Consider the following 576716-nt stretch of genomic DNA (forward strand, 5'->3'; position numbering starts at 1 on the left):
GTGTTCCTGTAGCTCAAGTGGGTTCTTGTAGCTCAGCTGTGTTCCTGTAGCTCAAGTGGGTTCTTGTAGCTCAGCTGTGTTCCTGTAGCTCAAGTGGGTTCTTGTAGCTCAGCTGTGTTCCTGTAGTTCAGCTGTGTTCCTGTAGCTCAAGTGAGTTCTTGTAGCTCAGCTATATTCCTGTAGCTCATGTGGGTTCTTGTAGTTCAGCTGTGTTCCTGTAGCTCAAGTGGGTTCTTGTAGCTCAGCTGTGTTCCTGTAGCTCAAGTTGGTTTTTGTTGCTCAGCTGTGTTCCTGTAGCTCAAATTGGTTTTTTTTGCTCAGCTGTGTTCCTGTAGCTCAGCTGTGTTTCTGTAGGTCAAGTGGGTTCTTGTAGATCAGCTGTGTTCCTGTAGCTCAAGTGGGTTCTTGTAGCTCAGCTGTATTTCTATAGCTCAGCTGTGTTTTTGTAGCTGAACTGTGTTCCTGTAGCTCAACTTTGTTTCTGTATCTCACCTGTGTTTCTGTAGTGCAACTTTGTTTCTGTTTATCATCACCTGTGTTTCTGTAGTGCAACTGTATTTCTGTATCTCATCTGTATTTATGTAGTGCAACTGTGTTTCTGTGGCTCAGCTGTGTTCCTGTAACTGAATTGTGTTCATGTAATTGGCTCAGCTGTGTTCCTGTTGCTTAGCTGTGTATCTCACCTGTGTTTCGAGTGCAACTGTGTTTCTGTATCTCATGTTTCTGTAGTGCGACTGTGTTTATGTAGCTCAGCTGTGTTTCTGTAGCTCAACTTTGTTTTTTAATAACATTTTCTTCACTAAATAAAAGGGTAATTCATCCATGCATAGTGGCTTTCTGTGGCTCAGCTGTGTTCCCAGTACTCAGTTGCTCCCACTACGAAGTTGCTTTGGATAAAAGCATCTGATGTACCTCACAGCAAAAAGGTCTCTGGTTGGAGGTCAGAAAGGCCTTTCTATGTGGAGTTTGCATGTTTTCCCTGTGTCAGCGTGGGTTTAATTCTACAGTCCAAAAACATGCAGATTAGGTTAATTGATGATGTCAAAGTGTTTATTTCAATTTGTGTGGATGAACTTGTGTATGGATTAACCGGTTCTTGTAATGAATATAGCTATAGATGCTGGAATGGATGCTAATATAAGCCCTAAATCTTTAGAGGTCAGCTTATCAAAACTTGACTCTCTCTCTCTCTCTCTCTCTCTCTCTCTCTCTCTCTCTCTCTCTCTCTCTCTCTCTCTCTCTCTCTCTCTCTCTCTCTCTCTCTCTCTCTCTCTCTCTCTCTCTCTCTCTCTCTCTCTCTCTCTTTTGAAGAGGTCTTGAAGTATAGTGACATTTAAAGTAAATGAACACCATGAATACATAAATAATAAATGCACAGAAAACAAACAACCTTATGGATAAATAATCTCAGCCTGCTGTGTTTGCCACCTGAGGGTAACAGGCACAATTAATATTTATTAATTAAAAAAAACCAAGTGATTGCAGTTACGTGCCTGCTGCAGGCAATGCAGATCTATCACGCTATCGCTTTTGTGTGGGAATATGTGTAGTGTGTTGTGTGCGTGTGACCAAACAAGCCATCAATACAGCCTTAAACGCTCAAAACAGAAAATAAGCATTAAAAAGTGCACCGGCTGTATAATTAATCATGATGAATTCCCTCAGGGACATATAATACAGAGAACAGCATGTGTTAGCGTGCAGTCTGACCGGCTGTATTTCTTATGGATGGCGTTGCTGAACTTTCACTATTTTCCATTAGTTTGGCTCGCATTCACTAGACGTAGAGATTTGCACACCGCTTACAGTCTGTCTAAATGCAAGCCATGGTCATTTTTCAAAACGCCGGTCGTACATTTTTCATTATGATATGCCTGCCTTTATTTTCCCTTTTCAAAGCTTCTCCGGAAGAGCTAAAAGAGTTGTTCGAGAACAAGTTTGAACAAAATTAGGACACAACCATACAGCCCTTAACGCCCACTTCCAACATCTTCCCGCTCCTCTCAGTCCACCCTCGACCGTCCCTCATTGATCTGCATTGTGCTCCGTCCGGCGACGGACATTTATTCCTGCCTCTCTCTGGGGACCGGCAAGGGTTTCCATGGCGACCCAGCGGGTGTCTGTGCGTGAGGGTGGTCTGACGGATGGTGACTTCCTCTTTCAGCTACATGACACGAGCACAAAAAGAGCAGTTTTGAAAGAGAGGGCCGCGAGTGTAGGGGAGAAAGGAGGTGAGGAGGGGAGGACCATCGGGGGTCAGGAAAAGAGGTCAGGGTAATTTGCACAGCGCTGCCTGTCTTTGATAAAGGGCGTCGAAAGGGAGCGTGGTGGATCAGTAGGGTTCCCGACTGCCTGTATGTGGGGAATATCCATCTCTCATTCAGGGCTTGTTGAAATACAAAGGAGCAGCAGGGGTGTACAACAAGGAGCTACTCCTGGATACACACACTCATCTCTTCTCGCCCCTTCCTTTTCCGTCTCGTGTCTTCATTTCCATTTTGGTTTTCTATTTTTATCCCTGTCATCTCTTTCTGTTTTTCTTCTCTTGTCTTTCTCTTCTCCTTCTCCACTATTTTTTTTTAGTTTGGCCTGAGCTATTGCAAGCAGTGCATTGTGGGAACTCACCCACAACAGATCAAGCTATCAGCTCTAGGGCATGAATCTGGAACATCGGACCCTCAGAGACATCGTACCACATTGTGACGGCAAAATATTCACTTGTCTTCACATGAATGCTCATCGGAGCCACGCAGGGACAGAAGGCTATGACAGAATTACAAATGGACTTCATTATTCTTAGTCTGACTTTAAGTAAGATTACACGACAAGGCGGGTAATGAGTTGACCAGCGTCCAATAAAAATCTGATAAAATTGTGATCCTCTGCGACTTTTCCTAAGTGCTTCATAATGGATTCGAGTGCATTTACATTTATGAATAATTGATGGCGTGAGTAGTTCAGGAAAAGTGTGTTGGTTTACATAGCTGCACATGTCCAGGAGGGAGGTTGTGTATAATGTAACAGGGAAATGTAAGTCAAGGTTACTGCATTACAGTAGTCCTGATTACCTCTGTGTTCATGCGACACTGATCCTGCATGGGTTTCCTCGATTTCTCATCCGTGAGCTGAACCTAACCCTTTTTAGACTTCAGCCAGACATTTTCACATAGACTTTCCTGACTAGTAGGAGGGCATCATCTTATCTGAAGGTCTCTAAGTTGACATCAGTGCTTTATAACCAGGGTCCGAAATAAACACCCGCCGAGCACCAAATGCGGGTAGATTTTCCATTTGGCGACTAAATTCAAAAGGCTATCCGCCACACTGGCGGGTGATTTTCATACCAATATAGTAATGCAGTATAATGTGTTTGCCAGTAACTAATCCGGGGACGAGGTGAGCTAGCCACAGAACGTCTCAATGCTCCAAGTCTCGCGAAACTGTCTCAGGGGCCGGAAGGTAAACAGTGCTGGGAGACTTGAAGCACTAGAGACGGTCTGTTGCTAGCTAGTAATGCAGCTAACTTGCGGTCTGCAGCCAGGGCCGCCTTAACCTAATGTGAGGCCCTGGGGCTGAGAGGTTTTGGAGGCCCCCCATCCCCTCAATTTATAATCTCATTTAAAAAAAAAAAAGTGTAATATCTAGGTAATCTTCATCACAAAATGCATTAGTTTCTTTCAATACATACAACAGTGAGTTTTCCCTCTTTGACCCAGAAAACACCATAATATCATTATTAACATATCACTGAGCCCACTTGAGCATAAACACAAAACACTTTATTTAACAACCACACACAGCAACTTGTGGTGAAAATAAAACCAAAATGTATGAGAGTATATATGTTTATATATCTTTATGTTTATTATAGTTTTTGGAATATACAAATTTGCAGAAAATTGCACACTAACTAAATGCTCACAACAGTTTTAAAAATATAAGAAGTTAAAGTTAGTTTTAAAGTGAAAATGCATTAATGTTAACAAAAGATAAGTCTTTGTTAGACAGAATCTTGTTTTTTAATCAGTTATTTATTTTGTAGGCCATTGAAGATATAGTATGCATTGTATTTAGTATTTATGCATACTATGTAAAACGAACACGTATAAATATGCACAAAACAGACAGGGAACATACCTGTATATAAGATCTTTAGATACGGAGATTATAAATATGAATGGTGCGTTCAGGGGATGATCATTTGAGATGGTCTTGTCGCGCTCTGACTTGCACATTTACCGTTGCGTCGTCTTTCTAAACCAACAGATGTGTGTACTGTGAGCTTACATCGCATCAAACTACATTGCTCCAGCTGCGCACGCGTCACTGATATAAACGCGAGTAAACTTAAACTTTATTACAACGAACAGCATTAATATGTTTGGGAACTCCTTTCTTTATTTGGTGGCACAGTATCTTGCGCAGAGTTGGAGAGGCTTCTGCATGCCAGAGACTCAGACAGCTGCACGAGCACAGAGAGAGCGAGCGGACGCGCAAAAGAGAGAGAGACCTGCACCTCACTAGTGCTTATTATGAAATTTTAGAAATTACTCTTTCATTTGATGGTGGATTATTTCCTGTTTCTCTGTCACACTCAGTCTAACATACAGGAATGCCAAGTTGACAACGCGCACTTAATTACATTACGTGGAATAGAAAAATCTGTTACGTCTGATATTTTATTTCACGGTAAGTACCACAGACCAATCAGCAGCCATGTAACGTGCAGTTAGAGTGATTGACAGATAACCTGACAAGTTACAAAACAATATGAACGTGAACTTGGGAGGCCCCTGAACTTGGGAGGCCCCTGGGCTTCAGCCCAGGTAAGCCCGTGCATTAAGGCGGCCTTGTCTGCAGCTATCTGCTGCATATTAGCTAATATGTGGCGACATTTACCGGGAGTGAGCCAACCTTTGAAATGGAAACTCACAGACGAAAAGGGGGATGAGTTAAATAAAAAAAGAAAGTTTTGTGAGAAATGGAGGTATGGAGATAATGAAGTTTCAAGAGGCTGGCTACAATATGATTCTGACGCTGTCGTGATGAGTTTTTCGGTGTGTCACCAGTATGCTAAAGATAAAAACATAAACAACTCATTTGTCATCCGAAATAAAACGATGAAACTTGAGAACATTCGTGACTATGAATACAGCAAATGAAATTAATGTATATGTGGCAAAAAAGGCTGTTTATTATTCTGGCTGGTAAAAAATAGGCTTGGTGGCTGGTGGATTTTTTTCTTCTACCAGTCCTCGTGGCAGGTGAGCCAAAAAGTTAACTTCGGACCCTGTTTATAACTAAACGAGAATGTGTGCACTTGAGACGCAAGTGTGGGAATTGCGTGTGGGGGCGATGTCTGGGGGCTGAACTTATTAGAGTGTCGAGTGTATAGAGTGTCAAAACAGGTGTTTTTGTATTTTTGTACCTTGTATTTGTTATTTATTTAAATGTCTTTTTCTTATCTTTTAATCTTTAATGTATAGTCTGTTTTTATGTGTAAGCGAATGTACGTGCACTGCCAATTGCACAGCCTGGCTTTATTTGACACGTACCTGTACGTGTACACAGACGTTCGACGCATGCGTATTGTTAATGCAATGCATATCCTGGACTTTATACTACATTCTCCTGTAGGCGCATGTACGACCTACACATAAATTGTATGTGGGGTTTAAAGGGACATTCCACTTTTTTTGAAAATATGCTCATTTTCCAGCTCCACTGGAGTTAAATATTTGATTACGGTTCTGGAATCCATTCAGCTGATCTAGGGGTCTGGCGCTAGCACTTTTAGCATAGCTTAGCATAATCCATTGAATCTGATTAGACCATTAGCATCGCGCTAAAAATAACCAAAGAGTTTCGATATTTTTCCTATTTAAAACTTGACTCTTCTGTAGTTACATAGTGTACTTAGACAGACAGAAAATTTAAAGTTGTGATTTTCTAGGAAGATATGGCTAGGTACTATATTCTCATTCAAATGGCGTAATAATCAAGGACTTTGCTTATGTAGCATGGCTGCAGCAGGCGTAGTGATATTACGCACTGGCCGAAAATAGTCCTCTGCGATTGAAAGTAACCAAGGGGACTATTTTCGGGCAGTGCGTAATATCACTACGCCTGCCATGTTACAGCCATGTTACATCTTTGCACCCGAACGCATTTGACGTCCCAAAGCTTTGTTCTTTTGACAAGTGTAATCGCTCAGATCAACGACAGATCAACTAAGCAATGTAAAGTGAGGCATGTAAGAGGGCAGTGTGTCAATGCGCACCAAACGACTCAGAATAAATGAACACAGAATTAATATTATGATGGGTTCCAGAGAGCGCTTTACTTAATTTTTTCTTCAAAGCAATTGTATCCTAATGACGAAAGCAAGTGTGTGCCTCTGGGGCAATAGGGAGGAGGGACAATCGCGCTTGGGCATTGTTCAGTTGTGTTAAGTATAATATGAGCGCGCCTTAAGTCAAAGGTTCTAAAAGGATTATTTTTCTTACACTGTAAAATTTTTTTATCAAATCAACAAATATTTTTGTTTTACTTACACTTATCTAATTAAGTTAAACAATTTCAACAAGTCAACTTATCGCAAGTCAAAACTATAAAGTAGATTAGTAAGTTGTTTATACTTCATGCTGCATTTATTGGCGAATTTTGAAGACTTTGGTAATGTATGTAAGTAAATCCAAGCACAGTTCAAAACATTATTACTTTTCCTGCAACTAAAAAAATAACACACAAAACTCCAAACAAGGGTGTTGCAGTTTGTTCGGATACCAAACAAATTATGCACATATACTGTAGTTGGCAGCGACTTCCTTGTCTCCGATTTCATCCTTGCTTTACTCTGTCAGCCTTCCATCATTCCACATCATCCATGTGTCTGTTTTATATCTCTCCATCTATTATTTGCTCTTCTCTCCCTTCTTTATCCCTGACGTGGTCACGGTAACCTTCTCAGTGTCAGTTATACAATATCGGAAAACAGAAGGAAAAACTAGTTTAATGACAGCTCCACCCCATTAACCTTCTCAAGTCTGAGCAGGGTGTGTGTCATTCAGACAAACTCCACTTCTTTTTCGTTGACAGTTGGCCTGGGTTAACTGTTGTTTTCCAACAACAGGTACAGACACATCGCTGGGAGATGCTTGTCACTGCTGACTGCTGTCCTTGCGTTTTACAGTAAGCAGAGTTTATCTCTGCCCATGATATTTTCAGAAACTCACCACAGGCAAAAAGTTCCCAATCGATCACTGATGCAGGTTCCTACCCGAGCAAGAATTTATGTTCTGTTTGTCATATTTGAACAATATTTCGCTTTTTGTTTTCCTTTTTGTGACCCTGTCTGTGATGCAGATTAAAGTTTCAAAATCTATTTATGATTTGGAGCATCAAAGTTTGATTTCACTCATTGATTTTGACACGACCTTACTCATAGTGAAGATATAAAGGTTAAATTTTCACTAAATGTTTTTTTTTACATTATGCAGGATGATTTTATGTAGGAAACAGTAAATCACTCACACACACATACAAATGATTTAAGTTGGTATTTTCACAGACAGGGTTCACATCTTAAAAATGTTTAGCTGATTTTATCTCTGGAATGTAAGGGTATGCCAAAAACTGCACCCATGTGGATCTGTGTGATTGACAGAAGGCGTCAGAAGCCAATTTAAGGGTGTGTCCAAGATTTTATGGGTTAATCCTGGCTGCGGTTTATATTAGGTTTCTGTTTCTGTTGGGTTTCTTGGCCTTGGCATGTTTACGGTCAGAATTGAGCAAATAATTCATGCTTTGTGCCAATGATGATATGGGATACGTGTAACATTGTTTCACACACAAATGGATACAAAACAAAATTTGTACTTAATGACTGTATTTTAAATTCTCCCATACATACCCCTTAATGATCAAAGGTTGTTTGACTTGGATTTAAAAGTTTGATTTCAATTGACAATTAAGTTTGATCCAAATAATTTGCTTGCCAAATACTCCCTGAATCAATGTTTAACATCAAAGCAGTTTTTTAAAGGAAACATATGCATTGTAAAAATAATATCATATCAACATATATTTTATGTTACTTTAACTTAACAAATTAAGTTAATCCATTTCAACTTGTTTTTATCCGTTATGTCAATTTATCACAAGACAAAACTTTAAAAAGTAGATTGAAATGACTTGCATACACACACACACACACACACACACACACACACACACACACACACACACACACACACACACACACACACACACACACACACACACACACACACTACTTTCAGCTGTAATCCTCTGGCAGCTTTTGAAGTCTCTTAAGTTGAGGTTTGACCTGAGGGTTCAGCATTATACCTGGTAATAATTTGTAAGTATAATTGTAAATTTTCATCTCAAATGCCGTTGACTGGAGTGAGCGACGCCCAGCCGGAAGCTACTGGGGGCTTGGTGATACTGAAAGTGAATTAGTATGGTTCACCTGACACTAGTCTAGTCTAGTAGAATGGGCAAGAAGTAGTATAAAAAATAACTATATGTCATATTACAGTTTTTCTGAATGGCTAAAACACGTTTTTTGAAATCATAACTAATTTTCTCAAAACCTTAAGCACGGAATACACGATTTTTGCCCTCCCATAAGATCATTACCTTATCACACTGTGCGACATCTATCGTTTAAACTCGGGTACGAGAGGCATGTAGACTGTACGATGATGAAACGGAAGCTTCGGCGGCAGTGTCACACGTTAGCGCAACGTCACCAGCATACGCTTGTGGTAAACAAATACCGGCACGCAGGTCGTAGCAGCAAACACACTGTGCGGTGATCATGCTGAATTTCTGACACTGTCAGAAAACTATCGTAGGCTATCTTTGGATGCAAGACCGGAAAACTGCCTTCTTTGAACCTCTCTCATTGTCAACATAGGACCACCGATGAAGAGCCACGATCACAGAAATCGCGACGATTGTTTCACGATGGCAATCTTTCGTCTGGGACAGCCAATAATCGTGCAGTGTATTCCGGGCTTTAAACACAAATCCAAATTGTTAGAACCCCAATTCTTCTAGCAAAATCAAACAATTTCTTCAAAACTATTTCAGCTGTACTCAAAATCAAACTAAGCTTTCAAATCATACACACATAAGTCTATAATACACTACACTACTGAGCATCCATTAGACCAGGAGTAGGCATTCCTGTCCTGCAAAGTTTAACTCCAACCCTGATCAAACCCACCTGAAGGTGTGTCTAATTAGGGTTGGAGCTAAACTTCGCAGGACAGTGGCCCTCCATGCCCACCCCTGCATTAGACACTACCTTAAAAAATTAAAAACACAACTCCCAGGGCTGCGTTCTCCGATAACGTTGTCTCTTAGCGTGCTACGAAGACTCTTAAAGGAACAGTATTTAAGAAATTTATATCAATTCATCATAAAATGGCCCTGATGTCACTAGACATTAAGAAATAATTTTCATTTCAAATCCTTTTATCACTGACAACAGTGGTCTGGCCAGGATATTGTCATTTAAAAAGTGGAGTTGCAGCCCTCAACTGATGTTTATGTTGTCATCTTGTGTATTGGCCACCAGTTCTGTGATTGACCAGTTTTAGCCACCATCCTACATACTGTTCCTTTTTAGTTAAACCATAACTACAGGTATATTTTTCCTATGTGTGTTCTCCGAACTATACCTTAGGAAGTTGCTTAAGGTAAAGCTTCTTAAGTTCGACCTTAGCGGGTGCTGTCCATGGTGGAGGTGCTGAATAGGTTGATATCGATTGCTCGACAATCAATTATTCACTTCATGTAATAGGTTTCGCTGCGTTATGAGATAGCGGTGTTCTTTATTACAGAAACATTTTAGAAATAGTTCAAGTTACATTTATTAGGAATATTTGGTAAAAATATTTCAAATTGCAAACAACTGAATTCAACCTTCTATATTTTATATCAAACCCGTGCAAAACTTTATTTCCAAACGTATCATGTATAAACTGCTCCAATTCATCCGCTATGCCTTGAAAGGATCATTTATATTAAGGGTTCCCAATAAGTGCGTCGCACAGTGGAATAAGGTGGGTCGTGCAAGTGCTTGGCTGTGCATTACACTTAAAATATATAAAAACAAACTGCTGTTGTACATTAGTTCACGCGTTTATTGTGCTTGGACACTGGATGCGCAAGCAGTGTGGTTACAATGCGGATAAAGCTTAATGGACGCATTTCTGGAGCCTGTCTGTCTAAATATAACATATAAAATATTATATAATAGCCTATATAAATATATAGTATGATTGCTCTAGATTTTAGCTTTGATTACTTTTAATGTGGAAATTTTGTTGACCTTAGTAGACTATAAAAGCAGTAATCAAGTGCGCAGTTTATTTTGAATGTTTATAAAGAATATGGCATGCAGTTGCCTCAAAGTTATAAAACATTAAAAAACTTCGATGCAAAGTCGAATTAACATTAATAATCATAAATCGTTTTTTTTGTAATTTTTCCCTATTTATTTATGCAACTAAAATACTTGCCTGTAGACTAAGATTTAACGGATATGAAATGCACAAATGAAATAGTAGGATTCACCGTGTAGCTGCCATAGTTTCCAACTCCATCACCCAAAATATATTTTTTAAATAGTTTCTTAATCCTGTAGAATTTAATAGTTCGCAGCTGATGTCCCTTTGGAAAACATAATTAAAAATCTAACACATTGACCCCAGGGGATCTTATGAAAAACTTACCATTATTTTACTCGAAGCCATAGAAACTCGAGCAGGACCAAAACATTTTACAGCTAATCGCTGTCAAAATAGTTCAGTGACATCGTCCCAAGGATGAAAGTAGCTATGACAGTGTTTTGATTAATACCATTAATGTTTATTTTTTAATCAGTGTATACCACTAGTCAACTAAATGAATATAACATGGCAAAGATGAATGCACATTTATATATTGATTCAATAGATTTATAGTATTTTATAAAAAATCTTTGAAAATCTAATTATGGATTTGAATTTTTAATGTTATTATAACCTAAAGATGTTATGTGAAAGTTTGTAACAGAAAATAGTGGTTTTCATCTTGTCACTTTCTTGGTATAGAAAACACATTTTTACTAAAAAAAAGTAAAAATGGATTTATTGCGTTTTGGAACCAAACTCTTCAGTTTTATGCTTAAACACAGTGTAAGCATAGCTTAAACACATTATCAACTTTGCACTTTGTTTGTAATTTTGTTACACACTTACAGGTTTTCTTACATTAGACACTTTGTTATTATTGTGAAAACACTGAGTTCAAAATACTAAACTCATCTGGCAGTTGTAGGCACTTACATAAACACATAAACAAAACACCAGTTGGTCTGAGCCTTAGCACTACAAATAGGCCTTATGTAAGCCATTTTGAGAACTTCACAAGCATGGGGGTAATGCGAGTCAGAGTAAGAGGAGGACAAAGAAAAAAAAAGCAGCAGGACATGGACAAAGACGAGGACCAGTGCAGAGACGTGTATCAGATGACATCAGGGCTACTCTGGTGGACCATAGAATAAATCATGGCCTGTCCCTGAAGGAGGCTGGGCAAAGAGTCCACCCTAACATTCTGAATGGAGAACAGGTATATCTTTAAGTTTCTGCTCCAGACTATACCTACTGTACTGTATGTGTCACATTACTGTACTAACTGTACTATACAAAAATGGGTAGTGCTGTGAAGTATACAGTATGTAAATGAATACCATTGTGATGTTAAAGTACTGTGCACAGTTTGAAAGTACAGTAGGTGAAAAATAACCGAACCTAATGATATCTTGTGGTCTCATTTTCTACAGAATGGTTGGACGAACTCCTCAGGATGGATGGGAACGGCTCTTCACTCAACAACAAGAGCTTGCCATCATTATAATAATGCAATCTGACTTCATGAATTACAATAACACATAATTGCAAAATTGGCACATGAGTTTATCTACATGGATGAGGCAGGCTTTAATCTGGCCAAAACCAGGCATGCGGAGACATTGCGGCGGGATCAACCCAAGGGTGGAATTGGCACACAAGGCGATATTTTTCCGATGCCCAGCCCGCAAGGACATCGAGGTGATGTAGGGGAGGTCTTGTGGCCAGATCCAATGCATTTGTTTGGTTGCTAAATTGAATGATTTGTTATTCTATTTTTCTTTATTTTGTAAGAATGTTTGTTTTTGGTAAAAACTCTTGTTTGATTACTGCAGAAGAAGTTTTACAGAAGACAATAAATGACAATAAAATAGAAACACAAAGACTGCAGTGTTTTATATAAAGTGTTTTATAATCTGCCTGATGCGTTCAGGGCGGCAGTATAGGAGTTCCCCCAGTAAGAACTACAAGCAACGCAGAACGCCACCCCTGACTTTAAAACATATAATCATCAATGTACAGTATAGATGCGTGCTTTTACTGGTAACTTGACTGACCTGTTCCCTTCTTGGTGAAATTTCTGTGATTTGCAGCTTGCTGTGTCTGTGGCCAGGGCTTTTCTTTTTATTCGCTCACTTTTTCTCTCTGCTTCTTCTTTGCATTTGCGCTGCATATTTGTCAGTGTGCTGCCGGCATAAGGTGGCATTTTCGCTCCGCAATTGCCTGATTCGTAGATTTTTAGATGTCCATCATTTATTCATTTCATGGCCGTTTCTCAATCCAAAGGGAGGTCGCATTTGTAGGTGGCATACGTCATCAAGTTTACTATTATTCTTAATTAATCGTGGCCAGAATGACTGTCAGGCCACCGGGAAATGTCCCGGTGCTCCAGATGGAGAGTCCGCCCCTGGTTTAACTACACACAAAAGAAATGTTTTCTTTCATCCAAATAAGAATTTTTAGGGTAATGATTCACATCTATATTTTATAACTTGAGCCAATGAATAATCTTTCCATGAACAATATTTTTACATCTATGAAAACCTGGCAAAAGGTGTTTTTTTTTTAAGAAACTCCATAGAAAACACTATTCATTTATTAGGTTTAGATGTTGCTGTTTTTTTTTCATTTAAAGTCACCATTATAGTGATCTGTTTTAGTTAGATTCTTGACTCTGAGGTTGCTAGCTTTTCCTCTGGCTGCTACAACTTTGTGTTTAAAACATATTTCTTGTGGTAAAAAGCAGCCAATAATTTAACAATCACAGTGGTTGTGATGCTTAAAGGGAAATTCGATAATATTACACACTGCCAGAAAATAGTCCCCCTGGTTACTTTCAATAGCAGGGGACTATTTTTGGGTGCTGCGTAATATCACTTTGCCTGCTGCGGCCATATTACAGCAACTTTTAATTTACGATCGGTCTTAGTACACGATGGAACTACAGAAGAGTCAAGTTTAAAATAGGAAAATATTGAAACTCTTTGGTTCATTTTGATAAACATAATCAGATTTAATGGATTGTGCTAAGCTATGTGCTAGCGCAAGACCCGAAGATCAGCTGAATGGATTCCAAAACGGTAAAGATCAAATGTTTAACTCTAAGGGGCGCTGGAAAATGAGCATATTTTCAAAAAAAGTGGAGTGTCGCTTTAAGATCATCATCTAGTGAGTTGATTTATTCATTCACTCTTTGATCAACTAAAAGTATCATTTTCTGTTAATGATGTGATACTACAGGAGATCCAGCACACATAGCAGTTTACAATTCTGACAGATTTTAAGACAATTTCCACATAAAAAGAAATTGTTGTGCCATTTAGAAAACAAACATCGAGAGTATGAATCTCAACAATGGTGACAAAGAAAATAGTAAACAAGTTAATTTACTCACACCGCAGTGCATGCTGGGAGTCCTGAATGTGATTTAGATGTGTAATTTGTTGATACAGAGGTCCAATAAACGTCATACTGGACATTCAGTAGACATTGGAAAAAAGACGTGGCGTCACAGTCTGCACCTTCAGGGGAACAAAATTGGACATGCAAAAAGATGTTATTTGGACATCAGTTTGCACAGTGGGTAATATTGACTTTTGCCTGAAAAACTCATTTTGTTAAGAAAATTTTTACTTTTTTCAGTATTACTGAACTTTTGCACAGTACACGTCAGAAAAAAAAGTACAAAAGCTATCCCTGGGACGGTACCTTTTAACAAGGTCCTATGGACCATTTAATTACAGATACTTTAAGGTACCAACACGTTACGTACACGTAGGCATAAAGGTGTGCTTTTTGAAAGAGTACTGCCACAGTAAAAGCTTTTATACCTCTATTTCTAAGAGTGAACTGTATTTAACAACTTTAAGATTTTAGGCGCGTCTCAGATTGATGTGTCTTTATTCGTAGATTTATTATAGTCCCAGATTAAAATGCATGTTTGATCTGCCTTAATCTGAAAAAACTTGCACTGACATATCTTAAAGGAATAGTCCATTTTCTTAAAAGAAAATCCAGATAATTTACTCACCACCATGTCATCCAAAATGTTGATGTCTTTCTTTGTTCAGTCGAGAAGAAATTATGTTTTTTGAGGAAAACATTGCAGGATTTTTCTCATTTTAATGGACTTTAATAGAGCCCAACATTTAATACTTAACACTTAACAGTTTTTTCAACGGAGTTTCAAAGGACTCTAAACGATCCCAAACGACGCATAAGGGTCTTATCTAGCAAAACTATTGTCATTTTTGACAAGAAAAAAACCATAACTTTTCGTCTAGGTCGGTCCAGCGCAACCTAACGTAAATGCGTAGTGATGTAGGGAGGTCACGTGTTACATATACGAAACGCACATTTGCGGACCATTGTAAACAATAAACTGACACAAAGACATTAATTAGTATCATTCGACATACAACAACGTCAGAACGGTCCTCTTTCTCAACACTTGTAAACACTGGGGCGGAGTTTCCCGTTCGTTCTCTGTGACCTCTTGACGTCATGACGTATTGCTACCCAGTCTCACAAAGTTTCGTGATATAGTCACGTATTTTTTTGATTCTTTTTTCATGTTATTATCACGAAATTTCGTGTTTTTTCGTGATCGTATAACGAATTCCTGTTTTCGTGTGATTATCACGTATTGGTTACTCAACTGCTTTTTCCTATTTTTAAACCATTGTCGCTTCGGTTTAGGGTTAGATTTGGTGCTTGCATTAGAATGTCACTTTATATATTGGTTTATACTATTTTTTCTGATTTATTTTTTTATATGTCGCCTGGCGTTAGGGTTAGAGTTGGGTTTGGTTAGGGATGTCATTTTATGTAAATCTAACCCTAAACCGAAGCGACAATGGTAAGAAAATAGGACAAAACAGTTGAGTAACCAATACGTGATAATAACACGAAAACAGGAATTCATTATACGATCACGAAAAAACACGAAATTTCGTGATAATAGCACGAAAAAAGAATCAAAAATATATGTGACTATATAACGAAATTTCGTGAGACTGGGCTGCGTATTGCGTGGGGTCACGCTGGCGCATCACGACTGGAGTGTATATTTGTTATTTTTATTGTCAAAAATAACAATAGTTTTGCTAGATAAGACCCTTATGCGTCGTTTGGGATCGTTTAGAGTCCTTTGAAACTCTGTTGAAAAAACTGTTAAGTGTTGAGTATTAATTGTTGGTGTCTATTAAAGTCCATTAAAATGAGAAAAATCTTGCAATGTTTTCCTCAAAAAACATAATTTCTTCTCGACTGAACAAAGACAGACATCAACATTTTGGATGACATGGTGGTGAGTAAATTATCTGGATTTTTCTTTGAAGAAAATGGACTATTCCTTTAACATACATCAGTTCCATTGTTTTGTCTCAAAATGCACATCAGTAAAGTTTTTTCTAAGGTATGTTTTTAAAAACTACTTAAATGTCCTTATATAACTAAGTAAAAAATGAAAAACCACACTCCCAAGATATAATTTCTTGTATTTATTTATACCCTGGTATACACTGATATTGGCTTAGGCCGAAACGCACCTGTGTGGACATGGTATAAATAAATCCAAGAAATTATATCTTGAGAGTGCGGTTTTTCATTTTTTACTTTGATAACAGTTTTATTACTCGCACCCATAAACAATCTGGGAGTTGAGTGCGCCTGTTCTCATGAATATAACTAAGGCATAGTCCTGGATAAATCTAAACCCTGTCCGAGAAACCGCCACTTTATGTTTAAATTTCTAGTACAAGACAAGTGCAGAATACCAAATACTGCAATCCAGATTATTTTTCTTTGCTTAATGTAAATGAATTTGATCCGCATTAGAGTTCCGAAAGAGCAAGGAAAGTTCAATCCATGATCCACTACATCAGTTCCCCTGACATGGCACTATGCTCCCATGAATGGCTTTCACACAACATCCCTGAAAAAAACCAACATTAAATCTAATCCATCCTGCCCATTAAAGTGAGATTAGGATTAGTTATAGAGCAAATTCTAAGCGTGTAATCTCTTTTTACTTGTGCTTTTTACTAAATCTCACAGTGTGGGCAAGCATTGGTGCTGTCTGTTTCAAATGAATGACTCTTGAAAGCAAGCGGCAGGAAATTCGTCAGCTACGTGACACTCAGACAGTGATAGATATATGCAACCTTTAGCTTCTGATGCCTCAGCAAGAAGAAGAGGTAGGCACTTTTCTCTATTACCAAGAAAGAATGGGAGGAAATTGGATTGGAAAAGAGAGAGAGAGAGGTGGAAAGAGCTGGAAACCATTTCTGTATACTCTCCCTCCCTCTCTTTGTTTCATTCTTCCTTCATCATCCTCTTTATTTACTTTTCTTTCTATGTATATACATCTATTACAAGCCTTTGAAATAGCAACTCATAAAGGAGAGAAAAGTTTTGCAACACTCGCTCTCTATCACCTACCCAATGGCTCACAGCCAGCAAGCCACTGAAATGCAGCAACACTTAAGCTATACAATAAATAAGCAAAAATCAATGTCTGACTCTAGCATTGAGAGAACAGGGTCTGTTGCATTTTATTTTGTGATTTCATTCACCTAAGCTAACCCCGGTTATGATACCATTAACTTTAACGTTCACCCCTTCTTTACCTCCTAGCATGTACAGAGACGTTTCACAGAAAGTAGCAGAATTAAGAAGTGATGGCAGGGATGCAACATTGCACCGGAAGCTGCTATGAAACGTTAACCGTGACACAGTTCATTATTAACTGCTGCAAACTGCTTTCAGCAATACTTTTATAACAGGCTTCTGTAACAACACTGAGCAGATGCAATTTTAAAGACGCTAAACATGTTTACATACTTGTATTCACAAAAGTCTTGCTGACTACTTAAAACAAGTGGGTTTTGTTAATTTCTTTCCAAATTACATAAACATATTGAGGTGGTTTCCTGCCTAAAATGCATGCCTAAAAATACATGTTTGAGATGCCTTAAATTAAAAAATTGGTTTTATCAGGTTTGTTTATAAAAACTACTTAAATGTCCTAATATAACTAAGGCCAAGTCCTGGCTTAACCCAAACCCTGTCCAGGAAACCAGCCCTTAGTTTATTTTATTTTTTGTATAGGGGTCCCGTATGCACTCTAAAATGGTCTTCATATTCACTTATTGCTTCACAATGCCACAGAAGAATAATTTTGTTCAAACCCCCATAAACCACCCATAAGTAACTTGTCCCATGTTTGTGCTGCTGATACTGTACCTCTGTAAGTTCAGTTAAAAAGATGTGTGTCTATACTTTGGGAAACAACAGGCAAATTATAGACTACAATAGACATTACATTATACACTAACAATTATGCATTTGGCAGATGCCTTCATCTAAAATGACTTACAAGCTACAGTGCATCCAAACAAATCCAAAACATTTTTATAAGTGTGTTCCCTGGATCAAACCCATAACCTTTTTCGCTGTTAAAGGGATAGTTCGGCCAAAAATGATATTAAACCCATGATTTACTCACCCCCAAGCTGTCCGAGTAGCATATGTCCATCGTTTTTTTCAGACAAACACATTTTCGGATATTTTAGAAAATGTTTTAGATCTTTCAGTTGATTAAATGCAATGTTACGGGGTCCACGACCTTCAAGTCCAAAAAAAGTGCGTCAATCCTTCACAAATTAAATCCAAACGGCTCCAGGATGATAAACAAAGGTCTTCTAAGGGTAATCCGTGCGGTGTTGTTGTAGAAATATCCATATTTAAAACTTTATTAACGTAAATAAATACCTTCCGCCATCTTAGTTGCGTCAGCATTCAGGATGAGAGCTTAGGCAGCCTACGGAGGCTACTCTGCTGCTGCTCTGTGCCCCCGCCCTCCGAATTTGTCATACATCACTAAGAAAAGTGCGTACACTACGCTAATACTCTCTCCTGAATACAGAGGAGTCTAAGATAGCGGCGCTACCGGAAGGTATTTATTTACGTTAATAAAGTTTTAAATATGGATATTTCTACAACAACACCGCACGGATTACCCTCAGAATACCTTTGTTTATCATCCTGGAGCCGTTTGGATTTAATTTGTGAAGGATGGACCCACTTTTTTTGGACTTGAAGGTCGTGGACTATGGGTGGACCCCGTAACATTACATTTAATCAACTGAAAGATCTAAAACATTTTCTAAAATATTTGAAAATGTGTTTGTCTGAAAAACAATGGACATATGCTACTCGGACAGCTTGGGGGTGAGTAAATCATGGGTTTAATATCATTTTTTGCCGAACTATCCCTTTAATGCAATGCTCAAGCAACTGAACTACAGGAAGACTTACGCTGTATACTGTACACACCACACGCGAAGCATCACATTTTAGATTACTGGCGATATTTAACTTTGTGTCATGCTAATTTTTCAAAAGCCATTTTATTGGCCAACCTGTTAATTTTCTTATTTTTTAACATTTTCACTTTGGTTGAATTGTGCACTTTTAGACTGTTACATGACATTTTCTGCTATGTACTGTAGGCAGTGGGCAGTAAGGTTGCTCTGTTTTGAAACAGAGCTCTTGTCAGGCAACTGAAATGACCCCAAGCATTGTGGTGAGTTTTGCAGAAGTGAGCACAGACCCACATTTTTCCTTCAGATAATATACTGTAAAAATCTAGTTTTTCCTCTCGTCTCCCTTGATAACTGAAATCCTTGAGTTCTATTCCGGTCTTAGTTAAATCTGTAACATGAAGCCTTGGAGGCGGCAGATAACCTTACAGGTTCAGCATGTACCATTTATATCATTCTCTCATAGCACATTGTCGTTCCAGCATCCCCAGGAGTAGAACGAGAAATGTAAAAAAATTATCGCAGAAATAAAAAATGAAACATTATTGACTTATGGCACAAGCTCAGAGCTATTTCTCTACTGATAGGAGTTGGTGGACTTATATGAAAGAACAACTGAAATGCCTTGAAATGCTTAGTTTTGTTAGATGTGTTTATATTATTTCTATTGAAAAAGATCTTTGGGGCGGGATATAATAAGTGTAACTATATATATAATAACTATATTATTAGTGGTGTTTAAAGACCTTACATAATGAACTGTATTGTTTTTATTACCTTAGAATAAGACGTTTTTATCGACATACACCGCGGGTCACCTTACATGGAAGTCGTCGTCATGTTTCTACAGTAGCCCTAAACAGACAAACTGCTCTACACAGGGCATCCCTACGTTGTCTCAGACGATGACATGTTTGTCATGTGGCAGCTACCATATGCGTTTTGAAATTGAGGGGTGATCTGTTGCAATTCGCAATCTCACCAATAGATGCCGCTAACATTGACCCCACTGGTAATTTATTAAAGCTACCGTTCTTTCTCTGATTTTGATCTTTCTGAGCTTTGATTGTGTTTATAGTTTGCAATATAACATGTATTCATGATTCACGTGTAAAAAAACGCGGTATTTTTCACACAATTTACTTAACTGTATAGCGCTGTTTTCACTGTCCTCAAAACAGGCTGATGTCTTCCTTGTTCTTTGAAGTCCCTCCTTCAGAAATTCCCAGTTGGGGGTATTCGTCTGCCTCGGTTCTCATGAGGGTCGCTCCGGTTCGGCCGGCGCACCGCTTTGTGGTTTCATCCCGGCAGCCGCCGGTATCGTCAGGGTCTCCAAGCCCTCCATCCCTCCCCTGGATCCACCCTACCAGACTTTGTTTGTTTTTTGTTCTTGTAGTGAGTGTCTGGTAGCCACTCTTAGAGGGAGGGGTTATGTCACGGCTAGTCCGTGTCATGTTTTGTGTATGTCTCCGCTTACGTCATCTGGACTATTCACAGACTGATTGCTCATCTCACCTGTTCCTTGTTTAGTCTTTGTGTATTTATACTGTTGTCTGTTTCACACTTGTCGCCGGTAGATTGTCATTGCAACCATGTCTGTTCCCTGTTTTGGATGTTCCTGTGTTTTGTTACCCGTTACTCCTCGTGTTATTATTTCCAGTTTTATCATTAAATGTTATTTATTTTCCGAACTCAGCATTTGTGTCCTCACTTCACCTCCGTGTCGTGACACTGATATCATTAAAGCAGGAATGGGATCAGGAAGAACGTGACCTTTAAAGCATGTTAAAATTGCTACTTTGTAGGTGTGAGCAAAAATGTCCCTTTTGGGGTGTGTCCTTTAAAAATGCAAATAAGTTGATCTCTGTACTAAATGACGGTGCTGTGGTTGGATAGTGCAGATTAAGATTTATTATCCCCTTCTGACATCACAAGGGGAGTCAAATTTCAAAGACCTATTTATGCACATGCTTTCAGAGAATGGTTTACTAAATTCTTAAAAAAAATCACATTTTCTAGGTTGATAGAAGCATTGGGGACCCAATAATATAATTTAAACATGGTAAAAATTAAGATGAAAAAATTTAAAACTACTTCAATTTGTAACAACTAAAAAGTGTAAGCTCTTTCAACTTGAGAAAAGTGAGAAAATTTAGTTTGAAAAAATATATATCTGTTTTTATTTTTTGGTAAAGGTGTTACCAATTTAAGGAATTTTTAAGTTAATCCAACGTTCAGTTTTTACAGTGTTATTTATTTTAGAACATTCGTATTTTTGTCCACCACTGATGATCGTAGCTGAACTGAAGTACATGATGACATCATAAAATAATTGAAAGACTGTAAGTTTAAATGCTCTTCTACAGTAAATGTGAAAGTTTTGAAGCACACTCATATCTTAAGCTGACAAAATTTTGATAAATCCTTAAGTTTTGATTTTTATGTGTGCTTTAAGTGCATGCGGTTTCTGAAACTTCTGGCTAACGCACACTATCAAAGCAACGGCCAAAAGATTAACCATGAATACAGCAAACTGAAGCCAAGCTTTCTCCTTTCACGCTTTCAGTCAGCAAGCTCCGCCTGTGTCTCTGTGTTCAACTTCAGATTGGGTACCAGCGGTCAGTACAGCCTCTCTTTTCTTAGCACCCCCCCCCCAACCCAACCGTTGCTCAGCGATTGACTGAGAATGGGAGTAAAGTAAAAGAGGCAGGCGTGTTTAAACAGATGGCTCATGCAGTCTCGAGCCAGTTTACTGCAACTGGCACAGAAAGAGAGAGAGAGAGGTAGACATACACACCGAGAGAGAGAGAGAGAGAGAGAGAGAGAGAGAGAGAGAGAGAGAGAGAGAGAGAGAGAGAGAGAGAGAGAGAAATTGAAACCGCTTTAATTCAAACTTGCCCCTTTTCTCACTCGCCTCTGTTTAAAACTTTCCGTCCAGCCTCTCTCGCCCTCACTTGTGCGTGGACGGTCACTCAAAAGTTTGACAAACTTCACAGGCACAGCATGCGGTGACCCGCGCGCAACTGTTCAGACAGAAAGATCAGTGAAGAAGAGAAAGTGCGCGTGACACTTGACCCCCTCCACGTCTTAGTGGCTCCCGGTTTGGGGTCTCCTGCGCGGGACAGAGGGGCACAAACTGCCACCTGCTTACCCTGCAGCTGTGTTTGAGGTAGGCTTTTCTCTCACACATGCCCTATTTTCTATCTCAGCTGCTGTAACTTTATACTCGACGCTATAAAGTAGCGTAATATGACGTTCAGCAGTTTCAACTTTTTTATAGGGCAGTTTGCGTGTGCTATATTTTAATGTATTTTTGTATTAATTGTGCTTTCCTTTATTGTTTATTTATTTGTTTGCGTGCTTTGATTCAGTTTGTGTGTTTTGTTTTATGAGTGTTAACGCTGTCTTCTTTGTCATTATTTGCGTGCTGTGCTTTGCTTTAGTGTGCGTGCCTTGCTTCGGATCGCGTGAGCGTAAAGCGCAACTGTCACTTTTTTACACGCACGTGGGTGTTGTTATTATTAGTTCACTGTCATAGACTGATTGACTGACTCCGGTGTTTTTGAGAGAAAGGAGGGTCGGGGTTACACCCTGTTACCTCGTCAGACACTCTCGTGTGTCAAAACAGAGGAAACCTAGTGATGATAGCTGTGTGAGGTCGTGACGTCACCTAAACACAGGTCAAAATCACAATCTAAACATCACGCTTGTATGATTCTCACTTGTTACATACAACAAATATTGTTTGTCCTGCAGTTTATTTATTAAAATAACAGGCTCATGTCAGCAATAATACAGACATGAGGTGCAGACAAAACAAAGCTATTTTGCAACAGTTCCCAATTTAGTTAGAATAGTTGCAACACGCACATTTATTCTGCATTATTACTTTTTTCCGAACCTAAATAGATTTTTTATAATTATATAGTGACCAAAATGGTATACAAATTAGAACATATTTTTGCTTCTTCAAAAAAGGCACCTGTTGCTGCATGATGCTTTTATGAATCTTTTTTGACTGATTCTTTGAAAAGAATTGATTCAAGAGTCATTTGCTTATGAACCAGACTACACTCTTCTGCTACACCCAAATGTGTGCTGTCATTGCTATTTATTATCTTTGTATTAGTCTTTCTCATCAATCCAAACTGTATGAAGAGCTACAGTATTTTTTTCCTTATGCGCATTAAGTAGCAACATAAAAGCATAGCTTCAAAAGTGCTGCATGTCGTATTGCATCTTGTGATAAAGACTGCTTCAGACCCAGCTACTGTAACACGTCTTGCAGAGTTAACAAAACTTCTTAATCACTTTGTTTCTGCTAAAAGAGGAAGCAAGTAGTAATACATTGCCACCACTAAACTACACCATCATCTAAATTAGCTGTCGACTGAAGATTTCAGTTTCTAATGAATGCACAAGTGTGCTCGCTGAAGATTAGGGTTAGCTAACAAACCTTCTTTGATAAGTGTGTGTTGAGTTGTGGCCGTAACAGCGGCAGTTTGACAGCTGGTGGTCTTTACCTTGGCATGGTGTTCTGGAGGGCCGTGTTGGTTTTGGGGCTCTGACAGTGGTTAGCCAGCAATGGCCTGGTTGATGTTTACACTGATTGGTTACATTTGGTCAGTAAATTCCCACGGTTTTGACAGGTGGCGAGGGGAATTTGTTAGGGATGGATAGGTTAGCTCTTGCTTAAAATTCTTCCTCTATTTCATTGGTATTTCATCCTCATCTTTCCTTTTGTGCCCTATTTCTTCTCTTTTCCTGCTGTGCCTCTCTCAGCACTCTTGAGAGAGGAAGATTTGGGACAGAGGGGAAGTAACCATTGCACCCAGGGCTAAAGTTCCAGCCAGTGCCAGTGAAATGGAACAATCTCACATGTTATTGTCTGTGATGGCCAACGATTTTACAATGATTATACAAAAAGATGGCAGGCGCTTTTTAAACAAGCAGATGTTTGAGATCAGTTGAGTGGTGTGTTTGGGCCAAGAGCGGTAAACTTAGTTTCATGAAACTCACTTTTTTTCTTTATTGTAATTACTCAGACTGATAACACTAGGGATGCACCGAAAGGAAAATTCTTGGCCAAAGCTGAATAAAATGAAAAACTCAGCCGAAGGCAGAATGCAGAACAACAAACAATTTTTTTAATTTCCCCAATTATTTTGCCAATTTTCTCACCAGTTAAATTTTCAGAATGTCCTTTTTACTATATTTGTTTAACATTATTTAACAATGACTTTTTTTGAACATTCATTATAGCGCCTGTTTACACCTGGTCATTTCTCTGATCAGATAGATATAGATAGACTTGCTAAAACTGTTCCATTTACATTCGAGATAAATGAATCTAACAAAAAGCTTATTGTTAATAAAAGTTTTATTTCTGGTTTAATACAAGCGTGTTTGTTATTGTAGGACTTTACTGGTTTTATGAAGTTTTTATTACATACTGCTGATGCTCTTCGTCATTCTATGACATGAGGTGAAGACTGAAGAGTTAAAGTCTCTCATTCTCTGTGCTTGTGCATTCAGCAGACAAATATCCATCACCGCCATGTCTTTCTCATACGCTGCATGGTGTTCAGATTGTCTTGATTTTTTATTAAAAATGAAACTTGTAGTGCTGTATGTTTCGCGTCTTTCTTGGCCCTCTTAAAAATGCTTTTACCAACATGTTTGCTGCATTTGCGCATCTCTCACTCTACGCTGGATAATTTGATCAGATCATCAAAGACCTCATTGTTCGGTACAATTTATTCAACCTAATCACTTGTTTGACCGAACACCGAAAATTTGTTTTTTGCTATTTTTGGCTGAATAATGTTTGTTGCTGAACATTCGGTGTGATTGTGAGTTAATTCTTATTCCGTTCTTCAAATAAAGAATAAAAATGGATGGACCAAAGTGGATAAAGCAGGTTCATATAAAGAGCTCTGATGCAAAAGCCGCTAAACGCTACCTCCTTCAAAAATGAGAAAATAACACTGAACATATTATATGCTTATAATGCTTTCGCTTCAAATTCGCTTAATCACAGCCTTCGATCATTCAGCAAAAAAAAACAAAAAAAAACGTTTGTACAGTACGTTTAAACGCCAAAACGATTTTCCAGCAAAGTCCTCAAAGTGCACAGAGACGAATGTGAAACAAGCGTGGATCGCGTTTAAACTTGGGTCCCTCGTTGACCTGAATACAACACAAATGTGGCAGCCACATGCATCACAGCGCCCCCTTATGTGTGGTTCGGTTTCTTCATTTTCACTTTTATCATTTGAAATGTTTCTAGTTGCATCTTTAGTGATTTTGTAACTGGATCCAACTGGATTTTTTACAATCCAAGTGGATTTTCTTCAGAAGTGGAGCTTTTTGCGAAACATGTTGCATGCACTTGATTTTGGTTTTACAGCAACATTTTTTAAATCCTAATGAAATGACTAAAGTGACTTTTGTGAAAATAAATCATTTCAATTACTGACTAATAACTTTTCATTGCCATTAAAGTGAAATTACTGAACCTAAACAAAAGAACCTGAATAAAAAATGGTTATTTACAAGAAAACATGTCGGAGGGTTTTACATATGAACTCTTCATGTAATCTTGTAGTAAAGTGCTCCTGTATAGCCCTGTGGTAGAGCAGTGCATTAGCAGCGAAAGGGGTCATGGGTTCGAACCCAGGGAACACAAAATGTATACCTTGTAAAACACTGTAAGCTGTTTTGGGTAAAAGTGTTTGCCAAATGCCTAAGCATAAATCTAAATGTAGGTAATGGAAAACACCTGGACTTGTTTGGCTTGCTGTCCACAGCATAAAACCGTGCACTCCAAGTCCCCTCCAAGACACTTGATATGTTAATAGATTATTGGTTAAATGAATGAATAAGTTAATGTATACCCCCAAAAATGTGAGATTGCACAGTATAATAAACCTTAGATTAGTTCATTCAGAACTTTTATTTATCAATATAGAGTTGTAATGTAGACTTTGTGGAAGCAAAACAGTTAGATAAGTCAGGCTTTGTTCAGACAAGGAGCTAAAGTTATTGTATTGTATTAATCCATCCTGAAATCTGTATGTGTGTGTCACCAGTATATCAGTTGTGTCAGTCACAAAGTTGGATTAAAAAACAAAGCGTATTTAAGCCTGTGTAAACAAAGTCAAAGAGAGAGGAATGTTATATCAGAGATTCTCTTTAGCTTGTGTCTTTATTTCACATAACAGTTTGTTTTGCTAACCTTTCCTGAGGCTATGGGCTGTGGTTATATCAAAGTCATGCACAAATCTTACGTGTGACCTTTGACCCACTCACTGTTGCAAAACGTCATGTGGCATATTGACAGCCTAAAAGAGGATTTGTATAATCTTTAAACTTTTGAGGGCTGTTAATTGAGCATTTTTCTCCTGATTTGGTGTAGTTTTTTTTCACTGGTACTTTTCATATGGTTTTTAAAATTCTGTCTCTGTGTCCTACATTTGTATTTTGGTTTTGACAGCACACTTTCTATTCATGTCAGTAAGCGCTTGCTCTGAATTCTTCTGCGGTTGTAAATGGGGCACTGTGTCTAATTACTCACACAAACACATTTACTGGTAAAAGACCTTTGACACCAACACACAACACACACATTTTTAAGAAACCGTGCCCCCTCATAAACACTCTACAGATGCTAGATGCACACGGACACATCTTAGTTTCAATAATAATAGTAAAATGTATGCTATGTAAGTCTTTTTTTTTCATTATACTGTTAATGTAAATTGTTAATGTAATATCGATAAAATTATAATTAAAAAAAAAACTGGTGGCATTAGATATGTTCTACATTACATGCACATCACTGTGTATTATATATAAACTAAAGGTTGAGAGGCTTCACATTTAACAAAAAGATTTGTTGGTTCATCTTAAAACGGATGACGCCTCTGATTCAGGTACGACATGCCCCTCTTAAATACAACTTCCTTCCCTCGTTAATTGACACACTCCACCCAGAAACAGGGTAAAAATTAAAGTGAAAATAACCAATGCTGTGGGACAGATTCTCTTGTTTGCCACAAAGGAAGTTACCTGGTTGCCTTAAAATTTTGAGTTAATTTAACTTAAAAAATATAAGTTAACAGTTGACAGTTCATTGTGTACAAATATTTGTCAACTAATACTAGTTGAATTACCTTAAAACTTTAAGGCAACTACAGTAGGGCCCTATAAAATCAGTTTTATTTTTTCCCAAATTCCGTTTTATTTTTTCCCAAATTCCGTTTTGTCCGTTTTAATGTTTGCAAATTCCGTTTTAATATATGGCAATTATTTTTTTTTCCCTTTCCTGTTATTTTAGTCATAAAAAGAGTGGAGAGTTGAGAGATGTGCAGCGAGAGAGACGTGGATGAGAGAGTGCATGTATCTTCGCGCTCCCAGTCAATGGAATGTTGACAAAACTTACAAAAAACTGTTCTCCGGTCACATAAAAGTCACGTGAGAACTGCTCGCAACTGAGGGCTTAGCGTAGAGTCGTGGAGAGCCGCTTCGCCATTGTTTCAGTGTTTTGGAGGGGGTCTGAAATGACGGGAGGGGATGTGTCGCCCAGATTTGCTTCCCCCGTTCTGCATTTCCCACAGACATACATTGTTCTTCCACACAAAGACAGAATTTTATTCAAAATATGCAAAATTCCGCAAAATTCCGCGTTAACGCTAGATTCCGTGTTAATTAGCCAATTCCGCGATTCCGTCCGCGATTCCGTGATCGCGGAAATTATAGGGCCCTACTACAGTATAAAAAAGCATTTTTGTCAAATCAACATTTATTTATATGTTTCTTTAACTTTAAAAATTCAACTTGTGTTTATTTGTATTTAAAGTGCACCTATTTCATTGCTAAAAACAATGTTATTTTGCGTATTTGGTATAATACAATGTGTTCGCGTGGTTTATGATGAAAAAACATTATTTTCCACATACCGTACATTTTTGTAGCTCCAGATATCCATGTATTCCTGAAATGTACTGATTTTGTACAAAGCACATTGGTTTGAAAAGTGTCTGATTGGTCAGCTAATCTGTAAATTGTGATTAGGGATGTCCCGATCTGATACGCTGGATCGGTATAGGGGCCGATCCGGGCTTTTATTCTGGATCGGACATCGGATCGAAGACCGACAACATGACCGATCCAATTCCGATAATGTGTGTTAGCCGTGGTTGTTACTGACAAGCTAATAAAAGGAAAATGTATTATAAAAGCACCATAAACGTTTTATGCACTATATTCAAAGTCTTTTAATACACTCAATAGCTTCATGTGAAGGAACAAACGCACATTTAAAGATATTTTAGTTCACACTAACTTACTCGCAAACTGGGTTAATCCACTGGTGAAGCAGACGGATGAAACGCGTCATTCACACATGCACACACAAGATAACTGTAGGCTTTATTAAAGATCTGATTTTATAAAGTCTTAGTAAGCCGTTGGATGGATGCAATTCACTTTGTGCTGAGCACATCATGCATCTATTCTCTTTCTATCTATTCAGTTTTACGCAATTAAGAAAAAATATTTAGCATACTTAATCGATCAAACATACCTATTATATGTTCTCCTAAACACTGTCATGATTAATATTTACTAAAGTTTCTTGTAACTTGTAAATCATTTAAAATGATTGATTTCAACATTTAAAATAATACTAGATGTAGAAAAAAGCACTATACATATTTAATTACAGTAGTATCGGACAGATATCGGTATCGGCTGATATACGGAATTCTGGTATCGGATCGGAAATGAAAAAGTGGAATCGCTAATTACATCCCTAATTGTGATTGGCCTGAATACCGCTGACGTCAGCTGGAAATGTGACGCTCCGTACCATGTTTGAAAGATTAGCAGCTTACAATGCAATGCTAACAGGAGTTAACTTGCAGGCTGAGTCCAAAACGGGAGGAATTATGATAATGTCGGTCTTGTCCACGTCAACAGGCCCAGGAAGTAAACTGTTTCCTACAATCTGTGTGTTTGTTGTAGTACAAGAAAAGAGATTTACAGAGTTTTCAACTCATCTGGTGATGTCATCCAATATTTCTCACATTGCCGAAAACAAAATATCGCATATAATTGAGCGAGTTTATTCTAAAAGTTGAAATCAGATATTTGTGCAACATCACTGTGTTTGCATGGATGTTAGAAACATTGAATGAACTGTTGCAATAGAAAGTGATTACCGACTTGTTTATACAGTGTAGATTTAAAAAAGTACACGAGCAAAAATGCATATGTGTAAGATTTCAGTAGAGAAGAGTCATGCATAATTCAACCGCAAAGCCATCATCTCCAGCTGAGTGTTTCATAGCTGCAAGTGAGCAAAGTATAGTTGTGTACCATAACACACAAAGAGAAACAGCAAAAACATGGTGAATATTTTAAGAGGGAAGGCTCGATTACGCTGATGCATCTGGACCTTGAAGGTCATCTGAGGAGAAGATTGAAAAGTGTACGGGACTGACACAGAGAAGAAGCAAAGAGCAAGATCACAGACGCTACAGATCTAAAGATGAAGAGATAAAGTTAACATTTTGGATGTTTTACAAAAGGTTTACTTTTCCATCCAGCCACACCAACGTATTCCTCTTTTCAATCCGGAAGTCTATTAAGCCCTTGCTTTTGGATTCATACGATCTCATCCAAGACACAATTCTGTCTGAGTAGATCTTAACTTGCCACACACAACCCAAAACACACAAAAACCTAATTGAAGTTTATTCCCCCAGTGACGTGTACTTACTGTAACACTCTGCCTGAGATTGTGTTAAAAAACGTTACCCAAGGGTACTGAAACATAAACTTGTTTCTTTATTTAAAACACAACGCTCTCATTGTTATTCTGGTATGGAAACAGGCCTTTAAAATGTGAACCTTTTAAATATTCACGCAATTTATATATTATGTCTCCTTGTTGTGTGCTAATTTTGCCCCATTTTGTGTGAATCACTCCAACCGGCTGTCATAGCTGCTGTTCTGTGATGTAGTTATGTTGTTCAACGCTGCTGCAAAGGTCAACTGTGCGCTAGTTAATGCAGAGAAAATAGCTGTAAGGAAGAATTATTATGCAGCAGTTCATGAAATAATATGGCAGCAGTTGGAAAGACAGATTCATTATTTCTGGCTTTATAAAATAAAAAAACTATGAAAGTCTCAGACTCATTGAAACGAAAGGAAGTGTTGACAATGCTTGTAATGCAACTTTGCAAGCGGATCTAGGGCAGCTTAATGTTCCAGGACAACTTGACATATCTTTATTATATAACATGCTATAAAACGTGGATCCACGAAGATCTAATCATCTATGCGAATAATACCAAGTAAGCTACAAAGTCCTCGATTACCTCATTTTACGAACAGGGCAGCAATGCTTGCTGCCAAATCTTGGAGTCGCCCAGGCAGAACAGATCGGGCTTGATCCAGGATTTTAGCTTCTGAAGTGGAACACAGTGTTTTGGGTTTTTAGGAAATTGGACTGTTATTGTGCTTTGTTGTGTACACAAAGTGTGTAGAGGGAAAAGATCTCGTCTTTTCTTGTTCCTGCTCTATAGGCTTGTTTTGGGATTGAAGGGCACAGCAGGTAGCTGGAGCTCTGTATTCAAGAGCTCTTCACCCCTGTAATACTGTTTGCTCAACCGCAGAGGCTATGTGTGAGTGTGAAAGCCGTGCTTTCGGAAAGCGTCTGTCTGCCTCTTTTTTAATTTATTTATTGCGCTTTTTAGTCATATTTTGATCTCATATCATTCTGTGCCATCCCCAGATTATTACGTCGAAATGAATGAATTCAACAAGAGCTGACGTTTGGATTTTTTTTTTCAACTTAACAGTAGGATTTATATCTTACAGATAATACATTTTCACTTAATTTCTGTAAAAAATAAATAAAAATCAGTTGTGCAATTTTTCAATACAATGACATCGGATTGGGTATGTCTCTATACAGGAAACACCGAATTACCCCAGCAATATTTTCAATCCGAACATCTATATTTATACCAACTATATCTCATGGCAATTTGTACGTATTTCACAAGTTGGCTAATTTGTATTGTCACAATCACATTCATACATTTTTATACATTTTGCTTTTGCATCTGTGACGTTGGGGTTAGGGGTGGGATTTCGTTATTGGTTTTTTATTATTATCATAAATTTGTGTGTTTTTGTATGATTCACTTCGTACTAATTCATACGAATTAGCCAACATAAAAAACATACAAATTCTTTAACCGGAGGTCCGCAACGGATCTTCAGGGGATCCACCAAATGATGTTTAATCACAAGCAATTTTTGCTAAAAACGTAAAACATATGTACAAAACGTTACATGCTCCCTTTAAGTTGTGCACGTGCGCGGCCGCTTAGGCTTGTAGGCACGTGTTCAGTTAAGCCAGCGGACCAAAATAAAATATCTGAAGATTATAAATGTCCATTCAGGAAGCAGCAGTAGCGACAGAAAATGAATCATAAAACAGGTAAATCTTATAGGCTTGTGTGTCTTTCTTTCAGAATGTTTTTTTAGAATCAGATACAGAAACTGTATTTCGCTACACAACTTGTTTTTAATCATCAACGAAAACACCACAAACCCCTCGTGAGTAGTACAGTTTTGAAAATGAACGTTAAGTGTTGTTTGTGCATGGTCATTGACTTCCATTCTGAAGCAGTCAAGAGACGCTTCTAAACGAGTCAAAAACTCAGGACACGACCCATTGTCAAAATTTCAGTGTCCATCACTGTAGTTCATCCAAAACAAACCGGAAATTAGACTCAGAGTGTTGAATACCGGAATTATCATTTAACCCATTTGCGCCTGATGCTGCGCCGAAACATCTACCACCGGTGCGCGCAGCATCAGGCGCAAATGGGTTAAAGCATATTATAAACACTCCAATTATAGGCTGTCTGTTGCACCAAATAGACAGTCAATATAAACCTTGTTCTTATTTTTATCATACTGCACAGCTATTTCAGCAACTGCACTTTTCCAGTCTGCCCGAAATAAAATGATGTCATCGGGTGTCATCTAAGCCTTAAATACTGACTGTAGTTCAACAGTGTTTGTTTTAAAGCAAGTCATAGTGGAAAATGGGTGTTTGTGCTTTTTTTGGATATTTTGCTTGCTCAAACTTCTAGGTGTAACTTTATAAGCTCTTTACAACTGTCTGTTGGTTAAAGGTTTTTTGAAGTGCATATTAAAAAGATTTTCTAAAATAATAACATTCTTAAAAATACATTTGCTTAAAAGGTTCTTTACAGTCATGCCATAAACTAATCATCTTTCGTTCCTCAAAGAACCTTTCAGTCACAAGTTCTTTAAAAAAATATTTTATTATAATCTTAAAATTTTTTTTTACCACAAAGTACCTTTCATGAAACAGAAAGGTTTTTTGGATTATAAAGGTTGGGGCTTACACACCAAACGCCAAGCATTCGCACGGCGTTCCTTGTATTACTCGCTGGATTTACTGTAGGGTCAGGCGAATCTAAATTCAAACGCAAATTGTTGAATTCATGTTTGATGTTTATGCCCCATAAAGCATTGTAAAGCACCTTTATTTTTTAAGAGTGAAATAGGGGTGTACACACCAAATGCGTATTCAACGTATTGCACCCGTAGATTACATACACAGACAATGCAAAGACGCGAATAGACGCAAACGTTTTTGCGCAAATTGAATATATTTAACTCAACAAGGAACAGGTTTGGTGTGTACTAGGAATGTTCATTTCAGTTAGTTTTTTTCCGACCGACAACCGCAGCTTGTTAACCGAACATTAATCGTTAACTGTTAAGATTTTAATATTAAATTGTCATTGAGTAACAATACAGTTGACGGTTGTCTGTGACCCGGTAAAAACAATACAAACATTTGATTTAATTTGAACATGCAAACAGCAGCAACAGATCACAACAGAAGCAGGATTCATACATTATCAAATTTTCACACAACTTTACATTATCAAAGAGCATTTGATCAGTCCAGATCCGGATTAATATCCAAAGAGGGCAGATTGTCTCTTTTTCATCTACCACAATGGCCATTTCTAAACAGGACACATTTCATTCGCATCTTCTTTCTCTGTTTGTGCAAAAAGAGAGATGTTTATGGTCAGGGTCTAGGATAGAGGCGATCAGCGAAGATGAACCACCTCATATTGTACACACACGCGTCTCTCTACAGCTTCCAAAGCTACTCAAACACGGACACATATGTAGTACAATGATTTCTTATACAAATTATTACTTTACCAGACTGCCAGAGCAGCAATAATTCATGTTATTTACAGGCCATTCACAAATCAAGGATAGAAAGTGCCGAAATGTCTGTTGGCATGTGTCGACACGCACTGTGTGTGTATATAATATAGTAATCGGTCATAAATTCTTACCTTCGTTTAACCGGTCAATATGAACATCCCTGGTGTGTGCGTAGCATAAGAGAACCAAACTTTTAAAGCAACACCAAAGAGTTTTTTTTTACCTTAAAATAAGGTTTCCAAAAAAGTTTCAGTGGTTCATCCACTCAAAACAGGGTGAATGGCACTTTCACATTCACTTTGCAGCCCTCTATCGGCCAAAACCGCACTGAAGAAGTTTCCAACCGTCGGGTAGTGGTCCTGTAGTTCGAGTGAAAACTACAAAAACTTGCTTTACGGCAGACCTACAATCCAATCAGAGCCAGCTATGCTGCAGTATTTACGACAGTTCTAATGAACAATTACGCGTCTAACCTGTAGGGGGAGCAAAGAGCAATAACTCTTTAGTGTTGCTTTAAGACTGATTTGATGAATTAAAGATCTTTTGTGACTTTAATAAGTTTATCTTTAAATCTAACCGGAGTCATTTCTTTTCCAGAGAGAATATGAATTCAATACTGTCTCTCTGCAGGTTGCTCTGGCACTCAGTCTGTAGGACAGTGTGGTTGCCATTAGCAGATCGGCTTAAGAAGTGAACATCAGACAGGACTTGGCGTTATGCCACCCCCCCTACACGCACACTTACATAAGTTCACACAGCTGGTCTGTTCAATGTTTGTTAAAATATTTCATGCTTACCACAGGTCTGCAGGCCTACAAAGTTCTCCAGTGATTCTCTTATTGCCTCCTTCAGTCTCAGTTCCTTATGAACACACACACACATGCGCGCGACACACACACATGCGCGCGACACACACACACACACACACACACACACACACACACACACACACACACACACGCGTGCACAAACACACACACACGTCTGGCTCAGGGTTACTGAGTGCTTCCTATCCATTTTCTCCTCACATGTTCCACTGGATCGTCATCTGCTGAGTCGGTCGCTATATAATGTACATGCATACCTGCATATATTATGAGCCTGTCTTTGCACGTGTATATTTCAGTACACAGCCACTTGTCTGGCAGACAGAGAGAAAGCTTGCTACAAGTTACGCAATGTCTTAAGAGCAAAGAGTGGGTCACCTAACACCTTCATTTGTCTGTTTATTCTCAGATTCTTTGAAAGTTTTGGTACGTAGGGGATAATAAGCAGACAGACGGTCATTATTGCTAAATAAACCCAGACACAGCAATCAAATGGGAGGTTGTTTAAGTGCAAGAGCGGTATGTTGCGCCCTAACAGCACCCCTTTTAAATATAGTGATTGACGTAGCGTTCTGTAAAAAAAAAAAACAGTAAAAAATAATTCAGAAACTCTTTTAAATATTTACAGTTTTTTTCGATTGCTAAACGACAGTGGGCACAACTGGAGTCACATGTGCAAAACTCTAACTACAGTCTGCACAGCAGCAGTTCATGTGGACCAAACTCTAGTTCGTTTTTCATTGCTTGAACACAGTTTTCAAAACTTTACACACTTATCCCATGACTTTAACCACAACCTGCACAACACTGTGGATTTACAGCACTTTGTTCAAATGCTAACACACTGCTGTCAAAACTGTGAACCACACATTCAAAACACAATTGATTTCAGTCTTGTGCCTTTCAAACACTGCTGATTGCAATTTCATATAAATATAAATTCCAATTTCATATATATATATATATATATATATATATATATATATATATATATATATATATATATATATATAAATTATGATAGGTATAGCTCAGAAAGACAAATTTAGGAAATGACGGGTTTGTGGAAGCAGAAGGGCTCTCCTGATTTTGCTAAGTGGTTGATGTCCTCAGGGCAACATACCCCAACCTACCCCAAACCCCAACCCTAACCATAACCAAACCCTAAAATCAGAGGGACATGATAAGTAAAAAACAATGGTCCAGAAACAGCTAATCTTGGTTGTAAGCTTAAATTTACGTAAAACAAACTATAATCTTATTTCTGAAATCTGATTGGTTGATTGAAATGTTGTTCCAGGGTTAACATAATGTTGCCCTGAGGACATCAACCACTTGGCAAAATCAGTTCGAGTGAGGGGGCAGGGTGGCAGGTAGTGGCCTGATGCTAGAGAAAGGCAGGATTAGCCCCTCATTTATTTGTTTGAATTACAGTATGTACTTTTAATTTCTACCTTTTTTTCTCATTACTGTAATTCCATAAATTACTACAAACTATTGAAGCAAACTGCTAATTTTCATTTACCTTAAAGAATTGTTCTGTTCTAAAAATTTCAATAAATCATGTGATAAATCAATCAATAAATAAATAATTATTTGAAGAAAACATTACTTTGTATGACGTCACTGAAATTGTTGAAACTGTAAAGATAAAAAGTTAGTATTTTGTGTATTGGTGTTTGATGTTAGTGTTTTTCCTCTCAGTGTGTTGTGAGTGACAGTGTGTGTTATCTCAGTGAGGGTTGTGTTTAGTGTTTGGCTGCACTAAGCTGTTTTGAGTCATGTGTTTAGAGTTGTGTTGGTTGGAGTGAGTTTTGCAGGTGATATGTACAGTTTAGCTCAGGTGACTTCTGGTATTGCAGACTGTAGTTAGAGTTTTGCACATGTAGCTCCAGTTGTGCTCACTGTTGTTTAGCAATCGAAAAAAAACTGTAACATAACTGAACACTAACAGGTCTTTGCCTTTACTCGAAAATTCATTATAATAAGCGTAACGTATAGAGAGTCATATCTAAAAATAAATAATACTGTGAAAAAACTTCACAAATACATATTGTGTGTGACATATGCTAATGCTTCGACCACAAGTCTTCTTTATCATGCCAAGAAGCACCATTGAATATTTAATCTTGAGAGATTCAAGCTCTCGCTCTTCTTTCTTCATCCTGTCGTGGCTTTAAGCCACCTTGTCAAGTCTGTCTACTCTCTCTCATTTCACACTTCATTGCGCTCACTCTTTCCTCTCTTCCCTTATCTCTCTTCCTCTTTATTGGCCCTCTATCCTGCCATTTTTCTCTCAACAGGCTGACAATTTAGCTTTACTGATGAAACTGTATCACAAGACTGGGGAAGATAAGCCCGGACTAATACAGATTAATTTAAACCATTCTAGTTAATCAGTTAGGTCGATTAGGGTTGCACTTCATTTCGGCTGACGAAAATTTTGTGAAATCTGTGTGAAAGGGTAATTGTGTCGGTCATGAGGTTTCCATGTGAGTGACAGAAAGAGACATAGAAAAATTATTGTGCAAGAAATCAAGCTTTTGAGCCAAAATATGAGAGTATCCTCAGAAATATAGTAAAACATATCACAAAGCAATTTGTGAGGAGGTTTTAGGCAGTCTAAACCTTTATAAAAACTCAGATGTCAACAGGTTTTTGTTTCTATAGGGATAAAAAAATATCAGTAACACTTTACAATCAGTAAATGCCTTAGCTAACATGAACTCACAATGAACAATACTTCTACAGCATTTATTGTTTGGTTTCATGCTTTTCTAATATATTATTAAAATGAAAAGTTGTAATACACACATACACACGCACACACGCTTTTGGTTGTTACTACAGTAAACATGTTACTGTTGTCCCTGAACTGTGATACACAATTTGATTAATATGATTTAATTAGGGCAGCATTGATTGGTTGTTGTGAACCAATATGTCATTGTAATGAAATATCGAAAGTTCAATGAAGACCTTGAGACACTGGATCCGTCGTAATGTTGTCTAACTGCGAGGGCATGAATAATAAGTTGAACATGAAGTTTTCCAAGAATAGGAACATTGGATTCTGCATAATAAAAGCGAGTTCATAAGAAAATGGAAGTGAGAGAAAGGAAGTCAAATCTACAACTGTGAATGTAAACCTCAAACTTTTAATCCTTTGGGATACAAAATGAACTGAAAATGAGTTGATAGAAAATGAATAAAAAATGAGTTAATGTTAATGATAGCAAGAAGTTATATCCTACACATACAGATACAGTATTTGTGCCTCATTTTTCTCTGTTTCAACTTCTAAGATCACTTTTCTTGCTTTTTCAGAGCTCAGGAGACTTAATTTATTGTGTTTCTTTTGGTGTTTTGTAACCTGTCATGTCAATCACTTAAACTGTTGATGTTTTTTAGATCCATTTAATCTTATTGCTATCTGGAGAGATATTTAAAGTGCACCTATTTCATTGCTAAAAATAACGTTTTTTATGCATATAATACAATGTGTTTGCAAGGTTTATGGTTAATAAAACACATTAATTTCCACATATCGTACATTTTTGTAGCTCCAAATATCCTGTCTTCCTGAACTGCATGGATTTTGTACAAACTCATCGATTTGAAAAGCTCTGTGTCCCTGATTGGCCAGCTAATCTGTACTTTGTGATTGGCCTGAATACCTCTGGCGTCAGTCTGAAATGTGACGCTCCTTACCATGTTTGAAAGATTTGGTTGCTAATAGGAGTTAACTTTCAGGCTGTGAGTCCTAAGTGGGAGGAATCACTAATACCAGGAAGTAAACTGTTGCCTACAATCCATGTGTTTGTTGTAGTCCAATAGACTGTTGTAGACTAAAACTCGCTTTTTCGTTTACTTTAGGGTATTTTTTTGCATATCGTTAACATGTACTAATACACACTTACACACCAAAGGAAATGTAAAATCGTTAATCAGACATAGGTGCTCTTTAAGATATTTATCTACACGGTCAACAAATGGTACCAAGCTGTCACAGGGGCAGTACCCTTTAAGAAGATCCTAATATGTACCATGTACAAATATTTATTCCTTTGAGGTACCAATATGATCACTTTGGTATAAAAATGTACCTCTGATGTACTAATAAGAATTTTATAACTGCAAATGTGTACTTTTGAAAAGGGGCTGCCCCAGTGACAGTACATTCAAACGGGGCATTAACGCTTGACGGAAGGCTTGTCCGAAGCGTGGCCAACAGCTAATCACAGTGGCCCAAATACATGCTCCGGTCTTCCATAAATGTAATTGGCTGTCTCTGTCTAGGTTATTTGCATAAGGCGATCTGATTGGCTGACGCACGCATTGCCACTTGAAAAGTTGAAAAAAGTTCAACTTCTGTCGCGTACAATGGCAGTGACGCGGTGCTGACGGATCCACAATTCATTTCAGCAACGCATGACGTCACCCATTGAAAGTGAATGGGAAGCGTTAACGCTTACACCCCATGTGAATGTACCGTGACAGCTAGGGACCACTTTATGACCACTTTTTCTGACGGTGTAGATGCGTAGCACATACCAAGGACCTTTTAAAAATGTAAAAAGGGACTATCATTTTACGATTACGTTATATAACTGGACTTTTTTTTTTAATGAGATCCAGCAAAAGCTTGCATAGAACATCACTTAATATTTAACAGAAGTGAACAGTTGACTCATACACAGAAGAATTAAATCTGGAAGTTGTTGTGTAATTCACAGTGAAGGCCATATGCCTGTGAAACTTCAGTCTTGTTAACTTATGAACTGAATGATAGACATGCTCCATGTTTATAAAGTGTTTAAAAAGTGTTGATGTATCTAAGATTTAAGCTCTACACAAACAGCAGATGATTCTAGGCCGCATATGCAGTGGATCAGCAGCTCCGGTGCAGATCTGGACCGGATTCGTCTGCTGTCTGGGAAGGCCATAGGTTTAATTCCCAGTGAACACACATTTTGATAAAATGTGTAATGCACAACAAGGTTTCTTTGGATTAAATGCATAAAAAGTCTACATAATGCATAAAAGTAAACTTAAATCATCATGGGATTTGAATGCTCTGATGCAAAAAATTTGGACTTAAAATGAATGCTGGAGTAATATCACCTGACACAACAAAACAGCTTTAAAACCACAGTGTAAAGTAATAGTGACATTTTTATTATTATACATCATTACAGTAGCATGGGAAACAATCAACAGTTTTGTCGTTGCCCTCGAGCAAGATTTTATTTCATCTGCGGGGACCTGTAAATATAAACTGAGGCAGTTGTCAGATGATATCTGTGATATTAGTGATATCTGATATGTCTGAGCTGTAAATGACTTGTTTAAAGAACGCCTAAAACTGAAACTCGTGTGTACATGAAATTTCTGATGTGTGATTGTCTATGTGTGAAAGCAAAAGGAAAAAGCAGAGCCTGGGGACAAATCTAAATCTAGTGATGGTGTATCTGTCAAGCTGCTGTCTACTTGTAAATGATTGCTATCAGGATGTGAATTTGCCTTGTAAGAGCTCATAGCGCCCCCCAAGAGAAACTATCGCAGGCGTGTGTGCTACGAACCATTTTTTTTACATCCAGTTCTGTGTAGTCAAATCAATTTCAAGCTATTGGACAACCTCTACTAACATTTGGATTTATTGTTGTTCTCGTTAAATTTATCACTGGGAGTACAAAGAATTGCAGCTGAAACCAGCTAAAAGAAACCAGTGAACATGCTGGTTTTAGAGGGTTTTGACCACTTTTTAGCAAGATGGCAAGACTAGAAGACTAGCTGAGCACCAGCTTTGTACTTTTTGAGAGGATACCCCACAGTGACAGCTAGGGACCTTTTTTTCTTACAGTGTTGGATGAATTTAGCTGTTTTTCCGCAGAGTACTGTTAAAAACAGAAAAAAACATTTTAAAAAAAGGTAATTAAAGTGTAAGTGGTTAATAAAAGACAGATAAATGAAATGCAAAGCGTAAAAGGCCAGGCTTAATGAATATTTGACAGACAGGGATTAGCATTAGGATTCTGGTAATTACAGTAACACTTTCCTATTAAGTCTAACTGTTAGCTTGACGCCATGTGTGTGCTGTGAAAAAGTCTTTAAGGAGTTACACAGGTGACTTTAAACTCAAATGAAAGGCCTTGAAGGAAAACCATCAACCATCATATTGTTAACAACATCAAAAAGGACTTCAGAAAATCTACAAATAACACTTACTATTCTAGTGCAAACCTTCACTTAAAACTCCCGCTGTGTCCGTGAACAAGGACGTCTGAATTCCTGAATGAAAATTGTGACATATGCAACTTAAGCGTTATATTTGCTTTGTGTCTTTTTGTACACAGTAAAAATTTTGCTATGTAAGGGCCTGTTTACACCTGGTATTAAGACTGTAATAAGATGTTCGATCACATCACATGTGGAAAAGAGAGAGGCTGTTTACACTTGGCATTAACATGCGTTTTCGTCGATCGGATCACAAGTGGACGATGTTAATGCCAGGTGTAAACGGTGTTCAAAACGTTTTGAGCTCGTCCACTTTCGACCACTTTCAACCACATCCAGAGGTAGTCAAAACCACTTTCGATCGGATCGCTTTGGAGTTGCGGAACGCATATGTGGTTGAATGTGTTCGAACAGCCACACGCGACCGCCTTCTCTCCGGCCCCATTTATCTAATCTGAGGTATTAAACACAAGTTTTACGTCTTTTTTCGGCTTCTGGCGTGAACATACAGTGAACAGCGATATTTTTAGCCTTTCACTGATAAAACTAAAGCGGCTGATCTCCGTAGTTTCGTTTTGAAACCGTGTGAAAGTTGCGCAATCCTATTTCATCAATTGCGCTGAAAATTCAGAGAAAGCTCTTACATACACATGTACAAAACACTGTGCAGCATGTATACTTGCTAAAAAAGCAGTGGACTCCGACATAATATTAGTTTGCGTCCATATAAACTTAAAATTACTCGTGCTCGCGTTTGAATGACAGCAGAGGGACTCGCCCACCGTCTCACGGACCGTCCCCTCACAGTATTCAGGACAGAAGTGATCGAAAGTGGATAAAAGAGACGGATTTAAATACCAGGTGTAAACGTAATGTGTCTCTCTCGTCCACTTGTGATCCGATCAATGAAAACACATGTTAATACCAAGTGTAAACAGCCCCAGAGACACATTTAGATTTACTCCTGGTATTTTAATGTCCCTCTTTTGTCAATGAAAGAGGCAGAGAGCAGCCGTTTTAGTTTTATCAATGAAAGCCTAAAGATTGAATTTAACACGTGTTGGGTTTGCGCTAGAAGTAATGTCAGATGTAAAAACATTGTGCATGATACATTACACAGAAGATGCTCAAGCATACTATTGGAAGATCATTCCACCAGCAGGAACGTGATTTAGTGCCCTTTGTGAATGTAAGGTTCTGGATGGGGTGTAGGAATGTATGAAGGTTTAAAAGTATGCCGGTGCAGTGCAGTGTTTCCGCTATATACATTCAACCGTGGCGGCCCGCCACTCCTAAAACATCCCCGCCACGCCTGCGGTTGTGGATAGAAGGGATACAGCAAACGAAATCTCGTTGGGTGAGCACTGTTTCCTAATCCTTTAACCAAACCCAACTCTAAACACAAAATTTCACACGATTGTAGGATGTATTTGTATCTAATTTAGCCAGAACCGCTGTTTTCATCCTAATAATCCTACCTCCAAATCTAATCCTTAACTTTTCGGCATTTGCTGTATCCCTTCTAGACAAAACCCACAGCGGCAGCTCGCAAAAAAGCTACCGAAATGTCCGCTCTGCGAGACTGGGTGTCTAGAAATAAATTCCTTTCTGGATTCGCGTTATTCACTCATTTATAAATAAATCTCCTAAAATAACATAATTTCCTCCATGGGTTTAGTTTCATGCACAAATAGATTTAAATCAACAGAGGATTATTAAGCTACGTTTCTGTTTTGAGAAATAATAATAAAAAAATAAGCCTATACGAAATATGTTGCACTTAAATAATTATTAAATTGACAAAATGAATAAAAAAGTATTTGAGTTTCTGTTCTTTTTTTGTGACGCGCTCTAAAACCAAACCAGCAGAAAGCACGTCATGTTTTTAATGATTATAAATAAGCACAAGGTTTTCTCCTTATTGTGAGTTTACACAAATAAAAATACATCATTTGAAGTTTCGAATGTTGTTTTACTTTTATCTTTATGACTATAAATTTAGGGTAATTTAAGCTGCAATGTCATCACGCATATGATGTTCACCGGCATCTACACCAACACAGCGCAGGGCTGCGAGAAAAGACATTATTAAACCTGATTTAACATATTACGAGTTTTTTGGACATTCATTTGGAATCACTGTAGGCCTACTCATATTATCAACTTATCTGGCCATTAGTAATTCAGTATAGGCTTTAAGCGCAGCGCACTGCTGAGCGCTCAGCTGTCAGTCAATCGTCTGTGCTTTAGATCGACACTCACAAAGTTTCACATTAAATGATAAGATGTTTGTCCAAAAACAAAAGGCTAAATACTGAATACTACTTATATGCAAGACATTAATAGTCGAATCTGTTTGTAAGGAAACTTACATTATTCCCGTGGAAGAGAAGTACGTTGGTAATAGAAACTTGAGGCAGACGGTGAGACTGTTTTATCTGTTTTCAGACGAAACAGCAGGGTCGGGGTACCCGCGGGTGAACTGCATAATATTTGATCTAACGGGTGTAATAGGCTATTCGCGTGTCATTTGTGTTGTAGATGCAGGTCGGGACTCAATAGACAAGAGTAAAATGCGGGTCTAACATCCAAGACCAAAATTCGACTCGTTTTTAAATTTCCCGTGCTTATTTGTGTTTAAGATCTGTCTGAAGACAGTATGAAATATTTCATACATTTGACAGTTTGCTATTAGGGTATTTCTTTTAAAATAAAGCCTGTCTTTTTCTTTTTTTCCCTTTACTGGTTGTTTTAAAAATGTAATGTTTGCATACATAATAAATATATATTATACATATAATATAATTCATACTGTAAAAATAATTGACTTACCATTAAGAACAATACAGATAAGCCATTAAAACTTTAAATATATAAATAATAAAACTTATAACGTGATAAAAACGCTATAAAAACACTACACTGAAGGGAAAAATAGGGGGAACATAGGGGGAACAGACTTCGACACAACACCGGTAAAGGTTTATATTTAACTGCGCGATTTGCGGTGTGACCGGCTCGGGGTCACAGTCTTTATGTCAAATGGTACGGGTGTGAAATAAAATTACAGCTGATGTCGGATAACTGGTCGGTTGTTCTGTCAATCACAGCGGTGCGGATTATCAAACAGGACTGCATGACTTTGTAACAGCTCTGTACGCTAAACACGAGGACGAACTTGCACACTACATTAAAACTACAATGAAATATCCGAACTACGTACGTAGCTGTGTAACGTTTTTTTTTTTTAAGAAAATACAGTTTAGATCAAACATAGAAAAGCAATATGCTATAAATATAAGGAAAAGTAAATGACAGCGTGAAAATTATAAAAAAAATACATGTTAGTTTACTGTAGCCTATATTCTACATTAATTTTTTTTTACATTTATAATCATCATGGGCGCCCCCTGCCGCCACAGCTGAAAAAAATCCTAGAGGAAACACTGCAGTGCCAGTGAAAATTCTGTAGGTGAGCAGTAGTGACTTATACCTGACACACGCTTTAATCGGTAGCCAGTGGAGAGAGATGAAGAATGGCGTTACATGACCCCTTTTGGGCTCTTGAAAGATGAGTCGGGCTGCTGCGTTCTAAACCAGTTGGAGTGGTTTGATGCTTTGTGATTAGATAGATTGTAAAAAAATATGGACTTAGTGTCTGTGACGTCATCCATTGGTTTGTGAAGAGCATTTTTGAAGCTTAAAGTAGGCGGTGCCTGCCGTCGCCATCTTGTCCGCGCATCAATGTGCATCACTCGCAGATAAAAGAGGCGGGACATGGGTGAAGCTGAGGTTGCTGGTTTGCTGAAACCATGCCCACCTAGCTCGATTCTAGTGACAACAGCGGCTGTTTAACAGTAACTCAAGTGGCCACGCCCTTAATTATGCAGAACGTTAAGGCTTGATATATTTTAAATGGATGAGTTAAAAAAAAAAAACCCCCTCACAGTTGTCATCAAGGGCAAAATTAGCTATATAGACCAAAACATTTTTTACCAGGCTGTAAACATAATTTTCTACTGTAAAGTTGGCCATTTTAACATTGGAGGTCTATGGGAATTGACTCGCTTTTGGAGCCAGACTCTAGTTGCCAGTCGATGAATTGCAGTTTAAATCACTTCCATATTGGCTTCATCAGAAAGACTGGAAGGTTGCCCCTCAAGTTCAACCTAGAGATTACCAGGGCCTAGATCAAGAGGTGTGCAGCATGCTCTGTAAGGAATGGGTGTATCTTTCTGATATTGTATAATGCAAATAAACATTTATCTTTTTAGCTTTATCTTTGATTGAGCGGGAAATACAAGCAGCCCTGTCTTCGCTAGGTTCAGCTGTAGGTGGTGTTTCTATATCCAAGCCGAGATGTTTGCTAAGCAGGCTGTGATGCATGCTGCTATTGTGGGTGAAATAAAAAAAGAAGATCTGGGTGTCATCAGCATAGCAGTGGTAAAAGGATGTTTTGAAGATGGAGAAAAGGAGTGGACCAAGCACTGATCCCTGAGGGACCCCAGCGACCATGGTGGGCTGTGGACAATGTGCCCCTTCCACAAAACCCTGAAGGATCTATCGGAGAGTTAAGATTTAAACCATTGGGTACCTGTGATCCCTAGTGACGATAGGGTGGCTAGCAGGATCTGACGGTTGACTGTGTCAAAAGCTGCCGACAGGCATAGCAAAATCAGAACCGACGATTTGGAATCCACCTTTGCTAGCAGTAATGCTTAAAAGCCTGACTGCTTGTCTTCAAGTAGGTTATTTAATAATAGAAAGGAAGATACATGACTGCCAACAATCCACCACAATCCAGCCGAATGCGTTTTCGACTACCTCTGAATTTGGTTGAAAGTGGAAACTTTTAACACCCCGTTTACACCTGTATTTAGCGTCATCCATTTGTGATCTGATCGACCAAAACGTATCTTAATATCAGGTGAAAACAGGCTATATAGGACCCACAAGGTCAAACAGGACTTGTATTGCCACATTGGTGGTTTTGCTTGTTTGTAGAGAGTCTTGTAGATAAGGAGAAAATTGCACAAACCTTTACATTGTGTTGGTATTGAGTTACATTCTCTCTCTCTCTCTTTCGCTGTCCTCTCTCTCTGTGGCTGATCTATGTGAAACATCTCTATGTTTTTATATAGCTTTATGGTAATCAGTAATAGTAATAGTTTTCTACCCATACATGTGACAGATTGCCTAGATTGTGTGAGCGCACGTGTGTGTGCTTGTGTGTGTGTGGTCGGGCACTTGAAGGTCATTGAAGCCGATTGCTCTCATAGGATTTCTCCAGCACGGCCTGTGCTGTTGATCCTCATCTGTTTTCCCCCTCTTCTCATCTGTTCCCAGTGTTAGTGTTGATAGGACCGTGGGTGCTTTTTAAATAAGACTTGGCAGTCGTGTTACATGTCCCTGAGATTGGATTTTGCCAGACTAATTTCCAATCTCTCCTTCTTTCTCTCTCTCTTACGTTTTCTATCTTTCACTCACCCGATCCGTCTTTCTCTCCCCTCATTTTATGTTGGTTTACAGCTACGGTGCATTGATCAATGAATTTCAATTTAAGATAAAGGAGGATTTGTTAAAGTTACACAGGATGGAATGGGGAAGCAGGGAAAGGGGAGATAATCGTGGTGCAGCCTGTACTGGCTTTCATTACAGCGGCTCTACTGGACTGGTCTAGCAGGGTTTAATTGGGTGCTTCAAAGGGCCCTGTAATCAATCAGAGAAAAGGGATGAAGAGAGAATGGGATTTAGAAACAGTGAAGGAATAGCAGATGGAATTATAAGTGGGCCGCCTTAGGGTTGCGACTTACATTGAATTGATTCCTGGACTTACGGGGGAACAGGCAGGCATTTGGCAAAACCAAAAGTCTGTGTAAAGCCCTTTCAAGCTTCTATTCTTACATGGGACACTTCCTGAAGGACAGTAGTCCCAAAAGTATTTTGATACTTGAGCTGCATTAAAAAATGTATGAATGTTAAAATAGCATACCAATGGGAATTTATTTTAATGTGAGCATACTTTTGGAGCAAATCTTTGTTCGTTTATTATTAAGAAATTACATTAAACATGCTGTAAAAATAGAATTAGAGTTTATCCAAAAATGATTTGATAATGTACTCACAAAATACTGGGTTATTTTAAACCCAACATTGGGTCAAAAAGGGATTAAACCAGCAGTTGGGTAAATTAACCCAGAATATTTTTATATTTGACCCAACAATAAGTCAAAACAACCTGCTTATATGTTAAACTACAACCCAGTTAGTTGGGTTTGTCCCTTTCTGACCCAACGCTGACTCTGAGTTGAAAATAACCCAGCATTTTTTAGAGTGATGCCATTTCGGTTGTATAAGGGGCGGTTCACACTGAACAAATTATTCATTCAATTTACTCATTTTTTTTTTAAGGTAAGTGGTAGGGATGCTAAACAATTAATCGTGATTAATCGTTAGCAGAATAAAAGTTTTTGTTTACATCATATATGTGTGTGAACTGTGTATAATAACTTTGTATAAATAAGTGTACACACATGCATGTATATGTTTTAGAAATGTTTACATGTGTATATACATTTGTATATTTATGTATCATTTATATTTATGTATAATTTATATTATATATAAATATAAATACTTAATATATACATTTTTTTCTTAAAATTATACATGAATGTGTTCATATTTATATATATATACATATTTATTATACACAGTTTACACACACGTGATGTAAACAAAAACTTTTATTCTGCTAACGATTAATCGCGATTAATTGCTTAGCATCCCTAGTAAGTGGTCACAATCAATTTATTTAAACTACATTAAAAAAAAATTAGAATAACAAAACAAAAAAACTTTTGTTTAAATGTAGCTTAAATAAATTGATTGCAACCATTTAAAAAAATAGCGTGTTGCACTGCACTGCACCGTTTGCCGCGCGTCTACATTCAAAACAGCATATTTGCGCTCTCAAAAAATGCAAACTGTGAACCGCCACTAAGACTTAATTTTTTTCAGTTAAAAACAAACAATTTATATGAACTCTTTCCCCTCCATTGACAGAGAAAACATTTGCATAAAAAACATGTTCCTGAATTTTTATGTTAATCTGCAATACCGCGATTATCCACTAGATAGCACATACCCAATTTATGAAAAAACTGAAGCAAAACGTTATTTACCAATTTTAAACTCTGTGTATGTTTTGGTAATCGTTCTGAATCTGATCTCTAACAAAATTCCCTCACAAAAATGCAATTATTTTAGCATTTTGCAAAAAAATATATATTTTAAAAGAAAAAAACTCATATTTAAGAGTTTATAAGTAGAGAAAAAAATATAGATAGGATGAAACGTTTCTTCCCATTTTGTTGGTTTGTTTATTGTTTGTTTGAAAGCAAAGGGTCTGTTCTTTCATTTGATATATTTGTATGTTAATATATTTTTATAAGAAAATTTTCCTGGAAGGCTTCTCTAAAACTTGTGTTAAAAATCACAAAAAAATGCTGGTGGGCAACTTTTCGAAAAATGTCTGGCGGGGAATGAGTTAAAATGCTGTCATGTTTCTTCTTCTAAGGTGGTTAAGTCATGAGACATATGAGAACCAATGAGATTTGATGTTATCGATGTGCCGCCATATTTAAATGCTGCATGCAACCATGGATGCGCTACTTCTTTATATATCCATAGATAGGTATCATATTGTTTGCTGACAAACCCCAAAATAATAATTGTTTTATTTTACCAATTGTTTTACCACAGAAAAAAATATATTAATTTGGATTACTTTAATGATGAATGTATGTGCTATTAGAACCTTCACAATGTTTATGTCCAAAAAAGATGAACGTGTCGCCATTTTAATAGAAAAAGTCGTGTTCAACTGAAAAAGGAATACATACAATTGGCAGGGTGTGGCCAATTGTATATGTGGCAGGGGTGTGAGTTAAATGATGAGAATTTACATATTTGGGTGAACTATAACTTTAAATTCTTAAAGGAATAAAATAATTAAATAACTGTTAAATAGTGTGACATACCTGTCTCACTGACAGGTGATATGTATTACTACAGCTGGACCTGTCTGGCTTACTTTTTAAACCTTATGTTTTACTGTACCACCACACACACATAAACGCACACACAATTACAGCAGTGTGCATTACGATTACCGGCAGGGGCTCCGGTGTGGTTCACTATTTCTTTTTTAAACTACCCCACGGCTCAGCGGTCATCAGCTTGTCTTACCGGCCTCAGTAAGTGTCTAAATTATTAATCTTGGTCTGGGCACACTATGGCAAACCCCGGGGCCAGATACAGTATGTCTGCCATACAGACAAATACTGTAAACAATATCAGAAATTGTTACCTATTGTGCGTTATAAAAAATCCACGAAACAGGTTACTATCAATAATTGAGTCGATATTGTGTATTGAGCAAATGGAGGCGCAAACATTTTCCTCTAAGAACCAGAATGGTGCCACATATATCTTCCATCTCCTCTGAATGCTGGGATCAGGACGCTTAGAAACCAGACTTTTACAAGATGTTACCTTGTTAACATTAACCGTCACATTTAAAATAAATAATAAACATGTTAGGCTGCATGTAATCTACCTGACCTTCACTAATTATTCATTTTTACAAATTAACCTTAACCTTGACTACAACAGGCTCATTTAAAATACTCCAGCAGCTCAGTTTGGTCCCACGCGGCTCTTGTGATTTTAATAGCTCGCGAGCGCTTTCCACCCCTTCTCTCCGAACAAGCGAGTCAGTATTTTTTAAGTGTTGTATTAATTCCGGGCTTGTTGGGGAAGCCGGGCGGCAGCAGGAATTAATTGCGTCTGTAGTGGTGGTACTGTGAAGCTGAAGCATGCTGCGTGGTGATTAAAAGCGCTTCACATGGAATATGAATAAGAGCATAAATCACACCGGGCGCGTAATGAGAGAAACCACTCGCTCGGTACGAATAGCGGTGAGGGCGTGTAGCATCTTGGCCAATCCGCAGTCTCAGCGATTACTGAAGGTCATTGGATGGGAGAAGAGTTTTGTTGGCGTTATGATATAGTATAGTAACATTTTAAACAAACTGTTTGTCTATCCCTCACAACCTCATTTTTGTCAAATGACACTAAATATGGCATCTACCCTACTAATGTCCCAAAAAAGCACAAAGTAAAGTATGACAGTAGCAGTATTTCACCACCGCGATTGTAATGCACCAATTCAACGCAGTGGGCAGTAGTAATAGAATGTGTGTGTTTGTTGGGCGGCTTATATTTAAAGCATACATATATTTAGAAATATAAAATGTAAACGAGAATAGGATATACATTTTTTAACAAGTGTGCGTGTTCATAGGCACTGATTTATTTTTCTGCCGGTGGGTGCTCAACGTCAAGCAATGCGTTACTTAGCAACAGCAGATGGTCTGGAGCACCAAAGCACTTTGACAAGAAGGACAAAAGCGGCGCGGTGGTCACGTTTTTTGCGTGCTTTTTTTCAGACACGAAATGTGAAGCAAATGTGAAGCAAGTGAGCATATGTCCTTGGCCATTTCGGTGGGTGCTCAAACCGAAAGCCGGAGCACCTACGGGATCGGCACCTATGTGCGTGTTTATTGTAGCACTTCCATCCATAAAACAACACAGGGTTCAAGTAAGGAACCATAGTGAGGTTATGTTTCTAGCCATGCTGAAAACGCGTTGTGATGGTGTACTGGTTGCGCAGATTGCTACTTTTTCGCGACCTATACCAAGGGAGAATATCTTGGCTCATTGTTCTGCCCCCAAGCCAATGGGTCATCTGTTGCCTCACTTTGCGAATAGCGCATTAAGGGGCCGTTCACATGTCGTGCCTAAAAGCGGGTTTTTGTCACATGACCTGTGGAGCGCTTGCTGCATTCTGAAAAGTTTAAATGTTTTTAGCTAGATGCGTTGCGGACACGCCTGGAAAAAAATAAGTGTGTTGCGACCGCGCCGTTTCCATTTGAAATAACGAACTTGAGCACGCAACAGACCCGATGTGAATCACCTCTTACTCTGAGTCTGCTGGCCTTTGCGTTCACACGAACTGGATGAGATTGTACTTTATATTTGTCAGAGTTTGTGACGTGCACTTTACCATCGTGATTATAACAATCGTCACAGCCCTAACCGGGGTCTAACTTCTGTAATTACAGAATAGATTTTCTGCAGGAAATCATATCGCATTTCCATTAAATGTGATTTTCCTCAGACACTCCACTACAAAAAAAAAATAGGGTAGAAAGATCATGAAATGGACGAAAGCAATCATGACACATTGAAAATGGTGACAGACGTTCAGAAGGGGTGAAATGAAAGGCAGCTCTGCATCAGTTTTCTCTCATCAGTCCATCACCTTAGCGACAGCAGGTCTGTGGTTCGGCCTGTTTGCTGTCACTGAAGCTGTTGCAAGGAGAGCAGCAGCCATTTTATTTATCATTGATTTACACTAGTCAGGGAAGAAAGCTAAAGAGTGACTGAAAGCTGAAAGAAGTGACTCAGTCACACACACACACTCACACTCCCTTGTGTGCTAGGCTTTTAATATTGCATTGGTTGTTTGGTGTCTGCTTTCTACTTGATGTGGTTTAATTTGATCTATGGTGGCTAACTTTCTCCCAGCATGGGGGTCTTTTCAGCACTCTGACAATTAGAGAGAGAGAGAGAGGAGGGGGGCAGAAGAAGAGCCAAAGTAACATGACTCAGGAGGAGGAAGAATACGATTATGAAGGGAGGAAAACACAAGTGAAGTGTGAAGTGTTAAAGAGAGGGTGATGAGGTTGCAAGAGAAAGAGAGAGAGATAGCTGGAGGCTGAAAGTTGAATGACTGAAAGTGCTCTTCTTGTCAATGTCACCTTAATGTGTTTCACTGCTGCAGAGAAAGTACCTTACAAAGACTCTCTCATTTCCAATCAAACCCGATAGGAAGTAAATTTTTGGACCATTAGGAATTGTATGTTTGTCCAGTAGTGTTGTATTGTTTGGCAATTTCATTTTGGGGCTATATGTTTAGCTTTATTTGGATCTTAAAGCAGTTATGTAGTACATTAAAAATCACAATGGTAAGCTTCTAATAATGATTTATAATTATAGCTGGGGCCAATTTTGCAAGAAATGTCAGTTTGACGTCATTTGACTTCAACCCATGTAAGTTCATGAAGTAACCGGCAATTACATGCTTCAAACACAGTTGGAGATAAGAGGCTAAACTTACAGGCTGCAGATTAAATTCAGATTTAGATATGTCTTCCAAACCTTTTCATTAACTTAAAAAAATTGTCATGGTAAAGCTAGTCAAACTTTTCAAAGCATTTGAAAGTAAACTATAGATAAAGTAAATCACTAGTAAGAAAGGAATAATTGACGACCGGCCATTGAATTATAAGAAAATAATGCACACCCAAGCGTACAATGCGTACACCGCGGGTGTGCTATTATTTTTAAATAATTCAAAGGAGTCAATTATTCCTCTTATACCACGGTTACCTCAAACATTGTTTTGGTGCCTATTTTTAAGACATTTGACAAGTTAAGAAATTAATGCATACCCATGGAACATTTCTCAGCCAATCAGAATACAGCATTCAACACAGACCCGTGGTATAATAGCTATTATTACACAGCTCTCTAAAATGCTAGATTCTGATTGGCTAGTTGCAAATTCTAAGGTTCAGAGAACTTCGCTCAAAACATATCTGGTATAAACTATTAAATTAAATGGTGTGTTTGTGACATTTGAATGTCTTGTCTTAAAACTGAAATTAAATGGGTTTTCCTGATGAAAGGAATTTTTATTCGTTAAAAATGAGCAAATGAAATATTTCAAATCAATATTTAATGCTTCTTCTTACCTTACTTATGACCTTACCTTACCTTACTTACTCAGTGTTTGTGAGGTAATGTGTATAATATTTTATTTTATTGTTGTCCATTTCTGCAAATAAGAATATTTATAATGAAAAAGAACTACTTGAAATCTACTTGCGCCATTTTCCGAAAGGTATATTCTTCACTCATGGTGTCCGCTAGATGCTATAAGCGGATCATCCGTTAACCCCACCCCCCTACAACTGTCTGCTGCCCGTTCCATTTCTATAAAACGCCTGCTTTTCTATGGCCTCGTACACACTGCAAACTTTTGGGAGTAACAACGACATTTAAATGCGGGAGTGAATCCCCTAAATGCTTGTTTCATGTCTGTCGGAACAAGACCCACTCCAGAAAATTTGATGATTGACACAGAGATAACCATAGCAACGTTCTGCCGTCTCGCGTGCTTATCACTCACAGCTTTGACCAAAATTTTTTTTACAGCGTTTTGTTTTGGAGTTAACCTTCGTCTTGGTGTTGTGTATTGTACGCACTTGTGAGGCTGCTCCACAGCGCGCTGTCTTGCAGTGTTGCCAGGTCCTCGTCTTTTTCTACTTACATATCGTTTTGGCACTTAACCGTTTATGGCTTTTGTCTCATGAAGCGATCAAGATTTTGGTGTTATTAAAGTGTGAAGGTGCCTGTCCCAATATTTTGATCTTTGAGGTAAAGTATTTGGATTACTTTCGGTTTATTTTTGGATTTTTCTTTTGGCAACACTAGTCAGCAAATGCACGTTAGGGTTGCCGCGGTGACAGAATTTTCCCACCGGTTAATCAGCACGTCACAAACCCGGTGATCCCGGTTTCACCGGGTGGGAGGGGCTTATAAATGCGCATGCAGACGTGCACATTTTAATTTCACTTTTGAATTACGCAACTGTTTAAATGCAGTACTTGCGTACGCTGCTTTAAATCAAGTATGAATTTGCATGCAATGCGAGTGCAACAGCTGGTTTAATTAAGTGCTTGAGTCAATGAGCGCAGGTAATTCTCACAGAACCCGCCAGTCCCAAGCAGAGCAACCGGCTACGTCTCGATAAAGCGCTGCTTGAATGATGGGTTTACTATTTTTCTTGATGAAAAACACAACAACAAAACGATCTCGCTTATATTAAACATCATATATTTATATTATAACAAAAACGAGTAAGCACTCGTTATCATCTTTCAGAGACATTTTGGGTTGTTTGGGTAATTCTGCCATCGTCTGGTCGGTCAGCTCATCTCGCACACTGACAGAAATAAATGAAACCTGACACCGGCTGCTCTGTGACTTGAAGCACGTTCAGCTCCGCTGAATTCAGGCAGCAGACACATTCAGTTGTTAGTGTGTATGCTGTCTAACGAAACTAAATGATTTAATTACACGAAAATATCAAAACGACGGTGAAGACGGTGTCGCGGTGGGCAAGTGATCTAACCGGTGAGAGGCTGAGGCACCGGTAATCACCGTTTCACCGACTATCGCGGCAAGCCTAATGCACGTGCCTCTGTCATTTTCTGCACCGCACATACAGAAGACTTTTTCCCCTTCTAGGCATTTATTTTTTCAGAAGAGAGACCTGTCATGTCCATGATACAGGTTTAAACACTTTATTTAACTACTAGTTGTTCAGTTCACACTATGCAGAGTTTCTGTAAATGCGGTTGTCACTATCTGCATTTTGTGGGAGTTGTAGAATGCGGTTGTCAGTCCCGTAATTTACTGAACTGTGTGTGTACAGAACAGGATTAAGCATTAAAAGGTGAAGTGATAAACAAATAAATACACATTGTGTACGGGACATCCATTCAATTCACAGTAGAAAAGGCAAGCCATGTCTACTATTTTTCTTAAAGTACATCACAATACAGACGTAAAGTTGATTGCGACTTCATGTTTTTAGGGACTTTACCAGAGCCATATAGGGACCAGCATATCATTGGAGCTGGACTCTTTGACCTGGTTTGTACTGTTATTTTCACCCCATTGCATTTCAGCTTCAATGGTAGCTTTTAAGATCAATTTAAAGCTTAAGAACAGAAGATAAATTAATTTGTGTAACTTCGTGATTCTAGCACCTTACTGCTGGAAAACACCATTTCAACCCCACTATTGTCTTGGGTGAATGGTGTCCTACTAATTACTTCTCCTCCTCCTTACCTCTTTTCCGTAATACAGCTTAACATACCTCCCACCCGAAATGCACTCATGAATATGCATGAGCCCCCTCAGATTAATCCTCAGGATTGACAGCTTGACATCTTAATCGGGGTGATTGATGGAGCGCCGATCCCTTTCGATCAGAAATCACTTCTCCTCCTCATCCCGCCCTCCCTTTTCTCCTGGTACATTCCTATGGCTGTTCCCACACTGTCATTAGCCATCAAGCTAAATAACTAAACCTTCCTCACTAAGGTCCCTGTAAGCTCAAGTTTTCTGAATAAACCCAACATGCTCTGCGCTTTTGCGCGAGCGTGTGCGTTTTCGCGGCACAGCCCTCGATAAGCCCCTGTTCTGGTAATTGGGACCTGCTTTCTCTCAGCACTCCCGAACGCAGTTGGATATGGCAGTGTGGTGGGAAAATAAGGCCAGAAAGTCATTCTGCGTATCCGAATGCACCGTACAAATCCATGACATCAGTATTCCGGTCAGACCGCTGTTCAGAGACAGAGAATGGGAGAGGAAGGCAAAAGAGACACAGAAAAAGCGAAAAAGGCAGCTTGTTTTTGTTAACATGTCTTCGGGGACGAATGAATTTCAGGCTCTCAGAATAGAGTAATCATTTGTTGCCATTTAAAGCAACAACACAACAACAAAAAACTTGGAAAATGATAAAGAAATTTTGTGACACAAGACAAATAAAATGCACATTTGAATACTTGTTAAATGGTTTTGGATGAAAGATGTGATGTTTGTCCCCGTTTGATTGTTTTGCAGAACAAGACAGGACATTAAACCCTAAACAACTAGACTGGCTAAGCCGGCGACTGGGAGACAGAGGGGACTGGGAGGTAAGTGACAGGATGTTGGACCACTGACAAGTGGGCATTTATGTGAAATCGTCTTATTGCAAAATCCTGTTCCACTGTAATGGACACATACCTTTATGCATATTTTAAAAATGCATTTTGTTAAAGGTAATGCGGTGCATTGCATGAAGGAACTACAGTACCATGGTATGGTGATAAATACCGTACAAATGGGTCCAAAGGTATAAGACTACATTAAACCCCGGGGTTTTTTATTTTTTGTTTCCATTTGCATTAAAAAAAGCCCAGTAAAACCAACAAAAGTTTACACACTTACACACCAAAGGAAATGTAAAATCGTGAATCGGACAATAGGTGCTCTTCAACATAATTTTGCAATTTCATTATTGTATTTCTACAGTGTATACGCAGAGTCTTCTTAAAGTTAAACTGGCTGTGTAAATACAAAGACTAGTCAGTGCATTCTCATGAAATGAATATAAAAAGCATGCAGTGTGAAATGTGTAAAATACATATGCCAAATTCCAATTTTGCGTGCATATGATATGCCAGTCCTTCCCATTCACTAAATATGGCACATCTTTTATGCATTGATTTCTCTTTTATTTCTGTTTATACCATTGTCGCTTGGGTTTGGGGTTAGAACAACTTTTTGTTACATAAAATTACATCCTAACCCACAACCCAATTCTAACCCCCACTCCAAGCGACCATGGTTTAAAAATAGACAAAAACATGTAGAAACCATATTAAATGACATCCTATAGCAAATCCCAAATCTAATCCCAAACCCAAGTGCTACTGGTTTAAAAACAGAAGAAAAAAAATAGAGAAACCAATACTTAAAGTGACTCAAAAAGATGCACCGTATTAATTGAACGGAAAGGACTGGCGTATTTTATGCTTGCAAAATTGGAATTTGGCATATGTATTGCACAACTTTTCACACTGCTTGCTATTTATATGCAATTCATGAGAATGTGTTGGACTACTATAATGGAAATACATATTTTCAAATAACAAGTAGACAACCATGTTTTGGTAACTGCAATACATTTGAACTACAAAATATTTTTATATCAAAATTAAGTCTGAAATACTATTTCTCTGAACTGAACAGGTACACCCCTGTTGTGCGTTTCCTCTGTGGCATACTAAAAACACAGAATGGGTAAAGACTAAAGAGAAAAATAAGCCATGTATGTGTATTTGCCCTGGGAATTAAACCCATGACATTTGCACTCCCAATCTAAAGCTATAACAATTGTGATACATTACAAGCTCAAGCATGACAAACAAATAATAATCATGGTATTGATGTGAAACCATGTCCAAGAACATGTCAATATCAGGATTTGTTGTAAATGTTGTAGGCGCTTTTTTGTGTAAGGAGTGCAAAGCAGGGATTGAGGGACAAAAATGAATGAATAAATACATGAGGAAATGAAAGGGGTGAAAATAGGACAGAGGGTCGAGGCTCTGCGGGACGCTCGGACAAACACACAAATACATGAGGGGGAACTGGTAGTTTAAATCTGGCTGAAACACACAAATGTTTCATTATTTCAGCCTTGTAGACACAAACAATAACTTGACATAGGATGACCTCACACACACACACACACACACACACACACACACACACACACACACACACACACACACAGACACACACACACACACAGACACACACACACACACACACACACACACACACACACACACACACACACACACATGTACCATACTCACATACTCACACATCTACTACCAGTTGACTTGCATACTACAAATGTGATCCAGTCTGTGAAAACCCAGCCAAAGTCAATTTTTATGATTTACTGTTTTTTTTTTACATAAAATCATATTATATAATATAAAGAACATTCTGTGAAAATATAATATTGATATCTTTAATATTGGCTAAGTATGGTCACGTCAAAGATTGAAATCATAGGGTGTTAATTCATTAGATCATTAGATTATGAGACTTTAGCCTGGATTTCACAGACAGGGTAAAAATGTAGATTTTTCTAAAATACTTTTTAAACAAAATACTCAAGTTTTTTAGTGGTGTGTTTGTGACATGCAAATCTACAATACAGTGAATAATAATGGAAATAAAATACAATACTTATATAAAAAGAAAGAACACAAGCAATGTACTGTTGCTATGGTTACCACCTGAGGCAAATGTGACTTTTGTTTGCTGTTCTCTTTTTGGCAACAGGTGAAAATATTTTATATATATTGTAATTTAACTTACTGCGTATGTAAGGAAAAATTGACGACGGGCCATTGAATTATAAGAAAATAATGCACACCCAAGGTGCTTCGCGTCGTGCCGTTACACCGCGGGTGTGCATTATTTTCAAATATTCAGTCAATTATTCCTCTTATACCACGGTTACCACACACATTGCTCTGGTGCCTATTTTTAAGACATTTGACAAGTTAGGTGTGCTGTTATCAAAAATGAATGCATACCCACGGAACATTTCTCAGCCAATCAGAATACAGCATTCAAAAGACCCGTGGTATAACTTTATTAAATAAATACACACTACCTTTCAAAAATAAATGGTTATGCTCCAATCGAGATGCCTTTTAAACAGTATTGATAAAGTTCCCATGAATTCTGGCCTTTTGGCAGCTTTTTCTTCATTATTTGGTCATCTATCATCTATGAAAATAATATATGGTCGGAGCAGTTATTTTTCATCTGTGAAAATAATTTGAAATATTCAAGCAAACACATTCAGACCTTGTGAAAACACCAGTAGTCTCCCAGCCTGGTTTAAGCTGGTGCAGCAGGCTTTTTATTTGGTCTTAGCTAGTCATGCTGGCAGACCAGCTGACGCACCAGCTTGAGGCTTGATTATGCTGGTCTTAGCTAGTTTAAGGTGGGTGTAGCTGGTTTAAACTAGGCCTCCCAGCCGGGCAAAGCTGGTGTTCCAGTCTGGTTTCAGCTGGTGGGTCAGCTGGTCTCCCAGCCTAACCAGCTAAAAAGAGTCCAAAACCTTCTAAAACCAACCAACCAGCTTTTGTTGGGTTTACCTGGTCTTTTTAGTACTGTAGGAAGGATTATAATAAAGCAATAAGCCACAAGAAGCAGTGGGTTACCAGTGCATTTTTAGCTAAGGGGCGTTGTTAGGCACGACGCAAAGCCTCTTAGCTGTTATAAAATGCACTGTAACCCCACTGCTTCGCGGGGATTATTGCTTTTATAAAGCGCTTACTTCATATGCATAACGTTAGTGGGATTTTATAAAATAAAATACAAATAAGCTGTAGTACAAATATTACTCTTCCGCCAAACAAAGTAGTTCCTCAGAATCAAGTGTGACTGAAACAGAGCGTAGTTCCCAACCAACACAGACGCAGCAAAGACACAATGAAAATATGATTTAAGACTGTGGTGTTTATTTTATAAACCAACATTCATCTAATTTATACATTTACATTTATATTGTGCAACTGTTGAAGTGATGATCAAATATGCTTGGAAGCATGCTGAACTCTTTCTCCTTCAGCTTTTTTTTTTAAATTATCTTCTTTAAATAGACATAACACATCAAATGAACATAACATTTCAAACAACAACAACAAAAAACCCCGTTTCATCCTACCTTCATTGTTCTCTTATCACCTCTCAGATTTTTTAGCTAAAAGCGAGATAATTCCTTTTACAGTATGTGAATAACTTAAGATTCAGAGCCTGATCAAAACACAGTGTTTTTAGTGTTGAGTGAATGCGTCAGTGTTTAAGTTGGGTAAGATCGCCACCCAGAGGATAGCGGAAATATGAATTTGAGGTAGAAACTCCTCATGGAGCGTTTTCTCTTTATTGATTAGATGACTCAACAGTGTTTATTGACATGTATCTGGATATCGCCATAATTGTGCAATTGTATACAAATTAAAAATATGATTAAAGACTGTTGTGTTTATTTTTATAAATCAGTACGCAGCAACAGTGGCGCAGTGATACTTATGTAATGCGGTCTGAACCGTGGGTTTACCGGGGTATTTTATCACGGCTTAGAACGCGTTTCAACCAATCAGAATGAAGAACCAGAACTGCCCGTTTTATACAAAACATTTTTAGAACGAATGTTAGTTTAAATTATATTTAAATTATATACTTTCAGAATAAATGGTCTGAAGCTTTCACTGTTGCAGTATCCTTTAAAAAGGTCAAATATGTTTGATTTAGGTACATATGTGTACCAATATGCATTATTTGGTACTAATATAGACTCTTTAGATACAAAAGTGTATTTTTAGACAGGAATGTTCTTCAATGGAATCACACCTTTATGTAGTGTAGGGACAATTTTTTGAAATTTTTTGTATATATAAAATGCATGTATTGTAAACCCTTAATTCAGTTAGGTGCTATGAAACTTTTGACTGTATTGTTATCGACTGTCTTTGTCTGTTGCATGCAGAATGCTCTCACACCATTTCAAATGTCTTTCTGCTTGACCTGAAGGTTGTTGAACTTTAACCCCGAAACCCATGCTTTCTGTGCTCATGTGGATCAATTCTGCTTATTCGACCCACACACAGACCACGCATTGCCTCCCACATCCACTCAGAAAAAAAGATGAGAAGGTATCTTCTGATAAAGATCTCCCTCGCTCTTTCTGTCTCATACACACCCACGAACATGCATATGGTTTCTATCTCTCCGGCTGTCCCAGGGTTGCAGTCAGGGGAAGCCAACCCTGAACAGTACTGTGTGTTTCCCAGTATGAAGAGGGATAAAAAAGACATCAGAGGTTAGATGAGTGTAGAATGGGTGAGAAAAAGACATGGTCTGTTTTGTCTCTCAAGGTTTCTCCTTAGCACACACACATTCACCCGCTCTCTCGGGATAAGATATGCTCCAGAAAGCAAGCATACTGATTTCCCAACAGGCTTTACTAATGGAACATCAGGTTCAATCTGCCCGTCATTCTGTTTTGTTTCATTTTGTTTTCCACCGTCTCTGTGAGGTAACCTTTCGTAGACCCAGTTATGTGCTGCCTTGTTTGGTTACATTACATAACTTTATAACAAGTTTATAAGCACTACCATTCTATTTCCAGACACACACAGCAGTTTGGGTCAATATACATTGTAAATAGAAATGATAGCTCACTTTTACAATTTGTGTCTGTAAAAGTCTTTTTCAGAACTCAAAAGGGTAGTATATGTAGCAACAAACACTAAAAATATATATTTATTTTAGGTCTATACAGTTGCTTTGGAACAAAACAAAATGCGGGTCAAATTGACCCACAAACTTCAAAACCGTTACAAAATTATTTTGGTACACTTCAAAACATATCACCATGTCCAAACTTTGCATGCATATTCATGGCCATAAATGAGAAAAAGTCACAAAATTTCAAGAATAAAATCACAGGTTTACTGGTTTATCCAACAGCTTAAGACTCAATGAAACATTGTGCAATACTGCTGCTTCATTTTTATTGAAATGTTTCAAACAGACTTGTAGCAACATTTAGTTAGTTATCACGCGAAATCATAATGAAACTTAACCTGCAACGTTGGACAGTTTAAAGTTCAACTTTGTGCAAATTCATGTTGCTCAGAAAGTGGCGCTTTACGGCAAGTTGCCATGACAAGGTCCGTATTGGAATCGGATCGGATTGTACTCACCCACTTCTACAATATTCTATTTGACCAATTTTGCCAATACCGAAATAAAATCGATACCGAATATCGGATTGGCCCACCCCTACTTTGACCATGCGCGTATGTTCATGTACACATAAAAACAGACTATACTCCAGGCTTAACAGTCAGCTTACAGTATGCAATTGTTGTCATCAGAATAGTATGCGCCTGTATGTGCACCACCGGTTGTACATGGCTTTCATTTTCTTGCAGTATTTAGTTGATCCACAAGGTGGCAACCATGCCCTGGGGGTGTCGGTTCACAAGGTAGACGACGAAAAACTGAATAAACTAAATGGACCGAAACGCATGTAAGCTATATCGACATAGGGGCTGTTTACACTTGGTATTAAGATGTGTTTTCATCGATCGGATCACAAGTGGACGAGAGAAACACATTACGTTTACACCTGGTATTTAAATCTGTCTCTTTTGTCCACTTTCGACCGCTTCTGTCTGGAATACTGTGAGGGGATGGTCCGTGAGACGGTGGGCTAGTCTCTCTGCTGTCATTCAAACGCGAGCGGGAGTAATTGAGTTTATATGGACGCAAACTAATATTATGTCAGAGTCTGCTGCTTGTTTAGCAAGTATACATGCTGCACAGAGTTTTGTACGTTTATATGTTGGAGCTTTCTCTGAATTTTCAGCGCAGTTGATGAAATAGGATTGCGCAACTTTCACGCTTTCAAAACGAAACTACGGAGAACACCCGCAGTAGTTTTATCAATGAAACGCTTAAAATAGCGCTGTTCACTGTATGTTCACGCCAGAAGTCAAAAAAGATGTAAAACTTGTGTTTAATACCTCAGATTAGATAAATGGGCGGAGAGAAGGCGGTCGCGTGTGGCTGTTCGAACACATTCAACCACATTTGCGTTCCGCAACTCCAAAGTGATCCGATCGAAAGTGGTTTCGACTACCTCTGAATGTGGTTGAAAGTGGTCGAAAGTGGACACATTCAAAACGTTTTGAACACCGTTTACACCTGGCATTAACGTCGTCCACTTGTGATCCGATTGACGAAAACGCATGTTAATGCCAAGTGTAAACAGCCTCATAGAGGCCATATATACGAGAGATGAGGTCAGGAAGTATCCTGGTTTGTACAACTATACCATAAAGACTACAATGATGTTTACTGGAGTTTTAACTCATGGTGTCACCCGTTAGACCTACTTTACTGCTCCTTACAGACCCCTGTAGGCCAGGACAGGTATTGCATGTGTACAACTCCTATGTACATGTTTGAGTCAAATAAGGTATTATTTGCAAGCATGTGCACGTATGCATAAAAAAAAGTAAAAAATGAAGTCAAAACTAGTTTCAGATTTATTGTAATTCCAAATTTTAATACCTCTGATGAGCTTATTTGTATGAATTTGTACAATCCCATTTGTATGTTTTTGTGTGATCTGCTTTCGCCACAGTGAAATTGGGATTAGGGATGTTGTTGGGTGGGAAGTAATCATACGTGTTTGTACAATTCACATTGTAAAATACACACTATAAATGTTGGGTTGTTTTAACCCATGGTTTATTCCTAACCCAGCAGTTGGTTCTGTCCAATATTTACCCAATGATGTGTTAAAACAAACAACCCTACTGTAGAATTAAACTTCTGTGAGATCAGGAGTCATTTCTCCCTCAAATCGCAAATGCATGAACTCAAAAATATATGGTAAATTCCTTCACTAACATAAAATGTAGTTACGAGGACAATATTTTGCTTTATCTGTAGATCCACCCCCACAGCAGATATACTGATGCTCTTGTTTGTAAAGTCTCTGTAGGTGTAGAGCTGTCAATCAAGCTCCACAGGGATGTGATTGGCAGGTGGACTCGTGTTGACTAATAAGGTCATTTGTACGTAATTAGGCACATTCTCGGTGGGCAGAGCTACCCAATCTAACACTCGTGTGTGTAATCTGTTTAATACCAACAGAGGGCCGTATCTAATCCATCATTCTATTTCTAAAGGTTATTTTTGGAGGAAACTTTATTAGAAATAGGACTGCTTTGAGTTTGTGCTCCCGTGTGTCAGCAGAAGTGTCGGGCGAGGCGAGATGTGAGATGAATGTGTGTGCATGTTCGGGAAAACTTTACACTTTTTTGTGTTTTAATAGAGACGTTTTGGTTTGTGGTTGATTTCTGTACCATTGTTTGTGTGCTCGAGTGGTCCTACGTTATGGGATTCAAATTTCCCCGAAAGAATAATAAAATCTGAAATTACCTACGATGCGAAGGAAAATGGCGTAATAAACAATAAATATCATCTTAATGAAAATCTAACAGTGCAAGGAAGGTTTCTCTGAGGGTTACAGGAATAAAAATACAAAGTCAAGATATTACCTATTCCAATACAAAAGCAAATGACCCTCTGTGAGGATACTTGCGAGGATCGTGTTTTTAAAAAATGCTCTCACAAATTTAGTAAAAATTTGACCTACATTTGGAGTGTGCGTCACTATTTAAAAGGTTCATAAATCACCCTTATTTTTCCTTAAATCTAAAATAGTCAACAGGTCTCTGTAAGGGTTAGGTTTAGCACTAATATATTCCTCACAAATATAGCTAAGGTCTGTGTGTGTGTGTGTGTGCAAAGCGGTTGTTTATTTAGTTTGAGTTCAGCCACTGTCTTATGCTGCAGGTATGTGTGTGATTTCCTTATATATGAGTATGCAAGATGAGAAGAGGGGCCATGACCCATCCCGTGGTGCTGTTTGTATATTTCTGTGGTCCGCCGCCGCGCAGACGAGTAGAGATTTGTTACCTAGGGTACCATTTATCATAGTAACAGCATCGTGCACAGGCAACATGGGAGGAAACCAGCCATCCATCATACACGTGACCTGTCTCCACAGCAACACCACGGCCCATGACTAGGGATGGGGGGATTGGGTGGATCATTTGGGGTTCAAAGCTGGACAGCTCATTGCATCTCGCACACACATACTGTATGCACACCTTTACCTTACGAAAGAATGAGGACATACTACAGACTTCAATACTTTTGCTGTATATACATTTAAAATATAATCATACTGCTTGATTTGACCAAAAACAAGACCATAACAGAAAGTGTTTGCCTTATTAAAATAAAAACAATGTTTTTTATTTTCTTTATGAATCATTTTAACCCTTACGGAGATATCCAAAGAGTTTGGTCAGATTTAGGTCACCTCTTGGGAAAGTTTTGTCCCTGAGTACACACAAGCACACATGTACATTCATTTTTGCTATTTTAAAGGGGTCATGAACTGGTTTATTTTATTATTTTGTACTATTTATACAATTTGTACTATTTATAAAATTACTATAAATAGTTTTTATTATTTTGTACTATTTATTATTTTGTTTATTTATAATTTTGATTTCTGTGGTTCACTTTTACCTAACATCATAATTAGTAATCAAAAAGCTTTTTTCGGTTTTTGTGCTTCTTTTTTTAAACTAACAGAAATTTTTTATAGTATAATGTCCTCTTAACTGTCTAATGCTGCGTTCAGACCAGCCGCGGTAGAGGCATCAAGCGCGAGCGATTTCAGTGTTAAGTCAATGTTAAGACGCGTTGACGCAAGTCTGGAGGTCTAGCGGCACAAATGAGGCATTTAGTGCGGTAGACGCGATTCCGCCTCATTCTTGCAGGAAACGCGCGAGTTGAAAAATTTGAACTTTGGTGGAAAACGCACCGCGGTAACAAATCAGGAGCTTGTTCTAGTAGTGATGTGATTACAGGAAGCGAGCAGAGTCGCAGAAGCCCCTCCCATGACGCGGATTTCTGCGTGAATGTCTTGATGATGAGAATTTCACCTGCAAATGAAGCGAGTGAACTCAAAATGTATAAGCGGCAAACTAGATGCTGTAGACGCGAATTTGACACCTCAAACACGGCTGGTGTAAACCCATGGTAAAGATCAAAAAGAAGTTAAATTATTTTGCCTCTCTATCGCCATCTCTGTTTGAAACTTAAAATTACAGCTTACTTTACATGCTTCTATTTACATCTCACGTGTCCTTTGAAACCCGACCCAATGGGTCAACTTAATGATTGTTATTGTTCACTTACCATTGTGACTCATGTTAAGGTTTCAACACCGATTGTTTATGTACTTGCTTAATAACTGTTTTTTGTTCATTTTTAATTAAAAAAGTTACAGATTGTGGATTTAAATACTTCTACCCTTTCTTGCGGTTTTTAGTAACACAATTGTTTGGGTGACGTGACCTGTTGTAATCTTAATTCACTAACATTATATTTAGGTTAGTTTTAGTATTATACACAAATTTTAGCAACTACCATGAAGTGTCTGTATCTCATGCCATCTCTCTTTTTTCTTACTGTCTGGCTGATTTTTTAAAGTAGGAAGACTTTTCAGAACCCTGCAGTGAACAAGTCTTTGTAAACAGTCCACTTGAGTCCTTTCAGCCACAACTGCAGGTGTGTATTTGTCTGTGTGTTTGTGTGTGTGTGTGTGTGAGAGAGAGAGAGAGAGAGAGAGAGAGAGAGAGCCTCCCTCAGGCTGTGTTAGTGGGAATAGTATTTTTGGCAGTAGTTAAAGCCATTATATCAGCAAGAGTGTGGTGGAGAGAGAAATATGGAGCTCTTTTTCACTGTGTCCACTAGGAATTTCAGCCCCCACTGGGATGTCGGCGAGAAAGTTGCTTAGATCTCTCCATCAGTAACGTCCGCTCTAAAGATCCAAAGATATGTGGCAGTGAGGTAGATCTCATGAAAAGAAGTGTAGGTCAATTCTTTTGACAAAAATGTATTTAAATAAAATTAATTTGGATTAGATTTAAAACGAAATATAAAATCAAATTTCTTTTTTTGGATTAAATACATTTATAATCTCATTACTACATTAAGTAATGCAAAAAGTCTTCTAAATATCATTATTATTACGAAGTGGATGTTGAAACTGTTAAAACTTTTGAGAGATCGATCAAGAGATTTTGTTTGCGCATAGTTTCCAAATAGGTAGTCGGCAGTGCATTATAACAAATTCAAGATGAAGCAATAATAGATTTTTAAGGCTTGGTTTAAATAACCCACTGATTATTTAAAACCAAGCACAAATAAAATTTAATACAAATACTATTATAATGTTGAACAGGTGTGGTTTAAATAGTAAGATTATACTATGTGCATGGGATATCTTTGCATTTTGCAAGTATTGTGGTTTAAATTGTTATCAAAATAATGTTGTAACTGGAAAAAATGTAATTCCCAGCATTTTTTTTTAGTTGCCAACCAGCACCAACATTGTTAATGATTTTTACAAAAGTTTAATGCCTTCCAGAAAATGTAAAATATATAAAAATACAATAAATCAAATAAAAGAACAGACCTTCTGCTTTCAAAGAAAAAAAACGCCTCTTTATTATTCTTTAAAAATACCAAATTTTGAACAAAAAGCTTTTTGTGTTTTTGTGAAGGACTTTGGAAGAGATCAGATTCAGAGCGACCCTCAAAACATACACTGAGTTTGAACTGTTTGCGCTAAGGGAATACTTCCGGGTTTTATAAGTTTGGAAATAAAGGAAATTAGTATTGCCGGATAACCTCGTCTTTGGCAGGGAAGCCTTTTTTTAAAGACGCCATGAAAATAAAATGAAAAACTATCATTTGTTTTGGAATATTGTGGTATTTTTTACAAATTACAAAAACGCAAATTTCCTCCCATCCTCAAAACAATCTGTGATGGTATGGTATGGCAGGTGGGCGGGGTCCGGGAGAAGACTGTGATTAGCGATTAGCAATTAGCAACACAACCCAACTTTAAACGATCCTATCAGATCTTGATGGACAAATTCAACCCTACCTTATTTCATTTCAGAAGCTGGGGCATGTTCAATCTCACACCGGTGCGCAACGTTTTGCTACGGTTTCCGGGTTGAACGACATGTTTCCTGGAAACGGTGTGCAACGGAATGCAACAGGTTTTAGAAGCGTTTTCTCTTGTTTGGTGGGTGTGTCAGAAATGTCAGCCCAATCAGCGGCAAGATGTATAAAACCACGCGATAGTAAAGAGACAGCTCTCTCAATGGGTTCAAGTTGGAATGTTGTCTTTCATTTTGGACAGCAAGGTCAGTGACTGTAACATCGAGGGCATTTTACAGTATTAAACACACATTTATAACGATTTCATCAGGCTTTAGAAACATTTAAAAAAGAACACAAAGAATGGCCTCTCAGCTACCGTAGTTGCAACTCTTGCGTCATCACAACAGGGTGTTCAATGCATCACCGTTTCTGTTTAATAAACGTTGTGCAACGTTTTGTCGGGGCTGAACGCAGCCCTGGTTTCACTCAGATATACGTCACCAGGGGGACAATAAGGCAGTTGCTACTTCCGGCGACTTTAATTGACGAGTTGACTCCTCAATGGTTAAAACAGCTTAATTTGTTTACATGCAACCAAATCATTCGTTTGATGGACTGTAAACATCTTCATCAATCTGATTCAGATCGATGTAAATGAAATTTCGATCAGATTGAACAGGGTGGTGTACACCGAATCAACAAAGAAAAAATTAAGCATGTAAACGCGTATCTTGTATTATTTTCTCAGTTGAATGTAAATATGCCTTGTGTGGAGTGAAATTGTGCTTTCATGTCTTAAATTTAAATCTTATTTCACACAATAGAAAGGCAATAGCAACACATTAATATTAGAATGAGGGCAAGCAGTGTACATTCTGCACGTTCATGTTCTTCATAACATCACATTAAGCAATAAAAAATTGTCATGCCATTTGAAAATTGTGCTTCCGTTGCACTTCTGAAAACTCCTTAAGGAACAACTTTTTCCAACCCAACTTTGACTTTGTGCTAGGGATGGGCATAATTAATCTACGATCGATAATTGATTGTTAAGAATTTCATCGATCACGTTAATTTGTTATCAATTAATTGAATGCATTTTTTTATCTAACTCCTGTTTCACAAATACTCCGTATGCAGTGCGTTTGCGTATGTGTGCGGCGAATCCGTCAAGCACCCGTTGCAGTGCGCTGCTGACTGCTTATTCTGCATATAAAACGTTCATGTGATTGACACTTTCTGTGAACACTTTTCCGCATAAACAATAGAACAAAGCATCATTTTTTTTCACAAAACAATATATTTTAGATATTATTTGACAGACTAGTAAATGTGGATTAAGGATGTTTAAAAGCCTGGTGGTCAGGATCTGAATGGATCAAATCAGCAGTTTTGCAATGCTTTATTTATCTCCACATATATCATAAATAAAAATAAGCAGAGTAACTTTGCAAGTCTACCCTTCCACATTATATATTTCCTACTATGTATGTATATGATTTCCAAATAATAAACGAGAGTATTCAACGACAAAAAGCGTCTCATATGGAAATAAATCCTCACAATATTATTATTTCTCAAAACTTTATGACAAAAATAAGCAACTGTATTCCTACAGTTATTCAAAGATGCACACATTATTCCGCATATATTTGAATATTATACAAATGTATTCATATAACGGCACGTTTCATATGGCAAATAAATATCCTCACATTAACATAACAGCATAATGAAATGAATAAACAGACAATGAAACAGGATTGAAATATAAATTGTATTATTATAACCGGAAAAAAAGCAATATTGCTAAAATAATCTCTGAGGAAATGCGTCAAAAACGCTGTTACACGCACAATAAGTCTAAATGAGCAATTAAAGTGAAAAAAGCATTATTAGGCCATGTCTCAAAACTTTATATGACAAAATATCTTTAAAAGAAATGTATACTTACAGTTATTCAAAGATGCACACATTATTCCATATTACTCCCGTTTATGAGCACGTTTGTCTCTGGCCTCGCTCTGTTATGTAATAGATGCAGGTGCGCATCTCCGTCTTTCAAACATATATAATTTTGTAATTACTACCTTAGGAAAATTAGCCATGATTTTATCATTGTGAAAATGTTTTTTTTTTTTTTGCAGATTAAAACGATTTGTATTTCCGCAATTTTACTACAAATACCATGGTTATGGTATATTGTGGAGTTGGAGACCATAGTAAATTTGTGTCTACTGTTGTTTTACAACAAATAAAAACTAAAAGACTATGTTAGTATAATTAAACAATGGTGAATGGGGCTCACAAAACGCACGCTGTTTCACACATACTCTGTATGCGGAATAAGCCAAGTTACCGCTGAGGTACCTGTGCATCCCGGTCAGTCTCCTCGGAGTGGCTGTTATTGGCGGCGGCTGGACTGACGGTCACCATGGGTTGCGGTCGCGTCTGACCCCAAAAAATGCTTTTATTTCTCAAAAAAAAATCAGTAGACTGGTGCAGAAGTTTTATGCGAGTTACTTAAGTTAGTTATTTTTCACGAGGCTTTAAGTAGCCTAATTTGTTATAGCCTAATGTTAGGAAGGCTAATATCTTACACTTTCTTCTGGCTTGAATAATTTTGAGTTACATTTTGACAAAACCTTTCAGATCTAAGTATTATGTTTTTTGTTTAATTTAATGTTAAACATGAATCTGTTTTTTTTTTATTTTGGAAATAATGAGGTCTCTGTTTAAGAACGCTGGCTCGCAGCTGCAGGTTCCGCTGCTTTACAGCACCGCACATATATGTTTGAAACATAGTTTAACTGTCTGCCACAAGTTGATCTTGTAATAAAGGTCTCATCGAGGAAAAACACGCTGTATATTTGTATTCATTGCATTTTTTAAGTATAAAAGTTAAATAACAAATTTTATTATAAAAATATTAATGATTAATCGATAGTCGATCGTTACTTCTCCCGACGATCGACAAAGAAAACTTAATCGAATGCCCATCCCTACTTTGTGCATTCATCCAGGGATTAAGCTGGAGCACGTCGATCAACCCTGTGTGCAGCGTTGCCAAGTCTGTGGCTTTTCAACGGAGTTCAGAATTTGGCTACTATAAAACTGTTTTCTTAAAGATTGAAGGGTTTTGTTCATTAGTTGTTGGTGTTTGTGTGGCTGTGCATGGTCATTGAGTTTGTCTTGAATGGCCATTAGACAGATTTTTGCCCATGCAGATTACATAGAAGACCATATAACATGTTAAATTAAAGGAATATTCCATTTTCTTAAAAGAAAAATCCAGATAATTTACTCACCACCATGTCATCTAAAATGTTGATGTCTTTCTTTGATCAGTCGAGAAGAAATTATGTTTTTTGAGGAAAACATTGCAGGATTTTTCTTATTTTAATGGACTTTAATGGACACCACCACTTAACACTTAACTCAACACTTAACAGTTTTTTCAACGGAGTTTTAAAGGACTCTAAACGATCCCAAACGAGGCATAAGGGTCTTATCTAGCAAAACGATTGTCATTTTTGACAATAAAAATAACAAATATCCACTTCAAAAACACAACTTCTCGTTTAGATCTGGTCGTCATGCGCTAGCGTGACCCGACGCAATACGTCATCACGTCAAGAGGTCACAGAGGACGAACGCGAAACTCCGCCCCAGTGTTTACAAATGTGGTGAAAGAGGACCGTTCCTACGTTGTTGTATGTCAACTGATACTAATTAATGTCTTTGTGTCAGTTTATTGTTTAAAATGGTCCGCAAATGTGCGTTTTATATATGTAACACGTGACCTCCCTACGTCACTACGCATTTACGTTAGGTCGCGCTGGACCGGACCTAAACGAAAAGTTGTGCTTAAAAGTGTATATATATTTTTTTCTTGTCAAAAATGACAATCGTTTCACTAGATAAGACCCTTATGCCTCGTTTGGGATCGTTTAGAGTCCTTTGAAACTCCGTTGAAAAAAACTGTTAAGTGTTGAATTAAGTGTTAATTGTTGGTGTCTATTAAAGTCCATTAAAATGAGAAAAATCCTGCAATGTTTTCCTCAAAAAACATAATTTCTTCTCGACTGAACAAAGAAAGACATCAACATTTTGGATGACATTGTGGTGAGTAAATTATCTGGATTTTTCTTTTAAGAAAATGGAATATTCCTTTAAGTCAACGCAATTGATGAAATGACATCCTATATTTTTCCTTTTGATTTTAAAGTGATCTTTGACCAAAACATTCTTTGGTTTGCATGAGATCCACACAGCTGTACGGTTAGAGAGATGGTGGGGAAAAGGAGTGTCATGCTGCTCTCTGACTTTAATAAATAAACAATAAAGAAGCCAGAGCTTCTGAATTCCCTTTATATCTCCTGTGACATTCTGATGGATCGCACAGCCATCACAGCACACGGCCGATGTATGTGCATGTGTGGGTGTTTGTGAGCTGGGGGTTGAGCTGTATTTTACACACATAAATCCAGACAAGCAGCGCTTTGCTATGCCACTTTGACAGCAGGCCATTTGGGTTAAAAGGAAAATCTGTATGTGACAGACAGGTGAACAGGAGAGATGACTGATGGGACAGGGAGAGGTTCTTTTGAGAATAAATGAGTGTGTGAACTCGCTTAATTAATCCCATCCTCTTAATGAAGATCAAAGTTTCATGTGTAATTATAAAAGCTGTGCAGTAAAGCACTTGATTCAGCAGAAATTACTAAGTGTGTGCATGAGCAGAGAAAATAAAAGAAGCAAGAAACAGAGAAAATAAAATGGGTGGAATCATACACAATCTTGAAACAATTTGTCACTATTGTGATATGGATAATTTGTATGAATTCATATAATCTCATATGTGCATTACAGTGATTCTAGGTTTAGCTTCATTGCAGCTTTTTCCTAATAATCATTCACATTATGCACATTATAAGAATAAGCTACTTAAAATAGGAATTCCTGTGAGAATCGCGTGGATTGTAAGTTTGAATAGAAAGCATGAATTAGGAGACATTCAGCCTTTTTATTTTTTATATTTAACATTTATGTGCAACTGAATAGCTTAAGCATTTATTAGTGTTGTAGTTCTCGAGACCGGTATCGGTCTCAAGCCCACTTAATTAGACAAGGTCTTGGTCTCGTCTTGGAATCGACCGCATTTTTACTCTGTCTCATCTCGGTCTGAGACAAAGAGGACTTAGAATTTTATTTCAAGACCGGTCAAGACCACAACTGATGGCACACTGCAAAAAATGATTTTCAAAAAAAAAAAAATCTTAAATTTTTCAGTAAAAATATCTATAAATTCTTAAAATAAGTTTCTTTTTCTTGATGAACAAAATGACCCAAGAAAATAAGTCTAGTTTTTAGAGCAAAAATATCAAATTGTGCATAAAACAAGCAGAAAAATCTGCCAATGGGGTGAGCAAATTATTCTTGAATTTTTCTTGAATTTAGTGTTTAAGAAAAAGGTTCAAGATTTTTTTTCTTACCACATTGGCAGATTTTTTTTTTTTTGCTTGTTTTATTCACAAAATCACTTAAATTTGATATTTTTGGTCTAAAAACTAGACTTATTTTCTTGGGTCATTTTGTTCATCAAGAAAAAGCATCTTCATTTAAGAATTTTTAGATATTTTTACTGAAAACAAGACAAAAATACTAAGATTTTTTTTTCTTGAAAATCATTTTTTGCAGTGCACATCACAACTTTATTTTTTATCATTAATTGTATGCAGTTTATTCAGGTTTGGCATATGATGTTGGCATTGTTTAAGTTTCTCCCAATGACAGTTTTTCTAATTTTATTACTAAAAACACCTGCATTGTGTTAAGTGGATGGCAAGCCATAGAAATACAGTCAAGATTAAATGGTTAAGTCGATTTCAGCTCTTTAGTGTTTGTTCACTTTTATTTGCTTATAGACAAAAATAAATTCCCATATATCTGCAATAACTTTGATTATTTTATCAACTTCTCTTATGGCACACACACACACATACAGTACACACGCACACACAGACACACAGTGCCTAATCATATGCATATTCCACATTTTAGCATAAGTGTTTTAATGCAGATATTTGCAATGGTCTTGGTCTTGACTTGGTCTCGGCCTGTCTTGGTCTTGGTCTTGACTCGGTCTCGACCCTTTAAAGTCTTGGTCTTGTCTCAGTCTCGGCCTGTCTTGGTCTTGGTCATGACTTGGTCTCGGTATAGGTGGTCTTGACTACAACACTAGCATTTATGATACAAAGATAAATTACATTAACCCATTTGGCGGATTATTTAATCCAAAATGATTTACAGTACATCAAGGGTATACATTTTTATCAGTTTGTCTGTTTTCTGTGAATCAAATAACACGTTCCAGATACAATAACCTTATACTGTAAATAAATAAAAATGGCTGGTTTTATTGGTTAATTGATAAATGTTATTAAAATTTAATCATAACCCTTTTGGTCCAAATCCTTGGTCCAACCTTGTGGTCTTTATGCACAATATAATTTACATTTATCCAGTAAAATATATGTTTTCATCATATTCAACTACCTCTAAATCAACTAGCAAACCCTCACTGTCATATTTAGGCTTCAAGGGTTGCTTAAGGGCACGACCTTTTGGAGTTCTCAGCCTGACCTTTAACTCCCAACGCTTGACCCTGACCATGACCCACCAACAACAATCTGTCATGCGTTCTCGGTAGACAACCTTGGTCTTACCCTCATGTTGTGATTAGTAGCCTTTTAATATGGCATCATTGTTCAGTAATTGGTTCCTGGCAGAAGTGGACGACAGAAATCATTAGTAATTAGGTTAATGTATCTACAACACTGTTCAAAATTTGCTGTAGTTATGCAGCTGTTTGCCAGTAACTTACTGTAGATTTTTTTATTTATTATTCACTGACAACAGTTTGTTCAAAGTTAAATGAATATGAAACATTAATAAGTCTTTGTCTTTACAGATTAAAACTATAAAATAACAGCCTCATGCAAAGCATTCTGGGAACATTCTCATCAACCTTTTTCAGTTTTTTTTTTCAGTCTCTTAAAAATAGACTACACACTGAATGTTTCTGCTGTAAGAGCAGTAATAAGGTACCAGTCTTTTGCCCTAAGATAAGGAAGTGTGCACAACTCTTCTTTTGTGTCAACTCAGACTAATTAAAAACTTTGATTGTATCTCAGTATTAAAGATAAAGAGGTGAACGCACACTATCTTATTCATTTTCTATTGCTATTTCGCTTTCATTTTCTTGGGTCATCAATTTAGGAAAGGCTTGGTGGCATGAAAACTGTACACTTTTTTAAAGCATTAGAGGCACATCTTGTGTTTTTTTTTTTTGTATAAAGATCTTTTTAATATTGGATTATTAATTGATAAGATTATTAATAACTGCGCAAACTAACATTTGGGGGCATATTTATTTACAGCTTGCACCAGAGCAAACGCCTCTTTTGCAGTTTAAAAACTACTTTCAGGATTTACCAAAGACACGCATTGAAAAATTTGCCGTGGACCTTATGCTTATGCATTTGTAGGAGTTTCCCCTTTTAGACACAAAATTTATGAGAGGACAATATTTAAATGAATCACGCAAAGCAATTTGTTAATGTTTGTGTCAGCTTACTGGTGTTTGCGCTATTATTTAACGCCTAGCATTTCTTAAACCCTATGCTAAATTTGCCCTGCTTTTGGTAGATTGCATTGTTCATTATGAAAATGAGATTTCTGCGCATTGTCAGTAAATCACCCACAGAAATTTCCACTCCCATCGGCGCTTTTTTAAAATTCCTGTTACACGCTTATTTGTCCTTTTTAGCAATTCTGACCCATAGTGCCAAATTTACAAAATCTAAATTAGCAACCCTGTCACCTATTCTAGTATTTTTTAACTTTGTGTTTATTCTGGGTTTACTGCTAGCAAAATGCGTCACCAATTTTGCTAACAGAGGTCGCAAAGACCTGCAATCAGTAGCTGGGTTTCCTTTGAAACGTGAAGCGAATCTTTTCAAAATTCACCAAAAAAGAAAAACAAACAAATGTGCATTAGCTGCATTTCCATCAAGTTGTTTGAACGAATGTTAACCTATAGTAACAGTAAATAAAACTAGCACACTTGGAAAATGGAGACATCACTGTATTTAGTTACGATTGAACAAGTTATACATTTACTAGCAGTGCAGCTTGTACTTGCCAAATTGAATGTTGTGCACAGAAATAGAAATGCAGAATTTTTGATGCAGGCACTATTGCAGCAAGGGCATTGCAACGACGTCGAGTCCCATATACGGGAAAGAGAACGTCAGCTGATACTGCTTGACAATCAGTCATGTGAGTTTAAAGGTGCTCTAAGCGAATTGAAGCGTTTTAGACCATAAAACATTTTTTGTTACATACCGGAAACATCTCCTCACTATCTGCTTGCTGCCTGTCCGCTGATCAAACTGTAAAAAAACGCGATCTCTGTAGACAGCCCAGGCTTCACAAACGGCAATATCAACAAATGGCCAAACCTAGCCAGCACAAAACAAAACAAAGTATTCCAGCCAATAAACGACAAGAAGGATTTGGGGGTGGGGGTTTGGCGCGTTCATGAAAGCACGGAAGGGAGGGGGAGGGGGAGGAGTTAGCTACGCTCTGTCTGTTTGAAAACAGTTCAAACATCAACAGGAAGTGACGTCGCACATTATTCGCTTAGAGCGCCTTTAATGAATTTTTTTAGCATCTCCCATTATTCTCCATTATTATTTTTTGCCATCTTAGTGAAAAACCAGCTCAATGAACGTAAAAACTAAGGTATTTTTATTTGGCATTTCCATCACTCTTTTTTATTTAATACTTCAAAATGCACATAAAATCAGTGTGATGGAAACCCAGCTAGTGATACTGAGATAAGCTCAAGCCCAAGCAAGTTTGGAGAATGTGTGGAGGTTGCAAAACTTGCAAATATCATATAAAATGAATACCCCCCCCCATTTAGTTTGAAATGACTTTGAGGACCCACATTTATAAAAAGTTAGGCTTCGCCTTTTACTGATCATTTGTTGAAAAGAAAATAAGTCTGTTCTAGAGCATACTTGTTAAATTAGACCCAGCTAAATAATTTTCAAGTTTCAAGAAGGGTTGTCGGAGATGACAAAGCACAAGCAGTGAATGATCAATGATGAATTCAGCTTGATGCATGGTATTGATCAGACTCAAAGTGAGTGTTGCTGTGATGTATTCTCAGGTGTGGTTGATCCAATGTGGCCTTAGAGCCAGTATTGATCTCTGAGATACCTGAAGGCTCCTGCCTGCCTGACTGTGAAGCTCTGTGGCTCCAGAATGGAAGGCCCTTCGATCAAAGTCACTGATGGTTTCTTGGAACGCAGTACTGAGAGAAATGAAACATTATTCTTTTTCAGAAGTACCCATAAGAAACCAAATGTTCCTTGTCGAGGAAACTTCAACGGGGCATCACAGAGCTGATGCTATGGGGAACGCCTACAGCGTGATGGCGTCTGAGTATGTATATCAAATTTGACCAATGGTTGGGCATGACTCATAGGCTGAAGCGATGAGAGCATAAATATGACGGAAAGGTACGCCCACTTTATCTGACATTTGCCGAAGCGGGTGTACAGGTATGCTGAAAGTATGGCAAGGGAGACGCAGCGTCTCGTTCCCTTCTCGGAACCAGGTTACATACGTAACCGAGATGTTTTGTGGAAAGGTTTCTCTAGATCTCTAGAACAAGAGATCTTACGACACTTTCTGGAGAGTCTCTACTGTATGTCTAGTTCCTCTTGATTTTACATTCACGTTCTTCACTTTTATCCAAAGCAAATTACATTGCATTACAAGCAAGTTATACATTTTATTATTATGCGTCATCTGCCATGACCTTTTAGCTCTATATGGCAATGAGCTAAAGAAATACTGCAAGTGTGTTTTGTTGGTTTTAACTATTCTTACCATTAACTACTTAAGCACTACCGCTAACGCTTAATTCTGATTGGTTGTTATGAATCATGTCACAGGACCAAGTTGTTGTCACATGACCTCAATTCTATTTGTAGCAAAAGCCAAAAATACATTGTATGGGTCAAAATTATAAATACATTTTTTATGCCAAAACCATTAGGATATTATGTAAATATCATTTTCCGTGAATATATTTTAAAATACTTTGTAAACTTATATAAAAAATCAAAACTTTAATTTTGTGAGTGGATGCAGTTGCTAAGGACTTCATTTGGGCAATTTTGAAGGAAATGCACTCTCCGATTCCAGATTTACAAATAGTTGTATATCGGCCAAATATTGTCCTATCCTAACAAACCATTTATCAATGGAAAGCTTATTTATTAAGCTATTAAATTATGCACTGTATAAATAAAAAAATCCTTATCACTGGTTTTGTGGTCCGGGATCACATTTAGAAAACTCTTTTAGTTAGAAGCTGATAAATAAAGTGGTCATTCAAACAGAACAAATCTGTCGGGTGAGACTTATTGTTTTGATTTAATAAGGACTAGTGTTGTTTATGACGCCCACCATCTCTTACCATGAGAACAGACAGTGACTGATCTTTGCAATTTTGGCAGAGGTGCTGATGCTATAAAACATGAAAACTGCTTTGAGATATAAACATAATTAATGTGTGTTTCAATGACATATGTGGCTGTATTTATTTCTAAAGGAGCTGCTCCCGCAAAACATTTGATCACATTTCAGTTTATGCCCCAATTTAATTACGCTTTATACATTTTTCTCAGTACTCTAGTACTGTATTTGAGCAATTTCATGCAAATGACAACCTTATCATAAAAACTTTACCAAAACTTTGCCAACCAAACTAATATCTAATTTTTCAAATATTTAATGGCTAAAAAAAAATGCAAGGTCTCTGTTTAAGTTTTTTAACATGTTATGTGTCGTTGTAACACATTGGGCCCTATCTTGCACACAGCACAATTGACTTTGTCAGTGACGCATGTATCATTCATATTTTACACCGGCGCCCAGCGGGTTTTTCCCTCCACAGACGCACGTCTGCAAACTAGGGAATGAACTTGCACTCCCTGGGCGGTTCAGCGCAAAAAAGGAGGCGTGTTGCGGCGCAAACCATCCCTGATGATATTTTGCGGTTTCAAAAAACAATTGCGCCACTGACCAAAAAAAAAAAAATAGTCTAAAGTCAGTGGCGCGTTGCGCGTTGTTCATTATGCTATTTTAAGGGCGCATGCTTGACCATAATGTATAGCGTGCACAACGCGCACACACTTTGCTTATCTAATCTACACAGATGCAACAGTTATTTTTGCAAATCATAAATTGTTACAATAAAAAATATTAACACATGAGATAAGGGAAATCATAGTGGTGAGCATTGTGGTGATAGTTTTTATTTATTTTGTGTGGCTGCGTTTAAAAAATTATTATGCAAATAACGATTAAAATATTTTCATAAGTTTGTTGTGTGGCTGTATTACGTTTATTTTATGTAAATAATAATTAAAATGTTTTCATAAGAAACCTTAATGTATGTGAACTTGATTTATAAGTGTACTTTGGGGCTGGACTGCTTGCATTTCTTGGCTTTCAGCGGTGAGGGTGGATGCAGCGATGTCCTCTGCTGGCGTCAGGTCCTGTGTAGAGGCAGATCCACCTCCCGCTACACGGCGTGCCCGATTTATGCTGGCAAGCTTGGGATTCCCCCGTCTCCTGACATCATTGTAGCGCTTGCGGTGCAACGTCCTGGGGATATCAGCTGATGAGACAATTGTGGCTATTTCCTCTCACGCCTGTTTAACCTACGCTGATTTGGGCGGGTTTCTCCTATCCCTATACAAAACAACATCTCTGTCTTTGACTGCTCTTACAAGAACGTCGGTCTCCATGGCTGTGAACCGCTCCTGGCGTGCGCCTGGTAAATCCGTCATAATAATAGCAACCCGCCATGGAACTTGCGCCCTTGCGTTTAAAGGGAATGTTGGATAGCGTTCTGATTGGTTTATTTGACGTTACGCCCAAACCACACCTATGAATAATGAACCTACTTCAGACCAACCTCTTATTGATTTGCGCCTGGCGCAAGAGTTATTTCTCCCGCCGGGAAAATAGCAACAGCGCCCAAGATCCGCCCACAAACTCACTTGCGCATTGCGCTTTGCACTTGCGTTTCAGATCGTTAAAATAGGGCCCAGTGTTGATTTTGTGTTAAAATAAAACACAGATTGTGTTGAAAATAACATAAAACGTGTTGTTCCAATAAAAACACAGAGATGTGTGGATTCGGGGACAATGCGTTAGGGGGGCCCTATCATACACCCGGCACAATGCAACACAAAGCACAACGCAAGTGTTTATTGCAAGTTTCAGCATGGAGCAGTTATCATTTTCATGCCCAGTGTCAGGTTGTTTAAATAGCAAATGCATTTGCGCCCATTTGTGCGCCCATCGCTGTTCTGGTATGAAAATGAGGTGTGTTCAGGTGCATTTTTGGTGCATTGCTATTCTGACGCAACTAAAATAGACTACACCATTGGCCAAGTAAAACCTGGTCTAAAGTCAATGGCGCAATATTGTTTTTGTTATTTAATGAGCGCGTTAGTAATATGCGTCTATAAATGGGACGAAAAATGTTTTTAAAAAACGACTTTTAAAGGTTTTAATACAAAAATGAAAATTTCAACACAAATAAAAACAACGCAATTTTTTTAACATCAATCTTAAACTGGTGTTTTTTCCTCCGCTTAGTTTTTCAGATTACAAATTGCACCATCTAAATAAGAAATCGTCATGGCACCAGCGCAACTGGCTTTTAAAGGGGATGGTAGATGAGACTCTTTTGGTTTATTGCACGTTACGCCTAAAACACACCCATTACTCATTACGAGAATAGGAACAACCCTTTTAGACTGTGAGCTAGGCGCACAAACCATTTTTCTTGTTGTTAAATTAGCAAAAGTGGATTCGGACACGCCCTTCTAGACTATGCGCTGTGCGCTTTAGACAATGCGCTTAGATAATTAAAATAGGGCCCCTGGTGTATTGTCCCTAATCTAATACTGATGTGTTTTTTTTAACATATCTGTTCTAAGAGTGTATTCCCATATTTGTCTCCCAAAAACTTTCATAACAAATGTATATTCTTTATTGTAAAATACAAAACATGAGTATAGACTGATTTTTTTCTGATGTCTGGACTTCATCAGGGGTTTAGAAAAATATAAACATATAAACAGATGTTTCAATATATTGGTAATAAATACATTCTCTGAGAAATTTTATGTTAATGTTTGACTAAAAATATAAGATCCATAATGCTAAATTTGCTTTTTTTAGTATGCAGCTTTAATGGGATTTTTTGTCAATATACAAAGTAAAAATACAAATGTGAATTTGTATATCGGCCAAATTTGTGTTAAAAGAAATGTTCCAAATTATTTAAGTTCAATACAATCAAACCAAATATCAAAAATTATAAGTTACATAAAGGTTACAGACTTCAGTCAGAAAACATTAAAGATTTTCACCGTGAATCTATGTCCTCTCCCCCCTGTGGTGTCCATGCGTCACGGTACATCGCTGTCATTTCCTCTTCCCAAATTTCCTGTACCTTGTGCCCTCTCTCACCTATAAAGATGACAGCAGTCCCTCAACTCTGTAAGCCTCATCTCTTCAGGCTATGAGCAAATTGAAGAGCCTGTTGATTTTTTTTCTAGTCACTTTGTCTTTGAGCTGTCCTCTGTGTGCCTGTGTGTCGGGGGTATTTATTGGGGGAATGAATGTGGCCTTTTTGGAGAGGAGAGCGGGGATGGCCATGGAGCTCATTAGGGTTGTAGCAGGTGTGAATCCACAAAATCATTTATTCTCCTTTATCCTTACAAGTCTGCAAACACACCTCCTGTCATTTAGTAATATATCATCATTCACTTCATTACTGATTCATGAACTGTTGGCCAAGTCAGCAAAGTGCACTGAATGCATTTGCATTACTGCGATGATACTGTATGATGACAAATCACATTTTCTTTGATCCTTTGTGGTAAAAAAATAAAAATAAAGTGGGGGTCTAAAGCTAATAGATGCATTACAGGGACACTCCACTTTTATTTGAAAATATGCTTATTTTCCAGCTCCCCTAGAGTGAAACATTTGATTTTTACAGTTTTGGAATCCATTCAGCTGATCTCCGGGTCTGGCGGTACCACTTTTAGCATAGCTTAGCATAATCCATTGAATCTGATTAGACCATTAGCATCGCGCTCAAAAATAACCAAAGCGTTTCAATATTTTTCCTATTTAAAACTTATCTTTTCTGTAGTTACTGTACATCGTATACTAAGGCCGAAGGAAAAATTAAGGAAAATGCAGGAGGCGCAATGATACTACGCAGCAGCCCGAAAATAGTCCCCTTAGTAACTTTCAATGGCAGGGGATTATTTTCAGGCAGTGCTTAATATGATTGCGCCTCCAAGGCGGTAAGTAAAACTGCATCAAATGCAATGTTTTGTTGGCAATCGTTACGTAAGTGCATATAATGTAAACGACACAACGTAATCCAGAGATAGTGGGTAATGTTTTGTGTGTGTTGCTTGCTCGTGCATCGCTCCGCACCTCGGTACGCCTCCAGGGGCGTGGGTTATTTCAGAAAGTAGTAGTAAGGCTCATCTGTCTTTTATAAATCTGATTAAACTAAAGACTTTTCGGAGATATGAAGGATGCATCCTTAGAAGGACAAGTAAGGAGAGGACAGGGTGAAGAGGGTTACGATGTCAACAAAGGAAATCAAACTCGGGTCGCCGAAATGCACATCTGCTGCACATGTCAGAGCACTGCCCACTACACCATTGTCAAAAAAAGTTTATTTTTGTTCTCCAAACTTTATTAGCTATGAAAAATCAATTTTTTAAACCCAGGCCAGGCATGCCCTATAAGACAAGAGGTTGTTGCTACTCATTAAATTTTGTCTTGTGCACACTTGAGGCAATATCTTGCTGACGTTTTTCAAGATCGCTCTCAGGCTTGACTGTAGTTACAATCATGAAATTCTTTTCGAGAGTTCTTCAATGTCAACAAGCAACATGGAGGGAGACTTTTAGAGAGTAAAAACTTATGGATGAGACGGTGCTTGGGGAAACGTGGGCAGCAGTTTGATGTTTTTTTGTGTGACTTCTGCTTCCCACTGCCTTGCTCTCCTCTTGCTCTCTCTCGCTTTTGTGAACGCCCACATTTACACATCAGCAGTGTATTTTCAGTATTCAGAAATGTGAACGCCGACTAATGATAAACGCCACTCAGCATATCTTTCTAAAAGATCCCTGCCCTTTTTACACGTTTTATAAGGAGACGACGGTAGATTTGCACACAGAGAAAACCTAAGTCTTTAGTAGTCTCTCTCTCTCTCTCTCTCTTTCTCTCTCTTTGATATCAGTTACATTAGGAATCTTATATGCTCTGGATTAAAGCTTTTTATTACACACCACCCCATATTCCCGTTTTCTATTCCTGATAATAAAGCAGCCCGGTCTCTTTCTCTCTCTCTCCTCAACATTTCCGTTTGATTCGACTCTGTCGTTGTCTTATAAAGCTGGTGTCTCAAGGGAACGGGAGGTAATGAATACAGCTCTGCTACAGTGGCCTGCAGGGCACCAGCTCTGACTCAGCACAAAGACCTGATCCTTTTTGCCTTGGAAGGCGCGCTTGTATTTAAAAGCGATGACAGACTCTCACCTCAACATAAAAGGTGCGTGATAAATTAGAAATGTGTTAGTCCTCGCATTTCGCAGACAAATGTAATTGCTGATTCGGTGGAAGTTGTTTTATTTTATTCATTTCCCCCTAACTTCAGTCCTGTTCTGCTTTCTCTGAATGGCTGTGACACAGTGGTTATTATTTATAGTAATCGCATGCAGTGGCATTATGGAAAGGCTTTTGCCCATCTGGGAGGTTTGTGGATTTGTTGGTGGAGAGATAAGCAGAAAAGCTTCGGATATTACATCAGCTCACCTCTGCTATGTTCTTGTACATCGTTCACATTTTTCTACTCAAATCACGACCACCTGTAGGTTGCTTGGGCCTATTTAAATGCAAATAATGCTACTTTAATGCAACTTAATTCATAAAAACTCAAGTATGGGTATTCCGGTTTTCACTGTATTCCAGGGATTTGAAAAAGGTTGGGTTTAGCTCTAACCCTATTCAAAATAAGCTGAACCTGCAGATCAAGGTTTTCAGGATTATAGACATATATTGATGTCACATTGACCTCTTTGGCGAGCTGCTGTGATTTGCCAAGGAGCACAATGTATTGGAGGGCAGAGTTTATAAACACATACAAGTGAATGGGGAAGCTGTCATTTTTCTGGATAATATATTTTATTGATTTATAATCTACGTAGAATACAAAAGCATTATGTCTCATGTTACTTTTTTTTCAGAAATGTAACACTTTAGTTTGGGGAACAATTCTCACTTTTAACTATTTGCCTATATTATTAGCATACTGTATTAAATGTTTATTAGTACTTATAAAGCACAAATTGATACATTACCATACAACTACTCTCTAAAAAAATGCTGGATTATTTTTAACCCAGCGTTGGATCAAAAAGGGAGAAACCCAGCCCATTAGGTTTTAATCCAACTTATGCTGGGCTGTTTTAACCCATCATTTGGTTAAATATAACAATTTTCTGGGTTAAAGGCGGGGTGCATGATTTTTGAAAAAAAATTGAGAGTTGGGCAGAGTACCAAAGCACACTTGTAGCCAATCAGCAGTAAGGGGCGTGTCTACCACCCGACATTGTTGCCTGGCTTGCGTATGTGTGTACGTGTTTGTTTAGGTGATTTCAAATATCAACATTGTTTTACAGAGCTCATGCGCCCCGTCTTTAATTTATCCGAAAGGCTGGGCTCGCCTTTTCTTGCACAGTGCTGGGTTGAAACTAACCCAGGTTTTTTAAAGTGTACCTTGCTTTATATTAATAATATATTATATAAATAAATTAAATTAATATACCTATAAAATAATAAATATTAAAATAATAAAAAATACATTTAATATTAAGTACAAAATTGTAATATATGTAGGGGCTGTCAAAAGATTAATCGAGATTAATCACATACAAAATAAAAGTTTGTTTACATAATATATTTGTGTGTGTATTGTGTGTAATTATTATCCATGTATAAATACACACAAACAATTTAGGAAAAATTAAATTTATGTTTATTTCTTTAAAAGTTATATATAATATAAAATATATCAAAATCTAAATAAATATACTTGTAAATGTTTCTTAAATACATGCATGCGTGTGTATTTATATATACAAAATAATTACACACACTCATATATTATGCAAAAACTAACTTTTATTTTTTATGCGATTAATCATAATTAAGGACGGTTTCACATTTGGTGCGATTGCCTGGTCCGAACCCGAGTTCGATTGCTCCCCCCTCCCCATGGACTGTGTTCACATATTATTTTTGCATCCGAACCGCGGTACGCTTGCATCATCAAGCTGCAGCCGGTGCGTTCTCATGTTGCTTGGTAACCGCTGCAAACGAGAAGACGACAAGCGTGATTGACGAACTCCAAGCAGAGAGATGGGCTGCGTCCCAAACCGCATTCTTCCATACTATATAGTAGGCGAAAAGCACTACTTCTCGTACTCTTTGCCTACTATACAGTATGGAAGTAGGCGATTTGGGACACAGCGATGATTTCTGAATGCCTCCGCAAAAATTGACGTCGGCGGACAGCCCGTTGTCATCGAAACGACTTTAGTATGTTTGGGGCAGACAGACGCAAGAAATCTGTATTATTTCTTTGAAAACAAAACCAAAGGTTTAAAAAAATAAGAACAAAAGTCAAGCAAGCATTCTATGCATTTTGTTGTCAAGGTAAGTGCACGCACACAAACACACACGTCTGTTTTGGTGGGACATTCCATATAATACGTAATTAACAGTGGTTCACTTCCGCGATTTGGTACGATTGCGCTCACATTAGCAGCGAACCGATCTGGAGTTCACATGAACCGGACCCCAGACCACCCTTTTTAAGCGGACTCGAGTACGTTTCGCGGGTGCGCACCCGAGTTCGGAAGACAGCGTTCACATCATCCAAATGTACTGAACTCTGATGTCAATCGAACCCGGGTGCGCACCAAAAGTGCTAATGTGAAAACGCCCTAATTTTTTGACAGCCCTAAATATATGTGTTACTCATGCTATGGGTTGTTTCAACCCATTGTTGTGTCAAATATAAACATTTTCATGGTTAATTTAACTCGATACTTGGGTTTGTCCCTTTTTAACCACTGGGTTGAAAATAACCCAGCATTTTATAGTGCATATGTTTAAGAGAATGCAAAACTGAATTTTCTTTGGGCAGGTCTAACACATTTTCAGATGACCTATGCTTCATATGTTTTTTGGTTATTTGGCATTATATCATTTTGATCTTGTCTTCTTCATCCACACCTCCGCCAGGCCACTTTATTTTTTATGCTTTGGTGCTTAGCCGGCCGGTGGTGACCTTGGCATTTCAATTGAATTTATGGATCAGTCATAGCCCTTGACCAGTAATATTTCACCCAGCCTGATCTCATGAGTTGACTAAATCGTAAGAATTCATATGATGTTAAAGCAAAAGCGTACGATTATCATGTAAATAATAACAAAACCCTAACCCTGCCCCTAACCCCAACGTCACTAGACCAAAGACAAATCGTACAAAATGTACAAATGTTGTCGTACAAATTAATACGAATAAGCCACCTCGTAAAATACGTATGAATTGCCATGAGATAACATTGATTTCACCTCCATCTGTTAACACATCAGAAAAGCACCAGCAGCAGTGTCTCTTCATTTTTCCCCTATTCAAAGGCTGGTAAAAGCAATATAAGATACCCATGCATTGAAACTGTTATGAATTAGATCCTCTCAGGTGTTAGACAAGGTCTAATGGAGTGAAGTGTTTTATCGTTACTGTACTGTATGAGCTCATAGACATGAGAAAAGATAATAGTAGGACAAACAGATGAATCAAGTGATGGTCTAAGGTGTACAGCTGTTCTAGGAGTGTAATGGAGCGTGTCGTATCTCAGCCCTGCGCTGAAGCCAATTTTCCTCTGAAAACGAATGAGATTGCAGACCTTCTGTCAGGAAACGGACTCAGAGTCAAGTGCAAGTTAAATAGTTTATTTAGAAAAATGTAGAAATCAGGAGAGCAAGTCACTGGTAGATCCACACACGGCGTACACCCGTTGACTCACTCCGATGGAATCACTACTGTGGGAATGAATCACTCCCACAGTAGGGGAGAGTGAGTCGGCGCTACACAATAATTCAGTACAGATCCAAAGGAAGAGAGAGCCACCCACGCGCTCCGTCGAGAACGCCAGCACTGCCACCACACGCAACAGAGGGATGAAACACGCCGCCCTGAAGGTGGATGACAGGCGGAGATGGAAGTCCAAGTTCTCAGACGGATAATCCACTGTGTAATCCAGATGATGAAGGACCACCCGGAAACCACTGGTCACCGCCTAAAAACGAAGCGAACCAGTGGTTCCGAGAAACAACAGTAATTAGAGTCAATATAATCCACAAGGTAAAATGGGTGAACTCCACTCACGGGTGATGATGCAAACCGGAGAGAGGGAGACAGCTGGTATACCGCCTAGAAACGAAGCGAACCAGCTGTGTCGAGAGACAAACAAAGTCAGTATAATCCAATGCTCCAACAAGCGAGCGGTCCGGGTGAAGACGTGTCCCCGAATGCCGAAACCAAACCTGGGGTAACAAAGGGAAAGACAGAGAGCGTCTGACAAGACAAGGCAGGGCAACAGGACTGTGATAAAACAATGAGCGCGCAACAAAGGACAGGACTACGTGCAATATAAAGGGAAAGGTAAACGAGACACCACCGGTGAACAATCAACTGAAACAAGGGGGCGGAGTTAGTGAACACACGAGGAACCGGCACCACAGGTAAACAACACACACACACAGATCACACAGCCATCGATCACCCAGCAGTCATGACAGTAGCCCCCCCTCCACGACCGGCACCAGACGGACCGGGGAACTCACCCTGTCGCCGACGGAGGTCCTCGATCAGCCCAGGATCCAGCAAATCCCGACCCGGAACCCAGCTCCTCTCATCAGGACCGTATCCTTCCCAATCCACTAAATACTGAAATCCTCTGCCCCTGCGGCGGGAGTCTAGTAACCTCTTAACAGTGTAGACAGGGGCACCATCCACTAGACGAGGGGCGGGGGGATTAGGGGCAGAGACAGGGGGGTTATAGCGAGCAAACATCACAGGTTTAACCTTGGATACATGAAAAACAGGGTGAACCCGACCAAGAGAAAGGGGTAACTTAAGCTTAATCGTCACCGGATTAATGACCTTAGAAATACTGTATGGCCCAATGAATCTCGGAGCCAGCTTACGAGAAGGCTCACGGAGAGACAGATCCTTGGTAGAAAGCCATACCTTTTGACCACAAACGTAACGGGGTGGAGGTCGCCGATGACGATCAGCTGCAGCTTTGGTTCGTCTGGAATTAGATAATAACAGTGTCTTAGCTCTCCTCCAGGTGCGTCTGCACCTGCGTACGAAAGCTAACGCAGACGGAACCGCTGCCTCGGGCTCCTGTGATGGAAACAGGGGAGGTTGATAACCGATGGAAAGTTCAAACGGGGACAAATTGGTAGACGTAACGGGAAGAGAATTATGAGAATATTCAACCCACGGGAGCTGATCGCACCAGGAATTCGGATATTGTGACGACAGACAGCGGAGCGTTCTACCGAGATCCTGATTAGCCCGTTCGCATTGCCCATTGGTCTGCGGGTGATAACCAGACGACAAGCTGGCCGTGGCGCCAATTTGTCTACAAAACTCCTGCCAAAAACGAGAGATGAACTGAGGACCCCTATCTGACACTACGTCAGTCGGAATACCATGTAACCGAAAAACGTGATTAATCAAAACCTGAGCCATCTCTTTTGCAGAAGGTAGCTTGGGCAGGGGAATGAAATGAACCGCCTTCGAAAAACGATCCACCACAGTTAGAACAACAGTGTTACCATTAGATGCCGGTAAGCCGGTGACAAAATCAAGAGCTATATGAGACCAGGGGCGGGAGGGCACGGGCAAAGATTTAAGCAGACCAGCGGGTGGTAAATTAGATACTTTATTACGAGCACAAACCGAACAGGCTAATACAAACTGTCTGACGTCAGTGGACATAGAAGGCCACCAAAAACGCTGACGGACGGCAGCCAGCGTTCTCCGAATACCTGGATGGCCGACAAATTTGGACTCGTGACCCCACCGGATGACATCGGAACGTAACCGCTCAGGAACCCATAGGCGACCCGCTGGACACCCCTCCGGAACTTCCCCCTCCCGGCCGGCCTCTCTCACCCGCTGTTCGACTCCCCATACGAGGGCGCCGACCACCCTCCCCTCCGGGAGAATGGTCTCCGTCCTCTCCGAATCGGACTTTTCGAACAGACGGGAGAGAGCATCAGGCTTGGTATTTTTCGAGCCAGGCCGGTACGAGAGGGTGAAGTTGAAACGATCAAAGAAGAGTGCCCAACGAGCCTGCCTAGATGTTAGTCTTCTGGCCGAACGGATATATTCAAGATTCTTATGATCCGTCCAGACCAGAAAGGGCTCCGAGGTTCCCTCCAACCAGTGACGCCACTCACCCAAAGCGAGTCTAACCGCCAACAGCTCCCGATTCCCTATGTCGTAATTACGTTCTGCTGGGTTTAACCGGTGAGAGAAAAAAGCACACGGATGTACTTTCCCATCAATAGACGATCGCTGTGATAAGACGGCGCCTACCCCGACATCAGATGCATCCACTTCCACTATAAATTGTTTAGCCGGATCGGGAATAGAGAGGACAGGTGCAGAGATGAACCGGGATTTTAACACATCAAAGGCCTCCTGAGCCTCTCTACTCCAACGGAAACATACATTAGGTGAAGTGAGAGCGGTGAGAGGCTTAGCGATCTGACCAAAATTTCTGATGAAACGCCGATAAAAATTGGCGAACCCCAGAAATCGCTGAAGCTCCTTCCGAGTGTCGGGTACTGGCCAATCGGCAACCGTCTTAACCTTAGCGGGATCGGGACGAATTTCTCCCTCGGCAATGACAAAACCCAGAAACGAAACCGACTTCTTGTGGAACTCGCACTTCTCCGCCTTAACAAATAGCTGATTCTCTAATAGCCGTTGTAAAACCATGCGAACGTGCTGAGTGTGTATCTGCATGGAGGGAGAAAAGATGAGAATGTCATCGAGATACACAAAGACAAATCTGTTAATCATGTCACCCAGCACTTCATTGACCATGGTCTGGAAGACAGCTGGAGCGTTACAAAGACCGAACGGCAGAACGGAATATTCCCAGTGTCCAGAAGGTGTATTAAAGGCTGTCTTCCACTCATCGCCCTCTCTAATACGTACCAAATGATAAGCGTTGCGCAGATCCAATTTGGTAAATACGCGCGCTCCCTGTAATAACTCGAATGCTGATGACATTAAAGGCAAGGGGTACTTATTCTTAACAGTAATGTCATTCAGCCCTCGATAATCAATGCACGGACGAAGAGACCCGTCTTTCTTTTTTACAAAGAAAAATCCAGCACCGGCTGGAGACGAGGAGCGGCGAATGAGACCGGCTTTAAGAGCGTCATTAATGTACTTATCCATAGCCTCTCTTTCTGGTTTAGCTAGGGAAAATATGCGACCCTTAGGCGGAGAAGTGTTGGGAAGTAGTTTAATCTCGCAATCATACGACCGATGAGGAGGCAGAGAAGTGGCCCGGGACTTACTGAAAACCTGATACAGATCCGAGTACTCCGCCGGGACCCCTGAGAGATCGATAGCCGGGACCTGCGAGACAGAACAAGAGACAAGAGAGGGAGCAGGACCAAGACAAGAAACATAACACGAAGACTTCCATGATAACACAACATTGTTCTGCCAATCAACGTGAGGATTATGTTTGGATAGCCAGTCATGACCTAAAATGACTGGCGATTGTGAATCCTCTAAGATGTAGAATTCAATCTCCTCACGATGATTGCCAGAAACAAACAAACTCACAGGGGGTGTGCGGTGCGTGATCACAGCCATATGCTGGCCCTTCAATGTCCAGGCAGACAAAGGGGAGGAGAGAGGGATGAATGGAATACCCCAGGACTTGGCCAACCCAGCATCCAAAAGACACGCCTCCGCACCGGAATCCAGCAACGCCTGTGACGAAAAAGAGTTAATCATGACAGGTAGTGTGGTGCTGCTTACGGGAGATTTAAATGACGATGCGCCCACCGAGACTCCCAGGTTCATCGGCGGGCGTGAGCTTTTACCGGACAGGTGGCCGCCAGATGCCCCGGCTTGCCACAATACAAACAGAGGCCATTAGACAGCCGACGACTTCTCTCTCCAGCAGAAATTCGGAACTTGCCCAGCTGCATAGGCTCCTCGGAGGGCGTCTCTGAAGCGATCTCCCCTGGTTCTGACATCAGGTGGCGAAATGAGCGACGCAGATCTCTCTGCCGATGGCGAGACTCGACCCTCAGAGCCAGATCGATGACAGCTTCCAGGGACGTGGGTGGCTCCCTCAGTGCAATCTCGTCTTGAATACCTGGCGTGAGACCCTCGAGGAACTGTGCTCTTAATGCCGCGTCATTCCAGTTGCAGCAAATAGCGAGCGTTTTGAATCGTATGGCGAAATCAGTAACAGAGTCATTACGTTGCCGTAATCTCACCAACTCAGCCGCTGCCATGTCTCCCTTGAGTGAGCGGTCAAATAGTTTTAACATCTCCTCCTCGAGAGCCTCAAATGAAAAAGTAAAAGGAGCTTTAGCCCCCCAGGCGGCCATACCCCAGTCTCTCGCCCTTCCAGTGAGTAATGTCAGGACATAGGCCACCTTGGAAGTGGATGAAGAAAATCGACGGGGCTGGAGTGCGAAGACGAGAGAGCACTGCTGTAAAAAGGATCTGCAGGTGTTGGGATCGCCATTGTAGGTGGGGGGTGTAGCCGTGTGTGGCTCCCGTTCAAATGAAGCGGCTCCTCCGGATGAGGTTGGGGCTTCATGGTGAGGAGTCACTTGGTCCAAGCGATTGCTGAGCTCTTTCAGTTGCTCAGACAGGATGCTGAAATCTCTGGCAGCAGCAGACAATAACGACGAATGTTGGTCGATGGCCGCCCCCTGCTGGTGAAGGGCGGTCTGTACCTCCCGACTCTCTAAACTTGCTGACTCCATATGTGGCGCGCTCATCTGTCAGGAAACGGACTCAGAGTCAAGTGCAAGTTAAATAGTTTATTTAGAAAAATGTAGAAATCAGGAGAGCAAGTCACTGGTAGATCCACACACGGCGTACACCCGTTGACTCACTCCGATGGAATCACTACTGTGGGAATGAATCACTCCCACAGTAGGGGAGAGTGAGTCGGCGCTACACAATAATTCAGTACAGATCCAAAGGAAGAGAGAGCCACCCACGCGCTCCGTCGAGAACGCCAGCACTGCCACCACACGCAACAGAGGGATGAAACACGCCGCCCTGAAGGTGGATGACAGGCGGAGATGGAAGTCCAAGTTCTCAGACGGATAATCCACTGTGTAATCCAGATGATGAAGGACCACCCGGAAACCACTGGTCACCGCCTAAAAACGAAGCGAACCAGTGGTTCCGAGAAACAACAGTAATTAGAGTCAATATAATCCACAAGGTAAAATGGGTGAACTCCACTCACGGGTGATGATGCAAACCGGAGAGAGGGAGACAGCTGGTATACCGCCTAGAAACGAAGCGAACCAGCTGTGTCGAGAGACAAACAAAGTCAGTATAATCCAATGCTCCAACAAGCGAGCGGTCCGGGTGAAGACGTGTCCCCGAATGCCGAAACCAAACCTGGGGTAACAAAGGGAAAGACAGAGAGCGTCTGACAAGACAAGGCAGGGCAACAGGACTGTGATAAAACAATGAGCGCGCAACAAAGGACAGGACTACGTGCAATATAAAGGGAAAGGTAAACGAGACACCACCGGTGAACAATCAACTGAAACAAGGGGGCGGAGTTAGTGAACACACGAGGAACCGGCACCACAGGTAAACAACACACACACACAGATCACACAGCCATCGATCACCCAGCAGTCATGACACCTTCAGTCTGAGGGCCATTGAGAAACTGAAACAAATTTAGTAGTCACAGACAATACACACCGGGCACAGGCAATAGATGAAATCAAACGTTCCCTCAACACATCACAGTGAGGTTAAAATGGCATCAATTATTCATCCCAAATATTTCAGATGTGTGTCATGTTTTCTTGTAAATGAGCATCAGGGTATTATGTTTAGGTTCAGTAATTTTACTTTAATGCAAGGTTGTTAGTCAGTAATTGAAATGAATTATTTTCACAAATGTCAACTAAACAAATTTGACTTTCACTGCAAAACCCTCTATGTGCATGCAGTCTTTTTTGGCAAAAACATTCAATTTAAAAAAAAAAAAAACACTTCTTTGGACAAGACATGGTAACTAGAAACATTGTTACAAAAATTATGACAGCCAGAATGTAAAATTGAAGAAACTGAACCACACATTAGGGGGCGCTGTGATCACTGCCACATATAGATTTTATTCAGACCCAAGTACTCACAAAGTTGAATTGATTTTGCCAACAAAGCAATATTTCTGAATATTCTGGCCTGATTCCAGGATTAAAAGGATTTTATTTTGACTCCTCACCTACAGAGAAGCTCCAAAGGGTACCGCATATTCACATAGGAGATCAATGTATTGGAACATTACGTAGAGTAAAATGATAGTGAATTTATTTGAAAACAGATAGCCTTAGCTACATAAATAAATGTCATGAATAATTTCTTGTCATGTTCTATCGATTTCCCATAGCAGATGTTTCATGTAGACATATCCAATTTTTAGAGCTTGTACCTTAGCAAGACTTGCTTGTGTCTCGCATAAGGATCAATCTTATTTAACATGTTTGGTTACAGACGAATTAAAATGCTGTCCTCTTCGTCTCAGTGTAAGAGTTAATAGTCTGTTCAGATCTTCTTAATATACTACATCTCCCCTTTGTAGTCTCATTCTCTGCTTTGTTTAGACAAGCTGTTAATTATCCCTGTAATTGTGATGTAGGTAATCAAGTGGAGTAATTACATGTCTTCAAGAGCTTGTGAGAAGGGTATTAAGCGCTCCTCAGGTTTTGTTCTTGTGAATCTCAAGGTGGCGTCTTAACAAGACAAACACAGCGAAAGTCAATCTTTCTACTTTATAGTGTCGCTTTATAAAGACAATCTCTGCATCCATCTGTCAGATATCATTTATACTCCAATGACGTCTGAAGACAGAGAGAAGAAATTGGGCAGGAGAGGAGAGCGGGAAATATCATTCATTTTCTTGTCAGCGTGCTTTTATTTATATATTTGTTTAGCTCATTTAATGTTGAATGTAACTCAGCATTGCAGTATCCTGAGGGTTTGCAAACTGCTAATAGAAGGAGGGAAAAAAGATGGGGAAAATTGAGACGGATGAGAAGGGCATGAAGCAAGATTGTTTTTATGTTATGAGAGGGAAAATGTTGCTTAAATGTTCTGCAGTTGGCCTTTGGTTCATCCTGCACACAATTGCGTGTAAACAAACTCATTAAACCTACAGAACAAACACTTTAATTGGTTCTCTCAGAAACACACACACACACGCTTACTGTAGTTAAATCTAAATGAGGACAAAACATTAACTTTTATTGTTTTTATATAAGTCATTAAACTAGTTCTGTATACTGTAGCTTTGCCATTTTTACATAAGAATATGATTTGTTCAATATTAATTGTTTATATTCACCTTGAAATTCATCTTTATTTCGTGTGCCATAGACAAACCTTCCTAAGTTAAGGGCATCAGCTTATTATATTTCAAAATAATACAGATAATAAATATCATGTTTGCAATACAATAGGAATTGCACCAAAATTATATTTTTCCACCAATACAGATACCGACAGGGCTGGAGTGGGACTCATTTTCAGCCCTGGAGTTTCATGCCTTAGACCGGCCCACTTTAGTTAATGACTAACTGTATTAAAATAATATCATTAAATCCTCAGTATAAGTCTATATAGTGCACTGTTCTCTGCAGCCTTGCAATTCATTGTATTTTTCAAATATATCATTTCCAATTGATTTGAGTATTTTAATATTTTTTAATTAAATGTATTTAAAAACTACTAAAAGGGAACAAATGTGTTTGTGTTTTACCTTATATTTCTATAATAAAAAAGGGGGGGTCTTGAGATTAACAGTTGGGTTGAAAAAGTTTGTAAACCACTGATATACAATACACAAGCAAGATTTATCAAATTGAAAAATAAAAATGCTTATCTTTTTTTTTACTTAGATCATATATATTTCTGAATAACGTAAGTTGGGCCTACATTGTGTCAAAAAGAACAAATACTTTCAAAAAAAGGTTTTCAAAATGTTGTTTAACTTTTTCTGATAAATGGATTAGTTTTGCATCAAATAGATTTTTGTTACCCTTGCAATAGACGATAATGACGATTCATTGTTAAATCTATGACTTAGATAAAAAATTTTTTTTAAATATATATATTTTAGAGGCCATTCGTATCAAGTCGTGCTCAAGTTTATTTTAAATCTAGACGCGCCACAAGCGCACTCAAATATAGGCGCGTCGGAAACAAAACGTCTCGGTTACGTATGTAACCCTCGTTCCCTGAAGGAAGGGAACGGAGACGTCACGTCGTGACCGACGAATTGGGAACCGCTCCGCGGGTGACCTATCTACTTCGAGAACTATAAGAAACGCCAATGAACTTGGCATGCAGGTATTTGCATAATGCCGGCGCCGCCCCGCCAGGTGCGTATATAAGCCGCAGGTGCACAATACCAAATTAGCTATATTATTGCTGAGAAGCCGAGCAGCAGTGCCCGGCCTGAAAACAGCAATGGAACAGCAAACTGTGGCGACGGGACGTGACGTCTCCGTTCCCTTCCTTCAGGGAACGAGGGTTACATACGTAACCGAGACGTTCCCTTTCAGTCGGTCACTACGACGTCACGTCGTGACCGACGAATTGGGAATCCCTACCAAAACGCCACTGCAGCTGAACCCTTCCAGTGTCTGTAAAAGCCCTCCGCCCTCCACGTAAGGGGCGGAACCTAAGGCGAAATGCAGAAGGCCGGTCACTACCTGTTCCTCAACCCACGATAGTGAAGCAGCGAACTGGGGAAGCGTCTAAACTGAGCGGAGCTAGAACACTGCGGAAGCCATCCCCTAAGAAGGTTGAATGGATGACCTAAAATATGAACAACCGATAGGTTGCTGATAAAAAGTCTCTGAACAAAACATAGTATGCAGAGAGATGCAGAGCAGGCTCTGCTAAGGAAAACGTGGAGGATTAGTACCCCACGGAGTATACACACAAATGAACCCCACGTAGGGGACAAATGTGGACGCCTAGCCTACACAGGTTTACAGAGAATACATCAGTGATAGGTTGACAGCGGATGCTCCGCAACACCAGCTATCAGGGCGGTGGAGGAGAGGCAAAAACAGTTTTTGAGACGTTTTTTCCCCGATGGCCTTCCATATTGGTGCAGATGTGCAGCACCAAAATAGAGGCTCCAAGCCGACACACGAGCCGACCCTCGGCATTCTTAACTAGTTAGTAGAAAGAACCCGAGTGGAAACCGGTTCGACACGAACACTATAGAATCTTGTGAACGTATTAGGTGTCGCCCAGCCTGCAGCTCTACAAATATCTGTTAGCGAGGAACCGCGAGCCAGTGCCCAAGATGATGCCACACTGCGTGTAGAGTGGGCACGTAAATTAAACGGACAAGGCACATTCTGCTTTTGATATGCAAGGGCTATAGTATCCACAATCCAATGGGACATCCTCTGCTTGGTGACAGCTTTTCCTTTCTGCTGACCACCGTAACAAACAAAGAGCTGAACTGAGGTCCTAAAGCTTTGCGTCCTGTCTATATACACACGTAGTGCACGAACAGGGCATAACAAAGCCGTGGCTGGGTCTGCCTCCTCCAAAGGCAGCGCTTGGAGGTTCACCACTTGATCTCTGAAAGGAGTGGTGGGAACTTTGGGCACAAAGCCGGGCCGGGGTCTCAGTGTTACGCTGGATGCAGCCGGCCCGAACTGAAGGCACGATTCGTCGACCGAAAATGCATGAATATCCCCTATCCTCTTAACAGAAGCCAAAGCAAGGAGAGTTAATGTTTTCATAGTAAGAAATTTAACACTCACACTATGCAGAGGCTCAAATGGGGCTTCCTGGAGTGATTTCAGCACCAAGGACAGGTCCCAAGGAGGAATAGAGGGAGGACGCGAAGGATTCAGTCTTCGAGCGCCTCTGAGAAATCTAATGACCAGGTCGTGCTGACCCACTGTTCTACCGTTTACGGGTGAATGGTGAGCTGATATCGCAGCGATATCGACTTTAATAGTGGATGGTGACAGCCTATTCTCCAAACGACGCTGGAGATATAAAAGCACAACACTAATCGGGCATTCTCGGGGGTTTTCACTTTGGGAAGAACACCAGTCGACAAACAGGTTCCATTTAAGCGCGTAAGCCTGTCTCGTAGACGGCGCTCGCGCTGCAGCAATAGTGTTAGATACCTCTTGCGGTAAATCACTCAAATCTTCCGTGCCCCGTCCAGAGACCACACATGGAGGTTCCACAGGTCGGGGCGCGGGTGCCATAATGTGCCCTCTTGTTGAGAAAGAAGGTCCTTCCTCAGGGGAATCTTCCACGGAGGGGCTGTCGCGAGGAGAGAGAGTTCTGGAAACCAACTCCTGGTTGTCCAATACGGTGCCACCAACAGCACGCTCTCCTCGTCCTCCCGGATTTTGCATAGGGTTTGCGCAATGAGGCTCACCGGAGGGAACGCGTATTTGCGCATGTTTCGCGGCCAGCTGTGTGCCAATGCATCCACGCTGAGCGAGTCGTCGGCTAGTGAATAGAACAGGCGACAATGGGTCGTCTCTGGGGAAGCAAACAGATCTATCTGCGCTTTGCCGAAACGTCTCCAAATCTGCTGAACCGCAATGGGGTGGAGTCGCCATTCGCCGGGACGCGCAGCCCGAGAGAGCGCATCCGCCTCTACATTGAGCGTGCCCGGGATGTAAATGGCACGAAGAGACCTCAAATTCTTCTGACTCCAAGTGAGGAGATGACGGGCGAGATGCGACAGGTGACGCGAGCGTAAACCGCCTTGACGATTGATGTACGCCACGGTCGCAGTGTTGTCTGTGCGAACTAATACATCTTTGCCCTGTAACTCGTTGCTGAAACGGACGAGCGCAAGATATACAGCCCACATTTCTCGGCAATTTATGTGCCAATGCAGCTGGGGTGCCGTCCAGACCCCCGAAGCCGCAAGCCCATCGTACGTGGCCCCCCACCCCGTGTCCGAAGCATCTGTGCATACTATTGCATGCCTGGAGACCTGTCTCAGAGGCACACCGGCTCGGAGAAACGCACGGTCTGACCACGGAGTGAAAGTGCGACGACACGCAGGTGTAATGATAACACGGTGAATGCCGCGCAGCCACGCTCTCCTCGGGACTCGATCGTGAAGCCAATGCTGAAGCGGTCGCATATGGAGCAGTCCGAGCGGAGTTACAGCTGCGGCTGCTGCCATATGCCCCAAAAGCTTCTGAAATTGTTTCAGCGGGACCGCGCTCTTGCTCTTGAATGTATTCAGGCAAGTCAGAATCGACTGTACACGCGCTTCTGTTAGACGAGCTGTCAAATCGATCGAGTCCAGTTCCATACCGAGAAAAGAGATTCTCTGCACGGGGCAAAGCTTGCTCTTTTCCCAGTTGACCCGAAGACCCAAACGAGCGAGGTGTTTTAAAGTTAAATCTCTGTGATCGCACAGCGTCTGACGTGTTTGAGCTATTATTAGCCAATCGTCCAGATACGCGAGAATGCGCACACCTCTCTCTCTCAGGGGTTTTAAAGCCCCCTCCACTACTTTGGTGAATACACGGGGCGACAGAGAGAGCCCGAATGGGAGGACTTTGTACTGGTATGCTCGCCCCTCGAACGCAAAGCGGAGAAACGGCCTGTGCCGGGGGAGAATCGATACATGAAAGTACGCGTCCTTCAGGTCGATAGATCCGAACCAATCGTTTGGACGAATGCATGGAAATATGCGTTTGGGCGTCAGCATTTTGAACGGCATTCTGTGAAGTGCACGGTTCAGCGAACGCAGGTCCAGGATCGGTCGCAAGCCGCCGCTTTTCTTGGGTACAATAAAGTAAGGGCTGTAAAACCCCGACCTCATCTCGGCTGGAGGGACCGGCTGGATCGCGTCTTTCGCCAATAAGACAGCGATCTCCGCACGGAGGACGTGCGCATCGGCAGCTCTTACCGTAGTGAAACGAACGCCGGAGAATTTGGGGGGACGCCGGGCAAATTGGATCGCGTAGCCGAGACGAATCGTGCGTAAAAGCCAACGCGACGGGCTGGGAAGCTGTTCCCACGCCCCCAGACACCGTGCGAGAGGAACTAAAGGCACGATCGGTGTACCCGCAGTGGGCGCAACGGAGGTGATCGCCGGTGTGTGCGTATTGGCCGCCCCGACAGCAGTGTTGTGCATGATAACACTCACCTGAGTCCGCTGCTGGGTGGGTGAGTAAGGGAGGCTCTGCTGAAGACACCTCACGCCACTCGATGCACCCTCTGGCGAAGGGGGAGGAAGACGATGGGTTATGAGCCCGTGATGGTCTTCTCTCCCCTGAGAAGTCAGAGAGCGCGATGGGGTTATGAGCCCGTGCGTTGCTCACGAACTCCTCTGATGAGTCGGAGAACGAGGGGGGGTTATGAGCCAGCTCGTGTCTCCGGCGCTCATCTGAAGACCTAGAGATGGAAGTGGAATTCGCTCTTTTTGTGGAATTGTGGGTGCCGACTGAAAAGTCGGCGGAACAGAAAAATGAAACAAAAGATTCCCCAACCGGCCCTCCTCCGGTGGGGGGAGTGGTGCCTTCACCATCTCCCGAAGAGCGATCCCCTCCATCTCTAGGTCGCCCGTCTCAGGGCCGCTTCGATCTCCTCTTTCCACCCTTCGGAGCGGGCTGAGCGGGCGGGGCGGGCTGCTGGCGACCGGTTCCTCGCTTCTTAGAAGAGCCCCGGGGAGGAACGGAGGCGGCCGCCGCAGGACGCCCTCAGCGAGGAGCAGGCTGAGGCGCCGACGTGGACGGGGCAGGCGCAGGACGCTTCCGACGCGGCATGATTTGAGCTATGGCCTCAGTCTGCTTCTTGGCCGCGGAGAATTGCTGGGCAAACTCCTCGACCGTCACGCCGAACAGGCCGGTCTGGGAAACCGGAGCATTCAGGAGCCGGGTTTTATCAGCATCCTTCATGTCCGCCAGACACAGCCAGAGATGGCGTTCCTGGACTACCAGGGTAGACATCGCACGCCCGACGGTTCAGAGAACTCCGCCGAGTCGTGACTTCCCGCGTGCAGGTCCCTCAGAGCCTTAGCCTGATGAACCTGCAGCAATGCCATGGCATGCAGGGCTGAAGCTGCCTCCCCACAAGCTTTGTAAGCAGCACCGGTCAGCGCCGAAGACTGCTTACAAGCCCGTGAGGGGAGAGTAGGCTGGTCCCGCCAGGAGGAAGCGACACCGGCCGGACACAACTGCATCGCGACCGGCCGCTCCACTGACGGGATACCAGTATACCCCCTGGCATCTCCACCCTCGAGAGAGGTGAGGGGTGAAGGCTGAAACGGCCGGTTCCGGGCGGAAAACGGGGTTTTCCACGACCGCGTCAGCTCTTCATGCACCTCGGGGAAGAAGGGCACCGGGGGCGAGGACTGAGAAGCCCTGGCACCCCCGAAGTACCAATCATCGAGGCGGGACGGTTCAGGTGGGGGAGGTTCAGTCCACTCCAAGCCGACCGCCGCCGCCGCCCGAGCGAGCATGGCTGCCATCTCGGGGTCGAACGCAGGACCCGCAACCCGACCCGAAGGCGGGAGCGGATCTGGATCGACGTCCGAGGCTGACAACCCCCCTTCCGATGTTACGGTGGACATCGCGTCGGGTGGAGGCTCGACAGAGCGCGGGGACACCGTAGAACACGGGCCGCTCGTCTCCATCGGGACCTCCGCTGGCAACGGATCAGGGCGCTGGGAGCTGCTGGACGAACCAGCAGACCGACCCAGCACCGTTATACGGAGGTCATCCTTCGCAAGTTTGGTAGCTGCGCCCTTAGCAGCACCAGACTTGGAAGGCGGGTGCCGTTCCCGGAGAAACGACACCCGTCTCCGCAAATCCGCCATAGTCATGCCCTCACAAGTGGAGCATGAACTATCACGCAACGCTGCCTCTGCGTGCTGGAGCCCCAGACACGAAACACAGCGCTCGTGGCCATCCCGGGGAGCGATGAACACACCGCATCCAGAAACGGAACACGGGCGGAATGCCATCTTTAAAAAGACGCACCCGACCGTGACACGAATGAGTGACTGTCTTTAAAAAGACACAAAGCTCAAACGTGCTGCTCTTTTAGGGAAATCACTCTTTTTGTGCGAGCTGGTGAAACACACAGGGAGAGGCAAACGCACTCACTCAACTCAAGTCCTAAAAAAAGAGACAGAGAGAGAGAGAGAGAGAGAAAGGGTGGAGAAAACACTGCGAGCCTCCGCTGAGGTGTCTTTGCCCAACCAACTTCAGCAAGCTGAGATCTTTTTCCTCCAAGAACAGGGATCTACGAAGATCAGTATACGCTTCTCGAGAGCAGATGTCTGCCGGCTTCGAAGCAAAAAGCTAATTTGGTATTGTGCACCTGCGGCTTATATACGCACCTGGCGGGGCGGCGCCGGCATTATGCAAATACCTGCATGCCAAGTTCATTGGCGTTTCTTATAGTTCTCGAAGTAGATAGGTCACCCGCGGAGCGGTTCCCAATTCGTCGGTCACGACGTGACGTCGTAGTGACCGACTGAAAGGGAACTCGTATTCACAGGCCATCGCTTTGAAAAGCAGAAGAAAACTGTCCTGCGTTTTCCATGGAGACTGTCCTCCAAAATATAACGACCTCATAGGTCATTCGTGCAAGCACCTTATTACGACGTAAAGTGACGTATTAAGGGATTAGTGTCCTCTAGCGGCAGTAGCTTTTACAACCTGTTGTTACGCTTTAAGGTTTTTGCATTATACATCAGATTAGACACATTTCATTTTATACATTTGTAAAGTAGAAACGGTTTCATAAACATTTATGGTTTTAAAGATATTTTGGAGCATCTAACCCCACCCTCACCCTTATCCTAAACCCAACCACTTCTCAACCATATAAAACACAAAATGCAAGTAAAAGTATAGTCAGGTATTTATAGCAGAAAACAGTATAAAATTATTACAAACCATTTGCGTTGCAAACCTTGCAAACTGAAGCCAAACGATTACTTTATATGAAGAACGCACAGTCAGATCTCATTCAAACATAAACCAGCATGACGGATCTGATATTTACAGCAGATTGTCATCACTTTTGCATCTTTTCTTCAAATAAATCGATCGTTTGACCTCGGTACACTCATTAAATATTTTAAGTATATTTTTTGAAAGTTGTGACTGTTTTGTATGCTGTGTTTATATCATATAATAAATAAATGGGTACATTATTTGCCCTAAATGCCTGAATAGTGTAATGTGTAATAAAATACAATTAATCCTGGCCGTTTAAATTGAAAATCTTATCCCAGTACATGTCATCATGGCAAAATTAAACCCCAAAATATCATTTTATACCCTTATATATTAAGTTTTACCTGCTGCTGATAGAGGCAAATGCATCAATTGGTCGTATTTGGTGATATGGACAAACGACCAAAGCAATCGTATGAGTTGGAGGATATGTTGTTTCCATGCATTTTAGATGTTAATGGACCCTAATGCAAACATTTTTGCAATAAGTGGTTGGGACACAGTCAACTTGGTCCTAAAGCAGTGGCGACATCTCCCACCCACAAATTACGTGAGGGCTGGCAGCATAGTGACAGCAACCTTCAACCTGGTGGCATGACAACACCGGCCCTCGTGGCAAAAAAAAACAGACCGGCCCACCAGGAATTCTCGCAGTCCTCCTGATGGCCAATACGATTATTCAGACTGATATCCGTCGATGCCGATTCTGATAGTTTGGTGGTTATATTAACTTGCATTCTGCTGCTAAATTCTAAAGATTAAGTTATTTATTTATATAATGACCATTAATATTGAACATTAAGTTTTTACATTTTCTATACACAGAGCACAGATTCATTGCATTTTCCTGTAGGCCATAGTGACTTGATATTTACTCGCGGAGAGGTACGTGGATTTGCAGACACTTGAGCAGATGTGCATGGAATAATAAAGTGGACGGATTTGGATGCATAAAAAACGGCAAATCATATACGTGTATTGGACTGTGCAGTTTGTACCGAATGGTTCAATATTATATTGAGAATTGTGTCATCCCTAGTACACTATTAAACAAAACATTTAACACTGCTATTAGTTTTTGGATATTTTGATGCACAAATCTTACGTATTGTGCCGTTAAAACATCATCAAATGCTGAGCATGACAATATTATATTTTTAAACACTATATAATAAAAATTTTAACCAAATGATGATCACATGCTGACTTGTGTTCTTACATTTAATAAAGAAGGATGAACTAAAATGAAAATTGACATGCACACTATTATGTACTAAAAGTCATGTTATTTAAAATCGGTGGGTGGGTGGGCGTGAGTTCTGAAAATTTATAAAATGTTTCTGCATACTGCACTTGCGTTTAAAACGTATCTAGAAAGGTCGAGCCTTGATCGTATATTCGTGTTTAAGTCACCATGGGGACGGCAGAGAAATTTATTTTTGTCTTACACAATCTTTTATATAACAGGTTTGACTAAGTGCGCCGTAGTACCATATCAAAACAGTAATTGTTATCTGAAAAATCTCAGACACAGAGAGGTGTTGTGAGATCTTTCCCAGGAGTGCCATCGTCCAGAGGTTAGGAGGTTTGTTATTGTAAGCAGGTGAGACAAACACATGAAGAAAAATACCAAGAATAGTAGATGATCACCAGGCGTCTGTATCCATGAGGGAGGGCCAGGAGGTGAGATGTTGGAAATGTTAATAGTAAAACATCCAGTTGAGCTTCTGCGGATGGACATAAGACCATAAGGCCTTTGGACGAGTGTAATAATCTATAGCAATGGTGTGGGACAACATCTAATCCACAGAAATGCATTCCCTAAACTCTGAAAGTCCTGCTAAAGCCTTTTTTGTCTTTGTCAGTCATGGTGTAGTTTTGTAGGTTAAAACTCTAGCTGCATGCACCCCGTCAGCGACTAGCAACGGTGGAGCAACACAATCTTATTCATTTCAATGGAAGCTTGGTGATTTCCGACAGCAACTATTGGCGACATTTTGTTTAGACATCAAGTATAATAAACTCAAACACAGTCCTGTAAATAAATTGATGACCTTGACTGATTTTTAAAAGCCTTTGTTTTGTATTTTAGGCAGTTTACCTCATTGGGGACAAGCTTGTTCTCACAATGGTTGCATTCACCAGCAGGACCCACTGTGCTTTTCCACTTTAACTTTTCTAAATGGATCCACTTGCTTCAGGCATGTGGAAGGTGTATTACAGCAAGCACACATCCAGAATATATAATAAGTCCTTCATCCGAGCATTGCCCCTTACTGAGGCATTGTTGCTGCGTTTGGCAATTTGAAACCCAGTTTTCTATTCAGTGGGTTTAAAGAGTACGAGGGAGGTGGGCTCGGATTTTCTGGGTCTTTGCTTGGGTAAAGAATACTTGTGTTTTTGTTCTGAATTGAAATCCATTTTGTCTTGGCACTAGAAGAAAAACAAAAGAAAATTAAGCACATGGTCTAAGTGCCAAAGGGGAGTCCAACTGAATTAGCAGGACCCTAAACTGTGATGAATTCAGGCACAAGGTGATTCAACAAAGCTTTCAGAGATCTACTAGTGCTTCTAATATTCTACAATGTAAACAATCTATGTTACCTGCGACAGCTATTATTCTCCATTAAGCAAACTCATTCTAATATTCCTCTCTGAGAAAAAATTGCAGCTGTTGTTGTGTAGTTTATAACAGCCTGCGTCTTTGTTAAGCACCCAATTCATTAAGGGAATTATGCCATTACACAAATCAGCTACCGTATAAACACAGCTACAAATTAGTGCTAGATGCAGCACATGTAGCACAACTTGAGCACTAGGTTGCGGATAATGCAGGAGACCGGGATCTGACATTTTCTGAAACTACGCACAGTGCTGTAAAGCAGAGACCTGATCTGGGCTTTGAAATACCAAAAGTGCATCTACAAAGTCTTCATATGTGCTATTTTCCAAATTATTTCATACTTTATTAATTACTGCGCCACAGAAATAAACAGAGATTCTGAACAAGTATTTCACCTAAAAAAAAATTCCCGAGCATTTCACCCAAAGTTGATTTTTTTTTAACTCTCGACGCTGTCTTGAGTGTCTGCATGGACGAAACGCCAGCTGCTGGCGTTTTCGAAAAGCACTGTGCTTCAATTGGAAACACCTTGGTGTGCACGCCTCCATACTGTAAAAAGAACCAAACTTAATTTTTATGGGGACGGGCTCTGTAAAGAGTCTCTTGAGGCACTTGCTAACATGTGCACAGTAGCTAAAACGTTTTTGTTGGACAATTTGAGCTTAAATACAGTTGATGCTAGGGTAAATTGTCGGTCTGAAATATGTTGTTTAATTGTGATTTCAGCATAAAATTTTAAAAGATATTTTTCTTTCCCTATTTATGTAAATAGGACTTTAGTCTACATAATTCAAATAACTACCCAGAGGCATTGCAAACATGGCCGCCGAGTGGCACGACTTTCCTAAAAGGACGTTGATGATGATCAGAATGCTACTATACTGTACTGTTTGCTCATGGAATAAATGAATCAGGGCCAAGGGAGAATAATAATATTCTCAAAAGTCTAGAAAGTCATAGAAAACAAATTTTTGCAAGTTCACCTTGTATTTTGAAACACACATCAAATGCATTGGTATCTCAGCCACTTTTGATAAAAAAAATTCCTGTGATACAATGAATATTTTGTTTCTAGCCAATGTTCCTCATTTTGTGATTTGAAAAGTGGTTGAGCAAAAACAAAAGGCTGGTTCTTTCCTTTTTTTAATACAAGCTATATTTGATTTGGACATCAACCTGCATATTTCCCACACCTGTCCATTTATTGAAATGGTTTAAATTTGACGTAGTTGTCATTATTACAGGTTTTTTGAACCTGGTTTAAATCGATGAAGTCATCAATTCAGTCATCTTTCTATTTAGAAACAGATTACAATCGTACAATTATCTTTTAAGGTTATTATCGCTACTATACATCTTTTGAATCTGATATATAGATACGCTATAATTGCTTAGCATTATAAATTAACTCATTCCCCGCCATTGACGAGTTAACTCGTCAATTAAGAAAAAACATTTGCGTGAAAAAAACATGTTCCTGATGAGTTTTTATGGTTATCTGTAATACTGCGATTATTCACTAGATTCTCTTAACCAATTTATAAAAAACTGAAGCAAAAAATTATTTATTAATTTTACACTCTGTGTATGTTTTGATTATCATTCTGAATCTGATCTTTAACAAAATCCCTTCACAAAAATGCAATTATTTCAGCTTTTTGCTCAAAATTTTTTATTTTTGAAGAAAAATACCCATATTTAAGAGATTATAAACCAAGAAAAAATAAAGGTTTTTTTTTCCCATTTTGTTTGTTTGTTTGAAAGCAGAGGGTCTGTTCTTTCATGTGATATATTTGTATGTTTATTTTTAGAATAAAATTTCCCTGAAAGGCATTTTGTGTCAGGAAACATTTGTAAAAATCACAAAAAAAGTTAAAAGTCCAGTGACAATCCAACAGACAATCATTTGTACATGCTTAGTTCACACTGCAGGTCTTTATGCTCAGTTTGGATTTTTTGCAGAAATTATATTCTTTGCTTTATTGTTCACATTATCTTTTAATTCGATTGCCATCAGTGTGTGAACTGTATATGGCCCTGAAGTGACCCGCATGTGCAGAAGAAGATGTGATGTCAGGCGCACTGTGTTTATGCAAATAAACATGGATGCTGCTCGTAAAAGTCAAATGAAATGCGACATGGCCATTCACACCATAAAGTCGCATTGCAATGCATCAGATAATGTATCCGATTTAGGACCACATATAAAAGTGTCCAGGGTCTGATTTGAAAAAATCGGATTTGTGTCATAAGAAAATCAAATTGGGCAACAAAGTCGGATTTATGCAGTGTGAACATGGCTTATCTCATATTATGAAACATTTGAATATAACTATGAATATAACAGTCTGATTAAAAACCTACAGATTATTATTTTCACAATTAATATTTCTAATGCTAATACATTTGCAATTATACCATGCATTATATATATATTTTAATCTTTTTATTTTATTCTGTTTATTTTTTCTTATGTCTCTACTAATATTTTACACTAAGGCTGCTTTACAACAATGCAAAATTGTTAAAAGCGCTATAGAAATAAACTCGAATGTGAGGGTGTGTTAACATCCTTTTTTAGGAAGTTGCTGAAAGCCAGAAAAATTGAGACAAATTTTGCACGTTGTCGTCGGCTGAATTGAGGGTGTTGTGATGGAGTCTGTTTCACACGCTGTATTTTTTCTGTCTTTCTGGGCCAAGATGCTGTCAGTTTGTGCATTATGCATGCGGATGGACCTTGTTAGACACAGAACGTGGCGGTAAATGATTCAGTGAGTTCATAGATCAGCGAGCGGATAGTCACCGCAAACGCATTTCTATACAGTAGAGCTTTCTCACGGGTGCTGCTTTCTACTGCTGTAAACATTTCCGTTGACGTTGATACCAATCCATTCGTCGCCGGTAATGGACAGGAAAGTGGACGCTGACCTAAGATCAGCATTTCGGAGTAGTGTATAAGGCTCTTATATGCCACATAAATGGATGAAAAGTGATTTTAGAGCTTTAGGGATGATTTGCCCTCTATGTATCAGATAACTTTGTATGGCTGGATGATCACATAAAGATGTTTGAATGGCTGTCTGGGGACTGTTGTATAAAATATAGTTTTAATACACCCAACAACAGGATAGCATTGTGTGTGTGTTTTAGTCTCAATAGTGTGTTGGGCAGCAGATGGCTTGACACGTGCCTGTTATGTGCAAATCAGCACAGATGTTCAACACACAATTAGCTCCAACAATAAACCTCAAAATACATCGACTACAATGCAATTACAGGAAGTCAGACGAGGCAGCGCTATAATGTGTGTCATAATCAAACATTCAAATCTGTCTGATTGGACCGTTTGTGCTTTTGGGGATGTGAGGGTTATTCATGTTTCATAGTTTAATTAGCTTTTGTTGCTGAGGCAAGCATCACTAGTTGTATAGCTCAGACTTATTGGTTAGGGAGCCGAGCAAACCCCTGAACCTTTGTATTAAACTTTGGCAAGTAACACGCCCTGGTGTTTTCATGCTCCAGATGTCAATGAAACATCAGATTGCATAGCTTGTTGAGCAGAGGTGTGCTAGTTTATATTTAAAACAGACTTGGGGTGTACATCCAAACAAAGCACCTGTCCACCCAGAACACCTTAGCAACCACCATAAAAAGCGGTAATATACCCAAAAATAACCAATTTTTTTTGGTGAAACATTTACTTTATTTGTCCCAAATCGTTAAAGGAATAGTCTACTCATTTTCAATATTAAAATATGTTATTACCTTAACTAAGAACTGTTGATACATCCCTCTATCATCTGTGTGCGTGCACGTAAGCGCTGGAGCACGCTGCGACGCTACGATAGCATTTAGCTTAGCCCCATTCATTCAATTGTACCATTTAGATATAAAGTTAGAAGTGACCAAACACAACAACGTTTTTCCTATTTAAGACGAGTAGTTATACGAGCAAGTTTGGTGGTACAAAATAAAACGTAGCGCTTTTCTAAGCGGATTTAATAGAGGAACTATATTGTATGGCGGAACAGCACTTTTGGGAGTACTTCGACTCGCCTGAAAAGTCCGCTCCCCTTCTCACTCTCATAATGGGAGAGGGAGGGTGTTACTGCGCCGAGTCGAAGTACTCCCAAAAGTGCTATTACGCCATAAAATATAGTTCCTCTTTTAAATCCGCTTAAAAAAGTGCTACGTTTTATTTTGTACCACCAAACTTGCTCGTATAACTACTCGTCTTGAATAGGAAAAACGTTGATGTGTTTGGTCACTTCTAACTTTATCTCTAAATGGTACCATTGAATGAATGGGGCTAAGCTAAATGCTATCGAAGCGTCGCAGCGCGCCCCAGCGCTTGCGTGCACGCACACAGATGATAGAGGGATGTATCAACTCTTCTTAGTTAAGGTAATAACATATTTTAATATTGAAAATGAGTAGACTATTCCTTTAACGATAACGTCTCGGTTACGGATGTAACCCTCGTTCCCTGAAGGAGGGAACGGAGACGTCACGTCGTGACCGACGAATTGGGAACTCGCTTAGAGAGACCAATCTGCTTCGTATACTACTAAAACGCCAATGAACTTGGCATTGAGATATTTGCATAATGCTGGCGCCGCCCCGCCAGGTGCCTTTATAAGCAGCAGGTGCAAATAGGGAAATTAGCTTCTTTTCGCTGAGAAAGCCGGGAAAAAGTGACCGGTCGATAAACAGCAGGGAGCAGCCCTGTGGCGACGGGACGTGACGTCTCCGTTCCCTCCTTCAGGGAACGAGGGTTACATCCGTAACCGAGACGTTCCCTTTCAGTCGGTCACTACGACGTCACGTCGTGACCGACGAATTGGGAATCCCTACCAAAACGCCACTAGGGGCTGACCTCTTCTAGTGTCTGCGTAAAGCCCTCCGGTTCCACTTAAGGAGGAGGAGATAGGTTTTAGGGCAGAAGGCCGGGCACTAGATGTTCCTTTAACCCCACAGAAGTGCCAGCGACTGGGAAGCGCCCTACCTGAGCGGGATAGGAACGCTGCGGAAGCCACCACCCGTCTTAAGGGCTAATGGTGGGCGAAAGTCAACCGTAGTTGAGGAATAAAGACAGCCGTGGCTGTGTAAGCAAAGCAGTGCTCTGCTAAGGGAAACGTGGGCTGGTAGGATTAACCCCACGGAAAAATACTCACAAAGGAACCCGGTGGGACACAATGTGGAGCCCGAGCCAGACACGTAGGTTCGCGAGGATACAACTAGTGAAAGGCTGACAGCCAATGCTCCGCAACAAAGGCTGCCAAGGCAGCGGAGGAAGAACAATTCAAACCATTACGCATTTTTGTTCTGAAGGCCTTCCATACTGACACAGTTATGAAGCATCAGTTGGAGGCTGCAAGCCGACCTGCGAGACTGTTCTCCGTGCTCCACGTAGAGTCGCAGTGCGCGTACGGGGCACAACAAAGCCATGGTTGGGTCTGCGTCCTCCGGGGGCAGCGCTTGCAAGCTCACCACCTTATCTCTGAAGGGAGTGGTGGGAGCTTTGGGCACGTAGCCTGGTCTGGGTCTCAGTGAGACAGCAGGACCAAACTAAAAGCACGAATCGTCAACAGAGAATGCATGTAAATCCCCTACTCTCTTCATGGAGGCCAATGCTATCAGGGTCAGAGTTTTCATTGATAAAAACATCAGACTCGTAGACTGCAAAGGCTCAAAAGGGAGACCTGAAGGCTTCAGCACCATGGACAGGTCTCAGGAGGAAAGAGGGAGGGCGCGAGGGGTTTAGCCTGCGAGCGCCTCTTAAAATGTAATAAATAAATCATGCTGGCCAACTGATCTGCCGTAAATAAGAGAGTGATGAGCAGAAATAGCGGCGATATCAACTTTAATGGCGGAGGGACAGCCTACCATCTAACCTATGTTAAAGATATAAAAGCACAATGTTAATGGGCATTCTCTGGGGTCCTCGCGTTGCGAAGAGCACCGGGTGACGAAAAAGGTTTCTTTAAGCGCGTAAGCCCGTCTTGTGGACGGTGCTCGAACCGCGTCGATGGTGTTAGATACCGCTTGCGATAAATCACCTAAACCTTGCGCGCGCTCAACGACCATACATGGAAATCCCACAGGTCGGGGCGCGGGTGCCATAATGTGCCCCTTCCTTGAGAAAGAAAGTCTTTCCTCAGGGGAAATCGTCAGGGAGGGGCTGTCGCAAGGAGCATTAACTCTGAAAACCAATCCAGTACGGGGCGACTAATAAAAGGCTCTCCTCGTCCTGCCTGACTTTGCACAGTGTCTGCGCAATAAAGCTCACTGGAAGGAATGCGTATTTACGCACCCCCCGCGGCCAGCTGTGTGCCAACGCATCCACGCCGAGGCTGCCCTCGGTTAGTGAATAAAATAGGCGACAGTGGGTATCGTCCGGCGACGCAAACAGATCTATCTACGCACAACCGAACTTCTTCCAAATTAGCTGGACCGTCTGGAGGTGGAGTCGCCATTCGCCGGGGGCGCAGCTCGGGAAGCGCGTCTGCCGCTGTATTGAGCGAACCCGGGATGTAAATGGCATGAAGGGACCTCAGATGCTTCTGACTCCAAAGGAGGAGATGACGAGCGAGATGCGACAGGTGACGAGAGCGCAAAACCGCCTTAACGGTAAATAACGCAACAGTCGCAACGTTATTGGTGTCGGCTAATACATCCTTCCCTCGCATCTCCATAGCGGAGCGTACAAGTCCCAGATATACAGCGCACCGCTCGCGGCAGTTGGGGTGCTATGCACACCCCTGAGACTGCAAGCCCGTCATACGTGGCTGATCATCCCGTGCTGAGGGCATTGCAATATACAGAATGCCAGGAGACCCCTCAGGGGCACATCTTCTATCGGAAATGCCGGGTCTACCACGGGGAAAAATTGAGATGACACGCAGGTGTAATGTTTACACGGTGTATGTCGGTGTGCCACGCTCTCCTCGAGACTCGATCGTAAGCCAACGCTGAAGCGGTCTCATATGAAGCAGCTCGGGCGGATGTCACAGCCGCAGCATGCTGTCATATGTCCAGGAGCTTCTGAAATTGTTTCAGAGGGACCGCGTACTTCCCTCGAATTAAACCGAGGCAAGTCAGAACTGACTAGGTTGCGCGCTCTTATAAAACACGCCAATTAGTCGATCGAGTCTTATTTCCATACTGAGAAAAAGGATCCTCTGCACAGGGCAAAGTTGCTCTTTCCCAGTCGACCTGAAGACTTAAACGAGGGTGATGCCAAAGCATTAACTCTCTGTGTTCGCGCACGTCTGCTAAGAACGGGCTATTATAAGTCGACGTACATAAAAGCAGAATGCGAACAACGCTCTCTCTCTGATATTTTAATGCCGTGACTAGCACACGGAGACACGGAGAGAGAGAGAGACAGCTCGAATGGTGTACTCAGTATTAATATGCCCACCCCACGACGCAGAGCGAAAAAACGGTCTAAAGCGAGGGGAGATGGACACATAAAGTACACGTCTTACAGGTCTAAGGCTGCAAACCGATCTGAATATTGAAATACGAGCCTCGGCGTTATCATCCAAAAAGAACACCTTCGTAGAGCCGGTGCGTAAATCAAATCGATCGTAACCCGCCGCGTATTTTGGGTACTATGAGATAAAGGCTGGAAAAACCCTATCATCATCATCTCGGTAAGAGGGACCGGCTCGAACATCCTTCGCCAACAGGATATCGACTTTTGCACGCAGTACATGTGCATCGGACGCTTTCACCACAGTGAAACGAAAGCCCGAATTTGGGGAGTGCCGGATTCGTAACCGAGGCGGATCGTGCGTAAAACCCAACGAAACGGGCTGGGAACTGAAGCCAAGCACCCAGGCACCGTACGAGGAGAAATAACGACACTACCGAAGTACCCGCGGTGGGGCAGCGAAGCGAGACAGGTGGGACTGCCGGTGCGTCTGCTGTGACAGCATAAACATCTACAGTATGTGTGTGTGACACTGACCTGAGCCCGCTGAGGGTAACGGTCGTCTGGTCTCCTCTACGGAGAGCGCAGACTCCGATGAGGGTGCTGGTGGTCCGGTCTCCTCAGCGGAGAGCTCGGACTCCTCAGGTCACCCGCTGGCGATAGAGGAGAGGTAAAGGAGCTGGTGTGGACCCGCTCACGGCTCTCTCGATCCTCCGGAGACCCAGAGAGGGAAGAGGAATGCACTCTTATGTGTGGTTAAGTGGGTACCGGCCGAACAGCCGGTGGAACATATGCAAACCAAGGATTTTCCACCCGACCCTCTATCGGGGGAAGGAGCTCCATCTCCTGAAGAGTGATCCTCTGCCAATCCGGGTCGCCCTTCACTGGCCACTTAAACTCCCGAATTTCACGGGAAGCGGCTAAGCGGGCGGGGCGAGCTGCTGCCGACCGGTTCCCCTGCGCTGCCGAGATGGGGTCCGAGGAGGGGAACGGAGGTGGTCGCCGCAGGACGCCGACGGCGAGAGGCAGACTGAGGAGCCGGCGTGGTGGACCAAGGGCAGCTCTCTTCCGCCGGGGCATGACCTAGGAGATCGCCTCAGTCTGCGCAGCGGAGCTGTACGACTCCACGGCCTCGCCGAAGAGGCCGGTCTGTGAGACAGGAGCATTCAAGTTGTTCTCGCCTGCGTCCGTCATGTCAGCCAGACACAGCCAAAGGTGGCGATCTTGAACCACTGTGGTGGACATCGCACGACTGAAGGTCGCGGGCTCCCTCGTAAATCCTTGTGAGCCTGCAGCAACGTTATTGCGTGCAGGGCCGAAGCCGCCTCTCCGGCATGCCTGATGGGCAGCGTCCGTAACCGGACGACTGTCTACAAACACGGGAGGGAAGGGTTGGGTGGTCCCTCCAGGAACGCATCCCGCTCCACTGAAGGGGCCCCGCCCTTAGCGGCTCCGTTGGTGAGGGAGGTGAGGGGTGAAGCTGAACGGCCGGACGGCCGCAAATCACGTCAGCTCTTCGTGCCGTCGGGAAAGAAAGGCACAGGAGGAGAGGACCGAGAGGCCCGAGCAGCTCCGAAGTACCAATCATGTGGGCGGGACGGTTCGGGCGGAGAGGGGTTAACCTTTCCAACTCTACCGTCTCCGCCGCTCGCGGGCACGGCCGCCATCTCCGGAACGACTCTGCTTCGGAGGAAAAATGGACACCCCTCTGATGCTGCAGAAGTGACGGGACCAGAAGGAGGTCCAATGGATTCGGCAGACATCGTAGAACACGACTCTGCAGTCTCCACCGGAGCCTCAACCGGCTGAGGATGAGAAGGCCGGTAGGTGGAGGACGCATCCTCCGTCCTACTCAGCGTAGTGACGCGATGGGCGCCCTGCGAGCGCTTGACAGCCGCACCATGGCGGCGTCAGCACTGCAAAGGCGCGGACAGCGTTCCCGTAGAAACGACAGTCGTCTCCGCAATCCAAGAGGGTTATGCTCTCACAGAGAGAACAGAAACTCTCCACGAACGCAGCCCCGGAGTGCTCGATGCCTGAGCACGAAGACAGCGCTCGTGACCGTCACTGGAACCCTTATACTTCTCGCATCCAAGATCGCACGGGCGAAAAGCTATCCTGAAAAGGACGCTGATCTCCGCATATACGAGAGAGTGGCTGCCTTTAACAAGGCACAAAGCTCTCTCGTATCACTCTTTTAGGGAAATTCACTCAGATGCTTAGTTGATGAGCGCACAGGAAGGCAACGCACACACTAAACTCAAAACAATAAACAGATGTAGAGCCGTGGAATAAGCGAAGCGTCCGCTGTGATACTGCTAGTTCAACCAACTTCAGCAATCAAATCCCAACAGAGTAAAGTAGCTTCTCAGTAGCAGATAAAGCCGGCTTTCGAAGCGAAAAAGCACGATGCAGATTGGTCTCTCTAAGCGAGTTCCCAATTCGTCGGTCACGACGTGACGTCGTAGTGACCGACTGAAAGGGAACATATTTTAATATTGAAAATGAGTAGACTATTCCTTTAAGGAATAATATAGGCTGCTAACGCATATTTTGCATCTGGAAGTAAACTCATCTGGAAGTAGTCTGACTAAACTTGTGCTATTGCGAACGTTCGATGTGAGATACCTGCGAGTTGTTCTACACGCGACGCAGCGTGTTGGCCTACCCATAGTTATAAAATGATCAGAAATTGATTATTTTATACACATTTTAAGTAGCACAGCTGTATTAACACTTTGGTGACCTGAATAAATACGTAAAATAAAAAAGTCACGATTATTCTAGCAGTATGTGCACAGAACCCTGTTACAGTTAAAATGACGCTCCGAAAGCATTCAGATAACACACTTTAAGTTGTTTAAACAAGGACACAGCCAATATTTAATTAACAAAGTACATATTGTAAGTGTAAATATTCATAAACTTAACACATAACAGAATTTTTTAGGAGTTTCTAAGGTGTTTGCAATTTTCGTAATTTTCACAAAAGTTTCAAAAAAATGTCTTCCAGGAAAATGTTCTTATAAAAATATATAAACATACAAAAATATCAAATGAAAGAACAGACCCTCTGCTTTCAAACAAACAATAAACAAACAAACAAAATGGGGGAAAAAATATCATACTATCTTTATTTTTTCTCTTTTTATAACCTCTTAAATATGGGTATTTTACTTAAAAAAAAAACTTTTTTTTGCAGAAAGCCGAAATAATTGTATTTTTGTGAAGGAATTTTGTTAGAGATGTGATTCAGAACGGTTATCAACACACGATGGGTGTGTAAAATTAATAAATAATTACAGATTACCATAAAAACTCACCAGCAACACGTTTTTTTCATGCAAATGTTTTCTCTTAATTTCCGAGATAACTTGTCAATGGTGGGAAATTAGTAAATTTTTTGCCTACATTTACTAAAATAATACAATGTAAATTTTTTTTACCAAAAATATTAAATAAATCATAGTTTAAGTTAGGCGTGAAACATACTCAATTTTTAAGTTGATGTTAAATATGAAAAATATTTATTTAAAATAAGTAAGAATTATGGTTTTTAATCTTATATATTTGTGCAGCTCTTAATAATCTTTTAATCTTACTTAATTTTTTAAGCTGATGTTAAATACATAAAATATTAGTTTGAAATGAGCAGTTATTACAGTTTTAAAAACTTAAATATATAAGTGTGACATTTTTAAATATATTGAGTAAAAGAAATATTAAGGATATCTATTACACTCTTAGAATAGATACACTAAATGCTTTGTCCCAGAATCCACCCATCTCTGTATTGTTATTGAAACAACACATTTTGTGTTACTTTTAACACAACTTGTGTTTTATTTTAACACAAAATCAACACAAAATGACACATAGGGCCCTATTTTAACGATCTGAAACGCATGTGCGAAGCGCAATGCGCAAGTGACTTTGTGGGCGGATCTTGGGCGCTGTTGCTTTTTTCCCGGTGGGAGAAATAACTCTTGCACCAGGCGCAAATCAATAAGAGGTTGGTCTGAAGTAAGTTCATTATTCATAGGTGTGGTTTGGGCGTAACGTCAAATAAACCAATCAGAACGCTATCCAACATTCCCTTTAAACGCAAGGGCGCAAGTTCCATGGCGGGTTGCTATTATTATGACGGATTTACCAGGCGCACGCCAGGAGCGGTTCACAGCCGAGGAGACCGACGTTCTTGTAAGAGCAGTCAAAGACAGAGAAGTTGTTTTGTATGGGGATAGGAGAAACCCGCCCAAATCAGCGTAGGATAAACAGGCGTGAGAGGAAATAGCCACAGTCTCATCAGCTGGCACCCCCATCGTTGCGCCAAGCGCTACAATGATGTCAGGAGACGGGGGAATCCCAAGCTTGCCAGCATAAATCGGGCACGCCGTGTAACGGGAGGTGGATCTGCCTCAGGACCTGACGCCAGCAGAGGACATCGATGCGTCCACCCTCACCGCTGAAAGGGTTTGGGGGCTTTGAAATCGGACCCAAGAAACGCAAGCAAGGTCCAACCCCAAAGTACACTTACAAATCAAGTTCATATACATTAAGGTTTCTTATGAAAATACTTTAATCGTTATTTGCATGATAATTTTTTAACGCAGCCACACAATAAATAAAAACTATCACCACAATGCTTACCACTATGATTCCCCTTATCTCATGTGTTAATATTTTTTATTGTAACAATTTATGATTTGCAAAAATAACTGTTTAGATTAGATAAGCAAAGTGTGTGCGCGTTGTGCACGCTATACATTATGGTCAAGCATGCGCCCTTAAAATAGCATAATGAACAACGCGCCACTGACTTTAGACTATTTTTTTTTTTGGTCAGTGGCGCAATTGTTTTTTGAAACTGCAAAATAGCATCAGGGATGGTTTGCGCCGCAACACGCCTCCTTTTTTGCGCTGAACCGCCCAGGGAGCGCAAGTTCATTCCCTAGTTTGCCGACGTGCGTCTGTGAAGGGAAAAACCCGCTGTGCGCCGGTGCAAAATATGAATGATACATGCGTCACTGACAAAGTCAATTGCGCTGGGTGCAAGATAGGGCCCATAATGTGTTAAAAGCTTAACACAAAAAGATAAAAAATGAATACATGTGTAAAAAATTAACACATCCTTTCTAAGAGTGTAGAAGTAATCTGTTAGTTAAAAACTTATTTTATTTGATGTATACACCTTAATAATAAATGTACATTTTACAAAAAAATATCTGTTCAATATTTTGTCTTTTATTTAGGTTTTCAAAAAAAATCACATTAAGGGAATTTATTAAGTTAATTTAATCTTTAATGTTTGTGATATTTACAAAGCCACTAAATCATATTTACAGTGCACTACTACATTGTAAAATATGTAATTTGAGAGTATGCATTGAGGTCCATCTATTTCACCAAGGTCCACTCAGTTTAACAGTTTTTGCCTCGCCACTGCTTCAAAGGTGTGCGTTTTTAAACACAATAATGCACACGTTTGTTAACTGATCAGAATGAAGCACTCAACAAATATATAAAGTATGTGGCCCACACTGGCCACTCCTTGATGAGAAAGCTGAATGCCGCGGTATGGATGTATTTTTGAAATAATCAGGTGGATGTGAAAGACAGAAGAAATTTAAAGAGAACTTTTTTTTCTGTAAAACAGTGAAGGCTTGGGGAGAGAGAGGCAGAGAAAGAGTGAGAGAGAGTCAGCCAGCCAATTAAACATAAAGTTCAAGACCTACTTCTAAAACATAAAGATGTTATGTCTCTCCATATTCTGTCACCATGAAAACTGCATCCAACAGATGAACTGGAGGTGTGTGTGCATGCGTGTGTATTAACTAGCCACTGTGACAGCAGCTTGTGTATGCATGCATGTCTTTGCGTGACTTTGCGTACCAGCACTGTATGTGCGTGCATGTGTCCTTGTCTTTCCTCTGTGTGTCCTGTTTGATTTATTCTCATTGGAGCAGCTTTGATGGCTCCCTTCTGATCTATTTTGTTGAAAAGTAAGAGAAATTGCACCATTGCTCTATATTTGAGTTAAAAAGAGGAAAAATGAGACACAAGGGAAACTCTATATACTGTATGAGCATTCACATATTTCAGGGGTGGCTTTTACGCTATTGTTCAAACTCATTTACCAATATATCATCTTTTATGCATTAGTTTTTGGGTGCAGATCTTTCTCTTAATTGACGAGATAACTTATACGTGAAATAACATATGAATTCATACAAAATCATCACTCTGTAAAATAGTTGTGTTTTTCTGTGAGACCAGGTTGTAAATTCATGTTTTTTAGGGGCTCGGTCAATTTCATAAGGGTGTGGCTTTTCCTAGTAATGAGAGTTTTAAATGCAAATACATATCTGACACATCTAGAAATTTAATTTTTTGTATTTCTATTTCTTCCCAGTGTGTGCGGTTTGTACATCTCCAACGATTGTCTGGAGAAGAAATCATCTCATCTCTATCAGGTACTGAAACACTCTCCTACACCGACTTCTGCTCTTCCCATCTCTGTGCAGTTGAGTGCAACTCTTTCATCTTCACTTCTAAACACTGTCAGTCAAAACCAAGTTTTCACCGTCAAACAGACACTCACACATGTATATTTCTAACCACACACGCTCTGCTGTCTAGCACAAGGTCTCTAATGACTAATAAGTCAGTTGCGGGCGCCTGTGGGCTTCTTCTCTTGCTTGCCCATGACCCTTGTTGTTTCTTCAGACTGTTGCCTGGATACTCAGGCTGTAGAGGTGGCCCTGACCGACAGGGTAATGAAATGGCCAGTGCTAATGGCTATCAGGAGAATAGATTTAAAGCCTCTGGAGCTCGATCTAATGATTGTAAACAACTTTCTCACAAACAGGAAAACGCTTTCAAAACCTTTTGAAACCAGCAGAAATAAGGTCACGCGGTGAGTCTGTCTCTGCAATTGGATTTTGTTCGTCTTGGCAGTGAGCAGAATTACAGTAGGTCAGAAGGAGCTGTGTGTATTTAGTATTTGCTGGTTTTAAGAGTGAAATTAAATAATGCAATGGATGGTTGGAAAAAACGGGTACGTTCTTAATTTAAAGGGTACAAATTTACACTTTTTGCATACATTTTATTTTATTTTATTTGACATGACCATTTTTCCCCTCTGACCAAGCTAAACTAAAGATCTTTTGGGATTTGGAGAAGGATAGTTAAGTTCTGAAAGTAACACTAGCTGCGTTTACATTACCCTTCAAATTGCGCAAATTGTAATAGAGAATTTAAAATGCAGCCAGTGGAAACACAGCAATTTCACACTCCCTTATACCGCAGCAAAAATTTGCAGGCAATTTGAAAAAAGGAATATATCGCATATAAGTTGTGTTTTAAGGTGTGTTCGACTTAATGTGGTGTCACAAGAACCGACAAGCGCATGATAACAAAATAGAGCGAGAGCGATTCAGCTCTGTATGCTTTTGAGACATTCTTGCTGTATTTTAATGTTATCCATATGTCTGCACGATGCTGTATGACAGGGCTACTGTATTCAATTAGTTTGTCGTGGGGGCCCGTTCATGAAAAGCATCTCAAATGAGGGGCCGGAGATATATCAGTGATGATGACTACATTTTCCTACATTTAAACATACTAATGTTATATTTTGAAACTGCATAAAAACAAAATCAGTGCATTGAACAAGAGGCTTTTTCTACAAACATGTATTTTGAAACTGCATTCTACAACATTTGTGCAGTGAACAAATATGTGTAAAAATATGTGTAAATTGCCCGAAGTGCACGGAAACAAAACACATGTCAAATAGTTAAATCAGATAACCCCGAGTGATTTAAAAATAACATTTAAATAATGTTAAAATAATGTTAAAATAATGAAAGTATAGCCAGAATTGCCAGCTTTGTCTTTTTAACTGCAGAAACAAAGAGGCGACTGCTTTGCAATGCATGGAAACCTCTTTGTTTTGGATTTATTAACGTTTTAAAAAAATGTAAATAAAGCTACTTCTTCACATATTATTTGCAGCATTATCATAATATGCTGTATGTATATTAATATATTGGGAGAAAGCTGTTATATGTGAAATCAGATAATGTGCACCCATATATGGCCAACATTTAATGATCCTCATTTCATAACACATCTGCGACGATTGACTATGAGATTGGTAGTCGAACTCGAACTTCGACTATTCGGGGTCACCCCTAGTGTTCATACTGTTGAAAAAATTCTACATTTTATTCTCAACAATTCAAGTTTGTACTGTCAGGTTGCTTTTGAAACATTTTATGAAACCGAAATTGAAAATGAAAATGTAATTTCATTATTTTTCGCAAAGATAATGCCAAAATATGTTTGCAGTCACATATTAACAAGGTCATAGTCAAGTATATACTACAGACAGGTGTAACCCAAACATCTATCTTTTTTTATTGTGTTACTTTCATCCCAGCTGACAGGGTCAAAAGTAACAATGTGCTCCCTATGTTCAAAGTGAAATTATACTAAAGTCATTTTACATTTGTTTTACTGCTATTGATAGACTTGTGGGATATTGACCACAGCAAAATTATATCTCTTTTTCGCCCCTGCTCTCCCCTACATCCAACTATATCTGGAAAACAGTTATAAAAGTTATAAATACTATGTAAACCATTATAAATACTATAACCTAATCCTATCACACAATCTAAGACAAACCTTATGCCTTTTACCATTTTTAAAATGATATTTTTTATAATATTTATAATAAAATAATAATAATTGCTGTATTTTTATAGTGTTGTTACAAATAAGGACATCCCCAAAGCGGGGTCTGCACTTTTAAACACTTGTTCTTGTTTTTAAATTCACGTCACATAGTTCATTAAACACTTTCAAAAGCTGGAGATTTTGTTGCTGCAGCACAGTGAATGAAATGATGGAACGTGAAAAGTGATTAAGACTGATTTTTCTCACTTTCTCTCTCTCTGTCTTTCACACATACACTTACACATCTGAGCTAAATGACTGTGACAAATTTAAACGCTTTCGCCTTACCAAAGTTTATCTGTGAATCACTGTAATTGGAAAAGTGAGAAGGACAGAAAATACAATCTTCCTTTTAATCCTTATGTGTAAACATTATGTAGGTTGGTTTATCTGGTATGTATCAGGGCTGGGCCATATTGACCAACATTCATATCTCAGTAGTTTGTGGATGAATTACGGTATGCAAATATCTCCAAATATTTTCCAGTAAGTAAAATACCTGTTAAGTCAAAGCCTTACAGTATGAAATATCACAATAACCTTTCTTAAAACAGTGTATGAGATATATACACTGTAAAAATACTTTGCTGCCTTAAAATTTTTTGTTAGGTCAACTTAGATTTACAAGTCATGTCAACAGAGATGAGTTGTCACAACTTATAAAATATAGTTGAGAAAAGTCAACTTAATTTTATTAGTTATAACAACTCACCCATAGTTAAACAACTCATATAGTCAAAATAAATAATGGTAAGTTGAAATGACTTGTAAATCCGAGTTGATTCAACAAAAAATTTTAAGGCAGCAAAGTATTTTTTACAGTGTAAAAATATACTGTTTGAAAATATACATCTGCACAACATTATGCATTATGTTGGAAAGCTTATGCATGACCTCTATGCCTGTACATTTATGGCAGAGCTTCGGTTGCAAATAAGGGGCATATCAGACCATTTGTCATCCCGTAAGATACCTATATATTACCCAAAACTTGTTGATTTTGTCACGTGACCTTCTATATTTTAAACTTCATGGCAGCCCAATGTGTAATTCAGGCACAGTTACTCTATGCTAGAGAAGATCAACACAGATGTTGGCTTGTGTATATAGCTGTCTGAACCCTAACTACCATAATTACATGTATGTGGTACAGTTGTGGTTCAATTATGAAGCAACCATTGTAAATGGATGGGAAAATGTACAGGCTATTTGTTATAATTTCAGCTTTTAAGATAACCTTCGTATAAATGGCCAGACAAATCTGCACCTGTGTTTTGAAACCATTATTTAGTAATTATACTAAATTGAGATAACCTCTGCCCTTCATTTTTTCCTTAGATGCAGATCCTTAAAATCTGTTTTTTTTAAAGATTTGTAAAAATATCGTCAACATCATATCCTTGCATTTTTAGGTCAATCTATAAGATATTTTAATACACTGTAAAAAGTGAAAGTTGGATTAAATTAAATCAATTGGTAACTCTTAAAAAATTTCACTTAAGTCAAAAATGTAAGTGGAAAAAGCTAAATCACTTTTACTGTGTAGTCAAAATATAAAAGTTTTTCACCTCAAAATGTTTTTATTAAATATCTTTAATAAAATATTTTTGAAGTAATTTGTCTAAGTAGATCCAACATTCACCTTTTACAGTGTATATTTTTGATTAATAAAAATTCATTTTTATTGATTAATTTAATGTAAATGTAGGCTATATAAATAAAAATGTACTCGATTTGCTTCCTTATTATAAACTTTCAAGATTCATTCATATTCTTTGAAAAAATATTTTATATTTAATTTGGATCTGAAGCAAATTAATATTGTTTTTCTTATTTAATTTTTAGGCCAATAATACTAAAATGTTCATTATAAAAAATAAGACAGTAAGAAATGTCTATGTTAGTTATTTCTACAGTTTGTGTTGAGAACCTTGTCAGATTGTTTCTTTAGAAGACAAACCATCTGTTCATTCATATCCTAACTCAGTTGCCCCCACTTTTCTTGTTCATCTGTGGGGACTGAAGCCTAAAGCATATATAGAGATAAAGAGAGAGGAGGTTTAACTAAAAAAGGAAGCAATCACTTCATCCATTTGCTCCTAATCAACCTCCCCTTCTGTCTTATTAAACATCAGACCATCTGTTAATATTGAATCTCTATTAAAACCACACAGCCCCGAACGTTAATTCACTGTAAATAATCTAAATAATCCAACATGTCCCTTTTTTGTAATACATAAAATTGCACACCACGCTGTACTCTGTGTTCTCGGATGCGATAATCGGATCTCTGCGGGGTTATATAAATTTCATAATCTCTTTCATAGTTTATGAACGCTGGTAGGAGGTCTGCCGGATGCCCCATGGGCTCTTTTCAAACAGGTTATGAAAATCCAAAATCAACTGGAGGTTTTACAAAGAATAAAGAGAAAACATACATTTGTAAATTAAATCAGTCTGGATAGTACTTGGGCTTTGTGTAGAGAGCTGCGTTGGTCTTGTTTTTAGTGGAAAATAGCTAAACTAAAGCAACTTTTAATCTGCAACCTATTACCTCAGAGGCGCCAGATCCTTTCCAAAATTTAAAGCAAACTTCGCTGGACCTGTGCTTTTAAATGTGTTTATGTCCCAATCTGACACAGTCTTAAGCAAACAGTAATTTGTATATTTAAAATGTACACTCAGCAAAAAAGGTACAAAAGATGATGCCCTTTAAAAAAGTTCTAAAAGGTACCATTTGGGTACTGTGAGATAACAATATGTACCTGTACAAATATGCACTTTTTAGGTACTTTTTGAAAGGGTACCACCCCAGTGACAGCTCTTCTGCAACAGAATAACAGCCATCAGAACATATTCGATATTTGAAGCTAAATGTAAAGCAAAATGTTGTACCAAGTAAATTTAATTTTGGACTAAACTTCTCAATGTCAGGTAAATAGAAACCAAGAAACTGACAAAATATTTGTTGCATTTTTGAGGTTGTCGCAGAAAGAAAAAAATACAAATTGAAGAGTTGTTTTATTACTTTTTATATGTTTCTTTATCATTTTCTTTGTTGTGCCTGGTTAGGACAAACAGTATAAATGTCTGTTTTATATAGTACAGACGGGACAGGCAGAAAATCTAAAAAAAAAGGAGAGCAAGTGTAAGTCAACAATATGACAGGAAGTAGACTCGAACCGAGCGGCACACCCTAAGGAGTTAAGATTGTCCTGTAGTTATTCCTGTCTTTGTTTCTTTAAAAAGTGTATTTGCTGGATTATTAAAAAGTGACCTTTCTTCGAAACCGCAGGGAGATGGAAACAATAGGCTGACTTTTTTAAATTGTCTAGTGAGAATAAAACAGATTTTTTCTTCAGAAGTCATTTGCTTTCTGACCTTGTTCTTGAATATAAGTGCCAAAAAGTCTTTATTGAAGTCAGATTACAAAAAGGTTTAAACTTTTTAAAACATTGTTAGGGTTGGCTGATTGTGAAGGTTAAATTATTCTTTTGTTCGAAATATGTTTTAATAGAGAGATGTAAATCTTCACTTGGTAATTGGTTCACTTGGCTTTAAACTTAACCTGACTTTAATTAGCTGAGCTTTGTTTGAACAGAGATTTACAGAAGAGCCACATAAGTCCTTTAATGAAATAAGTTTTTTTGTCTTTTCATTATCGGATCTGTCTTTTTTCTAATCTTTTGATCTTTCTTCGTCTGTTCTTCTGATACCTGCTAAAATGTACTTATATTATTAAAAGACAAAACCTGTTGATCTTTACCATTACTGCTGATAAAAGACGAAAGATTGCTAAAATGATTCTTAGAAAATGAGTTAAAAAAATGAAGAAAGCAAACTTTTATATTATTATTTAAGTTTTGATGATAAGTATATGGTATCAGTTGACTTGGATTTATATACCCACATTGAAAAGGTAAATTGGTGCTTCAGACTCATTCTCCATTTTCCCAGCATGCCCTGGGGCATAAATTAAAAAGTTCTAAAAGCCTAGTTAAGTCTTGAAACTGGATGCTTTGGCTGATGAAAATGTTGGCATGTTTCCAGCTGGTTATGTCATATATGGACAAATGTAACTGTTTGTATAAAATTAACCTAAACTCTCAATAAAAAGGTACATGATGGTACAAAAGTTGTCACTAGGGCAATACCTTTTCAAAATGTACACTTTTATACAAGGTGCATATTGGTACCTCTAAGTCAGTTCTCAAACTTTTTCGCCATGTGGCCCCCCTGCATACCTTCGCGGCACCATGAAAGAAAATGTATGACATAAAATTTAAAAAAAAATCTTTATATTATACAATGTAGTGCTGTTGGTTAGTAGCCTTATTTTTCTGTTGTTTAATTACTCAGAATTTATGATAAATTAATGTATTTTATAAAATGCCATAAAACTGGGGCTCCCCGGTACCATCTTGCGGCCCCCAGTTTGAGAACCACTGCTCTAAGTTACACATTGGTACCTTACTGGTACCTCAAAGGGACATATCTGTACCTAAATGGTACATAAAAGAACCTTTTTAAAAGGTGGGCGATTCCACAGTTTCGGTCCTCAAGGCTATAATGAGCAATATAGATCGTAGATTGTCATTTTTTTATTTTTAGTACACTGTCTTGTTTAAGATAGATGTACATACTAAAGTTAATTTTATCCCACTTAGCCTTGGCATTATTGTGTAATGAGACTTAATTTTTTTCCATCTCCAGAAATTGGGGATGTCAGGGTGAGACATTCAATGCATCTGTTTTCCTGGGTCATTTCTTTCATTTCCTTTAAAAAAATCCTGAAATTTGGTGCATAAGATTTATTTTGATGTGTCTTCTACAAAATACTACTACTAACACTGAAAGTATAATTTCCTTAATCCACCACAATGCAATGGAAATGTTCACTAACGTTCGTAACTCCTTCTGTTCAAACAGTTACGGACGTTAAACTGTGAATCTAAATGTAACAGAGATATAAGTAGCAAAACAATAAAAACATCTTGTGTGGGTTCAATTCTGATATGCGTTGCTAAATGATAAATTGTTAATAAATTGGGATAAAACAGGGGCAGAGAGTTTCTGCCAAAAAATCATAACGTTCGAACCATAGACTGTAAAAAAAGATGGACGACGCGACGTCGCCTCCCACCAATGTCCGACCACGGTCGCGGCAATGTTACGTAAAAACGCCAGTTTGGAGCCAAGGCATGCGCAGAAGGAATCGTTCGTGGAGCCAGAGGCGGAGCCGCGGTATCAAACTTCCGCCTAAACGCCCGCGCGACCAATTCAACCACGCCAATCATAACGTCACGCCCCGGTTCTATTGCATCAAATTACATGCTAAAATGAAACCTACCACAATAATGAAGACTTGAACATATACCAGCGTGATAAAAACTACTTGAAAGGACCAAAACCATCTTTCGGAAACTTTTATTGGAAGTGTAAATATTTTTTTTATTTAGAGCAGAGTCCCATTCGTTTGAATGGAGAGGACGGGGTTTATGACTTGTACTGCAGCCAGCCACCAGGGGGCGATCAAAGAGCCAGAGGCTTCACTTTTCAAGGCTTATGAGGCACACCCGGTTCAAACATTTTATTCTGACACTAAATTTTCATCTCATAATGTCTCAACGGTTCTCAAGTCAGATATAAGATTGGGAGGAAGAGTTGACATGATTTCACGGAATTCGACAAATGTGGGTAAGTTTGTGGTTTCTGTCCAAACGTTTACGAATGTTAAAATGTTACAAACGTGATTGGTTAAGTAAACATTAAATAGGATCATTGTGGTGAGAAAGTATATAAGACTGTGCTAGTCAGATCATTGCTAGTGGTTTCGGACTGAAAGCGGCGTCGTGTTCATCTTGAAAGAGCATTCATGGTGGTTGTATACATTTTGACAGATTCTGCACATCAAAGCTCTGTTTGATGACACCTAGAGCAGAGGTCCTTAACCTCCGGGTCGCGACCCAGTACCGGGTCAAGGACAAGTTGCCACCGGGTTGCAAGAACGTCCTGAAAATGTGTATAATAGCCACATAATAGCTTACTCAGGTGTTTTTCCTTTAAGAGCCGACTTCAAATAACATCGATCATTTCTACAGAGCCGAGGTCTCTTTTCTCGGCCTCTCTCTCTCTACCAGCGCATCAGCGATCACATTGCTGTCATATAAACTCTTTTACTGCTGTAATAATATTTAACGGGTACACTTTTAATGTGGGTTTAAAAGGAATCTAAATATTATCCATGTGTCAATCATCATTAAAATCATATCGTAAACGGGAGTCTCCATGCCAAGTGTTACATACATACATCAACTCAACTTTGATCAAAGTTTACTTGTTTACAATTACCAGATTTATTTCTTACGAGGTTAACCTGAGAACTATGGCTTTCTCCGTGAAGATTGATTTTTGCAGGGTAATGTCTCTGTAGTGAGCCCTAAACTGTGGAATCGCCCTAGTACTGTCCCAGGGACAACTTATGTACTTTTTTTCAGAGTGTAGAAATAAAGGTTACAACTGTTGGGTTAAAATGAATCTAGGTTCAAAATAACCCAAAGTCTCCGGAGTGTAACAATCACTCAACTCCATTCACTTATAAACTGTTGCCTTCATTTTGACAAACATCTCACTTTTACAGTAAAGAGAGATGCAGAGAGCGAGAGAGTCAATGAGAGTGCTATTGATTTTGTCACCTAGTTCATTCTGAATGATTTGTCAATGTGAGACAGTAAGCTTTGTCAATAAAAGGCCACACACTGTTTCAGAAATGCCACCATGGTGATATTTTAGATAAATGCCATGAATCTGTCCCTTTACAAATGATTCTGAATCTAAGTAATATTTCTTCACTTTTGTGTTCAGTGTTGGGCTGTACTTACACAGATATAAAGCTGTTCATTTTGCATTTCTTTTTTTCTCTTTTTTTAGTAATTAAGCTATTTTGTTTGATAAGCAGAAGGACAGTGTTATCAAACAATAAAGTGTTTAGTAAGAAAATTTGATTTCTGTTATACACTGTCAGAAATTAAGGTACAAAACTGTACCTTTTCTGTCACTGGGGCTGTACCCTAAGTTTCCGTTTGGTACCTTTACAGGAATACAAAACGGAATACAATTTTGGCTAGATAACCGTACCTTAAGGACCTACATTGTTAGAAAAAAGTCAAAATATGTACCTAGCTGTCAGGGGGGCAGCACCCTTTAAAAAGGTAATTGTATGGACCATTAGGTACAGATATGTATACCTTTGAGTTACTAATATGTATTTTTGAGGTACTAAAAAGCTCTCTTTGGTCCCAGTATGTACCTATGAGGTACTAAAATGAAATCCTTGGTGCAAAGCTGTACTTTTTGAAAGGGTACAGCCCCAGTGACAGAAAAGGTACAGTTTTGTACTTTTATTTCTGAGAGTGTATGTATGATTTCGAACATATACAGTATATGGATCATGAAAAATTATCCCTAGCTGTTTCTGGGGTGGTAACCTTTCAAAAACACATTTGCATCTAAAAAGGTCATACTGCATGTAACCATAAGGTCATAAGGATCAGTTTATTAAAATTATTTATTTTTACACAAATAATCTAAATAAATGGGCTTTCCACCTTATTAGGATAGGGATCGGATAGGATAGAATATTTGTCCCAGATACAGTGATTTAAAAATCTGGAGGGTGCAAAAAAATATTGAGGAAATCGCCTTTAAAGTTGTCCAAATTAAGTCCTTAACAACACATATTACTAATGATAAATACATTTTTATATATTTTTTTTAGAAAATGTACTAAATATATTCATGGAACATGATCTTAACTTAATATCCTAATGTTTCTTTTTTGCATAAAAATTAGGGATGCACCGAATCCAGATTTTTTGGGTTCGGCCGAATACCAAATCCACTGTTTAAGATTCGGCCGAATCTGAAACCGAATACCGAATCCTACTCGCATCCTTATTCAATTACAGGGCTCGCAAAATTTCAAAATCCCTGGTAGCCCTTTGGGCAGGAACTCTTCAGTTTTTGGTAGCCCGAAATTTTGCCAATACAAAGCCAATAGGGCCTCTAACCACAATGTTTAATCTGCTATTCTTGTTGTTTTTTGATGCTGTTGTTTTTTTAACAAACAAAAAAACTGGATTTCCATGTAAACCAACTGTTCCTGCTCATCCCCACACCAGATATACCCACTATTTAAAAGTGGTTCAGTGGTTCACAAAACTCACAGTTTGGATCATCCAGTTAGAGATTGGATCATTTCTGCAGCCTCCCCATATAGGAAAAACAGGGGCTACTGTCGCTTTAAGAGCGATTCTGCACAGAGTCACTCTCTTCTCTGCCCGTACAATCTATATCACTTTATAGCTTGCTGCGAGAGATTAAATATTCTTACGTGAGGATAGTAATGACTGACAAGACGAAGTTGGAGGATTTGCACAAAAATCCATGACAAATCAGTACGGATTGCTTCCTGTACTGCGGCTTCGCCCGATCGCGAAAGTGAAAGTAAAACTCGAGCGCGCGCTCAAACGCAATTTAAATACTCAATGCCTGAATTTCATGCACCACAATTACCCATCCAAATCTGTGAGAGGATACATAAGCATTTAAATATATTTTTTCCTCCCTATAGGTCAAGATAGCCCGACGGGCAGGGCGGGGATGCATTTTGATAGCCCGACTGCAAAGCACAATGAAAGCGATGCGGTGCGATGCGTTAGTTTTTCCAGGTGCATCCACGAAATGTGAAACGCCCCTAAGGCTCACCGGAAAAAAACACACTTATCTCCATGTCAGCACCTGATGTGTGTAATCAACGGCCCGTGACGTCGACCAGCGTAGCGAAAGCTTAGGGTTCGGTTCGGTTCGGTGGAATAAAAAAACTAAGATTCGGCCGAACCTCGAACCCCGTCAAAAAGCCCAGTATTTGGCCAAATCCGAATCCTGGATTCGGTGCATCCCTAATAAAAATATACAAATATACCAATGTGACTTATGACTGGTTTTGTGGTCCAGGGTGGCATACCGCTCGAACTGATTTTGCCAAGTGGTTGATGTCCTCAGGGCATCATATTGTGTTCACCAAAGGACAGCATTTTTCTTAATAAAACCTAACCATAACCAAACCCTAAAATTAGAGGGACATGATAAGTGAAAAACAATGGTCTAGAAACAGCTAATCCTGGTCTTAAGCTTAAACTTAAAACAAACTGTAAACATATTTCTGAAATCTGATTGGTTGATTGAAATGTTGTCCCAGGGTCAACATAAGGTTGCGCTGAGGACATCAACCACTTGGCAAAATCAGGAGAGCCGTGGCATACCAATACAGAAGTACATATTAGTAATAGTATTAGTATTACCTCAGAGATAAATATTTGACCAAATGTATACGGGAAAATGGCTTTCTGATACATTTATACAAATAAATGACCCAGGTTAAAGGAAAACACCACCGTTTTTCTATATTTTACCATGTTCTTAACTTAGACAAATTAATATATATCTATCTATTATCAATGCATGCACTTAATCTTTGTACAGCACTTCATGAATGTGTTAGCATTTAGCCTAGCCCCATTCATTCTATAGGATCCAAACAGGGATGAATTTAGAAGCCACCAAACACTTCCATGTTTTCCCGGTTTAAAGACTCTTACATGAGTAGTTACACGAGTAAGTATGGTGGCACAAAATAAAACGTGGCTTTTTTAAGCGGATTAAAAATGAGAACTATATTGTTGATTGATCCTAAGGAATGAATGGGGCTAGGCTAAATGCTAACACATTCACAATGCCCTGTCGATTAAGTGCACACATTGAAAAAAGATAGGTATGTATTAATTCGAGGTTGATGTTGTAAAATATTGAAAATGGCGGTGATTTCCTTTAAAGTCTCGTAATCTAATGATTAGATTATAAGCATCAAAGTTTGATTTCAGTCCTTGATTTCAATCTTTGACACGACCTTACTCAGTCAATATTAAAGACATCAAGGTTATATTTTCTATACGTTATGTAGGATAAATTTACGTGGAAAACAGTACTTCAGCTGGGTTGTCACAGACTTGGTTACAAATGTTTACTAATACCGAAATGTCTAATAAATTCTGTAATAGCATTTCAAAGTAGATGGTAGTTAGCTGCAATTTTTAAGTAGGTTGCCCAAAACACTTTACGGTCTGTGAGTTGTTAAAACGAAACATTGCTTTTGTTCTTAGTTAATGTAATCAAGTTTAGACCAGAACATCATGTTAACAAACTCATATTTAAATTACACCCAGGGTGACAAGGAGAAAAAAGTAAGATTATAAAGATGCAGCGAAAGATACTGTAGAGATTGTTACATGAGCACAATATGCACAGAGTGGTGGAACTAAATATAAGACTTTCAAATATCTGTAATTGTGTGGGTATGTATGAGTATATTTTGCTTGCAGGCAAATCACCCACAAACCCTCTCTCTCTCCTGCTGATAACATAATTGTTTTAATAGATTTAAGTAGTGATAAAGGGTCTCAACTCAGGCCTAATGAAGTAGCGAGGAACTCCACTTAAGTGCCTGTAATTTGTTGTAGGAAGTGCTAACCTCTTCAGAAGAGAGCTTCAATGTGTGTATGCGCTACTGTACCAGGTCGTTGATGGTCTGTATTTCTTCATTATGCGCATGTGGAGGAGTTTGAAAGCTACTTAGCAGGAAAGGTTGGCGGCGTCTACATAAAACAATTAATGTGTGTTGGTAAGTGTTCCTTTAAACTTGGGTGCTTTGTATTTTGAGATACCTGGGCTGAGGATGACTGCTTGATAAATAACTTGAGATTAGCCCAGTAATGTCCATTTTACATTTACATTTTTGCATTATCCAAATATGTTACTTGTACATTTTTATTAACATGCATGTGCCCTGGGATCGAACCCATGACCTTTGTTTTGCTAAATTGAGCCACAGGAACAACAAGAGTTGATTATTGACATATTTGCAGAATTATAATTAGTTTAATGGTAGCACTAAGGTTGTATTTGTTAATGCATTAGTTAACATGAACTAACAATGTTGTCACAGTTGTGTCTTAAAGTGACTACCACAGCTATTGACCAGCATCAATTTCTGTTTTATAAGAAGATATTAATATTTCATCTTGCTGTTGTTCTCACAGAGCGGAGACGTCTTTAATGTGTTGTGCTAAAAATATACTGTAGCTTTAATAACAAACACTCGCACACTTCCCATTAGTGAACTGAGTAATTGGTGGACTCTGCTTGGTGTACTGCTTTGACATCAGTTAACATTTTATCTCTTTGTGTTGTTTTCGTCAGTTGGTTTGCTTTCATTTTCTCTTATCTCACCATGTATTTTTTATCGCATCTTAAATGTGATCGTCGACAGATGGATGGATGAAGTGCTGGAAGTATTTAAAGGCAAGCAAATAGATACGGCATGAGACGCTACTCGTGCGCATGTGCAGCCTGTAATGACTTTCACTTTCTTGACTTTGAGTGTAATTGCACAGAATGAGAGCGAGAGAGATTTTGAGTTTTGAGGGAAACATTTAGGAAGATAAAGAGAGAGAGAGAGAGAGAGAGAGAGAGAGAGAGAGAGAGAGATGTTTGAAATGTTCACTTGATCATATGTTAGAGAAAGAGTTTACGTTAAAAGAAAGTCAAACAGGTTTGAAACGACATGGAGGGATGGATGAAGGGGCAGGTAAAATGATAGACTAATGGATGGATGTATAGATAGGGGGATGGATAAATGGATGGGCAGACTGAATGATGGAAAGATGGATGGAGGAAAGATGAACATACGGATGGACAGACTGATGGATGGGATGGATGAACAGACTAGGATTGATGATGGATGAACAGACGGATGGTGAACGAATGAAGAGATGGATGCACAAACTGATAGATGAACTGATTGAGGGACGATGGACAGCCTAAGGATAGATTAATAAATAATAGATAGACAGACTGATAGAGGGATGAATGACAGACTGAAGAATGGATGGATGATTGATAAATGGGTGGATAGACAGATTTGTGAAGTGATGGACGGACCAACTGATGGATAGATTGATGATGTATGAATAGACGTATAGGCAGACTGATGAAGGGACAGATTGACAGACTGAATGGATGGATTACTGATAAACAGATGGATAGACAGATTGGGATGGATGGATGGACAGACTAATGGAGGGATGAATGGACAGACCAAAGAATGGATGGATGATTGATAAACAGATGGATAGTCAAAATGATGAAGGGATGGATGAACAAACTGAAGATGTATAGACAGACTGATGGAGGGATGAATGGATGGACAGACTGAAGGATGGATGGATGGATGATTGATATGTTGATGATGGATAAACATATGGATTGGCAGACTGATGAAGGGATGGATGAACAGACTGATAGATTGAAGGATGGATAGACTGATGAATGGATTGATAATGGATAACCAGATGGAAAGACAAAATGATGAAGGGATGGATGAATGGTTGAGGAACAGATTGATAGACCGACTGATGTATAGATTGATGATGGATGAACAGATGAATAGCCAGAATGATAAAGGGATGCCTGGACAGACTGATGATGGATGGATGGATAGATCAATGAATGGATGAAAAGATGGATGGATTGATTATGGAAAAACAGATGAAGAGACAGACTCATTAAGGGGTGGATGGACAGACTGAAAGATTACACTTTTTCTCAGTCGCTTTGGTACATTTCTCGAATCATACTCACAATTTGCAAAACAGTAAGTGCATTTCTCACAACAATTTGTACAAATAGCAAAACATCATGGATAACCTGCAAAAGCTACTCTTTTACTCAAAATACTTAGTTCATCTCTCAAAATTAAAAATCTGTGTCAATGAACATGTCAGTGCCATCAGAATAACAAGTCATTGTGTCATTGTGTACGGATAAGACAGTCAAATTGTTTAGTCATGTTGTCAATATAACAGTTTACTCTGAAGTGATGTTCTGATGTAAACTATGGCTAAAGTTTAGACGACAAGTATTGTAAATTGTAAGTTACACTTACTATAAGTTATGTGTGAGTTTGATTGCAAGAGACTGGACAAAATTTACATTTACGCTTTTACTGTTTGTACTGTAATTCGTTGAAAGACCATGTCATTCCCATAAAGAAAGATAAAGACAGCACTGCAAGCACTGCATAGCATAAAGAGAAAAAAAAAACAAAAGTAGAAATGTGAACATGACGGATGTCTAAAAGATGTCTAACCATAGCCCAAGAATAGATGATGCATATAACGTTACTTTTAGAACAATAAGAACATGTAAAAGAAATGAAAGCAAACACATTGAACACACTTTGCTTACATGTTGGAATATCATATCTTCAAGTTATTTTGGCAAAAATTGCATGTAACCAAATTCAAGGTTATTTAGGGTAGAAGTGGGTTACTCATAGCCGGACTATATTGGGTCAATAGTTAGCAGTCATTTCAACGTCTTGGTTTTTGCTTGCTGGGGACGTTTCTGTCTGTTAGAGAAAGTCAAGATTCACCTGGGAGCAATTTACCAATTCAAGACAGATTTAGAAAAAATGTCTAATGGAAATGTATAGAAATATGTTTGATGATACCCTGTATTTTGACAACATGTTCAACCATTTTGCATGTAAAGACTTATACTATGAACTAATGCCTACATGTTGTGGGGGGTGAGACTATTCAACAGAGAATCATTATAATACATTTTGATCTACATGATATAAGCAACTGATAATGTAGGAAAAAGCAGAGAATTGTACATAATCATTTGCATGGATGTACCAAAGCATTTGCAACTTGTTCAAAGAAATGAGAAACTGCTTTTTTGATGTGCACAAGTGACACAATGATGTGAGAATTGAACAAGCAGTTTTGAGAATTTCAATTCTGATCTGAGAAATGTACCAAAGCGACTGAGAAAAACTGTAAAGTAATGACTCAAAAACAGATGGATAGACAGACTGATAGAGGGATGATGAACAGACTGAGGAATGGATAGATGGATGATTGATGAACAGATGGATAGACACACTGATGAATAAATTGATCATGGATTAACAGATGAATGATGAAGGGATGGGTGGACAAACTAAAGATTAAAGAAATGACTCATAAACAGACAGACTTATGGAGGAATAGATGACAGACTGATGGACTAATGGATGGATAGACTGATGAGTGGATTGATGATGGATGAACAGCCGGATACACAGACTGATGAAGGGATGGGTGAACAGACTGAAGGATGGATGGATGAATGATTGATGAACAGATGGATAGGCAGAATGATAAAGGGACGGATGAACAGACTGATGATGGATGGATGGATGGATTGATGTCAGAATAACGCATGACGAGACAAACTGATGAAGTGATGGATGGACAGACTGAAAGATTAAAGAAATGACTCATAAACAGATGAATAGACAGATTGATGGAGGAATGATGGACAGACTGATGGATAGATCGATGATGGATGGACAGATGGATAGACAACCTGATGTAGGGATGATGGACAGACTGAGGATGGATTGATGAACAGATAGATAGATAGATAGATAGATAGATAGATAGATAGATAGATAGATAGATAGATAGATAGATAGATAGATAGATAGATAGATAGATAGATAGATAAATAGACAGGCTGATGGAGGGATGAATGGATGGACAGACTGAAGGATGGATGGATGGATGAATGATTGATGAACAGATGGATGGACAAACTTATGGATATATTGATGATGGATAAACAGATGGATGAACAGACTGATAGACTAATGAATGGATTGACGATGGATAGACAAAATGATGAAGGGATGGATGGACAGACTGAGGGATGGATGAATGATTGATGAACAGATGGATAGACTGATTAATGATGGATGAACAGATGGATAGGCAGAATGATAAAGGGACGGATGGACAGACTGAGGATGGATGGATGGATTGATGTTGGATAAATGGATGACAAAACAGACTGATGAAGGGATGGGTGGACAGACTGAAATATTAAAGAAATTACTCATAAACAGATGAATAGACAGATTGATGGAAGGATAATGGACAGACTGATGGATAGATCGATGATGGATGGACAGATGGATAGTCAACCTGATGGAGAGGTGGATGGACAAACTGAGGATGAATTGATGAATAGATAGATAGATAGATAGATAGATAGATAGATAGATAGATAGATAGATAGATAGATAGATAGATAGATAGATAGATAGATAGACAACCTGATGTAGGGATGATGGACAGACTGAGGATAGATAGATAGATAGATAGATAGATAGATAGATAGATAGATAGATAGATAGATAGATAGATAGATAGATAGATAGATAGATAGATAGATAGATAGATAGGCAGATAGGCAGATAGATAGATAGATAGATAGATAGATAGATAGATAGATAGATAGATAGATAGATAGATAGATAGATAGATAGGCAGATAGGCAGATAGATAGATAGATAGATAGATAGATAGATAGATAGATAGATAGATAGATAGATAGATAGATAGATAGATAGATAGATAGATAGATAGATAGATAGGCAGATAGGCAGATAGACAGATAGATAGATAGATAGATAGATAGATAGATAGATAGATATATAGATAGATAGATAGATAGATAGATAGATAGACAACCTGATGGAGCGATGATGGACAGACTGAGGATGAATTGATGAATAGATAGACAGACAGACAGACAGACAGACAGACAGACAGACAGACAGATAGATAGACTGAAGGATGGATGAATGATTGATGAACAGATGGATGGACTGATGGATGGATAGACTGATGAGTGAATTGATGATGGATAACCAGATGATAAACAAAATGATGAAGGGATGGAGGGATTGATGAATGATTGATGAACAGATGGATAGACCGATTAATGATGGATGAACAGATGGATAGGCAGAATGATAAAGGGACGGATGGACAGACTGATGATGGATGGATGGATTGATGTTGGATAAACGGATGACAAACCAGACTGATGATGGGATGGATGGACAGACTGAAAGATTAAGGAAATTACTCATAAACAGATAAATAGACAGACTGAGGAATGGATAGATGGATGATTGATGAACAGATGGATAAACAGACTGATGGAGGAATAAGTGACAGATTGATGGATGGGTGAATGGACAGACTGATGGATTAACAGACGTATAAGCAGACTGATGAAAGGATTGGGGGACAGACTGAAAGATGGATGGGTTTATAAAATATAAACAGATGAATAGACAGACTGATGAAGGTACAGATGAACAGACTGATGGATAGATAGATGATAGATGAACAGACGGATAGACACCTGATGGAGGGAGGATGGACAGACTGAGGATGGATGGGTAATGAATAAACAGATTAATGGAAAGGTAAATGGATGAATGGAAAGATGGCTGGACATTCTGATGGATGGACACATACTGTATGGTATTGAAAAAAATGATGGCAAACGACTCTGCTAGGCTGCTAAAAACCGAGACCTTTTAAATTGCTATTTGAAGTGCACTGTTGCCGACCCGAAGAGAGTGATTCTGAAATCTAAGTGCTGAACTGACCTGAAGCGTAACTGCACGGTAGAGAATGAGCTGTAATTATGACTGGGCAATTTGTCGTGGTTAATGTGGGCCTCGGGGTTGATGGATAACAGGATGTGATGATGGCTTTGTATCATGCAAAGGTCTAGGTGGAGGAAATGGCTGAATCACATATAGAAAGATTTCTGTGTGTGAGCACCTGTTAACCTTATTATGCTCTTATATTATAACACCTGTCTCAGTCCTGGTTATTGCATTTTTAGTCCTTTAGGTCAGACACATGAACGTTCAGATCAATAGGTCACTGGAGCAAATAAGAGGGTCAGACATGTTTTGACAAATTCTTAAAGATGGGACAGAAAGGAAACGTAAAAGAATCATGCTGCTGCTCCACAGTGGCGGAGACAAAGGGGTGTCCGGGGTGGCCATCCCAAAGTGAATGTGCTACTTTCACTCCCTCAGTAATTCACTTACCCTTAATCGCTGTGTTTATTTCAAGATGCAGCTGCGCAGCACATTGTTAAAAACAAATATTAAGAAAATATTAACATACAGTATATTGCTAATACTACATGATTTCAGCGTAGGCTGGAAGTGTATATTAGGAATTGTCTCTCTGTGGACTGAATAAAGTCTAAGCCAATGCCGTGTTTTTATTCTTGAAGTGATCTTTATAGAGTACTGTATGATTATTAGTTGGACCGCACTGCTGCCTTGAACTTGAAAACGCAATGCGCATCATTACCACCAGCCAGAGCTAAAATGAGTTCAAGTTTGTGTCTTTTTGGCTTAAACGGATAAATGCTCCAATGTCAAAATAGCTGGATGCAATTAGTTTTACTGAAGTAGATGGAGTTATGTAATTTTACCACAGGACGTCTGTAATATTGATGGTCAATTTGCACGGGTATAGAAATTTCAGTAAAACATTCAGAAGTGGGAGGGGTAACCCTATGCAACATGATCTCACAAAGTTCCGTGGGATAGTCACGAATCTCCGCATATTTCTGTGGCCCTGCCACGGACTTTCTTTTCCATGGCATTCTCACGGATTGGTTACTCAACTGCTTTTTCCTATTTTCCAACCATTGTCGCTTCGGTTTAGGGTTCGATTTGGTGTTTGCGTTAGTACGTCACTTTAAGTATTGGTTTATACAATTTTTTCTGATGTATTCTTTTATATTTAATTTATATTTAAACTTTAAACAATTGTCGCCTGGCGTTGGGGTTAGAGTTGGGTTTGGGTAGGGATGTCATTTTATGTAAATCTAACCCTGAACCAAAACGACAATGGTAAGAAAATAGGACAAAACAGTTGAGTGAGAATGCCACGGAAAAGAAAATCCGTGGCAGGGCCACGGAAATATGCGGGGATCCGTGAGAATGCCACGGAAAAATGAGCCAAAAATTCTGTGACTATGCCACGGAAATTCATGAGATCAGGTTGCTCGATTACACAGCGCGTCACCTCCTTCGTCGTCACATGCACATGTTGCTTCCTGATATCCAGGGCCGGTTTTAGATATTTGGAGGCCCTAGGCTAAATTTATGTTGGAGGCCCCTCACACCCCTTTAATTTTCAGAATAATCTGAGAAAGTGTTTTTTTCTACCCTGTAAGAATTAATTTGACCACTACAGTTATTAAACATGCTTTCCCCATTACTTTTCTGTTTTATTGAGTTAACAAATTGATTAAATTTATGTTTAAATGCATCATGTTTTCATGATTTGAAAACTAAAATAAAGTGTAGAGGACTTCCAAGAAATACAGACAGTTTATTTTAGGTAAAGCCAGTTTTGTTTGCTGTGTGACTTAAATACAAACTTTTTTAACTTGACTATTTTGAAATTCAGCTCCCCAAGCGATGCTATCGTGCACATGCATTCAAAGTGTCTAAACAGAGTCAACAGCTCTCAAGTTTGATCTGTCCTGAAATGACGTTGACACACAGAACAAAGCTAAGTTCATTTTTATTTCAAAATACCTGCATCATACACTGAACGTTCTTTGCATGCCGCTTTTGCTAGCAGGAATCAAAGGATGTGATAGCCACTTTCAGTGTCACTCAAAGTGGGTCAGCTGCAGAGATTTGAATGCTGTTCATCTAGGCTTCTTTAACTTCATGAGGCACTGCAAGAACCAACATGGGAATGATATCAAAGCACTGCGAGAAAATCGAGAAATCATATAGAGGGGTCTGCTTATCAATCGTTCTTGCGTTACTTTGATGTCATCAGCCTGCGGTTCTTGCAGCGCCGGCTGCGCATAAAGTCAAACTCACCTTAAAACTTTACTTAATACTGTCAGTAATGATTGTCGGACTAGCGCACATGGATTTAGCAGTTTTGGAGGCCCCCCTCCAAGCTTGAGGCCCTAGGCATTTGCCTACTCTGCCTATAGCTAGCGTCGGCCCTGCTGATATCACATAATACGCAAACACGCAACACGGCGCAGACAGGAAAAACTGTCGGTTACATGTCTGCCAACCCAGTATCACGCAAACACCAAATCTGACTCTAAACTGAAAAAATAGGTTTGAAAATAGGAAAAAGCAGTTGAGTAACCAATACGTGACAATGACACATAAACAGAAATGCGTGATACAGTCACGTAAAAATGCGGAAAAACGTAACAGTGAAAAAGAATAAAAAATTGACTATAGGTACATCATTTCGTGATACAAGGTTGGGTATGCAGAAACTGACTTGACACTAGGGCTGTCACTTTTTATTCGATATTCGAATATGCATTTGAACATGACGTGAAATATCCGCATTCGAACTTTAAATAAACCATCCGGTTTTTAAAATGACATGTTAGGCGCATTTTTCACCTCGTAATGGGAAGGAGGCTGAGAGTGAGACCGACGACGGCAACTGTGCGCAAGCGAGGGAATCAAATTGGACCAAAATGAACCTAATGTGCATGTCAAGATAGAATTATAGTTTGTATATAAAATGACATATTGTTTATAGTGTTAAATATTATAGCAGAATAAAAAGCTTGTGTTAATACGTCCGCATTATGAAATTAGCATGTATGAAGATAATTTCATCATTTTTACAACGCAATGTAAACTTTATATTAAACAACAACAACAGCATTTGTCTTGTAAACGGATTTAAAAATGTATTGTCCGCCACTGCTGCTCAAGCCCAGACCTGTGCTTAAATTGTGATGGTGTATTAAGCACAGGTTTTAGGCCAAGGAGATATTGGTCCAATAGTGGAGGTGCAGGTCCTGGCCATTGTGGTTAATGACTCAGAACATATCCAAAGTGCATCAGACTTTATGCAGGTCATTGATGGCTCCATTATCTTTTAAATCTGTCTTTGTTCATCTTTCCATCTGTCGAGGTGCATTTTTTCCTGATTCCCTCTCATTTTCTCTCTCCCACTGCCCTCCACACTCTGATATAATTACACAATCTGTCCTGCCAGAGTGAAGCATTATTTTTCAGGTAATAGCTACCTGATACTGAGTGTGTTTGTCTGTGTGTGTGTGCGCGTTTGTGTGTGTGTGAGTGTTTATAGGGAGTCTGCAGTGAGGCGAGTTCATGTAATAATGGTGCACACATCTCATATGATCACTGCTCATCTCATATGATTACTGCTCTCAAATTTTAACAGCACAAATGCCTTAAAGGAAAATAGAAAAATTTGACCATTTCTGGATTTTTATGTGGTTAATAGATCCCTTAGATGGACACTTTGATTTATTTTAGTGGTGGACATTGATATCTGTCTCTAAATGTTAAGATTAAATGGTGAGCTGTGATTGGTCATGTATGTAGGTTATATGCTACTCAAAATTGTGATAATATTTAGTCTGCAGACTCTGGAATGACATGCTGGGAAATGTCAGTACAAATCAGTGTGTTTGTATGTTTAGATGTATATGTCTTGTTTTAGTCTTGTCTATTCAGGTCTCCCTTGAGGTTTCAATGTGTACTTGCATGCTCGAGTGACCATATGTCAGTCTGTGCTCTGTCAAGCCCTCTTTTACTGTATGTGTCAGGTCTGTTCTGTTTCTTAGACCTCTGAATTGGTTTGCTGGTCTAAATTCGTTTACCCTGGTACTGTGACTGTTTTCACATGAATGTGAACTCGGGTGCGCGTGTCTTCAGAAAGTAAAGTAACCTGCACATGTGTAGCCAATGGTGACATCATTTTCCATGTTTAATATAGGCCTAGACTAGTGGATATTTAAAGGTGACATAGAATGATTAAACGGAGTATTTATCCTTGTTCTGTGATGTGACATGTAGACAATTTTTTTTTGGGTCTGCAATGCCTTAGAAGCTTCCTAAAAACCTCTCTCAGATTGCTCTATTAGGGTGGGGGATTTTAAACAAGTGGTTTTGCACCTATTTGGCTCCCCCTACTGGCTTAACTTGCAATCTCATTACTGATTGGCTGACTTTGCTGCCACTCAAAAAATGTAGCCAATTATTTTAAAGTGGAGGGGCAGTTAGATGCCTGTGATGTCATAAGCATCAGTTTTTCAGATTGGGCCGTTTTCTGGCTGACATTTCTAAAAGAGGAATTACTATGAGACTGAGATGTTTAGCACTTTTTGTATGTTCGTGAATGCGAGTAGACCACCATTATTCAACAAAAACAAGGTAAAAATGGTTTTTCATTCTCTGTCCCCTTTAAGATTAAAAATTTTAGCATTTTTTTAAATTGTATTACAATTTTTTTTATTTTTATATCCAGTTTTCCTTACATTGTGAGGCCTTTGGTACCAATAATGTAGCCTGAAATGAAACACACACACAGACTTTTTATTCAGTGAACCTGTCTGACACTTCACTCCTTTACTGGCACAGGACTTTAAAGAGACTCAGTTCTGTAGAACTGACTCCAGAACTGTGGGAAATCTTAATACTTTCTGTGTTTATCCTTAAGAACTGTTCTGAGTGCAGTGTGTTGTTCCCTGGGAACATTTTGAGACACTTCACAGGATAAAAGGATCTGACCAGCTCTACTGATGGTTCTTTGATGTCTGCCTTTGTTCTGCCCGGTGTGTGTGTGTGTGTGTGTGCGTTTGATGTGAAATTGATGTCTGTGTGAGTCTTTTATTGCACAGAGGAGGCAGAAAGCAGTAGATTAGAAAAGTGTGTGCAGTTTTGTGTGTGCATAGTGTTTATTTGTGCTTTTTTCGGTCTGAAAATGATCTGTTTTCATTTTCCGCCAAGGGCATAGCTGTGATGTTGGTAAAGGCAATTTCAAACTGGAATACTCTTGAAATAAGGCAGATTGATTTGATCAATGCGTGTTTCATTATTTTAATAATATAGATATGATAGAAAAACAAAGAATAGAGGATTTTGTTAGCACTTTACAGATCTGTAATAACTTGGTAATGTTATGGTAATAAATAAGTAATTTCATGGTAATATTATTTTTAAACCACATATTACACGTAATTACTGTGCAATAACCAGACAATAACAATGTATATTGCGTTGATTTAAATGAATTATAAAATGTTGATATTGTAGTGAATCTTAAGCACATGGTTACTTTTAAATGTTATGGCATAATAATACAGTGAATTTATTTTGTAAATAAAGAATGTAGCCAAAGATAATTTAGTAGAAATTACTGTAAGTAGGAGCAGGCAAAACTAAAATTATTATTTACAATTAATAATACAATAGGCTTTATGCCCAGCTGCACTACTTCCTGAACTTCAGCCAGCTCCTTTTTTCCTGTCTGCCATTATTGGACAAACTGATTGATGCAGGTGTGCCTGACCTCAGTAGTCACAAACAAACTGATGAATCCAGGTGTGCCTGACCTCAGTAGTCACAACAACAATAATCAGACACACCTGGATAAATCAGTTTGTCCAATAATGGCAGACAGGAAACAAGGAGCTGGCTGAAGTTCAGGAAGTAGTGCAGCTGGGCATAAAGCCTATTATTATCAATTTTATTATACATTTAAATCAACACAATTTACATTGTTATAGTCTGAAAACTGCATAGTAATATTCTGGATATTGCACAGTTATTACTTGTAATATGTGGTTTAAAAATAACATTACCATCAAATTACGTATATATATATTACCCAGTTATCTGTTACCAGATTTGTAAAGTAAAGTGCTACCACGATTTTTTTTTAGGTCAACTTGCATACCACATTTATATAGAACAGTGGTCTCCAACATGGTGCCCGGGGGCACCAGGATGCCCGCACAGAGTCTGTGAGTTGCCCGCAAAAGCACATTGTATTAATAGCCTCAGTTTTTATTACATATTTTTAAAATTAGCTTGACTTCTTTTATCTATGTTAACATTTTTAACAATGATAAAACATATCAACATGTACAATAAAATAAAATCTACAAGTAAAATAAAAATGCTTTGAGTAGGCTATATAAAAAGTAGCCCTCCAGATTGTTTTATCCATTGTGGTAGTTCTTCACAAAAAGGTTGGAGATCAGTGATATAGAAAAATGCATGTTACAGTAACTCCTGCCATCTTTCATTTAATTGACCAATAACTCTAACCTTCTTTGATTTGATTGGTCACATCATTTTGACATTGATGAGTATTGTTAAACCACTGAGACAGACTAAATTATTACAATATTGGCAGTGAGTACGCTGTAAAAATATTTTTGCACTAGAATTTTTATTGACTAAATCCAAGTTGATTATACTTAACAATGCAAGTCCAAAAATACCAAAATATATTTATGCAATTATTTCACATTTTTTTATTAATATACCCCATGTAAAAAATACCTCAATAGTCCGTATGGCCCTGCCTGAGGGGTGAGGTGACCCAACCCAAATGATCCAGAGCTCTAGACGTCTCCATCATCAGAGAGCGAAGATGTGTTCCTCTAACATGATCTCACAAAGTTCCGTGGGATAGTCACGGAACTTTGTGCTCATTTTTCCGTGGCATTCTCACGGATTCTCCACATTTTTCCGTGGCCCTGCTACGGACTGTCTTTTTCCGTTGCATTCTCACGGATTGGTTACTCAACTGATTTTTCCTATTTTCAAACCATTTTCGCTTCGGTTTAGGGTTAGACTTGGTGTTTGCGTTAGTATGTCACTTTAACTATTGGTTTATACAATTTTTTTCTAATTTATTCTTTTATATTTTCTAAACTTTAAACAATTGTCGCCTGGCGTTGGGGTTAGAGTTGGGTTTGGGTAGGGATGTCATTTCAGGTAAAGCTAACCCTAAACCGAAGCGAAAATGGTAAGAAAATAGGACAAAACAGTTGAGTAACCAATCCGTGAGAATGCCATGGAAAAAGACAGTCCGTAGCAGGGCCAAGGAAAAATGTGGAGATCTGTGAGAATGCCACGGAAAAATGAGCACAAAATTCCGTGACCATGCCACGGAAATTCGTGAGATCAGGTTGGTTCCTCTGATTACACTGATCTGAAGTCTGCTGCAGTGATTTTTGTGGTTGTCCACTGTGACTCATTGCACAAGCTGCGGGGGAAGCATGTGTGTATTTGTGTGCATGTGTGAAGGGTATGTTGATGAGTTATCTTGGAAACAAGCACGGCAAACACATCTAAAGTTAATTTTTATAACAGCTGCACACAAATAAATATAATGTGTATGTGTGTTTAGTATGGTTCTATACATTATGGAAAAAATGTCGCTCCAAGTCAAAAAAGTAAGTTGGAAGATGCATTATATATGCTCTGCAGTATAATTAGCCTCTCGACACGCACTAGCTCGGGTACGGGATGACGTCAGTTTTTTTAACGCTGCTAACAATATCTGTATAGCCTACTGTCTACAAACATGAATAATATTAACATTGCTATACATAGTTTAAAAGGTCTACGGGTTAAGCATCAGTGTATGGACTCTGTTTTGAGATACAGATGCTCTAGCATCATAAATGTAGTATTTTGTGACAGAAGTCCAGATGACAACATGCAAAATATAAACGTGACTTCTTACCTTTTGTGTTGATATAACGATCGCGAATTGAATCCAGTCTGTTTCAGATGTGTGAATAACCCATAAAAACTCTCCAATGAAGTACATCCAATGACCATTTTTGTCCACAATTGTGTATAATCCGTGAAATATAGATATATTGTCCATTGTTTACATCAGATTTCGCATGAACGTCTTGTAATAGAATATAATATACAATCTGAGGACTATGTACGTCGTTACATTGTATATGAGATTACACTCGCATTCAAACCGCGTTCAAACTTTGTTTTAAAAAGTAGGTGGGAGTATAATACATAATATCTAAACAGTGCTGTCAAATATAAAAAAATTATGTGCTAACATAAGGATAAATAATAATAAGAACGAACGTGTATGAATGTAAACAAAAGACTTTTATTTTGGGGCTGATTGGCACTTAGAAAAGGCACTAGTCTTACAAAAACCCTTGCAAGTACCTCATTTTTGGGCCTATTGACCTCAAATGTGAAACATAACTTCTTCAGACTTATGGCTTTGGCATCATTGCATTTCTAGGTTTCACACACATATGTGACCAGTCACGGAAAGTAGGGACACAAGTCGGATCTGGGGCATTTTGAGTTATTCATAGATTCTGAAAGTGCAGTTTCTAAGCTTTCTAACGATGTGTAACACATGGAAATCTGATAAGATTTGGAGAAGTTGTGGCCGTTTGAATGTAACACATTCAAGAAAGAGAATGCTGAGAAATTTGAGAGAAAAAAGTTAACACTTTCCCTTTTCTCTGGCTGGAGAGACAATAGGGCTCATTTACATCTCATTTAGCTAAGACATACCCCCTGTAAAGCCGTTTTGAGATACAGATGTTCTAGCATCATATGTAGTATTTTATTACAGAAGTCCGAATGAACAACATGCAAAAATAAACAGGACTTTTACCTTTGTGGGGATCACAAGTCGAATTAGTCTGTTTCAGATGTGTGAATCATCCAATGATTTTTGTCCACAAATGCGTATAATCCGTGAAATATAGATATATAGGCTATTGTTTACATCAGATTTCGCATGAACTTCTGGTAATACAATATAATATACATTCTGAGGACTATTTACATCGTAACATGTAAGGGTATATCAGATTACACTCCGGTATTTGCGTTCCGTTAAACACATGAACCCGCCTTCAAATTTTGTATTTAAAATAGGGTCTCTGTGTAACTTATGAGTTTGACTTCATGCTGCGCTGCAAGACTACTTTGACGTCAACCGACTGCGGCGCCCCATAAAGTCAGTGACGCGGCTGACTGTTATTTGTTCCGCCCCAGCTTCTTTTATCTTTCTTTTGTTTTGTGCGCCCGAGCTTCATTTACAGTCTGGGGAGACGCACACTATACGTTTGAAAAAAATTAAATAAAACTAAGCAAACATGTCTGATAGACAGGTCAGCCGCGTCACTACAGTCCCGTGACTTCACGCTCGAGCCGGAAGAGAAGACCATGCTGAATAAAGTCGTAATTCTTGCTATTTTTGGACCAAACTGTATTTTCGATGCTTCACCACAATCTCATTGACCCACTGATGTCACATGGACTACTTTGATGATGTTTTTATTACCTTTCTGGACATGGAAACCGTACATAGATTTTCAATGGAGGAAACAGAAAGCTCTCGGACTAAATCTAAAGTTAAAACATCTTAAACTGTGTTCCGAAGATGAACGGAGGTCTTCCGAGTTTAGAACGACATACGGGTAAGTCATTAATGACATTATTTTCAGTTTTGGGTGAACTATCCTTATTCAGTAGTCACGCTGTTCCCTGTGGGGGCGGAGGCGAAAACACAAGCTTATCCAGTATGTTAATATACACACAGACAATGACGTCCCCCCGCTGCACGCTAGAATCTCTGGAAAAACAAGCCTATTTCAACCGCCAAATTTACGCTTTTAAATATACATAAACTGCTATCTCAAACATGGAGAGGCTTCTTCGTGATCTCAACTAACAGATTCTGCAATAAAACGAAATTCACAAATTTTGAAAAAAAAAACTTTGATTCTCATTTTCTCGAAACTTGTGCTGCCGACTTGTGCCCCTGGTTTCCGTGACGGGTCACATATTTATCATTAAGTTTTCTAGTAGTAAAAAAGATGTTATGCAAAAAAAAATTATTACAATGTATTTCAGCGTCTCTAACTTTTTTAATTTTTATCTTAAAATAATTTTGAAACATGGAAAATGAAGCTGAAACATAGTTATGGTTATACTCTAAATGCTTTAGTAAAAACAACCCTTTTAGTGAAAGTAAGTATTTTCCTGGTTTGGGCCAGAGTGAGGGTGCTTTTCAAGAGGTTAGAAGTTTTGCAGAATTTGGCATGCCTGAATTTAAAAGGGCAATACTCACATCATTTGGAGTAAATTTATTAAAATGTACTTATTTTACAGAAAACTTTGTGCTCCACAATTTATATAGATATATATAAAAAGTTTGATGATGCAGTTATGGACCCGCCGGCGGGTCTGCAGAGTTTAACATTAACAAAAGAATATTTCTAAAATAACTTCCATTGCAAAGGTAAACATAATTTTGTTTTGAAAAATGCCACATGCCACAGATGCTGTACATGGGTAATAAGTGGTTTTGAACCAGAACAATCCTTAAATATAGTGTATATTTCACAATGCAGTAAAGGGCAGCATTAAAACTGGGCAGATCAAATTGAGTTTGTTGAGAAAAGATTGACAGCTATGTAGGCTTGGGCGGTATCCAAATTTTGATACCATCAAACCGCCTCCCTATTTTACCCCGGTATACGGTATAACCGTTTATAATTATAAAATTATGCCGTAAGGCTCAGACAGCGTCACCATAATGTTGGCTTGTGCCTAACCCCTTCAGAAACTGAATACCAAACACTAATACTGAAACAATAACAAAATAACATGCACAACAATATTAACAACTTTTATTAGCATTAACTAGCAGTTTATAAAAAAGTTAAATACAAAGGTCAAACAGAATTAACCAGTTGTCGGTTAAAAAAAGTGATCTCTTAATTAGGCTATTATAGACAGTGGACTAAACGCTACAGTTAGTCATCTCATTCCAATTTCCAGGATCTTTTTGTCTGAAGTGAACAAATCCCTCAGACTCAATTTATCATAACTCGCCTGTTTGTACTTATAAACCAATAAAAACATTTGGCGCAAGGTCACGGCATTTGGGTTCTGGCGCAAGGTCACGGCGTTTGGTTTTGTGCACTCACATTGCATCAAGCTAAAATGTAATCAAAGCAACAGTCTCAGACTAGAAGAAAATTGCTGAACATTTAAACACATTTTCTGCATATTTTAATGAAATAAAGAAAGTCCTCCTTCTGTTAACTTATATTTCTGCATATTCCAGCATATAAAATAAAATAATTTTTTTGTAAAATCCAGCAATAAAATAATTAAAACGAAAGTCTTTCCTGGTTGTATTCCAAATTATTAACATTTACGTCTTTTAACAGTAAAGTGCAGATTAAGTTTTGTTTTTGTAAATCATTAGACATTTTTACCACTTAATTAGGTTTTGCTTTGTAGAAAGCCTTTCTTTTAAAGTGAATTTCGTTTTGTATAAATTGTGTCTTAATTTTAATAAATGTTTCATCAACCAACTGCATGTATTTAATAAATAAAAAGCAAATATAGTAGACAATATAATAACCGTGACATGGAGGCGCTGGCACAGCGCGTTCGCTTGCATTGCATTGTTAACTAACGCACGGACCTCATCATAAATGAATGAAACTCATACATTAGCATTAAATATCTTTGCTGCATTCTTTCTAAAACAGACAAGGGCTTTCTCGCGGCTCGCATCAGCAGAGCATTGCATCGTCCATGTTGCACTTAACAGAAGTTGACACTTGTCTTTTTGAAAAATAAAAAAGTAATAATAATTATACAAAAGAGTTGTTCTAGTCATTATTAGAAGGCACAGAGTGAGTTAGACCTGCCTCGGCGGTGCGTCTTTTACGCATTCTGAAGGTGCCTGTTTTATCCATTGGTTTTATCGTGTTGCAGTCTATAAGGCAACATTCCGCATAAGATGGGCTTAGATTTGGAAATACATTACATCTACATTTCAGTGCTAATTGATAAGGTGGTGATGATGATCATCATCTTTCTTTATTTTTAGCACTACCTCAAACTTAAGCGGCGTCTCTTCGGAGCTGTCATTTTCTTAAATAAGCCGCGGCAATGTTTCAAATGAGCTTCTAATGAGACAAACGCCTTTATTTTCCACGCGATCATCTTGTACCCAAACCATTTCGAAACTAAGGAGTCATTTGTCGTCCGATTACATACAAGCTCCTCGGCTTGCAGGAATCATGTTTCGCATGAACCGGAGGCAGAGCAGCAGAGAGATGCGACAGAGTTGCGAAATTGCAGGCGCGGCTCGAAATGGCTGTTATTTCAAACAGCGTAACATATTTTAAACTAATCTGTAAATGGCTCGGTGGTGGGTGAAGAAAATGTTTAGTTTTCGCCATCCCTAATTTAATATTTAATCCTTGTCTGCTATATAGGCTAAGTGCATTGTTTTTTAAATGCCGGTATGGCGGTATAGAAACTGATACCTTTGCTATATTTAGATCCCGCGGTATACCATATTACCGTATTACCGCCCAAGCCTACAGCTATGGTACCCACATCATTGTTTGAAATTCTGTCCCTCTATATGCTCTGATTAACTTTTCCCCCAACTGGGACTGTCTAATAAAAATAATAACACTTTCACACAGAGATATAAATAAGAAAGCACTAGCATGGTCTTTCTCCTCCTTATTGCCCTTTGAATTGATATGATGATCGCCCAGGGCGTCCAGTGTTTCCTCTCTGTCCTTCTATCTCTTACACACATACATACTCAGAATAAATTAAGGGGAATATAGATAAGTGATGGAAATGGAAATAATAAGGAATGGGAATGCAATTTAAGTCATGACTTTCGGGAACCTTTTAAGCATGTGAATTTGTAATTTGTGCAGTGGTATTTTACAATCTATTAGTTTTATGTACTGTGTGTTTTGACATTATTGGCCAGTGTTTCTAGGCTAAATTTTATGAGCGAATGAATGCACGCACATCAAATGACGGTACTTTATAAATAAAAGCTTGATAAAAGTTGACACTTTTAGGACAACTCATTCTCTCATTCTCTATAAAGAATGTGAAACCACATTTACTCTGAGCTCCTTCAAATGGAAAGAAAAGACCAAAAAGATCAGACAAGAAATTATTTAACTAAATTGTTTTGCAAGAAAATAAACAGTTTACAATATTTTGCAATGTGACATTTAAGCAATTATGCAAATTGTCTCCACCCAAAATTCTCATTACTGTAAATATGAACAAGCATTTTACTTCAAAGTTGTAATTCTCATAATTCCCAATGGTAAAGTGTTTCCTAAAGCATTGTTTAAATAAAATGTTTTATTATTAACCCAAATTAAAGGCTATATAATTAGTATTCATCATGAAAACTTTAATTGAATAAATATATCATACATTAATGAAAACACAACCGCCACACAAATACTCTCACAAAGCAAACAATTAAATGGATTTAAAAAAGGTTTTCTTTCAGGAAATTAGTTTGTTATTTCTGATCTGGACATGTACTTGACAGAGGAAATAATCTGGTGATATTAGTGCTGGTACTCTTTGTGTATCTTTGTGTGTTTGTGTTACTGGGAGTTTGTGTTGTTGGTTCTAAATCTCCAAGCCCCAATAAAAAGGTGTTGAAGTAGCTGCTAATTGGCTGTTTTCTGCTATGTCAAATTTGTTTACCCCAGACACTTATTTTGCTTTGGTTTGTCATCGTTTTTGGTACAAAAATATTTCTGACTTAAAATTTCGTGTTTGGGATTCAAGATGTTGAAATAAGTAATGAAGTCCAGCTGTATAAGATGTGTTTCCAGTCTGCTGTCAGTCCAAAAAAGATCAAAGAGAATCCGGGAAGATGGTAATCCTAAAACAAATTTATTATGACACCAACGTCTTCACAGGTTTTCCCTGACAACTGATATTAGCTGATGGAGACTTGGTTGAATGCAAACAGCTTTCATTTACATAATATTTCACAGAAATGCATAATCATAACAATTTAAAAGGGTGAGTTTTCTCCTCCAGTACTGTTACAGCACAATGTGTTTGACTTCCTCTGAAAACAGTGGTTTGGTCCAAGAACCATACCAGGTCCAAAACCAGGAATAAAATCCCAACCAGGTTTTCTTTAGTATCGCAATGTTATGACTTATTTTATAAACTTTGGGTTTAAAATAAGCTACGGACTATTAGTTTAAATATTTGTTTTATCAAGAATTATACTGCGATTAAAGGTGCATTGTGTAACTTTTAGAAAGATCTCTTGAAATAAATGCAATATAATCTACATAACTATATTATCAGTGGTGTATAAATACCTTACATAATGAACTGTATTGTTTTAATTACCTTAAAATTAGCCATTTTATCCACATACTGTACACCGCGGGTCCCCTTACATGTAAGTCGCCATCATGTTTCTACAGTAGCCATAAAAGGACAAACTGCTTTGACTTTGCGTTTGCTATGCCATTTTTAGACTAGACTTTTATGAAATATAATATCTGACCTTGAACCCGGAGATGTCCTACCATGTTAGTCATGTTGCCAGTGGGAAAATATGGTACATGCACATACCTGATAAAACGAAACTTCCTGTCAGATGAACAGTCCTGTCAGTACTTTGTACCTTTAAAACGCGCTTTTATTACCGTCAGACGAGATTTTTTAGTTTATAATGTTTTTTTCATAACTCTTAAAGGGCGTTTTGCAGGTAAATTTTTTCAATGAATTTGTGCAATTTGCTTGTTAATAATAAACATTTAAACTGTTATCCATTGTATTTTATGTTGTTGAGTATCACAAAACCCGAAAAAGTATGAAAAAGTACAGCGGTTTGCAATGATTCTCCTTTCCCCCACAACGCACTGTATGACGTCACACTGGGGAGAGAATTTACCAAAGCAGTCTTGAGAGCATTGAGAATGACTATAGAAAGACGAGTAAAGTACAGTTCTGATAGCGCAGATTATTTACATAGATAGATAGATAGATAGATAGATAGATAGATAGAAAGATAGATAGATAGACAGATAGACAGATAGACAGATAGATAGATAGATAGATAGATAGATAGATAGATAGATAGATAGATAGATAGATAGATAGATAGATAGATAGATAGATAGACAGATAGATGGATAGGCTAGTATAGAGAGATAGGCAGACAGCCAGATAGCATAACGTTAGCATATCTTCGTGTAGAAAGTAAACAAACAATTAACATACTCGTGCATGCTGGCTTGAGGGGGTCCATGATCCTGCCTGAAGTGGGTGTAACTTTTATGCGATCTTCAGCACAAACGGTTTTGGCAGCATGTCTCTAATCCTGGAAGGTGAGTGAAGCACGTCACATCTGTTCGCGGGGACCAGCGACCCAAACGCACTCACTTTCTTACAGCCAGTAGCGGAATGGCAATCGAGAGAGTCGGGACTTTCCCGGTGGGTCGATCTGATAATAGTTATACGTTTCGAGTTAACAACACCGTCTGGCGGCGTGATGTGCGCCGGTTCCCGCAGCCCGCTGGTCAAAGTGCAGCCTCTCTGCTCAACAAAGTATATGAAAGTGCTCAACCTGTTCGGCAGGTCCAAACATGTACAGGATTTATAAAAATACGGTGATCAATGAGCGGTTCCTCCTCAAATGGCATAGTCTGTCGTGATGTAAAAAGCCGCCGAACGCCTGTTTATTACAGTATGTATGCGGTCGGATCCGAGTGTGCTGCTGACTGCTGCTGCGTATAAAATGATCGTGTGATTCGTTATAATCACATAAACAATATAACAAAGCATCCTTTTATTTCACAAAACAATATATTTGAGATATTATTTGATAGACTAGTAAGTGTGGATTAAGGATGTTTAAAAATCTCTAGCCTGGTGGTCAGGACATGAATGGATCAAATCAGCAGATTTGCGAAGTTTTATTTATCTCCACATATATCATAAATAATAATTAGCATGGTAACTTTGCAGTATAACACATTATATATTTCCTACGATGTATATATGATTTCCAAATTATATACGTAAGTATTAAACAGCAATAAATGTCTCATCTATCTCTATGGCTCTGGCTGAGGCTTTCTCCACTTCTCCCCAACGTGACGTCATCGCAGAATTGCGTTAAAATAACCGTTAATACCAAAAACGTAAAAAAAAGTGGTCTTTAAGACCATTTTTGAGACATTTTAAAAATTATACACATATCTTGAGTGATTTATGTACCCATTAATCGACAGTGGTGGTTAACCTGCAACACGCACTTTAAACAACTGAAATAAGTTGTTATGAAACTTAAACAGTTCTCAATTCAGAGAAATGACCGGTCTTGGCACAAACGCCGCTCTGCTGTGCTCGAAAAAGAGCAGCTTGCGTGGTGTCTCCTGCATCTGCCATGCTATCTTTTAACTGGAGGTAACTAGCTAAGTCAGAGGAAGTTGACTCGCAGCACTCAACACGTGTGTTTTTTTTTTTTTTTTCGCTTGGCAAGCAGACCAGATGTGACATGGGGGCGTGGCAGCATCGATTATTCCATTTTTTAATTCAAAGTTCAAGGTTGTGACTTAATTTCGAACGATTTTGATTTAAAATCAAAATCATGACACCCTTAATTGTCACTATCTGTCTACTGTATAATAAGACATCTCGAGCAGTTTAACTCCGCTCTCTATTATAAAATAGCATTATTGCAGGCAATGGTTTTAAAGTATTTCCCATCCTGACTGGTTATTTGTAATAATTGCACAGTGACTTTAGCATGGATGTGTCTTTAATATGTGTGTGTGTTGTATTGTAAGGAATTGGCTGCTGGCGACCCTGGCAAGCGACCCTGTATGAGAGGATTAGGACATGTACAGTATGAATATGCTCCCCAATGGGAGTTTCATCCATAAACTCCCCAATGCACTGAAACGGATGTGATTTAGCACCTCTTACCCTCTCTCTCTCCTCCACAGGCCACTGCATTCATCCTAGTGTCACCAACCAGCTTCATCAGCACTCCACAGAGATAGATATGAGCAAGCAAAGTGTGACAGTGTGTTAGGTGTGGTGACAACTTAATAACAGAAAGATGGATCGTTGACGTGTGTGTGTGTGTGTGTGTGTGTGTGCGTGTGCGTGTGCGTGTGCGCGTGCGCGTGCGTGTGTGTGTGTGTGTGTGTGTGTGTGTGTGTGTGTGTGTGTGTGTGTGTGTGTGTGTGTAAGCATAAAACAGATTACTCAGAATAGCTCATTGGCTCCTCAACATACAGCATTTGACAGTCTGTTAATAGCTTAACAATTTAACGAATGATAAAGGATAAGAAAAAATCTGACACAAAATCACTTTTTATTGTTTCAAGCTTCGTGAAGAGTGAGTGCAGTATGTGTAGAAAAATCCACTTTTAAAACAAACTAGTACAAGCTGGTCAAACTTCAATAGTTCAACTACTGTCAAGCTATACTTCAAAGGTCATGGAAATGCACATACTGTTAGAAAAGTGTATAGCTTAAATTGAGCATCTGGCATATACATTAAAGGGGACATTTCACAAGACTTTTTTAAGATGTCAAATAAATGTGAAGTTTTAGCTCCAAATATCATATAGACAATTTATTATAAGATGTTAAAATTACCACTTTGTAGGCGTGAGCAAAATGTGCCGTTTTTGGGTGTGTCCTTTTAAATGCAAATGAGCTGATCTCTGTACTAAATAGCAGTGCTGTGATTGGAAGTGCGCTATTATCCCCTTTTGACATCACAAGGAGAGCCAAATTTTAATTACCTTTTTTTACATGCTTGGAGAAAATGGTTTACCAAAACTAAGTAACTGAGTCAATCTTTTTCACACTTTCTAGGTTTATAGAAGCACTGGGTACCCAATTATAGCACTTAAAGGACAAGTTTGGTATTTTACACTTAAAGCCCTGTTTTCAATGAAATTGAACGGTTTTGACTGAAATGTGGACATATGATGCTGGCCCAAGAATTTTCGGGTGTTTGTTATTTCACCTCCCACCTCTATAATGGCTGCATAGGTTCACTGGAACAATTCCTCCTAAAATGCATTAAACTTTCCTTTTCAAAGATTTTAAACTCACCGAGTGGTCAGGGGTGTTCACTGATATGCTCACACAAAAATCGCTGCAAAAGATGCTTTCCAACAGGTTTTATTGTAGTTTTTGTCCAACTCCATTGACTTGTATTAGTTGTGCTGTAAGGTACGGTATTACTCCACGCCGGGAACGTTGTTTGTATTCTTGCAAATGGAAAAGACGGATTATCGCCACCACCTGGGCTGGAGTGTCTATTATTCAAGCTCTCAGCGGAAGAATGTACGGGTGTGAGGCGTTTGGAAAATAGGTCCACAAGTTTACAACGAATGCTAAAACACCTGTTGGAAAGCATCTTTTGCAGCGATTTTTGTGTGAGCATATCAGTGAACACCCCTGACCACTCGGTGAGTTTCACGTCTTTGTAAACGAAAGTTTAATGCATTTTAGGAAGGATTGTTCCCGTGTACCTATGCAGCCATTGTAGAGGTGGGGGCTGATACAAAAGAAACCGAAAATTCTCGGGCCAGCATCATATGTCCAAATTTCAGTCAAAACCGTTCTATTTCATCATAAACTATCTGAAAAAAGGGCTTTAAGTGTAAAATACTGAACTTGTCCTTTAAAAATGGAAAAGGTAAAATGTTCTTATTATGTCCCACATTTAATGTAAAAGCTAGTTTGCAACAAGCTACTAACAAAGTTCAGGCCAACATTAAGGTTGCAAAAGCATTTATGCATGAAAGGCGTTATGCATGAAGCAGGGTCAACAATATAGCACTAGCCTTTTATACCTTTTATTACACACAATACAAATATTAAAGCAAAAAATATAGGTATCAATGCAACTTTCATGAGGTAAAATTACTAAAAGCCTACTTCCGCTGGAAAAAATAGTCCCTGACTGACTGTTAACAGCAACAGATGATGCGTCCGAAACTGCCTTCTTTCATTCTATGTAGTAGGCGAAAAGCGGTATGTGAGGTGAGTTGTATGTCTGAAAAACAGTATGCGATATTTTGAACTGGGCATTCGATGGACACTTTACTATCCCCCGGGAGAGGGGTCACCCAACAAAGATGAAGAAGAAGGAGAGGCGTTGTTATATTCAAAAATATTGTGGTAATGCAGATCTATTCAAATGTAAATGCATAAGGAAAACAGTTATTCCTTGTGGTTAAATTCATCTTCTTCAACTCTTTCCTAGCCAGCGTTTTTGAAAAAAGTTGCCAGCGGCACCATTTATTTTTATTTTCACTAAGGTTTAATGCCTTCCAGAAAATGTTCTTCTTTAAATATACAATATATCAAATGAAAGAACACACCATCTGCTTTCAAACAAAAAACCTGTTTCATCTTCATTTGTTCTTATTTTATCACTCTCAAATATGGGTAGGTTTCTTCAAAAATACCAAATTTTGAGCAAAAAGCTAAAATAATTGCATTTTTGTAAAATAAATTTTGTTAGAGCGATGATCAAAACATACACAGAGTTTTTACAGTTTTTTTTTTTTTTGATCAGTGGATTCTTCAGTGTTTTAAAAGTTGTGTAAGAGCGGCACCTAGTGGATAAGAGTGGTAATATGGATTGCCGTAAAAACTCGTCATTGGCAGGAAGTGTTTCTCTTAACTGACGAGATAACTCATCAATGGCGGGGAAAGAGTTAACACCATCCAAGTTAACAGCTCACCTGTTCTTATGACGACATATGTCACGAAATATATTAACATTGCGTTGTAGTATGTCCAAATTTCATCCACACTAACCATATTAATACTATATAGTACGCACTGTTTTAACGGTCAATGAGTAGGTAATTCATCTAATTCAGTACATACGCTCACAGTGGGAGCAATAAACAGCTGCATTTAACAAAATGTTTTACTATAAAAAGTTGGTTAATTTCTACAAACTATCCAAATGAACCAATTCACTAAAATAACTCAGACTTTCCAATACTACATATTATAAAGAACGGTTTAGTCGAGTGCATTCGACTGCTGCTTTAGCAATACATTGTCGCATGAAAAACATTACTGTATCTCATCACTGCAGTATATCGGTTCTGGAAAAGCTAGCTCATTGTGAAAACAGCTGGGCTACTGTCACACTACCAACAGATGTAAAGTTAATAGCGTGTCTATTTTTACACACTGCTGTTGAGTACTACGGGTTTATTTGTGACTGGACAGAAAGTGGAAAATGAAGGCGTCTGCGAGTAAGAGTGAGCCAGCAGGTGGCTTTTATCATGGCGCATATTTCAGAGTCTCTCAAGCTTTCAGCTTCTCTTATGAGGTCATGGCATACAGCTGTTCTAGCACATTAAACTTTATAGTTGGTTTAGGGGAACACGTGGAACATGTGGTATTTGTACCTGCATATGTCCACATCACAGCTGAGGTATGATCCTTCACCATATATAATCATGTCTGTTCTATGTTTACTTTTAGTTTTTATTCTTAGACTAATAATTTTAGCATATAATTTGAATACTTTGAAGAATCTTTCCGGATGTATACTTACAGAAAACATGGTCAAAAATTGGTCACAAGCTGTCACAGAGACAGTACTGAATTGTCATAATATTTACACGTTTAGGTACAGAAGTCTATACATGGGGTACCAATATCTTTGAGGTACTAATACAGTATGCACTCTTTGGTATTATCTTTACCTCATCACACTGTGGAACATCGATCTTTTAAACTTGGGTACGACAAGCATGTAGACTGTACGATGATGACACGGAGGCTTCGACGGCTTTGTCACACGTTAGCGCAACGTCACCAGCCAGCACTAGTTGTAAACAAATATCGATACACAGGTCATAGCAGCAAACACACTGTGCGGTGATCATGATAATTTTTTAACACTGTCAGAAAATTATCGTAGGCTATCTTTGGACGCAAGACCGGGAAAAAGGTAATCTTTGAACCTCTCGCACTGTACGACATAAGACCATCGATAAAGAGCCACGATCACAAAAATCACGACGATTGTTTCATGATGGCAATCTTTGTCTTGGGCAGCCAAAAATCGTGCAGTGTGTCCCAGGCTTAACAGAATAGTTAACTCATCAAAACCTTGGCATAACACAAATAAAACTATATGAAAAATATTGTGACTAAAAGCATCCAAAATAAATCGAAACTATTTATCAAATATTTGATCATCTTCAGTGTATTCATCCTTTACCTACAGTATGATTTGCAAAATCGTACACATAGCATTTTATCATGAAGCTTCTTTAAGTTTCACTCTTAAGGGGCGTTCACACTACACTACTTTTCGTTCCATTGACTACCATTCATACCCATGTGAATGTGTCAGATCGGAAATGCAAGGTCTGTGTGTTCAAGTCCCAGTTTTAGTGCTGGAAGAATGTAGACTCAGTGGTGGATTTAGCAAATTGGGGGCCCAAGGCAAAGGTATGTCTGGGGCCCCCCTATCCGATCTATAAAAAAAGAACAAAACATATTTTTACTCCAAAAAAAAGAGGGAAAGCAAAGAACACACAAAATGTAGCACTACACAAACCAATAGAGATTAAGTCAATGGGGCAAAAACAACCATGAATACAGTAAAAGAGGGAGAAAAAATTTCAATCTGATGCTGCACAAAAACTAGCAATACATCAAAGCCAAAGTTGTTACTAATCATTCACATGCCCAAGACAAAAAACAGCCCACAATCACGCAAAATCATTCCTTTTGCTGAAACACATAGAAGGTTGTGGCCAAATTAAGACTTAACAGCACCCAACATAACATAAGGGTTAAACGTTTTTTTTCTGTACAGTAGTAACGTTATTTACTTCACCACAAATTAATTTTTATCAGTGTAGGGCTAAGGCTATTACTAGCAGAACTAGGCAGTTGACTCACCAAAGCCCCATTTTCACGTTTATAATTGTCTTGATTCGTCTCTGTTCATGTACCAGTCCTCGTGTCACTCTGTTAATTTTTCACGCCACACAGGGCACACCGTTACGGACTAGTCCATTTCATTGTGAAAGAAGGGGGTGTATGTGTGACAGATAAACATGAACTGGACATTTTAACTACTATTTCAAAGTTTCAATGTATTTCTTAATAATATTAATACAATTAACAATGCTTTTGAAGTGTTCATGATGAAAAGGGTTTTATTTATTTATTTTAGGGCCGGGACTCGATTAAAAAAATTAATCTAATTAATTAGAGGCTTTGTAATTAATTAATCGAAATTAATCACATTTTAATCACATATAAATATTTGACCTGAGAACATTGAGAAGTTATTTTTTCACATGGATTTTTAGTATACCATGAATAATGACTGAATACATAAGCTTAAGAAACAAAATAGTGTTTATTTTTGTTCAACCAAGTCGTTGTACTCGGAGTCGGGATATGTCCACGCTAGCTGCTATATGTTTTGCATTGAGATGATACTTGAGGCTCGATGTGCTGCGATGATATGTGAATTCCTTGTTGCATAGCTTGCACACAACCATGCTCTTATCGACGCTTCCATCCGTTCGTTTTTTATAAAAGAATTTCCCATCCACGGGGCCAACCAAAGCGATCTCATCAGCTTCTTCGTTCATGTTCACTGTGGTTTGTTGTTGTCTGAAGTCATGAACGCTAGTTGGTGCTCCAGTATAATCGGTCCGCCGAAACTCATCCAATGAGAAATGTTCCGCGGTGCAAAAATAAGTGCGATTAAAATGCGTTAAAAATGTTTAACACGTTATTTTTTGTGTAATTAATTAATCTTAATTAACACGTTAAAGTCCCGGCCGTAATTTATTTATTTATTTATTAGGTTGGTTGGGGGCCCCCTAATATGACCGCTGGTAGGGGGCCCCAAGCAGCCACCTACCTATGCCTCTATGTTAAAACTGCCTCTGTGTATGTATCTATCTAAACCACTCACGTGGTCTTACCACTTCAGCAAGATGACAATGTTGAGAAAGCCCTGAGATTATCTGAAAGAAGGGCTGAGCTCCTCTCTCTCTGTCTCTCTCTCTCTCTCTGTCTCTCTCACTCTCACTCTCACTCCAGAGGGACTGTATCTCGTTTCTGTGGCGCCTGGGAGACTCAGTGTTTGTCTCCACTGCCTTCTCTTGCTCTCTCCATCCCTTACTTTGTTCTGCTGTCTTTACACTTTCTCGTTCTCCTGAGGTACATTTCACATTTATTCCTGTGTTACAGGGCATCTCATCTATAGAGTTCTGCTTATAAGTTTACATACAGTTTGCAGAATCTGCAATATCATTTTTTCTGTTTCTGTTTTTTTTGCATATCTGCTTGTTTAATTACAATAGACACCAGCAGCTGGGTAAATTTAACCCAGGAAATGTTTTTATTTCACTCAACAATGGGTTAAAACAACCCAGCATTTTTTAGAGTGTATCTTTAGGTACTGCAAGATCTTCAAGGTTTCATAGCATTTGCACTTTTGAGCTCTTCTACAAAGTTGAGATCCAACTTTCCTTCTCAGGACAGCTGAGGACTTATAGTGGACGGTTCACGCACAATATTATGAACCAAAGGTAAACCTATGTCTAAAACTTAGTATATAATTTGTAATGCCACAGAAACCTTATCCTTATCAAATTGTCGGACCACTAGTGGGTCGCTCAGTAAGATCAAGTGGGTCGCACAATGTCAATTGGTTGTTCTAGTGAATGACACAAAAATAGTTTTGTCCTATTTATGACAATTAATGGCACTTGCTTTGATATCAGGTATTTTGAAATTGCAATTAAATGTACTAAAAGAGGGACCATGTAAATAGTCCATACCTTTTGTATAAACAAACCTGCATTGTAACTCTTTCATTGCCATTGTCGAAGAGAAACCGTTTCCCTGCCAATGACGCTTCCCTGCTTATGACACTTCCCTGATGAGATTTTATGGTAATCTATAATTTCACTATTATCCACTAGGTGGTGCTCTTACCCAATTTATAAAAACTGAAGCATCAACTAATTCAACAACATATTAAACTCTTTGTATGTTTTGATCATTGTTTTTAAATCTGATATTTAACAAAAGTCCTTTACAAAAATGCAATTATTTTAGCTTTTTGCTCATTTTTTATATTTTTTATTCATATTTAAGAGATTATAAAAACAAATGAAGAAAGGATGAAATGTTTTTTTCACGGTTTGTTGAAAGCAAATGCATTACTTTATAAATGTACACATTAATATTTGAGTTACTTTTTAAAAAAAGAATTGTGAGTTACTTTTCAGTTTAATTAATTCAATTGAAAAATAAAATAATGTACTGAATTAAACTGAACATATTAACGTAGAGTTACGCACTCTGTGCGCCTGAGCGGGAACAGTTTGACTCAGAAACAGAGATGGCAGGCCAGAGCTTGACATTTTTGCGATCATAAAAAACACCTGCAAGGCCTGAAAGAGATCAAATAAGAGAAAGCAACGCAAAAGTAACTTAAAAGTAATGTAAGCATTACTTTCCATGAACAGTAACTAAGTAACGTAATTAGTTCCTTTTTGGGGGAGTAACTTAATATTGTAATGCATTACTTTTGAAAGTAACTTTCCCCAACACTGTTTATAGAAGAAAATTTTCCTAAAAGGCCTTTTGTAAAAATGTAAAAAAAAATGCTGGCGTTCAACTTTAAAAAAAAAAAACGGCTGGTGGGTTAATTGGTAATACCAACAAAAAAAAAAAACTATAAGTCGTAATAAGCTGCTTTCACAAATAACACATTAGGTAATTTTTGACGTAAGATGACAAAATACCACTGACCTTCACATACAGTATTTCATTCGGATCTAAAATTATTCACGTCAAAATAACACATCTCATTTTCATTACATCTCGCATTTTCTGTGCCCTGTAAGTGTCAGTGTGTATGTTCTGCCATGTGTGCCATGTCCCTCACTTTGGGTATGGATTTCACTTTAAACCCCTTCTCTGCTGGGAGTGACAAATCACGGCAATTAGGCTGATCCGGACGAGGTTACGCTATGCATTATTAATCAGCCTGGTCATTAGTGTTCCAGCAGCACACCCAGAAAGCAGATCTTATATCAGTAGGCCAGCGCCAGGGCTTCGTAGCTTAGTGCTGGGTTTAACAACAGGGTTTAGATAGAGATCTGGGGCAAAAGTGGTTAACCCATGATGGGCATTTTGTCTAGCAGTATAGCACCACCTGTGTGTCAGCATGTTGCACATGATTATACGGTAGCTCTATACTTTTACTGTATGTCTTGTTTGTATTTCCTGAAAGGAATTTTAGGAGAATCCTCTTGTGAGTCTCAAAACCAATGAAAGATCTACTTTTGATAAATAAAATGTTTTTCTGCTATTTAAATGCATTTAGTGTTAAACTAGCGTTGAAGAGTTAAACCCATCCATTTAAGATTATTTTGCCTAAAGCCAAGTTTACAGCACGTAGTGGGTTGCATTTCACAAGGCTGCATGAAATGATGTGATTTATATTTGCAGATTTAAGCAGCATTTTCACACGTAGATAATTAATTATCACTTGTAATATTGCAGTGAATCTCTTAATTCTTCATTTACATAAATTTTGACATGAAAGCATGTCTGTACGCTGTTAGCGCCGCTTGTGTCATCTCTGAGCTGACCACCTGTTAGCAATACCACAGTTTCCAGATCATGTCTTTAATTCGAGTTCTGCATCGCAATTGCTACATGCCGCTGCACTGACCTCAGGTCAGCTGCTTACCGTTATGAGTCACAGCGCAGACAGAATTACAGCTGAGCACGGCCTCTGTGTGTCTGATGGCACCCCGGAGAGCCAATTACTCTTTGTTTAAACACTGTATTGACTGATCCAGGATCAGCATGGGAGCTAGCGGAGAGGTCATCGAGTCTACTGGTGCCAGTTTGAATTTGGCAGTTTTTCACCGATTCAAGGACCGAGGTGGCTTTTGCTGAGTTTGTTAAGGTGTTTGAGGGACTTGATAAAGATGAAGCACACACAATGCATCATTTCCCAGGTGTTGTCATGCGGACGGTGGCAGGTTGATGGTGGGAGGTACTAATGAGAGCGTAGGCACAGACATTTTGCTGAGTATGAGGTTGTTTTGTGTGTGTTTGTGTGTAGTGTGTGTGTGATTAATCTGCAGGGGTGTATGTATCATCTGAGCTGCACTGTTTAGGGAATTTACAATCCACATTTATTTCCATCCACACCACAAACCATAAGCTGCTGTCAGCCAGAGGAAAGTAATGCAGGTGTTTTTGAAAGTACAACTTTAAGTTAAAATGTTTTTGCTCTGATGTTGTTCATTCTTTTTCACTCTTTTTTATTAGTTTTGTTTTAATTTTGTTTTGTGATTAATTTGCTTTTATTCCTTATGAAATCAACCATGTTTTTTGGACTATTGCAGTGTTGTAGTTGAGACCAAGTCAAATTCAAGACCAGAGAGTGTCTTGGACTTGACTCGAATAAGTTGGTCTCAAATACAACACTGTCGTATTCATATGCTCAGATTTCTTTTTCCGCCTGTGGGTGGTCGGCATAACGTCACGCAACACTTAGGTTGCTTAGCAACAGCAGACGCTACAGGAGCGTTTAGAGAGGCTAATTGAGCATATCTGGCATTTTTCCATGGGTGCTTGGCCATTTTTTTGAGTGTTTGAGTCCCATAGCACCTAAGAGATCGGCCCCTATGGTCGTAATGATTACCATTGGTAAAACCATGGTTTAACTACAATATACCTGTAGTTGCCATGAGTTTTTTGTTTTAATAAAAGTAAAACCATAGACTGTAAAAAAGATGGACGACGCCCGTTAACTCTCTTCCATTGGTGAAAAGTGAAGCCGGCAGTGTCCTGATATGGCGATGACATCTTGGGTCTTGAGTCTGCGCAGTAGCGATTTCGGGACCAGTCCTGCGCAGTAGTGAGCAGGAAGTAAAGCCGCGAAATCAAGACCCCGCCATCGCTCTCGCTGAATGCGCATATCACACGATATCACAGCTGTCAATCATGACATGACACCACCGTTTTTATATTATTTAAATAAATAACTAAACACAAACTCTTTTTAAAAACAAACATTTGAATTTACATCAGCGTGATAAAAACTACAGTAAATGACAGAAACCAACTTCAGAAAAAAGATAATTGAGTGTAATATTTTTTTTTAGTTGGTCTCAAGTCTCATTGAATAACATGGGGAGGCGGGGTTTATGACCTATACTGGGACCAGTCACTGGGGGGCGATGGAGACGTTCTGGCTTCACTTTTCAGGGCTTGTGCGGCACGCTTGAGTAAACCATGGTTAATTTTCGTAAGGGGTTGTCACATTTGTTTTGTTCTTTTGTTTCATTAACTTTCATACACTCTAAAAACAAACGGTGCTAAATAGCACTAAAAGTGGTTCTTGGCTTGTAATCATAGAGGAACCATTTTAAGTGCCATACTGTATAGCACAGATGAAGTACCTGTGTAGCACCTGTGTAGAACCATATTGTGTTATGTAGAACCATATGTGATGGTATAGTGGTGCTATATGACCCCCGTATGGTTCTTCATAGGTGCTTCATAGGTGCACCATTTGTTTAAAGGACACGCGGCTCAGCCGCACACGCAGCTCAGCGCCGCACAGCGCCACGACGTTCTAAAAAAATCGAACACATTGTTTTCTATGAGTATACGCACACCGGGAACGACACGTGGCCCCTGTCCGTGGCGCCCAGCTACGACTCAGGAAGTTGCTCCAATCCCTGTCGCGCCACAGAGCGCCACTCACATAGTTTAACATTAAATAACATCATGTTTGTCCCAAATCATTAACGATTAACATTGGCTGCTAACGTATATTTTGCATTTTGAAGTAGACGCTATCTGACTAAGCTCACGCTATTTAATGTGCACTTCCGGTGTACGATACCTTAAAGTTGTCCTAGACGCGACTCGGCGCAGCAAAGCTGCGCGTCTGGTGTGCGACCCCCTGGATTTTCTAAATGTCTTTATTTGGTCATTATATGTTTGTGTTCATTCAGACATCTGTCTGTCCAATTATTCATTCATTTACCTTTCATTCTTTAATTCCTTAATGTGTCTGTTATTTTGTTAAACTTTTTGTCATTCTTTTGTCTTTCCTGCTAATACACAGTTGCATTAAAACTCCTGCCGTGTTCCTGCTGACATTTTCTCTCTATACATCATAATCCTGTCTGTCATTTACTGGCATTTCACTGAGTCTCTAGAGACCAGAAGACCTCACCAACACTATCACACATACACGCGCACACACACAAACACACACAGCTCTGTGGGTATGAGGGACGGATTAGAGATGATGAATAGGTGGGTAATGGCAGAAGTGTTCACCCTATAGCGTCCGCTCTCAGATTCATGGCCCATCATATAAGTAATGACTTCATCAATAGCCCAAGGACTGTAGAGAGGCTGTGCTCATCATCACTAATATGAAGACAGCACAACTGCAAGTTCAAAAATGAATCTGCTTAGATCTTCACTATTCACTAAATTTGCAATCAACTGGAGTTTTTTTCATGGTGTCAACAAGGACCTAACAAAAAGCATTTTCTTGTAGTTAAATATATTATGACTTAATCTCATATTGATTGTCTAGTTTGTTACTAAGGTAAATTGTGTTCCTATAGCTCAAAATGTAGAGCATTGTATAAAATGTAGCTATCACTCATAGCTAAAGTGCCATTTGTGTGAACACAAACATGTTCCAGAATTGATCCGGGATCAGTGTGGGGGTTTTTTTAGAGCAAAATTGCAGATAATAAGCAAACTTTAAGAAAAGTCTACCCTTTTGCCACATTAAACTATGTTATTACCTCAACCTAGACAAATTAATACATACCTATCTTTTTTACATACCTATCGTTGTGAATGTGTTAGCATTTAGCCTAGCCCCATTCATTCCTATGGTACCAAAAAAAGTTTTATTTTGTGGCACCATACTTACTGGTATAACTCCTCATGTAACAGTCTTTAAATAGGGAAAACACGGAAGTGTTTGGTGGCTTCCCTGTTTGGTACCATAGGAATGAATGGGTCTAGGCTAAATGCTAACACATTCATGACGCGCTGTACAGTGCACGCATTGAAAATAAGATAGATATGTATTAATTCGTCTAAGTTGAGGTAATAACATAGTTTAATATGGCAAAAGGGTAGACTATTCCTTTAAGTGCACGATTACAAATACAATACACATCACATCATGTGTCTTTACAGGATATTTAAAGGGGACATATCATGAAAATCTGACTTTTCCATGTTTAAGTGCTATAATTGGGTCCCCAGTGCTTCTATCAATCTAGAAAATGTGAAAAAGATCAACACAGTAACTTAGTTTTTGTAAATCATTCTCTGCAAGCATGTGAAAAAATAGGTCATTGAAATTTGTCTCCCTTTGTGATGTCAGAAGGGGATAATACCACCCCTTAACCTGCACTATCCAACCACAGCACTGCCATTTAGTGCAGAGATCAGCTCATTTGCATTTTAAAGGACACACCCAAAAAGTGTTAATTTTAACATGTTATAATAAATTGTCTATATTATATTCTGAGCTAAAAATTCACATACAATATTTATTTTACCTTTTTTTTATTTTTTTGTGTGTGAAATGTCCCCTTAAAGGCATGTGTGTGACCACACGACACGAAAATCGCTTTCGATGTGAATGGACTAAAATCAAACGATACAGGGACAAATCTCAGACACATTATCCGTGCATTTAAACAGAAAAGGGCTTCAGTAATCCAAAGGTCATGGATTTGATCCTCATGGAACACATGCTATAAATAATCAAATAAGTATAGATTGAATCCACTGTAAGTCACTTTAGGTAAAACTATCTGCCAAATGCATAAATGTAGTTAAATGGAAGTGACATTTCAGCATCAAGACAGCACTAGTTGGCACTTGCATCCCATTGTGCATGCTACAGTATGCAAGTGTGCCAGATTCAGGTTTAGTGCGTCTCAAATCACAGTACAATGAAAATAATAGCCTGAAAATAACATCGATACTGCTTTTACAACACAATACAAACAGTAACCCAAAAATGGATCTGTGGTATTAAGATGTAGTATGTGACATTACTGGTGTGCTCGAATACAAACTACATATTGCAAGCAAAATAGTTCCTGTTCTTTTTCCCCAAGTGCCTTGAGATAATACAAACCTGGTTTGCCTACAAGTCGATGTCTAAAAAATGTTAGAAGCCCTTATTCTGCCTAGAGGTTTTGTAAGATACCAATAAAGGAGCATTATCTACAGTATGCTGCCATAGAACAGGAACAGTGTGTGGGTTTGTGGGTGTGTGTTTGTCTATTAGCTTGTCTTTCGCACGAAATAATGATAATGAAACGTCTAATTAGGTATGATTAGATGCTGAATAGATAAGAGGGTGAATAGATGTTAAGTTTGGAGAAAACATAATTACATAAACAACAAGGCAATAGACACCTGTCTTTATTATGACATAAACCAGACTTTCAAAGCCTTCCCATCGCATGCTGCACCACAACCCCAATCGACTGGTCAATAATCCAGCCCTGTTTTTTAAGCAAGCTCTGAGTGTGAAAGAGGAATAATGAAATATACAGAAATAATAAGATGAAAGGCTTTTTGTGCTTTGGTTGGATTAATATTTCACACTTTAGTGATTGAAGAGAACATAGAGTGTATAGTAATTAGTTTTCTCCACAGCTCCTCGCAGAGCAGCGAATAGGACTGTGGCAGATCATTAAAGCACATACACACAGAGAGAGAGAGAGAGATGTGGAAATGTGATCGAGTTTGACAGCTGATGATGAGAGAGACACTGCTTCAACAGTCGGTCAGTAATGAAATCCCTTCACAGGATCCCATGACACGGAGAGAAAGAGAAGCTGTTGCAGTGATTTATAACAGCGCCGTCTAATCTATATTTCCATGCAGGGATTATAAGATATCTAGGTGTTACAGTTGCTTTGGTAAATAGTAAATGGTATTCGGTTTACCCAAAACTGAATATTCGCAGAAATATAATTTATATAATAAAAGTGAAAAGGGACTGGGCCTGTCCGACACAATCTCGTTGCTATATATGTTTTGCGTAAGTGGATTTGAATATTATTTAAGCAATCTCATATGTAGGTTTTAGTTCAATCTCCTTTGCCCCTGTAATGCTGGGGTTAGGGGTCGGGGTAAATCAGTGTTTGTTTCCGATCATTGTACATTTTTGTACAATTAGTACGAATATATACAAAATTCCAACCACATGAATAACGTTTAAACGATTGTTTGGTAAATATATGACAGAATCAACTGTTAGGAACTTATGCGGGATTGATATGAAGGCAGCATTTGGATTAAAACCGAGGGGCAACCTTTCAATCCTTCTGAAGAAGCAATATTTGGAAGTGACTAAAACTGCAATTCATCGACTGGCCACTAGAGGCTTGATCCGAAAGGAAGTCAATTCCCATAGACCCCCATGTTAAAATGCATTTTAAAGCAGGAAATAATATGTTTACAGCCTGGTACAAAAAGTGTTTTTGGTCTAAATTTGCCCTTTATGACAACTGTGAGGGAGGTAAATTTTTTTGTAACTCATCTGTTTAAATGATATTAAGCCTTAAAGTTCTGCATAATTAAGGGCGTGGCTACTTGAGTGACAGGTGAACTGCCACTGCTGTCACTAAAGTTAAAATAGGCAGCATGGATTCAGAAACCAACCAACTCAGCTTCACTCAGGTCCCACTTCTTTACCCATTTTTTGTTATCCACGAGTGATTCACGGTGATGCACGGCCAAGATGGCGATGGCATGGTCCGCCCACTTTTGGCTTCAAAAAAGTTCTTCACAAACCAATGGCTGACGTCACGGACACTACGTGCATATTTTTTACAGTCTATGGTTAAAACAAACCAGCATACGTTTTTTTTTATAACCAAACAATTGGTTCTGGTGAATATTTACCCAGCCATGGGTTAAACCAACCTATTTTTTTAGTATAAATCGGTGAGATCAGGTTGGGCAGTCAGTGATGAATATTATAAAAAGAATGAAAAAGTGTCCTTTAACTCTTTCACCGCCAGTGTTTTTTTTAAAAGTTGCCAGCGCCAGTGTTTTTCATGATTTTCACCAAAGTTTAATGCCTTCCAGAAAATTTTATTCTTTTAATATATAAACATACAATATACCAAATGAAAGAACAGACACTCTGCTTTCAAAAAAAAAAAAAAAACATTTCATCCTACCTTCAGTGGTTCTTTTGTAATCAGCTTTTGAATATGGGTAGGTTTCTGCAAAAACACCACATTTTGAGCAAAAAGTAGAGACTTTTCATAGACATCCCATTCAGAGCGATCTTTAAAACAGACACGGACATGCAGCTGCTTGCCATATGGCAATACTTCCGGGTTTAAAAAGTTGCGGAAGGGTGGATAATGGCGGTATTGCGAAAAGACGGAAAATCTCGTCACTGCCCGGGAAGCGCTTTCTCTTGATTGACGAGATATCTCGTTAATGGCGGCGAAAAAGTTAATTCTCTAATGTCTAATTGTCTAATGTTTGGGGTCAAATTGAGCCCAAATAGTTTAATGTATGCTAAATAACTTCAAATTTAAAATAGGAAAATTGTAGGAAATAAACATAATTTTTTTATATATATATATATATATATATACATAAATTGTTCATTTAATAGATAAATTTCTATGAAAACATATATTTTGTAGCGCATACGTTTAGTTTATATTTAGTAAAACATTTAAAGGAACAGTATGTAAGAAATTTATATCAATTAATCATTAAATGACCCTGAAATGTTACTAGATATTAAGAAATCATTTTAATTTCAAATACTTATATCACTGACAACAGCGGTCCGGCCAGGATATTGTCATTTAAAAAGTGGAGTTGCAGCCCTCAACTGATGTTTATGTTGTCGTTTGGTATATTGGCCACCAGCTGTGTGATTGCAGTACCAGTTTTAGCCACATGTTTTGTGATTGCAATACCAGTTTTGGCCACAATCCTACATACTGTTCCTTTAAGTACATTTATTTTATTTGAGAACAGTTTTACCAGATTTTCACATATTAATAGTAAAACACTCATTAGATCAGTTTTACAGAAACACTGTGTGTACTGTATATGAAGAGTTTCGTTGCAAAACGAGATAAATCCGTTTTTTTAATTGTTCAGAAATCTCGTTTTGAAAAAAATGTAAAAAAATGGATTTATCTCGTTTTGCAACGAAACTCTTCATATACATTTATATACTTGCCAGACACTTTTATCCAAAGTGACTAAAAGTAAAGATGTCAAAGTAGCTTTGGGGTCAATTCGAGGGTTAATTTAGTCCTAAAAGTCAAACATTACCTTTGTATGAGCGATAGTATGAATTTTAGGTTGTGTTCATGCTTGTAGTTCGCTTTGTTTGGTTCTTTTGGTCTGGACTGAAAAAGAAAACTATTTATTAAGTCCTGGTTCACTTAGTGTCCACATTAGCATTTTATCACCGAACCTGAAGATAAGGAACCTTAATGCATAAGGATAAGGTCACCACCCGATTGGTCGGCTTTGATGATGAATTTCATGCGACAGAAGTCTGATCATCCTCAACATCAATGCTGTATGCTGGAGTAAACCTGCTTTGTATATACTTAGTTTAGTCTTTATATGGAGGTATTAATAACAGAGAAGAGCTCATGAAGATATTTTACTATCACCAAACATTTTATAAACTTAAGCATTTTGTGCATTTTTTCCAGCATATGCTCAATGGATCAAATATCAATGAGGCTCTTTTACCTCTCTGTTGCTCCACGTTTGCCCTCTGCTCATTTTGTTTTTGCATACACCGTTCTTCCCACTGTAAAATCAGGGTCGTGTCTTGTGATATCACATTCTGTTTTTGGTTTGTTACGCTGCCTGTGGTCAATGTGCGTTAACATATCAGTCGAACCACACCAGAGTTCATTTGGAAGCGGACAGAGACCCACCTTTACCGAGGTCTTGGTTTGCTTGTTTATTGTGCACCAAAGTTCGGGTGGCAGCATTCACATTTCCTCAAAAGAACCGCACCAACCTGAGCAATCGCACCAGAGTTTGATTTAATCGAACCAGTATGAACACGCCATAAAAATCACTGACAGTAGGGATTTTTTTTCGATTTATGTTTTGCTTCTGCATGTTTCAGCAGCTTTTAATTTTTTTTTATTGGTTTAAATAAAATAAAAATGTGCTTCTTTTGTATGACTTTCAGAATGAAACATGACTTCTTTTTAGGTTATTCACGCACACCTTTTTTTCTGTCCTTATCTAGTCTTGGCTCTACAGGTGTAATTAAATGCTACTGCACTAAATTGAATTTGGATGGAAAGGCAACGTGTGGAATGCAAGATACTTTAGGCTGTGGTCTGTCATGAGGAGCATGCTAATCTGTTTATGGCTTAGGGAAAATTGATTATTTGTATGGGGGAATTTTCATTTCTTTCCTCTTTGGAATGGAGAGATGGTGAGGATGTTGACACTTGATGAAGTTCTTATATAAAATAGTGTTTGACAAAATGTATAAATGCGTTTCAACAGGATAATCCCATTTTTATGTATAGATATCCTTATGTAAAATGCATATGTACATTTATGCATTACATTTTACGGAGTTAAGCATGTGAAACCATTTTGTGTTTGTACTTCTACAAAGCTTTTGAGCTGAGATTGACTAAATGTTTACATCTAAATGCTACATGTAAATACAAGTAAGTGTTGTGGCTTCACAAATGCTTTGCTGCATACCTTGGTTGTAACGAGTGGTTATTTCAGTCAAAGTTGCTCTTCTATCAGCTTGAATCAGTCATCCCATTCTCCTCTGTCCTCTAGCATTAACAAGGCATTTTCGCTCACAGGACTGACACATACTGGATGTTTTTCACACCATTCTTTGTAAACCCTAGAAATGGCTTTGCGTAAAAATCCCAGTAACTGAGCAGATTGTGAAATACTCAGACTGGCCCGTCTGGCACCAACAACCATGCCACGCTCAAAATTGCTTAAATTACCTTTCTTCCCATTCTGACATTCAGTTTGGAGTTCAGGAGATCGTCTTGACCAGCACCACACCCCTAAATGCATTGAAGCAACTGCCATGTGATTGGTTCATTAGATTTTAATTCAATTTAATATGGACATAGCAATAACATTGGATGAACCAGATGCATTGTTTAAAGTGTTATAGCACATGTGCTAATTTTCAACACCTGCAGATAATTGCATCAATGAGAAAATGAACAGGTGTTCCTAATAATCCTTTAGGTAAGTGTAGATTTGGGTATGTATTAACCACTAAAATAAATTATGAAATAAAATTAAAATAAAATTATAGAAAAGTTGATGGAAAAGTTCCTTAAAAGAGAAGACTGGCATGGATGGAAGTTAGCACACAGCTTTGTGTCCTCCATCAGATCCATCCAGTCTGGTTCTCACATCTCTACCCACACATGTAGACGTTTCACTCATTCTCACCCTGCTCTCAGCCCACAGAGACACACTAACACATATACACATTAACACATAGACTAAACCAGTGTTGTTAGCGGTTGTCCTTTCAATCACACAAGTGATTGACTGCTCCTTTACTTATGTAACAAAATCCCACCGCAACAAGGCTCAGAGCAAACACACATACTGTACATCCTCATACACATTAAATAAAAAATAGAAGAAAAGAAGGCTGTCATACTCGCTGAGCTTCAGAAACGTGCTGGAGGAGATGTAATCTCAAAGCAGAAACTCAAAGAAATAACACAAATCTCGTCCAGCGCTCTGGGCATCTCACTTCAGCCCCCTTACGCAACTATATAAACAACATCTTTCTGCTGTACAACCACTCACTGAATACATTCAACAGGGAAATACAGCATTCTTAAGATTGATAAAATCAAATTGAACATATATAAACATTGTCATTATGTATCTGTCACTTGTATACTTCTATACAACTAGAATAAACTGTGTATGTGTCCTGACCTTTCAGTGTTATGCCGCGGACACACTAGACTTTCAGCATACAATATTTGCATACTCCTGCATATATGGGCAGCAAACATATAATATCACATGCTAAAGTGTTGTTTTTTATTCGCACATCCTGGATTGCTTTTATTTTTATTGTAGCCTATAAAATGGGATTGTGCTATAGTGTTATTTTCAGTTTTCCCTCCACCTAAAAAAATGGCTGTGGCGCATCGAGACTCAACTGTGGAACGGGCCGAAATGCAAAATTCTGTCCCACACTGTTTAATTAACTTGAATTTAGTTCAACTTTCTTGACTAGTGAGGAGTTGCTATAAATTATAAAAATAAAGTTGAACTTGCTTAACTTAACTCCTTATTAGTTAAGAAGGTTCAAATTAATTGTAATTACAAATTGATTAAACTTAAAAATTTAAGTGCAACAAGGAATTTTTACAGTGCACGTGCTAGCATGCTTGTCGGATTCACAAGGTCAACACTGCATTTATTAAATGCGAACAAATTTCTAACTGAACATATTTGGTTCGTATTCATAAAATTCTTGCATACATTTTTAGATTTTTGAATGATTCTTATTTCTTTAACCCTCTAGGGTCGGAATTTGGGACACTGGCAGAGGTTTTGACGTGCTCTTTTTTCAGTTGCTTAAAACATATTAATGGCTAATAATAACTGTGAGTAACATGTATGTACATGTTTGTATTTTCAAGACAATAATGTTTATGCATGATTAGTAAAAAATAATATATATATTAAAAGTTGCTGAAATAAGGTCAATGAACAAATACTAAACATTTGTTCACAAACAAAAAAAGTACTGAATCTTGTAGAGTTAAAAATTGGCTACAAAAAGATGTACAAAACCATTTAGCCAACATGAAACAGTATATTGATTTAACTTTTGTGAGACACTTTTTGTTTTTAATTTGAGAAAACTTAAAGAGAAAATGTTTTCCTTGTAGTTTAACTCTTTCACCGCCAGCGTTTTAAAAAAAAAGTTGCCAGCCAGCGCCAGCGTTTTTCATGATTTTCACAAAAGTTTAATGTCTTCCAGAAAATGTTCTTCTTTAAATATATAAACATCCAATATATCAAATGAAAGAACAGACCCTCTGCTTTCAAACAAAAAAAACCGTTTCATCCTACCTTTAGTGGTTCTTTTGCAATCAGCTTTTGAAAATGGGTAGGTTTCTGCAAAAACACCACATTTTGAGCAAAAAGCAGAGATAATTAAATTTTTGTGACGGAGAGATCCCATTCAGAGCGATCTTTAAAACAGACACGGACATGCAGCAGCTTGCCATAGGGCAATACTTCCGGGTTTAAAAAGTTGCGGAAATAGCAGTATTGCGGAAAGACGGAAAAACTCGTCATTGGCGGGGAACTGTCTCTCGATTGACGAGATATCTCGTCAATGGCGGGTAAAGAGTTAATACTGTACAAGAAGGGAGGCAGATTTGTCTACTAATTTTTCAGTATTTTCTGTTCAACCTTTGGTGGAGACCACTAGCATACAGTCATCATTATTAATGGGTCAGTGACAAAAACGGTTTTGCAAGATGAGATTTTAAAAGCACGCATCAGGATTATTTCAATGCACATGTAGTGTAATGGCGGCATTACGGGAAGGTAGTTATTTTCTTTAATAAAGTTTTAAATATGGATATTTCTACAACAACACCGCGTGGATTACCCTCAGAAGACCTTTGTTTATCATCCTGGAGCCGTTTGGATTTAATTTGTGAAGGATGGATGCACATTTTTTGGACTTGAAGGTCGTGGACCCCGTAACTAATTAACAGAAAGATCTAAAACATTTTCTAAAATATCTGAAAATGTTTTTGTCTGAAAAACGGTGGACATTTGCATCTCAGACAGCTTGGGGTGAATAAATCATGGGTTTAATATCATTTTTGGCCAAACTATCCCTTTAAGACTGAATGGACCTGAAAATGTCAAATGGTGCAACCGTCAAAGAATGAAAAATATTACATATTTTATCGACATTGATTGCATGTAAGCATAATAACAATAATAATAAAAAAATTCATATCATTTATTAGTTATTTCTAAATGTCAATTTTAATGCGTTTTTTTCTGTATACAGATGTGGCCTTTAAAAATGCGCGTCTCTGAAAGCAGAATGCCGCGAGCACTTCCGAAATTCTGCGAGATCCCGCAGAAGGGTGATTCGGTGGGGGACGCAGGAAATAAAAAACCTGTAGAGGGCAGTCGTGTTTCAAGTACAGTAGGGCATACTGACGACATGTGTGCTCGACTTTATGCTTTAAGCATACTATATGATATTGAAGTAACATGACAGGGATTCTTGGTGCATTGGCAGTACTTTGATGTCACATGCAAGCTTTTTAACAAACATTTGGTTGGCGAAGTTTTCTTTTGCCAGTTACATAAACAGTCAAATATTCTTCATAAAAATCTGACTTAAACGCGGATCATTCGTCTTATTTTTTTGTGTACACTTACAGTAGAAGAGACGTGATGATAACGGAGTCTTATAACAAAATAATTCGCAAAGACCTTTGAAGAAACCGAGAGCATTTGCGCAATATCATTAACTAGTTTATCTAATTGTACATTTAGTTTATCTTTGCATCTGAACGTTTTTAATAGCTGGAACATGGTTGTAATGCGCTTTTCCGCATTATTGTACTTTTTATATTATCATGTTTTCCTTTACATGGTATGAAACTCGATATAAAGTGTGCAATGATGTTGAATAAATTTCTATAATGTGTTATATTTTGTAGTAAGTAAATAAAATCATGTTGTAAGTGTAAATATTCAATTCGAGGAGTTTCTGAGGTGTTTGTCATCGGCAAAAGGCGCAGTTTCTCTGTTGCTGATTAAAACCCGTTGGCTATATGGGATTTTTTAAAATTAACATTTGTTCTACTTATTATTTTATTTATTTGCCTACATTTACTCAAATAATATCAATGTAAAAATAGTAAGTAAATCATAGTTCAAGTTAGGCGTAAAACGTACATTTTTTTTAAGTTGTTGTTAATTACAAATAATATTAATTTGAAGAAAGCAATTATTACAGGTTTAAAAACTTAAATATATAATTCTGAAATTATCAAATATATTGATTAAAATAATCTGTAAATTAAATACTTATATTATTAAGGCGTATACATCAAATAAAATATGTACATTTTAAACAAAATATCTATTTCTAGTCATTTATTTGGGTTTGTCTAACTAAAAAAAAAAACACATAACTGACATTAAAAGATTTTATTAAGTTACTTTAATCATTTATTTTAGATAGCCTACATTTACAAAGCCACTGAATCATTTTTTACAGTGTATACATTGTGATCTTACGGTATTATTAAATGCATATAAATAAAATATGTAAAACTAAATAAAAGAGATATCATACACGGACTCCATGAAAGCATACATTTTCTTGTTCGGTCCACGTGGGTTAAACGGTCACATAGCCTATTCTCCATAAAAATCAGACTAAAATGCGGATCACTTGATTCATTTTTTCTGTGCAATTAGAAGAGACGTGATGTATAACTGAGTCTTATAACAAACCTCTATTCGCGTAGACCTTGAAGAGACCGAGAGCAATTGCGCAATATCATTAACTAGTTTATCTAATTGTACATTTAGTTCATTTTTGCATCTGAACGTTTTTAATAGCTTGGACATGGTTGTAATGCGCTTTTCTGCATTACTGTACTTTTTATATTATCATGTTTTCCTTTACATGGTATGAAACTCGATATAAAGTGTGCAATGGTGTTGAATAAATTTGTATAATGAGTTATATTTTTGTAGTAAGTAAATTAAATCATATTGTGAGTGTAATAATTCATAAATTCGAGGAGTTTCTGAGGTGTTTTTCATCGGCAAAAGGCGCAGTTTCTCTGTTGCTGATTAAAACCTGTTGGCTATATGGGATTTTTTAAAATTAACATTTGTTCTACTTATTCATAATTTATTTTTTTGCCTACATTTACTCAAATAATATCAATGTAAAAATAGTAAGTACATCATAGTTCAAGTTAGGCGTAAAACGTACATTTTTTTAAGTTGATGTTAAATGCAAATAATATTAATTTGAAGAAAGCAATTATTACAGTTTCAAAAACTTAAATATATAATTCTGACCTTATCAAATATATTGATTAAAATAATCTGTAAATGAAATACTTATATTATTAAGGCGTATACATCAAATAAAATATGTACATTTTAAACAAAATATCTATCTAATATCTAGAAGCATGATTTTCTCAAAAAGATTTTTGTCGAGGGTCCCCCGCAAGCACGAGTTTGAAGCCTATGAATGAAAACGTTATTATTCGCTTTGCGTCAAACCCTGTTGCTGAAGGAGACGGACCGGAGCTCCGGCAAGGTGTGTTGTGGACCCGAGGAGGCGGAGCTGCGCTCCGGTGCGCTCCGGCCCAATTTAACCTATTACTTCCACTAACTGAGGTATCCTTCCTCCTTTGCTGTCTGCCTGGTATGATTTTATTGGTCATCTAGGAATAATTTTCACTTTATCTTACTTAATGGGGCGCAGCGCAAACCCGTTGGCCTGTGACATCCCACTACCGCGAGATCTATTCAAAAGCATACTGTAGGCCTACTGTCTCGCGGTGCTAAGACGTCACATGCCGTCCGATCGGGCTGCGTGGCGCCGCAAGTCGTCAAACGAGCGCTGAGCATTGAGTCAAATAAGACACGCGTCAGAAAATTACCGAGGTCCGGGCGGCCATGCCCTTTTTGCCTCAAAATGCAGACAAATAATGTTTTTAGTAAGGCATGTTTGTAAAAACTAGTTATATTTCCTATTTAAACTAAGTCCTGGCTTAAGCTTATAAAGACCCCGCAAAAACCCTGCTACAGCTCCTGAGGGGGTGCTCTCACTATTCACATGTAAATAAAATGGTTAGAAACCGGTTTTTCTGGTTCTCATTGCAGGACTGTGCGGGGGGAGGGCATTCCGTTTCCATGTGGAGACATTTAACAAACACATTTGATATACACCAAGTTCCAGATTACAACACCAAAAACACATCACGTTTGATAGCAGTGCATGTAGGCCCTACTTATTTGAGTATATTGATAGAGTAAGTATTATGTTGGACACTATTTTGGATGTCAAATTGTCCTTTTCTCCAGACAAATAAAACACTGATGTGCCTGTCTATAGATCTTATCTAAAGAGTCATTGCTATCATTTTCACTTTTGTGTTGGGTTAATTCCCTGACCAGACCTCTGTCATTTTCTTACGCTCGTCTTATAATTTGACTCAACGCTCAGCGCTCGTGTGGCTTCTTGCTGCGCAGCGCAGACCAATCGGCATGTGACGTCTAGCTATAAGCAGAGGTGGGACAAAGTCTTTGTTATGCAAGTCACAAGTAAGTCTTTGCCCTCGAGTCCCGAGTCAAGTCATGTCAAAGATGAGGCAAGTCCCAAGTCGAGTCAAAAGTCAAAGCCAACAAGTCTCAAGTCGAGTCCAAAGTCCTATCATTTTAGTTTCGAGTCATGTCAAGTCCTCTTACAACAGAAATAAAATGCATGCTGTGGACAGGTGGAGGGAGGCCCCTATACTGCATTGCATTTTCAAAAGATCAAATTGGCCATGATGCCACCATGGCTGAAAACTCGCTCCACTGTAGCACTAGAAGCAGGCACTGCCAAGGCTACTTGAAAGAGTGAAGGAAGAGTGCCCAGAACAAAATGGCATTCTGTCCTTCTGCCATGTCAATGTAGTGACTTAGCTGCAGTGGTATAGAACTCTTGGTGATGTCAAAGTACCGCGAGAGCGATTCCAGTTATCACGTGGATAAATCCGCTTTGAATCGCTCTCGCGGTACTTTGCTGTCACTCGCCTGTGGGTTTTTGTAGCGCCACACCACTCTGCTCCCCAGTCACTTTCGCACCGCTATAGTGATTTCATATGCCGATCGGATCGCGCAGTTTGGCAGAAAGTCAAACACACCAAATATATAGCCTAATATGTATATGCATTTCAACCCGCTAAAGTAGCAAGTGTAGCATGCTAATGGTCAGTGCTTCACTATTACTAAAAGTTTGAAATGTCACAAAACCATGCTGTTACGCATCCTCACGCTATTTTTAGCGGGTATACGGAAATCCTTTACAATTCCTAGTAGACTACACCACTGCTGAGCTGTACTGGTACGGTCCCAACATCCAAACCAACGTGGGACTGCAGTGATTGGATGTCGTGCAGGCAGCGCGCGTGCTCTCTGCATGCAGGTGGTGCACATTTTTTTCATAGATGCAGACACACTGAGACCGGCGCGGCCGTGTGCATTTTTTGTGTAATGGGTAGGTTGCTTCACTGCTGATTCTTGCCATACCTCCGTCCAGTGGTGTAGTCTAGATTTTTGTAGTGAGTATACTGTGATTTTTCCCTCTCACCCTTATGCTCACTCGTCCTAGCCCATAAGCACCACCACACTCACAGATGCATACAGTATAGATATTCATGTAACTAAGAGCATTCTGAAAGTGTACTCATAAACACATAAACTGAATGTGTTATCAACATGTCAGTTTATTATAAGAAAAAAAAAGACTTTAACAGCCAATGGGTTTACAGCTGGGGAAACTGGACTGATTTTTAGACTGGTTTAGTGTTAATCAATATCTAACCCAGGGCCAAAAGTTACTCAACTGTTAATTAAAATTAAATAAACTGTTTACAATCTTCAATCCGTGGCAAACACTTGGATTGAAGGAGAAAAATATCCACTCTTTCAATAGCTATTATCTGACAACTATTGATAACATTACCATGTTTAATTTAATGGTGTAAATGTTTTTAATTACCATAATACACATTTAAGATGACCATGAAGTTACTCTCATTTGCATAGTCATTGATATAAAAGCTTTTTTGCATATAATATAAGCATTGTTTAAAAATGAAAATAGGCTTTTACTTAATTATTATTACAAGACCATAATGTAGCATATTAGACACCCAAACCAAAGTGAAGAAAATGATCTTTAATTTGCGAGTCTGAACTGAACATCAACGCAGACATGAATTTCCTCACAGAAGTTTAAGATCATATACATCTTGAACGTAGATATATAAATTAACACAGAGAAGGAAAGTTTAACACTGTGAAGCACAAGCAAACATACTGAAAGTTAAAACCATCAGGATATAATTACGGGCTTATTTTATTGTATTTGGAGCCTTACCTCCAGATAAAGTAATAAACTGGACTGATTATTTAAATGTTGTTTACTCACATGTGCGTTGTAAACTCTATGGATTTTATGTTGTGCACTGCTCCACTCGTCGTTCTCTTCTCCACATGGACTGTTTGTTTACAGTGTCGAGTGAGCAGCTACACTGCAGGTTCGACTTCATTTGGCGCTAAGCAGACCTCATGGTGATGTCAAAGTACCGCGAGAGCGATTCAAAGCAGATTTCTCCATGTGATAACTGGAGTCTCTCTCGCGGTACTTTGCTGTCACTCACTTGTGGCGCAACACCAGTCTGCTCTCCAGTCACTTTCGCGTCACTATAGTAATTTGATTTCATAGAAATTCATACGCCGATCGGATCGCGCAGTTCGGCAGGAAGTATATTGCCTAATATGTATTTCAACCCGCTAAGGTAGCAAGTGTGGCATTCTAATGGTCAGTGCTTCACATCTATATTATGACTAAAAGTTTAAAAATGTCACAAAACCATGCTGTTACGCATCCTCGCGCTATTTTTAGTAGGTATACGGAAATCCTTGACAATTTCTAGTGGGTATACGGCGTATACCTGCGTATCACGTAGACTACACCACTGCCTCCGTTGCCTAAATGCGCACGCATACGGTGCCATGTCAACATGGTGTACAAACAGTTAAAGGGTCTATTAAGTAAGATAAAGTCAAAATGAAACCGAGATGACCAATAAAATCAAACCAGGCAGACAGAGAGAGGTGCAACACAGAGGTCAGATGCGCAGTTAGTGGAAGTGCAAGAGAGATGTAAGTAATCAAACGCTGACTATTATACAGCAGTTTATTGACGAGAAATATGAAACCGTAGTGACTGTCAAGGTGACAGGACAAGAAACATTAATGCCGCTGAGCACTTGGGTGTCCAAATTTAATGCGCTGCTTTCTCTCCCTCCAGTAATTCACTTTCCGTTATTCAGCATGTTTATTAACAACATTCCACGCCACCCTTTAATTCTTGAAGATATGTTTTTAACTGTATAATGATTAGATTCCCTGTGTTGCACTGGACTTCTGCTAAGCTTGAACTTGAAAACGCGATGCATCACGTGCGCGGTACAACGCTTCATCCACGCGCGTGCACGGAGTTTAAATGTTCATATTTTGGCTTGAACATTTTATTGCATTCAGTCTTAAAGCCTAATAAACAGTACCTGTTGAAGTCATTAAAGTTAAATAAATAACAAAAGAAGAGAAAGTGTGCAGCAACTAGTGTGCCCAGGATGGTAAAATAATTATTACAATGTATTCCTAATGACCAACACAAGTCTTCTGCATACTGACATGGTTTGAAATCTATAGGTATTTGATTCTTTGGTTTTCTGATGTATTAAAATTCATATATGTAGAGCAGGGAAATAAGAAGCTTTTTTTCCTGGGGTGCATGCCCTGGAAAATACTTATATGGACCTCGGTATTTATAAAATCATGCAATGCGGCGTGTTTGTCTTTACAGTTATGAAATTTATTATTTTAAACACACATTTCACAAAGTATATATTGTAAGTGTAAATATTCATAAACTCAACACTTCGGAGGCGGTTTTCTAAAGAATAATGTTTAAACTTTATTGGTGGTGGTTGAGAATAATTCCTCTTTCCATATGTAACGCATTTTAGCGCAATATAAATGTATCATATTGTTATTCTTAATATATAAGAATACTAATATATTTTTTAAAACATTTATAACAGAAAGGTGTATAAAACAGCTTTAATTAACAATATCTGAATTGGCTCTTTGCACAATTCTAATTTTCTCATGTCATAATTTATAATTATTAATTAGATTTAATATAATACGTTTTGAAAAGTGTTGAATGCGAACGTGTAAGATATCTGGAAGGCGATGCGGCGTGTTTGTCTCTACAGCCACATGTTATAAAATTGATTATTTTACACACACATTTCACAAAGTACATATTGTAAAAATTCATAAACTCAACATTTCGGAGGTGTTTTTCGTCCGCAAAAGGCACAGTTTCTCTGTTCGCGTCAATTATTTTGGTTTGACCAACTAAAAAAACACATAAGTGACATTAAGACATTTTATTAAGTTACTTTAATAAATTATTTTAGTGATATTCTATTTTACAATAATATTTTTTACAATTATGAATTACGTAGAAACACTGACTGCATATGCGCAAGAAAGGTAGCCTATTATTAAAGATTTTATAAATATAAATATGTAAAAACGAAATAAAAAAGATATCATATGCCAACTGTACAGCCCGCATGGGTTTAAACGCCTTTTTTCTAAAGAATAATTTGTAAACTTTATTGGTGGTGGTTGAGAAGAATTCCTCTTTATGTGAAGCATTTTAGCGCAGTATAAATGTATCATATTGTTATTCTTAAAATATAAGAATACTACTATATTTTTTACAACATTTTTAACTTTAAAACATGTCTTTTTTTATACCACATTAATCTGTTTAAAATATTGATACTTTTAGAAAAACTGACAATTATAAATATTATGAACAAACAATGAAACGGTGTCAAAATTCGACAACACAAATAATTAAGATATTCATTGTAAATAGAGTCGCGTTTATTAGGCTCACACTAAATTCTCTGTTGCACTTCCTATAAGTTCGCATTGCACGTATCTTAATAGTTGTATGCGCTGTTATGCTGGCAAGAATGGGTTGACATATCACTTTGCTGTTTTAATAGCAATGTAAAATATTCAGCAATGCCCTTATTAACTTCTGGAAACAACGCAATGCAATGTTTTTATGCGCCACCTGGTGGATATTCTGTGAAGCGAAACACATTAAGGGAAAATGGAAAGTAGCCCCCCCGAAAGCACTTGCAGAATGCTGCGAGACTCTGCGAGACGAATTGGCGAATGCCGCGGGAGAAAACGCGCATTTTTAAAGGCCACATCTGTAACTTGCAGAAAAAAAAAATAATTTGTCCTGACATATGCTGAAAACAGCTCTGTTTTCTAAATAATCTTTGACAAATTATGTAAAAATGTATGTAAAAAATTATATTACACTAAACTAAATGATTATATTTTATTCCACCTTTTTATGAATATATTTATATTTTCATAAAAAAATACTAGTTACTCCATTTGACACAGACCGGTTACGTCACATTGACATTTTTGCAATTATCCCCCAAACATTGTGTCAAAATGAAATAAAACCAGAAATTTTAGACTTGGTCCTCAAAAAAAAAAAATGTATGCAAGTAATCTGCGAATTAATTTTGAAATTTTAACCATTTTACATTTAATTGAACCATACAGACACAAAATAATTAACATCATGTCACTGACCCTAATAGTCTCTTTATTGTTTTGTAAAACAACAACATGTGATCATTTGCAGCTTTTGCCCATCACAGATTAACCCTTAAAAAAAGACACACATCTTATGTAAGCTAACATCTAGTCTCCTGAGAGACCTGAAATAGAATAGATGAAGTGAGAGATGTGTAGATGATGTGACCGAAGTGTGAGGGAGAGGGGAGATGCCGCAGCGGAGGGCACTTTGATTCTCTTAGGCATCTGTTTCTTCTGTGTGGGAGCTTGTGTCTTCACGAGCCTTCAGCAAAGGGCATCTGTCATTTCGAATCACAGAGAGAAAGAGCAAAAACATAATCGATTGAGAAGTTGTCACACAGTGTGTGTGTGGAAAAAGTGGTTTGTACTGAGACTTTATTCTTGCCATGGGCTTGTTGTGTTTTGGTCCTTGGTAACACATCCTCTTTAAAAGAAAGAATAAAGTGGAAAGGAATTGTGTCCTAAGGGTAAAAAGAGGAAAACGAGTAACAGTTTTGTGCACATGGGCAGTCATGTGTGTAGCATAAATGTGTGCTGATGTCTAGATAGTCTACTCACTGGATGGGTTAAATGCAATGGTTTATTTTGAGTATACCATACGTTGGTCATTAAAGGAAAACACCGTTTTTCATTATTTTACTTTGTTCTTACCTCAACTTAGACGCATTAATACATACCTCTGCTTTTTCAATGCGTGCGCTTTTAATTATTGTACAGCGCATTGTGAATGTGTTAGCATTTAGCCTAGCCCCATTCATTCCTATGGCTCCAAACAGGGATGAATTTATAAGCCACCAAACACTTCCATGTTTTCCATATTTAAAGACTGTTACATGAGTAAGTAAGGTGACACAACATAAAACTTTTGTTTGGAGCCATAGGAATGAATGGGGCTAGGCTAAATGCTAACACATTCAATATTGAAATACTGTGGTGTATTCCTTTAAGATACATGATAAAATCAAAGAATATATATCCATCTTTTTTTCTAGGCACCCCTGCACTGTTATTAGCACAGCTCGCAGTAAAAGGTAAATGTTTGTGAAATGGTGTCATATCTGAGGTGTGTCCCGGGGTCAGTGCTTGTCACATCCTTATTCACTGGGAAAACTGACTACACACTGACTAATGATGTGTGACAGATACTAAACACACCCCACTGTGTACTTCAATGGTCATACACACACAGACTCCCATCGCCTTGCTAATGATAGAAGGTACGCATTTAACATCCAACTGTGAAATAGCAAAACAAATTGAAAATACCAATCACCTCTCCGTAAAGGATGGCATATAAACGTGCCAGAGCCGTCTTGCCTGTGTCTGTCCAGCTAAAACTCTCTGATACAGTGCTGAGTCCAAACCTAAACCACATGGATGTGTCTGGCCCAGGCCGGCTCATATGTGCGTCTCTTCTGCCAAATGCTTGACTGGACTTCCAGAGCCAAGATTATACAGATGTGTTCAACTTCTTCCAATCTGCCACAATAATTTATGAGCCGCACATTTTTCAAATATTAAATTGCTTTCATTTTTTTTTTGGTTCATCAACGAACAAGTTTCCCAGTAAACTGTTGACAGATGTGGATATCCACATTTACTGCTACCATACAGCACCATTTACAGTATATTGTTATGTGCTGTTTTTACAGATTGAAGTCATTTCAGAAATATACTGTACAGTATGTGGTTTTCCACATGGTCACAATAAAATCACTGGTAATGTACCAGCTGTCATATTGTTTGAAATATGTTGTTTTTTATTGTGTCGCACACCTTTGTGGTAAACAAAGCTCGCTACAAAGACCATAAATTGTAAAAAAATAGGCTGCCTGGGCCTTTTCCTTGCAAAAAAATATGATTGGGGTACCATGGTGCAGCAGTGATAACAAAAGTTAATACCCCGGTATATTTCCATAAATACCATGATGTTATTTCATTGTTTTTCAAAGACTTCCTTAGTAATATTATGATACATGTCTGTACTGTACTATGCAATGATATGCAATACTATACTGCTCTATTGTGATATAGCAAGTTATACTATACTATACTGTACTATACTTTACTATACTATACTATACTATACTGCTCTACAAAGTGTGATCTAGCAAGGTATACTATATTGTACTATACTATACTATACTGTACTGTACTGTACTATACTATACTGCTCTATGAAGTGTGAACTAGCAAGTTAAGGTCTTCTGCCTTTGTAGGGCACTATACTGTACTGTACTATACTATACAATATTGTACTAACGTATATTGTACTATACTACACTGCTCTATGAAGTGTGAAGTAGCAAGTTAAGGTCTTCTGCCTTTGTAGGGCACTATACTGTACTGTACTATACTATACTATATTGTACTATACTATACTGCTCAATGAAGTGTGATCTGGTAAGTTATACTATACTATACTATACTATACTATACTATACTATACTATACTATACTATACTATACTGCTTTTTGAAGTGTGAACTAGTAAGTTAAGGTCTTCTGCCTTTGTAGGGCACTATACTGTACTGCACTATACTATATTGTACTATACTATACTATACTGTACTGTACTGTACTATACTATACTGCTCTATGAAGTGTGAACTAGCAAGTTAAGGTCTTCTGCCTTTGTAGGGCACTATACTGTACTGTACTATACTATACTATATTGTACTAACGTATATTGTACTATACTACACTGCTCTATGAAGTGTGAAGTAGCAAGTTAAGGTCTTCTGCCTTTGTAGGGCACTATACTGTACTGTACTATACTATACTATATTGTACTATACTATACTGCTCAATGAAGTGTGATCTGGTAAGTTATACTATACTATACTATACTATACTATACTATACTATACTATACTATACTATACTATACTATACTGCTTTATGAAGTGTGAACTAGCAAGTAAAGGTCTTCTGCCTTTGTAGGGCACTATACTGTACTGCACTATACTATATTGTACTATACTATACTATACTGTACTGTACTATACTATACTGCTCTATGAAGTGTGAACTAGCAAGTTAAGGTCTTCTGCCTTTGTAGGGCACTATACTGTACTGTACTATACTATACTATATTGTACTAACGTATATTGTACTATACTACACTGCTCTATGAATTGTGAAGTAGCAAGTTAAGGTCTTCTGCCTTTGTAGGGCACTATACTGTACTGTACTATACTATACCATATTGTACTATACTATACTGCTCAATGAAGTGTGATCTGGTAAGTTATACTATACTATACTATACTGTACTGTACTGTACTATACTATACTATACTATACTATACTATACTATACTATACTATACTATACTATACTATACTGCTCTATGAAGCAACATGATCTCACAAAGTTCCGTGGGATAGTCACGGAATTTTTTGCTCATTTTTCCGTGGCATTCTCACGGATCTCCGCATATTTCCGTGGCCCTGCCACGGACTTTCTTTTCCGTGGCATTCTCACGGATTGGTTACTCAACTGCTTTTTCCTATTTTCAAACCATTGTCGCTTCGGTTTAGGGTTAGATTTGGTGTTTGCATTAGTTTGTCACTTTAAGTATTGGTTTAAACTATTTTTTCTGATGTATTCTTTTATATTTTCTAAACTTTAATCAATTGTTGCCTGGCGTTGGGGTTAGAGTTGGGTTTGGATAGGGATGTCATTTTATGTAAATCTAACCCTAAACCGAAGCGACAATGGTAAGAAAATAGGACAAAACAGTTGAGTTACCAATCCGTGAGAATGCCACGGAAAAGAAAGTCCGTGGCAGGGCCACGGAAATATGCGGAGATCCGTGAGAATGCCACGGAAAAATTAGCAAAAAATTCCGTGACTATGCCACGGAAATTCGTGAGATCAGGTTGCTATGAAGTGTGAACTAGCAACTTAAGGTCTTCTGCCTTTGTAGGGCACTATACTGTACTGTACTATACTATACTATATTGTACTGTACTATACTATACTGTACTATACTATACTATACTGCTCTACAAAGTGTGATCTAGCATGTTATAGTATACTATACAATACTTTACTATACTATACTGTACTAAACTATGCTATACTGCTCTACAAAGTGTTATCTAGCAAGTTATACTATACTATACTATACTATACTATACTATACTATACTGCTCTATGAAGTGTGAACTAGCAACTTAAGGTCTTCTGCCCTTGTAAGGCACTATACTATACTGTACTATACTATACTATACTATACTGCTCTATGAAGTGTGAACTAGCAAGTTAAGGTCTTCTGCCTTTGTAGTGCACTATACTGTACTATACTATACTATACTGTACTATACTATATTGTACTATACTGTACTGCTCTATGAAGTGTGAACTAGCAAGTTAAGGTCTTCTGCCTTTGTAGTGCACTATACTGTACTATACTATACTGTACTATAATATATTGTACTATACTGTACTGCTCTATGAAGTGTGAACTAGCAAGTTAAGGTCTTCTGCCTTTGTAGGACACTATACTGTACTGTACTATATAGAGATCGACCGATATATCTGTTTTCCGATATTTTCCCCGATATTTGAGCATTTTCCGATGATCGGATATCTGTTTTGTAATATCGGATTGACCGATAAACAAGAAAATTGCGCGCTGGACGCATCTGAGGAGAGGAGCTCACAGCAGCAGCAGCGTGCACAGCAAATATGACGGCGGAGTGACGCGACTTTATTAAAAGGACTTTGAGTATACTTACTTTGCATATGAGGCATTTATAGCACAGCTGATTTGTGCATTAATGTATGTTATGTTAAATAAGTTGATATATTAAAAGCAATGTATGCAGCTTGTCTAAGAATAGAGACGAACTCACAGAGTCACGCTGGCTGATCCATCAAATCCGGTCCCAATAACGACGTAGCTTTGCATGAATAAAACAGCCATGAATTAATGCTTTGTGGAATTAAAAACGCTAAATTAAATTCGTTTTTCTGTTATTTATGCTTATCATTAGCATCGTAAAATCACGTTCATATTGCGGATCACTTACCGGAGGCTAAAGCACATCTACCACTTTTAACAAGATTTACCCTATTAACATTTACCAGATAAACATTATTTTGCTAAAATATCTAAATAAATGTCTGTGAATATTAATTAATTATTTATTACCTCCGCAAGCGGTCACAGTTTGATAATGCGTGAGTAAATGCATAGATAAACAGCGCTGTCTACAGCCATTTCATAAGCTAAAACAACTAAATATTAATTATTCTGAAATCAAATAATGTTACCAGTTAAGAAATTTGATGATATATAAGCCGTTTTGTTTGTTTCTTTCCTGAATGTAGTATTCCAGTCAGTGATATTATTTGTAAAATCTCTTTGCTAACTACTGGTTGGATTGCTGAAGGCTCAGGTTGCTGGTCAAAACAACGATATTATATCCCAAAAAAGGCACTTAATCCACCTGTTTTACTCTATAAACTATGTATAACAAGCAGCCAACTCCGCTATACTTTTCTCTCTCTCCCGCTCTGTTACCTGAAAACCGCAGCGCGAACTTTGGATCAGTCCATTTCTGACGAAATGATAGGGGTGTTTGGAATAGTCCATGTATTGGGAATATAGTTTCTACATTATTCATTAAATTAATATTATTCTTCACTCTTTCAGACCCCTCTATTTATGACTTTGTATGCAAAGAGGGAGTGATTGTGATGATGATTATTATTATAAGGGTTTGTTCAGTTCAGTAGTGTAGTAATTATTATGTCAAAAACAGAAGTATAACAGTAAATAAAAATCGGTTCAGCATATCGGTTATCGGGCACATAAGCCTCCAAATATTTGTTATCGGCATCGGTTTGAAAAAATGAGTATCGGTCGATCTCTAGTACTATACTATACTATATTGTACTATACTATACTGCTCTACAAAGTGTGATCTAGCAAGTTATACTATACTATACTATACTATACTATACTATACTATACTATACCATACTGCTCTATGAAGTGTGATCTAGCAGTTAAGGTTTTTTGCCTTTGTAGGGCACTACAATACACTACACTACACTATAGTATACCGTAGTACACTCTAAAAATGCATGGCTATTTTCAACCCAGCGTTGGTTAAGAAAGTATGAACCTAACCTGTTGGGTTGTAATTAGGGATGCACCGAATCCAGGATTCGGATTCAGCCGAATACTGGGCTTTTTGATGGGGTTCGGGTTTGGCCGAATCTTAGATTTTTTTCCACCGAACCGAACCCTAGGCTTGAGCTACGCTGGTCGACGTCACACGGCCGTTAATTACACACATCGCACCGCACCGCTTTTATTATGTATAGGCTTATGGTAATTGTCAAAATAGTTTTTCCCACTTGTCATCCTGGCATAATGTTGCCTATCCTTTTTTCAGTTAAAATCAAAATGAAAAATACACTGCTGTGGACGTTGTTTACTTCATTAATGTGTTTTGCTGTGTTAATGAAATAAGGATGCAAATAGGATTCAGTATTCGGTTTCAGATTCGGTCGAACCCAAAAAATCTGGATTTGGTGCATCCCTAGTTGTTATTTAACCTGTTCTGGGCTGTTTCAACCAATTTTTTGGTCAAAAATAAACCTTTTTTGTTCATTTAACCTAACGGCTGAGTTTGTCCCTTTTTGACCCAATGCTGGGTTGGAAAAATCCAGCTTTTTATGAGTGTAGATAGTGTTATAAAATACTTTGAAGAAAATACTATTTAGTGATTTGCTAAGACTCTTTGGAGTCAAGGATTTAAACAAACTTCGAACCCATCTCTGTACATGAATGAGTCGTCCCGAGGTATGTTGGTTCAAATCTGTATCTGCATCTGTTTGTGCTCTATCAAGAATTGATATCTCAAAAAAAAATTCTGAGATGTGTCTGAGATATTTTTCCAAACGATTATACTTTTGAACCAAACTAAAAAACACTCAAAACACCTAGCAACCTAATATTAACACCCTGGCACCCGTCACAAACACCATTGCATCATAGATACAACTTCTGCATGGGCAACCACTGCTTGACTTTCGTAAAAATGCTGTTTTTTAGAGTATTTTGGCAATATCTACAGTTGCGTGTACCATTTTAATGGAGAGACTCTGAAAAAAGTGAACTAAAGCTAGAGGAGAGCTGTGTTAGAGTCTTTTATCAGGAGACAAGAGGATGGACTGGATATAATCAGGTTCGGATGAGAGAAAATAGATCCATGTGAGCGAGTCATGCTTTCATCTGTTAAACGTAACGTCCATAAGCCGACTTACTGTGTCCTCTCCTTTGATCTTCTTTTGATGTTTAGATATTCACGAAAGGCTGTTGCTTTTTCTCTTACCATCTTTACTTTTTCTGTGAGTATGTCGTAACGCAGAAAGTGCACGGCTATAAATTACGGAATGATGAATGGAAAGAGTTTCCATCACATGTGGACAACAGCACAATATGAGCGTTTGAGTGGATCCACGTGTGATGGCACAAACAAATGTCCTGAGGTCATTATGTGGTTTCATACGAGGGAGCACAAGCAATAGATCCTACTAGCTTGGGAAAAGTGAGCTTCTTCCTAATGGCCTGAATTTCAAACAACAAACATCAGGGACAATATTTTCAACACATTACTCTGTTGTAGCAATAAGTGTTGTTTTTCTGGGCTGCATAAGTCAATAAAACTATGCATCCACACAAACATTTTATAAGACACTATATAGTCACTAAGACACAAATCTATTCATCCAAGTACTTTGTATTTCATCCATTATAAGTTTAATGACGTTAGTAGACCAATTGGCTATGAGCCAGATATTAGACTGCAGCTTTTGTACAAAAGATGCTTCCTACTTTATTAAATCAGAGTTTAAAATAGACAATAATAAATAAATAAATAAATGAAGTGGCTTTGCATCGTAAACTCTTGGCTGTTGGACAGTAAAGTGGATGGTGTCCAGCATCTTTTTTCTGCTTTTTCCCTGTAGGGGAGCAATAGATTTCAGGTGAACTTGGTATGAATGATTGAAAACAGAGAGCGCTCAGGTTTATAGAGGAGAGAGTCACTGGGGGATCGAGGCATCGTTGGATGTTCAGGGTCAAACTGAAATAATAAAGAAACAGTGGAAAGATGGATTCGTGAGAGCTTTGAGAATTTTTTGAGAATTAATGCACTGTGACACACACAATTTCTCTCAAAAATACATTAGAATGAAGATTATGAATTGTAGAGAAACATTGAATTTACCCTGCTCTACATGAGCCCATTGTGATTATGTCCATCACACACAGAGAGAGAGAAAGAGCGAGCGAGAGACCAGTGCAGTCAAATACACATTTGATGTTGCCATAGAGATGATTCTGGAAGTAGTGGAGTTTCATCTGAACTGAACTGGTAGTGTGTGCTAGATAATGAACATGTTTCTGTTCACAGGTCAGTGTATGTCAACCACATTACTGACCAGAGGTGCACATGAAATAGTCAACATGGCCTGTGCAGATCAATTTACAGAGTGCTTTAGTACACACACGCACATGCCAACCCTATCTCACGGCATTTCTTTTTGGTGTCATTTTACGTTTTGGCTTCTCAACTTTTTCTATTTTTAAACCATTGTCGCTTAGGGTTGGCATTAGATTTTGGGTTTAGGTTAGGATATCTGAAATGTAGCAATTGTAAAAAAATAGAAAAAAATGTAGAAACCAATATATAAAATGAAACGATAACTTGTGTCCATTAACACAAATAAATAAATCAAATATTTTGTGACTATATACCAGGAAATGCAGCGAGATCGGGTTGCACACACACATGCATACACACACCTTTCAAACAGATGATGATAAATATGGGAAAGATACATATTGGAGTCCCTCCAGAAAAATGTGATTATGCGATTGCATGATTCAACGCATAATCAGCCAAAGTCGGCAAATGTATGCGGGGGGGGGGCATTTTTTCAAATTTCCATTGTGCAAAATATGCAGGGCTTGCATGATTTCATAATCCCCGCATTTACATAGCAAAAATCACATATATCTTAGCAGAAAGTTAAAAAATTTAGCATTTACTTCACACAAGCGCAGCCATGTCCCCTGTTGCCATGGGAACGTTATGAATTGACGTGATTATGTGACGTGAACATCAATGAAAAGCTGCAAAAGCTGCAAACTGTTTTTGCAAGTTCCTACAGTTTTTGCATAAAATTGCATAAATATCCTGCATATTCCATCGCATTTTTAAAGAAAACGTGTTGCAAGATCAAGGATTTTTGCCCACAACAAGCACAAAAAATCTCTGGAAGGACTGATTTTTCTGGAACGACTCATATTGCAGCTTTAATATGCAGGTTTAAAAAACAGTTAGTTCCAATCCTTGATTCTGATTGGTCGATAGCTGTGCTTTATTCACAATTGCTTCACCCAATGGTTCTATTTATCACTGCGTCCTTAGCCACACCCTTAGCAACCACACGTATCGGTTCGTTATTTTTATTTTAGCTTTCATTTTTTTCTATTGTAAGTAATGCTTTAATTGATTTAACTTCTTGAAAGTTGCACTAATACATTTTTTATTTACTTTATTTACTTTAATATTGTATGGTTACCTTTTTATAAAAGCAGTAAGGTACTCGAGGCAAGTGCTGTATCGTGAATAGGTAATGGCGGAAGGGGTTGCAGGCACTAACAACACCCTTCAGCCGTTACTTATCAATGATACAGCACAGCCTCGTAAATTATTGCTTACATAAGGTTGTTGTTATTGATACAGATCGGTACTAGGGCCAGTGTTCTAAATGAGGGGGGGCTGGGGTGGTCCCGGACCTTATACAAGCATTGAGGGATGCACTACAAAGCACAAAATTATAAATTGGGGGTTCCCAGGTTTCTATTAAAATTAAAATACTACGTGAATAAAACAAATATTGTGCTGCGCTGCCATAAAGTGATGCTGTCCATTATTTGTCCCAATTTCGCAATAAACTAATCCAAAAGATTTTTGTCTGAAATAAATGTTAACTCTCATGTGCGCCTCACGCTGTTTTCTGGAGGAATTGACAGATTGTTCGATTTAGGATTGGGTTAGGTGCTTTTGAAATTTTTTTCTCAAACTATTATTTCATACTAATTTGAGGGGTAAAAATAGTTAGGGTTTGAGTTAAATATGGGGTTTCTTTGATTAGAACGTTGATCCAGGACCAACAAAAAAATTGATCTAAGATCAAATCCTACTTTATGAAGTGACGGCAACCTTAAAATGATGAGGAGGTGCTTGGCCAGGAGGTGGGTTTGATTAGGGGACCCCCATAATCTTAAAGGGCAGGACAATATCCTTAAATATTTGATATTCCAATCTTTTTCCAAATTTTGACAACATTTGATATTTTTGCTTTTGCACTGGAATAGTGGAAAAAAGTTAATTTATAAATTCTAATTTAAAAAAAACTGTAAAAAGGCAGAAACCATCCCCATATTATGGATCATTTTTGGTTGGACTAATTCTTCATTCACTCCTGTATCTCTTTCCACACCTGTGTCGCTTGTATTAACCATTTTGATCATGACGAGTTATGTTTTGTGCTACTCATCATGAGACATGAAGTGTAGTGAAATTGCCGTCTGGTGCCGTCTTTGGCACATCACTGTTCAATATTTTATGTATTCCATTATTTTATATCTTCAATTATCTCGATAATATCTAATATTTCATATGCCACCCAGCTCTAATGTGTAGTGACAGTTGCTAAAATTAATATCCTATTATTATTGCCATGTTTTGACTTGTGTGAGAGATGTGAGCAATCTTCTGACCTTAAATATTAAACTTTAACACTTAACTAAACCTGCATGAATGATCCTCAAATCATGTGGCTCATTGAACAGAGACGTGTTATTAATCCTCTAAGTGATTTGACTTTCAAGGTGTTTCTTTTTGGAGGACAATGAAACATAGAGGCATATACAAACCAGAATATCACAGAGAAAAGCGATACACCAGCCATAATAGCCACTTAAACACTATAGAAACCATTCTCAGAATATGTAAAAACTTTTACCTATTTTCATAATGATTTTGTTCTTCATTTTAATTCACCAATAAGTGTTAGATGCGATATATTTATATATATATACACACACACACATATCACTGCAGGCCTGCGGAGAGCTGTTAGTTAATGTGATCCAAATCGGAGACAAGTACACATACAATGCCCACCAGAACCTCCTGTCTCTCTCCCTGTACACCTCCCCGATTTTTAATGATTCATCTGCAATACGGAGGACAAAAGAATGGTGGAGGGGAGCTTATTGTCAGGCTAAGTGGCTTGTCATGGAGAGATTTGAATCTGAAAGCGTTTTGTGTCACTAAACTGAATGGATCTCAGGAGGGAATGGACGCAGAAATGGCGTTTCAGTGGTCTGATTTACCCAGAATGCTGCAGGCTCACGTTGAAACAAGCATGCATATGAGGACGTTTGTAAGGCTGTCGATGAAAGAAACCAGACCAAAAGTACGTATCACCACGAAATACAGTTTTTTTCCATCCATGTGGAATTTAAAGTAAAACATAGTGTAACACTGAAACACACACACACACACAAACTTTAGATGTTCATTCTCTTCTTGCCTCACACAATTTTTATATGCACACTGAATCCAGGGGTCAAATTAGAGCATCTGTATTCTGTAGGAGTCCTACTCTTTTCATTCCCTGCTGAAACGAAAAAGGAAAGCGACTTTGCAAGTTTTTTTCCTCTACCTTCTACCTTCCCATCTATTAATATTCTTCCTGGCGAGATGAGGCGCGTTCTAGCAACGGGTGAGGAGGCATTGTGAAATGAGAACGTGAAGGTAGCCTGGCAAGACAAATGTTAGCTCAGGAGTTCGTAGGAGTCGGTTCGAGCGTTGGTCGTCAGCTGTGCGGAGAGCTTTTTATTAATGCTAAAGCTCGTCTCGCAGGTAGGGGTGCTCCCGCTTCCCTGGGAATAGAAAGAAACTTTGGTGTACTGGGTGAAATTGATTAGCTTGTGTAACTCTTCTGAGGGGAGAGGGCCTGAACTGTGCTGCTCTACTGGCCTGCTTAAAGATAAGAAGTTTCTTCAGGAGAAAAGGGGTAAATAAATACAGAAGAAAAACTTAAGCACTTAGAGCTTTGCAGGTACAACCTGAAAATCCAATACTAGTGAGCTGAATGTTAATATCTCCAATGGAGAGCTTTAGCACATTGCAGTCCACTAAGAACTGGATAGCTATTTGCAAACCCACTAGCAAGTTTAGCAATGTTGATGCTGTTGTATACAGGTAATATTGTGGAAAAGTCTTAGGCCACCAGCAGCTTTGTTGTTTTGACGTTTTTATTAAAATGTACATTTATATTTCATTCACTCACTTTATTAAGATACAAACAGACAAATAAATAAATCCAGCTAAGACCAGAATAAGCTGGTAGCTGGTTTAAGCTGTCCTTCCCAGCCTGGCAAAGCTGGTCAAGCCGGTGAGTCAGCTGGTCTTCCAGCCTGACCAGCTAAGTCCAGCTTAAAAAGTGACCAAAACACAGCTAGACCAGCTTGCTACACCCGCAATACCAGCTAAACCCAAGCTGGGAGACCATCTAAAACCAGCTCACCAGCTTAAATGAACACAAACTCCACAATTTTCAGAACTTCCTTGGGTAAAAATCATTTTAGTGACCCCTCTTGCCATTAACACATCTTAAACTCTTTTGAGGAGACTTATGTCCTGAAGTCATATTAGAATTAGAAATCAGGATTCCCAGCTATCCAAAATACATGACTGCAACGTAATCTGATTACCAGTACCAAACTTTCATTTGTGACCACGTAACTCATTACATCGTGGAAACCGGAAAAGTTTCAGATGTTGCGAGTTAGTAACATCAACTTTGTGACAATGTCACGTTTATTACGTTGTCAAAACTTTGCGATTATCACTAACTGTCAACGTCCGAAAGTTATGTTGTGGCGACAAAACCAGGAATTTCACTTTTCCAGTTGCCACGACATAATTAATTACTTTGCCAAGACGTCACGTTTATCAGGTTGTTTCAACGTTCCCATTACTAACCGGCTATGTCTGAAAGTTACATTGTGGCAACCAATCTAGGAATTTCACTTTTCCGGTTGCCATGACTAATTACCTTGCCGTGACGAAAGTTTGGTCATCAGATTACGTTGCAGTTTCGTACTGATAACTTTGTGACAATGTCTATTGGATATAGGGCAGGGGTGTCAAACATGTGTCCAATCCGGCCCGCATGATGATTTATACAGTTTTATTAAATATTAAACATATTTACATACATATTTTAATATTTAATATTTTAATATTTTATATTTACATAAATATTAAACATACATACATATTTTAAAAACCCTTTCAGGCAGGTGTCTAGTTCGTTTTTAATATGAGAGACTTGCGGAAAGCAGCAAAACGCGGAACATAGAGTAAACACGGTGCCCAAAAATCTTGCTGTTTTATTGTTACCGCTCCGCTAAAGATCCACCGATTCTGGTAATCCACTTTGTGTTTTCCCGCCCGCTCCGCAGCATCTCTGTGTCCATTCTCTGCCTGGAGAGCGAAGACGACATCCGAAGTGCAGAGTTGGGAGAATGAAAAGAGTGAAAAAAGATGTTAAAATCCAAAAAAATGATGCGGAATTTACTGGGATACGTTAAATAGGGAACATTCCTACATTGAATAAAACATAATGAAGTGTTGTCCTTATCTGTCATTTTTAATGTAAATTACTTTTAATGTGTTACTTTTTTAATTTATTAATACAGCAACGGTTTACAATGGTTGAAATAATAACGGCAAATTAATCAAATTATGACACACAACTGAGAGAAAGTGTGTCTATAAAAGTAGAGCGCAGCAGTCCAAGTAGCAGTAAAGGAGGCAATCAACATGGCTGCCACGCCAAGTAATGACGTCACAACACCCAAGCCCTATTTACTGTATATAGTAATGAATTAATACTTAAAATCAGGTAAATTCAGCTCATTTAATTTGAAAAAGCATTATCTTTAAATGTTAGGAGATCGTAGAGGTGATGTTGTGAATTTGTACTGTACTAATAATGGAATTACCTCCCTGGTACAGTACATGCAAGTTACCATTATCTTCCTATTACCATCTGACTGGACGGTCAATGATCTAGGTCCAGAACATTTCATAACTGTATTTGGTTTACCATTAGATTAAACCATAACTCATATTTTTTTATTAATATTAATTATGTAATAGAGACCAGCAGGTTGAGCTGCAGTTACACTAATGCACAAAAATGTAATGCACAGATTCTCATATTCTGCAGACAGACCAGAATAAAAATGGTCTCACCAGGAAGTCTTTGTGCACTGCACATGACCCGACCGTCTGTGTCTTAGCCCTTGAGTGATCATTCTGCATTTGTAAAGCATTGTCAGCGACCAATTTGCTACTGCTAACAACACGCCTCGGGGTGCATGCAAACACACGGATTATCCCGGTCGATAAAGAGCAGGTCTGTCTGAATACACTATGCAGTCCTTAAGGTTTAAAGGAAACATTGCCTTAGGGTCTGTTCACAAAAGCAACAGTTTTACAAAAATGCCTTAATACATAGATTCTCAATCGTATAGAGAAATTGTAATCACAAAATATTATTTGTATTTTTGGGAATTCATATTAAATGTGATGCGAAACTGGTGTATGCTAGTGGTTAGTTGGATATGGTTACATCTGGGCTGGTAACCAAAAGATTGCTGAAAGTTGATTGATGGATCTGTGATACCTCATGGCTTTGTAAGTCATTTTGGCCAAAGAAGTGTCATCTAAATGACAAACTGGCAAAACAAATCAAAAAGAATGATGAAGAAGAAAGGGTAACACCTCGCTTAGGCGATTCATTGTTTGCATGGTACCCATTAAGGTCTGTGAACAATACAACGATGTATGATATATACTGAAGCATCACAAAAAACACATTTTAAAGAGGAGTCTTGGTATGGTTCATGTTTTTTCCAGGTAGCCAGAGCGGATGAACATTGATTCGTTTAGTTTTTCACACACAAGCAATTACACACATTTGGTTAATGTGCAAATTAATTAGCAGCATTTGGCACAGAGCCGGCGTTCGTACTCAATGAGCCTGCGCACACACAGAACACAAAGGCAAATAAAAATGTGATAAATTGCAAAAATAAGTTGGCAGGGGGTTTATGAGTACAGTACAGATTGTTGTTTTCTAGACTGCTTTAACATTTCATTGCATAATTAAATAAAATATCTGCTGTTTTTCCTTGTGCTTCTCATTCTTCTTTCTGTCTCACTAAAATATTTTAAGGACTTCATTTTATTAATTTTGCCAGTGTGGCAAGCTTTATCATCAATCATTCATGTGCAGTTTTGCACTGAATTAGTAATTAAAACTCATTACTGGCAACAATGTGTAGTCATCAAGCTTGCCAATCAAACACTCACAAACACAAAAACATTTCTGCAGCAAACTCATATTTTCAACCTTTCTTCTGTTTAATGCAATTGATTTTTTTTAATGGGCTATAAGAAAGCGAAACACAGAGATTGATGTTCAGGAGTGACGTTGTGCCAAAGCTTAAATATTTTCTTATAAAACTCTAAAATACTGAAATATATGGTCATGTGTTACATTTTATTGCTTAAAGCAACACTATGTAGTTTCCATGTAAAAATGACTTACAGCTCCGCCATGTGGTTGAAAAGCGCAACAGTGCCTGGTATCAGACACTCTTCTGCAGGCAGGGGGTGGGGCTGTGTGCTCTACCCTCCACCGCCACTTTCAGAGTGTGCTTGTAGCAGCTAGGAGGCTGCTCAGGTTGCAGCAACAGTAAAATTTGTCCAGTTAAAAGTTGTTCTTTCACTGAAATAATTTTAGAGACATTATTTAAATGTAAAAAAACTACATAGTGTTGCTTTAATACGTCTCAAATATAGAGAGGAATTTCATAGCCAATCAAAGATATTGCATATAACAAGATGTGGCACCACTATTACTATAAATAGGGTACAAAGAAACGCTCAACATGGCCTCTCTGGCAACAGAAGTCCCGCCTTCCAGTTAAAATAACCAATTAGATTCTCTGAAGGAGGAGCTCTAGAGCTTGCCAACCTGTGCGCAGTAGCTGAAATGACCTTGAAACAGGTGTTTTTAGTGCAATTTGGGTTTAATAAAACAAAAGTAATGGCACAGTTGAAGTCAGGTTTAAATGTTGGTTAGAAATATGTTGTCTAATTGGGATTTTAGCATGCGATTTTAGATATATCTGCCTTTCCCCATTCAATAGATAGGAATTTAGTCTTGCATAACTGTCTAGAGGCATTGCAAACATGTCCGCCTAGTGGCGCGATCTCCCTAAAGGGATTTTGGGAAATGCATAGCAACCCCCCTGAACCCTAGCACAGGCGTGACTCCCATATATAGCCTATTAAATAACATAGTATATTAAATATAACCTAGTTTGCAAAGAGTTGACTGCACCAATCCTTTGATATTATGATTTCATCAGGCCTATATCTTTTGTCATTGTCATACACAAACCTTGGCAAAGATAAAACTCTTTTTGTGCAGTCCTGCATCTTTCCATTAAACAGCATTACATGCTTCAGAGCTCTGTGGCACATAATTCACATTATTAAAAATGACTGTAAATAAAATTTTTTATATATAACAAATCTTTTCCATGTCTGACACTCAAGTCAGCAAATAGGTCAACATGACCACAGACCACAATTACAATTTGGTACATTTCTGAAATAAGCTTTAAGAGATTTTTATGGTATTTTTTAAATATTGTGGTTGGCAGAGATGCACATCCTGAATAGGACAGAGAGGAAGCCAGAGATGGATTATAATTAGCAGGTGTAATTAGAGACAAGCAGACATAAATGAAGAAGGATTAATTGCTGTTAAAATCGAGAGCTCTTTATTAATGCTCATATTTAATTCCATCTATCCTGTTGCCTGCAGACGAACTGGTGAACTAAAAATAGCTCTTGCTGTCACTGTGTCTTGTTCGGTTCAAGTCTTGACAGTACAGATCGTGACACAGTGACTCTGTGCTGTTGTACTGATATATGCATAAAGTCAATGCTGTTAATTAGTGTCACACTGTACTGTAAATGGAGTTTTAAGATGGATATTGGATGTTAATTTACTTAGTGAGTGAGTGAGTGAGTGAGTGAATAAGTGCATAAAGAAATGAATGAACAAGTAAATTAATGAACAAGCTAATGAATCAATGAGTAAATAAATGCATGACTAAGTGAATGAGCGAGTGAGTGAGTGATGAAAGAAATGAAAGAAATAAAGATACAATGAAAAAGCAAATAAATGAACGAATGAACAAAGATAGAGACTTTAGATAAAAAATAATGAATAAATGAGTGAGTGAGTGAGTGAGTAAGTGAGTAAGTGAGTGAAAGGAAGAAACGAAAGAAAAAAACAAACAAATGAATGAGTAAATAAGTGAGTTAATGAGTAGGTGAGTAAATGAATAAAGGAAGAAAAATTTATAAACGGCAAACAAATAAACAAGTGAAAAAATAAATGATTAAATGAATGAAATAATTAATAAATAATTGATTGATTGATTAAATAAATGAAAGACAGAAGAAAGAAACAAGTGAGTGAGTAAGTGAGTGAATAAGCAAGTGAGTGAATGAGTGAGTTTATGAATAATTGAGTGAGTGAGTGAGTAAGCAAGTGAGTGAGTGAGTGAGTGAATAATTGAGTGAGTGAATAAATGAATGAAGGAAGAAAGAAAGAAATGAACAAACAGGCAAACAAATTAATTAATTAAAACTGAATGAAATAATTAATAAATAATTGATTGAGTAAGTGAATAAATGAAAGACAGAAGGAAGGAAGAAAGAAACAAATAAATGAATGAACAAGCAAACGAACAAACAAATGAAAACAAATGAACCAATGAATGACTGAGTGAGTAATTTTAGGAATAAGTGAGTGAGTGAGTGAGGGAGGGAGCAAGTGAGTGAATGATTGAGTGAAGGAAGCAAGCAAGGAAGGAAGGAAGGAATGAACAAACAAACAAGCCAACAAATGAATTAATAACTGCATGAGTAAATGAATAAACAAACTATCATCATTTTTCTTGTGTTTGTGAGTGAGTGAGTGAGTGAGTGAGTGAGTAAGTTTATGAATGAATGAGTGAGTGAGCAAGTGAGTGAATGAATTTATGAATGAAGGAGTGAGTAGGTGAGCAAGTGAGTTTATTAATAAGAGAGTAAGTGAGTGAGTGAGTGAGTGAGTGAATGAGTGGGTTTATGAATAAGTGAGTGAGTGATTGAGTGAGTGAGTATTAATAAGTGAGTGAATGAGCAAGCGAGTAAGTGATTGATTGAGTGGGTGAGTAAGTGAGTGAGTTTATGAATAAGTGAGTGAGTGAGCAATTGAGTGAGTTTATGAATAAATGAGTAAGCAAGTGAGTGAGTGAGTGAGTGAAAAAGTGAGTGAGTGAGTGAGTTAATAAATGATTGAAGGAAGAAAGAAATGAATGAACAAACAGGCAAACAAATTAATGAATTAAAACTAAATGAAATACTTACTCAATCAATTATTTATTAATTGAATAAATGAAAGACAGAAGTAATGAAGAAAGAAAGGAACAAATGAACGAACAAGCAAACAAACAAACAAATGAACCAATGAATGACTGAGTCAGTGATTTTAGGAAAACGTTAGTGGGAAAGTTAGTGAGTGAGTTTATCAATAAGTGAGTGAGTGAGTTTATGAATAAGTGAGTGAGTGAGTCAGTGAGTGAGTCAGTGAGTAAGTGAAGGAAGCAAGCAAGCAAGGAAGGAAGGAATGAACAAACAAACAAACAAGCCAACAAATGAATTAATAACTGCATGAGTAAATGAATAAACATCCTATCATCATTTTTCTTGTGTTTGTGAGTGAATGAGTGAGTGAGTGAGTGAGTGAGTGAGTGAGTGAGTGAGTGAGTGAGTGAGTGAGTGAGTGAGTGGATGAATAAGTGAATGAGTTAGTGAGTGAGTAAGTTTATGAATGAATGAGTGAGTGAGCAAGTGAGTGAATGAATTTATGAATGAATGAGTGAGTGAGCAAGTGAGTGAATGAATTTATGAATGAATGAGTGAGTAGGTGAGCAAGTGAGTTTATTAATAAGAGAGTAAGTGAGTGAGTGAATGAGTGGGTTTATGAATAAGTGAGTGAGTGATTGAGTTAGTGAGTATTAATAAGTGAGTGAATGAGCAAGCGAGTAAGTGATTGATTGAGTGGGTGAGTAAGTGAGTGAGTTTATGAATAAGTGAGTGAGTGAGCAATTGAGTGAGTTTATGAATAAATGAGTAAGCAAGTGAGTGAGTGAGTGAGTGAGTGAGTGAGTGAAAAAGTGAGTGAGTGAGTGAGTGAGTTAATAAATGATTGAAGGAAGAAAGAAATGAATGAACAAACAGGCAAACAAATTAATGAATTAAAACTAAATGAAATACTTACTCAATCAATTATTTATTAATTGAATAAATGAAAGACAGAAGTAATGAAGAAAGAAAGGAACAAATGAACGAACAAGCAAACAAACAAACAAATGAACCAATGAATGACTGAGTCAGTGATTTTAGGAAAACGTTAGTGGGAAAGTTAGTGAGTGAGTTTATCAATAAGTGAGTGAGTGAGTTTATGAATAAGTGAGTGAGTGAGTCAGTGAGTGAGTCAGTGAGTAAGTGAAGGAAGCAAGCAAGCAAGGAAGGAAGGAATGAACAAACAAACAAACAAGCCAACAAATGAATTAATAACTGCATGAGTAAATGAATAAACAACCTATCATCATTTTTCTTGTGTTTGTGAGTGAATGAGTGAGTGAGTGAGTGAGTGAGTGAGTGAGTGAGTGAGTGAGTGAGTGAGTGGATGAATAAGTGAATGAGTTAGTGAGTGAGTAAGTTTATGAATGAATGAGTGAGTAGGTGAGCAAGTGAGTTTATTAATAAGAGAGTAAGTGAGTGAGTGAGTGAGTGAATGAGTGGGTTTATGAATAAGTGAGTGAGTGATTGAGTTAGTGAGTATTAATAAGTGAGTGAATGAGCAAGCGAGTAAGTGATTGATTGAGTGGGTGAGTAAGTGAGTGAGTTTATGAATAAGTGAGTGAGTGAGCAATTGAGTGAGTTTATGAATAAATGAGTAAGCAAGTGAGTGAGTGAGTGAGTGAGTGAGTGAGTGAGTGAGTGAGTGAGCAATTGAGTGAGTTTATGAATAAATGAGTAAGCAAGTGAGTGAGTGAGTGAGTGAAAAAGTGAGTGAGTGAGTGAGTTAATAAATGATTGAAGGAAGAAAGAAATGAATGAACAAACAGGCAAACAAATTAATGAATTAAAACTAAATGAAATACTTAATCAATTATTTATTAATTGAATAAATGAAAGACAGAAGTAATGAAGAAAGAAAGGAACAAATGAACGAACAAGCAAACAAACAAACAAATGAACCAATGAATGACTGAGTCAGTGATTTTAGGAAAACGTTAGTGGGAAAGTTAGTGAGTGAGTTTATCAATAAGTGAGTGAGTGAGTTTATGAATAAGTGAGTGAGTGAGTCAGTGAGTGAGTCAGTGAGTAAGTGAAGGAAGCAAGCAAGCAAGGAAGGAAGGAATGAACAAACAAACAAACAAGCCAACAAATGAATTAATAACTGCATGAGTAAATGAATAAACAAATCATAATTTTTCTTGTGTTTGTGAGTGAGTCAGTGAGTGAGTCAGTGAGTGAGTGAAGGAAGCAAGCAAGCAAGGAAGGAAGGAATGAACAAACAAACAAACAAGCCAACAAATGAATTAATAACTGCATGAGTAAATGAATAAACAAATCATAATTTTTCTTGTGTTTGTGAGTGAGTGAGTGAGTGAGTGAGTGAGTGTATGAATAAGTGAATGATTGAGTAATTTAATGAGTTTATGAATAAGTGAATGAGTGAGTTAGTGAGTGAGTGAGTTTATGAATGAATGAGTGAGCAAGTGAGTTTATTAATTAATGAGTGAGTGAGTAAGTGAGTGAGTTTATTAATAAGTGAGTAAGTGAGTGAGTGAGTGAGTGAGTGAGTGAGTGAGTGAGTGAGTGAGTGAGTGAATGAGTGGGTTTATGAATAAGTGAATGATTGAGTGAGTGAGTGAGTGAGTGAGTGAGTATTAATAAGTGAGTGAATGAGCAAGCGAGTAAGTAATTGATTGAGTGGGTGAGTAAGTGAGTGACTTTATGAATAAGTGAGTGAGCAAGTGATTGAGTGAATGAGTGGGTTTATGAATATGTGAGTGAGTGAGTGAGTGAAGGAAGCAAGGAATGAATGAATGAATGAACAAACAAACAAGCCAACAAATGAATTAATAACTGCATGAGTAAATGAATGAATAAACAATCTGGCATTATTTTTCTTGTGTTTGTGCCACAGTGTATGCATATTCAGTTGTGATGTCGTCTTGTTCCATTTATTAAAAAGCAACATGTTATTCATAAGTAGCTTCTCATTCTGTCTGGGTGGCAGCTCTTAATGTAACATGATAAGGAGACCAAATGGACAGAGTTAATTAAAAAGAGTCAGACAATTTGACAGTCTCTTCTCGTTCCGACTCTCTGACAATAACAAAGACACGGTCTGTTAAACGTTTCACAGCGGGAACTCAAAACGTTTTTCTGGAAATTCACAGCAGAATACTTTATTGGGATTAGTTTTAAATACAGAAAAGTCGAAAATTCCAGTTGGCTATGTGGTCTAAGACATTTGTCTGAAGGGCCTGTCATCATTTGTATCTCTGTGTGTAGATGTATTCGGGTGTGCGTTTGTGTGTGTTGTATTGTGGCCAGACCTCGCAGTCCATCAGGGTTTTAACACACCAGGGCTCTTCTGGTATACGCATTTTATTTTGTATCTGTTGTCTGTTACTCAACCCACACTTTATAACAAACCTATATCTCCTGTTGGAAAAGACAGTGTTTAGACAGTAGTAAATGGTTGTAAGGTGAAATGAATTACTTTTGGTTAGTTTATGTGTTTTGTAAGTCTAAAGCTTTAAAGTTTTGGGAGCTCTTATTGATGGACAACATGAAATATTTGTACCCATTTAAAATGTATTTTTCACATTACAGAGCCATTTTTCAATAGAAGAAAATGTATAACACCAACAACAATGAACACTTCTTTTTATACAAACTTTTAACTTAAGTACCCAACAAATAAGATACCCAAATAGATCATAAATGCTTGCTTTTTTCCATTTTTTAAAACACAAAGGTTTAGTAAAATAGCTAAGTTAATTTGGTACAACAAAAGAATAAATAATCTCTTTATCCACAATAATTACCATCTGCACTTTGCTACACAGCAAATAAGCCGCAGTAAATTTAAGCAAATAGAGATTGCATCCATCTGCATGTAGTTTGCACGCAGACATCATTGGCATGTAAATATAAGCGCAGGTTTGCAGATAATGAAATGACGGCTATTGCCGTAATTCATTTAAATGAAAATGTTGCGGGCTTTCATTTAAAACTCATGTAAATATCATTTGAAGTGGTTGGTAATATAATGTAATGTAAATGAATGTGCCCATATGCGGTTACCGGAGCATAAACGGCACGCAGATGGGACCCTCGCTTTCAGTTTTGTCACAGCGCGATGCACCGTTAACCCTTGCTGGATATAGGGGACGGGACAGGGAGAGGTGGGTAATAAATTGAAACCAACAGAGCTCAAGGTTACGACACATAAATCCTGAGAGAGTGGATCAGGGCGACGTGTGAGAATGGTATTATAGTAGAAGAGAGAGAGAGAGAGAGAGAGAGAGAGAGCGTGTGATCAAGCAAGATTGAGAGCGTGGGGGCAGAAGGGAAGTGCGGAGAGAGAAGAGTGCATACGAGCGAGTGCAGGGAGAGAGAGAGAGGCAGAAATAAAGCTACGGCAAAAGGATCCACAGAGGCAGATGAGTGAGTGCAGTGTGTGAAAGAGAGGATTGTTACCACCGTATCTTGTTATCACGGATCGCATTAAGATGGTCCCATAGCCCTCGCGCTCCATATCTGGATATTTCTACTTCCATGTGGGATGAGCAGCTGCACCGAGTGAGACAAACACAATGAGGTACTGAAAATAACAGAGGTGTTTGAAAGCCGAACAGAGGGATGGCAGAGATAACAAGCTGGGGAGAGAGAGATTTTGAAGGATAAAACAGTACGGCATGAACGGACGAGAGGTGTTTCCTGAAAGTGGAGTTCGGGGTTTCTTCCTCTGTTGTGGGACTGAACATTAACCCAGATTCTGTTCACTTCAGGGCTGTAAGTTTGTGATTGTTGTTGGGTGGCGTTGTCTCTGTATTTTTATTTAAACTTTTTTTAGACAAACTCTTGCTTTGAATTTTGATTTGAAATTAAGTTTAAGCAAGTTCAGATGGTGATATAAAAATCCTTCTAAATTCAAATCAAATTCACATTTAAAACAAAAGAACAATCTTTAATTCATTTAAACATATTTACATTAATGGTATACTTTTTGTTGTTTAAAAATGTAACTCATAATCTTGGCATTGCTACTGTAGCAGCATACTCTACCTACTGAGCTATAGAAACACATACAATTTTATAATTATTTTTTTGACTGCCTAATATATTAGTGGTGGTCTGCAAAGTAAATGCTTCTTTATTTAAACAGTGAGGTATATGTGCAGTGGTTTTCATATATAATCTTTACAGCCCCTTGTCTTTACGGTCCTCGTGAGGATTGCCCACAGCAGCGACTGTCTCTGTCTCGCTCTCTGGTGGTTATGAGTTGGACTGTCCGTATATTGTGTTGTAGACAAAAGCAGCCGTGGTGGGAAATTTCTAGGAAGTATTTTTAAGGAAGCGAGAATGCATTGTTGGATTTTGAAACATTTTTTATTTAGCTACAGAAGTGATATTTGTCGTAAATAAAAATCATGCATCTAATTATTCCATATAGCCACTCGGTTTGAAGGTATATGGAATCTATAACACTTAAGGACCCTACTCATATTCATAGTCTTGAGGACCTTCTCGGATTCATTTGTGGTATAGCCTGGAGACGAAAGTAAATAAGTAGAGCTGTCCAAATAAACACTTGAGGGTCAGTCATGTTAACATTTTCCAGTGAGAAGTTGTTTAATCTATGCAGTAAAAAGTGGAGACACAGACCACATAGAGTGAAAATGGGACCGTGTAATGACTAAAGGCAAGCTACCTATTAAACTTCGTCATGTGCTTTTCTCCGAATCCTTTAAATGTTGTGCTATTCTGTCAAGTACAATTATTTTTTTATGAACCTTCATGACTCAACTGGCCAAAAACCAGTGTGATATCCAAGAATATAACTGTAAGAGGTCAATTTTTTCTTTCTCCTTTGACCATCTTTCTGACCGCTTTGCAGAGAGCAACATGGAAAGCATTTCATTAAATCTTTTCATTAGCGCGCCGTTTGCTTGGAAAATAATCACATTGTGCACATTCTGAGAAAAAATATGCTTTATGTACTGCTTTTGACACAGACATATTTTATAAGAAATTAGTCTTTTTTTTATACTTTTGAAATGATTTTCATGGGGCACACAAGCATAATTTGTTATGAGCTAGCTGTCAGCTGTTCCTTTTCGCATTGGTTTAAATTATAGTGCAAAAATATTCTATTTTGAGTTTTTTAATAATCTAAACGGTTTAATTGAAAAATGTGATAATCAATCACAATCAAATCCTGATGATTCAAACATGATTTAAGAATGTTTGAAAGAGATTGACCTATTTCAAAAGAGTTATGTGACAATTTTGCCTATTCGATTAGTGACGTCTTACATATTTCCTCTTAATTTTACAACATTATTGTATTATATCATATTTCTTTGATGCATATTTCCAGTCCGGTCAATGACATGACATGCATATTTTTGTGTCCGGGAGCATTATGTACTATAAAAAAATAATTTGATACATTAATGACATGTGTCACTCACTTTATTCTATAAATCTGTTTGGTTTAAATTTTATTTATTTTTTAGTATTTTTAATAATAAATACCAGGTTTTGTTTTGGTAAAATTTATTGTAAAAATAACATAATTCTATGTTCGAAACCTTTCCTAAAAACAAATTTCACAAATATCAGTAGTTGTTAGGATAATAGAAATGTTTTTGTTTAACAATTTAGATGTTCTCAAATGTCAGGGTGGTGCAACCCCAATAAAGGGCCTTTTATTAAGAAGTTAACAAGTATAAACAGTAAACATGATTGCAAATCATCCAGTAAACCCCCTGAGGTCTTTATGGCTGAAAGTTTGTAGATTTCTCTCAAATACTAAAAAAATAGCCACTTTAATGTAATAGGTAGGCTGGTACACTTTCTGTGTCAGGTGGTACAACCAATGTAAAAATAGAAAAAAAATCAAACACATTTTAATTGTATTTAAAAGTGTATTTAAGATTTGATATCACAGGCAAAAGCTTACCAGCATGCAAGTCGAAGTCTGTTAAATGTAAATTCATTGCAAAGGTCAGGTGGTGCAACCAGAAAGTCAAAGGGTGCAAATGCAACATTAAGCGACACTAAATAATCTTAATATTGTAATAATTGTATGCAAGATAAGGATGTCTGTAATTATTATTATACTTTTTTATTGTTTTTAACACTAGAACTACCAACACTGAAAAAATTGATTCATTGAATTTAATCAATTTTTTTAAGGTAAGTGGTTGCAATCAATTTATTTAAGCTACATTTAAACAAAAGTTTTATATTTTATTTTACTTTACTAATCTTTTTTGTCTAAATGTAGCTTAAATAAATGTATTGCAACCACTTACCTTAAAATATTGATTAAATTCAATGAATCATTTTTTTTTTCAGTGAATGCAGTCATTTTGACAATTTTTAAAATTGCAATGTAATAACTTTGTTGAAATAAAGCCATATAAATACAGTTTCCTGATGTTTTTTAAATTTATGTAAATTTTATTCTTGTTGTTTTATTAAAATTACAAAACACAAAAGAGTTCTGAGTATTTTTACCTTGAATGGCCATAACAGTCAAATTGACCTTACACAATACAGGCGGTCTATCTACTTAGTGCTTTTTCTCACCTTTGAATATGTATGCGACTGTTGCCAATGGTAACATCATTTTTTATTTAAAAAATTAACACAATACTGTTCTACCTTGAATTTGCATCTGTAATTAGTTACAATTAAACATGACCATAGAAGCTTTAAATGTAAATATGACATGACATGACCGCTATTGACAGTTCTAGTTAAAGAATTCCGGTATTTATAGTGTTAAATGTATAGTTATCAAATGTTAGTTTTATGGTAAAGTTGTTTTACACAGGCAAATAGACAATGATTGGTTGTACCACATGGCATTTTTTTGTGGACAAAACTGATAAGTGTTGTTCTATAAACAAAATGTTTGAAACACACTGTTCCTGACTCGATATGCATTACATATTTTTTTTATTAATTGACACATTTCTATATTTCTATATATGTATAAAAGACATAAAAAAACATATTTATATAATTAGATAATTCAAGATAATTTGTTCTTCTCCTGTGAGTAGCTTTTAAACCTGTACAATCTGTTATGCATTTCTATGTTGAAGTGTAATTAAAGAAAGAACGAAATCTTGCCATCTGTGTGTCAAAGCCTCAAAGCTGTTGGTTTGTTAGTTTGAGCAGGATAAGGACAGATTGACATCTGTGTGATGTTCGTGTACAGACGTTATTGGGGGATTCACCAAGAATGAGTTCACCTGCTGATAACGTTGCTCATTTGCACGCACAGTCTGTGTTGTTTTAGGACTCGATTCAGGTGCAACGGTGCAAACATATGCAAAAAAGTTTGGGCTAAATGCAGTTTGGATTGCTTGGATCTTTGCAGGCGATCTGCCATATTACCCCACAACATATTCTCTATTTTTTAATCATCATTTGATGAATTACTGTCATGATGCCGAGAAATGTACACAAATTTACTTCTCATTAAAGCACAATTTTTGGCGCGCTTTCTGCAGCACCGCTCCAATAGCTTTGAATTTGGTAAATAATATGCAGTCTGCAGTTAAATAAAACCCATTTACAGTCTGTGGGATAGAAACTATTTTGCATTGAACAATAAGTTTTAATATAGAAAAAGCCAGATTTAATTCATCACCTGCACGAGTATATCTTAAAATTGGTCTGTATAATTCTTTCAACTGTCCCTCATACAACAACAACCACACCATGCACATATACACACTTCTTAGCCGAATGTGAAGCAAGCAACATGAGCTTCTTTGATACAAAAGCAAAAATATCACAAAGAGAAGCGTTGCAATATTAAAGCGCCGGGATGTTGTCAGCGTGGATTTGATCTTTGACTCAAAGCTGTGACATCCTTCTGCTCTCCACCTCAGACTGAACTTGCACTTCTTGAACTCAGTCTGGTTCTTCTGTGGTTATCACGCCAAGACTCTTCTCTGCCCTCCCTTTGGATCAGTCCCCGCTGTGTGCGTGCTGTGCGTATTTAGCTCATGGTGGGTAACAGTGGGTGGGGTTTTATTTTCCAGTACAGATTAGTAGCCAGGAGGGGGATTCCATCCTATTAAATTATTCATGCTTAAGAAATGATTACAGTGCATGAAACAGCATTGTGCATCAGTGAAAGCTTTACCCAAGACACTGTTGGTCTGTGTGACCATGTGTGTGCAATTCGTTGAGTTGGTGACCATGATGCACATCGTTCATTATCTTTAACCCTGGAGAACCCAGGAGATTCCAAAAACCTATTTCTTCTATTGAACAAATTTGACCCCATGGGTTCTCCAGGGTTAATTATGGAAGCTGAGATGTTTGATATCACTTGTGCTGACCTAAACCTCATTCCATAGCAGGATAATCAATTGTCATGTAAACCAACATAATAAATCATACATGTTTTACAAGTTGGCAAATTCACATGAAATGAATTATACAAAAAGAATATATATATTTATATATAGTTTTTATTTATATTTAATTTAGAATATATAAAAATATAAATAAATATATATACACATGTAAATGTTTCTTAAATACATACATGAATGTGTGTGTTTTTATAAATACATAAAAATTACACACAGCACAAACTCATATGTTATGCAAAAATTACTTTTATTTTGTATGAGATTAATCTATATATATATATATATATATATATATATATATATATATATATATATATATATATATATATATATATATATATATTTATATATATATATTTATATATATTTATATATATATATATATTTATATATATTTATATATATATATAAAATTAAACACCACCCCTAACCCCAATGTCAAAGGGGCGGAAGCAGATTGTACTATCGTAAAATATTTGTGTTTTGTATTTAAGCGTGTTTTGTATTCAAGGTTGTGTTTTTATATTTAAACGTGTCAATTTTTTACATTTTCTGAAAAAATAATCATGCTTGCTCATGTAAAATGTATTGCTGTGTTGCTAAGATGTTGCGAGAGGTTGCATGCTTTTTTGTGGATTTGTTAAATGATTTCAACAGTCTAAAAATGCTGGGTTGTTTTAACCCACGGATGGATAAAATATAGTCAAATCCCAACGTTGGTTCAAATTAAGCTTGGAAAGTCTATATTTTACCCAACCGTGGATTCATATTAACCAAATAACAGGGAAATTATATTCTGGTTGGTTGATACAATAGGTGTTTTTTAGAAAGAACCTTCATCTCTGCTGAGCTGTTTTTAACCCATGAAGCCATTAAGATTGGACAGAACACAGCTGGGTTAAAAGTTACCCAATGCTGGGTTGTTGTTAACCAACCGTGGATTCATATAACCCAGTATTATATTCTGGTTGTTTGACAATAAGTGTTTTTTCACTTTCTAAGTAGAAGGAACCTTCATGGGTTAAGAACAACTCTCTGCTGAGTTATTTTTTAACCCATGATGGGGTTAATATTGAACAGAACACAGCTGGGTTAAAACTTAGCCAATGCAGGGTTGTTGTTACCCAACCATGGGTTATAATAACCCAGCAGTTGGGTTGAAACATCACAGCATTAAGTGGAAACAACCCAGCATTGGTTAATTTTTAACCCAGCTCTGTATTCTGTGCAGTATTAACCCAGCAGGGGTTGGTTATATTTGTAGTACACTGAGTGCATTCTAGTATATCCCCTCATTAGATGTGGTTCTATCATTGTGTGTACAGTATATGAGGAGTTTGTCTATAGGGATTTTTTAACAATTTCACCATCTTCTAATCTTTAAGTCCGATCAATCTGTATTTTTATGTTTATCAGTTAAAAAGGTAAAAGTAAAGGAATATAAAATAAGGAGTAGAAGTAAAAACGAAATCACAAGCTACACAATTTGAGGTATTATTCATGTCTATTGGGATTCAAATATTTGACCCTATGTATGGGCAACAGTTACAGAAATGCTTGCTTTGGCAAGCACTTAATAAGCTGCTGTCTCACAGTCGCATTTGGTGAACTTTCCCATGATTTTTTTGTTCTTCACGGTGTGAAAGTTTCTTCTCTGCTTCTGTGAGTCTGACGAGAGATATTTCGGTGAGCAGAACGCAGTGTTATGGATGTTTCATTGTGTGCCGAGTCTTTAGAGCAAGAATCCTTAGTAATATCACTCGAAAAACATGATGCAATTCCTATGCTAAAAGTTGAAGTTCAGTTAGGTTTAAAAACTAAGCCATCGGACTTCTGTTGTCTCCCCACAGGTGCCACAAGGCGAGTTCAGCATAGTGAGAGCGAACGCCCCGGCAGGGTCAAAGGTTGAGGTGAAAGTTCGTGGCCATGGCGACACGAGGGATGATGACCCGGCTCTTGATGCTGCTGGGTGTGCTGGCAGTGGCTCATGCTTCCGCCTTCTTGTCCAATCAGAGACTGAAGCCCCGATTCCAGAGAGACCGCCGTAACATCCGTCCCAACATCATCCTCATCCTCACTGATGACCAAGACGTTGAGCTGGGTGAGTGAAAACCAATCAGCTACCTTTACATCAAGTTTTTGTTTTTTTATGTGATGCTTTTCTTAAAACAGAACAAACCCATTGTGATTTACTGTTTTCTGCTTAAAATCGTCCTATAGTATGTAATGTAAAGACCATTCTGTGTAAATATAACCTTGGTATCTTTAATATTGACTGAGTAAGATCATGCCAAAGATTGAAATCAATGACTGAAATCACACTTTGATCCTCTTAATTTTATTGATTATGAGACTTGTGCCTGGATGTAATGTTGATGCAAAAATAGAGAGAATAAACCATAAGAGGCCGTCTTCCAGTCATTTTACAATGAATACAAAGGTTTTAGACAATGCAACCTCTTACCCATAATTAAATATCTCTGTTCATTCCATCACATCTCTCTCATCTTTTCTTATCCCCTCTCCTCCTCTTCATCTTCTCTTTGTGAATACTAATTGTTGTCCATCCATACTGACCTTTGAGTGTAAAGTGCACTGGGGATTTTGGGAGCGTGTATGTTTGAGTTTGTGTGTGTTGACCTTTCTGCATGAATCTGTCGAGGTGTGGTGATCCTGTCTGAAAAGGCCAGATTGAACCAGACTTCCTGTCTCCCATTATATCCTTTCAGCCCATCTGGCTTTTTTTTTTGTGTGTGAGTGTGTGAGAAACAGGGAGAGGTGAAGAAACACCAAGAATGATGTGAAACAAAGGTGTTTGCAAAAATAAATTCTGTAACTGAGGTTGTAACAAATGTTCTTTGACTTCTGAATGTAAATCCTGTTTCATATATACAGACAACTGGTGTCATGTGATAGCACTTTAACATTGTGTAGTTCTTTTTGGTAAAGGTATATTGTCACAAACAGAGGGTAAATAAATGAATTTATATCTATATCATGCAGTCTGGTGCAGTGCAGTTTACTAGCATATACGGCCTGCATGATTTTATTATCATGACAGCCACACCTTCAATATTAGAAATGGCTTTCAGAAATAAAATCATCCAGTCTATAACCATTTAAAATCTTGTGGTTTTTAACGCAGTTGTTATATAATGTGAACCAGCTGCCTGTATGTTCACTGATGTCAGACTTACTGATCGCTTGTTATGAATAATTGTATGTTTTGGTTTGCCTTGCTTGAGTTCCAAATATGAAATAAATAATGTAACGTGATAAAAAGCATATTAAAATATTATTGAATTTACTGGATCATCAATAATGGAAATTTTCAGATGATCATGTAACATTTCTTGAGTTGGATTTCCAGTAAAATGACTGTAACTAACATCAATAAGCCACTTTAATATAAAAATGATTCTAAAAATTAGCAATGCGACCGACAAGCTTAGAGAATCTTGCTTTGTGGCCTCTAAGCTTTCTGAAGCTGAGTTGATCCCTGGTGTTTTGTAGAAAGTAAAAACAGAGGAATATAGTTCTTTAAATAGGACAATTAGTAGAGCAGACTTTATTTGAGTTTCAGGAATATATGACACATTCTCTCTCTGTCTCCTCTCCAGGCTCTATGCAGGTCATGAATAAGACCCGGCGGATCATGGAACAGGGTGGGACCCGCTTTTCCAACGCTTTTGTCACCACGCCCATGTGTTGTCCGTCACGTTCCTCCATGCTGACTGGGAAGTATGCCCACAACCACAATACCTACACCAACAACGAAAACTGCTCCTCACCCTCCTGGCAAGCTCAACATGAGCCACGGACATTTGGAGTGTATCTAAACAACACTGGCTACAGGACAGGTAAAGAGCATTCGTTCACACCCACACACAGACTGGATTATTTTTTATCAGAATATAGAGTTCTATTAGTAAATCTGGTGCAGATTAGTGAAGATACACCAGATTACAATGGGATAGAATAGAATAGAATAGAATAGAATAGAATAGAATAGAATAGAATAGAATAGAATATTAACTTGAGCGTCATAGTGTGGAGTAGAGTAGAGTACAATAGAGCAGAGTAGATTGGAGATTAGGGTAGAGTAGAGTGGAGTAGAATGGAGTAGAGTAGAGTAGAGTAGAGTAGAGTAGAGTAGAGTAGAGTAGAGTAGAGTAGAGTAGAGTAGAGTAGAGTAGAGTAGAGAAGAGTAGAGAAGAGTAGAGTAGAGTAGAGTAGAGTGGAGTGGAGTGGAGTGGAGTGGAGCGGAGTACAGTGGAGTGGAGTGGAGTGGAGTGGATTAGAGTGGAGTACAATGGAGTACAATGGAGTACAATGGAGTAAAGTGGAGTAAAGTGGAGTACAATGGAGTAAAGTGAAGTACAATGGAGTAAAGTGGAGTACAGTGGAGTACAATGGAGTAAAGTGGAGTACAATGGAGTAAAGTGGAGTACAGTGGAGTACAATGGAGTAAAGTGGAGTACAATGGAGTAAAGTGGAGTACAATATAGTAGGGTATAATACAATAGAATGGAGTACTGTAGAGTAGAGTACAATAGAGTAGAATGGACTATAGTAGAGTACAACAGAGTAGAGTACAATGGAGAAGCATAGAGTAGTGTAGAGTACAACAGAGTAGAGTAGAATAGAGTACAATAGAGTAGATTGGAGGTTAGGGTAGGGTAGAGTAGAGTAGAGGGGAATAGAGTAAAGTGGAGTACAATGGAGTAAATTGGAGTACAATAGAGTAGGGTAGAATACACTATAATAGAGTACTGTAGAGTAGAGTACAATAGAGTACAATAGAGTAGAGTAGAGTAGAGTAGAGTAGAGTAGAGTAGAGTAGAGTAGAGTAGAGTAGAGTAGAGTAGAGTACAATGGAGAAGCATTGAGTAGAGGAGAGTACAATAGAGTAGGGTAGAGTAGAGTAGAGTACAATAGAGTCAAGCGGATTGGAGAGCAAAGTAGAGTAGAGTAGAGTAGAGTAGAGTAGAGTAGAGTAGAGTAGAGTAGAGTAGAGTAGAGTAGAGTAGAGTAGAATAGAGTACAATGGAGTAACGTGGAGTGCAATGGAGTCCAAAGAGTAGGGTAGAATACAATAGAATAGAGTACTGTAGAGTAGAGTACAATAGAGTAGAGTGGAGTACAAAAAAGTAGAGTAGAGTACAATGGAGAACCATAGAGTAGAGTACAATAGAGTAGCGTAGAGTAGAGTACAATAGAGTGGATTGGAGAGCAAAGTAGAGTGAACTGAGTAAAGTAGGGTATGATAGAGTACAATAGAGTGGAGTAGGGTGCAATAGAGTACAGTGCAATAGAGTACAGTGCAATAGAGTAGAGTGGAGTAGAAAAAGTGTTGAGTAAAGTAGGGTAGAGTAGAATAGAGTAGAGTAGAGTAGAGTAGAGTAGAGTAGAGTAGAGTAGAGTAGAGTAGATTGGAGTAGAGTGGAGTAGAGTAGAGTAGAGTAGAGTAGAGTGGAGTGGAGTGGAGTGGAGTGGAGTGGAGTGCAATAGAGTACAATAGAGTACAAAAGAATAGAGTGGAGTAGAGTAGAGTACAATAGAGTAGAGTAGAGAAGAGAAGAGTAGAGTAGAATACAGTACAATATACAATGGGGTGTTGTGGGGTGGTGTAGGGTAGAGTAGAGTAGAGCAGAGATGAGCCGAGCCGAGCTGAGTCGAGTTAGTATGATGTACTTAGCATTAGAGTATGTTAGTATGGTGTTGCAGAGAGTAGAAATGATTTTAGTAGATTATTGCAGGGTTACATATACCAAACAACATGTACTTGATATACTTGGTTAGAATAGATCAGAGTATATAAGTTTTGCATAGTGCTGATTAAACAAATTAGAGTAGGAATTACGGTACAATGTCAAAGTGTAAGATTAGCAGATTAGAGAATGGCAGAATAGTACAGCTCAGAGATCAGTAGTATAAAAGGCTTTAATAATAAAGTAAACTTTATTGATCCTCTAAGCAAAGAAATTGCAGGACAGCAAAAAGTATTTGAACATAGAGATACATCATGTCTAGATTCCCTAGAAACTTCTGGAAAATTCCTCACGACACTGCAGTTCATACATACTGCTTTACAGTAACAGCCTAACATGAACGTAGACGTGACCTGTGATGTAAAAACACCTGTCACGTGTAATTGATAGATCTGCCGTTTGTGTCCTTTAAGAGCTGTTTCATTAGTCCAAGCGAAGACTAACAGAGAGTGTCTGTTGTATTTTTCATACACTCTCACTAGAGATGCAGTTTGACGGGCCCTCAGGTCCCCCCACACTCTTAAGCACTCTCCCACAGACTCTTGCACGAACATTGACATAATCTGTCTCCAACAGATGATTTTCATTACACTGAAAACCTCTGGGCTGTGATAGATGGGTTTTGTGTGTTTGTGTGCGTGTGCATGTGTGTAAGGCCTTGTTTTGTTTGTGACAGAAATCAAGCAGATCTACTATGTGCATGTAACACACCATGACCAGCTGGGAATGTTCTGCATGTAGAGTCACTTGGGCACACACACACACACACACACACACACACACACACACACACCTGGCAGTGAGTCAGGCTTTTAGCGGTAACAGTGATCCATTAGAGTTCACTTCCTCTAGGAAAGAGATAGACCTCTAATGTAACATTTCTATCAGAAATATTCATCCATCTTCTGCAGCTCTCTGTCCTCTATTTATTTTTGTGAATGTGTTCACTGTAATTTTTTTTTTCTATAAATGTATTTTGGTATAATACGTATTAGTAATATGTATATATGCTATATTCTGTTCTACTCTACTGGACTTTATTATTCACTACTGTACACAGCTCTGCTGGACTTTACTGTGAATTTCTCCACTTTACTGCACTTGAATCTATCTTTTTCTACTCTGCTGTGCAATACTGTACTCTGCTCGACTCAACTCTGCTCAACTATACTGTGCTTTGTGGTGCTTTTCTGTATTTTTATTTGTCTTATTTTACTATATTCCATCATGCTTTACTGTGCTCTGTTCTGTTTCACTCTGCTGTGCTTTGCCAAAGATATTTAATATTAACAAGATACATCACTGGTATTGAGAATAGTGACAAAGCAATGGTCAGAATGGTCAATCTAGTCTCCCATCCCAGTAAAAAGAGCTAATCGGCAAGTTGCACAGAATCAAGTTGTTTGTGTTGTTCTAATGGTGGAGTGAAGTTACTTTTTTAAAAGGATTTTGGCTTTCCTCAACTCAATTGTGCTTTGCTCTTCTTTACTATACTTTTATTTATACTATTCTGTTTGTACAATACTCTACTGTACTGTGCAGAACTGTCCACTATTATACTCTACCCAACCCTACCCTACCCTACCCTACCCTACTCTTCTCTACTATATTCTACTCTACTGGTATGGCCCTGGTATGCCCTGCCCTACTCTACCCTTTCCTACCCTACCCTGCCTTGCCATGCCCTGCCTTGCCCTGCTGTACCCTACCTCACCCTAATGTGCTCTATTGTACTCTTTTCTTCTTTTCTCTACTCTCTACTCTAATTTGCCATACCCTGCTCTACTCTACTCTATTTTTCTGCACATTGCCTTGCCTTGCCTTGCCTTGCCTTGCCGTACTCTACTCTACTCCACTCCACTCCACTCCACTCCACTCCACTCCACTCCACTCCACTCTACTCTACTCTCTCTACCCTACCCTACTCTACCCTACTTTGCTCTTCCCTCCCCTACTCTACTCTACCCTGTTTTGCTCTGCCCTTCCCTACTCTACTCTACCCTAACCTGCTTTGCTCTGCCCTGCCCTACTCGACTCTACTCTACTCTACTCTACTCTACTCTACTCTACTCTCTTTGCTCTGTCCTGCCTTACTCTGCTCTACTCTACTCTACTTAACTCTACTCTACCCTGCTTTGCTCTGCCCTGCCCTACCCTACCCTACCCTGCCCTACTCTTCTCTACTATATTCTACTCTACTCTACTTTGCCCTGTCATGTCATGCCCTGCCCTACTTTACGTTATTCTGTTCTACTCTACTCTACTCTACTCTACTCTACTCTACTCTCTACTGTACTATTCTCTACTTTACCCTTTCCTACCCTGCTTTGCTCTGCCCTGCCCTAATCTACTCTGCTCTACTCTACCCTACCCTACTCTTCTCTACTATATTCTACTCTACTTTGCCCTGTCATGCCCTGCCCTACTCTACCCTTTCCTGCCCTACCATACACTGCCCTACTTTACGCTATTCTGTTCTACTCTATGATATTCTGTTTTTGCATTCAGTTCTTTTCTTTTCTACTTTTTTACTCTCCCCCACTTTACTCTACGCTATTCTGTTTTACTCAATTTTGTTTTACTGCATTATGTTCTACTTTGTTTGGTCCTACTCTATTCTATTTTGGTCTATTCCGTTACATTACATCTATTCTATTCCATTTTATTATATTATATTATATTCTAGTGAAAAGAACAGTAGCCATAATCTTTAACCACAGACATGTTAAAATTGGTATCTCTGGTCATTAATATGGCTCTAAAAAATAAATATGCTCTCCTGTGTGTGTATTTTCCCAGGATTTTTTGGCAAGTATTTGAATGAGTATAATGGTACTTACATTCCTCCTGGCTGGAAGGAGTGGGTCGCCATGGTGAAAAATTCCCGCTTCTATAACTATACCCTGTGCAGGAACGGCATCCGAGAGAAACATGGAGCTGAGTACTCAAAGGTCAGTAATGCTAACCCCCCCTTTTCTTTTTATATCACATTCCTCCATTTCATTCCATTAATTCATTGAACAGTTTAAATGATAATCTTGTTAGTCTGATTTAAAATAAAGGCATACTCCACTCAGCCATTCTCACCTCCTCCTTCTCTTACATGCTTCATTTTAAAGGTCAGAGGTCAACTCAGATCTCCCTATCTAAGCTACGTCTCCCCTTGCATTCCAGTGACACCCATTTCATCTGCCATGTGTTAACCATATAATTTGAATCAAACATAATCAGTAGATGAGTGTAATTTCTTTTTCCTCTTGTAGGACTACTTGACAGATCTCATAACCAACGACAGCATTAGTTACTTCCGCATGTCCAAGAAGATCTACCCTCACAGACCAGTGATGATGGTTATCAGTCACGCTGCCCCCCATGGCCCAGAGGATGCAGCACCTCAGTACACCACTGCGTTCCCCAATGCATCACAGCACATGTGAGTTCAAACCTAAACCCTAAAATAACCCCACAGTAGTCTGGTACTCTGGCACGTGTGATCATTACCATTAATGAATGTATAAAAAGTAAGACAGACAAATTACTTGACACTGGAAACTGATGTTGATCACATGGCTCCTGGTAAGGACACAGTGTACTGTACGAGGCAGTAGTGGAGGAGAAAAACAGCTGGAATTCACTACACACACATCAGAAACACAAGTCTCTCTCTCTCTACCACTCAAGTGCGACTCGATAGTTAAAAGGGAAACAACCCTTTTGCTTCACACTACTGTACACACACACCCACTTGTTTTCTTCCTGTCGGTTGCTCTTGCTCTTTTGCTAATTGCCCACCAGCTGGTACCAGGTCTCTCTCTCTTTCTCTCTCTCTCTCCCCACCTGATCTCTCAATTTTTGTCCCTCCAGTAGATAAATTCTACGGATTCTATGTTTGCTTTTCCTAGGAATTCTAATCCCTGCATCAGAAAGACAAACACACATATACATGCACACACTCCTAATACATATACATGTTACATAATTGTAAAAAAACATACACTTACAAATTATATATGTCTCATTCTACACATGCACACACATATTAAGAAAATCTATAGATGGTTTTATTGTGGTTACGCGCCTGAACTGAATTGAACATCCGGTCTGTATTTATTTATCTGTCTGGCTAGTGGCTAAAATTGTCGAAAATAAAATGTTTTGCTTTGCTAAAGACAAGGGAAGACAACGAATATGGATCACAACTGTGCGGAGAGGTTTGACAGCCAGGCAACAATTCAAGGACATGTAGCTAACATTGTATACATTAATTTTACACTGTAACAATAGCTCAGTGTAATAGTTAATAGGCGTAAGATATGATATATGAACTAAGGTATTTTACTCGTTTATGTTTTTATTTTTTATTTTTTTTATTTATATAGCGCTTTTCACAATTGTTAATTGTTGCAAAGCAGCTTTACATGAGTAGATGTAAAGGAGAACACAGAAAATCAATAGATAGTATAAGAAGTAGAATATAGCGGCTAAGAATAAACCGTACAAGCGAGGGTATTAATAATGTAACGTATACAGTACAGTGCTAAGTTAAGCAAAAGTTGGCTGACTCTCCCTGGGACGAAAAAACCCCCTAGGAGAAAACTCGGTGGGAAAAACTCCTAGAAGGAAAAAAAACCCTTGGGAGAAATTAATATATATTTATATATTTAGACACGGTAGGGATAGGAAGCGGGTAAGCGGATTAAACTGGTTCAGCCGGTGGTCGTTGGTCGCGCATCAGCTGGGCATCATGTTGAAGGACAGCCAGTAGATCAGTGGTGCGATGACCTTCACAGCTACAGGAACTGGGTCTGTTTGTCTCATTGTCCTCGGGGTCAAGGACGAGACCGGGAGACAAAAACAGAATTCTATTACACTGAAAAAAAAATCCTTTCAATTTACGTAATTTTAATGTGTACATCGGTCCCACATAATCCGATTGTGTAAAACCAACATAATTTTCCTCATTTAATTTTTATGTGTCAGACCAAAACATTTTAATTGTTTTAAGTAGTCTAATATAAATATGTTGACTCAAAGTGCTATTTCTCTTTACTATAACACATTTATTTTGTAATGTTTAAGTAATTTTATTACGTAAGGGGACTAGATTTTCATCTGTAATTCCAACATGCTTTTTTAATGCTTATATTATGGGATTATGTAACTCTAAAGCAATTTCATTATGTTTCTGGCCCCAGAATAATCACCCATAATTATCCAAATGTTATTTATTTCTTTTTTAAATACAAAATACATTTGCATTGGCATAAAAAGCAAAGAGTTTTGAAAAAATGTTTAGTGATATTGAGGCAAACCACTGCTTTCAGATCATCAATTCATTTAAATCACTACACATTAATTCAACAACAGTCAATAACTATTACAACAATCAGCACATGCAGTACATACAAAGGGGCAATTTCCCAGACAGGTTGTAGATTAGTCCATGACTAGGCCCTAGTTATATTAGAATATTTTTTACAAAAAAAGTTTACAAACAAACCTACATTACAAAAACAACACTGGAGTACATCTTGAGACAAAACAATGGCACTGATATATGTCAAGATATGTCAGTGCAATATGTTTTCAAATTAAGGCATTGCAAAAGTCTGGGACTAGGAAAAGCCCCATCTGTAAAACTGACCCAAATGTTTAAAATAGTTACTATCACAGTAGATTTAGAAGTGCTAAAACACAAACACTTGCATTCCAAATAGACATGCAAAACAGTAAGTACTATTATTTTTTAAATGGATTTACAAACTGGAAAATATCAATCCTTCAGAAAGTCAGAGCTACAGCATTTGTATAAACTGATAATCAAAGATTTAACAAAAACAAAATACAACAACCATTTCCAAAATCAACTCTGAGCAGCAAACGGTTAATGTTTTAATAAGAGAAAACACTTAAAAAAGATAAATAAAAGGAACATAAATGAGCAGCACAGTCTTTCTGATCCTTTCACTGAAAGAAACTGTTTGTTAAAGTTACGCTCAATGCAGTTCCATTAAAATCTTTTGGATTTCCTCAAAAATAAAGCGGAGATCAGGATAGCTCAGGTTTAAGGCATACATCAGCTCAAACAACATGGCACGATGTTGCAACACCTTCATGGCTTCCAGGACTATACAAAGATCCTCTTCTTCATCAAAAGAAGCATGTTGTTTGAGAGCACAAATCCCAACAGTGGTGTCTTCAAATGACCTCACTGATGCTGACTTCATCCATGCCCTGTACAAAACAGACCAATTTAGTTAAAGAAACAGAAAAATTTTACTGTTACAATAAAAGTGTCATTGGAAATTAGTACAATGCAAACAAATATAAATGTAAGTATACAGACCCATGTGCATTGCCACAGCATGTTACAATTGGTTACAAATATATGGGTTACAAAGCAAGGCAGCTGCACTGTCCACTGCTCCAGGTGTGTGTGCGCGTTTACTAGACTGGAATGAGTTAAATAAAGAGGCCACATTTCGAGTGTGTGCTACCATACCTGACAATCACAGCAAAAGTGAATTATCTCATTTTCTCACTCTCATGTTGTTATAAACCTGTATAAATGTCTTTGTTCTGATGAACACGAAGGAAGACATTTATTTTGAGGAATATTTGCAACCAAACTGTTCATGAGCCCCATTCACTTCAATAGTATTATATTTCCCCACTATGGAAGTGAATGGGGCTTATGATTGGTTTGGGTACAAACATTCCTCAACATATCTTCCTTAGTGTTCAACAGAACAAAGACATTTATAAAGGTTTGTTACAACATGATAGGGAGTAAGTGATGAGAATTTTTATTTTTGGGTGAACTACCCCTTTAAATCTTCCCAGGGGTTTTAATGACCTGTGTGCCAAAAGATGTAACTAAAACATACTACATTTTCTGTACTTCCAACAAGGTTTACACATTTTTATGTCTATGAATCTATATTACTTACTTCTGTCATTTGATCATTAATTGTTCCAAGCCTTTTTGCTAGCTGTCCTCCTTTCTGATAGAAGAGTTTCATCAGGTTTTTGGATTGGAGGTCCAGGTGACACGCAGGAACATTAGACAGTAGTGATTCTTTTAAATTCAGCATTTATCTGAAAACAAATTAACCAACCATTGTATATTTGAGTACTGCGAGTCAAAGAATAATACATGTATATTAGTTACAAAAATAAGATTTAGCTCCTAACAGCAGTAAAACAGTGATAGGAATTACTTACCAATGCTTTTGAGTGTGTGCAAGGATGATGGACCTATAAGAGGAAATATTCAGAGGTGAAATCAACACATAACCTCAAATGATGAAGGTCACACATACACAGAGCAATAATGAAATAAGTATTAACGTTATATCAGTCATACAACATTTTGACAAAATGAGACCTTAAAACAACAAGGTTCTCTTCTGAAAACGTCAGCTTTAAGGTGTGGCACTTCAAAGCGATTTTTTTCAGTTAATATACCAGACGTCACGCGAGGCATTTAAAAAAAGCTTTTTCTAATAGAATCAAGTGTTGCTCGTGGCGTAGCGAAGTCACGAATAACTGACGCGGGTCTGTTCATCTGATTAAGCAGACAGTTTGTTTCATACGCAATGTCATTATTAATGTAGTCAATTGATATCATCTGGTAAATTACTTACATGGATAACGTTACTCTGGACAGAATAACGTTTGGTTAGCGTTTTATTTGTCCTGAACCGTTTCCATAGAACAGCTGAGTAAAAAGTGCCTCAAAAGTCAACTCAGAGCTGACAGTTTTCAACTCAGATAAAACTACCAAACGTGAAATAACGTTATACAGCTGACATTTTTAAAACGCTGTTTTTCTTTATGAGCCTTACACTTACTGACTGACTGACTGACTGACTGTAACGTTAACTTACTCCACCAACCTCCTCCAAACTAATTTTTACTACAAGTCATTGCAATGGCTACATATTGTAAAAAAAAACCTGTCTATCTAGTGAAGATGTATCACGTATAAAGTGAACATAAATAAATAATAGAACTTACTTTAATAACGTGGTGTCCGTCTGAGAGAGTTCTTCTGACTGACTGCTGTGCGGAGTCTCTTCATTTTGGCGCCCAAAACAAACGATATTGATTCTCCTTTTATGGCAATTGACGTACTTTTCATTGAGCTGTACTGCCACCTTCTGCTCAGGAGGTGCCATTTTGTGTGCAAACTCAATTTTATTGCTTTAAGTATTCAATTCAATCAATTTTAATCAATGTGAGAATAATGTGTTCATTTTACATTCAAACAAAACATTTTAATCCTAATCAATTAAATTATGTTTACACAAGGAATATAAATATTTTGTGTTGCATATACATGTTTATTTTATTTAAATTCAAAGACCCACCAAGTCCATTTTTTTCAGTGTAGCGTAGGGGCCGTTCGCATGTAATGCAAGTGTCATACATTATAGTGGTTTAATTCAGCTCGGTTCCAGACATGCTAACTATTGCGGCACGAGTATATTACCCATATGAGGTATGTGAGTGCTTTGTTCTAGACAAAATAACTACTGCGGGAAAAGTTCATTTACTGGACATTCTATGTGAATGCTTTGTTTAAGAAGAATGTCTTAAGTTTAGATTTAAATTGCTCGACTGTGTTTGATACCCGAACATTATTTGGTAAATCATTCCAGAGCTTAGGGGCCAAGTAGTCATTTATTTCCCTTGTTATCAGTAAAAGTACTATGTTGTTGTTGAGTCTATGTAGAAGTCTACCGGACGCTGCATTTAATCCGCAAAGGCCATTTGTTTATGTTGTTGTTCTCAAAACCATCTATACTGAGAAGGTATTCGTGATGTTCTTTTTAGGTAGCTGGATTTGCACAACCTCAATGGCCCAACCCTATCTATCATGTAATCTCATTTTATAATTCTCTGTGTCCGTTGTACTCAGTGACCTCAACATTTCAGATTTTCATGGCCAGATGTCTTCTCTAGCTGGACTGAGTTAGGAGTCATTCTTTGTCATTATCACATTAACTTCATATCTCATGTATGTATCCCACATCATACAAACAGTGAATGCCTAAACAATGCATTGCAAGTGTGTGCGTACTTGAAAGTATGGTATGAAAGTATGAAAGTATGGCTATTAGCAATAATAATACATTTTTATAAATCTTCCATTGGTTGATTAAACAGATAGTCCCGGCCGGAACTCGCGGCAATGTTGCTGCGGTAGTATCTCACATTTAACCCAAATCTCTGTTTAGTTGTTTTCTTCGTTAAACTAATTGAATTAGTTAACTGTTTACATGCTGTTATGAAAAAAGTTTATTCGCACACCACAAATGAGCTTTATTATATCAAATAAACCCTATAATATACAAAGTGCTCTTTGTCTCAGAAATCAATTAACTTTCAGGACATTGTGTCTAAGCACAAAACCACACTAACATGAGCTCTCATATCTATTGCATTTAAGCATTAATAAACCGGCAGGAAATAGAGACTGGTTATGAATATTGCTGTCTGTCTTTAAATATTAAGGAATCAGGACATTAATATAAATGAAACCAGACATTAAAGAAACAGAAAGTTCACAAGCATTTGCTTGTCTGATGATGGAGAAACTCATGATTTATTCTCCATCAGTAGATTTAAGATTCTTCAAATAGAACTTGAGAAGTTTTTTTAGGGCTGTTACGGTTTAACAGGCATTCGATCCACCACTGCGGTAGATAAAAACTGAAGATGCCAACCTGCCCACTTTACGACTCAAATAAAACATCTGTCATCCTTTCAAAGTGACAACTCCAGCCAGCCTGAGTTTCTGCTATTCACTGTTTTTATTATTTTTCTGATGTTATCTCCTTCTCCCCATAAAAACAAACAGCCTGTTTTGTTGATCCTGTCTCACACCTCAAGCATATAAAGGTGTTTTATGGCTGCCTTATGTCCCACACTATTGCATTGGCACCTGTCGCATCGCATCCATATTACATTGAATATGTCAGTTTTCCTTCAGACGTGTTCTGAAAACATGGGATAGTTTTTGGGTTTGTCACAAGATTAGTCTCGAACTCCCGGGTCATTTGAAAAAAAATATTTACTTAGTTTTATATTCGTATAATTATTGATGTAAACATTTAAGGGATCATTCACATGTTGCATCTTAAAACGCATGTTAAACGCGAGTCAAGGCGCTTCAAATGTCCTTAAGAGGTTTTATGTTACTTTAACTTAAAAAAATGAAGTTAAACAATTTCAGTTAGATTTTAGAAGTCAAACTTAAAATAGTATGTTGAATTTACTTGCAAAACCAATTTGTTTTAACTTCATGCTGCATTTTTTTACAGTGTGTAGATTACACTTCACTGGGTTTTCACAGACAAGATCCACAAATGTATCAGTGAATATATAGTACACACTTCCTATCTTTTTTCTCTTTGTCGTTTAAATAAAAAAATAACATGGAAATGTCTTAGTGGGAAAAAATCATCCATGGCAAAGTCACGCCTCCATTTTCACACATTCACATGCGTCATTCCCTGGTGTCAGTGCCCCAGAATTCCTGTATCCTCTTCCATGAAATATTCCCAAGTCTGCCCTTATTCTCTCAGTTCAGTCCACTGCAAACCAGGCTTCACCTTCCCTAATGGCTTCCCGCTAACTCTGTATTTCTCTGCTCCTTGCCCTTGTACAGTGTTGTATTTGATTAACCCCTCATTGCCCCCTGGCTGGCACAGGGCCACTGGTGAGACATTGTCCAAATCCTCACAGATAGCTACAGCGTGCACTCGCTCGCCAAGCGCTATTGTTCGCTGGGAAAATCCCCCCTGTTCCCATCGCCGCGTGATCCCGCTGCACCTGTTTCATCTCGATCACCCGGGATGGAGGGAAAAATGAAAAAATATCATCAGAGCAGAGAAAAAGAGAGAGAGAGAGAGACAGAATTAAGTTTTGAAAGAATTAAGAGGATTATGTAGAGCAATAAAGAAAAAAGAAATAAATCTGTAAAACCTAGTGACCTAGGAACTTCATAAATGACTGATATGCTGATATAGACAACAGCCAACGTCATGACGTAAGGAATACTGTTTACGGGTCCAAGCCTGTACTCGTTTCAAAAGAGGATATTATTTTAACAGCCGTTTATGAGCACTATTTATTCAAATTACACATTTAAGTGAAATATATTTATTTTATAAACTCACTGTGAGTGTACACAGCAGTCTCCAGGTTCATGAATTCACAGATAGCAATATACTGTATTAATAATTTGTAAAAAAAAAATCCATGTCCATGAGTCCATGTCTGGTCATCTCGGGTTTTGTTATGGAGATAAAAATTAGGATTAACGTGATTTTTTTTATTTCCCTATGGCATTTGTGAATGGTTGGACCTGGAAGCGCTTTAAAGGGAACATATCTTGAAATTCTGACTTTTTCCATGTTTAAGTGCTATAATTGGGTCCTCAGTGCTTCTATTAATCTAGAAAATGTGAAAACGATCAACCAGGTAACTTTGTTTTGGTAAACCATTCTCTGCAAGCATGTGAAAAAATAGGTCATTGAAATTTGCCTCCCCTTGTGATGTCAGAAGGGGATAATACTAAAATATTAGGTTTACGTAAACTACATGCATTTTACACGTAGATCCCGCTGAACTTTTTGGATCGGCAAAGGTTTTCCTCAGGATCTGCGATGCGATTGTGTACACAGACGCAGTGCCGGCGCCAGCCGAGCGCTGATGAGGGGGCGTCTAAAATACCAGAGGGGGCGATCACATGAATGCATATAATTCCCCCAGCTAGAAAATACATAGGTTTGGTACATTAAGTTTTAAAGTGTTATAAACAAACATCTCTGTAATACAACCACAAAAACTACAGCTATAGTGAGCAACGTACAGAGCTCTGAACAATACAACAACAACAAAAAAACGCATACCTAACGTCACATATTAGCACAACACTACTCATTAGAAGTGCAGACCCAGAGGTAGAAATACATTTTACGTAATGGTGGGGGGCAGTGTTGGCAAATAGAGTTGATGGTTTTCAGCCCAAAAACGGTCCAAACGCAACATTTTATCAACATTTTGGTTCAATTTGATCATATAACGTAGTTATTTTAACTGCCACAAGTAATGCACCATAAGCTAGCGATTAAGCAGCTAGAGAACCACAATAGCAAAATGACAATAACTCGTTTACATATACAGCTATGCTGTAGGATAGGCTAATTCAAATTCGTTAATTATAAATTTAACAATGTCTGTTTTTTATCTATTTACTCCTGATAAACAGGTGTGTGAGAGAGAGAGATCGTACAGGCTTACCTTTAACGTTAAATGCAGAACAATAATAGGCTGTTGGTTGTACGTTGACTTGCAAGGATGCTGAAGAACATGAACATCTGAACTTTTCAAAACTATGTACAGTCTGGCTGAAGTTCATGGTGCCCGAATTGACTTAATGACAGCCGAATATTTGGATCTTTGCACCTGAAATGCTCCGATAATTCATCCACGCCACGGCATTAATTGATGTGTGACAATCCGGAGTCCGGTTTGTAGAACTTCCAATGCTATTTTCCATATATCCATTGCTACAGGGCAGGCCCAGGTCACTCTCACACTCCTGTCTGTAAATTTTTATATAATTTCCCACTTCGACATCTTGATTTCCCTCTGAGACTCAGAACGCGGGCTCATTGTCGGCGTGCCTCAAGCCGTCAACACAAACTTGTTCAACTTCAGGCGCGGCTGCAAGAACCAACAACCACATGACGTCAAAGTACCGCGAGAACGATTCGAGAAATCATACTAAGTGTCGTTTCGTCTTGCTCTCGCGGCATTTTGACGTCTTCGCCTGATGAATTCGAACAAGCCTATAAGCTATACATGAGTGGGCGTGTGTCACGGTAGAATACATGCACACTTGTTTTTTTGTTTTGTTAAATAATTAGACTTTAAAATTCCCTTTAGGAAGACAATACACAAGGCAAACGTGATTTTTAAATAGCACATTTTATCATTAAAATCCCATTCAACATTAATGGTGATCTGAGGGGGCGGGATAGTGCCAGTGAGGGGGCGACGCCCCCTCACGCCCCCTCGTGGCGCCGGCCCTGCACAGACGACACCAGCACAGAGATAGAGAGGGCGTTACATCAACCCCTGTCTCCAAGTTGTTATCAGTCTAAATATATTGCAACCTCAAAACAAGGCCAGGCGGAAAACAGCTCAGCATGACCATGTTCACATTGATTTGTCTGTAAAGGGCTTTAAGTAATGGCTGTAAACAATAAAACCAAGCGCTTTTAATCAAAACTGTACGGGCTTTCAGTATACAGCAAGCTTCTAACAGGCCTCTCAAGCGTGTTACAGAGAGAGGGGGCGGAGCTACAAACACCTCTATCTCACTTATCCTTCAATAATAGTCCAACAACCGTTACATTGACACAGTCAGTCTATCAGTCATGGACCGCAAAACCGCAAGAGTGTAAAATAGTGGCGTGTCACTGTTGAACAGACGAACCTGAGAGGCAGAGATAGTGTTGCTGTTTCTCATCTGTAATTCTAACCATACACGCGCACCTTCACATACAGACACATCTCAGATGTCAAAATCTCTCTGCTTGCTTTACTCCGACATGAGCCGAACAAACGCTCTCGGAAGAAACTGCCTTGATTTTCATTTAGCCACGCACCAGCACATCCACTGACTGTGACTCTCTTCATCCCCATTCAGAACGCCCAGTTATAACTACGCCCCTAATCCAGACAAACACTGGATTATGCGCTACACCGGAGCCATGAAGCCCATTCACATGGAGTTCACCAACATGCTACAGAGGAAACGACTGCAGACGCTGCTCTCCGTGGATGACAGTGTGGAAAAGGTACACACACTTACTGTACACATTCCTGTTTATTTACAGTATCACACCATTTGCAAGGGGACATCCTATAGAGTAAAAAGCTCATTATTATAATTATAAAAAACACTATGTTTTTTGCTATTGTAAGTGTTCCTGTAGCTCAGTTGGAGGAACATTGCGTTAGCAGCGCGAAAGGTCATTGGTTTGATTCCAACAGTACAACCTGAAAAACAATGTTTTGGATAAAAGCGCAAGTTGAGTAAATGAAAATGCAGTAATGCTATTCCCATAGTTGTCTACTGAATAATTATTATACTGTATTTGTATACCGTAGTATTTACATGGACCTTACAGAATCATAATGCACAACATGTATCAACATGCTGCTGCCATGGTGAATGGTTGTACCATTAGATTTTAGCTACTAATTTACATAGTCTATAAAATTTCAAAATGTGTTTACTAGGAATATAAAAAGGTGTGTTTTGATTTCAAAATTGATAAAAGTTGTGTTCATCTATGAAGACTAACTTGTTGGACAAAACGTGTAAGTGTCATAAACTTTTGTTAAGCACACATCATATTTTTTGCTATAATGTCTATGGGAAAAAAGAAATGGTTTTTTGCGAGAGAACCAGTGTCTCGCTAACTTCCGGGTTAGCATACAAAAATACGTCATCCCTGTGGTACTACATTTTACAGAATCAAACAGAATAAGTGTGACATTACAGAAATGCTTTAAATTTCATTATTACACGGCTTGTTGGAATGCTTGATTCTGATTGGCCAGTTGCGACATTTGCAAGTTTGTTATTCCCAGATAACAACCGCTCAAAACAAAATAACACACAGTTACCTGGATGCTGCAAATGATTTTGACAGGTACAGATTAATATTACAAAAAAATGAAATATAAATATGTATTTTAATAACATATGAAGAGTTTGGTTCCAAAACACGATAAACGGCATTTAAAAAAAGAAATTGTTACCACCAAAATTACTATTGGAACTGGTCAGTATTAAAAAGTAAATTCTTAATTTTACGCAAAATCTGATATCCGCTGTGTTATTCTGTCATCTTTTCTCTTTTTTTTCCAAAAAGCGATAAACGCCACTCCTCCTTCTCTGCAGAATGCAATAAATAACCAATCACAGCACACCATTCCACGCATTGTAAACAATAATGGTGGCCCTTTGAATAGACACGGAATCCTAGTTTTCCTCATCTACTTTGTACTTCATGATCAACAAACAAAAACAAAATAATAACACGTTGACCTCAGGGGATCTTATGAAAAACTTAACATTATTTTACTCAAAGTCAAGGAAAATCATACAGGACCAAAACATTTTACAGTTGATCGCTGTCAAGAAAGTTCAGTGACGACGTCCCAAGTATAACCGCAGCAATGACAGTGTTCTTAATATGACAAAGTAAGTGTTTTGATTAATGCCATTAATGTTTATTTTTAATCAGTGTATACCACTAGTCAATTAAATGAATATAACATGGCAAAGATGAATGCACATTTATATATTGATTCAATAGATTCACAGCATCTTGAAAAAAAAACTTGCCATGGATTTTTTCAGAAAAAATATCAGTTTTTATAATAAATCTTTGAAAATCTAATTATGAGTTTGAATTTTGAATGTTATTATAACCTTAAGATGCTACAGAAAAAAAGTGGTTTTCATCTTTTCACGTTCTTGTTATGGAAAACACATTTTACCGAAATTAGTCAAAATGGATTTATTGCGTTTTGGAATCAAACTCTTCATATACTGTATGACATTATATTTGCAAATGATTAAACAGAATAGTGTTTGTGACATCTGAACTTCTTGTTGTATATTTACCGAAAGTAAAAAGGTGTTCCTCATATGCATTCGTTAAAAATGAGTAAATAAAATATTTCAAATAAATATTTAATGTTCCTTACCTTACTTATGAGGTAAATATCCGTGTAATAAGTGGGATAATGTACCTATTTTCTTTCGTCTTACAGTACCTGCTTAATGTTCATAAATAATGTTGTTTATTTGTCTAAATGTAGGTTTACAACATGTTGGTGGACACTGGTGAGTTGGACAATACGTATGTGATTTACACAGCTGACCACGGATATCACATTGGTCAGTTTGGACTGGTGAAGGGGAAGTCAATGCCATACGAGTTTGACATCAGAGTTCCCTTTTACATTCGTGGCCCGAATGTGGAGGCTGGAGGCAGGTGAGTGCAACTGCAATATAAAACATTGCATGCAATACATCTTAGTTTTGTGCTTCTTGGGACTTTGATGACTTAATGGACGATGAGGAATATTGTGAAAAGTGAAAGGGAATGAAATCAGGACATTACACAAACCAGACTTCAACCCGCATCCCCACGGGAGCACCACAGAGTTTAATTTTAGAAACCTTGTTCGCTCATGTGGTCTGCTGTGCAGCGTGAACTAACCAGATGTGACTTGACAATAAAAGCTCTTCCATGTTAATATGACGTTTCATCCTAACCAGCTGCAACAGTAATACGTGACATGATTATTTTATTTGTACCTTGGTTTTTAATTCTGTGGCACTGGTTAGCCCTGCCTACAGCAAAATCTCATTGGTCCAAAATGTACATTAAAATAATAAATAAGCCAAAAATGTCATAATTTAATCACACACATCATTCTAAAGCCATATCTATTGTGGAATACCCAAAGTAATTTTTTCAAAGAATTTCCCAGAATTTTTGGTGAGATCTAAAATTACAAAAAAGTGAAAACAAATTGAAATGTCAGACCATATTGCAGGTCCAAGTCTAATGCTGCGTTCACACAAGCCGTGGTAGAGGCGTCAAGCGTGAGTGATTTCAATGTTAAGTCAATGTGAAGACCTGTTGACGGGCGTCTGGTGGTGCGAATGAGGCGTTTAGCACGGCACGGTTGACGCGATTCCTACTTATTCACGCGTGTAGTTCACGCAAATGGCGCGAAACTTTGACGGAAAAGCGCGCCATGTTAACCAATCAGGAGCTTGCTCTAGTAGTGACGTGATTACAGGAAGCGAGCGGAGTCGCAGAAGCCCAACCCACGATGCAAATTTTTTTGCGTGAATGTCTCAATGTCTAGAATTTCCCGGGTGGCTTTCACGCGCAAATGAATCGAGTAAACTCAAAATGTTCAAGCGGCAAACTAGACACGTTAGAAGGGAATCTGACGCCTCAAACGCGGCTGGTGTGATCCCATGGTAATAGCTTTTAGAAAAGAGGAATGGGGCGTACACACCAAATGCAAATTTAACGATTTGCATGAGTATGTTACATACAAAGTCAATGCAAAGAAGTGAATAGACTCGAACTGGAGCGGGGAGATGCGAATGACTCAAATCGGGCAGCGCAATTGTTTGGTGGCGCAGCGAGTTATCTAGAGCAAGGGACACGATACTTCACTTTTGATGTGTATGCAGCATAATGGGGTGTATACACCAGAAGTGAATTTAACTATTTGTGCGAGTAGATTACAAAGATGTGAATAGACGCTAAATCACGCAGGGTGGTGCAAATGACGCGAAATGGGCTGCCCAATTGTCACGGACACACGCACCGTTTGCTTCAAACACATCTTCCATGCAAGTTGAAAATATTAAATTTAAATTTGCATGACGCGAAGTTAAATCCCGAGAGTAATCTGCAAGGAAAGCGATATTTGCGTTTGGTGTGTACGCAACATATAGAAGTTACACTTCTCAGCAAACATAAAACAAGGATAATTTTAGATGCTTAATTTTTAACTACTATTCGGAGCAGTATGATTGCCTAAATGATGACTTAATGTATTTATTTTTCTGAAAACTCAATTTTGATTAAAAAATTGACAATTTTTCTTTTGCCTTTAGCTCAAAATTAGACCGTGCACATTTAAACCGCACGAGTCACAAACATTTGTTTGGCACTGATTCTGTTGTGTGACACTTTTGCATTTTGCACTCATTGCTGGAAACTTGTCGCTTCATGTTTGGTTAGGATTTTGTGTGATATAAGAGGTTGCAGGTGCTCTCTGTCTCTCTCTCTCTCTCTCTCTCTCTCTCGGGTCAGAATTTTATATCATTAGTCAGTAGTCTTGTTTATCACTGCTGTGTGATCCAGCATAACTGGGTTGCTCCGAAAAGCTGATTAGCAGCAGTAAAGTCACTCATGTGGAGATTACTGTAGATGCGCTACTGTGAGAGAAAGACACAGAAAACAGGATAAGGTTTGGAGATAGTGATAGTGTGTGTTTAGCAGGAGGATCAGGGTGAGAGAGGCATCGAATGAGTCATTATTCAACAAAGTCTCATTCAAGAGACCCCCTTTAGCTCCTGAAATCTCTGAATGCGAGTGATTGGATTAATCTGCACTCCGCAGTCCATTAAATACGCTGGATTTGAAGTGCTGGATTGAAATTGAGACCCATCAGAGATGAACTGCAAGTTTGAATCATTTTCGAAAAATGAAAAGCCAGAGTAAATCATGTCGAGATTAGCAGGTGAACTGTGATGTACGAGATGGATGAACCCTGTGCAGGGCGATTATAAAAATGAATTAAATCAGAGTTAAAATCTTCCAATTTATAATCAAAATGAAAAATATATTGTGTGTTTACTATAGAATGCAGCACAGAATTCGCAAAGTCAGCAAAATTTAATAAAACATTCATCCAAAATACATCTATACTAAAATTATGCTATCAACCAGCCCATTTAAACCAGCTAAACTCTTACACAACAAAAGTTGTGCAATGTGTTTTTAGTTGTATTCAAGTCATATGCCTTAACAGGATCTTAATTCAATATTTTTTCTCTTATCTTTTGATCTTGTTATCAGTCCATGTGTAATTTCTGTTCGTTTTCCGACCATCATGTCAAATGGCAACTTCCTCTTCTGTTTCCATAGCAACCCTCACATGGTCTTGAACATTGACTTGGCCCCCACCATCTTGGACATAGCTGGGATAGATGTTCCACCAGACATGGACGGCAAATCCATCCTGAAACTCCTGGACACTGACCGTGTTATGAACAGGTATGAGTGTCTCAAACACGAAACTCAAATCACAGTGCATTGCATTTAAAAAAGGACCGTCAGGTGAGAAATAGTGAAGGGCTGATGTTGATTATAATCAGGATTTTGATTGAATTGTTAGAATGTTAAACTTTGATATTATTGACTAATATTGCTATTAACTCTTTCCCCGCCATTGATGAGTTCTCGTCAATTAAGAGAAAACATTTCCCTGCCAATGGTGCTTCCCTGATGAGTTTTTATGATAATCTTTAATTCCGCTAATATCCACTAGGTGGAAATCATACCCAATTTATTAAAAACTAATTTGATTAATTTAAAATTCAATGCATGTTTTGATAACCGTTCTGAATCTGATCTCTAAAATTTTCCTGAAAGGCATTTTGAAATTTTGAATGCTGGGGGGCAACTTAAAAAAAAAAAAGCTGGCAGGGAATGAGTTAACCTCCCCAATATAAAATAAGCACCACATATCAGATATTTTAAAGAGTCTACATACAAGTTTTAGTTGCTTTCACACAGTAATCATTACCATAAAATGACCAGAATGACTTAAATGCACAACTGTGTGGTTCACACACAAGCCGTTTCTCAATGTCAAGGATACTTCCTTGGCAGGACTAGTCCTTACAAGTCACTTCCTTCAGATGCTAGGCGAGGCTCCTTTTAAGCATTCGGAGAACACGTTAAATGGAACAGGCTAACAAGTGCACGTAATTACGTCATTGCGTGATTGAAAGGTGTGCTTTCGGTGCTGCGCGCATAGGATTGTGGGTGATTTCAGCGCGTGAAGAGCGCGAAGGATACAAATTTGCATCCTTTCCTGTATATAGGATATTTCTCGAACGAAGGACTCAGTCCTTGGCTGAAATTTCGAGGATCCTCGACATTGGAACAGTCCTTCGACCGACGTCGATGACGTAGCATCCTCGAAATTCTAGCTTCCGAGGATCCTTCCTTGACATTGAGAAACGGCTACAGTGACATTCTGTCCTTATAGCCATAAGATGCCATCAGTACCAAAATAGCGGTAAGCTCTGTGATATCAGTAAGCAGAAGTTTCCTGTAAATGCCACTATGACTTTATGTCTTAAAAAGTTAACAGGGTCCAAGTTTTTAAAGGCACACCGCGGAACTTTTTGGCCACTAGGGGGTGCTAGACATGTATTTTTCACGCCTAGTGCCCCTAGAGGCCACAAGCGGCGCAGCACTGTCGCGAAGGAAAAGAACTGGCCAACCTTAAAACTTAAAACTAAACTAAAAACTAAACCTTTAAAAACGAAACGCTAAACGATCAACATTTTGAGGCATCAGGGAGAAACGCAGTCATATTACAACTTTCTGATGAGGAACTCGTGGCAGAAGCCATTTCTCAATCTGAAGGTTGCAGCCTCCGGATGTCGTATTTCTAAGCTGCATACGTCATCAAGACTGTCTTATTTCAGAATATTAACAATTATAAAGTTGACTGTTATACTTAGTTAATCGTAAATTGTTGCAGTATGCTTATGACTTGCGAATGTAATGCTCAGTTTACCTTAATAAACCAGGCTTGATGATGCAGCCTGCATATTTGACCTCCGGAGGCTGCAGCCTTCCAATTGAGAAACGATCAGAAGTATTTCCTTGCCTTTTTTCAAACAAATATTGTTGCATCGTCCCTCTCTCCCTCGCCACCAGGATTTTCCGCAATGGCGCTCGTTTTTTCCTCTCTTTTGTGTGAAAATTGGCGCTCCAAATCCAAGTAAACCGATGTGTTTAGGTCTGCCGCTTTGTAATACGTCACGCGAGTGACAGCGGAACGCAGCAAATGAGGAAGAGAGAAGAGAGAAACGCTCGGATCTGATTGGTGAATGAATATGGTTTGGTGAGTTTGAGCAAGTTTGACTGCTATAGCATCCTGGATTGTAATGTAAATACCATAGACAGTAAAAGAAAGGAAAATATGTGAACACGTGAATGCAGCATCTGAATACAGGGAACTATATGCAAGATAATCGCCGTCATTTATAAAGAAGATCGCATTTATGTATGAATCAAGATCGTGAGTTTATATAAAAAATTGCCTCAAAGGAGATTCGAACCCAGGTCGCCCGTGTCATAGGTCCGTGACACTAACACGGTGCCACAGAGTCACATAATAGAAGTTGCTCTCTACACTCATTAAGTAGCCTCCATCAAAATTCACGTCAAAAAAAATGTGTTGAGGAAGTAAAGGAAGTTTCGTATGCCATAAAGCAGTCGGATTTTGTAGTTTTTTGTGTGCTCTGGTTACTACCCGAAACCCTAAGTTTTAAAGTAAGAGTAAAAGCGATACAGACCCCGTCAGGCTATGGTAGACATGTCATTCAACCTATTTAAAGTCGATGTACTATCACAAGGGTCTTGAAAATTTATTATGAAGGTTGAAAAATTACATGGTGTCGCTTTAAGGCAAATATTGACAATTTTACTGTATGCAGTTGTTCTTAAATCCAACAATATAACTCTTGATGACTTCAAACTAAACTACTGAGAGAAATAGAAACGCTGTTGTTGGCTAAAAAATAATAATGTTTACACAAATGGCTACACTAAGGTTATATATAAAATGTGGGCAAGTCATCAAATATGTGGTAAAGTGTTTTGAACAACTTCAGTGAAAATATGTGGCATGTGGAGAGAGACTTCCATGAACTTTGACAGCTTTGTGTGAGCAACAGACCAAAACTTCTGTCAGTATTTGGGTCAATGACGTGACGTTAATTATTTTGTGTCTGTATGGTTCAATTAAATGTAAAAGGGTTAAAATTTCAAAATAAATTTGTAGATTACTATTATATAAAATATAATCATCTAGTTTAGTGTAATATGATTTTTTACATACATTTTTACATCATTTGTCAAAGATTATTAGAAAACAGCTGTTTTCAGCATATGTCTGGACAAATAATACAAAACGCATTAAAATTTACATTTAAAAAATAATTAATAAAATGAAATTTTAAAATGATTTTTTATGATTACACTTACATGCCATCAAGATTGATAAAATATTTAATATTTCTCATTCTTTGGCGCAATTGGCGGTTACACCATTTGACATTTTCATGTCCATTTAGTCTTAACTTTCATAAAAATGGTGCAAATGTCATTTTTATTGCATAAATTTAACATAAATACACTATGTGCATTGAAATAAACCTGATGCGTGCTTTTAAAACAAGTTTTTTTTAAGATTTTTGAATTTCTCATCTTGCCAAACCGTTTTTGTCACTGACCCACTGACTGATCTTAACCTTAAAGGTAGGGTAACACATTTGATCCTGAAACATTTTTAGTTATGCTGGTTAAAAGTCTCCTCACATCCTGATAGCAATCACTGGTTTAAGTTGTTTAAAAGTATTTGTAGAAATTTATGTCATCTGTGAAAGACGTAGGACCAAAAATTGTTCAACCAATCATAGATTTCAGTACGAACGGACGTTGCCTTTTTTGTCCCTCATACGTAAGCGTATTTTGAATGCCCACCGCGCAGCGAGTCCACGCAGACACCGTTGGTGGACCCCATTTACTTCCATAGTATTCTTTTTTCCTACTATGGAAGTGAATGGGTTCCACGGATGGTTTGGTTACAAACATTTCTCAAAATATCTTGCTTATTTTTTATTTTTTTTAATGGTCTGCCTAGTTGCTAAACTTAACTCTTGAACAAATACCTCGTCGAAAATAACAAATGTTTTGGTTTCCTAGGTAATCTACATGTTGTTTATTTTGCTTGTTATATAAATAAACTACTTTAAAAGTACTTTGTTGTTATTTATTCTTAGCAGAGTTTACTGAAAGTTACGTGTTGAATATGAAAGTCGCCTGTTTATGTTGTTACTGCTGAAACCGTCTGTAAAGAAACATTTTAACTGTGTTAGGTAAATAGAAAGTGTGGTTTTATAAAGACAACATATTGTTTTTCAAACTTAATGAGTTAATAAAATAAAGTTGTATTCTTGTGATGTGATAAAATTTTATGTTTACTCAATAGAACGTGTTGTTTTGTTTGTAGACAGCAAAAGCATATTTAGCGAAATTAGCATAGGTGAACAAATTAGATTTTACTTGGATCAGGGATTCACTGAAGCTGAAATATATTTGTCAGTAATTGACAATTTAGGGTCCGTCCCTAAAGTTACACCTTAATATACACTTTTCTTCTTTTAACAGCATTTAAATGGAATGGCTTACAGTCAACAAACATTATGTGGTTGTCAGCCCCCGGACCCGAGAAATGAAATAAATCCTGAGTTTCTAAAAAAAGACTCATTGCAATTCCTGTAATACACCAGCTACTCGATTAAGAACAAGACCTGACTGACTTTGTTGTTTGTGTATGGCAGCAGGTGCTACCATGGCACAAAACTCTCATCAACATGACACCTGCTGAAATCTCATCTCATCTCTGCTGTCTACTGCTAGTCTGTGTACCGCTTTTCTATCTGATGAGAGGAAGAGATGCGTATCTCTGCAGGATGTGGCCACGGGTGTACAGGAAATAAGAAATTGGGGGAGGAGAGTCTTTCAAGGAAAAGAGGGGAAGAAGGAGGGGCCTGTCACTCTTTCTCTTACTCAATCACCTTATGGGGCTTTCACACAGTACATGGTGTGCTGCGCTATGAAACCCATTCATTTCAATGACTTGTGCCGCGCGAGGACGGTTTGTTGTTGCATTGACCAAAGTGCGAGTGCAGCGGAGCGGTCAAAGTTCAAAATAGTTTAACTTTTGCACTGCGCTCTGTCCTGATTACCATCCAAACAAACGCAAAAGGCAAAATGGATGAAAAACTTGCACTGTGTGTGTCGAAATTCCCGGAGCTTTATAATACAAGTTTAAGCCCCTATAGAGACGTCGGAAGAAAAGCTGTGTCATGGAAACATATCAGGTAGCTGTAGGTAGCTTAAAGGCACACCGCGGAACTTTTTGGCCACTAGGAGGTGCTAGATATGTATTTTTCAGGTCTAGCGCCCCTAGAGGCCACAAGCGCCGCAGCACTGTCGCAAAGGAAAAGAAGACAACTCTTTAGGTCACAAAGTGTGCCTTCCAGCATGTCATGTGTCATATAATATAATTTAATGGGTTTTATTTTTCCAAACGCCAAAAGATCGCCTAGCTCACGTTTACAAGACAGTTGTAACGGTGGTTGCTTGGTTAAAGTTTATATAAAAAATTGCCTTAAAGGGGAATCAAACCCGGATCGCCCATGTCATAGGTCCATGATGCCTCCACGGCGCCACAATGTCACATGATACAAGTCTCTCTCTAAACTCTCAAAGTAGCCTCCAGTAAAATTCACGTAAAAAAAAAATAGTGTTCGGGCACCAGACAGGATTTATATATGCAAGCATTATAACATTACTTACTAGTCCAAAAGCATGAGGGCCAAGTCAGCATCGGTCAAAAAACCCTCCTCCTCCTTTAGTTCATGTCAGCTGGCCCAATATTGATCCTCGTCCTTCTTTTTATTCTGGTCTCCTCCGACAAAAAAGGTTTTCTTTTTCTTAGTTGCTGCTTCGGCCATGACAAAAACATCAGGAAAATAAATAGTTGCGCTCTCACATCCGAATTTGAAGAAGTTGAAGAAAGTGACGTATGCCGTAAAGCAGATTTTTGTAGTTTTTTGTTTTGTGCTCGGGTTACTACCCGAAACCCCAAGTTTAAAAGTACGAGTAAAAGTGTTACAGACCCCGTCAGGCTACGGTGGACATGTCATTCAACCTATTTTAAGTCAATGTACCATCACAAGGGTCTTGAAAATATATTATGAAGGTTTAAAAACTACAAAGTGTCACTTTAAGTTACTTGAAATGGAGACGGGCAACGGCAGCGTCTGTATTCCTCCTCAACTACTTAACCCAAATAAAAATACAGCAATACAGCATAGCGTAAAAGCGATTGGTTGCGCTGAACCCAGCAGTGAGAACAGTGCCCACCACGTCCTGTGGGAAAGCCCCATTAGAGAGACCCAAATTAAAAAATGTGAGTTGTGCTTGGACCTTCAATGCTGGGGTATTTTGGGTGGTTGCTTGCTAGAGCATTGCTATGCTGTTGCTAAGTTTGCTTTTGGTTTTAATTGTATAGATTTTTAGACGATTACCGAGTGTCCAAAAAGACAGCTTTAAAGTTTATGATACTCTGGCTTGGATATCGCGTACAATGCAAGTTTATAGAGGATTTAAGCATTCACGAAGAAGTCTAAAAACTTAGAAAATCTCTTCAACAAGTAACATGATGAGGCATTATTCATGTCCATAGCATATAACATATGGGAGGAGGTAAATTATGAATAAACATAATAGTGCCATAGCAAAAATATAAAGGGGCCCTATCTTGCACCCAGCCCAACTGACTTCGTCAGTGACGCATGTATCATTCGTATTTTGCACCGGCGCACAGCAGGTTTTTCCCTCCACAGACGCACGTTGGCAAACTAAGGAATGAACTTGCGCTCCCTGGGCGGTTCAGCGCAAAAAAGGAGGCTTGTTGTGGCGCAAATCATCACTGACGCTATTTTGCAGTTTCAAAAAACAATTGCGCCACTGACCAAAAAAAACTAGTCTAAAGTCAGTGGCGCGTTGCGTGTGGTTCATTATGCTATTTTAAGGGCGCATGTTTGACCGTAATGTATAGCGTGCACAACACGCACACACTTTGCTTATCTAATCTACACAGATGCAACAGTTATTTTTGCAAATCATAAACTGTTACAATTATTATATTAACACATGAGATAAGGGGAGTCATTGTGGTGATAGTTTTTATTTATTGTGTGGCTGCGTTAAAAAATTCTCATGCAAATAACGATTAAAATATTTTCATAAGTTTGTTGTGTGGCTGTATTACGTTTATTTTATGTAAATAATAATTAAAATGTTTTCATAAGAAACCTTAATGTATATGAACTTGATTTGTAAGTGTACTTTGGGGTTGGACCTTGCTTGCGTTTCTTGGGTCCGATTTCAAAGCCCCCAAACCCTTTCAGCGGTGAGGGTGGACGCAGATCTGTGTAGAGGCAGATCCACCTCCCGTTACACGGCGTGCCCGATTTATGCTGGCAAGCTTGGGATTCCCCCGTCTCCTGACATCATTGTAGCGCTTGGCGCAACGATGGGGGTGCCAGCTGATGAGACAATTGTGGCTATTTCCTCTCACGCCTGTTTAACCTACGCTGGTTTGGGCGGGTTTCTCCTATCCCCATACAAAACAACTTCTCTGTCTTTGACTGCTCTTACAAGAACGTCGGTCTCCTCGGCTGTGAACCACTCCTGGTGTGCGCCTGGTAAATCCGTCATAATAATAGCAACCCGCAATGGAACTTGCGCCCTTGCGTTTAAAGGGAATGTTGGATAGCGTTCTGATTGGTTTATTTGACGTTACACCCAAACCACACCTATGAATAATGAACCTACTTCAGACCAACCTCTTATTGATTTGCGCCTGGCGCAAGAGTTATTTCTCCCAGCGGGAAAATAGCAACAGCGCCCAAGATCCGCCCACAAAGTCACTTGCGCATTGCGCTTCGCACTTGCGTTTCAGATCGTTAAAATAGGGCCCTAAGTGTTCCTAATCAAATAATGTTATAGACTATGAGTAAAATAAAATAGTGTTCCTGCAGCTCACTTGGTAGAGCATTGTGATAGCAGTGCAAGGATCAGCGCAAATGTATAAATGTATACAATACCTTGAATCTATAGTCTCTTTGGATGAAAGTGTCCGCCAAAAATATAAATGTAATTAACAAGAGCTGTCTGTTAAGGAGAAATGATAAGAAAACCCATCAGAAGGCAGAAGTAGATCAGTGATGATACTCTTAAATCCGGCTATAGGGATCCAGGTGGGGGGGTGAGCAAAACGATCAATAGCTCATATCTGCAGTGAAGGTCAGGAGTTGCACAGCACTTCTGTTACTGTACCTCCAATATCTCCTGTTTCTTCATAAGGAGCACTAGAGGAAAAATACACTTTAAATTGAAGGCTGGAGTTCTGTTCAGCTGAACCCATTTGACACGCGACTATACTTTACTGCTCTTCAGGGTTTTTTTCAGACTTTCAATCTTAGTTTGCGCAACATACCCCCAATCTACAGCAAGTCAGTCTGCAAAACCCTGTAAAAGTCATTTTTTGTGATTTACTGTTTTCTACATAAAATCATCCAACATGATATAAATGTTTTAAACCTTGTATCTTTTTAAATTATATAAAGCCATACAGTTCTGCATAATTAGGGGCATGGCCACTTGAGTGACAGTTGAACAGCCACTGCTGTCACTACAGTCGAGCTAGATGGGCGTGGTTTCAGCAGCCAACCACCTCAGCTTCATCCACGTCCCGCCTCTTTATCCATTTTCGGTTATCCATGCACGATGCACGACCAAGATGGCGACAGCAGGCAACACATACTTTAAGCTTCAAAAAAGCTCTTCATTAACCTATGGGTGACGTTACAGACACTATGTCCATATTTTTTACAGTCTGTGGGTATTACTGGTGTGTTCTATGTCATAGAATAAAATGTGAAAATATATTGGTCTTATGTTAACCCAAGATCTTATTTAAGGAGTTTAACAAAATCATTCAACCAGACGTGCTAAAATTCTTACTCGCTTTCGGTATTTGCCTACAAAAATACATCATACCTGCAGCACTCTATTATAGGTTTTAATAAGTTGCTTGCACAAACGACCAGTGGGTTTTTTTGTTTTTTGTTTTTGAGGAGGAGGACAGCTTCTAACAAAACCATTATATCAATGTCCATCTGTTTCTCCTGACTGCAGGTTCCAGTTGAACAAGAAAGGAAAGGTGTGGAGAGACTCATTCCTGGTGGAGAGAGGGTGAGTCTGTGCAGATTAAATTATGTGTGAGTCTGTCTGGATGGGTTTGGCTTCACTTATGATGGTGATGAATTTTTGAAAACGTCCTCATAAATGTAGTGTTTTTGAGGACATGGAGGTCTTCTCTATTTAAAAGGATCATGTATCATCCAAAGTGTGATCTGCTGTAAATGTAAATAGATTCAGGTTTTTGTAAACTCACCCTTAAAAATCATTATCTTTGTAAAATGATAATAAAACCATTGCATGCATATATTTGGACATTTTTTTTTTCAAATAATTTCTTTCTTTTTTGACCAATGATAGGAAACTGCTGCATAAAGTGTTGAATGATGGGAAAGAAATGGCCCAGGAGGAGAACAACCTGCCCAAATACCAGCGCGTTAAAGACCTGTGTCAGCGCGCGGAGTACCAGACGCCATGCGAACAAATTGGTCAGGTACGAAGGAATTATGAGGATTCAATATCTGAATAATAATTTATTCCTCAAACTCTGTATCTTAACATAACAAAAGGTATTATTACTATTATTACACATACACACACACACACACAAACACATAGAGAGAGCTACTGAAATGAGCCGCTCTAAGAAACAGCCAATCAGTGCAGAGCTCAACTTTATTATTCATGACCCTTTCAAATAAGGTAATAATAGACTATTTTATTCTAAGGGCAAATCCTAGGGTTGTAAATGGACATGTAAAAACGTTTCTGGATATTTTTTTATTTAATAATGTCACATACCCTCTATTTAGATATCAAATACCACAATTTAAAATATTATATCAATGCATTCTTTGGCACATTTAAGGACTTCACATTAATCTGTATGGCTCTTCAATTTAAACTGTCAGTTTAGAGCAAACAGATGATTTTGTCCCCACCACTTTTGCAAAACAGCTTGCAGCGGAAATCTATTTAATACAGATAAAGTGTCTTTAACTTCCTGTTTGTTATAATAAGCAACGGTCTGGCACTGTAATGTGTTATCTGTATTATTTTGCTGAACGGCCTCTGCAGTTGTTACCATTTATAGAAAGTGACAGCGCCAATGTTCTCCTCGGCAAACACCTCTCAGATGCACACACCAATATCTCGCTGTCAGTTTTCGTGAAGTTACAAAATTAAATGCAAATAAATGCATGCCTATACGGCTATTTTCACATCGCTCAAAGTTGAGTTTAATGTAATAAAAACTTATTTTACAGTCAAACCCCTCATATTCAAAGCAAAAATTTTATCTACTGACCTAAACTGTCAGAATAATGCTCCCGAGCTGTTTCAAAAGGTCCTAATATGTACCATTTACGTTCACATGTATACATTTGGTACTAATCGTACTTTTGAAGTAGTTATATGAAATCTAGGTGCATAGGTGTACTTTTTGTAAAAGTCCTGCTCCAGGGAAAACTGGGGATTTTAGCAATGTTAGAGATCATAGAGGGATTCTGTGTATAGTTAATGCACTGATAGGTGTGGAGACCCCGGTGTTCTGGTGAGTGAGGTGTAACTTTTGTTCCACATTAACACGGCTTTTTAAAGGAGGCTGATTTGTGATCTTGTGATCATTTCAGATGAATAAGAGATCATTTTCACCTGCTATAGAAAAGCACACATCCGCTCACACAGGAACAAACACGTACGCTGTCACATGTGAGGTGAAAAGTTAATGGGGGTCGATGATGGAAACATTTGTCTTTTATTAGCAGACACTATCAAATACAGTCAACCCATAACAAACTGTATTTAAAATTACAGTTTCAACTAGGGTGGCCAAATGCCCCATTTTCGCCAGACGCCTCCTGGCCAGGATTTCGGGTGCATCCTCCGGAAGTTGCATTGGTCGACCGTATACGTCATCAAGGTTTAATGATTGTATGTCTTAAGAGAAATAAATCTTTGTTTTATAATAATTTTACTGAAATGTGAGAACCTCGATGACGTATGCGGTCGACCAATGCAACTTCCGGAGGACGCACCCGAAATCCTGGCCAGGCGCAATCCGGCAAAAATGGTGCGTATGGCCACTCAATTTTTTACGGGCTCTGAATGATCCCAACCAAGGCATAAGGGTCTTATCGTCATTTTTGCTAAAGAATATAACAAAAAAGTAATATAAAATCAAATATAACTTTGATATTTTTAATAGTGATATTAATGGTATTATGCCTACACCTCTCTCTCTCTCTCTCTCTCTCTCTCTCTCTCTCTCTCTCTCTCTCTCTCTCTCTCTCTCTCTCTCTCTCTCTCTCTCTCTCTCTCTCTCTCTCTCTCTCTCTCTCTAGAAGTGGCAGTGTGTGGAAGATGCCACGGGGAAGTTGAGATTGTCTAAATGCAAAGGCATGGCCAGTCTGTCGTCTGTGAAGAAGCCGCCTGTATCCAACATAAAATCACAACTATACCTGCAGAGTATGAATGCTGATGTCAGTGTGAACTCTGACCCTCAAGACTGTGACTGTGAACCCAAAACTTACAGACTGAGCACATACTCAAAAAACAAACTTCTCTCCAAAAAGAGTGAGTAGGCATGCACAGCAAAAAGTCTTCAAATCTCCATATCCCTTTGTCAAAATTCTTTTTTATTCAAAGCGTCCCATAAGAAAAAAAAATGAATGAAGAAAAGCTAAAATGTAGGTTATGTATAGAAAGTCTAATGTATAGACTTTACCATAACAAAAACAGTATATACAGTCAGGGTCATTTCCTCTCCAAAATTATTTTGTGTGCCTCTACTGCCCTCTGGTGGAAAAAATAGTGAAACAACCCACTGTTCACATATGATTGACAGAACTGAAAGCGTTAAAGAGCTACTCTAGGAATCGCTATGCTCGTGCGCTCTCAATGGGGGGAGACCTGTACGCCGTGGACCTGGATGGTGAATACAGACCCTCAGGCCCCAGGAACCACACCATCAGACAGAACACAGCGGATGAGAGCGAGTTTAGTGGCATGGGACCCAATGCAATCAGCCAGACCAGCAACAGCCTTGATGTGTCTTCATCTGTTAAAGTCACACACAGGTGATGAGTGTGTGTCTGTCTTTGTGTGCATGTACGTGTGTGTGTGTGTGTATGCATTTGTCACAGGTGTGTAAATCTCAGCTTGTGTCTTACAGGTGTTCAATTCTGGCCAATGAAACAGTAAAGTGTGACATTGGTCTGTACAAGTCTCTGCAAGCGTGGAAGGATCACAAGCTCCATATTGACCATGAAGTATGAAATATGCTATAGTCACATATTTTTAAAGAGATAGTTCACCTATAAATTTTAGATAGATGATCGATACATCACAGTGTGACCTTTTCAGGTTAAGGACAATTAAATCGCACAATTAAAATTTGTACAATCATTTAAAAGCAACAACATTGATATTATATCAGGTTGCTGGCCATATACACAGAGGTGTGCAGAGAAATTTTGCATGCTGAAAGTTTTGTCTGACCTGAGCATACCTCTGTTGTTCATATCAACATATTCAAGTCTGTTTCTTATAGGGCACACAGGAGTTCATTATATACGAAGTCAATGGAAAGACGCATTCTTGTGCAGGGCGTGCATTGACATTCTCGAAGTCAGGGGCGTCGCTAGACCCCTTTTACTGGGGCATGTGCCCCGGTGTAAATCTCAAGTGTAAATTTTAGCAGTGAACTAGTGCAAAGACAATCGCGGCAAAAACGGATATATATGCAATGTAGTTGCCCAATTTACGCTTGTAAAAGCGACAAAGCAGTCGCATTGATGCGTGCACGCACGTATCCATGTCCGTGCGCGTCTTTACGTTCATTTGCCGACAACCGCATTCAAAAGGTGACGCCACGCGATTGAGTTAGTTTAAAACATGACCAGACTAAAGTAAGTTTCTAAATAATAATGCTAATCATATTTTGCCTCGATCATTATTGGCTTTTGTAGATGTACATCAGAAATGTTTTGGAGAGATGATGAGTTTAAGGAATGTAAGACACATTCTCACTCAGTCAGGTCTCAAACATTAGGCGGAAAATCTCAGGAAAACCTCTTGTCAAATCTACAGAATTGCATTGTTGCTGAGAAAACCCACAGATGTATGTGTTATACTGTTCTGTATTTTGAGATATGAAATTAATATTTAGTTAACTTATATTTAACTCTAGGACACTACATAAACAGTTAGCAGTAACTATGACTGAGATTATTTAGTATAGCAGTCATAAAATGACTGGTTTCTTAAAATATTCTTGTAAAAATAAGTTATTAATCATTGCTATCATTGTATAATGTAGAAAATATAATAATGCTGTCATTATTTCCAAACATGTTATGCAATTTATGCCTCCAAACATTTTAATAATGTTAGGTATGATGAAGATTACACTTATATATACGCTTGTATATATGTATCTTTCGCAGTAACTATTGCACTGTAGAATAGTGGGTTAAGCAAAAGACATTTTAAGTGTTGCACACTTCTTGCACACAGCAGGCTTTCAAAAAAAGTCAGCAAAAAATGGGGGGCCTGTGCCCCAGTAGAGCTTAATGTCTAGCAACCCCCCTGCTCAAAGTCAATGCACAGAAGTTTCCTTGTGCGGGGCGATGCGAATGGTGCGATATGGGTGGCGCGTTTGCCTCGAAAACACGTGCTCAAACGCCTCAAATATTCAACTTAAGCGAAAAATTAGCATGACACGAAGTTAAATCCCACGAATAATCTAGATCGAGTAATGGTGCATTCACATCAGCCGCAGTAGAGGCGGCAAAAACGCACTATTCACGTGTAGTTGGACGCTTGAACATTTTGAGTTTACTCGCTTCATTCGCGCGTGAAATTATAGTCATTCGAGACATTGGCTGTTTCTCAATTCTAAGAACGCAAAGAACGGACTTGCGTTCTCGTGGAGACTGGTCTTGCCAGGCGACCTTGGAAGAACGAACTCAGAAGGTCGCGAGAACACAGAACGCACCTGTGAGAATTGAGATGTGTGCGATCTTCCTGCTGGTCACGTGACCTCCCCACTTTGCAACGCGCAAGTCTGCACTCGATGCATCCTCGATATCAAGAACACATCCGGGTATTTTCATGCGTCCTCTGTACTTGCGTTCTTGAGAACTGGAATTGAACTTCGACTGTTGATGGTGACGTAGAGCGAGGACACAAGGATGCAAGATCGCTGAAGAACGCAAATTGAGAAACAGCCATTCACGCGGAAATTTGCGTCATGAGAGTGGCTTCTGCAACTCCGCTGAGACTCTGCTCGCTTCCTGTTATCATGTCACTACTACAGCAAGGTCCTGATTGGTTAACACGGCGCGGAAATCCGCCAGTTTCCCGCATCAACGCTCAGTTCGCAGGATGCCTATTCGCATCTTAACATGAAAATCACTCGCTTGCGTCCTTTACCGCGTCTGTGTGAACCCTGCATAACGCGATGCCTCTTGTTTGGTGTGTACAAAGCATTACATAAAGATATCTAATAAGCTTTTTAATGTAGTGCTTGAGTGGTATGAACCCTCTTTTTGCAATTTTGGAGAATTATGTCTACTTCTTTAAATCTTTATTTGTGTTCTGGAAGTAATGAAGTTTTAAAGGGATAGTTCGGCCAAAAACGATATTAAACCTATGATTTACTCACCCCCAAGCTGTCCGAGTTGCATATGTCCATCGTTTTTCAGACAAACACATTTTCGGATATTTTAGAAAATATCTTCGATCTTTCAGTTGATTAAATGTTATGTTACGGGGTCCACCCATAGTCCACGACCTTCAAGTCCAAAAAAAGTGCGTCCATCCTTCACAAATTAAATCCAAACGGCTCCAGGATGATAAACAAAGGTCTTCTGAGGGTAATCCGTGCGGTGTTGTTGTAGAAATATCCATATTTAAAACTTTATTAACGAAAATAAATACCTTCCGGTAGCGCCGCTATCTTAGACTCCTCTGTATTCGGAGGGCGGGGGCATAGAGCAGCAGCAGAGTAGCCTCCGTACGCTGCGTAAGCTCTCATCCTGAATGCGGATTCTAAAATATCCGAAAATGTGTTTGTCTCAAAAACAATGGACATTTGCAACTCGGACAGCTTGGGGGTGAGTAAATCATGGGTTTAATATCATTATTGGCCGAACTATCCCTTTAAGTAATGACAGAATTTAAATTTTTAGGTGAACTATCAGTCTATTCACCCACAGCTCCTACTGTAGATACCCACAATATACATTGTCTCCTTTTATGCAGATCGAAACACTTCAGACGAAGATTAAGAATCTGCGCGAGGTCAGAGGTCACCTGAAAAAGGAACGACCAGAGGACTGTGACTGCAGCAAATACATGTGAGACTGACATCTCTCATGCCTAAATGCATCCAGTTTAATCTAGATTTACTGATTGATCAATGTTGATATCAATTCATATTGCTTTACTTCTATTAGTTACAAATCCAAGTATAAGAGTAAGCTAAGAAAATACAAAACAGGAAGTGTCCATCCATTCAGGTGAGTTTCTTTCTGAATGCATCAGTGTTTGTGTGTGCATACAAGCTTCTTTAGTTTATTATGCTTTCTCTCTCTTTAGGAAAGGACAGGAGAAGGATAAAAAGGCCTGGGTATTGATGGAGCAAAAGCGCAGAAAGAAACTACGTAAGCTCCTTAAACGTCTGCGTAACAATGACACCTGCAGCATGCCTGGACTAACCTGCTTCACACACGACAACCAGCACTGGCAGACCGCTCCCTTCTGGACATGTGAGACTTGTACACGGACACACAAACACTATCTGTGAGTCTGTGCCGGATCAACCGGATAACTGCTGATTGTGTCTTTGTTGACAGTGGGGCCGTTTTGTGCATGCACCAGCGCCAATAACAACACCTACTGGTGCATGAGGACCCTTAATGAGACGCACAACTTCCTGTTCTGTGAATTTGCCACTGGATTTCTGGAATACTTTGACATCAACACAGATCCATATCAGGTTAGCGGTCATGACAACATATTTATTTACGTGATTAAATGTGTATATGCGTTATGGTTAATCTCTCTCTGTCTGTGTGTAGTTGATAAACGCAGTAAACACACTGGATCGCTTTGTTCTGAATCAACTGCACGTTGAGCTCATGGAGCTCAGAGGCTGTAAGGGACACAAGCAGTGTAACCCCCGCACACGTAGCCTAGAGATCGGTGAGTTACTGTACAACACACACACTACAGCGTACTATCAGTCTTCTGACACACGCATACTTCCCTCTGATGGGACTGAAAGGTGACATGTGAATATTACATCTTCATCATCTTCATCCTCACCTGATCCCCTGGCGCTGCCTTGCTTTCTCTTCTTGTTTTTTTATGCAAACGGAAACGATCTACTGAACTGTGGTGGTGGAACACGTCAAAGATTTTGATGTTAAAATGTCCTTCGATGTATTTGACATGTAGTCCATATTTCTGGGGATGATTTTGATGATAAAGAGGAGCATTCATTTATTTACTCATTGATTTTAATGACCTCAAGGACAGCGTGTGTTGATGAAACTTGTCAGTTTGTTGATGGCACCTTCCACCCACTATTGACAATTTATTTATTTTTTCTTTAAATGTCATATGCAGACTTAATTTAATATGATTTTAAGGGCACATTTAACTTTGCATTAACTCTTTCTCCGCCTTTGATGAGTTATCTCGTCAATTGGCTTTATGCCAAGCTGCACTACTTCCTGAACTTCAGCCAGCTCGTTGTTTCCTGTCTGACATTATTGGACAAACTGATTAATCGGTTGCATAAAACTTTAAGACCAGTCTTAAAAGTTAGTCATGAATTTTTTTTCTTCAAGACTGATCATAACTGTTTTAAGTATGTTACATAGAAAGGTAGATTGGTCTAATTTAAATCCAAATAATAAGACTGATTAGCCCTAACTAATTGCTAGTTAGTAAGAATCATTCTTAAGACGCAGTCTTAATGTCACGGCTATGTTTATGCAACTGGCCACAGGTTTGTCTGACCTCAGTAGTCACAAACAAACTGATTAATCCAGGTGTGCCTGACCTCAGTAGTCACAACAACAATAATCAGACACACCTTGATTAATCAGTTTGTCCAATAATGGAAGACAGGAAACAAGGACCTGGCTGAAGTTCAGGAAGTAGTGCAGCTGGGCATAAAGCCAATTGAGAGAAAACATTTGCATTAAAAAAAGTGTTCCTGATGAGGTTTTATGTTAATCTGTAATACCGCGATTATCCACTAGATTTATAAAAAAAATTATAAAACAACAAAGCAATTTTTTTTTACTAATTTTACACTGTGTGTATGTTTTGATAATCGTTCTGAATCTTATCTCTAACAAAATTTCAGTACAAAAATGCAATTATTTCAGCTTTTTGCTAAAAAAATTTAAGAGTTTATAAGCTGAGAAAAAAATTAAGATAAGATGAACATTTTTTTCCCCTTTTGTTTGTTTGTTTATTGTTTGTTTGAAAACAGAGGGTCTGTTCTTTCATTGGATATATTTGTATGTTTATATATTTTTAGAAGAAACATTTTCGGGAATGCATTTTGTGAAAATTACAAAAAATGCTGTCGGCAACTTTTCAAAAAAGTCTGGCAGCAAATGAGTTAAAAGACTTAGCGTTTGCAGAATAGAAGTTTCATTTACATAATATATATATATATGGGTGGACTGTGTCTAATAATTATGTGTAAATACTAGAGCTGGGCATAGATTAATCTATATTAATATCATACAAAATAAAAGTAATTTTTTGGGTAACATATAAGTTTGTGCTGTGTGTAATTATTATGTATATAAATACACACACATTTATGTCTGTACTTAAGATACATTTACATGTGTGTGTGTATATATATATATATATATATATATATATATATATATATATATATATATATATATATATATATATATATATATATATATATATATATATATATATATATATATATATATAATTATGTGTATATATATATATAATTATATATATATATATATATATATATATATATACAATTTATTTATAAATAAAAACTATATTTAAATAAAACATTTCTTACATTTATGTATATGTATGTGTGTGTATAAATATACATAATATATACACACATAACAAGCTCATATATTATGCAAAAATTACTTTTATTTTGTATGAGGTGTAAATACTAGAGCTGGGCATAGATTAATCTATATTAATATCATACAAAATAAAAGTAATTTTTTGCGTAACATATAAGTTTGTGCTGTGTGTAATTATTATGTATATAAATACACACACATTTATGTATGTACTTAAGAAACATTTACATGTGTGTGTGTGTGTGTATATATATATATTTATATATATATATATATTTATATATATATATATATATATATATATATATATATATATATATATATATATATATAATTATGTGTATATATATATATATAATTATATATATATATATATATATATATATATATATATATATATATACAATTTATTTATAAATAAAAACTATATTTAAATAAAACATTTCTTACATTTATGTATATGTATGTGTGTGTATAAATATACATAATATATACACACATAACAAGCTCATATATTATGCAAAAATTACTTTTTTTTGTATGAGATTAATATAGATTAATCTATGCCCAGCCCTAGTAAATACACACACATGCATGAATGTATTTAAGAAATATGTGCATGTGTATATACATTTAATTTATATTATATATCAATTAAAATATTTATTATATAAATAGTTGTTTTATTATACATGCATGTGTGTGTATTTATACATAATTATTAGACACAGTACACCCACATATATTATATAAACAAAAACTTTTATTCTGCAAATAAAATAGTTTATTACTAATCGTTAGGCAGCCCTAGATGATGGAGTAAAACATGATTGTATCTTTTAGTCCACGTGTCGATACAGATTATATGCTGGTGTTCTCTTAAAATTTTACAAAACACATTTTCCGTTGCTTGAATTTTAGTACTTTTCTTCCAGCAAAATGTATAAAAAATAAATTTAGTATTCATGTTGCACTGCACAAATGTCCCTCCCCCTTTATGCCACCTGCAACTCACTAGCAAGAAGAAAATCATGCCCTGTATCCGAAATCGCATACTCTGAGAGTATTGCTGCGTTTACGACATATCGTAACTACAGTTATTTCGAGAAGACAACGTGAAGCTCAACTCAGAGCTGTATCAGACTTGGAATTATGCATTCTATAGCAAGAGTAAAAACGGAAAAATTAAAGAATATTGTTGGCAGCTACGTAATTACAACATTAAATTGATGCTTGTCCTAAATATTGCATTACACAGAAAGCGCGTCAGGAAACAATAACAATATGCAAAGTCATGTGCTACAAGTCTTAACTCTCAGAAAACTCCCAGTCTGTAAAACCTGCATAGTTTGTTTTTACATGTATGACTTATAAAACTGCATTCATGAGAATATGGATGCATTGCTCTGAGTTTGGCACTTCTGAGCCCATTGACCCTCGGATAGATGCCCACAGCTTGTAACTTCCAGTGATGTTTTCATAAAGATCTGCGATATAAATGGGGTTGTACATCACATTGTCTCTAACTAATGATATTGTCTCTTCTTCAGGAGGTAAAGAGAGAAGCAGCTTTGATGAATACAGGTATCACTGCCAAATAAATTTAACCCCGTTTAGACTAGAAGGCTACTGTTGAAGGTTATTGGGAATGCAGATACTAATCCACCTTTGCCGTTCTGTTGTAGATAGCTTGAAGCTTGAACTTGAATGTTAAAATAGTCTTGATACACATCACACACTTACAGTAAAGACGACAGAGGAATTCACTCAACTCTAAATGAATGAAGGAGAAGACATTATTGTCAAAGAGGAAAATGTTGAAAAGATTTCTTATCTGAGCTCAGGGTGTTTAAGAAATGTTCTGGGTTAAAGGCATCATCCCTGACTAAAAGAAAACATCCCTGTTTGAAAAAAAATTAGGATGTAATGAACTTACGGTGGAAGTCTATGGAGCAAGAGTTTAAAATTAAAAATCTATTTAGGTACCACTTGGAGTAAACGTGAACCCATCTTCATACGAAAGATGGGGTTAAGTTCAATACGAGGGTTGACTAATTAAATTTTTTATTTTTTAAAAACATTTTAGCACATTTTCATTCATAATCATGGTGTCTCAAAATAGCACAAATAAATACACTTAGATAATCTTAAGAGCATCTTAAAAAGTTAGTAGAGAAGTTTAAAGGAACATTTCACTTTTTTGAAAATATGCTCATTTTCCAGCTCCCCTAGAGTTAACATTTGAATCTTACCGTTTTGGAATCCATTCAGCTGATCTCCGGGTCTAGCGTTAGCACTTTTAGCATAGCTTAGCATAATCCATTGAATCTGATTAGACCATTAGCATCATGCTCAGAAATAACCAAAGAGTTTTGATATTTTTTCTATTTAAATCTTGACTCTTCTGTAGTTACATCGTGTCCTAAGAACGACAGAAAATTTTAAGTTGTGATTTTCTAGGCAGATATGGCTAGGAACTATACTCTCATTTTGGCGTTATAATCAAGGACTTTGCTACTGTTACATGGCTGCAGCAGGCGTAGTGATATTACACAAGACTGTACATTATAAATGGTTTAGTGATAGTGGAAAGTAATAATATGTTTTGTCCGTTTTGTCCCTGAAATGCTTTGCCCATGGACTTTCATCATAAGTGCATTATTGTAAAAGTGATTTCTGTGTTGTATGTGATGCTTTTAGAGCCTTATTCAACCCAGATCATTTAAGATCACGAATGAGAAAAGAAAACTGATGATACGACTAACACAGACTCCAGGTTATCCCAAATTTTGGAATCTGTAAATTCAGTATACCAAATAAAAAACTATTTTTAAAAGCAAGTTTAAATATTCATTGTAGTCTACTGAGACTTACAGTATTTAAAATTAAATTAATCTCCCAAAATATGCTGGTCATTTATTTCATATGCTCTGAATTATAAGGAATTGGCAGACCACAAAGGAACAGTTAACCCCAAAATGATTTTTTTTTACTCTCACTCAAGCCATCCTAGGCGTATTTGACTTTCTTCTTTCAGCCAGAGTTACAGTATATTGGAAATATTCTGGATCTGTTCAGCTTTATAATGGCATTGGATAGTGCCCCATTTTTAAAGCTCCAAAAAGCACATCCATTGAAAACTAATTCATACAGCTATATGTTCACAATAAAGCTGAGGTCAGGTGAAAGGACTTTTTGAAGCTTTAAAAATCGTGTGCAATAAAATAACATTATAAAAAGCCAGGATATTATTTAATATAACTCTGATTGTATTTGGCTGAAAGAAGAAAGTCATTTACACCTTGGGTGGCTTGATGGTGAGAAAAATATGGCCAAATGTTTTATTATAGGGTGAACTATTTCTTTAATCTCTATGTTTTGCTATTACGTGAAATACATACTTTTTCTAAGCAGAAACGACAAATATCACGAAAGTCCAAAACCATGAGTCTGTCTGCAATCATGTAAACTTCCAGTTTGTTTCCTCGTCAATCTCAATGTCTTCTCCTTCGCATATTGTACTAGTCTTTGTATTTCTTGTTTTGTCTCTCTTGCCCTACACTGTGCCTTGCATGTATCCAGCCTTGGGTTGTGTGTATGTTAAAGCCTTTGAGTGCTCTGATTGGCTATGTCTCTATCACATGCTTCAGTTTGTGGGCGGGGTAACAGTTTGTCTTATCATTGCTTGTCACATTAGGCAGTTTCAGCGCCGGAAATGGCCTAAAGTGAGGAAGCCTGTCTCCAAATCGCTGTGAGTTTGGATAATAATTCTGCTTTTCGTCCATAGGATACAATGCCACCAAGCCACTATCTTATCTGACTCACCAATCTCTCGCTTTCTTTCTCTCTTTTTAATTTCTCTTGAATGCATTCAGTTCTGCCTGGCCTGCATGATACAACATTCGTTTATTTTTACTTTTTTTTGTTTTCGATCACGAGAGAAGATTCCCATCACTAGCCCCCTGATCCTCTCCATATCATCTCGCTCGATGCCTGAAAGATTTATGTTCTTCCCACCATCACATTTTTCCCGCCATCACATTTGTTTTTCAGGTTTTTTGCATCGATCCTTCTCCATTTAGATATTTCCACTTAGTACTTTGATGGACTAGCTTTTGTCTGTACACTAATTTCTTATTCGTGCGTTTGCGTCTGTTTGTTTCCCAACAGAGGGCAAATTTGGGAAGGCTGGGAAGGATAATTCCTGGAAGGAGGACGTCCAGGAAAACACTGACCTGTTTCCCGGAGAGTCGAACTGGTCAGAACTTGAACCTTTGTACAGACTTGATGAGCACGCCTATGATCTCAAACTCAACTTCACACTCAGTCTGGAGGACTGGGCTCATTTCAGCCGCTCTGTGGACCAGATGTTCACGCTCCTCAGCAACGACAACCAGCCCTACTATCCGGAGGATGGAGAAATAAGGAGAGGCCACGCCCTAGTGTCCTCCTCCAGCCAATCCGCTTCAGCCATCTACCTGACCACTCTGGCCACACCCGCTCTTTTATTAAAAGAAGCAGGCGCTGAGGTTTTAAAAGACGCTTTGGGGTTAAACCAGGGCGGACGTCCTTCATCTTCATCACGTCGCCCACCACCTGTTCGGCTAGGGCCGGGAGATGATTTTTTGAAACAGAGAGAAGGTTCGGAGAGAGAAGAGAGGGACGGTGATGAGGAGGAAGGGGAGGAGTTTGCGACGAGACGGACGGGGAGTTTAAGCTCCACCCACTGTGACTGCAACAGTGTTTTGCAGGAATCGGTTTGACTCTCATTTTACGTTCCTCTCCCTTCTCAGGATATAAAGAGACTCCTAAATAATTCAGAAGGTTTATTGGCAGACTTATTTCTCTCTCCTATATGTTCTGTTTGTCTGGAGTGGCATCATTCAGCAACATTCCCAGCTACCGCCGGTCCATTTTCCCAAACTGTCTATGAGATCACCTAGGCTTTGAACTAAGCACATCCTTTATCTTTTACCTATCCACTCACCCTGTTTTTTTTTTTTTCATTTAGATTTGTTTTTCCTAGGGGATTTGGGATGGGTGGGGGTTACGATTCATAGTTAGAAGAGTTTTTATGTCCGTGCCTACTTGATTCAGTTTGAAATTCATTTTGCACCCATAATCCTTGATGGCTGCTTCTCTTTTACTTGGTGTTGTGTCTTTTTCTATGGGACATTATCTTTAACAGCCTTACAACTTTACTGAACAAGACCTCAAAATTGGTCAATGGTGAACGGTGTGTGCGTGAGTTTATGTGTGTGTGTATGAATATGGAAAATATCTACTTTGTCTTCTGAAGTCACATCAGTGTGATAAAGCAGCGCTTTTGGTTTTAGTTGTTGTTTTAATTAACATTTTTTGTTTTTTCGTTTATGTCTTTCTGCCTCTTGCAGTCCTTGTTTTGAAATGTATAAATGATTGTCATTTCTTCAATCAGTCATTCAGTCCTGTTGTTATGCATTATGACTGATAACAATGTCTTTACCCCAGTACACAAGTACAGACAAACTTGCCGCCATATTTGTAACCCTAGCTTGTACTTAAAAAGGTTTCGCTACTAATATCAGAGCAACTATATGAAATTGATGTATGTATTTTAATGGGTGTTTGCAGTTTATATAAATGGTTACAAAATATTTTTATCATACATTTAAAAACGAAACCGATCACCAGGCATAAAGGCATCACTTCAGCTTCAGGTTATATTATTTATGCAGTATATTTTTTAACAAGAATTTAATAATTCATATATATGGTGATGTAATTGTTAAATGTGACCCTGTCTGTGAAATCCTGGTTTAAGTCTTATAATCTAATAATGAGTACATTCAGATTTAACTTACTCAGTCAATATTAAAGATGTCAAGGTTATATTTTTACATCATTTTCTTTACATTATGTAGGATGATTTTGTATAGAAAACAGTAAATCACAAAAAATGACTCTAGCTGGGTTTCACAGGAAGGGTCACAAATTATTCATCAGTCTTCATCAAATCCCGTTTTAGATCATTCTAGCTCCTACAGATGTTTGTGACTGAGATGAAGATGTACAAGAGGTAAATCTGACCCTAGATCAGTCCACATACTCTGGGATTTTTCATTGTGTTCATTTACAAAGGTTGACATGTAGATAATGACAACTTTGGTGCCCCTTGTATGATATGAAATTGCACCCAAAGTTGATGTTAATATGTCACACCCACCCCTCAACATTCATTAATACAGTTAAACTTAATACAGTTTTGTCTGAGATTGTGTAATAATTGTAAAGTACTGTGTAGAAAAAGTTGGATGGTAAGAGACAACTCGGTGAAAGAGAGAGAGAGAGATTTCTTCCTTTGGTGCTTTCAAAGGGATGTCTGTTTTTGAAATAGGAATATAAAAGAGATTAAACGGTTTTAACATGAAATCTTGTACAGCACTATAGATTTATCATACCTATATTTTTGTTTTGGTTTACAAGTGAACATTTGATAGTGCCCATTACTTTGTGAATAAAGTGTTGAATGCCTAAATGATGTGCTCTGTCTGGTCTTTTCTCATAACATAAAGACAATGAGACCGACACGTGTTTAATTTATGTAAGGAATAATTGACGACGGGCCATTTAATTATTCGAAAATAATGCACACCCTAGGTGGTACTACGGCACGAAGCAGAGGTAAACACGGTTACCACAGACATTGCTCTGGTGGTTATTTTAAGACATTTGACAGGTCAAGTGTGTGTTTATCGAAAAATAATGCATACCCGTGGAACATTTCTCAACCAATCAGAATAAAGCACTCAGCAGCAGCAGTATCATTATTTATAAATTCCATTTAAAGTACACCAATTGTACGATTCACGATTTCCTTGCATGTGTAAATGTGTTAGAACATGTTATGCAAAAGGTAAAAACCCCAAAGTAAACGATGACGCGAGTTATCATCTCCAACATAAAACTTTTTTCTTGGACTACAACAAACACATGGATTGTAGGCAACAGTTTACTTCCTGGGATTGGTGATGTACAGTAGTAAAGATCGACATTATCATAATTCCTCCCGCTTGGACTCACAGCCTGTAAGTTAACTCCTGTTAGCATTGCACTGTGAGCAAATCATTCAAACATGATAGGAGCATCAAATTTCCGGCTGACATCACAGGTAACGTACAGATTAGCTGCCCAATCGTATTTTCAAATCCGTGCGTTTCAGAAAGAGAGTAAAATTTGGAGCTACAAAAATTTACTCTATATGGAAAATAATGTGTTTTTTCAAACATAAACCGTGTGAACACATTGTATTATTCCAAGTTTTAGCAATGAAATAAGTGCTCTTTAAAACAACAGGGGCTGGTTGCACCACAGCTGAACGTACACCCGGTCTTAAGTAGTCTGGACGTAAAATGCGCTTTACGTCTTATTATGATGAACAAAATTATAAAAGCAACACGTTTGTGAACTCAAGGATCTAAGACTTTCTCTCAAATATTGTTCACAAATCTGTCTAAATCTGTGTTAGTGAGCACTTCTCTTTGCCGAGATAATCCATCCACCTCACAGGTGTGGCATATCAAGATGCTGATAAGACTGCATGATTATTGCACAGGTGGCTTCTAAGGCTTTGTCCACACGGACACTGGTATTTTTATAACCATGACTTTTTTACGCGGTTCGGCCGTTCGTCCACACGAAAATGCAGTATCAGGTTTTCAGAAACGCCGGTTGCAGTGTTGTCATGTAGACCGTAAAACCTGAGTTTTTGCTTCTAATTAAGGCTTCTGATTGGCCAAAGTGTCATTACGATTAGGGTTATATCACCGCCTGCTGGTTATAAAAATACCCATGTCCGTGTGGACTAGGCCTATATTGTGCAGTTTTACTGTATTGGGGGGTCCAAAACCAGTCAGTATCTGGTGTGACCATTATTCGCCTCATGCAGTGCAACACATCTCTTTCGCATAGAGTTGATCAGGTTTTTAATTGTGGCCTGTGAAATCAGTGCTAAGTTGCTTGATATCGTATACACCGATCCTGAGCATCCCAAACATGCTCAATGGGTGACATGTCCAGTGAGTATGCTGGCCATGCAAGTACTGTGATGTTTTCAGCTTCCAGTAATTGTGTACAGATCCTTGCAACATGGGGCCGTGCATTATAATGCTGCAACATAAGGTGATAATCTTGAATGGATGGAACAACAACGGGCCTCAGGATCTCGTCACGTTATCTCCGTGCATTCAAAATGCCATCAATAAACTGCACCTGCGTTCGCCTTCATGAAGAAAAAAACACCTTTCCAAAGTTCTTTAAAGAAGTTATATAGAAGTATAAAGAAGTTATAAAGAAGCTTTATTTCGACAGTGAAAATAGTTCCATAATCATGCGTTTCTAAGCAACACACAGTGAGTCAGTGGTTCAGTGACTCGGTTACAAAGAAACGTGAATTCGGAACTGTGTACTACTATTTATGCCATACATGTATTTATAATTTGCTTCGTTTCTTGATAAATTAGTAGTTTGAACGAATCGATTGAATTGAATGAATCAATGCCTCACACAATAAAAAGACTTGCCGACACCTTGTTAAGAGCTTTAAAAACAAACAATACAATCTTAAACTGAACTCTAAAAATGGACTGGTAGCTAGTGAAGTGACGCTAAAAATTGAGTGACATGTTTATAACGTTTTGCCCCAGTCAGCAGCCTTGCAGCTGCATTTTGTACCAACTGAAGGCGTGAAATCAAAGATTGAGGAAGACATGAGTACAGTGACTTACAGTAATCCAAAGTGAGGTAATAAATGCATGAATAACCTTCTTCAGATCTTGAAAAGTTTGGAGATGACCCGTAATTAATAAAAAATGTTCCTAATGCCAGAATACATTTGTTTGGACATACATAACTTAAGAGTCTATAATAACACCTACCTGTAGGTTTCTAGTAAACTGTGAGGAAATGAATGGGACACGATTGCCCAGCTCCTTAATAATATCCAATTTCATTTTGGTTTTCATTGAGTTGGAGAAAATTATTTGATAACCATTCTTTAATGTCTAAAATGCATTCTAGCAATGGTTGAATTGAATCACCAGCTTTAAGTAGGAGATACAGCTGAGTATCATCTGCAAATAAATAAAAAGAGACATCAGGCTTCCTGATAATATCTCCCAGAGGACACATAAATAAATAAAAAAGAAGCGGTCCTAGAATAGAGCCCTGAGGTACTCCACTAGTAATTGGGGTAGATGAAGAGAAAAACTTATCTAACTTTATGAAAAAAGACCCGTCTTTGAGATATCAGCTGACCCATTGTAAGGCTGTGGCTGTGACACCGATCAGATTCTAAATGGCACATAAAAACATTATGATCCACAATATCGAAGGCAGCTGTAAAATCAATACCGCATTTTTATCAGCATCGACTGCAACCAGAATATAATTGAATACTTTTAGCAAAGAGGACTCCGTACTGTGATAAGCAGTGAAAACAGATTGAAGTGTTTCTAATAAATTAGATATATTTAAGAATGTAATCAGCTGCAATTGAACAACTTTTCCCAAAAGCTTTATGGTAACTTTGAAACAGGCCAAAAAATGTTAAGACCACTCTCATCCAGACCTTGCTTTTTAAGCAAAGGCTCAACTTTTGCATGTTTAAAGCATTTTGGAACCACCCCAGTGTCCAAAGAAGAGTTTATCAACACTTGGACACAGAGGCTAATTAATTTTGTTAATGAGATCAGAAGTTCCATTAAAGAGACATGTTGAAAATGACAAAATGAGAATGAATTAGCAGGTAAATACAAAGACAGGTCTGCGAGCTGTGGAACAAAAGATAAGTGAATGGCACTTCGTCAAAAAAAAAAGAAAAAAGAATTCTCGCAGAGCAATTTTTGTACCTCCTAAATTCTTTGTTAAATCAATTAAAGTGTTTTTTTGTTTGTTTTGTTTTTTAAGTTACTTTTTAAAGTATTTTTTTATCTAACACAATATTGAATTTAAATGATTGTGTGTCGGTATATTCTCTGCAAAAATTGATTATTAATAGTACCAAAAGTAGCACAGAGTAGCGCTTATGTTTTACTTGCCAGCAGATGTCGCCATTTTACTGTAAACTGAGCGCTGACTGTGAATCGTGTCAACCACACACAGCAGCCTGCAGATCAGATTACAAACAGTATGCCCTGTAGAGGAGAGGGCGGGGGGATAAACCTTCTCAACCACTGTCTGACCTAAACTCGAGTGGGACACAGAGCCTCAACTACATATTCAGCACAAGCCGTACTTGTCTGACACAGGACAGTCTCACTTATTTAAACCGCATTATTTCATACAATGTGAGGATCATGGCTGAAAAAAGGTAAGACGCAACAGATATTGTACAACTTCAGTAACTTTGAATTTGAAACTGTGGTCGACTGTGTCACGTTATTGTGATGCTTTGCATTGAATTACACACAGACATTGTAAATTACCGAGATGATATTGTTGCTATAAAACTTTCGCGATGTTTTAAAATGTGCACGCGCTGTGGTGTCCCGACTCCCCGCTGAATTGTTTGCATACTGTAGTTAAAGTTCACTGACATCGGGATTTAAGTGTTCTCAATGTTTTCATAAGTTAAATATTTAAACAATTCTTTAGATTTGTTTCAATTATGGGTGTGCATTAAAGTTTACGAACTCAAAGTAGCACATACGTACAGTGACATACAAGCTAGTATATTTGATTAATGCCTTATACATTTTAAACAAGTCTTTGCGATCAATATTAGACCTACCAACTAATGTTGGATGGATCATTTCGATATATTGATGAGCAGATGCTGTGCGGCTTATGTAGTGTCGCCTTCCAGGTGTCATCTTTAAACCGGGTGGATTTTTGACATGTTTTATTAATCATGTTGCAAAGCCATATTCATTACCATTCTCAGAAGACTTATCGCGAAAGGTTTCCTGACCTTTTAAAATATTCACAATACCATATGGACGAGATAAGTATAGACCAGACACAAGTTTGATAATGCGTCTCACTCATTTCACGCACGCGTCTTAAAGGAACAGTTCACCCAAAAATTTGCCTATTTGTTTGGTTAGCCTACAGTAGTTTATTAGTTTTGTGACTAACAATTCTTCCATTCAAGTCAATAAAAAATGTCTTTGTAATCTTTAATCAAAATCTAAAAATTTACCTCAATGGCAGTTCTTCTCTGATTATGTCAGTTTGACAGCTTGGTCAGAATGTCCTATAACCACTGCCCTTCCACATGAAACATCCTCAAAAACCAATCAATTCCCAGTGGAAAAACAAGCCACGCCTCCCTTTTAACTTTTTCTTTGTTGTACTCAGAAGAAGCACAATTCAGAAAAAAGTTGACAGCAACTTCATGTGTGTGGCTCGTCATGTCAAAATATGTGTTCAGCATGTCATGAACCTGTGTGCATCATGCGTCATGTCAAAATATGCTGCAGACGCTTAAAAGGGGTTTATGACAAAAGAGATGCTCACATTTGCCAGATACTCACTTAATCTCATCTGTAATCAGAGTTTAGTGTTAAGTTAGTGTTTTACAAGTATTTCCGAATGAATCCTTAAACCCTTTTGACGTGTGTGCAGCAGGCATGTATTTTGAAATGATGCATGATGCACATAGGTTAACATGATGCACCAAACATATATTTTGACATGACGACAAGCCACACACATGACTCTGAACACATTTTTTGAGTTGGCGCCCCTCAGAAATGAAGTCATTGGGCGCCACTGATCCATATCAAATCTTTTGAACCTAAGGGTGTTTTTAAAACTATAGACTGGGATTAATACTGTTACAATGTTTGCTTTCACATGACAGAGTTTTGAAATTGACAGTAGCCGGCACATCGCTTCGAAAGGAAGGCTCATACTTGAAAAAACTAAGAAGTGTGACGGATCGATCACAACATTTATAGTGAAAGGGCTGCATGCATTTTCTGTTATTGAGTCGTCATCATTTAGGTAGGTGTTACGTTACAAGGGACAATTATAAAAAAATCATTTTGAGCTAGCCTAGTCATTTTTGTTTAAAAGATTTGTAGCTCCTAAAAAGGTTTTATATAGCCTCCTTTTTTTTGTTCATCTGTAAGTACACTGTAAAAAAATCCGTAGAAATTACAATGTTATTGCAGCTGGGTTGCCGGTAATTTACCGTAGATTTAAATTTATGTTATTTACTGGCAAGAGTTTGTTCAAAGTTAAATAAATTTTAAATATTAACAAGTCTTTATCTTTACAGAATAAAACTATACAATAACAGCCTCATGCAAAGCATTCTGGGAACCAGAAATCATCATCAACCTTTTTCTGTTTTTTGCTTCAGATTTTGTTTCCCAGAACGTTTTGCTTGATGCTTTTTTTTAGTTTTACTCTGTAAAGACAAAGACTTGTAAATGTTAAATGTTCATTCAACTTTGAACAAAATGTTGCCAGTAAATAACATAAATTTAAATCTACGGTAAATAACCGGCAACCCAGCTGCAATTTCTACGGATTTTTTTTACAGTGTAGAGATCGTAAAAGCTTGGCTGTTATTGCTTTTCTCCTCTTTGGAATCATGGCCGTAGCTACCATTGAGGACACCGAGGTCATGTCCTCGGTAGTTTTTTCTTGAAGTTTCGTTTCATTTTAATGTGAAAATAGCCGACGAGACAATCCATGCATCTACGGACCATCACGTGCAGTGATGGAAATAACGGCGTTATATATAAACGTTGTTTCTTTACTGCGTTACTGACATTAAAATGCTGCGCATTAGTATAATTAATCTCACTGAAGCGAGTAAACTCTCATCAGACAGGCAATGTTTTTGTGTGTTGAGGAGTGGCAAACACATAACTTATGATGATTGGCCTGTTTATGTTAGAGGGGGTGGGACAACCACATAATCAATGATGATTGGCTGAATTTCCATCGTTAGCCAACCAGAAGCAGGAATAGCTCATACACTATGTACATGCACAGTCCGAGCAGTGCCGTGTTGCCAACTTGTTTATGACTTTGTCGCTAGATTTAGCAACTTAAAAAAAGTGAAAAAGGACAAATCTAGCGATCTTTTCTGTCGTGGTTGGAGACTGACACGAGAGTATCATTCTCTACACTCAACGAGCAGTGGGTTCTGCTGCTGCTAGACACTAACAGACATCCCGGTCCTCACGTGCAGTCCGCCCGAGTCCCTCACACCCGCAACGACAGAGCGATGGCAAGTACAACAAGCTCAAAGGTAGCGGTCGCAAACACAAAGTATAATAAGCACTGCTTCTATACAAGAATAGTATGCAAGTAAGGCAAGAATGTTTATGTAACATGCAACGTAAGAAAGAGTCTCTCCGCGTCTGTAATTCTAATCTAATAAAGCAAATAAAAATGAAAAGGCTGTAACAAACTTAACTATCATTTGGAAAGCCAGCAAAAGATGAGCAGAGAAGGAGGGAAGGTGAGAAAGTTAAAGGTTATGCAGCAAATAAGCCTACAATATGGGATGCAATACGGCTACCAATGAGATTAAAACCTACACTACTGCTCAAAAGTTTAAGGTCACTTAACTAAAATGTTAACTATTCTCTTAAAAATCATTAAATCTGAAGGCTTATGGTTAAATGCTTGAAATTACTTTTGTAGACAAAATATAGCTGTGCCAAACAGATTAATTTTTGTTATTAGAAACCAAAAAATATATTTTTTGAAATAGATGACTTACACTGAATATTAAAGAAAAAGCAGCCACTAAGAGCCCATATTATATATAAACTCCTTCTATACTCTTAAAAATTCATCCTAAATTGAAAATTTAAGAAGCTTCTTGAAAAAAATGACACAGTTTTGCAGTTTCTAGGCAAAGGGTGACTTGCACTTCAGATGATGAAATGTAACCATTGATTTATTTTGGATGCTTTTAGTCACCAACAAAATTCTCACAGACACAGTTACATTTGTGCTATGTCGTAGTTTGGACATGTTTATTATTATTCTGTAATATGGAAAAAATGTAAAAAATAAAAAAAATGTCCTCGGTATTTGAAAAATCCTGGCTACGGCCTTGTTTGGAATCGAAACCAAGGATCGTTAGGGATCGGAATCAATAAGTGGAATCGAATTCGGAATCAGAATCAATAAATTTGAAATGATGCCCAACCCTAGACAGACAACAGCTGTGGGTTTCTTTGTAGCTGACCTTATATTATTATATTTATTAATTTAAATATATTTAAAAATATATTTAATAATCTTGTTCCAGTGGTGGCCGGTGACTTCTTTTTTCAAGGGCGCTCGATGCGAAGTTCGTCACAACATATATGTACAGTAGCCCGTCATGTGTGTGGTTCGTAATTTCAAAATATGTGTTTTGCGTGTTGAGTGATCCTGTGTGCATCACGTGTCTTGTCAAAATAAGTGCCTGCTGCAGATGCATCTAAAGGGTTTATGATTAAAGCGCTTGCATTTGCCAGATACTCAGATAAACTAAAGCGTAATCAGAGTTTACTGTTAAGGGAGTGTCTTGTGTGTATTTTGTGAACGAGAGCGTCTCTTTTATCATAAACGTCTTGACGCATCTGCAGCAGGCACTTATTTTGACAAAACATGTGATGCACATGGTTCACATGACGCAACAAATACATATTTTGAAAACACGAGCAACACACAAGACACTCCGGACACTTATTTTGAGCACCACTGTCTTGTTCCCAGTACTGTTTCACTGAGCGATTAAAGCCCATCTCATTGAGACGAATGCTAAACACCATGTACATATTTTTTTATTTGTATGCGTTTTGGACAGTTGGTCTAAGAGGCTGTTTACACTTGGCATTAACATGTGTTTTTATCGATCGGATCACAAGTGGACAACGTTAATGCCAGGTGTAAACGGTGTTCAAAACGTTTTGAACGCGTCCACTTTCGACCACTTTCAACCACATCCAGAGGTAGTCGAAACCACTTTCGATCGGATCGCTTTGGAGTTGCGGAACGCAAATGTGGTTGAATGTGTTCGAACAGCCACACGCGACCGCCTTCTCTCCGCCCATTTATCTAATCTGAGGTATTAAACACAAGTTTTACGTCTTTTTTTACTTGAACAGTGAACAGCGCTTTTTTCAGCCGTTCATTGATAAAACTACTGCGGGTGTTCTCCGTAGTTTCGTTTTGCAAGCATGTGAAAGTTGCGCGATCCTATTTCATCAATTGCGCTGAAAATTCAGAGAAAGCTCCAACATATAAACGTACAAAACACTGTGCAGCATGTATACTTGCTAAATAAGCAGCGGACTTCGACATAATATTAGTTTGCGTCCATATAAACTCATAATTACTCCCGCTCGCGTTTGAATGACAGCAGAGAGACTCGCCCACCGTCTCACGGACCGTCCCCTCACAGTATTCAGGACAGAAGCGGTCGAAAGTGGACAAAAGAGACGGATTTAAATACCAGGTGTAAACGTAATGTGTCTCTCTCGTTCACTTGTGATCCGATCAATGAAAACACATCTTAATACCAAGTGTAAACAGCCCCTATAATATGTTTGGCCGACTTTATCTGCAAAACTCACTGCCACTTGTATGCCGTAATTCATCATATTCAACCTGGTTTGTTGGTCTGTTGGGTCTGATTGCTTTATCACCACTATTAGCGAACCAATCTAGAGTTTGTTTCCATCCGAGCTAAGACCACCTTGTGCAGGCGGTTCATTGTTTTCGTGTGGATCCAAGCGCGGTTGCGGTGTTCATGTATTGTATGCCTAAACAATACGAACCAGTGGAGAAAATGCACCAGGTTCTAGAACAAACACTCAGGTGTGAAACAGCCTAAAAGTGTCATGATGTTAAAAAAACTACACAAAATATGAATACTATTAAAGTATATAGTCCATGTGCATTGTGTGCCAAGAAGTATATAGAGTTGTATGTTTCTCAAGGATTCACTTTTATTGAAATATGTCTAGGCAAGATGAGTAGTGCAAAGTTACTTGATAACCAAAGACATTATTATTATTATTATTATTGTTATTTGGTACCTTTTAGTACCAATTTTTTTTTTTTAACTTGAATTAGCTATAAATTATTAAAATCAGACCACCCTGTTTTTTAAACCAATGGTTGGGGGTTGATATCTTTTTTTTTAAAAAAAGGTCCCACACCAAACACATCTCGAGCTTTTTGTTGTTTACATTGCCAGCAGATGGATAGTTCTCATCACCAAGAAACATATGCTGAGTAACAGTAAACAGTCTCACCCGTTCAACTTAGTGTTGCTATAGCAGCATTTAGCATACTTTGTAGTTGCTTTGAAATGGTGGAGCTGTTATTGGTCTGTGGTAAAGCCTTAATTACTGGTTTCTCTTTTGGACCTTCTCAGATGAAATTACAAATTGGTTTGGCACTGGTTTGAAACAACTGAGAAACCCATAAGCAAATGTCTAGTCTCTGATGAAAACATGGAGTTGTTTTCTCTAGTTCTGGCTTCAATCCAGAAGTTTATTTGTATTTTGTATTGGATATTTACCAGGAAATATTTCAGGCATATGTCGCTTGCGTTCACCGCTTCATGCTTTCAAACTTAATATGGAATGGCAGAAATATTGCTGAAATAAAATGTCCATTTGTGATAGACGTGGGCCAGATCTGATGGAAAATGAGGTTGTGGGTGTGCGTTTATCCAAACTTGGCTCGGCTTTAACTGTGTAATTGTAGGGTTTGTGTGTGAGATGAAATATCTTTCTCTTCCATTCACTTTTTGTGTTAAGCTTTTCTCCAGTAATATCTTCAACAACACAAGCCGGCCTCTCCCTGTGGAGTTTTCCTGTTGGGAAACACAAGAGCGCTCTTCCCACTGTGTGTGTCCTGCTATAGAAAACTTTTAACTGTTTAGACGGGTGTGCGCTTTCCAGCGAACCGGCGGTTGTGGATCTGGATGTCAAAAACAACAGCATGGAATGATGATGAAGTCGATAACGAATATTAACTCCCTCCCTTTGTTTGATTGAACTCATAAGTTGCATCCGAAATTATGTACTATACATGACGCACTTTTTCTATGTACCAGATCTTGTTTACTTATTTATCACGATAATTTTATATCTTACATTATCTTCATACTGTGGCTTTTTAGCAAATATTGATATAGTATTCAATAAATTGTGATGAAATTCTGAATACAAAGACATCCCACCTCTCCCAGACGTTCCATCAGTCTCCCACATATTGATAGTGGCTCAGTGATGCCTGCAAATGATGCAAAATATCCCAGAAATCTTTTATTTAAGAATGTGCTAGTTAGATAGGTCAGGTTCAAATGATTTTTGACAAGGTCTCAGTCTGAAGAGACTGACATATCGAGCAACAAGACGAAGTGAGAAAGTTACTGTACAGAGAGGGAATTCTGATTGGTCTCTCTTTCTGATAACTAGCCCAATCTGATTTCTCCGTGTGCAGTTTTAAGCAGCTGTCACACTACACTTTTTGTATGCCAATGCGTTAGACCGAAAATGTCAGCTTGTTCTCATACGTATTTGTATGTATTTTACGAGTTTGCTAATTCGCAGTGGTGGTTCGTGACTGCTCATCCGAGGGGCGCTAATTCAAAATAAGTTTTTGGAGTGCCATGTGTGTTGCTTGCATTTTCAAAATATGTGTTAGTTGCGTCATGTGAACCATGTGCTCAGGTGTTTTGTCAAAATAAGTGCCTGCTGCACACACATCGAAAATGTTTATGATAAAAGAGACGCTCACGTTCACAAAATACACGCAAGACATTCCCTTAACAGTAAACTCTGATTACGCATGAGATTATTCGAGTATCTGGCAAACGCGAGCATCTCTTTTATCATAAACTCTTTAGACGCGTCTGCAGAAGGCACTTATTTTGACAAGACACGTGATGCACATAGAATCACTCGACGCGCAGAACACATATTTTGAAAAAAGGAACCACACACATGACGGGCTACATACATGTTGTGACGAACTTCGCATTGAGCGCCCTTGAAAAAAGAAGTCACCGGCCGCCACTGCTAATTCGTATGAATTTGTATGAAGTGAATATACAAAAACATACAATTAACATAAAAAAACATTAATGAGACCCTAATCCTAACCCCATGTCACGGGGCAAAAACAAATCGTACAAAAATGCACGAATGTGGTTTTAAAAATCGCTACGAATTAGCCATTTTGTAAAATTGCCATGAGATAGTTTTGGAAATACAAGATTGTACAAAAAGTGTGGTGAACTTTGACCTGCGAATTTGTATAACATGAAACCATGTGACAAGTAGAAAATCAGTATGTCACAGATGACCTTTCCCTACTGAAATGTAAAGATGAACAAAATGCTTCCTGCCCATATTCGCAGTAACATCCAAAAAATATTCCCTTTGTTTTTCTTTTGGAGGTGTGAGCTGTGTATGTGTTTGTATGGATCATAATATAGACTCAGATCTGTTCATATATCTGCAAAGCTTTCAGTGGTTTCTTCTGCGTACTGTTGGAAACACATTCTTCATAAAGGCTCTTTGTGTGTCTTTGTTATAGCAGTCATAAATTCAAGAAGAGCTCTGCTGAATATCAGTACTCGAACAGCATTAAGACATATGTCATCTCCAATCTGCACATCTGTATGTTTCTGTTTGTGTAGGTGTGTTGGAAAATGGCTTAATTATCACACCAAACCTGAAAACAGAAACACATATGCTTGCCGAGTTGAGTTTTAAAGCAACATTCCCAAAGTAGGTGGGTATCTGCTGAATATTAACCAAAGCCCACTGAAGTTAAAGCATTTAGCCTGGAGTGGCAGTCATTAAAGGCACAGTAGGGCATGTCTGCGGCTGCCCGAAAATAACTCACAACCCCCACTGAGATGATAGGAAACTGAGCCAGGCAGCACTCAAAATCTAACCCTGCTCTCCCTCTAGCAAACTTGGGTTTTTCTTTACTAGTCAGATAATATAACTTTTTCAAAATGGACAGACAGGCATGTTTGGGACGTTTAAAGACAATGTGGAATCAAAATGGACCCTTTTCTGTCCTAATATGTACTTTTTATTATATTAATAGTATCTATCTGTCTGTCTATCTACAGCAGGGGTGCCTAACCCTGCTCCTGGAGGGCTACCATCCTGCAGACTTCAGTTCCACTCCAGCTCCAACACACCTGTCTGTAAATTATCAAGCAACCCTGAACACCTTGATTAGCTGCTTCAGCTGTGTTTGATTGGGGTTGGAGCTAAAATCTGCAGGACGGTAGCCCTCCAGGAACAGGGTTGGGCATCCCTGATCTACAGTATCTGTATGTCCCTGACTGTGTTGTGCAGAAAGCAACCGTGCCAAAATGTGCCATTTTGTTACTTAAGAAGTGTTATAATTGGGTCCCCAGTGCTTCTATCAACCTAAAAATTAATTGATCCCAGACACATTTTCTGCTGACATTCCCTGTCCCAAATGGCGCACTTCATGTGGACTTTCGGTCTCGTGGTCTTAAATTGCGCATGCTTGCTTAGTATACAAGTCCGTAGGGGGTCCCATCTGTCATTTTTATGCTCCGAAGTGTGCTCATCAGCTCCTCCTTTGCATCCTTGATGCGGTGTTTGGCAAATCCCGCACTGCACCAACCCAGAAGTCCTTGGGAAAGAGCAATCAGACCAATCAGACAACGGAAGGGAGGAGTTCACACTGATGGGCAACTTCTCTTTCTTTTGAAGACTCCGGTGCGCCCTTGTGGACTCACGTCAAGGGTCCCTCTAAGGTCTGCACTACATGATGTCATCAAAGTGTGAACTCTGAGGAAGTCCATAATTCCGAAGTGTGCCATTTGGCACAAGGCCTAATTTAACACAGTAACGTTTGCTCAGTGTAATAGTTGATATGCATTAGATATGATATATAAACAAAGGTAATTTACTTGTCATTTATTTCCCTTGTTATCAGAAATAAACTCCTGTAAAAGGACTCGATTCTGTGTGGTAGTCTACCGGAAGTTGCGTTTAGTCCACAAAAGCCATTTGTTGCTAATGTTGTTGCTGCTAAAACCATCTATAATTTAACGTTTTTCTACTCCAAAGAATATTTGGCTTATATTCTTTACTTCATGCTAGTTATTAATATCGTCAGTAGTTTTATGATTCACCAGTTCCCATGAATAAAATGCTGCCCTACGTTATTTTCATACTGTATAATAGCCTGCTCTTCTTCACACTACACAATGTAAATGATGTTGCCTTTAAGCTTAAACCTTATTTCATTTACATTTTGCAGACACATCTATCCATAGTGACTTAGAATACATTCAAACTATACATTTTATTAGTACGCCTGTTCCCTGGGAATCGAACCAGTGACCTTTGCACTGCTTATGCAATGCTCTACCAGTTACGCTACGACAACACATGCTGCTGTTTGCTGTGGATAATATAATAAATGTATTATAAAGCTCTTTCAAGTGTATATCCATCCACAACCACAAGAATTGCACCATTAGGGACATAAGGCCTTGCCCACCCTACCCTTCAGTCCTCATAAGTTTTTGCGATTTGGAGACCCTGTAATGTAGATACCAGTCAGCAGCACCAATTCCCTTTTCGTTTGAAGGAAGTCTCACACGTGTTTCTTTCCTCGGATGAGCGGGATTGTGGCTGCTTGGGGATTTTAACAGGGGACAACACAACTTCTAAAGTGTGCATACATACACACATACACACACCTGCCCCAGAGGCAGTTAAGTCCCTCTCAAGTCCCTATTGAAAAGCTACATTTAATGAGGTTGGCAGAATTTGAGTGTGTACAAGACTTCCCTAAGCATCTGGACGACTAACACACTTAACCGAATCCTCTCGCACAGACACCCTGTTCTCCCGAAACACCCACATTTGTCCTTTGAGCCACCCCATACACTTGGCCGGCCCCTTTGCAAACACACCAAAGTTTCTTATTTATCTGATCTAATGGTCACGACCTGCAAAGGGCTGCGGGCCAGGCGATCCTAAAATGTTTAAAGCTCTGTGCTAAGGATTGAATCAACAGATTAAGAAATGTGTGCGCTTTAAACCAGCATATGAAGCTTTTAAATATGACTCAAGGCTTTAGTCATGATGTGATCCAACAAGTTTCACAAGCATGAGACCTGAACACATCTAATATCACTAAGAAAGGAGGAATTGGTGTTACCTTGACAACCATTGACTGGCACTTGATAGATTGTCATTGTGATTGGCAGCAGACGGATGGGAGAGATTTGGACAAATGTTAAACTGTAACGTATTGGCTTATACTGTTTGCTCAGTAAATATGTCACAGGTGACATTTTGACCAATCAGTGACCAGGTGCATGATGAATGCTGATGTCATCGAGGAAGTCATGGGAATTTGCACTTGCAAATGAATGAGGTCACTGTCTTCAGTTTTCCTAACTCTAAGGTTTCTCCAACTTACAGTATATTTGGCCAGTGTGGTGATGTTATACTATCATAGTGTGTGAAAGGTCTTTGTAAGACATTTTTTGTGTAAATATTGTGCTTATTGTGTTCATACTTTATTAATTATTAAAAAAAATGGATTGGGTGTAAACAGGCCTAACCATATACAAACCCTTCACTGTAAAAAATACAATGCTGCCTTAAAATTTTTTGTTGAATCAACTCGGATTTACAAGTCATTTCAATTTCCTATTATTTATCTTGACTAGAGATGAGTTGTTATAACTACAGGTGAGTTGTTATAACTTATAAAATTAAGTTGACTTTTCTCAGCTATATTTTATAAGTTGTGACAACTCATCTTTGTTGACATGACTTGTAAATCTGAGTTGATTTAACAAAAAATTTTAAGGCAGCAAAGTATTTTTTACAGTGTTGGTGTGCTGCTTCAACTACTGTATATACAATATGCTTTAGTGTCTTTTTTTTGTTTTCCTTTGGACCTTTTTGTTAATTTAGATATTAAATAGTGGCAATGTCCCAAGGACACATGGCCTGTGTACTAAAAACGAATAAATAATACCCCCCAAAAGGGGGTACCACAAAAATCTCAGTGAATGTTAAACTAAAACAGAATTTTAGCATTAAAGCCAAATAAACATCTTGCTTTGAAGATTCTGACTCATTCTTCGCAATGAGCGTTTGTATGTACAAAAAGAAATAGATTGCAAATAGATTTCAGAATTTATCTCTTTGATGTCCTATTGAACGCCGTCGGCTGACACATGATGGACTGGCAATGTAATTGTCATCGGAAGGGTGGAAGAGAGACGAAAAATGGGATGAGAACATTGCTTAGAGGCATCAAAGTGCTCTTACACATCAACCCTTGGTGCTCAAGGATTGTGACATTTCCTGTTCATCCCTCATTTTTTACGCTTATGGTCAAAAAGGCTAAAAAAGTTAAAAATCACAAAATGTGGTGATGTAAAACATACTGCATTGGCCCTGCATTAACCTTAAAGCCTGGAATCTGAATCAGACATCTTGCTAATTAACATTAAATGGGAACCAGACTGGTTTCGGTGACAAACACAGCCATTGTCCGTGTTCAGGGAGTGTGGCTAGCTCGGACGCTAACTCTGGAATGCTAATTCCATTAATTGCAATTGAGGCCACGTTAGCGATAGCGACTGGCTAATTGCACCGACGCAAATCGTCTGGAAATAAAAACTCAACCACTGGAATTAGTGAATTACTGGCCATCAGTGCTACCAGTATAAGCCTCTAGTTGTTAAGTATTTTGTCAACTTTTACTGTAAAGTTTACAGTTGTTTCACTAACATTGTTAAATTCATGAAAGAGGAATGAAAGACATTGCTTTGTGTTGCTTGGTTGGTTGGTTGGTTACAGACCATCCTATCAGTGTCTGTGTGCATGAGGAGAATGTGTCCTGTGGAGATCTTTGGTGAAACTTTATCCGACAACATAACAGATGAAGTGGCCCCGTCCTCTTGGGGCCACGCTGATAGGATCTGACTCAACATTTCATATTCTATTGCAGGAGGCCACTCATCATATCTGGTGCAGAAGTCAGCAACGTCTTCCCTGAAGTGCGTGTGCTTGTTTGTGCATGTTGTCTGTCTCAGTTTATATGAAGAGGTGCTGTTTGTTTAAACTGGTTTAAATGATGAAGTTCTGCATGAGGTGGGAAAAGAATTTCGTACGTAAGTGAATTGAAAGACGTGGGTGTCATGCAGGAAAGCGTTATTATTACCAGACGGACACACGCATTCAAATGCCACGATCATTTACATAATGCAAACAGAGATGTTTAGATTATTCACAGTCATTGACAAGCACACACTCATATTTGCCTCAGTATCTACATGGCCAACAAGGACATATTATGTTGGAGATACAGTTTAATACAGTATATATGTAATAATAAATAGTTTATCCAGAGGTTTTGTCAGATTTACAGTCCCTCTAGAAAAACGTGATTATGCGATCGCATGATTTAACTCATCAGAGTCCACATATTTATGCGGGGGACACATTTTTTCAAACTTTCGCAGCATAAATTTCAGATTTCCGTGCGCAAAATATGCGGGCCTTGCATGATTTCATAATCTCTGCATTTTCGTTGCAAAAATCACGTCTTGGCAGAAAGTTGAAAAATGTTGCATTTACCTCACACAAACGCAGTCATGTCCCCTGTTGCCATGGGAACGTTATGAAGAGATGTGATTGTGACATGAACATCACTGTAAAGCTGCAAAAGATGCAGTTTTTGCAAGTTCCCACAGTTTTTGCAAGTTCCCGCAATTTAATTGCATAAAAGTGCATAAATATCCCACATATTCCATCGCATTTATTAAGAAAACGTGCCGCGAGATCAAGGATTTTTGGCAGCAACAATCACAAAAAACTCTGCGTTTTTCTGCAAGGACTGGATTTGGCTAGCTAAAAATGTACAGTAGTAAAGTAAACCCATGAATACTGCTGTAATGACCCAGTCAAGATGTTTGCGTAAACAAATCCACAAAGGGATTCGTTACATTTTTAATAGGAATATATTTTTTTTTTAATGCAAAACAGAAATCATGAAAGTTATTCCGCATCTTTTATGCATACAGTATATGTGCAAAAATCACACACACTTTGTTCTGTTTCATCTGACATTATTTCTTCCTTCCTTCCAACATTTTCCAGACATCCATATGTAATTCCCATCTCCGTTACAAGAAACACACACACACCAGACAAAGAGCGTATCTAAAGCAGCGTGATCTTACGGCGGCCTGCGAGAACGTTTAGTGGAGCTCGTTTTCTGTGTTTTTCTGGATTGACCTGCACTTCAAAGGTCCCCTCACTGGAAATTAGTGTGATCCCATTGTGTATTTTTCCCTTGTAGATTGGACTGTGTGTGGATGTGTACCTGTTTTAGAAAGTGTCCTATAAATATTGTTGCAGAGGAGGAAGAACCACATGGCTTTTAATCTAGTTTATTGGTCTAGACTCGTAGGCCGGGCAACCCAACTTTCCTTATCCCCCGAGTCATTATGAGGTATTTTAAACCTCAGATCAGATTAAGCCTGTATTAAATGAGGCGTCTGATTGCATGTCATGGACAGACTGACTAAAGTACTGTCTATCTTTTTAAACTCTTTAGTAAAATAGATCTGCCCCCGCATACAATTGCTCCATTTAAAAATATTCACCAAAAAACTTAATACACTCGGGAGGGAAACATCTATAATCAATAACGATACAAATTATGTATAAAACTGTACTTTAGTGCATGCAGAGATTTTTTTGTTGTAACGCTGGATTATACGCTGTGGCCTGTACGCTAAAGGCCACACGACAGTTTTCACTTATACTTCTGCGTCGTTACATATGCAGATTGCTAGTAGGCGGTGTCCACGAGCTTCGGTCTCGTGGCCTTAAATTGCGCCCACTTCCTTAGTCTATAAGTCCGGTGGGTGTCCCATTTGTCATTTTTACGCTACGAAGTTTACTCATCAGCGCCCCCTTTGCCCCCTTGATGCGGGCTTCTCCGCAGAAAGCTTTGCGCACTTTACCAACCCAGAAGTCTTTGCGAAAGAGCAATCAAACCAATCAGAGGACAGAAGGGAGGAGTTCCCACTGATGGGCAACTTCTCTTCCTATTTCCGGAGTGGGGCTCGAGTCTGTCCCAAAATACAACTCCGGTGAGCCCTCTTGGACTCACGTCAAGGGTTCCTAAGGTCTGCACTACATGATCTCATCAAAGAGTGGACTCTGAGGAGGTCCACAAGTCCGAAGTGTGCCATTTGGGACTGGGCTGTTGTTTAAGAAGAAGTGATGGAGGTAAATGCGACGAGGAAATACAACACAGATTTTTTTGACCCGAGGGAGGGGTTCTTTAAACAGCGCTTGAGGTCCACATAGCATTGACGCATTGTTACATTTTTTAAAGGGTGCATGTCAGGCTACGCCGTAGGCTACTGCATAGGGTTAAAAATACAAATACTTTCGCTATTTGAAAGAAAAAAAGCTTGGACAGTCCTCAAAACATCTCCTTTTCCACATAGGAAAATCATGCCGGTTCGGAATAACATGTTGAGTAAACGATGACAGAATTTTTATTTTTAGCTAAACTGTTAATTTAAATCAAACTACAGTGTGTTCTCCTCTGTGAACCTGCTCGGTTGATAATGAATAGTTATTTTGTTAGCCATGCACAGATGGGAGTTGGAGCAACAGTATGGTAATCCATCGTAACTCGGCCCTGCTGAAATCTGCCCAAAGTCCTTACATGATTTAATCAGGGACACGGTGAACTATGTGACCTGTTGCATTTGTCCTTCAAGTTCTCTGATAGATTTGGGCCGAAGAGTGATGAGTGCGAGAGAATTTGCTAGTTTCAAACAAGATGTCCGAAGACATACGTTTGCAGCCAGGAATTACTTAATGTTTTGGCAAGACCTAAAACTGCTCCTAACCTGTGGTCCGGTCTTTGTCTTTCTCTTTTTGATTTATCTTTGTTACCCTCTCTCCCTCTGTATATGGTTATTTTCACAGAAATAAAAAACTGTTTTGTTTTTGGAATGGAAATATCTAAACATTCTTAAAACAAGATTCATTTGCTTGAAAAGCCAATTTAATGGCATTTTGGGGATTTGATGGATGGATTATGGTTATTCATACTTTGTTGTCAAACTGCTTTTTATTGTTTTAAAGTGCACTTATTTCGTTGCTAAAAACAATGTTATTTCATGTATTTGGTATAATACAATGTGTTTGCGTGGTTTATATAAAAAAAAACACATACCGCACATTTTTGTAGCTCCAGATTTTGTAGCACTGATGTTGTACAAAACTCATCTATTTGAAAAGCGCTTTGTCCCTGATTGGCCAGCTAATCTGTATGTTGTGATTGGCCTGAATACTTCTGACGTCAGCAGGAAATGTGACGCTCCTTACCATGTTTGAAAGATTCGGTTACAATGCAATGCTGACAGGAGTTAACTTACAGGCCGTGAGTCAAAGCAAGAGGAATTATGATAATGTCGGTCTTGTCAACATCCCCAATCCCAGGATGTAAATTATTGCCTACGATCCTTGTGTTTGTTGTAGTCCAAGAAAGAGATTTACGTTGGAAACGATAACCCGCATCATCGTTTACTTTGGGGAGTGTACCCTTTTGCGTATCGTTAACATGTAATAATACACACTTACACACCAAAGAAAATTTAAAATTGTGAATCGGACCATAGTTTAGAGGTCTTCACGGGTCCACTTTGACCCGAAAACCCGAGGTCCGACCCGGTGTGTTTGTGTTTTTGCAGAACGGACCAGAGAAGACCCCAACTCTCTTACATGTGTGCGTTAAATGTCCTTTTCAAACTTTTTGCCAAGAGCGTTTGCGACATTGTGTGGTGGGCGGTAGGTTAATTTTCGTTGAGACAGACATGCCAGTCAATTTTAAATGTACATTTTAGCGGTTACCTTGGTGTCTTCGTCAAATAACAAAGTAAAACAAATGGAGCAGCTCGCCAAATTGGTTGCAAGGCCACCGGAGTTTCTTTTTGTCTGACTTCTGCTTGCAGGGCTGCAGACTGCACACAAAAATTGCCACTAGTTTGGGTCGGACTCGGGTCTAAATTTCTCGTGTTTGTCTCGGGTCGGGTCTTTCTTTAAAAAAAAATATTTACGCACGTCTGGTTCGGGTATAGAGTGATTCGGGTCATTTCGGGTCAGGTAGTTTTTTTTTAAGTTGCCCCTTAAGGTGAAACCTCACTAAATTCCGTTAGTTTCATATAAAAAGGTTCTTACTATTTACTAAATTTCACACATGTAGCAGTTTGAAGACTGATGATGGACAAAATTGCTGTAAAGTTTCGCAATGTTTTCTGGACTTCTTTCTCATCCATGTCTTTTAGCTTTGTACAACCCCCTGCAGAAAAATTCAGGTGTTTTCCTTCTTTATTTTCCCATCTCGCTCTCGCCTACTGTTGGCACTCCATCCTGTCTGAGAGTTTTTGTTCCCATGATGAGAAGAACAGTGGCTGTTTTAAATGTAGGACTAATACACCTCCATCAAAGTTTTATACAGCTGTCAAATCTCTTTTATAGTCTTAATAGGGTTTCAGCAACAGCAACATAAACAAAATTCAGGCTTCTGTGGACTTCTGTGGTAGTAGACTTTCACACAAGGCGTTACATGTAAAGTGAAATCGGGGTAATGGGCAGACATGCACCTGTGCCAATGGGATTGTGCTTTAGCCGTTTATGACATTTCCATGAAAAAAAACTGTTTATGCTTAGTTGATTAAAAGACATGATTAATACATTTTAGTGGGCTGTGTTGTAAAAGTCATGCCATCTACCACACACAGGCACATAAGCCCACACTTACTGTACTTACACACTTACTCAGACGCATACATACTGAATGGCAACAGCAGGTGTGCTTTTTCCTTTTGATCAAGCAGGGCTCACAGGACACACAAGATTGTATTTCACCTACAGTATAAGCAGTGAGAGATGAATATGGAGAGAGAGAAATGAAGTGAAAACCGATCTCAGGAAACTTTCTCTCTGAGGTCTCCAGCTAACAGATGAGAGATGGATGGCAGATGTAAAAGTAATCGAGTTCACACCTGGTTCTCTTCATCAAACATAATTAACCTTTATGATGAACTCGTGAGTAGATGAACTTGACCATGTACTGTGAGTTTGTTCAAAAAATCCATCACAGTAAAGTTAACATTAAATACAAATGAACGAAATACTGTAGCACTTCCGTTGTTACTAGTATAATTAATATGAGCGCCTATCTCACAGTCTACATTTGGAGTCTTATGATGTCATTTGCATGTCCTTCAGCACTTAAATCTATGTAAATGCAGCACATATGGTGGATTCAGTCGTATGTAAACCACAGTGGGCTCATGCAATAAAAGATGTGGTATGGAAAACAGATGATGGCGCTTTCATGTTGTGAGATTCTGCTTGATATGAAGCTCGAGAGCATCACAAATGTTGTTGTCCATCATCTCCAGGAAACCCTGGCTTTGACAGTAGACTGTTGGCCAGATACAGGCGAACACTGATATATTTAGGTCCCTTGAAGGCCTCAGAGAGAGTATCTTGTGAATTGAGCATCGTGTGAATCTATGAGTGTAGGAGATCGGAAAATTGGAAGAGTTCTTGGCGTGATCCATCAACGTAGGCTGCAGAGATGTGTCTTGAGCAATGTGATAAACTTATCTGTTTGCCTCTACCAGTTGCTAGGCTTGTGCATGGAAGTCAATGAAAATGTCCAATAAACTGTGTGTGAGCCCAAGTGCGAATGTGTCTGTAAAAGCCCTGCGAAGGACCGGCCATATGTCCAAGTTGTCCCCTGCCTTTGGAGCGAGATGCTGAGATGATCTCCAGGACCTTGCAGATAAGACAAGCATGTTTGGAGAACAGATGTTAGGCGTTTACTTTATCTAATAGATATACTTTAAATTCAATTAAAGTTATAATAAAATATATTTGACTGTACAAAGTATTTTGAAGTATTGAAATTAAAAGTTTTTGAAAAACATTGCAGTACAGACATTGCACAGGGTTCCCACAGGTTCATGAAATCCTTGAAAGTTTGTGAATCTGGGGGGAAAAAATTCAAGGCAAGGTAGGACGAAACGGTTTTTTTTGTTTGAAAGCAGAGGGTCTGATCTTTCATTTGGTATATTTGTATGTTTATATATTTAAAGAAGAACATTTTCTGGAAGGCATTAAACTTTGGTGAAAATCATGAAAAACGCTGGCGCTGGCTGGCAACTTTTTTTAAAAACGCTGGCGGTGAAAGAGTTAAGCATATGTGCTAAACTGTTCACTTTAAATGCTTTTATCTTCTGTATGCGAATGTTGATTCATACCAAAATGCTTTTTTTATAGTTGTGTTTGACACATGAAAACGTCTCGGGTTACGTATGTAACGTCTCGGTTACGTATGTAACCCTCGTTCCCTGAAGGAAGGGAACGGAGACGTCACGTCGTGACCGACGAATTGGGAACCGCTTCGCGGGTGACCTATCTACTTCGAGAACTATAAGAAACGCCAATGAACTTGGCATGCAGGTATTTGCATAATGCCGGCGCCGCCCCGCCAGGTGCGTATATAAGGCGCAGGTGCACAATACCAAATTAGCTATATTATTGCTGAGAAGCCGAGCAGCAGTGCCCGGCCTGAAAACAGCAATGGAACAGCAAACTGTGGCGACGGGACGTGACGTCTCCGTTCCCTTCCTTCAGGGAACGAGGGTTACATACGTAACCGAGACGTTCCCTTTCAGTCGGTCACTACGACGTCACGTCGTGACCGACGAATTGGGAATCCCTACCAAAACGCCACTGCAGCTGAACCCTTCCAGTGTCTGTAAAAGCCCTCCGCCCTCCACGTAAGGGGCGGAACCTAAGGCGAAACGCAGAAGGCCGGTCACTACCTGTTCCTTAACCCACGATAGTGAAGCAGCGAACTGGGGAAGCGTCTAAACTGAGCGGAGCTAGAACACTGCGGAAGCCATCCCCTAAGAAGGTTGAATGGATGACATAAAATATGAAACAACCGATAGGTTGCTCATAAAAAGTCTCTGAACAAAACATAGTATGCAGAGAGATGCAGAGCAGGCTCTGCTAAGGAAAACGTGGAGGATTAGTACCCCACGGAGTATACACACAAATGAACCCCACGTAGGGGACAAATGTGGACGCCTAGCCTACACAGGTTTACAGAGAATACATCAGTGATAGGTGACAGCGGATGCTCCGCAACACCAGCTATCAGGGCGGTGGAGGAGAGGCAAAAACAGTTTTTTAGACGTTTTTGCCCCGATGGCCTTCCATATTGGTGCAGATGTGCAGCACCAAAATAGAGGCTCCAAGCCGACACACGAGCCGACCCCCGGCATTCTTAACTAGTTAGTAGAAAGAACCCGAGTGGAAACCGGTTCGACACGAACACTATAGAATCTTGTGAACGTATTAGGTGTCGCCCAGCCTGCAGCTCTACAAATATCTGTTAGCGAGGAACCGCGAGCCAGTGCCCAAGATGATGCCACACTGCGTGTAGAGTGAGCACGTAAATTAAATGGACAAGGCACATTCTGCTTTTGATATGCAAGGGCTATAGTATCCACAATCCAATGGGACATCCTCTGCTTGGTGACAGCTTTTCCTTTCTGCTGACCACCGTAACAAACAAAGAGCTGATCTGAGGTCCTAAAACTTTGCGTCCTGTCTATATACACACGTAGTGCACGAACAGGGCATAACAAAGCCATGGCTGGGTCTGCCTCCTCCAAAGGCAGCGCTTGGAGGTTCACCACTTGATCTCTGAAAGGAGTGGTGGGAACTTTGGGCACAAAGCCGGGCCGGGGTCTCAGTGTTACGCTGGATGCAGCCGGCCCGAACTGAAGGCACGATTCATCGACCGAAAATGCGTGAATATCCCCTATCCTCTTAACAGAAGCCAAAGCAAGGAGAGTTAATGTTTTCATAGTAAGAAATTTAACACTCACACTATGCAGAGGCTCAAATGGGGCTTCCTGGAGTGATTTCAGCACCAAGGACAGGTCCCATGGAGGAATAGAGGGAGGACGCGAAGGATTCAGTCTTCGAGCGCCTCTGAGAAATCTAATGACCAGGTCGTGCTGACCCACTGTTCTACCGTTTACGGGTGAATGGTGAGCTGATATCGCAGCGATATCGACCTTAATAGTGGATGGTGACAGCCTATTCTCCAAACGACGCTGGAGATATAAAAGCACAACACTAATCGGGCATTCTCGGGGGTTTTCACTTTGGGAAGAACACCAGTCGACAAACAGGTTCCATTTAAGCGCGTAAGCCTGTCTCGTAGACGGCGCTCGCGCTGCAGCAATAGTGTTAGATACCTCTTGCGGTAAATCACTCAAATCCTCCGTGCCCCGTCCAGAGACCACACATGGAGGTTCCACAGGTCGGGGCGCGGGTGCCATAATGTGCCCTCTTGTTGAGAAAGAAGGTCCTTCCTCAGGGGAATCTTCCAAGGAGGGGCTGTCGCGAGGAGAGAGAGTTCTGGAAACCAACTCCTGGTTGTCCAATACGGTGCCACCAACAGCACGCTCTCCTCGTCCTCCCGGATTTTGCATAGGGTTTGCGCAATGAGGCTCACCGGAGGGAACGCGTATTTGCGCATGTTTCGCGGCCAGCTGTGTGCCAATGCATCCACGCCGAGCGAGTCGTCGGCTAGTGAATAGAACAGGCGACAATGGGTCGTCTCTGGGGAAGCAAACAGATCTATCTGCGCTTTGCCGAAACGTCTCCAAATCTGCTGAACCGCAATGGGGTGGAGTCGCCATTCGCCGGGACGCGCAGCCCGAGAGAGCGCATCCGCCTCTACATTGAGCGTGCCCGGGATGTAAATGGCACGAAGAGACCTCAAATTCTTCTGACTCCAAGTGAGGAGATGACGGGCGAGATGCGACAGGTGACGCGAGCGTAAGCCGCCTTGACGATTGATGTACGCCACGGTCGCAGTGTTGTCTGTGCGTACTAATACATCTTTGCCCTGTAACTCGTTGCTGAAACGGACGAGCGCAAGATATACAGCCCACATTTCTCGGCAATTTATGTGCCAATGCAGCTGGGGTGCCGTCCAGACCCCCGAAGCCGCAAGCCCATCGTACGTGGCCCCCCACCCCGTGTCCGAAGCATCTGTGCATACTATTGCATGCCTGGAGACCTGTCTCAGAGGCACACCGGCTCGGAGAAACGCACGGTCTGACCACGGAGTGAAAGTGCGACGACACGCAGGTGTAATGATAACACGGTGAATGCCGCGCAGCCACGCTCTCCTCGGGACTCGATCGTGAAGCCAATGCTGAAGCGGTCGCATATGAAGCAGTCCGAGCGGAGTTACAGCTGCGGCTGCTGCCATATGCCCCAGGAGCTTCTGAAATTGTTTCAGCGGGACCGCGCTCTTGCTCTTGAATGTATTCAGGCAAGTCAGAATCGACTGTACACGCGCTTCTATTAGACGAGCTGTCAAATTGATCGAGTCCAGTTCCATCCCGAGTAAAGAGATTCTCTGCACGGGGCAAAGCTTGCTCTTTTCCCAGTTGACCCGAAGACCCAAACGAGCGAGGTGTTTTAGAGTTAAATCTCTGTGATCGCACAGCGTCTGACGTGTTTGAGCTATTATGAGCCAATCGTCTAAATACGCGAGAATGCGCACACCTTTCTCTCTCAGGGGTTTTAAAGCCCCCTCCACTACTTTGGTGAATACACGGGGAGACAGAGAGAGCCCGAATGGGAGGACTTTGTACTGGTATGCTCGCCCCTCGAACGCAAAGCGGAGAAACGGCCTGTGCCGGGGGAGAATCGATACGTGGAAGTACGCGTCCTTCAGGTCGATGGATGCGAACCAATCGTTTGGACGAATGCATGGAAATATGCGTTTGGGCGTCAGCATCTTGAACGGCATTCTGTGAAGTGCACGGTTCAGCGAACGCAGGTCCAGGATCGGTCGCAAGCCGCCGCTTTTCTTGGGTACAATAAAGTAAGGGCTGTAAAACCCCGACCTCATCTCGGCTGGAGGGACCGGCTCGATCGCGTCCTTCGCCAGTAGGACAGCGATCTCCGCACGGAGGACGTGCGCATCGGCAGCTCTCACCGCAGTGAAACGAACGCCGGAGAATTTGGGGGGATGCCGGGCAAATTGGATCGCGTAGCCGAGACGAATCGTGCGTAAAAGCCAACGCGACGGGCTGGGAAGCTGTTCCCACGCCCCCAGACACCGTGCGAGAGGGACTAAAGGCACGATCGGTGTACCCGCGGCGGGCGCAACGGAGGTGATCGCCGGTGTGTGCGTATTGGCCGCACCGACAGTAGTGTTGTGCATGATAACACTCACCTGAGTCCGCTGCTGGGTGGGTGAGTAAGGGAGGCTCTGCTGGAGACACCTCACGCCACTCGATGCACCCTCTGGCGAAGGGGGAGGAAGACGATGGGTTATGAGCCCGTGATTGTCTTCTCTCCCCTGAGAAGACAGAGAGCGCGGAGGGGTTATGAGCCCGTGCGTTGCTCTCGTACTCCTCTGATGAGTCGGAGAACGAGGGGGGGTTATGAGCCCGCTCGTGTCTCCGGCGCTCATCTGAAGACCTAGAGATGGAAGTGGAATTCGCTCTTTTTGTGGAATTGTGGGTGCCGACTGAAAAGTCGGCGGAACAGAAAATTGAAACAAAGGATTCCCCAACCGGCCCTCCTCCGGTGGGGGGAGTGGTGCTTTCACCATCTCCCGAAGAGCGATCCCCTCCATCTCTAGGTCGCCCGTCTCAGGGCCACTTCGATTTTCTTTTTCCACCCTTTGAAGCGGGCTGAGCGGGCGGGGCGGGCTGCTGACGACCGGTTCCTCGCTTCTTAGAAGAGCCCCGGGGAGGAACGGAGGCGGCCGCCGCAGGACGCCCTCGGCGAGGAGCAGGCTGAGGCGCCGACGTGGATGGGGCAGGCGCAGGACGCTTCCGACGTGGCATGATCTGAGCGATGGCCTCAGTCTGCTTCTTGGCCGCGGAGAATTGCTGCGCAAACTCCTCGACCGTCTCGCCGAACAGGCCGGTCTGGGAAACCGGAGCATTCAGGAGCCGGGTTTTATCGGCGTCCTTCATGTCCGCCAGACACAGCCAGAGATGGCGTTCCTGGACTACCAGGGTAGACATCGCACGCCCGACGGCGCGTGCGGTGACCTTGGTCGCACGAAGCGCCAGATCCGTAGCCGCACGCAGTTCAGAGAACTCCGCCGAGTCGTGACCTCCCGCGTGCAGGTCCCTCAGAGCCTTAGCCTGGTGGACCTGCAGCAATGCCATGGCATGCAGGGCAGAGGCTGCCTCCCCACAAGCCTTATAAGCAGCACCGGACAGCGCCGAAGACTGCTTACAGGCCCGTGAGGGGAGAGTAGGCTGGTCCCGCCAGGAGGAAGCGACACCGGCCGGACACAACTGCATCGCGACCGGCCGCTCCACTGACGGGATACCAGTGTACCCCTTGGCATCTCCACCCTCGAGAGAGGTGAGGGGTGAAGGCTGAAACGGTCGGTTCCGGGCGGAAAACGGGGTTTTCCACGACCGCGTCAGCTCTTCATGCACCTCGGGGAAGAAAGGCACCGGGGGCGAGGACTGAGAAGCCCTGGCACCCCCGAAGAACCAATCATCGAGGCGGGACGGTTCAGGTGGGGGAGGTTTAGTCCACTCCAAGCCGACCGCCTCCGCCGCCCGAGCGAGCATGGCTGCCATCTCGGGGTCGAACACAGAAGCCGCAACCTGGCCCGAAGGCGGGAGCGGATCCGGATCGACGTCCGAGGCTGACAACCCCCCTTCCGATGTTACGGTGGACATCGCGTCGGGTGGAGGCTCGACAGAGCGCGAGGACACCGTAGAACACGGGCCGCTCGTCTCCATCGGGACCTCCGCTGGCAACGGATCAGGGCGCTGGGAGCTGCTGGACGAACCAGCAGACCGACCCAGCACCGTTATACGGAGGTTATCCTTCGCAAGTCTGGTAGCTGCGCTCTTAGCAGCACCAGACTTGGAAGGCGGGCGCCGTTCCCGGAGAAACGACACCCGTCTCCGCAAATCCGCCATAGTCATGCCCTCACAGATGGAGCATGAACTATCACACAACGCTGCCTCTGCATGCTGGAGCCCCAGACACGAAAGACAACGCTGGTGGCCATCCCGGGGGGCGATGAACACACCGCATCCAGAAACCGAACACGGACGGAAATCCATCTTTAAAAAGACGACCCCGACCGTGACACGAATGAGTGGCTGTCTTTAAAAAGACACAAAGCTCAAACGTGCTGCTCTTTTAGGGAAATCACTCTTTTGTGCAAGCTGGTGAAACACACAGGGAGAGGCAACGCACTCACTCGAACTCAAGTCCTGATTAAAGAGACAGAGAGAGAGAGAAAGGGTGGAGAAAAAACACTGCGAGCCTCCGCTGAGGTGTCTTCGCCCAACCAACTTTGGCAAGCTGAGATCTTTTTTCCCACAGAACAGGATCTACGAAGATCAGTTTTTTCAGAATAGCTTCTCGTGAGCAGATGTCTGCCGGCTTCGAAGCAATAAAGCTAATTTGGTATTGTGCACCTGCGCCTTATATACGCACCTGGCGGGGCGGCGCCGGCATTATGCAAATACCTGCATGCCAAGTTCATTGGCGTTTCTTATAGTTCTCGAAGTAGATAGGTCACCCGCGAAGCGGTTCCCAATTCGTCGGTCACGACGTGACGTCGTAGTGACCGACTGAAAGGGAACTGTTGTTCCCTGAGAAGGGAACGAGACGCTGCGTCTCTGCATCCCTGTAACGCCATCTTTGGCAAAATTTCAGATAGCGATATACTTCCTGGCTCCCACGTCACACCGTCTTTGTCATTAAGCCTCACCATTGGTTGAATTTGATATACACAGACGCACTTACCCCTGGAGGCGTCCCCAAAGTATCACCACAGTGACGCAGTGCGAGTTCCCTCGAAAGGGAACTGTAACAATGTATCTTAAAATGTAACCTTATAACCTTGCTCTCACTTGAAATGTGTCCTCACGTTTAGTCCTTGAATTTGAGTGTATTAAACCTGGAAAGTCCTTGAAAGGTCCTTGAATTTGAAGTAACATAAGGTGTGGGAACCTTGATTCTAATGTGCACATTTAAAATATACTTTCTGTATATCTAGCTGGGAAGATATTAGGGATGTTAACCGATGACCGTTTGACCGATGGTTGACCGTATCAACGTTAACCGGTCAAAGTTGTCGGTTGTTGGTTAAAAAAAGGGATCTGTAAATTAGGCTATTATAGACAGTGGACTAAACCCTACTACAGTTAGTCATCTCTTTCTTTCCAAGATCTTTTTGTGTGAAGTGAACAAATCCCTCACACTCAGTTTTTCATAACTGGTCTGTTTGTACTTTATAAACCAATAAAAAAACATTTGGCGCGAGGTCACTGCTTTTGGTTTCGCATGTTCACAAGGTTTGCGAAAAGTAAATGCTACATGCTATTTTTTGATAAATTCCTTTATTCGAATAGTAAATAAAATACAGTAATACAATTAGGGCTGGGCGATATGACTCAAAAAATTATCGAGAAAATGTTTTCCATATCAGTCGATATCGATAATTATCATGATAAATAACAAATCTTTACTCCTGTCAAATTTAAAGGCAGATTTTTGCTCCTGAATGAAAATTGTAAAAACCAGACAGTTAATAATGGTTTTAAACTACTTTTTATTCAGAACATGACAAATACAAAAACTAAAATCTTGTTTTAATGCATCTGTATTAAATGTAAATCTATTTGTTATGAAATCAACACTTTCTGACAAAAGCAGCAGACTACTGTCCCTTTAAGACCCAAGACAGACTGCTTTAAGTTTCAATATACTGAGTAACAGCTGTTTATGTTCACTTAAACAAGAAAGAAAACTTAGTTCAGTGATCACGCGTGTGTTATACATATACGAGCTATACACGCTGATAAATGGATGTCAAGGGTGTCACTTTGCTGTGGGAGCGCACATACCCAAACACTATATTCACTGCAGTGGTGGATCTCCTGCTTTTCCTCAGTTTCCTGAATTTGTGAATGTCCTGTAAATATACTTTTAAAGCTGGGCGGACGTGTGCGTGCGCAAGGCGGACGCTGAATGAAAGTACAGTATACTGCACCTATATTGTGTCTGCTGTGTTTGACGAACACCGTTTGCGCGTCCAACATTACACACAAGAAAATGTTTCCGCGCATTTGGATTCCGTGATTCCGTCCGCGTTATCCGCATCGCGAAAATCATAGGTCTCTACTAATAAATAAATAACTTGCCTCATCTTCCACTCCTTCAAGTCTGACTGTCACTGTGATTGTAAACCAAGAGCGCGTGCCGCATCCGGAAGTGCTCGCGCAACATTACGCACAGTGCTTAAACATTATCGATCACTTATCGAACTGTCCTTATCGTTTTATCGAAAAAGTTTATATCGGTAAAATTATCGTTATCGAATTATCGCCCAGCCCTAAATACAATAATTAAAATTAAAGTCTCTCCTGGTTGTGTTCCAAATTATTAACATTTATGTCTTTTAGGCTAACAGTAAAGTGCAGAGTAAGTTTTGTTTCTGTAAATCCTCAGCCATGATTTTTACCACTTTATTAAGTTTTGCTTTGTAGAAAGCATTTCTTTGAAGTGAATTTCGTTTTGTATAAATTGTATCTTAATTTTAATAAATGTTTAATCAACCAAATGCATGTATTTATTAAATAAAAAGCAAATATAGCAGAGTATATAATTACCGGTCCGTGCATGAAGGCGCCGGCACTGCGCGTTCACTTGCATTGCATTGTTAATTAGAACGCACCTCATCATAAATAAATAAAACTCAGCGTAGGCCTATATGCCTCATACAAGCATTAAATATATTTGCTGCATTTGTTCTAGAACAAAAACAGTGCGAGACCTGCTTTGGCCGGTGCTTTTACACATTCTGAAGGTGCCCGTTTAATCCATTGGTTTTATCGTGTTGCAGTCTATTAGGCAACATTCCGCATAAGATGGGTTTAGATTTGGAAATACATTACATCTATATTTCAGTGGTAACAGAAAAGGTGATGATGATCATCCTATGTCTTTAATATTACTACCCCAAACTAAAGCGCAGTCTCTCTTCTGAGCTGTCATTTTATTAAATGAGCCGCGGCAATTTTCAAATGAGCTTCACAAACGCCTTTATTTTCAAGTTCAACGCGATCACCTAGTACCTAAACTATTTCGAAACTAAGCACGGCGCCGTTTGCGGGACTCATGTTTCGCGCTGTAGGGGATTTAAAAAGTATTGTGAGGTCTGTGTGTGTGTGAGCCGCAGAGGCAGAGCGCAGAGAGATGCGAGTTGCGAAATTGCAGGCGCGGCTCGAAATGGCTGTTTATTTTAAATAGCATAGCATATTTTAAACTAATAGGCCTATCAGTTAACCGGTTTCAACCGGCCAATGAGGCTCGGTGGCCGGTCAAGAAAATTTTTCGTTTTCGCCATCCCTAGAAGATATATGTGGAGCTTTTGGACAAAGGCATTAACCAGCTTTGTCTGAATCTAAAAAAAATTTGATAAGAAAGTTTGTATACACCTTAATGTCCCTTGACGTAATTTTTACTGAAATAGGAAGTTAGGCTGGGACATATGGAGTGTCACCTTCCCCTTTTAAAATAGAGACAGAGCGCAGTTGTGCTAATGAAAATCACGCCCACCACGGGAAAACAATCTAACCGTCTCTATTGACTTTGTATTACGTTAGGCTGCCTCCTTGTCATTTCTGGCTTATAACAAAAAAACAGAATAATGTCTAAAAGCTGCTGTGTGACAGGATGTACAGCTAACAAGCTAAAAAACCCAGATATACAATTTTATAAGCTGTCGACCCCCAAAAAAACGAGCGTTTAAAGACACAAAAGTGGATCGCCGATTACATTTCCCTCTAGTGGGCGCAGTTCTACTAATAGTTAATAGTTAATAATACTAATAGTTTCATAATACTATGAAAAGTTGCCTGTTTCCACTTTAGTGGCTTTAAATGCTCGGTTTTTGGGGTCGACAGCTATAAAAACGTATTTCTGGGTTTTTTAGCTTGTTAGCTGTACATCTTGTCACACAGCAGCTTTTGGGCATTATTCTGCTTTTTGTTATAAGCTCGAAATGACAACGAGGCAGCCTAACGTAATACAAAGTCAATGGATACAGATGGATTGTAGCATTTGGTTTACCTTACCACCTGGAATTTGATTAGAAGCTTGTGATAAAGCGGCCCTGTCACTATCACCAAATGTCATATGCCAACCCCTAAAGCCCGGAATACACTGCACGATTTTTGCCCTGCTATAAGATCATTACCTTATTACACTGTGCGACATGTATCGTTTAAACTCGGGTACGAGAGGCATGTAGACTATATGATGATGACACGGAAGCTTCGGTGGCGACGTCACACGTTGCGCAACGTCACCAGCATGCGCTCGTAGTAAACAAATACCGGCGCGCAGGTCGTAGCAGCAAACACACTGTGCGGTGATCACGCTGAATTTCTGACACTGTCAGAAAACTATTGTAGGCTATCTTTGGACGCAAGACCGGGAGAGAGGCCGTCTTTGAACCTCTCTCATTGTACGACATAGGACCACCACCGATGAAGAGCCAAGATCACGATTGTTTCACGATGCCAATCTTTCGTCTGGGACAGCCAATAATCGTGCAGTGCATCCCAGGCTTTAGGATCGCTTTGAGACATGGGTAGGTGTCAAAATACCAAAAAAAAACAAATTTATACTCAAAGCCAAAAAAAATGTAATTTGATTTCATGGGGACTTTAAAAATAGCGAGATTTACCGGGAGAACACTAGCAACGGCACACCCAGAATATCATTACCTGTGATAAATGGAAAAACAGAGCAAACAATATTTCGAATTTTTCCTTCTGTGTCAAACAAAAGAAAAACTTATCGTACACGTTCGAACAACACAACCGTAAGTAAATGACGACTGTATATTTGTGTGAACTACCCCCTTTTGGTTTTTTACCAATGCTGTCTTCACAGTATGTTTGTGCTAACATTATGAGTTGCATTCCTTCTTTGTAAATGTATAACAGTGAAGCATGTCAGATATGCACACATGAGCTTACTAATGCATGGATTGAATAACCACACACACGCAAAGACTTCAGGGTCTTGTGCAGGACTTTATTAGTTTTCATAAAAAAGTTTGCAAGTGGCATTTATTTGAACATTTTGGTGTTTAACAGGCATTAAATTGCGGCTTATAGAGGCTTTTCTGTTGCCTGTGTCTTTCTCTGTTCATGGGCGAACAGCAACACTGTGGCATCATTCGACACTCAAAAATCTCCAACCACCCATTTGGTTTAAAAAGGCAGGTTGGTGCTTGTAAATGACTCCACTTTTTACAGCTACGTTCAAACACGGTGGCAGTCCAAATGGCTTGAGGTTTTTGAACGACTGCCTGTGGAGACATTTATTGACTCGCACAGTGCGAATGAGCCAAGCCAGTGCGGGTGTCGTGTAAGAAAAGCCAATCACAAAAGGCCAGTGTTTGGTCAACACCAATCAGAAATGTTTAAATAATTGACAGACACTGTTTGTTTTGTGTCACCATGTGTAGACAGCTTTCGTGAGTGAGCGATTCTGAGTAAATAAATGTTCTACTGCTTTTTCACAAGAAAAAAATGGGTGGTACTTACCTTTGCAAAAAAAGCACAGGGTTTTTAGGGCCCTATAAAATCCGTTTTATTTTTTCCCAAATTCCGTTTTATTTTTCAGTTAATTCAGTTTATTTTCCTGCAGCTTATTAACCATTAACTGATACGATTTTAAAGAGCACCTATTGTCCGTTTTACGTTTTTTAAATTTCCTTTGTCTTTGTGAATTATATATTCTTGTCTCATCTTCAGCGCAGGGCGAGTTACATAAACAAATACGATTTGTTAAAATTGTGAGCATCAGTTGAAAGTTATACTTGCAAACAGCACTAAAAACGTTTTACAGAACATGCCAATAACATTTATATACCTTTTGAATTACGAACGAGTCAGCAAATTTGGCTTAAATGTGTCTTAGGTCTTTAATAGTTTAATAGATCTTTGCATTTTGTTCAAACATTACACGCTGACAGCCCCAACTCCTCCTTGTTTGGGATGTCACGCAGGTGTCCTTGGAGGTGCATGGATAGAAACTTTACACGGTACACATTCCTTTACTCCAGACCACACACTGCGCTCGACACGTACACGGCCTTTGCTTCCCTCCGGCTATCCGACATTCCACAACCCGTGTGCTGATCTATATGAACGAATCCACCAATCACAACAAAAAGATATGTAAACAACTGCTGACCTCATTTGTATTTCCATAATCAAGTCTATCAGGGGAAATTTCAATTCCAGATAACCGAACAAACCGGTTATAATATTTTATAAAGGCATGAATGTTGTTTACATAACTTAAAGATGCTTATAAGGATAAGGACCACACAAGTTTATGCTTGATTTACGCATTAATTTGGCATGCACAGATAACGCGGGGTACTTTGAATCCTTCTGCTTTGAAGACACACAACATGCCAAACAGAAATGTAAGCACTCCTGATATCATCTCTCCACTAAAGACTCACAATGCACTTGTGTTGTCGTGAGTGCTTGATATATATGACAGCACGGGTAAAATAAAAGTATTGCAATATTTAGGATAAAACTCTTCAATGTTACCACGGACATCAACAAGATGTCTTTGTGTGGTTTGAAGAAAGGGGATTTGTTTCTGCTGTGAGGTCAGATAGGTGAGGCGGTGGACACTGAACGTAATTCAGAACAGAAGCAGATGGTCAAGTGTAAAATCCTGTGTGCGCGCGAGGTGCTGTGGCTTCTGTTTATTTACATACTGAATTGAGTTGAACAGGTGGACCTGTTTCAATGACCACATAACCAGAGTTCCCACACATACAACAGCACATTTTGACATTACGTACTCTAAGCCTTAGACGGTCTTATGTATATTACACACACACACACACACACACACACACACACACACATAATAGTTTAGTTACTGTAAATGTTAATGTACAAATGGGAAACGCTGTTTCAAAAAAAGCTTTAATCTGATTGGCTGATGTAACTTACATGACTTGGGGAAACTTTTTTGTCTGCTGTTTTTTTAGACCGTGGCTTGTCAATTTATAATGTATTTCAAAAGCAGTTGAATGTAGTGTTGTCATACTTGGTACGGCATCTTTACATGTAACCATATTCTTGCAAGTGTAGTGATATAATCCACATTTGACCAAAATTGAGTTTAAATGGACATACGTGCATATTTTACAGGAACGGTGGCCCATATGCGTTCTTCCGATCATTAATTAGAATGGCAAAGTCGCGTTTCATATTGACAGATGAATACGCTCAGTTTATTAACTCTTTCCCCGCCATTGACGAGATTTTCTGTCTTTCCGCAATACCGCTATTATCCACCAGGTGGCGCCCTTCCGCAACTTTTTAAACCCGGAAGTATTGCCCTATGGCAAGCGGCTGCATCTCCGTGTCTGTTTTAAAGATCGCTCTGAATGGGATCTCCATGAAAAGTCCGTCACAAAAATGGAATTATGTCTGCTTTTTGCTCAAAATGTGGTGTTTTTGCAGAAACCTACCCATATTCAAAAGCTGATTACAAAAGAACCACTAAAGGTAGGATGAAATGTTTTTTTTTTGTTTGAAAGCAGAGGGTCTGTTCTTTCATTTGGTATATTGTATGTTTATTTATTTAAAGAAGAACATTTTCTGGAAGGCATTAAACTTTGGTGAAAATCATGAAAAACGCTGGCGCTGGCTGGCAACTTTTTTTTAAAAATGCTGGCGGTGAAAGAGTTAAATAGCCTACGTCTTAGTTTATTAAATACGCTTAGTTTATTTAATATTAATTATACATTTATTAAATGTCTCTTGCAAACTATGAAGGGAGAATGAATAGGGCTGGGTAAAAAAATCGATTTTTCGATTAATCGTTTTTTTTACGTGGTCGATTCAGAATCGATTCTTAACCCGTTTAATCCCAAATTTTTTCTTGGAATTTGAAAACATGCAATTTACTCCTTAGACCTCCCTAACACACAAACTTTATGCCTTCTTTGATTTTATGTTGGTTAAGTTAGTGAAATATTAGGTTTTATACTCGGTCACAAAAGTGACCGGTGGGAAACATCATAGCCGGACTTCATTGAAATTCAATTAGACATATTTACATTAGAAAAAGTGTGTTATACTACCGGTCACAATTGTGACCGTTAAAAAAATTCTCAAAATATATCTGTAAGTGACCCCACCTACAAAATTGATAGTTCTATTTGTTAATTAAGATGTTTTACTTCTTTTTGTAGTAGTCTGAGGTAGATATCTTCTTCTAGATGTGCAAGCAGGAAGTAAACTGATCTGGTCATGTGACCTTTCACCCTAGTCACATGACATTGATACATTTTAATCAAGACAATCTATTTTTTCATTTAAAAGTTTAATTTCTTGCCCAGAGCCAACATCAACACTTTTAGAGCTTTCAGAAAGAAGAAAAAAAACACGGTCACAAATGTGACCGGTGGGATTAAACGGGTTAAAAACCAGAATAGATTTTTTTTTCATATTTTTTTCTGCAAACATTGAACTTAAGATTAACGTTAATCAAATTACTAGTCACCCTCTTTTTTGCCTTGCGCGATGTTACCAAGGAGCGAGAGGCGAGCCTCTCATTCATTCATTCAGTGCTTAAAATGGCAGTTTTAGGTGCTTCATCGACGTTGATGCCACCTTCACATAAAAAGTAAGAGGTATGGAAGCATTTTAGATTTCACAAGCAAGACAACGACGATAGTGTTGTGGCTTTTAATTACCCACTTGTAAACTTATGTTCACTGTTCTTTTTTATTAATATAGTATTTGTATTAAATCTATATTCATTGAGTTGAATTAAGAATCGAGTATAAAAACCGACCCGAGAACTGGAATCGAAAATTGAATCGAGATCGAATCGATTTGAAAGCTTGTGAATCGAAATTGAATGGTTCTGGAACATCTGAATCGATACCCAGCCCTAACAATGAATCAATACACTGGCATGGTAATACTAGACAGATACTTTGTTTGCACAGCCCTACCGTGATTTTGTCACTCCTAGACGTACGTCTGGCGTCATGGGGGAAACGTTTACCTCAATGAAGGAAAGTCATTGTCTCACCAGGCTATGTTTATTCGGCTATCCAGTGCTGAGCTTCGATGAAACTTCACAAGACCGGCAAGATGCTTCCACAGGGCGGGAGATACGCGGCGTGATTGACAGCTTTGACACCAAATGGATATACGTGAAAATCAGATGACATGATTTCACAACTTTTCATTGGCCATTTAGATATGTGAAGCATACCTGTACTGTATACGGAAATGAACCTGGACATTCAATCCGTCGAAAAATAAAATATATTTCCTTTTTACATTTTAAATGCACTGAAATGTATAATATTGACATTTTGACAGGACTTATACGTTAATTAATTTACATATTCACAGCTTAACAGTCATACAGATTTGTATGTTCTCCTGTTCATAAATATTAAAATATTAAGACTACGCTTTTAAACCTTGAAATGAGTAACATTTCTGTAATCATTTAACCATTTTGTAATATTTAGTTTGTTCGCCATGCACAGGAGAAAAAGGCATTTTCTCCAATGCAATAATAATTACACCAAAACACAACATAAATTAACAAAAGATGTTAATTTTATTCATTCGCTGTAATCCACATCTTTAAAATTTGGAACAGATCCAAATTCAGCCCTTCATCCAGCGATCTTGATCCCAGTTCTCATCAGCGACCGTAAATGTCAAATCTGAATTTAATTTCGAATATTGTGCCTCAAGAAGCTTTACGACACATTGCTTTAAGGCAGTGATATCAAACGCTCATTGGCTCTTGCGTGCTACAGTACATCACAGATTTGCGACATTGCCATTTTTATGTATTTTTGAAATTCAAAATGCGTGCCTTGACAGAGAGAAGCTGGATTAACGTTTCGCAATAAATAAGTTATTATTGCTTTTTATTTACCATTCAAGGTGTTTTTTAGTTATATTTTTTGGCCATTTTTGCCTTTATTTTTGACAGTAAGTAAGGAGAGGACAGGAAAGAACAGGGATGAGAGAGGGGTATGGGATCGGCAAATGACCACAAACTGGGAATCGAACTTGGGTCGCAAAAAGTGCGAAAGCACCACATGTCGGAACGCTGCCCACTACACCATCGGCTCCAAAACCATACAAGATTTTAATAAACTGTTTTAGGGGTAGGACTGTATAGGCTTTTAAAATATCTTTTAAATGCTATATTGTTACAAAAATTTTCCTACACATTTCTGTCCATTTGCATAATATAAAAAGAATACATTATGTATTTTAAACATTTTGTATAAAAAGGGTTTGGGTTGAGGGTAAGATTTGGGGTAGGGCTAGGGTGGTAACATTATCGAAAAAATGGTTAAAGGGAAATTCTACAGCAATCTTTATGGTATAAAAGATTTGTAAATGTTTTTGTTTTGTAGATGTAAAAACGATGCTACGATTAAATGTTGCAAATATGTCTACATTGTACGCTTCAGCATCCATTTAACGTACTAAAATTAACATTTTGTGTTTTTTAAAGTTACTTGTTAATTCTATGTATTAACAGTGAGACCAGGCTGGTTTTAACATCCTATGTAATGTGATGCTGTTGCTTTTATCTTAATCAATGTTAGTATTTTCATTACTTTTTGATGCATTTTACAGTGCAACTCATTACCTTTGCAAAATTATTTAATCAACCATCAGTTTATCTATCCTTTTCATGCTATAGACGATATACCGGTTTAAAATTGATCAGTCAAAAAATATAAGCTGCTGGTACATTGGTGGATCTCTGAATTTTACCTCAATTTCTAAAGGTTTTTGAGAAGACTTGTACCTACTACCTTAAGAAATATACTAAGGTGGATGAATAAGTAGACTACTTTATAGTAAAATTAAGTCTTAAACAAAGAAATAAAATAGTCAATTGTGTTTCATGTGCACATACTTTAAGAGAAGTCATTGCGTGCATCATCATTTAGCCACAACCAGAGTATAAACAAAGCAAATGCCAAACTCATTTGATCCCTAACACAGAAGCCTATCTGAGTGCGGCCCTCTATAGAGAAGTGCGCTAGAGTATTAAAACAAACCATTTATATCCCTCAAACAGACCTGGCTGTAATCTAATAGATTCACCCAGTTCCTCTCTTGATAACACAGATAAAGTTTTCAACAGATGACAAGTTGCCCTGGGAAGAGGCACAGCTGTGAAACTATAGGAGGGAGATTTGCATGTTTACTGGTGTGTGTGTGCGTGCTATCACTACAAGCTGATAGAGTGTGATATACATGTGTTCCCCACTCATCCCATGTGAGAATATGTTAGGATGATAGTTTCCATTGCTCTTCAGAAGTGAGCTAGAAATAGATGTATTACTCCCTGTGGGAGTATTTAATACACAGTTTCGAGTGTGATTTCCCGCAATCAAAAACAGAAAAACTGAGTATAAATATACTACAAAATTTTTGAAAAACTTCACTGAAATGTTAACAATGATCTTTAAATGATCTATATTGTTTAATCTAAAGGTGTATAGTTAAATGCTTGAAATTGCAAATATTGCGAAAATATACCTGTGCGGAACAGATAATTTATATATTGTATTTTATTTAAAAAATATATATTTTTAAAATAGATAACTTAGATTGAATATTGAAAGTAAATCAGCCAATAAGAGCTCAGAGAACCATACTTGTGCCATTTATCAAGAAGCTTCTTGAAGTTTCACCTTAGGATGAATTTCAAAGAATATTTTAAAAGTCCACATTTAATCTGTGCTCTTATTGGCTGATTTTCCTTCAATATTCAGTCTAAGTCATCTATTTAAAAAAAATAAAAATATTTTGGCACAGGTATTTTTTGTCTATAAAAGTAATTTTAAACATTTAACCATACATCTTTAGATTACATGATTTAAAATCATTTTTAACATTTTAGTCAAGTGTTTAAAACTGTAGTGTATATATATTTTTCGGAAATCTGGATTAACGGTACATTCACACGTGGTGAAAGCATTAACGCTTGACGGGAGGATATCACAGTGGCCGCAACACATGCTCCGGTCTTGCATAAACGTAATTGGCTGGTTCTGCACTAGGTTATTTGCATAAGGCGATCAGTTCGGCAACGCATGACATCACCTATTAAAATTAAATGAAAAGCGCTAACGCTTACGCCCCGTGTGAATGTACTGTAATCCTTTCTACTATATGTTACTCCATTAAAGGAATAGTTCAACCAAATATGAAATTTTCTCATAATTTACTAATCCTCATGCCATCCCATATTGTACATGAATTTAATTGTAGATATGGTAAATCTGTGCATCAATACAACGGAGCTGTACACAACACACACGCTCAGGGTCATTTATGGTGCTGATCTTTCGCCGTTATATTTAATACTTTAATACTTTTATATTTCACCAAACACCAAAGCATGCGCTGCTTCTCTCAACAACAGACGTGTGTAGCAAATGCTTATTTTAATGAATTGATCAAATTACTTTTTAACCAATAGTATTAATCGATCAAAATTCTTATTAATGGTTAAATAGTTAATTATGTTCATCCCTAAAAGGAAGTCATATACATCTCAGATAACATGGGGGGGTTGGGTAATAATTAGGGCTGCACGATGTGAGGAAAAGTTGCGATGTGCGATGACATTGTTTAATGTTGCGATGACGATGTGAGTTGCGATAAATATTTTATATTTTTTCATGTTTTAGGGGCCATTCACATGTCGCGCCTAAAAATGCGTGGAAAACGCTAGACACGTAGGTTATTGTCAAATGATCTGCACGCTGCGCTTGTGTCATTCTGAAAAGTAAAATGTTTTTGAAATACCTGGAAATAACGAGCACTGCGTGCGAGTCGCGACTACGGCGCTTCCAGAGCGAACATACATTTGAAATAATGAACTTGAGCGCGCAATAGACGCAATATGTGAATCACCGCTTCCACAGTACCTGTGTTTGCGCCGTCATCTCTCCTAAATCCAAAATAATTCCATGATATAGCTGAAGTGCTGTTCCTTTTCACCACAAGGTCTTCGTCTGACAACACATTTTCCTCACTCTTCTCTCCTTCCTCGCCATCATTTTTGCTAACAGGCACAGCGTCGCAACTGACACATCACAAATCAATCTGAGCGTAGCTGACTTGGGGGTTCCCCTGAACGCGCAAACCATCCGTGCGTCCCAAACTGCCTACTTCCATACTATATAGTATGCAAAGAGTACGAGAAGTAGTGCTTTTTGCCTACTATATAGTATGGAAGAATGCGGTTTGGGACGCAGGGCATGTCTTCAGGACTAAACCTGACGGGTCAAACGTTCATTACATGCGCTTACCGTTTTCCCTTCATTCATCGCGTCAAGGCTGTCTGTTGCGATGTGTTCATCGCGTGAGTTCATATCGCGATGACGATGAAAATTCGATGTATCGTTCAGCCCTAGTAATAATGCATTTTTTTTTTTTTTTTTTAGGGGAAATATTCCTTAAACTTAAACTCCTTATGCTTTAAACAACAAAAAAGTTTTAAAGTAACTAGGGATGCTAAACAGAATAAAAGTTTTTGTTTACATCACATATGTGTGTAAACTGTGTACATTAAATATGTATATATATAAATATGAACACATGCATGTATAATTTTAAGGAAAAAAAATGTATATATTAAGTATTTATATTTATATATAATATAAATTATATATAAATATACAAATGTATATACACATGTAAACATTTCTAAAACATATACATGCATGTGTGTACATTTATTTATACAAAGTTATTATACACAGTTATGATGTAAACAAAAACTTTTATTCTGCTAACGATTAATCGCGATTAATTGTTTAGCATCCCTAAAAGTAACACTTCTTCACACATATTCTTGCTCCAAAACAGCCCAGAACAGTAATACAGAAAAAGATATTGAATTTTTCTCATGGTGTACGCAGTCACTAACAAATTTTCATGTACCAATAGCTTATGTTGCCAGACTGTCTGCATGTCCAAACTTGTCAGAAAACAGATCACATACTGTACTGTATGACCACTAAATCTACACAAACACGCATTAACAGTAACTACAGTACAAAATCCATTTTTTAAGCTGTTTTGAGAGAAAAAACAAGCATACTTTTCCTCTGAAGCACACAATGCTACATTTGAAAGTTTTTATTGGGCATTTGTCTCAGCGTAAGCTAAATAACATCTTTTATCTTGTCAGTGTGTGCCCGTCTGTTTCTCAAACAATACGACACTGTTTTCATTATGTTAGCTGTAAGTGTTCAGTAAATCCCCTCAATCAAAGTGACAATGTGTTGTGTAGATGAGTTTACTTGTAAACATGGTGGTGAACTACTGGTTCTTCCAGACTTGCCCATTCTGCATTAAAAGAATCCCAACTATGTACAATCAATGCCCAATTTTAGCCTACACATTTATTTTGGTGGCCCATACAAACAGCAGATCTTGCTTATAAAGCAGTGGTTCTCAAACTTTTTCAGCGTGCGGCCCCCCTTGTGTACGGAGCATTTCTTTGCGGCCCACCCAAAGAAAATTTATGGCAAAACTGTTCTAAAACTCAACTTTTAATTAAAAAAACATATTGAATGATACAAAGTAGTGCTGCTGTTGGTGAGTAGCCTTATATTTTTTTTAGGTTTAATTCCACAGAATTCATGATAAATTAATTAATTTTGAGAACAGTTTGAGAACCACTGTTATAAAGGATGCTAAAGAGATTTCAGTAGTTATTATGATGAATGATGGGGTAACATCTGGTGAAAGCAAACCTCATTTGATTGTCGTCATGCATTATCATCAACACTGTCAATACGGGGTTTTGTCCGGCATCGTGCTGTGACCCACCCTGCTGTGTGTGTGCATGTGTGATCAGGCAATAACATGATACTCTGTCGTTCTGTACACTGTTCTGGGAACAGCTCCAGTATTGCACATTATATCATTATGGATATTTTGATAATTTGATTATCTGAATAAGCAAAGTAAGAAAATATAAAAGTCACTTCAATGTGAACTTTTGGGGCATCCAAAATGATCTTAGATGGTTGCGGACATACTTATGTACACATGACACATGCAGAGTTAGTTGGGTATATAATTGCAAAAAATATAATTAATAGAAAACATGTTTATATAGGAGTTATTTTTGTAATTTTAATACAATAGTCCCCTTGGTAACTTTCAATAGCTGGGAACTATTTTCGGCACTTTGTAATATCATTGCGCCTGCTGCAGCCATGTTACGGCAGCAAAGTCCTTGATTTTTACGCCAGAATGAGAGTTCCTAGCCATATCTGCCTAGAAAATCACAACTTTAATTTAAATTGTCGGTCTTCGTACACAATGTAACTACAGTAGAGTCAAGTGTTAAAACAGAAAAAAATATTGAAATTCTTTGGTTATTTTTAAGTGCAATGCTAATGGTCTAATCAGATTCAATGGATTATGCTAAGCTATGCTAAAAGTGATACCGCCAGACCCGGAGATCACTGAATGGATTCCAAAACCGTAAAAATTAAATATTTAACTCTAGGGAAACTAGAAAATGTGCTTATTTTCAAAACAGTGGAGTGTCCCTTTAATTAATGGAGGTCCATGGATAGTGTGATGCAAAAGTAAACAAACCAGGATTCTTTCGCACTGCATGCTTTGGGGTAGTTGGGAATTGTGCTTAGTGCACATCATAAAAGAGGCTGAACATGTGAAAATTAAATGAAAATGTATTTACATATGCTTTTTCTCTACACATTAGATAAGTAAGAGTTCGTAAGTGAAATGTTCTCCTAGCCATGTCGAATTCGGGAAGTCCTACGGTATCACCACAACTTCTGTCATCTCACTGTTTCTCTCTCCCTGCCCTTTGTATCTTATCATTTCTCACAGACTTCTCTTTTCTCCTGACACGTGCCCTTTTGCACAAAAGGCTTTCTATTTTCGTCCTCTAGTCATGTGAGTGTAGGGCTCAAGGGTGTGTGGTCAGGTTTAGAGGGCCAGTATGAGCTCACTGCTGTCCCCCATACACAGCAGATGGCCCTCGGTCTGCATGCTGGGTTAGGGTAGGGCCCACTAGCTGTCCTGGAAAGACCCTCACATATAATCTTCTCATCTCCACCTTCTTGAGTCATAAGAGGAAGCTGTCTATGATTTACACATGGTGATACTTACTGTCTGTGTGAATTTGGATCCAGAATATTAACGTCATGACTTCAGTACAAGGTAAATTGTAAAGACTGATCGTTGGTATGTTTGGTGTGTGGTGTGGAGGAGTTTAGGTTATGGCTTGCTCATATGGATTTAATATTGATGTTTAATCTAGAACAGCATGTTGCATTTTATGAGTTGTTGTACATGGAACAATAAATGTAAAGCTATATAAAATTTTATTGCCAGGTAAATAAAACCTTGTGCTTCATAATGGTTTTATTGATGCCAGTTGTTGGGTGCTGTATTTGAATGGATTGTTGTTTAGAGTTAAACAGGTTGTAGTACTGATTTCTATAATGCATCAGGGTTTAGACACACGACTGTGTCAGTGATGACATCATATTTAAATAAAAAGAATAGGGAACCTAAAAGTCGGAAAGTTTTAAAAGACCGAAACAGGTGCCCAGTTAATGCATTGCAGGTTTTCCCTTTTGGTAAGAACTAAACAGGTGTTTTGTCAGTTTTGTAGATGGTTCTCTGAGGGTCCATTTACGTGACAATGTTTTCGACTAAAAAAGTCGTTATGGTTTTAGCATTTTAGCAGTTAGTTTACACAAAAACTGGGGTTTTGGGTCCCGAAATAAAGTGCAGAAGAGTATTTTTAATAAAGTGCAAGTTATTGAACACAGCGTCTTTATCCTTTTCATGTAAACAGCAAAAACGCAAATCTGTGAAAGCGATAACATCAAGCGCATGCGTGTTTCCCATTTGTTTTTGTATTTTAGTCGTTTAATGTAAACGCGGATCGTTTTGACGAACAGTGTCGTGTACACTTGAAATTTTTCACAAAGGCAAAGAAAAACTTTTACGTTTTTAGCACAGGCATTGTTGTGTAAACCTAGCCTGACTCCTGAAACTGTTTATTTTATTTTTTATGAAATAATAAACTAAAAGGGGTGAAAATCGGACAGTTTATTGGGACACGATACAGTATCGGTTATTTCCGCCAATGATGCGATGTTTGACGATACATCAAGCATTTCTTCGGTGCAATTACAAGTCGATATGATTAATTCATCGATACTGGGTGATTTTCGTGAAATTAGACTTATGAGATGTCATGAAACATTTTGATAAAAGAAGTAAATACAAAGTAAGAGTATCAAAATAAGAAGCATACAGTTACAAACATCTCTTCATGTACTATTTTGCACATGATTTCAAATGACATCATACAAACCAATTTTTTTCCACATTAAAGGGAAACGTTTCATAACCGCAATGTGTCCATGACTGGATTTGGGTTCTTTGACATGGAAATATTTATAATTAAAAAAATCTAAAAAATAAAAAGCTTCAGTGCATGTTATACTATAAACATTTACAGTAAAGAAACATGTTGTATTTGGTGATCATTGGTAAATGTAGAGACAATAATAAGGAATATAAATGTGTCCAAGAAAAAAATTCTCATCCTCCGTAACAATTTTCAATCATTGTTTAAGCCCTCAAGGAACTAATATTTTCAAAAAAAAAAAAAATTATTGGAAGGGACATAATTGACTGTGACACTCAAGATGGCTACCAAGTAAGCAGTTCTTATTTTTTCTTTCCAGATAAAAGTTTAAATTTTGTTTGTCATAGTACCTAGACAACGTTTTAGTTCTCATTACCGAAACATGAGTTTGTAAATGCATATATTTAATGTAATATCATGTTGTGGTAATGATCATTTTTGATAATGCTAATCTAAAAATTTTTAATAATTACATAGGAAATATTTTTTAAATCCTCTAAAAATAATGGTTATAGTAAGCAGAGGCGTCATGCCCATTGAAACTGAGGGGGCACGTGCCCCCTCGGATTTTTGAGCCAAATGGATTTTGCAAGCAACCTCAAAAATAAAAAAAAGCATCCATTAATCTTTTAATCTGTTTAAAATGCCCAAATTATCAATTTTCTGCTGCATCCGTGTCACTTTTCAGACTTTTGATAGTGTTTTGATCGTGTACATTACTTTATTCTGGCGGCAGTCGGCGCAGCCGCAAACGTCAGCGTCTGAGCGCGCTCACGAGCTTAGCTGTTGCTGCTCGACCTTATTAGCAGGGGCGGCGTTTGCGTATGGCAGTTGCCATACCCTAGCATTCAGACAAAACACCAGAAATCAACAGGCTATAATGATGCTCATTAAAGATAATTTAAAATATTTTCAGTAGAACATATCTAAACATTGGTACATCACTAATAAGTATCATTTACACGTGTGTTCGACTTCATGCTATGACACTGGAACCAACAAGCGGATGACATCAACGTGCCGCGACAGCGGTTTGAAATCAAACTCTTCCGATGATTCCTCGAGTCACCCTCGCGGTACTTTGACGTCATCAGCCTGTCGTTCTTACAGCGCAGCTTGAAGTCGAACACAATCTATAGTGGGGTGCGCGCTGCAGGAGGTCTCATGATGACCGCTGCTTTTATAATCTTTATTTTCGCAAGTAAAATCCTTTTTGTTTTAACATTTAAACAGACTCCTGGTTCTCCCCCACACTCGCGCTTTGCATATTGCATACATTATTCCAGAAGTAAAATGATTTGCTCTGTGGATAAATAAATATGTTCTCCTCCACTGGGGATTGTAACGCAGCCGAAGTGAATTGTATTATTTTTTTGCGCGCATTTTTGAATATGGCCACTTGTGGAATAAAAACTGCACGACGACAAAAGGTAAGACTTGTTTTTGCATTTAGCTCTGTTTTACTAAGAATTTTATTTAGTGTTGGATAACTATGTGTGCTCTATCACATCATTTAAAAGTCTTTATTGTGTGTTTATAAGTGGTTTTGGCGGTTGTCGTGACAAGATTTGTGAAGGGATGTCACAGTATGTTTTGATATTATCTTGTTTTAGTTTATCTGTTGCTGGAGTTGTGCTTAGTTAAGAATTATTTGAAAAGCATTTTAAATAATCATGATTTCTATTGTTCTATTGTTGTTGTTTCATTTGTATTGCTTCCGTATTGTTGTCAGTAGTGTACATCCGTGCAGTCGTAGGATGCTTTTGTACAGGTTGGTGGAATATGTACACATATGTGGTTTTATAGATTCTTGTACGAAGAATTTTTGCCATACCATAGCCTAGGTTTTCGTGAAACGCCGCCACTGATTAGTAGAGATTTCTAGATTCATCTTCTTGGCACAACGCCAAAGTTCGCCAGAGTTCACGGGGGCGCGGAATCACACATGTTCACATATAAGGTAAAATTTAATGCAAAAATCCTTTCCTCTAATAATTGTATCCAAACATTTTTTTTTTAAATCATTATTGAACATTAAAATCAATCACGTGGCTATAGCTTATGGCATTTTCGTTGTTTATATACTTTATGGATGTAAATTACATTAATTTCATAGGATAATGCAGTTGTTGTGCAAAATGCATTAATGACAGAATTAAACAAGTCGTTAAACAAAACGTAAATAGAACACATGCCGTTTCAGATGTAAATATGATGCCAATATGTCATTAATCCGATTGAATAGTATTTGAAATAAAAGTTAGTCAACACTTTTATTTTGGAGGTTTTTGCACTATGGCAGGGGCGTTTAGAATGTTAGAAATGTAAGTGCCATGGAAAAGACTGAAAGCTCTATAATATTTCGTTTGATGTATGTGTTTGCGCAAATTTCTGTGAGCTTTGCACACTGTGCCCCCTTAAAAAAAATTGGTGCATGACGCCCCTGATAGTAAGTGCAGACCTTAATCTTATATGTGCAAAAAAAATTAGCTTCAAGGGCTGTTTAAAAAAAAATCGAATGCTGGACACCTTCTTAATCTGGATTTCGTGAGAATCCTTCGCCTAGTTAAGCAGTTACATTTTTAGTAACTCATGAATGCAACCAAAATATATAACATGAACGTTTAATTAAACTCTTAAAAAATGGCACATTTACAACAACAAACTAAGAAAAAAAATTTAAATAAAGAAAAATAAATAATAAAGGGGAAAAATGTCACATAATATCAAGCTTATGATGGCAACAGTCAAAGTCTTTATCGTTTCAGCTGGTGCTGGCAAAGGTTTTCTGCCAATCTGTTTGTCCAATACATTTTCCAAATACCAAAATATTTCCAAACCCACGATTTGCGTCCGATAGCAATCACAATGTCTTCTGCCTCTTTTGCTGTGTTTTTGCTGCTGCAACCACTTTGTTGCTGCATTGCATTCACGAAAATAAATGAACGGAAATGTTATTTCAAGGAATAAGGATGCAAAGAGTGTCCAAATAAAGCTATCTCATATAGTTATTTTACATGTGGCAACGATGCATTGTATCATTAGAAAAAAATCGATGCATCAGTCCACATTGATGTATTGTTACACCCCTATAAACTAATAGTGTTAGTTCACTCAACATTGACGGTTCTGTCATTATACATATAGGCAAACTATGTTTCCTTTGCATTCTGCATGCTGTTGCCCATCAATAGCAGAGCAATGATAGGCCACTTAATCTCAATCTTCATGTCCTTTGATATAACCCTTGGTAAGAAGATTAGTTCAGTGCAGGTCAGGCAACAGTCCAGTTTTCCTTTCCACAATTCCAAGCTCTCATCCATGGGCCTCGTGCCGAGCCTTCCCTAATTGACAGTTTTGGCTCTGAGTGTTCTCCTGACCTCATATTCAGCGGTTTTGCTACACCTTTCAAAACAGTTTGTGGAAATACCTGACGGATGTTCAGACAAACGATACCCACTGACAAATCCCATAAGATAAGTGATTGATGACACAGTTTAATTAAATCCATGAGTGTCTGTGTGTTCGTTCTGTCTCCCAAGTTGAAGGATTTTTGCAGTAGCAGTTTTAACATAAAGTGGCATGGCATCTTACGCACAGAAGCCACTGGCACGTGCCACTATGTTTAGTGGCACTTCCGGGTTCCATTGGCTCGTACCAGTGGCTCGTCGAGTGGCACTTCCGGTGTCCAGTGGCTCATGCCACTTTTTAGTGGCTCGTCGAGTGGCACTTCCGATGTCCAGTGGCTCATACCACTCCGTTTGGTTGCTCGTACACTGACACATTTCAGTAAAACTTAGGTCTGTTTGATTGAGGCATGTGGCACTGATAGTCACTGATCGATCATTACAGATTCGAGCGTAACTTACGCGTGCTGCTGCTATGTTCATTTAATTGTGACACAATGATTTTGTGTGTCCTTTTAGACTCTGATGTTTCAGGTAACCGAATGCGTAAATTGAGTCGAGAGCTATCATCTTGACGCTCGTTCATAAAGGAATTGTATGATCACAATATTTAAAATGGAAATGCATAATATTATGAGTGTTTTCATTTAATAAAGCACAGTATTTGTCTGAGCCATGGTCGTGTGAACATTGTGCCTTTTCTTAATATTTATTCAGTTTTTGTAAATCTTTTTTTTTTTTTTTTGCCTAATTTAGGTGAGTCTACTACCCTTTAAATGAAAGACGAGATCGAAGAAAAAAAACTGACCCCTTCTTAAAGCATACTGTAGGCAACATTTAGATCCATTGAAATGCATAAAATAAAGGAAAAACTGTGTTTGATTTAATCATTTGTAAAGTGTTTTGCTAAGTGTTTTGTAAATCTGTTTTGTTTTGAAATAATCCAACAATTTATTTAAAATAATTACTCTCTCATAAATGTTGTGAAATAATAATTTGTTCAAACCCTTATTTCTTATAGACAACAATCTATATAGACTATATAAAATTTAATTTTGAAGGGCACGTGACGTATCTGCACTGTCAACACCGTGTAAATATCAAGTTGTAAAAAAATAAAATAAATATCAAGTTGTAAAATATGTAATAGGACATTGTTTTTTTAAACATAAACATGGTTAGACTGACACCTACTGTTTTGGCGTGCATGTGTGTAAATGCGGTACTTGCAGAAAAAAATATTATAATATCCTGCGAGATTCTTATAAATGACACTTTTTATTAAATACAACACATTGGCACTGGTTACAAATAAAAACATGCCACTCACAGACTACATTTTCACAAATAATGCAATTAGAAAATTTATATTAAAAACTAACAGTATTATGAAATATAGCTCAGGCATGTTGTGCTTTATTAAATATATAAAATATTTGCCTTCCCATTTTAAATATTTACATTTTTAATACTTAAATTGTGAATTATGATCATTATGAATATCGATGCATTTCACGCATTCGGTTACCTGAAACACCAGACAGTCAAAAAGGACACACAAAATCATTGTGTCACAATTAAATGAACATAGCAGCAGCACGCGTAAGTTACTCTCGGATCTGTAATGATCGATCGGTGAATATCAGTGCCACATGCCTCAATCCAACAGACCTAAGTTTTACTGACATGTGTCAGTAGACAACCCACAAACGGAATGGTATGAGCCACTGGACATCGGAAGTGCCACTCGACGAGCCACCACTAAACAGTGACATGAGCCACTGGACACCGGAAGTGCCACTCGACGAGCCACTAAACGGAGTGGCATGAGCCACTGGACACCGGAAGTGCCACTCGACGAGCCACTGGTACGAGCCAATTGAAACCGGAAGTGCCACAAAACACAGTGGCATGTGCCACTGGCTTCTGTGCGTAAGATGCCATGCCACTTAATGTTAAAACCCCTTCTCGATTTTTGGCTCACACCTGTACACACCTGTTCTTCAGTAAAAGACTGAGGTATGCAGGCCAGCTGGGGCTTTCTTCTCAGCTGTTGACTGAATGATAATCAAGTTGTGTATTCATTTGTGTTGTCTGGCAATGTTCCCTCTAAGCTGCGCGCGTGCGCGGCCGCGCAGGCCAGCCAAAGTGGCCGCGCAATAGATTTGTCAGACCGCGCACATTTTTCAGACCGCACATAAACATTGATGCATTTGCTGTTGTAAAAGAATTAAGAGAGAGAGAAGGCGAGTGTTCTAGAAGGAGAAGAAACTTTCAACCAATCGCTGATCTTGCTACGGTGACAGACACTTTTATGAGCCAATGGTAGCAGCGCATTCAGTTCACACAGTGACGCTGCCAGCACGCACGAGCACAGAGTGAGAGCGAGCCAGATGAGCAGCTGCACGGGTCGATCTCAAGAAACTAAAATATTTATTAAGAGGAAAAAGTTCAGATTCAAAACAGTGATTTAAAACAAATTATTGGATTCCTGAAGTGATGCGATAACTTGGAAAAGCTGTCGCTAGAGTGAGGAGAGAGCAAAATAGAGAATTAGAACGGAGGCAGATGCAGAATCACACAGCATCAAAACACTGCGAATGAACTTCTTCTTTTAAATAAGAAGTTAAAATGTATGCTTTGGTGAGTTATATTCTAAATATTAACTTGACATTGTGGCATAAGTGTTGCAAATTTGGCAGCAAACTATGAGTTTTATTAGTTTGTTTACATTGGCCGTTGGTATATAACGAACGAGCTGAAGCTATTTACATTTGAAAGTTAACAGTCAAGTAACGTAAATGTGATTAAAAAATAAAAATTTAAGTGTCAATATGTTCAATAAGTGTTGAAACCCTGAGTTAGGTTGTTATTTGAAATGTTTACATGATGCTTATTGATAAATCTGTTGAACTGAAGATTAATTACTGTTCTGCCTTGTGTTTTTACAAGGCTGGGTTTTTTTGTGAGAATTTCGAACATCTGTAAAGTTCTCCTGCTCCATCTTGGACACGCGAGACAATTAAGTGAAGGTGTATACAAAAAGGCGAGCCAACCAGAGCTATGCTTTGAATTCATCAGAACTGGTAGGAGGATATTTTTCCTTTTTGTTTCGGACAACTACTAGGACGTGAATTCGCTGAAACTTCATTTTCCGTATTTTCTTGGATTTTCTTTAAAGGACACTGACTTTGAACTGAACTATTTGAACTATATAAAGGAACAAACGGTCCTTTGAACCGAATCAATTGATTCATGAATTCAACCCAACAGAGTCATTTAAGTAAATCATGAATTTGGATTACAAACAAAATGAAACAGTGTTACACTTTTACAAGTATTTTATTTATTTATTTATTTGCACTGTAGTATATGAGAACTGATTTTCAGCTTGAGGTGAACGGTTTAATCTGCTAAACCCAGGTACCTGGTAAATTCAAAGAGAGTGTTAATTACATGTATTGGGATTTATACACAGGCCCACATTGAACATTATACGTGTGTATACACTAAACCCCGTTACACGCTACACTGTCATCTCTTTGAATCTCCTATGGTTAACGCAGGCTCGTGTTCATTTTCGGCAGGTCGTGTGGTTGCGAATTCCTCACAGTACTGAAATGTGTGCTCAGAAAAAAAATTATTTGCTCAGTGCTGAAAAAAATTAGAGGGAACATTGTTGTCTGGTCGGTAGGCTAACTAGAACAGCCAGATACTTAAAGGGAAAGTACACCTAAAAAGACAAATTCTGTAATCATCATCTACTCATCTAATTTACACAACGGATCCGGTTCGAAAGTTTACATATGTATGATTTTTAATACTGTATTAAAATTGTATACTTTTATAATATTGTGTGCATGTGATTTGTAAAAGGATGCATGCATCTCACTATCTCACCGAGAAACTAAATTGACTTTTTCGCTGACCTGAATCGAAATTATTAAAATGCTGTTTGCTTTACAAGCTTCACTGGTCGTTTTTATTACACTGTCAAACTACATTACCTACCGTATGTCTTTTTTTCTCCAGATCCGACTGGGTGGAGATCGTGGAGCCCCGCTCGAGGGAGCGCATGTACGTCAACCTGTTGACTGGCGAGTGTGGGTGGGAGCTGCCGCTCGGCGTCCCTGTCCGACAGTCGGACGGCAACCAGTGGTGGGAGCTTTTCGATAGCAATAACAATCGCTTCTACTATTACAACAGTACAAGCCAGCAAACCGTCTGGCACAGACCTCAGAGCTGTGACGTAGTGCCTTTAGCCCAACTCCAAGCCATGAAGAGAAGCTCTGAGGTGGAGATGACGGGTCAAGGGAGGATCCAGAGGGGTCCACAAGCAGATGGCAAGCGGACCCCCGTGCCTGGAATGGTTTCACCCAAGCTGCCCTCCTCTCAAGAGCTGGAGAACGGAAGGGAGACACCAACGTCTACAGGGAAAGGGGACAGCTTAGAGAGGAGCATCCTGGGAAATAGGTGAGGTGTTTTAGAAAGAGAAACTATTAACTAGAACTTAGTTTTAGTCAAACTGTAAAACTTCACATGAAGGCAGTAGCCTGCAGACATCGAAGCCTTGAGCTCTGCTTATGGAATCAATACATGACACTTGAATGAAAATGTTTATTGAGATATTTGACTGTTTTAAAACAGTCTTAGCCTTAAGGGGGTCGCACACCGGACGAGAAGAGCAGCACCGCGCCATCAATCTAAAAACAGAATACATTATTTTCTATAAATGTATGCACACCGGCGGCGACTGTCGGCAGCTGTCCGCTGTGACTCAGAACGCTGCTCAAATCCCTGTCGCGCCACAGAGCGCCACTCGCATAGTTTAACATCAAATAACATCATATTTGTCCCAAATCGTTAGCGATTAACATTGGCTACTAACGTAAATTTGCATTTTGAAGTAGACGCTATCTGACTAAGCTTGCGCTATTTTTCTAGATGCGACACGGTGCTTCTTGTCCGGTGTGCGACCCCTTTTAGGGGCGGGTCATTTACACGATAACAAAGTTTAAAGGGCCTGTAAACACGAACATTTAAAATATGTGTAAGATATAAAAAGGCGAATTTGTGAAAATGTGATGCACATTTAAGTATGCGTTCAAACATTGTGTGACTTCACTACCTAAACTTGTCATTTTTGTTGATGTGTGTACAGAGATTATTCGTCTGTACGTGAAAAAACATCTTTAATACATTGTTGTCTTGTAAATGTACTCTTAGGTTATCCTCTCAGTAGGGTAGCTATTTTAGCATCATAGATTTTTCAGTACTTAAGTGTCGCACCTGAATCCAACAAAAAATTGGAGTTTGGGGTGCTTGTCACTGGCAGTCCGTATACCATAAAAGCAATCTGGTTAAAAGTAATGCAAATTGATGCACTAGTCTTCTGAGAGGAGTGTGTGCTCTTTGCAATTTTCCCGTCCGACAACCGTAGCTTCTGAACCGAACATTAACCGTTAACTTATAAGATTTTAATATGAAATTGTCATTGAGTAAAAATACAGTTGATGGTTGTCTGTGAACTAGTAAAAACAAAACATTTAATTTGAACGTGCAAACAGCAGCGACAGATCAACAACAGAACCAGGATTCATACATTATCAGATATTCACGCAACATTACCTTATTAAAGAGCACGCGATCGGTCCAGAGGATTAATATCCAAAAAGGGCAGATTGTCTCTGTTTCATCTACCACAGTGGTCATTTCTTTCTCCGTTTGTGCAAAAAAAGAGATGTTTATGGTCAGGGTCAGAGGCCATCATCGAACGTCTGTCCGGATGTGCGCAAGACGGAGACGGACCGCATCATCTGGCGCGGACACGCGCACGTCTCCGTTCAGCTTCCAGACACGCATACAAATGATTTCCCATAGAAATGATTACTTTATCAGAACGTCAGGCAGCAATAATTTGTGTCATTTACAGGACATTCACAAATTAAAGATAGAAAAGTAGGTAAATGTCTGTCGGCTCATGACGACACGCACCATGCATTAACAAATATTTTTTTCTTTTAACTGATAATGTTAATCGGTCATAAATTCTTACCTTCGGTTAACGGTTAAATGGTCAATGTGAACATCCCTACCTGGGGACCTACTGTGATTTAGAAATTACGCCTCTACATCTGAGTTTCGTATGGCCCATTCGCAGGGGATAATCAAAGCCTGCGATTTTGCCCAAATTTACTGACTCATCTCCTGTATATGATGTTAAAGCTTTGCGTAACACACCGTGTCATATACATGTAACCAGGGACGTGCACAGACATTTTGAGGGGCAGGGGCTCAAGTGAAATAAAGGGCACTTCTCATAATTACATATTTTTTTGTTTTGTTTTTTAAACAAAAAAAGTATATATATTAACGCAACTCTGACTTCCTTTTTAAAAAATTTATTTAAAAACTTAATTCATTTTTTCTTCCTCAAACTCACACAATTGTTTCATTTTCAAAAGATGTCTACAAAATAATCAGTTCACACAGAAACCATGGTCTCCTTAGTCTTCTATGTTTATAGAGCAGCAAAGGAAACCATTACACAATGTGCATGTTTTGAAAACATTTTCTATGCTACTAGTTTCAAGTATTAGAATAACCTAAAAAACTGCATCAAGCAGAGGGGCGTGTTTTAGTAATTATTTGTTTATTTTTGCACAAGGCACTACATCATTTAAATTATTTTGGCGTTATCAGAACACATAACACTTTAAAATCAACACAAAAATTCACTCTAAACTGAAGAGGGCTGTTGCTGCTATTTTGTTAACTTTACTGTCAAAAATCACTGCAAAAATGATTGACAAAATACATCAACTTAATAATAATTTTTAATTTTTAATGTTAACTAATTTCTACTCAGTTACTCAGATTTACTACATTTTTAGAGTGTATCCTCGTATATTATCACAGGACCTTAGTGTTTGGAGAAATGTGGTAGGTCATCTGCAGGGGAATTTTTACTTTACAAATTACAGACATGGCAGATTCGCAAAGGGTTAAGATCACAGATATCCTCCCCAGTTATTACAATGATGATTGGTTCTTTCATGGTTGATTCATCTAAAGTTGTTTTGTATTGTAAATGTTTAATCTTAGTATCAATAAGAAAGTCTTTTTTTCCATAAAAACTCTGTAAGTTTACAGCAAAGAAAGGGATTGTATTTTCTTGAGCATTACTCAGAATGGATGCAAATCTTATGGAGATCTTATGTAGATTAATGTCAGCTACAGCAATGACCTCAGGTTCCTCAGGAGACATTTCTCATTCGCTCTATAATTCTTTTCTCTCTCTCTCTCTCTCTCTTTCTCTGTCCATTTTTCTCTTGTATTTCTCTCTCACTCATTTAACTCATTCCCCGCCAGCCTTTTTTTTTAAGTTGCCCGTCAGCATTTTTTGTGATTTTTTTTATAAAAGTTTCACAAAATGCCTTCCAGGAAAATTTTCTTCTAAAGATATATAAACAGAACAGACCTCTGCTTTCAAACAAACAATAAACAAACAAACAAAATGGAAAAAAAAAACGTTTTATCCTATCTATATTTTTTTCGCTGTTTATAAACTCTTAAATATGGGTTATGTTTCTTTAAAAAAAATATTTTTTTAGCAAAAAGCTGCATTTTTGTGAATAAAATTTTGTTAGAGATCAGATTCAGGATAATCGCGGTATTACAGATTAGCATAAAACCTCATAAGGAACACATTTTTTTATGCAAATGTTTTCTCTTAATTGACAAGATAACTCGTCAATGGCGAGTTAAGTTAAAGAGTTAAAGTAACGACATTTACCATAGTGTTATGGTAAGCACACAGTTGGCGGTACCCATTGACTTCCATAGTATTTGTTTATCCTACTATGGGTACTGTCAGCTGTGTGCTTACCATCATTAATCAAAATATCTTCTTTTGTGTTTAACAGAATAAAGAAAATCATACAGGTGGGTGAGTAAATAATGACAGAATTTTTGGGTAACCTTTTCCTTTACGAGACTCAACACAAACGCTTTAAACAAGAAGGCAACATACTCCATTAGGAATAGTTCACCCGAAAAAGAAATTCTGTCATTATTTTGGTTAATTTGTGGATTCTGTGATCACCTTCAATCCATCCTTGATGTAAAGTATATGACTTCCTTTTATCAGTCGAACACAAACAAAGATGCCATCTTGTGGGCTTATGTCCTTACATGGGACTCGGCATAGCCCTTTTCACACAGACATTATGAAAAATACATCGGGATTGTTTAATTTTTAGGTTCATTCACACTGCCAATGATTTTCCGTAACCACTTATGGCATTGTTTCTGTACTGGGTCCTCTTTACAGGAGCGATCTCAGAAAATTTACAGGTTTGTTTTCACACAGAAATTGGCCTCTCTGCCAAATTTACGGACATTTTCTGGGACCAAAGTGCTGTGTGGATAGGGTTCATTTTGTAAATCCAAAAAGCACATACAACCCTGATTAAAGCCACCCAAATCACTATAGTGCGTTAATAATGTATTTTGAAGTGAAACCATACATTTATAAGAGACAACAATTAATATTTTAAACATATTAATCAAAACTGAAACCAAAGCAAACACATATTAGCGTTTAATTAAAGCAAACCAGTTCATTACCTAGCCAGGTGGATGAACCTTTCAACATGTTGATTGGTGTCAATTACTGTAAGTAATATTGACACGTTTCCCAAAAGACAGAAACGCAAGTAAGGCAAACCAGAATATTTCTATTTATTTAACCGCATTTGTTTCATAGGAAACGTCTCGGTTACGGATGTAACCCTCGTTCCCTGAAGGAGGGAACGGAGACGTCACGTCGTGACCGACGAATTGGGAACTCGCTTAGAGAGACCAATCTGCTTCGTATACTACTAAAACGCCAATGAACTTGGCATTGAGATATTTGCATAATGCTGGCGCCGCCCCGCCAGGTGCCTTTATAAGCAGCAGGTGCAAATAGGGAAAATAGCTTCTTTTCGCTGAGAAAGCCGGGAAAATGAGACCGGCCGATAAACAGCAGGTGGCAGCACCTGTGGCGACGGGACGTGACGTCTCCGTTCCCTCCTTCAGGGAACGAGGGTTACATCCGTAACCGAGACGTTCCCTTTCAGTCGGTCACTACGACGTCACGTCGTGACCGACGAATTGGGAATCCCTATCAAAACGCCACTAGGGGCTGACCTCTTCCAGTGACTGCGTAAAAGCCCTCCGGTTCCACTTAAGGAGGAGGAGGTAGGTTTTAAGGCAGAAGGCCGGGCACTAGATGTTCCTTTAACCCCACAGAAGTGCCAGCGACTGGGAAGCGCCCTACCTGAGCGGGATAGGAACGCTGCGGAAGCCACCACCCGTCTTAAGGGCCAATGGTGGGCGAAAGTCAACCGTAGTTGAGGTAAAAATGACAGCCGTGGCTGTGTAAGCAAAGCAGTGCTCTGCTAAGGGAAACGTGGGCTGGTAGGATTAACCCCACGGAAAAATACTCACAAAGGAACCCGGTGGGACACAATGTGGAGCCCGAGCCAGACACGTAGGTTCGCGAGGATACAGCTAGTGAAAGGCTGACAGCCAATGCTCCGCAACAAAGGCTGCCAAGGCAGCGGAGGAAGAACAATTCAAACCATTACGCATTTTTGTTCTGAAGGCCTTCCATACTGACACAGTTATGAAGCATCAGTTGGAGGCTGCAAGCCGACCTGCGAGACTGTTCTCCGTGCTCCCCCTGGTGAGGAAAGAACACGAGAGGATACAGGCTCGATACGAACACTGTAAAATCTAGTGAACGTATTAGGTGTCGCCCAACCAGCAGCTCTACAGATGTCTGTTAGCGAGGAACCACGAGCTAAAGCCCAAGATGAGGCAACGCTCCGTGTGGAGTGCGCTCTCAAATTAAAGGGGCAAGGAATACCCTGAAGATTATAAGCCAGGGCGATAGTATCAACTATCCAATGAGACATCCTCTGATTAGTGACAGCTTTCCCTTTCTGCTGGCCACCATAACAAACAAAGAGCTGGTCTGAGGTCCTGAGGCTTTGCGTGCGATCCACGTAGAGTCGCAGTGCGCGTACGGGGCACAACAAAAGCCATGGTTGGGTCTGCGTCCTCCGGGGGCAGCGCTTGCAAGCTCACCACCTTATCTCTGAAGGGAGTGGTGGGAACTTTGGGCACGTAGCCTGGTCTGGGTCTCAGTGAGACAGCAGGACCAAACTAAAAGCACGAATCGTCAACAGAGAATGCATGTAAATCCCCTACTCTTTTCATGGAGGCCAATGCTATCAGGGTCAGAGTTTTCATTGATAAAAACATCAGACTCGTAGACTGCAAAGGCTCAAAAGGGGACCTGAAGGCTTCAGCACCATGGACAGGTCTCAGGCGAAAGAGGGAGGGCGCGAGGGGTTTAGCCTGCGAGCGCCTCTTAAAATGTAATAATTAAATCATGCTGGCCAACTGATCTGCCGTTGATAAGTGAGTGATAAGCAGAAATAGCGGCGATATCAACTTTAATGGCGGAGGGACAGCCTACCATCTAACCTATGTTAAAGATATAAAAGCACAATGTTAATGGGCATTCTCTGGGGTCCTCGCGTTTGCGAAGAGCACCGGGTGACGAAAAAGGTTTCATTAAGCGCGTAAGCCCGTCTTGTGGACGGTGCTCGAACCGCGTCGATGGTGTTAGATACCGCTTGCGATAAATCACCTAAACCTTGCGCGCGCTCAACGACCATACATGGAAACCCACAGGTCGGGGCGCGGGTGCCATAATGTGCCCCTTCCTTGAGAAAGAAAGTCTTTCCTCAGGGGAAATCGTCAGGGAGGGGCTGTCGCGAGGAGCATTAACTCTGAAAACCAATTCCTGGCAGTCCAGTACGGGCGACTAATAAAAAGGCTCTCCTCGTCCTGCCTGACTTTGCACAGTGTCTGCGCAATAAAGCTCACTGGAAGGAATGCGTATTTACGCACCCCCCGCGGCCAGCTGTGTGCCAACGCATCCACGCCGAGGCTGCCCTCGGTTAGTGAATAAAATAGGCGACAGTGGGTATCGTCCGGCGACGCAAACATATCCATCTACGCACAACCGAACTTCTTCCAAATTAGCTGGACCGTCTGGAGGTGGAGTCGCCATTCGCCGGGGGCGCAGCTCGGGAAGCGCGTCTGCCGCTGCATTAGCGAACCCGGGATGTAAATGGCACGAAGGGACCTCAGATGCTTCTGACTCCAAAGGAGGAGATGACGAGCGAGATGCGACAGGTGACGAGAGCGCAAAAACCGCCTTAACGGTAAATAACGCAACAGTCGCAATGTTATTGGTGTCGGCTAATACATCCTTCCCTCGCATCTCCATAGCGGAGCGTACAAGTCCCAGATATACAGCGCACCGCTCGCAGCAGTTGGGGTGCTATGCACACCCCTGAGACTGCAAGCCCGTCATACGTGGCTGATCATCCCGTGCTGAGGGCATTGCAATATACAGAATGCCAGGAGACCCCTCAGGGGCACATCTTCTATCGGAAATGCCGGGTCTACCACGGGGAAAAATTGAGATGACACGCAGGTGTAATATTTACACGGTGTATGTCGGTGTGCCACGCTCTCCTCGAGACTCGATCGTAAGCCAACGCTGAAGCGGTCTCATATGAAGCAGCTCGGGCGGATGTCACAGCCGCAGCATGCTGTCATATGTCCAGGAGCTTCTGAAATTGTTTCAGAGGGACCGCGTACTTCCCTCGAATTAAACCGAGGCAAGTCAGAACTGACTAGGTTGCGCGCTCTTATAAAACACGCCAATTAGTCGATCGAGTCTTATTTCCATACTGAGAAAAAGGATCCTCTGCACGGGGCAAAGTTGCTCTTTCCCAGTCGACCTGAAGACTTAAACGAGCGAGATGCCGAAGCATTAACTCTCTGTGTTCGCGCACGTCTGCTAAGAACGGGCTATTATAAGTCGACATACATAAAAGCAGAATGCGAACAACGCTCTCTCTCTGACATTTTAATGCCGTGACTATGGAGACACGGAGAGAGAGAGACAGCTCGAATGGTGCACTTAGTATTAATATGCCCACCCCACGACGCAGAGCGAAAAAACGGTCTAAAGCGAGGGGAGATGGACACATAAAGTACACGTCTTACAGGTCTAAGGCTGCAAACCGATCTGAATATTGAAATACGAGCCTCGGCGTTATCATCCAAAAAGAACACCTTCGTAGAGCCGGTGCGTAAATCAAATCGATCGTAACCCGCCGCGTATTTTGGGTACTATGAGATAAAGGCTGGAAAAACCCCATCATCATCATCATCTCGGTAAGAGGGACCGGCTCGAACATCCTTCGCCAACAGGATATCGACTTTTGCACGCAGTACATGTGCATCGGACGCTTTCACCACAGTGAAACGAAAGCCCGAATTTTGGGGTGTGCCGGATTCGTAACCGAGGCGGATCGTGCGTAAAACCCAACGAAACGGGCTGGAAACTGAAGCCAAGCACCCAGGCACCGTACGAGGAGAAATAACGACACTACCGAAGTACCCGCGGTGGGGCAGCGAAGCGAGACAGGTGGGACTGCCGGTGCGTCTGCTGTGACAGCATAAACATCTACAGTATGTGTGTGTGACACTGACCTGAGCCCGCTGAGGGTAACGGTCGTCTGGTCTCCTCTACGGAGGGCGCAGACTCCGATGAGGGTGCTGGTGGTCCGGTCTCCTCAGCGGAGAGCTCGGACTCCTCAGGTCACCCGTTGGCGATAGAGGAGAGGTAGGGGAGCTGGTGTGTACCCGCTCACGGCTCTCTCGATCCTCCGGAGACCTAGAGAGGGAAGAGGAATGCACTCTTATGTGTGGTTAAGTGGGTACCGGCCGAACAGCCGGTGGAACATATGCAAACCAAGGTTTTTCCACCCGACCCTCTATCGGGGGAAGGAGCTCCATCTCCTGAAGAGTGATCCTCTGCCAATCCGGGTCGCCCTTCACTGGCCACTTAAACTCCCGAATTTCACGGGAAGCGGCTAAGCGGGCGGGGCGAGCTGCTGACGACCGGTTCCCCTGCGCTGCCGAGATGGGGTCCGAGGAGGGGAACGGAGGTGGTCGCCGCAGGACGCCGACGGCGAGAGGCAGACTGAGGAGCCGGCGTGGTGGACCAAGGGCAGCTCTCTTCCGCCGGGGCATGACCTAGGAGATCGCCTCAGTCTGCGCAGCGGAGCTGTCCGACTCCCCTGGCTCGCCGAAGAGGCCGGTCTGTGAGACAGGAGCATTCAAGTTGTTCTCGTCTGCGTCCGTCATGTCAGCCAGACACAGCCAAAGGTGGCGATCTTGAACCACTGGTGGACATCGCACGACTGAAGGTCGCGGGCTCCCTCGTAAATCCTTGGTGAGCCTGCAGCAACGTTATTGCGTGCAGGGCCGAAGCCGCCTCTCCGGCATGCCTGATGGGCAGCGCCCGTAACCGGACGACTGTCTACAAACACGGGAGGAAAGGGTTGGGTGGTCCCTCCAGGAACGCATCCCGCTCCACTGAAGGGGTCCCCGCCCTTAGCGGCTCCGTTGGTGAGGGAGGTGAGGGGTGAAGCTGAACGGCGGGACGGCCGCAAATCACGTCAGCTCTTCGTGCCGCGGGAAAGAAAGGCACAGGAGGAGAGGACCGAGAGGCCCGAGCAGCTCCGAAGTACCAATCATGTGGGCGGGACGGTTCGGGCGGAGAGGGGTTAACCTTTCCAACTCTACCGTCTCCGCCGCTCGCGGGCACGGCCGCCATCTCCGGAACGACTCTGCCTCGGAGGAAAAATGGACACCCCTCTGATGCTGCAGAAGTGACGGGACCAGAAGGAGGTCCAATGGATTCGGCAGACATCGTAGAACACGACTCTGCAGTCTCCACCGGAGCCTCAACCGGCTGAGGATGAGAAGGCCGGTAGGCGGAGGACGCATCCTCCATCCTACTCAGCGTAGTGACGCGAAGGGCGCCCTGCGAGCGCTTGACAGCCGCACCATGGCGGCGTCAGCACTGCAAAGGCGCGGACAGCGTTCCCGTAGAAACGACAGTCGTCTCCGCAATCCAAGAGGTTTATGCTCTCACAGAGAGAACAGAAACTCTCCACGAACGCAGCCCCGGAGTGCTCGATGCCTGAGCACGAAGACAGCGCTCGTGACCGTCACTGGAACCCTTATACTTCTCGCATCCAAGATCGCACGGCGAAAAGCTATCCTGAAAAGGACGCTGATCTCCGCATATACGAGAGAGTGGCTGCCTTTAACAAGGCACAAAGCTCTCTCGTATCACTCTTTTAGGGAAATTCACTCAGATGCTTAGTTGATGAGCGCACAGGAAGGCAACGCACACACTAAACTCAAAACAATAAACAGATGTAGAGCCGTGGAATAAGCGAAGCGTCCGCTGTGATACTGCTAGTTCAACCAACTTCAGCAATCAAATCCCAACAGAGTAAAGTAGCTTCTCAGTAGCAGATAAAGCCGGCTTTCGAAGCGAAAAAGCTATTTTCCCTATTTGCACCTGCTGCTTATAAAGGCACCTGGCGGGGCGGCGCCAGCATTATGCAAATATCTCAATGCCAAGTTCATTGGCGTTTTAGTAGTATACGAAGCAGATTGGTCTCTCTAAGCGAGTTCCCAATTCGTCGGTCACGACGTGACGTCGTAGTGACCGACTGAAAGGGAACTCAGAGGCCTTCTGTGTGACACCACTGCGATGAAAAATGTGCTTTCTGCATCTATGACACATATAGATGATGTCACACTTTGTCTTTGTGGGTCACCACAGATGACGCCCAAGTCTTTTTGCGGGTATAAATGCTATGACTGTTCTGTCCCTCAGCGGCTTTTCGTGTAATATTTTCTTCATCTTGGCAGCTGTTTTGGCATCCGCACTACGTACTGTAGCTGGTAGCGCGCCAACAGTGAAAAACACAGTGTGTGCGAGTAAGAGACCGAGAGAGAGAAGGGGGTGTCTGGTACTAACAAAATCAACCTTAAATGGTCACACACTTTTTCTTGTTAACAAACACCCGTTAACACAACCTGGAATGCGCTTTCATGGCGGTACTTAAAATGGTTTGTTAATACCTGCTTGCTAATTGTAGCTACTTGGGTGGGACAGACACTTGTCGACCACTTTAAACATAGGATCTTGTAGTATTTTTGCAGCTTTTGTGAATTGTGATGATTTGGGGGTGTAGAATTGTTTACTTTTCTTTTATAGGTTAATTACATCATTGTTTTCTCTTAAAGCACCCAGAAATTTAAATTAGCCCATCTTTTACTCACCTTAATGCCATCCTAGGTGTATATGACTTCCTTTCTTCAGCCAACCAGATTTATAATTTGAAGTTATATTTAATAATATCCTGGCTCTTTCCAGGCTGACGTCAACCGGAAATGTGACGCTACTTACCATGTTTGAAAGATTTGGTCGCAATGCAATGCTAACAAAAGTTAACTTACAGGTTGTGAGTCCAAGTGGGAGGAATTATAATAATGTCGGTCTTGTTTACTCAACAGGCCCAGGAAGTAAGTAGTGTAGTATAAGAAAAGAGATTTACATTGGAACCGATAACTCGCATCATCGTTTATGTTAACATGTACTAATACACACTTACACACCAAAAGAAATAAAAAATCTTGAATCGGTCCATAGTTGCTCTTTAAGGTTTCTGCCAATATGACGGTTTACAGCAAACTAAATTTAAAGAGCGCTCATGATTAAATTTTTGATTGACAGGACAGCTGCCTTGGTGGTTGCTAGCAGTATAAAAAACACAGTGCTTTCTTCTGAAGTCAGTGCGGTCCGCTTTACGTTTATAACTGTTAAAATGCAATCTGTATGATCGGACGCTAAGTGCGTCTGACATGTTTTCTTGTAAAGGAGCCATTTTTCTTAATGGATTTTATCAACAAACAGGCATTTCTGAATGACCTTAGGTCGGGCTTTCGAAACTGAAGTATTTAATGAATGTATAATACAGTGGGGCAAAAAAGTATTTAGTCAGCCACCAATTGTGCAGGTTCTCCCACTTAAAAAGATGAGAGAGGCCTGTAATTTTCATCATAGGTACACTTCAACTATGAAAGACAAAATGTAAAAAAAAATCCAGAAAATCACATTGTCTGATTTTTAAAGAATTTATTAGTAAATTATGGTGAGAAATAAGTTTTTGGTCAATAACAAAATTTCATGTCAATACTTTGTTATATACCCTTTGTTGGCAATGACAGAGATCAAACGTTTTCTGTAAGTCTCCACAAGGTTTATACACATTGATGCTGGTAGTTTGGCCCATTCCTCCATGCAGATCTCCTCTAGAGCAGTGATGTTTTGGGGCTGTTGATGGGCAACACAGATTTTCAACTCCCTCCAAAGATTTTTTATGGGGTTGAGATCTGGAGACTGGCTAGGCCACTCCAGGACCTTGAAATGCTTCTTACGAAGCCACTTCTTCGTTGCCCGGGCGGTATGTTTGGGATCACTGTCATGCTAAAAGACCCAGCAACGTTTCATCTTCAATGCCCTCGCTGACGAAAGGAGGTTTTCAGTCAAAATCTCACGATTCATGGCCCCATTCATTCTTTCCTTTACACGGATCAGTCATCCTGGTCCCTTGGCACAAAAACATCCCCAAAACATGATGTTTCCACCCCCATGCTTCACAGTAGGTATGGTGTTCATTGGATGCAACTCAACATCTTTCTCCTCCAAACACAAGAAGTTGAGTTTCTACCAAAAAGTTATATTTTGGTTTCATCTGACCATATGACATTCTCCTAATCCTCTTCTGGATCGTCCAAATGCTCTCTAGCAATCTTCAGACGGGTCAGGACATGTACTGGCTTAAGCAGGGGGAAACGCTTGGCACTGCAAGATTCCAGTCCCTGGTGGCGTAGTGTGTTACTGATGGTAGCCTTTGTTACTATAGTCCCAGCTCTCTGCAGGTCATTCACTAGGTCCCCTCGTGTGGTTCAAGGATTTTTGCTAACCATTGCGGTGATCATTTTTACACCACGGGATGAGATCTTGCGTGGAGCCCCAGATCGAGGGAGATTATCAGTGGTCTTATATGTCTTCCTTTTTCTAATAATTGCTCCCACAGTTGATTTCTTCATACCAAGCTGCTTGCCTATTGCAGGTTCAGTCTTCCCAGCCTGGTGCACGTCTACAATTTTGTTTCTGGTGTCCTTTGACAGCTCTTTAATCTTGACCATAGTTGAGTTTGGGGTCTGACTGTTTAAGGTTGTGGACAGGTGTCTTTTATACTGCTAAAAAGTTCAAACAGGTGCCATTAATACAGGTAACAAGTGGAGGACAGAGGATCCTCTTAAAGAAGTAGTTACAGGTCTGTGAGAGCCAGAAATCTTGCTTTTTTGTTATTGACCAAATACTTATTTTCCACCATAAGTTGCAAATAAATTCTTAAAAAATCTGACAATGTGATTTTCTGGATTTTTTTTCTCATTTTGTCTCTCATAGTTGAAGTCTACCTATGATGAAAATTACAGGCCTCTCTCATCTTTTTAAGTGGGAGAACTTGCACAATTGGTGGCTGACTAAATACTTTTTTGCCCCACTGTATGTGCCGAGAGAATTCGGTTAATATCATTATCAAATTTTTTGACATGGGGGCATTTAGCGGCTTTTGAAGTGATATGATACATTTGTGTGAGAACGATTCGTATTTTAGGTATATTTAGCAACCTTTATGTTCGGTTTGATCGTAAATGTATCTAGATCTAAAATGGCGGCTCTGTGTCCGAATGTAAGACGATTGTGGATTCTTGTGTGTCACGTGACTGCGTTTCATCACAACACACATGACGACTATTCAAAGGCTCGCGAGAACCAATCATCTTCTTATGTAATGGCACGGAGCTGACGTGTCCCGCCAATTTAGATTTGTGTTGTTCACATTTGAATGCGAAAATTAGATCTCTCAGAAGCTTAAAATACGAATGGTTTTCTCTCACAAACGTATAGTTTTGCTTCAAAAACGAATATTATATCTGTAAAACTGTGTATGCTGAAAGTGACTTTGTACGGCACTTATCATGTTATAGCATTCCTCGCTCAATTTTTAAGTCGCTTTGGATAAAAGATCTGTTTAATGCCTAAATGTAAATATAAAAAATCTATTAAAGGGGACATATCATGAAAATCTGATTTTTTCCATGTTTAAGTGCTATAATTGGGTCCCAAGTGCTTCTATCAACCTATAAAATGTGAAAAAGATCAACCCGGTAACTTAGTTTTGGTAAACCATTCTCTGCAAGCATGTGAAAAAATCGCTTATTGACATTTGGCTCCCCTTGTGATGTCAGAAGGGGATAATACTGCCCTTAACCTGCACTATCCAACCACAGCACTGCCATTTAGTGCAGAGATCAGCTCATTTGCATTTAAAAGGACACCCCCCCTCCCCCCCCCCACACCTACAAAGTGTCAATTTTAACATGTTATAATAAATTATCTATATGGTATTTTGAGCTAAAACTTCACATACGTACTCTGGGGACACTAAATCTTTATTTGACATCTTAAAAAGTCTTGTGAAATGTCCCCTTTATATGAATTCCTTTTCTGTCCTATTCAGTGACATTACAAGGCTTAAAAGAAACAAGATATTATTTAAAATAACTCTAAATGTGTTTGGCTGAAGAAAGAAAGTCGTATACATCTCGGATGGCTTTAGAGTAAAATGTGTTAATTTTAATTTTGGGGAAAATTCTTTAGACATGTTTATTCACTCCTTATGCATCATTCTTTTATGCGCGCACGTCTGACGCACACACAAGTTCTCACCAAAGCAAATTATCAGTTTGAACTCAATTAAAAGTAGGCCAAGTATTTCAGGCTTGGGCGTATTTTGGGGCGAGTGCGTGTGCGAGCGTATGTGGTGCAGATAGAGGACATCAAGTACAAGCTGCCCGTCAGAAGGAGTCTAGTAATGGTGAGCTGTTTATGGGTACGGTTATAATGCAAGTCCTTTAGGGTAAAGAAGGACAAATGGTGCTGTTTCAACATGTGCTGTGGCCTGTGATTGACAAAGAGGGTAAGAGGTCTGCTGACAGTCTGTGTGTGTTCTCTCTTTTGGGGGGCGGCCTTATTTGACAGTGTTTTGGGGCATCATATGCAGAACCACATTATTGTCTATTTTGGATATTTTATGAAGTCTGTCTGTTATATTGTCTCTTGAAACATGGGTATCGAGGGTATTTAATTTTTATTTTGTTGGTATAATGATATAGTTATTTGAGAAAGCTTACATGTTTGTCCTGTTCATATTATTTCGGACAGTTTTGACAGGGTTATGATCAGTCGTGTTTGCTCAGGTAAAAATCATTGTTAGATTTGGTCATTCTTAGGATTAGGAATTTTAGCAATTGTATTAAATGTTTTTACAGTATGTAATTCACTTGTCACTGCTTGTGTTGTGCACATGAATAATGCCTGGGGCTTGTTAAAGAAATCTGTGCCATTAATGTTCAAGTAATAACTTACACTTGAATATTATAGAGATGTTGAGGTGGGCTCATGTTAGTTGTTTAGGGTCAAGTTAGTTGTTAGTTGTTAAGTGGAATAAAGTTAAATTAGTGCAATTTAAGTTCAAGAGAAAGCCGCGTTACCGCTTTTGGACATTTTTGAATGAAACATCGTCTCTCCTTCTTCTTCTTCATTCGATAACTCCTCTCCTGGGGACGCACAGTATAATAAAGTGTTCATCGAATAAACAGTTCGGGACCTTGCCAGAGGATCTATTTATTCGGACGTACTACTCGCCTTGCCTACTGCTTTTCGCTTACCATATAATATGAAAGTAGACCGTTTCGGACACAGCCCCTGGCATCAATAGTGAGGTTTGCAAGTCTAAAACATCTTCTCTCCTGTTTGCAGTAGTGCAGTTGTCATCTTGGTTTCGAGCTTGTAAAAACACACAAAGGCATGGTAAGGGCATTATGGGTGGTGTGTTTGATTAGATGATATACAGTGTTTATTACTATGTTACTTACTATATTAAGGCTATGTTGTTTACATGATATGAAAAATTTGACGTACAGTATAATAATGCTGTCAAAGGGATCAGCATTTACACGGATCCGCAAAGACAAGTAAATACGCTGTACTATGTGTGCCAGGCCACTAGATGGCGATGTTACCTTGTAAAGAAACATTGCACACCTGCGCATATGCATTCTTCTACAGAGCGATAAATACAAAAAATTAACTCTTTCCCCACCATTGATGATTTATCTCGTCAATTAATAGAAAACGCTTCCCTGCCAATGACGAGAATTTCCGGCTTTCTGCAAATTTCGCTATTATCCACCAGGTGAAAGCAACTTCCGCAACTTATACAAGCCGGTAGTAGCGCCTCACGTGAAAGAGAAATAACTCTGGGTATGTTTTAAAGATTGCTCTGCATCTGATCTCTATCAAAAGTCCTTCACAAAAATGGAATTATCTCATATTTTTGCTCAAAATTGGGTGTTTTTGAAGAAACCTTCCCATTTGAGAGGTGATAAAAAGAGAACAAAAAAATTTTTTTGAAAGCAGATGGTCTTTTTCTTCATTTGATTTATTATTTGTTTATATATTTAAAGAAGAACATTTTCTGGAAGGGATTAAACTTTTGTGAAAATCATGAAAAATGCTGGCGCTATCTGGCCACTTTTTTAAAACGCTGGAGGGGAAAGAGTTAAGAGAACACTTCCCTGCAATGATGAGTTTTTACGGCAATCCATATTTTCGCTAATATCCACTAGGTGGCGTTCTTACCCAAATTATAAAACACTGAAGCATTCACTGATCCAAAAAACAGTAAAAACTCTGTGTATGTTTTGATGATCGTTCTGAATCTGATCTCTAACAAAAGACCCCTACAAAAATGCAATTATCTCAGCTTTTTGCTCAAAATTTGTTTTTTGTTTTTTTAATGAAGCTTACTCATATTTGAGAAGTAATAAAACAAAATTATTTCAAAAGCAGTTTGTTCTTTTATTTGATGTATTGTATGTTTAGAAATTTAAAGAAGAACATTTTATGGAAGGCATTAAACTTTTGTGATAATCATAAAAAATACTGGCGCTGGCAGGCAACTTTTTTTAAACACTGGTAGGGAAAGTGTTAAGACAGCAGGGTTTTTTTTATTAACGATGGGGTAGGTTTATTCCTCCACCAAAATGTTATAAACTTTGTTGAAGAAGTGTTAATAAACTCCGTATCTTAAGCAGCATAAACACATTCCTGCACGTCGCCATTGTTGTTTTGGTTATACTTGTGCATGCCTATAGACTGACTTTACACATGCGTATTACGTCACTGTTATGACAGATTTGCGTTCATGTAGTTTACACAGAGACAACAAGGCCTCATTGTCAAAAAACTTGCACTTTGAAACCCATCTTCAATAGTTTGCATTTTCAAGACATTAAAACGCTGTCGTCATGTAAACAAACAGCCAAACCGTATAAAACTTCCCAGTTTACGGTGTGTGTGTGTGTGTGTGTGTGTGTGTGTGTGTGTGTGTGTGTGTGTGTGTGTGTGTGTGTGTGTGTGTGTGTGTGTGTGTGTGTGTGTGTGTGTGTGTTACATGTGTTCAGCGTTAAGATATTTTAGTCATTTAGTAAATGACTCATTATTTAAACCAGAGACATGAAGAATTGTGGGAATTTTGTATTTTACTTTCTCTCTTCTGTTTTGTGTCTTTTCCACACTCACTCACTTTTTCTTTTCTTTTGTAAAGAGGATTGCGGTGGGTGACAGTAATCTGTCTTATACACTCTTGCATTATATCGTCCTGTAGAAAGCAGAAAATCCCTTTAGATCAGAATGGAGAACAAAGAGCGGGTTTAGGCGCTCATCCTCTTTACCAGCCACATCACAGCACAGAAAAGACACAGACACAAGAACATTGACACATTAATCTCAGAGGATTAAGAGATGAGAAAAAGAGCAGGGCATGAATTATGACAGTAGATCTGTTTTCAACAATTCACCCAAAATCAAACATCTGTAATTATTTATTTACCCTTGTATCATTTCTGAACACACATGCTGTTATTATACAAAAGTAGTACATTTAAATTTTTTGCATTTATGCACTTGACAGACACTTTTATATTTTTAATCAGTATGTGTATGCTGTAGGACTGAACCCATGACCTGTGCTAATGCAAGCAATAGACATATTCCATATTCCCTTACCCCCATACAACATCTGATCAAAAATACAAAAAGTAGTCCACACCAAGATTTCACAAGATATGCAATTGTTTTTTTCCTAAAGAAGTTTGAAGAACAGACCAAATCATCACCCCTTCTGAAGACCCTTTGTCTAGCCCATATTTAGATTTTTTTAAAGAGACACTCCACTTTTTAAAAAATATGCTAATTTTCTAGCTTCCCTAGAGTTAAACATTTGATTTTTACCATTTTGGAATCCATTCAGCTGATCTCCGGGTCTGGCGGTAGCATTTTTAGCATAGCTTAGCATAATTCATTGAATCTGATTAGACCATTAGCATTGCGCAAAAAAATAACCAAAGAGTTTCGATATTTTTCCTATTTAAGACTTGACCCTTCTGTAGTTACGTTGTGTACTAAGACCGACAGAAAAATAAAAGTTGTGATTTTCTAGGCAGATATGGCTAGGAACTATACTCTCATTCTGCCGTAATAATCAAGGACTTTGCTGCCGTAACATGGCTGCAGCAGGCGTAGTGATATTATGCAGAAAATCGCAACTTTTTCGTCACCATGCTAATGGTCCAATCAGATTCAATGGATTATGCTAAGCTATGCTAAAAGTGGTATCGCCAGACATGGAGATCGGCTGAATGGATTCCAAAACGCTAAAAATCAAATGTTTATCTCCAGGGGAGCTGGAAAATGAGCATATTTTCAAAAAAGTGGAGTGTCCCTTACATAGTACATTAACGTATAGCCATTGGTTCTCATGTGGGTAACCAAACAGTACTTGACATTTTTTAAATATTGGACTATTGGCTAGCTGCCAGCTTCAGGGGACAGCAAGATTATCAGTGACAAATGATTTAAATGTCAGTCTGCTCCTCACATAAAGCTGCTGTGTGGCTTTAGAAGACTGGGGGGCAGATTTACTAATGGCGCAAACTAACGTGAGAGTGCAATTCCCAAAAAGCTCAGATGGGAGTGGTAATATCTGTGGGTTATTTACTAAAAAGGCGCAGATTACATAACACAAGCGCAACAGCTGATTTCCATAATGACCAACGCAATCTACTAAGAGCAGCCAAAATTATTTCAGGGTTACAAATAAGCAGAGCAAATGCTCCTCATGTACGGGTGATCTTTAACGCCTGATGCGCTTGAGTTCAGCACCACGGACATCACAGCTGAAAATTGGGTATGTAAATGTTTCTTAAATAATCATTTTGAATGCGATTAATCACGATTAATCTTTTCCCAGCACTAATTTTTATTGAAACTTAATCCATATTCGAGATATGTGATAGGAAAAGGAAGAAGAGTGAGTTTGGCAAAAGGGGGATTCGAACCAGGGACATCGCGTCAAAAGCCAGTTTTACAAGCCTTACTCATTACTGAATGCATCGCTGAAGTTGAGGAATTTTGCTAGTTTTTTTTTTTACTTTAGTGACAGTGGTGGGCGGAGTTGCTGTAAACAGTGTTTGCCAACAAAGGACGATCTTTGCGCTTAGTGTAAATAGACAACAATACAAGTAACTGCCTCATAACTTTTAATACTCCTGCGTCAAAACGGAGAGAAACGAAATGCCTCTAGTGAACATACCATCAAAAGAAGAAGCGATATGTACCTGGAGCAATGTATTTTAGGTTATGCAGCAAGGTAGGCAGAGCTATATGGCGGCGAGTCAGTCTGGATTGTTAAAAGTTCTGCTACAGAAAACCCAAAACCTGAAGTTGGATAAATAATGACAACATTTTCATTTTTGAAAGTTTCTTCAAAGCACGATGAAAGTATTTTGTGATGAAACTCTCACATACCGCACTTGCCTCTCACGAAAACTTGTTTTTCTGTGAGTTTGTTTTAAGCGTACGGAGGGACAGCTTGGCATCTGTTTTAATCTTTGGAGATCACCTCATGACAGACCACCTCATCTTTGTCTTTGTTACACATTTTTGTTGATGCTTCCTTTATTGTCTGCACATGCTTTTGTTTTTAATCCAGCCTCTGGATCCTCAAGCGCCCTAATCTCAAGCTTTAATTGGACGTGTCTTTTCCTGTCCCTGCCTCTCAGATCTTGTTTGTTATCATTTTCTCTTTTGAGAGCAGAATTATTTTTGACATGTGGAATTCTTGGCCACGTGGTCTTCAGAGAAAGGGAATCTGCAAATTGTTTATGCCCACGTGCATGTGCTTGCATGTCATACATCGTCCTTGAAATACATTAGGTAGTGAAATCTATTAACAATTGTATCATAACAAAGGTCAAATGACGGGCAGCAGCGGCTGCCAAACATAACAATAGTCCAAAAACAATAATTGTACGGATTTTTTCTCTAAAGGTTCTGCAGCCATATACTGTTATTTAACATATTTTCCCCAGATTATTATGATCAAACTCCTTAAATAAAATGACAAATAAAAGATAAAATAAAAAGACATGATTGTCTCTGCATTTTACCCATCCACCGCAAGTCATGAACACACACAAACCAAACACAGACACTGGATTCTTACCGTTCTGGAATCCGTTCAGCTGATCTCCGGGTCTGGCGGTACCACTTTTAGCATAGCTTAGCATAATCCATTGATTAGACCATTAGCATCGCGCTAAAAATAACCAAAGAGTTTACGCAGTGATATTATGCAGTGCATGAAAAAAGTCCCCTTGGCAACTTTTAATAGCAGGGGACTATTTTCAGGCACTGCATAATATCATTGCGCCTGCTGCAGCCATGTTACGGCAGCAAAGTCCTTGATTGTTACGCCAGAATGAGAGTATAGTTCCTACCCATGTCGGCAAAATTGCAACTTTAAATTTTCTGTGGGTCTTAGTACACAGTGTAACTACAAAAAAGTCAAGTTTAAAATAGGAAAAATATCTAAACACATTTTGTTATTTTTAAGTGATGCTAATGGTCTAATCAGATTCAATGGATTGTGCTAAGCTATGCTAAAAGTGCTAGCGCCAGACCCGGAGATCACTGAATGGATTCCAAAACGGTAAGAATCCAGTGTTTAACTCTAGGGGAGCTGGAAAATAAGCATATTTTCAAAAAAAGTGGAGTGTGCCTTTAAAATAAAAGTTGAGCTGTTAATTGACAGATAATGTTTGTAATTTTACAAAGTTTTAATTATAATTTTTAAAAATAGGATGCACTGTAAATAATTCTTTGCTGCATGAAATGTTTTTGTTAAATCAGATTTACAAGTCATTTTAACTTACTATTATTTATCTTGACTAGAGATCAGTTGTTATAACTTATAAAATGAAGTTGACTTATTTCAACTAGCCTATATTTTATAAGTGGTAGCAACTCATCTCTTGTCAAGATAAATAATAATATGTTAAAATGACCTGTAAATCCGAGTTAATTAAAGAAACAAAGAAAATAAGGCAGCAAATATTTTTTACAGTGTGTACTAATGCAGTAAATCCCTTAAGGATTTAGGCAAACTCTTAACCCTAAGTATATTGCATAATATATTTGTGCTGTGAAATGAATGATGCCTGAATATTGTGGCTTGTTTAGGAGAAGTGGGACGATAAAATATTCAATATGTAGAGATAACAATATGACAAGACACGTTGGGTTTGGGCTTTTTTGACTCTGGGCAGTAAGCAACCACCTAGAAACCAATCAGAAAAACGTAGTAAACCATATAGCAACGCCCTGGCTGTTTTTGATAGTATGAGCCACACTAAAGCTATACACACACACTATAAACACACACCTGTAATTGCCCATGTTAAGTTTCTACATAGTTTGACAACAACTTTTTTCATATTTTGTCTAAGAACACTTTTTTAACAGTGGTAAAATTAATATTAAAGATATCAAGGTTATATTTTTACGGAATGTCCTTTCCATTATTTTATACAGAAAACAGTAAATCAGGAAAACAATGTAGTGGAGTTATATATTAGTTATATATTTGCTCATGTGAAAATAGCAGTGTAATAAGCTGGCTAATCTACATCTAGCCAGTGTTATCACAAATAAATCCCTTTAGGATTTTATTTTCACCCTGTGGGGATTTATTCTGCAATAACAACCGGGTGCATCATGCATTACGTAATGCAGTCTTTCATAGCATTTGCTTTTTCTCACCTTCATAACAATAATATTAGTACTAACCACAACTATCGTCACTCACACCCAAACCTGTATGTTCAAACCTGGCCTAGCCATTGATTTTCCAAAACGTCTGCTACTTAAAATCAGAACAGCACACCCCTGCCAGAACCTGCCGGGTATGGTGGAGAAACGATTTGACCAAGCCCAGATTGGCATGGCTCTCTTCATATAAACACATACACACTCATATGCTACTCGAGGAGGTATTCACATGCTTCCTGAGGAGCAGACCAGTGAACACAGAGACACACTGTTCAAGTTTAAAACAGACTCCAAAACCATGAAGCAGAATTAAGGTGGGTCGACTGGTAATCACTAGAGAAAGCAGGTGATCGTACTGGGATGAATGGAGGTTCAGAAAAGAGGAAGAGGTAGGAGGAATTATGTTCTACTAAAATAAAACAGGCACATTTGGTCACATTGAAGATACGTCAGTGCTATTTTTTAGTTGAGTGGGCTAGATGTGTGCGTTTATAGAACGGAACAGGAATGAAGGAGGAACAGACAGATGTGAAACTGGTGACATGTCCACCCAAACATACTGGTGCTTTTTTATTGTATGGTCTGCCCTAGTAAACAAGTGTATTGTTGAGATGTCTGACACAGGATATATTTTGAAAAACATTGCTGTGTCATTTAATGAATAATATTTGTGTATAAATGGGAGGGGTGATACGACTTTATCTTTCTTAGCTTATCTATGGAGGCAACTATTATTAAGCCATTTGTTGGTTGATGTTGCCCCCAAAACTGTTTGTTTGAGTATCCCGACCAGGCAGACATGGCAAATGGTGTTATTTTAATACATCTGTAAGCACCGACAGCAGATGGTTCAGTGTTTGGTAAAGGTATTTCAGGTAACACTTTACTTGAAGGGGTGTTCATAAGACTGACATAACACCTTCATAATCATGACGTGACATGTGAACATGAAGGAGATTTTATGCACATTTATCACAACTGTTGTTATTGTCATTCGTTCAATTGTCATTTTTAATGCAAAGATGACATTGTATGAGATGTCTTTGTTATGACAACTTGAAATTAACCAATTCATCAACTTGTCCTGACCACTTTTTACCAGTCATACAAATCGAATTTGTCATTAAAATGTCATTAAGTGTTAATACTCTTTCAAATAGTTTTTAACAGCATCATGAATATTTTTCTTGACCTCAACTACAGTGGTACAAATATAATTTGTCATTAAAATGTGATTAATTGTTACTACTCTGTCAAATAGTTTTATAACAGTACCATTAATATTCTTTAGTTCATAATGTTTTTTTAAGTTTCCACCATGTATTTGACAGATAAAATCAATCGTCAAATAATAATGATAATAATTAAAATTGATAAAATTATATTTTATTGCATTTGGAAACCCATTCAACTGAAATTAAATGAAAACTGTACAATAATGGGTTAAGCCATGCAGTGTTGGGTCCATATCACTAAAAAAACAGTTAAATACATTACATTAAATTAAATAAATTAAATGGTTTTGTTTGTTTTTGTCAGAAAATTTCAGAACCCTCTGTGTGTATTGTGCACATACATAAAATTAAGTATAATATTTTGACGTGTCTGTTGCATTTTGTTTAGGTATTTAAAATTATTTGACACAGTATTAACACTTATTGACATTTTAATGTGTTTAATTATATTTGTACCACTGTAGTTGAGGTCAAGAAAAATATTCATGATGCTGTTATAAAACTATAAACTAGTATTAACACTTAACGACATTTAAATGACAGTTTAATGTAATGTTAACCCATAAAGCTAGGCAGATTATTAAGTTTGATTATTATTCTGCCATGTCATGTTTATGACAGATTTATGACAAGTTATGATGTTTTGGTTTATTTCAAGTTGTCATAACAAAGACATTTCAAACAATGTCATCTTTGCATTAAAAGTGGCATAATTGAACAAATGACACTTAATGAAAGTTGTCTTAAATGTGCATAAAATCTCCTTCATGTTCATGAGCAGAGAATCCTGTTTTTTCAAGATTTGGATAACTTATATTACTTACATGGCAGTTTTTTAATCATTCAAATTTGGCTGGGCATTTTTCTGTAATGTGACAAACACTTTTTATATATCACTTTACACAGACTTTATAAAGTAATGTAGTCATATTTTTACTATTAAATTACCCGTTATTATCGAGAACAAGAAGCAAACGTAAAACTGGATAATTGGTATGACCTTTATGAAATAAAAAACCTACAGTTACTGTGATATTCATGATGTTGGTTCACATTATATTAGCAACAAAACTGTAAAACTCTTGAAACTGTGCGTTTTGTCACGACACATATGACGAAAAGTCACGAGAACTAATGATCATCATACTTACAGACGTGGAGCCAGCATGCCACCATTTTAGATCATACACAACTAACAGTGTTTTTTTACATTTAAATATGACTTATCAGTCTCTAAATAGGCTAAAAACATGAATTGTTTTTCCTCACAAACGCATCGCTCCTCCCATAATGCATATGCAATAAGATCAGTCACAGTATTCACACGTTTTCAGCACTCATTTTTTACAGCGTGTCTATAGTAAATCCTGACAGTAGTTTTTAGCGCCAAAAGATGTTAGTTAAAAATCCACTTTGTAGATTTTAGCGGCATCTAGTGGTGATAATTGCAACCAACAGCTTAGTCCACAGCTCACCCCCTCCCTTTCGAAAAGCATAGAGAAGCTACGGTAGCTTTCTCAGGACAAACATGCCGTCATCTGAGACAATGTTGTGATGAAAATGCACAGTTCGTCCTTTTAGAAACATGGCGGCGCTAAATGTTGATTTCCATGTAAGGGGACCCTTGCTGTATATGTAGAATAAAAGTGGCTCATTCTAAGGTAATAAAAACAATACCGTTCTTTCGTAATGTCTTTATACAACACTGATAATATAGTTATGTGTATTATATTGCATTTCTGTCAAGAGATTTTTATAAAAGTTACACAATGCACCTTTAATCTGGCCCTAAATGTGTTCAGCTATAGAAAGGAAGTTATACTGTATACACCTATGGCATTAAGGTCATTTTAATTTTAAGGTAAATAGGCAAACGTATTGGAAATATCAGACTACATCACAAAATCTGTGAGGAACAATACAATTGTTTGAAGCCTCTTATGGTAGTATTGGTTGAAGTCATGTATATTTATTGCGTATTTGCTCTAGTCTGTAACTAATAAATGCAATTACAAGGGTCCGTCAGTTCACGAATGCCTCTCACTTAGGACCCACATGTTTTAGCTGTCTGTGTTTATGCCCGTCTGAATACTTTCCATATTTTCCTCCTCTACTTTATGGCACATAGCCATGGGAAATACACATTTTCACCATGGTACCACTTTCACTGAGAAAAAGAAAGAAATAAAGAGGAAGACAGATTCTTAACATTAATCCAATATATATGTCACCGTTTGTCAAGCATATACTGTGTCATTCAAGTTTATTTTTATGGTCCTTTTCACAGTTTTGGGTTTTTGCAAAGCAGCTGTATAAAAAACACATTGTGGAGCAAGAAATAGTGATAATAATATATAATAATAATAATAGAAAAAAATAGAAAAAGCCACGGAAAAAAATAAGAGACCACTTTAGTTTTTCCTTTAATCATCATTTCTACATCAATCATTTCTTTTTTATCATAAAACACATGAAAATGGTAAAATACAAGTGTTATATTATGACTTGCATTATTTATTAAATAAAAATCAGAATAGAATAAACAATATTCGATTAAAATTAGAGCTGGGCATAGATTAATCTAGATTAATCTCATACAAAATAAAAGTAATTTTTTGCATAACATATGAGTTTGTGCTGTGTGTAATTATTATGTATATATAAATACACACACATTCATGTATGTATTTAAGAAACATTTACATGTGTATATATATTTATTTATTTTTTTATATATTTAAATTATATAAATTTAAAATTATATTTAAATAAAACATTTCTTAAAGGTATATATGTGTGTTTAAATATACATAATATTTACACACATCACAAACTCATATATTATGCAAAAAAAATACTTTTATTTTGTATGAGATTAATCTAGATTAATCTATGCCCAGCCCTAATTAAAATAAAATTTTAAACTTAAGGCTGGCTATTTCACAAAATGTATAAAGCCTTCGATAATGGTCTCTTCAATATGGAAAGACAGTAAAAATGGTTTGGATTAAACCATTTCCTGGAGTCAACTTCAGAGCTGTTTTGTCTACAAAACTAAGTGCGAAATTTAGTCTAGAGACAACACAATACTAAGCTGAGTACATCATTTAACATGTTTGTTTGACATCCATATCCATTTGTCATAAATCTGCCATAAAAGTCTGTAGCAGCCCCCGCTAGTTTACAGTGAAATCTAATCCTTTAGCTATTCTTTAAAAGGTATAAACAAAAAACCCAACGCTAACCACCTTGTTTAACTGTTTTATCCACCTCATAGTTTCAGAAAACATCTCTTTTCTTCATCTCATCCTGTCACTGTTTCTTCCACGCTAATTCAAACGCCCTGCCTGCAAACCCAATTTGACTCTCCGTGACCAAATTGAGTTAGCTTACATTTCAAACAGGTCTTAACTTTAGTTTTCTCTTCCTTCAAATTTGCCAGCTTCAAACGTGTTTTCTTCCTTAGAGATTCTACACACAGTGACAGAGTTGACAGAGAGCTCAATATATGAAACTGAACACTGCGACTGCCAAATCCATTCACCCACCAAGGCTCAGTGATGCCTTGAGCCGAACGAGTGTCGTGTACGGTGTTTGTCAAATGTAGTGAGCGATCTGGGTCGGATAAGGGTGTGTGAGAGCGGCCACATGGTATGCGGAGTATTTTTGGCTCATATTCCCGACATCATGTCAATAAGGTCAGTCTGGAGGTCAGCGGTCAAAAGTTTTGACCTGCTGAGTTGAGATGAAACAGGAATAGTCTCATGTTCGGCCACACACACACACACACACACTTTCTCTCCATATGCTTGTTTATGTGTTATTCAGTGTACTCTATAATTTACACACTTACATGCCTTCACAAACAAGCACACCCATAGTTTAATGTTCTTTATATTCGCAACATTGCTTAACCAGAGGATGCCGAAGTCTCTTTGGATTCCATGCTTGACTTTCCCATGACAAATCCTTTTAGGACTCCGCCCCCTTTCTCCAGACTTCTCTTTCTTGCTCTCACAAATAGATCTGTGATCCTTAATATTGTGTACTCTGTTTGGAAACTTTATTGTTTGAGTGGGTGTTGTGTGTGTGTGTGTGTGTGTGTGTGTATATTGTTGTGTGTATGGTGCTCTGACTGATCAGTGTTTGTTTGATGCTCAGATTGAAGTCCAGCTATGTCCATCACATAGGCTGAAGGTCTCACTTTGCTCCGTGCCAGTGTGCCCGCTGTTGCGTGCGCACTGATGAAAAGCAAATAACGTGTTTCATTAATTCCTATGGAAGGTAGGCTTCACGCTCATGAATGCGGGGGACCCGCGTCAAAAACGGAATGTGTGACCCGGTTGCACGACGCATCAATGTTTTTTGTCACCATGCGCTTAGTTAATCTACAGATAACGCAGCCTCGTGTGAGGTCTGACACAATTTAACTCAGAACATCAAAAAGTGCAGTGTCATTAGACATTGCAGAGATGTAGAGAGATATAGACGATTTCACCAGTAACAACATAAACAAGTGGCTTTCGTGGAAAACACGTTACCTTTCGCTAAACTCTGCTAAGAATAAATAACAACAAAGTCCTTTAAACGTAGTTCATTTATATAACAAGCAAAATAAACAACACATAGCTTACCTAGGAAACCAAAACATTTCTTATTTTCAACGAGGTATTTGTTCAAGAGTTCAGTTTAGCAACTAGTCAGACCATTAAACAAACAGAAACCGGAAGTAAAGTTCGGACCAGATGCGTAATCGCGTCCCTGCACGTGCGTCAGATGAAACCGTCAATAAAGGATTTACGTATGCCACTCATATCCTTACAATATGCTGACTGGGTAATACTGGATATAATTTATTGTATAGACGGTTTCATCAGACGCACGTGCGGTGATGCGATACACGTCTGAATCTGAACTTTACTTCCAGTTTGTTTTTTTTAATGGTCTGACTAGTTGCTAAACTGATCTCTTAAACAAATGCCTCGTTGAAAATAACAAATGTTTTGGTTTCCTAGATAATCTATGTGTTGTTTTTTTTTGCCTGTAATATAAATAAACTACGTTTAAAGAACTTTGTTGTTAATAATTCTTTGCGGAGTTTACCGGAAGTTACGTGCGGACCACGACAGCCGCTTGTTTATGTTGTTACTGCTGAAACCGTCTATATAAATAGTTAATAAAATAATGTGTTACCAGCAGCAAATCAATTTCAACCTAACTATAGTCAGGGGTTATATTGGGATTTATCTACTCCTATTTATTTACTCAAGTATTCTGACTAAAGTAGTTATATTATTGTATTTATATTATTATATATATTATTATAGTAATTGCATAGACTATTTGCTGACTTATCAGCATAGGGAATTTCTATGATTTATCTTATTCCTTTTTTTAAGTTTGATCCATTGTGCATAATGACATGTGCAACAAATGCAATAAGGGGGTCAGACTCATAGATTTGCATCATGTAAAGTTCAGATGCTCTTTTAAAAATATTTTTGGTTCAACCTCTGGCACAGCTTAAAGGCTGAAACTAATCAAATCCTATCAGAGGTCCATCATGTCACTGAAACACACCAGTGGCTTTGCTGTCATCAGTATTAAACATGTTACCCCTCGGATCCACTCAGTTTTTGATTCTGGCCTTGATGTCATTGGACGTTGTTTGAAAAAGTTGAAAAGAAATTAACCAAAGAGTTGGATTTACTTGTCAGTCATGTTGTGTCTACATAAATTATTTGTTTTTTTATGTTAAGTTCACTTGTTTAGTCATATTTTGGCCTCACCATGCAATTAACATATAATTCACGCACACATAAAAACAACAGTACATAAAATACAGTATTGAATTTACAAATAATAAGATAAAGTCAAATTTTATACCCTTCATTCAGAAAACCTTGCAGTTGGTACAAAGGTTGGTTTGTATATTGAAATAATCTTGTTATTGGATTGGTTAGTTCATTTACACAGGTCTTTAATACACAGGACTCGTACCAATCGTATCGTATTCTTCAACTTTGTTCCTATTTTCTGCTACATCATATCTACCATAAAACAAATTTAAATCATTGACCCATTTTAAAATATCTGTATCATTGATATCGTCATTTACATTATTAATTCACGCCCCATCATCTTATTCAAACCTCGCCATAAGATGATGGGGCGTATTTACCGCTAATTTAAGTATCACATGATACTTGTCACATGTATGGCACTGGCAACACACATTATTAAAAAAATGAGGGCACACGCTGTACTTTTTGCAAGCGGGTTTATGTGTAATGTGTCAACACATACATAAAGCAATAACATAGTGTTGTGTCATTCAAAAGTTGTTTCCTTTGCTCATATCTTACGAACAACTTTCTTCAACCAAACTTTGACTTTCAACATTCATTCAGAGATTAAGCTGGACTTGACAATAGACACTGTGTGCAGCGTTGCCAAATCCACAGCCTTTCGGGAGCTAATTGGGATAGTGTTTCTGTGAGTAGCCCAATTACTTACTTTTTCTTTTTTCTGTGGGTTAAAGATGAAAGGATTTTGTTCATTATTTGATGGTTTCGGCATGGATGCTTTTTGGATTGTTTTAAATAGTCATTGGGCTGGTTTTGTTACGAGGATCTGGCAACCTTTGCGGTGCACTTGTGCAGAAGTTTGGTTTGGGTTGGTACATCTAAACAAACATTTGCAATTTGATTGAATTAAGTCGCATTGACAAAAATGTGTGCACGTAAACATAGCCATTGTTTTCACAGTGCTTTCTTTGGTAAACTATTATTTAGTGTACTCATAATACATTACCATTTATAGAAATGTTGTATTTTATAATATCAATATTAGTACCTAAATATTATTATTCAGCACAACCATTCAAATTGCTAGTATGATGTTGCATAATTATATGTGGATAAGTATACCAACAAGAGTGTTGGCCAGTGTGTTACAATGCATTTGCAACATGTGATTGGGGAGTAGAGAGAAGGGTGGAGATGTGGTGCGAATTTTTAACCTTGTGAAGCAAACTGCACGTTTTTGTCTATGTGACTAAAAGAGCAGAACAGGATAACAGCCACAGAGAGAGAGAGTGAGAACAAAGGCACATGTGACTGGTTTGCCCCCTCACACTCGCCCACTGAGTATCAGTATGTGTTTGTTCATCAGACTCTGAGCTCCAGTGAGAGGTTAGACTCAGACAGTTTACTCTGACCCTGTAGTATAAATGCTTATGCTGCACATATTCATCTATATACATATTTTTATACTAATGTTTAAAAGCAATTAGTACTCCCTTTCATTTAAACTATTATAATTGGAATATGTTTCTATCATTGCAAAAAGGACAAATGTCTATTATAGAAATAATGCAAAGGAATCCAGTGGGTTAATATGTGACCCTGGACCAAAAATGTAGATTAAAACATCACCTTTCCATTGATGTATATGTTGAGATTTAGTCTAGATACAAGCATTTGAAAATCTTGAGGGTGCATCAAAATATTATTGAGAAAATCACTTTATCAAAATAAAGTTGTCCTAATGAACACATATTATTACTGATAAATTCATTTTTATATATTTATGATAGGAATGTACAAAATTTCTTTACTTAATATCCTTATATTTTAGCATTAAAAAGAAATTGGCTATTGCTATTAATATGCAAACTTAAGACTGGTTTTGTGTTCTAGGATCACTAAAGAAAAACGATATGTTTGTGAAAAAAACAATATTGTGAGCGTATTTAGTGTAATTGAAACCAAAACAAACGCAAATTAACATTAAATACCAATATGGTTGCACATGGTTAACTTTAAATCTCAGTGGCTCTTGCATGTCTGGTTGTCATGTGAAATTTTGTCATGAACCAATTATTAATGTCATCTGTTTTTAGTTTTATTTTATTTGTTTATTTTTTGTTCTTCAATTTTTGGAGTTTCTGTCTTTAATGGCTGTTTTTCAGTAATGATGTTCTGTGTATGTTCTCTAATAAAGTTTTGGAAAAAATAAGAGAGAAAAAAAGACAAATAAAAAAACAATTACAAGTGAGTAAATCAGATTTTCATATAAACACGGCCCACGGAACAAAAGTCTGTGTATGTTGTGAGAAATCGGGTCACATTTTTGACATTATTGATATTTTAAATTGTAATGCAACGTGACATTAATTAAGCCTTTTTGGTAAAAAGCCTACAAAAAAGAACCTGCACACAGTGACAAGAAATATAAATGAATATTAAAGTGTTTAAATAAATACGGCTACTAAATGCTTAAAATGAAGCTTCTAACATCATATTCTCTTCATGCAAATCACTAAAAATATATTTTCGTTCTTACATATTTAAGTTAACTTACTAAATAAAGAAAGAAAAAGGAATTGCTAGAATAATGTTTGACTCTGAGGTTAAACGAAATGACAAATAAATAAACATTTAATATACTTTTTGATGAGCACAAGAGCAAGCCTACTCGTGAAGAGCGGAGTCGAGGAGCGCGCATATCAGACGTGAACAAAAGGAATAATGGGTTTAATTATGCTTTCACTTCATTTCCTGACAGTTTCACTTGTTAATGAGGATATTAATGATGCCGAATTACATACAATATAATTACCTAACTAAATCTTGAGAGAATGCAAACACATTACAATATTTTTTTCCTCCGCCCGACGGGCAGGGCGCATAATTTTTTTTTTAGCCCGACAGGAATTCGCCATAGCCCCGGGACTTCGGGGTAGTAATTTTGCGAGTCCTGCATAGGTTTGTTTTGTTGAAAGACTTTCTTTAAAGTGAATTTTGTTTTGTATAAATTGTATTTTAATATTAATCAATGTTTAATCAAACAATTGTCTCGATTTAATAAATAAGAAGCAAACCAAGAACGTCTGTGGTGTGGATTGAAGTGAACCCACTATATTTCCGCAGCCTACACGTCTTTCTGCTTTTAATGCATTTCTTAAATGAATGTCTCAATTACACAGTAGGCTTATAGGTTGTTATGATATGCTATTTGTTGCTTAAAAGCAATAGGCTATATTGTATAAAGTGTAGCAAAAAACGTGGCGTGACTTATAGTGCTGAGTTAGAGAGCTGGTATGGCTCTCGGTATAGGCTATCAAACAACATCACTGTGATCAGATGTTTTCTTTCTATTTTTTACCCCGCTGTCATATTTGTTGTGTGTTTATGTTATTGAGAGGAAAGCGCGGAGTACATATTTATAACGTGTTGTTATTCAAAATACGTTTTCCACTTTTTAAAAAAAAGTTCTCAAAGTGATCATGGCTGAAAGCTGCTCGGGATTATTTTTCTCATTAACCATAATGTAACGCAACATTCAACTGCTTTATAATAGTTTTTAGTTATCAGGCTTACTTATAATTTTACTGTTTTTAACATAACATGCAATAGATAAAATACACCACATAAAGTAGTATACATGTCTAACTATACAGAGTAGTATTTTTTACATTTCTGATTGGGCGGGCCAGCTGTGCCTGAGTCTACCCGCATTCACAAACATACAAAAAGTGCTAAACATGCCAAACATCTCAGTCTCATAGTAATTCCTCTTTTAGAAATGTCAGCCAGAAAACGGCCCAATCTGAAAAACTGATGCTTATGACATCACAGGCATCTAACTGCCCCTCCACTTTAAAATAATTGGCTAAATTTTTTGAGTGGCAGCAAGTCAGCCAATCAGTAATGAGATTGCAAGTTAAGCCAGTAGGGGGAGCCAAATAGGTGCAAAACCACTTGTTTAAAATCCCCCACCCTAATAGAGCTATCTGAGAGAGGTTTTTAGGAAGCTTCTAAGGCATTACAGACCCAAACAAAACATTTTTTGTCTACATATCACATCACAGAACAAGGATAAATACCCCGTTCAATCATTCTATGTCACCTTTAAGTAAACATGTATCAGTACAACTAGATTTTCCTAAATGAGAACATTTTTAGATTTAAAGTCAGTCAGTGAAGCACTGTCATCACAAAAAAAAATAATAATAATAATGCGGTAATACTAACCATTGGACATTTTAATCGCGGTTAACAATTAAACCGGTATTTGTTACATCTCTAGTGCCGCCATATTTTAATTCAACACTAACTGCATTTGAATTTAATATAAAATTGGTTGTGTTCAACTTAAAGTTATATACATCTGGGATGACATGAGGGTGAGAAACTGTAAAAAAATATAATTTTTGGGTAAATTATTCCTGTAATGAAAGTGCAAGTTCTTGGATGACTCAGCTTTTGAGCTCCCTACATTATAGTTGGACTTTGACAGCTGATTGGTCATTGAAAAAGTAAACGCCTAAAATTAAAGATCAAATTATTATTTGCCCCCTTTTTGAGCAGGTTCATGGGTTTAATATCTCAAATACATTGCAACAGTGGTATTTGCTATTAAAAAGGGTTGAGGTTTGGCTGGTTAGCCCATGCGGTTTGATACTGCAACTTTAACATTCCTTGTGATAGGAAGCATATTTTTCCAACTTTCTCCAATTGAATGCTTAGCATCTGCTGCAAACTATTTTATTTTAAAATGATCAGTCACGTGACATTTATAATTTAGGTGATTGGCTCACAATGAAGTCATAATTCTGACGTTGCATGCGCTACCCTAGTGACTGCCATTGAGATAAATGGGAATGCTAACAGACAGCTTTATTCCGGTACCTCCTTGCTATTAGAGAAATATATTTGTGTTTTATTGCGGTTTGGATGCAGGTGTACTATATGTGTGTTTTAGACCGCTACACTACAACTTAACTCCGGACATACGCTGCTCTCTCAGCTTAGCTCAGCTCATGGTGAACGCTGCGCTGGTATTTCCTGTTTACGCTGTGACAGAAACGCCCTTTGAACTTTTTTAACACGCACTCCCTCAGGACACCCCCAATCTGCACCTCGGCCCCCCGTCTAACTCTCTCAGCATCCTTTTGTGTCCGGACAGAGCAAATAATACAATCAGCTCGGTCTAATCTAACTGAGACGAGACTCTTTTGTGCTTGTGTGAGAAACTAAACACCTGGGCAAGACTTCCAGCCCTATGATGATAAATGAGCTGGTGTCAGTAGCAAGTCACAACTGTGTGCTGAAATCAACAGACGTCTCTTTCAGTTTAGTTAAATAAGGAAAAACAGAGTAATGACCCTGATGTATTCACAGGAAAGCTCTTCTGCGTTCTTTCATCAGGGAAGAAAGACATTTAAAATGTTGTTATAGACCAATGGTAGTAAGATGGTATTTAAAGCTCACATAACACACGCTGTTTCCGCTTATCTCATGTGATCTTGAGAACCTATAGAGTGGTATTTAATCATTCATATTTTCAAAGTTTAGTTTAGTTTTATTAGATTTATAAAAGACAGATCACCTATACCGATTCTTTCAGAATAAACCTAGCTACTGGAGGCGTACTACGAGTCACAAACAAGAAACACACAAAAAACATTACCCCACTGGACAACTTATGTTTCACTACATGCTCGTCCTACATTATAAGCACTTAACGTGTCGATTGCCAACAAATGACAGACATATGAAGCAGTTTTACAGGTACTTACCGCCTCCGACTCCATTTAAACAAAATCACGCTTTGAACAAACACACACACACAAATCCATTGCTACCCCAGATAAACAAACTATATCCATTGTTTCTATTATTCTGGGTTCTTTGGAAAGCTGAACAAGCTTAAATTTTCCTCACAAACAACATCACACTTCTTTTGTGAGGTTGATTTCATATCAGCTCTTGGTTGGTGTGTGCATATAAGTGCCCATATAAGGACTTCCACTGTACTTCCTGCACTGAAATTGCCCATAAAAGAAATAAAGCAAGATCGTTAAGTAAGAATCTTTCTTGTTTGAAAAAACTTGGTAAAACTTGTACAAACCCTGGCGCAGTGCATTCGACACATAAAATACATTATACACCCAACGGCTTTTTTGACACTTTGCCAAAGTTTAGCGTGAGGAATCTAACTCTTTAACCGTGTTAATAAGTCAAAATGCATGAAATAGCTAATAGCTTCATTTTATATATTGTATGTTTATATATATATAAAAAAAATAAATTCTGGAAGGCATTAAACTTTTGTGAAAATCATGAAAAATGCTCGCACTGGCTGGCAACTTTAAAAAAGAAATGCTGGCAGGGAAAGAGTTAAAGTGACACTCCACTTTTTTGGAAATATGCTCATTTTACAGCTCCCCTAGAGTTAAACATTTGATTTTTACAGTTTTGGAATCCATTCAGCTGATCTCCGCGTCTGGCGGTACCACTTTTAGCATAGCTTAGCATAATTCATTGAATGTGATTAGACTATTAGCATCACGCTTAAAAATAACCAAAGAGTTTCAATATTTTTCCTATTTAATACTTGATTCTTCTGTATTTACATCGTGTACTAAGACCGACAGAAAATTAAAAGTTGCGATTTTTTTTTAGGCAGATATGGCTAGGATTCGGGCACTGCGTGATATCGTTGCGCCTCCTGCAGCCATGTTACGGCAGTAAAGTCTTTGATTGTTACAAACTAAAGAAGAATCAAGTTTTAAATAGGAAAAATATTGGAACTTTGGTTATTTTTAATAATAAACATTTGCTAATGGTCTAATCAGATTCAATGGATTATGCTAAGCTATGCTAAAAGTGGTCCCGCCAGACCCGGAGACTCCAAAACGGTAAAAATCAAATGGGGAGCTGGAAAATGAGCATATTTTCAAAAAAAGTGGAGTGTCCCTTTAAAGGTCGAACTGTTACAAACTCAAACACACCTTTTTTGTGGCAGTATTTAGTTTGACACCTGTTGTTTTGGTTTTGGGGTGGAATATTTTTGGATTTTTACATAAATGTTTTGGATGACGACGTACCAAAATTGTATGCACTAAGATTAACTTCAAATATACTGTGTTTGTGCTGTAGTAATAAGTATTTTGGCAAAGCATACATGCACACTGTAACAGACGTTGACTGCATTAGTATGTTTGAATCGGTGAAGTTGCAAACTTGTCAAACTTTATCAATTGAGAGAAAACAGGATGAGTTTTGAGAAGATACAGGCCTGAAATGATGTATTTACTCAATAGTTAGTTAACATTTAGCCGTGAGGCAGTTAGACACAATGGATGAGAAAGACCACAGCGGGGAGAGGGTGAAGAGAGAGAGAGAGAGAAGATCTGGCTGTGAAGAATGTAAAAAGCTTTTGATTGAGAGGAGCCGGACAGCCACTTATGGAGAACAAAGGGTTTGAGTAGAAGACCTTGAGGAATAAGGTGTTGTCAAGTGTTGAAAAACATAAAGTGCATGAGAGACGATAGGTTGTATTTTGTTAAAGCACTTTTAGTACTTTTTTAAGTTTATTTTTTGCTACATCTACATACAGTGTAAAATGTAATACACTTACATTTTTAAGATTAATCAATTTGAATTTACAATTAATCTTAACTTTCATGACTAATGAGGTGTTGCTATGAATTATAAAAATAAAGCTGAAATAGCTTGGAAAATATGCTAATTTTCCAGCTCCTCTAGAGTTAAACATTTGATTTTTACCATTTTGGAATCCATTCAGCTGATCTACGGGTCTGGCGCTAGCACTTTTAGCATAGCTTAGCATAATCCATTGAATCTGATTAGACCATTAGCATTGCGCTCAAAAATAACCAACTTAAGCTAATTTAACTCTATTTATATATTTTATAGCAAGCAACTGCAACTCCTCACTAGTCAAGAAAGTAAAAAGAAAGATTGTAAATTCAAGTTGATTAAACTTACACAAGAATTCACAGTGGAGTTGTTTATGCATAAACTTGTTTTAATAAATGTGTCAAGCAAAACAAACAACATTTTGTAATTCATCATCTTAATCAACACCCTTAAATAATTATATTGTGCATCTTAATCAAATGTGTGTTGTTTCAAAAATATTTTTACTAGAACACAACTCTTAATTCCTCTCTTAGTTTGGGGAACACACTGAGAGTCTATCTGATTCGAGTCTACTGGATTGAGAATGGTCCAGGGGAGTGGCGTTCCAAGTTGTTTTGTGTGTGTGTGTGTGCGTTGTGTGTTACGATCTCAAGACTCACATTCTTGCTACTGTAACCCCCCCTTCTCCCGTCTTTCTCACCCTCCCTTTCCTCCTTCGCTCTCTGTCTCTCTCCGTACCACTCCATAATTTAAAGATCGCGTGGTGGCGGTGAGATTTTGACAACCTGAAGAATTACAAAGAGACATCGGTTGGAGTCAGAATTTGGGGCATTGCCTTTTCCTCGATTTGGATCTTTTTGGCGATTTCATTTCCTCTGGGTTTTTAGTTTAGAGAGGTGCTGTCTAGGACCCCAAGTACCCTTACAGATCGACGAGTGTGCCAACTCTGGGTATGCCAGGAGTAAGTATGATTGCTGAATACATGATTTCTCACATGCACTGTGTCAGGTGCATGTGAGTCGAGATGGTCACGTGCAACAGGTGTATCTTCAATAGAAGGTGCAGTGTCTTACTGAAAAGTCATTTTTATATAACTAAAATAAATATATTATTATGTCACTTGTTAGATAATGTTGATGAAAACCTGGATCGCTTTGGTTTGAATCAAGGTCGCATGTTATGTTGCTTGTTCATCTGAAGTGGTTTTGCTGGTTCTTAAGTAATTTAATTGCTTGTTGATCCAGTAGCTGTGTGTGTGGGATAGGTCACTGACAAGGTCTAAGTGCAGTGTACACACTTTCAGAAAAAAATTGTCAAAATGGTGTACCACATATGTACCATGTAGGTACAGATACTGTATGTATACATTTGGTACCAATATGTACAAATATGACCTATTTAGGTGCAAATGTGTACTTTTTGAAAGGGTACCGCCCCAGTGACAGCTTTTTGACCATTTTTTAATGACGGTTTTGTGAGCTGGCAGGTTGAAGGAAACCACTTTCCTTGCAGACTCGAGATTATCATGCATACGCAGTTTAACACTACAATCTAGATGAGTTGGTTTATATCATTAATATCCCAAACACATCAACCCTTAATACGGATTTAACATTCTTGTGTTTGTTTGTGTACAGTTTATTCATGATTTTGTGTTATGTATTGAATCATGTGGTGCGTTTATTAAGCTCTACAGGTTTTGCGGTATTTGCAGCAACACAACACGTGGTTGACATTAGTGTATGCATGCATGAAATAACACATGCATGTTCTTATATATACTGTACAGGCATTACACACGTGTGTGCTAATCGATTATGGGCAAAATCATAATTGTGATTATTTAAAACGATTACTATAAAAAACATGCATTTATTTAACCTTTTTTATTAAGTAAGCAGTGGTGCCTTACAAACACGTCAGTCCAGCAGCACGCAACTCATATTTTAATCGCACAATAATTGTTTTAGCTCGATTATCTTGTTTTTGTTGTTGTTAAAACATACGATTAATTGCACAGCCCTATACACAAGTGTTTGCTACATTTAAGTAAACAGCAATGTTTGCATATTTTTATTTAAACTAATTATATCACTACTTAATGTAAATATAATAGTGTTTGTATGTCTCATGCATGCATGCGATTGCTGCTTCTTTACTTTTTTGGTGTGTGTGTGTGGGCGATAGATAAGTGAATGCAATTGTGCTGGTATTGTTAAAATGCTCTGTTAATATTGCTGCGACTTTCTGATAACGTTGCTACAGCAGATCGTAGTGCATTCCTGTTTTTCCGCTCTTGCTGGAACACACTGTCTGTACAACCTTTCCTGTTTCTCCTAGACACTACACCACAACGGCCTGGATACTGTGTCTGTGTGTGTGTGCACATTGTTGTTCGTAATCAAAACAGTCATAAGCAGCTCTCTGGTACTTAAACAATTCACTTAGAGCAATAATAATTATTGAATGTGTTACTGCTTTAACATTTCTTGGCAGATTTCTTCTTATTTGTATGTATGACCTAATTTTTCAAGAAAATGAGGAAAATACTTTGTCAGGCTTGGCACGGCAGCCATGCATTCCACTGTATTAGATATGGGCATACTGTACTTGAAGAGGATCTCGTGTTTAACTTTCTACAATGCAGGAATACATGGAAAGCAGCATGATGGATGTTTTTGACTTCAGTGTATGCAAATGTATTTCATTTAACAATTAGCTTGATTTGGTTACATGCATATATTTATGTGTGTTTGCATACATTTGATTACAAAACCTTGTAAACTGCCTACCTAGATAGCATTTTAAGACAATTTAGCCACACACTTGCAGAAAAAATTGTCAAAAATGGTCCCTAGCTGTAACTGGGGTGGTACCCTTTCAAAAAATACAGTTTTACACTTAAATAGTTCGTATTAGTACCTTAAAGGTACATTGGCACAAAATGTATGCATATCTGTACCTAAATATTACATATTAGGAGCTCTTTCAAGGTCACTGCCCCAGTCACAGATTGGGACTATTTTTTGACAACGTAGTCCTTCTTTAAACGGATAGTTCGGCCAAAAATGATATTAAACCCATGATTTACTCACCCCCAAGCTGTCCGAGTTGCATATGTCCTTCGTTTTTCAGACAAACACATTTTCAGTTATTTTAGAAAATGTTTTAGATCTTTCAGTTGATTAAATGTAATGTTACGGGGTCCACGTCCTTCAAGTTCAAAAAAAGTGCTTCCATACTTCACAAAATAAATCCAAACGGCTCCAGGATGATAAACAAAGGTCTTCTGAGGGTAATCCGCACGGTGTTGTTGTAGAAATATCCATATTTAAAACTTTATTAATGAAAATAACTAGCTTCCGGTAACGCCGCCATATTAGTCGAGTCCGCATTCAAGATCAGAGCTTTACGCAGCTTACGGAGGCTACTCTGCTGCTGCTCTGTGCCCCCGCCCTCCTAATTTGTCATACGTCACTAAGAAAAGTGCGTACACTACGCTAATACTCTCTCCTGAATACAGAGGAGTCTAAGATGGCGGCGCTACCAGAAGGTACTTATTTTCGTTAATAAAGTTTTAAATATGGTTATTTCTACAACAACACTGCACGGATTACCCTCAGAACCTTTGTTTATCATCCTGGAGCCGTTTGGATTTATTTTGTGAAGGATGGACGCACTTTTTTTGGACTTGAAGGACGTGGACCCGTAACTTCACATTTAATGAACTGAAAGATCTAAAACATTTTCTAAAATATCTGAAAATGTGTTTGTCTGAAAAACGATGGACATATTTATCTCGTACTCTTTGGGGGTGAGTAAATCATGACTTTAATATCATTTTTGGCCGAACTTTCCTTTTAATATCTTATTTTGGACCATATTCTAAGGCAACATTGCAAGTATTTTTGTATAAAAAGCAATCCTAGTATTTTAAATACAGACTTCAGGCTAAATTTTAAACAACATTTGTGTTAACAGCATTTATTTGTATATTTCAGAGACCCTACTCAAAGATGGCAGCCTGCTCCTGGATCCAAGGCGGCCATGTTGGTAAAAGTTAACAGCATTGGTAGAAACCAGTCACTGGGTCCTGCAACTGCCCAACACCTTCTTCGCTTCAGCCCTACACAGTTCACTACACCTAAGCAAGGTTACACAACGCAATCCGACAGAAGCAGTCTGCTCAACAAAATGGCGGTCCCTGGAGACTCCAAGCAGGGTTATCACATAAAAAAGGCAGATAATCCCAACTTCTGTCTGGTTCTGCCCACTTCCGGCTCTTCCTCGTACCCTGGCCACCAACGATCTTCTGCGGGTACACCTCGCCCCTCCTCCCCTCAGTATGGAGCCACACCCACAACACCCATCTACGATGAACCCCCACTCTTGGACCCACCCATTTATGATGAACCCCCAGTGGAGATGGAAGTAGAGGGGGCGCATCACTTAAACCGAGGTCCCAATCACAATCATTCACGAGTTGGCCAGCCTCCCAAACTTCTTCAGTTCCCCCAGTCCAAACACACATCCAGCTCTTCAGCTAGTGAGTATAGTCCGGCTGGCCGAGAGTGCATCAAACACATGGTGAACGTAGATGTGTCAACGTCTACCTCCAAGCACCAGCACCAAACCTCAAATTCCAGTGAGATTCCTCTAAACCCATCCAATCCTCAGATCCGGCCCCAGTCTCCCATCACTCCCCAAATTAAGAAGGAAGCCTCTCTGGAAAAGAAGCAATCATGGAGGCTTTTAGAGCCTCGCCATAGTCGTCAAAGCAGCTTGGCCTCTCAGGAATACCCAGGCCCGGCTGCTGTCACGTATCAGGACTCCGGATACTCTACCGGGCCGTCCCCGAGCCTACGGAGGAAGAACCGACGCCGTGCAGCTATGGGTGCTGGGTCAGGAAGGCCCGGGTCCGTGGGCAGCAGCGGAGAGTTGAGCGCACTGAATGAGAAGTTGATGGCAGAAATGAGGGCGGTGGTTAACCGTTCCAACACGATTCATGGAAGCAAAGCCAGTCTGGACACTGAGGTGGGATCGGAGGCTTCTGGGAGTACCACACGCTCCCCTCTGAGTTCATTAAAGAAGGGTGCAAGAGGAGGTGGAGTGTTGGGGTCCAGAGAGGATGTGGCAGCACTGTTTAGGGGTGGTGTTATTAATCATGGTGATGTACTGGTTACGGATTTACTTGCGGGCCGGCAGAAAAGGACGTATGAGAAAGTGGATTCGCTGGAGAAGAGTGGGACATCGCAAACCAGCCTGTCCTCTCCAGAACTACCCAGGTCGCCCTCACAGGTACGAAAACAGATCTCCAAATTTTTCTTTTTTTTTCCATAATATCATACGCCTTCTCCTTTTCATATGAGTCCTTACATTTGAGGCACCCGCTGTGTTTTATAGTCTCTCAGAGTGGAAAAGCAAAACACTCTTCCCATCCGGTCCCATCCGGTCGTTGTAGAATCTGTTCAGGAGATGGCGAGGCTTAGGGTTTCCTGAGATGGAGAGGGTGTGAATGTTTTATTCTAGGAAGAGTGAGTGTGTGTGTATTCATGTGGAATTACATGGATTAGGGGGATTGTACAATGTTTGGCTGTTGTTTTGCTCATGAAAGAGCATGTGAGAAAAATGGAGTTGCTAGTAGGTCAGTGTTCAGCTTGAGAACCAAATTACTGTATTTGAATGAATGTGAGTACGTGATTGAGACCATGTACTTTGATCCTGACGAAGTTAGGTGACCAACAAAGGTTTAATATTTCTAACCACATTCCATAGGAAACAAAGGTGGAAGGTGACTCGATTATGAGTTTACATCTTTTTTTTAAAAGGTACCCCGGTTATAAACACAAGTATGGTTTAAAAGATAAACACGGTGATTGTCAATATGAATGTAAAAATAAAAAACAGTAAAAAATTCATAGTTTTAAAGGAACACGCCCATATTTTGGGAATTTAGCTTATTCACAGTATCCCCCAGAATTAGATAAGTCCATACATACCTTTCTCATCTCCGTGCGTGCTGTAACTCTGTCTGACGCAGCCCCCGCTAGCTTAGCTTAGCACAAAGACTGGAAGTGAATGGCTCCAGCTAGCATACTGCTCCCAATAAGTGACAAAATAACTCAAACATTTTCCTGTTTATGTGAAGCACTATTATCGATTCATGAGGGTCCAAACAATCCCCCCCCCAATCACTATACATGATGTCAAATGGTTGCAATAGAACACGTTCTATTAACGCTACAGCAAGGTAAACGTTACAAAGAAGTCTTCAATCAGTTGTTAAAAAATGATGTTAACAGAAGATGAGAATTATAAACGCAAAAATAAATGTATTTGGTCTGCATTTCATTAATAATACAACAGCATGTCTTCTGTTCAGCCCTTTTACAGAGAGTAACATAAATGAAGAATAATACAGAAAACATACTAATTAAAGAAGATCAAAATAAATGCGATCTTAGAGGTAAGAATGTGTGTAATAAAAATAAAAAATTCTCACATGAAAAACTATAGAAGATACCATAGTATTTACTATAATAAACCGTAGTAATATTTCACAAAAACCATTACACTTCATTAATTTCAGAACGCAAAACATAATGACGGCCTCCATAGGTTCAAATGAGTATTACATGTTGGGTTTTTTTAAGTAATGAAAATATTAAATGTGTTTCTATCAATTAATTTTAGTAGTTGAAAGCATACAGGTCTTCATAGTCGGGTAGCATTGCTGTATAACACATACAGTATTATTTCTTTTGTTTATCTGAACCTTTGTTTTGCTAAACCAGAGAGCGGATTGAAACACACCCTTGATTTCAGTTTAACCCTTAGGTAGCATTGTGCTAGCTGATTTTGGAAAAACACTGGAAAAACTGGAACATGAATTAACCTTCAGTCTGGACCCCACCAGAAACAACTTCTGTTTTTAAAAACATAACAGAAATACAGGTCCTGGTCCTGTTCGCAGAATCATTATTGAGGATAGTGTCCCCTCATTTACAAAGCCAGATGCTTTTCTTGTGCAGACAGTCGGTCCTTACACCTCGCAGTGATTTGGCACATTTGGGTAATGTGTTTAAATGGGTGTGCTGACAGATCCATTTGTCTTTAGTGTAATTCTGCACATGCGGTTTGACTTGTGGGGAGCACAAGGGAGTCGGTGCAGTTCATATTATACATCTAAACATACTGAAAGAGGTTGTCATCAATCAAATGATCTTAAACGATTAAATCAATCTTACCCACAACTGCATCTAACCAAAATGACGGTATTGTAACATTACAGTACATTAAAGGGACACTCCACTTTTTTGAAAATCAGCTAATTTTCCAGCTCCCCTAGAGTTAAATATTAGATTTTTACTGTTTTGTAATCCATTCAGCTGATCTCCGGGTCTAGCGTTAGCACTTTTAGCATAGCTTAGCATAATCCATTGAATCTGATTAGACCATTAGCATCACGCTCAACAATAACCAAAGAATTTTTATATTTTTCCTATTTAAAACTTGACTCTTCTGTAATTACATTGTGTACGAAGACCAACAGAAAATTTAAAGTTGTGATTCTCTATGCAGTTATGGCTAAGAACTATACTCTCATTCTGGCGTAATAATCAAGGACTTTGCTGCCGTAACATGGCTGCAGGAGGTGTAGTGATATGACGCACTGCTTGAAAATAGTCCCCTGCCATTGAAAGTTACCAACATTGTGTAAACTGGTTACAAATCAAGGTCACTTAGATTCTGCCACTATGGTTTTTCTATTCATGTCTCTAAAAATAAATCTTGCATGCGACACAACCCGACACGTTAATTCTGCCATTATTATAGTCACATGAAGAGCCAATGAGGGATGACAGGTTGAGCATGATGTCATATGTACACATTTGGCCTGATACATTAGTGGTCTTTTAATGTATGGGTTACAGTACATGCCTTGGCAATCCCTGGCATTACGTCAATGTGACACCGTGCCCTTAACAATATGAATTTAACAATGTGGTCATATTTAATAATAAGAACAGAGATTTTCTCCACGAGTCTGGACATTAGACTGGGTTCTCTCTCCAACAGAATGTAAAAAGCTTTCTCTGAACCAAATCCTTGAGTCAATGTTTCCAACCTCACAAATCTACATTTACATTTATTGATGCATTTTAATCTGAGAAAGGGGGAAAGAGAGACACTGATGATGAAGTTAATGAGGCATGTGAGGAAACCCACTGCAAGCTGCTAAAGGAGGCTGAATAGATAAAATCTCTGTATAAATAGGCTGGTTTTAGGTTTACTTGACCCCAGTGAGATGTGTATCTTAAGAAACGTTTACATTAGATCCATTCTTGCATTCAAAACCACTGTGTAATGGGATGGAACCGTATTATAGAGGTCAATGAATGAAACAGTAAGGCAGAGGCCCCTGAGACGGCTTTTAAAAAGCTAGACTAAATGTTAACTTTACACATCATCCTAAGAATTCGTCATAGCAGAATGCACAAACAATTGTGGGACGCAACATAAGGGCCAAAAATGTCCATAAATGTCCTGATGGTGGTTCATAAAAGAAGAAAGATCTTCAAGAAGATTTTTTAAGATCCTGTTTACACCTGGTTTTAAAGAGCACCTATTTCATAGCTAAAACAATGTTATTTTGCGTAATTGGTATAATACAATGGGTTTGCATGTTTTTTTGTTAAAACACATCATTTTCCACGTACCTTTTTGTAGCTCCAGATTTCACTCTCTTCCTGAAACGCACGGATTTGAAAAGTGCTATGTCCCTGATTGGCCAGCTAATCTGTATGTTGTGATTGGTCTGAATGGCTCTGACATCAGCCGAAAATGTGACGCTCCTTACCATGTTTGACTTACAGGCTACATTATTATAAGAGAAATTATAATAATGTTGGTCTTGCCTACATCACCAATCCCAGGAATTAAACTGTTGCCTACAGTACAATCTATGTGTTTGTTGTAGTCCAAGAAAAGAGGTTAACAGAATGCAGCATAGACACTCACCTTTAGGTTTTTTTATAAATCCATTATCCTGCCCGATTAAAACATAAACATTGCACATGACACCAGAATTAACAATTAATTTATGTACACATATGATCCGAAAAATTAATCTTGTGTGACTGATAAGCTGTAAAGCGGGTGAATTTAGATCATGATTTTGAATAGAAGTCAATAACGGCCTCTGCCGGTTGGGTATACCAAGATGGCCGATCGAAATCTGCGCTGGCTTCACCAAACGCTGTAACGTTAAGCGTTCTATGAACAATCCAGTTATTAATATACATCAGTGACTAATACACACCTACACACCAAAGGAAATGTAAAAACGTGAATCAGACCATTGGTGCTCAGGGCTCTACACTAACTTTTTGCACTGGTTGCACTGGTGCCTTTTTCTTAGGTGCACCAGCACAAAAGTTAGGTGCACCCAAATTTTTGAACGCATTGCATTTAAAGTTCACCCAAAAATGAAAATTCTGTTGTAATTTACTCACTCTCATGTTGTTACAAACCTGTATAAATGTCTTTGTTCTGGTGAACATGACTGAATATTTCGGTCACACTTTCGAGCCCTGGTGCTCTTAAAGAAAAAAGTGCAAATCCTCTTTTGCCATAAAAATGACTGTCAAACGCTGAAGAGGTGTGGACAGTAACAGTTGTTTTTATGACTGACCTTACTGCATATGAATTTGTATGAGTTTTCCTTATGCAAAACTTATTTAAATTAATCACGCAATGCGATTGATTTACTAAAGTTTGCATTCACTATTTTACTGGTATTTGTGCCATTTTTTAATGCCTAAAAAGCATGCATTGTTAAACCATAATGACAAATGCTGCTCTTGGTAGATTGCGATGGTCATTATCGAAATGCTATTTTTGCGCCTGTGTTATTTAATATTGTCAGGAAGTCATCTACAGAAAATTCTTATCGGCACTTTGTGGAAAATGCGCTCAAATGCTAATTTGCTCTATTTAGTAAATCTGGCCCTTACTATCAATTTAAATGAGTTTTCTTTAGTGTGGGAGTGGAACAGAAGTTATAGAGGAATTAATGAGGAATATAGTAAGTAACTGAGTAGAGAGAGGGAAGCAGTAATGTTTGATCTTTGGATTTTATTTCCATATTGGGTCACCTATTTAGGGAGCAAGATTAATCCATGGTTTCTGCTGGGAGAGTGAGTCAGCCAATCAGCTGCTACCTACGCAACACATGCACTCACATTCAAGTGCATCATACAGCATTAAGGATGCAAATAAACGTTAGAAGAATTGAATCGCAAAATACTGACATCATGTTTTTCTTTCTCCAGCCAGCAACACTGGAATCCAAAACTCAGCAGAACGTCTCGTCCCAGGACTGCGAGCATGACAGAGCGGTTCGCGAAACCCCTCACATCAGCCGTAAAAACAACACCAACAGCCCCCCTCCTGGTTACCAATACCCATATACCACCCTATGCAAGCCTCCGCTAGACGCCAACATGGAGGACTGGGCGAGCAAGAACCTCAACCAGCACACGCAAGGTCTTTTCCGCCGACGGGTCTCCATCGCTAACATGCTATCCTGGAACCGTAGTTCTATTAAGAAACCCATGCTGATCACCAGCGATCGAGTCGTCAAGAAAGAAGCCTGCGAGTTGTTTAAGCTGGTCCAGGGCTACATGGGAGACCGCCCTGCCAGGTTGGACAAAAGACACGTGGCCCTTCAGGTGGTAACCAAGTGCTGGGGAATGCAGGGCCTGAGGGACGAACTGTACGTCCAACTGGTGCGACAGACCACCGATAACTCGGGTTTGAGAAGCCTGGAGGCCGGCTGGGAGCTAATGGCCATCAGCCTGGCGTTCTTCTCGCCCTCGCCTAAATTTAGACGATACCTGGAAGGCTACATCCAGAGACATCTTGAGCCCAGTAACGATAAGAAAAGTAAGCAAGCCTTTGAAGTGGACTAGGAAGTGTGTGTCTTTTCTTTTTGCGTGGCTCCGAAAAGTACTTAAGAGGTCGGATTAATACGTTCTGGGTTAGTTCAGGGTTTTGTATTTGTTTATAGCACAGAGAACGGATACACACAGGGAAGTGTTTATGTTTAAGCTGTCCCATACAAACCCTGGAACGCTCATATCAATATAAACCGTGCCAATATTGGTTACGTTGCTAAAATTACAATGGCACTGTGCCTAATCAAACAGGATGTAACGCTGAGGAAGAGAAAAATAAATGCAGGGGTCGCTGCAGGTCACAAAACAGCCATGTATTTTTCAAAAGGGCCATTGGAGTGATTGGTGTGTAATTGTTTTATTGTGTTTGACAGTCCTTCAACATATCATGGAACAGCAAGACATCAAAAACAAGAAGAATTCAAAGTCCAGGAAGAAGAGGAAACAAAACAATGAGGAAGAGGAAGAGAAGGGTGAGTTTTAATGTGAAATGACTCTTATCTTAAATACACACACAAAAAAGACAACGTTAGTGGTTTTTGTTGTATTGTGTTTGAATACCTATGCATTATAAAATCCGATCAACTGTTTAAATACAAAGCATCTTAAAGGGACAGTTAGTAAGTGTTTTATTAATCAAAATCAATGTCTTTATTCATAAATATGTCCTCGTTGGTGTCAAATGACCTCTGCCAATGATCTGACTTTTCTTTGTAAGCTTAAAATTTCTTGTCTTTACTTACATTGAACGGGTAAGTCCAAGGAGACTTCCATGTCATTCCGCCATATTGATAAACTATAATAGCAGATAGGGACAAAAAGCACTAGCCTACCAATGCGTTTCCACAACGCGTTTTCATTCAAAACACGTGAACCAGCTGAAACAGACAAGGAGATCAGTGAGTACATAACGGCTACTGTAGTTGCAACACGCATTTGGAAAAGCGAGGCGCTAGAGAGCACTGTTCGTTTGAATGCAAAATACAATTTCACCACTAGATGGGGGTAAATCCTACTTTTTGTCCCTATTTCATTATGTTTTTTCAGACGAACACAATCGCAGTTATATTAGAAAATGTCCTGAATGTTCCAAGCTTTATAATGGTAGTAAATGGTGCTTTTGATTTAAAGCCCAAAAAATCCATTCATCATTCACAGAAGTAATCCACATGGCTTCAGGGGGTTAATAACGGTCTTCAAAGGACAATCAATGTGATTTTGTAAGAAAAATATCAATGTTTTAAACTTTACAAACTAAAATAACTAGAAGCACCATTCAGAAGCACCATTAACTACCATTATCAAGCTTGGAATGCATCTCGGACCACCTCCAGAAGTGGTTTGAGCGATCGACTTTAAAGTGCACCCATTTAATTGCTAAAAACAAGGTTATTTTGTGTATTTGGTATAATACAATGTGTTTGCGTTTTCCACATACCATACATCTTTGTAGCTCCAGATTTCCCTCTCTTCCTGAAACACACTGATTTTGTACAAAACTCATTGATTTGAAAAGTGCTGTGTCCCTTATTGGCGAGCTAATCTGTACGTTGTGATTTGCCTGAATACCTCTGACGTCAGCTGGAAATGTGACGCTCCTTACCATGTTTGAAAGATTCAGTTTCTAACATTAGTTAACTTACAGGCTGTGAGTCAAAGTGGGAGGAATTATGATAATTTCGGTCTTGTCTACATCACCAATCCCAGGAAGTAAACTGTAGCCTACAATCCGTGTGTTTGTTGTAGTCCAAGAAAAGAGATTACATTGGAGACGATAACTCGCGTCATTGTTTACTTTGGGGTTTGTACCTTTTGCATATCGTTAACATGTACTAATACACACTTACATACCAAAGGAAAGGTAAAATCATGAATCGGACAATAGATGCCCTTTAAATCCGTCTTGAGAGTATTTTTGAGGGCATTTAAAAAAGATTATTTTTGATTGTGTAGTTTGTTTAGTGTGTTGTGATTCGACAGCAGCTTAGCTTGACGTTAGCTTAGCTGGCGACTGACGTATTCCTGTGGGCGGAGTTTAGTCAAAAAACTGTTTTAGTGACGTCATTAAAGCAGGAAGTAGAGGACTGTAGTCCAAAGCGGCCGTTCGCTGTCGGCTTTAAAAGGCAAATTCTCTTAAAGAAAATATTTCGCCTAACAATGAACTTTGAGCTTTATCATTTTACAGATATTATTTATGCTATCATTACAACATTACACACTAACTAGGGTTTAAAAAATGGGATCAGAAAGAACGTGACCTTTAAACTAAATGCATTACGAAGTATGTTACTTGCTGTATGCCTATGCATCTAATCTTCAATAACACACATATGATGTCATGGGTGTTTAGTGTGCAAAGATAATTGGGGAAGATTCCTGCAGTTTATATCAAGTTACTCCAAAGTATGTGGGTAGATGACTCTTAAAAATTCAGACATGCCCAATTGTACTGCAGAGCATAGAGTTTTAATGATGCCCATGGCCTGATAACAGAGAGAGAAGAAGATACAGGAAAGGAGAAACCAGCTGACCCAGTACAGAAAGACAGTACTCCCCTACACTTTATTTTCTCACTCGCTCGCTTTCTTTAAAGGGAAGATTAAAGCTTCGAACAACAAGACTTTCTGCAAATCCCACGCTTCTTTGGCCAACCGCCAGAGAGCGAAGGGGGCGGTTGGTTGGGATGAGAGGCAACAGAGATCCTGAGAACGCCTTTCAGTCTTTAACCGAGAGTGACTGGAGATGGAAAGACAAAAAGGAACGGAGATGGAGACGTAAAGAGCAGGACATTTTTATCAAGTTACACTCTCGATGGCTTCCATCCAACTTAACTTTCAGTTTACTCTTTTATCTCTCTCTCTCTCTCTCTCTTTCAAACACGCAGTGAGCTTTTCTCAAGAGCCCTGATCCAAAACAAAGCGTCTGAGGAGACGGCTCTGCGTGGGCTCTTAATAATGTCGCTTCAGCCTGGCCTCGGTTAATTACACTGTGAGCTGTCTTAACATGAGACGTGTGCTCCTTCGTCAGGACCAGAGCCGTGAAATAATGAACGCTATCTTTGTTTCAGTAAGGCATGTAAGGCATCGTGGGGTTAACACTGAAGGATAGTTTAGCAAAAAATATTATTTCTGTCTACATGTACTTACCTTTATGTCGTTCCAAACCCAACCCAATCTCAAGGCAAGTTGTGTTATAGTCATGAATATTTTATTAATTTATTTGTGTACACGATTTTCTGATTTTTTTCGTGCCATTAAGCGCACAAATGTCTTTTTCGTGTCAGTCAACACGAATTTCTATAAAAAAAATTCTATACAAGTTTTTCATGTTTGTGGCACAACTTTCTTTGTCGTGTCATTTTATGTATTGTTTTCTCATTGTTTTTTTCCAGTTTTCTTACCGCTTGGGGTTAGGGTTTGAATTATGGAGGACCACAAGCGTCATGCAAAATGTAATAAAGAACTTAAATTTTTAATAACTACCTGGACAATAAAAATAGCAATTAATAGATTTGTTTAAAAATTCATTAATTAATCTATAATAAATAGACAAAGTTACAAAAATAATCTTTATGTAATATTTTATTAGGCAATAAAAGGTGAGATTATAAAAATAAAAAGCTCTCTCTATATAGCTTTTCCGTGACTCTTTTGGTCCTCATCCGAGATCTATAAATCTGCGCATGACGTACAATCAGAGCCAATCAGCGAGCTTGTTACATCTACCAGGCCATAGCTAATTTGCATTTCTCATTTGACCATTTGCAAGGAAGAGTCAAAGAGTCACGGAAAAGCTAAATAGAGAGGCTAAAACAAAAAGCAAATCGAATAGCGAAAAGAATAAGGAGAACCATTGTGAAATGAAAACAGAAATGTTTAACGGAAATGCCCTTTTAAATGCCTAATTTAAACCTGTATTTGTAGTTCAATATATAAATCCAGTTATTTATTTCTCTTTTTAAATCGCTTTTTGAAATACATTTTGAAATTCCATTATTTAATTAAGAATTTATAAATGCAATTTAAAATGATGAACTTATTGAGTGTTTTATGCTGTTTTTGTAAATTGTTATATTACTTTGAACTATTTATAAATGGATTAATATTTCATTTCTACGTTATTTTTATAATCTCACCTTTTATTGCCTAATAAAATGTTATATAATTATTTTTTTGTAACTTTGTCTATTTATTTATAGATTAATTAATGAATTTTTTAACAAATCTATTAATTGCTATTTTTATTGTCCAGGTAGTTATTTAATTTTGAAGTTCTTTATTACATTTTGCATGACTCTTGTGGTCCTCCATATAGAATCACTTTTTATTACATTTAAGACATCCTAACCCAAACCCCAAATCTAAACCCAAGGGACAATGATTTAAAAATAGAAAAACACAATGAGAAAACAATACATAAAATTACACGAAAAAGAAAGTTGTGCAACGAACACGAAAAACTATTTATAGAAATTCGTGTTAATTGACACAAAAAAGACATTCGTGCTCAATGGCACAAAAAAGGTGGAAAATCCTGTCCATGCACATTAATAAATTAATCAAATAATTTGTGACTATAACATGACTTGCCATGAGATTGTGTTGTCCAAACCTGTATGATTTTCTTTCCTTTGTGGAACATAAAAGATGTTTGATTTTTATACGACTTTTTTCTCTGCCGTTAAAAAACTTAATGTTAAGCAGTGGTTTAAATGAATAATAAAATTCTCTAATGTAGTGACAACTTGCTGTTTAAAGCAGCTTATGTAAATAAATTTTTTTTACGTTATTCGTAGGAATGCATTAATGTATCACATATAATTGTTATCGCAGATTTTTCCTCTATAGAACATTGGCCGATTGTTTAAAAGCAGTCGATGATCAGGGCGGATTATATCCTGGGAATCAAAAGAGGCGGAAAACGTGTAAAAACAATACTCTCCTCCATTTTCTTTTATAATATAAGCCCTTCGCTGATTGGTTTGCGCGACAGCGAGTCATGCGAATTTCCCACTCGAGTTTTAACTACGTGAAAGTCGAAATGGAGGTGCGTATTGAGCATCCGCAGCAATAACTTCACCCAATTTACTTAATTAGCATTTTCTGGTGAGAATTCTCATCTATTTGTGTCTTTGCACTGACTATGTATTGGTGTGCGCATACCATAAAGGAGGTCACACACCGGGCGAGAAGCGTTGCTTTGCGTCGCTTGTCGGTCAGCTCGCAGGAATTGCACACTGGACGTGCACATTCAATAGCGCAAACTTAGTTCTTCCAGATGCAAAATATGCGTTCGCAACCTATGTTAACCATTAATGATTTGGGATCGTTATTTAATGTTAAACTATGTGAGTGCCGCTCTGTGGCGTGGCAGGGATTTGAGCAGTGTCCAGAGTTTAAAATACAAAACTCCCCAGGTGTGCGACCTCATTTTATTTCTGTTATGTGTGTTGCAGGTCATACGCAAAACTATTATAACGCAAACTATTATTAGTTCTTTGGAAGTCCGTGTTTAGACTGTGATGGTGTTTGTAACAGTAAAACACTGCTGTCTTGTATAATTCCAGGGTCCATGCGTGAAGCCGAACATTAGGGGCGTTGTTATGTTTCTGGTGGATGGAGAATACAAGCGACAGCTTCACATGGTCCCACAGTGCAGTCATAAAGTGCTGCTGTTTTTCTTAAGTCACACAAAAGATTGTTTTGGTTTAAGTTTAACTTTCCCTATGAGACCTCTGTGCCTTCTCTTACTCGCTCACGGTGTGTCTTAGTCAGGTGGACGCTGGGAATGCTTTAAAAGCACAGAGACAATGTGGCATTAGCGTTGCTGGGCCTCACCAGCTGTCCACCAACGCCTCGTGCCCCAGGAGATGGCATTGTGAGTAGGGCTGAAGTGCAGAGGCACTGGTATCCGGCCCTTTTGAAAGGAGACTTTTTTATTCAGTGTGATTTTGAGACGGGTTTTGTGGCGATGTGGCAGCCTCCTGTAGAGTCAGAGATGCATTGTGGGTAAAAATGCCCCATATGGACCAAGAGAATTTTACTTCATTGGCTATTTGTATTATCATACATACATTTGTGGTCAATAGAAAAGCGTTTTTTGTGTTTACTAAAAAAGTAGTAAATATAAGATAATAATGTTATATGAAATGGAGGAATAAAGATGATAGAGTAAAATAACATAAGGGATGGATATCTGATGTCAGAGAGCCGAGAGACAAGCGCTTGTGAAATGTCTGACCTGCTTGGCAAACATGTTTTTACAAATTTATTGAGGCAAAAGTCATCAGGGCACAACAGCAGCTATAAATCTCAGAGACTTCATGATTCATTTGTGTCTGATGGCGTAAGACAGACTCATACAGACCCACCTGTTTCTGTCAAGTCTGATACTGAGAGACACTGACAACAATATCCAGGCCTTTTGTTTTGTTTGTCTGTGAGGATGTTGTTGTTCAGAGCTTGAACTGTAAAACCTTAGTGCTTATTGGACTTCATTGAGCCTATAACCCTTGTGAACTTCCCTGTGTGACAACTAGCCCCAGTCACCACTGTAGTGCATGAGTGCCATGATTACCAAACAGATTTATATGATATTACCATAAATACAATTGCACTTGTTGTATTTGCTGTTGTTGTTGATTAAAGGTGTATTGTGTAACTTTTAGGGAGGATCTCTTGAGAGAAATGCAATATAATCTACATAACTATATTATCAGTGGTGTCCTTACATTATGAACTGTATTCTTTTTATTACTTTATAATGAGACGTTTTTATCCACAAACACCAAGGGTCCCCTTACATGGAAGTCGCCATCATGTTTCTACAGTAGCCCTAAACGGACAAACTGTTTGTTCCTGTGCCAAATATATTTAGCTGCCTGTGGGCCAACGTAGTGACGATGACGTTTTGTCCTGTCGTGGCTACTGTAGCTTCTCTATGCATTTCGAAAGGGAGGAGTGAGCTGTGGACTGAGCCATCTGCCACTAAAAATCTACATAGTGGACCTTTAAGTCACATTTTAAACAGGTCGGCTATCTGGCTGTAAAGGGGTCATATGATGCGATTTCATGTTTTCCTTTGTCTTTGGAGTATTGAAATCTGTTAATGGAAGATCGGTAAAGATTAAAGATAATCTTTCTAACATTAAAGGCTCATCCACTCCTTCCTAAAACGCCTCATTTAAACAGGCCCCCACATATATGCGTCACTGTGTGGAAAGTTTGCATAACACCGCCCAAATGTACACGCAAAGAAATGCGGCGTAACATTTGTTCTCACTTTAGTATTATTATTGCCACCACCGCCATGTCATGGAGATGCTGTGCTTTGGGAGCTGATGTGCTTTGGGATATGGTACACTGAAAAAAAATTATTCATTCAATTTACTAAATTTTTTAAGGTAAGTGGTTGCAATTTAAGCTATATTTTTTTTTAAAAAAGTTTTAATTTTTATTTGTTTTTTCTAATTTTGTTTAAATGTAGCTTAAATAAATGGATTGCAACCACTTACCATAAAAAAAAAGTAAATTGAATGAATTGAATATAATTTTTTCAGTGTAAGGGGCGTAACATTTCCGTCACACGCTTGAGGTATTCAGCCAGTCACAATGCACTGGATAGCTGGCCAATCAGAGCACACTGCGCTTTTCAGAATGATGAGCTTTGTAAAATTCAAAGCATTTTTTGAACCTCAACTCATACCCTGCCAGCCTTGTTTTTTTTAGTAGCCCGCCAACAATTTTTTTTTTAACAAAAGTTTCACAAAATTCCGAAATTTTTCTTCTAAAAATATATAAACATGCAATTCAAATGAAAGAACAGGCCCTCTGCTTTCAAACAAACAAAACAGGAAAAAAAACGTTTCATCCTATCTACAGTATTTTTTTTCTCTGATTGTAAACTCTTAAATATATTTTTTATTAAAAAAAAGAAAAAAATAGCAAAAAGCTGAAATAATTGCATTTTTGTGAAGAAATTTTGTTAGAGATCAGATTCAGAATTATTCTCAAAACATTCATGTAAAATTAGTAAATAATATTTTTGCTTCCGTTTTTTTATAAATTGGGTAAGTGGATAATCGCGATATTACAGATCAAAATAAAAACTTATCAGGAACACATTTTTTTTATTCAAATGTTTTCTCTTAATTGACAAGATAACCCGTCAATGGCGGGGAAAGAGTTAAACCGCGTAAACACATTGCATTACGCCAAATACACAAAATGTGCTTTTTAGCAATGTCATATAACCCCTTTTAATTTGACTGTTTACTGTTTTATTTTGCCATAATTTTGCACGTTTAGATATCTATCTAGAATTTGTGTATAATTATTACGGTATTTTCTCAATATATCAAATGAGTTTGAACAAGGCACGCCAGTGTCAAAGCTGTTTTTTCATAATTTCAATATGCAAATAATATAGATGTGCCTGTTTCATGTGCCAAATAAATTTGGCTGCCTGTAAGCCATCAATATTAACAAAGCTTCAGATGTGTACACCTAAGGGGAGTCCTATCAGGACACATCATTAAACTTTGTTGAACTGTGCCAGTACATTTGAGTTAAGAACATGTAAGAACAAAGTCTGTGAAAACCCAGCTAAAATATTTTATTGTGATTTACTAAATAAAATCATCCTACATAATGTAAAAAACAGTAACCTTGATATCTTTAACACTGACTAAGATCAAGATTAAAATCAATGAATGAGATCAAACTTTGATGCTCCAGATCTCACCATTACTTAGTGTAGATTATGAGACTTCAGCCTTAAGTAAAATGCTATTTAGGTTGTTTGACTCACAATCTTGTAAACCCAAGATTGAAGACCTCATGGTTTCAAATACAAGAGCGTGTTTCCCATATAACATTCATTTCCCTGAATGTGTGAGTAATGTCTGTAAAGAGCCCTGAAGTGTGTGTGGCTTTTGTCTCCCAGGCTCGAGTTCAACTCATTGCAAACTCCCTCACCTGTTTGCAGTAAATCTGCCCTTGTGGATCTGAATTTCAGACCCCTGTAACAGTCTAATAGTTGTTCAGCCAAAAAATGACTCACGTTTCCAACCAAAAACAAGGGTGGGAAACTGGCGTCAAGTTTTGAGTGTCTTCTCTTAAATGGAATAGATAACAGATCACACTGTTGTGTAATTCATAAAGATCGGTGTGTTTTAGCCAATGAGCGTAGCTGTATCTGTTTCATTTCAATATATACTATCAGAAGAAATGGTCCCAAGCGGTCACTGAGGCAATACCCTTTGAAAAGGTCCTCATATGTGCTATTTAGATAGAGATATATACATGTGATGTACTACAATCAGCTTTATAGGTGCAAACTGTACTTTTTAAAAGGGACCATTTTTTCTCACAATGTAGATGTGGAGTGTAATTTCATCTAGCGAATCATGCATGTCAGATACTGTTGGTGCAGAAACGTTCTTGGTTGGTTTTCGGCCAGTTTGTCAGATCATAGTTCAACTTCTCGCCACGCAACTATGAGGAAACATTCATTTATTGCATGCATCTCACTTTAAAGGTTTACGTCCAGCGTGACATTGATTATCTCTATGAGTCATTATAGCAGGAGTTCACTGTAAGATTAGAAACTCTGTCCTGATCTGAGTCAACTTGTAGCTACTTGCACTTCACTTACGTATGAGTTAAATTTGTTTGATCTTGTGTTGGTAACTGGATCTGTTGAGAGCGTTGGTTAACAATTTTCCGTGTATTTTTTCTCTGATTCAGGATGAGCCATACATAAGCGCTCTATAAATCATACAGTGACGGCATAACTTGCAGAAATTGTTCATTTGATGGCAACAAAACAGATTCTCTACTAAATTTGCATCCTTTTACTGGCAGTAAACCTGTTTTATTATTATCCTTTGGCAGATATCTGCCACCATTGCAACTATATGCTACTGTTGGAAAACACTAAATAATATATAATACTATTAATTTATTAAAAAGTATAAAATAAAAAATGTAATAAAAGAATAAAAAGAATCAAACCTATAACTAAATTATTATTTACATTATTTAACAAAAATATTTGATTGACAGCATAAACATATACAGTACTGTGCAAAAGTCTTAGGCCACCATGCCACCACCAGATTTGTTGTTTTTCCAATGTTATAGTGATCATATATAATTATTTCTCAGTCTCTTTAATATAATACAACCATAAAATACAGAAAATGTGTATATAGTATTAAAAACTATATAAAAGTATAAGCTGAAGTGTCAAGTACACTCTCAGAAATAAAGGTCCTTTGTACCCAAAGAGTGCCTATTCTTACTTTGAACTTCCAATATGTACCTTTAAAGGTACATATTTGTACCTAAATGGTACATTTTAGGATCTTTTTTAAAGGGTACTGCCCCAGTGACAGCTTTGTACCATTATTTTTGACAGTGTATTTAAGTTTCCCAGACAGGGTTTAGATTAATCCAGGAATAGGCCTTAGTTATTTAAGGACATTTACATTTACGTTTAGTTGCAAACCTACCTTACAAAAAATATACTTTTACTGATTTTGAGAAAAACTATGCCATTGATGTATTTTAAGATATGTCAGTGCAAGATGTTTAAAATGAATGCAGCTCAAACATGCATTTTAGTCTGGGACTAGGATAAGCCCTGTCCATGAAACCATTTCCATTATGTATTATTTGTCAAATATTACATATATAAAACCATTTATTATCACGTATCATTGCTAACATATACACAATAATTTTGCTGTAACTAATAATTTAAAAAAATTATAAAAACTAATAATAATAAAAAACTAATCATTTAACTGTAAAACCTATAATTTATAACAACTTTATTTTATGACATAGCCTTGTATTTTTTGTAAAGCAGCTTTGAAACAATAAGCATTGTGAAGAGGAATATACAAATAAATTTGATTTAAATATTACCCAGCAAGCAATTTTGCATTTAAAATACATCTAATAGCCATCCAAACACAGCTTAGACAGAGGTCTAGGCTAAAACCAGACAAAATTTGGTCTGCCATAGCCCAAAAATAAATGCAATAAATAAATAAATGAAATCAAACAATTTGCAATCACTGTTGACTTTGCTTACATGAGGGTGTATCATACATTTTATTATTTTGGCAAATAAAAATGACATGTAACCAAATTCAAGTTTATTTGGCTACTCATAGCCAGATATTGCGTCTATATAGTTAACCTAGACAGGGAAATGACATCTATTGGTTACTGGGTATATTTTGTAAATTATATTACAAAAAATACACACACACACAAAGTCTTTCATACTATGTTTGACCATAACACCATAGAAAATAAGTAATTGGGCATAAAGATGTCTTTCTTTAAAAAAACCCCAGTCTAAAATCCTTATACTTTGATACAAGTCACAAGATACAAATTCACAAGAATGAAACTATCTCCCCTTCGGCTCTTTGCATTCTGGGAAAGCAAAACACACTTAATTATCAGGAACTCCGAATTATTAGGACACTTAGCGGCTTTCCCACATGAGCTCTGTCAATGGTCAGTAATGTCTGTATTTATTGTTTTGACAGGTCTACCCATCAGCACTTATGCTAAGTACTGCTACCGTAAACTGCAGAAAGTGGCCATCACTGGAGGCAAGAAGGTAAGGGGCGGCAAATCAAATCCATTAACATTAACCTATGATCTAAATCCAGTGTTGTTGACATGTAATAGGCTGGTATGGATTAAAGTGCACCTATTATGCCCATTTTAACAAGATTTAATATAAGTCTCAGGTGTGTCTAGAACGTATCTGTGAAGTTTCAGGTTAAAATACCCCACAGATCATTTATTATAGCATGTCCAAAATGTGTGTACCTTTAAATGCAAATGAGCTACAGCTCCTCCCTCCCTTACTAGCAGACAGTGAAGCTTTCAGTTAAAATAGATCTGATTTCTATCAATACAGTCTGGGACAATAGTATCTTTAACCACATTAGTGCTACAATGCTACACATTTAGAAAAGCTTTTGGGTTAAATTAAACAGTCAGTCAGTGGCCATGGGCGGGGCTTTATCAGTGTGATGTCACATGAACAAGATAATCAAAAACTATTTCTAATGAGACATTTCATTGTAGGGTTGTTGTGTTCACGCACTGCCAATACACATTTATGTTCAAACATCTTTTAAAAGTGGATTTTGTATAATATGGTCCCTTTAAAGGTGCAGTGTGTAATTTTTAGACAGAAATGCTCAATAATATACAAAGCTGTATTATCAGTGGTGTATAAAGACCTTTCATAATGAACCGTTGTGTGTTTATTACATAAGAATGAGATGTTTTTATCTACATATACAGAGGCTCCCCTTACATGAGAGTTTTCATTTTGTGCCGCCATGTTTCTACAGAAGCCCTTAATGGACAAACGTTTTTTACTAAGTTGTCTCCGATGACATGTTTGTCCGGTGGCCAATACTGTAGCTTCTCTATGTGATTAAAGGTAACATAGAATGATTGAACGGGGTATTTATCCTTGTTACGTGATGTGAAATGTAGACAAATTTTTTTGTTTGGGTCTGTAATGCCTTAGAAGCTTCCTAAAAACCTCTCTCAGATAGCTCTATTAGGGTGGGGGATTTTAAACAAGTGGTTTTGCACCTATTTGGCTCCCCCTACTGGCTTAACTTGCAATCTCATTACTGATTGGCTGACTTTGCTGCCACTCAAAAAATGTAGGCAATTATTTTAAAGTGGAGGGGCAGTGAGATGCCTGTGATGTTATAAGCATCAGTTTTTCAGATTGGGCCGTTTTCTGGCTGACATTTCTAAAAGAGGAATTTCTATGAGACTGAGATGTTCAGCATGTCTAGCACTTTTTGTATGTTTGTGAATGCGGGTAGACTACCATTATTCAACAAAGACAAGGTAAAAATGTTTTTTTTATTCTCTGTCCCCTTTAAAAAATGAGGGGTAAGCAGTGGACTGAGCCGTTGGTTGCAATTCACCAGCACATCACCACTAGATGCAGCTAAAATTTACACACTGCACCTTTAACCCTTTCCCTTCCATTGATGAGTTATCTCTTCAATCAAGAGAAAACACTTCTCTGCCAATGATGAGTTTGTATGGCAATCCATATTTTCGCTATTAACCAGGTGGCGGTCTTACCCAACTTATAAAACACTAAAGCACCCACTGACTTAAAAATAGTAAAAAACTCTGTGTATGTTTTGATTATTGTTCTGAGTCTGATTTCTAACAAAAGTCCTTCACAAAAATGCAATTATCTCAGCTTTTTGCTCAAAATGTGGTATTTTTTTAAAAAGTTTTGTTGTTTTTTAAAGCAGAGGGTCTTTTCTTTTATTTGATATATTGTATGTTTATATATTTAAAGAAGAACATTTCCTGGAAGGCATTAAACTTTTTGTGAAAATCATAAAAAATGCTGGCGCTGGGTGGCAACTTTTTTTAAACGCTGGTGGGGAAAGAGTTAATATGATAACAGTGGATTTAAATAAATTTGATGTAAAATGTTTGAGCTCATATTGAAATCTTTAAATCTAGGCTCAGTTTGTGACATTGTTGAAATCTCATCTGAAACTTTAACGGAGACATTTCGGCAAAATCTGTGATTCTTCTTTTCAGGAGAAACATCTTAGATGCAGATTTTGAGACCATTTGGTCTTCATTTAATCTCATTGTTGTCTATGAGATAAATTGAGATATTAAAGAGATCTCATCTGTGATTTTTCTTTCTTATGCACTCGACATTTGTAGTGCATATAACACATTTTAGCCGGACACATGGAAGCTGGAGGATCCCATCACGTCATGACTAATGATAATTGAAAACACGCAGTTTTCCCTTGGAGTAATGTTTATTTATAGATGCCAGCAGTGCTGTGAGATCGTACCCAGGAGTCTCCGAATAGTCAAAAGAAGCAGTATATAGTGTAGCCGTCTATAATCGGTCACATCTGTTAGCAATCACAGCACCAGACTTTAAGGGACGCACCATGAGAAGTACTAATCCACTAACCCAAACTAAGGAGAAAAGGTTACAACAACCCTCCAGGGCCCTCTTAAACCCGTACACGAGTTACATGACAAACATCACCAGTAACATCACTGGCATTGGTTCGTTCACCAGTCCCGCCCTGTAATCAGACGTCCCACCACTGTCTCCTAAAGTTTTACCGGGGGTTACACCACACAGTTATGCATCATCTCGCTCATTCCTGGTATTCCATATTGTGTTCAGATGGTGTTTGTGGTGAGATAATGCATGTTTTTTTTGTGCATTTCTTATCCGTAGGGTTTGAGAAAGCCCACTCTGGAAGAGATCGATCACGGGCGAAACGCCATCGTGACCCCGTCTATGTTCGGCAGTGCTCTGGAGGAGATCATGGAAAGGCAGAGCGGACGCTTTCCAGACAGAAAACTGCCCTGGGTGCAGGTGCAGCTCTCTCAGTGCGTACTGGCCCTGGGTGGAGCCCAAACTGAGGGCATCTTCAGGTAAGACAAAAAGTGGTCCTGTCATAACAGGAAGAATATTGAGCACTTCATAACTCATATGAGGTTAAGGGGGCGTTTTAATTGGATTAATTACTAAAACACATGCCTATACCCAAGTATGAAGATTTATGAATTTCCCATCTAAACATGCACACACCTTTTCTGAACTTCCTCAAATCGCCTGCACATGGAAACAGATCCAGAGCGAATATGAGAGTTGTATTGATCTAGGTGGTCTCTTAAAATATTTTTAAAAAAATTAGAAAATGAGAATGAGAATGATTTGACATACTCATCCCTTCCTATTTTTTTTGTTTTTATGACATCCCTCTTTGTCCTTGATGGAGGTTAGGATTCTTCCCGACGGTTTATTTATTTTATATCTTCCCCTTGTTGCCAGCATGTATCCTGACAGTAATGAATCCCTTTTTTTAGAGATTTTATTACCTTTGAGTACAAGATTCTTCCTGTACACATTGTAATTGTCTTTTGTTTACTCCGAGTCAATCCCCATGTGTGCGGTATTCAACACGCTCGAAAACAAACATGCAATCTGAGTGGGAAACTCTCATAAAGTACAGTGAATGTAACATTGCAAAGTATGGTATATTGGCCCCACCTTGTGGTTAAGTGTAACAGTACATGAAATGAAGTAAATAACATTAAGAATTGTGGCTGGTGACTTCTTTTTCGAGGGTGCACGATGCGAAGCTCGTCACAACATGTATTTAGCCCATCATGTCAAAATATGTGTTTGGTGCATCATGTGCATCATGCATTTTGTTAAAATATGTGCTTGCTGCAGATGCTTAAAAGGGGTTTATGGTAAAAGAGACGCTTGTGTTTCCCAGATACTCACTTAATCTCATGTGAGTTTAGTGTTAAGTGAGTCTCTTGCGAGTATTTTGGGAATGTGAGTGTTTTTTTATCATAAACCCTTTCGGCGTGTGTGCGGCAGGTACGTATTTTTTCAAAAGGCATGATGCACATGGTTCACATGACGCAATGAACACATATTTAGAATTTGCGCCTTAAAAAATAAGTTTAACAATCTAGTGTTGTTATCTTGTAGAGTACCGGGGGACATTGATGAGGTCAACGCTCTAAAGCTACAGGTCGACCAGTGGAAAATCCCGGAAAACCTCTCAGATCCCAACGTCCCAGGTGAGAACATAAATATGATGTGAAACGTGGTTAGCATATATAACATATGAGATCAGTATAGGAGATTTGTGGCTTTCCATATCTGTTTGCCTTGTTGTTACCTATATGCTCGTGCATTTCGTTAAGTTAACTTGTATCCTAAAAACTTTGATTATCATTTTTTTAACTTGTAATCCTTGCAAAAAAATTACTAGGCTACTGTAATATCTACTGTAAGATCCATATTGTACAGTACTTGCCAAAAGTTATGTCCGTGGAATTTTTTTTTACAATATTTGCTTTTAATGCAACCTCAGGTTAGATTTAACAAAACACTAAAACTTTAACTGTGCGTTCATACCAGACGCGAACGAAGTGAATAAATCCAGCTATTCGCTCGTAGTTGGACACTCTAACATTTTGAGTTAACTCGCGTCATTCGCGCGTGAAATTTGTGTCATTTGCGTATGAAATTCAGAGACAAATTGCTCAATTTGCCAGCTTAAGCTAGCTTGTAGTCTCTCTCTCTCTCTCTCTCTCTCTCTCTCTCTCTCTCTCTCTCTCTCTTTCTCTCTCTCTCTCTCTCTCTCTCTCTATATATATATATATATATGTATATGTGTATATAATTATATATAGATTTATATATATGTATATACAGTCTTGTTCAAAATAATAGCAGTATCATAACCAGAATAATCAAGGTTTTTAGTATATTTTTTATTGCTACGTGGCAAACAAGTTACCAGTAGGTTCAGTAGATTCTCAGAAAACAAACAAGACCCAGCATTCATGATATGCACGCTCTTAAGGCTGTGCAATTGGGCAATTAGTTGAAAGGGTTGTGTTCAAAAAAATAGCAGTGTGGCATTCAATCACTGAGAAATCAATTTTGTGAAGAAACAGGTGTGAATCAGGTGGCCCCTATTTAAGGATGAAGCCAACACTTGTTGAACATGCATTTGAAAGCTGAGGAAAATGGGTCGTTCAAGACATTGTTCAGAAGAACAGCGTACTTTGATTAAAAAGTTGATTGGAGAGGGGAAAACCTATAAAGAGGTGCAAAAAATGATAGGCTGTTCAGCTAAAATGATCTCCAATGCCTTAAAATGGAGAGCAAAACCAGAGAGACGTGGAAGAAAACGGAAGACAACCATCAAAATGGATAGAAGAATAACCAGAATGGCAAAGGCTCAGCCAATGATCACCTCCAGGATGATCAAAGACAGTCTGGAGTTACCTGTAAGTACTGTGACAGTTAGAAGACGTCTGTGTGAAGCTAATCTATTTTCAAGAATCCCCCGCAAAGTCCCTCTGTTAAAAAAAAAAAGGCATGTGCAGAAGAGGTTACAATTTGCCAAAGAACACATCAACTGGCCTAAAGAGAAATGGAGGAACATTTTGTGGACTGATGAGAGTAAAATTGTTCTTTTTGGGTCCAAGGGCCACAGGCAGTTTGTGAGACGACCCCCAAACTCTGAATTCAAGCCACAGTACACAGTGAAGACAGTGAAGCATGGAGCATGATATGGGAATGATATGGGACACCTACTATGGTGTTGGGCCTATTTATCGCATACCAGTGATCATGGATCAGTTTGCATATGTTAAAATACTTGAAGAGGTCATGTTGCCCTATGCTGAAGAGGACATGCCCTTGAAATGGTTGTTTCAACAAGACAATGACCCAAAACACACTAGTAAACGGGCAAAGTCTTGGTTCCAAACCAACAAAATTAATGTTATGGAGTGGCCAGCCCAATCTCCAGACCTTAATCCAATTGAGAACTTGTGGGGTGATATCAAAAATGCTGTTTCTGAAGCAAAACCAAGAAATGTGAATGAATTGTTAAAGAATCATGGAGTGGAATAACAGCTGAGAGGTGCCACAAGTTGGTTGACTCCATGCCACACAGATGTCAAGCAGTTTTAAAAAACTGTGGTCATACAACTAAATATTAGTTTAGTGATTCACAGGATTGCTAAATCCCAGAAAAAAAATGTTTGTACAAAATAGTTTTGAGTTTGTACAGTCAAAGGTAGACACTGCTATTTTTTTGAACACACCCCTTTCAACTAATTGCCCAATTGCACAGCCTTAAGAGCGTGCATATCATGAATGCTGGGTCTTGTTTGTTTTCTGAGAATCTACTGAACCTACTGGTAACTTGTTTGCCACGTAGCAATAAAAAATATACTAAAAACCTTGATTATTCTGGTTAGTCACATTGTACTGCTATTATTTTGAACAAGACTGTATATATATATATAATTGAGTAAAGAGCGTTTTTTACAACTTGTCCGACCTCCTCACTTTCTTCCAAGCAAGATCGTTTTTATTCCTGTTTCTGTAAAAGTACAAAGATGTGTCGCACAGCTCCGGGTGTCCACATACAGCCACAATGATTTTGTCCTCCATTGTTGTTTCGTATTTCTGCCTCCACTCGCTACGTCGTAATCACGTAACTATAAGAGCAAGCTCCTGATTGGTTAACACGGGCGAATATCTCCACAGTTCAGATTTTTTAACTCGCATGTCAAAAAATAAAAAGCTCAATTCACGGCGTGTCATTTATGCAAATCGCTTCATTCGCTGCGCCTCATTCGCAGAATCACGCCGCATGATCTCTAGCTCGTTTTTGCATTGACTTAACATGTAAATCACTTATTTGCATTTGGTATGAACGCACCATAAGGTCAAGGAGCCCTTAATGGGTAGAGAGAAGGGGACCCCCAGTACATGTAACAAATTAAGACTGGATTTTTATACTTTGTAAAGATTGTTATGTTACAAAGATATTAAAATAATCATTATTTGGTGTACACATACTGTTAACATACTACATAACATTTTAAATTTCCTGAATAGATTTTAATGTGGGAACCTTCATTTTTAATCCAATTAAATTATTCTTAGAATATTCATGTTTTTTTGCCATTATATAATATTTGATAGGACCTCTGGTAATACCACCAGGGACACCTGAGGGGGCACGAACCCCCAGTTGAAGACCCATGCTTTAAAGGGGACATTTCACAAGACTTTTTAAGATGTAAAATAAATCTTTGGTGTCCCCAGAGTATGTATGTGAGTTTAAGCTCAAAATACCATGTAGATAATTTATTATAGCATTTTAAAATTGTCACTTTGTAGGTGTGTGCAAAAAGTGCAGTTTTTGGGTGTGTCCTTTAAAATGCAAATGAGCTGATCTCTGCACTAAATGGAAGTGCTCTGGTTGGATAGTGCAGATTATTAAGGGGCAGTATTATTATCCCCTTCTGACATCACAAGGGGAGCCAGATTTCAATTATCTATTTTTTAACATGCTTGCAGAGAATGGTTTACCAAAACTAAGTTAGTGGGTTGATCTTTTACACATTTTCTAGGTTGATAGAAGCACTGGGGACCCAATTATAGCACTTAAACATGAAAAAAGTCAGATTTTCATAATATGTCCCCTTTAAGGGATTTATTGGACAAAATAATTTGGTAAAGAAGCAAACCATAGTGTATAAGTGAAACTGGATTTTATTTAAAGAAAAATAAAACATTTCAAAGCATACATTTACTACAATTTTATTGGTTATATATATTTGTTGGTGTTTTTTGAGGTAATATTTTGCAGTTATTGCCCTGACCTGGGGTCTCAATTATAAAACTGTGCTTAGGATCCTTACTAAAAGTGTACGTACGCACAAAAGCCCAAAATATTGATAATCATAATACTACAATTTTGAAAACAGAGCAATGTTCCCTTTATAAGTCACAGATCACCTGCAAGTGTGCGTACATGAATCATTATAGACTTCCATAGTAGGAATAAAAATATATAATGGAATTTAATGGGTACCGTCACCTGTGTGCTTACCATCATTTACCAAAATATTTTCTTAGTCATTTATAACAATACTTCCAAAATATTTTTTCCTACTATGGAAGTCTTACTTCTGTGTGTTTACAATCATTTCTCAAAATATCTTCTTTCGTGTTCATCAGAAAAAAAGAAACTCATACAGGTTTAGAACAACATAAGGATGAGTAAATGCTGAAAGAATTTTCATTTTAAAGTGAAGTATCCCTTTAAGTTTTTTTTTTTATATAGATCACGTTTCAAGCCCCTGGTCTGTCTTTATAAACGTTGCACATGTGTTGTGTAACATCCATACAAAATCTTTAAAGCACTTTTAATAAATATATTTAAACAAATATGTCAATTGTTCAATTCTGGATATCACTACTGTATGGGACTGTGCATATCTGCACAAGAAATGAAATTAATCCAGTAATCCAGTGTAATCTCCTTCTCTCTGTGTTTCAGCATCTCTGTTAAAGTTGTGGTACAGAGAGCTTGAGGAGCCTGTTATTCCTCAGAGCTTTTATACACAGTGTATCAGTCATTATGAAGATCCGGATGCCGCCATCGGTGTGGTTCAGTCCTTACCGGAGCCCAACAGACTTGTGCTCTGCTACTTCATCAACTTTTTACAGGTAAACCCTGACTATCTGAACACAACTCCTGCATAACACTCGCAGTATGAATCTATAAAATCTGTGCGTTTTCCTCCCACCCCAGATCTTTGCCCAGCCAGTGAACGTTAGCAGGACTAAGATGGACGTGAATAATTTGGCAATGGTGATGGCGCCGAACTGCCTGCGCTGTCAGTCGGACGATCCTCGGATAATCTTTGAGAACACGAGGAAAGAGATGTCCTTCCTCCGTATACTCATTGTTCATCTGGACACAAGTTTCATCAGGGGTTTAATCTGAGATATTTGACATCCATCCAGAAGATGATGGGAATCAAGACAAATAAAGACAACTCTTGTTGAGAAAATGACTCTTTTGGAGCTTGTATGAACTGAATCGATTCATAGGATTTGATTTCATGCTGACCTTTTTCTTTTTGGGTTATTAAATAGTGTGGAAAGACATCCTTTAAACAATCCTAATACCATACATGCAATAAGAGTATCTGATTAATTTAATTTGGTATGAGTGCTTATTTAATAGCAGCTGTTTGTAAGCTCGAGTATGAGTAGAGAAAAAATAAACGCTTTGGTTTTGTGTATAAGGCTGAAGCTCAGGAGCGTAAAAACGCAAAGAGGTAAAGCGATATTTCAGTGTTATCTGTAAAGGATGCATAAAGGTCAATGTTTGGGGTCTGGCACCCTTCATGCGTCCTTAGGAGTGGGTTTGGATGAACTCTTTGTTGATGTATAACAATGTGTGTGATGTGCCCGTGTAAACACACAACCATCCATGTTTCCACATTGTCACAGGCCTCAAATGAAAGGTTACCACGAGCCAAAGATTTTCTGGATTCTGCTTTTTCAATCTGTTGCTTACAGTAGTTTCCCAGTCAACCCAACGTTTCCCGTTTGTAAATGCAGGATTGATTTTCCAATGAACCGATTACATCAGTGGGGGCTAAATTTAAAAACAAACCTCAAGAGGGCAATACATTTACCGTCAAATGTCTGCGCTGTTAAAAAAGTATAAACATGTCAACATTTCAATTCCTTTGTTCTGCTGAACACAAAGAAAAATATTTTGAGCAATGTTTGTAACCATACAGTTCTGAAGCACCATTGACTTCCATACTATTTCCAACTATGGAAGTCATTAGTGATTGAAAAATATCTTCCTTTGTGTTCACCGGGACAAAGAAATTTATACAGGTTTAGAATAACTTGAGCGATTTTTGGATGAAATATTCCTTTAAAGGTGCAATAAAATACACATACCTATATTAATGAACTGTATTGTTTGTTTGTTTTTTTTACCTTAGTATGAGCCGTTTTTATCTACATACGCCGTGGGTCCCCTTACATGGTTGTCATCGTCATGTTTCTACAGTAGCCCTAAACGAGCCGTGGACTGAGCCGGTCGTTGCAAATTACAATCTCACCACTAGATGCCGCTAAAAATCTACACAGTGGATCTTTAATGCTTATAATTTGCGGTTACATGAAAACTGCAGCAATGATTATTCACTCAGAACTACTGATTTATCTCTGGTATACAATAAAAAACACATTTCACAAAAATCACACCTGCCTTTGAAGTGATTGGGATTTGGCACAGATGCTTTTGTATATATAGATCCTTGATCTGATGGATTTTTGTGTTTATATGAATGATGAAAATAAATGATCTGTCTGAATTGGGACACTACACTTATCTTTGTTTTACTTCCTTTTTGTTGCACTTGTTTTTTGGTTCTTTTTTTCTTATGGGTCTTCATGATCTTTGCAGGGTCTGATACTCATCCAGCACCTTTACTGTAAATGTCCTTAAAAGATTGTGTATGTGTAAGAGACAGCGGTGGATGGATGAGAGTTGATGTGTGTTTAAATATGCATAGTTTCATGATGACCTCTGAAAGAATAAAGTTTGTAAATTTGTATAATTTTAAAGAAGTTTCCCTCCGATTTTTTAATCGATTCATCTCTGTTTCATTGACTGTGCTTACATGCTGATATTTGTGACATGACCAATATGTCACTTATAGAGGATTAAGATGGAAAAACTTAAACATGCACCTAATTTTTCCAAATTGTAGGCAACAACGTTGGATTAAAACAAAGTTTGCTAGTCTTTACTGCCCTCTTGTGGCCAATGTCAAGAGTCTCATCCAATGTGAACCCTGTAGATTTGAATGAGTTTTAATAGAAAACGTTACGTATAATCGATGAAGTAGGTCTACTGTACGTATCAGGTAGGTGTCGTCCTTTAAAAGCTGATACGTCTGCAAGCACGACCTAAAACAATGCCAATGACTAGTGACTTTAGAAAATGTACTGCCCATTAATATTTTTACCAGTCATGAAACTACTTTTTGCAACTACTTCTACACCAACTAAACATATTTAGGCAACACTTTGCTATAAGGTGCTATTTGTTAACACTTGAAGAGTTTCGTTGCAAAACGAGATAACTCCGTTTTTAAAATTTTTGTCAAAACATGTTTATTACTATGTTATCATGTTATTATTTTTGTTTTATGATGCTACTTAGCTGTATTTTTAAGTTATGAAGGTTTAAATCAAAACAAATCAACTGCAGTTGAATTGATATTAATTGGAATGCACAACCAAAAAACGAGATTTCTGAAAAATTTAAAAAACGGAGTTATCTCGTTTTGCAACGAAACTTTTCTAACTGCATTAGTTAACCTGACAATAAATAATTCTACAACATTTATAAATCTTAGTTAAGATTAATTTTAAAATGTACTTACCATTTTCAACAGTAGTTGATGCAAATAAACAAACCTGAACAGACAACGGACAATGCATTTGTTAATTGTTGTAACATAAAAAAAAAAGATTAACTTATGCTAAACTACATTAACTGGGTTCATGAATAAAACATTAACGTAAGTGTTATTGTCCATTTACTGATTTTTCTAATTTATCTTTTCAAGAACAGCAAACAGACTTATTGACTTAAAAACTTTGAACGCATTTACTTCTCATGTAAATGTTCAGCTTAAAACGGAGCTACGCAGATCTATCAGTGTATGACGTCAAAGTACCGCGAGAGCGATTCGCACTGGTCCCAACTCGTTCTCCCGATTTTTGTCTGTCTGTCTGTCTGTCTGTCTGTCTGTCTGCCTGTTCTATCTATCTATCTATCTATCCATCCATCCATCCATCCATCCATCCATCCATCCATATCTATTTTGGGTGCAATGCAAAGCTTGTCCTGCGGGTGGCAGTAATAAACGTTCTGCCAGGAGGAGATTACGGAAACAATAGCGAGTCTGCGCGCTTTAGAGAGGGATTTCACATATTCATTATACAAGTAACAGAAATATATAGTAATATATAATTAAAAAACATATCTTGTTCACCTAGTGAGAAAAAATATTAAACGGTGCTGTATAAATCTGCATGATGCAGTCATGACTAGCAGCAGAGTCAGCAGATACCAGAGAACAGGTGTAACTAGTAAGATATATCCTTTGTTATTTATGCTAATATAATGAGATATAATTTAACTTTGGCCATATAATTAAAAATAAGTGGTCTGTTTTGATCAAGGACAAATTAATCAAATGATCAATGTGCTGATAAATAACCTGCCTAAGTGTACTGTATGTCATTTGTGGGTTGTTTTACATTCATATATGTATGGTTCAGTTTACAGATGCAAAAAAGTGCCTATATGGGTTGTTACATTTGTTATTTTGACTATACAAATTGTGTTGTCAAATAAATTATAATAAAACATTAATTTGAGTTGAACTTGTTTTAAAAGGTTATTTGCTTATTAGTTTACTTCTCTCTAGATTAAGCAGAGGGAGACATGACATAAAAAATTCTGCGTGTAGTTGATATTGCGGTGTTTGGAGTGTTTTTATGTCTCTGTCCTGTCTTTTATGATGTAAACTATGTTTTTATTTTATTTTTAATAATAATTGGATTAATGTATCGTTGACAATCAACAATCGTCAACAATCATGTTTTTAGAGGTGCTATATAAATAAAGTTGAGTTGAAAAATGGCTTTAAATAATCATGAAAATGAACAGTATTTTGCCCCCTAAAAGCATCGCTGCTAATAATAATGATAGACCAGTGGATCTTATCATTTTTTACTTCATGGCCCATTTGATTGGCCACAGCAATATTTGAAGGCCCTACTCACAATTTTTACTCAAAAAAAAAAACCCTTCTAGACCTTGACATAACTGGACAAATTTCCATTTTTCAGGAATTGACTACCATACTTGCTGCATTTGAGCCTACTACATCAAGTCAAGTATGCTTTGATGATAAAACTTGGATAAATATATTTTATCTATGGTATATAGTTTCTTTTTGTATTTGTATTACCTTGCATGAATGTCTGCTTATGACAAAAACATTTATTTATGTTTATATATTATATAGTTTTTATGAATTTTCCTAAATGTCCAAATAATTACCATTAAGATTCCAATCAGGAATATTTTCAAAATTCTCCATGAAAAGTTTAATGAGTCTTTTTTAAAAATACAGATGAAACAATAATTATTTGTGTGTTGACAGCTCATGCACATTGTGTTTGTCTATTGTAAATCACTTCAACCTGCTAGTGCAAGATATTCCTCACTAAAATCTAAAAAAAATTAAGCTCTTTCTTTGACATTTTTATACAAAAGGAGTACATAATGGTTGTACTCTTTTTTTCATTCTTTCCTTTCCTTTTATGCTCTCCGTCTTATGTTTTTTAGTTCACGTTGTGTTATGAAGCATGAGAAACGTCCTTCTGTTGTATTATGGCATATATATTGTTGTACATGCTATTTGTTTATGAATTATTAAACAAATCATCCTTACCAGGAACAATTCCCCGCGCGTGCGCAAATAAGCTCCACCTCGCGGGCACCGGCCTCGCTGCTCCCGCCGCCTAGCCGGAGAAAACAAACTGCGTGGATGCGCCGTGCTCTCAAAGCATGCGACTTACAGCATTGCCAGCGCATTTTCATTTGCTTTCGGAGTTTCTCATCAATTAAGGTAAACGACGCTTTGATGATATTTTGCATTAAATAATAAGCAGTTGTCTTGAACGTTTTGTTTTTTTGCCATTTTAAATCCCACAATGTTTATGTGATGATGCTGGTCTATAAATCGAAACTTGCCTCCATGCATGTGTTCCTCTGTTGGATGCTAACGGGACCCGTGAAAGTGTTTTTAAGAAGAAATGCATTAGGGAAAAGTGTTGGCAGCAACAGCCGTAGTCATATTGTATATCTAAATATCTGAGCTTTGAAGGCTTCTTCAACACATGGTAGACTTTTGTTCGAGTTGTCTTGTATTCCCGAGTCATAATGACGGCAGCTCCATGCAGCAAAGAGCAGGCCGAGCAAAGGCCGCTTTGCGTAGAGTTTGATAGACATGCGTGTGAGCCAATGAGAACGCTGGAATCCGCGTCAGTCAGAGACTTGAACCAATCAAATCGTTTGCTGTTGTTGTGCATGGTGGCCGAAGAGTGAACAATGTAATGTCAAAATAGCCCTTTAAAACAACAAAAATAATTGATTGAACTTTTCCAGGGGTTTATTCTTTATTAAGATGTGAAGGTTGTACAGCGTTGCATTTCGTTTGTCCGCTGTCTTGAACGGTACGCAATACTGCGCGTCAAGTTAGCAGACAACGTTGCACCCACGTTGTCTTCGCATGTGAAGTGGAGGAAAAGTCGAAAGCCTGATTTCAATGCAGCTTCGAGAAAATCGAACAGTCGAATTTTTTGATATTTTTCCTGCTTTGACTAAGTAACTACATTAACAGGAAATGCTGTCTGATGTAACAATTGGGACTTGCAATGACAGACCTGAAAAAATTAGCCGCTGGCCTTACAAGGTAAACAACTAGGAAACGTATTGCGCGCCTTTTGCGTCACACAGCGCTCGATCGCCTGCCGACATGCGTGACCGTTAAACTCGGTCAGCTGAGAGGTTTGTGCGTGTATTGAATTTTCATAATAGCGGTTTCCCGCTATTATGACGTGTTGAGAATGCATGGATCGTGTCTTTCCACGAGGACGGACAGAAGCCCGGAGGTTGCGCGCGCACCTGGCGAGCAGTTCGGAGACTAGCGGCGCTTGTGATGACGCGCTTTCATTTGATTTTCATAATGACCACCACAGTGACTGACTGAGAAGTGGTGATTTCTTCCCGATTTTGATTTAACCTTGTTGACATTTAAAGGTCCCGTTCTTTCTGTGTTTTTGACGCTTTGTTTGTGTGTACAGTGCGCAATGTAACATGTGCTCATGAGCTTTATCATTTTGCAAGTATTATTTATGTTCTAACAGCAACATTACAAACTAACTAAAGTTTGAAAATGGGATCAGAAAGAACGTGACCTTTAAGTTCTATTTATTTATCACTGGATCTTAATTTTTTTTTTATCTCAAGACCCCCATTGTTTACAATTTCTACCAAATAAAAATATTGTTGAGCTTGCCATAACTTAAAATATGTGAATTACGTTATTAAAATATCCATAGACAGGAAATATCTTGTTTTAAGTTGTGTTTAGCTAATTTTTTAACTTTTTTTTACATTTCACAAGACTTTTTAAGATGTCAAATAAATGTTTTGAGTATGTATGTGAAGTTCTAGCTCAAAATACCATATAGATCATTTATTTGTTAAAATTGCCACTTGTAGGTCTGAGCAAAAAATGTGCAGTGTCCTTTTAAATGCAAATGACTTGATCTCTGCACTAAATTGCAGTGGCAGTATTATCCCCTTCTGACATCACATGGGGAGCCAAATTGCAATTACTGGGTTATTCTTTTTCACATTTTTTAATAATAATAATAATACCTTTATTTTATAGAGCGCCTTTTAAAAGTGGCTTTCTCAAAGCGCTTTACAGAGAATACAAAACATTAAAACCTAGGGGCATTATGTCTGTTTTAGAGCCATTTAAGGACAGAAAATTATTAGACATCCAAATTTTGATCTCAGTGATACAGTTAGAAAGATGCACAATGTCCACATGTTGACCTGGCCATGAATGGATATAAATCTGCGTGTCATCAGCATAAAAGTGATAGTTAAGGTCTAGAAATCTAAGTAGATGACCAAGTGGATAAATATACATCCTAAAAAGTAAGGGACCCAGTACTGACCCCTGTGGGACACCCGTATGTACAGAACCAACTTTGGACCTATAGCCACCCATAAAAACAAATTGACTGCTTGCAATAAAATAAGTCCTAAAGCCAAGAAAGGTCTCTGACAAACCAAATACAGTTTCCAGAAGATTAAGTAACGATGCATGATCATCAGTGTCGAAGGCAGAACTAAGATCCAAGAGAATGAGAAGAGACGGGGAGCCTGAGTCGGAAGCTATTAGCAAGTCATTAGTTAGGGCGCACTCACATTATCCCAACCAAACCAAACCATGCCTGGGCGCGATTGCCACCCCTCCCTACTCCCCCAGGTGCACGCACTCACACTGTACTTCTTATCGATCCGAGTCCGGGCGCGCTTTCGTCATTAAGATGCGATTGTTTTGAAAAAGCAGGAAGTAAAGCGCTCTCTTAACACTGGAACCCACCGTAATGATAAGTCTGTGTTTTTTATTCGGAGTCGTTTGGTGCGCGATTACAGACAGCCCTCTCACATGTCATCTTATTGCTTAGTTGATCCGTCACGTGCGCAGCTCGGACATTCACGTAACCCCGCTGCGCGCATCAAAAGGTTTTTACGGAGGCAGATGAAGGTGAGTGGTCGCGCAACTGACGTCTTCACCTTTTGAATCGCGCTCAGGCGCGATTTCGCTCACACCACAGCCTTCCGCGCCTGAGCCCAAGTGAACCGCGCTCCGGCCCACCTCTGCAACCCGGCCGCGGCGCGATTAAACAATCCGCGCCCGGGCGCGGAACGAAGCGATCACACTAGTCGAACAAACCAGGCTTTGGGGGTCAAACGCGCCCGAGCGCGGTTTGGTTTGGATAATGTGAGTGCGCCCTTACTTTAACCAACGCAGTCTCTGTGCTGAGGAGTTTCCGAAACCCAGATTGATGGGGCTCAAATAAACTATTTTCAATTAGGTGGTTGTTCAATTGGGCCGCAACCACCTCTAAGATTTTTGCCAAAATGGAAGATTAGAAATTGGGCGATAATTTGAAAGAACGTTCACATCAGAATTTTGCTTTTTTTAAGATGGGAGTGACAGCAGCAGTTTTAAGTGCTGTTGGCACCAAACCAGTTGAAAAAGAGTCATTTATTATAGCAAGAACTGAGGGACATAATGGATCAAGGCAAGATTTAAATAGACTACAAGGCATAGGATCAAGTATGCAAGTGGAAGCTTTCATACGAGAAACCTGCTTGCAGAGTAACTCAGGTTGTAATGCAGTAAATTTGAAAAAGGGAGTACCAGAAAAGCTTGATGTGGTAACTATTTGGACAGCAGACCCAGAAGAACTGCAGATAAGTTGATAGAAGCAACTACAAGCACTTAAACATGAAAAAAAGTCTTCATTTTTATGATATGTTCCATTTATTAATTTAAGTATCTTCTTCCCAGTTGAGAAGCACTGATTTAGATAATTTACTGTGTGAATTTATAGAAATATTTAGTTGCATTAGAACATATTGCATATTTATTATAAGGTAATCCATAACTAATTATGCTGTTATTATGTTAATATAGCAACACATAAATAAGATACACTTAAGATACATTAAAGGTGTATGGTCATTAATATGTCAAATATTAAAGAATGGGACATATGGAGAACCAAATCTGCTATAATTAAACATATAAATAAGTATAATTAATAATAGTTAAATAAATAAAGCAATTGCTTGCTTAAACAAATATATATTTTATATTAAATTTAGTCCTGATATTTTTGTAATACCTTTTTAATTTAATTGTTCAATTTTATTTTTAACTTCATTTATGCATTCAGTTTTATATTTATTTTCCCCATATTTAATTTTAACATATTTAAACATTCAATCCTTGTGTTGATCCAGTTTATCATTAGTTGAGAGCTTACATATAGAAGCATCAGATCTGAAGTAAGAGGCTGTTTACATAAAGGGGGCAACCTTCTGGTGTCTCTCATGAAGCCAACACAGAAGTGACTTAAACTGCAGCTCATTGACTGCCCGGCCCGCTAGAGGCTGGCTCCAAAAGAGAGCTAATTCCCATAGACCCCCCCCCCCCCCATGTTAAAATGCCCAACTTTACAGCCTGGTACAAAAAGTGTTTTTGGCCTACAGCTAATTTTGCCCTTCATGACAACTGACAACTCTTCCACTTAAATTATATTAAGCCTTAAATTTTGCATAATTAAGGGCGTGGCCATTTGAGTGACGGATGAATTGCCACTGCTGTCACTACCGTCAGGCTAGGCGGTTGTGGTTTCAGCAACCTATTTTTGTTTATTCGTGATTGACTCGCTGCCAAGATGGCCACAGCAGACTCCGCCTACTTTGGGCTTCAAAATGCTCTTCACAAACCTTCGGGTGACGTCATGGGCACTAAACCATATTTGTTACAGTCTATGGTTTACACCTGGTATTAAGATGCGTTATGCATATTCAAAGGTAGTTGAAAATGCAATCGACTGGGTTGTTTTTGTGATGTAGACACTCATGTAGTTGAATGTGTTCACGCAGACAGAAAAGATGTCCTACTCTTAGTCTATTGATCTAATTTGTCTACTGAGCACAATGTTTTAACATCGGTCCTGCCATCTAGAGCAAACCTCAGTGTGAGTCTGAATTGATATTGTATTGTTAAAAATGGGGAAAGACTGTCAATAAAGGGTCCTAACAGCACTGGCATCCAATATTAGCCAGTCATGTGATAATTCTAAAGCACAACTAATGAAAAATAATAATATGATGAATAATATTTAATATAATACATTACTATTATTTAGAAACAGTGTTGCAGCATTCATTATATTGTGTCTTTGGTGACAGTTAAATTCATTTAACTTTGATCCTGTGATGTGTTCGCAGTGAAGTGTGTTCTTACTGTTTTTTGTTTTGTATTGTTTTTGTTTGTTTATTAGGTTGGTGGGTGCATGTGAACAGCATGTCAAAGACCCCTCCTCACAGGCGTGGGATCTCATTCGAGGTGGGAGCGCAGCTGGAGGCTCGAGACAGCCTGAAGAACTGGTCAGTGTCTTCTTTCTGCTTCGGCTTATCCATCCTTTCATTCACTAAGAGAACCTGATTGAAATTCAGATGCCCTAATACAACCACCAATTTAATTTTCTATCATAAATAGCACTAGCAATAATTTTAGAGGGGGCAATGTCACAAGTTTAAAACAGGTGACTTATTCTTGTTTGTGTCTATAGGTATGCAGCTAATATTGAGAAGATCGACTATGACGATGAGAAGGTTCTGATCCACTACAAACAGTGGAGTCACCGTTACGATGAGTGGTTTGACTGGAGCAGTCCGTACCTCAGACCCGTGGAAAGAATCCAGCTGAGGAAACAAGGTCTCAATGAAAAGCAGACTGCTCCAGTGAGTTCCTCTTTTCAAACTTTGACTCGGAGTCCTATTTTGCCCATGCTGACTATTAGTAATGAGGAAAGATATATTTACACATGCAATTTTTTTTATTTTTTTTACCTTTTCAGGGCTTTCATGTTAACCAGAAAGTTCTAGCTAGCTGGTCAGACTGTCGCTACTACCCTGCTAAGATCCTGTCCCGTGACAAAGATGGTGTGTATTTTAAAGCTTATTTATAGATATGCATACAGCAGAGGCTTATATTCAAAGCAATTTAAAGGGATACTCCACTTTTTTTTGAAAATATGCTCATTTTCCAGCTCCCCTGGAGTTAAACGGTTGATTTTTTTTTTTTACCGTTTTGGAATCTATTCAGCTGATCTCCGGGTCTGGCGGTAGCATTTTTAGCATAGCTTAGCATAATTCATTGAATCTGATTAGACCATTAGCATCGCGCTCAATAATAGCCAAAGAGTTTCGATATTTTTCCTATTTAAAACTTGACTCTTCTGTAGTTACATTGTGTACTAAGACCGATGGAAAATTAAAAGTTGTGTATTCTAGGCAGATATGGCTAGGAGCTATACTCTCATTTTGGCGTAATAATCAAGGACTTTGCTGTCGTAACATGGCTGCAGCAGTCGTAATGATATTAAGCGTGATGCTAATAATCTAATCAAATTCAATGGATTGTGCTAAGCTATGCTAAAAGTGGTAGCGCCAGACCCAGAGATCAGCTGAATGGATTCCAAAACTGTAAAAATCAAATGTTTAACTCTAAGGGAGCTGGAAAATGAGCATATTTAAAAAAAAAGTGAAGTGTCCCTTTTAAAGTATAATTGCATTCAAGGTTATACGTTTTAGCATTATTTTCTCTATATTATCAAACGTTAGCCTTTGCACTAGTAACACTAGTAACCGCGTGTGTAATTGACTTGTATATGACTATGCTGCTGTGTCGTCCAGGGTCCTACAAGGTGAAGTTCTTTGATGGAGTCGTGAAGACGGTAAAGGGAATTAAAGTAAAGCCTTTCCGCAAAGAGGTGAGAGGTCGCTGCCTTGGCTACAGTAATAGCCCTTTATCGAGAAGACTTTTTTAATAAGTTTGTCTTCATCTACAGAGCTCCCATGGCAAAGCCAATCAGCAAGCTCGAAAGCGGAGCGACCAAAGCAATAAAGAATGGAAACCCAAGGAGAACGGCAGGACTAACGGCTCAACACACAGCACCTCTGATCAGGACGGCGAAAGTGGATCGGAAGGAGAAGAAGAAGATGTCACGGTGATAGATGAGCCTAGAAACCTCCAGAACGGCGGAGCGAGCGAAAACGGGGAGACTACGAAAGCAAACGAATCGGAGCAGAGCTCCCCCGAGCAGAAAGAAAAACTGCCATGTGAAGACGTGGTGGAAGAACCGCTGAAAAGCAGGGAAGAAGACATCAAAACTGAGAAGGTGGAGAAGAAGGAGATGAATGAAGAACAGGAGGAAGAGAAGCCCAACGCTCTTCAAAATGGCATTGACAAGAGCGACGGGGAGAAAAAGGAAGAAGCAGCAGATGAAGGTCCCAGTCTGCCCAGAAGAACACGGAGTAAGATGGCAGATGGTGAGATTTTTGGATGAACATGGTGTTACTTTTAAATATTCAATTTCACCCAGCGAATATTACTAACGCTAATGAATTTTAAACAAGAAGTGCAGCAAAGGATTGAAATTGAGAGCGAGGGATTGTTGGGTGATTTATGCTCAAGTCAATTCGGTGTTTGATGACCCAAGCAGGTTTTTTGCTGAGTTGTGAGCTTGTCTGTCTGTCACAGGGAAAGATGCAGATAAGCCCAGCGGTCCAGCGCTGAGGAAGAGACGTGCATCTACAGGTCAAATTCAACCGTCCAAAAGAAGCAGAGCCAATTCAAGCACAGGTATGACACCGTTATTTGTTTTTGGTTTTTTTTGCTTGGTGACGTTATTGTTGTGACACAAACATTGTCTCACTAAATTCTCAACTGTAAGATTGTTTATGTCAAATACAAGTATACAGCATATGTTGCCTTTATATTATATTTACATTACATTTATGCATTAGGCAGACACTTTTATCCAAGGCATCTTATAGTGCATTACAAAATAGACATTTGTATCAATTTGTGTTTCTTTGGGTTTAAACCAATAAGCTTTTGCACTGCTATTGCAATGCTGTACTACTGAGCTATACATGAATGGTACTGAATGCTACTGAGCTATACATGAATTATACAGTAACACATCCAAAAATCAACAATAATTTTTATTTTAAGAATGAGTTGATGAAATGTTTCAAACAATACTCCAGCCAAATTTCAAAATTCCCCTATGATTTACTCCTTATCTGTCCATCATCTTTCAGAAGAACACGTTTGGAGTTATTTTAGTAAATGTCCTTGCTTTTCCAAGCTTATAAAACAGGGGGAAACCGGATTCAGGGAACAACGTCTGACTTTAAGCCCCAAGAAAGTGCATCCATCTTTCACAGAAGTAGGGGAGATGGGGGCACAAGCTAACGCTTTTTGGTTTTGGCTCAATCATTAAAAAATATTTGTGTTTGATTAATTCCAACTTACCCGACAAGTGCGATTAATTGTAATGCTGCGTTCAGACCAGTCAATGTAAAGACGCGTTGATGTGCATCTGGAGGCCTCTCGGTGCGAATGAGGCGTTTAGTGCGGCGCCGTAGATGTGATTCCGCGTCTTGTTCGCGCGAAAGGCTCAAATTGAGTGTTGTCGCGGCAAACGCGCGAGTTGAAAAATGTGAACTTTGGTGGAAAAACGTGCCGCGTTAACCAATCAGGAGCTTCCTCTAGTAGTGACGTGATTACAGAAAGGGACCGGAGTCACAGAAGCCCCTCCCATGACGCATATTTCCGCGCGAATGTCTAGATTACTAGATTTTCACGCGCGAATGAACGAGTAAACTCAAACTGTTCAAGATGCAAACTAGACGCGATTTTGATGCCTCAAACACGGCTAGTGTGAACCCACGGTAACAAGCAGGGGGTTAGTTGTAACCCTTGCTAAAAATTAAGTTTTCAGGCAAATATTTCGATACTGTTTTGTGTGTATATTGTTTATATATCTGTCTATAATAGACAGGTATTTACACTATTCATCCCTCGTCTAACCATAGTTCAATTATAAATGGAAACAAATGTCTAAATGTCTAAATATTCAGACATTTATAAATTAACTTACATGTCACCAAAACACTCATCAATAACTCTCTGGAAAAACATTATACTTTTCCATAAATTTGCAGGAGACAGGTCTTCTGGTAGCGTGAAAACAATACAGGAAAAACAAATCGCTCAACCGTGTGCAACAATGTAAACGGTCCGTGTTACAACTAACCCTGCATTAGTTTGTGCCCCGCCCACCCCTATTTCACAGGGCTCCAAGGGTTTAATAAAGGTCTTCTGCAGGTAATCAATGTGATATTGTAAGAAAAACATCCATATTTTAAACTTTATAAACTTGTATAACTAGCTTCCTTTATTAAAGGCATCTTGGACTCATGTGATTTACGAGATTCACTGCTCAACATACCCGTGGCAACAAAAGCTCACTACGCGAAAAACTCTCACATGAGTCCAAGATGGCGTCTACATTACTGTGAAAGAAGAATGCACTTTTTGGGGGGTTTAAAGTCAGAAGTTGTTCCCTGATCCCTGTTTTCCACTATTATAAAGCTTGGAAGAACAAGGACATTACTAAAATAACTCCAAATGTGTTCGTCTGAAAGATGATGGAAATGTGTATCTTGATTGCTTGAGAGTGATTAAATCTTAGGTAATTTTAATATTTGGCTGGAGTGTAGCTTTCATCCATGGAGTTTTAGCACTGTCTCACAGGCTGTTGTCTCCCCCACAGACAAAACCAGTCGATCCCAGATTAAAACACCCAAATCAGACTCTGTCCCAGGAACCTCAGAGAGTAAAGACAGTCCAACATGTCCTGCAGGAAATCCAGCACCCACAGAAGAAACCGCAACAACGCCTGATCTCGGTACGCCCCCTAAATTTCATTACCAAAACATTTATGCAGATCTAATGTATGATGTGCTAATTTATAAGTTTCTGTCTCAGCTTCAGCACTTAAACAGCAAGTCCATCTTCCAACCACGAACAAGTACAGCAGAGAACCACGTGAGTACACACTTCGTCTCTTACATGCACCTACACGTATGAAAATCTGCTTTTATGTCAACTTTTTTTCTGCCCTTAGTGTACAGGGTCATCAAAAATCAACCGCCCCCTATCCTGTCCATCGAGTTGGACCACAATCCCTTCAAATGCAAGGTCACGGGCTGCCTCAAGTCTTTCCGCAAGGCATCTCTGCTTCACTATCACATGAAATACTACCACGCACAGAGCGATCCGAGCCCTCCTCAGACGCGCTCCTCAGACAAGCAGAACCAGGAGACTCCTCGCAGGCGCCGCACGATCTCTGGCTCCCAACGTTAGTTCTCACTTGTTTTGTTTTTTTGTCTGCCTTTATTATGCTCCAATGCTTTGGTGAGTGTGTGTCTTCTCATCTCGGGACATCATCAAATTATATTTCCACAGATACTCCTTCTCCTTTAAGTGACAGTAAATCAGGACACACTCTGTCGCCCCCTGGTGTTGGCAGCATGCACCGGCAGCGCTCATCCACGCTGGGCTCAGAGAGGAGCAAAGAGAACCAACACAGCAACCGCTCGCTGCATGATGAGAGAGACTGGGTTGCCAGGGAAACAGGTATTGCAGAGCATCGTGATCATTCAGTCCATTTCCTGTGCTCATGCTCAACGATGATTCCTCTTAACATCCACATGACAGAAACTGAGATTGATATTCTCTTCTGAATTCCTTGCGATAGGGGTGAAAGAAAGAGAGCGGCTGAGGGAGAAACGTCAGAGGGATTTCTTCCGCATCAAACTGAAGAAAAAGAAGAAGAAGAAAAAGAGGTCAAAGTCAGGTTAGACAGCTTTTTTTAGTGTAGTGTTTTTTGTGCTTCTCGTCTTTTGCCTCTTTACTGCCCCCTCTGATTGTCTGCTGTAACAACAGGTTTTCCAGAAGGGCAGGCAGTTACGCTTATATTTAAAGCTAATATAGTCAACAGGATATGATGTCATATGCTAGGTTTGCTGGTTTAAATAATAAAAAAAACTGTAAAAATACAATCCATTCTGGTTAATCTTTGACATCGCAAACCATTCTAATTTTTAAACTTGGTTTTCTTAAAATAAGCTAAAAAAAATGTTTTTGTAATGTTTGGTTTTCAGTCAAAATGTCAGTGTTTGACATTTTAGATGATCTTCCACTGATCTTCTATTGTGATTTTAGATCTGTCTTTGCCTGTGTAAATTTGCATCCTAGAGTTAATCAAGCTTTACCGTTTTACAAGATTTTACATTAAAGGAGCAGTATGTAGGATTGTGGCCAAAACTGGTATTGCAATAACAAAACTTGTGGCTAAAACTGGTACTGCAACCACACAACTGGGGGCCAATACACAAAATGACAACATAAACATCAGTTGAGGGCTGCAACTCAACTTTTAAAATGACAATATCCTGGCCAGATCAATGTTGTGAGTGATATAAGTATTTAAAATGAAAATGATTTCTTAATGTCTAGTGACATATCAAGGTCATTTTATGATTAATTGATATAAATTTCTTACATACTGTTCCTTTAAATTACATTCAAAATCATCCCAAACTGGGGGTTACAAACCCCTGGTGGTTTGCGAGGGAATGCAGGGGGTTTGTGAGTTGATGGAAAATGATTAACTAATTGCAATTAAATCCGAAAAATGTAAATAAATAATTTTAAAATATTTTTTATTTGATACAATTAATTATATTATATTATATTATATTATAGTTTTTTGTTTATATCTATATATTTATTTATTTATTGACATAACACTACAATATATCAGAAAAACTGAGAACTCAAGATGGACAATAATGGGTAATATAACAGTCACTATGAGCAAAATACTACTGAAAAAATTTTAAACAGGTGAAAAATACTTTTAAAGGAAACTTTAGAAAATTATTGAAATATTTACTTAAAATCTACAGGGGTACTTCAAGTAAATAATTTAAGTCGTTTCAGCAAACAAAAAAGTTTGAAATCCCCTCATTTATCCAATATTTACTTAGAATTCACAAAAATTTTATTATAATTGTAGACTGTCTGCCAATTTAATGGGAACTCTCAGTTCACCAAAATAGTAGGTGCATGCACAACTATGTACACGGGGTTCCAAAAATACAAGGACCCTCTCGTTCGTGTAAAAAATGGACCATACTTCGGCCTTAAAGGATTAGTCCATTTCCTTAAAAAAATCCAGATAATTTACTCACCACCATGTCATCCAAAATGTTGTTGTCTTTCTTTGTGTAGTCGAGAAGAAATGTTTTTTGAGCAAAACACTCCAGGATTTTTTAATGAACCCCAACATTTAACAGTTTTAATGCAGTTTAAAATTGCAGTTTCAAAGGACTCTAACGAGGCACAAGGGTCTTATCTAGTGAAACCATTGTCATTTTTGGCAAGAAAAATAAAAAATATGCACTTTTAAACCACAACTTCTCGTCTTCCTCCACTGTGTGACAAGCCAGCTCGACCTCACGTAATTGGGTAATGCCGTGAAAAGGTCAAGTGTTACATATATGAAACGCACATTTGCGGACTGTTTTAAACAATAAACTGACACAAAGAAATGAATTACTATCATTCCACATACAACAACGTCGGAATGGTCCTCTTACTCCACACTTGTAAACACTGGGGCATAGTTTCGCCTACGTCATCCATGACCTCTTGACGTGATGACATATTACGTGAGGTCACGCTGGCGCGTCACTGGACCGGAAGAAGACGAGAAGTTGTGGTTTAAAAGTGCATTTTTGTTTTTCTTGTCAAAAATGACAATCGTTTCGCTAGATAAGACCTTTATGCCCCGTTTGGGATCGTTTAGAGTCCTTTGAAACTGCAATTTTAAACTTTATTAAAACTGTTATGTGTTGGTGTCCATTTAAGTCCATTAAAATGAGAAAAATCCTGGAATGTTTCCTCAAAACATAATTTCTTTTCGACTGAACAAAGAAAGACATCAACATTTTAGATGACATGGTGGTGAGTAAATTATCTGGATTTTTTTTAAGAAAATTGACTAATCCTTTAAGCATAACCCACCTTGGTACTGTATGGAGTACTTGACAGAAAGCAGTATTCTTAAAATAACTTAATATTAACTTGCTCTATGGTTCTAGTTGATATTTATCAGTCTGTCACTCTTTCTAACTCGTTGTCCTTTCAGCTGTGCTATTAAAAGCTTATGCTTAAAGTCAGTAAATACACACATGCTTGAGCAAAACTGTTCTGCAGTCCTAGTTTTAGTCTTGTCATGTGTCCTCTCAATGATTTTGCCTATCCTGTTCAGTCTTATGTTCAATTAACCCTTCCATATTTAGATTTTGCACCCCTGTTATTAATTGAATTAATTCACCCAGAATTTAACATGCCCAGAACATAAGCATCATTTCAGGACTCACTGAATCAAGCCGCCTCATTGGCTAGAAACGGATCAGTCTCTGTTTAACCCATGTGTGGCGTCTGCTCTCCCCTCCTCTGACAGACTTTAACAGCACTGAGGATAGCATTTGCCCAAAGCCCCTCCTTTGCAATTTGAATTCGGCCCTCAAATTGCCCCCCACCCTCACACATCGCTCCTACGTGGAACCCCAGCCACAAAAGATGCTCAGCCAGAGTGGGTACACCTCAGATCTCACAGCCTCCTGCTTTGTGTCTTTTTAAGATTGTGTCTTTGCATAACTTTCCGTGTCTTGTCTAACTTTCTTCAAATATGTGTGTTAGGTGTCTGGTGTGATACGCGTTTAATGTGTGCATGTGTGACTTAGGGTAGTGGGTTTCCTTGCATGAAGGATCGTTTTGTGAAGGAAGAGAAATGAAAAATAATGACATGGATCTTATTCGTGACAGGTGAAGACAGCAGCAGTGATTTGTCATCTGACAGTCCTGTATGGAGTGAGGACGAGTCTGATACTGAGCTGAATCTGAACATGCCTCTATCAGAACAGGGCGTAGAGAGGCGCTCTCACGGCTCAGAGATCGTACGCTGTGTCTGTGAAGTGCAGGAAGAGAATGACTTCATGATACAGGTCAACATTTATCCTTTGCTACAGCTTCATATATAATATCTGTTTTTTGTTTATTTGTATAGGGACAGATAGAATAGATATAGACTAGCATGCATCACAGGGGCTGTTTACACTTGGTATTAAGATGTGTTTTCATCGATCGGATCACAAGTGGACGAGAGAGACACATTACGTTTACACCTGGTATTTAAATCCGTCTCTCTTGTCCACTTTCGACCGCTTCTGTCCTGAATACTGTGAGGGGATGGTCTGTGAGACGGTGGGCGAGTCTCTCTGCTGTCATTCAGACGCGTGCGAGAGTAATTATGAGTTTATATGGACGCAAACTATATTATGTCGGAGTTTACTGCTTGTTTAGCAAGTAAACGTGCTGCACAGTGTGTTGTACGTGTGTATGTAAGAGCTTTCTCTGAATTTTCAGCGCAATTGATGAAATAGGATCGCGCAACTTTCACACGCTTTCAAAACGAAACTACGGAGATCAGCCGCTTTAGGTTTATCAATGAAAGGCTAAAAACCACATGTGCGTTCCGCAACTCCAAAGCGATCCGATCGAAAGTGGTTTCGACTACCTCTGGATGTGGTTGAAAGTGGTCGAAAGTGGACGAGCTCAAAACGTTTTGAACACCGTTACACCTGGAATTAACGTCGTCCACTTGTGATCCGATCGACGAAAACGCATGTTAATGCCAAGTGTAAACAGCCTCATAGTGCTTGTAGCTTAAAGGGATAGTTCACTCAAAATGGAAAATTCTGTCATTTACTCTCATGTTGTTACAAATCTGTATAAATTCATTGGTGGACCCCATTTACTTCCATGGTATTCTTTTTTCCTACTACGGAAGTAAATGGAGTCCGTGAAACGAATTTCTCAAAATATCTTATTTCGTTTTCAAAGAAATGTTTACAGGTTTGTTGCAACATGAGGGTGAGTAAATGATGACAGAATTTTCATTTTTGGGTGAACTATCCATTTAAGCTAAATTGCAACACTTGTCCCTAAAAGGGCTTTAATAATAACACGACATTCAAGAATAATTTTAAAGGGAAAACTATGAATATGCCACAGATTTTAAACAATAATGTAGTTTCTTTTCATTTACATTTTAATACATTTGTGTTAGTACACCAAACACCAAAGAGAAAGTGTGTTTAACCAAAAATAAAGCACTCGATTGGCCTGCTACTGTTAACAATGCTTTGCAATCCTGGTCCCGCCTCCAGGGTTTCAAGACGGCGCGCAACGGTCAAACATCTCTATCTGGCGTGTGTTTATATAGAAAAGAATCCATATTGATTAAGCGATAATAATACTTTTGGTGCTCAAAATGTCAGTCCCAGACTTATATTAACGGAAGCAGCACACGTTTTAATTGACATTCATAGACATATATATGCAAAAGATGCCCTATAAGTGATCGAGCTGTTAATGGAGCATCTATGCATATATATGTCTATGAGAGGTCGAATGAGGCATTTATCTATTTTTTTACATTAATGCATATGTCATTTATCTAAAAGTGACCCACAGGGCATTTAACTTTTCCCCGCCAGCACTTTTAAAAAAAGTTGCCAGCTAGTGCCATAATTATTTTATATTTTCACAAAAGTTTAATACTTAGAATTAGTTTTTCTTTAAATATATAAACATACAATATATCACATAAAAGAACCCTCTGCTATATTCCTATCTTTAGTTGTCCTTTTATCAAATATGGGTAGGTTTCTTCAAAAATACAAAATTTTTAGCAAAAAGCTGAGATAATTGCATTTTTGTAAAAGACTGTTGTTAGAGATCAAATTCAGAGTGGTGATTTTTACTGTTTTTGGATCAGTGTATGCTTTAGTGTTTTATAAGATTAGGTAAGAGCGCCACCTAGTGGATAACGGGGGAAATATGGTAGGGATGTCTCGATTCAATATGCTGGATCGTTAGGACATCGGATCGAGGGCCGACATCCTGACCGATCCAATTCCGATAGCCGTGGTTGTTACTGACAAGCTATTAAAAGGATAACGTATTATAAAAGCACCATAAAAGTTTTATGCCCTATATTCGAAGTCTTTTAATTCACTCAATAGCTTCATGTGAAGGAACAAACGCACATTTAAAGATATTTAAGTTCACAGAAACACTGTAATTTACTCACAAACTGGGTTAATTCACTGGTGAAGCGGACCGATGAATGGCGTCATTCACACATGCACACACACAATAACGTTAGGCTATTTTAAAGATCTGATTTTATAAAGTCTCAGTAAGCCGTCGGATAAATGCAATTCACTTTGTGCTGAGCACCTGGCACATCTATTCTCTTTGTGTTTTAACAGTTATGAACTTTCTATTGCGGAGCGAGGATTCTCATGAGAGGATTATTCAAGGGCATCAATTCTGCACCCGGAATGTGCATAAAACTCCGGCCAAGCGCATAATTCCCAAAAATAACCATTTGCACACTAAAGCTTTTTTACTATGACAATTTTACACAATTAAGAAAAAAAAATATTTAGCCTACTTAATCGATCAAACGTACCTATTATATGTTCTCCTAAACACTGCCATGATTAATATTTAGTAATGTTTCCTGTAACTTGTAAATTGTTTTAAATTATTGATTTAACATTTAAAATGATACTAGATTTAGTAGAAAGCACTTTATGCATTTAATTACAATAGTTTCGGGCAGATATCGGTATCGGCTGATATTCGGAATTCTGGTATCGGAATCGGATCGGGAAACATACCTAAAATATGGATTGCTGTAAAAATTTGTCATTTGGCAAGCAAACATTTTCTCTTAATTGAAGTGATAACTCATCAATGTCAGGGAAAGAGTTAAGTATACATTTTGCAGTATATGTGTTCTCTCTGAATTATCATAAAGCCGTTTCCTCTAAAACATTGAAATGTGAAGTCTAAAATTGATAGCATTGACTGGCACTGTTTGAACATTCGGTGTTTGTCTGTGATCTCTGCAGTGTGATGAGTGTCTGTGCTGGCAGCATGGGACTTGTATGGGACTGTATGAGGAAAGTGTGCCAGATACCTACACCTGCTACATCTGCAGAGACCCACCAGGTGAGAGACTTCATATGGTGTATTAACATCTGTCTTGACCGTATGAGATAGAGAAAGTGCAAAATGAGAAAGAGAGAAGGCAACTAAACATCTATTTCTGTTCTTTATACGCCTCATGGTTGTTTCTTCCACATTACGTTATATTTTTGTATTTGTTGTCTATGTTTGTGTACAGCTCTAAGGCAGAGCCAAAGGTTCTGGTATGATAAAGACTGGCTGAGCAGCGGTCACATGTACGGCTTGTCTTTTCTGGATGAGAACTACTCTCACAAAAACAGCAAGAAAGTGACCGCCGCCCATCAGCTCCTGGGGGACGTCCACCGCGTGTTTGAGGTGGTCAACGGCCTTCAGCTCAAAATGAGCATTTTGCAGTAAGTCATTCACATATTTATATTTCTGATGTCCTCTTATTTGAATCTTAATGGATTTCATCCACATTTCAGAACCCAAGCCCATCCGGACCTGAAGCTCTGGCGCCAGCCCTGGAAGCCTGCAGATGGCCTGCGAAGGAAGATGGCGGGAGACTCCGGCGTCACCACTCCCTTTCCCCCCTCACCTCCTGATATGGGAGGGAGCGAGCTTGATGTGTTGAAGAGTGAAGTCCCGTCGCCCGTGGAGAAGCACTGCTCCTTTCAGGACTCGTACATCAGCAGCGAGCACTGCTACCAGAAACCTCGTACGTACTACCCGGCAGTGGAGAGGAGACTGGTGGTGGAGACGCGGGGAGGCTCTGAGCTGGAAGACAGCCTGAGGAGCACAGAGGACCTCCTAGAGATGGCAGAACAGAGGTACGGCGCATCGCTGGATCATGAACAGCACAAGCTCCAGCTGGCCGACCGCTCCTTTACCAAGGTGTGTTACAAGCAACTGATGTGTCTTAACTCTTGAGGTGATAATAGCCACTGATGCTAGCATGGTGTTTAAAGAAATTTAAATGGACACTCCACTTTTTCTGAAAATATGCTCATTTTACATCTCCCCTAGAGTTAATGAATTGATTTTTACTGTTTTGGAATCCATTCAGCTGATCTCCGAGTCTGGCGGTACCACTTTTAGCATAGCTTAGCATAATCCATTGAATCTGATTAGACCGTTTAGCATTCAAGTTTGTGAATCTGGAGGAGAAAAATTCAAGGTCCTGGGAAGTTTTTGAAAATGTACATACATAGATGCAGGTCATTGAAAGTGCTTGAATCTATTTTATGCAAGTTTTCTGGAAAAAAATCCATATGTGTAGTGTAGGATAATATCATACATTTTTTAGACTTTTTAAGAACGCGTGCTAAACTGTTCCCTTTAAATTCTTATATCTTCTGTATGCAAATGTTGATTCATACCAAAATGCTTTTTTGCATAGTTGTGTTTGACACATGTAAACTTCTCGGGTTACGTATGTAACTGTTGTTCCCTCCCTGAGAGGGGAACGAGACGCTGCGTCTCCCTTGTCATACTTCCTGCGTCCCTGTAACGCCGTCTTTGGCAATATTTCAGATAGCTATATACTTCCCGGCTCCCGCATTACCCTGTCTTTGTCGTTAAGCCTCACCATTGGTTGAATTTGATATACACATTCAGACGCACTTACCCTTGGAGGAGTCCCCAAAGTGTCACCGCAGTGATGCAGCACGAGTTCCCTCGAAAGGGAACTGTAACAATATATATCTTAAAAGGTAACACAATGTAACCTTGCTCTCACTTGAAATGTATCCCCACATTTAGTCCTTGAATTTGAGGGTATTGGACCTGGAAAGTCCTTGAAAGGTCCTTGAATTTGAAGCTTACTAAGGTGTGGGAACCCTGATACTTTATTACATGGCATTCATGGGACTCATTGGTTTGTGTTATCAGGAACTGGAGTGTCGTATGAAACGATTGGTTTCCGATGAGAAGAAGACCTGTGCGGTGGACATAAAGGAGGAGGAGGAGGAGCCTGACCCCGTGACCCCTGATTCAAAGTCTGACCCTGACCTTATGCTGCACCAACAGTGGCAGCTGAACCTGCTGGAGCACATTGAGGTCGTGCAGGATGAAGTGATGCACAGAATGGACCTCATCGAGCGAGAACTGGACGGTGAGACATGTTTCACTAAATATAAACCTGTACACTCAAAAATTTTATGGTTAAGGGTGAGCAGTTTCAGTGTTTGATCTAACCAGTTAACAACTTTAAAATTTTGCTGCAGTGTTGGAGAGTTGGTTAGACTACACCGGTGAACTGGAACCTCCAGATCCGCTGGCCCGACTTCCTCAGCTGAAACATCGGATCAGACAGCTCCTGACCGATTTGGGTAAAGTGCAGCAGATCGCACTATGCTCCTCGTCCTCATGAGGGCGTCAGAGAATAGTGAAAGACTGGCAAATGCCCAATGCGCACAGGCATGATAGTGAATAAACTCTGAAACATGAAGTTCATGTTAATTTACAGAGTCGAAATCTGACATAAAACTGCTGAAACGGTTGTTTTGTTTGTTTTTTAAGAGGGAATACCTTGCTAAGCCATCCAAACTACCTTAAATATGATGCTCTAGTTTCTCTAATATAGAGATGTGTGTTGAAATGGTAAATATGAACAGCAGTTAAACAGCAGTCAAGACTACAATTATAAACAATGATGCAAAGGTTTTGTTCACTTTTTTTCTTTTCTTGTGAAACTTAAAGCTTCTTTGTAGCACTTAGCTCTGTCTGTCATAGACCTGATGGTAATTTTGTTAGACTTTTTTAAAAAATGTATATTTCTCTATATTCTTGACTTGCTAAATACTTCTTATTTCTTGTTTAGTCATAACAAGTGATAATATTTGACTGTTGGCACGTCTTGGCTCTCGATAAGAGCTTAAGGACTCGAATGATATTATGAGTTAATGAAAATATTGTTACATATGAGAATGACAATATATTTTAACCTGAACGTACTTTCATTTTACTTCTATATTTGTACTAAATACGTCATGTAATCGTGTAAATAACCCCTATCACTTGCTCAAATTTATGTTCTGCCTTTTTTTAGCTAAACTATGTTGAATCGGCATTTATAGTAAAGACTTTACATAATGTTGTGTATACTATAGTACTGTACTTTAATGTCATGTATCGTTCTCTGTTTTGACACAATTGGGGTTTGCTTGCATTTCAAATCGGCGTGCTACGTTTTCACATAACGTTTTCTTGCATACTGAATTTTTGGTTGTATGGATTTTAATTGTTTCTCAGTGTTGTCTCTTTTTTTCATTTATTCTCTACAAGATTCATTTTGATTTTAAGAGATTAGATGCCTTTAAGTTATTGTAATTGAATTTAAGTTATTTAACTTTTCCACCTTGTCCCTTCTGTCAGCTTTTGTATAGTCCATGTCTGATGTTTAAGTGTCTTTTCAGTGTTAACAACACCTTTTGGTGTTTTATCTCTTTATTACTGTTAAAAACAAGGTCAGTTTGTGTATTGTTCACCCTCAGACACGCAAACTGTAATTGTATTTGTGGATTCTTAAATCTTACTGAAGGGTATTTGAAGAGTTTGTGTTTTCTCTGTACAGCTGGTGAGCGATTGACAGCCTGTTGACTGCTCTTCAATATTATGTAGCCGATTATAATTTTACATCTGCCCTCTTGCTTTCTAGTCACTTTAAATCTGGTTATTGAATATAAGTATTTTGTGCTCTTTTGTACATTTAAGTTTTCCGTTACTATATTTTTACATTGGGTCGCCTGGGATAAGTTCTGAAAAAATTGACGCCTTATCCAAAAGCAAGCAAATAAATGCGAACATTTAAATTCCAAAACGTTGTTTGTTTTTACTTTGTATAACAGAAGCAGATAAACACATCTCTGTGTTTTAGATGGCCAGATGTTTCCTACATTGCAATATTTGAAAAAGCAAAATAGTGAGATTAGTGGTAGTTTGTGTTAAATCTGTGGTTCTCAAACTGGGAGCCCCTGATTTTATAAATACATTCATTTATCATAAATTCTGTGTAATTAAATATCAGGAAAAATAAGACTATTAACCAACAGCACTAAATTGTATAATTTGTTTTGTTTAATTCCAATATAAAGTGAATGTTTTATGTCATACATTTTCTTTGGGGGGAACATGTACAAGGGGGCCCGCACACTGAAAAATGTTGAAAACCACTGTGTTAAATGATAATTTAAAACGCTAAATATTTGGGATAGTTCAACCAAAAATGAAAATTCTGTCATTATTTACTCACTCTCATGTTGTTACAAACCTGTATAAATTTCTTTGATCTGGTGAACACATAGGAAGAAAATTTGAGAAATGTTTGTAATCAAATCGTTTGTTAACCCCATGTACTTCATTAGTATTATTTTTTGGAAGTGAATGGGGTCCACGAACAGTTTGATTACAAACATTTCTCAAAATATCTTCCTTTGTGTTCACCAGATCAAAGAAATGTATACAGGTTTGTAACAACATGAGAGTGAGTAAATAATGACAGAATTTTCATTTTTGTGTGAACTATCCCTTTAAGTAAATTGATTTTTCTACAAAAATCACTCTTCATTATGTAAAGAACATTATGTAAAAATATAACCTTGAAATATTTGATATGATCCTAATCTCATAATCCCATGAAACTTCAGCCTGGATTTATATAGATGATGCATTATGTACACTACAATGATTATACAATTGTGTTATAGAGAACATGCGTATGCATTGTTGATATAAAAATAAGCTACACATTTAAAGGGGACATTCACAAGGCTTTTTAAGATGTAAAATATATCTTTGGTGTACCCAGAGTACAGAAGTGAAGTTTACCATATACAGTGCTCAGCATAAATGAGTACACCCCCTTTGAAAATAAAATTTTCTCCATTTATTAGTAAATATGAGACCAATTTGCTGTATTTTTACACACCAGTTTTATTAAACATTTATGTTTCTTAACATAAGAGTGAAAGTCACTTACCATCTTAAGGATACGAAAAATAACACATTTAAATCAAATGAGGTGATGCAAAATCTAATATTTTGTATGGCCTCCATTATTTTTTTAAAAACAGCACTAATTCTTCTAGGCATTGAATAAACAAGTTGTCAACATATAGTTAACATCTTTTATTCTCCATTCTTGAACAATGACCTCTTTCAGATCCTATAGATTCTGGATGGAGAATGAAGTTCTGCTTGTCTTTTCAGAACTCCCCATACCTCAACCTGTGAATCACTTTTACCCTGTGCTTCTTCTAAAATGAATTAGTGACCTTAGATGTGTATTTTGGGTCACAATCATGTTAAAAGATTGGCCTTTGATCAAGGGCATGGTAGCATCTTCTCTTTCACAGTACATCTGTGTATTCATGATGCCGTCTATAAAATTCAACTCCCCGACACCTGCCGCATTCATGCAAGCCCACAGAAGAGCACTGCCACCACCATGCTTTACTTTTGGTACCATGCATTTTTCATTGTACTCCTCACCTTTGCCACACCATATTGGAACCCATCAGAGTCACAAAGATTAATCTTTGTCTCATTACTCCAAAGTATGGAAAGCTAGAGACCCAATAGTCTTTGCCTTTCTCAATATGACCTCTAGCTAAAGCTTTTTGAGCATTGGCTTTCCCAGTGGCTTCCTCTGTGGATGACAGCCATGCATGCCTCTCCTTTGCACTGTACAACCGTCGTATGGTGTCAAGGGGAAACAACCCAGCTTGACTTTCTAATGATTAAGCCAACTGTGCTGAACTTGCATGATGACTTTTTTCAATATCTCTCATCACAAAACTCTCTTGACGAGGTGTTAACTTTAGTGGACCTCCAGGACATCGCAGAGTGCTTCAAGTCCATCCTTTTTACATTTTTGGATCACTTTCGTGACGGTATTCAAACTTAAAACTTAACTAATTCTCTTGAAACCTTGAGCATTTTGTGCAAAGTAAAGATTTTGTTTCTCATGAGACATTTCTTTACCATGTGGTGCTATTCTGTTAGCATTACATGAGAGTGGATTTTTTTATCTTCAATACCACTCTCAATTGCCAGTTATCCTGTGGCTACCTGTGTGATGATTATTTATATTCATCATTTCCTAGTGATTTCCTGTTAATTACACTTTATTTAATTTTTTGGCTAACATATTCATCAGGGTGTACTCATTTTTGCATCACCTCATTTGATTTAAATGAGTTATTTTTGTATCCTAAAGATTGTCAGCAACTTTCACTCATTTGTTGATAAGAATAAATGTTTAATAAAACTGTTTTGTAAAAAAGAAAGCTAATTTGTCTCATATTTACTACAAAATAGAGAAAAATCTGAATTTTCAAAGGGGGTGTACTTATTTATGCTGAGCACTGTAGGTAACTTTTGAAAAATTCCATCTTCATAGGTGTGAGCAAAAATTTGGTGTTTTTGGTTGTGTGCTTTTAAATGCAAATGAGCTGATAAAATGCAAACACTGATGGCCATGATGGTGGATTGTTGAAATTGGAACTCAGTTGTGCTGTCAATTATTTCTCTCTCTCTCTCTCTCTCTCTCTCTCTCTCTCTCTCTCTCTCTCTCTCTCTCTCTCTCTCTCTCTCTCTCTCTCTCTCTCTCTCTCTGCACTAAATGCAGATTAAGAGGTGGTATTATAAAATAAGATCACCTTGTGACATCACAAGGGGAGCCACATTTCAATTACACAATTTTTCACATGTTTGCAGAGAATAGTTTACCAATAAGTTACTGGGTTGTTCTTTGTCACATTTTTAGGTTAATAGAAACACTGGGGACCCAATTATAGCATTTAAACATGGAAAATGTCAGATTTTCATGATATGTCCTTGCAAAAAAAAAAAAAAAAAACTTTGCCACTCTCCAGCCATTAAGGCTATCCGTCAGTCAGCTCTCGTGAGCTCCTCCTCCTTCAGCCTCAGCGCGAGGACGCAACTAGAGCACACACTCTCGCGCACTTCAGTGATTGCAACACGCTGTGGAAGTCAACCTGCGCACCCTATCATCTGATCCTACGCAGTTTAATCTTTGTGAACGGTGAGCCGCTATATCTTAATATTTTTAAAGCACGGTGCTTGTATATAAACCCGACATTACTTTGTTCCGCTTGATCGGTCCTTGCTCGAGTGGTGTGAATGTGTTGCACGCGAGCTAACAGCAGGCTAGCGCAAGACAACGAAATCAGACATAACGGCTTTATTAAGGAGTCATCGGCCTATAACAGTCGTTTTGTAAAAGATAGACTTTGAGGGAGGTAACGCTATCATTATGGTCTCCTCATGAATGCTGTTGAAGGGAGATGTGTCGGAGAGACAGTAGTACACTGACGTTAGCCATATGTGGTTAATGAGGAGATCATTCGAGAAAATTGGATATATTTGTTCATACTTTTCTTTTTACTGGGTGGATTTTGTGTGTGTTTGAGGTGGTAAAATAGTGTATCAACTTTAACAGACCACTTTCACGGACACGGTCCAGGATCATCAGACTTAACACTCGTGTACCCGTTTGGACTTTGGTCTCTTCAGAGATATAGAGAGAGAGACCGATATATTGACGTGTTGATATTCATATTTATTATCAGAGTCTATTTAAATGTATTTTAGTAAGAGGACATCTGTTATTATTTATGACAGGGCACTGCTACGTTATTTTCTGAAGTCTGTCAATTTACCGTCTTGTGTCCTATGGCATCCTTGTCTGTGTTTTATTAAAGAGCATGCTAACCAGTTTCCCAAAATACTGCGAGAATCACCATTCATCTTATTATTAACATGTGTACAGATGCTGTGGTAACATAAACATTGCTGCAATCATTGCTTGCGCTATATAACAAAAACCTTTATTTTGGTCAAGTTTGCTTCTAAATGCTTAAAAAATCCTGATAATTTATTCATCCCCATGTCATCCAAGTTGTTTATGTTTTTCTTTGTTCATTCGAGATGAAATCTTTTTTTTTTTTTTTGAGGAAAACATTCCAGGATTTTTTTCCATATAGTGGACTTTAAGGGATCTCAACACTTTACAGTTTCAATGCAGTTTAAAATTGCAGTTTAAATGCAGCTTCAAAGGGCTCTAAACAATCCCAGCCGAGGTATAAGGGTCTTATCTAGCAAAACCATAATCGTTTTGTCAAGAAAAATAAAAAAACATGCACTTTTAAACCTCACGTAATGCGCAAGCACGTCGAATGGTCACGCGTCACATATGTGAAACGCACATCTACGGACCATTTTAAACAATAAACTGACACAGACATTTAGGGTGTACTCACACTATCCAAACCAAGCGTTTGGGTGCGTTTGAGCCCTAAAGCCTGGTTCGTTTGACTAGTGTGATTGCTCTGTAGCGCGGATTGGTTAATCGCACCCCGGCCGGGTTGCAGAGGGTGCTGGAGCGCAGGCGAGGAATATGGTGTGAGCGCAATTGCGCCTGAGCGCGATTCAAAAGGTGAAGACGTCAGTTGCGCGACCACTCACCTTCATCTGCCTCCGTAAAAACCTTATGATGCGCGCAGTGGGGTTAAGGGGCTGTTTACACTTGGTTTTAAGATGTGTTTTCATCGATCGGATCACAATTGGACGAGAGAGACACATTACGTTTACACCTGGTATTTAAATCCGTCTCTTTTGTCCACTTTCGACCACATCTGTCCTGAATACTGTTAGGGGGTGGTCTGTGAGACGGTGGGCGAGTCTCTCTGCTGTCATTCAACACGAGCGGGAGTAATTATGAGTTTATATGGACACAAACTTATATTATGTTGGAGTCCGCTGCTTATTTAGCAAGTATACACAGTGCTGCACAGTGTTTTGTACGTTTATATGTTGGAGCTTTCTCTGAATTTTCAGCGCAGTTGATGAAATAGGATCGCGCAACTTTCACGCTTTCAAAACGAAACTATGGAGAACACCCGCAGTAGTTTTATCAATGAAAGGCTAAAAATAGCGCTGTTCTGACTTCTGCCGTGAACATATGGTGAAAAGACGTAAAACTTGTGTTTAATACCTCAGATTAGATAAATGGGCGGAGAGAAGGCGGTCGCGTGTGGCTGTTCGAACACATTCAACCACATTTGTGTTCCGCAACTCCAAAGCGATCCGATCGAAAGTGGTTTCGACTACCTCTGGATGTGGTTGAAAGTGGTCGAAAGTGGACGCTTTCAAAACGTTTTGAACACCGTTTACACCTGGCATTAACGTCGTCCACTTGTGATCCGATAGACGAAAACGCATGTTAATGTCAAGTGTAAAAAGCCTCTAAGTGAATGTCCGAGCTGCACACATGACAGACCAACTAAGCAATATGATGACATGTGAGAAGGCTGATGACATCTGTAATCGCGCACCAAACGACTCTGAATAAAAACACAGACTTATCATTATGGTGGGTTCCAGGGTTAAGAGAGCGCTTTACTTCCTGCTTTTTTCAAAACAATCGCATCTTAATGAAGAATGATCCTCTTTCTCCACACTTGTAAACACTGGGGCGGTAGTTTCCCATACGTCATGCGTGACCTTTCGACGTGCTTGCTTACACATAACGTGAGGTCGCCTTGGCTCGTCACACGGCTAGTGCAAGACGAGAAGCTGTAGTTTTAAAAGTACATATTTTTTATTTTTCATGCCGACAATGACGATGGTTTTGCTAGATAAGACCCTTCGGTTGGGAATCATTTGGAGCCCCTTGAAGCTACGTTGCAACTGTAATTTAAACTGTTAAAGTCCAATAAAGTCTATAAAATTGAGGTTTCCCTTAAAAAAAAACGTAATTTCTTCTCGACTGAACAAAGACATCAGCATTTTGGATGACAAAGTGGAGCAATCCTTTTATCTAAAACAACGATGCGTGTCCATCCACATGCGCGTGACATTTTGTTGTAGCAATTAAAAGAGATAAAGTTTGAGACCTGATTGATGTTAAAAGAGTTATTAAGAGCGATAAGACATGAAAACAATCTTTTTCGCATTAACTGACAGATCCAAAGCACGCACGAGCGCTTGATCTCCCGATATATAGATAGACATTTACACACAATTCCAGTTTTTAAAATATCTGTTTTAACAAGAATTCACACAGATATAATCTGTCATGTCTTAAATAAATGTTTGGTTAACTGTTGGGAAAAAATATCTGATGTGTAACATTAGATCCTTGCATTACAGTAGATCTTAAAGCTGTCTATCAATTAAACAGTAAGAAAAAAGTTGAACATATATTTTATATATTGTTTTTGACTTTGTGTGTGCTAAATCTATTACGTTACCAGTGATTTTAAGGTATGGATGCAGTGATTTTGCTTCTGAACCATCAAACATTTTTAAATCGATTTTTCTCAAAACTGACTTTGCTGACTCAATTCAATTTCAAACACGTGTTTTTTAATAACTTATGTTTGAAAATATCCGACACTTTGCCAGCATGGGTCCCATATGCTAATGTTGCATGTAGCACCTGAATTGTCTGGAAAAGAGGATGTGTTTTGGAAGTGCTTGTTGTTCTGCATCCATGTGATGACACATCCCTGGGGACATTTGTTGTATTTCATTGATTTACTTTAGGAAAGAGGTTTACCAGACCTAACATGACCGGCTGTTTTATGCTCTAATGGGACACTTAGACATATGGATTTGAGATTAAATCATGTGATGTCTTTGAGTCATTAAATGTGGGAGTTTTAAAATGGTCATTGTCATTTTTTTCCTATGAGTTTTATACATGAAGAGGGCTTAGGTTGATGTTTTAAATGTGACCCTGTCTGTGACATCCAGGCTAAAAAGTCTCATAATCTGATAAAGGTTTGATTCTACTCATCAATTTCACTTTAATTTTCAATCTTTGACGTGACCTTCCTCAATAAAAAAAGAAAGTTTTTTTTTACATCATGTAGTAGGATGATTTTATGTAGAATACTAAAATAGTAAATCCCCAAAAATGACTTCAATTGGGTTTTCACAGGAAGGGTCACAAATGGTCACACTGGTGGGCACTACCTTGTGATGAGCATCCACTTCCCATTGCACTTTCAGAGCTGTGTATTAAAGTTTCCTGCACAGTTTGGATGCTGTAGCCTATTTGTATTTCTTTGTGGATTTTTTGGCAGATGTATACTAAAGGACAGGTTACAATTTTTCATCATACAGTATGTGTATCCCCACCACATCTCTGGAGAGAAAACACTTGTTTTTACTGTTGTTATATTGATTAGTTTACTCTGCCTGCCCTCCTCTCATTGCTATGCCAACAACGTCCCTGGGTGACAGCTGTTGTGTGTTTTCTCTTGTTCCTTAATTTCCATTGGCTGTGCTCCCCATAGTCCTCCATCAGTCCACGCCTGCATCTATTTCTGGTGCCGTCCCCCATGGGATGACCGAGCACATGGCCTCCGCTGGATTCCTAGAGATAAAGCCTGTTAAAAAAGAGGTTTCTCAAAAAAAGAGATGCTGTTTATCTGTCTGCACCTATCAAATCACTTTTCAAGAGGGGAACAGCTGTAAATCATAATCGTAAACGGACTCTGTTGCTTTTCTGAATGAGAGAAGCCTTTGACTGTTTTGATGTTTTTAGAGTTTACATGGCACTGATGGTTGTTTTATTCATCACTGACTTTATAATCCTTTTGCAAAACTAACAACTAAAACCAGCTGGCATGACAGACCCCTCGGATGGGAATCCCGTCTGTAGCAGCATATCGTTTCAAACATGAGCAAGTGTCGCTAAGCCCCAGTCGTTTGATCTTGGTATGGCTGCCGAGGTGGCACAGCATGTAGTAGATTAGTCTCATTTTTAGCATCATTAGGCTTACCCACCACTACGTGATATCCAGTGAATTACATCGATTTTATTTGTCATGTCTTTGGATATCTTTACATTATTTATGTTATCTGTAATGGAAACACAGGAAGGCACAAAATAAGTTATCTATTAAAACTATGCATTTTCTTGAAATGAATAACCTATTAATGCTTTATTATCGTTGGATCTGATAAGCCCATGCTTGTACAATTAACCAAGCTGAAATTAATACAGTTCATTGCTTTAGATTTCCAAGAATGGGACCCCACAGGACATCATCCCTTGGTACTTTATCTGTAACTACAGTTAATGACAAAGTAAAAATTCATCAAATGCAGATCATGGAAATGTATGTGGGAGTTTCACATTTACATTTACATTTATTTACATATATATGTTTATTAATTTAGCAGTAGGGCCACAAGATATAGCTTTTTTCCAGGAAATATTGTGAATATGTATTCTGTGCTTGTGCACATCGGCAAGGTTTGCCATAACTCAATAATTTTAATGCTTCAAAAGTTTTTTGTACACTGTCAGAAGTAAGCGTTCAAACAAAGCTGTCTGTATCCTGTCACTGTTTTGTACCTTTCCAGGCATACTGAACATAATACAATGTTGGGTATATTACTGTACCTTAAGGATCTATTGTGTACCTTTTAAAGGTTTTGTACCCCTAAAATTTACAAAATTGTTCCTTAAGGTAAACAATAGGTCCTTAGGGTATAATATTGTACCCAACATTTCAATGTGTTGTATACCCATAAAGGTACAAAAATTAACATTTGAGGGTACCACTCCAGTAACAGAAAAGATATAGTTTTGTACCTTTTTTGTAAAAAAATTTCTGACAGTGCAGTCACCGTTATTTGCATCAACCTAAACTGAGACTTGCGAGACAGAGAGGCCGATGCTGACTTTTTCCAGAAAAAAAGTTAAACGTATGCTTTGTTATGCAGCCCTGTTTAGCAGGGGTGTATTCCAGAAAGCAGGGTTAACTTACCATCAGATTAACCCCGAACTTTGGGTTGATCAACCCCAAACTTGCTTACTCGGGGTATGTCGGTTCCAAAACACAGTTTAAGAGTTAGGTCAATCAACTCGCTGAAAGTAACCCAGAGTTAAAGCAACACCAAATAGTTTTTTTTACCTTAAAATAATGTTTCCAAAAAAGTTTCAGTGGTTCATCCACTCAAAACAGGGTGAATGGCACTTTCACATTCGCTTTGCAGCCCTCTATCGGCCAAAACCGCACTAAAGAAGTTTCCAACCGTCGGGTAGTGGTTCTGTAGTTCGAGTGAAAACTACAAAAACTTGCTTTACGGCAGACCTACAATCCAATCAGAGCCAGCTATGCTGCAGTATTTACGACAGTGCTAATGAACAATTACGCGTCTAACCTGTAGGGGGAGCAAAGAGCAATAACTCTTCAGTGTTGCTTTAACGCGCGCTCACGGTAACAACATAAAGGCATTGTCAATGGATCGCAGATTTCACGAGTCACCATGGAAACGTCAGAGAACTTAAAAGTTTTTAAATGAGAAATAACATTATAAACTAATATTTTCTGGCAAAATCAACGTTTTATAATCGGCTTAGAAGTGCGTGATTACAAAACAGATCAAATTAATTAATTAATTAATTAATACGAACCCATTTTACCCCATTTAAGTCCAATATTATATGTGTCTCAACGAAAATACACACAATTTTATTTAAAATAATCTAAAACAATCTAAAATAATTAATATAGTCAAAATAATCATAGATTTTATATATGATTGTAAACATATGAATTATGAATATATTTTCCCCTGTGAAAAGTAACAATGGTTTTACTACAGTAAAAAACATGGTTACAGTAAAACCATGGTAACCACAAAATAACCATGGTTTTCAAAAAAACATAGTTAAACGATGGTTAGTGTAGTAAAACCATGGTTCTGCTGATAGTAATCAATGCACAAAAAAAACATGGTTACTACAACTATACACCAATAAAACCATGGTTAATTTCATAAGAGTTGTGGCACATAAAGTGCAAATACATCATAAGGCTTATTTAAAGTTTTTTTTTTTTTTTAGATATGATTGTATTGTGTAGGCATAAAATGCACTATGATAATATTCACTATATTGTACTTATTTTACTTCTGCTCCTTTGGGTGACCCTGTTTAGTTTTAGGACTTTCCTTGTATGACACTGTGTCACCATCTTTTTTAACATTTACTGATAGCTGATAGATTAATGCACCCTCTTTTAATTGTAAAGCTTCCTTACAGTCCTTACAGATTTTCAATAATGTTGTGTAATGCTTTTCATTACACTACACTAAGAATGATCATTCATTTGCATTGGACGATTAGGATCTGCTGTGACAGAATTGGAGAATAGAAATGTTACATTAGTGTCAATAGTAACATGTTGTAATATATGTCCTGTATCATCTAATATATGCAAATATCTTAATTTCCCTTTGCTCAAAAATGATAGCTCAGGAAAGCAGCTACAAAAGGTCAATTTTAAAGAAATAAAGGTGATTTAGAAAAACACCAACTATAGATCAAATGTAGAGAGAGGGCTAAGGATCTGAAGTGCATGTTTAAGAAATAAATATTATACTATGAAATATATATTTATAATTTCATTTCATTGTGTACATGATTCTAACTGATATAATAGAAAATCTCTGACCACTATGCCATGTCTGTGATTCAATGGTGTTTCACCTAATGAAGTCTGTGCTTCACCTGTGTCACTATGTGGGTCAGTGTTAAATCATGCCTTTGCTTCATGGGTGTCATTCTGTGGGCCAGGTCAGATGCACATGCCTATCAGAGACTGCAGGCAGGGGTAACTTCTATCCCTCAGTAATTATTATTATGATAGGCATCATGTGTTTCTATTTGTTATATCCATTTACTGTAACATTGCCACATTGTCACTTAAGTAACATAGGTTAAGATTCATTAATGACAATGTATTTGCACACACATTTATTATAACTTTAGATTCATCTCAAATTATCTAGTAAGTGAAAGATGAGGTTATTTATGAATTGACAAAATTGATATGGAAATGTACTTTATTGTTAACATTAATTAACTGATGGAATTATGTTTCATACATCCACTGATATTTGGAGATATATTACTAATGAACATGATTAAATGTATAGTATTTAGTCCGAACACAAATATGAATAAATTTTTAATTAAATTTAATTAATAATAAAATTTATAGTAATTAGTCCAATCACCAATAACAATCCATGTTATTAAAGAAATAGTTTCTTTAAAAAAAATTCATATCACACATTTTTTAAGACAGCAATAAATATTCGCGACTGTAAATATAATAAAATAAAATAAATGCTTTAACATTGTAATATTATGCAAAATATATGCTTCCACGCCCGCTGTACGCTCGTCATAAGTACACGCATGCGCAGACTTCCTCCGGAGCCTCGTTTTATTAACTAAAATGAACTTACCCTGCAACATAACCTGCTCCGGAGCAGGTTATCTTCAGAGAGTCAGTTGCTATGGTTACTTACATAACCCGAAAGTTACCTCCGTTTTTGGAACCGAAAGCAGAGGTTATCCGCTTACTTACTCCTAAACTTACCCGGGTAAGCCACATAACCAGCTTTCTGGAATACACCCCAGGTACTTTATCCAAAGCCAAATAAAAACAAGGAAACATGTCAAGCAACTGTCAAAGTCAACAACAAATGTATAGCGTACGTACAGTGCCATGTTTATATTTTGACCTAGAATTTTACACAAGCTAGAGCTTTTAAAATCCTGATTAAATCAAAACTGACAATTCTTTTTAAAAATAAAATATTGCAGTGTTTATTATAAACAATTTATCCATGTGGGTCATTATGTTTTTAAAAATTCATGTGTCCTCATAATCTTGAATCAAAATCTGATACATACATTGAGAAGCATAGCAAGTAGGGATGCACCGATATGGAAATTTTGGCCGATAACCGATAACAGGGTTCCCGCGGGGTCTTAAAAAGTCTAAAATTCAGAAAGTTCAATTTAAGGCCATAAAAAGTCTTAAAAACGGCCAGATTTTCATCCTAGGCCTTAAATTTAATTAACCCAAGTCTTAAAATTCTTACCTCTGTTTATTCCCGAAAAGCGTTGTCCGCAAAAAATTAAATAGTAATTTAAAACACTGAAAAATTAATCAGTGACGGAGGAAGAAAGTGTTTGATGGGCGGGCCTCTAAAAAGAGAAGTTCTGCACTTCGTGCGTCACTGAATCGCATTTCAATCCAGTTTTTAATCATAATTTTTTAAAGAGGATACAAATGTAGGCCATTATAATCCACGAAATTCATGCCATAAGCTATATTTCAGGTGTTGTGATCTGACTGTATACTGTAGGTTTGGCGAGAAAAAAACCTTAAATGCAGTTTTGTATAAGCAAAAATCTTTTCTGTGTTAATTTAACCAACTAGCCCGTGGCTTACCTGAGCATTTGCCTGGTTCTGAAACAGAGGACCCAGAAGCGAAAAAATCAACACTGCTTTATTGAAAATCAACTTAAACAGTCAGGCCGTCGAGTCCCGAGCCACCAACAACGAGTCAACTTTAGTGTTACACAGTTTTTACTTAGGAAGCTTTTGTTTACCTCACTGCTTCATGCGCGTTTACTCCCTTGACCTTGAAATATAGGGTGAACCCTCACTGTCCTGTTAGTTCAAATAAGTACTGAAATAATTTTCTATCAGAATAAAAACTGTATCTTTTCTTCATAGGCAGACAGCTTAATGAATGCACTAACGGTTGTCATATGTTTGGTGTACACTGTAAGTGCAGTAAAGTGTAATGTAGGCTGTGAGCAGATCACTATACTGATTTGTGCTCTGTAGTGGCTGTTTAATACAACATAATGGAGTTTGACAGCAGCAATAATCTGCACTAACATTTTGCACATAATATCAAGGGCTAATTTAAAATTCATGGTGATAAAAGTAACCAGCTAAAAAGGGTCATGTTGTACAGACATTTTCATTACTAAAATGATCATGAATTAAATAAGGTGCAGTTCCAGCTTCTTGTTTAAAAGGTTAGTTCACCCAAAATAAATATTATTGGTCTTTTATTGGAACTGTAAAGATGATTTTTAGATAAACCATCGTCCTTGGTAATCCATATAATGTAAGTTTGCGGAAAGGGATGGGACGGTATGAAAATTTCCTATCATGATTATAGTGACCAAAGTTATAACAGTTATCAATATTATCATGGTTTTGTTAAAATGAGATGGAAATTAGGGCTGCATGATGTGAGGAAAAGTTTTTTTCATGTTTTAGGGGCCATTTACATGTCACGCCTAAAAACGCGTGGAAAACGCTAGACACGTAGGTTATTGTCACATGATCTGCACGCTGCGCTTGTGTCATTCTGAAAAGGTAAAATGTTTTTGAAATACCTGGAAAAAAGGAGCGCGTTGTACCGCGTGCGAGTCGCGACCGCAGCGCTTCCAGAGCGCACATACATTTGAAATAATGAACTTGAGCGCGCAATAGACGCAATATGTGAATCACCGCTTCCACAGTACCTGTGTTTGCGGCGTCATCTCTCCTAAATCCAAAATAATTCCATGATATAGCTGAAGTGCTGTTCCTTTTCACCACAAGGTCTTCGTCTGACAACACATTTTCCTCACTCTTCTCTCCTTTCTCTGCCATCGTTTTTGCTAACAGGCAGAGCGTCGATCTGACACCTCACAAATCAGACTTGGGGGTTCCCCTGATTGGCCTAATAGCATGAATGCGCAAACCATCCGTGTGTCCCAAACTGCCTACTTCCATACTATATAGTATGCAAAGAGTATGAGAAGTAGTGCTTTTCGCCTACTATATAGTTTGGAATAGGGATGCACCGATACCACTTTTTTGGAATACGAGTACGAGTACTTGAATTTCAGTACTTGCCGATACCGATACTGAGTACTTAATAAAAAACATGATTTAAATTTACAGGTAACAGCTTTAGTCATATAATTTTACAAAAAAAACAAGGGACTAGTTTTCCAGTTTGTTGTAAACTCTGCCTCTTTGGACAACACAAGAGGCATTAACCCCTTACACGCCGCTCAAACATAGACATTTCTCAGACCGTGGTATCGATCCCTGGTATCGGGGGACTTTTAACGAGTACGAGTACTTTAGAAAATGTGGTATCGAGGCCGATACCCGATACCAGTATCGGTATCGGGGCATCCCTAGTTTGGAAGTATGCGGTTTGGGACGCAGGGCATGTCTTCAGGACTAAACGTGATAGGTCAAACGTTTATTACATGCGCTTACCGTTTTCCCTTCATTCATCGCGTCAAGGCTGTCTGTTGCAATGTGTTCATCGCGTGGGTTCATATCGCGATGACGATGAAAATTCGATGTATCGTTCAGCCCTAATGGAAATGTTCAAAAAGAACTGATGCACCCACTGAAATAAAAAAGTTATATTTTTGAAAATAACAATTTAATAATTCATGTCCCTGAAATTATGTCTGTGGTAAAAAATAAATAAATCTGTCTAATAAGTTTACAGTGAATGAATACAATACATTATCCATTAAATGCGTTCTTGTGCAAACTATGTTGCATGTGCACACCTGCGTCAAACTGATTCTGGCTGGAGTTTTCAAAATCACGGTAATCAAACACGATTTGTAATGATAATTACATTTTAAACGATAATACTAATCGTCAGGACATTTTATCGTGGTTAATCGTGAAACCGGTAATTGTCCCATCCCTATCTGCGGGTATCATGACATCATTAGATTAAGAGACTTTAGCCTGGATTTCACAGGCCACATTTGAGCTGTCCACTACGATTTTGTAGATATGTTAGTTTGAAGATATAGTGGCTAGGGCTGTGCAACTAATCGTTTTTCAATTTAGATTTTTGCACTTTTTGAAAAACAAGATAATCAAGGTTATTCGATAAGTGTTCAGAATTTTCCAGCGTCTCTCTCGCACATGCACGCACTCTCACAGCCCTGGCTATCCCAAAATATAATGCGCGCCTGTGACGTCTGGGTATTTTGAATTAAACATTCAGAACTGTAGTCAAATAAAAGTGTATATTTTGCAAATTACAGGTCCTTGTCACTGTTTTGCTATTATAAATGATGTTTTAGTGATGTGAATTAATATTATTGCTGCAATATTTTGCTTGTTGCGTTTTGATTTGTATATTTCTAAGGTTGGTTACTTTTACATACTGTTGGACAGTTTAATCTCCATCAATGTGTCATATTTTCTACAATAAACTAAAAAAATAATGTCTGGCCCCATATTTATTTTTAAAAGTCTGATAGGTCTCAGCTGTTGTGTCCCGCTGACAAGCGTAGTGGGTGGGAACAGCAGGTGACGCAACTCCCCCGTAGGCTATACTGTCTCATTTCAGTTCACTATGTGGACGGACTGTAGAGGCTGCAGCCTTAAAAGCATCCAGACCCTGAATTGGGATGCAACCTCTCTCTTGCTTGCATATCCAACGTCAGATCACTGGGTAGTAATCCTGTTATTTTTTTAAAGTAATATGCATTTCAAGCAAGTTCAGCAAAATCATGTTTAAAATATGAATCTCATTCCGCTGGACCGATGTTCATTTCTGAAGGCACCCTGCTTTGACACCTGTAGCCTTCTGCATCAACAAATGCATTGAATTGTGTGTGTGTGTGTGTGTGTGTGTGTGTGTGTGTGTGTGTGTGTGTGTGTGTGTGTGTGTGTGTGTGTGTGTGTGTGTGTGTTACAGTCAGTCATAAATTAATCATTTGAAGTAATCAGGATTATGGTTTTTAACAAATATAATCAGGATTATGATTCCCCCCCCCCAATCAAGCAGCCCTAGAAGTGGAAAAAGTTGGAAAAAGTCATTATAAAATTTGTAAAATTAGGTCAGTTTTAGTCTGATTATAGCAGTCCATCTTGATAAAGTCAATTAGTATTTGCATGTCGACCAGGTGCTTGTAAAAAGATTTATAATTGTGGATTCTATCATTTATTCTCTTAATCATGCTGGCACATGAGTAGGACACAACCCTCTCTTGTACCTTTTCTATTTTTATTCTAGATAAGCCTGTATTTGGTGATTTTCACATTGTGTGCAATTGTAGTGTTCCTGGCACTTGTGAACATAGCAAGAATGCTAAAAGCTAATCACATCTGAAGTGTTGCCACACTGTCAGATCTGTTTATAGAGCTGTTTATATGTATCTATCCTGTAAAAAGACTGGTTGACTCTATTAAATAGATTTAATCTTTTAGCCAATTTACGGATTTACGATTGTTCGGCTTTTCCTTTCTTTTACACTTTTTTGGATTATTTATTATTTGTGAATGCATTGTTTTGCGAATTGTCAACATTTTTAGTTGTGATCATTTCAACCAAATGGTTTTATTTTGTGTGTCTGCCATTTTAAATCACTTGTGTCTGGGTTCACTGCCATTGCATGACCTATTTTCCTTTTTGGTGACAGATCAATGAGACATCTTGACGTTCATATGCATGTTTGATTGTAGTGGAGTTTGTTAATACAAGCATCATTATTACTAATAGTGGATGAGCATTTGGTGAGTATCTCACCCAATACCTAATTTTGCGGCTTGTTGCACAAGTAACATTACCTTGAGAAAATGTTTAGTTTTACCCTTTCTATTTCTTTAAAGGTCAATTTACGCAGAAGCCCCTTAACATCCAATTGTGAGCATACCCTATACATTTTTTAATTCCAATATTATCCACCTTATTTTATTTTTTGTAAATGCGGCCCCGCCATCTTTGAGCTCATATGGGTAAAACCTCCGGTGAGCCACTACAGCTAATGGTAGACCTATTGCAAGGGATACGAGTCGCTGTTTTAACTGGCATTTTAATGCTTATTATGAAATCCAGGAAGACCGGCATAATTTGTGCGGTTAGGGGTTGCCATAAAAGCTGAAACAAACACAGTAAATCTCTACAAAACATTTTTTTAACCATAATACATGCACAAGAACTGAATGTGTATGTGGCACACGTGCATCTATTATCCACACATCCATCCAGTAAAACCTTTCATAGAAACTGACAGTGAACCATAAATACAATAATTATTCAAAAACAACTAATATTATGGTGATAAAAATATGCTGATTTAGCTGGTTTATTTATTCTGCTACTATACAGTATATTATTACAAAAATGAGATTATAGTACAGAATATATATGACATAAACTGCTTATTAGTTAATGTTTATAATAGTTTGTGATGTGTTTACGCGTAACGTTACTTTTGATATGTTTTTAATTATTTTTTTAAAATAAGCAAATAATTTCATAAGCTCATGTCTTATCTACTGCATAATAATTTTTCCACAAAACGAAAACAATACTGAAAACATGTAATAGTAGTTTAATATTTTTATTAAAATTATTATGGTTTGTTTAAATAACTTACAACTGTTGGATGAGAAGCATAAGTTACTGCTGTTGTCGGATCGCGTGAAGCTTGATGTGTCGATTAAAAATTGCATTTAAAAAAAAACCTCACAGCACAGTTCTGACAACTTAAACCATCACCTGAAAAGGTTAAAAACAAGAAGTCTCTGTAAATTCCATGTATTAAACACTCGACTGACTGTCTCACTGTAGAGATACTGGTATGTCTCTGTGCTTTTATATTTGCGCATTGAAGACCCGTCACCCCGAGGAACAACATGAAACGATTGAATATATCTTCATGTGATGTATCAGGACATGTCTTAATTTCATCCTCACACTGGCTCATACATGAAATTATGACCGTAATCATCATGGAAAACGCCGGTTCCGGTTCAGTGACAGTATGCGCCGAAAGTCGCGCCCATAATTCGTGCAAAGCATCATGGGGCGTAGGATTAGTGTGAATAGATGAGTATTTTTATAGCAGACTTATTTTTTTGCTTTGGCAAACCCATATTCATTCTTCTGGGACCTCTTCGTGTAGACAGTCCCATTATTAAATCAAAAGCATGTGGTCTCACCAGTGTCACCACTAATCGTTTCATCGAGCTGTTCAATGGTGATTCATTACTTTTGTCTGTTTTAAGATTACAGTCTGTTGCAATGAATCATGGGTAATTAGCCTCACTGCAGTTCATCCTTTGTCTTTGAATCTCTGACCTAGAGCAACAACACATCACAGTGTAATGGTAGTGCTTGGCTCTGCCTGCGGCGTTTTTGTCTCTCCTAATACTGCACTGTAAAAAATGCTATGTTTTAACCCAAATTTGAGATTTGGTTGTTTCTTCCCATAGTTTGGTAACAATTACCCATCATACGGTTATTTATAACTCAACAGTTGGGTTTATCCATATTTGACCCAATTATGGGTTGAAAACAACCATGCATTTTTAGAGCGTGCTAAGTGCCCCAAAATCAACCTCAAATGACCCAGTTTATGTGGGTTTCGGGAGGAAGTCAAGGTCTGCTCTGAAGATTTGATAACCCTTCGGGTATCTCCTTGTTCTCTGTCCATCCATGGTATCTCTGGTTGGAGGGGGCAGGCGATCTCACCGCAGCTGTTACATTCTGCCACTGGCAGGATGCCACTAATGAGATTGCAAACAAAATGATGCCAGAGACCTTAATGAACAACAACATGGAGATGACAAATGAGAGCTGTTTCAGGGAAGATAGCTACTTCAGACAACACTTCTGAATAAAGAAACCTGCTGTGAGGTATCTATGAATGTATAGATGTACATATATATCGGTTCAACACGTCATTCTCATAATTTTGGTTCATTGCAGCTTCACGCTCTCAACTAACTGTGATGGGCACTAAGTGCTGTTTTGAAATATGGAGTGATAAGTAGGTAGAGACATTTTTACTGTCCGTGAGAACATTTACAGTCAAGTCTGCCAGTAGTTATGGATTTGTTGGATAATTCCTGCCAACTCTGTGCTGTCCTCGTGTCTGTTTGTATGGCGAGTGTTGATAGTCTCTGTGGCCTGGTTTAATCACCCTGGCGCACTGTTCGGCTAGCACTCATCCCTTTTGCCTGGTTTGCTGTAATGAGAGTGCATACCAGTGGGTACCACACAGACTTTGCAAACCAAGTAATGGACTGTTGTACAGTGCAACAAATGTTATTTGTGAGCGTCTATTCTTTGTAACCATGCGCTTAGTAATTTACAGGTGGTCTGCGCAGGCTCGCGTAAACTTGAAATCAAACACAGATTAAACCACGAAAAGGTGCGGGATCATTAGACATTGCAAAGATGACAGATAGAGAGAGCAGGATAACTTCTAAATTAACACCAACATTACAGATATAAAGGTATTTTGCTTCCTATTAAAGTTTGATCAATAATGCATAATGACATGTGTAACAAATGCATATAAAGTCTATTTATTATAAGTATTTGTCAGTAATGCAGATATTATGGAGACAAAGTAAATAATTGCATTCTGTGCACCTAACTTTTCTGCTTGCGCTCTTAAAATTTTCAGTCAGGGGCTACAGAACAGTGCTCCTAGTATAAAAGGTAGTCATTATACTTTGTACTTTAAAACTTTTTGTGGACTTGCGAAAAGAGACTAAAGAAAAAGAGACTTAATCTTTTCCTGGAGATTTAGTTTTTATAGTTTGTCAGATATCGTTATGTATCATCATAGCATGCAAATAAATTGATTCTAAGCGAATCTGTGAGACGTCACTTTTTGTTGATGTTTGAACTGTTTTCAAACAAACGAAGTGTAGCTAACTCCTCCCCCTCCCTTACGTGCTTTCATGAGCACGCCCAACCCCCACCCCCAAATCCTTCTTGTCATTTATTGGCTGGAACATTTTGTTTTGTTTTCGTGGTGCTAGGTTTGGCCACTGTGTTTATATTTGTAGTTTGAAGTTTGTAGAGCCTGTGCTGTCTACAGAGATCGCGTTTTTTACAGTTTGATCAGCGGACAGGCAGCAAGCAGATAGTGAGGAGATGTTTGCTGTATGTAACAAAAAATGTTTATGGTCTAAAACGCGTGAATTCGCTTAGAGCACCTTTAAAGGGACACTTTACCCAAAAATGAAAATTCTGTCATCATTTACTCTCCCTTATTTTGTTACAAACCTGTATAAATTTCTTTGTTCTGATGAACACGAAGCAAGATATTTTGAGGAATGTTAATAACCAAACCAAGCATCAGCCCCATTCACTTCCATAGTAGGAAAAAATAATACCATGGAAGTGAATGGGGCTCATGAATGGTTTGTTTACAAACATTCCTCAAAATATTTTCAGTCATGTTCACCAGAACAAAGACATTTATACAGGTTTGTGACGATATGAGAGTACGTAAATTATGACAGAATTTTCATATTTGGGTGAACTAGTAATGCGATGCGGTCAAAAATTCGGGTGCACCTAACTTTTGTGCTAGTGCACCTAAGAAAAATATTGGGCGCACCAGTGCAAAAAGTTAGTGTAGAGCCCTGTCTGAGAATCGTCACAGCAGGCCATGTATCGTATATTGTATCGTGAAGTACCCTGCGATTCCCACTAGTCCTATAGAAATATAGAAAAAAATAAGATGTGCTAACTTGCCGATAAAAATGTGACTACATGCACAACTTTGAAATATTACCAGTGCTATAGACATTTTGCAATATGAACATTTGCTGATCATTTCGATCTTGCTGCCCTGTATTGCAATACTGTATTCTTTTTATTTTAATGCAATGCCTTGCCTTTCTATTGCAATTCAATTCCATTGTACATTTGTATTACTTCAAAACATGTACAATAATTAAATTAGGTATTATAAAAAAAATTTGTGTGCCACAATGACTTCAATTTGGTCTAATTTATTGCTGTTATTACAGGCAACTTTATGGATTTACTGTTTGTATGATGGTTAATGTTCAGGTTAAAATGAAGACATTAATATTAGTGATGCACCGATGTATCGGCCGCCGATATTTATCGGCCGCCGATATTTATCGGCCGATTTTTGATGAATTTGAAACCATCGGCATATCGGCAATAGCACGAGAAAGGCAGATGCCGATTGTTTATTAATTAACTGCATAAAGAAATCCATTATATGTAAAAAATGAGTTAATGTTGTTAATAAAATAAATGCTGAATAGCAAAAACCACCTTTGAAGGTTGTCATGCTGTCTTATTATATTTGTTTTAGCTTAATTTGTGCCTCTCTTATTATGTTGGTCAGTTGAATGTTAATTAGATCCAATCCATGTTCAGTAAAAGTAATGTGATGCAGAAATAAACTAGCAAATAGACCAACTGTATAGTATTGTATACAAGTGTTTAATATCGGTTTCGCCATCGGTATCGGACAGAAGTTGTCTGTTTAAATCGGTATCGGTATCGGCCCAAAAAAATCAGATCGGTGCATCCCTAATTAATATGTACTGGTTTTGGCAGTGATGGTTAATGTAAATACATGGAAGTAATTACAAGCCTTTCTGTATAAAGGGATTACAAGCGAGCATCGTTTCTTAGCTTAAGAGCTAAAAACTTTAATGTCATCTTCTGCACTAGGCTGATATTGTCTCGAATGTGCTTTTTCAGTCAGTAAATGTTTGGTCTGACAGTAAGAACATTTTAAACTCATAATGCTGATTTACACCCTCTTACCGTGGAGGCAGTTTTGTGAAGCAATTTGCTATAATGAAATAGCTGACTCATATTTCATAACCTTCATCGTATTTCTGTGTGATTAGACCTTTATAGAAAAGACTAGGAAACAAGTCTGAGTTTTTGTTGTTGATGATGAGATGGTGAAGGGTTGACGTGGCTCACGGCAACCCTGATGAGTCAAGTTGATGGATGGTGATGGTAATTGTGCTATGATGGATCACAATAACCCTTATGGTGATAATGCTGTTGGTGTGTTTAGAGAGGATTTGGGAGAAGAATAGAGTATTTAGAGTCGTTCTTTTTCTCCTCCGCCTTGATGCTGATGGTGATTCATCAGCTGGTTGTTACTGCGATGGGAAGAGGCAGTATTAAGATTGCCTGTTAATCAAATGGGCTGGGCAGATGGGTATGGAGTCCAGAAAACAGGCAGATGTTCAAACCAAATTATTGTGAATCTTCTCTGCTTTGTATTCTCTTTAAGCTGGAGTAACGGCATACATTTTTATTTTTTGACCAATATTGCCAGTTTTGCTCTCAAATACCATGCTGATGGAGTGATTTAGGTCTGTTTTAATTTACATCATGCGTAAGAACCCAAAGCATGTTAAACTCCCATCAGCTTAAATCTGCTGTTGAAGAGGGAGATTTCCGCTTTACTATGAGCTGATTAAAACCAAGACAGATTAGTACAGCTAATGCACATGCTGCTGCGACTATTCTGTTTACTTGAGTATTTTTGAATACGATAATAACAACAAGCATTACTTTCTTGTTTTTATGCATAAGAGCAGGGCTAGTCAACTGGCGGCTTGCGTGCCAAATGCAACCCTCCAATTATCTTCATCCGGCCCGCCGGTCATCTTTGTCTGATTTAAAATCAGCGTAGTTACTTTAAAGCTGCCTTTCTTTACATGACCAATGACGGCCGATAAAATGGAAGGAGCTGCATGTGGAAAATTATTAATCCTTTTTTTGTTAATTTTATTAGTAACACTTGAATAAAAAAAAGGATTACTGATAAGTAAATTATTAAAGAGTAACTAAACCTCTGGTCAGAGCTAGGGATGTTAACCGATGACCGTTTGACCGATGGTTGACCGTATCAACGTTAACCGGTCAAAGTTGTCGGTTGTCGGTTAAAAAAAGGGATCTGTAAATTAGGCTATTACAGTGGACTAAACCCTACTACAGTTAGTCATCTCTTTCTTTCCAAGATCATTTTGTGTGAAGTGAACAAATCCCTCACACTCAGTTTTTCATAACTGGTCTGTTTGTACTTTATAAACCAATAAAAAAAACATTTGGCGCGAGGTCACTGCGTTTGGTTTCGCATGCTCACAAGGTTTGCGAAAAGTAAATGCTACAGGCTATTTTTTGATAAATTCCTTTATTCGAATAGTAAATAAAATACAGCAATAAAATAATTAAAATTAAAGTCTCTCCTGGTTGTGTTCCAAATTATTAACATTTATGTCTTTTAGGCTAACAGTATAAAGTGCAGAGTAAGTTTTGTTTCTGTAAATCCTCAGCCATGATTTTTACCACTTTATTAAGTTTTGCTTTGTAGAAAGCATTTCTTTAAAGTGAATTTCGTTTTGTATAAATTGTATCTTAATTTTAATAAATGTTTCATCAACCAAATGCATGTATTTAATAAATAAAAAGCAAATATAGCAGAGTATATAATTACCGGTCCATGCATGAAGGCGCCAGCACGGCGCGTTTACTTGCATTGCATTGTTAATTAGAACGCACCTCATCATAAATAAATAAAACTCAGCGTAGGCCTATATGCCTCATACAAGCATTAAATATCTTTGCTGCATTTGTTCTAGAACAAACACAGTGCGAGACCTGCTTTGGCCGGTGCGTCTTTTACACATTCTGAAGGTGCCCGTTTAATCCATTGGTTTTATCGTGTTGCAGTCTATTAGGCAACATTCCGCATAAGATGGGTTTAGATTTGGAAATACATTACATCTATATTTCAGTGGTAACAGAAAAGGTGATGATGATCATCCTATGTCTTTATTATTACTACCCCAAACTAAAGCGCAGTCTCTTCTGAGCTGTCATTTTCTTAAATGAGCCGCGGCAATTTTCAAATGAGCTTCACAAACGCCTTTATTTTCAAGTTCAACGCGATCACCTAGTACCTAAACTATTTCGAAACTAAGCACGGCGCCGCGTTTGCGGGACTTATGTTTCGCGCTGTAGGGGATTTAAAAAGTGTTGTGAGGTCTGTGTGTGTGTGTGTGAGCCGGAGGCAGAGCGCAGAGAGATGCAAGTTGCGAAATTGCAGGCGCGGCTCGAAATGGTAGGTATGTGACAAAAAAATATAAATACTAGAAAATTCATATATAATTATAACCATATGATAGATAATATAAAAGAACTTTAACATGGTTTTTAAATTATTAAAATCGGATAATTATTAAGAAAGTTATGGAATTTTTTATCTCGAAAATTAGGGGGCATTTTGTACCCAATTAAAACAATAAAACTATGAAAAACTGTGACCTCTTCCGCTTGACCAAACACTTTAAAATATCATAACTCATTTCTTGGTCTATTTGCATAATTCAAACACCACATTGTAGGTAATTAAAAGCCCAACAAGATTAAGATGACATCTTTTTAAAAGATATAAAAAAATGTTATTATTTTTGATTAACCACTAATTAATGAAACCCAGAGCATCAATCCACGCATATCTTTCCATATGAAATCAAAGCCCTCTCAAATAAAATTGCTGTATTTTTATATATTAAAGAAACATTTAATTGTTTCTTTAATATTTCTTAATTGACTAATAATGCTGGCGAGCAATTTAAATTGTCAGATATTATTAATACATTAATTGATGATTATGTAATTTATCATTCATAAATCAATAAATGCATGCATGTATTTATTTATATGTTTGACAAAATTATGCCAATAATGTAATCTAGAGAGTCTAATCCTTCGTTCTGTATGATTACTTTGAAAAATACTGCACGAATTGATGAAAACGGAGAAGTTTTGGAAGCCAATATGATTGAATGGGCGATTCTGCTTTTGACAACAACGTCACTTGCGGATCTTAAAAAAGCACATGTGAATGTTACAATCAATCCCAAACTTCACCTAATTCAAGTTAAATGTATATTCTATAAAAAGTATTTGGTTTGAAACAAAAAAATACTCGCCTTCATAGAGGATTTCAATGTCAAACACGAGAGAAATTTTGCTTCGCTTATAACTTTCTTCTTACGACAGCTGTCTTGGAAATTCGAACGTGAGAATCAACGTGAGGAAGTAATTTATGTCACTAGTATATGGGCTTTAGAGGTATTCACAAAGCAAAGATATGACAGATTTCCTAAGTCACCAACGTGTCTGGCGCTGAATACCTGCTGGGAACACAGCCGTGGGAACAAAGCGCTCGTGCGTATTACGTCATTTTGTCACATACCTAGAAATGGCTGTTATTTTAAATAGCATAGCATATTTTAAACTAATAGGCCTATCGGTTAACCGGTTTCAACCGGCTAATGAGGCTCGGTGGCCGGTCAAGAAAATTTTTCGTTTTCGCCATCCCTTGTCAGAGCCTGACTCCACCCACTGGCAATATTTGAAAAATGCAAGAAAAGTGGGCAGATCCCAACGAAGACAGAGGGGACGAACTAAGCTCGTATCAAGTGTGTGGTGAGATCGTAACGAGGGCGTAGTGAGCTTGAACCTGCTTACTTCACGAGTCATTTTTTGGACCCAACATCCAATGGGAAAATTCAACTGCAGTAGCCACCGTTCAACCTGAAGAGGGCAGCAATCAGACGTTTTTACACCATATATTGTAGTATTGAAACACTTTGGGCTCTATCTTGCACCCAGCGCAATTGACTTTGTCCGTGATGCATGTATCATTCGTATTTTGCCCCGGCGCACAGCGGGTTTTTCCCGTCACAGAAGCACGTCGGCAAACTAGGGAATGAACTTGCGCTCCCTGGGTGGTTCAGCGCAAAAAAAGAGGCGTGTTCCAGCGCAAACCATCCCTGATGCTATTTTGCAGTTTCAAAAAACAATTGCGCCACTGACCAGAAAAAAAAAGTTTAAAGTCAGTGGCGCGTTGCGCGTTGTTCATTATGCTATTTTAAGGGCGCATGCTTGACCATAATGTATAGCGTGCACAACGCGCACACACTTTGCTTTTCTAATCTACACAGATGCAACAGTTATTTTTGCAAATCATAAATTGTTACACTTAAAAATATTAATACACGAGATAAGGGGAATCATAGTGGTGAGCATTGTGGTGATAGTTTTTATTTATTCTCATGCAAATAACGATTAAAATATTTTCATAACTTTGTTGTGTGGCTGTATTACGTTTATTTTATGTAAATAATAATTAAAATGTTTTCATAAGAATCCTTAATGTATATGAACTTGATTTGTAAGAGTACTTTGGGGTTGGACCTTGCTTGCGTTTCTTGGGTCCGATTTCAAAGCCCCCAAACCCTTTCAGCGGTGAGGGTGGACGCAGCGATGTCCTCTGCTGGCGTCAAGTCCTGAGGCAGATCCACCTCCCGTTACACGGCGTGCCCGATTTATGCTGGCAAGCGTGGGATTCCCCCGTACAAGGACGTCGGTCTCCTCGGCTGTGAACCGCTCCTGGCGTGCGCCTGGTAAATCCGTCATAATAATAGCAACCCGCCATGGAACTTGCGCCCTTGCGTTTAAAGGGAATGTTGGCTAGCGTTCTGATTGGTTTATTTGACGTTACGCCCAAACCACACCTATGAATAATGAACCTACTTCAGACCAACCCCTTATTGATTTGCGCCCGGCGCAAGAGTTATTTCTCACGCCGGGAAAATAGCAACAGCGCCCAAGAACCGCCCACAAACTCACTTGCGCATTGCGCTTCGCACTTGCGTTTCAGATCGTTAAAATAGGGCCCCTTATATCCAAATGTCAAAACAATTACTAAAATCAATGAACAGCACTAATAAAGCATCATTCTTACAGATCACTAACTAAAAAAAGTTGGTTTAGGGTTTAGTTACTCGAAGTATAAATATATTCGTATAGTTAAGGTGTAATGAGTTTCTCTTCCATGTTGGCACAGACTTACGATTTAACTGAAATTTCATTACGACTGCCACTAGGGGGCGAACTCCGAAAGTCGTGTCCGAATATGGCATACAATAGAAAGGCGGTTTAGCTTATATATCTTTAAAATATTAAAAAAGAAAACATGCAGTGTAGGGATGCATAACGATTAATCGCGATTTATCTATAGCAGAATAAAAGTTGTTTTGTTTACATCATAAATGTGTGTGAACTGTTTATAAAAACATTGTATAGATAAATGTATACATTTGTATATTTATTTATATTATATATAAATATATATTTTTTCTTAAAAATATACATGCATATGTGCATATTTATATATACATAATAATTATACACAGTTCACACACACATATATGATGTAAACAAAAACTTTTATTCTGCTTTAGATTAATCGCGATTAATCGTTATGCATCCCTAATGCAGTGCAATTTTAGTCATTAGGAGAATACTGACTATATGTTGTAAATACTTGAAATGTAACATTTTATGAAAGTTAAATGGTTATAAACAAAATAAGTTTAAGAGCTCTGCATTACAGTTAGTGCTATATAAAAATGTGTTGATTATTTACACTGGCATTTTTTTTGTGCCATGGTCATAGTTTAATTAAAAACATTTGACCCTTGAAAAGTTAAACTGCATTTTTTTTTTCAAATATTAAATAAGAAAATATTAGTTTTCAGTCAAAGTACTGGATACTGGAAGTGTGTATATTTTTTGAAAATGCATGTTTTTAATGTGTGACCTATAACAAAAAGTAACAAAAACAATATAAGTTATAACATAAGTATGTATGTATGTATGTACGTGTGTGTGTGTGTGTGTGTGTGTGTGTGTGTGTGTGTGTGTGTGTGTGTGTGTGTGTGTGTGAGTATAAGTAAAATAATATAAAACATGAAAATAGGGGTAAAAGTTTCGACCATATCATATTTACATTTTAAAAACTGTCCCTTAAAAACTGAAGAGTAGTTGACCAGTCTCTCGCTCGCGATCTCTCTTTTTCTTAATCTTTCTTTATTGTGCACTTTTTCTTGTTAGTTAATTCCATATTTTAAGTCACCATGAAACGGAAGTAGTGATTGTCTTATTTTCCCCATCATGATGTATATTCGAGTGAAACGGCTTCTGAAGTGAAAAAATGAAGGGCTGGACTTGAATTCACCCATCGAGATCTGATTGGATCGTTGGGGCATATTGCTATTTGCTGATCGCTGCAATACTTTCCCAGACCCCGCCCACCTGCCATACCATATGACTGGAAAAAAAAGAGATTGTTTCGAGCAGGGGAGGAGATTTGCATTTTTGATTGAAGATTATGAGGGCATATGAATTACAAAAAATAATGAAGTTCACAGATAAGTCATTTATAAAAAAAAACACAATATTCCAAAACAAATGACAGTTTTTAATTTTAATTTCATTTAATTTCATTCAATTTAAAGCCCCTCATTTGTATCTCCATCTCATCACTTTGCTCATGGGTAACCTTCTGCTCACTTGTTGCAGCCGAACATCTGTAGTCATGGAAACCATGCAGCTCTTTGGAGCAGGTCGGATCTGTCTGATAGGACTTTGGCAGATTCAATTTACTGCTTGATGCCCTGAAATTGGGTTTGGGAGAAATGAGAAGCAAGTTTTCTTATATACTTCCAAAGCCAAAAAGGTCTACAATACATATGCTACCAAAACATCACTTTTTTAGCAATATTAACTGGTCATTTAAAAAAAAGAGAATTTTATTGTCTCAAAATAATGTGCAGAATTTAACAGTACGATGCATTTAAGGTGGGACTGCCCTTACAAATGAGAGACCGAAGGGGGTGTGTTTGGGATTTTGTTTGGTTGTAGTGTTTTAAAAATTATGCTTTACCTTTGAGACTTAAGGCCCAAGTAAACATAATTATTTTACTTGTAGGCGAGTGTACATGCACAGCCTTGCAAAGTATATTTCATTTGACTTGTACACACCCAGGCTTCGACACGTGCATTGATGATAAAATTTGTCTCACACTCACCCTTACCTATGCGAATTATATGAAGTATACCCAGGCTTTTACTGATCTTAGATGCTTATGGATGCTTGTGTAACTTCCTTTTGCTACAAGTGTTAAGTGTTTACTTGTTTTATAAAAAAAACTATTTTGCATTAGTCCTGTCTTGTTTAATAGTTCTGTTGTCTTTGGAACTTCTGCCTCTCCTGTACTCCCAAACATATTCTTTCTCATATTTCTCCCATTATCTGTCTGTCGTCTTTCTTCCTGGGTGATGATTTATTCTCCTCCAGGCTTCATCTTCTCAGGAACCCACTAGCAACAGGACACAGATGCTCGTGAACCCCTTTCACACAATGTGTTGATCCCATAAAATTGGGGAATTCCAACATGCCCCCGAATCATCATGACTTTAACTTGCCCGTATTATAAAACTGTGGTGCACATTTAGTTAAAAGCTATACTAAGTGGCAAATTTCGGCAAATTTTTATATTTCAAAAATTGGATAACTGAGACTCACATGGCACGTACAAACATATAGTTGTAAACATTACAAACATTTGTGGTTTAAATATTTTCCTGCTTTATTTTATTTTATTATTTATTTTATTATGTACTATAAGCTATTATCAGTTATCTCTCTTTCACGTCCCTATAACGTCATTACTAATTATAATTGAGAGAACTACAATCAGGACAAACACTGCTAGGTGTATTTCCAATGAGAGAATGAATGGTATAGGAATATATAAACCCCTCGGTTGTTTTCTATGACCTGAACCCACACAATAACTAACAGTCTATAATTACACTTTCACATGCAGGCGTTAAATAGCATAATTAGTTTATAAAACGAATCATAACACTGGCTTTATTATTAGAAACAGAATACTGTGGAGATTTGTTTGTATGTGCAATGTCAAGAACAGAAAGATTTTATGTTCGCTAGCTTTTTGAAACGCGTCTCTCCGTGTATGCACTTTTCAGTGCACTTAAACGCGCATGCACACGCAGAAGGAGGGCGAATTCCAAATGGCACAGCATAAACAGCCGCTTCACATATAAAGATTGCCCTTTTCATAATCAAATGAAATGAATATTGCTGTGTATTCAATAACAAACACAATGAAAAAAGACACAGCATGTTACAACAGTTTGCTACAAAAGAACAGCCAGTCCTCACATATTTCTATCGAATCAAACACCTTTCTCACACTGGTACATCATGTCTCCGTTGTTTTAAGAGAAGATGTTGGATTTTTTCATCTTGTACTAAAACATCAACGGTGAAATGGCACAGGATATACAGAAGAGCAGAATTATATTTTATTTAAAGCTGTGAGGCCCTTTCTCATGCTATGCCTTTAGACAGATCGCTAATCCCATACGCTGTGGCAGATTGACATTTTCTCTCTGAGTCACTCTATTAAATCACGTAATGGACACATTTGGCCTTCTGTTTCTGACTGTGACCTTGTCAACAAATTTCAGCCCTCCGTGAACACCACCAGAACACCAGTGGGTCACCTTACATCTTTTTTTCAGCTCATCTCCCAAACTCACCACCACAGACAGTCAGGTGGGCTCTAGGAGTACAGTTAGTTCATACGACCTGCCTTGAATGTTTGCTGTCGTGCATTTGACAGATTTAAAGGTGACATAGAATGATTGAACGGGGTATTTATTCTTGTTCTGTGATGTGACATGTAGACAAATATTTTTTTGTTTGGGTCTGTAATGCCTTAGAAGCTTCCTAAAAACCTCTCTCAGATAGCTCTATTAGGGTGGGGGATTTTAAACAAGTGGTTTTGCCCCTATTTGGCTCCCCCTACTGGCTTAACTTGCAATCTCATTACTGATTGGCTGACTTTGCTGGCACTTAAAAAATGTAGACAATTATTTTAAAGTGGAGGGGCAGGGAGATGCCTGTTATGTCATACGCATCAGTTTTTCAGATTGGGCCGTTTTCTGGCTGACATTTCTAAAAGAGGAATTTCTATGATACTGAGATGTTTAGTATGTTTAGCACTTTTTGTATGTTCATGAATGTTCATTATTCAACAAAGACCAGGTAAAAATGGTTTTTCATTCTCTGTCCCCTTTAACTGGATGCCAAGTTATTACACGGGGCTTAAACCGCAAACCAGACACCTGGATACTATTGCACAGGTGCATAGGGCTTTCTTCACCGAATCGAAAACAAGTTCCCCTTGTCTCAGACAGCACAACGGTTGTAATGAGAACGGAATGAAAACGTGTTTTCAATAAAAGACGTGTGCGTTGACCTTCAAAAAGTGAAATGCTGAATTAAACATGAGCTCATCTGAATTCTGTTAGCAAGGACAATGGAGGATTTGATAGTCATTATTTAGCAGGATGTTAAGCACATCTCTCGCTCTCTCTGTGTGTGTCTGTTAGAAATTAGTTGATTTGATCACTATTCTTTCTATTCTGGTTAGTAGGTCGATCCTGACTTATCATGTACTAATCCAGTTTCTCTTCTTCCTCTCTCAGTGACGGACAGCTGTCAGATCTGAGGATGGATGAGCTACAGGATGTGCAGTTGACTGAAATCAAACCCCTCCTGACAGACAAGGTGAGTTCACACATACACCCAAAATCTGATTCTCTGGTGGTGTCGTCAGATGTCACATGTAAACATGTATAGTTTTCCTTTACATTTAAAAAAAAATTCTTGGTCACATTCCGAGGGTTGCATACTTGACAAGTTTGTCACTTTCATAGGACCATAGAAACTGAGTTTTACCCATGCCAGGCTAATAAATGACAACGTTACTTTAAAAATAAAAACACAGAGCGTAAAATACAAATAATCAAGACTGCAAAGCATCAAGCAATTTTGTTTAGACAGATGATAAGGTATGCTTTTTGTTTTTTACTTAGTGACCCAAATTATAAAAAAGTTTCCTCGCTTCCATTAGCACGATTCAATCCGGGCTCTTCCATGCCCTAGTCTAAATGGTGGTTACCAGGATACCAGGCTGTACCAGAGCAATGAGATCAGAGAGATGATGTATGAATGTCATCAGATTCTCATCTCACAGCCATCTAGATCACCGGTCTAGATTCAGAGCCAGAAATGAGCTGGTGTAAGAGAATCCTCCTTGTAGAGGTCAAGGACAATAGTGTTCCTGTCGCTCTAAGTTTGGAAGCATGTGCCAAATGCATAAATGAAAATGTTCAGAAAGGATGCAGGCTTTTAGGAGAGCTTTGTTTTCTTGTGTATTGTGTAGAGTATAGCCACAGTTCACATTTTGCGTCTAAATTTGTGCGGAAAACGCGACCGTTTGTTGGTTCTTGTCACATGAGCTGCGGTGCACTTGCGGCATTCTAGAAAGTTGAAATGTTTTTAACTCGATGCGGTGCGGACGCCCCTGGAAAAAAAATGTGTCGCACCTTGTGCTTCCATTATGACACGCATACCGCGCGACTACATTTGAAATAACCAACTTGAGCAAGAGAGAAAAAGACGCGAAATGTGAATCGCCCGGATTGGGTGTACACTCGTATCAATCGTACCAGAGTATGCTTGCGTTATTAAAAGATGCAATGCGGTATATACGTGACCAAACCGTAAAACTGGGTTGATCGCTTCTGGATGCCAGCATGTGCAATCATAGCTTGTTATTGTTATTCATAGTATTATAATTAGGGGTCAAGCCCAGAATGGGCGAAGACCCCTATTGTATCCGTTAGTTTTCTTTTTCTTAACTATTATTCTTCTTCCTGTTCCATTGCGGTCTATGGCAGCCCATAGAACCGTACGTAGGACAGTTATGAAATTTGGCACACTGACAGAGGACAGTCCAAATAATATCCACAGCAATTTTGGAGTCTCTATCTCAAACTCGCTAGTGCCACCAACAGTCCAAAGTTGCACTTACGTTTTTGCTTATAACTTCTGATCTGTAAGTCGTATGAATTAAATTCTTGTTTCCTCTGATTCCTTGGCTCAAGTCGATTCGATTGGACCCTATGACGTCATTTTCCATCATGAAAAATTTTCTGCCATTTTGAATTATTCGTAAAACCTACTTTTGCGAACTCGTCCTAGAGCTTTTTAGCCTGGCTCCGCCCTCCTACGTGCGTCCGCTTAATTTTCATTTCGCTTCAGCAGAACGTCTGGGACTGCTCGTAGAGTTTCGTTTTCTCCTGCAAAAATCTGCAGGTCCAATCAGCGAACAGAGGGGGGTGGCTAAAATGATGACGTTGTGGTCGTGCGTCAGTTTGAGTTGTAGTTCATCAATGGCAGCGGAGAAAGACGTGAGAAATGCTATTCGGTCGGTTGTTGCAAAACTGCCGAATATACAGAAGTTAAAGCCGGAGCAAGAACCAGGTTTGCTAAGTTTTGTTGGTCTGATTATTCGTACTTGTTGTTTCCGTCCAGTTTCGGCGCATGATATACGAGTTTTTAAAAGATGATGCAAGCGAATTGTCAAACCTAACCTCTTTCCTCTTTTTCTTTTTCTTTTTTCATAACAGAACGGACAGAACTTCCAGGACTTTGATTGTCAGGTAAGAATCTCCTGTGGTCACTGAGGCATCAATTTTTAATTACTCTTGTAAGACCTGTAAACCCTGACAAAATGTATTTCTAAAAGCCAGCAGCAAATGGCTGAATCCACAGGGAACCGCTTCCTAATTCCTGTTGAATTATCATCTGAAACCTTTCTCAAAGAATTCACATCTACCCCCCAAGACAGTTACCCCATGTGGTGAGACACCCTAGAGTCACACACCCTACCACACTTTCTCGTCCCCCTCTCCTCATGTTCTAAAAGCAAACTGTATACATTCTACATGCACAAAGAATCTGAAACTGGTCTTGTTTGGTGTTATATGAAGTGTTTTAATGCAAGTGGTACATTTGGGTTTATTAATATGACAACAGGATTCAATGTTAATCTGTGACAATAAATAAGTAAACTTAACCTAATGTTGGGAGACAACTCCTGCCTTAGAGATGTTGACCAATCACCCACTGAATGTATATTAGGCAACACCCCTGAATTTTACAACAACCAATCAGTAGCAAACTCCTATATGCTTTGTCTCTCTGGATATTTAAGGGAATGATGTAAAATGGTTCGGCGGGGTCTTTCTGTTCATGGAAGTTCACCCCCATGATGCTGTATCTTTGATACAGCATCATGTATTTTATTTTACTTTGAGAAATCTGTAACCAGATATTCATCACTTGCCAGGTATGCATTATTCTCATTTGATTATATTTGTTTTCTCGTATTTGAATTGGAATGTGAATTGGCTTCTGAATTATGTTTTACCTACCTGGTTAATAAATTGTTATATTTGATTTTATTCTGTGTTGCTCGGTAAATGTTGACACTGCAAGTAATATCGTTGTATCCGTAGTTACCGTAAGGACTGAAATCAGGCTAGGATCGGCCCAATCCCAGTTAGATAGTGAATAATACATCAGCTGAGGATTTGAGAGATACGACTAGCAATTGGCGTTAGTTTAAGTGTACTTAGAAGCGTGGAGGCTGTGTTTCCGTTTAGAGTAACATTTCTGATTACTCTAAATAGGGTCAGCCTCAACCTCTGTTTATTTCAATGTTATTCTATTCATTAATCTTGATTAGAAATAATAATTGTAATAATTAAGTGTCACCTCTAAGGGGACTAAATAAAGTATGTTTAAAGTTGAGCACGCAGAAAGCGGCCGCTTAAGCGTATAGTCCAACCTCTGGCAGCGACCAACACTGATTCGCTTACGACCGTTGACCAGTATATTAATTATGAGGCCCGTACTAGGATCATGTGCGACTGTGAGAACCGAATGAACGAGTGTAATACCAGAGCTTTATCAGAATAAATAAACAAACATCCATCTAAATTCTGTAAGCTTTAAAAGTAATAATCAATCAAATTTGTAATATAATATAAACTAAATCTTTGTCTTTGGAGTCAGATTAGAGATAAATATACCTAAATTACGTAACGCCAAAACGTCATCTGCAAAGCTCCGGAAAAGACCGAACGCGCTATCAATCCTTCCCATGCGGTTTGGACTTCGCCATTGGGCCAAACGGATGGATGGGGGACATAATTTTCACCCCCTTACACTCTTTTAATTACTACATTCACACAGCCATTAATGTACTGCACTGCTACTTTATTTCCCATTACACACTTCCTGACCTTTACTGAACTGTGAGCATCTAAATTCACAAATGTGTGTCTTTTGTTTTTCTGTGGTTGTGTGGGAGGGTTTGTGGGTGGTGAATTGAGCCGGAGAAGCCGTGTTCATAAGTATTGTCCATATGCGTGTTGTCTCTAAAATGCACAAATGCATCAGCAAACTTTATTCATTTAGTTAATTTTACTTTAATTTCTGCACACCACTTTTTATTTCCTCTAGTGAGTTCAGTTTCAGTCTCCCCATTACAGTTTATTTTCCTGTCGTGGCCTCCGTAGGAACGAGAGGTGATCCGGTTCGTTCCAGACAGCAGCACGCAGCTTTTATTGCAGCTCACCTGCTCTCTATTATTTAGTGTCCTCCATTATCATAAACCCAATCAGGCTGACATTTGAAGCCCTGCAGGTCCAAGGTGGTTGTCGTCTAGTTTCACCCAGGAAGAAACGGGAGTCTAATTACTCTCCTATTAAAAAGCTCTTATAATAGGATGCAACTACAGATATAAATTACTTTAGTAATGACTTTTAAAACCTCATATTGACAATTAACTTAATTAATTAAGCATATTAACAAAACTTTTTTGAGTACATTTAAAATAGGTTCTTACTGTGTGTTTTTTATTATAACTACAATTAACTGATAATGTGGGTATACATTTAACCAAATGTGTACATTTTATTTAATTTTATAGGACTTTATTTTTGGAATGGAAGGCAATAAGTTTGAGTTGTGGAAGTCGGGAAGGTCTGGACCTATTTCTGTTAGGGGGCGTGCACACTAGAGGAAATGTACCCGACCCGATATGACCCGAATTACTTGATACCCGAACCCGACGTGCATAAATATTTTTTTTTTTTAAAAAGACCCGACCCGAGACAAACCCGAGAAAATTAGACCCGAGTCCAACCCAAACTAGCGGCAATTATTAGAGCAAGCGCTCTTGGCAAATTATTATTATTAGAGCATCTTGGCAAACAGATGAGATGTTTGAAAAGGACATTGACGCACACACGCGAGAGAGTTTGGGTTTTCTCGGATCCGTTCATCAAAAACACATTTATATTACCGGAGACACGATTCGGCTATTATTATACCCGTCCCGTGTCCGAGGCGCATGTGAAACTTTTATACCCGAACGCAATCGGGTCTCGGGTCGGACCTCGGGTTTTTGGATCTAAGGGGCTGTTTACACTTGGTATTAAGATGTGTTTTCATCGATTGGATCACAAGTGGATGAGAGAGACACATTACGTTTACACCTGGTATTTAAATCCGTCTCTTTTGTCCACTTTCGACCGCTTCTGTCCTGAATACTGTGAGGGGGTGGTCTGTGAGACGGTGGGCGAGTCTCTCTGCTGTCATTCAAACGCAAGTGGGAGTAATTACGAGTTTTTATGGATGCGAACTAATATTATGTCGGAGTCCGCTGCTTGTTTAGCAAGTAAACATGCTGCACAGTGCTTTCTACGTTTATATGTTGGAGCTTTCTCTGAATTTTCAGCGCAATTGATGAGATAGGATCGCGCAACTTTCACGCTTTCAAAACGAAACTACGGAGAACACCCGCAGTAGTTTTATCAATGAAAGGCTAAAAATAGCGCTGTTCACCGTATGTTCCCGCCAGAAGTAAAAAAAAGAGGTAAAAATACCTCAGATAGATAAATGGGCGGAGAGAAGGCGGTCACGTGTGGCTGTTCGAACACATTCAACCACATTTGCGTTCCGCAACTCCAAAGCGATCCGATCGAAAGTGGTTTCAACTACCTCTGGATGTGGTTGAAAGTGGTCGAAAGTGGACGCGTTCAAAACGTTTTAAACACCGTTTACACCTGGCATTAACGTTGTCCACTTGTGATCCGATCGACGAAAACGCATGTTATTGCCAAGTGTAAACATCCTCTAAGTGGACCCGTGAAGACCTCCAGTGCACACCAAAGCTTTTATGTTTTCAATAGTTTCCAATGCAAGCTCTGCGTTTTAAAAAAAGCCAGCAACTAGCATTTTTTTTGCGATAAGCACTGAGCGCCAAGAGTTGAAAAATATTTAACTTTGGATGAAAAGCTCTGCTTGTCAGTGTCAGTTCTCACACGGCCTTCCAATCACTGTGGAGGAGGGGCGGGACATTACCACAGCAACCAACCAGCGCATCGTACAATGACCAAAAGCTGAAGGAAGCTGGTGCTCAGCTAAAAAAAAACAGCTGGCATTAGGTGTCCTCCAGGCGTTTTCAGCCGCTTTTAAAAGCTTTGGTGTGTACACCCCCTTAGGAATGTTGATCTTCGAATAACTGTTGATTAATAATTAAATCAATAAAACTTGACGATGGTCGAAAAAAGCAAGGTCATGCACGTGGGTGCAATGCCTGTGCCGTCACATACACCAAGAGAAAACAATTAAGTGCCCTTTGTATGCTTCTTGGATATAATTACAACAAACAGTATCTCAACAACTCGCAAAAACTCCCATATATCACAAAACGTTTTTACGCTCACATGAGGTGGTTTTTCATGCCATTTGGAAGAGGTGCATTTCACAAAACGACAATGGCAACAGTTTATTTGCATTTTTCCAGGTCACCTGATGTAAGTACAGTGGTATGTACTAAAACCTACCAGAAACACCTAAATACGTGTTTGTTCCCAAGTATAACAGGCTTTTCTGGCCAATAATGCGTGGATAACACTACTACATTTCTTTTGATTTAAAGTGATGTACTATTACCTTCAAGAAATACATTGGCGCTCCTAAGTATAAGGGGCTTTCCTTGACATTAAAGGAAAACTCCACCGTTTTTCAATATTTGACTATGTTCTTACCTCAACTAAGACGAATTAATACAAACCTATCTTTTTTCAATGCATGCCCTTCATCTTTGCACGGCATGTCGTGAATGTGTTAGCATTTAGCCAGAGGTGTAAAGAGTAGCTGAAAGCCATACTTGAGTAAAAGTACAAATTCCTTACTGTAAAAATTACTCCACTACAAGTTACAAGTCACCAATTTAAATACGACTTGAGTAAAAGTATTAAAGTAACCCAATTTAAAAGTACTCAAGTATTTTTACTCGTACTGAATGTTGGCTCAAAGATGCACTAGTCCTCAACACAAAGAGACATTGTAGGTCTGGGCAGTGAAAACTAAGAAAGTTTATTTATGAGGTTTTATTTCCTAATATAGAAAAGAAATCAAACACCTCAACATTTTGACCTGGCAGAACAAACACAGATTAAACATAGTCATAGTCTTTTGACAAAAATTTAATTTAGTTTTAGTCAAATTTTTGTCATCTGAATTGATTCAGTTTTAGTCTAATTGTATTCCACTAAATGCCATGAGATTTTAGTCTAGAAATCTACATTAAATTTAATTTAAACCCATTTAATTTTAGTCTAGTGTCATTGTGTACTTGAATGTGCCATGCTGAATAAATATATAACCTAACTTTGTGATATAAATATATGGTAACACTTTACAATAAGGTTCATTAGTTAACATTAGTTAGCTACATTAGTTAACATGAACTAATAATGAACTGCACTTATACAGCATTTATTTATCTTTGTTAATGTTAATTTCAACAATTACTAATACTTTATTTAAATCTTGTTAACATTAGTTAATGCACTCTGAACTAACATGAACAAACAATTAAAGCTTACATTTTTATTAACTAACATTAACAAAGATGAATAAATAATGTAACAAATGTATTGCTCATGGTTTGTTCAAGTTGGTTAATACATTAACTACTGTTAACTAATGAACCTTAGTGTAAAGTGTTACCAAATATTCTTATATAGGCCTATCCTAAAAAAGATATAATTTTAATATTAAAAAAATTCCAGTAAACTAAAATTACACTAACAGAAATATGATAATGCATATTAAAAACGTGAAGTTGTTCATTTGAAAGATTAATTGTAAACACATGTAGTACGTAACACGACTATCTCACAAGTGCCCTACAATTCTTCCGTCATGCATCCCTCTTTACAGTAAATACATTACAGCATACTTGATTAAATGTGAGGACAGTGAAATTGTACACTTATTTTCAATCTTATAATGTACTTAAGTTACTCGGGCAATCAGTACAGGACCTCGCTGGTTTATTTTGGCTTATATAGTAAGTTATATCAAGTTATGTACCAGCTCAGGTTAGCTGATAAAGTAGCATCAGAGTATATAAACATTTGTGCTTGCCTTTGAGTTGCGGGATGACCCTCCTGCAATCGCGCATCACTTTTGTTTTGATTGTAGCATCACATGTTTAACAAAAGGTCCCTTGACTGAAGCAAATGTGATATGCATCATCCATATGTTTGCTCTTTATCTCTTCTCTCAGTCCAGACGCGAACTTTTCTCTACAGTTTATGACATACGCAGCACGCAGATGTCCCGCTACGGTGGCTCAACGCAAGCCATTCAGCGTTTGACATCGAAGTACCGCGAGACCAGACTTCTCCATATGCATTTTGATTCGCTCTCGCAGTACTTTGATTTCATACGATTGCTCTGCGCAGCGCCAAATGAAGTCCCTCAGTTGTGTGTGTACGTGTAACCTCGCGAACACAGATTCTATCCATCATCACCCTCTGACACTTTCGTCTCGTTTTTATTTGACGAATAAACAATGTAGCGAGTAACGTTAAGTGTCATTTCAAATGAAGTGGAGTAAAGAGTACAAATACCCAATCAAAAATGTAATTGAGTAGAGAGTAAAAGTTGCCTATATGTTTGATACTCAGTACAAGTACAAAGTAGCCCAAAAATACTTAAGTACATTTACTCAAGTACTTTACACCTCTGCATTTAGCCTAGCCCTATTCATTCCTTAGGATCCAAACTGAGATGAATTTATAAGCCACCAAACACTTTCATGTTTTCCCTATTTAAAGACTGTTACATGAGTAGTTACACAAGTAAGCATGGTGACACAAAATAAAACGGAATAAAAACTATATTGTATGGCGGAAGAGCACTTAGTTTGCTCCACTTCGACCTCGGTGCGCAGTAACATCATCACTCCTGACCAATGTTGGGGAAAGTTACTTTTAAAAGTAATGCATTACAATATTAAGTTACTCCCCAAAAAAGTAACTTATTCTGTTATTTAGTTACTTTTCATGGAAAGTAATGCTTAGGTTCCTTTTAAGTTACTTTTGCGTTACTTTTTCTTACTTGGCTGAGGCTTGATCTCTTTCAGGTCTTCCAGGTATTTTTTATGATCGCAAAAATGTCAAGCTCTGGCCTGCCATCCCCGTTTCTGACTCCAACTGTTCCCGCTCAGGCGCACAGAGTGTGTAACTCTACGTTATTGTGTTTAATTCAGTACATTATTTTATTTTTAAATTGAATTAATTAAACTGAAAAGTAACTTGCATTACTTTTTTTTAAAAGTAACTCAAATATTAATGTGTACATTACATTTCAAAAGTAATGCGCTACTTTACTCGTTACTTCAGAAAAGTAATATTACGTAATGCGCGTTACTTGTAATGCGTTACCCCCAACGCTGCTCCTGACTACTCCCCCTCTCGCTCAAACTTTCGTCAATATTACTGCGCCTGAGGAATGAATGGAGCTAGGCTAAATGCTAACACATTTACGACACGCTGTGCAAATATGAAGTGCACACATTGAAAAAGAAAGGAATGTATTAATTTGTATAAGTTGATGTAAGAACATAGTAAAATATTGAAAAACGGTGGATTTTTTTATTTAAAGTTTGGATAATACATTTGCATCTCCTTCAGTTAAAAATAATACCTATTGCGGTGGATGTGATATTAGTAAACCGTCCATCATCAGTCGACGTGATTTGAAATGACTTATTGCGAAAGGAAAAACTTTATTTAGTCCCATATCATCGATTAACCAAAATGCTTTCATTTTGCAATAGTTTTTTGTTGACATTTAGAAACTAATGCTAATATCTGTAATAGAAACGCTGCTATAGTCAATTAGGACAGTTTTTTACTAAACAATGGATAGTGTGGTGAATATTGCTTTTTTCGTAACACCCCTAGAAAACATGTTAATGTGGAAATAAACTAGTAGTTGCTATACTTATAAAATCTTAATTGTGTGCATTTGTAGGGAACGTTTCTCCTTTTCATGCTCACGTTTCGAGACTTTCAGGACGAGACTCATTTAAGTAATTGTACATTTGGTTTCTTTTGTGTTTTCTAGCAAGGTAGATTATTTATAGAGCATGCTGAATTGCACAGTAATTTACTGTAAGATGCTGTAGCGAGGATTCACAGGTTTATATTTAGTTGCAGTCTGCTACAGGTACATGTCAGATGGTTGAATGTAGCGAGAACTACCTCCTTACCCTCACACATATAAGATGCTTGAAATGTTATTCCCTTAGTAGTGATAGTGGAGTCAAGAAGATTAAGAGACCATTGATTTGGATTGTCAGGGTGACTGATCCATCATTTTTCTTGTGTTGCTCTTCCTGTTGAGTTTCTACTAGAGCTGGTAGCTATGCAACTAAAGAGAGCAACTATTACATAACCAGTTTTCTCTGAACTCCTCTTCACAGAGCGAGTAGATACGAGTAGACTTAACCGACTCTGCTCTTGAAACCCAGGTTTGATATTAATGGTTCCCTGAATCCCCTAATGCTTGATGGCATTGCAGTCGTCTTAGTTTTTATGGTTCCCCAGCATCCTCACATCTTTAGGAAGAGCAGTTGCCATGGTAACACTGCTAATGTTGGGCTATGTGAGATGTGAATGAGGCTCTGTTGTAAGCTGACACAGGTGATGTAAGCTGACACTTGTTGGGCTTCTCCTGCAGAGGGCAGCGTAAATGCATGAAACAGGCATTGCGTTCTCATCGAAACCTTGTTGACTTATTTGTGTGCTTTGATTTTAGTATTGTTGTCTTTTGTGTATTGATCTCTCATGCTTCAGATCTTTAAAAGGACGATGCATCATTTTACATTTTTTGGGGTAGTGTTTTGGTGTATTGCAACAAATGGATATGACGTAATCATAAATTATGCAAGCCTGCTTTTGTTTTCTTTATCTAGCTCTTAAAAGATGCACAGCCGTGTTGCTGTAGGAATATGGCTTTGGGTCAGATGGCACACAAGGGCAGCGAATGTGTTAGATGGGCATGATGCCCATTCTTTATTGACCAATCAGAATCCAGGAAAGAACTACAAGGTTTTTATTGTTGTCCCAGACATTGAAGAAGAAGGATGAAGAGATATAGAAAAAACATTTGAGTCAGATTTTTTAAAGTTGCTTGCTACATTAAAACAGCTTTGTGAGAAAATTCAGGTAGAAATGTTAGTGCTGGTGAATGCTGCCCTCTGTGGGTCATTGATAGTATTGCATTATTTTTGCATTATTGCAAACACTTTTTGTAGATCAAGTAGTCTTGAGATCACAAACCAGTCGTGCCTCTTTCATCTCTGTCTGACATCTGAGCTGATTTGGAGCATCTTAACAGCTTCCGTGACAGGATACACCTGCTGCTTGATGTGGTATATAGACGCTGACATGCTGGTTGACTTATCAAGGGTGTGTTCCAATGCAGGGGTGTATGATCGTGGGCCGATGCACAGGGGTCTTTCTTTGCACCCTGAGATTGAAGGGAAACCCTTGTTACCTTCACCCACTCTTTCATCCATCAGGTGCATCCTGGGAAAGACTCTGAAGTTACATAGCTTGAAATGTCAAGCTATGTGAACCCATTTTTTAGGACCCCCTTTGTGGGTGGTGTATGTAACGGTAGGTATTTTCAAAGGTCAGGTAAAAATCTCATGCTCCTTAGTTAACTGTTAGAAAACACATGTTCTTCAACTTACACAGGTTTTGATTCTCATATCTGTGTTGGTGTGATCTTCATAGGTCTTAGCAGTTCACAGATCTTATGTCATTTTTACTGCAATACATTCAGTAAATCCTCGAGTCGATTACATTTTCAGATCTACATTTTTTTTTTGCTACTATGGAAGTCAATGGGACCTTTGATTGGGTTGGATTCAAACGTTCCTCAAATATCTTCCTTTGTGTTTATCGGAACAAAGACATTTATACAGGTTTTGTAACAACATGAGGATAAATACATTTTCATTTTTGGGTAAAAATAATCTCTTTAACTGAAACTATCCCTTTAATGCAGCCAAAAGCAGGCCAAAGAAGAATCTGCCAATATTTTTGTATTTTCTGTGATGATAATATAGGGAGAATATGTCGAGTTCTGCAGGGTAGTTTTATAAAGTATATCCAAAAATACTATTACAGTTTTTAGAAAAAAAACGAAACTTAGGGTGTGTACCAAGCGTGACACACAAGCCCTAAAAAGTGAAGCCACAACGTCTAGATCGCCCCCCCCCATTGACTGGTCCTAGTATAGGTCATAAACCCACCTCCCCCATGTTATTCAATGGGACTTGAGAACAACTACACAATTTAATTACACTTCAATTATCTTTTTTCCGAAGCTGGTTTCTGTCACTTACTGTAGTTTTTATCACGCTGATGTAAATTCAAGTGTTTGTTTTTAAAATAAGTTTGTTTTTAGTTAGTAATTTAATGCTATAAAAACGGTGATGTTACGTCATGATTGACAGCTGTGATATGCCATTCTGCGAGAGCGAGGGTGGGGCCTTGATTTTGCGGCTTTACTTCTGCTCACTACTGCGCAGGACTGGTCCCAAAATCGCTACTGCGCAGACTCAAGACCCAAAATGTCAGCGCCGTATCGGGACACTGGCGGCTTCACTTTTCATGAATGAGCAAATGGGCGTCGTCCAATTTTTTTTTTTACAGTCTATGGTGTGTACGCACCAGAAAACAGTAGATTACATACAAAGTCAATGCAAAGACGCGAACAAACGCAAATTCACAGCTGGCGAATGACGCCAACGCTTAACAATTTACATCAAATGCGTCTTTTGTGCAAGTTGAATAATTTCAACTGAAGGGGAAACTTGGCATGACGCGTTGTCGCACGAGCCAATGGCAAATCCTGGCACTGAACCTAGCTAGCAGGTTATCAAACTGGACACCGGTCATCCTCAGGTACCACTGGAAGCAACTTTGAAGATAAATCTTGTTTCATAGCAGCTATCTTAGTCCATTAAGATAAAGGGGACTATACACTGCAAATATAAATGATTCTGGAATGTATGTAACAAGAAATTTGATAAATACAGAATAAATGGGTTTTCTGGGGACCCCAGTTTGAAAACCTCTGACATAGTCACAAATTTGAAAAAGAAAATCTGAACTAGAACTGAATCAGACAGATATTGTATGGTTGTCATACTGTCAGTAAAGTAAGGGTGATTTCACTTCTCAGTTACAGTGTTATGAGCTCATTCTCTGAGAGATGAGAATGAGATTACATTCACCCGCTTACATTTCTCATGTCATCTGTTGTCCTCATAGTGACCCATCATTGATGGTCCTTGCTACATCATTTCCTCTCCATGTTTAATGTTGTATTCATCTGAGTAATGGCAGAACACATGAGCTGAGCTGTGAATTAATTGGAAAATACTCTTTGAGGAGCAACAACCGACTCTGCAAATTTGCTTAGTGCATTGTGTTAGTTCTGAACCTCTCATCTGCGGAATACTTTTATCATTTGATAAGAGTACCACTGAGATCTGGACAGAGTACAATATACTGAAGGTGGAAACTATGCTAATGCAGGAATGTTAGTAGGCGGTGCTTTATCAATGTGACCTCACATTGATAAGAGAATCAAAACTGCATCTTTAATGAGACTGCTTTGATTTAATGGGGATTAAAAAACAAGGAGCGGGTGGATTTTTTTTCATCATAGGGTGGTTGTGTTCACACGCTGCCAACACACATTATGTCCAAACACCTTGCAAAAGTGGATTTTGCATAGTAGGTGGCCTCTAAAAGTTTGTTTTAACACAACCGTGTACATTTTTGTCATTATATTTGCTCCCTCGGAATCAAACCCACACCCTTTGCACAGCTAAAACACAATGCTAAGCCAATTGAGCTCCAACAGATTTTTTTCCATGTCACTTAACACAGTCATGCTGAACCATGTGTGCAGATCTAGCTTTTGATTTACAATAGCCACACCGGTACTGCTAATGTCCTTTTTACATTTCTATGACTTAAACCTCGATAGCCAAGACATGCTTGTCACCATGGCAACAGCAGCTTTGAACAGGTGTGTTACAGCATGTTCGATTTACTGTGTAATTTGTGTAACGCATTCAAGTGGATTTATACATCGTTATTTATTACAAATCCTCAGCACACACACCCCTTCATTCTCCTGACCCCGTAAATCCAATTAGAGACGCTTGAGAGCTCTCCATGTCTACCCCTCATCTCTCTCAGACTCCTATAGCCATTTCATACGTCAGCTTGAGCTTGCAGAATTCTCTTTATTTTCACGCTAAGTGCTTTATTTATTTATTTCTTTGTGGGTGTTGGAAGCAACGGGTAGCACTGTGATTTTTCTTTATCTACCTCGGTCCACCTTTTCATGGTGTCTGTCCCCTCCCTCACGTCCTAAGCTGCCGCCGCCCCTCTTTCTCAGGGGAGTGAGAGGAGATCAGGAGAGAACGGCTCATTCTGTCTATTTCTGTTATCGCTGGATGAAACATGACTGCAGTGCTGGATCTCGACCAGGTTTCCTGTGCTGTGATTGGCGTGGTGAGTGTTGTCCTCTCTGCGTAATAGATCGAGAAAGCGTGTTTTCTTCCTGACCAGCCTGTTGCTTTCCATGTGAAGCCGCAGCGGGAACTTTGCTAATGTAAACTGTTACAGTCAGCGTGAGTTAGGGTGACAGAGCTTCAGGCGTGTCTGGCATGGGTCGTAAGGTTGAACGATGGGTGTATCTACCTTTTGTTTTAGAGGTGTTTGGGTATGTTCTGTGTCATGGTTCTCCAGTGTCATCAAGAGGAGGTTTTTTGGTATAATAGTGTATGCAGCATGATGTCCACTTTGTTGGGGTTGCTTTTAGCAATGATTTTGGCAAGTCGTGCCATAAGAGTAAAATAGGTCAGCTTTTGAGTTTTTTGAACACAAACCACTGCCTTCTATTTTAATTTTGCCATTTTATATTTATAATAATAATAACAATAATAATAATAATATTAATTAATGTTTATTATTATTATTATTGTTGTTGTTGTTGTTGTTATCATCATTATTATTTGCTATTTTTGTTGTTATTATTATTATTAAGGTAAATAATAATAAACAACTTTTTGAGATCATTTTAATACACACCAATCTTACTTTTTAACTTTTTCCATGCCAGTGTTTTTTTAAGATGCTAGAAAATGCCAGCATTTTTATGATTTTCACAAAAGTTTAATGCCTTCTAGAAAATGTTCTTTTTTAAATATATAAACATACAATATATAGACGGTTTCATCGGACGCACGTGCGCTGAAGCGATACACGTCTGGATCCGAACTTTACATCCGGTTTCGTTTTTTTAAATGGTCTGACTAGTTGCAAAACTGATCTCTTGAACAAATGCCTCGTCGAAAATAAAAAATGTTTTGGTTTCCTAGGTAATCTATGTGTTGTTTTTTGCTTGTTTTGCTTGTTATATAAATAAACTACGTTTTATGAACTTTGTTGTTATTTATTCTTAGCGGAGTTTACCGGAAGTTACGTGCAGACCAAGACAGCCGCTTGTTTATGTTGTTACTGCTGAAACCGTCTATAAAATGAAAGAACAGACTCTCTGCTTTAAAAAAAAGTTTTATCCTTTCTTCATTTATTTTCTTTTATCATCTCTCAAAAATTGGTAGGTTTCTTCAAAAATACAAAATTTTGAGCAAAAAGCTGAGATAATTTCATTTTTGTTAAGGATTTTCTTAGAGATCAGATTTAGAACGATTATCAAAATATACATAGTTTTACTGTTTTTGGATCAGTGGATGCTCTATGGCGCTTTTCCATTGCATAGTACCCCACAGTTTGGTTTGGGTCAGGTCAGGTCGGTCAGCTCACCTCACTTTGGCTTGGTTAGCTTTTCCATCGAGTTTAGTATCACTTCGCAGTGGGAGGGATTATAGGTGTGTCGTTATATTTGCGCTGCCTACTGCTGTGACATCATGCAGCAAGTGAGAGCGTCGTTGTACATTCCCATACATTAATTTATTTCTCAGTCCACCACAAAATTTAATTTGACCACCACAAATAGATGTTTGCACATCGCGTTTATAACTACCTGTGTCTCACATGACAGTTTCTGTACAAACACCCGTCTCAGTCACACTCCGCTGAGCCTCATTTAAGTTGCATTTAAGCATATATGCTGACGTGCTCATCGCGAATGTGCCCCCCACAAACTGCAAGTCTGGAAAAAACTGGCATGGGTGTCCCTGATTCTCAACCTGTCGATGTTTTTCATCGCTAAAAGAGAGTTTTGGAAATTTTTAGCAGAGCACAGATGACAACATGTTTGCTTGAGACAGCGCAAGCTAGCACTAAGGTGAAGCTGATCTTTAACATTATAGCGATGACGCTGGTAGTGACGATTTTCTCAGACCAATCAGTGATCTACGGTGCTTTTGCGTCATGTTTGGTATCAGGTCTGATCGCTTGGAACCCCAACAGAGGTGTTACTAAAAAAAGTATCGGGTACTACGTACTACACCCAATGGAAAAGCTCTCAAAAGTAAGTTGACCCAAACCGTGGGGTACTATGCAATGGAAAAGCACCATTAGGGTTTTATAAGGTGGGTTACAGCTTCACCTGGTGGATGATAGCGGAAATATAGATTGCCGTAAAAACTTGTCTTTGGCAGGGAAGATTTTTCTCTTAATTGCTGAGATAAGTTTTCAATAGGGGGGAAATATTGAAATACAAAATATGAAACACAGGTGAATTGTATGTACAAAAAAAAAAATGTAACAGTAGAGTAACCTATTCCAGAGTCGTGCTTTGTTTTGTGGCACATTTGGATTTTCCAGAGATTTCAGTATATAGGCTAGGAAAAGGTTCAAAAATAAACCCTTACGTAATATTATACCTAACCCAACCGAACTGTACCCGAGTGTGATTGTCCCCACTCCCTACTACCCTGAAGCACACACTCGCACTGTACTTTGAGTAAACCTAGGCATGTTCTGTTATTAGGGTGTAATTTGTTTTGAAGAAAATTAGAAAAAAAAGGGCTCTCTAACACTGGAACCCATCTCGTAGTGTTAAGTCTGTATTTTTTTTTTTATGCTTAGTCGTTTGAGGCACGATGACACACAGCCCTCTCACATGCCTGTCATATTGCTTAGTGGATCTATCATTTTTGCAGCTCAGACAAAGGCAGATGAAAGTCTCACAATTGACGTCTCTCCTTTTGAACCGCTCTGGCACGATTTGCGATCACACTGCGGTTCGTAACGGTTCGTAAGATGCCCAAGTGAACCATGCTTGGTTTTGTTGGATTCATGTGAGTGCTCCCTTATGGGCGCATTTCCATTGCATAGTACACTATGGTTTGGTTTGGCTCAGCTTACTTTTGGGGGCTTTTCCACTGGGTGCAGTAAGTACCCAATACTTTTTTAGTACCACATTGGTCGGGGTTCAAAGCGACCTGAGCTGATACCAAAACGTGACGCGATACACTGTAGATCACTGATTAGTCTGAGAGAATTGTGACTACCAGCTTCATCGATATAATGTAAAGATTAGCTTTATCTTTGTGCTAGCTTGCGCTGTCTCGAGTAAACCTGATGTCATCTGTGCTTTGCTGCAAGTTCCCAAACTCCATTTTAGCAATGAAAAACATCCCCAAGTTGAGAATCAGGAACACCATAAGTTTTTTCCAGACTTGCAGTTTGTGGTGGCACATTTATGACGCGTGTGTCTGCATTTATGCTTAAATGCAACTTAAATGAGGCTCAGCGGAGGGCATCGACCGATGCCACGGGTGTTTTATACAGAAAATGTCATGTGAGACAGAGGTAGTGATAAACACGATGTGCAAACATCTATTTGTGGTGGTCGATTTTAATTATGTGGCGAACTGAGAAATAAATAAATGTATGGGAATGTACAACGACGCTCTCACTTGTATGATGTCACAGCAGTAGGCAGCGCAAATATAACAACACGCCTATAATCCCTCCCACGCTGAAGTGTTACTAAACTCAATGGAAAAGCTAACCAAGCCAAAGTGAGGTGAGCTGACCGACCTGACCCAAACCAAACCATTGGTCTTTCTGGGGGAGTTACTTTTGTACAGTCCTCCTATTTTATGAACGTCTCAAGTCTAAAGCCCGGAGTATAGTTTTTTTGTACGTGTACATGACAGTCAAATGGGCACAGCCTTGCAAAGCATAGTTTATTTGACTCCTACGTGTACACAGATGTTCGCACATTGCGACTAAATGCAATGCCTCTCCTGTACGTACATGTGCAACTTACGTGTACAAAGTACACACCGTTACAAAAATCCAGCCGTGCACATACAGTGCACATGTACTATTCTGATGGCGACATTTGCATCACGCACACTATACACAGACCCTCGCGTATGCATAAAAACTATACTTATAACTTAAGTGTTTTTTTGGCAATTTTTTACAGTAAGTAAGGAGAGGACAGGAAAGTACGGGGGGAGAGAGGGGTATGGGATCGGCAAACGACCACGAACGAGGAATCGAATTCGGGTCGACCTGCTCACTACACCGTTGGATTCGGCTCCGACATTAACAGTTGAATTTGTCTCCACTTTGACCAACTCAAGCAGAACAGATGGTGCACTGACAGCTGCCTGGCCTCTTCATGTAGTTAACCTCAGTCTCTCTCCTTGATTTTTATCAGAAAGCTTTCGTCCATGCCACATCCTCGAGCGGCCCTCAGGCACCACCACAGCTCCGAACGTTTTGCGTTTCATCTTTATCCTGCTATAGTGCTGGCTCCGTTATATTGTTGTCTTGGTAACTGAATCTTTTTTGCGGGAATATGTTCTTGGATTGCGTTGTCACTTGCTGTATGTGTTCATCACCTAAGTCAGAAGTGATTTTGGAGTGTTGTTTGCTTTTGGTGTGCACTTTTTATATTTAGTACTTTTTCCTTCTAATTTTAACATTTTAACGCTCCCCACTTGCATCAATGAGCCTTGGCTGCCCATGACCCTGTTGCCGGTTTACTGCTTTTCCTTCCTTGGACCACCTTTGATAGGTACTGACCACTGCAGACCAGGAACACCCCACGAGAGCTGCAGTTTTGGAGATGCTCTGACCCAGTCATCTTCACAATTTGGCCCTTGTCAAGTGGCTCAGATCCATTTTGGATGGACTGGAGGAAAATAGTTTCACCAGGTGTGGCGCTGTGGCCGTTTCCAGCGTACACTGTTTATTTATAACATTGTGATGTAGCTTTATTGCATCATGACATCCTCACGTCCAGCGTAGAAATTGTGCCGTTGAATAAACACCAAACAACATTCACAACTAACATGAGGTGTTGTGGAGAACCATACGTGTATGTGCAAGCTCGTACATAACCGCCACATCTATTTTTAAATGTCTTATCTTCCGTGGGTGCCCGTGTGGTTTACTTCAGCTGTCAGCTGCTTGCATAAGTTCAGGATCTTCTGTTTAGGATGATGATCACAGATATTACCTGTGTTGGTTTAACAAAAATTTGGCTTTACCTATATTGCAGACACTTATAAAGTGACTGGAGTATAGTGCATTACATATTATGCATTTCATCAATATATTTCTTTCATGGGATCGAACCCATGACCTTTTGCGCTGCCAACGCAATGCATTACAAACATAAGCCATAGAAATGTGTTAATCGGTGCACATTCTGTGTGTTAACTTATGAGTGTGTGTGTGGGTTTTTTATGAAAACGTATGTGTGTGGAGCCTGCTGTGGTTCAGATGTGGACTCTTGCAGATTTGTATCATAACAAGGTCAGTCTCGTTCGATGACGTTCAAGGGTGCTTTTGCTACACTGCAGGCCGATCCGTCCTGTATAATGAAACGTCACGCTGCGTATGGAATGAGATTAGAGTCAGACCTGCTGTTTTCCAGCTCCTCTGTACTCAGGGGTCTCTGACTACTGCTGACGGGCGGCCTTGCACCTCAACTGTGCATTTTAGGCCATTTCCTGTTTGTGTTTTTGTAGATGATTCTGTCCGAGTTGATTTGAGGTGAGATGCTTTTCTGAAGTGTCATGGAGGTTGTGGTGATGTACAATAACAAATAACATTGGGCAGAAACCAAACACTAGCCAAGTTACATGCAAGTAGAGCAGTAGGGGAAAACTTAATGTGACGTTCATGTTTTTGTGTGATTTCAAAGCAGAAACCATAAAGGAGTCAGTTGTGAGTCTGTGGGTATGAAATGGTGTTAAAGGTTATTTAAACGTGTTTTTTCACTAGGTGGGAGGATATTTCAATGCAAGTAAAATAAATAATGACAAATATATATATATACTGTAGGTCTGTGACTCAGATGCCTATAAAAACAGACAACAAGTTTATTACAAAACCAGTCATATTGGGGGTCCAAGGTCACATATATAAAATAAATAAAATTGAATACATAATAAATAAGCTTTCCATTGATGTATGGTTTGCTAGGAAAGGGCAGTGTTTGGCTGAAATACAACTATTTGAAAATCTGGATTCTGAGAGAGCCCAAAATCCAAATATTGAATAAATCCTCTTTAGAGTTGTCTAAATGAATTCCTTCGCAACAAATTTTACTAATGATAAATACATCTTTTGATATATTTACTGTAGGATGTTTAATATCTTCATGAAACATGATCTTTATTTTATATCCTAATGAGTTTGATCAAAATTGATAATTTTGATGCATACAATGTATTTTTGGCTATTGCTAAAAAATATCCCCATGCTGCATATGACTGGTTTTGTGGTCCAGGGTCACATTATGTACAAATATCTCTTTATTTGTATCACTAAAAGGGCATTGACTTATTCAGGTGGTCTTCAGCAGCTTACTTTTGATCTTTTATTGGTTCTTTAAACTTAATTTCTCTCTCCTGATTGGCTACAGGAGCACGACATAGAGACCCCCCATGGCGTCCTTCACGTGACTTTGAGAGGGTCCCCTAAAGGCAACCGACCCGTCATTCTGACCTATCATGACATTGGACTCAACCGTAAGTCATTGTATGGGGCTGTTTGCACGACAATGATTTCAACCTTAAACGGGAAAGTTTTTATGCGGTTTGGCCATTCGTTTTAAACACAAAACATTATAGACTGGTTTCAAAATGCACATTTAAAAAAAAATGTGTCTTGCTGTCTCTGTACTCAGTCTAGGCATACGCGAGTATAACCGAAACAACAATGACAGTGTTGTGTTTGTGCTTCAACACAATTTACAAAAACAGTGTTGTTGTAATAAATGCAATTCTTGGTGGTTTTGAAACATGTTTATCCTAGGCTATCTAGTCTTGCTTAATTCATAATGTTTAGATGACTCTAAAACTTTACTGTAAAACATTTGTTTTCCTCCTCTGTGCAGATAAGTCCTGTTTCAACACCCTCTTTAACTTTGAGGACATGCAGGAGATCACCCAGCACTTTGCTGTGGTCCATGTGGATGCTCCAGGCCAGCAAGAATCTGCCCCTCCTTTTCCCACTGGGTAACATAAACTGCTAAAGCATCAGCATTGGGTCACGTTTAGTTGAAATTTTCAGCATAGCCATACCAATTTGTCACTTTCGACATGTTTTGCTTTTTAGATATCAGTACCCTACTATGGATGAGCTGGCCGAGATGCTGCCCTCAGTTTTGACCCAGCTGAAGTAAGTTTGAACCTCCTAAACCTTACCCCAGGACATTATCATTTTTAGATAATCAAATATCCCCATGCCAAATCATTGATTTATACTTTATAAATATTATTAATGAGCAACTGTGCTTCAACAGGATCAACAGTATGATTGGAATCGGTGTTGGTGCAGGAGCCTATATCCTCACTAGACTGGCTGTAAGTAAATAACCTGTTTTTTTATAATAAATAAGTCATTGCATTGCATTGCATTGGCCACCACGAGAAGATGTTAGATGTGAGGATTATCTGTCTTCAATTTTCAAAAAAATGCAACACCTCTGGCCAAGCTATTCTGAGACGCAGTCACCTCATACTTCACACATACTTCACAACAGAGGTACAAACTTGTCACCTTTCAGCGAAATTCACCGTGTTGGATCCACAATAGGTAATTCTTGTGTTTTTAAAATGAGGGGTGGGGGGGTTTGCGACTAAAAACAGTAATTTACTGGTAAACACTATGTGTGAACGGAAAATAGGATTACCGGGATTTGGAATGGACGACTTCAGAACAGCTTCGGGCCAATCATAATCTTTTGATAAAGATGACGCATATACCCCAAGTGACCTAACACAATATTTGGTCACGAGCAAAGCGCGACTATCAGTGTTTGCCACAGAAGTGAAAACAACAAAATATGGACTGTGTAAACTATGGTGAGGTTATGACTTCATATGCAAATACAACACTGACCTCACCGCACGGCAGTTTAGAGTTAACTTCCGCTTTCTCAATGAGTTAATCAGTATTTAATCAGTAATACTAATGTGTGAATGATATCTTACTGGTAAAAAGATGAAATGTCGCTGCATGTGTAAACGGCACACCATATTAAAAACACCACCTAGGCATATAAACAACAAACCTGATGAAGTTTGGTGCAACAGAAGTATGAAATGAGCTTTGATTTAAACCAGAATTAGGCCTAATCATTGTTGGTGCAACCCACCCATAGACACTCTCGCTTTTGTGTTTCTCACTAGTTAAACTCAAAAGGGATAGTTCACCCAAAAGTTTAAATAATTTCATTAATGCCCTCCCCTTATGGCGTTCCAAACTCGTAAGACCTCCGTTCATCTTTGGAAAACAGTTTAAGATGTTTTATATTTAGTTCAAGAGCTTGTTGACCCTTCATTGAAAATCTACGTACGGTATACTGTCCATGTCCAGAAAGGTAATAGAAAACATCAAAGTAGTTCATGTGACATCAGTGGGTCAGTTAGAATATAAATTTTGGTCCAAGAATAACAAAAATTACGACTTTATTCAGCATTGTCTTCTCTTCCGCGTCTGTTGTAAAGCGCATGTGCGATACTAAAGTCACTTGACTGCAGTAAAAAGATGACGTACGGCACAGCTGACGTGTTATCTGGTGCGCCCCAGCTGTTTTTTTTGTGTGCGCCCGGGCTTTGTGTACAGTCTGAGGGAGATGCACGCTGTAAGTTTGAAAAAAAAAAAAACTTCGCAAACATGTCTAAGGATAACACGTCAGCCGTGTCACTGGAGTCACGTGACTTTAGTCTCGCACATGCACTTCACAACAGACGCGGAAGAAAAGACGATGCTAAATAAAGTCGTTTTTTTGTTATTTTTGAACCAAAATGTATTTTTGATGCTTCAACACATTCTAACGGACCCACTGATGTCACATGGACTTTTTTGATGATGTTTTTATTACCTTTCTGGACATGGACAGTATACCGTACATAGATTTTCAATGAAGGGTCAACAAGCTCTCGGACTAAATATTAAACATCTTAAACTGTTTTCCGAAGATAAACAGAGGTCTTACGAGTTTAAAAACGTCATGATGGTAAGGCATTAATGATGTTATTTTCATTTTTGGGTGAACTATCCCTTTAAGGGTTTGCCATACATTACATGAAGAACGCTTGCAACACAATCTGCCCTGATGCTTTCATGGCTTTTTCATCCAATCTTTCATTACAGACGCAATCATTTCGGTTCAGCGACTCTCATTCTCACCTCAAACAGCTGCAAGTTATCATATTTCTTGAACATCAGGCCATGTGAACAATCAAAATCATTTGCTCGTACCTTGAGAGCTTCAGTCTTTCTTTAACTCTGTTTTGGAACATTATGCAGAGAGGAAGACGAGGTGTGAAACCTGTGCTGTATATAGGCTCACATACATGTGGTCCATAGCTAAGCTGAATTAAAACCAAGTGTGACCTCTTTCAGTAAGTCATTATTATGGACGCAGACGTACCAAGAACTTGGTTGAGGTGGTGGGAGTCATGAGTGCATGGTCAGGCAAAGCCTGTGAGAGATTTTGCTTGGCTAATGCTATAGATTTCTCCGACCTTTTCATAGGGGTGGGCGATAAATCCCCTGCGATTCTCATGTGTATCTCATCAGTTAAGCCGGTTTCGTGATTAGTTGTAAATCGGCATCACCTGCTTTCAAATGGAGCAGCATTTACTACACAGAGCCGTATTTCACAGAGAAGCTCGGCAAAATCGCGTTCATAATTGTGGTTGAATTGCCTCCGATAATGTATGCGATTTTGCCAAGCTTCTCTGTGAATGCAGCTCTGTGTAGTAAATGCCTCTCCATCTTAAAGCAGGTAATGGCGATTTACAACTAATCACAAAACCGGCTTTTGGAAACCAGTTGATGGGAGTTGGTTTGCAAGCATCAAAGTTTGACTTTGACAACCATTAATTCAACTATGATGTCAATCTTTGACACATTCTCACTCTCCTGTTAGTTTTGCTACAAGCACCTGATCAATTTAGCTGGTAGGAACACTTTGTATTAAAGTCTGTGCCAAAAATGGACTAATCTGTGTAATGTCTTTTCGTTCCCACATCTAGCTGAATGAACCTGCATTGGTGGAGGGATTGGTGCTTATCAATGTGGACCCCTGTGCTAAGGGCTGGATTGACTGGGCTGCCTCAAAGGTACACAAACGAATATTAATCCCTTATAATAATTCATTTTCATTATTAGCCAGTAACCAAACAGCAACCCTAACCAAACCTCCATACCTCAGATTTCTCAACAGATTAGCAACTTGATCTTCTTAAAGCTTATGCACTTTTGTAAAGCTTATAATAAGATTAACACAGTAATGAAAAATGTGACACAGTTATGCTTTCAACTTTAAGGGTGCATGTGTTTGTTTCAGCTGTCTGGATGGACCAGTAATCTGGTTGACATTGTGATGGAGCATCATTTCAGCACGGTAGGTCAACACTATACCCTGCGTTTTAGTTAAACAGGTTTTCTCAGGGATATTCAGAACTATGTTTTCAAAATCGACTAGTCGTGTAATCTGTCTCAAGAAAGGCTTGTGTGATTAGGCTGGTTTTGGGGTCATTTGACCCTGGGTGGCTTGACATTTGAGATAATTTAGAAAAGCAACACTTATGAGAAACAATATACAGCCAGCTCTCAGAGATTTGCTTTTATGATGTAAGATGTAAGCCAGAATGGGACTTTTATTTGTTAAAAATGAACAAAATTCAGTTATTGACCAAGTACATAGTGATGGCATTTACACTTTAAACGCACTTTGGAAATGCAAAAACTTAGCTTTTCTTAGAGTATATCACAGTGCAAGTTGTCTTAAGGGGCCTTTCGCATTTTGTGTCTTGTACGTGCAAGTTCGTTTTAACTTTATGTTGACCTGCAGCAACCGCGCTCAAATAGATAGCAAGGCGTATGTTTTTTCAGGCATTTCGTGCCGCAGCCAATTAAAAATACTTTTCAGTATGCCGCGTCTGCACTGCAGGTCATGTGACAAGAACCAACCAATCACCTTTACCTTCTACATTTCACCATTGTGTCGTTTAAGCATTCGTTGCATTTGAAACTGCCTATTTCCATACAATATTGTAGGCCGAAAAGCAGCAGTAGGCGAGGCGAGTAGTATGTTCGCATTCATAGGCTGCGTCCGAAAACTTAGGCAGCTGACTTGTTGCCTCGCTGCCTCACGCCCCATTCAGACAGCCAACGACAAGCAGTAGCAGAGCGATGCGATCTCATTCATTTCAATGGAAACCTGGCGACTTCCGGCGACACGAGCGACAGTGACCGTTGGCAACCGTATGGGCGTGTCCAGCGACGCGAGAAAGTTAAGAAAAGTTTAACTTTATGCAAATGTCGAGCGACTTTCGGGAGCGACTACCAATGAGAACAAAGCAGTGGAGTTCACGTCATCCTTCTCTCGTCAGTTACTGGCGTGGATGGTACTCATTTGTTTATGACAAGCAGATTTAGAATCGCCTCATTGAAAGAGACAGGCGACACACAGCGATAACGTCGCTGGCTGTCTGAACGAGAGGCAATGACTTCAAAGGCATGAAGGCAGCTGAGAGAAACTCTTTCGGACACACTTCAAAGGCAGCGTGTTTAAAATATAAACAGAGAGCGCCTTTGTGATAACTAATCACATATTTGAAAACTACAATACTAATTTCTTGCTAGAAATGCAATTAAAAGGTGTAAAAAGTGAAAATATACATTTATTTACACTAAATTTGTGCTCCAGACGCTTTCTTGGCCGCCATTTTATTTTTTCAAACTCGACCAGGCTCCACCAATCACATTCCCCATGTGCGCACACACATAGAATTGTGGGATTGGATTCGGACATGCCTTGATGCCTTCCCGCCTTGGAAAGCTGCCGCAGAAAGCAGCAATTTAGAGTTTTCGGATTCAGCCATAGTATTTGCACTACTTCCCGCAAAATTTTGGAGCGTGCATTCAATGGACTCTTTACTATCCTGTGAGCCAACGAAGAAGAAGAAGAGGCGTTGTCATATTAAAAGAATGTCGTAAAGTGGTAACGCAGTTCTATTCAAATGTAAATGCATAAGGAAAACAGCTGTTCATCTAATTCAGTACGTACCGTCAACGGTTTCCGACCCAGGGATTGTATCATTCAGTATAAATTCAAGATAGAGGAACAGCTCCTGGATCATACAGTAGCTGTATGTTGCTATCTTGCAGTGTTGCCAGGTCCTCGTATTTTTTGTACTTCTATACCTTTTTAGGGGCTTAACCGTTTATTGTGTTATTAAAGTGTGAAGATGCCGGTCCCAATATTTTGATCTTTTGAGGTAAAGCATTTGGATTTATTTCAGTTTATTATTGAATTTTTCTTGTTTACTGTTTTTTTCGTGCAAGATCTGGCAGCAAACGCTCGTGCCTCTGTCATTTTCTGCACCGCGCACAAATAAGAATTTTTCCCCTTCTATGAATTAAATTTTTCAGAAGAAAGACCTGTCATGTCCATGATGCAAGTTTAAACATTTTATTAACTATTAGCTGTTTAGTTCGGTTATGTACACACTATGCAGAGTTTCTGTAAATGCGGTTGTCACTACCTGTGTTTTGCAGGAGTTAATTCGGTTGTAGAATGCGGTTGTCAGTCCTGTAAATTACTAAACTGTGTGTGTACAGAACAGGATTAAGCATTAAAAGGTGAAGTGACAACTGAATTAATATGCAGTGTGTACAAGACAACTGTCAGTACATAAAGTAAAGCACTGGCACTAAAAATTTCAAAACTAACAGTTACTGATCCCTTTTTCTATTAGGATGAGTTGACGGAGAATAATGAGATCATTCAAACATATCGTCTGCACATCGCCCAAGACATCAACCAGGACAACTTGGCTCTCTTCTGCCATTCTTACAACAGGTGACGCAAATGAAGCACTGATTTTAGTGTTGTCACGTGACCTGATCTTGATAACGTTCATCTTATTCCCTTATTACAGCCGCAGAGATCTGGAAATCGAGAGGCCCGTTGTGGGACTGAATGAAAACACAGTAAAAACTCTGAAGTAGGATGTCTGATGTTTTTGGTTTTGTTTGACTATTAGTTGTGGTGCCTTTTGTTCCTTATGCTTTGTCCTACTTCTATTTCTGTTCAGGTGTCCTTCTCTGCTAATAGTAGGGGATGCATCACCAGCAGTGGAGGCTGTGGTGAGTGACTTATCAAAACTTTGTGCACCTGTTACCAGGGCCAATATGTCATACGGCCTGTAAATAACAAAACATGTCTGTAGTTTATCTGTAGCAAACCTTTTTTGCCTATATGTGATGCGTTCTGGGAAAACCTGTCAGATGTTTCAGAAAATGAAAAAAAATGATGAATGTCAATTTTTTTTGTCCAAATTAGGTTTTCATTAAATTATGTAAGGAATAATTAATGACGTGCTGCTGAATTATTCGAAAATAATGCACACCCACTGTGGTAATGCTAAAGATGTTACTAATGATAGAGACGTTACTAAAGAGTAGGAGTCTTGATGCAGGTACACTCTTAGGGGTTGTGTACACCAAAACTTTTACGCCCGCGGCTGGCGCATGTTTTCAATTGTTTCCAATGGAAGCTCGCCGTTTTTCAAATAAGCCAGCAGCTAGCGGGTTTTTTCCGCGCTGAAAACCGGGGCTCAGCGTTTTTTCGGCGTCGAGAGTTGAAAGAGATTCAACTTTGGGAGAAAAGCTCCGCTTGTCAATGTCAGTTCTCACACGGCCGCCCAATCACAGTGGAGGAGGGGCGGGACATTACCACAGCAACCAACCGGCTCGCAGCTTAAGTATCACAGCTACCAAAGTGCTCAGGTGAAGAAAGCTGGCACTCAGCTGAAAAACAGCTGGCATTTGGCGTCCTCAAGGCGTTTTCAGCCGCGTTTAAAAGTTTTGGTGTGTCCAGCCCCTTAGAATGGATGTGTTAAAAACAACACAGAAACCCCCTATCTCTGTGTTATTATTGAAACAACACACTTTAAGTTACTTTTACTTTTTTGTGTTTTATTTTAACACAAAATCAACAGAAAATGACACATAATGTGTTAAAAGCTTAACACAAAAGATGTGTAAAATATTAACACATCCTTTCTAAGAGGGTACCTTATTCATGCTATTGTCACGCTGATATTAGGGCAACGCTTTGCTTGCTATTCCTAATGTAAGTTACAAAGTAAAATAGTCGTGCCATCTAAACATACAAGAGATAATCAAAAGTTCAGAGACTAGGCCAAGCCCACAATAAATAACGTAAAACTTCACTAAAAAGTAACAGTAACATACAATAAAAGTTAATAGATGCGGATTAAATAATATAATAACATCATAATGTTCACATGATTTTGTAAGTGTTGTGTGTTCCTCGGGGCCAAAGTAATCATTTTGTATCTTTAACAACATGCAGGGTTTCCACGGGTCCTTGAAATCCTTGAAAGTTTGTCAATCTGGGGGAAATATCAAGGCCCTGGGAAGTTTTTGAAAATATACATACATAGATACAGGTCGTTGAAAGTAGTTGAATCTATTTTATGCAAGAAGTTTTCTTAAAAAAAAAAATCCATATTCCCTATGTAGTAGTAGTATATAATAAAAAATATTCTAGACTCTTTAAGGCAACCGTGCTAAACTGTTCACTTTAAATGCTTATATCTTCTGTATGCGAGTGTTGATTCATACCAAAATGCTTTTTTGCATAGTTGTGTTTAACACATGAAAACTTCTCGGGTTACGTATGTAACTGTTGTTCCCTGAGAAGGGAACGAGACGCTGCGTCTCCCTTCTCATACTTCCTGGGTCCCTGTAACGCCTCTTTGGCAATATTTCAGATAGCGATATACTTCCTGCATCACCCTGTCTTTGTCGTTAAGCTTAACCATTGGTTGAATTTGATATACACATTCAGACGCACTTACCCCTGGAGGCGTCCCCAAAGTGTCACCCAGTGACGCAGCGCGAGTTCCCTCGAAAGGTAACTGTAACAATATATATCTTAAAAGGTAACACGATGTAACCTTGCTCTCACTTGAAATGTGTCCCCACATTTAGTCCTTGAATTTGAGGGTATTGGACCTGGAAAGTCCTTGAAAGCTCCCTGAATTTGAAGTTAACTAAGGTGTGGGAACCCTGAACATGTATAGTGACTAAAATAAGTATTTTACCACAGTAAAGTGACTTTTACTCGATTGTTGTTGTACTTGACCCGTTTTCCTCAAAATTCTGTTCCTGAAATTCACAGCGGTCAGCCAACTTCAGATAACTTTTTTGTAGACAAGCTATGAAAGAAATAAAAACAGATTTGGAAAGAGCTTGAATCCTGGTATCAAAACCTGACATATTTAAATTTTTACCATGTAATCGGTTTTCCCAGATCGCATCACATATGCACTGTTAACAACCACATCCCTAATGAATCTATCAGTGTAATATCATGTGGGTCACTTTGGGCCGCCACATACAGGATTTCCCAGCATGTCTGTATCCTCTACACTCTGACCTTTGTTTGTTTTTCAGGTTGAATGCAACTCAAGGCTAAACCCAACCAAAACTACACTACTAAAGGCATGTCATTTGTTTTCCCTTATTTTACTATAGTGTAATTGCAGTACTGCTATTGTATTAATGATATTGATCTCTTCTTATTTCTTAAGATGGCAGACTGTGGTGGACTTCCTCAAGTTGTCCAAGTAAGAATAACTGAAGTTCTACTTGCCACCAAATCTGTTTAGTACAGTTTTTAATTTAGATGTTTTTTTATTTGTAGCCGGGTAAACTCGCTGAGGCTTTCAAGTACTTTGTCCAGGGAATGGGCTACAGTAAGTATCTGTCTTTTTTCATTTTACAGTCTACTTAATTGTTCATGTTGTCTAAGTTCACTGTGTGTATAAAATGTCTCAAGTTTGCGTTCTGTGTCCAAAAGCATCTTGTTGTATGAGAGATGTCAGCATCTCACCTTAACCGACAGCTCTTCTTTCCACGATCACACTTGCTTATACGTCACTATAGTGTACGTCATGGCTACTTACACCAAGGGCTGTAATGTCTTAAAACCGGAGTGGTATAGTAGGTGCATTTGTAATTTTACCTTTGTGACAACCTTGACTACAGTACGTCATGCCGTTTATAGTTGACCTTTGCTACATCGTAAGAACACCCACACTGTAAAAAAACAAAACCTTTTGTAAGGGTTGGGTTTAGGAGATTTCTTTATCTTTATGTAAAATCCCCTGAGTCAATTTAAAGTCTTATTTATGATATGAGTATCAACTTACATGTGTGACTGTATGCAAGTACAGCAAAATCATACCTGTTTTAAAGAAAGCACATGGGCTTCAGTTCAGTCATGTCAGGAATGAGATGTTTTATCTGATGAAAACAATAATGTAGTAATAATTGACCTGAGATGAGCTCGACTTGATGCATGATACAAAGCATGTGGCTAAAAGTCTTGAGGAAAGCAGGTCTCAGATCAGCTGTACTAACACATGACTTGTCTCCTGTGTGGCGGTGCAGTGATGCGTTCTTCAGTGTGTAAGTACCAGAGTCTTCTCAAGAGCATGTTGTGTGGCTTGAGTCCTGTGTGAACAACCTTCTCTATGAACTTTAGCTTTAATCCTCTTCTGAAAGATCTTGACTGAAATAAGCTTTGACTGTTCAACAGTTTGTATACAATGTTTATTATTAGAAATATTATTGAAAGCAATCCTCAAGGGTGAGATCTAATAAAGTGCAAGGGGCTAATAAAGGGCCTTTAATTCATTTAAAGGTGCAGTGTGTAAATTTTAGTGGTCAGATTGCAATATTACAACCAACAGCCCTGGACTATGCTTTTGCCTTCAGTTCACCGCTCACCATGTTAGGTCTTTATACACCATTGAAAACATAGTTACAGCCAAACAGTACAATTTACTCATTTAAAATGAGTGAACTGAACTCAAACCTGTGAAAAAGTTTATTAAACTTAAAACTCGTTGAAAACACACAAAACGTTTAAATTCCACAAACTCAAATAAAATGAGTCAGAATTCAAAATGTGTATTTATTACTTCAAAAAGAGTCATTTCAATACCACAGCCTTATTGTAACAAACACTGCAAATACTGACAAACTTTTGGCGGTTGTGATGAGTTCAGTTTGCCAGGGAAGCTAAGAAAGAGTCTGGCACTGCAAATTACTCCAGTTTAAAGTTAAATCAACATGATTGGTTGAGGAGGTTCCAGTTACCAGCATGCTTTGCATGAGCCTGCAATACGATAATATTTTTTAAAAGTGATATTTTATGTGGTTTTCAGTAAAGAAAAAGTTTTTAAAATAGTTTTGTGCTTACCATTGTTCAAAAGTGTAGTGCCAGTACTTAGGCTGTAGGTCGGATATGTGTTGCTTTATCATATTATGACTGTGTGAAAGTCAGCACTTTCACTGGTTTAAAATTTTCATGAGTCACATAATCTATTTCTGTGACTTGTAAACAAAAATTTAATGGTAAAAAGAAGTTTTTATAATAGTCTTTATAATAAACAGCAGTTTTATGTATAGTGTACTTTAATATTAAATAAAATTAAGCGTAAACTTTTAAGCTTGGGTTAACTTAATTTTTTTAAGTTTACTGTACTGAACATTTTTGATTTAAAAAAGTTGGTTTACTTAAACATATTGCTGTTATCAGTTTCAACAAAAATTTTGAGTACTCCGAACTTTTTACAGTGTATATATGTTGCATTGCATTTCTGTCAATAGATCAGTTTTTATTTTCGGGAACAGCCAGGTATTGCAATGAAATGCCTCTGTAGGCAGTCCACTATAGGGCAGATATGTGGAAAATAGTCTTAAAAAGCACTATAGAAAGTTCGGCAAAAACGTGTTTTCTATACCGAGAAAGTGACAAGATGAAAACCACTATTTTCTGTTACAAACTTTCACATAGCATCTTTAGGTTATAAAAACATAAAAAATTCAAATCCATAACTTGATTTTCAAAGATTTACTATAAAAACTGATGATTTTTTTCACAAAATGCAATAAATCCATGAAGTTTTTTTTTAAATGCTATAAATCTATTGAATATATATAAATGTGCACTTATATTTGTCATGTTATATTCATTTAGTTGACTAGTGGTATACACTGATTAAAATAAACATGTCATTAATCAAAACACTTACTTTGTCATATTAAGAACACTGTCATTGCTGCGGTTATACTTGGGATGTTTCAAAGCGATCAGCTGTAAAATGTTTTGGTCCTGTTCGATTTTTGTTGGCTTCGGGTAAAATAATGGAAAGTTTTTCATAAGATCCCCTAGAGTCGATGTGGAGAAGCTTGATGCTGTCAGGAGAACACGCAACCGGCATTTCTCCGTCTCCCGAGTGCCTCTTGCGTAAATTATTAGATGTTGATGGCTTACGTTTCTTTCCCGTCACGGAAAACCACCACAGGTTTATCAGTGCCAACAAAGTATTATTTTGTTTTTGTTTGTTTGTTGATCACGAAGTACAAGATGAGGAAAACTTGGAGTTCGTGTAGAAAACGTGTCACCATTGTTTGTTTACAATGCGTAGAATGGTGCGCTGTAATTTGTGATACGGATTTATTGCATGCTGCAGAAAAGGGGGAGTGGCATTTATTGCGTTTTGGGAAAAAGGGGAGAAAAGATGACAGAATAACACGGTGGATATTGCATTTTGCGTAAAATTTAGAATTTACTTTTGAATACTGACATGATATAAAACTGATTTTGGCAGTAATTAAATTTTTTTTTTTTTTAAATAGCGTTTTTCGCGTTTTGGAACCAAACTCTTTGTGTTTCTTAATAATATAATAGATGCAAAAAAATATTTTTGTTATTTAAATTATTGAAGTAGTTTTTGCATAGCTTTACAGGCTGAGCTACATAATGATACATATTCTTATAACATGGATAAAATATATTTCTTCTCACCGCCCCCCATAGATTTCACAAAAACCAGTTTGGCAAATGCACCAATTTATAAGTGATACTCACTCACAACTCCGAAACTGTGTTTTTGATGCCTGATTGCCTTACAATATTATGTATAAATTTAATATTAATATATAAATATTTAAGAAGTTGTTTAGGGCAGTGGTTCCCTTTTTCGTTTTGTGACCACTAAAATGGGTATAGTCTATCTCAGGACCCACCAACATATTTTTAAAATGGAAATATAAAAAACATACTTTTATAATCAAGTAGTTTTTATTTTCCTTGTTATTTTGTTAAAGAAATGTAAGTTTAATATCAATATAATTTATGGTATATCATATCAAAATCATTGTCATTAATTGGACTAAACTGTTTTTGTGTCATTAACCCACGACAGCAAACGACCCACCTTTAGGGGGTCCGGGGTCAAAATATGAAGATTTACATTCATGACTGCTTTAGAATAAAAGTAAAATATAAACAGTGAATAGACTCTTAAAAATAAAGGTGCTTTAAATTAACTTCATAGCGATGCCGTAAAGGAACCACTTTTGGTTCCTCAGAACTTCAGTTTTTGCACAAAGTTCTGGAATTATTTGCAAAGGGTATTTGTTCACGAACTAAATTTCCCCTTTGGACATGTTCCTGTTTGTATTCGCAACGACAGCGGGACTTTTAAACTGGCGTTTGCTGGCCGACAGCGCAGCATTTCAAAAACATAAACAACAGAAAGACATCGCAAAGGGAGCTGTCTTTTTGATGTCTGTCAAGGTTTTTGTGATAGCGAAGATGTAACCACCAAAGACCACCATTTCTTTCATTCATTCCCTTTTTATAATCTGAAGTTAAAGGATGTTCAAGGTTCTTGGAACCATTCAGCCAAACATGGTTCTTCTATGGCAGTGTTTACCAATCCTGGTCCTTGAGTACAGTACCCCCTCTCAGAATGTTTTATATGTCTCCTTATTTAACACATCTGATTTATCAGCTTGTTACGGAAACGGAAGAGGGTAATGAGTTGAATCAGGTGTTAAAATAAGAAAACATCTAAAACTTTCTGGGAGGGGGTAATAGAGGACCAGGATTGGAAAGCATTGTTTTATGGCATCATGCAGCACCTTTATTTTTATGTATATGGACTGAACAAACTCATTTTAATGTTAAAGTACCTTAGTCTCATGTAACAGCTGTGTTGGGTTTTCATATTGAAGTGATAAAATGTGTGTTGAGTTTAAGAGGAACGTGACAGAAAGTGTCCTGACTCAGTCTGAAAGTGTTTGTTGATGATTATGAAGGATGTTCCTCCTTCATAATTCACTTATCCTCCGATCTGTTGACCTTTGTGTAATTCACTGCTCTTGTGTTCTTTTTTAAAAGAGTTTAGTGCAAAACATTAGTCTAGCTCTACTATAATGTCTAGTATCATACGTGTGGCCTGTTGAGGCGAGCACTGTTTTTATTCAAATATATTACAAGCCACTCTGATGTTAGACTTGTATTGGGGATAAATATTGTTTTTGACTCATTAAACTGTTTTACTAAATGATACATATAGAACTATCAAAATTTGGTTTTATATATGATTATTTTATATTTACTTTACATTATAAATGTTCTTAGTTTTGTTGGGTAAAAAGTGACATTGGGTAAACTCAGTTGTCCACTTAATCTAGAATTTACACTGTCAGAAAAAATGGTCCCTAGCTGTGCCAGTACCTTTTTAAAGTACAACTTTATACCTAAAAAGTTCATATTAGTACCTCAACAGGTACATATTGGTACAAAATGTATAAATTACTGTACCTTAATGGTACCTTCTTAAATTGTACTGCCCCAGTGACAGCTAGGGACCATTTTTGACTTTTTTCTGACAGAATAGAGAATAGAATAGCACATGATTAAATTATTTTTATGAGATCATTAATAATATTTAAAATGTAAATTTTGGCCGTATTTCGTAAATGAATCTTTTTTTTTATAATGTAAATTGAAATTTATTCAATCGCAATCGATTTATTTAAGCTACATTTAAACAAACGTTTTTTTTATGTAGCTTAAATAAATCGATTGCGACCACTTACTTTAAAAATTGAGTAAATTGAATGAATCATTTTTTTCAGTGTATTTTATTTCTGTTAGTGGTCTCGCATGTCTAAGGTCAATTTAATTTTCTCAAACCCAGCATACAGCTTATTGACACACTGTCAGAGGAAATGGTTAAAAATAATTCCTACCTGTTACTAGTATGGTACCCTTTCAAAAAGTACACATTTGTACCTAAACAATTCATATAAGTACCTCAGAGATGCACATCGGTACTGAAGAGTTCATATAAGTACCTCAAAGGTACATATTGATACCAAATGTATACATCTCTGTACACACATTTCATATAGGACCTTTTTAAAGGGTACTGCCCCAGTGACAGCTTGGGACCATTTTCCCGACAGTGCAACTACTAAAGAAAGTTATAAAATGTATTGTATGAATATAATAAAAATCTATCAAAATAAAAACAAGAAATTGCGTTTACATTTAGGAATTCAGACGACACTTTTATCCAAGTCGATGTACAAAAGTGAAGGGAACAACAAAGGCATACGTCCTAAGGAGGCAATAATAGAGTTTGCTTTTAGTTTAAACAAGAAAAGTACCTAACATGCATTTGCAATTTGTATATTTCTTTGTCTGGAAATATCTATGAATGTACAATGAGTCAACAAAGTGAAAAGACTAATATTCGTTGGCTGATTCTGCCATTTGAGGTATCTATTGTTGTAGTGGGAGGGTTTTACTGGTGAATTCCACTGCGTTTTCAGTCTGTAAAATGTGTTTGATTGTCAATCACTTTGTTCTTTTCATGGTTGGGGTTAGGGGTGTGTGATTTTTATTTTTAGCAGCCTCAAACCCCTCTCACACACACATACAATGTCTTTTAGGGGAATATCCCAAAAGACGACGGTTTACCTTCTACAGAAGATCTCTCATTTTTACTCTGTGTACTTTTGCTTTTACAGACCACAGTATGAAAATTATAACCACAGATTAATGCACGTGACTTTTAGTTTTTGAATAATTGAAGGGATAGTTCACCCAAAAATAAAAACTTTGTCATTATTTACTCACCCTCGTGTCATTTGATCCCCAATGTTTTTCTTTGTTCGTCACAACACAAATGCAAACGAAAGTGTTGTTTTGGGTTTTCTGGTTACTCTCTAAAAATGCTAGGTTATTTTCAACCCAGCGTTGGGTGATAAAGAGTCACACCAAGCCGTTGGGTTAAATTAACCCAGAACACCCAGAGCATTTGGGGTTATAACAACCCACCATAGGTTAAATTAAACTCGACGTGTTGGGTTCGTCCCTTTTTGACACAACATTGGGTTAAAATAACCTAGCATTTATTTGTTTTTGAGTGAATGGGAGTGAATGGTGCTTTATAAGAACCCAATAGTGTTTAACGAATACCTCCTCTCGACTTGTGCCATATATTTTACTTACAAAAGGGTTTTTAGTATTTGATGAAAGTCTGGAGCTGTGCCTCTCTTTCAGTGCACATTATTTGTGTTTAGGCAGTTTTAGGATGTTCGGTTTTAAATAATGTGTAAAAACATCGGAGTAGATAAGTAATTTGCAGTTATTTATTAAAAATTGAGTTATTTAACACTTTTGGAACATTTTTGTGAAAGGGTTTTTTGGTTACTATGGGAGGGGGTCACCATCCACTCGCATAATAACCCTGAAACCCAAAACATCACTTTACAAAAAAAATGTGTCTGGGTTCTAGAACAAAGAAAGACATTGATGGTTCAGGTTAGTAAATAATGACAACATTTTGTTCTTTGGGTGAACTATCCCTTTAAAGTTGTAATGAATATCCTCAAAACGTAAAAATATTATTGCCTTATTATTTAATCCCCAATATTAGCATATTGTGTTTCTCTCAAGTTGGCTCCCAAGTATCGTATATTTAGACACTACTGGGGCGTACACACCAAACGTGAAGCATCACTTTCCTTGCTGTAGATTACTCGTGGGATTACCTTCGTGTCATCCAAATGTTTTGCTTGAGTTGAATATTTTCAACTTGCACAAAGAACGCGTCTTGAGGTGAATATTGTGCGTTTTTTGATGCAATCGCGTTGCCCAATTTGCGTCATTCGCATCGCCCCACATGGTTCACATGTATTTGCGATTTTGCATTGACTTTGTATGTAATCTACTTGCGAAAATCGTTGAATTGGCTTTTGGTGTGTACGCACCATAAATATCAAAGCAAGCTTTCCCATCACCCTCTGTCCTTGTGTCTTCTCCTATAGCTTCTGCTTAATCTTCGAAATTTCCTTTTCTCTTTCCTTCTGTAATATCAAGTAATTTCTCACTTTCCTGTCTCCTTCTTTCTTCTACCTTATTGTGTTTTCCCTCTTCTCTTTCCCTTCTTGACCCATATATCCAATGCCAACAGTCCCCCATGTGCTGCTCAGCCACTTGAACAGCGAATCAGGTACCAGGAGATCAGCCAGCAACTGAACTTGAGCCCATCATCTCAAACTTTTGTCATTGCTGTCCACATCATCTGTTTGTTCACAACACATGCATACAGATGTCTTTGTTGTCTCTGCATCAAAGTGTGTGTGTGTGTACTGCATGATAAATGGACATTTGTCTGTATATTGTCCATGTATGTTTATAAGCTGTTTGTGTGTGTGTGTCCATGCACACTTCTCTACACTTTATCAGCAGGCTTTTTCTGATTTAATTAGAAACACGCCTTTACTTTGCATGCCACATTCTGCCTTGTCCGACTATTCATTTTGCTGAAATGGTAAAATGAATCCGAGCTTGATCCTGACACAGAAATACTTCATGGGAGAATAATGACGGCTGTGTCCGATCAGGGAGATGTGTGACCTCGTTGACATCCTCGTTGAGGATTATTTTTAAGCACTAATGAATGACTTTGTTCTTGGGGTGCCAACAAAGTCATGTGGTGATGCATACCTATTTTACAAGGTGGCTAATTTGCATGAATTCATACGATCTTCTTTGATTTTTCTGCTTTTTCCGATTATGGTGCATCTTCTTACAGTTTGCATTGCACAGATTACAAAATTGCAACCTCGTAAAATAGGTAAATTTTCTCATAAGATTATTTTCCTCGTTGGGGCTCATTATGGTTTTTCAAGCTTACGCAGCATTTAAATCCAAATTGTGTTCATACTTGACTGCAGTATCCAACAGTATCAGGCAGTGGTTCATGGAACTTCACACTGCAATCTCATTGGTTGCATCACTTTCATTTGCATAAAGTCGAACTCTGCTCAACTTTGTTGCAATGGTACTTTTCACTCATGTTGCTTAAAATAGTTATTAAAAATGAATGTCGTACAATTGTGTCATTGCTACAAATATCGGTCAAGTGTGAACACTCCCTTAGTGAAGTCAGTAGCTGTGTTTTCATTACCCTTCGAATTGCGCAAATAGCGCATTAATAGCAAATCGAAAATGCATCCAATAGATAAAGGGCAATTTCGCATATACTTCTATATATGGCAAAAAGTTTTATCACTTGAGTGAGGTGGTTTTTCAGAATATTTCGCAAAATGCAATGGAAACGCATTTCTGACCGTAAATGTCACATGATCGTTCTTGAAATTTGGCGTGGCTTGTTTGATTGGAGGACAAAAAGATAGGTGTTTGCTTTCATGCGGCGTCACAAGAACCGAAAAGCGCGGTATGATATCATGTCGCTCTCACTATATTTTGATGTTATCTGTATGTCGGTCTGCGCGGCATCATAAAAAGTCGAACACATCTGTCACCACGGTTTTTGTAGTGACCTATCGAGAGACAACACAATTATGTTGTTGTCCAGCCTGATTTCACGAGAATTCATACATATTTTACTAGTTGGCTAATTTGTATGAATTTATGCAAAGTTAATTGCGCAAAAGCGTTTGTAAAAAAAAAAACGAAACCTCCCCCACACTTCACGCCACAGGGACCGGTAAATCCGTACAAATTAATACGAACTAGGCACTTTGTAAAATAGTTACGAATGGCCATGAAATTGCTTTGTGTAGTCTCATAACATATTTTACAAACTAGGCACTTCGTAAAATAGTTACGAATGGCCATGAAATCGCTTTGTGTAGTCGGATAACATATTTTACAAACTAGGCACTTCGTAAAATAGTTAAGAATGGCCATGAAATCGCTTTGTGTAGTCGCATAACATTTAGTCGAATTAATACGAACTAGGCACTTTGCAAAATCGTTAGGATTGGCCATGAAATGGCTTTGTGTAGTCGCATAACTTTTGTTCGCATTAATACGAACTCAGCCGTTCGTAAAATAGTTAAGAAATGGCGTTTTTTGTCGACATTTAGAAAATAACGCTAAATTTTATGGAAACACAGCTAGTGTAGTTTAAGTTAAGAGTCCACTCCCTGTAAGGAGACTCCTTATTCTCCCCGTCCTGGACCGTCATATGTTTGGATCCAAATGCTGGGAGCACAAGATGCACCTCATGCCCCTCATATAGGGTCCTTCTGCTTGCAACAGGTTCATACGTATGTTCATATTTTCACCTCTTTCGGTCTTTCTTTCCCAGTGCCCACTGCTAGCATGACCCGGCTGGCACGGTCTCGCACCCACTCTGCCTCCAGCATGGGTTCAGCAGAGGGTTCACGAAGCCGTGCACATACCAGCTCACAGATGGAGGGCGCCACCGGTGGCTCTGTTCATGACAACCAAACCAGACCACAAACCATGGAGGTGTCCTGCTAAGAATAAAGCCTGGGATCAGTCCTTTTTCGGATTGCTTTGTACCATTTTTTTCCACTCCATCATTGTTATTTCAAACTTTTACTTGTCATTCTCCTGGCCTGATAAGGGATGCAATGTTTGATTTAATCCGTGTATTTAAAAGATTAAAGTGTTTCTACACTGCATGACTAACTTGCACACTAACTTTCGTTGGTTTTACCTTCATCTTTAATCTCATGCTTTTTAGAAATGGGTTTACTTTTCACTCTCAGTATGCTTCTCATGTATATACTTTGCTCACGGCTTTTGTATGTTGAACATTCATAGGGTTTTCCCATCTGTAGTGAGAGAGTTGACTTTCTCTCCCGGTCTCTCTAAGGTCTTCCTCGCCCTTATGTTTACTATAGACGACCAAACCACTTCTTTGTCATTCACTTTCTGGCCTGGTGTCTTTCTTTAAGAAAGTTTGTACTGCTGTCGTAATTTGTTTTCATTTTTAGGTTCAACTATGTTGTTTGTAGTGTTTGAGTTGTCTTTTACGATTCATTAAAAGAGCATGACCTTATTTAAAAGTGAAACATAGACATTTATATTAGTATTGCTAATGTTGATCTTTCTACAGACTGTATAACTGTCCATTTAGTTTAGTTTGGTTTTCTTTGTTTACTGTATTACACCAGAAGCCCCTGTCTAGCAAGGAGTTTGGATTTAAGCTAGTTAAATACACGAAAACAACCTGTGCTTGGGATTTGATGTCAACAAAAAAAATACAGTAACCAAAAGATCTGTAGCTTATTTAACAAGCTGTTAGTATTTACAACAGAGGTTGAATATATAAAAGCACTTTTCCTGCTCTAAACACACACTGTATTTGTATATGGGCTTACAATTCGCTATATTTCATGTACAGTGGGTGGATGTCCCAGTAACCTCATTATTTTGACTAATGTTTTTGTTATGGTTATTGATCTTTATTCTTATTTTAATTGATGGCAATTCTCTGTCGATTGCTGATTGTTACGCTGCCTTGAGTGAGTTTGTGATTATGCCTTGTGCTTTGTCCTCCAAGCCTTTAGAGGGCGTTGTACTGCATACTGTCTGCTGGGTATATCAATTTGTACGAATATTAAAATAAAGTAGTTGTACATAAAAACGGTGTTGTTTGTTTTCTTGTGACTTTGCATGGCCAAGTTGCAGATTTGTGATTTATGGGTCAGTGACAAAAACGGTTTGGCAAGATGAGAAATTAAATAAAAAAAAAACTTGTTTTAAAAGCATGCATCAAGTATCAGGTTTGATTTCAATGCACAGTGTATTTATGTTAATGTTATGCAATAAAAAATCTAATTTGCACCATTTTTATGAAAGTTAAGAATGAATGGACCGGAAAATGTCAAATGGTGTAACCGCGAATTACGCCAAAGAATGAAAAATATAAAATATTTTACCCACCTTGATGGCATGAAAGTATAATCATAAAAAAAAAAGTAATTTTTTTAGTAATTTCTAAATGTAAATTTTTATGCTTTTTTGTAATATTTGTCCGGACATATTTTGTAAACGGCTCTGTTTTCTAAATAATCTTTGACAAATGATGTAAAAATGTATGTAAAAAAATCATAATCCACTAAACTTAATGATTTTATTTTATTCCACATTTTTTATGAATATATTTATATATTTTCATTTAAAAAAAACTAGTTACACCAATTGACACAGACTGGTTACAACACATTGACATTTTTGCAATTATCCCCCAAATATTCTTTCAAAATGAAATAAAACCAGAAATTTTTGACTTTGTCCTCAAAAAATAGAAACCTGCTAATTATTTTTGAAATTTTAAAGCTTTTAAATTTTATTGAACCATATGGACACAAAATAATTGACGTCACGTCATAAAGTCTTATACACAGTGTAAAATCATATTTTGAACATAATCACATTATTCAAATCTTGAATCTTTTTTTAAGATCTCTGTTTTATAAAATCACAGTATTTTTCACAGTTTATAGGTCACCTAACATGAGAAATTCACTTTTATATGTTTTCAACTTAACCGCATGTTGCCTGTGTGTGTACACAACCACCATGTAGCCTAATGAAAAACATCTGCTCTCACTTTTTATTAAAATCCCCATTAAAACCTCAACAGTCTCATCATAGACAGGGTTCACACAGGTCATGGAATTTCCGGAAGATTGATGGAATTATAAAAGGTCTATTGCTGACATTGAAAGCCAGGGAATTTTATATTTTATTTGTCCAGCTCATGGAATTTCAGGAATTTTTGTGCTTAAAAGGTTCTTCAAAGCGATCTCATATAGAACATCTGTCAAATATAAGGCATTAACCCTGTCCGGGAAACCGACCCAAGGAGTTTAACCAAAACCCCATTTAAAAAAACATTGACTTGTGGACGATGGAACCTGAAGTGCTACAATGCTAACTTGCTTCCGGGTTTTGCCAACAAAAATACATAATCCCTGTGGTAGTCTTTTAATTTCTTTCTCTTTCGTCAAATGCAGTCACTTGTACCTATTAATCAAGACAAACATGCCAGGGAACTGTACATTTTAATGTTTTTCTGTTCATTTTAGGTCATGAAAATTTAGCTTTTTGGTCAGGAAAAAGTTGTGGAATTTGACATCTGGCTTAGATTAGGGAATCTATCTTAAAGTTGTTGGTATTTTCTAAGCAAACTGACATCAATTTGTGCCGGCCCCACCCACAACCGTCCAAAGACCACAATCCATTAAAGATTTGCATAAAACTTAAGTATTAATTTCTATAAATATCTAAATATTGCGAAATAAAAGTTATGCGACTAAACCGTTATTTTGTTGTCAAGCGATAAGTCGTTCCAAAAACTTGGACATACAACGTTGGCAGACTGACTTGAAATACTGAGAGAGTGTCTCGAAAGCATAGTATTTTGATGTCATTCGCCTGTCAGTTCTTGCGGCGCCTACGGTTTCCATTGCAGTTTTGTGATATATTACTTTTAGAAATAGCCTGAAAAACCACCTCACCTGAACGTAAAAACGTCTTTGCAATTATAGAGGAGTTTATGCAAAATTATCGAGTTTCCATTTGTCGCTTTTTTCAATTCGCTATTCTAATTTGCGCAATATGAAGGTAGTGGGAAAACAGTTAGGTCGTAATTTCTATTTTGAATGTCTTTTACAAAATTCACTAGGTCCACACATTCACTATGAACAATGAAGTAAGAAGTCTTATTTAAAGCGGTGTATGTTTTCACTGTTTCTTAAGAGTAAACTAGCAGGGAAGCAGCAGCTCATTTGCATTTAAAGATACAAATAAAAATTGGCCATTCCAACATGATATAATAAATGTGTTCCTCATTGCGCGGCTCGGCAAGCTTTTATTTGTGGCTCGCATGGCAGTAAATAATACAGTGATATGATCATGCAGGCATGCGCTTTTTCTGTCTTTTCTGCTCCGGACGCTAACTTTGTTAGAAAACCATACCTATTAGATCAAGATGCACGTCGATAAGCGTGTTTAATCGCATGCAGCGCTTGCACAGAGCGATCGTCATTTGACATCAAAGTACCGTGAGACAAGAATGCTTGTTATGCTTTCGAATTGCTCTCGCGGCACAGTAATGTCACTCGCCAACCGTTCTGTGCAGCGCCGCATGAAATAACGAGAAAGGTGGCCCCCTAGTGGTTTGGGGGAGCACTGCATAAGCATATTATAAGAATGCTAAGCATTAAAATCCTGTTTTTGTCATTAAGGGAAATCATATTCTTAGTTACAAATTTGACTGGTAAATGAAAAAGAATGTTTTGCCCTTGTATTTATTGCATTGCAACAGATTGATAAGATTGATAATACTTTGTGGTAAAGGCGGCTCTCCTATTGACCTTGACCTATCAGTGTGCCTCTCATGAAAAAAATAGTGAAGACCACTGATCTATGGGGTATTTGGACCTGAAATTCAAAGACACATTCTGGGGACACCTGCGAGTAATATTACATCTTGAAAAATTGTCATATTAAGTGACCTTTAAAACAAAAAACTGCTAAATTGTCTTCGAGGATTTTAAGGCATAACGTTATTTTTTTTAAATGACTTAAAAACACTTCTTTACCAATAAAAGTGAAACTTATTCTGTTATATCGTCCAGATCTTAAAGTTTCCAATCACAAGAAGAAACTTTTTTAAAGGTTTTATTGATTGCGGACTGAGATGGCACGCATCAAAGCTATTAATAGTAGCTCACATGTTTCAAAACACATGTTTTCATTGACCACAGCAGAATCAGCGACTGATAAGAGATCAGTGCTGAGTCCTCTTTCCATCCATCCTGCAACATTCACTCAATCTGAGAGAAATATCGCTGTTTTTCATATTCGCTTGGTGATCTTACATAGAGATTTGCTGATGTTATTTCTCATGCTGCTTTAAATAGAACACGCTGAACTTTAGCAACCCAGTTAGACGTCCCACTTTACATATTTAGTACGAAGTGATGCTCATATTAAATAGGTTAGGGTTATAAACAGATTATAAATGCTGACTGATCTAAAAAATTCACAAAACTACAGTTCGCCTTTTACTTCGTCCAGTGGTCTTCAACTTTTTTCAGGCCAAGGACCGCTTAATGGGTAGAGAGGAGGGACCCCAGTACATGTATTAAATTAAGACTGGATTCACATACTTTATTATGATGTTACATTACAAAGATGTCAATATGATATTTTTTCCACTACATAACATTTTAATTTAACTGAATAGATCTTGGGAATGTTTTTCTCTTCATTTTAAGTTATTTATTATTAGCCTACTAATACATTTTTGTTTGATTCCTAATTTCTAATAATAATAATAATAATAATAATATATGAATAGTTTGGTTCCAAAATAAGATAACTCAGTTTTTTTTATTTTTCAGAAATCTAATTTTTTGGTTGTGCATTCCAATTAATATCAATTCAACTGCAGTTTGTTTTGATTTAAACCTTTATAACTTAAAAAATATAGCTAAGTAGTACCATAAAAAATAATAATATGATAATAACATGTTAATGATAATAACAATATAATAACATTATATATATATATATATATATATATATATATATATATATATATATATATATATAATTTATGTATTTATTAATTATGTATTTATTATTTTTTATTTAAAGTATTTATTATTATTATTATTATTATTATTATTAATTTACATTTTTTTTGGAGGACCCCCAGTAATACCACCATGGACTCACAAGGGTCCCTGGACCCCCTGTTGAACACCCAAGCCTTAGTCTCTTTATATTCTTGTAGAAGGATGATATTTTGCTTAATAAAATGTATCATCTCTTATAAACGCAAAAAGACACTTGATGCTTGTTTATGAATTGACAATAGGCTTTATGCCCAGCTGCACTACTTCCTGAACTTCAGCCAGCTCCTTGTTTCCTGTCTGCCATTATCGGACAAACTGATTAATCCAGGTGTTCCTGACCAGTCAAAAACAAACTGATTAATCCAGGTGTGCCTGACCACAGTAGTCACAACAGCAATAATCAGACACACCTGGATTAATCAGTTTGTCCAATAATGGCAGACAGGAAACAAGGAGCTGGCTGAAGTTCAGGAAGTAGTGCAGCTGGGCATAAAGCCTATTCACAATCGACAGTCTGTCACTTTTTGTATTGCTTGGCTGCATTATGGTTGACATTGCGATATAGGCCTACATTAAAACTGCATTCTGAACGGTAAATCATAATGGATCCCAGGATGTTTTTATCACCTTAAAAAATGAATATTTTAGGCTTGTTAATAAGTAGTTAAAATTATAACCTTCATCCGCTCTATCCAGTTTCCATGGTAGTTATTGCTATGGCAATTGCTATCGGTGCATTTGGGAATAATATGACATTTGTGTGTTTCACTGAATCATATCATTATAAAAATTTGGTGTATATGCAATGTGACCTGTTAATAAACCAATGACATAATGGCATTCTAGTAATTCATGTTTTTATGTGTGTCTGTTGTGTATTTGCACATTTACAAAACACCTTAAATGCTCTGCACGTCAGCCAAGTAGTGACAGTTAAACCTGTTCGTCACAGGAAGTGCAAGTGTGTAGTAAATAGAGCTGCTTGCGTCTGTGCGTGCAAACTCTTAGGCGACCGCAGCAGCGCCCCACAGCTTCACGCTGTACCTGATTCTGAGCACAACTCAGTGATAACCTGAGACGACGAAATCTTGCATCTGATCCCCTCGAACTGATTTTCCCACTCGGCTATCTCAGTAATCAGGTCTGGTGTGTTATAAACAACTGCAGGTGAAGAAGTTTTGATCAGCGCAAGCTTCAGGAGGACCATGAGGTGAGTAAAGCAATTCTTGCTCAGATGTGACTGATGGTTTTGTCTTGTGATTGATGTGCTCTGTACATTAAGCAGGTGCTTTTATTCAGTTAATATTCAATGTTCAGACTGGGTGATATTAAATCAGTGGAGCTTAACCCTAAACATTTTCATATGGAAGAATGATTGGTATTTTAAATGTGTTTTTAAATCTATTTGATTCTGTATTATTCAAGTGGTTATGGTTATTTAGCTCCATTGATTAATATTCACCTATACATACCATTTGTAGCAAAGCCATTGTTACTGTACTACAAAAAAGCCATTGTTGATTTTTCTTAAGTGTAGTTTCTTTTTTTTTTTATAAAAAAAGAGATTATTTTTTTATTTTTATTCGTGATAGGACCAAAAGTTGTTTTGTGTCGTTCAATTTAGTTACAGTACAACTTTCTCAAAGACAGCTTTGTGGTTATCTGTATTGATGTTCATAAAAATGTGAAAAAGAAACATTAAAGTCATAATCTCAAGATCTTGAAACGCATAAGATTGCACACACGGTTTGCATTGACATCAAAAGGCAAACCGTCTTTCAAAGCGCATGGTTTGATGTCGTAGTATCATTCAATTAGTATGATATTCTAAGACGGGGCTTTTTAAACTTTTTTGCAAGCCGAATCCTAAATCATTTACTTTTAAATACCCCCTTTTAAATATTTAAATAATTTGATAGGATATTTGCACGTTTAACATCAAAAAACTTTTATTTTTCATGAGTTTTAAAGTTTTCATTAGTAGTATTTAGTTATGTTATTATTACCTGTTATTACACTCATAAATGGTGTTAAATAGCACTTAAACTGGCTCGTAATCATTTGGGGGTGCCATATAACACCCATATAGAACCATATTGTGCTATTCATAGGTGCTTTATAGCACTAAAAATGGTTCCTCTATGATTATGAGCTTTAGTGTTAGTAAGCACCAATTTTTGTGTATTATTGGACCTTCTTCTGATAATTTTCTGTCATTGGTTCATAAAACATGTTTTGTGTCAGTTTTCTGATCTATTGTAGTATTGCACAATTAATACACATTTAATGTGTTGACCCTAACTAGACACATTTATTATTGAAATAACACATTTTTTGTTGTTTTTAACACATCTTGTGTTGTCAAGTTTTATTTATTTGAACACAAAAAAAAAAAATGTGTAAAAAATTAACAAATCCTATTTTGGAGTGTGTGTAATGGTCACATGACATTAATCTAATAAAATAAATATTTTATATATTATTTTGCTAGCTTTTGTTTTATTTAGATTTTTACATTTTTAGTTCAACATTTTTTTATTTTTTTATTTAGGGGTACTAATTACTGTGAAAATAACTAATTTTCATCAACCTGCAATTCCCTCGTGAACCACTAGGTTTGGGAAACCCTGTTCTAAGAAATTAACCTGGTTGAAAAGACCATTTGGATTATGGGCGAAACATCAAGTTAGTTATGATATCATGTGTGTGTTAATGTGAGTTTGACATAAGAAGTATAATGCTACACATCATTACTGTAGAATTTATATTTGTTGTACAAGGCCCAGTCCACACGGACACGTGTGTTTTTAGTACCAGAGTTTTTCCTCCCAAAAAATCCCGTCCACACATGCTTGGTTTAAAAGAAATCTCCGTCCTCATGAAAGAGCGAAAACACGCTATCAAGCGCTGTCAAGAGCATGCCACACCAGCAGGTGGCAAATGACTCAAATCGTAGAGCCACCTTGGCCAATCAGAAGCTAACCAAAGTGATGTTGCAGGGCAAAAACCCTGGTTTTACTGTCTACATGACAACACTCACCATGGCAAGGGTTTTCGAAAATGCTAGTTTTCAGTGCCCTTATACTGCGTTTTCGTGTGGACGAGCGGCCGAACCGCGTAAAAAAAGTCACAGTTATAAAAATACCCATGTCCATGTGGACTAGGCCTAAAGTTTTCCATTTCTTTCATACCCTTTTATAAAATCCTGGGTTATTTTTAACCCAATGTTGGGTCAAAAATGGGCGAGCCCAGCCCATTGGGTTGTAGTTTAGTATACTATGCGGAGTTATTTTAACCCATTGTTGGGTCAAATATAAACATTTTCTGGCTTAATTTAACCCAATAGCTGGGCTCGTGCCTTTCTGACCCAACGCTGGATTGAAAATAACCCAGTATTTTTAGTGTGTTCTGTTTAAAACTCTTCAGGTGTATGGATTTCACCTCTGCGGTTTGTGGTGTACTGTAACAGAGCTGTTTTTGTAAACATGCAGACATGTTGTACATGTTATTTCTGAGCGCTGGGGTATGAGGTCTGTTATTTGGACCTGGAGACTTTGATGACCCAGTGAGACCCATCTGTGGTACAAGGTGACCATCTGTTCAATGCATGTCATATAGCTATGGGAACAGTGCCAGTATATTTGTAATAAATATGATTTGGAAGTTTGCTTCAAAATCACCACCCTTTATATTCGCTTGTATGTTGGATGCATTCGGTACAACAAATATACGTTTATTTCAATGTAATAATATTTTGTAATGATGTAATAAATGCATTTAAAGATTTTGTATGTATTAGAGCAGGGGTTTTGCCAACTGGGTTCATAAGGGAATTGCAGAGGGTTTGTGAGTTGATGAAAAGACATTAATTGCTTTATAAAATGATAAAAAAAATTAAATGAAACACATTAAATAAAATTAAATAAAACACATTAAATAAAATTAAATAAAACAGATCTATTTTTATCTGCATGTCATGTGACAATTACAAAACACTACAATATATCAAAAAAACATGTCAAATTAATAGATATGTTTTATGTGCCAATGAAATAAAATCTGAATAACAGTATGAAATACTATAAAACTTTAAAGGGGGGGGGGGGGTCAATGGTATTTCATGCATTCTGACTTATTAACACAGTTTAAGAGTTGGTTTCCTCATGCTAAACAAATGCCAAGTGTCAAAAAAGCAGTTTCTGTGCCGAATGCACTTCGCCAGGTTTTCGGAAAGTTTTTTCCAGCTGACGTTTCAGGGATACTCCATACGTATCACTTGTTTTTATGGGCACTTCCCCAGGACAAACACCATCACCAGCTTTGTTGTTTTAGCAAAGTTTTAAAGTGCATCCATATTTATTTTTCACTCTTTTTTAAGATACAAACAGAAAATACAGGAAATATGTACACACACAAAAAAAATTGAAATTTCTTAAGGCATCAGTCAGTATTTAGTGTGACCTCTCTTGGCACGAAACACATCTTGAGCTTTTTTGAGGAGACTGAAGTCCTGAAGTCATTCGATTAGAATTAGAAATTAGGATTTAATTTCATTTAGGTTTAAGAGATCCTGCTCCTGCTATTGGTCAAGTGAAAGGGGAGTTTAAACTAAATACTTGACACTTCAGCTTATACTTTTATACAGTTTTTAAAACTACATACACATTTCCTGTATTTTCTGGTTGTGTTCTAATAAAGAGACTGAGAAATAATTATATGATCACTATAACATTGCAAAACAACAAATCTAATGATAGCATGGTGGCTTTTGCACAGTACTGTATACATTGAATTTCCTTAAAAGTATCATCAAGGCAATTTAACTGCTGAATAGCACAGGGGACAAACAAGTAAAAATAAATGTATTGATTGTTTTTAAAAATAAGATTTGAATATAGTTTAATATTGTAATGCTTGAATCATTAAAAGGCATCATTTCTGGTAATGTCAGTCACATATGTGAAAAAGCAATGGAAGATTATTGAGCAACTCCACCTCAAATTTTTTATTATTGCAGCTTTTTTGTGAAACTCTCTATAAATCACATATATGACTCATATCAGCATTTTTAATCTCGATCTGTAATGTGTCATTTGCATATTGAATCAGATTGGCACGCACTCAGTTGTGTAACGTTAAGGGTTTATATGCATCTGATGTAACCGATCGATGACAGAAAAGAGTAGAATGTTCTCAGCCCGCACCTCATCTATTTTTAGTATGCCCGAGTTAACAAATAAGTGTTCAATATTGAAAGTGCGGATGGAAAGTTTTGGTGAAAATACACAAGTGGTTTGTCAGCAGCATCCTTCCTTCCTTCAACATAGCGTGACATAAGAAAACCATGACCTGATAAAACTGTACATTGTATTTTCAATTGACACTTTTTCCATTTACATTTTTAACATTGGATTCACTACAAGACTATTTTCACCGTTTTCTTTTTAGATTGTGGTTTTTACCAGTATTGTGCACCTAAACTCTGCAGAGCAGCATGGGCAGTCGTCCCAGTAAAGATCGGCGCGGGTCCAACGCGCATGCGGCCCCTTTGGACACAGAAGAGAGCACCAGCACGCTGTCTTTGGGTAAGTTGGGCATTTAAAAGAGATTACAGACATCATTCATGTATGAAGTGTAAAACAGACCCTATGTTATAATTTTGTTTAGAAGAGAGCGGGGCAATCTTTAACATGACCTTATTAAAGAAATCAAGGTTATATTTTCACAAAATACGATGTTTAAAATAGAAAAAATACTCAAGGCGAGTTTTCACAGACTGGGTCACAATTATGATAAAATACAACTTTTTTGCTTGGCCTGACAGTGGATGAATGTAAGCCATATTTTTATGTCACTGAGATTTGGGTTATTTTATTGGATCAGTGGCAACATAATTAAACCTAAAACACCTTAGCACACCACAAACCACCTCCGGGCAACCACTTGCAACCCCTCGGCATTGTTGCGGTGACATCTGGGTGGGCGATCGCCACTATGAATTTCTTCAGAATCTAGTATTCATACAAAGAGACCTAGTGACGTATGTAAACGGTGACGTTTTGGGCCTGTGCTTCCTGTTTTGACATTCATGTTGTAACTAGTGGTCCAAGATTTTTTTGGGGTCAAATGTCAATAATAACCAAACAATAATTGAATATATTCTGCTGCAAATGTCTCATCAGTATTAATGTTTTGGATAAAGAGATGTTGAAGGACAGCCTGCCCTGGCTGAGATGTGAAGCGTTCACGTGATCAAACCGACATGTTGTTTTTTCACCTTTGTAAAGATGGTGGTAGATGTGTGGTGGTGTCCCTGTACGACTATCCGTCCAGAGGTCCGGGTAACTGTGCTATTAAAGTGGGAGAGAGGCTGAACATTTTGTCAGAGTAAGTCCAGATCCAGCACAGTGATGAATGATTAAAGCTTGCAGAAACACAGCTGACATCATAATCTGTTACAGTGAAGGTGAATGGTGGAAAGTGAGTTCTTCAGCCACAGGAAACGAGAGCTACATCCCCAGCAATTACACTGCCAAAGTGTACAACAGGTGAGCTTTTCCTTTACAGCAAGGTCAGATTGACACATTGGAGGGCGGAGTTTCATGAGGGGGCATGGTCATAGGCGGAGTTTCACTTTTTTTCACTTTTTTAGGGCATTGTGTGATAATGTAGCTTCAGGTAAAATTAATAAAAATGATTATAGTCTTAAGTTATTAAGTGTACAAACTAAAATATCATATTTATTTTTAAAAATATATTAATATATTTATTATTTTTACTTATTCATACCTTAAACTAAATCATAAATAGCTTTTGTCTGGGGAGGGCAGTGACCCCCTAAACTCTGCCTATGTGGTGGTTTTGACTAGAAGGGATACAGCAAATGCCTAAATCTCATGAGATGTTGGGTTTAGGGTGAGCTTTGGGAGTAGAAATAGGATGAAAACAGCAGTTCTGGCTAGATGGGATATACAGGTGCTGGTCATATAATTAGAATATCATCAACAAGTTGATTTATTTCACTAAATCCATTCAAAAAGTGAAACTTGTATATTATATTCATTCATTACACACAGACTGATATATTTAAAATGTTTATTTCTATAATTTTTATGATTATAACTGAAAACTAAGAAAAATCCCAAATTCAGTATTTCAGAAAATAAGAATATTACTTAAGACCAAAACAAAGAAAGGATTTTTAGAAATCTTGGCCAACTGAAAAGTATGAACATGAAAAGTATGTACAGTACTCAATTAGTACCTGAATTACAGCAGCAATGCGGCGTGACATGGAGTCAATCAGTCTGTGGCACCGCTCAGGTGAAATGAGAGCCCAGGTTGCTCTGATAGTGGCCTTCAGCTCATCTGCATTGTTTGGTCTGGCTAATCGCATCTTCCTCTTCACAATAACACATAGATTTTTGATGGGGTTAAGTCAGGTGATATTGCTGGCCAATTAAGAACAGGGATACCATGGTCCTTAAACCAGGGACTGGTAGCTTTGGCACTGTGTGCAGGTGCCAAGTCCTGTTGGAAAATGCAGGAAGCATGAAGTGCTCTTAAACGTCCTGGTATATGTAAGGGATAATCCACGGCCAGCCATGCATTAAAGGGTTTTAATGCACGACGTAGAGGCGAAGAACCACCCGACGCGTAGCGAAGTGCATTAAAACCCTTTAATGCATGGCTAGCCGTGGATTATCCCGCTTATACCTTGGTTATTTGCCAAGTTAAAGCTGTAATTAATGTTTACAGTGTAATTTTAACCGACAGGTAAAAAATGACGGTCATCTTCTTAAGTTAAGGCTCGCACTCCGTCCGCTTTAAATAAAGTAGTGCCATTGTATTGCATTTATTTAAATGAATTATCATATTTATTTAAACTCATTAAATAATTTATGAATGACAGCCAACACTGACAGTGACAAGGCAATCTTTATTTGAACTAATCATTTATTTAAATGAATTATGTAAAGTGTGAAGTAAAACCGACGTCTCTAACCACGATTACTATATAAGGACACATTACATTTATTGAAATGGATTAAATTAAATGAAAACAAAAATCAAACAGTTGGAAATCTCTCTCTCGCTCTCTCTGCAAGTGTAACTGTGTTACTATGGTTACCAATGTTTATAGTAGTGGATTAATTTCTAACTTTAATCAAACTGACTGGAACTACCTGTGCGTTAAACGGTTTTAATGCACACCTTCCAGCCAATCAGAATCGAGTATTTAAACAGACCATGGTATAAGGCTACATTGACCTTGGACCTCAGAACACACAGTGGACCAACACCAGCAGATGACATGGCGAAGGGAAGGAAAAGATGTGGTAGAAAAAAGTGAACAAGCAATAGGGATAACTGCACCCTGGAGAGGATTGTGAAAAAAAACATTCAAAAAAGGGTAGGGGAGATTCACAAACCATCACTGACTGTGAAAACTTTACACTGGACCTCAAGCAACGTGGATTGTGTGCCTCTCCTCTCTTCCTCCAGACTCTGAGACCATGTCAGAGAACATAACTTTGGACCACTTAGAAGCAGTCCAGAACGAGAAGCTTTTGACGTTGTCTGTTGTTCAAGAGTGGCTTGACACAAGGATTGCGACAGCTGAAACCCATCTTGCATACGTCTGTGCGTAGTGGTTCTTGAAGCACTGATTCCAGCTGCAGTCCACTCTTTGTGAATCTCCCCCACATTTTCAAATGTTTTTTTCACAATCCTCTCCAGGGTGCAGTCATCCCTATTGCTTGTATACTTTTTTCTACCACATCTTTTCCTTCCCTTCGCCTCTCTATTAATGTGCTTGGACACGGAGCTCTGTGAACAGCCAGCCTCTTTTGCAATGACCTTTTGTGTCTTGCCCTCCATGTGCAAGGTGTCAATGGTCGTCTTTTGGACAAGTGTCAAGTCAGCAGTCTTCCACATGATTGTGTAACCTACAGAACTAGACTGAGAGATCAGTTATTTAGCTGATTAGAGTGTGGCACCAGGTGTCTTCAATATTGAACCTTTTCACAATATTCACATTTTCTGAGATACTGAATTTGGGATTTTCCTTAGTTGTCAGTCATAATCATCAAAATTAAAAGAAATAAACATTTGAAATGTATCAGTCTGTGTGTAATGAAAGAATATAATATACAAGTTTCACTTTTTGAATGGAATTAAAAAGTGAGATAAATCAACTTTTTGATGATATTCTAATTATAAGACCAGCACCTGTAGCTACTGCCCAAATATTGTGAAATGTTGGGTTTAGGGTCAGGTTTGGGGGTAGGATTATGATGAAAAAAGAGCTGTTTGCTGTATGCCTTCTAGCCACAAGCCTATGTGGCCCCTTTGCCTTTGCCCCCCCCAAAATCTACCTATGGGTGTGGCTAAAGTAATGGGGCAGTTTTCACTTCTCAGAATAAAGGTCCTTATAAAGGCAGCGATGGCACAGAAGTCCAAATTCTGATTTCTATAAGATTTGTAAATTGCATTTTCTGATTGGCTCAGAGTATTATGACATCACGCTGAGCGTCAGCTGTCCTGATTTTTCATTCTTTTCGGCCCACACCTGACATCATCATCATCATAATTCCTCCAGAGGTTGAGATGATGTCATTTACAGTTTGTGGAGCGGGGTTTATATAATTAGGAATATGGTGTGGGTTAATATCTGTGGGGACAGATGGGTACAGTGTGTGATGTGATTATGAGCGTGGGGATGTACTGTACCCACAATGACCCATGCTGATCATTCGTACCTACTTTATTTTCCATTTTCTTTGGTCTTGTACGTTTTCTCATTTGTTTTAACTTTCTCTGTGTAGGTGGCAGTTTGTAGGTCTGAGCAAACAGAAAGCAGAAGAGCTGCTGCTGCTTCCTCATAATCAACCCGGCTCTTTTCTCATCAGAGAAAGTGAGACCTTTCCAGGTAGACACATACATGTCAATGCCGTGTACACTCTTACAGTCAGAAAGAGACAAACCCAGCTGTGGGATTAAGTTAACCAAGAAATGGTTATATTTGACCCAAAAATAGGTTAAAACAACCTAGTATTACAAGTTGGGTTCGTCCCTTTTTGACCCAACACTGAGTTGAAAATAACCCAGAATTTTTATAACCGTATAGCTCAGGGGTAGAGCATTGCATTAGCGGTGCAAAAGGTCATGGGTTCGAGCCCAGGGAACACATATACTGATAAAAATGTAATACGTGTAATGCACTATAAGTTGCTTTGGAAAAAAGCATTTAATGTAAAATGATTATATAAGGTCATTTACCATTTATAATGTAATTTTTACACAGGTAACCACACTCTGTCGGTGCGTAGGAACAGCTCACAGGAACGCGCTTCTGTCAAACACTACCGTATCAGCTGTATTGACAATGGATGGGTGTACATCTCTCCTGGACTAACTTTCAGAACCCTTGCAGACCTGGTTGCACACTATTCAGGTACAGATCTTAACAAATACATGTTAATCTTACTTTATTACACACTTCGTTGGAATGCTTGATTCTGATTGGCCAGTTGTGACATTTGCAGGTTTGTTATTCCCAGATAACAACCATTCAAAACTAATAAGGACCCCGACACGATGCAAAGCATCTTGTATCACACTAAAGAGGCTTATTTCACGATAACAACCTGCTGCCTGTACATTATCCCACTTATTACACGGCTATTATTTACCTCATAAGTAAAGTAAGGAACATTAAATATTGATTTGAAATATTTTATTTGCTCAAATTTGCCAGATATGCTATTAAAAGACATATTTTGTGTAATATTAAACTGTACCTGTCAAAATGATTTGCAGCATCTGGGTCACCGTGTGGTATTTGTTTTGAGTGGTTGTTATCTGGAAATAACAAACCTTGGAATGTTGTAACTGGCCAATGAGAATCTAGCATTGGAGTAACGCTAAATCAGCCCATTTAGTGTAATACAGGACCTTTCACTTCATATTGGGTCCTGATCACACTGTCAGGGCTTATTTTTGCAATAACAACCTGATGCCTATACATTATCCCTTACATTAATTTCACAACATACTTTGCTTGTATTTAAAGCAAACTATAGGGAATACAGGTTGACCAAAAACCTAGCCGTAGCCAAGAGAGATGTTTTTGGATACAGATTGTAGGGTCTTAAAGGGACAGTTCACCCTAAAATGAAAATTCTGTCATCATTTACTCAGCCTCGTGTTGTTACAAACTTGTGTACATTTCTTTGTTTCTGTTCTGAAAAAGAAGATATTTTAAGGAATGTTCGTAATCAAACTGTTTATGAGCCCAATTTACTTCCATAGTATTCTTTTTTCTACAATGGAAGTGAATGTGGCTCACAAACGGTTTGATTCAACATGAAGGTGAGTAAATGATGACAGAATTTTCATTTTTGGGTGAACTATCCCTTTAAAGAGACACTCCACTTTTTTGAAAATATGCTCATTTTCCAGCTCCCCTAGAGTTAAACATTTGATTTTTACCGTTTTGGAATCCATTCAGCTGATCTCCGGGTCTGGCGCTAGCACTTTTAGCATAGCTTAGCATAATTCATTGAATCTGATTAGACCATTAGCATCGCGCTCAAAAATAACCAAAGAGTTTCGATATTTTTCCTGTTTTAAAACTTGACTCTTCTGTAATTACATTGTGTACTAGGACAGACAGAAAATTTAAAGTTGTGATTTTCTAGGCAGATATGGTTAGGAACTATACTCTCATTCTGGGGTAATAATCAAGGACTTTGCTGCCGTAACATGACTGCAGCAGGCGCAGTGATATTAGGCACTGCCCGAAAATAGTCCCCTTGGTTACTTTCAATAGCAGGGGCACTGCATAATATCATTGCAACTTTTAAAGCAACACTAAAGAGTTATTGCTCTTTGCTCCCCCTACAGGTTAGAAGCGTAATTGTTCATTAGCACTGTCGTAAATACTGCAGCATAGCTGGCTCTGATTGGATTGTAGGTCTGCCGTAAAGCAAGTTTTTGTAGTTTTCACGCGAACTACAGGACCACTACCCGACATTTGGAAACATCTTTAGTGCGGTTTTGGCCGATAGAGGGCTGCAAAGCGAATGTGAAAGTGCTGTTCACCCTGTTTTGAGTGGATGAACCACTGAAACTTTTTTGGAAACGTTATTTTAAGGTAAAAAAAACTCTTTGGTGTTGCTTTAATTTTCCGTCGGTTTTAGTACACAATGTTCACGACGGAAGAGTCAAGTTTTAAAATAGGAAAAATATTGAAACTCTTTGGTCATTTTTTAAGCGATGCTAATGGTCTAATCAGATTCAATGGATTGTGCTAAGCTATGCTAAAAGTGCTACCACAAGACCTAGAGATCAGCTGAATGGATTCCAAAATGCAAAAAATCTAATGGTTAACTCTAGGGGAGCTGGATAATTAGCTTTTTTTTCAAAGTGGTGTGTCCCTTTAAATCTGTTTCTCTCCTCTTTCCCTCAAAACCCCATCTAATAAACATAACTTACATTCGGGTTGTAGGTACAGATATTTGCTATATATATTTCTTTGTATTTCTTTAAGCATAAACTTATTCATTTTGATAATTTTGTTCATAAATTGTTTTTCAAGAAAATTTAAATTAATTAAGATATTTGTACTGGAAAACAAGACAATACAAGATAAAAAGCAAAAAATGTTTTGCATTTTGTCAGTTTTGAATGATTTCGAGTTACGTGCAGAGTTTAAATGTTAACTTTTCCTCAGAAGTATCGAACGGGTTGTGCTGTACACTGGGTGAACCCTGCTTCATCATCGGATCCAATAATGTTCCCGTGGTAAACGGTCCTCCTCCTGTTGCTATCAGGAGACCAACAATAAACTGGAAAGATGTGAACAGGTGAGTTACATTGACAAAACCAAATCTCAGTTTCCTTTTTATAACTTTTTATATACTTTTTTGGTTTCATAAGATTTAAAGGGATAGTTCACCCAAAAATAAAAATTCTGTCATCGTTTACTCACACTCATGTCGTTTCAAACCTGTATAAATTTCTTTGTTCTGCTAAACACAAAGGAAGATATTTGGAGCTTTAAGTTTATAACGGTTTTGGATCACCATTGACTTCCATAGTAGGGGAAAATTACTACAAAACTGAATTTTTATTTTTGGGTGAACTTTTATGAGGGTCTCAGTGCAGTTTTTAACTAAATTATTTTTGTAGCTCCATGATCTTCGGACAAGGTAAAGATGGTGCCGAAGAGTGTGTGGTGAGCGACGGTTTAAAGGAGGCGATTAACTCTTACCTCTACATGACGGACAATTGCGAGGACTGCTGCCAAATTTGGGACACATGAAGGGACAATGGCAACCGTTGGCAGACGTTTAGTCCTGTTGAATCTTTGTGATGGGATGTTTAAGTGACTTTGAACTGTTGATTGTGTTATCCTGAGATATGAAACACTTACAAAACGGCATAAAAAACAGCACGGCAAAGAAAACGGGACTTTCACTGCTATCTTTTCGCGCATGCGCGTGTTAGATCGCACTGACGCCGAATGATGGTTCGAAGCCAGATGTACTGAGTCATTGCCGTTCTTCCAGAGTGGGTGATGGAGATAAAGATGTCACTCGTTCCTGGCGGACATAAAAGAAAAACAGAATGAAGGAAAGAAAGAGAGGAGTGAGCGTGTGGGAGGGGAAACACAGCTGGGCGGTGTGCGCATGTGTCTGGAACTTTCTTAGTAAAATACGCTTATGTGATGATCGTGGGTGTACCTGATTTATGATGCATCACAAAAATCCGAAAGGATTGTTTTTTTATTTTTTTAATAACATGTGAATATGTATTTATGAATTATACTGTAAATCTCTGTATATAGTTCCTTAACTGCCAATGTGCCTTAAAAATGAGCATCTTTGTTTTTGTACTACTAAAAATTATCTTCAATGAGATGTTTCCTGTCAGTCTTTGCACCTATTGTCTTGAAGAGATGAACCACAGTCTAGTGTTGCAGGAAATGAAGTTTTGTTTGTGCATGCATGCGGTTTGCATGCCGAGTGCAGGGTAATATTTGTACCAATAAATCTTGGAGCTTGAGCACGCCACATCTGATAAAATTATCTGCAATGTAAACATTTGAGAAACTTTGTTCATTTGGTTTACAGTAGCTGCGGCACATTGCTGGTGTGAGATACAGTTTTGTTCACATTTACGCATTTGGCAGATGCTTTTATCCAAAACGGCTTACAGTGCATTACATTTTTATCAGTATGTGTGTTCCCTGGGTTCGAACCCATGACTTTTTGCGCTGCTAACGCAATGCTCTACCACTGAGCTATACAGAAGTTTTGCATACTCAGCAGTATTCTGATAACATTTTTTTTCTGACTCAAACATGAGCTTGTGTGTTAACCAAACTACTTACATTATTTCCAGTAGTACTGACAGACGGTTCAAGATTTTCTTAGATCTCTGTCATTTACATTGCAGTGCCATCTATGGAGTGCTCCATGTAATAATGATAAGTGAATTTATAACATTAATTTGTTTACTTAAATGCAGTGTTGGTTGTAACTAGTTACTTAGTAATTACTGTAATTTAATTACTTTTTCCTTGAAAAAGCAAAGTAAGGGATTACTCTTATTTTTTTAAGTAATTTAATTACAGTTACTTTTGATGTAATTGAACAAAAAACTGTGTATGGACTGGAGAAGAATTTTATATTTATACAATAGTGGATTAAACATAAAAAATTACATAAAAAAACATAAAAAAATAAAGTATTATTAAGCAGTTATTATTACTTAATTGAGGCAAAAGTGGTTAATAGTGAGAATTGAACCTAAAAAGAGATTTAGAAAGTAATTTAAAAAATAAGTAATTAACTACTTTTTGTCGAGAGTAATTTGTACAGTAATCTAAATACATAATTGAAGATGTAACTAATCAACTGTTTAAGTAACTTAGCCAACACTGACTGTAATACAGTAGTCGACTTAACATCAAAATTAAAGTCTAGCATTAAAATGCATGTTTTTATGTATCCTTCTCACATTAAATATTTTGGTGAGTTAATAAAAATAATGGTAACACTTTAGTGTAGTTTCCAATTATCACTATTAAAGGGGGGGGTGAATGATTTTTGAATAACACTTTAGAAAAGGGAGTCGGGCCGAGTACCAAAACAAACTTGTAGCCAAACAGCAGTAAGGGGCGTGTCTACTTACACCCCTTCATGCCCTCCCCAAAGAAAATGTATGACATAAAACATTCCAAAACATACAATTTGAATTAAACAAAACCTATTAAATTATACAATGTAATGCTGTTGGTTAGTAACCTTATTTTTCTTAGATTTAATTGCACAGAAATTATGATAAATTAATTAACTAAACTGGGGGCCCACGGCACCATCTCAGGGAACCACCCCCAGTTTGAGAACCACTGTACTTACCGACATCAGTAGGCTTGTTTGAGTTCATGAGGCGCTGCGCAGACCGATCTGCAAGGTTTGCCACTTGCAGTCGAGGGAGGAGCTGAAGACAAAGCTGTAAAGCCGGACACCTGCTGCTTGTTTCTTTTTTTGATCATGAATGAAGTGAATAAGGCGATGAACTTTTTAAAAACAAACCTTTAAATAAAAAGTTGCAACCAGAAACATTTAATATGTTATATTTTAATTTCTACTTTATATACACTATACTGTATGCCTGAAAATAACGGTAAACAAGCCTACATTATTAGAATACCAATAGTTTGGTATTTTCATTTTTATTTTATTACAGTATGTGTTGGGTGGGTCTATCAAAAGAAAGTCCAGATTCTATTGGGGTAGGGGCGTGTTTGTTTAGGTGATTTCAAATGTCAACATTGGCTTTCAGAGATCATGCACCCCATCTTTAACTGGATGATCATTAGAGATACTAACTACTTTAAAAGCATATATCACTGCCTGATTCTGCAAAACTGTTTCACACCATTGCACATCCTTAGTCCAACCAAATTCATAGCAATACTTAAAATGATCAACTACTTTACTAAGTATAAGCAGTAGTTAGAGTAAATTGAAGCAAAAATAGTGAGAATTGGACCCTAAAGTGTGACCAGAATAATGTATGTACTTCTATATGATTTATCTTTGTACCATTTACTAAATAGGATTTAGAAAGTAATTAGTAATAATTAAAGGGGACATTTCATAAAACTTTTTTAAGATGTCAAATAAATCTTTGGTGTAACCAGAGAACATATGTAATGTTTTAGCTCAAAATGCCACACAGATAATTTATTATAGCATGTTAAAATTGACACTTCGTAGGTGTGAGTAGAATTGTGCAGTTTTGGGTGTGTCCTTTAAAATGCAAATGAGCTGATTTCTACACTAAATGGCAGTGCCGTGGTTGGATAGTGCAGATTAAGGGGCGCCATTATTCCCTTCTGACATCACAAGGAGAGCCAATTTTTTACTGGGTTAATCTGTTCACATTTTCTAGGTTGATTCAAGGTTAAGCACTTTAACATGGAAAAGTCAGATTTTCATGATACGTCCCCTTTAAATACTGGAGAGAGTAATTTGTACAGTAATCTCATTACATGATTGAATATATAATTACTAACTTTTAAATTACTAGTAATTAATTACTTTTTTTGAGTAACTTTCCCAACACTGCTTAAAAGCCATTATAAAATCTTTACTATTCTGTAATATTTACATAAACATTTTTAACTATTTGTGAAAGCTGAAGTCTTTTTTGTTATTTCTCATTATCTACATAAAATCAGCCTACACAATGCAAAGAACATTCTGTGAAAATAAAACCTCGATGTCTTTAATATTGACCGAGTTAGGCAATGTCAAAGATTGAAACCAATGAATGAAATCCAACTTTAATCTCAAAACTTAAATAAAATTCACTATGGATTTCACAGAAAGGTTGACATATGTTTGAAACCAACACCCAGAAATTATTGCAAAAGAAAACATCTGTATAATCAGACTAAAACATTTATTTTTTTGCCCTTGTGACAACTAAAATAACACTTTATAGCATAACAGGTCAAAAAATAAACTTGATCATGAACCCTACAAATGACATTGTATACATTATAGCAACTTCTGAATGAGAAATGATATATAAATGCAAGGTTTACATAAAATATTATACAGGTTTAAAAGGTTTCATTGATAAAGTATGACAGATAACGTAAATATATACTCTTGCATTTAATGAATGGACAAACATAACATTGCAAACTGTCCACTCACTTACAGCAAACGTTATGTACACAAATGTATAGAGACAGAGCGCCGATATGCAAATTTGAAAACCACGCCCACCGGGGGGAAAACAATCCAACCGTCTCCATTGACTTTGTATTGCGAGAGGCTGCCTCCTTGTCATTTCTGGCTTATAACAAAAAACAGAATAATGCCTAAAAGCTGCTGTGTGACAATATGTACAGCTAACAAGCCAAAGAACCCAGAAATAAGTTTTTATAAGCTGTCGAGCCGTAAAACCCAGCTTTTAAGGAGAATAAAGTGGATCGCCGACTACGTTTTCCCCTAGTGGACGCAGTTCTACTAATAGAAGTACTATGAAAAGTTGCCTGTTTCCACTTTTGTTTCTTTAAACGCTCGTTTTATGAGGTCGACAGCTTAAAAAAAACTTATTTCTGGGTTTTTTGGCTTTTTAGCTGTACACCTTGTCACACAGCAGCTTTTATGTATTATTCTGTTTTTAATTTTAATCTGTAAATAAGTTTTTATAAGCTGTCGACCCCAAAAACGAGCGTTTAAAGACACAAAAATGGAAACAGGCAACTTTTCATAGTAATACTATTAGTAGAACTGCGTCCAATAGGGGGAAACGTAGTCGGCGATCCACTTTATTCTCCTTAAAGACAGGGTTTTACAGCTCGACAGCTTATAAAAACTTATTTCTGGGTTCTTTGGCTTGTTAGCTGTACATATTGTCACACAGCAGCTTTTAGGCATTATTCTGTTTTTTGTTATAAGCCAGAAATGACAAGGAGGCAGCCTCTCGCAATACAAAGTCAATGGAGACGGTTGGATTGTTTTCCCCCCGGTGGGCATGGTTTTCAGGTTATGACGTGCGGCGCTCTGTCTCTATTACTTTGCACTATATCATAGACTTGCTATGAAATCACCGCTGCAAACCAGACTTCAATACCTCGACTTTACATGCAAAACAAATGTCCAACAACTCACAACATTGAACAAAACAAACTTTAACAGAGCCAGAACGATGAGTTAAAATCTCGTTTTAATAAAGGAACCAATCCTGAAAAGTAATATAACATACAAACACTACTCAAGCCCACTACAAAAATCGGATGAATTCTCAAAGGAATTTTAAGAGAGAAAGGGACTTTATCTCTTGGGCCAGTTATGACGAAAACCTCTGTAAGAAAAGAAAAATACACAATTAAATGATCTCATGATCGATCGCTTGCTCGTACACACACTCCCTCATGCATGCACACGTTTAGCGATAACTCGCTCTCTCACATGTGCACACACACTTTCACAACACACAGCTATACTGTGGTGATGTCTCACCTCTCTGATGTTTTGGGTACATAAGACATACTCCTGCCACCTACAGAGCCTTGCTTTTGTCTTCTGGGGTTTTTCTGAGAAATAAAGTTCAGATTAAAGATCAGAGGGGTTCTCAGAAAAGCACGACATCAAAGCCATAATGATGATTTTCGGGTTTATAAAAGCTTGTCAATTCAAGAAAAACTCAAACCTTCTGCTTGGAATCATGCGCTGGTCTGTTTGGATCAAACTGTGAACTCTCCTTTGATTTGCCTGCGTGTATTAAACAAAAGCGATGAAGGCGATAACTTTGATGAAATTTGCAAAAGACTACAGGACAAAATCTTACCGTCAAATATTTTCATATTGGTCTGACTGTAGTCAAAAGGTTTAAAGTCCTGTTTGGAGACTTGAGGGTCTTGGAGAGCTTTGGCTTTGTGTTTTTTTGGAGCAGGTGTCCGGGACGGATCGGTCTCGGTTTTCTCAGTATCTGTCTTTGAGACTTTTGTGTTTGTTTTAGGACTCTCTTCACATACATCACTGCTTACTCGCTCTCTCTTTTGCCCGGTCTGCTTTGCTTCCTAAAACACACAAGAATGTTAAATGACTAATAAATTAGCCAATAGCAGAGCTGTTATAGTTTCCTTACCATTACTTGCTGCCTGACGCTATGGACGTTTTGCACCGTCTCCTGATAGCTCTGCTTTTCCTTCTTTCGCTCTTCTAAAGACGTAAATGTAAAACAAACACATCTTAACAAAAATGTGAACGTTTCTGTATCGGTACAAGAAATATTCAGAAACTTTTATCCCATTGGAGGCTTGTGGCTGTTAAAATGGGTGAAGAGGGATGATTAGTTGTGTTGTTGTTACCTCGAGCTTTCTTTGCCTGTTCTTTAGCCTCCTGCTTTGCTTGAACGTCCTTCTTTTGCTGCTCAATACTCTGTAACTTCCACCTGTTACGAATCTTTAATTAAAAATAGTGAGTTTGTTAAGTCGCCTGATATCTGTCAATGACATGAATACATCATATGTGTATGTATATTTATGTACAGATTAACCACTCAAATAATAATCACATGAACATTTCTGTTGTGCACAGTATACACACACATTCGTTAAAGTCGCCATAAAAATAAAATGAAAAACTGTCATTTGTTTTGGAATATTGTGGTATTTTTTTTTTTACAAATGACATATCTGTGAGATTAATTTTTTTTATTCATGTGCCCTTATAATCTTTAATCAAAAATTCTCTCAAAAGCATCTCTCTTTACTTCCGGTCATATGGTATGGGATGTGGGCGGGGCTGGAAAAAGATCGGAGCGTTTAGCAATTAGCATCCCGACCTAAACGATCCAATCCGATCTCGATGGACAAATTTAAATCCAGCCCTGCCTTATTTCATTTCGGTAGCCGGTTTCACTCGAATATATGTCACCACGGGGAAAATTAGGCAATCGCTACTTCCATTTCATGGCGACTTTAATAATTTATTCTCGTGTGGAAAAGTGACAGAAGTTTATATTAAGATATAAGCATGTAAACTAAACATGACTACTGGATGAATACTGAAATCCATCCGTATACATCTCTATATCTATCTATCCACCTGTATTTATTCATCCATCTGCATCTATCCATCTATTATCTATCTACATCCATACATACATCTGCATCTATCCATCTATAGCTATCCATCGTCTACATCTACCCATCCACTTGTTTTTATTTATCCATCCATCTGCATCTATCTATATCTATCCAAACATCTGCATCTATCAATAGACCTTTCTCACAGTAACCGGAAATACGTAATCGTCGTGTAAGCGGAGTTCCTGTCAAGCGTCAACACACGAGAAAAAGTAAACCCGGGCAAGTTGAAAATGGATCAAAGAGTTTACAAAACTTCGTTAACGGATTTGCCAAATATTACATTTGCTGATGTGACACGACTAATGGAGGAAAACTTTTTCCATGAAGAATTTGTCCATAAATTAAAAAAGTAGAGAGCGAGTCTAACTGTTACTGAACTGTTAACTAAAACATCACATTATAAGTCTCGCCGGATAGCCTGAATCCACTTCTGTCTAACTTCACCATCAACAGGGAATTGATGGAACAGATACGGCTTTTTACATTGCCTTGACTGCGGAGGAAGTAGATTTCCGTGACGATTGCGTATATCCGGTCATAAATACGGAAGTTGTGAGAAAGGTCTATAACTATCCATCCATCTGCATCTATCTATATTTATCTATCCATCCATCTACATCTATCTATATCTATCCATCCATCTGCATCTATCTATAACTATTCATACATCTGCATCTATCTATATCTAATATATCTATATATCCATCCATCCATCCATCCATAACTATCCATCCATCTGCATCAATCCATCCATCCGCATCCATCCATCCATCTGCATCTATCTATAACTATCCATCCATCTGCATCTATCTATATCTATCCAAACATCTGCATCTATCTATATCTATCCAAACATCTGCATCTATCTATAACTATCCATCCATCCATCTGCATCTATCTATAACTATCTATCTATCCATCCGTCCATCCATCCATAACTATCTATCCATCCATCCATAACTATCCATCCATCCATCCATCCATAACTATCCATCACCTACCCATCCATCTGCATCTATCCATCTATCCATCCATCACTATCTATCATCTACCCATCCATCCATCCATCCATCACTATCCATCTGCATCTATCTATATCTATCCATACATCTGCATCTATCGATCTATATCTAATATATCTATATATCTATATCCATCCATAACTATCCATCATCTACCCATCCACCTGCATCAATCCATCCATCTGCATCTATCTATAACTATCCATACATCTGCATCCATCTATATCTATCCATACATCTCTATCTATCTATCCATCCATCTATCTATCCATCTATCCATAACTATCCATCCATAACTATCCATCTGCATTTATCTATCTATCTATCTATATATATCTATGTATCATAGGGGTGTAACGATTAACCGTGCAAATGCACGTTTTCTCAATGAACGAATTTGAATGAATTACGGTGAAATCCAGGCACATCCGAACGCCAGGAGGCGCTCCCGTGCAGAAAATCCTGTCGTGCCACAGAAGAAGTAGCTATTTCCTGCTATTCCAGGAATTGTCTACAGGAATTTTTATATCACTGTTCTTCAAATTGTTTCAGGTATTTTCATAATAATAAAGAATATTTTAAATGATTTTGTTTAACGAGTGTTGCTTTTTTAAATGCACGTTATAAACGACTCCAACTTGTTAGGATTTTAGATTGATAAGGACTTCCTACTGACCAAATGCCGTAGTACACGCACAAGCTGTGCATTAAACAAAGAATCGCAGCCTTGCGATTCAGAATCGATTTCAGACATTAATGGGACACACGGTTGAATCGTTACAACCCTAATGTATCAGCATCTACCCATTAATCTGCATCTCTCCATCCTTCTATATCAATCTATCATCTGTTTATATCTATCATTCGTTTTTATTTATCTGTTTCCATCCACCCATCTATTTACCAGCATCTATCCACCCATCTGTATCTAATAATATCAAGAACAATTTGAAACTGAAATGTTTCAGTTTATCAAACAATAACTATAAAACATTTAATAAAAACACAAAACACCAATAAAAAGCACCATACCTCATAAATCTTTGATGATGGATCATATTTGGCATTCTTTGATATGTGAATGTCCTTTGATGGTAAATACTGAAAACAAAAGCAAATATTAGTAAATAGGTTCACAACCTTATTAGTGTTAGATTATTACTGACAGTAAGTGAAACTATACAAAAGCAAATTAAAATCTGAACTGTGTCATTTCACTAATACAGTGTTAAAACCAATACAAATTGTGTACAAACAAGTTTCAAACCCACCCCTTAAAGGATAACACCACCGTTTTTTTTATATGTTACTATGTTCTTATCTCAACTTAGACAGATTAATACATACCCATCTTTTTTTCAATGCGTGCATTAATCTTTGCACAGCGTGTCAAGAATGTGAAAGCATTTCTAGCCCCATTCATTCCTTAGGATCCAAACAGGAATGAATTTAGAAGCCACCAAACACTTCCATGTTTCCCTATTTAAAGACTGTTACATGAGTAGTACTTACACGAGTAACTTCTCATGTAACAGTCTTCAAATAGGGAAACCATGGAAGTGTTTGGTGGCTTCTAAATTCATCCCTGTTTGGATCCTAAGGAATGAATGAGGCTAGGCTAAATGCTAACACATTGTCGACACGCTGTACAAAGATTAAGTGCAGGCATTGAAAAAAGATAGGTATGTATTAATTTGTCTAAGTTGAGGTAAAAACATAGTAAAATATTGAAAAACTGTGGTGTTTTCCTTTAATCTGCCATTGGTCAGCAAACAAACAGCCTAAAAAAAAAACATTTTGGGGCTACTTAATGTGCAGAAGTTGCATACTTTACTTGAGGAACTACAGTACCATTCGAAAAGGGTTCTCAAAGGACTCCATGATGCTGTGTGCTTTCTGTTGTGCTACTGTCAGGTGAGCGGTGCCCGGACCCTCCTGATCCTCCTAAACACAAACCCAACACAAATAATCCATCTTAATATACAGCATAACTATAACTGCACATTATTATACAGCGCACGCAGCCATTTAATATCTTACCACAAAGAGACTGATTTGTGGTGGAGCTGTAAGGCCGTGTAGTGGTTTCAAGTTTTCATCCACGTTCTCCTCCTCCTCTGAAAACAAAACTCCTGGTTTGGTCGGGGTTTCTAAATAACAAAAAATGACAGATAAGTCCTCTAATGTGTCCTGAAAGCTCACTTAACAGTTTTTAAAAATAATAAGGTATGTTGTGAGGTATTCATAATAATGTACCGATCGCAGAGAGGTCCAGGACATCACTTTCAGATGAGCGGGACGTGTCATGGGGTCCAAATAATAAAGGCTGGGGCTATGGGAGAACAGCAACATGGGACATTAAAAGAAAATTCACAACAGACTGCAGGTAAATGAAATCTTTTAAACATACCCTTCTTTTTGGCGTAATTGGGGTCCTTTTTTCTGCAACTGTCTCTGCCTGAAGAGACATAATGTCATTAACATTAGTCTAAATATCAACAGTGTGTATAATTAAAATATTAACTATAGCAGGTGGTTTTCCAGACAGGGTTTAGATTCATTCAGGACTAGGCCTAAGTTATGGTTTATGACATTTAAGTAAATCTTATTACAAAAAACAATACTGGTGTGCATCTTGAGACAAAGCAATGGCACTGAAATATGTGTTTATACATTTAGGAAGCACAAACACACATTTTAGTCTGAGACTAGGATAAGCCCTGCCTGGGAAACCGCCCGTAGAAGTAATACATCTGAAGTATAATAGACAATGTAAACAAGATCTACAGGATTGAGTTTGGATCTTAACACACCTTCAGAAGAGGAATTTCTCGAGCTTGTTTCATAAACTGATGAAGTTCATTGATCTGTTGCCGCACTAGAGGTGGTGTTGGGTTACAGCAAGCGATGATACCCTGAGGTTCTCTATAATAAAACAAATTTGTTTTCTGTAAAACAACTGTGCCAATAAGAAAAGACGTGACTTGCATATAAACGTTTTAAAGATACAATAGCGAAACATAAGGCACATTTTACATCGATAATGGTGCAGAAATAAACCTGACATAATGTATATTAATTATATATAACCTACATATTAATCGAATGTAGTGGATAACTTTTGATTTCTATAATTGAAGAGTTCAGATGCAAAACCCTCTAAATAAAGCAGGGGTCCCCAACCTTTTTTCACCACGGACCGGTTTCAGCTTTAAAAAAAATTTCACGGACCGGGGGGTGAGATTGGGGGGGAGTTGCTGTTCAAACGTGCTGAAAATCCTCCTTTTCGAAATTTACGTTTTAAACGGAAGTAAAGATAACAACCATGCATTAGGAAAATGTATAATTGCTTTATTTAGACTATAGTATATTTAATATGATTTATATAATTTAATTTATATGAAATTGTAATCATTCAAGAAATTCACCAGGGGTTTCCCGCAGCATATATCAGTTAAGGCGGCCCGCTTAAGCTTGAAACCCTACCGCCTTAACTAAGTCGATCTAAAAAAAATATATAAATCGCTGCACAAAAGGCCGTCAAGTGCATCTCGGAGAATAGTGTGTACGCACATCACACCGCGAGCGGGGACGCACGCCACACGACTGAAATGAGAAAGACGTGGTCCGGACCATCACTGTCTGGAGGATAACTAGCCAGTTGATAAAACATCTCGGAGAATAGCGCAGACGCGCTTCAAACCGCAAGCGTGCACGCGCGCCAGACGGCCGACATGAGATAAGACGTGGTCCGTCATGTCTGGAGGATAGCCAGTTGATAAAACGCGTGTCTGTGAGAATTGTAAGTGGACTTATGTTTTGGGGTTATTTAAGCCTGTTATTGTATTAGTCTATAGTTCTTGCAATTTTAAAGTAAGTTAGCTGGTGATTTTCTTGTTTGAGCAACCTGCTAGGGTTTCATGTGCCTGTTGATCAGATATAATTGTTGAGCGCTCTTGCTCACTTTATTTATGTGCATTATTTACATGCTACAGTAGTTACACTCCTTTAAGATAATGTAATTAATAGTGGAAAATAATCCGTTTTTACAATTTTTGCGCTATCTATCATCGTTCGCCAGATGTTCTACAACATCTGCTTTAGTTTGTGTTTATTAACCCTTTAGTTTCACTTAATCACGCAGCTATTCCTGTTAGAGGTAAAAACATTTAATTCATTAATAATCTCGTTTTGTTCATTTTTTTGTCATAGTTTCTTCAAAATTAAGTTTTATTTGGGTGTTTTAAATTAAAATCTTTTATTTATTTTATTAAAATATTTTAATTTACATAATGACGCATACGCCCCGCCCCTTTGATTGCCACGCCCTCAAAGCGTGTCGAAAGCATTGGGTGAATATCTCTTTTTTTTATTAGCGCCTTTTGCATCAGCTTCTCAATTATTTAAAATTAAATCATATCTAGGATGTGGTCTGTTTAAAACTTACTTTGGAAGTTCTTCAGCGATCTTCATCATCATATGGTTTGGTAAGATGTATCTGCAATGACATAAAACATGCTCATAAAAAATCACTCATAACATCAAGTAAACTGATACTGGTACAGAAAGTATTATAATGCGGGTTTGGAGGGTTACCCTGTGCTCTCGTCTTCATCTCGTGCCAGTTTATCTCTCCAGGCGTACAGCATTCTGAAGCCCGCTAGCTGCTGTGTGTTGAAACTCCTCTTCTGTTTACGGTACAGCTCCATATAAGAGTCCTCCGTAAAGATCGGCTTCACAAATTTCTAAAGGAAGAAAATTATGAAGGTTGTAGCAATACAATACACTTTGTGTCAAACAATGCAGCGTGACAGACACCGACTAAACAGTTCTTTTGAATGATTCATCATTTTTAGCCATTTTATTCATTTTTTTCAGTTTAATTAAAAAGAAGTAACAAATTGTACAAATTTTCAGCAGACGGAAAAGCTTTATTAGTTGGTATTAAAATGTGTTTGTACCTTCAGTGAAAGGTCTCTGCTTTTAGACCAGACTTGCTGAATGAGGGTGGGCTGTCCGTTGCCTGCATCATAAAGGTCGGCCCGTACTCGATCATACACGTACAGAAGATAGTGAGTGTCTGCCTGAGCATAATTCAACATCTCATTTGGCAAAGGCCTATAGGGAAAAAAACAAAAAATCAATTTGGTTTTGATTGAAAAATTCACACCATCCAAGAATTCCTCTGCATGAACAAAAAAATATTATTCACCTTATTCTCCAGTCGGCCAGCTGGTAGCGTTTATCCGATTCCACGTCGCAGAAGACCTTCAGGAGATGATCGAGGGAGTTTCTGCCGAGGTTCAGGCTACGAGCAGCATGATGGGTGTCAAACATGTTGACCACGTAGAGTCCGAAGTCCTTCTGAAGCCACTCGATGTCCGAGTCAGCCCCATGAAACACCTGCAACGTGCAATAACGTGTTTTATGGAAGACAAACAACATGCATTAACCGCTGCAACCATAGTAGAGATTATAGAATTACCTTCACAATGGTTGGGTCGGTGAATGTTTCGTTTAAGATGTACATTTCACTGCGCAGTTGCAGCGTGTCTATGATGAAATCCTCCTCGCGGGTGGATATCTGCATCAGGCACGTGATTCCTAGGAAACTTCTGTAGGAATGATGCTGCAGATGAAGAATGTAAATGTTGCTCAAGTGAATATTATAAGAAAATACCTTATAAAAATTCTCATTACTTTATCGCATGGCCGTAGCCAGGGTTTGTAAGTTAGTGAGGTACAGGGTGGGGTGTTAAGAGTTAACAAATGCCATCCCAGGTGATAAAAGTGCACTAAAATACACTTTTTTTTAAATACACTTAGAAAATGTAGTATTTCTGTGCATTAATTTTGTAACTAATATACCAAACTTGGCTTTAGTACTAAAGAGGATTTTTAATAATGAGATTTGGCAACACTGCGAATTTTGCACCTGCGCGAGTCAACCTCAGTCATTTTACATTCAATTATATTATATTTATATACGCGGATGACAATATGAGTCGTTTTGAAAAACTGATTAGTCAGGGAGGGAACTTCAAATTTTATTTTTTAATACGAAAAATTACCTCATAGCTGGCTACAACCAAGCTTTATTGCATGCACTGCGCAGCACCCTGAGAAACGTAAACATACGTGAAAAGGGCTGTCGTGGTGAAGGAATTTTCCTTGCAGTGATTTTGTGTGGCTCACTAGCGCGGTTTGCGGTTTTACCACCTTTATTTATTTAAATTATTAAAATAAAATTATTATTTAAATCCAGAATATCGAGGTGCACTGATGTAGAACACATCAGTTCTTCAATTTGTTTAAAAACAAAAATAAATTGAAGAACATTGTTAAGGGTTGTTAAGAGCAAATTTAAAAAGCATCCTTCAATACAGAACACAGCAATGAAATTAAATTTTTATGAAATTAAAACTAGCCAGTATTTGTGCATCTGTAAATGTACAAAATGAATGCAATACAAAAGGCAATGCATATATAAATGTAAGACGTTTTTAATAATAATAATAATAATAATAATAATAATATATTAGTAGATAATTTAACATGTATCTATAAAGTATGAAAATGACAAATCATTTTTTAGGGCTGTGACATTCGCGTTTCCCATTAATAAAAATACCTGTCCGAAGTCGATTCTGAATCGCAAGACTGAAATAAAATATTTTATTTAAACCAGCAGAGTCATACCTCCAAATCCACAGCAAACTCGGACGTCTTGGCCAACTTCTCATTCAAAGCAACGAGATCCTCCAGCGTGTCAATAAACTGACAGCTGCTCTCAGCAATTGGTTTAAACATCTAAAGCACAATGAAACAATTACTTTTTTTACTAATGTAAATATTCAACACGTTTGATAATAAATAGCTGAAGATTTTTAGGAGACATTTACCTGTGGATCAGGTTTCGAATTGAGGCTTTCTGGCATAACCAGATGATCCAATTCATACTGGTAGGGGTGAGAAAACCTGCAAAATACCATTACTTTTGATTTAAAACTGCAGAGTAGCATGAAACGCGCTGGATGAATAAAGTAAATATCGGTCTTACATATCATCCACATGCTCTTGAGTTCTCTGCTGATGGATGAAATCTGCCAGCGCAGCAGGAACATCTAAATCCTCTGGTCTTTCCTTACGAACGTGTTTGTCTGTAAAATCTAGTAACACAAATAGTTCAATTTCAGTATCTTGCAAGTCATTGTCTTGCAGAGATTGTCTGGGTCTCATAAAAGATCTGTAAGAAAGGACTCAGAGGTTGCTCAGCACACTTACAAGAGGGCAAAGGTTTCAAAGCATTGGGTTTGATGAAGATTTTGGAGACGAATGGAGTGTTGGTGTTATCCACTTTCTCCTTGAACTTCAGCTGTGGACGTTGAATGTTTTTGGCATGTAGAAGGTGAAAGGTTTCAGTGCTCCGATTTCCTCCCTGTAAAGAGAAAAACATCTGCCATCATACCAGAACCTGCTCCTCAAAAAGCCTCACAGTAAAGGGGTAAAAGTATGGGATAACGGGTCCATTATGGGATTAAAGAGCCCTTGTCCACTATAAATAAACTAACCTTGCGATTCCAACTAGACACAACAATCTTGGGTGGCTGATATCCCACAGGCATCACAGGCTGTTGTGTGCGATTCACACCAGAAGCTTCATCCAGGAGAATCCCCTGAGCAGATAAAACACAACACACATCAGAACTGTCAACTACTGCCTTATTAAAATGATGTAGAAAAAAATCCTTTGTGTCGAGCAATCCATTTGGTGCGTTTAATCTTTGCCATTTTGATCAACAAATTGAAATTATTTTTATATCTAAAAACCCTCAAAAGTGTTAAACATGAAACTCCTACCACTTTCTCAAGAATGGCATCATTTGAATCCACAACCAGGTCAAATCTGTCCTCAAGACCTGTTAGTTTATTCCTGTCTCTCATGTGAGATCTACAGCCATGGTGTTGCATGATCTGGCTCATACTGTCAAGAGAAACAAAGAGATATTGATAAAGCATGAACAAGTTATGACCTATATTCGTCTCAAGACTCACACATTTTTTGCAGAATCATTTATGTATTTATTTATATAATTATTTATTCATCATAGTGCCACAATACCATTGCAGTACTTGGAGTAAAATGACTTACCAGTGTAAAAGTCGATCACCCTGTGAAGCGCAAAACTCTTGAAAGGCAGGGAAACTGCGGTAAAGATCAAACTCATCTCCGGCCTGTGGAAGAGCCGCACTCGATTTAGTGGCAGCGACCACAGTTCCCAGTCCGTGCTGTGAGAAAAACAATTGATCTGTTAACTAAATTCATTTTAGATTTTAAGTCACTGGAATTTACAAGTTATTGCATGTGCACACATGGCTATTCGTTCCACGTTGCAGTGTATTGACAGCTAGTTTAAACCAATGACAGATGGATTTACAAGTTGAAACGGCTCACAGACCTTGACAAATGCATCGACATCTTTAAAACCTGGACAAAACTCTGATTCTGGCTCTGTTTCTCCGGCTGATGCACAATGATCGTTGGGTTTAGTAGTGGCAGCACTACTCGAGGAGGCAGCCATGATGGTGAAAACATAAAAATGCAGTTCACGCGAGAATGTGATTCTCTTCTTCTTCTGGAGTGTAATGGTAGTTGGCAAACCAACTTAGGAGGCGCATTCCCGCCACCTACTGGAAAGGAGTGTGGAGCGCAATGCGCAAATTCTAAACCAAATTCTAGTAATCAAATACTGATTTGTATAGATAAATAATTAGTTAATGATAGATTATTGATTTATTTGGCCCATCTCGGTGTAATTATTCATTTGCCTCGTTCGATGTTCGTTATCCAAGTTAAGCGATCAGTTTCATTCAAGTGTAGTAACTTACGTGCATATTTTGGTCACTAGTGAAATAGAATAGAAATAGTACAACTTACATCATTTGATTTAGCGTTTCTCTATTTTTAAACCATGTTAATTTCTCTCTTTAAAAAAAATTATATCATTACGGTATCGTTGTATCACCACATCATATTTGAGATGATAAATATTTTCACTGTTCACGTGTTCACGTAAAATAAAATAAATAAATACATAAATTATATCATGTTTGGAACGTCTGTGGTTATTGTTGATTGTACCATTTGGTTAGTGACATTTATTATTAAGTCTCACAAATTAGAGATTAAAGTGTAAAAGCGTTCATTGCCTGTTTCATACGGAACCGTAGTCATGAGCCATATGATCATGAAAATGTCATTTTGCTACTTGAATGAGGGAATGAAAACGAATAAAGGTGCGGGCGCCATCTTGTGTCAAGTCGCAGGAGTTCATTTGACACGCGCTTCCCAGTGAAAGGGTAACGTTATGATGTCCATTATGGGATTGAATATGTGCACTCGTCCACCATAATGTCCACTATAATTTCAGACACCACTACAAATGGCTGTCCTCTCAAATAGTGCACAATTTAAGGGTAAAGGGAGGGAGCTATCGTGTACACAGCAGCTCAAGATTTATTTTTATATGGCGCCAGACCGTGTTTTTTGTATTGCTATATTATATGTATATTTTGTTTTGTTACAATTTGATGTTATCATCAACCCAAAACAAGAGATGAGAGAGTGAAGGTATACAGCGCCCCCTGTGTGACGTTATGTGCTGCTGCCCACGTGAACTTTTGCGTCATTAGCGTTTCTGTTCAGTGGTTGGATAAACGTATAGCCATTGATAGAAAACCCGGACATTGTAAGCACGTCTAAAACTTCTTCATGTGACAGTGAGTCTAAACTCCACCTGAACTGCTGAACTGAACATTAAAAATCTTTGCAAAGGACTTTAACTGCTAAAGCAGAAGAAAACGAGTCTGTGGACATCAGGTAATAACTCTTTAGTTCAGGCTAGATGTCTTTCTCCAGCTTAACAAGCCACAGCTTACAGTATGTCATTAATGCAGAACATGTTTACAGTACAGATATTGAGCTCAGTTTGCTGTGTCATAATGAATTTTCAAACAGATGCGCGTGCAGCATTCAGCACATCACAGTCGCAGCTCGTGCATCTCGTGTCATTTATTTGCGCTGCTTTGACGTTTAACACACAGCAATATATAGTTGAATATAGTTTATATATTGAATTTATTACTTTCTTCTTAGTAAGTCACCCCACTCTTTTACTAAAAACAATTTACTTACCAAAAAGTATTGTGTCTTTTTTAATAAATAGCATGGTACGAGGTCACCTCACTAAAACGTTTATCATGGTCGTAAATAAATATAAGCTTAAGGTGTGCTGTATGCTAAAAGGCTTGAAATTATTATTCTTTTTACATGGCAAAACAAAACAACACATTTTTTTTTTACAGTATTTTAAACACAATTTAGTTTGTGTTAAATATTTCATACAGGATTTAACTCTGATCTCAGGTTTTCTACAATGTCTGCAATATGGGAGGAAGTCCCGAGAGATGAAAATCTGATCAAACATCTTCAGGAGATTGCTAAAGACACAGCACTTTTACATGGAGTGTTGATGCGGACCAAAGAATCTCCAAACTCACCTGAGGTAAGATTACAATAACTGTTTTTTTTTATAAGGCTAAAATAAATCTTTCTTAGCATTACATGCAAATGGTTACATTTAAAAAAATGAGAGAGAGCACTTCTTGTTTGTTTTTTCCTATGTTTGAATGCCTGTACCTCAAGATGTATTCATGTTATCTTAAAAAATAATTAGATTCTGTTTCTTAATCTACTTGTCCCTTAGTATCTTTATTTTCAAGGTCCTGTATGGTACAATGCCAGATATATCAGGATCTCAATGTGACTCCAAGTGAAAATTGTAAAATTGTACCCATTTTTAATGGTCAAAAACCAAACGTGGGTCACTTTTTTTAAGAATGTCTGTTAAACAAATAATGTTAAAAACAGAAATGCGACAAATGATGCTGCCATTATTTTAAAGTCATATTTCACCCCCTAGAATCTGATTCTAAATTGTCATTTTGACCCCCTTTACAAATTACAAATGAGTGGATTACTTAGTAAATATTTATTCATTGCATTTAATATCTTGGCTTTCATCATGATTTTAGTACTTCTTTCTCCAGAAAAAGTATAATCATTTTATAAAAAGAATAAAAGAATAATCATTTTGAGCTGGGGACTTCTGGTTGAGTTGACACGGAGTGGCCCAGCAGCATTTATTCACGCATAGTCATGTCTGGAATTTTGCAGCTCGTACGGCTGTGTTTTGTTTTGGGGTTATAGACTGTTAGTTCTGCATTATTGAGTCAGGACTAGTCAAATAGTCTGTATACTGGTGATGTTGTAAAATAACTGTACATTTATTGGCAGGTGGTGAGTTATGCACCGTTCACATTGTTTCCCACACGAGTGCCCAGGACTGTTTTTAATCAGGCACTGGCAGTGCAAACACATTTTAATCGTCTGGTGGACCAGGTCAGTCAGGACCCTGCGTTTTTAGAGGAAACTCTGGCAAGGTATGAATTTTTAAATCCAGTATTTGGTAATAATTGTGACTTGCCTTTATCTTAATTAAAGCTGCTTTGCATCAACAGCACCATCAAAGTTGATGATTTTACAGCCAGACTTTTTAGCATATACAGAGAAGTTCGACGGGAAAGTCAACTCCAGGTAAAATTACCAGATGTTTGTTAATAACATTTTATATTACAGTACATATTAGCTGATAGTCTTTACATAGTTTACATTTTGAAATGACTTTATTAGTAATTTTTTATTTTAATAACTATATATATGACTAAACATAAACTATTATTAAGATATTTTATTATCTACAATGTATAGAAGGTAGTTCTGGGTCTAAATCGCTCAGACTACATGTTAGACCAGAGTCCAGATGGTAGGACGTCCCTAAAGCAGATTGAAATCAACACCATTGCTGCAAGTTTTGGTGGTCTTGCTTCACGGACACCAGATGTCCATCGGTAAGTGCGCGTAACCAAAATGGCAACAAACTCCAAACTTTTGATACTTGGGATTTTCATTGTTCAAACTGTGTCTTTCTCTGGTCAGTCACATTCTGAAGGTTGCAAACCAGTTAGAGGAACGAAATCAAATTCTGGACAACAATCCAGCAGAAGGTTTGGTGAGAGGTTTGGCAAAGGCCTGGGAGCTCTATGGATCTGAGAGGTCTGTTTAAAACTCTGTTTATATTTGGGCGCATCGACTGTAATATGCCTACTTAAAAGGGATGTGTTTAACTAATGGTGTGTTTAGATATCTCCGCATATTAACCAGAAAACATATTTAAAGGAATGTTCCACTTTAATAAAAAAATCTGATATTTACTCACCTCCTTGTCATCCAAGATATTTATGTCTTGCTTTGTTCAGTCAAGAAGAAATTCAGTTTTTTGAGGAACATTCAATGACTTTTTTCCATATAGTGGACTTTAGTGGACCTCAACGGTTTCAAACCAGTTTAAAAGGGCTCTAAACGATCCCAACTGAGGCATTAGGGTCTTATCCAGCGACACGATCGTCATGTTCAACAAGAAAAAAAAACAATTTTAAACCACAACTTCTCATCTTGCACTAGCCGTGTGATGTGCCAGTGTGACCGTACGTATTATGTAATCACGTCTAAAGGGTTGCTATGGGGTTTGGAAAAGTATGGAATTTGATGTAAGTAATTTCCAGGTCTGGAAAAGTATAGAAAAAATAAATCAGAGTATAGAAAAATATTTACTTCGTTTCCTAATTATAAAATTAAGAACTTTTAAATGTATATAATATATATGTATTATATATATTTATACCATGGGTCTGTTGAATGCTGTATTCTGATTGGCTGTGAAATATTCTGTGGGTATGCATTAATTTCTGATAATCGCACACCTAACTTGTCAAATGTCTTAAAAATAGGCACCAGAGCAATGTTTTTGGTAACCGTGGTATAAGAGGAATAATTGACTCCGGTCCTTTGAATTATTTGAAAATAATGCACACCCGCGGTGTAACCTTGGGTGTGCATTATTTTCTTATAATTCAAAGGACCGGAGTCAATTATTTTTTTTGGGTAAATGAATAACCCTTTAAAAAATGTTGACTGATTTAGCATTTTGTTTGTTAAGGTCACAAAAAGGCAATATTTTAATATAGAATTTCTAAATATTTTATTTATAATTAGCCTATTGTTTAAACAGTCTATTCAAGTTTGCTGTACCTAACAGATTTTCTGGTTAATTGTACATGAACATCCCTTCTGTTTCTGTAGGGGTTTACAGTTATTTAAATGAACAAAATTACAAATATGAATAACATTGCACTGTTTCAGCATTGCAGTTTTAATCAAATTAAATTAATAAAAAAACTTGACTGGGTTTGGTGTTAAATGACTTGTACGAGCAACAGTAGCTACAATTTTCACATGATAGCCTACATAGAGGTTTTGACTCAAGAGTGACACATACTTGTCGGCGCTGACAGCATTGTGGATGCATCCCCATGTAGTGCTGTTGTGTTTCGGGAGACCCGAGTTCAAGTCCTGTCTCATGGACTTTTCCACATCCCGCTCCCTTCCTGTCTAGCTACTTTCCTATCCTAACAAAAGGCAAAAACGCCAATACTAAATGTTTAGAATGTAACCTACTTGTTAGCATTCAATTTTAAAACAATTTGTTAGAACAAAATTAAATATGGTCGGAAGTCTGGAAATTTGAGTATGGAAAAGTATAGAATTTTGGAATGTAAATTGTGTAGGAACCCTGTATGTGGAATGATACTAATTCATGTCTTTGTGTCAGTTAATTATTTAAAATGGTCCGCAAGTGTGCGTTTCACATATGAAGTCACACGGCTGGTACAAGAAATATATTTTTGTTTGTTTTTGCGAAAATCAATGACGATCAATGCCTTGGTTGGGATTGTTTAGAGCCATTTTAAACTGAATTGAAACCGTTGAGGTCCACTAAAGTCCACTATATGAAGAAAAATCCTGGAATGTTTTTTTCTTCTAATTTCTTCTGGACTAAACAAAGAAAGACATAAACATCTTAGATGGGGGTGAGTAAATTATCTTATAGTATTTCTTTAACATTGCAAATGTACTATGCGTTACACATACTCCTCTTAAATTTCCCTAATAAAGTTTGATGACTTGTTAGCAAAGATGATTTCAGTTATATTCCTCATGTCTGATATTGTCTGTTACAGAGCAGTGGTGATGTTTCTGGTTGAGGAAGTCCAGAGGAACATTTATGACCACCGATATGTAGAAAATGAGCTGTGGAAAAAGTCAGTTATTGATTATTCTTGCCATATACATTACATTATACATTTGTTATAAATTACATAAACGGTTATTACATTAATAAGTATTAAATAATAATCAATTTAATGTACATAACATTCTGTCATGTAATAATCTATTATTACACATGAACACAGACTAATACAACAAGTCAAATAGTGCAGTTGTTGTCTTGGAGTTTGAGACAATTTGTTTAAAGTTTTTATGTAACAATACTCAGGAATGATTGGTTAATGTGTCTGCATTATGAGAAACACCGATGATCTTTATATTCCCAGAAACATTCCTGTTATCAGAAGACAGTTTGAAGATGTTTGCAGAACTGGATCTCTAGACCAAAGCAGGAAACTTTTTGTGCAAGTGTTTACAGTTTTATTCATTTTGTGTTATTGGATGCACACTCACAGTCGTGTTACAGAGATTCCTTGATGTGATGTCATGATTTTGTTATTTGTATTTTCAGAGATGGCAGAGAGATTGCTGTCGTTTATTTCCGTAACGGATACATGCCTCAAAACTACACATCAGAGCAGGTAAGAGCAGGTGCTCTGGTGACACACAGGGTCGCAGCACATTTACATTTTTACATTTACATTTTTGCCTTAGGCTGATGATTTTATACAAAACTGCAGCCTGCAGTACTTTCAAAACGTACGGTAGATATCATCAGCTCTGCTTGTTTCCTGGGAATCTTAAAGGAATAGTCTACTCATTTTCAATATTAAAATATGTTATTACCTTAACTAAGAACTGTTGAATCATCCCTCTATCATCTGTGTGCGTGCACGTAAGCGCTGGAGCGTGCTGCGACGCTACGATAGCATTTAGCTTAGCCCCATTCATTCAATGCTGCCATTTAGAGATAAAGTTAGAAGTGACAAAACACATCAACGTTTTTCCTATTTAAGATGAGTAGTTATACGAGCAAGTTTGGTGGTACAAAATAAAACGTAGCGCTTTTCTAAGCGGATTTAAAAGAGGAACTATATTTTATGGCGTAATAGCACTTTTGGGAGTACTTCGACTCGCCTGAAAAGTCCGCTCCCCTTCTCACTCTCATAATGGGAGAGGCGCCAAGTCGAAGTACTCCCAAAAGTGCTATTACGCCATAAAATATAGTTACTCTTTTAAATCCGCTTAGAAAAGCGCTACGTTTTATTTTGTACCACCAAACTTGCTCGTATAACTACTCGTCTTAAATAGGAAAAACGTTGATGTGTTTGGTCACTTCTAACTTTATCTCTAAATGGCAGCATTGAATGAATGGGGCTAAGCTAAATGCTATCGTAGCGTCGCAGCGCGCTCCAGCGCTTACGTGCACACACACAGATGATAGAGGGATGATTCAACAGTTCTTAGTTAAGGTAATAGCATATTTTAATATTGAAAATGAGTAGACTATTCCTTTAAGAGTTTGGCTTTAACCCTGATCAAACACACACCCGAGCACTGTCGTGATCAAATAGTGATTGGGTTTTTTAGGTCACAAAATTTACAAATTCATCCTTTCTGGGTTTTTGTCTCTTTGACTGCATTCTGTAGAAGCATAGCCCAGGTCTCCTCGTCGGTTAGTTTATTGGATGCACAAAAACAAGTCAGTATTTAGGATAAACTAACAAAATCCCTTACACCTTAACCTGCAGTCAATGGCAGATACCCCTCTCTTGCCCACCAGGGGGCGTTCACCTAAGTGTGTGACAAGACAGATAAAACTATCAATAGGATAGTTCAGGAAAAACAGAAAATTACCCCATGATTTACTCACCCTCAATCCACCTGTCCATCATCTTTCAGACGAACACAATTTGAGTTATTTTAGTGAAGGTCCTGGCTCTTCTAAGCTTTATCACGGTCGAAAACATGGTACACGATTTTCAAGCCAAAAACGTGCCTCCATCCTTAACAGGGCTTTATTAACCCGCTGGAGTCGTGTGGATTACTTCTGTTAAGGATGAATGCACTTTTTTGGCTTGAAAGTCGTGGACTATACCGTGATAAAGCTTGGAAGAGCCAGGACATCTTCAAAACTAACTCAAGTGTTTGTCTGAAAGATGATAGACATAGAGTGAGTAAATCATGGGGTTATTTTCATTTTTCGCTGAACTATCGCTTTAAGGTTGTTTGTTTTGTGTGTCAAATCAAACAAAAATTTCTGCATTTGTAAAAGAGATTGACATGAATGCAATGCTGGAGATTATTGTCGTAAATATTTTGTCATAAACCTTAAACTCTCTCTTTTATCTATATGTACTGCTTTTCAGAGTTGGGACGCACGTCTGATGATGGAGCGCTCTCTGGCTGTGAAATGTCCAGACATCAGCACCCACCTTGCTGGTACCAAGAAGGTCCAGCAGGAGCTGGCCCGACCAGGGGTACTAGAGCGCTTCTTCCCTGATGAACCCGAAACAGTTGCTCAGATCCGGGCCACTTTTGCTGGACTGTACACCTTGGACATGGTAGATGATTAACAGTAAAGTTTAGATTAAGCTCTGATTTGAAGCGAATTTCAGCTAAGCGTAATTTATTTTGAAATTTTACACAGGGAGAAGAGGGAGATAAAACAGTGGCAATGGCTTTAGCCAATCCTGATCGATATGTGCTTAAACCTCAGAGGGAGGGGGGTGGTAGGTAACACCATTTCTCCTGTGCACACATGTATAACTGTAGATGTCCCTCTCATCGGTCTCTCGTTGTGTCACAGGTAATAACATATATGGCCAGGAAATCTGTGAGGTGCTGGAGAAGTTAAAGGACTCAAGAGAAAGATCTGCATATATCCTAATGGACAAGATCCAGCCTATCCCAGTGCAGAACTACCTGCTCCGGCCAGGAGATCCTATCAGACTCAAATCCTGTCTGAGTGAGCTGGGTGTGTTTGGAGCGTACGTCAGGTGAGATTTGAAAACATTAACTAGATGTGTATTCATTTTCATTCATTCATGCATCTGGTAGACACTTTTATCTAAAGTGGATTACATGATATTCATTTCAAATCAAGCTACCATTTAATGATGTAGAATATACAGTAGCCATTTTACACATGCATTTTCCTACTCATGCCTTCTCTTAAAATGATTGTAACAGCAAGTCATTGCAACTTTTTCCTCAATGTTGTCACATTCACACACAGGAAAGGCAAAGACATGCTGTTTAATGAATGTGTGGGACATTTGCTGAGGACCAAGAGCTCTGAATATGCAGACGGTGGTGTGGCTGCAGGAGTTGCCGTTTTGGACAACCCACTGCTTTTCTGAACTACACTGCCACCAAGTGGACACAAAGAGAACTACAATCAGACAAAAGTACAAACGGCACAACATCACGGATGTCATGAACATAATTTTACCATACAAATAAAAAAGTACAAAATTACAAAAGGTTCACTGTACATTATAAGAAATTACACATTTTCTGTGAATCAAAATTTTTATATTCACCTGACAGCAATTTATCAATTTAGTTAAAACAATTTACAGTAACAGATTACGACACAAAGGTCAACATTTTGCAGATGGTTTTATTTTTTGGTACCCTTACAATATGTAATGTTCTTTGCGCTGGTAAAGTTGATCGATCAGCTTGGTCATCTGCATTTTCTTGATCAGATTTGGGCTCGTATTGACAAGGTAGTAAAGACGATATTAACTCCTGTCCTGATAGTATATAATGTACAGTGAACCTTTTTTGTAATTTTTTATTTGTATGGTAAAATGATGTTCATGACATCATGACATCCATGATGTTGTGCCGTTTGCACTTTTATTTTATTTTATGTTGATTAAAATATGATGTTTAAAAAGGGTAGGCATTATAAGCAAGGGCTTCAGCCTACACCTGTTTCAGACTGAAGCATATATTTGGTTGCTTGTTAGCTCAACAGTGTTGACTGTCAGTCTGAAATAAATAAGTCATTCAAATCAAATATTGCATTGGGAGCTGATTTTCCAAAGAAACGACAAGCAGTAGCAGAGCGACGCGATCTCATTCATTTCAATGGAAACCTGGCGACTTCCGGCGACACGAGCGAAAGTGACCGTTGGCGACCGTATGGGCGTGTCTAGCGACGTGAGAAAGTTAAGAAAAGTTGAACTTTATGCAAATGTTGAGCGACTTTCGGGAGCGACTACCAATGAGAACGAAGCAGTGGAGTTCACGTCATCCTTCTCTCGTCAGTTACTGGAGTGGATCGTACTCATTTGTTTATGACAAGCAGATTTAGAAACGCCTCTTTGAAAGAGACGGGCGACACACAGCGACAACATCGCTGGCTGTCTGAATGCGGCGTAAGGAGCGTCACATTCCGGCACACGCTTGAGTTTTTTGGCCAATCACAACGCACTGGATAGCTGGCCAATCGAAGCGCACCGCGCTTTTTAAAATGACAAGCTTTGAGGTTATGCTTTGGCATCACTTTTCCACGTGACCACGCAGGAGCTCGCCCGGTTGAGTGGTAAAATGGCTGGCTGTTCTACTGGAGGCCACGAAAATGTCAGTATAATTGACAATTATCAGCAAAAATTGTATTTAGTTGGACTAGCAACTTGTCAACCCACCTGTGGTCAGTGGACCTTGGCATGAACGAACATTTACTTCTCCTTTCTGTGTTTTTTGGCAGTCTGTAAAACGATAGCTCTAAAGTCTTGTTAAATCTGTTAGTACAGTCTATCGCACAACAGCTTTTTCCCATTTAGAAGGGTTTTCCCCTATGGCTGTTTCTCAATTCCAAGAATGCAAAGAACGGACTTGCGTCCTCGTGGAAATTGGTCTTGCCAGGCGACAATGGAAGATCAATCCAGAAGGTCGGGAGAACACAGAATGCACTTGTGAGAATTGAGATGTGTGCGATCTTCCGTTGGTCACATCCATCATCGATATCAAGAACTCATCCGGGTATTTTCATGCATCCTCTGTACTTGTGTTCTTAAGAAATGGAACTTAACTTCGATAGTTAATGATGACGTAACGCGAGAACACAAGGAAACAAGATCGCTGAAGAACGCATATTGAGAAACAGCCTATGATTTTCCCAGTGTTTTCGCTGATTTCACACTGTACACAAATTATACTATGAGGGTGTACCCCAAACCACTCATTGACAAAACAAGAACAACACAGACGTGGCACCTTATTTATAAGGCCCACAGACTGATTGCTATTTGAAGATTTGTGTGAAGGAGTATCAAACAAGTGCTTCAGAGATTTCATACTGATCTAGGTAGTTTCTAATAGTTAGGAATAGATGATTTCTGTTTGGTTACCATAGCTAAAACAATAGAGTTTGGACTGCTTAAATGGCAACCGTGTTTGCAAAAGGGTGGGGAAAATGTGTCAATCCAATGAGAAAGAGTTAACACATTTGCAAGACGTGTCTTCTGCTCTGCTGAGATAGATAGTGATGATGAAAACTGAGTGGATCCTAGTTTCTTTAACAAGTCAAAGCAATCAAGAAAAACTGTAAATTCAAGGTTACACTGTCTGTCGTTACATTATGTAGGAGGATTTTATGTAGAAACCAGTAATGTTATGACTTTTAGCTGGGTTTTCACAGGCAGGTTCACACATTTTTTTCTTGGTATAGATTACCTACACCTGGGCAAATAAATAAATAAATGTAATTCTGGTCAAACATCTTTCTGAAGTCCATGTTTATTTAAATCTCCACATTACAACCAGAGTATGACACTCATCATAAACCAAACATCAGCACCATCTTCATCTTCTCAGACATTCAACTTAACTCAACTCTGGACATCACACTGTTAACATCCGACACAATAATGGATCCGATAAAGCAGGATAGTACAATGATACATGCGTCAAAATCTCAACTAATGCAGAACAATGAAAAAAGGAAACATGATATAACTTGATCAATTTACTGTGAAAAGTAAAAGAAACCAAAAAAAAAGTTGTTTTGAAAAGATCATGCTAAGACTGAGAATCTGAGAATCGCGAGCAAACTTTATTGTCATTATTGTAAGTATGGTGACAATCCAATCTTAACACTGAAACATTTAAACATGTATAGATAATCAACGAATTTTACACATTTCTTGGGTGTTTAGCTTAATATCTGGGCAAGAACCAACAGGCGGTCAGTGAAGTCAGAACAACGGTACAGATGGACAACGGCTCAGACAAACAAAACGTAAAATCATCTGATCGTCGGAATGTGCAGGGCAGGATGACGTCATGATCCACATACTGTAGTAACATCCATCCTGCCTTACAATAGTACATACACCATGACAGACATACAGACTCACTCGACCGCTGATATTTTTAAAGCATGAAAGCGTTCTGCAAGTGCAGAAAAGCACAACTTAAGAAAACATCTGATATTAAAAGAAAATACAGAAATTGATGCGGGACAGGAGATGAAAACAAACAGGCGTTGAATTTTGTAGTTTTTACATTCTTTGATGTTTTCCCCACGTCCCCAAAATATACAATGAATATATACACATTATATTCATGACACAAAAAGGCAATCTCTATTGGTTTCAACGCTCCGCTGGGTTATTTCAATCAAAAAGAGACAAACCCAGCCGTTGGATTAAATTAACCCAGAAAAATCCTTGACCCAACAATAGGTTCAAATAACCCAGCATTTTGGGTGTAAACAACCTAGCATTGGTTAAATTACAACCCAGTGGGTTGCGTATGTCCCTTTTTGACCCAACGCTAACCCAGCATTTTCAAATCCGAGTCTTGGCAAAGTGGCCAAAACAGTGATTTTGGCTCAACCCCCTGAAATGATACGATTTGATTTTAAGCGTCACTATTTGACTCGTTCACAAGGGTAAAGCCATCACATATCAAAACAACGATATTATCTTGAAATTATGAGGCCTGTAGTTAAATCACTGAGGGCGGGCGAGAAACCTTCGGACATCTAATGTAAGACCCGCAAAAAACGGGCACGACATCATAAAATACCGCCGAGTGAGCTTATTCGTTGGGAGGTCGGTGAACAGACCCCATCCCTGACCCAATAAAAACCTAAAACGATGGCGGTCACATATAACCACTAAACTTTGTCTTTTTAAAAACTTCAATTTCTGCTTAAAAGAAAATGTTCATAAAAATATATTTATATATATATATACGCTTTGTGCAGTACAAGTTAGTGCAATTCAATTTTCCCCTCTTGTTCTTCTCATTGGCACTTAGTGAAGGTTATGATGATGATGATGATGAGACGGACGCGCTCTTCTTTCTGACCAATGGGAAAGAGAAAAGAAGAGTTCCTCCGAGCTGTGATTGAACAATACACTTTGATTGACATTTGGCATACTTTATGTAACTTGGCCAAATGTGTCTTTGATTCCCGTCATTTACAAAGCATTAATAGCTTTTGTTTGATCTGACACAACAAGATGATTGAATAAAACTATGAGATAAAAAGTCAGGGTTTAATGTTCTCCAATAGATCAGATTTACACGTCTAGTCACTGTAAGCTTCAAGCGCTAACATGTGAACAGCTTATTGAATTGGGTCAAGACAACACATTGCGTGTCCACCCAGCTGTATGCATACGGACACAAAGACATTACATGATCATCTCTATGTGAAGAGAAAGAGGACGTTTAGCACAATTGAAGACGTGTCAGAATGTACATACACATATGCAGAAGTCTGATATGTGAACACATATAAGTTAATTGTATATAAAAGTTTAACCCTGTGTTCAAATTAAACAGTTTGATTTGAGACGTATATTATAAAGTATATGTGCAAAACATGAAGCACATATGTAGAATCTAATATATGTAGTCATACTTGTGACAGAGGAAATTAAGTTGTCCATTTTGGAACTATATGTCGCTTAAAAAGTGCCCTCCATAAGTACCGGGACAATAAAGGCAAAATTGCTCTGTTTGCTGTGGAGTCAAGAAATGTGCAAACAAAGAGTTTGGTTCCAAAACGAGAATGTTTTGACAAACATTATAAAATCAGTTTATTATTATGTTGTATCATGTATCGTGTTTTTACGGAGCCCCTAAGGGGACATGGAACAAAAATTAAATAAAGTTTAGTTTCATGTGCTCACGCGAAACTTTCATGTGCAGAAGTTTTTTTTAAGTTTAGTTTCACGTGAGCACGCGAAACTAAACGTAAAAAAAAAATTCTGCACATGAAGGTTTCGCGTGAGCACATGAACGTTTCGCGTGAGCACATGAAACTAAACGTGAGATTTTTTTACTCCAATGTCACCTTAGGGGCTCGATACAATCTAAGCTACATTTAAACAAAAGTTTTTATTTTATTTTCTTCAATTTTTTTGTTTAAATGTAGCTTAAATAAATTGATTGCAACCACTTACCTTAAAAAAATGATTAAATCGAATGCATACTTTATTTCAGTGTAATTTTGAATTATATTACAAATTTCTTGTCAGCACAGCTGCTCTCCTGATTTTGTGGAGTGGTTGAACATTATGTTGACCAATTTCAATCAACCAATCAGATTTCAGAAATAAGTTTACCGTTTGTTTCAAGTTTAAGTTAATTCTAGACCATTACTTTTCACTTATCATTTTCCTCTAATGTTAGGGTTCAGTTATGGTTAGGTTTGGGGGTGGGTTAAGGTTTATTTACAAAAATGTTGTCCTTGGGTCAACACAATATGTTGCCATGAAGACATCTTTCATCTTTTTTAGGTCAAGCCTCCATAGTAAACAGCAATTTTGCCTTTACTGACAAAAAATGAAGCATATAGTTAAAACAACTTGGTTTTGCAAGTCAATTCAACTTACTATTTTAAGTTTTTACCTGTGAATAGTTTTTTTATTTATTTATTTAGGCTTCTTTGGCCTTTATTTAGACAGTAAAGTCGACAGGAAAGTGTTGGTTAGAGACAGGGGAACGGGATCAGCTATCAGCTCTGGGTCTGCTGCTAGCACTTTTAGCATAGCTTAGCATAATCCATTGAATCGGATTAGACCTTTAGCATCGCGCTAAAAAATAACTAAAGAGTTTTAATATTTTTCCCATTTAAAACTTGACTCTTCTGTAGTTACATCATGTACTAAGACTAACAGAAAATTAAAAGTTGTGATTATGGCTAGGAACTATACTCTCATTCTGGCGTAACAATCAAGGACTTTACTGCTGGCGTAGTGATATTACGCAGTGCCTAAAAGAGTCAAGTTTTAAATAGGAAAAATATTGAAACTCTTTGGTTATTTTTTTGTGCGATGCTAATGGTCTAATCAGATTCAATGGATTATGCTAAGCTATGCTAAATGTGGTAGCGCCTGACCCGGAGATCAGCTGAATGGATTCCAAAACGGTAAAAATCAAATGTTTAACTCTAGGGGAGCAGGAAAATGAGCAGATTTTAAAAAAAGTGGAGTGTCCCTTTAACAATCAGGTGTATGTAACTTTTGGGTTATTTTTCGAAATTCATGTTTTATTCTGTAGTACAAACTTTATGTTAACTTTTTGTTTTTTTTATAACTTGTTCAGGGCAGAACGGAATTAAAAAACAATCCATAATTTGCAAAAATCTTAATATTCCAACATTTTCCAGATTCTGCAAGGTGTCCGTAAACTTTTGATTGCCACACCGTTCCACGTGTTTACATATATCAGACTTCTGTATGGTGCAAAACAGTACTGATCATTCGTATACGTTTTATCTATGTGCTGAATTAGACGTAAAAAATGACTTTATAGAAAGTGCAGTGTGGGACAGATTTTCCACAAAGACTACACAACATATGCAGGAAGTTGTACATTTGTGTGGAAAGCTCTAGGTATTGCGGTACTGGCTCACACAACATACAGTAGGGATGTCTTGTTGTAGCTGGTTGGACATGCACGAACGCTACATCCTAATTGGGCTAAAACATTTTCCTCAACAGTAGATTGTCTTACATTTGAAGGTTTATGGCGAAGTAAAGTGCCTGCCATGAAATTAATACTGTGGACTGATAGGAATAAACCTGTTAGCTTATGAAGAGGCTGCTAAACTGGAAGGGGCAAAATGATTTTCGGTGCATTAGCGTGAAGAGAGGCCATTTTTACATTCTTGCACTACAACTGCTCGTGCTGAAGTACACACAAGGCTCTCTCTCTCTCTCTCAAAGGCTCATTTTTCTTTAGAGGTATTATGAGACGAAACTTTAGCAAAGCTTGTTGAAATAGTTCTCGGTTACACCAAAGCGTCAAGTGCGCGAGAATCCTTTACGTGATTTCCAGTACGAAACAGCGATGCTAAAATGTGTATCAAAATACGAAAGCGAATTTTTTCATGGCTGTTAAAAAGTGCTTATAGGCAAAACAAAGCGTTAAATCCATACACAGTTTGCCGAGTTCGATTTTAAACAATGTCAAAGTTTACAAAAAGCGATTTTGTCCACGTAAAACAAACATTGATTTGATTTGTTGGATAGGTGTAACCATAGCTAAGAAGGTTAACTGCTCAAAACACTCACTCAATACAAAATCGCAAACGTTAGCTTACAACAGTAAAAACTGCCATGTATAAAGTCTGCCACACATAAACTTCAGCATAAGCTTCAGCTACTGTAATAAACGACAAAACCTGCATCTGAAAGTGTCTTGTTTCTGGATTTCGTATGCAAAATCTTCCTTTTTGCCTTTATATAACAACGCATATAACGCAAAAGCCGATATGCTTATTTTTTCGAAAACCTTTTTCACTTTTATCTTTTTTCTGCAGTATTTTTATTTTTTATTTTTTAATAAAATCTCAGTGTTCCGCTACGGAAGCTGTAGGAAAAACAAGAGCACCCTCTTGTGGCTCGGAGGAAACGGTGACGTTTAAACGCCACGTCCCTCAGAAGGACATTACGTCAAGCTCTCGCAAGTCATTTCTGAGAGTACGGACAACAAGCGGTGCTCGATTCGTGGGAACACCGGTGATAGAGAAGCACAGTTTGAGGGAGTAAAAAGTTCAAAGCTCAGTCAGTAAAGCGTTGGCAGGCCTTCTTCCAACGGCACGCCGTGCACCACAGGTCCCTCTTCTCCATGCCGTATACCTTCCGACACTTCTTGGCTTCACCGCGGGGTTTTCTGAGGGAATCATTTGTACACACTGTAATTTAGATCGGCTGTAATGCGAGGCATGATCTCCATATTTTACAAGTTGGATAATTCGTATGAAGTTAATAAACATACAGTTATCGTTATTAACTTCAGATCGTACATAAATGTACAAATGTAGTCGTACCAATTAATACGAATTAGCCACTTCGTAAAATATGTACGTATTGCCGTGAGATAGCGTTGGCATATCGTGACTCTAAATGGGTAAACGCGTGGGTTACCTGCTTCCATTACTTGGTTTGGCAGTGGCGGTGCTGCTGGTGTGAGTTTTGCTGGTGGTGGTGGTGGTGTGGTTAACAGGTTGTCTCTTCTCGCCAATGCTAACAGTGCGGATTTGAGTCATCGGGCCCTGCGAAAGCATTTTTTATGTTAAAGGTTAAACGTTTGCCATGGTAATTGTAGTCTTTGCTTGAAAAATTGCATTAGCACCACAAAGGTCATGGGTTTGATTCCCACAAGAAAATGTATGCCTTGTAAGTCAGTTTGGATAAAAGCGTCTGCCAAATGCATTTCCGTTAATCGAATGCTGTGTTATACAGGTGCACACAATCTTTAATAATACTATGTGAGTCCATATTAAAATGATTTTTGACAGCTATGGATTCGACAGTCAAAAGCATTACCACTACCATCTGCAAAAGCACCTGAGACAGGAAACCGGAAGCTTTGCAAGTGCAAAAGACCCCAAAGACAAAGAAAGACAAAAGAGTGAAGGTGTTAAATGAGGTTCACTCGAGGTTTACAGGATGTGAAGCGTATTTGATGTGACAAACGCTGTCAATTGTGCCCAAGGGAAACAGAGCATGCCAGAAGTAAAGACAGAATGAAAGTAGCCATCTCACCGGTAGCCCTTTAAATATAACAGGGGGCGATTGCCAGGATACACTGATCCTGTCCTCGCTGTGAGGCGGTTCGGAGGGCATGCTGGGAATGCTGACAGGGGTTGTGGCCTGAAAAACACAGTGTGTGTGTGTATGAAGCTAGATTGGCAAAGCCATGCAGAGAAAACAAAGATAATATAACATTAATCACAACCCATTTTAATCCCTTTTAAAAGAAAAGAGAAGAATGAAGACATGTGATGGTTAGAATCGGATCAACCTGACCAAGTCAAGCGTACGTTGTACTAATTAACCCATAAAAACGTCAACAAAATGAATACTAACAATTAAAGAGTGTGTATAAAGCAGTATCTCTCTGTACTAAGCAAAGGTGAAATATAAAAATCTCCATTTTTAAGATTACAAAAACCATTTGGGGAAGGGACTCCCACAAAACAAAATAGGAGGTATTTATCTTCTTAATGACATAAACTGGCCCAGTTTACTTGAATATTTAAATCAGTGTAGGCAGATTTAGTATTCATCAAATTTCTATCTTTATTTAAAGGTCCACTGTGTAGATTTTTTGCGGCATCTAGTGGTGAGATTGTTAACTGCAACCAATGGCTCAGTCCACAGCTCAACCCTCCCTTTCGAAACGCATAGAGAAACTACGGTAGAGGTCTTCACGGGTCCACTTAGATCCAAACACCCAAGGTCCGACCCGAGACCCGATCGGGTTCGGGTCTAAAAGTTTCACATGTGCCTCGGACACGGGTCGGGTACAATAATAGCGGCATCGGGTCTCGGGTAATGTAAAAATGAATGTGTTTTTTCTGAAAAGACCCGAACTCTCTCGCCTGTGTGCGTCAATGTCCTTTTCAAACCTCTCATCTGTTTGCCAAGAGCGCTTGCGACATTGTGTGGTTGTCGGAAGGTTCATTTTCGTTGAGACAAACATGTCAGTCAATTATAAATGTAAATTTTAGCGGTTACGTTGGTGTCGTCGTCAGATAAGAAAGTAAAACGAATGGAGCAGCTCGCCAAATTGGTTGCGTGGACAGCATAGTTTCTTTCTGTCTGACAGCTGCGTGTGGGTCTGCAGAATGCACACACGTCAGTGCCGTTTACATTCGGTTCCAGTCGGGTTAAAAAACAATGTCACTAGTTCGGGTCGGACTCGGGTCTAATTTTCTCGGGTTTGTCTCGGGTCGGGTCTTTCTTTAAATTTTTTTTAATTATGCACGTTCGGGTATGAAGTGATTCGGGTCATTTCGGGTCGGGTACATTTCTTTGGACCCGAGAAGACCTCTAAGCTACGGTAGCCACTACAGGACAAACACGTCATCATGTGAGACAACGTTGTAGGGCTGCAAAAACGAATCGATTAAATCGATAAAAATCGATTACTAAAAGTGTTGGCAACGAATTTCATAATCGATTAATTGTGTCGCGTGACGCAGAGACGTTTAATAAAAAAAGAAAAAACTTCAGTTAAGCGCGGAGCGGAGTGAACACACTCGCACTGCGTCCCAAACCGCCTAATTCCAATACTATATAGTAGGCAAAGAGTACAAGAAGTAGTGATTTTCGCCTACTATATAGTAAGGAAGTATGCGGTTTGTTGCTTGCAGAGTTCGGCGCCTCATAGACAGGGCGGAGAAATGACAGGGCGGCGGAGAAAAGATAAAACACAGCAAAGGTAGAGAGAAACCACATGTCAGTGTTTTACTCCTCCCAAACGTAAGCGCATCACCTGGAAGTTATAGCCGGCAAAGAGGTAAACAAACAAAAACGACACGCTTATGCTTTATGGAGCGACGACAGCGAGTAAAAAAAGTTTCTAGAACGAATTAAAAACTCCAATGATATTAAACAAAGAAATAAAACGTTGAGGGAGAGTTGTATGAACGCTTTTCCCCGTCATGGACCTTTATGTTAAATCATCGTGCCGTCACTCTCCTGCTGTTCTGTACTGCGCGCTCCATCTCATGCCGAGCAAGGAGACGCGCGTGCCCGGCCCAACATACAATACATCATACAGTAAGTGCCGCATTTTGTTGAATAAACATCGTCTTACATTTTTTAAGGCAAAGTAATGAATGGTGTATTTGCATTTTGCGCGGGAGTAGAAGACGCATTTTCCGTTTTCACAAGATGCATTTATGTGGCCAAATGTAAATGGTTTTAACAAATGATCCGAGAAAACACATAAAGTCAAATATCAGGTACAAAGCTGTCACTGGGGCAGTACCCTTTATAAAAGGTCCTAATATGTGCCATTTAGGTACAAATATGTATCTTTGAACTGCCAATATGTACTTATGAAGTACTAATATGCACTTTTTGGGTACAAAGGTGTACCTTTTTTATAGGGTACTGTCCAGTGACAACTTTGTACTTTTATTTCTGAGAGTGTACTCATATACTATCTTTTTGATCTCATCAAGAGAGGCGTCTTGATGGGAAATGCATCATAAAAAAGTCTATATATTAGGCAGATGTAAAGCATACATGTGTATTTTTTTGTGTTAGTCCATTTTTTTTTATTATTATTATTATTGTAACAGCGCAGGCGTGTTCAAGGAGCAACATGTTTGTGCAATTTCTAAAGATTTTAGTTCTGTTTTGAATAAGGGGTTGGAAATGAATGCTTTTCTTGTTTTTTTGTTTTTTTATCCGATTCATCGATTAATCAAACAAATAATCCACAGATTAATCGATTATTAAAATAATCATTTGTTGCATCCCTACAACGTTGTGACAAAACGTGTTCTGTAGAAACGAAGCCTCATGGTTTTCATCAAAAATATCTAAAAATTCTGAAGACAATCTAAGGACTTGGTGGCTTAGAACGACACAGGGGGGAGTGATTTATGATAAAATTGTCATTTTGGAGTGAACTAACCCTTTAATTATTTCCTCTATTAACCGCACTTACACATTTCTAAATATATCGTGAATCTTTATTTTTATAAACAGGCCGAGAGGTTGAATTGCACTAGTAATAACTACCACAGAGCCTCATTGAGAGATATTGAACCAATATGATGTTTCCAAAGTAAATACACAAAGATCTACCCACACATTGACAAGGCACCCCTGATGAGTGTTTAATCTCTTTCCAAACACCTCACAGCCATAATATACTGAATACACACTCCACTGTTTGCTGATATGATTAAACCAAAACAGACACTGTGTTTGAATATGAATTAGTATTTCATTTCCAACCAAGTTTGCACAAGCACATTTGCAATTGCAAAGACGTTGAACTGAGACGTTACCTGGTAAGCGTGGTCAGTGCGGATGTGGCACAGCGCGGACGGCGCTGATTGGCTGAGTGGGGTGTTGATGACATGGGCGGGCTCAGAGCGAAATGCATCACAAGCCAGGACAGGGAACACAGGGGGCGGCCCGCATGTAGTGGGGGAGGTGGGCGTGAGGTTGGAGAGCCCCTCGGAAAGCGTATCCATGTTCACCTCGATTTCCGAGTAATAAAAATCCTCCTCGCCATCGCTGTAATCGGAATCTCCATTTCGCCTAAACACACAAACAGGCTTTTTGTTTTTCCGTGCTGGCCACAATTAAATTTATTCAAAATTAGTGCAGATTCGAAGGTAAGTAGTTATCCAAAAACTGGACAGTAAGTGTCTGTAACCTTAACTCTAACAGACACTTCAGCAGGCAGCCACCAGGGGGAGCACCGCCATCATCATAACAGAAGCTTAAATTTGGATGGGAAAGTCAGGTAGCAACAAGAGTCTATAAAAACACTCTTACTCCTTCCATCAGAATGCGTTTCTCTCTCTAGCTCCTGTTATGGTGGGGAAGAAGAGCCTGGGGTGTCCATCCTCAAACTTACAAAGACACGTCGAGCCCTTTAGATGATCCATGATCATCTCCACTTCAAAAACAAAGTTAATATTCTGATCTGTCCATCTGTTCACCTTTAAAAGGCTTATCATTTGCTGTATGACAAACATGTCTATCTCTCTTTTTGGAGTTTGTATTGTCTAAATCAAGGTTGGGCATTCCTGGTCCTGGAGGGCCACTGTCCTGCAAACACACCTGAATGACATTTCCAAGACATCCTTCAGCCTTTAATTAGATTTTCCAATGCCCACCCCAGGTCTAAATGAAGCTTACCCCAGGTGAACGGTGCGAATGTGCCGCTGGATCCCTGAGGATGTGCTGAGGACTTTATCACAGTTCTTCCACAGACACTTGAACATCACCTTCATGGAATTCTGTAACAAACAATCACAACTAGATTAATATCGGAAAGATCCAAGGATGTTTTGAAGCAACTGATTGGGACCTGTTTGTAGCTTGTATCTGTGGAAATTAATGAGCAAGTCGACACAGTGACATCATATATCTCCTTTTGTGTGGACAAATAGTATTTCCACTAAGAGGGTCATCATTTTTCCCAATGATAAGTTTTGGGTGACCAAGGAACTTAAGGAAATCCTAAACAAGAAAAATTTAGTTTTCTATACTGGGTCTGAGCTGGAGAAAAAGGAAGTAAACAGAGAGATTAAACGTGCCATTAAAACTGCCAAACTGCAATATAAGAATAAAGTTGAACAGTTATTTACACAGGGTAGCTTTCACACAGCCTGGCAAGGGCTGAAGAGTCTGGCAGCTGTCAATGGCGAATCCCGTACTTCTAAGCATATCCAGATTGAAGGGAGTAATGTTTACACTTGGTATTAAGATGTGTTTTCGTCGATCGGATCACAAGTGGACGAGAGAGGCACATCATGTTTACACCTTGTATTTAAATCTGTTTCTTTTGTCCACTTTTGACCGCTTCTGTCCTGAATACTGTGAGGGGGTGGTCTGTGGAAACTGTGGGTGAGTCGTTTAAACGCAAGCGGGAGTAATGATGAGTTTATATGGACACAAACTAATATTATGTCGGAGTCCGCTGCTTGTGTTGCAAGTATACATGCTGCACAGTGTTTTGTATATGTATATGTTAGAGCTTTCTCTGAATTTTCAGCGCAATTGATGAAATAGGATCGCGCAACTTTCACATGCTTGCAAAATGAAACTACTCGGAAATCAGTTTCTAGTTTTATTAATGAAAGGCTTAAATAGCGTTGTACACTGTATGTTCACACCAGAAATCAGAAAAGATGTAAAACATTGTGTTTAGTACCTCAGATTAGATAAATGGGCGGAGAGAAGGCGGTCGCGTGTGGCTGTTCGGACATATTCAACCACATGTGCATTTATGCTACAAAAGCAATCCGAAAGTGTTTTCGACTACCTCTGAATGTGGTTGAAAGTGGAAAAGCTCAAACCGCAATGCGCATGTTAATGTGACGCTATAATTATAATAACCATCGGCAACTATCGTAAAAACCATAAAAACAATATTTTTAACAGCTTTGTCATGTGTACGTGAAATTTTTTTAAGAAAAAAAAGGAAAAATATTCCTTTTTACTACATTGTTGTCGTGTTAACATAGTTATAATGTGGTTTAGATGGGCGTGTGGGTTACAGAGCCCGTCCACGCGAAGACGCGATTAGCAGTTTACGTAAATAGTCATATTGGCGCTTCTTCCAGATGGATTCAGTGTTTCAGAGCCTTAAACTAGTATTTTTTAAACCGAGTCCCAGAGTGGATAAATCTGAACACGACACCCTTGCGGATTTATGTGTACGGCCAATTCGTATAATTTGTAATATGATGATGTCATCACCCCACATCTCGACCCTAGTCAGACAGCGCTACATCACATAACAGCAACAACAACAATTGCAGACTTCTTGTGTAAGCTTGTGATCACATCAGCTTTACTAAAGCAATATCTTCTGCTCCTTTTCCAATAAGGGTGAGCAATAAATGATTATGAACAACAATAAGGTTTATGCGCATGCTCCAATTCTTCTTCTCGGTTTTCTCTTTGGCAGAATAACAGCGCCATATACTGGTCTGACATGTATCCTACATCTAACATCTGAGTTGGTTTCAGTGGTTTATGTTCACGCAGATATTTCTTGAGATGACGCCATGTTTACTGACTTTTTTAAGAACGACGAAAAAATAAGATTGGATAGGGAAAGCTTCATGTGGATGTTGCCTCAGGTGGATCAGTCTATTGTTCTGTGTGAATTAAACACGGCTTCGGTTATCTCCGTGACACTCAGCGTGTGTTTTGTTTTCTGTCAGCCTTGTGTGAGAATCAACACATAATGCAACGCCACCTTTAGAGCGTGACAGATCAAAGGATAAAACAAGACTGATCACAATTCAACTTAGTATGCAACTAGGAGGCAAGAAGGAACAATAAAACAAAATTTACTAATACATTTATGTCATCTCCATCAGGTTTTAGAACTGCATGTCAATTTTTTTTAAATAATACAATTGAATAGACTCTGTTGAGCTGGATAAACCATACACAATTAAATATAACAACTACATTTCTGCAAACTCAATGTAATGCACAAACCCAATTGAAGTCATTTTAGAGAAAAATAAAATGAGATTTGTTGGGGAAAAGCCATATTTAAAGATGAAAGTAGTAGATCAGTGATCATAATGTTGAATGAAAGCTGACAGAGCAGTGCAAATATCATAGGCTTGATACTCAGTAAATGTAGGATCAAAGAAAGTCTGGAATAAAAAGATGTGGGCAATTCCATACAAACAAATTATTTTTATGGTTTAAGTTTTTAATTATTCTGAAATCTCAGATTTAAATATTTGGTGGTTTATGTACCCATTCAAAGTCTCTGTTAAAGTTTTCAAAGCATTTTTTCCCCATGTTAACTCTTTCACCGCCAGCGTTTTTAAAAAAAGTTGCCAGCCAGCGCCAGCGTTTTTCATGATTTTCACCAAAGTTTAATGCCTTCCAGAAAATGTTCTTCTTTAAATATATAAACAAACAATACACCAAATGAAAGAACAGACCCTCTGCTTTCAAACAAAAAAAACGTTTCATCCTACCTTTAGTGGTTCTTTTGCAATCAGCTTTTGAATATGGGTAGGTTTTTGCAAAAACACCATATTTTGAGCAAAAAGCAAAAATAATTCCATTTTTATGACGGACTTTTCATACAGATCACATTCAGAGCGATCTTTAAAACAGACACGGACATGCAGCAGCTTGCCATAGGGCAATACTTCCGGGTTTAAAAAGTTGCGGAAGGGCGCCACCTGGTGGATAATAGCGGTATTGCGGAAAGACGGAAAATCTCATCATTGGCGGGGAAGCGTTTTCTCTTAATTGACAAGATATCTCGTCAATGGCGGGGAAAGAGTTAAGTTAGTGGTAATTTAAAACGGTCACATCCATAACAGAGATTATGTCACATCCATTCTTTCTTCCTCATAAATGTGCATGCATAATTAAAAAATTAATATTAAATGTTCTTTGAAAAGACATCCTTTTTTTATTTGTAGGGTATTATTGCATCTGGTTCATGCATTTTAATTTACAGAATTCCTACAAAATATGATGTCTCCCAAAAACCTGTGTCCGCGTTTTGTCACATCCATAACGTATACATGGATCCCTGCCACTGATGAGTTATCTCGTCAATTAAGAGAAAACGCTTCCCTGCAAATGTCGAGTTTATGGCAATCTATTTTTCTGTTATTATCCACTAGGTGGCACTCTTACCCAACTTATAAAACAATAGTGCTACGTCCGAAACCGCCATACTATATAGTGCGCGAAAAGCAGTAGGTGAGGCGAGTAGTACGAAAAGTACTACGAAAAAGAAACCTACTCATATTTGAGAGGTGATAAAAAGAGAACAAATAAAGATAGGATAAAACACGTTTTTGTTTAAAAGCAGAGGGTCTGTTCTTTCATTCGATATATTGCATGTTTATATATTTAAAGAAGAAAATTTTCTGGAAGGCATTAAACTTTTGTGAAAATCATATATTTCAAGTTTTGACTGCAAATTCCTCGTCCATAATGCTGGAATTTCTTATATGCAGTATTTACAGTCGAGGTCGATAACAACAGGGGTTTCAAAAACCTTGTGTGTACAAGCAGAAGAAATTCCCTCAAGCCCACTTTTGCTCCACAGGCACCAGAGAGTTTGACGGCTGTGATTAACTATTACACAATTTAATGATGCTTGCTGTCAGGTAAGAGTGTTTTTCTCATGTAGGAGATTCACACCACCAGTGTTGTATTCATGTTATCTGCGTCCTTCCAACCAAACAACACAGTGTTTCTGTAACTCTTCAGTTTTCCCTTCATCTCATATTTAGCCTTCAATATCCTCTAATGATGCACTTTTACATGTGATTAAAACAATAATCCTTCTCTAATCACAGATTTTTTAAAAGTAAATACTGTATGGTTTATGAACAAATGGTAAATACACCTGACCTTCATTTAAAGCAACACTATGTAGTTTTTTTTACATTTAAATAATGTCTTTAAAATTATTTCAGTGATAGAACAACTTTAAATTGGACAAATTCTAGTGTTGCTGCAACCTGAGCAGCCTCCTAGCTGCTACAAGCACACTCTGAAAGTGGCGGTGGAGGGTAGGAAACAGAGCCCCGCCCCTCCCCCTGCCTGCAGAAGAGTGTATGATACCAGGCACTGTTGCGCTTTTCAACCACATGGGGGAGCTGTAAGTCATTTTTACATGGAAACTACATAGTGTTGCTTTAAGTACTGTAAGCGATGTGAGCAACTCCAATTAACACAATAAATAAAAATATCCTAGTTTTTATTGAAAAAGTCAAATTTATTGACTATAATGATCAAACATCAATATATATGCATTTGGCAGATGGGTTAATTATTTTGTGTCTGTATGGTTCAATTAAATGTAAAAGTGTAAAAATTTCAAAATAAATTTGCAGATTAGTTGCATACAAATGTAAAATTTCTGGTTTAATTTCATTTTGAAAGAATATTTGGGGGATAATTGCAAAAATGTCAATGTGGTGTAACTGATCTGTGTCAATTGGTGTAACTAGTATTTTTAAAAATGAAAATATAAATATATTCATTAAAAAAGTGAAATAAAATATAATCAGTTTAGTGTAATATGATTATCATTTGTCAAAGATTATTTAGAAAACAGAGCTGTTTTCAGCATATGTCAGGACAAATATAACAAAAACGCATTTAAAATGTACATTTAGAAATAACTAATACAAGGATATTTTAAATTATAATTTTTTTTATTGATGATTACGCTTATATGCCATCGAGGTGTATAAAATATTTAATATTTCTCATTATTTGGTGCCATTGGCGGTTACACCATTTGACATTTTCAGGTCCATTCAGTCTTAACTTTCATAAAAATGGTGCAAATGTAATTTTTTATTGCATAAAATTAACATAAATACACTATGTGGATGTAAATAAACCTGATGCGAAGATGAAGGTTTTGTTATTTGAATTTCTCATCTTGCCAAACTGTTTTGTCACTGACCCAGATTTATGTAAAGAGATGTGCAGTTCAGCAAAACTATTAATTTTTATCAGTATATGTAGGAATCAAACCCATGACCATTACACTGCTAACTAAATGCTTTACCAATTGAGCCACAAGAACACAAAATACTAAATGACAGTAAGCTAAGACTCTTTATCATTATCAATATTACCATCATAATTGCCTTCATCATTTCTCAGGTAGATATTGAATCTGTGAGAAAAAAATGGGAGCATAAACTATGAAACTACAACATGCCTGGGCCTGTTTGTTGCCATCAATACAGTGAATGAGTAGGTGTGTGTCTGCATACACATGCACACACGCACGCACACACAAAACAAGAAACACTCGGCTGATCTGAACAACAAAACGCATTAACCCATACCAGACATTTTCATTAAAGCAAATATTTTCCATCAGGTCCTGGTCTGATGACTAAGACGTGATGACAGAACTGTAATTTATGAGTAAATTATTTCTTTTAGAAGGAGCCGCCGAGCTCAGAAAGTAAATTTGACTTTATGAATGAAACAACCAGCTTTTTTGAGTTACCATTTCACCCAGCACTTCAACATTTGGCTTAGATCAGTTCAAACAACCATTATTTCTTTTCTATTTCTCTTTATGCTTCTAAGTGTTTTGTTATTGGCTATAGCAGAACACATAGATATGCAGGAAAGCATCAATCCAACAATGTTGTAGCTAATATAAAGGAAACAAAAATTATTTAATAATCCCAAATTAACACATTTTGCAAATGGTTTTATGCAAAGCTACTTACAGTGCATTCAATCAATCTACATTTCTTTTATTAGAATTTGTGTTTCCTGGGATCAAAACCATGACCTAACACAATGCCCTACCAACTGAGCTTCAGAAACTTAAAAAAAAATCAGTAGTGTATTTTTGAATCCTTTCGTAAAGAACCCCTATGACGCTGCAAAAAAAAGTAATTGTTTATTTGGTTATAAATGTTATTATTTTGTGTATTTGGTGTAATGCATTGTGTTAACGTGGTTTATGGTTGAAAAACACATTATTTCCCACATACTGTACATTATTGTTGCTTTTCTTTGTACAAACTAATTTTTCTAAAAAGTGTGATGTGCTCCGATTGGCCAGCTATCCAGTGCATTGTGATTGGCCAAATTCCTGTCCAAATAAGTGTGTGAGAGTTGCGATAACTTCAATTAATTTTACGTGACGTCACACTTGTGAAGCCACCGCGCCGCCATGTTGGTATACCCAAACGTTCTATTAAATCAATGGACGTTATCAGATTTTAATGATAAAACATCACTTTACTCGTCTTCGTTTTTATATGTGAAGTTACCCTGTACATTATTACAACACAAACGTCCAAAGCATGTAAATAGTTATTTACTGAAAGTTGTACATTTTGTGTTTTAAACAGTTATTATACATTCATCTTTATTACAGTATCAGATCAGCAGACAGACCGCAGCATATTTAGTATTAATGACAATAAACGTGCTCATTCTGAAATCTAAAAAAATAATCATGCTTTGTACCGTATGTGCATGCAATAATTTGCTAGTTTTGTAATTATGTTATCTAAACTTACAAGTAACCTAAACTTCTTTAGAGAAATAACACTAACCATCACAGTGTAGCTGAATGTCAAAAATAACTTTATTTACACCCGTGTCATTAACAAATGCAACACACACTCACCTTAACGCTTGTTTTATAAATCCATTATCCTGCCCGATTGAAACATAAACATTGCAAATAACACCAGAATTAACAAATAATTTACGTACACATATCCTAAAAATTAACCTTGTGTAACTGATACGCTGTAAATTTTGATCATGATTTTGAATGGAATTCAATGACGCCCTTTGCCGGTTGGGTATACCAAGATGGCCGCTTGAACTCTGCGCTGGCTTCACCTCACGCAGTTACGTCAAGCGTCTATGCGCAATCCAGTCATTTATATAGATCAGTGGTCTGGAGTGTTGGGGTAATTTACTTTTAAAAGTAATGCATTACAATATTAAGTTACTCCCCAAAAAAGTAACTAATTGCGTTACTTAGTTACTTTTCATGGAAACTAATACTTAGGTTACTTTTGCGCTCAGGTGCGCACACAGTTTAATTCACTCGATTATTATTATTTTTTAATCAAATTAATTAAACTGAAAACTAACTTGCATTACTTTAAAAAAAATTAACTCAAATGTTGATATTTAAATTTATAAAATAACTTTACTTGTTACTTCAGAAAAGTAATATTATTACGTAATTCAAGTTACTTGTAATGCGTTACCCCCAACCCTGCGTGTCTATCATTTGTGTGTTGCATGCTTAGATTGTCTAAATTAGACCAATCAGAAGGGGCCTTACTAAAGGGCGATTTATAGTCGTGCGTAGGTTCCGTAGCCTGTGCGTAGCTCTGCGTAGCCTGACGCGCACCTCGCAAAAATTTTAACAGCGTGTCAGATCTACGCGGACCGCAAGCGCTGTGATTGGTCCACCAGAACCCTCTCCCGTCAGGTAAAAAAACTGCGTCATAGGTATTTCCGTTTGTGACGGTGAAAACAAAGAAGAGCCAAGATGAAGGAGTGATTTAACTCAAACTGCAACAAAAGTCGCTGTTTATTTACTTCCATCATTGCTGGTCTTCTCAAATTATACACAACAAGTTGCTGTTTCTTCTTCGTTTTTGGGTTAACTTGCCAAGCTTCTTCTTCTCTGACGGTCGCACTGCTACTGTGGTTACACGCGTGGATACTGCCCACCAGCGGTTGCGCGTGTGTTTGCACGTTGACGCGGACGACGACACAAAAGTATAAATGAAAACCGACGCGGAACCTACGCCGTCGCTGCTACGTCGTAGGACCTACGCACGAATATAACGAGCCCTTAAGTTGGTCTTATACTGTTATACTATATGATAAAAAATTCATAAGTGTCCTTTAGGACGGTTTCCAAAACTAGATTACAACTCTGTCAACATTCGTATTTTTGTACTTTCTATTTTTACATCCTATTTTGCAAAACTTACTTCCCCATTCATTGGAGTTGCAAAATCAGTGTATTGGGAAATATTCATTTTTAAAGAAAGGTCTAAATAAATATGTTTCACTTTTTTCTTCTGACAGATATTGTAGATCTTATCACAAGATCCATGGTATCACATGAATCGTGTATAGTAGGATTGGCTAAATTGAATCCATTATGGAAATTTCTCCCCCCCATACACACATCCCAATCCACCACCGCACAAACATACACAAACACACAGTCAGGCATATATGTTTTAAGGGGACAAAGCTATAGACACAATGTATTTTATACTGTACAAACTGTATATTCTATTCACCTATCCCTGTACCTAACCCCAACCATCACAAAATGGTTATCTATGAGCATATCTATGAAAAAGTACCATTTAATATGTTTTTAAGCAGTTTAGTTTAGGGGGAAACTTCGGAGATATAGCATTATAAACATGTCATTATACATTATTCATGTCCCCGTAAACCACATATACCAACACACACACCCAAACTCTTCCAAAGCAAGGTGAACAGAAGGGCTAATGGCTTCCTGATATTGAAACCATATTCATGATCTGGAGTTTGCTTACGAGAAACAGACGAGGGAGGAAGAAAAAAGAGAAATCCATCACTTTCTGAAGCGAGGGGACAGGACTGATGTTTTTAACAGAGCTCTAAAGTTACTGAGTATGTGTTTCTGACTTGTTAAAGTCTCTGTATATGTAACCATATAGTTACAGAATAATGTTTGTATGATTTAACGCTGTGTCTATTACAGAAGTGGTTTGCTTGTATTATGTTTGCAGCAGAGTAGTTCAAATCTGTATTTGCCATGCTCACTAATTTATTACCAACTTACTACTGGCCCAACCAAAACAGATGATACATTTTATTTTTTTTAGCTATACATTTTTATTATAAGCACTAAAAACTTACCTTTTGTAATCAATGTTTTCTTTTCAATAGTCTAATATCTTGGTTATAAACTTCACTACACCTTAAAGGCACACCATGGAACTTTTTGGCCCCTAGGGGGTGCTAGACATGTATTTTTCACGTCTAGCGCCCCTAGAGGCCACAAGTGCAGCAGCACTGTCGCAAAGGAAAAGAAGACAACTCTTTAGGTCACAAAGTGTGCCTTCCAGCATGTCATGTGTCATATAATATAATTTCATGGGTTTTATTTTCATCAAACGCCCAAAAAATCTTGTAGCTCACGTTTACAAGCCAGTTGTAATGGTAGTCGCTTGGTTAAAGTTTATATTTAAAAAAATATTGCCTTAAAGGGGAATCGAACCCGGATCGCCCATTTCATAGGTCCATGATGCCACCACGGCGCCACAATGTCACATGATACAAGTCTCTCTCTAAACTCTCAAAGTAGCCTCCAGTAAAATTCACGTAAAAAAAATAGTGTTACAGTGCCAGATAGGACTTAGCAATAAAACATTACTTACTAGTCCAAAAGCATGACGGCCAAGTCAGCTTTGGTCAAAAACCCCTCGTCCTTCTTTAGTTCACGCCAGCGAGTGAACGCTGGCCCAATATAATTGATCCTCGTCCTTCTTTTTATTCTGTCACTCTCCCCTTTTCCCTTTCTGGTCTCCTCCGACAAAACATTGAGTTTATTTTTCTAAGTTGCTGATTGGGGCATTACAAAAACATCAGGAAAATAAATAGTTACGCTCTCTCGTCCAAATTTGAGGAAGTGGAGAAAGTGCCGTAAGCCTAAGGCAGATTTTTGTAGTTTTTTGTTTTGTGCTCGGGTTACTACCCGAAACCCCAAGTTTAAAAGTACGAGTAAAAGCGATACAGACCCTGTCAGGCTATGGTAGACACGTCATTAAACCTATTTTAAGTCGATGTACCATCACAAGGGTCTTGAAATATATTATGAAGGTTGAAAAACTACAAAGTGTGACTTTAAGAAATATTGTCTGGACTGAAAAAATTAATACAACAGTTTGCATTATTTGTTTTTAATTAAGTTTAACCAACAAACTATAATGAGTAAAATGTACTTAGATCTTAGATATTGTAAGTGTGTTAAAACAAAAAATTATTAAGTTAAAAAATTAAGCTGTTGTGACTTTCTAAAGTTGCTTAAACCTGATTAAATTTTAATCCAGGCTAATATTTGTAAAATTTTATTCACAGTTATTATGGGACACTTTAATGGTTGTGAACTCCACTACACCTGAAAAAATATTGTCAGGACTTTTTTAGTTAAGGCAACTTCTTTTGAAATGAGTTAGATGTACTTAGAAAATTGTGTTAAAACTAAAGATGAATTAAGTTGAATGCTCAGAAAAATTTAAATGTGTGATTGTCTAAAGTTTTTTTTCGCAATATTATAAAATTGATTCAATTTTAAACCAGTCTAAGGGCTGTAAACTTGGTCTTTCTATGATAGGATAGCTATTCAATCAGAAAAAAACACAAAAGTGACCAGGGGTAAAAAGGCTCTAATGTATATGAAAATGTATAGATTATTATTATTATTTGTTTTTAATTGAACACCATGGCTGTTATGAACGTCACTAGCGGCATTGTGTGCGACACATTATACATTTATTTATAAATTATTTATAAAAATTGATGCTTCCAAAATATAAGTCACTCTGACAATAGAATAACACCTCATATGCGTTTCTGATTAGATATTGTTACCTTGTAAATGTTTAATTTGGCAGAATTTGCAAAGCAACGTTCAATAAATCACAGAAAGCTATGGCATGAAAACATATCAATAAATAAAAACGGTTACATTCATAATCACCGGCCCAACAGGACAAGTGACAAATCAACCTTCTCACACTGGCCCCAGGCAGAATGTGTCCAATAAAATCTTAAGATTCAAAATATCTATATCACTTTCAAATAAAATGTTATATTGTTTCTGATAAACTCAAGAAGTTTACTTTGTTTATTTAAAGGCCGTGACCCATTGTGACCCATGCCCTACCTTTCGTTTCCGGGGGATGGGGTCCTCAAACAGGAAGTGTGTACTCTCAGTTTCCTCAATGTTGTCATCACTCTGAGAAAGCAGGAAGCTTTTTCCGGCATCATTGGAAAGAGGTGGGGATGGGGTGGAGGGCACTGATTGGTCACTAGCGTCCCAGCTCCAGTTCCCACTGGTGGAGCTGCTGTAGCTGGCCGACAGGCTTTCCTTCCAGCCTTTAGCTGCCAGCTCTACACCTGAACATAAAAGACAGGCATAAGAAACGAAAACATCTCAGACTTTTAGTACACACTTTTACCATATTAAATGCTAAATCATTTATAGAAAAATAAATCTCATAATACATAAGTATGTCAAGAGACTGTAAAATACTGAGATTTTAGTTATATCATCCATTTCTATTGTCTATCTAAGAGTGCAGTGCATCATACAGTACATGAATCTTATTTAACAACACTGCATTGTAAACAAACCGTTTTGAGTCAAATCTCATTGGTTCTCACAAATCTTGTGAATAGTTGTAATGTGTGCGTTTAATAACAGGACATGCTAGAACCAATTAGATTTGAAGTTATCGATGACCCATCATGTTTGAATCGCTCAGATCCGCATACAGCAAAAAATCAATTTCTCTGGCCAAAAATGTGTTTAAATATATGTTAAATACATTTTGTAGAAAGTTTTAAGCTTCATATATTAACATATATTTCAAAATGTATCTTAGGGGCAACAAATACATTTCTAATTTCACAACCCATATGGCAAAAAATATATTTTTCCTGACCAAAATATAAAAATTTGTATAAAATATATAAAGTATAAAAAGTATGTTAAAAAGTAAATTATAATTTTGCAGTAGAAAATATATTTAATTTCAATCTTTTCAAACGTGTTATTTTAGTTTGTAACATAAAACGTTTTTCTTCCAATGTGATGTGAATATAAATGCTTGAAAATACATACATATTTCAAAATGTACAAAAAATGACCAAAAAATATATTGGTGAGAAATGCATTTTTGTAAACATATTTCAGCACATATATTTTTTGGCCATTTATTGTATATTTTGAAATATATTTAAAAAAAATATATGTTTTTTGTCATTTATTAACTCACTAGGGTCATCACTGAAATGATGGATGGATGTACATTCGGAGCTTTACCATGTTGAGTACCATGTATGAAAATGATGTTCAAGGCATTTTAATTTTTAAAGGAAGTAATATACACCTGTGATGGAATTACATGAGTAAATTATGAGATTTTCTTTAAGGACATAAAATAAACTCATGAATGCTATAAATTTGTTATTTTGTTTCAAAAGCTAGTGAGGCAAACGCTAGTTTATGTGTAATAATGAATGCATAAATAATACATTTAGAATAAACTTTAAAACACAATACTTAAAATGTATGCAGTAGGGCAAAAATGTCCACAACTAAGTTACACAAACTCAACTGAGCTAAATAGACAAGTAAAAAAAGGATCATATTAAACCTTGACTCCATTTCTTAGCATCTCACACAGGATAAATACAATGCTTTAAAAAACACTGTAAACACAGGCTACAGATATACCATACGTCATCTATATGTGAAAGCTGAGCTTAACAAAAACAACCCCAGACACACAAATTTAAACACCTACATGCCTTACTGTAGCTTACAGACATGCCACACATCCTTGAGCAATGATACTTGCTGACCTCGTACCACCTTAAACCAGCCATTTCATGACCCCTGACCTCGTAGGATAAGAGTCTAGGTTTTTTTGAACATGTGTACACTTGCAAATTAGCGCATGCTTTTCATTCACAATGAATTGCAGTAAAATTACAGCACCAAACCCCCAGGAGCAACAGCAAGGACACAAACTTGAAATGAATTCGGGTGGAGTTTTATGAGATGATATTCGATTACCATTAGAAGCACAATGTACACCTACATCAATTACTGAAGAACAACAATAATGACGGCAATTACGTTTCCATAATAGGTAACACTAATGTTTGTTGAGCATAAGGCAGGACTCGGCTTCCCAGCATGCACCTTGGCATAATAAATCATCTCTGTGAAACTATGTACCATGATAATAATAAGACAGCATGAACTAATTGTAAAATTTGTATGCATGAAAAAGTTTGCGTGCAACAAATGCAGTAACTTTATATTTCCCATCTGGACGAATCGTCAATCTGATTGAATCACTACTACGTCTTACATCACCTCACATCTACCCTAGAGTAACACGGTTTAGTTTGCTTAGGTTACTTAGCAACGGCAGACGCTCTGTAGCGCCCAAATGCTTTGAAAAGAAGGAGGAAAGCGGCATGGTCACGTTATCTGTGTGGTTTTAGATGCGAAATGTAAAGCAACTCAGGATATGTGCTTGGGCATTTTGGTGGGTGCTCGAGCTGAAGGATTGGCACCTATGTGCGTGTTTATTGTAGCACTTCCATCTGTAAAACAACACACAGTCAAGTTAGGTACCTTATTCGGTTATAATGTTTCCAGACGCGCAGAAAACTCATTATTATGGTGTACTGCGTAAGGGTGTCACGATTTCGATTTAGAAATTAAGTCACAACCTCGAACTTCGAATTAAAAAATGGGATCGTCGATGCTGCCACGGCCCCATGACACGTCCGGTCAGCTTGTCAAGCGGGGGAAAATAAACCTCTCAGAGGTGCCTTTAAAAACATCAGTCCAGTGGAACGCGATTTATAGGGATGTACTGCTACAACTCCTTGTAATGCATATCATAAACAGGATTACTACCTAGTGATCTGCCTTTGGACAGAGCCTAGCTGAGAGCCGCCAAGATGCAGCGGGTTATATTTTAAACAAAAGAGATAGTTTGCCTCAGCTCGCATGAAACGCATAAAACTGAACAAATACGTAAGGATTACTACTTTAGTTTATGTTTAGACTTCGGACAGATGCGAGAGCGCGTGCACGTGAGACAGAGAGAAGCGCAGCTGCTTATGACGCACCGGTTTTATTTCAGATGCTAGGAGGAGTCCAAGACGAGCGCATTAGGTCCATGTGTGTGCAAGAAGAAATCTTCTCTCTACATACAAGCTCTCTTGCGTAAGTAAAGCCCACAGACCCCCATGCGAGGAAAAGCACGCAATGTGCATGTTAATGTGAAACTATAATAATAATAATTATGGCATATAATTTTTTGTTTCTAAAAAAAAAAAAAATTAAAAATCGAGAATCTAATTGAATCGTGTCCTTAAAATCGAAAATGTAATCGAATGGAGGATTTGGAGAATCGTGACACCCCTATGTACTGGTAGCGCAGATTTTTCCGCAACCTTGAGTGACCAAGAGAGAATATCTTGCCTCATTTTTCTGCCCCCAAGCCAGCGGGTCATCACTGATACCAGTTGCCTTTCCCTTGCAAATAGCGCACTAACCCAGAGTCTGCTGGTCGTTTGCATTCACACAAACTTGAAGACTTTATATTTGTCATAGTTTGTGAAGTGCGGTGGTTATGAAAACCCTCACAGCCCTAGTTATAAAACATAAAAGTTTATTAAATACACACAATAACACACACAAAACAAGCCTTCCCGCTATATCCTAGATTAAACTGTGTACTAAACTAGATGGGGTTGGCTAATGCAAAACTGGGTATTCTGTGTGGTTGCTATGGCATTTCTTGGGTGTGCTGGGTGGTGGCAAGGACTTTGCTAAGATGGTCTGGGTGGATGCTACAACATTCCCAGGGTGTTTTGAGACCAAATCTCATTTAAATCTGTGGTAAACAAAAAGTTTTAAGATTTTTAAAAGTGTAAAATAAAAAAAAACTCCTAACGTAAAGTGAAGCAGCCACATCAACTCCTCTTTACAAAAGGTCAAATTTCTATGCCTCTGTTAAAGCAAAAACAAAACCTTAAATTGTGAAACTGAAATGGGTCAAGAAAAGGGTGAAGCATTACATTGTTTTTGATTCCAGGAACACTTAAAAACGTTAAGTAAACCTTGGGGAAATGCTTCAAAATGTAGAACATGGCTACTTTAAATGCACACAGTAACAACACAGAACAAGTTGAATGAAAATGAATGTTAAAGTTTTCCAATGTTAAAATACTGTGCTGTCCCAAATATAAGACGACCCTAATAATAAGACGGCCATCCTCCCCCTTTTCAAAGTGTACCTTTTGGAAAAATGCTTTTTTAAAGATCAACTCTATATCAACTTTAATTTGAAAATACTTTTTATGAGTCAAAAGGGACTTTTAAAAAACTTATTTGGTTTCCCCACATTCTTTAATACTTTGCATACCATATATAACTTGCAGTCTATCTGGATTTAATAACAATTAGCCTAGGCTGTCCATCTCATTGTGAAAAAATACATACCTAATTAATATTTCATTAACAGTAGAAGTCTGCATTACTGTAAACGACTGTAGTTTATCTAGCCTAGAAATCTAGACGCACCCTAGCGGCCGCAAAATATATTTGCTGCCAGGGTTTAGTCTAGGCACTCACAATACACTTAACCGGTCCAAAAACCAAAATTTGGTCAGGCCAATCACATCGTGTGTAGCGTCTGTGGGGCGGGCTTAACATGATGACGACAGAGCTGCAACGGTTCCTACTTGAAAACAGAGAATGGCTGCTGCTGCTGGTGAACAGCTATCTTTTGAAGCGGCTTTGGCCGCGACTCTGGAGGACTTAGACTTATGTTTTTCTTTGAGAGAAGAGCAAATAAACCCTACTGAAGTCCTTTTTAAGCAAGAAAGATGTGTTTGGAGTTTTGCCGACTGGTTACGGTAACTACGTCACCTTCTTCGTTGCTCTGATCCGTCATAGCGCTATCCTATTGCGTGCAGAGGCATTTTAAGGGACAACCTTATATCCCGCCCCTTGCATTGAGCCGTTTGTGTGAAGAGTTGCCAGACCTTACATCTTGATGTAGGTCTGGCTAACCAGGCTATAGTTTATCAGGTTGCTTCAGTCAAGGGGAACTTGTTTATTTGTATTTGGTGCCACCTACCGCATTTTTATGTATACAGTATGATTGACATGTAATCATATAAAGTTCGAATATAAGATGACGTAGTTTATTAAGAGACATTTTCATGAAAAAAAATTATATTCGGGACAATACGATACTTTTAACTGTTCGTGCTTTGACTTTAAACCTTATTTGTATACAAAATTTAGAGCGAGTAAAGGAGTCTGACAAATTGTTTGACTGACTGCTGTTAAACACAAACATCCTGCAATCTATCAGTTGAAAAGTAAAGACAGAGCTTGGGAGATGTGGGCGTGTCAGGACAGAACCTAACCTGAGATGCTGGGGGCGGGGTTTAGCACCAGTGGGCTGGTGGACAGTGTGGTCAGGACGGTGGCGGCTAACACCTCCTTATCAGCAAGACCAGAAGGCCTCCTGTTAAAAGAGAGAGAGAGAGAAAACGTTTAGCAATCACTGACATCTTAAGTCCTGGAATGGATCATCTTCAACCAATTATGTCAACCACATGTTTAGCTCACTGTCACGCTAGCACATCTGTTAGGTGGGATGCACTGCCCGGCCCAGAATTCCCTCCTGCTCTCGGCCGGGCAGCCAATCTCTGTTTTCCGCAGGCCGGAGCCCAAACGCTCGGTTTGGCTGTATCGTGGCTCCCTACAGTACTAAACTCATCACGAGTAATGGAAAATTCCACATCGATAATAGTGACCGAGCACTAGCGCTCAGTCTCTGGTGTATCGCCACACAGCACAGCTAGATTATTAACTCGGTTTATTTGATGTGTGTCAGTGTGTGGGAGTGTTTACATGTGTTTGTAAACCAACACCGGGACTTAACATGTGCTTGAATAAAACAAGGTGTTAACTGTTTTGTGAGCCGTTTACAGGTGAGACAGAGGAATTTCTTAATTTTGAGTTGTTTATTTACACAGCGTGTACATGATTGATTGGTGTTTTATTGGACTGCAATAAAAGAGAATGAGAGAGAGAGAGAGAGAGAGAGAGAGAGAGAGAGAGAGAGAGAGAGAGAGAGAGAGAGAGAGAGAGAGAGAGAGAGAGAGAGAGAGAGAGATGCTAAAATATTTACGCAAATGAAATAAATTGAAATAACATGACCGTAAATCATATAATAAGCTGAATAAGACAGTTGTATGCTGAATTGACAAACATAAACTACACAAAAAATCAGTATGACAAAAATCAAGAAGATCTATGTGCACTTTACTTTATTTAAAGAAACAGTTTGAGTTAATTCGAAATGAGATTTACATTATAACCAGGGGTTAAGAGATAAGACTGGGTATTTGTACTCCAATATTTTACACTGTATATTCCTAAAACCTGGGTTAACGTTTGTAGTTGCATATTTGTGGTGTCAACGATAACATTTGGATAAATATCGCTGTCAGGTTGCCCAAGCACACTTTAAATAACTGATTGTCGTTTGCTAAATGTTACATTTGGGTCTGTTCCCCACATAAAGCTATTAAAGGGCTTTCTGCAAAACATCTTTTGTATTCGCAGTCATTCAAACTTGGATTAATGTTCAGGCAACTATGTAAATATGACAGTTTTCATTCTTAGGTTTCATTCTTTGAACTAAATTTCCTTTAAAGCAAATGTGCATTTCAACATTTGTATTAGTATAAGGGGTTTCACAGACGGTCTGGTAATAGGATTCTTCCTCCTGTCAAACACTCCCCACCCTGAACACAGCCGCAATGATCTAAGAACAGAAAAAGACAACAATGCTTAGCTGTGTCTCTGTGTTATATAATGAAAAAAATCCCACTTGCACTCCCTCGTATTCCTTCATAATTTCATGAAATATGCTCTCTCTCTCTCTCTCTCTCTCTCACACACACACACACACACACACACACACACACACACACAGATGCTGGGTTTCTCCTCCCACCGCTGCCTGCTTTGGCAACCCAACCAGAGCAAACTGGTTTGGAATAGCTCTGAAAGCCAAGCCCAGAGACTTGGCAGGGCTCTCAAACTTTTTCTTTATCTGGGTCAACTTTCAAAAAATTCTCTATCTCTGCTGAAAAGAAAAAATAAAGAAAGCAAGCACTGGATGAGAAGCAGACAGACTGAAGAGCATAAATAAAATATGAGCCAAATGCTTTGTTAAGCCTTAATATATGATGCAAAGTTAATCTATACAGTAAAATAAAAGCAAAGAACAGGAACTCGGGTGGGAAAAATAAGAGAAAATAGGAAAAGAGAAGATTGCAAAGGAAAAGAGCAGAGAAACAGAGAGCAAATGAGGAGCAGAAAGAACAGCAGAGGAGCAGAGAGAAGAGCAGAGAAGGAGGGGTTAAAAGAGAAATGAAGGAAAGAAGAGCGGAGAGCTGAGGGAGGAGCAGAGAGAAGATGAGCAGAGAGGTGAGGGAGGAGCAGAGAGAACAGGAGCAGAAAGCTGTGGGAGGAGCAGAGAGAAGAGGAGCAGAGAGCTCAGGGATGAGCAGAGAGAAGATGAGCAGAGAGAAGAGGAGCAGAAAGCTGTGGGAGGAGCAGAGAGCTGAGGGAGGAGCAAAGAGAAGAGGAGCAGAAAGCTGTGGGAGTAGCAGAGAGCTGAGGGAGGAGCAGAGAGAACAGAAGCAGCCAACTGAGGGAGGAGCAAAGGGAAAAGGAGCAGAGAGAAGAAGAGCAGAGAGCTGGGGGAGGAGCAGAGAAGAAGAGCAGAGAGCTGAGGGAGGAGCAGATAGAAGAGGAGCAGAAGGGAGGAGCAGAAAGATGAGAAGCAGAGAACTGAGAGAGGAGCAGAGAGAAGAGGAGCAGAGAGCAGGGGGAGGAGCAGAGAAGAAGAGCAGAGAGAGGAGGAGCAGAGAACTGAGGGAGGAGCAGAGAGAAAAGGAGCAGAGAGCTGGTGGAGGAGCAGAAAAGAAGAGGAGCAGAGAGCTGAGGGAGGAGCATAAAGCTGTGGAAGGAGCAGAAACCAACTGAGGGTGGAGCAAAGGGAAAAGGAGCAGAGAGAAGAGCAGAGAAGGAGTGGTTAAAAGACAATGAAGGAAAGAAGAGGGGAGAGGGGAGGAGCAGAGAGAAGAGAAGCAGAGAACTGAGGGAGGAATAGAGAGAAAAGGAGCAGAGACCTGGTGGAGGAGCAGAGAAGAAGAGCAGAGAGCTGAGGGAGGAGCAGAGAGAAGAGAAACAAAGAGAAGAGAAGCAGAGAGAAGAGGAGCAGAGAGCTGAGGGAGGACCAGAGAGTTGAGGGAGGAGCAGAGACAAGGGGAGCAGAAAGCTGAGGGAGAAGCAAAGAGAAAAGAAGCAGCCAACTGAGGGAGGAGCAGAGGGAAAAGGAGCAGAGTGAAGAAGAGCAGAGAGCTGGCGAAGGAGCAGATAGAAGAGGAGCAGAGGGGAGGAGCAGAAAGAAGAGAAACAGAGAACTGAGAAGAGCAGAGAAAAAGGAGCAGAGAGAATAGGAGCAGAGAAGAAGAGCAGAGAGCTAAGGGAGGAGCAGAGAGAAGAGAAGCAAAGCAGAGAGCTGAGGGAGGAGCAGAGGGACGAGCAGAGAGAAGAGGAGCAGAAGGCTGAGGGAGGAGCAGAGAGCTGACGGACGAGCAGAGAGCTGGTGGAGGGGCAGAGAGCTGGTGGAGGAGCAGAAAAGAAGAAGAGAGAGCTGAGGGAGGAGCAGAGAGCTGAGGGACGAGCAGAGAGAAGAGAAGCAGAGAGCTGAGGGAGGAGCAGAGAGAAGAGAAGCAAAGCAGAGAGCTGAGGGAGGAGCAGAGGGACGAGCAGAGAGAAGAGGAGCAGAGAGCTGAGGGAGGAGCAGAGAGCTGAGGGATGAGCAGAGAGAAGAGGAGCAGGGAGCTGAGGGAGGAGTAGAGAAGCAGAGAGCTGGAGGAGTAGAAAGAAAAGAAGAGAAACAGACTGCTGAAAGGACTGCAGAAGAAAGGAAAAGCGGACCGAGCAGAGGAGTGCAGATGAAGCAGAGATGACAGAAGCAGAAAGGAGAGCAGAGAAACAGTCTGCTGAGGAGAGGAACGAAGAGGAGAAAAGCAGAGCAGAAGAGAAGAGCAGAAAGGAGAGTATACTGTAGAAACAGACTGCAGAAAGAAGTAGAAATGAAGAAAACAGAGTAGAGAGGAGCAGAGAGAAAAGCAGATAAAAAGAGTGGAGAATAATACAGAGCAAAAGAGAAGAGCAGAAGACTGCACCAATATAAATAAACATGTTCCACTGATACTGCCAGACGATTATTCATGTACTATCTGCCGACACAGATAGTATGGTGGTTATATTAACTTGCATTAACTAAATTTGAAGATTCAAGTTTCTGAACGTAATTCATTCATATAATGAACATTGTTATTGAACATTAAACTAGTGATGTTTCTTCACACTAAGGTTGCAATAACTAATCAATAAAATCAATAATGAAATTAATTGTCCACACTTTTAGCATCAGAGTATTTCATTATCGATTAGTTGGTCCGTGACTTCACATACTCCCGCATCCCACACATCAGACAGCGCGTCCGCTTCATACAGTGCAAGCTGTGCATTTCTAATTAAAGTCAGGCGTTGTTTATTCAAACAGCGCGAGCTGCCTTCTAAAATTTAGGCATGTTTTCTTTTTTTAAGCTGAAAGTTTTTTAGGTGCTTCTTTTTCTCACCAAACGTCCAGCTTGGTTAAAAGCAAACGAAGGCTGGTTAATAAAGGTTTAATTTCATCCTTTAATATAAGTGAGTTTGTATTTGTTTAATTTTTGTTGGGTTTTCATAAAAATAGTATGAACCACTAACTAAGCTTCTGTTTTAAAGTAATGGGGAAATCCAAGTTTTTATTACTATAACACATATGTATATCACTCTCATATCATAATGGATCATTTATTTTGTTAATAACGTTAATAAAGTTAATTCTCATCAAGGTATGAAGTTGAAGATTAAAATGAGATTATTAATCTGTGGCAAAGCACATCCCTAAAGATTATCGGTTGATATATCGGTGCATGTCAACCTGCATTTAAATTCCCATGCAATACAAAAATGTAGGTGAGTAAATACATGTGAAGGTGTTTTCATCAAGACTGCTGGAGACTGCAAACACACACCCACATACATATGTCCACTGACAAAAATACATATGCTGCAGTCTTGAATTTACTATTTATACAAACTAACCCACAGTCAAACCTCATTCCTTAATGAAAACATCCCACATTTTAATATAAACATAAACTTTAATTATATTTACTTATATATTGCGGTTTATAAATCATTTTTAACTTCAAGAACGTCTCCAAATGAAGGCTTTGTGAGATTTTGTGGTTAATGTTGTCCAGAGTTGTATAGTACTTAAGTATTTTTACTTTCTACATAAAAGTACATTTTCAATTATTCGTTATTAGTGTTTTTCTTTGGAAAACATACATTCCAAAGCATATTATCATAATTTTAACTCCACTACATTTCATAATTTCAAGTTTTTGGTTTACATTTAATATTTAAGTACATTAAACATCTAGTAATTTTTTGTACTTTTACTTGAGTAAATTTGTTTTTCATACTTTTACTCAAGAAAGTAAAAGTACACAATTTTTATTGTAATTAGGCATTAAATCACTTTTAATATGCAATATATAATGAATACACCATATGATTCTATGCTTTAGAATGTAGTGAACATTTTTTAGTAAAGAAAAGTAAATTTTTTCCCAAGACAAACACTCTGATAAAGCACAGATGCTTGGAAAATGTAACTAAAATACTTAAGTATTATACACCTCTGATGTTCTCTCCCCAAAACAGGTAAATAAACACTCAATGATTTTAAAAAAGGGTCTCAGAGGGAGAGAGAGCGAATATATTAGAGATCCATGGTTAAAATTCAAGCTGATTTTAAATACCAAATATTTTCCTAAATGTTTCCCTCCCATTCTGCTGCTCACACATTGCCTGCCTTCCTGACACTGAGCATTCCCGCTTCTCCATGGTTTTCCCGAAAAGGTTCTTATCGCATTCAGCTGTATGATTCATACTTTACCATAACCTACTCTCTCTCTCTCTCACACACACACACACGCACACACACAGACAATCAACTGAATGTTTGGTTGGTGTGTGATTGTGAGAATGAGAAAAATAAATGGAGCTTACTGGAATCTAAAATCTGTGCTCGTGTGTAACACAAAAACTCTACAACATTTTATCCACACGTTCTCCGATCTCTCCCGTCGGCTGCATCTGTATGAATATCTAACAAATGGCACAATGCTACGTGACGAATTGCACACAATTTAATATGCCTTAAAAATGCCTTGCATGTTTATTTTACTAGGTGCAATCAAGTTTTATCATGTCATAGCATTTGTTGGCAGTGCAGACATACGGAAATCGTTCACACAACAACTGTAATTAACCGCTGGAGGCGTTCTTTGCTGTGTCTAACTGTATCTGAAGCGGGTCAAAGAGATCTCCACCAGTCCACTATCTTCACATTGCTCTGCTAACTGATGCATTGTCATTTACATGTATTTTTATGCATTTGGCAAACGTGTTGCATTACAAGGAAGGCCTTTTTTATCACTATGTGTGTTCCCTGGGTTTGAACCCATGACCTTTTACGTTGATAACGCACCGTTTTACCACTGAGCTATATAGAAACACACTTACTTGTCACTTACATTGACTCAAATTGGCAACACTTACTGAAAACCAGTGACTCTGTATGCTTCGTCACTGATTTTTAGCATATACTTTATGGACCAAAAGGATGATACTGTAAGCTAGGGATGGGCGATATGGCCTAAAATCTATTTTGCCAAATACATTGCAGCCTCTTGCGATAGCGATATGTATTGCGATATAATGCTTTTAATAGACTCTTTTCAGAACACGTTATAAAGACCCTTAGAAAAAGTGTTTATTCTAAGTCCATAATGCCAATTTCGCGCGTGAAGCAGCAGTTAACTTATGTGCGATCTACCGGCATTGCCTTTGCGATTGACTGGTCAACCGCAATCGACGTATTGGACACCCCTGCTCTACAGAGTATATTTTCCTGCTGCTTGTTGGATGGCTTAAATCCAAACCAAGTCCAAATAATTGATGTTGCACTGGTCTTTTTCAAGAGCTCATCTGTTTCGCTGACGCTTTCAGCCATGTTTATTCAAAATGACGAATATGATTATGTGTTGCAGCCGGCTGCAGCTCGTGGCTCTAAATTTCATGAGTAGATAGCGTCATCAACATGCATTATCGCGATTAAAATCTCTATCGTATGCCAATTTTATATCGTTTATATTGCATATTGTTTATATTGCCCATCCCTACTGTAAGCAGGGCTAAACTAAGCAGTGCAAATAGTGTCTATTAATAACATATGTGACATTTTATTTTACAAATAATTAAACCAAATCGTGTGACATTTGAATGTCTTGTCTTATCTTAAAACCAAAAGTAAACAGGTTTTGCCCACGAAGGTCTGCATTCGTTAAAAATTAACAAATAAAATGTCAAATCAATATTTAAATGTTCCTTACCTTACTTAATAGGTAAATAACCCAGATGATATACAGGCAGCCGGTTATTATTGCAGAAATAAGCCCATTCGGTGTGATACAAGACCCACCGCATCGGGTCCTAATCACACTGTCAAGGATCATTTCTGCGATAACAATCGGCTGCCTAAAGACGATTTCATCGGACGCACGTGTAGTGACGCGATAATGTGTCTGGTCAGAACTTTTTACCATTTTTAATGGTCTGAGTTGCTAAACTAAACTCTTGAACAAATACCTAGTCGAAAAGAACAAATGTTTTGGTTTCCTATGTAATCTATGTGTTGTTTATTTTGCTTGTTATATAAATGAACTACGTTTAAAGTACTTTGTTGTTATTTATTCTTAGCGGAGTTTACCGGAAGTTACGTCTTGACCACGAAAAATGCTTGTTTATGTTGTTACTGCTAAAACCACCTATACATTATTCCTTAGAGAGAATAAAACAAATATAGTTAAATATGGACTAATCACCATTATGCACATGATAAGTTAAATGTGCCCATGATAAATGAATAAAAAAACATCTGCAAAACATTTTGGACCTGGGCATGTTATGTGCGATGAAAGTTGTGTGTATATGTGTGAAATCCAGGCTAAAGTCTAATATAATTCTGAGATTAGAAGCATCAGGGGCGGTTTGAGGTACAGGGCTTATCCTAGTCCCAGACTAAAATGCATGTTTGAGTTGCTTAAATTTAAAAACACCTTTTACGGTTTAATTTTATCACACTTGTATTGTTTTATGTAAGGTATGTTTGTAAAAACGTCTTAAATTACCTAATATAAATAAGGCCTAGTCCTGGACTAACCAAAACCCTGTCCGGGATCAAAACATAACAGTATGTAGGATGATTTTATGTAGAAAACCCCAGAAATGACATTAGCTGGGTTTGTCTTATACTATTTAATTGTTGAATCAAAGTTGCAATGAACTCCTTGCAGATAAAAATGCCCGCAAAAATCTTCAGCCAGAGTCTCTTACACGAACGTAACGCTCAGACTCCATATGACTTAATCGGGTATTCGCAGGACCTGATGGGAAAGTTGTATGTTTGACCGCAAGTATAGGTACTGTATGAAGAGATTTTGTGTGATCCAAAAGCCTGAAACCACTAGTGAATACGTTTTCAAACCAATTCTATTACCAGCATGACAATATGATATATGAGTGTGCTATGTGTAACAATTGCGTAGGCCTGTATGTGTGTGTGTGTGTGCAGAATAAAGCAGGTAGTGCAAAGCACAGCTATAACTCCCACGCCTGAAAGTCTCAGTCTCCGCCCTGCTGGCCTGCTCGGTGTGTCTCCGCCCCTCTAACCCGGGCCTGGCTGCACATGTTAGCTGATAGAAGCTCAAGTAAACAGAACCGGCCCTGCCTGATAGCACTCCAGAGAGCAGCTCCATTACTGACAAACAACCGCTATTGGCTGGAGGACAGCCAGCGTCTCACAGAGAGTGAGAGAGAGAGAGAGAGTATTTTCATCTCTCCCACATTAAATCGCTGCCCTTTCCCCGAGATACTCAATTCAGTTTAGATGAAATCTCATTAAACAAAAATAAAACATTATATAACTCACGACGCATCTGTAAATTCAATATCCAGTCGAAAGTAACTTGCTATGCCACTGCTTAAGTGTTCTGCTTTGATATTTCTAGCTAAAGAGCTCAACATTTGAAGTGTCCAACCCATACAACTATAATATTGTGCTCCCTAGATATTGCACATATCACATATACACTTTATAGCCAGGTGAACATCGCAAGACCCTTATGCCAAGTTCAGACTGCATGATTTTCAAACTAGTCGGGTCATGGATGTTTTCACACTGTGTGACTATCTGGGGTAGCGTTCAGTCGCTGCTGTTTTCACACTGCACAATGGATCGGCGGCAGGGGGTTTCACACTGCATGACTTAATCAAAGGAAGAATCGGCGACAACTTTGTCCTGGTCTGCAAACTACGTCTTACAACCAAACGCACGCGAGAAGTGACAAGGAAACAACTCGAGCCCACACGTGCAAGACCGTGAGATCGGGATCGTAACTCCTTCCCGAACTTCCAGCTGCCCTGTATGTTGCTCTCTCATTGGTGGTAGGTCATCGCCGATGTTATTATCAGTCAGAACACATTTCACACGGCATGATTTTGAATCGCGACAGGTCCAGATATCTAGCATGCAAGATATCTAACGGGTGTCGGCGACTCGTCTGCGATTCTGTCAGATCGTGTGTTTGATAATTTACACTGTGTGATTGTCACTCGCGTGCACAAGCATCGATTCGCCTGTGATTTCGGGCATTTGTCGGCGATTTCTCAAAACCTGTCGGCGAGTCAAAATCAGGGCTAAAATCGTGCAGTCTGAACTTGGCATTAGATACCACATGTTTGAGCTTGTTTGAGGAGGTACAGATAGGGATATTTGTTTAAAAGGTTCCCCGTTAATAGGCATTTTGATATATGCATCAGATTTTTATCTCTATTTTTGTCTAGATCAAGAAAGGCTGGGTCGCGGTCAGGTGATTCAGTCAGGTTCTCATTAGACCCTGTTGTGAACATGGCTGATGTCACCTTCAGAAACTCTTTTAATGCGGCACTCCAAAAAACTTTTATTATACCGGTCAAACCCGATTGTCAATCTAGTACGGTGTGGAAACATTTTCAAATGCAATGAAGTGAAATGAATAGGTCTTTTGTGTCTGTGGTTAGATTGTAAACAGATATGTACCTGTGAGGACTGACGTAGCCTCTGTGATCATCTGTTTATAGTTGAGGACTGTGTGAATATAGGTCATCTCACTATTTATAAACCAGCCTTAAGGCCCATTCACAATAATGATAACTATAGATATAAAGTTCACACCACAGCTGTAATGATAAAGAGGAACAAAAATCACTTTTTCTAGCTGTTGAATAATAAAACACTGACAGCCAATCAAGATTCACTATAATTTAAGGGGCTTGCGGATAAGTGATGTTAAACTGCACCGTATGAGCTTAGTATAAACATAACACTGGTGTGGACGCTAATATACCTATTGTTATGCTGCGTTCACACCAGGCGTCAAGCGCGAGTGATTTCAATGTTATGCAATGTAAAGCAGCGTTTATGCACATCTGGAGGTCTTGCGGTACGATTAAGGCAAATTGAGCGTTGCTGCGGGAAAGCACGAGTTGAAAAATCTGAACTTTGGCGGAAAATCGTGCCACGTTAACCAATCAGGAGCTTGCTCTAGTAGTGACGTGATTACTGGAAGCGAGCAGAGTCGCAATTTCAGCGTGAATGTCTCGAATTACTAGAATTTCATGCATGGCCATTACGCATGAATGAAGCGAGTAAACTCAAAATGTTCAAAGTACATCTATGTGTGGATAGCACATTTTTGCCACCTCTACCGCGTTTGGTGTGAATCCAGGATTACAGTTATGTTTATAGTTATCGTTCTTGATGTGAATAAGTCTTAAATGTTTGTTTGTGTTTGCATTTATGTAAATGAGGTAAACAATGTTAACTTTGATTAATGTGCAATGGTGATTATATAAGACAAAATGCGTGACATTTTTTATAAATTGTAGGCACAGCGCTAACAAGTGTTGTTGACCTCATGCAGCAGCAGGGTTTTTGCCAATAGATGATCCTATACATTAGACATATGGCCGGCTTTCATGACGATAGTTATTTTTTGTGCTGTTCAACGCATGAGAGGGTTTGTGGGCTTCACTTTGCACAAGAGCACTTGTAATTCACACGTCTTGTACTCTCGCTAGGACCTGAACGCACGGCATGGACTCCTTTTAGCACCTGAACTTGTAATGCACATGACTCAGACTCTTCCTTGCACATGAGCTTGTAATTCGCACTGCTCTGAATTTCCTTCCACTAGAAGGGTTGTTAGGTGTGCATGGGTTTAAAACCAGCGAGTGTGTTGTCCCTGCTTCCTGGCACGGAGGAAATTTAAATTAAAGGGAAACCAGGCAAGTCTGCGTATTATTTCTCTACAAGCTCCCCCTAGTGTCTGGAAGTAAATGCTTTCAAACACACTGTCGTAAAAACTAACTGTTGTCCCTCCCCCCTCGCAACCCAGTTTATCAGCTTATTTCCAATCCAGTTATGTCTATCTAAGTTAGGTAGGTAATATATCCTTTCCAACTGATTTTTTATTTTTATTGTGTTGTCATGCATAATAGTATTTTTACCGTGAACGACCGACATGAACGAGGCAAACTACTGCTTTCGTGTTTTTTTTGGGAGAGTGGGCATGAGAATAATATAATTATAAATAAATAAATAAATAAATAAATAAATAATTATATATAGACAAGCAAAGGGAAAACGTCATTCGTCTAGATTAACTTATAGACATTACTAATATAACTTTGGAAAAATATTATCCTTCTAATCTACATCTATCTATCTATCTATCTATCTATCTATCTATCTATCTATCTATCTATCTATCTATCTATCTATCTATCTATCTATCTATCTATCATCTATCATCTATCTATGTCTATCTATCTATCTATCTATCTATCTATCTATCTATCTATCTATCTATCTATCTATCTATCTATCTATCTATATATATCTATATCTATATCTATATCTATATCTATATATATATACACGTGCCATTCTTCCTGGACGCGTCCTGGCCAGGATTTCGGTGCGTCTTCCGTATTTGTTGACAGCATACGCCATTCAGTTAAAAACATAAGACATGCAATCGTAGTTTCATTCTTTCCTTAAAATGAAACTGTCGCTTTTCTGTAATAATAATATGACTTCCGGAAGACGCACCCGAAATCCTGGCCAGGACGTGTCCGGGAAGAATGGCACGAATGGTCACCCTAATATATATATGTGACCAGTCACGGAAAGTATGGACACAAGTCGGATCTGGGGCATTTTGAGTTATTCATAGATTCTGAAAGTGCAGTTTCTAAGCTTTCTAACGATGTGTAACACATGGAAATCTGATAAGATTTGGAGCAGTTGTGGCACATTCAAGAAAGAGAATGCTGAGAAATTTGAGAAAGAAAAAAGTTAACACGTCACTTTCCCTTTTCCCTGGCTGGAGAGACAATAGGGCTCATTTACATCTCATTTAGCTAAGCCATATCCCCTGTAAAGCCGTTTTGAGGTACAGATGTTCTAAGCATCATATGTAGTATTTTATTACAGAAGTCCGAATGAACAACATGCAAAAATAAACAGGACTTTTACCTTTGTGGGGATCACAAGTCGAATCCAGTCTGTTTCAGATGTGTGAATCATCCAATGATTTTTGTCCACAAATGCGTATAATCCGTGAAATATATAGGCTATTGTTTACATCAGATTTCGCATGAACTTCTGGTAATACAATATAATATACAATTTGAGGACTATTTACATCGTAACATGTAAGGGTATATCAGATTACAGTCCGGTATTTGCGTTCCGTTAAACACATGAACTCGCCTTCAAATTTTGTATTTAAAATAGGGTCTCTGTGTAACTTATGAGTTTGACTTCATGCTGCGCTGCAAGGCGTCAAAGTACCGCGAGAGCGAGTCGAAATTAAACTACTCCGTAAGATTTATTGAAGAGCAGTACTTTGACGTCATCCGACTGCGGCGGCCCATAAAGTCTGTGACGCGGCTGACGTACGATGCAGCTGACTGTTATTTGTTCCGCCCCAGCTTCTTTTATCTTTCTTTTGTTTTGTGCGCCCGAGCTTCATTTACAGTCTGGGGAGACGCACGCTATAAGTTTGAAAAATTAAATAAAACTAAGCAAACATGTCTGAGGAACAGGGCAGCCGCGTCACTACAGTCCCGTGACTTCACGCTCGAGCCGGAAGAGAAGACAATGCTGAATAAAGTCGTAATTCTTGCTATTTTAGGACCAAACTGTATTTTCGATGCTTCACCACAATCTCATTGACCCACTGATGTCACATGGACTACTTTGATGATGTTTTTATTACCTTTCTGGACATGGAAATCGTACATAGATTTTCAATGGAGGAAACAGAAAGCTCTAGGACTAAATCTAAAGTTAAAACATCTTAAACTGTGTTCCGAAGATGAACGGAGGTCTTCCGAGTTTAGAACGACATACGGGTAAGTCATTAATTACATTATTTTCAGTTTTGGGTGAACTATCCCTATTCAGTTGTCACGCTGTTCCCTTTGGGGGTGGATGCGAAAACACAAGCTTATCCAGTATGTAAATATAAACACAGACAATGACGCCCCCCGCTGCACGCTAGAATCTCTGGAAAAACAAGCCTATTTCAACCGCAAAATGTACGCTTTTAAATATACAAAAACTGCTATCTCAAACATGGAGAGGCTTCTTCGTGATCTCAACTAACAGATTCTGCAATAAAACGAAAATCACAAATTTTGAAAAAAAAAAAACTTTGATTCTCATTTTCTCGAAACTTGTGCTGCCGATTTGTGTCCCTGGTTTCCGTGACGGGTCACATATTAGGTCTGAAGCTCTTTTTCTTTTCTTGGAATCTTCCGTCAAGGGTTTTCGATGCTTCTTCCCCGGCTCTGCCATTTGCAACAATCGCTAGCCGTGTTTCGCTAGCCTGCCTGTGTGTTGTTTGCCGTAAAGTGATCCTGCTTCTTGCGATATCAGAGACTTTGCGAGACTGAAGCGAACGTGCAAGTGGGGTATTCTTCCTACAGACAGTAGGGGCGGGCGAGAGAGTCTTCATTTGTCCGGTAATGAGTCATTTAACCATATACCGACTTACAAAGATGATTTATTAACATAAAAATGCTGCCTTGTGTCCCTTTAATGACATCAGTTAAAAAAAGGTTGCAGTTGTGACAGTGTAAATCAGTTCCTTTTATGTCCATCAATGAGTCATAAATGTGTAAACAATAAACAAATAAATAAAAGAGTAAACTATTGCCCCACCCCCCATACTATCGTGTATCGGCGATCTCACAGGCTGACAATATGATGGTCTTACAATGGGGCATATTGCCCAACACTATGCACAGACTAGGGCTGTCACTTTTGAGAAAAATCAAATTCGAACGGATTTCGAATATCATGCAATGTATCCGAATATATTCGAATATCTAGGCGCCGCCCCCCCACGCGCATCAAAAACCCACCGTAATGGAGATTCAATCACAAAATTATTAACAGTGACAGTCATACACAGGGTTGTCTGGATTACTTTTTTACTTAATGTTTGAAACAGCAGGTAATCAACTTATGAATAACAAACTTATATGTATATATAAAAGTATTCAGAACAGTTACAAACAATAACGTGACAACTTAAATAGCAGCAGGAGTATATAGACAGACGCAAACGGAATTCGCGCCCGCAGATTTCGGCAGAAAACTCTGCGGAATTCCGCGGATTTAATGCCCGTCATTGTCAAGCACACGTTCCGCGCTTGAGCGTGTTTGTGACCAGAACTGTCATTGACAACCAGCACACATACAAAACCTATCCAGCGCGTTTGTGAGCCGTCATTCACAAGTACATTAGCGCCTGCGCGTGCTGTTTGCTCGCCCGTTTTCAATGATAGAGAGCACAAACCCTTTGTTACTTGAGATGAAATTAAACTTACCGCTTTAAGCAGATCTCACTTGTCGTCAATGTGACACGCAACAGTCAGCACATGATCATTTCAAATCCGTTTACAAGACAAATGCTGTTGTTGTTTAATATAAAGTTTACATTGCGTTGTAAAAATGATGAAATTATCTTCATACATGCTAATTTCATAATGCAAACGAATTAACACAAGCTTTTTATTCTGCTATAATATTTAACACTATAAACAATATGTCATTTTATATACAAACTATAATTCTATCTTGACATGCACATGAGATTCATTTTGGTCCCATTTGATTCCCTCTCTTGCGCACAGTTGCTGTCGTCGGTCTCACTCTCAGCCTCCTTCCTATTACGAGGTGTTACTGTAAAAAATGCGCTACAAATGGCATTTAAAAAACCGGATGGTTCATTTATAGTTCGAATACGGATATTTCACGTCATGTTCGAATGCATATTCGAATATCGAATAAAAAGTGACAGCCCTAGCACAGACCAATCAGTGAGTATGACATCAAGGTATAGGAAGTCGAGAACAGATCTCACAGTACTTCGACGTCATAATCTAGTCGCTCGGCTGCGCAGCTGGAAGTCAAACTTAACCAAAACAGTGACATAAGTGTTAGTTGATCATTGTCTGTTCAAGTTTAAAAGGAAAGGTCACCCAAAAATGACAATTTTGTCATCATTTTCTTACTCTAATGTTGTTACAAACCTGACAAACACAAGAGAAGATATTTTGGGGAATGTTTGTAACCAAACTGTTCATGAGCCCCAATCACTTAAATAGTATACTTTTTTCCTACTATGGTAGTCAATGATAGGTTTAGTGCAGTAGTAAAATGTTTTTTTACCTCAAATTGCTTGAGAGACACATAATGTTGACCATGCAGGGTCGTTTGAATAAAAAACAAAATGCATGATATGTGTGAACTTTTTGCTGGCTTTTCACTTTGCTGTCTTGTACATTCGATTGGTTTTGTCTGTTTCTGTTTGTGTATGTTTTTAGGAAGCAGATATGTCACACTGCTTGGCTGAGCTCCAGACGGGGGAAGCGATCTAGCCTGCAGAAAAGCACACAATAAGCAGCGAACATTGTCAGCGGTATGCTATAGTTAGCAGCACGCAAACACATCATTCTTCCTGTGGTCTGAAAGACAGTCAGATGAGCTTGTTTCAGTATTACAGTTTTCTTCACAATGCAACTGCAGATTGTATGCTGAATTTAAGATGCAACCTAAAACATTCAGTTTAATAGTGAAAGTTTAGCCAAACTTCTTCCACTTACACAACTTTCACTAAATATATGTGGGCTATTAGATGAGGTTAACAAGCATTCAATAGTTAAGCAATAAGCAAACTCCTATCCAGTTTGGCTTCATTCTACATTGTAAAAAGTGAAAGTTTGATCTACTTAAAAAAAGGACTTCAATTGGTAACACTTAAATTTGTTCACGGTTTTTTTTTTACTTAAAATGTTCCTTTAAAGTGAGAATATTTAAGTTAAAAAAATATTTTTTTAGGTGCTACCAAATGTAAGTATTGCTTTTTTATGTAAATCCAACTTTCACTTTTTACAGTGGAGTAATTTCCACTTTAATTCACTCCAATCCATTCAGATTACATTGACATTTACGTATTTGATGCATTTTATCAGCATGTATGATGTCTATGGGATTTAAACAAATGAACTCTAGTGCAATTCTCTACTACTGTAGCACAGCTACAGGAACACTAAAATGGTTTGCAAAATGTTTATGTAAACTTGTGGAATGCTTTCAATAACTAGAAAATAATTTAACTTATTCCCCAGCTTGTAAAAACTGTGGTTTAACCATGTTTTTTGTAGTAAAACCATAGTGTGACCAAGGTTTTTCAGTTTTAACTGTAGTAAAACCGTTGTTGATTTTCATAAAGGCTGAACGGCGGGCACATTGCAAAATATAAAAGCAGGAATGTAAATTTTTTATTTTTGCCATTTGTTTTTGTGTTAAGCTGTAAAGCTATATAAATCATGTTGATTTATGATGCGTGCACACCAAAGCTCGTTTCTGCGCTAAAAGCTGGCGCTCTGTGTTTTTTCCACGTTGAGCACTGAGAGTTGAAAAATATTCATTTTTGGGTTAGAAGCTCAGCTCGTCAATGTCAGTTCTCACACGGCCATCCAATCACAGTGGAGGAGGGGCTGGATAAACATCACAACAACCAACCGGCATTCAATGACTGATAAACAAAGCAAAAGTAACACAGCCACAAAAGCACTCAGCTGAAAAAAGCTGGCAGTCAGCGCCCGCCTGGCTTTTTAGCTGCGTTTAAAAGTTTTGGTGTGCACTGTGCCCCCTTAGAGTTGTGACAATTATTCCAGCTAGACAAATTTTAGATTATTAAACTTAGACGAGCGTTTTGGATTCAGCCTCGTCCCAGCTGAACTGTAGACATGAATGATACCACAAAGTGACTTATTATATGTATACAAAACCTTACCTGGCTGCCAAACCTCTCAACACAACTGTGATCCATGCTCGTCGTCGCCCCTCGTCCAAAACAATTTATTTTTCTTTAGTTCCGTCATGTAAGCAGGACAATACATGTGCGTATGATAAAAGCATTTATATGACTTCCTTTCTTCAGATAAACAGATTTAGAGATATATTAAAGTGTATCCTGGCCCTTTAAAAGTCTGGTAATGGCATTGAATAGTGATCTCATATTTGAAGCCTATCCATTATCATGGGTTTAAAGGTCTTTTCAAGTGAAACAATATATGTTTGTAGTGTATTTAGCGTTCGATGCGTCACGTTTGAATGTACACATCTTATTACATCTACATCGAAATTTACGTCGGTTTGTAAGACATTGGTTCTTCGTGTCTCGTGATTAGTCGTCATTTGCATTGTGAAGAAACATACATTGAAGAAATGCATGTATTTTTTCATTTTTGTATGAACTGTTTAAGATATATCTAGGGATAAAATATTACATTGAATGGAAGTTTAAAGGCCGAAGTATAATCCATTTTTATGTGTATGCGAGGGTCAGCAATGCGCATGGGTGGAACGTCTGTTTACACGCACAAGTCAAACTATACTTTGCAAGGCGCACAGCCATGAGATTATTCCATGTGTAAACGTTGCGCATACGTAAAAAAAAACAGACAGCGATTACATAGCCATAATACAGAACAGTCAAGCACCTGCATAGTAACATAGCGTTTACACCAGCCGCGGTAGACGCGGCAGGTGCGGGTGATTTACATGTTAATTCAATGCAAAGACGCGATTAGGCATCCTGCGGCGCGGTACGCGCGGTAGGTGCACCACGAATGCCGTTGCCGCGGGGAAACGCGCGAGTTGAAAACCAATCAGGACCTTGCTGTAGTAGTGACGGGATTACAGGAAGCGAGCGGAGTCCCAGCAGAGTCGTAGAAGCCCCTCCCATGACGCGAATTTCCGCGCGAATGTCTCGAATGACTAGAATTTCACGTGCGACTTTCACGTTCATATGAAGCGAGTAAACTCAAATGTTTAAGCGTCAAACTACGCCTCCACCGCTGCTGGTTTAAACGCAGCATTAAAATACTCCTTTAATAAATGCTGCTTCAGACACACATTCACTGTTGATAGTAAGCTACACAACATAACACACAAGCCACACACAAGCTGACCTCTCTAGTTAAGTAGCAGTCAATTGAGATGCATGATGAGTAAACTACTGTTTGTGTATTTTCATCTGCAAATGCGTGTTCTTCTTGTGTCAACCAGGGAAACCTCTGAAGTTAATGTGTGTGTGTTTGTGATTTGTTCGTCTGTAACTCTGAAATCCATAGCTTTTGACCTTGTCGGAAAGCGGACAAGATTTCCCTCGTACAAACACACACACACTTCCCCGTAGCTCCCCAATGTTTTCATTTCTTAAGCACATGTTAACATTTGAAAAGTTCACAGTTCCACGTGAGCAGTGGGTGTTTCATACATGATTTTTTCCTGACATGTGTTTTCATTTGTTTTCTTCCCCTGTGACCCTCGTCTCTCATTCAACTGCTCGTTTTCACTCCATCCTTCACTTTCATCCGGAGCTACAGCCACCCCCCCATCCACCTTCTCATTCCCCCTCCATCCGCGCTGATGGACGGATAGTCACGGATGAGATCCGGCAGCGTGCTATGATCCATTAAGATCCACTTATACACAATAGGAGTTTTCAGGTCTTATGGGTAAAGCAGAGATGTATTATTCATTTATCATTCTCATCGACATTGATGTGTGCGTGTGTCTCCACCGGCCTCTTTGCTGTGTGATATTTTTACAATAACTTAGTCAGCCATCGAAACAATCTCTACCAATTTAGTCATGTTTTTATTCAACTTTGTTTTCATTTCTGGACCCTCTACAGTTCTGCATGTTGTCTGGCTTCCGTCTGATGTATATCAGGAGCAAAACACATTGTTATCACACTTTTTCATCTATATTTTCATTTCTCTCTCTCTCTCTCTCTCTCTCTCTCTCTCTGGGTTCAGTGCTTGAAGGCAATACTCCTAATTATAGACTTCCCCCCTCCCAACAAACCCTAATCTGTCTCCGCCTGTTTTCTACCACACTATTATGTAATGCTTCGCTCCAGATCCACACATATATTGGCAGTCCATGTTTACCGAAGCATCAGGCTACAGTACATTAGAATGATAGATGGCTGGACTTTAGTAGCACACATCATTGTGATGTATTAAAGCCCTTCTTACTCAAGTTAGGTTGTGCTTGACAAACTGCTCTGCCTTTAAACTAAAGATCAGTGCCAAACAGTATCTTTCTAAAAAGCACATTGTTTAATTCATATTAACTTATGTAAGATGCCTTATAGTGAAGGGTGATTTAATAGTGCCGTCTCTTCCATGTGTTATACCCATTTGTTACCAGAAATCATACTAAAACAGACATCATATTTGGTGCACACGTGCAACCTGTGTCTCCACCATTTGTTTTCACTCACCCTGGCTCCGCAATGAATTGAAAATCCATCTGGTTTGGTAATTTCACTTGGATGAAATGACGTGACACATTAAATGAATTTTCCACTCATTTTAATAATCCCAAATGTATTTAAAATTGTAATAATTAAGAGATAATTAAGTAATTAATTCTTATTAAGTAATAAGTAATTCAATTATTTATTTACACAATAAACATGCATACAAGTCTTCTCACAACACTTTTTTCACCCACTTAAATATTTTACCTTTTGTTAAAGTATACTATATTGAACTATATTGAACCCACTTATTTAAATACTCAAAGCTAAAGATAATTTTTCATATTATAAAATAAAGCATTCATTATATTTTTAACACCACCAAAAGCATGTAGAGGTCTTATCTGATCTTAAAATATATCACATCATATGATACATCATAACTTGTTCTTAAAATTAGCGGTGAACTAAAATTAATCGCGATTAATTGCATGCAAAATAAAAGTGAGTTTTTGCCAACGCTATCTCATGGCAATTCGTACGTATTTTAAAAGGTGGCTAATTCGTACGACCACATTCGCACATTTTTATACGATTTGCCTTGCCTTGACCCCTGTGATGTTGGGGTTAGGACTGGGGTTTCGCTATTGTTTGTTTCATGAAATCATAAGTTTTTGAATGATTAACTAATATGTACAATTTAAGGAGATCTGGCTGTTTTTTGCATAATATATGAGTGTGTGCTGTGTATAATTATTATGTATTATGTAATATAATATATATTAAATAAGGCTGTCAATCGATTAAAATATTGAATCTAGATTAATTGCATGATTGTCATGAGAGATCAACTCGATCAATCAAACACCTCTAATCAACATGGGAATTGACAAATATGGATGTTTTATGCAAATGTATGTTTATTATTAGTGAAAGAGTCAGCAAATTTAAATTAAAACAAAAAAAATCCAGTTTAAGTTTTTTTCAAGGTTCAAAAACAAAATCACTGCATCCATACCTTAAAGTCACTGGTAAAACTAATAAATTTGGCACACACAAAGTCAAAACAATATCAATATAAGTTAAAATAAAATTATTTACGTTAACGCGTTATTAATTAATTATCGTGTTAAATTTGACAGCCCTAATATTTGCATATTTTCTATAAATGGTATCTTAATTGAAAAAATTTACATATAAATAACAAATCTGAAATGTATACGCGTGTGTGTTTAAATATACATAATAATTACACAAAAAACACACATATATTATGCAAAAACTATTATTAACTATTATTATTTATTTTGTATGCAATTAATCGCGATTAATCTTTGCCAGCCACTACTTAAAGGAATATTCCATTTTCTTAAAAGAAAAATCCAGATAATTTACTCACCACCAGTGTTGGGAACGTTACTTTAAAAAAGTAATTAGTTATAGTTACTAATTACTTCTCACAAATAGTAACTGAGTTAGTAACTCCGTTACATTATTATAAAAGTAATTAATTACCAGGAAAAGTAATTACTGCGTTACTATTTCAAATAACTTGAATGCCCCTTACAAAATTAAATATGTTAAATTAATAAAATGGATACTAAAGAGAAATCACTAATTTTGTGGCAGCATGTGACGATGTGAGGTGCTTTATTAGATCAGAATTACTTGCCACAGACGTGGAGAGACTTTTTCTTCATGGGCATAAGTTGCACATTAAACAAACATTCTTGCCTTTCACCTCAACAATGGAAAAGTAGTGCTTTATACTTCGTGTCTGCGACCGCTACCTTTGAGCTTGTTGTACTTGCCATCGCCCTGTCGCCGGTGTTTTCGGAGTGATTGATGCGCGATGACCGGGCTGCATGTCAGTGCTTTGAGATGGGGCACAGTCAGCAGCAGCACCGCTGCTCGTTGAGAAGAGAAAACGACGCGTATTTTCATGTCAGTCTACAAAAGTCTCCAACCACGCCAGAAAAGATAGTTAGATTTGTCCTATAAAGTCGCTAAAGTGATAGAAAGTTGCTAAATCTAGCGACAAAGTGACCAAGTTGCTCAGACTTTTTAACACTGCTGCTCGCTCCTCTGACTTGGACTGCGTGTGTGGGCGGGCCTTTTTGTGAACTCTGCCTCTGGTTGGCTACCGATGGAAACTAAGCCAATCATCATTCGTTATGTTTCTCACAACACACACAAGAGAAAAACAGGGTTTGGCTGAGAGAGTGAGCAGCATACGCGGCTGAAAATCACTACAGTAAGATCAATTTTAGTAACGCGCCGCATTTTAATGTCAGTAACGATAACGGCGTTATAACGGGGGAAACAGTAATTTATTTGATTACTCGTTACTGAAAAAAATAACGCAGTTACTAACGCCAATTACTTATAACGCCGTTATTCCCATCACTGCTCACCACCATGTCATCCTAAAATGTTGATGTCTTTCTTTGTTCTGTCGAGAAGAAATTATGTTTTTTGAGAAAAACATTGCAGGATTTTTTTCGTCTAAATCCGGTCCAGCGTGACCTAACGTAAATGCGTAGTGACGTAGGGAGGTCACGTGTTACATATATAAAACGCACATTTGCGGACCATTGTAAACAATAAACTGACACAAAGACATTAATTAGTATCAGTTGACATACAACAACGTAGGAACGGTCCTCGTTCTCAACACTTGTAAACAATGGGGCAGAGTTTCGCGTTCGTCATCTGTACCTCTTGACGTCTGCGTGGGGTCACGTTTGGCACATCACGACCGGATTTAAACGAGAAGTTGTGCTTTAAAAGTGTATACTTGTTATTTTTATTGTCAAAAATGACAATCGTTTTGCTAGATAAGACCCTTATGCCTCGTTTGGGATCGTTTAGAGTACTTTGAAACTCCGTTGAAAAAAACTGTTAAGTGTTGAGTTAAGTATTAAATGTTGGGCTTTATTAAAGTCCATTAAAATGAGAAAAATCCTGCAATGTTTTCCTCAAAAAACACAATTTCTTCTCGACTGAACAAAGAAAGACATCAACATTTTGGATGACATAGTGGTGAGTAAATTATCTGGATTTTTCTTTTAAGAAAATGGAATATTCCTTTAAAATACAACTATGGTAACTATATGAAGTTCTTCATGTGTATTCCTAGAAGAGCACTGCATTAGCCGTGCAAAAAGTCATGAATTTGAACCCAGGCAACACGCATACTGATAAAAAAATGAAAACCTTGTAATGCACTGTAGGTCACTTTGGATAAAAGTGTCTGGCAAATTAATCACACACTCTTAAAACGTATAACCACAAATCTGAAAGTGTTATAATTAAATTATTAAATTGTTGTTATGATTATTTATCAGACGACAGACATAGTATAAGGTTTTTATAAGGCATTATGGCTGGATTATAATGCATCAAGAATGCCCTTATAATGCATTATAAATACAGGCGTCATAGAATGTGTTAACGTTAACAAGTTTTTTCTAGGTAAATAAAAACAAACCCAAAAACACACACGCTAAAAGGCTAAAACTGCAGCCACAGAACAACACACCACTTCCTCATGTGTCCACACTTCGACCGAAGTATCTTAAGAGAGCGTTCTTCACATACAAGGACCACGAATGCACTAAGGTGAGCCATCAAAAGGACAAAACTTCGTAATACATTCATAGCTTTAACAACATAACTCTGCATGAGAAAAAGGCAAACAAAATGTTCCAGAATAAGGCAGATTTTTGCCGGCACGTAAAATAAACACGGTCGACGCACTCTGCTGTTTGAGTGTTGAAGCAAACCAAACAAAATGGAGGCTATCAAGTTGCATAAACAACGTCTGAAACAAGTTGGCTTAGGGGCTGACTAAATTAACTGTGTGTGTGTTTAGGTGGACAAAGTACACAGAAACGTTTTCCATTCGAATCTAAATATCAAAGGCAAAGCTGTCTGTAACACACACACACACACTAAAAGCACAACACAACAAGTCTAATACCTCTGAGAGGAGACGAGCTTAACCTGACAACTCTGATGACGTACAAAGCAAAATGAACACAAACACAGCGGGGAGCCAAGCTGTAAAATTGCAATGCGTATATAAAATTGCAGCCAGAAATAAACTGTGGATAGTAAACAAGGCTCCCTAGTCACCTGACCTTTAACACTATTTCTATTATGCTGTTGTTGTTACACTGTGCTAACTTCCAGCTGCGGCTTTAGCAACACATTTGACACACATAAAGACGGCTGTGTAACGAACCATCTTTGTGTTTCTTATTTCCATCGGCGAGCAAGGGGAAACCCCACACTTGGTGGTTTTTGAGTGTGTGTGTATGTTTCAATACTTATATATAGCAGATAAAATTATTTCAAAATTCTTAACTAAATGAATTTAAACACCTTTTTTTTCGATCATATTTAATAAATATGCAAAAGATTCTGGTTGAATTTTAAACAGTTGTGTAACTATACTTTGTTGTTGTTTTCTAATTATACAGCATTAGTTCCAGTCCCTTAAACAGCACCAATTATCAGATTCACGATTTTACATTTCCTTTGGTGTGTAAATGTACTAACTAACACACATGTTAACGATATGCAAAGGATACAAATGCCAAAGTAAACAATGTCGCGACTACAACAAACACATGGATTGTAGGCAACAGTTAGTTGACGTGGACATATTTATTATGTCAGGACAGTCATTATGATAATTCCTCCCACTTTTGACTCAGAACCTGTAAGTAGTTTATGTTTTCATATTTAAAGTATTTACTACTGACTAAACCATAATTCAAACGTTAGTTTTGAGCAGTGCAGAGTAGCGCTTGTTTGTCATTTCTACAATCACAAATGAAGACATGGTTTTAATATTTTAGTATTTATCTATACAACGTTATTATTCACCGTAAACACACATATATGATGTAAACTAAAACTTTTATTCTGCTATAGATTAATCGCAATTAATCTTATGCATCCCTACTA

General features: G+C 38.3%; 8 protein-coding genes and 2 long non-coding RNA genes across 22 annotated transcripts in view; 7 read left to right on the top strand and 3 right to left on the bottom strand.

The window, feature by feature from the left end:
* Positions 1-21590: 21590 nt before the first annotated feature.
* sulf2b (sulfatase 2b) lies at positions 21591-260267 on the top strand. Of its 5 annotated transcripts, none has more exons than XM_065286280.2 (21): positions 21591-21917; positions 54937-55010; positions 117541-117601; positions 213001-213251; positions 214771-215010; positions 219721-219872; positions 220185-220354; positions 230648-230798; positions 232837-233012; positions 235701-235829; positions 244632-244688; positions 244995-245127; positions 246977-247208; positions 247480-247711; positions 247807-247903; positions 250899-250993; positions 251093-251155; positions 251235-251404; positions 251492-251634; positions 251717-251840; positions 257921-260267. In XM_065286280.2, the coding sequence occupies exons 4-21, from the start codon at positions 213077-213079 to the stop codon at positions 258511-258513; spliced, it is 3132 nt and encodes a 1043-aa protein (XP_065142352.1). In that variant the 5' UTR covers positions 21591-21917; positions 54937-55010; positions 117541-117601; positions 213001-213076; the 3' UTR covers positions 258514-260267. The 5 variants fall into 5 exon arrangements, with proteins under 5 accessions (XP_065142352.1, XP_065142353.1, XP_065142354.1 ...); XM_065286281.2 differs by lacking the exons at positions 21591-21917; positions 54937-55010; positions 117541-117601 and adding exons at positions 206087-206537; positions 255301-255334; positions 257448-257501 and having other exon boundaries at positions 257921-258084; XM_065286282.2 differs by lacking the exons at positions 21591-21917; positions 54937-55010; positions 117541-117601 and adding exons at positions 206087-206537; positions 255301-255334 and having other exon boundaries at positions 257921-258084.
* Positions 222188-225310, bottom strand: LOC135776097 (uncharacterized). The gene is made up of 3 exons (XR_010544038.2): positions 224146-225310; positions 223872-224019; positions 222188-223155 (listed from the first exon to the last, which is right to left on the bottom strand). It is a non-coding gene; the product is annotated as an uncharacterized lncRNA (long non-coding RNA).
* Positions 260268-263951: 3684 nt separating the features above from the next.
* Positions 263952-383847, top strand: arhgap46b (Rho GTPase activating protein 46b). 4 transcript variants are annotated; one of them, XM_065249876.2, is made up of 10 exons: positions 263952-264098; positions 313869-314309; positions 354832-356128; positions 361165-361777; positions 362163-362261; positions 373355-373428; positions 376084-376283; positions 377356-377447; positions 381746-381915; positions 382001-383847. In XM_065249876.2, exons 1-10 carry the CDS (start codon positions 264085-264087, stop codon positions 382193-382195), a joined length of 3195 nt encoding a protein of 1064 aa, XP_065105948.2. In that variant the 5' UTR covers positions 263952-264084; the 3' UTR covers positions 382196-383847. The 4 variants fall into 4 exon arrangements, with proteins under 4 accessions (XP_065105948.2, XP_065105949.2, XP_065105950.2 ...); XM_065249877.2 differs by lacking the exon at positions 263952-264098 and adding an exon at positions 304969-305204; XM_065249878.2 differs by lacking the exons at positions 263952-264098; positions 313869-314309 and adding an exon at positions 336386-336530.
* LOC135776098 (uncharacterized) lies at positions 312422-312883 on the top strand. Its single transcript, XR_010544039.2, has 2 exons — positions 312422-312479; positions 312789-312883. It is a non-coding gene; the product is annotated as an uncharacterized lncRNA (long non-coding RNA).
* A 2939-nt stretch (positions 383848-386786) lies between the features above and the next one.
* Positions 386787-407475, top strand: phf20b (PHD finger protein 20, b). 2 transcript variants are annotated; one of them, XM_065249881.2, is made up of 19 exons: positions 386787-386930; positions 391966-392071; positions 392257-392428; positions 392545-392629; positions 393383-393459; positions 393538-394018; positions 394230-394331; positions 396313-396447; positions 396528-396587; positions 396667-396900; positions 397008-397178; positions 397300-397398; positions 400075-400206; positions 400440-400618; positions 403598-403697; positions 403873-404068; positions 404141-404549; positions 405546-405768; positions 405881-407475. In XM_065249881.2, the coding sequence occupies exons 2-19, from the start codon at positions 391989-391991 to the stop codon at positions 406024-406026; spliced, it is 3084 nt and encodes a 1027-aa protein (XP_065105953.2). In that variant the 5' UTR covers positions 386787-386930; positions 391966-391988; the 3' UTR covers positions 406027-407475. The 2 variants fall into 2 exon arrangements, with proteins under 2 accessions (XP_065105953.2, XP_065105956.2); XM_065249884.2 differs by lacking the exon at positions 400075-400206.
* Positions 407476-410554: 3079 nt separating this feature from the next.
* Positions 410555-479859, top strand: ndrg3b (ndrg family member 3b). 3 transcript variants are annotated; one of them, XM_065286292.2, is made up of 17 exons: positions 410631-410700; positions 438741-438822; positions 440730-440762; positions 459427-459532; positions 459901-460021; positions 460122-460184; positions 460309-460369; positions 463052-463138; positions 463366-463422; positions 465782-465885; positions 465965-466030; positions 466121-466172; positions 468510-468557; positions 468647-468682; positions 468760-468811; positions 476402-476440; positions 478550-479859. In XM_065286292.2, the coding sequence occupies exons 2-17, from the start codon at positions 438766-438768 to the stop codon at positions 478723-478725; spliced, it is 1158 nt and encodes a 385-aa protein (XP_065142364.1). In that variant the 5' UTR covers positions 410631-410700; positions 438741-438765; the 3' UTR covers positions 478726-479859. The 3 variants fall into 3 exon arrangements, with proteins under 3 accessions (XP_065142362.1, XP_065142364.1, XP_065142363.1); XM_065286290.2 differs by lacking the exon at positions 476402-476440 and having other exon boundaries at positions 410555-410700; positions 478550-479857; XM_065286291.2 differs by lacking the exons at positions 410631-410700; positions 438741-438822; positions 440730-440762 and adding an exon at positions 452919-453077.
* A 4909-nt stretch (positions 479860-484768) lies between these two features.
* sla2b (Src like adaptor 2b) lies at positions 484769-498369 on the top strand. Of its 2 annotated transcripts, none has more exons than XM_065286293.2 (8): positions 484769-485073; positions 489312-489448; positions 490151-490250; positions 490325-490411; positions 493691-493794; positions 494170-494319; positions 496600-496732; positions 497058-498369. In XM_065286293.2, the coding sequence occupies exons 2-8, from the start codon at positions 489358-489360 to the stop codon at positions 497188-497190; spliced, it is 798 nt and encodes a 265-aa protein (XP_065142365.1). In that variant the 5' UTR covers positions 484769-485073; positions 489312-489357; the 3' UTR covers positions 497191-498369. The 2 variants fall into 2 exon arrangements, with proteins under 2 accessions (XP_065142365.1, XP_065142366.1); XM_065286294.2 differs by having other exon boundaries at positions 484777-485073; positions 496603-496732; positions 497058-498364.
* A 3600-nt stretch (positions 498370-501969) lies between these two features.
* On the bottom strand, positions 501970-513686 carry exosc10 (exosome component 10). The gene is made up of 25 exons (XM_065286295.2): positions 513533-513686; positions 513226-513362; positions 512934-513057; positions 512645-512749; positions 512358-512511; positions 512134-512242; positions 511976-512051; positions 511773-511883; positions 510559-510702; positions 510286-510476; positions 510035-510191; positions 509670-509818; positions 509521-509571; positions 507887-507998; positions 507484-507531; positions 507330-507405; positions 507114-507223; positions 506925-507017; positions 506106-506174; positions 503269-503362; positions 503046-503119; positions 502746-502977; positions 502608-502669; positions 502418-502491; positions 501970-502259 (listed from the first exon to the last, which is right to left on the bottom strand). The coding sequence occupies exons 1-25, from the start codon at positions 513653-513655 to the stop codon at positions 502229-502231; spliced, it is 2706 nt and encodes a 901-aa protein (XP_065142367.1). The 5' UTR covers positions 513656-513686; the 3' UTR covers positions 501970-502228.
* A 1096-nt stretch (positions 513687-514782) lies between these two features.
* Positions 514783-528517, top strand: gss (glutathione synthetase). The gene is made up of 13 exons (XM_065286299.2): positions 514783-514953; positions 515500-515638; positions 516430-516575; positions 516654-516729; positions 516904-517043; positions 517132-517248; positions 519273-519353; positions 519648-519725; positions 519833-519902; positions 521631-521825; positions 521912-521993; positions 522071-522260; positions 522500-528517. Exons 2-13 carry the CDS (start codon positions 515510-515512, stop codon positions 522621-522623), a joined length of 1428 nt encoding a protein of 475 aa, XP_065142371.1. The 5' UTR covers positions 514783-514953; positions 515500-515509; the 3' UTR covers positions 522624-528517.
* slc2a4rg (SLC2A4 regulator) overlaps positions 524998-576716 on the bottom strand; it is a 73804-nt gene continuing 22085 nt past the window's right edge. The window contains exons 3-9 of one of the 2 annotated variants that reach the window (XM_065286296.2): positions 552000-552100; positions 546697-546929; positions 535416-535516; positions 534554-534809; positions 531288-531395; positions 530667-530794; positions 524998-530412 (exon numbers count right to left, since the gene is read on the bottom strand). In XM_065286296.2, coding sequence (XP_065142368.1) covers positions 530301-530412; positions 530667-530794; positions 531288-531395; positions 534554-534809; positions 535416-535516; positions 546697-546929; positions 552000-552100 — 1039 coding nt within the window. In that variant the 3' untranslated portion in view covers positions 524998-530300. The remainder of the gene's footprint in view (positions 530413-530666; positions 530795-531287; positions 531396-534553; positions 534810-535415; positions 535517-546696; positions 546930-551999; positions 552101-576716) is intronic. The other variant, XM_065286297.2, reaches the window with a different exon arrangement.

The sequence above is a fragment of the Paramisgurnus dabryanus genome, chromosome 21 (assembly GCF_030506205.2).
Source record: "Paramisgurnus dabryanus chromosome 21, PD_genome_1.1, whole genome shotgun sequence".
NCBI classification, from domain to species: domain Eukaryota; kingdom Metazoa; phylum Chordata; class Actinopteri; order Cypriniformes; family Cobitidae; genus Paramisgurnus; species Paramisgurnus dabryanus.

Excerpts from the sequence above, each read along its gene's own strand:
- gss (XM_065286299.2), top strand. The coding sequence starts at position 515,510 with ATGTCTGCAATATGGGAGGAAGTCCCGAGAGATGAAAATCTGATCAAA. Across the intron at positions 516,730-516,903 it reads GACGGGAAAGTCAACTCCAG|AAGGTAGTTCTGGGTCTAAA; the intron begins GTAAAATTACCA and ends TACAATGTATAG. Across the intron at positions 519,903-521,630 it reads AAAACTACACATCAGAGCAG|AGTTGGGACGCACGTCTGAT; the intron begins GTAAGAGCAGGT and ends ACTGCTTTTCAG.
- sla2b (XM_065286293.2), top strand. The coding sequence starts at position 489,358 with ATGGGCAGTCGTCCCAGTAAAGATCGGCGCGGGTCCAACGCGCATGCG. Across the intron at positions 490,251-490,324 it reads AGGCTGAACATTTTGTCAGA|TGAAGGTGAATGGTGGAAAG; the intron begins GTAAGTCCAGAT and ends AATCTGTTACAG. Across the intron at positions 490,412-493,690 it reads ACTGCCAAAGTGTACAACAG|GTGGCAGTTTGTAGGTCTGA; the intron begins GTGAGCTTTTCC and ends TTCTCTGTGTAG.
- exosc10 (XM_065286295.2), bottom strand. The coding sequence starts at position 513,655 with ATGGCTGCCTCCTCGAGTAGTGCTGCCACTACTAAACCCAACGATCAT. Across the intron at positions 512,243-512,357 it reads TTTGAAACCTTTGCCCTCTT|ATTTTACAGACAAACACGTT; the intron begins GTAAGTGTGCTG and ends TTGTGTTACTAG. Across the intron at positions 510,703-511,772 it reads AGTTTGCTGTGGATTTGGAG|CATCATTCCTACAGAAGTTT; the intron begins GTATGACTCTGC and ends CTTCATCTGCAG.
- sulf2b (XM_065286280.2), top strand. The coding sequence starts at position 213,077 with ATGGCGACACGAGGGATGATGACCCGGCTCTTGATGCTGCTGGGTGTG. Across the intron at positions 215,011-219,720 it reads CAACACTGGCTACAGGACAG|GATTTTTTGGCAAGTATTTG; the intron begins GTAAAGAGCATT and ends GTATTTTCCCAG. Across the intron at positions 244,689-244,994 it reads TCATTCCTGGTGGAGAGAGG|GAAACTGCTGCATAAAGTGT; the intron begins GTGAGTCTGTGC and ends GACCAATGATAG.
- ndrg3b (XM_065286292.2), top strand. The coding sequence starts at position 438,766 with ATGGATGAGCTACAGGATGTGCAGTTGACTGAAATCAAACCCCTCCTG. Across the intron at positions 463,423-465,781 it reads TGGAGCATCATTTCAGCACG|GATGAGTTGACGGAGAATAA; the intron begins GTAGGTCAACAC and ends TTTTTCTATTAG. Across the intron at positions 466,031-466,120 it reads AACACAGTAAAAACTCTGAA|GTGTCCTTCTCTGCTAATAG; the intron begins GTAGGATGTCTG and ends ATTTCTGTTCAG.
- arhgap46b (XM_065249876.2), top strand. Across the intron at positions 356,129-361,164 it reads TACCCAGGTCGCCCTCACAG|CCAGCAACACTGGAATCCAA; the intron begins GTACGAAAACAG and ends TTCTTTCTCCAG. Across the intron at positions 373,429-376,083 it reads CCATCACTGGAGGCAAGAAG|GGTTTGAGAAAGCCCACTCT; the intron begins GTAAGGGGCGGC and ends TCTTATCCGTAG.
- phf20b (XM_065249881.2), top strand. The coding sequence starts at position 391,989 with ATGTCAAAGACCCCTCCTCACAGGCGTGGGATCTCATTCGAGGTGGGA. Across the intron at positions 403,698-403,872 it reads CATCTGCAGAGACCCACCAG|CTCTAAGGCAGAGCCAAAGG; the intron begins GTGAGAGACTTC and ends GTTTGTGTACAG. Across the intron at positions 404,069-404,140 it reads CTCAAAATGAGCATTTTGCA|AACCCAAGCCCATCCGGACC; the intron begins GTAAGTCATTCA and ends TCCACATTTCAG.